This window comes from Eleutherodactylus coqui, chromosome 12 (assembly GCF_035609145.1).
Source record: "Eleutherodactylus coqui strain aEleCoq1 chromosome 12, aEleCoq1.hap1, whole genome shotgun sequence".
NCBI classification, from domain to species: Eukaryota; Metazoa; Chordata; class Amphibia; order Anura; family Eleutherodactylidae; genus Eleutherodactylus; species Eleutherodactylus coqui.
The window spans coordinates 60,289,432-60,735,122 of NC_089848.1; the positions used below are offsets into that span (position 1 = coordinate 60,289,432).

The 445,691-nt window shown below is 44.3% G+C and overlaps 2 protein-coding genes across 2 annotated transcripts; one reads left to right on the plus strand and one right to left on the minus strand.

The window, feature by feature from the left end:
* The first annotated feature begins 30,110 nt into the window (after positions 1–30,110).
* Positions 30,111–295,535, plus strand: JAZF1 (JAZF zinc finger 1). Its single transcript, XM_066584480.1, has 5 exons — positions 30,111–30,350; positions 179,838–179,910; positions 235,935–236,131; positions 272,720–272,889; positions 294,486–295,535. The coding sequence occupies exons 1-5, from the start codon at positions 30,233–30,235 to the stop codon at positions 294,660–294,662; spliced, it is 735 nt and encodes a 244-aa protein (XP_066440577.1). The 5' UTR covers positions 30,111–30,232; the 3' UTR covers positions 294,663–295,535.
* Positions 295,536–308,587: 13,052 nt separating this feature from the next.
* TAX1BP1 (Tax1 binding protein 1) lies at positions 308,588–430,007 on the minus strand. Its single transcript, XM_066585793.1, has 18 exons — positions 429,848–430,007; positions 414,824–415,007; positions 400,668–400,770; positions 386,436–386,623; positions 382,532–382,690; positions 352,946–353,094; positions 349,813–349,903; positions 344,550–344,735; positions 343,142–343,390; positions 340,522–340,671; positions 339,063–339,150; positions 337,693–337,811; positions 333,698–333,823; positions 329,876–329,971; positions 320,638–320,824; positions 319,474–319,625; positions 311,157–311,242; positions 308,588–310,021 (listed from the first exon to the last, which is right to left on the minus strand). The coding sequence occupies exons 2-18, from the start codon at positions 414,998–415,000 to the stop codon at positions 309,817–309,819; spliced, it is 2,511 nt and encodes an 836-aa protein (XP_066441890.1). The 5' UTR covers positions 415,001–415,007; positions 429,848–430,007; the 3' UTR covers positions 308,588–309,816.
* Between the last annotated feature and the right edge of the window lie 15,684 nt (positions 430,008–445,691).

Consider the following 445,691-nt stretch of genomic DNA (forward strand, 5'->3'; position numbering starts at 1 on the left):
GTACCACCGGTGGGTTCCAGGGAGCCACCCATGCTGTGGGTCCACAGAGACTTCACATTAGGGATTTGTAGCTGCCAGTGTCTATGTATTAAAAACCCCGGTTAGACTGGGGCATGCAGTGTGGGCCGAAGCCCACCTGCATTTCATCGGACGTAACCTCAGCTGTGCTGGGAAATGCAATGGGATATATTTATGTACCGCCGGTGACTTCCTGGGACCCACCTATGCTGTCGGTCCACACGGAGTTATAACTTCATGTGTCTACTTATAAAGAGCCCCAGTCTGACTGGGGCATGCAGTGTGGGCCGAAGCCCACCTGCATTAAACCTCACGTTACCTCAGCTGTGCTGGGCACTGCAATGGGATTTATTTATGTACCGCCGGTGGGTTCCAGGGAGCAACCCATGCTGTCGGTCCACAACGACTTCACATTAGTGAGTTGTACCTGCCTGTGTCTATGTATTAAAAACCCCGGTCAGACTGGGGCATGCAGTGTGGGCCGAAGCCCACCTTCATTTCATCGGACGTAACCTCAGCTGTGCTGGGCACTGCAATGGGATTTATGTACCGCCAGTGGCTTCCTGGGACCCACCCATGCTGTCGGTCCACACGGAGTTGTACCTGCCTGTGTCTACTTATAAAAAACCCTAGTCTGACTGGGGCATGCAGTGTGGGCCGAAGCCCACCAGTATTTAATCTGACGTTAGCTCTACTATCCGGGGCACTGCATTGGGACAAACTACAGGAGCAATACAGCGCTGATGAGACGTGCACAGCTACGCTAGCATAGGAGTCCGCTGTAGGCCCGCGATTGCTGAGGGATTGTGCAGAGGCCTATGTCCTTGGTGCAGTGAAAGTCCGCTTCCTGTCTAGGATTGCTGAAGCTGTGGGCCGAGGCCTATGTCGTGGGCGCGGTGCAAGTCTGCCATGTTTGGCCGCTCAGATCAATTTTTGGTTCATGTCTTGGGCTTCCTAGGACCCCCTTATGCTGTTGGTGCAAACTTAGTTCCCATCGCGGTGTTTGACCTGTCTGGCACAAAGGCACTGACTGACTGACTTAGGTAGAGGGCAGAACGCTGACGGCTTTCCCCTTGCAGTGTGGATTGAGCTATGCGACACCTTGACAGAATGAATACTGTGTGGCACATGGATTCCCCATTGCTATGCCCACGTTTGCAGCTCCTGATGGAGGTGGCACAGGATTGGAGTTCTCATTGCTTCTGTACAGCATTGTGGGCTATCTCCCGCCCCTTTTAAAGAGTGTCGCTGCCTGGCCCTGCCAACCCTCTGCAGTGTGTGCCTGTGGTTCCTCCTCATGGCAGACGCACTTATAAATAGACATGAGGGTGGTGTGGCATGAGGGCAGCTAAAGGCTGCGCAGGGACACTTTGGTGTGCGCTGTGGACACTGGGTCGTGCGGGGGGGGGGGGGGGTTGGGCAGCATGTAACCCAAGAGAAGAGGCAGGGGTGTGTCCTGCAGGCAGTGCTTGTGCTTTGTTGGAGGTAGTGTGGTGCTTAGCTAAGGTATGCCTTGCTAATGAGGGTTTGTCCGAAGTAAAAATTGGTGGGGGGGGGGGCACTCTTGCTGCTATTGTGGCTGAATAGTGGGACCTGGGAACCTGAAATGCAGCCCAGCATGTTGCCCCTCGCCTGCCCTATCCGTTTCTGTGTCGTTTTCAGCACTTTCTTGGGTTTTGCAGATTTTCACAAATGAAAACCTTAGCGAGCATCGGCGATATACAAAAATGCTCGGGTCGCCCATTGGCTTCAATGGGGTTCGTTACTCGAAACGAACCCTCGAGCATCGCGAAAAGTTCGACTCGAGTAACGAGCACCCGAGCATTTTGGTGCTTGCTCATCTCTACATATAACCATTTCACTGGGGTGCTACACATTTTGGAAACGACGTTTCCTTCCTTATAGTATACAATGTCACTGAACTCCTCAATAAATAGCACAGAGGGAAAAGTCATGTGCTATAATCAATGACTTGTAGAGTTTCTCCTCCCAAAGAACAGAAAGGGTTACTAAACCCAAAAGAGGAGAGCACCATTTGAAAAAATTGTTGAGCCTTGAGGGTCATTGGATTTCTGTCTTACAAAGTAGGATTCCACATGGATTAAACATAAGACATGATTTATCTTAATATGAGGAGTAAGAACCTGGTTTGTTTTTAATAGCTTCATACATTGGTTTGTTGGTATTAGCTAATGCAGTGCATGATGGGCTGAGGGTAAGACATGACTTTTTCCTGCAGTTATTGAGGAATTCAGTAACATATGTTACGCCGTAAGGAAGGATTCTTTGTTTCCGAAACGCGTGGCCATAGGTCTTATAGAATTTATAAATAAAGTTGGATTTTTATTGAAGTCCTTTTTCAACTCTACTCGGCTTTCACTCCAAGTCTCTTTGGGCACACCAAGCTGTCCTGGGGCTGGGGCTCATTCCAGGTGAGCTGATTATTTCCATTTTGATCACAACAATGTAACATTTCTACATTTATTATATGAGGGGGTCCTTATCAAGCTTAGACTGGTCCACAGGGGAACAGGTGAATCCATTTGGTGGGCCCTGAGCTAGAAGTAGGCCTCCAAACCTCCAGTCACCTGCACGAGCAGTGCATGGGGCAGTGCACTACCTGCACGAGCAGTGCATGGGGCAGTGTACTTGCTGCACTACATACAGATTAGAAGCATCTCAACTAGCCTATGTATCCATATAATAAATTGTCTACTTCATCTTCGGCTGATCGGCCAGTGTCCTCAATCCATGGGCCCACCTTCTGTTACCATTAAAACCCACTCACCATTAAGGAGTGCATATGTACAGCAGAGTTGTGCTTTAGGATACCAGAGCCTGCACACAAGATATCCAGTTGCAGGCGGTGCGATGATGTCACTACATTACACTACCAGAATCGGGAAGGACACAGTGGAGGAAGATGCTCATGCTTACTGTTTGGGAAACAAAAGATGGTACTATTACTGTGTGGCACACTATTAATTTCAATATGAAGCAATATTTTTATGGGCACTATCTAGTAGTGTTATCTGGGGTGCTGTCTGTGGTATTGGGACTATTTTTTTTTTGGGGGGGGGATAATTATAGTAATGGTACCACTATTTTTGAAGTATAGTATTTGGGGGCACTATGCCACACAGCAGGCACAGTAATGGGGCAGATAAAGCAGTAACAAGCATAGAATTTAGATAACAGCAGGATGGGAAGTTGGTGAGAGGCTGCTGAGGTGCTGAAAAGTGAGGAATAAAAGATTTCTCTGTTGCAAACTCTGCAGGCACACATATTGGCCAGAAAAAATCATCATGGTGGCCTGGGCTGGATGGATACAACAGGAAAAGTGAATGATTTCTATCAGAAAGGACGTCATCTGTGAGTCACTAAATATAACTGCACAGTATTCGCCTATATAGTCTGTAAAGCTCCTATGTAGAATCAGTATCTGCCAATATACAGTCACTGTATGGTGGTAATATTGGACTTTCTATAGTGATTTTCTTCTCACCAGTAACATTATGATGGAATTATCCAGTCACTATCTAGTGTTAATATGTGATCATGGTGTAGCAGTATTATTGAACGTTATATAGTGCATGGTGTATGTAGCTATCTATTGTATGGTATGATTGGTTATATTGGTATAGTGGTAGCGTACATTTGTACATTTGTCCTTGACTGTGTAATAAGGTGTTTATATGTTCTATGCTTTTCCTGCTGGTATTGTTTAGGTACTTAAAGGGGTTGGTGACTTTATCATTGTTATCACAAATGTGCTAGAAACAACATTGTAGGCCACTTAGTAATATATTAATGTTTCTAGTGCATTTGTGAAAATAATAGAGTGGGAAGGTGCCTTTTAGAGTGTTGTAAGGGGCATGACCAAGTAACACAAAATGTGCAGCAGCATGCAGAGTATGCTGCCATATTTCATCAGTGGGGTCAATTTTGTATATGGGCTGGTAGGGTTTGTATGCCAGAGCTGCTTTAGTCCCTGTCCAGCCCTGAGTGCATGTCAGTTTTTGTTTTTTTTTAGTCCATATTCTTCTATTTGGTAATAAAATAAATTCATTTTCAAAATAATAATAATAATCTTCATATAGCGCCATCATATTCTACAGCACTTTGCAGATCAGAGAGTACACACATAAACAAAGTCAGACATTACATACAATATAACACCAATAACAAAATAGGACAGTAAAGGCCCTTTTGGACACAACGATTTTCACTCGAAAATTGTTCAAAGCCATCTTTTGAGTGATAATCGTTGTGCTTAACTGCACTTACATTGTGCAGTTTTCGTTAAGCCGTCGCTGATCATTATCTTTTAGCGTGCTGAAAGAGAACAATGAGCCTTATCAGGAATTAACAGCGGGATACAGCTGATACTATTGTTTCAGCTGTATCCCGCTCCCTGATGACAGGCGGGGTATGAAGAACGGTCCAGCTGTGTTCTCCATACCTCGCTTGGCTGTATAACAGTTGGGCTCTCCGAGCGGGGAACAGCTGGATGCAGAAGACAAGCGGGAACACCCCGCTTTTCTTCTGCATCCTCCGCTCGGAGAGCAAGGTGGTCGGTCAACGTTTCAGCAATCACCTTGCGTTAAAGAGCACAATGATTATCGCTCAAAAATTGCTCAAAAGATGCTTTGAGCGTTAATTGCTGTGTCTAAACCAGCCTTAAGGGTGAGGGCCCTGTCCACAAGAGTTTACTATCTATGCGGAAAAGGGTTGGCACAAGTGTTTATTCAGTTCAACGGTCCAGCCACCCTATATGAATAAGATAATAGGTTGCCAGCCAGTATCTACATATGTACATAAGTGCACTCATATGGCAGGAGGGAGATGCTGTGATCATGTTTGGAAGGAGAGTGTAGAAGCAGGACGGATGGGAAAAAGTTAGATTAGGAGATGTGATATGCCTACCTAAAGAGATGTGTTTTTAGGGCAAACTTAAAATTGTGAGTGTTGAGGATTAATCTAACTGTCTGGGGTAGCACATTCCAGAGAATTGGAGCTACTTGGAAAAAGTCTTGGTGACAAGAGTGTAAGGCCTCCTTCCCACGAGCGTGACGGGCTCCGCCGCGTAATATTCCGCAGTGAAGCCTGTCACGGCGCCCCCCAGAGACCCCATACTTACCAGCGGAAGATAGCGTGAAGACGCTTCCCCGCCCACCGCCGTCGCGTCATGTGACACGCCCACCGCGTCACATGACGCGGCCGGCCGCGTCACGTGACGCGCCGGCCACGTCATATGACGCGCGGCGGTAGGCGGGGAAGCGTTTTTTCACGCTATCTTCCGCTGGTTGCAGCGGGAGATAGCGTGAACGGACGGCTTCCATTGACTGCAATGGAAGCCGTCAGCGCATACACCCGCGGCAAATAGAACATGCTGCGGGTGAGGACGGGAGTTTTCACGGTGCGTAATTCCGCGGTGGAATTACGCATCGTGAGCATTGTGCTATTAGGTTCAATAGAACCTAATAGCAGGGGGCAACGCAGCGGATTTTTGCCGCGGATTTACGCGGCGTAAATCCGTTCGTGGGAAGGAGGCCTAAGATTTGGACTACAGCGGAAGCAACAGTTTTATGTAAATAAAGCAGTTATTAATCGCTGACTGCGGTATTAAGGGATATGGATTGATAACTGCTTTATTAATACAGACAATTATGGGGGGGGGGGAGATAAGACAAGACTGTTGATAAATTCCTCCCATAATGAATATGCCCTGAGCTTTCACTCAGGATGCAGAAAGGCAGGGAGGATATGATGATGGGGAGGAGAAGGAAGTGGGGAGAGGAGGGGAATATGTAAGGTGGAGGAAATTAAGATCAAATAGGATTGGATAGAGGAGATTCAAATCACGGAGGAGGATGTGGAAGAGATAAACATCAAGGAGGTAGAGAAGACTAACATTAAGGAGGTTGGGAGAGGGAACTAGGCATGTGCTTCCCGGAGGAGATCTGGCATAGGGCCTTAATTGCAGGCGCTTAATTATAAAATCCTTACACAATGGTAGAGAACCCCAGAGAAACTTCATAAACTGTATAGCCAGCACTCCCCCCCCCCCCCCCCCCATGTTGGAGATACTCATCTGAGGTGGGCAACATGATCCACCTATGGTGGGGAATGTCCTCCAGTAGCCAGCCTATGGGGCGATATGTCATTCTACAACTTAGCATGTGATTCCTTAACTCCGGAAACTGCCCTCCTATCAATGTTTCCAGGACCGATTTCCACAGAAAAGAAAGGGCTGTTGCTCTTTTTGTTGTGGTGGCCAGACAAATCATCCCAAGGCTATGGCGTATCACGACTGCTCCCTCCAGGGCATTGTGGGTAGAATCCATAAACATTCTCATGAGAGATGAGGAAATGAGAGCTGAAGATGAAAACAAGTATCCCGCAACCATGGGTGCAGATCCAAACATCTCAGAGATTTAGGGATTGGATCATCTCGGGCACACAGGGCCTACAGCGATCATGATAACTTGTCTGTGTGCAAGAGGCCTAAAACTGTCAGCAGGGATATCTATAGACCCCTGACCAGGGCAGGGCCTGGAGTGTATGTAATATGTATGTAATATGATCTATAGGTTGAGACCATTTACATATATTGATCATGTCTATTTCAACTAACCTGCTGTCTAATAAAATATTTTTAAATCTAACATTAGGAGAAGATTAATATCATGGAGGAGGTAATGGAGATTAACAAGTTTAATTCAATGAGTCCCGAAATTGATTTGATTTATTAAGAAGACAAAGGAAGAATTGAGCTGTTGTCCACAGTAACAAATCAGGCTACATTTGACATTTTCTAATAGGCCTTAGAAAACTGAATACAAAAAATATACTTCACCATTTGACATGGAAAACCTTCAGGGATCAGCTCCTTTGTCTCCACACACAGAAAACACCCCTGAACTGCAACCTTGGGGTCTAATTGTAATGATGTTAATCATACGATTCTCCTCCATATGAAATCCAGCGATCCTGTATATGGCACTGTAACACTATCTGAAAGAATTTGCCATATTGTAGTGTAGTGGCTCAGAGTTAATGGGGCCCCTCCATAAGTATGAATGTGTTTGTCTTGTGCCTACGTGTTGTCAGTGTCTTCAATGTGCATGAATTTGATGTGTATTGCACCTCTGCAGCACTGAATAGGTTACTGTCTGGGTTATGTCTGGAATATGTATCTTGTTGTGTATCATGTGACCATGTTATATATATGTGATTACAAGGTGTATACGAGTCAGTCCAAGAGAGTCTAGTAGTTTATGCAAGTGAGTTCAGAGTTAGTCTTCCTGCACAAGTCAGTCTAGCAGAAGTCTGGAGAGCTTAGAGACTTCTAGTGAGTGGGAGAACTTGTGCGAGGAGGAGGGGATGGAAGAGGCTGAGCTATTGCCTTGTGTGTGCCCTAGGCCCAATTCACCCAGGCCTTCCTGCTATTAACTTAGAAGACTGAGCGAGTGAGAGGAACTGCCATGCAGCGCTGAGTGCCCTTCCCTAAATGCAAGTCCTGACGGGTAAAGAGCTGGAGAGAGAGAGGAGAGTGGTCGGCAATAGAACCCCGCAGATAACTTGGACTGTGGACTCGTCAGTCATCCTGTGATTCCTCCCTGTCACACCACTTATTTTCTGGCACCAGTGTCCTGATGGCTTGTGTAAATTGTTTGGACAGTTAACCGTTGGTACAAATAAACGAGCTTAACCGACTGTTCCCGATTCTGCTCTGAAACGTTATCCCGGTGTGTGGACTCTTTAAAACGACATCTGGATTCACCGCACAGGACGGAACGGTGGCGTCACGAGTGACAACAAGGACTAGCGGTAAACCAACTCTTGGGTGTTCCTGTGAAACTCCCCCAGCAGTAACTTGGTCGGGTCCCGTGCTAGCCCCAGGGGAGGAGATGGTAGAGCCCCGTGACAGGGCCTCAATCTACCCCGCCATCTCCTCGGCTGTGGGCCCGCTCCTCGGACGCTGCAGTAGTACGACATATGAAGGAATCTTTAATAGGATTTACTCACAAACTCCCCCTCCCCCCACATTTTACAGTGTTTACCTTTCTTGCTAAAAGATGGCAAAACTTTATTGTACAGGTTAACTGCTGTTGCTGCCTTCTTGTATCCCCACTGGAAACTCCTTCCACTTGAGCCCTGAACTAATAAGAAGATGTCTAGCCAGATTGTCTCTGGCCCCACAGGATCTACAAACCTCATGGCAAGGCAGTATGTAACAATTTAAAGCAGCCATTCCAACTTCTTACAATAGAAACCCATAGGATAAAATCTATGGAGGTTCTGTCATGCACCTTTTCAGATGGGGTGAAAACAAGTGTCTAAAACAATTAATATATGTGATGCAAGGCATGTTAGACTGATTTTGGTGCAACTGGCGTGTTAGCAATAGTAGATCTGCACCGTTAGTCTTCTGATCCAACGTTCTAGCGGTTTTTGTCTTTTGGATGTTGACCTGAATGATTACAGATCATCCTGTGATTCTGAATTAAAAGGCCATTATCATCAAAACATGGCAGACATTTTAACATATGTCTTAAGAAAATCTTTTTGAAAACGGTAGATTTGTATTTTTCTCCATTTTAGAAATGATTCAAGAAATATACATGCTGAAATAGTGCAGTTTTTATATTGACCACTAGATGTCAGCACAAAAGAGTACAGCTCAATGTGAGAGCAGTTTAATGCTGGTAGTATAATTAGTTGTGATATGTCTGTATTTAATGGGAGGAGTAATACACAGGAGGAGGAGGTAAATAGGAGAAGTAGTTACAGTAAGGGTATATTCACACGGCGGAATCCGTTTGCATGGTGAATCCGATATGGATATTTGCATGGTGAATCCGATATGGATATTTGCATATCGATTGGACCGCCCGCACATGTTAAACTGTCAATGGATCTTACATAAAATAGTGATATCTGCCAACGAAAATCTATGTCCACTGGCCTGCTTAAGACTACCACGTGGTAACATAGTATGTAAGGCCGAAAGAAAACATATGTCCATCCAGTTCAACATACTATCCCCCAATGCAGATTCAGAGGAAGGCAAAAAAAAAACACATTGGGGTAGAAACCAATTTTCCCCCATTTAGGCTACCTACAAGAAACTTGGCCCGATATCGAGCTCACCAACATACGTTTTTATGCCGATGCGAGGCATTTTTCGCAAAAACGCCTCCCATCACTTCTATAAAGTAGCAATCCTCCGTCGCGTTAGAGGATCAGCAAGTACTTCTATTGTTTTCAATGGGAAATGTCACATTGCTCTCTCGCGCATATCGCACAGCGTCCAATGTGTTTTACTGTCCTGAGGGAAACAATGCGCGATGCGTTCCGAGGAACGCGAAAAGATAGGACATGCCATGATTTTTCACGTATATGACAACTCCATTCAAAAGGATGTTGTTCATATTAGCGCGAATTTTGTGAGTCTCGCAATGCACCAAACTCACACGAGATTCTTGGCCGTGTGAAACTGGTCATAGTAAAAAAATTCCTTCCTGATTCCAATCTAGCAATCGGAATAATCCCTGGATCATCGACCCTTCTGAAGTACTCAGTGATATAATGTAATATTATGGCGGTCAAGAAATGAATTTGGCATCACCACATCCTCAGGCAGAGAGTTCCAAAGTCTCACTGCTCTTACAGTAAAGAACCCCCTTCTATGTCGGTGTAGAAACCTTCTTTCCTCTAGACGCAGAGGGCGCCCCTTTACTGACACAGTCCTGGGTGTAAGAGATGATGGAAGGGATCTCTGTACTGTCTCCTGATATATTTATACATAGTTATTAGGTCAACCCTCAGCCGTCTTCTTTCAAAACTAAACACCAATTTTGATAACCACTCTGAGTATTGTAGTCCGCCCTTTCCGTTAATTACTTTTGTTGCCCGCCTTTGTACCTGCTCAAGCTCTGATATGTCCTTCTTGAGTAACGGTGCCCAAAACTGTCCACAATATTCCACGTGTGGTCTAACCAGTGACTTGTAAGAGGAAGAACAATGTTCTCGTCATGCGCCCCTAGACCTCTTTTGATCCACCCCATGATCCTATTTGACTTGGCAGCAGCTGTCTGACATTGGTTGCTCCAGTTAAGCTTACAGTTAACTAAAACCTTCAAGTCCTTTTCCATATCAGTGTCTTCTAGTGGTTTCCCATTTACTGTGTAATGGTGACATGTATTTCCCCTGTCCATGTGCCCATTCGCAGCTTTCATCCAACCAGGTCTCAGTTATTCCCGCTATGTTGTAGATTTCCTCAGACATTATGATTTCCAGTATATCAACCTTATTAGATAACTTCTAGCATTAATCACCATACTGTTTAGGTGGTTTGGGTTATTTTTTATTTTAAGTGTATTCCTATTAACTTTTCTGCCAGTTCTAACAGTAGTAACCCCTCCCATCGCTCTATCCCTATTTCCATTACTTAGGTCCAGGTCACGGTCTACACTACCTTCCCCTCTATCTCTCCGGTTCCCTTTCTCCCCAGGCCCTAGTTTAAACACTCCTGCAACCTTCTAGCCATCTTCTTTCCCAGCACTTCTACACCCCTACCTATTAAGATGCAGCCTATCCTTATGATAGAATCTGTAGCCAACAACAAAGTTGGTCCAGTTCTCCAGGAATCCAAACTTCTCCTTCCTACGCCAACTCTTGAGACACTTATTTACCTCCCTAATCTCCCGCTGTCTTTCCGGTGTGGCAAATGGTACAGGTAGTATTTCAAAAAATACTACTTTGGAAGTCCTTGCCCTAAGCTTACATCCTAGTTCCCTGAAATATTTTTAAAGACCTTCCACTTACCTCTAACTTTGTCATTGGTGCCAAAGTGTACCATGACTGCTGGAGCCTCACCAGCCCTTCCCAGTACTCATAGAATGGTAGAGTTTGAAGGGACCTCCAGGGTCATCGGGTTCAACCCCCTGCTCAATGCAGGATTCACTAAATAATCCCAGAGGGGTGTCTGTCCAGCCTTCATTTGAAGACCTCCATTGAAGGAGAACTCACCACCTCCCGTGGTAACCTGTTCCACTTATTGATCACCCTCACTGTCTAATATCTAATCTGTGTCTCCACCCTTTCAGTTTCATCCCATTGCTTCTAGTCTTTCCTTGTACAGATGGGAATAGGGCTGATCCCTCTGCACTGTGACAGTCCTTCAGATATTTGTAGACCGCTATTAAGTCTCTTCTCAGCCTTCTTTTTGTAAGCTAAACAATCCCAGATCCTTTAACCGTTCCTCATCTGACATGATTTGCATGCCGCTCACTGTCTTGTGCAGCCATTTATGACTACTTTACGATTACTTAGCCAGTTGTGAATCCACTCAACAGTTGCCTTGTCAATCCCATACTTGCTCATTTTTTCAATAAGGATGATATGCCATTCTTTGTTAAATGGTTTACTAAAGTCAAAATGCACTGTATCTACTGTATTGGCCAGATCAACCCAGTCAGTGATTCTGTCATAGGACATTAGATGAGTCTGGTATGACTTGTTTGTTACAAAACCATTGTGGCTCTGGTATAGAAGTCAGGCTCACAGGCCTGTAGTTTCCTGGATCCACCTTCTTTCCTTTTTGAAAATAGGAACAACATTTGCCTTTTTTAATCTTCTTTGACTTCTCCTGTTTTCCATGAATTTTCAAAGATTACGGCGAATGCTTCAGCAACTACTTCCGCTGCTTCCTTCAGTACCCTAAGATGTAATTCATCTGTTGACCTAATCCACAATGTGTTGAGCTCGAGCACCAGGATACCATTTGACGATCCCAGTGTTGCGGCAGTTCTAGTCTGGTACAGGTTTTGTATGAATTTCCACATCTTCTTCTCTGGTGGGAGTGGTAATAGATGAGACGTCCTTGGTTTCACCTGTCGGTATTTGTCAGGGCTATTTAGCCTGGCCCGATACTTCGCTCAATTGCTGTTTAATCTTCAGTCTCCCTCTCACTGTGATAGTAGTCAGAGCTTGGTTCTGGATCTCCTGTTTACCTGTGTCATCTCAGAACGAAGTACTGCACTTGTTATCATTTTCATATTGCTTCCTGTGTTATTACCCTATCCCATGTAGGGTCTACTAGGGGCCAAGGTACGTGGTCAGGTTCGTCCTTGTCAGGGTGGGTTATCTGCATTTAGGCAGGTCCCTTTCCTGGTTAAGGTTCATTAGGGACAGTGTTTTTTCTTTGCTGTGGTTGGCTTTATTGTTTAGCACTATTTGGTGTGCTCTAGTGTGTGTATTTCAGGTTTATGGATCCAGTGCATCCTGTCTGGATGTAATACCCGGTCTTCATGGCAGGTTGCCCTGTCTATCCCCCTAATAATGGAGTCTCCCACTACCAGGACCTGTCTAGCTTTCCTGCGCTCCTATTTCTCTTTTTATTAGAGTAGACATCCCCCTGGCTGTCAGAGGCCATGTCTTGCTGCAGCAATGCTAATCCTGCAATAGCATTCTCCTCACCTTCAAGCTTTGCAAACTTGTTGGGGTGTGCCAGTACAGGACTACCCTCCCTGGATCTCTTCCCTCCACCCCTTCTGTCACCCAGCTAGCAGCCTGATCATCATGCACTCCCAAACTACCATCCACCCCCACACCTACCCTAGCAAGTGTCTGCTTCCAAATGTGCTGCAAGCTCACATTTCTTACAGCAGCATGCACCTTTGAACGTCTGTTCAGGGACTGTATACATGGCACAATAAATATATACTTATTTGGAGCCCATTCTAAATGGGGATCGTACGTATAGATTAAATATTAAGTAATCTATGTTAAAAATTCTAATAAGCAAGCAGTCAAGCACTAACGACCACTTGTCTGTGAGTGACTGAGTGAGTTACATACTTCGTTCCTTATCACATGCAGGTGATGTCATCATAGGTCCTAAAGCATAAACATGCAGAGCCTGAAAGCAGCCGTGTGCTGACAGCACCTGTTATAAAATCACCGTCATCTGATCAGTCACCTGGGCTCTGACCTCCGCTTCAGGTCACACGATGGTGATGTCATCAGAGGTCCTTCACTTTATTAAAAAGCTGCAGAGCTGGACAGCAGCCATGTGCTTACAGAACCTGTGATGATGTCAACATCATGATTAATCACTGACTCTGAGCTCCACCCCTGATCACATGATGGTGACATCATTACAGGTCCTAAACAAGCAGAGCCAGACAACAGCCATGTGCTTATAGGACTTGTTATGATGCCACCGCCATGTGATCAGTCTCCGGCTCTGAGATCCACCCCTGGTCACACGATGGTGACGTCATCACAGGTCCTTCACTTTATTAAAAAGCTGCAGAGCTGGACAGCAGCTGTCTGCTTGCAGAACCTGTGATGATGTCACCATCATATGATCAATCACCGGCTCTGAATTCCGTCATGTCTGTAGTACTCCTGCTCCTCCTCTGTTTGGAAAACAAGTTATGTTTCTCACTACAGATTACAATGAGGCATTAAATACTAAAGAGCAATACAGTCAGTACAATGTTGGCTGCCTGATTGATCCGGCAGTCTGTGTCAGATTGTGGAGGAGGGGAGGGGACCATGCTGGTGTAACCTACCAGAGGTATTTTCTCTATATAATTAAATATGTATAGCTGATATAAGCTATACATATCCCTGTATATAGTGATATGGGCCATGCTGTTATAACCTGGGCATCTCCTGTATATGTATGTGTGTGTGTGTATGTGTATGTGTATATATATATATATATATATATATATATATATATATATATCTGGTATAAGTTATACATCCTGTATATAGTAATATGGGCCATGCTGGTATAACCTGGGTATCTCCTACATAGGATTGCACACTTTACACACAATTAAATAACACATCAAAAACCTGCATGCGGTTTTATAAAAAGTGCATGTATTGTTTAAATCCACATGTGTGTTTTGAATACCACATGCAGTTTTTTTAATGTGTTTAATTGCAGTTCAAAAATGCAATAAAAAACATGAACACAGCCTAAGGGCCTACAAACTAATTTTCACCTAGTCTAGGAAGTGAGTCATGTTTGGAAATCTCATGCCAAGGGACTAAATCATGTATGTAAATTTGCTTTGCAGCTGTATGCAACACGGTTTAGGTATAGGTATGGGTACAGGTACAGGGAGGGGGGGGGTGAGAGGGCCTGAGCTGCACTTTTGTAACCCGGCCCCTGAGCCTTTAGCTATGCCCCTGACCTTATACACATGTTCATTGCTGCAGAACATTATAATACACACGCCCACTGCTGCAGAAGATTGCGGTCCCCAGTTGTGACTAATCCCCTAATGTTACACTTGGCTCATGGGTAGTGCTCTACTGAGCTCCAGGTTTCTTTGATTTAATCCCAAATTCTCCAGCTCTTTCCTATGCTGTCTGTGGTCTTGATGATTACAGTTCGTATGCGGCCTCCTCATTCTGCTGATTGGTTAGGTCTATGCTCATGTGTAAGGGGTTAAATGCCCATGTATATATCTATGAACATTATTGCTGTCCTTTATTTATGTTCCTGCCAGGAGTTTCAAAGAGAGGTCACATGGTCTCACAAATGAAGAAATCTTTAAATCTTTGCTCACAAACATGCAAGATCAAAAGGCATTAACCCTTTGCAATCCACTGTCTGACCTCGAAAGACATTATGATTTAAGGCTGTACAGCTTCAATGTTGGAAAACATCCGTCGGGGTTCTCTTACTGTATATTGCCAGCCTCTCTGCTGTCGGAGCCTATCCAACGTGTTACCTCATGCAGTACTGGCTTTAGCCAGCATATAGCGCTGTTGTATAACGGCAGAAAAAGAGTAAGCCCCCTAGGAAAACCAGGATACAAATTGGATGGGAAAGGGTTAAAATGTTTTTTATAGCCATTAACATGCTATGCACTAACCTGAACCTGGATTTCGCTAGACAACTTCTTCCGGGGCATTATATTGACTTATTTTAATGCCTTCTCATATCGTACGTTTGTGAGTAAAGCCTATTAAAGATTCCTTCATTTGTTTTAATGGTGCTACAATATGGTGAATTCTTACAGATAGTGTTACAGTGCCATATTCAGGATCGCTGGATTTCATACGGATGGGATCTGATAAACATAATTTCTATTAGCCCTAAGGGTGCATTCACACGAACGTATATCGGCTCGGTTTTCATGCCGAGCCGATATACGTTGTCCTCGTGTGCAGAGGGGGGAGGATGGAAGAGCCAGGGCCCGGAACTGTGCTCCCGCCCCTGTGCTCCCGCCCCCTCTCTGCCTCCTCTCCACCCCTCTGCACTATTTGCAATGGGGAGAGGAGGGACGGGGGCGGGGCTAATTCCCAGACCTTAGCCCCGCCCCCGTCCTGCCTCCTCTCATTGCAAATAGTGCAGAGGGGCGGAGAGGAGGCAGAGAGGAGGCGAGAGCACAGTTCCTGGCCCTGGCTCTTCCATCCCCCCCCCCTGCCCCCGAGGACAACGTATATCGGCTCGGCGTGAAAACCGAGCCGATATACGTTCGTGTGAATGCACCCTCAGGTTGTGGTTCAGAGGTGTTTTCTGTGTGTGGAGGCAAAGAAGGGGATCCCTGAAGGTTCTCCCATGTCAAGTGGTAAAGTATATCTTGTGTATTTATTTTTCTAAGGCCTATTGGAATATGTCAAATGGAACATGATTCGTTACTGTGGCCAATAGCTCAATTCTTCCTTTGCCTTCTTAATAAATCAATCAAATCAATTTCTCGACTCATTAAATCAAACTTTTGTTATTTACCATCACCTCCTCCATTAAGTTAATCTCCTCCACCACCTCCATGATCAAGCCCTTAGAAGGAGTTGTCGCTTTGTTACTAAACTCGGCCTGCAGTTACATCTTATGCAGATATGCAAATGGTTAAAGTTGTGGCGTGAGTAGAGGCACTAAAACCGGTTCCAGCATTTGTCCATAAAAACGCTCTCAGACACTACTTCTGTGTAGTGAGCTCTTTTTTCGCTTTTGTAGAGCTTGTTGACTACTAGATGCCCCTACAACACAACCTAAGAGATTTTGCCCAGTTAACAGAGTTTGAGAGGGGCACATTATTGGTATGCAAGACGGTGGATTGTCATATCGATGAATCGCCGCCACTTGGGCCATTGCAACCAAACTGTTAGGAGGTGTGGGGAGCAGTGGAAGGGTGAGGGCACACGCACAAGGTGTCTGGGCTCAGAACACCCTGAACAGACCACCAGTAGAGAGGATCATCTGACCATCTGACAAGCATGAGCAGCTCCAACTGTTTAGTTGTCCGCCATCCAGAAACAGGTGGCAGCATCGTTACAGGCCCCTGTTTCTGTCAGAACCATCGCCAGGTGCTTGGCTGAATGAAATTGGGTCTCATGGCGCCTATTATCTCCACTGCCTTTGACACCCACCATCGCCTCAGTTTGTAGTGGTTACGTGGATGATGAAACTGGATGCTACAGAGTGGAACTGGGTTGTTTCCAGTGACAAATCCAGTTGTAGTTTGGGCACTGATGATGGCCGTGTTCGTATCTGAAGACCTAGGGATGAGCGCCTCAATCCTGCCTTTGCTGTGAAGCAACTCACTGCCCCTAATGCTGATGTGATGGTCTGGGGGGGCCATTGTATATGATACTAGGTCACCCCTAGTAGTGGTATGTGGGACAATGACAGCTCAGCGATATGTTCAGGACATCCTGCAGCCACATGTGTTCCTCTCATGGCAGCTTCCAAGAGGCATTGTCCAGTAGGATAATACTTGGCCGCACACAGCAAGGGTGTCACAATACAATATGTATGGGACTATCTGCTACGCCAACTACAACAGCCTATGAGTTTGCATGACATAGAGGCTCAGATACAGCAAATGTGGACCAATATGTGAAAGGATACCATGCGGAACCTGCACACCTCCATGCCCGCCCGTATTACATCTTGCATCCAAGCTATAGGTGGTACAACAGGGTACTAGAGCCTCAATGCTGCCCATAATACATCTTGTATCCAAACTAGAGGCAGTACAACAGGGTACCAGAGCCTCCATGCCCGCCCATATCACATCTTGTATCCAAACTACAGGCGGTATAACAGGGTACTAGAGCCTCCATGCCTGCCCGTTACACATCTTGTATCTAATCTAGAGGTGGTACAACAGGGTACTAGAGCCTCTATGCCTGTCCGTATCACATCTTGTATCCAAGCTAAAGGCAGTACAAGGTACTAGAGCGTCCATGCCCACCTGTATCACATCTTGTATCCACGCTAGAGGCGGTACAACAGGGTACTAGAGCCTCCATGCCTGACTGTATCACATCTTGTATCCAAGCTATAGACAGTACAACAGGGTACTAGAGCCTCCATGCATGTCTGTATCACATCTTGTATCCACGCTAGAGGCGGTACAACAGGGTCCTACAGCCTCCATGCCTACCTGTATCACATCTTGTATCCAAGCTAGAGGTGGTACAACAGGGTCCTACAGCCTCCATGCCCCCCGTATCACATCTTGTATCCAAGCTAGAGGTGGTACAACAGGGTACTAGAGCCTCCCTTCCAGCGTTCAGTTTTCCGCAATAAATTCTCCTTTTGCTCTGATCTTGTAATCACCTACATATATCAATGTTACAATCACACAGAGAAAGTGTCATTTGATTCTGACAACTTCTTTTAGGCACTTGATCTTTTTGAACAATGAGTATATGTCTGGCAGGTCCCATTGAAGTGAATGGAGCGATGGCACAAGGGGCATAACTGTGAAGGAGCCCCAAATAAAGCAAATGTGAGCGACTAAACAAAATGTGTGTTTGTCTGTCTAAACAGGCTGCACGAGCGAATAAGCTAACAACGGCGTCATTCGCTCATTCAAAAGAGAATCTATTGGTGTAAACGGAGCCTGACTCCCAGTTTGTGACAGCTATGTGTGGCTTGTGTTCGAGGTTGTCAGACTGGATCCCAGGTAGGACTTATGAGTGGGTCCTCCACCTTGTGTTTATGTATTATACCCTCTGCAGATACAGCACATACTCTTCAGCACAGCCTACTATACAGAAGGCATCTTGGAGGAGGAAGTCGCAGATACACGGCACCATGTGATGTTCATCCAGTTACCAACAGGGGGTCTGCCTGTAGATGATTACTTTGTATGTCACCGTGGATCTGTGTAATCATTTCTGACCACTTAAAGCGGATGCCATCGCTTGTGTGTATGTTTCCCCCTCACTGGTCATCCTATAGTAAGAGGTAACAGAGTTCCCAATTTGGCAGAGCAAGCATTGATATTTGCTGCAATCGTTTTTTTTGTTAAGTGTTTCTGTTTTTGCAAAACATGTGTGTGGGGTTAACGGCGATAGGAGAATACTGCAAATCTCGTCTGAGGATAAATCTTTGCATTGGCCATATCTATTGTCCCTCCTGCATGTGTCACTGGCGCCATATGTTCCAGTAGAGAGAATGTAAGGCCCAATGTCCACGGCACACACAGATTCTAAGTGTGGAATCCCGCACAGAATCCGCCCACGGCCATGCGACATTTTCTTATCTCTCCGGATCCATCGCAGGTCTCCTCGGTCACGGACAGATCTTCCTTCTTCTGCACGGTAGATGCAGCCAAGCCCGGCGCATGCGCAGTGCATTTTTTTAAAAATCTCCTGCTTTCCTGCAAGATCCGCTGCGGGAGTGCCACGGATCAGATGGCTTCCATTGACTTCAATGGAAGCAGTCAGTGCGGAATCTGCAGGGAAATGGAGCATGCTGCGATTTTTTTTCCTGCGCATGCGATTCACACGCCAGGAAAAAAATGACATTAATTATTTTGTGGATGCTAATGTATCCCTATGGGCGGCTTGATTTGCGGAAATCAAATCCGCCCGTGGACATTGGGCCTGAGGCTGCTTTCACATATGCAGCGGGGATTCTATTTTCCTGATCCATTCGGGAAGCTGGAAAGGGGAACCCCCTGGCTGAATGGGTCTGTCTTATGATGAATTGAGTGGACCCCAATGACCGTAATGGGGTTCATTCAGTTTCTGCTCCGCTGTACGGCATTTTACCGGACGAATAAGTGCCACATGCAGTGTTAACAGGCAATCATTATCTTTCAAGGAATAGGCAACAGCTTTACGCCTCCCACCAATCGCTGACTATGTGTGTTTTTTAGGAACCAAATACGTGTGAGTGATCCTTTATCGAACCGTCCCTGCTGGTCTTCGAAAGTACAATCAGGGACTGCAGCAACGAGTGTTCATTTGAAAACCGTTCACATATATTTATGTGTATTCAGTGGACTTGGCAATCAATGAGAGTATCTTGTGGAGGGGGTAAAATTTCAAATACACACTCGCCAAAGAAGCTCACACTCCATAACCAGTAGAGATACAAAATTTGGGCTTGTGTAAATGCTCCCAACAATTCGTTCAGCGATTGTGAAATTGAACAAGTATCCCTGGGTGTTAAGGAACACCAACAACAGATATGTGTTATAGTGACTAATCAGACGATAGTTGTGTAAAAGGACATTTAGGGGAGGGGCTCCCACATACACGGCACCATGGTGTGATAGACCATCCAATTAGTAAAAGGAGGCCTGTATGTAGAGGATTACTTTGGATGTGTGTAATCATTTCTGACCGCTGGAAGCCTTGTATGTAACTTTCCCCGTCACTGATTATCCCGTGAATTATTGTAATATATTATAATAGAACGTGGACAAGAGTTCCCCATGTTGGTAGTACAAACCCTGATATTCAGGGGCATAGCTAAATGTTCAGCTTGCCAGTTGCAGATATCAGTACTCAGATCCTGGTAGTTTAGCCTGTTAAATGTGTAGTGTACACTCCATAATAACAATATGGATGCTTCATTGATGTATATGTCACTTTAAGAATGTTCAATTTTATTGTTGGTCTATCACACTTTGCCTGAGAAACCACAACCTAAATTGAGGTATGGGCCTGATAGTCAGGAGATAGGCAGCCTGTAATTGGTAGACAAGTCCTCCGCACTGGTCGGTTAAGAGGAGTTAAGTTAAAAAGTAGAGAGGGGAGAATGTTTAGAGAGTGTGGATAGAGTGAGTCAAGAGGTAGAAGATTGGGAGTTGAGAGGGGAGGAGAAGCTGGAGTGCTGACAGACTAGATGGAGGAATAGAAGTGTGAAAAGGGAGAAAGCCAGTGTGGTGGGAAGGAGTCAAGTGTGAGTACCACATAATTGCATAAAAACTAGAAAAGAGAAGGAGAAGATTTAGAAAGCAGGATTTTCAGTAATAGAAGGAAGATGGAGAAAGGAAACAGTCAAAGAGAATAATGAAACGGCCTAAAAATCTCAGTAACCAACTAAAAGCTTCATACCTAAAAGAATAGAAGATAAGAAAGCAGGAGGGCAGAGCATAGAGAACAACAAAGATTATTATGCTTGCTTACTACTTAAGAGCCCATCCGTGTTCAGATACGGTTTCTGTACTTCATACCTGCACTTGTTCAGCTTGTAGTGAAAATGTCTAAGTGAATTTTATCTTAAGATAAAGAAATGCTAATGTGAATTAAGTACTGAAAATCCCTCTAACAAAAAAAAAGTGTTCTTTGATTCCCTTCCCACCACTATGACAGCTGGACTGAGGCACTACACTTCAGGGGAAAAGTTTTTTTCATTTTACCATTTTTTATTATTTTGCCATAGATTTCGGCCTGTATCCGGAATGAGGACACAAACTGACCAATTACCATCTTGCCCTGCCTGACTTTGCGGTTAGCACCAAAAACCATTATTTTTCAACTGCAAGGGCAGCTACGCCACCATGATACCCACCTTTTACGCTGCTCACACCCTCCGCGGTCTGGCTGGTTGCACATGCCACTATCAATAGAAACTGCAGCATTCAAGCAGATGGCAGGTGGAGGGGACTTATCTGTCACCTATCGGCACTCTGCAAGGTACCATTCTGATATGTCCTTCTTGAGTACCCGTGCCCAAAACTGTACACAATATCCCAGGTTGTGGTCGGACCGGTGACTTGTAAAGAGGAAGAACAATGTTCTCATCATGTGCCCCTAGACCTCTTTTGATCCACCCCATGATCCTATTTGACTTGGCAGCAGCTGTCTGACATTGGTTGCTCCAGTTAAGCTTACAGTTAACTAAAACCTCCAAGTCCTTTTCCATATCAGTGTCTCCTAGTGGTTCCCCATTTAGTGTGTAATGGTGACATGTATTTCCCCTATCCATGTGTTCAGTTGCAGCTTTCATCCAACCAGGTCTCATTTATTCCTGCTATGTCGTACATTTCCTCAGACATTATGACTTCCAGTTTATCAACCTTATTAATCAAGCTTCTAGCATTAGTCACCATACAGTTTAGGTGGTTTGGGTTATTTTTTATTTTACAACTACAACTCTTTCCACAAAAAACAAGCCCTCACATAACTCCATTCCCAGAAAAATAAAAATGTTATGGGTCTTTAGAAGCCTGTGATGCCGATTCAATTGCTTTTCTTTAAAAACATGTTTCTATTTTGCAAAAGTTGTTAAAAAAAAAATAACAGTAAAAAGACTCTATAAACTTGGTATTACAGTAAGGGCGCATTCAGACGACCGTATATCGGCTGGGTTTTCACGCCCAGCCGATATACGGCGTCCCTCTCTGCAGGGGGAGGAGGCTGAAAGAACCGGGAGCAGTGCACTGAGCTCCCGCCCCCCGCCACTATTTGCAGTGGGAGGGGTGTGATGGGGCGGAGCTACATTGGAGAACTTAGCACCACCCCCACCCCACCCCTTCCATGGAAAATAGTGGCGAGGGGCGGAGAGGGGGCGGGAGCTCAGTGCACTGCTCCCGGCTCTTCCAGCCTCCCCATCACTGCAGAGAGGGACGCTGTATATCGGCTGGGTGTGATAACCCAGCCGATATACGGTCATCTGAATGCGCCCTAATAGTGCTGCTCCCGATAAAGTAATTATCGTGTTAGTTTTACTAAATGGTTAGCGCTGTAGAAAAAAAACATAACCCAAAAATAATGCCGGAATTTGTGTTCCCCCCCCCCCCCCCCCCATCGCCACAACAGAAAAGATGTAATAAAAGTTATACAGCACATTATATGTACCTCACAGTGGTGTTATTAAAATATACAACTCACCCCACCACCCAAAAAACCACACAAGCCCTCATACGGCTATATCAATGAGTCATGGCTTGCAATGAGATAATAAAAATAAAAGGCGTTGTGTGGTTTTACAATGTAGATTATGGCAATGTCTGTGTTGGGGTGGGGGATCAGCAAGGACACAGTCACTCAAACAGTCCATATAAAGTCCATCCAGCCTTATTTTATTCCAGCAACAGAAAATAAAAGGAAAACTGCCACTTGCAGCTGTTAAAACTTTAAAACTTTGTGCAATAAACAGAAATAAAACACCTGCCCGGCTGGGCACTAACTAGACACTACTTTGCTCACCTAGTAATAACATGCAATGTTTGCCAGCAGCCAGCCACTCACAGTGGACGCGTGTTCCCGCTCAGGCTCTGACCCAGAATGACTCGACTTGCAGTCTTTTATGTTCTTGTAACGAGCTCAGTGGAAACAGCTGAGCTAACTGGGACCCAAGAAGTAGTCCAGTACTGGATTTTCATCTCATATATATATATATATATATATATATATATTCACCCTGAGGGGCCAAAAACAGGTGAATATATATATATATATATATATATATATATATATATATATATATATATATTCACCCTGAGGGGCCAAAAACAGGTGAATATATATATATATATTCACCTATATATATATTCACCCTGAGGGGCCAAAAACAGGTGAATATATATATATATATATTCACCTATATATATATTCACCCTGAGGGGCCAAAAACAGGTGAATATATATATATATATTCACCTATATATATATTCACCCTGAGGGGCCAAAAACAGGTGAATATATATATATATATATATATATATATATATATATATATATATATATATATATATAATATTCACCTGTTTTTGGCCCCTCAGGGCACCACTAACAGGCTCTGCTGCTTTGTCCCTGTCCTATGCCGCCGGAGGTCAGGTGCCCACTGCAGCGTCACATTCTGAAATCAGTACTTAAAACCTGGATGCAATGATACCAGGAGTTTGCCGCCATGATGCCAGGAGTTCCTCTGAGTGGCAGCAGTAGTCACCTTGCTTCCAGCAGCAGAGGATGGCGACGGATCAATGCCCTGGGTAGGACCAAGGATAGGTGAGTATGTGTTATTTTTTTATTTCAACGCATGCCCCACCTGTAAACATCTTAATATTAAACCACACCACCCCTTTAAAGCAAAAATAGGCTCACCACCCCTATCCTGTGGAATTCAACATCAGACCTTCACTAATACTATCGTGTAGCCGGCTGCCTGTCAGGCTCCATAGCCCAGTTCCTTCCTTCTCATTGGCAGCGAAGACATAGGGAGTCTGGCTATGCTATGCAGGTTGTCACAAAGCTCAACAGGCTAAAGGATAGTGGAGAACTGACATTGAATTCTTCAGGACAGAGGTGCAGGAGTGCCGGGGGTGAGTGGAGGGGGGCTGGAGAGACAGTATATTTAGGTGTCTTCTCCTGGACTAAATCGCCTGTGGCGGTCTGCTTGAGGTGCTGCAGAAATGTGTCAAAGGAGGTCTCTGGGCCCCCCTGGCTTAGGGGCTGGGTCACAATTGCATCCCCTGTGACCCCTATCGCTATGCCATTGCTGATATCTGCTACAATCAGAATAGGTTTTCTAGTTAAAATGGTTTATGTCTTTGCCAAATATGTGTGTGTTGTCCAGTGATGGGGAAAATACTGCACGCCTTCTGATGGGGGTACGTCTGTATGCTGCTTTATTATTTGTCTTTCCTGTATGCAGCACAGACAACATATGATCCAGCAACGGGGGGATTACAGGGGATAATTATCATTCGCTACAGAGTTGTTAGCGTATAAACAACTGTTCTTTGCGCACTTTTACACAAAGCGATTTTGCTCATGATTAGGGTCGCTGGAGCGCACACCGCCCTGCAAAGTTATCGGTTTGTCATTGAAGAACAAACGATTACACCAGATGAATTAAAGGGATGTTCCTATCTTGGCCTTTCATGGAAACTCTATTTCCGAGCAGCAGTCGGAAGTAGTCGCGCGCTTTGGCTGAGCGCTGTTTCTGTAGCTCTCATTGAAATTTATAGAAGCTACAAAAAACAGTGTAGCGCAGCGTGTTATGTAACTCCGGGAGTGGTAACAGTGTAGCGCAGCGTGTTATGTAACTCCGGGAGTGGTAACAGTGTAGCGCAGCGTGTTATGTAACTCGGGGAGTGGTAACAGTGTAGCGCAGCGTGTTATATAACTTTGGGAGTGGTAACAGTGTAGCGCAGCGTGTTATGTAACTCCGGGAGTGGTAACAGTGTAGCGCAGCATGTTATGTAACTAGGAAATGGTAACCGTGTAGCGCAGCGTGTTATGTAACTAGGAAACGGTAACCGTGTAGCGCAGCGTGTTATGTAACTAGGAAATGGTAACCGTGTAGCGCAGCGTGTTATGTAACTAGGAAACGGTAACCGTGTAGCGCAGCGTGTTATGTAACTCGGGGAATGGTAACCGTGTAGCGCAGCGTGTTATGTAACTCGGGGAATGGTAACCGTGCAGCGCAGCATGTTATGTAACTAGGAAATGGTAACCGTGTAGCGCAGCATGTTATGTAACTAGGAAATGGTAACCGTGTAGCGCAGCGTGTTATGTAACTAGGAAATAGTAACCGTGTAGCGCAGCGTGTTATGTAACTAGGAAATGGTAACCGTGTAGCGCAGCGTGTTATGTAACTAGGAAATGGTAACCGTGTAGCGCAGCGTGTTATGTAACTAGGAAACAGTAACCATGTAGCGCAGCGTGTTATGTAACTCGGAGAATGGTAACCGTGTAGCGCAGCGTGTTATGTAACTCGGGGAATGGTAACCGTGTAGCGCAGCATGTTATGTAACTAGGAAATGGTAACCGTGTAGCGCAGCATGTTATGTAACTAGGAAATGGTAACCGTGTAGCGCAGCGTGTTATGTAACTAGGAAATGGTAACCGTGTAGCGCAGCGTGTTATGTAACTAGGAAATGGTAACCGTGTAGCGCAGCGTGTTATGTAACTCGGGGAATGGTAACCGTGTAGCGCAGCGTGTTATGTAACTCGGGGAATGGTAACCGTGTAGCGCAGCATGTTATGTAACTAGGAAATGGTAACCGTGTAGCGCAGCATGTTATGTAACTAGGAAATGGTAACCGTGTAGCGCAGCATGTTATGTAACTAGGAAATGGTAACCGTGTAGCGCAGCGTGTTATGTAACTAGGAAATGGTAACCGTGTAGCGCAGCGTGTTATGTAACTAGGAAATGGTAACCGTGTAGCGCAGCGTGTTATGTAACTAGGAAATGGTAACCGTGTAGCGCAGCGTGTTATGTAACTAGGAAATGGTAACCGTGTAGCGCAGCGTGTTATGTAACTAGGAAATGGTAACCGTGTAGCGCAGCGTGTTATGTAACTAGGAAATGGTAACCGTGTAGCGCAGCGTGTTATGTAACTAGGAAACGGTAACCGTGTAGCGCAGCGTGTTATGTAACTCGGAGAATGGTAACCGTGTAGCGCAGCGTGTTATGTAACTCGGGGAATGGTAACCGTGTAGCGCAGCATGTTATGTAACTAGGAAATGGTAACCGTGTAGCGCAGCATGTTATGTAACTAGGAAATGGTAACCGTGTAGCGCAGCATGTTATGTAACTAGGAAATGGTAACCGTGTAGCGCAGCGTGTTATGTAACTAGGAAATGGTAACCGTGTAGCGCAGCGTGTTATGTAACTAGGAAATGGTAACCGTGTAGCGCAGCGTGTTATGTAACTAGGAAACGGTAACCGTGTAGCGCAGCGTGTTATGTAACTCGGGGAATGGTAACCGTGTAGCGCAGCGTGTTATGTAACTCGGGGAATGGTAACCGTGTAGCGCAGCATGTTATGTAACTAGGAAATGGTAACCGTGTAGCGCAGCATGTTATGTAACTAGGAAATGGTAACCGTGTAGCGCAGCATGTTATGTAACTAGGAAATGGTAACCGTGTAGCGCAGCGTGTTATGTAACTAGGAAATGGTAACCGTGTAGCGCAGCGTGTTATGTAACTAGGAAATGGTAACCGTGTAGCGCAGCGTGTTATGTAACTAGGAAATGGTAACCGTGTAGCGCAGCGTGTTATGTAACTAGGAAATGGTAACCGTGTAGCGCAGCGTGTTATGTAACTAGGAAATGGTAACCGTGTAGCGCAGCGTGTTATGTAACGGTAACCGTGTAGCGCAGCGTGTTATGTAACTCGGGGAATAGTAATAGTGTAGCACAGCGTGTTATGTAACTCGGGGAGTGGTAACAGTGTAGCGCAGCGTGTTATGTAACTCGGGAGTGGTAACCGTGTAGCGCAGCGTGTTATGTAACTCGGGGAGTGGTAACAGTGTAGCTCAGCGTGTTATGTAACCCGGGGAGTGGTAACAGTGTAGCGCAGCGTGTTATGTAACTCGGGGAGTGGTAACAGTGTAGCGCAGCGTGTTATGTAACTCGGGGAGTGGTAACAGTGTAGCGCAGCGTGTTATGTAACTCGGGGAGTGGTAACAGTGTAGCGCAGCGTGTTATGTAACTCGGGAGTGGTAACAGTGTAGCGCAGCGTGTTATATAACTCAGGGGGTGGTAACAGTGTTGCGCAGCGTGTTATATAACTCGGGGAGTGGTAACAGTGTAGCGCAGCGTGTTATGTAACTCGGGGAGTGGTAACAGTGTAGCGCAGCGTGTTATGTAACTCGGGAGTGGTAACAGTGTAGCGCAGCGTGTTATGTAACTCGGGGAGTGGTAACAGTGTAGCGCAGCGTGTTATGTAACTCGGGGAGTGGTAACAGTGTAGCGCAGCGTGTTATGTAACTCGGGGAGTGGTAACAGTGTAACGCAGCGTGTTATGTAACTCGGGGAGTGGTAACAGTGTAGCGCAGCGTGTTATGTAACTCGGGGAGTGGTAACAGTGTAGCGCAGCGTGTTATGTAACTCGGGGAGTGGTAACAGTGTAGCGCAGCGTGTTATGTAACTCGGGGAGTGGTAACAGTGTAACGCAGCGTGTTATGTAACTCGGGGAGTGGTAACAGTGTAGCGCAGCGTGTTATATAACTCGGGGAGTGGTACCGTGTAGCGCAGCGTGTTATGTAACTCGGGGCGTGGTAACAGTGTAGCGCAGCGTGTTATGTAACCCGGGGAGTGGTAACAGTGTAGCACAGCGTCTTATGTAACTCGGGAGTGGTAACAGTGTAGCGCAGCGTGTTATGTAACTCGGTGAGTGGTAACAGTGTAGCGCAGCATTGTATGTAAGTCAGGGAGTGGTAACAGTGTAGCGCAGCGTGTTATGTAACTCGGGGAGTGGTAACAGTGTAACGCAGCGTGTTATGTAACTCGGGGAGTGGTAACAGTGTAGCGCAGCGTGTTATGTAACTCGGGGCGTGGTAACAGTGTAGCGCAGCGTGTTATGTAACCCGGGGAGTGGTAACAGTGTAGCACAGCGTCTTATGTAACTCGGGGAGTGGTAACAGTGTAACGCAGCGTGTTATGTAACTCGGGGAGTGGTAACAGTGTAGCGCAGCGTGTTATATAACTCGGGGAGTGGTACCGTGTAGCGCAGCGTGTTATGTAACTCGGGGCGTGGTAACAGTGTAGCGCAGCGTGTTATGTAACCCGGGGAGTGGTAACAGTGTAGCACAGCGTCTTATGTAACTCGGGAGTGGTAACAGTGTAGCGCAGCGTGTTATGTAACTCGGTGAGTGGTAACAGTGTAGCGCAGCATTGTATGTAAGTCAGGGAGTGGTAACAGTGTAGCGCAGCGTGTTATGTAACTCGGGGAGTGGTAACAGTGTAACGCAGCGTGTTATGTAACTCGGGGAGTGGTAACAGTGTAGCGCAGCGTGTTATGTAACTCGGGGCGTGGTAACAGTGTAGCGCAGCGTGTTATGTAACCCGGGGAGTGGTAACAGTGTAGCACAGCGTCTTATGTAACTCGGGAGTGGTAACAGTGTAGCGCAGCGTGTTATGTAACTCGGTGAGTGGTAACAGTGTAGCGCAGCGTGTTATGTAACTCGGGGAGTGGTAACAGTGTAGCGCAGCGTGTTATGTAACTCGGGGAGTGGTAACAGTGTAGCGCAGCGTGTTATGTAACTCGGTGAGTGGTAACAGTGTAGCGCAGCATTGTATGTAAGTCAGGGAGTGGTAACAGTGTAGCGCAGCGTGTTATGTAACTCGGGAGTGGTAACAGTGTAGCGCAGCGTGTTATGTAACTCGGGGAGTGGTAACAGTGTAGCGCAGCGTGTTATGTAACTCGGGGAGTGGTAACAGTGTAGCGCAGCGTGTTATGTAACTCGGGGAGTGGTAACAGTGTAACGCAGCGTGTTATGTAACTCGGGGAGTGGTAACAGTGTAGCGCAGCGTGTTATGTAACTCGGGGAGTGGTAACAGTGTAGCGCAGCGTGTTATGTAACTCGGGGAGTGGTAACAGTGTAGCGCAGCATGTTATGTAACTCGGGGAGTGGTAACAGTGTAACGCAGCGTGTTATGTAACTCGGGGAGTGGTAACAGTGTAGCGCAGCGTGTTATATAACTCGGGGAGTGGTACCGTGTAGCGCAGCGTGTTATGTAACTCGGGGCGTGGTAACAGTGTAGCGCAGCGTGTTATGTAACCCGGGGAGAGGTAACAGTGTAGCACAGCGTCTTATGTAACTCGGGGAGAGGTAACAGTGTAGCGCAGCGTGTTATGTAACTCGGGGAGTGGTAACAGTGTAGCGCAGCGTGTTATGTAACTCGGTGAGTGGTAACAGTGTAGCGCAGCGTGTTATGTAACTCGGGAGTGGTAACAGTGTAGCGCAGCGTGTTATGTAACTCGGGGAGTGGTAACAGTGTAGCGCAGCGTGTTATGTAACTCCGGGAGTGATAACAGTGTAGCGCAGCGTGTTATGTAACTCGGGAGTGGTAACAGTGTAGCGCAGCGTGTTATGTAACTCGGGGAGTGGTAACAGTGTAGCGCAGCGTGTTATGTAACTCGGTGAGTGGTAACAGTGTAGCGCAGCATTGTATGTAAGTCAGGGAGTGGTAACAGTGCAGCATGCTGCGCTATGCTGTTTCCGCTTCTATGAGAGCCACGAACCCAGCGTTCAGCTCTTTCCGGAGGCTCCGCCGGGAGCCACAGCAGCTCCCATCTTGACTATGAAAACCTGAGTTGGGAGTACCCCTTTGCTTCAGCTCACTTAAAAGTAGTTGATTAAAAGCGACTAGTGAACGAATTCTCCATGTGACCCTGCTGGTGGCCGCGTTTACACGGAACGACTATCGCTTATATTATCTTGGTTGGTCGATGATAGTTGTCCTGCCACCCTGTGCCACGTACCGCTATCAGACCGGGCACCACTGACTCGGGTTAGCAGAGGTACCAGGAATGTGGGAGCAGAAGGGAAGCGCAGCAACGGGGAGAGGTGAACATTGGTCCGTAGAGGAGTAGTTCGCCCCCCCTGTATACAGACTGCACCCTTTATACAGACCCCAAAGTGAGTCTGTATACAGGGGTCCTATCATACAGCGCTGCAGCTTCATTCCCTAATCCCACGTGAAGTCCCAGTCACCTCTTCCTGGGATGGGAGACATGGCCAGCCTACTGGGGACCTGTTGGTCCAGGTGTGACTGAATGGCCACACCAAGGCACCCCTACCCACCGAGGATGAACTGGTCCAACACCACAGGATATTATGGATGGAATGAACCAACGCCCCCTGGCCAGCAGGCCGACGGGTATTTCCTCTGGCCCGCCTCGCCGCTGGAGCCCGTCAGCTCCACACCTGCCTGTTGCCCCGTGTCGCCCTCCCCCATGGCGGGCACTGGGACCCGGGGGGGCGCCGGCAGGTTGCAGTCAGGTGGAGGGGCCGAGCTGTCAGTCGGCTGTCAGTCCAGCTGTGGAGGTGGCCGGTCCCTCCTCCCGTCCCAGCTGCGCTGCCCCCTCCTCCCCGGCTCTCAGCTGCCTCCTCCGCTCCCGACGCCTCCTCCCCCTCTCTCCATCCCTCCCTCCCTCCTCCTCCTCCAGCACCGGCTGCCATCCTCCTCTCTCCCTCCATCTCTGTCCGGCTCCCCACTCACAGCCCTACCGGGACCTCCATGCCCGCACCATGATGACGGGCATCGCTGCCGCCTCCTTCTTCTCCAACGCCTGCCGCTTCGGGGGCTGCGGGCTCCACTTTACCACCTTGGCCGAGCTGATCGAGCACATCGAGGACAGCCACATCGGTGAGTACCCCCGGGACGTGCACCTACCTCCCCCCGGCTTGGGGTACCCAGTTGACCAATGCCAGCTGCAGGGCGGAGGGCAACTAGTGCACGGGAGCCCCACATGTGCGGCCAACTCCCCGGGCATCTCTGTGCATGCTGGGGGCATCAGTGCGTAGTGCCAGTCCCGTCCGTGTGCCCGCTGCAGTGTGGCTGGGGAATATGCCCCCTGGTGGCAGCCATCAGTCTGCCCTGCGTCCTGGCAGCTGGGTTGCTAGGTGTGGTGTGGAGGGTGCAGGGCTGTCACCTCCTGTCATGTGTGCTGGCACCGATGGGGAGGGGCAGGGGTGTCCCCTCTGCTGTCAGACGCGGTGTGTGCGGCGCTGCCTGTAGGCCTGAGGAGGAGGAGGGGGAGGGGGTGTGTCGGCCGTGCCCACTGCCAGGCACTGGGGCAGCTGCACCCTGCACAGGTTCTACTAGGACTTTACACTGTGGGTGCCCAAGCTCTGCTGCTGCATGCCAACTCCAAGTCCTGGCTACATGTTGTAAAGCGCTTTGCCACTCATTGGGCTGTTACGAATGGCGCCATAGTGGGTACGTGTTTCCTAAAAACTGTCAGGTAGGTGCGCCGACTTATTAAAGGGGATGTCCGGATACAAAATTACTAGATTTAAATGACTTAAAATGAACGGTACTTACCTGTCCTGCCGATCCAGCGGTGCTGTCCTCCAGCGAAAGTCAGGTGACCACAAGGACGCAGCGCCACCGCCCGTTCTCCTGGCATCAGCGTTCACATCCTGAGTGCCACATGATGCCACCTGACTTCCGCCGTTGATACAGTTTCGGAGGCTGCAGCGCTGGATCGGCAGGGATGAAGAAGGTAAGTACCAGTTGTTTGGACGTAATTTTAAAAAGGGATTTTGGAATCGGACATCCCCTTTAAATGGTTTGAACAACCCTTTAAAGGGGATGTCCGATTCCAAAATCGGTATCCCCAGCATAGGTCATCACTAGTTGATCGTCTCTCAGGATGCCCACTGATTAGCTTTCGGCAGGCTGGCAGCAGTGTGGATAGCGCAGATAGCGCTGTCAGCATCTTAGTGGCCCAGTTGGTACTGCAGGCACAGCTCCCATTGAATTCTGTGTGCCTGCAGTACCAACCCCGGCCACTGCATTATGGATAGCACTGTTAGCTTCCATTGATGTCTGCATTTAAAGCAGCCCAGCAAAGAACTAATCAGTCAGGATCCCAATTAGCAACCTCCGCTGGTCAACTAGTAAAAGTCCCGGACAACCCCTTTAAGTTAGTGTTTACACCTGAATGGACTGCGCATGCATGTTTATTTCATGAGGATAAGCGGTTGCTGGGGCGCCGTGTATCTTTTCAGGGAACAATGTATTGGACAGGTTACAATCCAACCGGTTGTATCCTTATTGGGGCCTGGCAGGTGATTGCTGTATACATCGGTTGGCTGAGATTGTGCCAAGTATCATTCATCATGCATGATCATGGCCGACATCTGGCATATCTGGGCACCATGCAGGCAGTCATGGCCTACGACCTCCATATTGGGAGCCTGCGTGGCCAGTCACACGTCTGTGAAATGAATGGCACTACTTTGGGAAGCAGGTTTGCTCTTCCCTATTAGTAAATAAAGGTTGTGCTAAGTTATAAAGTTATCCCCCTTCCATAAATATACGATTTTGACTGGTGGAGGTCCGACCACTGAGACCCCCACTGATTCCGGTTAGCCCCTGTGTCAATGGAGTGGAGGTTGTGCCAGTGCGCCGCCACTCCATCCTATTCAATGACAGCGCTGGGGATTACCAAAGCTCCAAACCCAATCATCTCTGGTGCCGTCATTGAAGTGTATGGGACTGGGACGCACCTGCGCAACTTCCAACTCCATTCACTCATGAATCTACCAGACCGCCCCCTGTTGGGGGTGAATAGGGGATAAGTTTATAAGTTGGCACAACCTCACTCAGTGAAACGTTGTTGCCCCCCGGCATTGACACAAGTGGAGTTGTCTGCAGTTGAGTTTGGGACAGCAGTACCATATATTCCGGTCCTGATGGCGCTCTTGTGGAAGGTTAGTTTATAGGGAACATGTAAGGTTATCCCCATAAACTGGTGGACACATAAATGTGGATTTTATGGACTTTGCTACATTTGAAAAAACAAACAACCGCATATTTAGAAACATTGTGTGGACATCGATACTTTGTTTCCAAATATGCTTCCCCTCTAGGCTTCATTGACAGCCCTCTGACTGTTGGACATCGCTATTAGCCTCCCCCGGATCTTGCACATGCGCCGTTGCCTTATAGCGCCCGACCTGCGCAGCAAGGTATCCACTGCCTGACCTCATCGCAGCACTGTGCACGAACGGCGAATGCAGGACAGCGGCGCTTGCGCAAGATCTCTAGGAGGTGACAATCAGGCCTGGAGAAGAGGGTTTGGAGACTGGACTGTGTGACTCTTCACTGCTAATTAGCGCTCGCTATTTCAGAAGTTGATTTCATAGATTTTGCGGCACCAGTCGGGTTTTGTGACGCGGCACGGGGCGGTTGAGCTGGTTGAAAAGATCTAAAAGTTGTTTTTTTTCCCAGTTTTGTATAAATAAAGTTTATGTATGAAAAGTTCTGGAACTTTCTAGTGTACCAAGATCTCTGCTTGTAGTCAGTGAATTGGATACATTTGCATCCAGAGGCGGAAAACCTTGTGGGTTCCATAGCTGCTCACACCGGTGAGTCCTGATGTCAGGAGAGGGTTTCAACCTCTGGATGAATTCACTGACAGTAAGCAGACGTCTTGTAAGGAGTGAATAGATAAGAGATATAAGACAATTGCCTGTGGTTTCATTTTAATAATGAATGTAAAGTATTTGCACCCCTTTACGTTGTCACCTAATATAGCCTATGATTTGGAGCTCAATGTCTTTAGATGGACAACTTCTGTCTCAAGTCAAGTTGATCTGATCTCTGTGTGAGCCACCAGTCCGCCACGTATGGCACCACATGGTTTGTTGTCTACCAGGGTACGAAGGGTTATTTACACCAATTCGTATCTCCAAACAGAATGTTTCCCTCGGGTCCTAAGCAGGAGAAGTCCTCAAAATGCTTTCAAAACTGACTTTATTCATATAGCATACTCTACATGGCGGCCCTTCCCCCATAAGGAGGCATTTATCCCTCTCATAGCCAACCCACAGTCACGTGTCCGATGTCATCAGTGTCACTTCAGCCGCGTTCCTTTAGTTGTTGCTCATCATTTCTTAGTACACCAAAGCCTTCTGTTCCCCTAGAGGTAAGAATGAAAAGGGTTGTAAGTTATTGATTGCGTATCTGCTGGATAGATCATCGATTTGTAGATCGGCGGGGATCTGCTGCCCGGGACCCCCGTGGGTCAGCTGCTCAGCGGCTGATGTGCTGGTGTACTGAACTGATGTCTGCAGGAAGCAAGCAGTTCCTTTCCTACTACAGTGGCCAGGTTTCATACTACATGTAAAGTTCACATTAAAGTGAACGGAAACTTTACTTGTAATACCAAGCCTGACCACTGCAGCTGTAGCAGAGCTTTCTGCTTCCTGTAAAAATCAGCTAAGTACACTGGCCTGATGAATAGCTGATCAATGGGGGTCCTTGGCAGCGGACCCCCGCCGATCTACTATTCATAACCTATTCTGCGGATAGGTCATCAGTAGTTTACAAATGAACTAAGATCAGAGACCAATCCGTCGGACCCCTTCAATAAGTCTAGGAACCAGGAACATGAGGTGATCTCCTATTTAGGTAAAGGGGGTTGTGAGAGTACAAAAAAAAAAATGAACAGCTGGCCATGGGTTAAAACAAAGAGGGCATATTCCCCTGTCTTCAACCCCCCCCAGGACCCAGCTGAGCGGCTCCTGCAGCCCCATCCAGTGTGTACGTAATCCAAAAGTCAGGTGACCACAGCGGCCAATTAGAGGCTGCAAAGTCACTGCCCTGCATCATGGCGCCCAGAAAGTTAGCACTGATGTCAGGAGTTTGGACAAAGACCCTGCAGCATCTGATTGGCCGTAGCGGTCACCTGACCTCTAGAGGATGTTTGCGTCAAGTGCTGGGATGGGGACACTCAGCTGAGCCCCGGGGGCCGAAGACAGGTGAGTATGCCTTTTGTTTGTTTTAACCCATGGCCTGCCGTTAAAAATTCTTTTTTGTAGTCACATGACCCAGGACTTCGTAGAATATTAACTGCATATTTTGCATATATTACGTTTCGGGTCATAGATTATTGGAGGAAAACCTTCACCTTGGAACCGCACCATAAACTAAGCTCCCCTGTGTCTCCAATGTCTGCCGGTGAAGTGCACAGGCAGTATGAAAATCTGCCTTTTTTTCATACCGCCATGCTTGCGATCTCCCATAGAAGTCCTACAGCTCCAGTGCTGACTGCTTCTTCACGGTGACAGACGGCAAGCAAACGGTGCGGCCCGATTCTGCAGTCAGATTCCCTTTCTTCTGTCTTCTGCTTCCGGCTAACCTGCCATATGTAGGGACAAACAGCAGAAAGTACGGGGCGGCGGGATCACACTACACACGGGGCGGCGGGATCACACTACACACGGGGCGGCGGGATCACACTACACACGGGGCGGCGGGATCACACTACACACGGGGCGGCGGGATCACACTACACACGGGGCGGCGGGATCACACTACACACGGGGCGGCGGGATCACACTACACACGGGGCGGCGGGATCACACTCCACACGGGGCGGCGGGATCACACTCCACACGGGGCGGCGGGATCACACTCCACACGGGGCGGCGGGATCACACTCCACACGGGGCGGCGGGATCACACTCCACACGGGGCGGCGCGATCACACTACACACGGGGCGGCGGGATCACACTCCACACGGGGCGGCGGGATCACACTACACACGGGGCGGCGGGATCACACTACACACGGGGCGGCGGGATCACACTACACACGGGGCGGCGGGATCACACTACACACGGGGCGGCGGGATCACACTACACACGGGGCGGCGGGATCACACTCCACACGGGGCGGCGGGATCACACTCCACACGGGGCGGCGGGATCACACTCCACACGGGGCGGCAGGATCACACTCCACACGGGGCGGCGGGATCACACTCCACACGGGGCGGCGCGATCACACTACACACGGGGCGGCGGGATCACACTCCACACGGGGCGGCGGGATCACACTACACACGGGGCGGCGGGATCACACTACACACGGGGCGGCGGGATCACACTACACACGATGCGCTTGCTGTCTAACATGGAGGCACTTAGGCCGACTTCTCATGGGCGTAAGTGTATTTCTGCTCGCCTGAGCGTTGCGTATATGCGCAGAATGAACGATGCTTTCTTGCTTGCACATCGGTGTACTCTTCCGCCCTTTTTACCGCGGCAGGGCGTGTTCATTTGTGCGCAGCAAACAAAGATGCAGCGATTGTAATAGCTAATTAGTTCCAGATGTGTTCTTTTTCCAGTGGAATTGCGCAGTGTTTCACGCATTTCCTTGCGTATTGTGTGTGCATTTGCGCACCCTCCCCCATTGACTTCTATGGGGCCCTTTGGTGCGCAAATACGCAGAAAAATAGAGCACATTCTATTACTTTTTTCTTTGTGCGACCAAAATACGGAAATGTGAATGACGCCATTGAAGTCAATGGGTTCTGTTCTCTGTGTATTTAGCATACAAATACGCCCGTGTGAAGTCAACCTTAATGCACATTAGGGCTCAGTCAGACGAGCGGATATTTGTGCGTTTTTCCGCATGGAAACAAAAACGCACTGCGTTCGCGGTAAATAATTTGCACCTGCAAAAGATAGAACATATGGGTGGCAATGGACGTGGTCACGCGGGTTTTTTAACACATGTAGTGCGATCGTTTTAACGCACGAATAAACGCTCGTGTGACTGAGCCCTTAGAGCTGTAGGATCAAACCGAAGGGAAATTTTTTATTTCTCACAGACTGGATGAACGACGGCCATTTTTTAAAGTCCATGAAGAATCCCTTTAATAGTAGAATTTTTTTTTTTTTCCCTTTTTTAATGCCTCCCCTTCCAGTTCTTAGTGCCCTATGAAGCCTTGCAAAGCTCCTGACAATGTAACAAGTACTGTAATGCAGACCATCCTCCTGTTTTAACTATGGGGTCCAGGATGGCTAGCTTGGGGATTAACATTCTGGTGGACACAAAGATCCTTGATAGATTCCTTTATGTTAAAGGCTTGTGTCCCGATGCACAATCCCACTCAGAATACAGGGTCAGATGAACAGCGGATCTTACCTGGCGCCGCTCTTGACACTCTGGGCAATAGATTATTTTGCCCACGCTGCTTTTGTAACTCATGAGAATTATGGAAACAGCATGGCACAGTAAGCTGGACTGTTTCCAGAACTGCGGATGTGCAGAAACAGCCCAGCTGACTGTGCTACACTGATCCTTGACAGTCAAAAGTAATGATTCGTCGATTCTGGCTGCTTGCGCCAAATTCTGATCTCCCCTCGGCACAGTATAGAAATCTGAATTCATCTGACCCGGCGATGTTTCCCCAATTTGTTGTTATTTTGCCCTTTCGAGTCTTGTCTTTCTGTTTCTCTTAGCGGTTGAACTAGTTTCTCTCTCATTAAGGAACGATGAGTTGTGTGTTTGGACGTGGTAGTTGGAGCACCAGCGTTGCATTCTTCCACTATTTGCTTGACTGTGTAGCGCCTGTTCGTCAGAACGATTCTTGGCATCCTTCTCTAATGGTTTTTTGTCGATGAGTTGTCCAGAGGATCCCCTTTCGCTGGATGCTTTCCCTTGATCACACCATTCTCATTATACGCTCAAGACTGTTGCATGAGAAAATCCCACACGGTTGGCAGTTTTTTTAAATATTATCCCCCTCTAGTTTAACGCCAATAACCAGGCCTCAGTTGAAGTCACTCAGATCGCCCTGTTTTCCCATTCTAATGTGGATTCACACCGAAACTCATCTGCAGAAAACTTGGTTTTCTGCTCCTTCTACACCCAATGAAAACCTTGCCTGAGTGAATGAGCTGATGACATCATCAGCAGCTCCTTCGCGTTCGGAGAGCCTGTTTAGAGACAAGCAAATCATCGTTGGGAATCGTGAAGGTCTCGCTCACTTAGCCTTGAGTGTTTCACAGTCCTACGTGATTCACTGAACGATCAGCGTTTGAACCCAACGAGCCGCCGATGAAACTGAACGGCGATCGAGAAGCACGCGACTCTTGTTCGCTGTTGGCTCGCATTTAAACGGAACGATTATCGTTCACTTTACGATTTTTAGGACGATAATCGTTCCGTCTAAAGGCACCTTTATGCTGCACTCTGGGGGGCGAGGGGGTCATGTGACTAATTTTCATACAGGGCAGCGCCAATCGTGTAAGGAACGATGTCGCTTATAAAGTGGCCATTCAGTCTATACTCACCAACAATTTTCTGCAGAAAGGTAGACTCCAGAAGCATTTAATGTACATATTCTCACCGGACAGTCGGCGCATACGATGGCAGTACGCCATAACACGGACCGCGCGCGCTGTTATTTTAATGATCTGCCGGCTCCATTGAGGAATGCATGGAAATGTAAACAGGGCAGCAGAAAAGGACCAACTTTCCGCAGCTGTATACCCGTGTCCAAGACCTGAATAATTTACATCTCGCTGATAAGAAGTAAAAATACATTACATACTCTGCCGACAAGAAGTAAAACAAGCAGCGGAATTCAAGGTCTCGCCGGGTAGAATTACACCAGAGTGCAGACCTGAATTTTGTGCCTCGCTCCGCTGAGTGTAACCTATTTGCCCATATTGATCAGTGATAAGACCTGCATCATATCTCACACTGTAGGCAGACTTTAGTGCATGACTGGCAGATTAGGTCACAGTTGCCTATCCTGCGGGCCAGCATCCTATCTTTCCATCTCGGAATCTTTTACATTGGGTTGGATATGTTCAAATCACATTTTTTATACATTTTTAAAGGGGTTTTATCAGGACTAGAGATGAGCGAGCGTACTCGCTTAGGCAAATTACTCGAGCGAGTATTGCCATTTTCTAGTACGTGCCCGCTCGTCTTGGGGGCGCGGGGGGCAGCGGGGGGAAGATCTCTCTCTCCCCCATGCTCACTCCTGCAACTCACCGCACACCCCCGCCGGCCACCGAATCTTTTGAGACGAGTGGGCAGGTACTCGAAAATGGCAATACTCGCTCGAGTAATTTGCCTTAGCGAGTATGCTCACTCATCTCTAATCAGGACTATAAAAACTTCTCCAGCAGCTGGACCCATTGTGAAATAAAAAAAAAAAAGGTAATATTCTCCTTTCTTCGGACCCCCAAAGTGGAGCTGAGCGGCTCACATTGCCGCTGCGCCGGCTTCTGGATAAACGGCCGGGCGGAAGCACGTGACCGCTGTAAAAGACCCTTTCAATGAGCACGTTGTCCAGAAGGAATTGTATATTACTAAGTATTCTCAAGGGAGTTCTCAATTAAATTGGGTTCCTTAAAGGGGTTCTCCAGCTGTAAATTACTGAGGCCATCGGTAGTAGATTGGCACGGGTCAACTTTTTGGGACCCCTGTTGATCAGCTGTTCGCCAGGCCAGCCAACAGAGCTGATTTTTACAGGAAGCAGACAGCTCCGTTCCCAATGCAGTGGCTAGGCTTGGTGCTACAGACAAAGTTCCCATTGAAGTGAATGGCCTGTAATACCTAGTCTGACCACTGCAGTTGGAATGGGGGTGTCTGCTTCCTGCAGAAATTAGTTCAGTGCATGTGCACATTGGACCAGAAAATAGCTGATCGGTGGGGGAGTCCCAGGCTACAGGCCATCACCAAGCAACTATTGATGACCTATCCTGAGCCATCAATAATTTACAACTGGACAAACCTTTTAAGTTTTTTGTGTCTTTTTTTTATTATGTTCTCTAGGAAATATTTCAGTGTGTGCTTTTTGGCCCATGGAGAGATACCATGGGGTCACAAGACGAGGGGCACATTGAGGGTCCTCATTCTTTTAGGACCTGTTTACACAGACGTATATTTGGGCTGAGTATCGGCCATGTATCCCATAACCACATGAATAGACTCATAGGCTATCGATGTTTTGCTGTCAGCTTTCACTGACAAAATAGCACATGTAATATGTGGGGTTCATGGATATTACACGGCATGTGACGGGTGTGCATGTACAATTAGTGCCAAAGTTCAGTGGCGTAACTATAGGGGTCGTAGGGGTCACAAGTGCAACCTGGCCCCTAAGTGAGCGGGGCCCAAAAGCTTCTTTCACCACACTAATATTCACTGACCACACGGCTATGATCCGGTCCTCCGCGCGGTGCAGGCAACATCTCCTGCTTGGTAATACATCGCTCTTCTTCCCTGGCCCAGCTCAGACTCCTCCCCTCTGACGGTTAGGAAGCGCTATATGATAAGGCAGGAGATGCTGCCCGCGCTTCGCGGAGGGCGGGTGATAGCATAAAGTGTGCAGTCAGTAAAAGATATTTGTTTCCACTGTGCCCAACAGTCGACATGGTCTGACTTGTGAGCGCTGCACTGGAGGACCAGCCGCAGTGCTCACACTCACAGCATTTAGCCATAGAGACCTCTGCCGGACACCGCGACCTACCAGTCTAATTTACAAAGTTGGCGAGAAGCTGTGTGTGACAAGGGGGGGGGGCACCATGATGGGGTATGAGAAGGTGGCAGGGCGACCGGAGAACCAGGAAGGGGCAACCTGTGTGATAGAGGGGAGGATTGTAAGGGCCCTTTGGGTGATGAGGGAGGGGAAGAACTATAAGGCCGCTCTCACACACAACGCTTTTTACAGCGTTTACCATGGCGTTTCAAATGCCACGCCAAACGCTGTAAACCGCTCCCACTGATTGCAGTGGGGAACCGCAGACTAGCTTTTGAACGCAGCATTTTTTAACACCATGATTTTCGAGCGCTGTCTGCTCTATTTACATGCGTTTTAGGGCTTTTAAAAAAAATGCTGTTGAACGCTGCGGCATTTGTTCGAAAACGCTGCTCGAAATCGCGGTAAAATGCTGCATTTAAAGCATGGAGTTTTAACGTCCGTGTGTGTGATAGTGGCCTCAGGACACATTCCCGCTTTTCTGCCGTGTCATATTCACGTCAAACGCCATACCATTGATGTGGAATTTGAAACAGATTTTGGTACAGACGCACTGCTGATGTCACCCTTTCAATAGAAGAGGTGATCCGCACCAAAATGTTCATTAGGCCTCATGTCCACGGGGAAATTCAGACCCGCCGTGGATTCTTCATGCAAAATCCGGCAGCGGGTCCCTCCTTTCCCGCGGACATGAGGCCTAAAAAGAAGAATTACTTACCTGTCCGGACGCTGCAGATCTTCCCTCCGTCGCAGCTGGATCCTCTTTCTTCGGCCTGGCGGATGTGCTCGGTACGCCGGCAGCGTGCTGCGCGAATGCGCCGTGCACTCTTTTCTTTTTTGAGCTCAGCTGCGGGTGTGCCGCAGATCCTGACGGCTTCTATAGGCTTCAATAGCAGCCTGCAGGAGCCGTCCCCGCGGGAGACCCGCACGAAAATGGAGCATGCTGCGGGTGTTTTTTCCGCACACGCAATCCGCGGCTCAGGGGAAAATGACATCCGCAGGTATTTAACAACCTGCGGGTGTCCAATGCATCCCTATGGGGCGCGGATCACGCTGCGGATTTTAAATGTTATTTTAGCCGTGGACAGGAGGCCTTAATTTCGCACAGAAATAACGCAGATTGTCCGCTGCAGAAAATATGGACCATTTCTGCTACTTGTGAATGAACCCTTAGGCTGTTTTCACAGGGGCAATAAAATTGCGCAGGATTTGTGCTTTGCGAGACGCACATATATGGGGTCATACACATTTTTACATCGGAAAAAAAAAATCATGGCATAACCTAAATTTGGGCGCGCCCTCGCATCGCATCTCCCATTTTTTTAATGGGGCCGGCGGCAGCATCGCGTAATTTTGACGCCCGTGTGAAGGCAGCTTAAGGGGCTACAAACAAATTTTCATGTAGTCCGGGAAATAAATCATGTTTGGAAGCTTATGCAAAGGGGCAGATCATGTATGGAAATCTATTTTACAACTGCAGCACGATTTAGGTATGGGTACAGGGGAGTGGAGGGTGAACCCTTGCACTCGGGCCCCTGAGCCTTTAGTTTCACCCCAGTTTTTGTGGTATTGTCACTCCTCATTAAAAACCATGTAGGAAAACGCACCATAGTTTTTAGTTATACGTCTTTTACATGTGAAATATTTGTTTTTAAGATATTTCAGCAGTAAAAAATGGTTTTCATTGCAAAACCAAATCAGTTTTTTCGGTGTGTTTCTGGCCACTCCGCGCACTACCGCTACAGTACTGTAGCCTAAGCTACATATTAAGAGAAAAACTCCAGCAGAATCACAACTTTCCATCATTTCACCCCTCCACCTGGTTGCCCATCAAGCTCCGCACACCTTTCAGGTATATTATGTCACTTCCCTGCAGTTCAGCCGTCTGTCTGCTGCTGGTCAGGCTCCATGTTGATTCTTGGGTTTCGGGAGTTTCAGGTAAGCGGCTGACAAATAGCTTACCTTAATGTAACACAGAATAGGGCACTCTCACTGACACTGACTCTTGAAGTGAAGGCAGTGGCGGTCATACACGTGCACTGCTGCTCCATTCATTTTAATGGGGCCACCAGAGATAGCTGGGCTCTTGAGCTTGGCTATCTTTGGCGGTCCATTTGAAATGAATGGAGCAGTAGTGCGTGTGGGTACTGTTGTACCTTGCCGACACCGGAATCTAGGGGTGTGACAGCACTTAGCAGGAGGTAACGCCCCTGTCAGGCCCCTAGCTTCCGACTGGGGAGTACTGCGGCAGGGAGGACATTGCTCCCCTGCAGCCTGCCACCTCAACTCCCATCCCCCCCCAGTCTGCCGCTGCCGGAGGGGACCATTCTAAATGTGCTCCAGGCTCCTCTCCACGCCACATTGGCAATCTGGGCTCCCGTTCCCCTGCAGCTGGGAGCACTGTCACTGGGGTCCCTGCTGCTCTCCACGCTGCACTCTCATCTCCGCTACTGGTCCCCCTGCGGCGGGGACTGCTATGAGTATGCTCCACGCTCCTCTCCCCGCCGCACAGCCATGTCCGCTGTCGTTACAGCAGCAGGTGGGACAATAGCTCTCGCACGACATGATGGTAGGCTGCTGGGGATGGGTCGCCTTGGATGGAGTGTTAGGGTTAGTTTACAGCTGTATACAGCTAATGTAAGCCGAACACTTAAACTAACCCTAACCCTAACCCTCCATCCAAGGCAAACCTCAGTCCCCAGGCAGCAGCCAGTCAGTATGTTCTGGGCGTACAGTGGGTGATACTCCCTATCACTAGGTCGCCACCCATACTTGTGATAGAGAAAAAATACACCAGTACCGTGCGTGTGTTACTGCTGTTGACCTCCCTTCAGGACAACCTGGAGCTCTGTCCACAGGATCATTAGTGGTCAAACACCCTTATCTGAAAGTAATCCCCTATCCTGTGGAAAGGAATAATTTTCAATCATGGCACAAGAATTGTTGCATTATTCTTTTTAAATATCTAGGACCAATATAAAAAAATATTTACAGAAAGTGCCGCAGCCTCTCAGCCCCTCCAGTCCAGCAGACAATGTCCTAGTAAGGCTCTGTTCACATAGATGTTTGGGTTTTCCATTTGCTTATTCAGTTTTGGGAATAGGAAAATAGAATTCCTGAAGGAAACACATCTGTCCTATTAGGGCTTCAGCTGGCAACCAATATGGTCACCAAGGTGCCCAAGACTTTGCAAATGGCAACAAGACTTTACAGTCTTGTCACCATTTGTGAGTAGAGCTGCTGTCATGCCGTTGTAGTGAAACAAGTATTTTTTTGTGTATGTAGAAGATGTGAAAATAAGGAAGACGGAACAATACCTCTGTAGCGCCTGCTACTGGATGTCAAAAAGGTACTATTTATTGAGCACCACTTATAGATTCAACATGCAGTAGATACCGTAGGTACTAAGCAATCCAGGCATGCAAATCAAATATCAGTTGTAACACAGAAAAATAAAAAGATGCATAAACAGATTGACACACTAGTCTTTCTAAAGAATTCTGTTTATTATTTAATCCCCCCCCCCAAAAAAAATCACTATATAGAAAAACACATTAAAACCATTTAAAAAGGTGTATATAAAGCATACAACCTAAGATAGGCCAGTAATGGGCGTGCATCACATACATGGACTGATATTACGCTACTCCATGACAAAGGTCTGATCAAGATGCACAGAAACTAAGTCAATTTCATATAATCATAGCAGGCACAATGGCCGTAAGGCAGGCACAATGGCCGTAAGGTAGGCACAATGGCCGTAAGGCAGGCACAATGGCCGTAAGGCAGGCACAATGGCCGTAAGGCAGGCACAATGACCGTAATGTAGGCACAATGGCCGAAAGGTAGGCACAATTTAGCCCCTATGGTTTATAGTCTGGCTTGCTGCATATTGTTGGGTTCTACGGCCATTGTGCCTACCGAACGGCCATTGTGCCTACCTAACATCCATTGTGCCTACCTAACGGCCATTGTGCCTACCTTATGGCCATTGTGCCTGCTCTGCACTTTATCAGGTATTGCATTTTTGGCTCTTTTCCAGTGAAATATGTTTTTGTGTTCCCCCTCACCTCTGTGATTTTCATATAATCACAGAAATATGGATAAATACAGCAAGCGGGGACACAAACATAGACTGGATTACTAAACCATAATGGAGAGGGTACAGACAACCCTAGACAAATGCCAGGTCCAAACATATTAGTCAGGTATGAAGTGTCAACTAAAAAAAGTAGCTGCTGGCATAGTGCCCAGGATAATATAAGGAAATCTAGTTTACGATGCCATACCCATCCATAATCATCAGATAATAGATGTTGCTGCGTGCCCCTGATGAGGGTCTATAGAATAAATAGACCCAAGTACCCCACTACATCAGATCCCACACATATCGCTGGGACTCTGCCCAAGTGCCATAGGAAAAAAGTATCCAGCCAGTCTATATAGTGAAAAATAAAAAGGGCTTCATTATCCACATCTGCTAGGGAGGCAAAACTTGGTCAACGATGCTCATATGGTTGAGCTATCCTAGCGCCATCTTGGTAGAGGCAAACTCCAGGCTAGAGCATTAGATAGATAATGCATCACAATATAACCACATGTCTGGTCACATGACCAGTCCCACAGCGCCATCTTGGGTTAGATAAGGAATCTTTTAGAGGATTTATAAGAATGAGGTGATCAAACAGTTCACTTCTATTCTCAAGAATGCATTCCTTTTTTGCTAGCCTGTGCAAAGAGGCGAGGTTTAGCTTATAATACATAGAACAAGATCCATTCGTAGCTGCAATCATCGAGAACACAAAATGACAGTAATAGGCAAACAATAAATAAATCTCATTGTCTTCTACAGCGTCATTCACATGTGCGCAGCACGCTTCAAATGCATGAAGGGGAAAAAGCAAAAAACACAACAAAATGTAAAAATCAGTGGGAACAGTCCTGCGAGGTTCTTTCCCCCTATGCAGGGGCGTAACTATAGAGGATGCAGGGGATGCGGTTGCACCCAGGCCCAGGAGCCTTAGGGGGCCCATAAGGCCTCTCTTCTCCATATAGGGAGCCCAGTACTATGAATAAAGCATTATAGTTGGGGGCCCCGTTCCAGGTTTTACATTGGGGCCCAGGAGCTTTAAGTTACGCTTCTGCCCCTATGCGTTAATACGCTTGTAGAAAATCACAATTGGATGGCAACATTCCTTCAAATCAATACTTGACCCTTTATACAGGTCTGTAGAGCAATGATGGGGGATTGAAAGCCAAGCCAGAATCCATACACAGACAGCTGTTTCGGGGGTTTTGCCGCTCATCAGTGTGCAGTAGGATCCTGATCTAGGAGATGTGCAACACAATTAATTGTGTAGATGATTAGCTTTGGGTAATCTGTGTAAATTACATTGGGCGGGAGGTGGGGATCTGAGGTTTTTTAGACTAAAAATTTTATCATGGCTCCTAGGTAATTTTTTTAGTCAGGAGCACTGCCTACAACAGAACTGAATATTGATTATAATGCCTTGTGTGGTGCAGAATGCAGTTCTAAGCTCTCGCTCACGACCTGAAGGTTGTGAGTTCAGTCCTCGCATTATTCAGGTAGGCGGCTCAAGGTCGACTCATCCTTCCGTGGTCGGTAAAATGAGAACCCAGCTTGCTAGGGGGTAATAAACAATAAAAAAAAATTACCTGAAAGTGCTGAGGAATAAGTTACAAAATAACAAGTCCTCCTTATAATGGGGTCTGTCTGGCTTCCATCCTGCCCTTTGACATTTTACCAGATGAGGTAGCGTAGCAGGGTGCACTATTTTATCCTGGCTTTCGGAACATATCTGGGCTGGAGGCTGTGAATGGATCCACTAATGCGAACAGATACTTGTGTAGTAACTAGAGATGAGCGAGCACCCAAATGCTCGGGTCCACGTTATTCGAGTCGAACTTTTCGTAAAATTCGAGAGCTCTACAATGGGAGACTCGAGCATTTTTGTATGTGGGGCGCCGGGTCCCGAGCTTTTTTTTTTTTTTCCTTCGTTCGTCTCTCTGTTCGTCAAAACAGGCACGTCACAGTGGGGAGGAGCCAAAACTGGGGCGGGGTCGAACACGGCGTGATGCTCGTTCGAGTAACGAGCACCATCGAGGACGCTAATACTCGAACGAGCATCAAGCTCGACAGAGTATGTTCGCTCAACTCTAGTAGTAACATAGTTTGTAACATCCATTCATCCAGTATTATAAAAGAAAAGAACACTTTGTATTGAAGGACTACAAATTAAATGTAAAAAATGCCAAAAGCAATAGGAAAAGTGGTACCTGGAGGGATTGTATAGCAGCAGAACACCCATACAGCAGCAGCCACCCCGCATAGACCAGCACAAACCTCGATCAATAGTGAAGAGATGCAAGGAGAAAAAGGGGATACCAAGACGCGCTCAAAGAGGAGCAGAAAAAAATAAAAAAAGTTTGGTACCGTGTTTGCCAGTAAAAAGTTAAGCCAAGTAATCTTGTAGATATGATACCTTTTAATGGCTAACAAAAATACATGATGTTATAGCGAGCTTTCAAATCTATCCACGATTCTTAATCAGGCTTCTAACAAGACAGATCCAAAGAACCCTGTATATACATCGGCACATAAAAGGACAGAGACACAGAGTGACAGATTGCATTTACAACAATAACAGAACAGGATGAGGGGGAGAGAAGGCCTTAATTAGTCTACAGATAAGGATGTGCAGGTTTTAAGGCCTGTTCGTCCAGAGCCTTGGGGCCTTCACTCCGGCCCAGATCTCTCAGATGTTGCTGGCCTCCATGAAATGCTGACAAATATTTAGACTTGTGTTCAGAGTATCAAACATGCTCATAAATTTGCACTCCCAAATTCGTCTTTTTTGGACTTTGAAGTTGCCTTTTAATACAACAACCATCATGTGTTCTGTTCTTTGTCTTTGGCTACAAAAGTGCTCGGCCTTAGGTAACTCGTGTGGTGATGAGATCGCACCAGGACATTAGTGTACAAAACCAGGTACACAACATCAGACCTAGGACTTGTCAATGTCCCCGGGATCTTCTAGTCCCGCTGTGTGTTGGGGATTCGTATCCTGTCCCTGTTCAGTATGTGAATAGGTTTTGCAGCTCCTTACATGGTTGGGATAAGTTCCTTTTTGTGTGCACTCCTCATCATAAACTTCCTCAAATTTGGAGGTTGCCTGTAACATAGGGGGGTGCGGGAATAGGGTTTTAGCCTCCATAGCCATCTTTCTTTCTAAACTGACCCCAACGTTGATGATCTTTCTGGGTAATGTAGTCCGCCCATTCCATTTATTACTAGTTGACCGTCTTTGAACCTGCTGAAGCTCTAATATGTGCTTCTTGAGTTTCGGTGCCCAAAACTGTCCACAATATTCCATGTGTGGTCTGACCAGTGACTTCTAAAGATGAAGAACAATGATTTGATGCATCTCATTATCCTACCATATTTGTCTTGGCAGCAGCTCTCTGATACTGGTTGCTCCAGTTCCTCTACCGACCCTTGAGGTCTACCTGAAGGTTAAAGATTGGAAAAAATGTGTTTTCGTTGGAGTAGATCTTTAATGTAAAGCGAATTGATGTAATATTTACAATATGAACACAATGGGAGACATTTATTAAAGGATTAACGCAAATATTCTGGTGTTAAAAAGGGCATATTATGGTACTCACCAAATCTGGCCAATAAGTTGCAACTTTTTGCCATTTTACACTACTATTGAAATGGGAGAGAACAGTTCTTCTCAGAGACGACACATTGCAGCATATTTATTCTATCTCGTCTATGTATTACATGGTTCATTGGGCTATTATGCTACTGCCATGGAAATGTATGGCGAGGCTAAGAGAAGCCCGTCTTACTGTATGTTCACATGTAACGGAAATGCTATGGATTCTCCGCAGTGGAAAATTCCTCGGCAAAATATGCAGCATTTCGACATCTAAACATTAGTGTGGATTTTGACTCAAAATCAGCCGATTCCGGTCTGCTGTCCTGCTCACCTCACAATCGGCAGCCCCTCACTGCAGCGCACAGAGCAATCCTCACTGAGGCGTACATCCCTCACCCAGCAACCGCTACGGCCACCAGTCAACTGATGCGGAAGTAGACGCATCACTTGAACGGCAGCCGCTGTACTCAGTAGTGAGGGATGTGACGGCTGAAGTTGGGGGCTGCCGATTGTGAGGTGAGCAGACCCACGGCTGATTTCAAGTCAAAATCCATACCAGTGGTGCGGATATTGACTCTGAGCCGGAGAGAGCCCTGTAGGCTCTCAGTCTGTCATTGTATGGTACCTCTACATTATATTTCTATACCTACTCTCTCCTAGAAGCTATCATACAACAAACGATGGGACATGGTAGAATTTAACTCCGTCCTATCCATATGGAATTTGGTACAGCAGAGCCTCCTGAAAATCTGTCGGCACTGTATTACAACTCCAGAGTCGTACGAAGACATCATTTGGTAGCGGGCATAAACCCGGGTTCTAGGTAGAAGTCTTTGACAGTATCTGTGCTGACTAATCGTTTTATTTTCACTTTTGCAGTCATCTCAGAAGTTAATTTTTTGAAACTTGAGTCCCTTCCACTGCAATGAAAGAGTAAAACTTATATAAAGTGAAGTCCACTTAAATCTTTTGAAGTTTAACTTTGTATTTGGAATTCATTAAGCCGATTCCAGCCTTGGAACAGTATTTAGGTAAAAGTTATTTATTTCTTTTATAGGCTATAAATACATGTTTTATGGACATTTTCCGCAACTAGAATTTCCCTCCATTTATAGCAACTCGTGATTTGAGGAGCCAGAATTTTTCATTTCATGTAGTTGCCAGTCACATTGGTAAAATATTAAATTCCAATTTGGTATTAAGTCATGCCATTAAAAATAAATATTGAGAAATAGCAGCAATGCTCATTTCGTCTTGCATCGTTAACGATCGGGATTTCGGAATTATTCTCCAAGATGTCCCAAAAGACGCAGAACATTCTGCACCAAAAATTTTCACACACACACATTATATATATATATATATATATATATATATATACATACATACATACATACATATACACACACACACACACACACACACACTATGTGGTCTATGGAGCAGAAATCTGCAGCGGCAGATTGTGAAATAATTGCGCACTGTGTGAAAGCACCCTTAAGGTACTAGTTAGATGAAAACTAATCGTCTAGTCGCATGGATTACACATGAGTAGCCAAGAAGCTGGCATACACTCTACATTTAACCTTTTTCAAACCACTCTGACGTCTTCCTACATTCTGATTAAAGCTTCTACAGCTCCAATGTCAGAAGACGTCCGACAGGGATTTCTTACCGTCTATTGCCAGCCACTCCGCTGTCGGAGCCTCTCTGGTGCACACACACTGGCTTTAGCCAGCAGATGGCACCATTGTATACCAGCAAAAAGAGAAAGCCTTTTAGGAAACTCTGAATCCAAAATTGGATTGGAAGGGGTTAATAGACAGTTTAAAGAATAGTTGAACTTTGGATTAACCTGTATGGAGCTCCAATGATCTAGATGCAGAATGGTCACGTTAGAAAGAACTGCACTGAGCTCAAGGCCAGTATGGCTATGTATGGCAGCAAAAATGTACTGTGCATGACCGCGCACTCACGCAGACGGTCTTGCGCAATTCACGTGTTTTCTTTCGTTTATATTTCTCGCTTAGCAATGACCCATATACCCGCTGACATAAACAATGTAACATACAGAGCCCCTGTAATAGTAATTCCGAAACGGTCATGTGACTGAGAATTGCAGTAGTTAGGCTGCTTTCGGATGGTCATAATACAAGTGCAAAAATCACATTTCCCTTGGTTCGACTGAAGTAGGATGGCCAGAAGACCTGGTACTGTAATACTGATGCTAAAATACCCGCATGTTACAGCTGTGTGAAAATAGACATATCTCACAGTCCATGTTATATTTCAGTCCTAGGGACATGCACCACTCATTTCAGCATTTCGCGTTCACACTTGGCAGAAATGCTGCGGAGCTTCCACAACACAACTGGCTGAAAGTCTGCAGCATTTTACAGCACCACCACTGTGGATAACGTACAAGAAACCTCGTCCGCGCTCCGTGGAAAAAAAATCAGCGCAAATTAATTTTGCTGCAAATTTTATATCTATAGCGTGTCAATTTATGCTCTGGATTTTACTGCAGATTTCACCATTTTGGGTGTGGGGAGAATTTTGTAGCATTTCCACAGCAAAATCCACAGTTAAAATCCCATAATTCCATCTCCCTGTTCTGTTTTTGGGCATAAAAATGGAATCAAACTGAAAACGAATGGAAAGCAATGGGGAAAGACTGAAATGTTTAATTCTGGTTTTCAGCTCCAAAAACGGAGGCGGAAAACGGAATTGTATCGGAAAGCACTAATTCAGGTGTGAATGGGCCCTAAAAAGTTAGACAGAACATTAAAACATAAGTTGGTTCTCCAACACGCTGATAACTTGGCTAACCGATTGTGGTGACTCGCACCCCTCCACGCACTCACACAGGAAGCTGTGGCTGGACGGCCCATCTGCTCTTATTCTGTAACCATATATTTAGCCAGTTTTGATACAACCAGCAGGAGACATGTATCGTTTTCTAGTTTACTCATGTGATCCAATCTACATGTAGGCCTGCACCACGTCGGGCTGCACCGCGTCCAGAACACAGTAATAGTCCGGCTTCTGCTGCAGGCACAGTTCGGCTGAAATGTAAACACCAAAGTTTCTGCAGTTCACTCCGTCTGCCCCTCCGCCGAACATTTCATCTCCCATATGGTTGTCATTGTGCAAGAGGTAAACATAATTAATCTATACAAAAACAACTCAACCCTGCAAGCCAAAGCATTACAACCCAAGCAGATAGGAGATGTAACATAAGTGCTGACTGCACTCCGAAAAGGCTATTTCAGAATCAATCCAATTTCTGACACAAAACCGGATATGCAATATAGTGTTTCTACGACTTCCCAGTAATAGATACTTCTTATCTCTAGGCAAAGATTTAATCACTAGTAGGAATGACGCTACCATGGTCATTTAACATACCAGTGCGGTTAATTATTTGCTGCTGGTCCCCCTGAGAAAATCAGCTGATTGCGCACTGCTGCACATAGGGGTACGGAGAAGAAGCTGCTGCTCCAACCCCTTCTTAGTGGCCAGCATTTGTAACTGCAGGTGCACCTCCAATTTATTTTAATGAGAGCTGTGATTTCATATACCAGTGTCGGCCACTACACAGTGGTCAGAACCAACTGCTTCCGCGTCTTACCCATGTGGCACAGATTAGCTGAGATCCCGAGCGACGGACCGTATCCAATCAATTATTGATGACCAATCCTGAGGATAGAGATGTATAACAAGAAATGGCTGGCACCTCCTAATTCAGAGCAGTAAACGGATGCACACTAAAGGCTTATTCACATGGGGAAGAATCTTGCATGGGTGTTGCATATTGCGAGATGCACAAAACCCAAATGAATATGAAATCCATTCTTTTGAATTAACTTTTTCACACGAGCAATGCTGCGAGGAAAAACGAAAATCGTAGCATGGTTTATCTTTGGGCATTCCCTCGGAATGCCTCACCCATTGTCTGCAACGGGACCTTAAAAGACATCACATGGCACTCGCGTGCTGTAGTACGGGCATGAGAGGGCAATGCAATGTTTCCCATTGAACTCATTGGGAAACACTTGCGATCCTCTGACGCACGTGGAACACGCCCCTGAGCATCGCCATTTCACAGAAGTGATGTGAAGCGTTTTTGCATCGGCTTGAAAAATGCACATTAGCATTAGAGTTTCTCGGCCCGATATCTCACTCGCTTGTGCCGATGTAGCCTAAGGCTCGATTCAGACGTCCGTATACCGGCTGGGTTTTTTACGCCCAGCCGATATACATCGTCTCTCTCTGCAGGGGGGGAGGCTGGAAGAGCCGGGAGCAGTGCTCTGAGCTCCTGCCCCCTCTCTGCCTCCTCTCTGCCCCTCTGCACTATTTGCAATGGGGAGAGGCGGGACAGGGCTAATTCTCGAAACTTAGCCCCGCCCCCGTCCCACCTCCTTTCATTGCAAATAGTGCAGAGGGGCAGAGAGCGGGTGGAGAGGAGGCAGAGAGGGGGCAGGAGCTCAGTTCCTGCTCCTGGCTCTTCCATCCTCCCCCCCCCCCTGCAGATGAGGACACTGTATATCGGCTCGGCGTGAAAACCGAGCCGATATACGGTCGTCTGAATCCACCCTAAAACTGAACCATGAAAATATACACACCAAAAAAAAAGCGCGAAAATAGCCAACCACAACTAACCTGAGAACAGGTCATCAATAGTATTACCCTAAAAAAATTGCTTTAAAGTTGTGATTATATATTTTTCAATTTTTTTGCATTTTCCCTACACTAAAGCAGTTGGTAAAGGGGAAATATTTTCCTTTTTTTCACATGCGATTTTTTTTTTTTTAGTCCTGTCCGTTTTAAACTTTCAATCTTTTGATGACTTTTGTATTGTGTTATGCCTGTTCCCAGCTGAAAACCATAAGTGAGGTGGCAGAGGAAGCCATCTCTGTCTAATTACTTTGATGTCTAACCATCAGCCTGAGGGGTTAGCTGTAGAGATTCTACTGGAGCATAGCCCGGAATGGAAAACAGTGGTGGGTTATGGTGGTGTATTCAAACTGGGGAGGTCGTTGATAAGCCCCGTTGGAGACTCCTATCTCTCTGGGCTGGTAAATAGCTACATACAACTAGGTCTGGTTGGCGGATGTCCGCCTATTGGAGCCCCTAGCGATCAGCCGTTATAAGGCCGGCTGTCAGTGCGGATGGAAGCTGACCGCGGCACGGCTTGTAATGCAGATGCAGCTCTTTTTGAATCTCTAACCATAACCTTCTACAACGCCGACGGCCAAGTCGTTGGTGACGCCGTGTGACCAACCAACCAACTCTGCACTGACCGATGGGAAGACTTCTGGATTATAGCACTGCGTTTAGTTGTCTTGTCTGTGGACTTGCTTGCAGATCCCTCTGCCTGGATACAATGCCCAGCACTGGTTTAATAATAATTTGGGGCGTTGCTGAAAACCACAGAGCTTGATTGCAGAGGCAAAGCGTGATTGAGTAATGTGGCGGTAATGAGAAGACAATTACCATTCTCTTTCATCAAGCTCCTGTGACATCGCAGTGTCTGATTTGTGAAGTGATTGCAGAACTGCTTTTAATCTACTTTACTGAAAAAGTCCGTGTTGTAAATGTGACTGGTCGGATGCACGAAGTGATACGGGGGCTTTGAACATGGCGGTTTTTCATATGATCCAACCATTTCCAGTGGTAGCGGGCAGGTAACTGCGCTTTTGGGTTTCTGACTTGGGTTTATTGCAGCGATCACAGTTTGCATGCTGAACTTTGCTCATTATACAGGACAATCGTTACATGTAAACCTGATTAGATTATTATTTTTAAGGGGTTTTCTAATAAAATGAGGAGAGGTCATCAATAGTTGATTGGCTGGGGTCTGCTGCTCGGGACCCCAGCTGATCGGGTGTCCGCTGCTATTGTCATTATACACAGGGAGCTCCTGCTCCAACTCCTGTGTAGTGGCAGCGCATGTGATTGCAGGTCAGCTGTCATTGATTATAATGAGAGCTGCACATGAGTGACAGACAACTTCTGCTCATCGACTAGCTTGTCTCGTCATTTCTATAATATACTTACATTTAAAATGTTGCTTTACCATTATAAATGACGTTTGAAGTAGCTGCCACTAGGGGTCTCCCTTCCAGCTTCTCTGCGGTCCACTGTCTGTTTTTAGGTACAGAGCTTCTATAGTAACAAGGACACTGGGGTGTTTCCTTAGTCATGGGGTGAGCTATCTTCACATAGACATTCCTGCGAACTCAGAGGCTGCAGCCTGACAGATCTACAGACACTGTGATGGTGATTTCCACAATTTCTGCCTTTCATGGCTGTGTGTGTGTATACACACATTACATTTGGCCAGAATGCCTGAATTGTTTTGGGAAAGCAAAGGGGTGGGCATTCAGATACTGCCCCCTGCTGATTGGACCAAACCTGTGCCACGGGGAGTCAAGGCAACAAAGTGCAGGACAGTGAACTACTGGCAGAATAATAATTGCTTGCTACATGCCCCACACATAACAGAAAAATGAGTAAGACCACCTAAAAATCATAACTTAAAGATATGTAATAGGGTGCAAACAGCAGCAAATGAGAGGGTAAGGTGAACTTGTTATATTTTAGAAAACTTGTTGAAAACTCAGGCACGCTTTAAGAAAAAATAGCTTGGTGCTGCTATATTCTGGTACCCTTCTTTTTTTATTTTTCTGTCAGTGGCATTATGTGAGGGCTTGAGTTATGCATCATATGTACAACTTTTTGATAATTTTTATCCCATTCCTTTGGGGAGGCAAGGTGATCATAACATAGCAATTCCGGTATAACTGGATTGTGATTTTGACTTTTGGATGCACGATGTATTGCAAAATATATATAATTGAAAAATAAATCACAAGGACTGATATATCCCGCTCCTTGTATAAAAATCACTTCGATTGCAGACCCGTAGAATGGGCACTAAGATAAGTATTGGCGCAAATGATCTTGACGCACCATTTTATTTAGAAGACATCAGAGTCGCACTCCGTTTTGCAGCAAAAGAGGGAGAGAGAGAGGGCTCCCCCCTGTTCCCCGCTGCTACCGCCACGCCGCCCCCTGGCGCCCCCCGAATCTTTTCACCCGAGTACTGAGGTACTCGAAAATCGCGGTGCTCGATCGAGTAAATACTCAAAACGACTAGGTTCGCTCATCTCTAATTACCTTAGAGTACCTCCTAAATATCAAGCAAATACGTAAAATATGAATAGAAGGGAGAGATATTCTCTATATTCCATTATCTAAGGTATTTGCTAGACGCTAACTACTTGTTCCACAGGGTTTATTATCAACACTATACTTGGGTATCTTGTACACTAGACAAAAATGTTAAATTGATGTTTGTTCATTCTCTGTGACTTTACCATGGCAATTCCGGTATTAGTTTATTTTTATGGCATTCAGTATGCAAAATAAAGTGATATTCTAGGTTCTGATTTTTACGGATGCAGCAGTATCGATTAGATTTATTTATCTTCTATTTTTTTAAGTAATTATTGGTGAAAGCTTTTTTGAAGCTTTTACCTCTTTGCCAACATCCATCATACATACACAGCGAAGGCTAGGTGTCTGTGTATAAAATGAGTGGTGAGGTCAGCTGATCCTCTCCAATGGATCATCTGTAGGAATAGTTGTATAATAACTGTCCCAACAGGTTAGAAAGCTCTGCCTCCTGCACAGCAGCCAATAGAAATGACTTACCATTCAGGAATGGAGCCTCTGAAGCAGCATGGTAGTGTAGCTGAAAAGACTCCTGCAGTAGGGAAATAAAAAGGCAGTTCTTATTGTCAGCTGCCAGAGGGGGGGAGTAGACTGATTCAGCCCAGAGTTTGCCCCCTTCCTCCCCTGGCAGCACAGATTAGCAGCAGTACAAAGCTAGGTACGCTGTAAATGACTGTAAATCAGCTCTTAATAGCCTTTCAGGCATGCACATGATTTAGAATTACACTTTTTAAAGCAATTCCTGTAAATCTGACACCTTCATCTGGTTGTCTTTCATTCTGTATGTCAGAGAAAGCCTTCTGTACATGCGCTTCAATTTCTCATACTATTCTTGGCAGACCCAAACAGCCTAGATTTCTGCACAAGATAAGAGGGACTGCTAAATGAAATGACATTTTTCTCTCTAGCGTGTACACTTGCTTAAATAAACAGTAATCCAGTCATTTTCAGCAGCTTAACCTAAATGATGAGGCAGCTTAGCCTTATACTCACTCCCAGAGCATTGGCTCTAGTACTGGGTTTAATTAAAAGGAATGTATCACCTATATATATTTTTTTACTAATTAGAAGCAGATTAGAAAAATGGAAAATGCTTCAGTATCTGATTTAATTTTCTGATTGTAGATTTTTTAAATGTTACTTTCTGTACATGACTATCTTGCCGTAAACAGAACTTAGACATAGAATTATGCTTTACAGCAGCCATATGGGTCATAAACACAATGGGCAGGTGCTGACCTGTTGACGCCTATGGTAAAGTTTTCTAGGCATGCTCTGTGCAGGGAGGGGAAGAAGTGAGCTGTGACATCACCTATTGTGCGCAATAATCATTATGTGTAACTGTACTGACATCATGCAGTTTTCGTTAAGCCGTCGCTGATCGCTGATCTTTCAGCATGCTGAAAGATCATTGAACTGTTATCAGGAATTCACAGCGGGATACAGCTGATACTATTGTTTCCTGCTGTGATACTATTGGTCCAGCTGTGTTCTTTATACCCCAGTTATAGCGCTCGGCTCTATAACAGCCGGGCGCTCGAGCAAAGAACAGCTGGATGCAGAAGACAAGTGGGGCCACCCTGCTTGTCTTCTGCATCCCCCGCTCGGAGCGCTCGGCTGTATAACAGCCGGGCGCTCCGAGCAGAGAACAGCTGGATATATATGATAATGTCAAAATGTAAAAAAATTTAATATTTTTCAACACAAAAACTTTATATAATTGGTTATTTTCTGACGACACATTGTCCTTCAGATGTGTGATTGGTAGCCAAGGGCACACTGGCTTGTCTGGTATGCAATGATGAAATCCTAACCAGATACTAAGTGACTTTACATGTTCTCTACTGTTTGGAACCTGATATGTATTGCAAACTGATGCCTGTATATAGTTTGATACGTTGTTACGAGCGGGCCTCTATAGATAATTACCTTCCTATCTGAGATAAGGTTAAATAGATTTTCTTTGAGGTATGTCAAGGCCAATGTAGCCAATAAATACATCACAATACGTATACCAAATGTACCTCCGTCACATGTACATAGCTGTTGTGTGGATGTCGTATTTACCTTAGTGATGTATAGTTATTCGAGGCAGTAGATTTCGGACAGTGGATCCTATAAGATCCACAAACAATACTTCTAGCCACAAATGAGCAACTGGTTGCTGGCAGATATTAGATTGGCCTCCTTTGACATTGATAGTTAATTCTGTTATCTCAACTTTGCAATCACTTATAAAAGTATGTTCACATGTTCGTTGGGAGCGAGGTTCACCATCTATGTCCCGAATTCCACCAAATTTGCTGAAAAAAAAATTATGCAACATGCATCACTATTTGAAAAGTGCAATGACACCATGATGAACACCGACGGACCCCATTATGGCCAATGGGGCTCATCAAGCACAGTTTGCTTCAGTCATACAGTGGATCTGACCAGTCATTGTAGATTGTTCAGTTCCTATGATGGAACGCAACAGAAATAGATGATTCAGATTTAAACACACCCTGTTAGGCCATATTCACCCGGGCGCAGCTGGCATTGGATAGCATACAGATACCATTTCGTGTATGTCCAATACCCATGGACCCTGCTATTCTGATCCATGAAAATGGACAATAATGGGACATGCAGCTGCTTCTATTACACAGCTCATAGCTCCATGTGAAAGAACATCTGTCTGATTAGCCTAATTGGCTATAATGAGTCCATGTTCCGTCTGTGGAATACAAAGAAGGACAGGGATGGAGCAAACCCAGTGTATTTAAGGGTCTGGGGTCCGGTCAGATGGCCAGGGCCCAGAAACCTCAAGGAGACGAAGAAAAAAATGTGTGACCGTATGTGAAGCGCATTTCACTAGGGAGGCGCTGCCGACCAGATAGATCCACCAAATGGTGGTCAAGTGGAGTGAGTGGAGAAATACTGGTATTTAGGCGCTGCTCTAAAATAAAATTCGACAGACAGTGGGATAAAATTATCCAACTTCTCTTTTATTATAGCAATTAAAACCAGCAGATTCGCGTTTCATGGTAGGCCCCATCATCACTCGGTTAAGTTCGACATCACTTTTGTGGCTGGAGACTGTTGAGCCAAAAGCACTAGTGGTACGAGAAGGGTGGGAAGCCTATCCAGGAAGCACCAGGAGAAGCGGTAATACCACGAAATGCGTATCTGCTGGTTTTATATGGTTTTAATTGATATAATAAAAGAGGACTTGGATAATTTGATCCCGCTGTTTGTGGAATACATGCACAGCAAACAGCCCAAACATTCAGCCCCTAGTTACACCAGAGATGTCCAGCAGCCATTCACCCATCTCTACCCATTTGTGCGTTCAGCAAATGGCAGGTGTTAGCATGAAATGCATATAACTGATCAGTGTGTTAATGATTTAAATATTTTGATATACGAGGGTGAGTCAAAAATTATCCGCACTCCAGTTATATTACAACTACTGTTGGCCGCACTGTCTTATCAACGCTTTCCATTGTAGGTCGCGGTCTCCCCAGTCACTGCTGTTACGTCAGTCAATTTGTGACTGCAGTGCAAGAAAAAATGGCTGCCCCACTTGTGATTTGCACGAAAGAAGAGCAGCATGCAGCAATTCCTTTATTGAGCCCGAGTGTAAATGACAGGGTGTGGAATGGAAACCTCCTCAAGAAAAAATTGAAAGTCCCCCATCAGATGGAAAATTGATGCCAACAGTTTTCTGGGATTCTCAAGGGCAGTGCTGGAACATTATCAGGAAAATTTTCTTTTGAGGTGTTATAGCATCCTCCCTACAGTCCTGATCTTGCCCTATCGGACTATCACCTGTTTGGTCCCCTGAAAGAAGCCCTAAGAGGATGAAGATTCAGGTCTGATGAAGAGGTGATGACTATGTTGCATTTGTGGCTCGCAGCTCATCCTGTAACATTTTTTTTAATGAGAGAGTACAAAAGTTTGTTGACAGAAGGACAAAGTGTATAAAAAAAGCAGGGAAATTATGTAAAAAAAAAATTTGTCTGAAAGTTGATTAAAAAAAATTCTACAGCTAGAGTGCGGACAATTCTTGACTAACCCTCGTTCTTGATATTGGAACTCATTCTGGTTATATTCTGTCATTCTTTTGATCTGTCCTCACAAATTTAGTGGATTAGTATATATAAAATATTGAACATAATTTTATTTTACTTTTTTTGTTTTCCCTTTATTAGCCTCTGTAGAGATTTTCATGTTCTTACTTTTTTGGGACCACTTAATAGAAATAAATTGATCCACTCGTCTTGGAAAAATTAGGTTGGCCGCACTGCTTCTCTGACTACCTGATGCACACTGTGTATTAGTAGTCTAAGACACAACATGCTGCTCTGATTGGCTCGTGTTGCTCACATGAGCTGTGGTGGCCAATCAAAGCAATATAGTGTTTTAGACTACCAATGCACAGTGCATTAGGTAGTCAGAGAAGCAGTGTGGCCATCTATTCTGCCTTATGGGGTTGCTCCCTGCTCTGATAGTGTATTCTGTCCATTTTTCCTTTATTGGCCATATTTAGAGGGCAGCTTGATATTTTGATCATATGTGATGTAATGTTATTTGTATTCAGTATCACACAAAGTGATTTTCAATGCATTCCTTTGCCTGCTGTGCCCGGGCTTGAAAATGTTTCACCTACAGTGTCTTATATTAAATTTTGTTCAAAAAGGTTTAACTTTTTTACATGTATTGCTGCCTGGACACTATTTAAATTGACTTTTTTAATTAACTGTTAGCAGGGCTTAATTTTGGAGTAGGGCTTATATTTCAAGCATCCTCAAAAAGCCTGAAAAATCGTGCTATGTCTTATTTTCAGGGTATGTCTTATTTTCAGGGAAACAGGGTACCATAAGGTTAGGGTATCATGGCCACACAGCCTGGCCCTGCCAAAAAAAGTTCCAACGTTTCCTCAACTTCAATGCTTCCCTATAGCGCGAAAAAATGCTCGAAAATCAAAACTATTCCCTATGATCCTTTGGTATGGATGATATTAGAATTTATCCTTACTTATGAGACCTACAGATAGTCTAGTTTATATAAACTAAGGGGCAAATTTATCAAAACTTACTTCAGATTTGTCAACCTCGAAGAGCCCTTCACAGGGTGATACTTGAGAGGCAGTGGCCTTTCCAAGGGGTGTGGCCTTTATAAAAGGGTGGGGCTAAATATATTCAGACTTACTATATTATCAGATCAGACCCCAAACCTCCTAAATATATTCAGACCCCTTATATTGCTATCACACCTGAACAGACCTCAAATATCTATGGAACTACTTTATATCAGACACTTACCTTAATTCAGACTCAACACCAGACCTGTAAATATAGTCACACCCTAGATCAGAGGAAAAAAATTGCTATTTAGTAACCAGACTCGAATATATACTTGCCCTATTTGCTCCCAATACTTCTGTACTTGGTTCTTGATGCCGTCCATCATCAGTACATCACATCATGCAGACATCCCAACACTAAGTCCTGATGCTGGGCGATGTCAGAAGCCAGTGCAGCGGGATCTATAGCAGAAGAGGAGCTGGGAGTGAGGAGGGTAAGTACATAGGCCACTATTTATTGGATTTACCCACTGGTAATGGCTGATTTTACCTTTATTGCTGTACCTCGGCCCTATATTTGGCCTCCCTCCCTGGAAACAGGGTAAGGCCTCATGTCCACAGGTGGATCAGAATGCACATTTGGGAGCGTGCAGCGGAATCCGACCCTGCCCGCGGCCGAGGACACTGCGGGTCTTCTGCTTACCTGTCCAGGTCTTTATTTTCTTCACTGCGGATGTGTTTGCTGCACATGCGCAGTGGAGTTTTTAAAAATCTTTTTTTAACTCCTGCTTTCCCGCAGAATCCACGGCCCATCTGCAATTCAATTGCAGTCGGGCCACAGATTGGACGGCTTCCATTGACTTCAGTGGAAGCTGTCCATGCGGGATCCGCACTGAAATGGAGCATGCTGCGATTTATTTTCTCTGGACCGCAAATCAAATCTGCATGCTTTATTTCATTTGCGGACAGCCATGTTTCACTTTGGGCAGCTTGATTTGCGGATCTTCCACAAATGAAACCTGCCCGTGAACATTGGGCGTAAAGCTCTATATCACAGGGTAACTGGATGAAAGAGGCTAAAAATAGGGGGACTCCCTGTAAAACCGGGTGAGTTGACATGTCTGTTACAGGAAGACAGTCCTTTATGCTTCTAGCAACCAATCTCAGCACTAGCTTTCATTTTTAGCACAGCAGTTTAGGCATATTCATTTTCACATTATTGGATTACTCCCGGAGTAACCCGTGACATCATAGAGTGAATCATGTGACCTGCTGGAGTGCACGGCGCTCATGCTCCAGCAGATGCAATCATGAACAGCCTGTAGAGGGAGCATCTCCACTCCCACCACTCTAGGCTCCTCTGTACAGACCTACCAGATCACACCCGGAATAGTTATCACACTGAGAACTGGCTTTAGACTTGACTGGTACTGTCTTACAGTTTTTGCATTCATATATACGCTGCTTTCTACACTGGGTTCCTACCAACCTAATGCTCTGCTTTCAACCCTGCTTTTGGATGGAGCACAGCCATCATAATCAGAGTATGCTCTGCAGGGTGTGCTCCAGTAATAATGAACAGCTAGCAATGTGCTCAAGAGATGCTCTTAGCTAGAGATGAGCGAACGTACTCGTTTCGAGTACTTACGCACCCGAGTACCGCCATTTTCGAGTACTTCAGTACTCGGGTGAAAAGATTCGGGTGGCGCCGGGGGGCGGGGAGAGGCGTGGCGGTGCGGGGGGTAGCAGCGGGAAACAGGGGGGAGCCCTCTCTCTCTCCCTCTCCCCCCCACTCCCCACTGCTACCCCCCGTGCCGCCATGGCGCCCCCCGAATTTTTTCGCCCGAGTACGGAAGTACTCGGAAATCGCGTTATTCGGGCGAAAAAGGGGCGTGGCCGAGCACGTTCGCTCATCTCTACTCTTAGCATTGATGAAGAGCCAGAGCATCTGTTCTGCACTCTGAGGCTTCGTTCCCACGAGCGTATATTGGCTGCTGTTTTCACAGCCAACCGATATACGCTACGATCTGAGGAGTTAAAACTCGTGAACGGGCACACAAATCTAACGTTTGTGCGCCTGTTTAGATGGCATGGGCCCCGGCACATATATACTGAGGCCACAATGCTGCTAAACTCCCTCCCACCCTCCTTCTCGGCAACTGTCACTGGCTCCCATAGGAGCCCATACAGCAGCCGACGTATTCCGGCCCAAAAGATAGTTCCAGAACTATCTTTTGAGCCAGACGTAAAAATACCCGGCGCTATATTGGCCGGCTGGGACGCTTTTACATCGCGGGAATACGGCCATGTGATCTGATGCATTTGAATCCAATGCAGCAGATCGTAGCGTATGTCGGCTGATATACACTCGTGGAAACAAAACCTGAGCATGCTCAAAATGTAAAAATGAATATGCCTTTTAAGAAATGAAAGCTGGGCTCTGATTGTTGCCATGGGCGCCCAAGACCGTTTAGATTGTTAGCCAGTTTTGAAAAAGGAGGCCATAAGTCTATATCTTGAAGATCCAATGAAAGAATCTCTCTAAGGAATTGCCCCTTCCTCAGGTCTGCCATCGCCAAGCTGCGCCATAGAGTTCCCACTGACAACTGTGATTTACCGAGCTCCGGCTTGTTAAATTAGACATGACTTATGTTTCGTTCTCCTCGGCATCGGAGGTTGCAAGCGGCACTATTTCATGCTTTACATTCCTGCAAAATGCCGTCCTGCTACATACCCCGTTATAATCAAAGGGGGTCCGTTCGGTTCTGTCTTAATCATTCGTCCAATTTCCTGCTTCCCTAACGCTGATGTGAACGAGCCCTAAGAGGGTTAATTTTCCCAATTACTGAAGTAACTTTGCAGCTATGATTAGCTTCCCACTTTTTTCATCCGTCTGTTGCTATGACTACATCATTTATATGCTACAAACGTTTGTAGTCTCTGAGTGCATTAAGTCAATATTGGGGGGAGATGTGTAAAAAGCAGCGCAAATAATAACAGCCCGTATCAACCAATCAAATTAACGCTGTCAGCTTAATAGATTGAAAGTAACAATTACCTTGGCAGTAGTTTTTAGAAGCCCGTCTCATTATCTGTTACCGTGCCGATATAAATAACTCTTGTGACGGCTCCGCCATCTTCAACCTCCAGCTGTTCTACATCATTTCTGCATGTTTTATGTAATAGCAGATAGCCGTATGTGTATACATGGGTGCTACCCAGAGGCATCCGTATCCGCTTGTCATCCCTATAAATTGTGATGTCACCAGTGTAATCCTAAAGACGGGGCGGAACCAATAGGAACAAACTTTTGTGAGTTGCATCTGAGTTCTAGGGCACAACTGGCATCGGATGGCACACAGACAACCTTCCGTGTGCCGCCTGATCTCCACTAGTACTGCAGATTGCATGTCCTATTCTTGCCCGTGATAACAGATGAGGATAGGACACACGGGTATTTTTTTTCATTGGTTCATGCGAATCGCCTCCTAGGATATTATGGGGTCTGTTGAACAGCACACGGCCTGAAAACACGGCTGTAGGAATCGGACTTTAGGCGCATAATCTTTCTGATGAAAAAACAAAGCAAGGTCTTATAAAACGCTATTCTTACGTAACAGAAATAAAATTGAATTTTCTGTAATTTCACCAATTACATAGCAAAAAAAGGAGTCAATGGCTAAATTCACGGCAAAATCAGCTCATAACAAAGGCAGCATTTGCATCGGATTTCACGCCATCTCCACATCAGCTTGTGCGTGACATTGGCCTTAGGAACAACCCCATATAAATGACCTTTTTTAGACCATTTTATTCCTTCTGTTGCAGATTAAAGTAAAACTCCAGGCTGATTTTATGAAATGACAGGGTGTGAAGAGTTCAGTGTAGCTCTGACATTGCATTTGGGCAGAAGTTGGGCACAACTTACAGTCACGGTTAGTGTGCACCTAGCCTTAAAGGGGTTGTCCCAGTTGTGGGTTTTTACTAAAAAAAAAAAGTGCGTTCCCAGTAAAATAATAGGAATATACTCACCTCTCCCGCTGGGTCCTGCACTAGTGCTTACAAGCTGCAGTCCTGCCTATTTGGTCCCAACACTTCTGCACTTGACGTATATGGGACGTCACAGACACTGCAGCCGATCACAGAGCTCAGCGATCGATCACTGAGATCTGTTATTGGCTGCAGCGCCTGGGACGTCCCGTAAAAAGGCTGGGGCAGCCTGTAAATGTGATGTCACAGGGGAGACGCAGATTGCGCCCCACAGGCTACACAGACAGCACATGGCCCCGATATACACTAATATACTGGAGGTCTGAGCCTCTGCAGGCGACTCTGACTAGACATTAGTAGCTAACAAGCAAACGTGATTGACATTACTACTCACCTTCTTCAGTCTGATCTGTCATAGACACACAGGGTGAGATCTAACACCGGGCTTACCCTGCCGCCAAAGGCTCCATTCGATTCAATGAGATTTGATTGGAAGTATAGTGCTACTCTTCCTACCAAAGTGACAGACACCATGATGGAACCCTGACAAACTCCATTGTAAGTCATGGGGTCTGTTGGGCGCCATCATCGTCCGTCATGTGATGGGATGAGCACTTTCATCTAGTTTGTGTTATAATAGAAACCATGGCGTTGGTGTAAACAGAGCCTAAGACCCTTTTTAACAAGTGTGTTGTAGGCGTATTTTTCAATCTCTATTACTGACGAGTGTACCAGCCCGACTGTGGGGCTCGTCTGAAAGTGATTATCACTTTTTAATCTGAAAATTAAAGTCTACAGAGTGAGAAAAGTACTTTGGTACTGAGATTTATATTACTGTAAGCGGGACGCTAACCCCCATAAGGACTAAGCGCAGTAAATTTACATCAGACTTCAACACCCGCCGATAGCAAAAATACGGCGCTAGATTAAAGCTTTTTCTCTTGCAATCAAGCAGGAGTAAGTCGGGTCCTCAGCTGTTGATCACAGCCGAGAACCTTAACAACTTCTGCCTTCTCCTTTCCCTAGTACACAGCGCTCAATAAGCACTATGTACTAAGAAGTGAAAGTGCAAGTTTTTCTTCCACTACATAATCCACATAATCTACATAATCCACTGATCACGTCACCGCCAAGAGACCCCTGTCACAGCAGATCTGCAGGGTACTAGCAGACCATGATCAGCTCTGACAGTGACTATTGTCACTACAGGGGGATTTTTTCGCCTGTAACTGGGGCTCCTATGGATGCTTCAGCTACAGTGAAAAAGTGAGTAATAAAAAAAAAAACATGTGAATGACCCTCAGAGGTCTTATATGATGTCATGGGGATCATAGATGTTTAAAAAAATAGTTACAAACATAAGTTAAAAAAAAATTACAGAATAACATAAAAGTATATACATAGAAATGAAAATGACCCAAAGCCAACACCAACCAAAACCGTCACCATATGCGCCCTGTAATCCAAAACTGTACAAATTATGTATCAAAATGTCCAAAACAAAACGAGGAACTGGTTCCTATACTTTATTTTAGCATACATTTACTAATTAAAAAAAACAAACTATAAATGTTTTAGCTTTTTACCCCCAATGTAACTAAAATGTAACTAAAAAACAGGAACAAAATCTGTGAAAAAGATCTAAAACAAATATCCAGATAACAAGATTAAATAAAACAATAGCCCTATATGTCACAGAAAAAAAAGCAGTAAAGATAATTCTGGTAGCTGAAGGGAAAAAAATAGCGCACTAAAACTACCATATGCGTAAAATCCCTAAAAAGTGTCTGTTCCTTTAGGTACAAAACAGCCTGGTCCTTAAGGGGTTAAGCAAAGGTCCATTCAGGGCAATGATAGGTACTTAGAATTGTGTGCCGGTCTCTGGCAGTGCTAAATGGGTTTAAGATCTCTATAGAGCCCCTTTAGTTCTAAAAATCAGTGGTGCTATAAAAGAACAAAGCACAAGTCACTCTTATATTAAACATAGGGTTAAATTGAATAAAATTATTACCTTATAGAACAGATTGCTCTAGGACTATTGGAAGCATGAGGCTGCAGTGCTCCTTTCTGGACTCTAGATGGCACTGCAGCTCCTGTTATGAAGTCAGAGCAGCACTTTTTTGCATACTTCATTCCATCAGTTACATAGTAACATAGTATGCTCGGCTGAAAAAGACAAATGTCCATCCAGTTCAGCCTGTTTCTACCCCCCATGTTGGTCCAGAGTTGCTGCATGTTATTCAGCAGCTATATAAGTCCCATGTTGAGAACCAGAAGACAATGGAAATAATAATAGAAGTTTGGATTTTACATCTACTTTTTGGGTAATTTAAAACTGCTGCATAGGACCCAATACCTACAGTATGTGTGCAATGTGGGGGGAAAGAGTGGATTGAGTGGGACTGCCTTGTCTCCATTTGTAGATGAGCACTAGAGATGAGTGAGCACGCTCGGTAAGGTCAGTTACTTGAGCGAGCCTCGCTCATCTCAAGTAACTTGCCTTCTCCTCCGAGTGTGCTCGGGGGGGCAGCTGGTGAGATTGAGAGAGATCTCACCAGAAAGTCGCCTTAAGTACTCAGCGACTTGCCAATAAGGCCACACGTGGCGGATCCGCAACTTGGCAAAGACTTAGTGGGATCTGTCCCGAAGACCCCCTACCTCAGATTCTGGGGCACACTACATGGAAAATGAAACTTACAGAGCACCAAATGAAATTGGTTCCACCCTATCCACGCATTTCAGTGCTCTTGGCCATAGCTTCAGTCTTTCCATTACACCGCTACCTTAAAGGGGTTGTCCCGCGCTGAAACGGGTTTTTTTTTTTCAACCCCCCCCCCCCCTGTTCGGCGCGAGACAACCCCGATGCAGGGGTTAAAAAAGAACACCGCACAGCGCTTACCTGAATCCCCGCGCTCCGGTGACTTCTTACTTACCTGCTGAAGATGGCCGCCGGGGTCTTCACCCTCGGTGGACCGCAGGGCTTCTGTGCGGTCCATTGCCGATTCCAGCCTCCTGATTGGCTGGAATCGGCACGTGACGGGGCGGAGCTACACGGAGCCCCATTGAGAAAAGAAGAAGACCCGGACTGCGCAAGCGCGTCTAATTTGGCCATTAGACGCTGAAAATTAGGCGGCTCCATGGAAACGAGGACGCCAGCAACGGAACAGGTAAGTGAATAACGTCTGTATGGCTCATAATTAATGCACAATGTACATTACAAAGTGCATTAATATGGCCATACAGAAGTGTATACCCCCACTTGCTTTCGCGGGACAACCCCTTTAACTTCCCAGCCCGCTTTAGAACAATGACAGCTGCGATCTGGTTGGTCGCTACGGGCAGCGCCAATTTTAGTTTGTGCATTTTTTATTGCCTTTGTGGTTGGATCTGTCTTGAAAGTTTTCATGTGTTCTTTTTTTCTTTTTTTATACACTATCACTTGCATGGTGGCCAAATCTCCCCAGTAGGTCCAATGCCATCCAGTAGTAATCAGAGACTGTCTTTACAACAGTAGATGTGATATTGAAGCTTAGCAGTGTGCTAATCCTTAAAAAGCAGCTCTAAGCTGCCAACATATCAGGAGCTGGCCTCTGGAAAGTCAGGGAAATCAGATCTCTGGACACATTTAGAAGCAGCTTATAAAAGTATATTAACGTTTGGGACTCTTTCACTCCCTGGGACACTTTAGCAGTTTTCTGAGATTGATTTTGGTTACTTCCAGTTCTCGGGAGGGACCAGTTTTCACATGAATGCCCCTTGTTGACCGTTGACCTCATATTAGACGTTGATGTCTCTGGTGGTCTAACCTGCTAAGGTTGGAGGATCCACCTGTTTGTGCTCATTCAAAGGGTTTATAGGGAACGATATTCGAGCCTAGGTGTGAGGAGCGTTAGGATATCATCTCCAGGTTCTCCATTTCTATTTCCGTGGACTCTGGAGGGGCAAGAAGTGACTCACCGCAGACATGTCTCTACAGGATGCAGCAGAATAGTCTTCTCTACAGTCTTAGGAGGCTTCACGTTGATCATCATCTATCATGAAGGAAGAATAGGTAGAATGTCGTATATGATTAGGATTGGGGACCTGAGAGAACAGCATCAGGGAACCATATAGTCTATCATCTCTAAGGGCTAATGCCCACGTCTGGATTTCTGTCGTGTTTTACGCGGCGGAAATCCGCGGCGTTGCCCCGCAAGTGTTAGGTTCTATTGAACCTGATAGCTCAATGTTCACGCTGTGGAATTCCACTGCAGAATTCCGCAGCGTAAAATGAACCGCGGCATGTTCTAAATGCCGCGGCAATACGCGTGGCCGGTTCCATTTTAGTCAATGGAAGCCGGCCATCACGCTATATTTCCACTGTAGCACAGCGGAAGTATTGTGCGAATACGCGTCACTGCCGTCCGCATTATCCCACACTGCCGACACGTCACGCTCTGTACTGCGGACCTCACTGCGATATTCCGCTGGCGGAATCCGTCATGGCCGTGGGCATGAGGTCGAAGACATCATTTTGCCCCTTGAAGAGGAAGAGCTCAGAGGAGTTGGCACAGACAAGCTATGCCAGGGCTGCCATCATAAATCTTGGGACAGCAAAAATCATGATAGTCCGGAATGCCCAATGCAGACCATAGCAAGGATGCTCTAGTAGACCTTCTAGTCATTGGGGTCCAATGGCATTATGGGGAGGGATGACTCTGGTGATAAACGGGAACTGGAAAGCAAAAGAGTGAAAAGCGGATTCAGATTTAAAAAGTATTGGAAAATCTTGACGTGTGATCGGTACGCGGCGGAAATTACTGCATCGAATCGACTGTGGAAAATCTGCAGTGGATTAGTCTGGATTTCACCTCTTCAAGTGAGGGTTAAAGTCCACAGCAGAACCCATGGGTTCGGCTACACGAGCGCGAATATGATCTCCGATCTTTTAAATGGAGTTATTCACTTTTTTTTTCCCCTCACAACGATGCTGCGAGGTTAAAAATTCTATTTTTTGGCGCTCTCTTGGGACGCCATGCCCATTGTTTTCAATGGGACCTTTAAAGACTTCGCCGCGCGGTGTGCATGAGAGTAAGATGGGATGTTTCCCATTGAAAACAATGGGAAATAATGGCGATCCTCTGACGTGTGTGAAATGTGCGCCTGAGGATCGCAGTGTTACAGAAGAGTGAAACGCAGGTTGGCAAGCACGATATCGGGCCGAGTTTCTTAATGGAGACGCGCAAATGCACGCGCTATACACTAGAAGAAACACTGCTAATTGCACAGGGAAAAACACATCTTGAACGCATTAGACCAATTAGCCATTGGCAGCATCGGTGCTTCTTTTTTATTTTTGGTGCACGCAAATGTCTAGTGCAGGGAAAAAACAGCAAAATGTACGCCAATGCGTGTGCAAAAAAAGCATAGTTCATTCTGCAAATACGCAGCGCCCCAGCATGCAAATATGCCTACGTGAAGTTGGCCTGGTGGTGAAGATTCATGGTGGAATTCTTTCCCCACATTTGAAGGGGGGATGTCTGCAAGGAAAATAAGCCGCATAAATTGACATGTTGCAAATTGTTACACAGGCGATTTTTTTTATTTTTTTTCTGTGATGTGCGGATAAGATTGTTTGAAAACTCTCCGCTCAGCCTGTACTGTAACATGCTGTTTATTTACTGCACCCAAATACACAGTGTATACGCCATGTGTCAACACAGCTTTTACACAGGTCCTCCATCTAAATTACTAGTAATTATTGGGAAATTATAGTACCAGTGTTTCTAGTGGTGCCACATAGCTCTGCTACATCTTACATCCATCCTGATTTCCAGACATCACACACAGCAGTACTATATTCATCTTGATTCCCACACATTACACACGCAGCTCTACTACATCCATCCTGATGCCCAGACATTGCATACACAGCTGTGCTACATCCACATCCATCCTGATTCCCAGACATCACACACACAACTTTGCTACATCCATCCTGATTTCAAGACATCACACACACAGCTCTACTACATTCATCTTGATTCCCACACATCATACACACAACCCTGCTACATCCATCCTGATTTCAAGACATCACACACACAGCTCTACTACATTCATCTTGATTCCCACACATTACACACACAGCTCTACTACATCCATCCTGATGCCCAGACATTACATACACAGCTGTGCTACATCCACATCCATCCTGATTCCCACACATTACACACACAGCTCTGGTACATCCATCCTCATTTCCAGACATCACACACACAGCAGTACTACATCCATCTTGATTCCCACACATTACACACACAGCTCTACTACATCCATCCTGATGCCCAGACATTACATACACAGCTGTGCTACATCCACATCCATCCTGATTCCCACACATCACACACACAGCTCTGGTACATCCATCCTCATTTCCAGACATCACACACACAGCAGTACTACATCCATCTTGATTCCCACACATTACACACACAGCTCTACTACATCCATCCTGAAGCCCAGACATTACATACGCAGCTGTGCTACATCCACATTCATCCTGATTCTCACACATCACACACACAGCTCAGCTACATCCTGATCCCATCAGCTCATCTGGCAGGGATGGTCATGTAATCCCTGACTCCACCCACAGAGGTTATCACATGATGGTGACATCATCACAGGTCCTGGTAGCTGCTCTCCAGCTCTGTAGGTGGCTCTTTAGGTTGGTGCTTATCCAGTACTTTCTACCAAACTCCAGATTGGCTCCTCCCACAACAGCGCTGGTCACGTGGAAGTGACGTCGCCACACGTCCTTCAGCCCGCCAGATCTGTGGTGGCGGTAGGTCATTGTGTCTCCCATCAGGACTGCTAAGTTGTGTCTGAGATAATAACTGCTTAGTTGTATCCTCATTGTGTTATTTTTGTCCTCCTGTTTCAAGAGCCCTTACTTTGCTCTTGTTCTGTCAATCAGTATCTGTGTTTTATATATGCTGTAAGACCTGTGATGACATCACTGTTATGTGATCAGGAGATGAGCATGAGAAGCACCCACACACATACTCACGGACATGTGGTCGATAGTAATTTGATTAGAAAGATCTGATTATGAAAATGTGTCAGATTATTTTAGTCCTGCCAACCCTATATAATGTAAGATGTCTGACGTCATGATGAATAAGGCTGCCTGTTCACGGGCGATGATCCGCAGGTGATAAATCGCTTGTGGATCACGCTCTGTAAAGCTTTCCATAGTATTGCTATAGGAAGCATAGCGCCAGTGTCCATGAGCGGAGAATCATAGCGATTCTCTGCTCGCAGGATTTAAATCGCGGCATGCTGTGATTGCCGCGATTCTTTGTGGTGAGCCTATCTGTTAGATAGGCCCATCTTGGAGACCTGTCAGCTCTTCTCCCTCGCGGTGGAGACATCATGTATTCCACTTATACTGCGCAAGCACCACACTGTAGGATCAGGCGCATGTCAGGAATGACGTCACACGCATGACCTGTCTTCAGTACAGTCAGTCGTGCCATGACGTCTCCAGCTGTCTAAACTGGAGGTCAATCAGCAGTTAAGGGGGCACTTTTAGTGGAAAAGGGCAAGAGCCCAGAGGTCAACCCCCAATCAGGCAGTCAGCACTAATCGGAATACCGCGTGCAAAGCGCTTCTTGGGATACCTCTCAAAGAGTGCCTTCACACTTGCGATCGCGATATCGCAGCGTTTTTTTTTGTAATGCAAATGTCAATAGAACTTTCCAATGTTAAAAACGCAGCGCACAAAAAGCACAAACTTGCGATTTTTTTTAAATTTTTTTTTTTTTGTGCAATGCGTAAAAAAAAAATGCAGCGATATCGCGATCGCAAGTGTGAAGGCAACCTAAGGCCGGGCTCACATAGCCGTAAGTGTAAGATGCTGCGTTTTACAGCTCAGGAGCCGGCGTTGACTGGCGTACTGACACGTATGACGGCACAATTGTACTGTGTCCGACAGCGAATCTCAGTCGTGCTGTCATGATCAGTACAGCTGGTATTTTTTATATTTCCTGCGACGGGGCGTATGAACGTCGCCCATACACAATGCAATTGCATATAGGTGCATGTATGTCCGCGTGCCCTGAGGACGATGGGCAAAATAGAACGTGCTGCGTTCCCTTTTGCGCTCATGTGTTACACAATTCCGACACACTAATGTGATCGAACTGCGTAAGACAATGTAATCGTACAGCGCACGTGTAAAACGTGGTAATCATATGCCAGTGAGAGCCCGGCCTTAACCCTTTCCAATCCAGTTTGTATCCTGGTTTTCCTAGGGGGCTTACTGTTTTTCTGCTGTTATACAATGGCGCCATCTGCTGGCTGAGGCCAGTACTGCATGAGGTGACACGTTGGATAGGCTCCGACAGCAGAGAGGCTGGCAATATACAGTAAGAGAACCCTGATGGACGTCTTCCAACATCGGAGCTGTACGGACTTAAATCATAATGTCTTCAGATAGAAGCCTGTGGGAGACCTGCACTAAAATGGAGGATGGTGTTTTCCCGCACATGCAATCCGCACCTCTGGGGAAAATGACATCCGCAGGTATTTAATTATCTGCGGGTGTCCAATGCATCCCTATGAGGCGCGGATCACGCGTGCGAGACACCCACTGCGGATCTGTCCCCGTGGACATGAGGCCTTATACTGCTGAGGTAAAATGAAAGCTGTGCTGTGATTGGTTGTTATATATTATACTGCTGAGGTAAAATGAAAGCTGTGCTGTGATTGGTTGCTATTTCTTATACTGCTGAGGTAAAATGAAAGCTGGGCTGTGATTGGTTGCTATTTCTTATACTGCTGAGGTAAAATGAAAGCTGGGCTGTGATTGGTTGCTCTTTTTTTTATACTGCGAAGGTAAAATGAAAGCTACGCTGTGATTGGTTTTCATATATTATAATGCTGAGGTAACATGAAACCTGCGCTGTGATTGGTTGCTATATCTTATACCGCTGAGGGAAAATGAAAGTTGCACTATGATTGGTTGCCATATATTATACTGCTGAGGTAACATGAAAGCTGCGCTGTGATTGGTTGCTATTTCTTATACTGCTGAGGTAAAATGAAAGCTGGGCTGTGATTGGTTGCTCTTTTTTTTATACTGCGAAGGTAAAATGAAAGCTACGCTGTGATTGGTTTTCATATATTATAATGCTGAGGTAACATGAAACCTGCGCTGTGATTGGTTGCTATATCTTATACCGCTGAGGGAAAATGAAAGTTGCACTATGATTGGTTGCCATATATTATACTGCTGAGGTAAAATGAAAGCTGGGCTGTGATTGGTTGCTATTTCTTATACTGCTGAGGTAAAATGAAAGCTGGGCTGTGATTGGTTGCTCTTTTTTTTATACTGCGAAGGTAAAATGAAAGCTACGCTGTGATTGGTTTTCATATATTATAATGCTGAGGTAACATGAAACCTGCGCTGTGATTGGTTGCTATATCTTATACCGCTGAGGGAAAATGAAAGTTGCACTATGATTGGTTGCCATATATTATACTGCTGAGGTAACATGAAAGCTGCGCTGTGATTGGTTGCTATGTCTTTGTTGCTTAGGCAGCTTTCATGAGCATGTGGTGTCGGGATAATTTTTCTGTGCCCACTTGTTTATATATTACGCCTGTACTGTACTATATATTGCCCAGTCACCTCTGCAAAAAAATTTAAAAAGACTGCATTTTCTCTGAAAGAAGACAATATTTCCCGATCTCTCTACCATCCGATGTATTAATATTTATCCATTTTTAGGATTGTGTTAGAATGTCAGCAATCACTGAAAAGCAGGAGCAATAATACTTATTCCTTTCCGTTTCTTTTCTGCTCGTTGTGGTGAGATCAATGCTGGGGCAAAAATATCCAAAAAATACCTTGTATTAAAAAAAAAAACTGTAAGGCCAAGAAAATCTTTTGAATGGGGTCGTACGCAACAGCAATTGCCCCCCCCCCCCCCCCACCACCTCGCATTGCGGCACGGGAAAAAATTGCGGCATGACCTATCTTTGTGCACTCCCTCAGAACACCCTACATTGCCCATTGTTTTCAATGGGGCCGGCACAGCAGCGTAAGGGGCGCGCGAGCGCAATGCGAGGATTACACGTTGAAAACAATGGGAATCACTCCACAATCGCTACTTCCCTGACATGATGCCAGGGGGTTTTAACCCTTTCCAATCCACTGTAAGACATTCTGATTGAAGGCTGTACAGCTCTGATGTCAGAAGACGTCCGGCAGGGTATTCTTACTGTACATTACTGGCCACTCTGTTGTCGGGGGCCTCTCCAGCATGTCCAATACCGCAGTACTGGCTCTAAACAGCAGGTGGTGCCATTGTATAATGGCAGAAAGAGAAAAAACCCCTAGGAAACCTTGAATCTAAAATTGGATTGCAAAGGGTTAACACAAAACCGGTTCGCATCCGTGAGAACATCACATGTTTGCAAGCGCGATATCATACATGACCATAATGGGGTAATATGTGAGCACTGAAAGGCATGTTTTTTTAAATTTTCCTTCACATTAGGATTTTGCCTATTAACCCCTTACGCTACATGGCGTAACTGTGTTGATCGCGGTATGTAAAGGGTTCTCTGAGGGAGCATCAAAATTTCGTGATGTAATCACGGAGGGCAGACGGGTTGCCGTGGCAACAGAATGCCAGCTACAGGCGTCCTGTATTGCCAGTGCCTATGAGTCCTGAAACTTAGCTCCGCCCCCACCCGCCACTCCCATTGCAAATAGTGACGAGGGGTGGAAAGGGGGCGGGAGCTCAGTGCACTGCTCCCGGCTCTTCCAGCCTCCTCCCCCCTGCAGAGGGGGACGCCGTATATCAGCCGATATGCGCCCTTATGCTGCATAATAAACGCTGGTTAAAAAAAACATAAAAATCTATGGAAGAATTGATGCGTTTTCTCTCCCTGCGATCATAAAAAAATTAATAAAAGTTTTACAATGTAGTCTATGTACCCAAAAATGGCACCAATAAAAACTACAGTTCGCCACGCAAAAAACAAGCCCTTATACGGCCGCGTTGACGGAAAAATAAAGTTATGTTTTTTGAAAGTAGAGATGAAAATCCCCCAAAAATCGTTGTGTCCTCAACGACAAAATAGGCCGAATTACAAAGTGGAAACAGCAAAACAGCCAAAAATGCAGTATTTAGGGGCAGATTTGGCCGCCCCGGAGTCGCTGCGGGGATTCTGTTGTGGGATACTCACAGCGATTTTGCAATGTGTAAAGGCGGCCTAAAAAATGTGCTTGAGAAGAAGGGGTTAAATCCCCTCTGCCGGCAGCTTCATCCCTGCCCACATGTGCCCTTTTCATCAGCAATGTCTGCATGTTGCTGTGCAGATGGCATTTTATTCTCCTGCCAATATTTACTTCAACCTGTTTCTTGCAATTAGGTTTTAATTTGCTGATTTGACGGCTGGCGCTTGGCAAATGTGCTGCATGGCTTATTTAGGGAGGGGAGTTCACAGTATGGGCCAGCAGAGGGCAGCATAACACAGTCATAGCAGAAAGTTACTTTTACTCTTTTTTTTTTACTTTTCTCCCTAGTTTCAGAAAGTAGCCAGAAGGAAGGACGAGCCTGTGCGTTTGTAAATACCACTTTCATTAAAGTTTGACATGCGCCATTCTCGGCCAAAAATCGGACAAGAAAAGGATACAGTGCGATTTATTTATTTTTTTAACTAAAAAAAAAAAATTGTGCGTACAGTCATTCCAATGAATGGGTGATATTACCGTCTGATTTCTGGACCCATGTTCATGTACCGTAATACATTTTATTTTTCAGCATTAGGACTGGTGTCACACGGGTGTAAGCGCATTTGCAGCGCATATTTGCGCTGTGGTTGTTGCGTATTTGCACGCACATGTGCGTATTTTGCTGTACTTTCTCTGCATAAATTAGAATACATTTGTTTGGCTGTAGGGTACTTTGCCCTCTTCTAATAAACCCCGCCATCTTTTTAGAACCATATACAGCGGGGTTGGTGGGGGGGGGGGGGGGGAGGACAAAAAGTTGCACATTTTTGCAGAAGTTTGGCTTGTGTAAGTATATGCGACTTTATTATGCCACAATTGCGGCGGTCGGCGCTTTTTAATTTTTCTCCACTGTGTTGAGGAAGATATTCGCACTCGCTATAGATTAGGTTCTGCTGATCCTTCATGGATCCATGCTGATAGGACTTGCATTAGATGTGGTTGGCATATGCATCAAACACAGAAAAAACTAGATGTGAACCTAGCCGTTGGACTTGTGCACCAGTGGCATCCACATAGATACAATATACATATACATAGACTTCTGTCGTAGGCGTACGTTGGAATATGAGGTATTTTAGAGGAGATCTAATTCTCTTGACCAGCAGATGGCAGCATTGCACAGTGATGATGCCTCCCACTCCTATGAAGACACTGAACAGGAGGCCAGAGTCAGGAGCCATTAGCAAGGCCACCAACAGCAGTGTCTGCCACCATAATCAAGGTCCCTGGACTGTCTGTTATGTCCATCAAGGTCCGTTTTCCCCATACTGCATTCATTGGTGGGTATGTGGCCCCTAAGGGCCCCTTCACACTGGCGATTGCGATATTGGTGCTAGAAAAAGGGCTTTTTTAATGTTAAAAAGAGATTTAAAAAAACATGAAATACAGAAAGAAAGGACAAGCCGCGATTTTTTTTTTTCTCTCAACATCAAATGTGAAGGAAACCACCGAAAATCATTGGTTTAATAATTCTGCGTTCTTACTCTCGCAATACGCGAAAATCTCACAATTTTATCGCCGTGTGAAACCACCCTTGGGGTTCCTTTAAACTAGCGATCGCAATATTACAGGGAGAAAATCGCAAAAAAAAATCGCAATTTTGTTTGAGATGTTTGAGCGTTAGCGATGCTTTTTATTGCAAAAAAATTGCTGCCACTTGCGATTTTCTCGCACGTTTTTTTCATGCGATTCTTTTTTTTTTTAATGAGAGATTCAATAGGACTTTCTAATGTTAAAATCGCATCGCATCAAAATCACAAGTTCGCGCAATGCGATAAAAAGGAGGCTCCATAAGGAAACATGACATGCTGCGATTTTTTTTTTTTTTTTTTCTCTCTCGCAACATCGCATTAGTGACAACATCGCAAATGTGAAAGAACCACTAAGAATCACTGGCTTCATAATTCTGCATTTTAATTCACATCGCACAAAAATTGTGCGATTTTTGTCGCCGGTGTGAAGCCGCCCTTATATGGCTGTCAATGGAAAAATGTTTAAAAAGCCTTAGCTCTTGGAAGGAGATAAATAAACAACAGCAAAAAAGGGGTTAAAGATGTCTTTTTTTTTTCTGTGAAGCTTTGTAGCCCTCATGCAGCCATCAGTGTCCGGCGGTGCGTGCCAGCCCCCTGCACAGTTTGGGCCCCTCTGTACTCTGCTGCTGGCTATACTGGCGTTATGACTTAGGGGGGAGCAGGATAGCGGCTAGCACTGTAGGGGGACTGCGGCTTCAGTGTAGATAATTCATGGGCTGAACCCCAAGTGAAAGCACTAGAGATGAGCGAACGTGTCCGTAACGGACACATCCGCACCCAGACACCGGCTTTAGCGAACACTGGAGTGTTCGCGCGTAAGTGTCCGGGTGCCGCCGGGGGGCGGGGAGATGCGCGGCGGCGCGGGCGGCAGTAGCGGGGAACAGGGGGGAGCCCTCTCTCTCTCCCTCTCCCCCCCACTCCCCGCCGCACCCCCCCGCGCTGCCACGGCGGCCCCCGAACTTTTTCGCCCGAACACCGAGGTGTTCGCAAAGTTCGGTGTTCGGGCGAAAAAGGGGCGGGGCCAAACGTGTTCGCTCATCTCTAGAAAGCACCCTTTGGGCTCAGTCACACGGGCACATTCGGGCGCCGATGCGCCCGTGTTACTTCATGAAGAAGACGGCCGCACTGCAGGTGCGTTCGACTCTCCCCACCGCCGGAAGAAAGAACACATGACCGACTCCTTTGCCGGATGCGCTCGTGTGACTGAGCCCTTTGGCCGGACCCTCACTAACGGGTTGTTTCCACATGCGGGAGGCCCTGCATACCTGATTTTTCTGTAAAGTGGCTGACTGTGGCGGTGCGCTGTCGGTCATGTGCAGTACAGTTTTTGTTTTTCTTTCAATGTTTTTATTTCCCGCACCGTCGCGGGTATCCGCTGCCCGTACGCAATGTTAATTGTGTATGGGGTGCAGGTCAGACGACCTCCATTGACTTTAATGGGGGACGTTTACGCTGTGCCGCGGCAAAATAGAGCACGCTGCGATTTTTCTTCCGCTCGCTGAATGCGCAATTCCTATCCGTGAGTGCAAAGGAAAAAAATGAAAGTTCATGCCTTTCAATGCCCGCTTTTTGCTGCACATCCTCTGCCCGGACGCCAATGTGAGACACCCCCCCCCCCCCCAATTCATGCACCATATGACTGCACTATGTAAAGTGTGAGGGCATTATGTATGCACAGTGTGTTGGCATTCTATATAGATGTACAGTAAGGCCGTGCCCACACGGGGGCTGATTTACAACGAAATGTGCGCAGTGGGCGTTCTGTTGCGGATAGCCGTGGAAAGCCTGCCTAAAAACTCTCAACTGCTTGTCAATTTCTGCACAGGTTCCCCACTGATCTGCGGCTTGTGGACAAGATTTTCAATATCTCATCCACTTTGCTGCTAATGTAAATGCTGTGGAGTTTCCGTGCGGAGGGTTCGTACAAAATTCCGCAGCAAATCCGCCCCATTTAGACCCCCCCCCCCCCCCATAGCTGCATTGTTTATTTATGGTATAGTGGCGCTATGCATATGCTGCGTGGTCTACAGATTTGTTACTTCTACATAGTATGGGTGTTTCTATTTTCTGCTTTAAAGGTCCTGCAGCGCCCTCAGCTGTCCTCACCTAAACAGAGCTACACACCGCCCAACACCCGGGGCAGGGATGTACGGCGCGTCCATGTATGTCTCATTTTGGAATGTTATGGCGTTTCAGAGTAGCCATACCCAAAGATAGTGTCTAAATAGACCTTCCAGTCACAGGCTGCGCCTCACCGGCCTCTCCTTGCCCTGATAATCTCGGGTAACCTCTCTCTCCGTATACGCAAATGGGGAGAGAACTGCCAGCCTAGACGATGTAGCACATAGCGCTGCCCTGTGACTTGGAGCTCCAATTGGACAATACCTTCCAGTATGGTTACTCTGAAATGCTGTGACCTCAGAATATACATGAGAGCAGTGTACATACATGTGCCGGGTTCATGCTGCTCGATTCCCTTTAAAGGGGTTATCCCATTTCGACTTTTCATAGCTGAGATGGGAAACCGCTAGCATGGTTAGAGGCCATCCGGCCAGACCCTACAGAATACGGTGAGCACTTACTCAGCGCTATTACCGTAACTGTCACTGAAGAGCATGGAAGCAAGGAAACAGCGTAACGCACTGTGTTATACTGTTTCCATAGTTCCCATTCACTTCAATGAGAGCTACGGAAACGACACTGGGCTAAAGCGTTCGCCCTTTTTTGACAGGTATGGTCAAAACAGAGCGCTGGGTTTTTCCATCTCAGCCATGAAAAGCCGAGATGGGAATATCCCTTTAAGGAAAGACACATCTGTAGATTGTACAGTATGCTCCAATCTGCCCAATTCTGTGCATCATAGTTAAAGGGTAACCAAACTTTTAGAAAAGCTCTGACATGTCATAAGTTTTGACTGGTGGGGTGCAGGTGCTGAGACCCCCACTAATCGCTAGCACGAATGCGCAGAAGCGCTCAGCTGAGTGCTGTGCCTATTTGCCTGTAATTGTTGAACTGTATACAGATTCATAGACTTTGCATTGAGCCGGTACACTGCTCCAAGTAAAGCCGCAAAGCTCTGAACAGGCACAACGCTCAAAATAATGCATCTGCCCCTTCAGAGGGGTATCAGCAGCCAGACTCTCACCAAACAAAACTTTGGCATGTTAGAAGTTTTCTAAAAGTTTTAGTTAGACTTTAAACATGCGCTACAATCAAGAACTATCACCCTAAAATTCCATAAAAGGGTGTGTTTAACCAGTTAGACTCCGGACGGGGCCAGCAGCGCCATCCTCTGTGACCTACAGGGGGAACATCGTACACTTTACAGCTGCCCTTGGCGGTTTTCACGAAGCGGCAAGACTCCACACAATAAACCTCTATAGACCGACCAACCCTTGTATTAAGTAATACTGTTCTATAATTTATTTGAGGGGCGGAGTCAGAATATTACGGCTTGATCTAATTGAAAGCATTTTTGGCAAATCACACAGAATCCCTTATAGCCACAATGACTAATAAGTGGAATTACCCCGCCATTATGTAGCGTTTAGAATAACACTCTTTCTTGTGTTCCTTTTCCTTCTGTTCAACAAGTTTCGCAGCACTTTTTTATTTTCACTTAATGAGATGTCAAATTTATGACCGTAAATTGGGCGAATTACTTGTTCCCGTTCTTTTTCGTGGTGGTTTTCTTGAAAACCAGAGTATTGTGGAATCCATAATTGCCTAGTGAAATTGTGCCTCTCTCCTCGCAAACAGATCAATATGAAATGCAAGCTTGTGGTCTGTACAGAAGGCGGGGGGGGGGGGGGCATTATGTTTTCCTTTTAAAGTTTGTTTTTTTTTATCTGATCCGTAATGCTGTAATTAATTGGGAAGTAATGCAAGGAGTTCTCAGACCTATTGCTTTAATCCGCGATGTCTTCACATAGAAATCAATGTGTACCTGCTGAGATTGATAGTGTTTTCCTTGTAATGATCTCCCGTGGAAGGACTTGAACATGCCATACTGTATACAGAGGCCAAAGCTGGCACTTCTTACTGTGTATTAGGACACTGTGTGTGATATCTAGCAGATGGGGAAGGGTATCAGTTCTCCTTAAGGAGACACCTAGAAGTGAGGAGACATAAGGCCATGCATGCTCCTCTGGGAAATATATGCAAATAAGGAAGATAGAACTATACCTCTATAGCACCACCTATTGGAAGGCAGACAATGTTAGAATCTTTTTATATAAGCCTTATAACAATGACTGGGATTTGAAAACCAAGCCAGAATCCATATACAGACAGCTGTTTCAGGCCCCTCATCAGTGTGCAGTAGACTATACCCCTCCCGACTCACATCTATAGGCCTCTCAATAACCAAGACAGAACCCTACTGCACACTGATGAGGGGCAAAACCCCTGAAACAGCTATCTGTGTATGGATTCTGGCTTGGCTTTCAATTCCCATTCATTATTATAGGGTTATTAAAAAAAAAGAGTCTAATATTGGCTTGCAGGAAAGCTGCCTCCCAATAGGTGGTGCTGTAGAGGTATTGTTCCATCTTCCTTATTTGCATCTAGCAGATTGGCATGCTCGCCACCTCTATGTATAGTGTATGCTATTATATACACCTTCCATTGCAGCTGTATTCTGATGGTGGGTGCATGTAGTGCAGCAGCAGGACAAACCCTCTTGTGATGACTTGAGAATTTTAATGTAATGCCTTTAATGGAATTCTTATTTAACTGCGGCTGTCTAGTTGTAAACTATTGATGGCTTATTAGCAGCATAGCAGATCAGCGCAGGTCTGCTGCCGAGGACCCCCACCAACCAGCTGTTTGCCGAGCCACCAATGTGCTCATGCATTGATCTGATTTCTGCAGGAAGTATACATCTCTGTTCTGGCTGCAGTGGTGAGGATTGGTATTACAGGCAAAGTTCTCATTGAAGTGAATAAGAGCTTTGCCTGTAATACCAAGCCTGGTCACTTACAGTAAGAACTAAGCTGCATACTTCATGCAGAAATAAGCCCATTGTACTGGTTATAAGCAGGCCATCAATAGTTTACAACTGAACAGCCCCTTTAAAAGGTCACTGCGGCAGAAAGAAGTTTGTCCATGCCCGCCCCCCTCACCTGATTGCCTGTCATACTCTGGAGGTCTCCTATGTGTATTCTAGCCACTTCTTTGCCTGTCTGATGCTTATCAGGCACCGTTTTAATGGTGAGCTTTTTTTTAACTTTCACTTTTAATTAATCCCATGATGCATCAGCCCAGTCTTCGTTAAGGCTATACCATTTTTGTCTGCAGGGGTGGACAATTTAATTATCATTATTTTTTATATTCACCTAAATAAGCTACAGGCCATAAGTATACAGGCAGAAGGATGAGCTGTGATCTCCTCTATTACAACTGTGGGACAGGATGTGTGTGATCATCCTCAGTAACTGTAACAGAAAAGACTGTGCCCACTGCAGGCAGTTGCAGTGATAGTTCCATATAATAGCATCACGGCTACTGAGCAATTGACTAGAAAATACATAACCCCAAGTAGATCTGAGCGGGTAAGAACTGAGATCACATGACCATCCGAGGAAAAAGGCTGGGAGATTCAGAAAGAGAAATAACTAAGCAAGGTAACACTAGTCCACTTATTTATACTGGGAAGGGGGTGGGAGGGGTTGCTATATAATGAATGAATAAAAAAATCACCGGAGTGACCCTCCAAATATATGTATTTCCATATTCTGAGGTCCTTTATAAGACAAGCAATACAAACCGTAAATTGAGAAAAAATGATGTTCAATACAGTCCCACATAGTGAGGTCTACACAGGTTTAGGTTAGCTATACTAAGGCCCGATGCACATGGGTAGATTTTTGCAGTCAATGGACGCCGTCAAACTCGTGGCGATTCTGAAATGTCAATTTCGTAATCGCCGCGTATCCTCTTCATCACAGGCGCGACATTCTTTGTACTGCGCATGTGCACTAACGCAACGGCCAGCACATCTGCAGCACTGACAGGAAGAATCCGGAGAGGTACGCAGGGGGTCACCGGCCGGCACAGGGTCTGATTCTGCTGCAGGATACTCCCGCATGCGGAATCGGACCTGGCCGTGTGCAGGCGGCGTAACACAGACTTATATATAGCTAAACCGTATCTAATATGGCTAACTCATTAGATTGCCGTCGGCCCAACACTCATTGTACTGACACTTCTATACACACATGCCAACTTGCGCAGGTGTTCCCAGTAGGGAGAGAAGAGTAAGCAGCTGCCAGACAACTCTGGCGGCAGCTTATCTGGCTTAAGACAATAACATCGGGCATGTTAAAGTCAAACATGTCCAACCTTTCTTTCCTACTAATATCTGCCATCAAGGGAGAGGCGGGAGCCCTACATACAGAATAGATGGCCACCTTCAGGGTCCTTTTACATAGAGCCAGTAATTGTTGGAAAAGCTAAATGTTGGTCTTGTAAACATAACACCGCCACCGCTTACTTTCATTCCAGGGCTGTCTCCTTCTCCCACTAGGCCCTCTATCACAGACAGCCGCGCATGCGCGATGTTCTCCCCTTCCGCTCCGACCTCTCAACCAGAAAGCAACAGCGGTCTTCTTACCCCGTCATAGCACTGTATGAGGGCTGACACAGGCCAAGCCTTGCCACTGAGGGCCTGTTTTTATGTATGAACATTTACTAACAGCTATATATATTTTATATACTTACATACACAGCCACATCTCTGACACTTGTCAGCAACATTACAGTTGTCGGTAACGTTCCTGTTGTTAGCACTGTTACTGACACCTTTTAGCGATATTACAGTTGTCTGTAACATTACTGACATCTGACAGTGTTATTACAATTGTCAGCAGCATTACTAACACTTGTCAGCGGTATTACAGTTGGCGGTAACGTTACTGACAACTGTAACAATACTGTCAACTGTCAGTAATGTTAGAATGTCACTGAAAACTGTCAATGGGAAGATGGAAGAATACCTCTGCAGCACCATCTATAAGAAGACAACAATTCTACAAGTCAATGACATACCTTTTAACAAGTCTTGGAACAATGACTGGGAATTGTAGGCCAAAGCCAGAAACCATACACAGACAGCTGTTTCGGGGTACTTGCCCCTCACCGTTGTGTAGCTTTGGCTTACCTATGTCTATAGGCCTCTCACTAGCCAAACCAGACACCTACTGCACACTGATGAGGGGCAATCACCCCAAAACAGCTGTCTGTGTATGGTTTTGGCTTTCAATTCCTAGTCAAGACTTGTTTAAACATTCTTAACATTCACTTGCAGGAATGCTGCCTTCCAATAGGTGGCGCTGCAGAGGTATTGTTCCATCTTCCTATTTGCATATTTCCCAGAGGAGCTTGCATGGCCTTATAAGTGTCCTCACACACCTTCTAGGTGCTCTCCTTAAGGAGAAACGATACCTTTCCTGAAAACTGTCAGTAACCTTGCTGACAACTGTAATGTTACTGACAATGGTCAGCTTTCAGTAACCTTGCCGACAACTGTCAGTAACTTTAGAGTTGTCGGCAACGTTACTGACAGTTATTTGTAATGTTACAGTTGTCAGCAACCACACTAACGGTTGACAATATCGTTACAGCTGTCAGTAAGGAAACTGACCCTGTTAGTGACTCGTCACTTGTTATTTACAGTTGTCACCAAATTACTGACTGTTTTCAGTAACGTTATAGTTGTCAGCAATGTTACTAACAGTTATCAGTAATGTTACTGATAACTGTCATTAATATTAACCCTTTCCAATCCTTTTTGTATCCTGGTTTTCCTAGGGGGCTTACTCTTTTTCTGCAGTGAATCAACAGCACTATCTGCTGGCTAAAGCCAGTACTGCATGAGGTGACACGTTGGCTAGGCTCCGACAGCAGAGAGGCTGGCAATATACAGTAAGAGAACCCCGACGGACGTCTTCCCACATCGGAGCTGTACAGCCTTAAATCATAATGTCTTCAGACGTCAGACAGTGGATTGGAAAGGGTTAATAACTGTTATCAGCAAGGTTACCAACAGTTGCAGTTAACATTACAGACAGGTGACCATTGTCAGTAACGTTACAGTTGTCAGTAAAGTTACTGAAAGTCGTCAGCAAGGTTTCTCTGAATTGTCAGTAAAGTTAGGAAGATGGACAGATTGTATGATTGTATATCAACTGTAATATGTAACATATATATATATAATGTGAGTGGGTGTGTATGAATGGATAGATACACGTCTAACACTAAATTTTTTCGGGCTGGTTCACATCAATGCCAGGAGTTTCCTTTTTATGGCCGAGTGGATCTTTCTTATAACAGAACCGAATGGACCCCATTGACTATCACAGGGAGCGTTTGGTCTCCGGGAGACTGTCCTGCACCTGGTGAAGTAGTGCAGCATGCTGCGCTATTTCGTCCTGTGTTTTAATATAAGTCAGCGATGGAGATTCTGACACTAATGTGAACAAGCCCTTACTTCATGATGTGGCATCCAGGTGGAGCCGCCACGTCAGGGAAAAATCTTGTCCTCACATTACTATTGTGGATTATGTGGGGGCTGGTTTACACAAACCAAAAAAAAATTGTCCCTGGTTGATCAAAAGGCGTCAGGTGTGAAGTCACAGGTGGTGTTATTTGAATGACCTGCAAAATAATTTTCTTGGAGTTCCCCGCCATGAATGATATCTCAGCAAACAGCATCGTTCTGCGTCCTTCAGATGATTGCGTGACTTCTGAGCGACCATCTGAATGATAGCAGCTGAGGGTAAAGGTACACCAAAAATACACCAGAAGCAAATCCAAAAGAATACTGAAAGGATTTACTAGTGGATTCGTTTTACACTAATTTCCAGGAGCTGTGAGCAGAGACTGGGGGAGGGGCTACAAACAGCCTGCATGGCTAATCTGCATAAAAGAGTAAACAGACACGCCCCTCAGATCCAGAGTATCTACAATAACAAAAGGGTTTTCCAAGGATCTAGGATCTAGGATTTTTTTCCCCACTTCAGGTGTGCTGAGGCATGAAGACATGTTTTGGCTATGTTTTTATTTTAACTCAGAAAACCCCTTTAAGGTTCTCTTAAAGGGCTTGTCCATATATATTTTTTTTAATTCCTGGCCCCCATGTCCAAAAGTAATAAAAGTCACCTTTCCCTGGTCCCCGTGTGTCCAGCACCATTGCTCTTGGACCTGTGTCGAGTTGGTGCTTACAGGCTGCAGTCAGTCTGTACACAAGATGCCACAGGCTGCTGCAGCCAATTGCAGATCTTAGTGTTTAAGCACTGCGGTCTGTGATTGGCTGCAGCAGCCTGTGACGTCCTGTATACAGGCTAACTGCAGACTGTAAAAACAGACCCAGCGGCCAGAACGGAGGTTTGGCGCTGGATATTAGGGGGTCCGGGAGAAGTGAATATGGTGTCTCTTCATATTTTTGGCCACGGGGAGCTGAAAATTAGAAAAAATAACTCGGACGACTCCTTTAAGCAGATGCCCCAGGAAAAGCTCATTGACATATAATTTTAATGCCTAACAGGGCATCCAACACACGTATGATATAGTGGCATCCTGAAAACCTTTATCTGTTATACAGCTGCCATTATAGCCTTTTGGATGACGGATGTCACTGCTAGACACCTGTTTAACATCTGTCACCCATAGGCTATAATAATATCAGTTTAATGGAAAAGCTATTCAAAAGCTCATAATTAGAGATGAGCGAACGTACTCGTTTCGAGTAATTACTCGATCGAGCACCGCGATTTTCGAGTACTTCAGTACTCGGGTGAAAAGATTCGGGGGGTGCCGGGGGGCGTGGGGAGGCGTGGTGGAGCGGGGAACAGGGGGGAGCCCTCTCTCTCTCCCTCTCCCCCCACTCCCCGCTGCAACCTCCCACTCACCCACGGCGCCCCCCGAATCTTTTCGCCCGAGTACGGAAGTACTCGAAAATCGCGGTATTCGGGCGGAAAAGGGGCGTGGCTGAGTACGCTCGCTCGTCTCTACTCATAATATATCCATTAGAACTATGCCAGACAGTAGCACCCGTCACCCATAGACTACTATGGCATCGTTCTAACGGGGATGTTTTTTAAAGAATTCATCTGCTGCGCTATTCTGTCCAGAAGCAATAGATCCCAGCTGAACAGCGACTAAACGACTGATGAATGGAGGCCTATGGATCCGTGTGACATATGTACGGGGAGTCTTCTTATCCCAGTGTGAAAATATCCTTAGGGCTCTTATTCAGACGGGCGTATATCAGTCGGGTTTTCACGCCCGGCCGATATACGCTGCCCCTCTCTGCAAGGGGAGAAGACAGGATGGGAGCAGTGGACTGAGCTCCCGCCCCCTCTCTGCCCCTCGCCACTGTTTACAATGGGAGAGGTGGGATGGGGGGAAAACCTATGTCCTGCCCCTCCCATTGCAAACAGTGGAGCTCAGTGCACTGCTTCCGTCCTGCCTCCTCCCCTTGCAGAGAGGAGCAGCATATATCGGCCAGATATGAAAACCCGGCTGATATACGCCCGTCTGAATACGCCCTCACAGAGATCCTGATGGCAGGAAAAGGGAAATATGGAAGGTGAGGAAGATCAGCTGGTGTTCTTTAAGTTCCAATTGAAGATATCAAATATAGTGTAGTGTTTAGTATAAAAGAAAACCATTTTATAAATACTTTTAACTGAGTCTTAGCACCAGGGCTGTGGATTCAGTAAGCCAAACCTCTGACTCCTCAATTTTTCTAGATTCCAACTCCACTCCACACCCTTGGAAGGAACATACTTCAATGAACTTTTCACAAAAAAAGGGCAAGTCCTATCTATTCTCGCCCGTACTATTAACGAGTGAGAATACAATTAATTTATACGAAACCATTGAAATCAATAGTTTCATTTCATCCCGCATAACGGGACAAAATCACGTGAAGAAGCCCTAATATTGTCTTCCTGTTCTCTCCAGCAGTTCTGACATGAGTGCAGGTGTGCCCAGCTCCTTCTTCCTGTAGTCTGTAGAGGTGGAGCTTCTCTACTGAGCATGTGCAGAAAGTGCAACACAGATTAATCTCAACTGCAAGCCTTGAAGCATAAGGATACTTAGTCTAAGGCCAGGCTCACACGAGTGTAATACACACACGTAATGCGCGGTGAATGGAGTCACAGCAAGTACATTGATTTTCATTGTTCCATTCACACTTTTGTAGATACATTGTGTATAATATGCACGGAAAAAAGAATGCAGTATGTTCTATTTTACCTCTTACTACATGCAATAGAGCCCTATTGTTCTTTATGGGACCGTAATAAGCACTGTATATGTGGAATTAGGAGCCTCATGTGCCGCAGGGTGTTAAGGCAGCAGAAATGCAGACCTAAGCTCTCGCTCACAACCTGAAGGTTGTGGGTTCAATTCCCATGTGACCGGCTCAAGGTTGACTCAGCCTTCCATCCTTCCGAGGTCGGTAAAATGAGTACCCAGCCTGCTGACTGGAGAAGACAATGGCAAACCACCCCGGAAAAACAATCTGCCAAGATAACGTCACGATGTAACGCCACCCCAGGAGTCAGCCATGCAATTATATCGCATATGTGCAGTATGTATAAGCTAGGTGGCAAAGTGAAAAATCGCGGTGATAGCCTGACTCACATGGCGAATGAAGAGCTTAGCCTAATGGAGAGGCAACAACTGATTTTCTATGGCTGTTTCCATATTTATCCACAGTTATCAATGGTTTTGGACCATTACTGAATCACTATGAAAGGAAATATAACAAATTCTGCGTTGCATCAATCATACCACATTTCTACCGACTCATACTCCACCAAAATGGGACTTTGACTTCACGACTCCACAACCATGCTCAGCACAGAGGTACCAATGACAGGTAATATAAAATCTACAAGGTGTCTCCATCACAAGTGTCAATGATGTGAATGTGTCGGCGTCCAATAATTCCCAATTCAGCTGTGGCAATCCCGCAAAACCTTGCACCATTCAGAACCAATGACTGCCAGCATTCAGGACCCATTGCAGGTGTGTGAAGAAGTCTGCGGTCTCAAACACCTGCTAATGTGCTGATACTGCAACTTGCTTTCATTATTACTACAGGTTCTATTTCCTTTCATGTGCACTGTTTATAGCCAAGCCCCCCTTCACCCCCGTCACAAAATTACTTTCCTGTCTAGTTTCATTACTGAGACGCTCTGTCTGACTGTTACAATCCATTACCTGTTTTCAGGCTTTAGATTTCTCCCAGTCAGACAAGGGTTAAAAAAAAAAAAATCTCCAAAATCCATAGGAAATCTTTTTCCTTTTCACACGTTCGTCCCTCTTTGAGCAATACATACATTAGCCATGCTGAGAAAATTCCTAAAGTCTTCCGCAGCACACACACACATTCCTTGCACGCATATTCCATCGTCTTGAGCCGCGGCCCTTTCTTGTGTAGCCTGTAGGGGAAGCTCGCATAACACCGCACGATTAAATTACCAGGACTACCGCTGGTTCTGTTGGAACCAAAACTCATCGGAATGTTTTCATTTCTAACAAAGCCTATACTTACCGTCCCGTCAAATCTCTCCCGTAATATGGAGCCCTCGCAAAGCTCCCTCCGCTTTGTTGGCAGGCAACGAAGGGTTTCATATTTATGGCATTTTAGGCATTTTTTTTGTTCTTTTGGAAATCATAAAGAATGGGTTCTGGAGAGAAACGACCTACTGTATATTGATCTTTCCATTTTTTTTTTTTTTTTTTGCGAGATTCTTAAAATGTCCGAACGCTTCTACTTTTACGGCGCTCGAAAAAGTCGATCAGATCAAAAAAAAAAATCTCTTTGTCAAATGAATGGGTTATTATGAGCAGAGGCAGAAAATGCTAATGTTTACTTTACTGCTGGTAAGTGCACGGGGCTTTCGTCTGGCTTTTAATTATGTATGTTTCTTAACATTTAGATTTCACATGGGGTTTCGCAAGTGTTCCGCAGGAAAAAAAAAATCAATTTTCAGGCTGGATTAAATAACCTTGCAAAAATGTCTGTGATTGTGATATCAAAAAAAGTAACGCGATATCCCCAACATGTGCCAGTGTTCATGCCGGAAATGGGATGCAGATTGGGACAAGTGATGGAGGCTGCCCACTGGCATGTCCTTGGTGTGTATGTGTGTGTAGGTGTATGTGTGTGTGTATGTGTATGTATATGTATATATATATGTATGTATGTGTGTGTATATATATATATATAAAATGTTTTTTAAAAGAAAAGTTTGTGGCAGGCTTGGATATATATATATACACATAGATAGATAGATATAAAAAAGCTTTATGTAGGCTTTGATATGTTAAAATAAATTTTATTTTCAATTTTTTTTTTATTTGTTTCATTGAATGGAAGAGCACAGATGGAATGGGAGTAGCCTAATCTACATGCATAACAAATCCTGCATGACTGGAGTCGTAATACACAGTAGCCATATACATATCAGTAAGATACAATACAAAGGCATGCATAGCCATGCGGCAGCCAGTTGTACACGGTCAATTACATCAGGATCCAGAATCCCACAACCCGCAAAGGGAGGGGAGAACCTTTAAGAATGTAGTTTTCTTTTCTATTTTTGAACATAACGTCATCAATATTTAATAGAGAAGAGGTGAAAGTAGATGATTTTAATGAGCAAGGTAGATAGTACGCCGTCAGATCTATCACGGAAGCGGTGTTCGGATGTACGCTGGCACGTGAATGAGAGGTCGTGGCCGCTCTCTGCATTTACTCGCAATTCATTTTCATATTTCTGTTATAATTTCTTTAAGTTCCACTCAATATCTCATAGAGATAGAAATTGAGATCCATTATGAGAAAGTAAAACTCTCATTCCAAAATAAGATGTAAACAACGCAAATAAAAATAATCATTCAGATGCCGCAATTGAAAAATGACGTAAAAAAACATAAATTGATGTTTAAAACCTAAATAAATGACAAATTTATTCATTTTTTAAATAAAGCATATAGTTAGAAATGAAGAATTAGTAATAGTGAATCCTTTAGTTCTGGGGCAAATATGTACAAGGCCCAATTTGTTCACATTGCTTATTCCACAACATGATACAATTCATAGACATAACCTCTGTCATTGACATCATCCCTTGTCATTTAATATATATTGATGTGTAGTTATTGTTACCATTTTTCATTCTAGGACTATAAAATCTTTAATATATTATTATTATGCATTAAATTATCCTTTTTGCCCTTTTTTTTGATAAATAGTGTAACTTTTTTTGGCATCGTAGTAGTGGTTTTCCTTAATTAAAACGTTCCATTCCTTCTATAAGTCAATTGGTGTAAATCTTTCATTCCAACCTTTTTTTCCCTTAGAATTAGCACCTTGTATTTAAAAAAAAAAATTTGGATAAGAAAATGTCTAAAAATAATTAGCAAAAAGCCCTAAAAATAATAAAAAAAGGAAAGTCTGTTGGATTTGCCGACGGATGACACTGCGCAGGTCGTTTGTTTACGCGGCTGGAAAGATAGTAAAGGACAACATTGTTGGGAAGCATGTGCAACGACTCCATAACATGGAAACAATTTCCTCTGTAATTTGGGCAGGATGGTATGTACCCCAAAAACTGAAACGGAAGTTGTAAACTGTTAGAAGTTTTTTATGGATGCCCGGGCCAGCTGCACCTGGCTGTCCTAATTACATTCAAGCAAGTCGTTACTCAGAAGGCCTGAAGTTTAGCCACCAACAGCACTTACTAAAGCACAATCGGAATTTAGTTGTAAAGCAGAATTATTAGAACACAGAGATATCATAAAGAGCGAGGTGCTGACATGTAAGATTGCTTTATTTAGCGCAGCTTAAATGTTATTTAGTGGTCCATGTTCTGGGAGGCATGAATCAGGACATGGAACTATCTAAACACGGATTAACTGAACTAGCTAGCCATATTTCCAGTGAGTAATTATAAAGCTGTGAAGGAGAGCGCAGCCGATGTCCGGAGAACTTGCTTCCATCTACCGTAGGCAAATGAAAAACCCCATAATGGAAAAGCACTGCTTTAATATACAGTTCCTGTAAAGATGTCAAAGCCTCGACCATAAAAGAAGAAAAAAAAACTTCTGCAAATTTCCTTGCCGGATCAATGGTGTGAAAAACCAAATGCATTAATTTTGTAAGACCTCAAACTTTGAGGCTGTCAATACAATTCCCGTGATTAATGGTTACAGACTTTTACTGAGCTCATAAATCCTGCCGGCCTGATTTCGTCTTCTAGAGACATTATGTGTCTAAAGACAACACATTCACTTGTGGCTCAAGTAGATTTCAGGCTCCATCAGCTCGCTGCCCGTTAGATTGCTGTCTGTTTAATTATGGTGAAAGCAGAATTTATTATTTGCCATTAGGTCATCGCAGTTGTGTGGAAAAAGGGACCATTTATTTGCCCATCTCTTTATTATAATTGCGATGTGTTATTATTGCGCGGCATTGTCTACAATTCTGGTACGCACGTAACAAAGGGGAAATTAAAAGAATGAAAAGTGTTGAAACGGGAGAAAAAAAGTTGCATTGTTGGGCCTTAACTGTATACACCTGTTATGGGTGCTTTTTTCTTTTTTTCTTTTGAAGAAAAACATCATGAATTTTTTTTAATGGTATTTGGGGTGGAGTTTCTTCAGTTGTTACATTTGGAAGGCCGGGTGAAAAAGCCCTACGTGTAGGACTTTTTGAAAAAATGCCGGACTGCTGAACAGGAGACACAAATTAGATATTAGAAAAAACTTTCTGACAGTGAGGGTGATCAATGAGTGGAACAGGTTACCACGGGAGGTGGTGAGTTCTCCTTCAATGAAAGTGTTCAAACAAAGGCTGGACAAATATCTGGGATGATTTAGTGAATCCTGCACTGAGCAGGGGGTTGGACCTGATGACCCTGGAGGTCCCTTCCAACTCTACCATTCTATGATTCTATGAACAGAAGCTGGACAACCTCCATTACAGTCAATTGGGTCCAAATGGTGCCATTAGGCTCCTTCAGCCAGGGGATTCTGCTTTTCTGCTCCAATATAATGGAACAGGTAGATGGAATCCTCGAAGGCCAATGTGAACATATAGCCTAACATGCATTTTTTCTGGCATTTTGCATGTCCATTAAAGAAGTATGTTGGAAAAATGCCATAAACAAAGCATGCTACAATTTGAAAAAAAATAATAAAAAAGTAAAATGGTGCAAAGAAAAACTTTTTGTAGTGCATTTAATATGTCTTTAATGTAAAATATGGCCAAATAAAAATCTTTACAAAAAGCTGTCAAAAATGCCACGAAAAAGGCGACATTTTTTTCTCCAAAAAACACTGAAACCATTCCAGGAGTTCAGGATTTAGATAAGAAAAAAAATGAATAGTGTCGCTCAATTTGGTGGTTACATTTCTGTGTTACTTTCGGGAATCTCATTGTATTATACAACAGGGCAGCTGGAGCGTAGTCAGGTTCCCTACCCCTGCCCCAAGCATCATTCTTATGGAGGGCTTTGTGCTGGTGGCCATTCAGACAACATATTTGAGCAGTTTATTTATATACAGAATACAGTGGTATGTGTATTCACTAGGAGACTGCGGTTTCTTGGGCCCATCTTCTATTTATACAAACATCATGGACACATCTGATGGAAAGGGGACCTGTCATGACCTTTGAGCCCCTTTAGAATATGTTATGGGGCTCAAAGATCAGGGAACAGGGAGTCCGGAGGGCAGTGTTTGATGCTCACTGGGTGTCTTATTCCTGCACTGTATTCTTGTGGTTGGAAAGAGTCACCATATGGGCACACAGCAACTTTGCGGGGACACAGCACTGGAATAGGTCATGTGGTGAGCATCAAACAAGACTCCCCATTCCTTGACTTTTCAGCCCATAATGTAGTTTATTGGGCTCAAAGGTTCCCTTTAAGGTCTAATGGGTTATTTGTTAATCAACCCATAAAAAAATAGTCTCCAGTCACAAGTAATACATATTTAGCTGTAACTCCGATTGTCTTCTGCTGGACATTTAGAAATCTTCATCCTTCTTTACCTTTTTTCTATTTTTCTGGGTACCTTTTTCTGACATAACTATTCCATGTCCTTTCTTGTTGTCCATATGGGTGGAGAAGAGGCCCATATAACTCAGAACACAATTAGAATCTAAAGTTCCCCATGCTTCATTTGGGTAGAGTTCTCCTTTACAATGCTGGCTAGTTAAAGAAGACTTGCCATCACTTTGTTTGTTTTAGTAAATATTTGTATTCTTCTGGAAATAACCATTCTGGGACCTCTTTTCTTCCTCTGTTACTTCTTTGAGACATTTATGAATTATTTGACAACTGGGTGTTACCAGTTGAAGGCATTTCTTTAAAGAATCTGACATTGTCCAATCAGTGCTGATAGTGTTAGACTATGTAGGGCCACACCCTTTTGTCAAGGGGAATGGTAACGCCCAATTATTAACTCATAAATGCTCAGGCGCAATAACAGCAGCGGCAAAACGCCGACTTATGAGAATTGTTATTACATGGGGAATACAAGTATTTACTAAAAGTCACGTCAGGAGTGGTAACAGGTCCTCTCTAAACGCAACTACCGTAGCTTAAAATAAATACTTTTGGCCTCACTTTACGCAGTTAGCTGTCATTTTTGATTTTTACTTTTCATTTTTAGAAATTATACATAATCAGATTTCCAGCAAAATTTCGAACTTGGGCAAAAGCCCAGTTTACATTAGCTGAACCGAAAGGACGAAGAAACTGTTAGTGGAGTACTACATGGGGCTAAAAGAACTTGAACACTACAAACCCATGGAGCGGAAGAAAAAAAAATAATGTGACTTTGCTATTTCGCCTGGTGTAAATATACATAAGTATCTGTCTGCTAAGGTGTGTGAAAACATACAGTAGATGATTGCTCTGGGGCGGAATAAGAGGTTTTACTGCTGCAAAACAGTTATTAAGAAGTTGACTATAAAGTTTATTATTAAATTACCTGATGACAGGTGTATGTTCTGCCGTGACCACCCTCCTAGAAAAGACCCTGTTTACACTGTTACCCGCCTCCTCCTCGGTTTACAAGTTTCCATATATGTACTCTTTAAAAAAAAAAAGTATAATAAAAAAGCCCAGGAATTATCAGATCCAATAGAGGATCACTGGATATGTTCTACAAACTTTACCAGCTTGCTTGTAGAGTGCAGATGGGAAATAAAAGAGCCATACAGATGGAACTGTGCCAGAGATTAGATTGCAAACATTCCAGTTCAGCATACGATTTCAGGCTTAGGGAACCACAGACAGGCTTAACCATTGAAGTTTCATTGTGTCTCAATAAAAGGGTGGAAATAACAATTAGAACAAGCAGTACAAAGGCACTTGAAGAAGGTATCCGGCTCACATACTGCTTGCTTGGGTGAGGAGCTTGAAAGCATCCATTTAGAAGTCAACTTGCACGTCTGTTTAATTGGCTCAAGGCAGCACTTGAACATTTGGCCTGATAAGAGGCCTTCTTGGCTTTCCATAGCCCATAAAATCAGCATTGCACGGCATCTGTTTAATATAACAGTGGTGATGCTGGTGTTCTGTCATTGAGGTTTGCTTAAAGCAGGACTTGCCCCTTAAGGCAGATACAACACACCATAAAAAGACGGGTCCTAAAGACCAGGCGGCCAAGGCTGGGAAAACTCCAAATATGTTAGCAGCACCTTGGGCAGATTTTTTTCCATAGACTTCCTATATATATATATATAGGAATCGGTCATAGTTTCTGCTTTATTAAACTTTAGGAAGAGGAATACATCCGTATATACCTATTGATATAACTATTTTAGAGTTTGACCAACTCTACCTAATCTTGGACATCAACATTTGGTCTTGCGGGGTGGCATTGTGTGTGGGAGTTCTCATAAATGAGTGAAGACATCCGGGGCGTATTACCTTTTTCATCCGTCTTGAAAGTAGATTCTTTACAAGATTGCCTATGTTAAGATGAACACTGCAAGTGTTCCTGAGGTGCCTATAATGGGATTCATCTGCCGAACCCGTGAATGACGTGACGAGGCACATGCATTCCATTATTCTTACAGCTCAGATAACACAAAGCCACTTTTTTTTGTAGTTGAATATCATAGTGTGGAGCTTTCTGCCTAATACCTTGTAATTTAGGTAATATGTTTCTTTTGACAACACTGTATTGTTACTATAAGTGGATATTGTAGCATTGGGTGATAGCTTTAGCATGTCTGTTTAGTAAGTACATCAGTAGATTCATCTAACGTAGCCACTACAATTCCCAGGAGGGATGGGAAGGAGGGGGTAGGCAGAATAGGTTGCCGCCTAGGGAACCATTGTAGGGTGGGGTGCAATGCATGGATCAAAATACGACACTTTAAAGCGATCCTCTGGTTTCGGGACAATTTCTGTCATGGGATCGGAGAGGGTGGAGAGTATATTACCTGCAGTTGTCCTTCAATTCTGTCCCTCCGATCTGCCAGTTCCCGACCCTTTTTTCAGCTATGTAAGCATGGCAGCATTAATTTTCTACTTGCCTAATGCACACTGTGCACTTCTCTTTGACTGTTCAGTGTTGGTCACATGAGCAGCTCTGGCCAATCATAGAGCAGGTATAGTACACTGGTAGTCTAATAATATCAATGAACTGTAGGGACTAGGTAGTCTGAAGATTACATCGGGCATCTTGGATGACCAAGAACAGGACCCGGAACCAGCAGATCAAAGTGACAGCTGAAAAAGAACTGCAGTTAAAATAACCCCGTCCCTGCCAGTAGAGTTTTTTGCTCAGAAAGTGGTGGGTCACTTTAAACTTCCCTCTAGTACAAGGGCTCAACTAGCTTTGTCAGTCCCATAGAGATCAATGGATCAGTAGTGTGCACATATATCCAAGGTTCTGTTCATTCAAGGTTAGTCGGGACCCTGTTCTTGTGATGGTCGAGGGTCCCAGCGGTTGGACCTCCACCAGTCAGATACATATCCCTTATTCTGTGGATCGGTGATAAGTAAGTTTTGTGGGACAATCCCTTTAAAAGAAAGAAGGCCTGTGTCTACTTAGATGCATATACATAGGCCAGGGCATGACAGACTTTAATACATGTACGTTGTGGGGTGGCCAGGTGGCCATGTATTGAGAATTGGCCTGTTGGTGAGATGACATGAGGAGAGAAATGCAGAGTATGTATTGTAAAAAGTACCCTAGGGATTAGTGAGGTGGAGGCATAATACAGCGATCAATTAAATTAAATACGTGTTTAACCAACAGCTATCATGCTGATCTTTTAGGGAGTTTCCAGGACTATAAAAAAACTAGGGATGGGGAGTGGTGTAAAATAAAGAAATATAGCATACCCACCTCCTTGGGCCTCATGTCCACAGGCGAGACGGATTCCGTGGGTGGAATCCCGCATGGAATCCGGCCCATTACCTCGGCGGGACACAATGCTTACCTGTGTTTGCAGGTGGCGGAGTCTGCGCAGACCCCTCTTCTTCTGGGTTATCTGTACTGGGGCTCGCTATTGGACATGCGAAGTACAGATTTCCTGGTTTACCCACGGCCCGTCTGCAATGTCATTTGCAGACGGGCCGCAGGTGGAGTGGCTTCTATTGACTTCAATGGAATCCGTCCGTGCGGGAACCGCACTGAAATGGAGCATGCTGCATTTTGTTTTCCGGACCAAAAGGTCCGCAAATAAACTCTAATTCAGTTGCGCACACCCACGTTTCCCTATGGGCTTTAACTGCGGATCTTACGCATGGGTGCCCCATGCGGATTCCGCAATTCAAATCTGCCATGGACATTGGGCCTTAAGTGGCACCCCACCGTCCAGTGCAGGAGCTCCATTCCTCACCGCACTGATCCCAGGAGAAGCTGCATCGGTCATGTGCTGTTCATTGGCTAAGCGGTCACCTGTGCAATCACAGGCTTCTGCGGTCATGTGCTATTCATCGCAGAACCACTGCTGAAGCTTGTGATTGGCTGAGCGGTCACGTGAACAATGAACAGCACTTGACTGCCACAGCCTCTCTAGTATCAGAGCGGTGGGGATCAAGACTACTTCGCTAGATGGGGAGGCCACTTGCGGTCAGTATTTCTTTTTTTTACACCATTCCATGCTTCTAATTTTTAATTTTTCTAGTCTTAGAAAACCTCATTAAAAGGGGTTGTCTGAGTTATGAAAACCATTATCACCAGGTCTCCAATGCCTCAAAATAAAAAATCAGCACTCGCCTCTCCCTGCTCCCCCATTCATCCTCTGCTGCCAGCTCCAGTCTCTGCCATGACGTCACTTTAGATGCTGAGCCCATTTACAAACAAGCTGCAGCAGCTAATCACATTGATCATGGCTGAGCGCTGTCATTGGCTGCTACAGCAGGATATCACAGTTGCCTATAAGCAGTGGAGACTGGAGCCGACAGCGAGGGATGAAGAGGGGAGTAGGGAGAGGTGAGTAACCGCTGATTTTTTTTGTTTTGTTTCAGGGCAAAGGGGACCCGGTGATGGGGGTTTTCGTAATGGACAACCCCTTTAAGGACTGGACAGGGAGGAGGGGCTTTCTAATACTGTCATAACACAACAAGGGAGTTTGACCTGTCCTTGATTCCTAGTATGCTGAGAGTTGTAGTTTTGTGTCAGATGGAAATAAATAAATTGGAAAACACAAATCAAATTGAACTTTTAAGTCATGTGATACATCTTATGTATACATTTAACGAGTAGAGATGATTTCATGTAACCCTCATGTATGGCTTTCGTATGACTCCACTGCGATTACTTGTATCTATTGCATTCATACAATAGTCCTTCAATGGTATATTTTTGATGAACGTCTTGAGTTCCAAGTCTTGATGACTTAGTGTGATATATATCCATTTTGCATTAGATTGGACCTTTGACCTAATCACCCATAACTTTTATGGCCTTAGCATTATGCCCGTGTTGTGTTACCATCCGCTAATCCTTAACTTTCTATCAGTGAACTCCTGAGCAACAGGGATTAGCCGCTACTAACTCAATTTTCACGTAGAAACAGATCTAACGACATCCAGTGTGGCCCATGGATTCTACGTAGCCTTTATTACCTTTCTTGTGGTCCTAAACTGTTTAGACTAACTATGAGTGATCACAAAGAAGGATCATCACATCAACTTCACCATCACCAGAAAAACAGACCGAGCGCTATGTACAACTGCTCCAAATAAAAACAGCCGTTTTGCCAAAAGCAAAACTCCACATTTGAGTTGTCACTTTACAAGTGAAGCTGAAGTAAAATGAAGTAAGCGCCTGAATGACTGCCAAGAGCAACATGACTTACTCTTTGTATTCGTCTCACCGGTATACCCCTGGTTAGGAACTATTCCGAAAAAACTACTATACTTTCAGTAAAGATATAGCTTCTCCTTGTTTGTAGTCACAATGAAATGACAATTGAGCCAGACCTAATGTCACTAAGCTCCAGCTACCATTTACTATCATTTATAGTACCGGTGGACAACCCAACATATTGTGGGGGCCTCAAATGCATCCCTTGACTCTAGTTAAGTACCTTACTTCACATTCAGTCTGGGTCAGAAGACCTGATGTTTGCTCATTATCTTAGGGAAGACCTCTTCACCCACCCTAAGAGTCTGCCTTGACCACACATCAAGCAACCAGTTGGGCATCATTGCTCTATAGTCTGCAAATGGGCCTCCAAAAGTGACAATTCAACTTAAGTGATATTATATCTTGTTCTTTTTGCCTGAAGTATATTTTTGCAGTGTAAGAATGCACTTGTGCATGTGTTGTGGCTCATAGCCCAAGCTTAGAGGACCACCACCAACACCTTTCTCCATTATATCAATATACTTCAATAGGGCATATGGCAAGAGGTTGGTCAGATGGTTACAAGGCCGCTTTAACCATAGGGCAAATGGTGCACCTGCAGCTGGCCCCCCCAGGCATTTGGCCTCCTGGTAGCAGCACCATTTCCAAACTACCCACCCTCTCCTCCTACTATTTATCTCTCAGAGCATCTCCTTCCACATGTAGTACCCCCAGCTAAACATATCTCTGGGCACCTACTCCTTTGCACATCGAAGGGAAGTTTCTCTTCGTTGCTCCATGCCTTGCGCTGTAGTCGTAACCTGCGGTGTCTCCTTTTGCCGTTGGACGATCCTTTCTGGCTTTGCACCACAGGGCTTTCTCACAAACTGCTTTCACTGCTGCTCCCCCCAGTGCAATAGAGTAAAACCAGATAATGGGCACCGGAACCCAGAAGACAAAGGGGCAGGGGCAGACACAGAAGAAAGTACAGTTACATGGGGCTGCATTTAGGCACTATTACCCTGAGTCACTACCTCTAGGGTGCAATTTACCTACTGTTGTCCAGGCTGCTGTCCCCAGTGCAGCAGAGGGAAATCAGAGAATGGGTACCGGAACCCAGAAGACAAAGGGGCGAGGGCCAACACAGAAGGAAGTACGGTTACAAGGGGCTGCATTTAGGCACTATTACCCTGAGTCACTACCTCTAGGGTGCAATTTACCAACTACTGTCACTGCTGCTCTCCCCAGTGCAGCAAAGAAAAAACAGAGAATGGGCACCGGAACCCAGAAGGCAAGGGGGCTGGGGCAGACACAGGAGGAAGTACAATTACAAGGGGCTGCCTTTAGGCACTATTACCACTACCTCTAGGGTGCAATATACAATTAGCAATGTACAGGGAGGGAGCCTACTCGTGAAAACGTTGCAACTGGGTTCACCAATGTGTTAAAACGGCCTTGGAAGGTACAACCCCCTTTACGAGCCCCCTCCTATAAACTCCGTTTACAGATTGAGCATTTGGTTTTAGCTGATTTAAATTTTAAAGCTGCTATTTCGGAAAGTATTTACTGCGCTCTGTCATCTGAATGATTCCGAGGAGCAGCGAACCCGGCAGCGCCGAGCGCCACAAGTATTAATCAGCGTTAAACTGTGAACAAACAGCGGCAGTTGTGATATGTGAACTCAAGGATGCTGTTACGATGCAAAGCACTTTTATGTCATGCCTGCCTCGTAATGAAAAGCAGTGTAAATTATGCAGGGGGAGAGCAAAATATATTCAGGAATAACACCGAAGAAGTGAATGAGAACTGTTGGGATTGATTTTTTATTTTTTTTTTTTTCTATCATTGCTTGAACTTTTGGCTTCCCCACCAGCTATACGGGTGGTATATGTTTTAAAATTGATATGTGAATGTAGAATTTTTATTGTCACAGTTTTCTGTTTGTATTGCTTTCAAACTATTCATTTATTTGTTCCTGAACTTTGGATGTCGTAAAAATGTCACCAATGTGGTTGAACATTAAGCACCTTCCCATTTTGCTTTGGGCCGTTGAAATAAATGTAGACCAGGTGCTTGTCTTGTGGAATGAGTCCTTGATGTGCTCTGATAATGAGCTGGGAAGCGGAAGCTGTCAGCTTTCAGCTGCCCCGAAGAATGCAATTAGAACACATTTAAAGTCACCTAGGGACCACATCCAATGAATGCCATTTCTGCAAACCTGGGGTGCCACGTATAAATCACCGTAGGGTGGTAAATCGGTAAGGTGAAACAATATTTGATTTTGATGCCGCATTTGAGGATAATCGTCATAATACTAGTATAAATGATCTCTATTACCAGCTGGTAGAGCGAAAATCATTCCATTTTTGGAGAAGACTTAATAAAATGGTCATGGGGGGCACTTACTAGAGAGTTGGAGTTGTATTACTAGGGCTAGTAGTATGTAAGAGGCTACCCGAAAAGGTTAAAATCTTCCTATGGAGATGAACTGTAAAAAAAAAATGGGTCAGCACTTCCCAATAGAAATCTATAGCTGCACGTTAAACCACGGCTGCAACATACAATAGAAGCAGAAACCAAAAAGTGGCAACAACACGCAAAATACATTCACTATCAGAGGTATACATACCTATAATAAATACTCCAACCACATTACATAATGCAAGGTTCTTGGTATATAACTTGATCAAATCATATTGGCCCATCTATCACGTCCAGGTGACCAAGCTTTCAGATGGGTCCTAACGAGATTTAATATGGTTAGAGTATTGATTCTAGGTATGTATACTTCTGATAGTAAATGTATTTTGCGTGCTGTTGCCACTTTTTGGTTTCTGCTTCTAATGAAGATGGACCTGTGCCCAAAAATTGTGACCAAATCACCGCAAGTGCCAAAATGTGCATAAAATTTTGGCACACTGGAACTGAGCATGCTCAGTAGGAACTTTCTAGAGACTGGAGCTTTGGTTATAAAAGGGGCCTTCCTTTGTGCTGAGAGACAGTACTGAAGGTGCTGCTGAGGCTGGAGCTGAGAAGCTGCTGACTGTGAGGGGATCCAGCTGGATCAGATGAGAAAGGACAGTGACCGGAGACTGCCTGGCGTCTGGGATGAAGAGAGAGAGCTAGTGTTGTCTCCAGACCAGTCGGACACTTGGACAGCGACAAGGATCTATGGAAATCATGGTGGAGAAGTGGTACAATCACAATTAGTTCTCACATGACATATTGTAAGTGAGGCTAGCCTCAATCTGACAGTAGGTGTGCACACAGGAGAAAGGGTTAAAACGGTGTGTAAGCAGGCCCCGCTATAGGAGATGGGGCATGTATTGCTTACTCTAACATCGTAATGGTTTCTGATGCTCAAACCCGAGTTCTGAATTTTGTTATTTAAAGGGACATTATATGTGGATACAGGAAGCGGATTTTAGGACTGAGTTAGCCTTTGTTAGTGACGTGATTCTACGTATAACAGTTTAATTGCAAAACCATTATTACTATACTGTAATTGTTCTAGGGCGATTTCGCAATCGAGCACCGCTTTTTTGGAGTAACTCACTACTCGGGCGAAAAAAGATTCGGAGGGAGCTGGGGCGGCGTGGTGGAGCGGTGGGTAGCAGTGGGGAACAGGGGGGAGCTCTCTCTCTCTCCCCCCCCACTACCCTCTGCAACCCCACGCTCACCCCCGACGCCCCCCGAATCTTTTCGCCCGAGTAGTCAGTTCATCTCTAATTGTAAACTTTATTTTCTCTATTTGCTCCATTGTAGCCTAAATCCTGCGTTGCACCACCGCCCACAACGAGTACATGGATTTTCTTTGTATTATTTTCCTTTAATTTTTTTATTCAATATTACTTATGTTTTCTTTCCTTTCTGGAGGCAGTTCTCCATGGAGCTACCCCTTCACTGCAGGAAAGATGATGTATTGTCAACTCAACATGTCTGGAACTTGAGATGGCCACTACCTCTTAGTAGATAAGTCTGACCCTTCCTTGCAGTCTGTTTCTGCTGTCTACAATCTTCTTTTTTGTGTCTTATCTAGGGAATACAATAAACCTGTCATTCTGTTGCTAATGGAGTTATCTAGTTGTACACTGCATATAAGAAACAGACAGCTCCGCTCTCACTGCACTGGCCAGGCTTCATATTGCACACCAACCTCCTATTCGCTTTAATGTCTGCAATACCAAGCCTGGCCACTGCAGTCAGAACAGAGCTGTCTGCTTCCTGCAAAAATCAGCTCAGTCCACAAGTACACAGGTCCAGCCATCACTTGATTGGCAGGGGTCCCTGGCAAAGGACCCTGTTGATCTACTAATGATGACCTTTCCTGAGCATAGGCCATCAATAGTTTACAACTGGACAGTCCCTTTAATCCGCAGCTTAATAGTGACAGTAATTGATTACATTCAGTTCACTTAAATGAGGTGAGCTGCAATATTAGACGCAGTCAATAGACAAATGGGATGCTTATTCTGAAATGTGAAAAAGTTTTTGTTTTTTTTTTAATCTCATACAACTGCCTTAAACTCTTGGCGCCGCAGCCAGTTTTGGGGGTAGTTTTTTTCTATCCTCACCTTCAAAAAATGCTTATTTTTTTACTTCTCTATGAAGATAGCCTTTTGGGAGCTTGTTTTTTTGTTAGACGAGTTTTATTTAATATACCAAAAACATTTTTTGTGGAGTGGAATAGAGAAAAAAACGATTCTGCAATTTTTGGGCTTGTTTATTGGATTTCATTCTAGGGCGTTCACTGTGCGGTAAAAATAAAGTTTTACATTTTTTCTGCAGTTCAGTATAATTGTAACAATCCCAAAATAGTTTGATGTGTTTTACTACTTTTATAAAATAAAAACCATCCTAATCTTTCTGGAGGCTAGTTTTTCCGCAGAGCGAACTGTAGTTTTCGTTGGTACTAAGGCCGCCTCCACATGGGCATAAACGTATTTCCGCGCGCTAGCACTGCGTATTTGTGCGATGGTCATTTTGTTTTTCACGCCCATGTGTGTATTTTTTACTGTAGTTTTTGCACTCGCATGCCCTGCAAGTCGGCTCCCATTATTTTTAACGGGCAATTAAATTTAATTAGTTTACCATGTGCTATGTGCGTGCGCAATATCCACAAAATCAGGCCACGCTTTATATTTTTTTCACATGACCAAAATGCGTGCGCAAAAAACACTTGTGTCTGAACCCATTTAAATCGATGCGTTCTATTCACTACGTAAAGCATACGCAAATTTTGTATGCGTAATAGGCAACACACGTGTTCGTGTGAATAAGCCCTAAATTTGGCATACGTAGGATTTTTTCATTATTTCTTATTCCATTTTGGGGGTTAATGTTTATTCCGTTGCTCATAGTTATTGATGCCGCAATACCAATTATGTTTGTCTTTTTAGTTGCTTATATTTCTAATGTGATAAATGAGTTAAAGAGTTTTTTCAGTTTTAATACATTTCAACATTATATTACTTGTTTTTTACATGTTTTTCCTACTCCAATTAGGGGACTTAAGCATGTAAATGCTTGATTTCTCATATAATACACTGCAGTACTTTTGTATTACAGGGCATTCTGCATGTCAGTTTTATCCTGTTAAGCTCTGCCTCTGGCAGGGCCTAATAGATCTACCATGATGGCAAACCTGGGGCTTTCATAAGGCCCCCAGCTACCGTGGCAACCTACTGGCACCCCCTGCTATCACATTGTGGGGTTCCAATGGGATGACAAAGACCCCCTACCTCTGTTTAACTGCTTTAATACATGCATGTAAGGGGGTAATCAGCAGAGATCTTATTTTTATTATTAAAAATGAGTTGCAAAAGTCAACCATGTCATACTGCACCAAAACTGTCCTGTGTGGCCACGACCCGAGGATCGGCCTGCTTGGTCTCACCCAGTGCGTCAACCTCCCTGTGTGGCCGAATAGTCATGCTGATCCTGTTGCTTTGTTCAGCCGATATGTCGCCACATTGAATTATTTCTAGTGACAGCTTAATAAATTGTTCTGGTAATGTAGAAAGTAGAGTAGTTGACAGCTTCTTCTTCTTTTACAGACATTACTATTCTTCTTCCAGAGCCGTCAGGCTGTCACTTTCTTAAGATATATTCCTGCAGGCTTAGATTGTGTTACCATTCAGTTAATGAGCGTTTTTGTTACAAGTGTTACTACTAAACAGGAGTGCTCAGAGAGTGTTCTGGTTGCCCCGGGACATTGAGGTGTGCTCTGCTTGTGTCTAGAATCAGTTAATCATTCCTCCTTTCTTTACACAACTTTAATTTCCCTCACGGAACCTGTTGTCATGCCGAGTTCGCACTTGGGTGGCAAAGCTAACAGGCATGTGGATGGCTGAATAATATGATATTCCATAGCATAGTCGAAGGACAAGTGAAAATATCAAACTGTCCAAAGCTAATTATTATGAACATTTTTTTTGTATGCATACTTATTTTAAAAAGTATCTATGCTCAGATACCGTGTTTCCTCGAAAATTAGACCCTGTCTTATATTTATTTTTGCCCCAAAATAGGTGCGAGGTCTTATTTTCGGGGGAGGCCTTGTTATACTTTCCTAGCAGGCTTAGTCCAGGTCCCTCCTGCTGCTCTCTGGAGCTCCAATGCGCTGAGCCGCGCCATTGATTGGCCAATTCATTAATCCTGCCTCCACAACACGATGCCTGTGATTGGTTCTTCAACCGCTATTCAGCCAATCAATGCAGCGCTCGATGAACCAAATACAGTAAGTGATCTTCTGTGGGCGGCCGAGAACTGTAAGAAAAGCGTTGGAGCTCCGGAGAGCAGCAGGAGGGACCTGGACCGAGCCTGCTAGATAATATATTCCTTTTTTTAATGTAATTCAGCTAGGTCTTATTTTTGGGGTAAGGCTTACATTTTAAGTCTCCCCGAAAATCCTGAAAAATCAAGGTAGGGCTTTTTTTTAGGGTAGGACTTCTTTTTGGGTAGTCCAGGACTAATGTTAGAATAGCGCCACCTGCTGTTTCTAATCTGTATCCACCTCAGTACATGTTCTGCAGTGGTCACACTTGCTCAATCTTAAGGGCCATTTACACTGTTTGCAAAGCCATCCTTTACTATTTGTTTTACTGCGTTTTCAAACGGCGTGTTCAAACACATTTGACTGTTTTTATCGCACCTCATCCATGCAATGGGTGTCGCAGTGCGTTCAAAAGCACTACAATAGAAAAGACAGCGTTCAATTAGGATGGTGTTAGACAAACCACACTAAAATGCTCGTCTGAGAAGCCCCATTGAAATCAAGGGAGGCTCAGTACAGTACAGTGTTTTTAGTGGGCGTCACGGTGTAAAAAATGCCTGTGTGAGAGTGGGCTAAGGCTGCGCGTTCATGCCGCAGATGATCTGCTGTAATCGCTTTTGGATCACCACTAATTGCCATGCGGCACCTAGACTTGTTATTGCTTTAATTGGCAAGTCCAGGTGTACACAAGAAATAACAAATGCAGTTACAGCGGATCATCTGTGATATGTAGGGGCGCTCTATACGACCGGTAGATACACCTTTGAAATCCATTGCCTGTGGTTAGACATTTGGCTTCTCTAGTAACAGGGACATGGGGACGCTGGAAGGGATGTGGGAGAGGAATCCTGGCCTGTACAGTACTGTCAGAATGTCTGCTTAGGACATGTCATCACCTATAAGTGGATTGCAAACAACAAGCCAGCAGGAAAATAGGAAAATCTACATGGAAAACTAAATTGATAAAGATCAAACTGATTGCAGATTGCAGCAGTGCAGCGGCCAATGAAGACCTGGCCTGATTTTGAAAACTTTTTGAAAACTTAAGAATACGTAATATTTAAAATGTACTTAAGATAGGCCATCAATATCAGATCAGATGAATGGGACTGGGCTGCAGAAAGTCCTAGGACCTATGAAAGTGAGGTCACAGGCCACAGAAGAGGCCACAGCACTCAGCCAAGCACCTTGGGCCCTTCGCACAGCTGATCATTAGGGTAGGGGTGCCAAGAGTAACAATCCCAACACTCTGATAGTGATAATTATCTAACCTAAGGATTTTAAAAAAATCTTTAAATATCAGAAGACCCCTATAAGGGTGCTTTCACACAGGCGGAATTATTTCACATTCTGCACCAAAATCAGGGATGAGAGACCCTCACATAGCACGGGCACAGTGACAGCCAATCAGAAGCTGGGGGCGTCACCAAATGTCAACACTGCTGTGTTATGTCTCCACTAGAGATGAGCGAACGTGTTCTTAACGAACACTTACGCTCCCGGACACCGGCTTTGCCGAGGACTTCAGTGTCCGCGCGTAAAGCTTCGGGGGGCGCCGGGGGGTGGGGAGAGGCGCGGTGGCGCGGGCGGCAGCAGCGGGGAACAGGGGAGAGCCCTCTCTCTCTCCCTCTCCCCCCCACTCCCCGCCGCACCCCCCCGCGCTGCCACGGCGACCCCCGAACTTTTTTCGCCCGAGCACGGAATTGCTCGCAAAGTTCGGTGTTCGGGCGAAAAGGGGCGGAGCCGATCACGTTCGCTCATCTCTAGTCTCCACCCCTAACTTCTGGTGGCAACATAATACAACAATACCGGCAATTTCACCCTAGCACTCCTAAATTCCATCAATCTCTTCCGTTGTTGGAACAGCAAAACGGAAAAAACATTGTTTTACTTTTTTCTGCCAATGAAAATGATTAAAACTGAAGACCTATTTTTCCCATAAAATGCTAGTGTGAATTCGGCTTAAGATGTTTTTTTTTTTTTCTGGTTGATAGTTAGAAATCACAGCAAACTGCTCTCCTCCTTAAATTTACAGTTTTCGATGGCGTTGCCCTTACTGCATTATGTTGTCAAAATTGTCTCCAGACTACTCTTGCTCTTAAAGGGACAGGGCGTGATATTACGCATATTAGAAAAAATCCAGTTTCTTCTTCAAATCTAGCAGTAAACCAGCTTTTATGAAACAGTTGAGGTGTAAGGGATGGCATAATACGTATATTGGGGATGAAAAGCGGCGTTAGGTGTGGGTTCACCCCTGCATCTACTGGTGTGGTATTTATCACATTACAAGAGAGGGATTTTTGTGGCGCACTGTAGATGTTTCCTCTATTACACTTTTGTCATGACACGGCTTCTCAATGGAAACCTTGGTAACCCAAAACCAGTAAATTGTGAAGTGTTTATTTTTAATAACGCCTATACTTTCAAAAAGGAAATTGAATTTTTTTTATAGTTAAAAAGTGTGTGACTATAAACCATTCTGTTGGCACCCGGCTCATTTTCGGCTGGTGTGGAATATAGATGTGGGGAATTTGCATACATATTATTTATTCTGTAGATTGAACTAAAAGTTGTTGGTCGAAGCCAGGGGAAAAAAAATGGGAGGCGAGCCCTTGTAAGAGGTGTACAGTGATTGTTTCTTCAGTCGGCATAAAATAATAGTAAAAACATTAAAAGCCACAGCAATTTCACACTTCAAATATTAGGCTTGTGTTGTCGCTGTACTTGTAATACTGTTTATATGAGCTAGAACGCCTTTACTTAAGAGCTTGTCCAGACAGACAACTGTGTAGCATTAGCGAGTGGTTCGAAATATTTGTGCTATCTGACCCCGCGTGAACTGATGACCCTAACCTTTTATTAGCTTCATGTAGTTTTTGATATTTTTTATGTTTTTCTATGTAAACACTTTTTTTATATTGTTCCAACTAGAGATGAGCGAGCACGCTCGGATAAGTCAGTTACTCGAGCGAGCATCGCTCTTCTTGAGTAACTGCATTCTTGTTCGAGCAGGCTCGGGTAGGCAGTTGGGGTGAGCAGGGGGAGAGAGAGATCTCTCTCACTCTCTCCCCCGCTACTTCCCACTATCCCCCGCCGCCCCCTCGAGCAGGCTCGGACAAGAATGCAGTCACTCGAGAAGAGAGAGGCTCGCTCAAGTAACTGACTTATCCGAGCATGCTTGCTCATCTCTAGTTCCAACACATCTTATGCATCTACTTTACAAATATTTTTATCTCAGAATTGAGACAACAAGTTTTTGAATGAAATTGATGACACTAGTGTGAACTGTGCCTAAGGATCCCGTGTAGACCACTCAATCGAATGATGGACATCGATTAATGATATCGGTGCTCGTTTAAAGGACCTTCACCAGATAAGAGGTGAACGTTCGTTTAAGGGGCTGTGCCAAGTTATAGTTATCCCCTATCTATAGGATTATTATCAGTTGGGGTCCGACTGCTTGAGACTGCAGAGAATAAGGGTACAGTGGGGCCCCAAGTGAATGGAGCAGAAGTTGTACAGGTGCACCGCTGCTCCATTCAAGTCAATGATGGTGCTAGAGATTGCTGAAGCGCTTAAATTTGGTAATCTCTGGCGCCGTCATTGAAGTGAATGGAGTGGTGGTTCACCTGCGCAACCTCCGCTCCATTCACTTGGGAACCAATGGCACACTCCTTCTCAGGATCAGCAGTCAGTCACCCACGATCATATGTGGATAGGGAATAATTTTATAACTTGGCCCAACTTCTTTATTATGATTGTTCGTCCTGCCTTAAACTTTCATCTTTGCCCAGGGGATGTCTACTATTTACACGCGAGATATTGTGTTGACAATGATAATTTTTGGTGCCTCATAAAAGATGCGAACATCTGACAAAGGAGTGTTTGCTCATGTTGATCCTTGGTATCTTCACACGGGGGGGGAATCATTGAGAGAATGTTAATCGGCCTGTGTAAAACGCCCTTAATGGTTACCATACACATTCTATGAGCATTGGCCGAACCTGATGATTTTAGCAGACGTGGGCTGATCATCTAGTGATTATAGGGATCTCCTGACATTTCCTCAATGTCAGATGTTGGGGAAAGAAAAGTCGGGCATGTTGGATTTTAACATGTTCTCAAGGGTGATAAGCCACCCGAGTATGCCACCCATTCATCTTAAGGCTATTGTCACCTAGAAGGAGGCCATGCATTGAAATAAATAGGAAACACTTGTGATCCTCTGATGGGTGTGAAACTCACCCCTGGGGATATCACAGAGGCGAATGTGTGAATGTATGTAGGCTTAATCTAAATTTTAAGTTTCTACCCAAGAGCTTCATGTTAACTGTGGTTCACCTTCTTTACATAAAATGTACAGCCATTCTATAACATAATGACCATATTTGCCAAATAAGGAACCCACACTGAATTTCCATTTTCTTTACCATTTCTGCAGTCAGACTACAGGAAGCCATTTACAGCTACTTCTTTTAAATTCAAGGGCCGTTTCACCCCTGTGATCCAGAGACTTTTTTAGTATTTCTTCAATGCTATTTCTTTAAGAAACCTCAAAGTCTCTGGTCGTGGACAAGATGTGAATCCATGACAGTTCTTCACCGTCACAGCGCCATAAATTGCTTGTTAAAGATCTACTGGAAGTAAAAAAACAATAAATAGTCTGTAGCAGTTGTCCCTTTTCTCTTGATTGTAGCAGTAAAATATCTACATATGAATAATAATGCGCACAAAGGAGACAGGGGATGACACTGAGGTAGTTTTATGGATTCGAAACCTTAAGGAAAACGAGGATCTGCGAGACAGACTGTCTGCCTTTCCTTTATGTTACCATCAGGGGTGGTTTGACACCAAAATGATTCATGTCCTCTTCTCCGTAATCTTCTTACCTCAAACATACATTATATGCTGTATTAACCTTCCACATGATACAGGTCCCCTAAGTTAGTCATTAGAGTGTTCGGATATGTCAGCATGTGTAATATCAGTGGATTGGTAATATCACTGCTTGGTTAATTGCCCAAGCCTACAATGACGAGCTCCACTGTCGTTCCTCGCTCTTACGGAATATGGTTGAAGATACTGTATCACAAAACTCCTAATATCCTAATGGCCCCCATTCCAATCTGAGATCTTGACAATTTATATGCAGTTAGCCCCTATAGTGTGACTGCTGACATATCACTTTTCTATATTTTAAACTACAGGGTGGTTTTCCATTAAACCGTGTGACACGGAATCTACATTCGATTCTGTGGTATGAACAGGGCCAATCAATGAACACACAATCAGAAGATTATTACTCTTCCTTTCCACTTCTGTCTTTGTAGTCACTTGACAACACATCACTAGCATATAAGAAAACGTGAGCACTTCCTGCACTCTCTTACAAAAATTTTACTCTCATAGGCACATTTTTTTATTTTTTTTTAAAGATTTTTAGCATACTTGCCAACTCTCCTGGAATGTCCTGCAGGCTCACAGAAAGAGGGGAGACCTCCTGCACTCTTGGAAGAGTTGGCAAGTTTCCCGGGCACTATCCACACTACTTGTTTTATGCAAGTCTCCACTGCTCATGCCGTGTGACATCTTCATGTGCATCTGGATGAATCTTCCTCCTCCCCATCTCTGGCTTTTTTCCTATGATGTCTCAGAGAAGAATAGACAGAGCCGGGGAGGAAGAGAACTATCTGGCGTCTCATGAAGGTGCCACATGGTGCGCAGAGGGAGTGAAGCAGCAAGAAACTGCATTCAGAAAAGTACTTGTGGCTCAAAAAGAGGGCACCATTACCTAATGAGAGTAGAAACATGGTACTATTACCTGAGAAGGACATGAAGGGGGCACCATTACATAACAGAGGCACTGTTACCTAATCGGGACTCTCAGGGGTTACCACTGACGTAACTATAGAGGATGCAGGGGATGCGGTTGCACCCTGGGCCCAGGAGTCTTAGGGGGCCCTTAAGGCCTCTATTCTCCATATAGGGAGCCCAGTACTATGAATGAAGCATTATAGTTGGGGGCGCTGTTACAGGTTTTGCATTGGGGCCCAGGAGCCTCAAGTTACGCCTCTGGGGGTTACTTTTATCTAGTAAGACACAAAATGGACACTATTATCTAATAGTGGCACAAAGTTGGCACTATTAACTAAAGGGGGCAAAAGGAGGGCACTATTACCTAAAAACAGCACAAAAGGCAAAAAAGTGGCACTATTACTTTGTGGGAGTTACAAAGGGGGCACTATTACCTTGTGAGGTACAAAGTGGGCACTATAAGCATGTGAAAGGCATAAAGGGGGTATTATTACCCTGCGGGGCCACTATAAGTGTAGGGCACTATAACTGTGGGAAACTAAAGGGCAATATTGCTTTGTGGAGACACAAAAGGGGAATTTTTACTATGTAGGAGCACAAAGAAGGTATGATGACTGCAGAGAGGCACTAAAATAGTTGCAGGTAGCAACAGGCTGGGGAGCCTCTAGCCTCTATTGAAATCTTTCTGCAGGAATATTGGCCCGTGTGGACAGCACAGCTTCTTGCCGTTTCTGAAAATTAGATGGACGTGCTGGCATGTCCTGATTAGCTGACAGAAAAGTTTCTTTAATTCATGGTGCTTGTGCCAAATTCTAAACTTCCCACCACCAGCATGGAGCAAAAGAAATCTGGATTTTGGCAATGTTTTGCTACTGCTCAGTGACCCAATTTTTTGCACCTTTGCCAACTGGAGTTGTGCCTTCCCTTGTCTCTTAGACAGCAAGGACCCTAAAACTGTTTGTCTGTTGTTATACCCCATCCTTGCTAAAGAAGAACTAGTTGTGCATTCAGTCATATTAGTTGGAGCAGCAGTATTTAAATGGAATTTGCTTTACTGTGCACCACCTGTTGGGCGGAACAATTCTTGACATCCCCCTGACCCCTTTCATCGATGAGTTGTTTATATCCACAGAGTCCCATGCTGCAGGATGTTTTTCCTCTATCACATAATTCCCAGTATAGTCTTCACACCACTCCGGGGGACTACCCCACATGGTTGGAAGCTTTCGAGATACTTGCCCAGCTACTTTAACGCCGGTAACTATGTTTTGTTTGAAGTCGCACAGATGGCTCCAACTGAAACGGAGAACGCTTTTAGACGGAACGATTATCGTTCAAAAAATAGTTCAAACGAGCAAAAGTAAACGATAATCGTTCAGTCTAAACTGGAACCAATGATTGAATGATGAACGAGAATCTTTGACTTTTCAACCATTGTTCATTTTATGCAGGCATAACAACCATCGTTGGCTCATTCACTGATCGTTCGGGTAAGACAGTAATCATTCAGTCCTTAACATTCGCTATGTAAGTGAATGAGAGGGGCTGAATGATTCTGAACGATTCTCGTTTGAACGAGCCAGCGATATCTCTGCCTGTCTAAACACAGTGCATAAGAGTGAATGAGCTAGCGGGGATGTCATCTGATGGCTTGTTCCAACGAGAATCGGCTCGTCTAAAAGGACAAAATTAGTCACATGAGAAATACTATAAAGTTAAAAATACTGAATAAGATCAGCGCAAGGGGAGAGACTTCCGAATAACATTCCAGTATTCTAAAGAATATCTCCATATTCATCATTGATTCTGGCCCCCTGTTATCACAAGAATGCCTCACAAGCAAGTTACTTACCATTCATGTGTCAATGTTTAGACCTTGTGGCCTAAAGCAGCTTTTCACATAGTAACAGGATGTTAGGCTGAAAAATGTCTATCTAGTTCAGCCTGTTTCCACCCCACTTGTTGATCCAGAGGAAGGAAAAAAAAAATGTGGCAAAAACCAATTTACCCCATTATGAGGAAAAAAATTCCTTCCCGGCTCCATAATGGCAGTCAGAATAATCCCTGGATCAACATTTGAAAAATTCCAACCTGACTCCAAGTCCAGCAGTCTGAAAATCCCGCTATCTAAAACCCTTTTGGTTATTTAATGTCTATATCCTGTAATGTCATAGTGCTTTAAAAAGATGTCTAGTCCCCTCTTAAACTCCTGTATGGATTTTGTCATCACTACGTCCTCAGGCAGAGAGTTCCACAGTCTAACTGCTCTTACAGTAAAGAACCCTTTTCTGTGTTGGTGATGAAACCTGCTTTCTTCTAGACGTAGCGGATGCCCCCTTGTTACCGTCGCAGTCCTGGGTATAAACAGATCATGGGAGAGATCCTTGTATCGTCCCCTCATGTATTTATACATAGTTATTTAGTTGCTCCTTAGCCGTCCTTTTTCTAGGGTGACTGTACGCAGTATTCCATGTGGGGCCTGACAAGTGCTTATATAATGGAAGGATAATGTTCTCGTCCTTCGCCCCTATACCTCTTTTAATGCACCCCAAAACTGTATTAGCTTTTGCAGCAGCTGACTGGCATTGATTGCTCCAGTTAAGTCTACAGTCCACTAGTACCCCCAGGTCTTTTTCCATATCACGTTTCCCTAGTGGTACCCCATTTAGTGTATATTGGTGACATCCATTTCTCCTACCCATGTGCATAACCTTACATTTATCAACATTGAACTTCATTTGCCATTTTTCTGCCCAAGCCCCCAGCTTATCCAGGTCCGTTTGTAGCCGCACATTGTCCTCCGTTGCATTAATTATATTGTATAATTTTGTGTCATCTGCAAATATTGATATTTTACTGTGCAGGCCCTCTATCAGGTCATTGATAAATATATTGAACAGAATGGGGCCCAATACTGAACCCTGTGGCACCCCACTAGTAACGGTGGCCCAACCAGAGTATGAACCATTTATTACCACCCTCTGCTTTCTATCATTGAGCCAGTTCTTTACCCAGATACACACGTTTTCACCCAATCTGAGCTGCCTCATTTTATATATCAGCCTATTATGTGGCATGGTGTCAAATGCTTTAGAGAAGTCCAGATATACAAGATCAATAGATTCTCCCAGGTCCAGCCTAGAGCTTACTTCATTATATGACACCCAATATATGCAGCCAGTAGTCTTGGAGGATTGTTGTGAGGGGAGGTAACGGCTTTCCTAACTTTAACCTCATTTTATTAGTTTATAATATAATGGCTTTTAAATCTGTTATTTTTTGCACTATATCTAAACTAGTTTGGATTGTGATTTTCTTATGGTCCCCTAGAAATGCAGTAGGAAAATGTACCATAAAACTGATTTAGATAACTTAAATCTCCAATCCCACATGGCAATGGCGTGAATAGCCAGAGATCTGCGTTACTGACATTCTGCCAGCTATGGTACAAATGGCCATTCTCCTGATATGAGATGGATCGGCAACCAGCTCACTCTTGAAGTTGGTCCATCTACTATGTCTTAGGCTAGTTTTTGTTAAAGGGATTTTCCAGGCAAAATTTTCAACCATGGTGGGAAAACTTAAAAAAATACTCCCCTCACCTGATCCTCTTCTGCCCCCATTCCCAACAGTGCCTGGTGACCCGTTGCCCTCCACTTCTTCCTGCAGTAATGGTGATGTCTTGACAATGGAACACGTGACCACTTAAGTTAGTCACTGGTCAAAGTGAGCCGATGATTGGCTGCAGTGGTCACATGTCCTTGTGTGAGTGATGGTATTACTGCTGCAGAAAGTAGAGAGCTGCGGGGCACCAGGCATCGTACCAGTGTACCTGGGATCAGTTAAGGTGATAATGCCAGCACTAGAGATGTGCGAGTATACTCGCTAAGGCACATTACTCGAGCGAGTAGTGCCTTAGCCGAGTATCTCCCCGCTCGTCTCTAAAGATTAGGGGGCCGGCGCGGGTGACAAGTGAGTTGCGGGGGGGAGAGAGAGATCTCCTCTCCGTTCCTCCCCGCTCTCCCCCGCTGCTCCCCACCCCCCGCCCACTCTCAGGGCTCTGCGTGAATCCTTAAAGGGGTTGTCTACTTATAAACCGTCAATGGCCTATTCTTAGGATAGGCTATCAATAGTAGATCAATGGGGGTCTGCTACCTGAGACCCCCAACAATCAGCTGTTCACCTGGCCAGTGTGCTTTTACGATGAGCTGATGTGTGCAAGAAGCAGACAGCTCTTTCCCACAGCAGTGGCCAGGTTTGGTATTACAGGCAAAGCTCCCATTGAAGTTCAGTGCCTGAGCATCGCAGCCTGGCAAACAGCTGATCAACTGGGGTCCTGGGCAGCAGGAGAATCGGCAGTGAAGATATGGGGATATCTTTAGGATAGGCCATCAGTAGTGTATAACCGGACAACCCCTTTAATCCGAACAGATGCTCACACCCCAGTGATTTTCCAGCGCCTACAGCCAAATGTAACACACAATGAGCCGTTCAGCTTTATCTTTGCCATTTATCTACTGTTGATTTATTATCTTTTTTTTTTAGTTTATTAATGAAGGTTTGATCTCATCCATGCGAAACCTCAAATAACCTTTTAAGAAAAGTACCGATACAAAGTCTTTACCTCTTTGCTTCTCCCGCTTGTTAATACATTTCAGCACATACTTTTATGACTCCTAAATAGGCCTCATTTACTGACCGGCCATAAAAAGGAATTACGTAGATCAGTAAACAGGGGGGAAAGTTTGCTGAATTCCCTTTATGATTTATAAGCTGTGTGAGTCTACGGATCCACTTGGAACAAATGTCATTGGAGAGCACCGTCTGTCTTAAGCCTTAGGTGAATCTCCAACAAAGCCAACGCGGTGAAGCTCCCGGGGTTTGCAGACCTACTGGACGTACTTAGTCTGCAGAGTGCTGGGGCATACTGGAAAGGGCATGCTATGAATTAGACAACCTGTAATATACTAAAATCCACATAGATTGCTTCTGCCTCCACTGAATGAAGTTTAGACATCTTCACTAGCATTTATGGTGAATCTACCGTGTGGAGTCCGCACCAAAATCTGACAGATCTGAACACGGTTCGGTCAAAGTTTTTGCTTCTTTTGTAATAAAATTTGAAATAATGTGCCGCTCTGCATTTTATTATCAGACGACCCCAACGCATAAAAGGAACGATTCTGATATTCTGTTATATTTGAGAACTGCTACTTATATGTGCAAGGTAAAGCCTCATCAAACCATGCTCAAGGAGAGAAACGTTGGAGCCACCACTAAAAGTAGCAACTCCAGATAATAGAGGCGCGAGACCGCAACGAAAAAAAAAAAGAATTGACATGCTGCATCCCGGGAATCCGCGCCGGCTTTGCCGTAACGGATTGTCCGCCCTGTGTGGATGAGATTTTTGACAAATCCCGTCCACATGACTGGTTAAACCCAGGATTAGCAGCCGCAGGCGTATTTGCTACAGTGAAATTCAATTGGAAAATTCCATAGCAGATCCGCCCTGTGTGAACCCAGCCTTAAGGTACATTTGCACGGGCGATGATCACCCGAGTTATCTCTTGAAACAGCGATTTTCTGCAATAGTCATCCGTGCACTGACTGGACACTGAGCGAGAATTTTCGCATTAGTCGCTATTTGCTTTGTTTCCGCTTACTGAAATGAAGCGATTATCAAGTGTCTTCTCTCTAACTATAAACAGGAATCGTTCAGTCTTTGAGTGACTGCCTGTTCACAGTGAATGGAGGCGGACATAGAAAACAGTATAGAAGCGATATCGTTGGGCGCTACATTGTCCTGTGTAGGGTTAGCAATTGTAGATGGAAATAAAGTGCTTTTTCAGTAATAAATATGGAGAATTGCTGAAGCGGCGCTCACTATTATAATGAACGAGGCTTCTTCTGCACATTCTTAAGGACCAGAGACGCGGTATCACCTTAAACGGCTGTTGCCTGCTATTGCAGCTGTCTTCACCTACTATGCTTCTGTGAATGTATTTGGAATAAATAAGCCTGATATCATCATACTGGTGAATGCTGCTTCATCATTTCTTCACTCATTCATTGTCATCAGAAATTATTATTTAAATCAAGTTTTTGTTAAACATGTTTTTGAACAATGTTTGGTGTTGCGTTCCATTCAGCAGCTTCCAGGGCTATAGACACAATAGGCAGGAGGAAAATGATTGACTTCTATGAGAGAGTGATCTTGGCATGTTCTGTGACCTGTGCAGAGGTCATTGTGCAGGGAGGGGGAGGAGGTGAGTTGTGACTATCTCCTAATTATGGTTTCTTTGCTATCGATACATAATATGTGATAATAAGATGACTGCTGAAAAGCTTTCTCTACAGAACAGGAAGTATCAGACTATTATTAGGCTTCGTGGTAAGTATGCAAACTGCCAGATATTATATTTTTTCTTCAATATACATACAGCGACATGGAGAATAAAAGTCTCACCAAAAATGTAAAAAGTATAGCATAAAAATGTGATCTATACAATAAGTTATTTTTGATGACACTTTCGCTTTCAAGTGGATCTGGGAAGGCGCATTTACACACACAGGTGACCGCTCAAAATTCGTCAGAGACTGACAGTTTTCAGTGATAATTTTGCATAGGTACTAATGGGCTTAATCAGCCCTTTAGTACTTCATTTCATGTATTTGGAGAACAGCGGGCAGCCTGTTCTCTAAATACATCGCTATTGTTTTCCAGAGGGACAGCTGCTGTTAACAGCTGTTAAAGAGTGTTATCAGCGCTGCCCGTGGAGAACACAGCGTGCGGTCCCTCTTATCTTATCGTCCTGAGGGACGAGGATTAAATGCGAACCTGAAGTCAGCGATGTACGAAAAGTGCACGGTAAGTGTGTGCTGGATTACGGTTTTCTCCAGCAGGCTTTGGGGTATTTTGTCGCTTTCCTAATTGTGTGGAAGCAGTATGCGCACACTGACCAAGTCAAACACAAGGTATGAATCTCATGTTAAAAATGGCTCTCCGTCCAGAAACAGCCAGACAGGGCCTTTTATTGTACAGACACACAATGGGCGTGCAACAGGTTACATCAGTAACATATAGGATTCTCATTTGTCGGATCATACAGAATCCCCCACCTCTCTGCCCACCTCTCTGCCCACCCTCTCTCACGTCCGCCATAGTATGGACTTTGTATTCTTTAGCATGCAGACAACCTTAAGGAATTCTGTGTAGTTGACAAGATGTGTTTAACTAGCTTGTGTTTGAAGAGTGGAAGGGGGCCTAGGTAAACACACAGGATATACACGACACTATGGCCCTTTAACTTCTTAGAAACTGGTTGAGCAACTTCGATGTATTTAGAGCAAATACATCACCCATCCATTGGCTAGCAAATACCATGATTAGATTGTGTGTGTCCTTTGAACTCCTCAGAGCTGAAAGTCATTACAATAGCAAAATACATTTGGGTTATATACAAATAGCGATAGACATTTTATACTAAATAATTATCATGTCTATCACAATCCCCCCTTAAAATGTCTATCCTCTAATTCTTTATCTAATTTTCACAGTCTTCTGCGCATGAGCCTATAACCGGAGCGCGTTGAAGGTTCGTTTTAGGGTCTTCAAGGGGGTGTAGGACTTGTCCACTCCTTCTGGGGATGCATCCAGCAAACTCATGATGGGAGCGGCTTTTCCAGCATCAGTTTCACAGGTCTCTCTGACACAGGGGATAACACAGCGGACTAGAACAGAAAAGGTAACCATCAGTTCACATACAACAGCGACGCCCGTCTGTGCCAGGATCCTTTACCACCCGCTCATCCATGGCGAGTGCTGGTCCCAAAAGTTAGCTCTTTTTAGTTAGTGCGGTCAGCTTCTTAATAGCAACTGCGTCTTTACCCGCGGGTCACGTGTCGTCTAGGATGTAGGTACAACAAGTCTCCCATATCATCTTTCAGACACTCCCCTTTTTAGCTAAAGTCATATCTAAGGCCATTCTATTTTTTTTAAAAAAGTCATAGTCGAGGTAGGTCCTATTGGTCAACTAGTCCCTATAAGGCGTCTCTAGTATAATTTATAAACCGCTGCTAATTATAATAAACATAATTAATCCAGTCAACATTTATTTACCCTAATGATCAGGAAAATGGACTCGAATCTAGTTTTAACTTGGTCTCTAATTTTTAAAACTCGTCAGGTACCCCCCTTGGCTATCCTATGATGTCAATGTATACGTGTAGATCAAAACTACCACCAGGGGTCTCTCTTCTCGCTCTAGTATAATGTTACAATACTAGTAGCGTGCACAGGTACGCACGGCGTGGGACTCCCTAATCTTCACCCACACCAATGTCCCTCCTGGAGATAGTCCTAATGGTGAACACGTCCAAGTCGCCTCACCCTTGCGTCAGGGTTTTCCCACTGCCCGTAAGTCCCTACTCCTAGGAGGGGGGGGATCCCTACCTCACCTCAGAAGGAGGCCATGGATTCCCTGGGCTCATTTCCGGGCATCCATACCCTCTATCTGTACAAGTTAACACCCCACAGGGTGTGCCCTCGCCGGAACCTAAGGTCTTCTGCACTATCCCTAGGCAAATGGGAATTCCACTGACAATCCATCTTAGGAGATCGGGGCAGGCACAGTACTAGTACATTTCTCCTTTTCTTTGGTAGCGTATGTGGTTGGCATTATCGGAACTGGCTCTTCATCTTTTTCAAACAAGGGAAACGTTGGTGTCTGACAGGATGTGGAGGAGCATAAGGGCTTTACTAAGGCACACTCCCCTTTCCAATTACCCTCCAGGCGGGTCCTCTACCTCATGTCTCCAAAAAGCCAGTAAACGTCTCCTAAGGACTGGACCTGATTCTGCATCTATTCCCCTCCTATCATACTGTAGGAGGAGCAATACCCGTAGGTGAGTTCCCCAAAAATCTCCCTCCACCCTGCCTATTTGCCTGGCAGGTGTAGTTTCCAGGGTAGTCAGTAATACTCTCTCCGGTGCAAAACACTTAAGTAGTTATAGAGTATTCCTTCTTCCATTTCTCACGGACAGTGAAATTAGCGGAAATGTTCGTGAAGAGACTAATAAACCACTCTTCAGCATCTACAGGGAGATTTAGGGGGACCATCCCCGAGTGTAGTCGGGCACTACCGCACACGCAACAGTTAGACTTGTTGCTCCTGTTAGCATTGTACCTCATCAACTCCAACCAGAGATTCTGGTCAGAGTAGCCAGTCGCTACTGTCAAGGTGTCCTCAAAGGTAGGGTCGGCTATGATCATCATGTTCGTCAAGGTCTTTATCTTACGGCGGAGGGGGTTAATTATGGGCACGGGACTAAGTGAAGGCTTCCATTCGGCTGCATCTACCATACCCCTTATTTTAAACTTCCCTAAGGGATCTGTCCTCCCGTACCGGTATGTCCCCAGACTATAAGTCTCCCCGTGGATCTCCCATGGTTAATGTAAAAACCGCATTAAAACCAAGCAGCATACTAAGTTCAGCCTTCCAATACCTGCTGTCCTTATTATTCTCAAGGAGGGTTATACGACTAATTAGGGATTTCCCGCTGTTATTTTTCTTATTTAAGGCACTTCGCGGTTTATAGGACTAGTCTGTTCCTGTGTTACATCCCACTAATCCCCAATAACGGCAGTCTTCTCCCCAGACGTTATCAGTGGCGCAAACATATTGTATTCCCCGGGTATATAAGTCATATAACCAGCTGGACTGAGCTAAATCTGGCCTGCGGTGGGATCTTGCACCTAGACACGGGACCACAGTACAATAGTTGAAGGAATATGCGGCTACTTGAGCATTGGACGAGTTATACTAGAAGGTAACCATACCCCCATATTCTTCCGACTAAGGATTCCAGTTGCCACCCTCCTCTCTCACTAGCCCTAACCAGAGTAACGTCTTTGGCACAACTAAGACTGGTCTCCCGGATCTGAAGCTTTCTTACAGTATGAAGCGTGGATCCATGTAAGTCTTTCGGCTAGTTTCACAGCTGTGGCAGTAGTCAGAAGCACCTGGTAGGGGCCATCAAATCGGGGCTCAGGAGGGTGCTTCCTGGGGAACTTCTTGATGCACACCCAATCCCCAGGCTGCAAGATATGTGTCCCAGTGTCTGCCTCTGAGTCTGGAAGAGAACACCTGTGCATAGGCTTTGGTTAGTTCTTTAACAACGGAAATCACATACTCAGTCAACACATCAGATTGTAATTGTAACCACTGAGGATAGTAACAACCTAGCCTTGGGGCTAGCCCAAACAATCTCGTAGGGAGATAATGTATAATCCCCCCTGGGTTCATATCTAACACTGTATAAGGCTATTGGATGACAGTCTTTCCAAAGTGGCGTCATTTTTAAGTATCTTACTTTTAGCGTGCCACTACGTCTCTCCACCTTTCCACTACTCTAAAGGTGGTACAGTATGTAAAAGGCCTGGGATACACCCAGAGCAGACATGACATGTTACATTCACCTGCGAAGTTTATACCTCTGTCTGACTCTGAATCACTTCTGGTACCCCATATTCACAGTTTACCTCGTTCATGAGCTTCTTTGCGGTTACCTACTTGTTTGCCTTGGTAACAGGGTCGGCCTCCAACCTGCAAAGACATCAACAACAACAAGCACGTAGTCATACTTCCCAACAAGTGGGGAGCTGAACGTAGTCAATTTGCAATCCCTGAAATGGGTAGAGTGGTCCCGGCAAGTGTGGTGTGGCAAATTTACTTCTGCCCTGACTTACCCATGGCATAGATCATGCTAAACCGGACAAATGATGCAGCAGCTACAGAGAATCTAGAAGTCGCCCAACCTCTTTCAAGCGTCGTCGTCATTACTGCTTTACTAGGTGGGTCTTTCCATCCATCAGCTGGGCCATCATGGGATACAGGAACTGTGGTGGGCAAGTGCTGTTGACCGTTCACCACACGCTGTCCTGTTTCTGCTGCTCCCATATTAGTCCATTTATTTTTTCCTTCCTTGCTGGCTGGTAACTGTAAAAGTCTTTAGCATATCAAAGTCCAAATTTTTGTCAATGTCCAAAGTTTTTTTTACCACTGACTCATGCTGTCAGTATCTTTCTTCTTTCTTCCACGGCTTGAGGGCCGCTGCCTTTGCTGCGCTGTCAGCGAGGGTGTCGTCTCTCGCCTCTCCAGTGTAGGAATCGGTGCGAACTCTCAACTTTGTCAGGTAGAAGTAGGGCCTCCATGCGACTCTGTACCGTTGCACCATTCTCAATTGGTTGTCCTGCTAAGGTAAAAAACTGTCTGGCCTTCCATATTGGGCCGTAATCATGAGCTATGCCAAATGCATACCAGGAGTCAGTGTAAAGGATTGCCGGTCTTACCTCTCACCACTCTACACGCCTCAGTGAGGGCCTTCCATTCCGCTTATTGTACTGTGACATGCGGAGGCAGAGCTCCTGCTTCTAGGACATCTTGTTGTGTGACCACTGCATATCCGATGTGGAGTCATCAGTCCTCACCCTGGTACCATCTGCAAAAAGCTCAACATATGCATTATCAACAGAGGTTCTGATAACTGTTTGCATACCTGCAGTTTCTTACTGAATTAGTACTAAATAATCGTGCTGATGTTCTATTTCACATGGCTCGGAATCTTGTAGCACAAAATCATTTATTTATTTTTTTCAAACCCAATAGCTGATCTACAACACCTAGATCATCTATGACCCAGATCACCTATGCCTCCCCCCTTTTGAACCGCAATACTCAATGGAAAAAGAGTCATTGCGTTCAAACTAGTAAACCAAGAGGCACAAAAACAAGCACTTTGTAGGTCAAGGTGACATTGTATGCAGCGAAGTCTGAGCGAAAATCTCCTTAAAAAATTTTTTTTTTTTTTTTTAATTTCAGGTCGCAGTTAGCATTTTTTAACACAAGGGGGCGCAACACAAGTAAAATTTTACGTCACCCAGTGTAATAGTATTTCAGGGTATGGCCAGCGTTTAGCTTTTACTCTCCTGTCGGAATATAATTATAGCTTCAGTGTAGACTGACACTAGAATATACAAAAGACTTAAAGAAAAAACTAAAGAATACGGATGAATTAACATCCTACTCTGGGCAATTCAGTCCCTCTTTCTTCACATAAAAAGTAAAATTACTTCACCAAATTGCATGAAAAAGTTTGCTGGGTGACTATAGTGAAATTATTCCATCTGTAGGAGCCTTCCGTAACATCATCTGTCTGAGTATCCATTGGAGAAGCGGGCAGTGGAAAACAGAGCCCCTGGGAACATGAGAGAGCGTCCCCTGTCATGTATTCCTGGTCTCTGCCCCCCATGCATCAACTCCAATCTTCCATGCACTATAAACCAGCTTAGTCATCTACTATGTCCCAAGCTGCATCTCCACAAAGGTTTGTTTCCCTGAACTTATCACACATCCAAAGTGGCCACATCTTGGAGCGTAACAAAGTCTGGTCAAACAAAACCTTTGTTCAGACAATCATGATGTTAGCACTGGATACAGTGGCATTGGGAAATATAGGCCTCCCAAATGCAGCAAAATGGCCGCCAGAGGCAGAAAGGGGCGGGGCTACAAATCTCCCAAGTGAGGCAAAATGGCTGCCGGAGGAACGGGCGGGGCCAGGGGCAGCAGCACTTCCAGGTGAGGCAAGATGGCCGCTGGAGGAGGAAGGGGCGGGGCCAGGTCCTGTCCCGGATGGGGAGGGACCGGAAGTAACATCACACACCCTGAAAGTGAGCACATGGGGGGAAGTAACTTCAGGGTGGGGGCAGGCCTCACTACATTTACTGCAGAGTCACACTATGTTGGATTGTAAACATTGCAAGCACGGCCGCCATTACAGGGAGGGGCCGCAGTCAACACAAAGACATTACATTGTTCATAAGCAATACACATACCCCCCCTACATGCTTTCCCCTCTTCAATCTCTTAACTACATTATACCTCCTTCTAGCAATCTAAAAACACATTTCTTTCTGCTAGGCTTCCTGCTCATCTTCTGAAAACTTTCTACAATCTATCTTATCTGTCTATAACCTGGCATTTCTTTCTGCAACTTTTCCTGATCCTTTCCCATTGTTCAGTAACCAAATCACAAGCTCTATGACCTTTGTCCTTGCTCACTTTGCTCAACTCTATGCTACCTGCTTATTCTATTCTATTCAAAGTTTCTGCACACAGTACTGTTTCTCTTGTAAAATCTGCTTTCTTCAAATCCTTTCCATATAACCTCTTTCCCACTCAGAATTATAATGCACATTAATTCTACAAAACACAGGGAACGACAAAGTAAACAGAAAGGGTTAATTGGAAAAAGCTTTCAGCTCACTCTTATCAGCAGCCCTCCCCCCAACAATAAACACTGCACATTCTTTCTATAATACCAGACAGACGGGATTACTGGAGAATACCCACAACGGCTCAAGGTATATATATATCTCATCTACCTTTTTTAACAACCCACCGTCTAGTAATCCCCAAGAGCACTCCTTGTACACGATCTAGACAGGACATTTAGCTATACACAGAGACTGACGATTATTTTCAATGACCAAAACCTCAATAATATTCTGGAGAAATCAGCCGTCACAAAGCACGACTATACTTCATACGTATATACCTTTCCACATATGAGAACATAACACGCTCAATCATAAAATGTAAGTATACGTATCATAAATCTTCCTAACCTCACACTAGTTTTACCTAGGAGCACGTGTCACTGGCGTGTTCCCTCAGACTTAAACAGCCGAGTCCGCCCTCCCGACACATTAACCCTCACAGAATTTATCTCTTGGTCTTGTATACACAATTTTTAACCGTCTCAGACATAACAGCATACACAGCGTACAAAATACCCCTAGACAGGTAACGTGGTGATTTTACCGAGTGGACAGAACTAGAGTTATTACCTGTCTTTCAGTGAAGGTCCAGTCTGGATCAGGAACAGGCAGAAAAGCAGTCAGAACCCAGCTTTGACACAGGTAGATAAAGCAATCTTACCGTGTTCTGTAGATTTTCGGGCCCCTGAGTTCTGCGTGCCATCTGCCGATCTCTGTACGTTCCAGGCTGTGACCTCACAGATCCACTCGCCCACCCAGGGACGCCAATTGTGCTGGATTACGGTTTTCTCCAGCAGGCTTTGGGGTATTTTGTCGCTTTCCTAATTGTGTGGAAGCAGTATGCGCACACTGACCAAGTCAAACACAAGGTATGAATCTCATGTTAAAAATGGCTCTCCGTCCAGAAACAGCCAGACAGGGCCTTTTATTGTACAGACACACAATGGGCGTGCAACAGGTTACATCAGTAACATATAGGATTCTCATTTGTCGGATCATACAGAATCCCCCACCTCTCTGCCCACCTCTCTGCCCACCCTCTCTCACGTCCGCCATAGTATGGACTTTGTATTCTTTAGCATGCAGACAACCTTAAGGAATTCTGTGTAGTTGACAAGATGTGTTTAACTAGCTTGTGTTTGAAGAGTGGAAGGGGGCCTAGGTAAACACACAGGATATACACGACACTATGGCCCTTTAACTTCTTAGAAACTGGTTGAGCAACTTCGATGTATTTAGAGCAAATACATCACCCATCCATTGGCTAGCAAATACCATGATTAGATTGTGTGTGTCCTTTGAACTCCTCAGAGCTGAAAGTCATTACAATAGCAAAATACATTTGGGTTATATACAAATAGCGATAGACATTTTATACTAAATAATTATCATGTCTATCACAAGTGCACGATGGGCACACATTTACACACAACGATCATCGCTCAAAAGATGGTTTTGAGTGAATGTTGAGCGATCATCGTTGTGTGTAAAAGGGCCTTTAGCTGAATTTGTCTCCCTATCTAAGGGCCGCATATTACAGATATGCAGTGCTGTGCAAATGTTTTAGGCAGGTGTGGAAAAAAGTTTGTAAAGTAAAAATGCTTTAAAAAATACCAGTATAATCGTTTTTTTTGTTCGTGCCCCCGTTACATTCAGCTGGCAAGTGTACTGTCATTTAAGGGATGATGCCCACGGACGGATTATCGCTGTGGAATTCACGGCCAGATGCCCGCCGTGAATTCCACATCAATGACCGTCCATAGACATGCTAAGTTAAAAGATTCTCCCCTGCCCATGAGCGGAAATCAACTGCGCAGTGGGCACTGCAGAAGTGTCATGAGAATCTGCGTCACAGCCCAGCTCCAATGTGTCATGCCCTTCACTGAGTGTGTGCGCCAGCTCCCCAAGCAAGATACTCACATTGGATCCGGAGCGGTGAGTATGGGGTCTCTGTGGGGCGCCGGGTCTGATTGCGCTGCGAGATTTCGCTGTCAGAATACGACCCAGCCGTGGGCATGAGGCCTAAATAGCTTTCAGAATCAAGGCTTCATTTAACATGTTATAAATAGAGATAAGCGAGCATGCTCGATTAAGGAAATTACTCGAGCGAGCATCGGAATTTTCGAGTAACTGCCTGCTCGTCCGAAAAAATTTGGTGGGCGGAAACGGGGGGGGGGGGGATCTCTCCCTCCCCCCCACTCACAACCCCCCGCCACACCCCGAATCTTTTTGGACGAGCAGGCAGTTACTCGAAAATTCCGATGCATGCTCGAGTAATTTCCTTAACCGAGCATGCTCGCTCATCTCTTGTTATAAAACATCTTGGGATCTTTCTTATCCACCTTCCTGTAAATACAATAGATTTAAAGTAATAAAATCTTACAATTGCACAATAGAAGGAAAACTATCCATCACTTGATTCATTTCCCCTTAGTGGATCAGAGTGAAAAACCTTTGTACATTTTGGTACCGTTGCATTACCCAAAGGGTTAAGGCTGGCAGATTGGCAGCTGCCTCTATGTGGGTAGACAGTTGGTTTGCCTTGGAAATGTTTTTGGTTACCAACCAAAGTAGACATAGGGGGTTCGAGAGAAATGACCACCGCTACAGGGAAAAAGTTGCAGCAGGATTTAAAAGTGTGTGTTCTGCACTTCATTCCCAGATGTGGGCGCGCTCTTTTATTCTAAGCTGGTTTCCTGGCGGCTGGCAGGAGAAGCAAGCACTTCATTTCTTTTTAATATACATGTATCCCTCCTTCTACTGTGAAATACATAATCGTGAAGTAACGTGCTATAAGTGCATAAACATTTGGCCGAGTTCCCCCCAGTTATTGGGTGTGAACGTCAGTGCACTTGGGCTTTACTGTCCCTCCTGGCTTTCGTTTTCACTATCATGAACAGTCAAAGTGGCCTCATTCATTTGTAGATGGTACTTTCTTCAGTCGGCAACACTATTTCGTCGCTCTCGTGTTCTGTCCCTGGTAAGCCCACTCTTGGCACACGGCTTAGCGTATAATCTACAGGTATACAAGGAATACAGAAGACCTTACATACCGAGCAAAGTACAAATCCTTCATGTCCTACTCGACTCACTCTAGCTAATATTAGGTGTATGTTCAATACCGCTACTTAGGAAATGTCCCCGAGGACATTTTTACTGGACCTAAAATTTTTCATTGAGCTTTACAAAACGCTAGAACTAGTCGGATCTTCATATTCTGTAGTTTTGGGATAATTTTTATCACTCCTAGCATTACTTTTCTTTCATTCCTTTTGTATCAAAAATGTAGTAGAAGCATTCTTGTTAATTCTTTTATTAAAATGGCAAACTCTCTGATATTTATATACACTCTTCGTCAAAAAGAAAATCCAGCACCCAGCAGATATGCAAATGATTAGAGTTGTGCGGTGATTAGATGATTGGTCTTGCTACCGGAGGCCATAAAAGTGTTCAACCCTTGGCCTATAAAAAGGCTCTCGGAGGTTCCTTGTGTGTAGTGACCTCTTCTTCTGCTTGTGTAGATCTTGTTGACCACTAGACGCCTCTATGACGCAAATGAAGAGATTTTGGACAGTTAACAGAGTTTGAGAAGAGGAGTATCATTGCAATGTGAGAACCTGGGTGGTCAAATTCACGAATTGCCCACCAACTGGGCAGATGTGACAAGAGTATTCGGAGGTGTTGGAACCAGTGAATGTGTGAGGGCACACACACAAGTCAACCAGACTTAGCAAACCACCAAAGAGGATTGCCTGATCGTATTGAACATACACACAAGTCAACCAGACTTGGCAAACCACCAGTAGAGAGGATTGCCTGATCACGCGACAAGCGCGAGCTGCTCCATCTGTTTTGTTGTCCGCCATCCAGAGACAGGGGGCGCCATCGTTACAGACTCTTGTGTCTGTCAGAACCATTTTCAGGTGCTTGGTTGAAGGACATTTGGTTTCATGGCACCATTAGATGTACTGCCAAAGACACTCACCCATCGTCATCTGCATTTGCAATACTATCGTGAACGATGAAACTGGACTGCTATATAGTAGAACTGGGTTGTCTTCAGCGTCTAATCCATGTTTAGTTTGGGCACTAATGATGGCCGTGTTCATGTCTGGAGACCTCAGGGTAAGCACCTCAGTCCTGGGTTTGCCCACTGCTGGTGTGATGGTTTGGGGGGCCATCACATAGTACAATCACCCCTAGTAGTGGTATGATGGACAATGACCGCTCAGCGATATGTTCAGAACATCCTGCAGCCATATGTGTTCCTCTCATGGCGGCTGCCAAGAGCCAGCAGGATAATGCTCAGCCGCACACAACATGGGTGCCACAAGAATGCCTGCAGAACATTACTACACTTCCGTAGCTGCCCGATCACCAGATTTATCACCAGTAGAACATGTATGGGACCATTTAGGATACCAACTTTGACAGCCTACATGTTTGTACAATATAGAGGCTCAGTAATGATTGGTTGCTATGTGCAATGAACAGTTTTTCTACATAGGCTTAATAAATGAGACTTATTGTATAACCCATGGTAAAATAAGATGTTGCAGAAAAAGTATAGCAGAGTCAGCAGCACTCAATGTGACCATAAAGGGAAGCCAGATGAATAGGAATGGTTTGCCCACTCTCACAATGGATATGGACTTCTCAATCCAGCAGTAAATGCTAATCAACACGAGAGCAGCAAAAAAGGGTGCAAAAATATAAACTTCACATCCCTGCGGATGTTCTCTTTATTGAATCCACAGCAATACAGCAGCGTTTTAACTTGCTGCTCTCATGTTGATTAGCCTTGTGATTCAGCATCATGAATAATTTACATGTGTAGTGGATCCAGAATACCTCCAAAAAATGGAAAGCCATTGGGCAAGACCTGCCAAAAGCAAAGAAAATAAAATTACTGCAAACTAGTGAGACAAGTGAACAATGTGACCAACAGCTTAAGAATGAGCGGGAAAGAGCCAAGACATCAAGTTCTGCAGAGACCTTGGAACAGCATGAGGGGCGAATTTGAAAACAGAGGGCAAGAGCCAGTGCATCAAGGATGTCAGAAACCACATAGCAGTGTGAGGCCTGATTTCAAGTATTGCAGAAAAGAGTCACTACATCAAGGGCTGCAGAAAGCGAGAAACAGTAGAAGGCCAGAATTCAAAAAGAGAGGAGAAAAGCCAGTGCATCAAGGGCTGCAGAGACCTCAATACAGCATTAGGCCTAAATCAAGGACAGAGCATCAAGTGCAGCAAGTCTTTCCAGTTTGTTGTTGGAAGGTTTTCAATATGAGCCCCACAAGAAGTACGAAAAACATCTGAATGTTGTTATTGGATGAATGGACCACATATTGTCATGCCAAGAAATTTTAAAACAGAGCCTCCTGGAATGTTCTGTAGGTGTGAAAAACTCCTACCTGGGCAACGGGTGAATCCTGTATAATTACATCTATTCTGTAATTCTGCACATGCAGAGGTAGACGGTAACATTTATTATGATGTTGTCATATAGCAACATGACATTGGATGTAGCCACAGCATTTCATCACATCCATTGGTAAACATAGAATCAATATAGCCGTGACATGTTGTAGCTATGCCCCATGTTGTAATAGGCAGGTGAGTATAAACTATACGCGGATTATCCCACAGCAGGTGCCGTACTCTATTTTTCTATCTGGGGACTTGTAATGTCATTGCACGTCTGATGTCACCACTTCCAAACCAGGAGTGAGCTTGGTCTTTGGGAAAATATTTGTGAAAATGAAAGCGACCCTCTTGTTTCGGGACAAAATTCCCAGGACCAGAGACGAGCAGTTCTCCACCATCCCTCTGATCCACCAGTTCCGGGTTCCATTTTTGGCAATGAAAGATACTCCACGCAATCTTCAGACTACCTAATCCCCGACAATACCAATAAACAATACCTGCTCTCTGATTGGCCAGAGTTGCTCACATGATCAGCGCTGACTAATCAGAGAGCAGTACACAGTGTACATTTTGTAGTTAGAAAATTGCTGTAGCCGTTTTGTATAGGGGAAAATAGGGCTTGGATTGGACAGAGAAGAACTGCAGGTAATATACCCCCCAACCCCTTTGGTCCCAGTACAAAATTTTGTCCCCGACCAGGAGAGTCACTTTGATTTGTCTAAGCAGATAAACTCAAAACCTAGTGACTCTCTACAATATATGAATTAATTATGACAGGGAATTTGCTAATTTACACTGTGTGCCAAACTCATACAGATGAAGCAATCGTTAACATGACTGGTACATCCTAGTAACTTTATTTACAGAATTGTAGTTAAGTTGTCATAATCTGTTACATGCGCCCCATAGACACGGGTCTATGTAATTTTGGTATGTAAAAAAAAAGCACCGTTTTCATGTGAGTTTGAGTGTTTTCTGTGCGTATGCCTTTTTATACGTCCATGTTGCATGCGTATTCGCTACGTTTTTCAAGCTCGCAAAAGAAACACAAGAACGCATTATGTCATTTTTTTTTCGCTGTCTCCTGGCATCTATTTATTTTCTGCGCTTTTACGTGATCCCATAGACTTTAATCCCCGACTGGGTTGATCAGGGAAATTCGGTGGATATAGTATATCTTGACTTTAGTAAAGCATTTGACAAAGTATCTCATACCATACTTACTGAAAAAATGACCAAATATGGGATTGACAAGGTGACTGTTAGGTAGATTCAGAATTGGCTGAGTGATCGTACTCAAAGAGTGGTCATTAATGGCTGCACATCCAAGTGGAAGAGTGTATCAAGTGGGGTACCACAAGGCTCTGTCCCAGGCCTAGTGTTGTTCAACATTTTTATAAATGATCTGGAGGAGGGAATTGCTAAGCAACTGATCAAATTTGCCGATGACACAAAGCTACGAGGGATAGCTAACATTAGGGAAGAGAGGGAGAGTATTCAAAAAGATCTAGAAAAGCTTGCACAGTGGGCAGCGACTAACAGAATGGTATTTAACAAGGAGAAATGCAAAGTCCTATATCTGGGCAAGAGAAATGAAAAAAACACATACAGAATGAGAGAAATTGGGCTAAGCAGCCGCACATGTGAAAAAGACTTGAGTATACTAATAGATCATAGACTGAACATGAGTCAACAATGTGATGCAGCAGCCAAAAAGGCAAACAAATTCTGGGATGTATTAAGAGAAGCATAGAGTCTAGATCACGTGAGGTCATTATCCTCCTCTACTCTTCCTTAGTCAGACATCATCTGGAATACTGTATCCAGTTCTGGGCACCCCACTTTAAAAAGACAAAGGCAAACTGGAGCAAGTTCAGAGAAGAGTTACCAGGATGGTGAGCCATCTGCAAATCATATTCTATGAGGAACGGTTAAAGGATCTGGGAATGTTTAGCTTGCAAAAAAGAAGACTGAGAGGAGACTTAATAGCTGTCTACAAATATCTGAAGGGCTGTCACAGTGCAGAGGGATCAGCCCTATTCTTATTTGTACAAGAAAAGACTAGAAGCAATGGAGTGAAACTGAAAGGGAGGAGACACAGATTAGATCTTAGAAAAAACTTTCTGACAGTGAGGGTGATCAATGAGTGGAACAGGTTGCCACAAAAGTTGGTGAGTTCTCCTTCAATGGAAGTGTTCAAACAAAGGCTGGACAAATATCTGTCTGGGATGATGTAGTGAATCCTGCACTGAGCAGGGGGTTGGACCTGATGACCCTGGAGGTCCCTTCCAACTCTATCATTCTAGGATTCTAATGGGCACTTTCAATTTGTGATATGGACCAAAATAGGACATGGTACATTTTTTTTTAACGTGACATACACGTGCAAAAAATGCACATCTGAATACACCAATGCAAATCAATGGTGTTCGATGCTGTCCATATCATGTCCATAAAAAGTATGGACGTCATACGGACAGAAAATACATCGGCATGCATGAGGCCTAAGTCAACATGACAACATAAGTTGTAGAAGCAATAAATAAATGACAATACGTTCCACTATCTTCTATGGATGTAAGAGAGACTCGGGTTTGGATACTTTATCTTACATTCCACCCACATACAATATCTAAAGAACAAGAAGCTTTCGAAGCTTAAACTTTCGGTTATGTCAGGACGGCTGCTTTTGATATTATTGTACACATCCAGTCCCATCAAATGAGAGACGCGGCATTCGGCAAGTAAATAAAAGTTCAAGTGTCTGTGTGAACATTATACAAAGTACGCATGTTAATCCACCTTCTGGCAGATGATCTTTCACCAGAGAACAGACAAACGTATTGAAAGGCAGTTCGGAGAGAGGGAATTATCTCAGTGCTGTAGGAAAATGACACCTCCGGAATGAATGGGAGGGCTAATACTCGAGTTGAAGATTCGTGCGGACTTTGAGGTCAGCTTGTACTTTTTTCCTAGTTATAGGTTATCTAAAGCATGATATAAATATGCAGCTTCTATATCATGTTGTATGTTTCTTTACATACACAGTTCCAATTATTGCAGGAAATTACAAGATCTCATTGTGCACATGGGTCTTGGGGGGGATACATTTTCTTCTTGAGTAGAGCGCCAAGTTGACATAGTGAGCCTTATGTAGGTCATGCAATGCTCCCTCAGAAAAAAGTTGGCAAACGGGATGGAAAAATACCTCAGCTGCACCACCCATTTAAGGTGACTTCCTAGTAAGTCAGTATTCGAGCTTTCAATAGGCCTTGACAACATGACTAAAGATATAAGCTAAACTAGAGTCTTCTCCAGAAGGAAAAGACACCCATCTGCAGACAGGCTGTTTTGGGGTGTTTGCCCCTCCTCATTGGAGAGCAGGACCTCTCACCCAGCCAACCAGTACCATGCTTTGCACTGATGAGGGGCAAACACCCCCAAAACAGCCTGTCTGTAGATGGGTGTCTTTCCCTTCTGGAAAACACTCTGGTTTGGTTTGCATCCTTAGTTACATTGTCAATGACAGACAAAAGGTCGAATCTTGACTCATTATGAAGTCATCTTCTAATAGGTGGTGCGGTGAAGGTACTTTTCCATCCCCTATTTGCCTCCTGGTAAGATGGTTATATCTTTATAAAATAATTGAGTTATCCTCAATAAGGAGTGATGTTAAAGGGACTGAACAACATTAGAAAAACGGGACTACCCTGAAAATATACCCAACTGCAGAAAATTTTTTTCTTAAAGTATACTTCACTTAGCAGCGCTGTCCGGGGCTCCGGTGCAGCTTCTTCCTGGTGCCCGGCACCGGATTGAAAAATCCCCGTGATTGGTTCCTCGAGTGCTGGCTGTGATTGGCTAAGCGTCAGCCAATCAAAGGCAGCGCTTCTAGGAGGCGGGGATTTTTCAATCCCCGGCTAGAAGAGATAAAGGAGAATAGTGCCTGGGGCCGGGGAGAAAACGCGCCAGAGATGACAGGTGATGTATACTGTTTTTTTTTCCTGCAGCCAAGGCTTAGATTAGGGCTTTGACAATAGGATTTCCTACTGTCAAAGTTGCATTGCACCGCACGAAAATCGCGTTTTCATGCGATACAATGCAACAGAGAAAAAGACTCCATAGGGAAAGATGGGCTAAAAACCTCATGAGTCGTGGGCATATCGCCGGACCCGCAGGTCTTTGTGTTGGCATGTCACATGCTACAAAACATCACATGTGTGAAGTAACCTATAGGAAAGCATGGGCTTCACATACATGCGATTTGTAGCATTGTAGTAACACAACCAAATTATGCCACTCTGTCGCCCGTGTGAAGGAGGCCTAAGGAGACAAGCCGCCACCAGAAAAGTCTGGCGTCAGCAGCTTGCTCCCCTCTTCTCATTGAGAAGACATTCACACTCAGTCAAGCATGTGGATGCATACGGGGTCTCGGGGAATAACTAACCGCCATCTTGGTGTATGGCCACCTTGACAGTGTTGGGTAACAGAACAATTTAGTGTATTCTTTATGCCTTTAATTTGTTGTTATATTCTGGTGGTAAGACAGTCAGATAACATAATAGCTAATAGCACTTAAGAAAGTTAGAACATAAATAATGTGAGGTAATGAAATCTGCTGCTCCTGCTGTGTCTTGAATATGTCAGAATATTACCCCGGCTGCAGCGCTCCGCTCTCCGCATCACAATCAATCAGCTTTTCTCAGATCACTTAGTCTCCGAGCTGAACTTTTCTATGTTGCTGTAAATCATAGCTTTGCTTTCAAGCTGGATCCATCTGAACTATGGTGTCAAGTCAGGGATAGTTCAGCCTTTAGCGTTGAGTGACACGAGGTGTTCCAGTGTCAGACATATCAAATGTATTAACATTCTGCATGCTCTTTTCAAATGAGATAAATGGAGAGAAGACGCACCTACTTCAAGACATATCACTGACTGAGGAGGATGAGAAACTTTTTGTATTAGTCCATCTACATTTTAACCCATAAAGCTACCGTTTGGGCGCAAAGACATAAAGTTCTGTTCACAGGAAGCCATGACATTATGCCCAATCCATCGTACATATGATGGACCGGAACAGTGACTTATTATAGGGTCTACCAGGACTGACCCCCCACTCCCCAGCAGACCGTATAGACAAAAACATGGGACCATAACTTGTCTAGAATATAGTAGGCTTCATTCACAGTACTGTTTTGGTCCATATTAATTCTGTACTGAGAAGGTCCATAATGTAGAGTTAACGGAGCTCTTTACGGGGGTGTATTTCTGTACAGCTGCTATATGAGGCCAACTTACTAATATATTCTCCCTATGGAGATCACACACAGATTTCAAAGGGGTCTAGGCTTTTGGGGGGAAAAAAAATGTTAAGCAGCACCACTCTTGATTTTTGGGATATGACTGGTATTGCAGCTCTGTCCGTTTTTTTTTTCTATTTTCACGCAACTTTTTTAACGGCTCGCATAGACGAGCGTTTTTTTCATACATGTATAGGCGTGTAAAAAAAACGCCGGACGCGTGAAAAAAGCTAAAATTCGCTCATAAATAGTGCGGCCCTATTGAAAGCAATGGAAGAGGATCGCTATCCCCTGCTGCAGGTGTGACAGCTGTAGCAGGGGATTCCTTGCATGTGAAACCACTGCATGCTGTCACATCCAGGGGTTTCACCTTGTTGTCAATGGGACCGGCCGCAGCGCCAGCCCTATTGAAAACATAGGGAGAAGATCGCAGTCCTCTGCCACTGTTGTGACAGCTGTGGCAGGGAATTACTTCATCCTCACGGGGAGTCCCCTCAGCACTGAACACTGTGACAGCACTGGCTTAAAATATAAACCCTAGCTGCAGGAGAAAAAAAATTATCACCTCTTGTTTTCTCCCCAGGTCCCCAGCACTGTTCTTCCTAATTTCATCTGGCCGGGGATTGAAAAATTCCCGCCTCCTGGAAGCGCTGCCTCTGATTGGCTGACCACTGTGATCAGTCACAGCCATTCATTGAGTTGAGAACACTCTTCGGAGTCGGACAGCACTTCTAGGTGATATTTTTTTCCCTGCAGCTAGGGTTTATTTAAGGGCTTTGACAGTAGGATTTCCTACAGTTGCATCACATCCCACGAAAACCACGTTTTTGTGCGAGGCGATGCAACAGAGAGGAAGGCACCGCTTTAAAAAACACTGTCCTATCTTTTGCGGGTGAGAATTTTAAGCGCTTCTAAAAAACCGGCATGTGACCGCTTTCATTGGAAAGCATTGGCCCGAATAGATCTGTTTTTTAAACGTGCCTATATATGCGTGAAAAAATTGACAAAGATCTCGTAGGCAGCAACAAATCAAGTACTCAAGCAGTCCATTAAGCTTTGGTCACATTACAAGAGTATTTTGCTTTGAGAATTGCGTCTACTTGTAAAGAGATCAGTCCCAATAATATTACATTAGGTTATTATCGCTCTTACGGCACCACGTTGGGGATATGATATTCACTGTAAGTGACAGCACGCCAGAACTGTCATATCTAATACGTCCTCACACGACACCTGATTTCTGCTGGCTGTTCTGCGCACCGTTCCTTTGCTGTCCACTCGCTCGGTGCGTGCATCGGACTCCTTTCTTTATCGTGCCGGCACAATCTTCTCCTTACCCAATTTATCTGGGATCTCAGAAGAAAAAAAATATAACACCAATTATGAGACGAAGCAACAACATGTAGTAAAATATCTTATTGCAGCAGTTAGTGGGAGATATCTTTCTTGAGGGTCTCTTCTCCTACAAATATGTCTTATATCGTCTTCTAGGGTGATTGATAATCCAGATTATTTTAGGAATAGTCTATGATGGAATATTCCGCTATAATGAACACTACTACTTGCCATTTTGCCCTCATAGCATAGGAAAAAAATTCCTTCTCCTTCCCATCAGTTTTACTAGTAATTGGGTTGAATTCCTTTTATGCATTTGATATGTGGTAACGGTCCTGTTATTGAATTAGCACCTTCAGTAATTCAGTAATAGCACCGGGAATTCACATTCCTGTTTCCCTGCAGCCCAAACACAGGCTAAGGTAATATAACCAGCTATTGGCCATAGTACACCTTATTCCCCTGGTGGATTCAATGGCAGCGCTTCCAGGACTGCTCCCCGCCTTATTATTAGTTCATTTGTCGTAAATGTGCTAGTGATTCTTATAATTAGCAGAATACTTTCCATAGTGACTGCTGTGGGTTCTACGGTGGGGGGCAGCCTGGCACTGAGCTACTTGAGTTACACGGTCACAGTGGCCCTAGTGGTGCTACCTGCAGCTACCACTAGAGGGAGCTTGCTGCATACAAGGATACACGTTTATACAGCTACCACTGAGTTTGGTACCAAATTATATATATATATAACCAAGAAATGTGAATGATGAACAGAGGACTCCCTTCTATTAAAGGAGTTCTCCGGGACTTGTTCCTCCATTCGAAGTCCTTGCCTATCAGCCGATCCCCAGGCTCGCTGTCAATGTGGATAGTGCTGGAACAGGGGCGTAACTATAGAGGATGCAGGGGATGCGGTTGCACCCGGGCCCAGGAGCCTTAGGGTGGCCATAAGACCTCTCTTCTCCATATAGGGAGCCCAGTACTATGAATAAAGCTTTATAGTTGTGGGTCCTGTTACAAGTTTTGCTTCAAGTTATGCCTCTGTGCTGGAAGCAGATAGCGCTGTCAACGTTGCAGCAGCCCAATTTGGTATAATATGTACAACTCCTAATGAATGCAATGGGAACTGTACCTGCAGTACTAAACCAAGCTGCTGCAATACAGACAGCGCTATCCACACTGAGAGTGGGCCAGGGGATCAGCTGATTGGGGGGAATCCCAAGCGGCTGACCACCGCCTATCAATTATTGATAGGTCATCCATTGTAAAAGTCTCGGAGAACCCTTTTAACTCAGGATTCTCTAACCATGTATGTGAAAGTGTTCATCAAGAGAATCATGAAACAATTCGACACCATTTAAAATGAAATAGGGGAGATAAAACCTTAATTACCATATTTTTTGGCTTCGCTCTATAATAAGCGCCCGATGAGAAGACACACCTAGGTTTTAAAGGAGAGAAAAAGGGAAAAAATACTTTGAATCACCCAGGAACTTTAGGTGACAGTGCAAGGGATAGTACAGGGCGACGGAGGGCCACTATAACGCCTTTCGTATCTCTTCCACATCCAGCGGGAGTCAGCTGATTGGTGGAGGCGGAGAAGCAGCCACAGTTCCCGCCGGCGCTCAGCACCAATCAGCAGTACATATGGGCGGCAGTGCAGAGGAGAAAGAGAACTGGATTTAGTATTGAGATGCTCAGTTTACACCTAGAAGGAGATATCTAATATCTTTTCCCCGAAGGACAAGTTTATATTCATCCCGACTCCTTTTTAGGGTCAGAAGGATCTTCAGTCCAGAGATGAATGCAGGAAGCGAAACGGTATGGGATGCGGACGAAAGGAAAAATAAACAGCATTCTCCTCGGTGACTCCCTGGTGTGCGAGGAGTTAATGGAGACTGGCATCTGAGCCACGTCTTAGTTTGCCAGCTGCGCTACATCCTCCCAAGGATTTGGCATGAGATTGCACCAAACACCTGGCTGGGTTATGTGTTTCTTCCAGTCTCACACCAGATGAAGATGTATAAATGGTCACAGTTTTCCTTTAAGTCTCTTCCCAAATGATCTCACTGGAGGACTTTGTATGATCTCCCTCAGAATCCTGCTCATGATTTCAGACTCTCGCATTCTCTTTATTTATTTACTAAATATTGAAAGCCTTAAAGCGCGCTTTTATGACAGCTTCAGGACTAAGAGCGCCATTCTTTTCACATGTCCGTCCTTTGGTCCGGGGTATTTACATTAGTGACTTTGATGTTTTGTGTCTTCAGCCGCAGTAAATGTGCCTGTTAATTTACTGGAAGAGATGGGAATACACTGTGAATATCAAGCGCCAGTGATCTAATAACCCATATTTACCTCTTGGGGGATATGGGAATGATTCCAGCCGCTATTTTATACCGCGGACAGCTAGATTGTTGGAGACTCCATCGCAGTTTGTTTGGGTTTCATCTATATTAGTCAATGTGGATTTCATGTGTACGACACGATCTGAACCACCTTCCCTTTTCTTATTAAGTGCAACTTTATCTTCAACCCCTTAAAGGGAACCTGTCACAGCACCATATACTAAGTTATGTTACTGTTAGGACTGGTGACCGGGAGCCGGGTGATGTTGTTTTTATACTCACCCGTTTCCTGGATCCGGCAGTGTTCTCCTCTGAAGTCCTAGCAGCGCACGAAAATCGGACTCTTTTCGGAGTCCATGGGCGCGCTCTTCTATACAAGTCTATGGGACAGCGTGGGCAGTGAACTCTGAAAAGAGTCCGATTTTCCAGCGCTATGGCACACCGCTGGATCCATAAAGCGGATGAGTATAAGAACGACATTACCCGGCTCCCTGTCACGTCCCCTTACCGAACCATAACTTAGTTTGAATTAGTTGTGTTTTTCAATGGTACTATTTAAAGTACCATATAATATATTGAAAATCTTAAACATTTTGAAGTGGAGTGAAATGGGGAAAAAGTTATGTTATCTTTAGGGGGGGTCTTGTTTCAACAGTGTACAAACTGTGGCAAAAATAGGTTGTGCTGCAGGGGTATTGTTTCATCTATTTACGGAAACTTAGGCCGCCTGCAGACGGCCGGGTTGGATCCCGCTGCGAGAATTCTCGTAGCGGGACCCGACCTGCGCCCCTGCAGGGAGCAGTGCGGGTCTTACTTTCTCCCGCGGCTGCGGCTCTCTGATGTGCTGGCTGCCGGCCAGCCGGCGCATGCGCAGAGCAGACCCGGCGGCCTCTGCGAGACCCCCACAGAAATAGAACATGTTTTCCGCGTGTGATTTCACGCGGAAAAATTGCGGCCGTCTGCCTAGGATTGCGTTTTTTAAGGCAATCCTATGGCAGCTTCCACGGGCAGAAATTCTGCAGGAAATCCCACCGCAGAATTTCCTCCCGTGTGGAGGGGGCATTACTGCCCACAGATGAGAAAACCATGAAACAGCTGTCTGTGGTTTTCTGGATTTTGGTTTTCAATTTCCAGTCAATGTTATCTGACTTGTATAAAGAGTTTAACATTGTCTTGTAGGAATGCTACCCTCCAGTAGGTGGTGCTGCAGAGATTTTTTTTCATATTCCATATTTGCACATTTCCCAGAGGAGTATGGATGGGCTTAAAGTCTCCTCACTCACTGTCTAGGTACTCTCCTTAAAGGGGTTGTCTCACGGCAGCAAGTGGGGTTATACACTTCTGTATGGCCATATTAATGTACTTTGTAATGTACATCGTGCATTAAATATGAGCCATACAGAAGTTATTCACTTACCTGCTCCATTGCTAGCGTCCCCGTCTCCATGGCTCCGTCTAATTCTAATGTCTTCTTGCTTTTTTAGACGCGCTTGCGCTGTGCGGTCTTCTCCCCTTCTGCTCGGTCCAGGCATGAGCGGTGTTCTGGCTCCGCCCCTTCTACGCGTCATCGCGTAGCTCCGCCCCATCACGTGTCCCGATTCCAGCCAATCAGGAGGCTGGAATCGGCAATGGAACGCACAGAGCCCATGGTGCACCATGGGAGAAGACCCGCGGTGCACCATGGGAGAAAATCGCAGTGCATCCCTGGGAAAGGACCGGCGGCCATCCTGGGAGAAGATTTTTCAAAGTCCTTATTTCGTCGGATCGGTAAGTAGCAAGCGGCTTAAAAACCGCTTTACTTTGCTATTTTATGCCAGGGGGGTGACAGGGGGAATGGGGTAAGGTAAAATTTTGAGGTTTGCCGCAAGACAATCCCTTTAAGGAGAAAAGACAGGCCTTTCACTGGCCATGCCAGAAACCTGCTGCACACTGATGAGAGGCAAAACCCCGAAACGGCTATCTGTGTATGCTATTCTGACTTTCGGTTTTCAATTCCCAGTCAGTAATATGAGGCTTGTATAAAGAGTCTAGCATTGGCTTGCAGGAATGCGGCCTTCCAATAGCTGACGCTGCAGAGGTATTGTTCCATCTCCCTTATTTACAAATATCAAAAATGCTGAAAAAATGTATATGAAGGAGACCTTAATTTATTTTTGCCAGCTATCTGCTATTCTCCTCACATATAGTACATTTAAAAAAAAGAGGGAAGAAAGACCTCAGGATAGTCAATCAACGGGGACCTGCACCTTGGGATTCCCATCGATCAGATGATCATTTGGCTGGACGTCGTTATAGGTGGTCAGAGGAGAAAGTTTAATAGCCAACTTAACTCTCATTGAAATCAATGGAAATGCTACTTCTTATACTTACGGTTCCTCAAAGCATCGGGGTCGGGTCCTGACCTCAATGTGGAAGCGTAATAGGAGGCAGCGCCCCATTGATTTCAGCTGGCTATTACACTTACAACGCTGACTAGTGATGATGACTTCCGGCTTGCTGCTCTGATGGTGGGCTGAACGATCAACTGATTGACAGGGATCCTGAGTGGGAAGCCCTGCCAATCAACTACTGATGAGCTGTCCTGAGGATACAGCAAAAAAATGACGACTGTGCAAAAAAGGATTCTTTATGTCAGATTTAAAATCCTATAATAAAAGGCGCCATTTAAGGCCATGTCCATGCTATGTAGTGCGCCTCGCATGGCGCCTTATACTACGTGATTTTAAATCTGTGAAATAAGAAGAATCCTTTTTGCGCAGCCGGCATCTTTTTTTTTTTTACTATTTGCCCAAGTGACTCGCGGCTACCAGTGCACCGAAGGACCTTCACTTCTCATTGTTAAAATGATGCAACTAAGAATGGGCTCACACGAATGTTAGATTACCGCGTGTGATGTGGGGTAATTTACAGGCAATCAAATACATTGCCGTTCACTGGTTCGCTGGCATTTGTCTGTAAAAATTCCGTAATACGCGAGCGCAAAAATTACATGTATGAGAGCCCATTGTGATGTCATCGCTGTAGACGAATACCGGACCACTTCCTGCCTTTTTCCCATTTTTAATGATTTTTAACATTTTAATTAATTAATTTATAAAACAGAAAACCATATAATTTTCTAAAATACCAGAATGTAAAATAGCGCTGACATACCTTTCTAAAAATGGCGCAGTATTAGAATAGTGTAGCCTCTCTGGCCTCTATGTGTTTACTAATGCTGTACATAGTATTGGCCATGTATGATAACTATCTGTTACGCTTCCCCCCCCTTGAAGTTGGCGGACTGATGTAACGTATATATCTCTTGGCTGGAAACAATAGCGTGAGTACTGTAGATGCGCAAAATTCAACCAGCTAGACGTGGATGGCCAAGTTTTTCCCTTTTGTTAATATACATGGAAGCCGTTGGCTGCGGTTCTTCACCGTCTTAGGTGCCATCTCTTACAGATGGAATGATAGCCTGATTTTAATTACAATCCATTAACAAGCAGGCAATGCTAAACTGTTTATAGTAGACGACGCAACGAACGGCGGGCTAATTGCTCATAGAAAAAAACGAGCGCTGGGAGTATATTTACAATGTGTGACCCCTGTGAGTTATGATCCTATTAGGTATATTAAAATGACAGAAAGCAGAAACATTGCAGGGAATAAAACATTTTAGGCCTCCATTATTCAGCAGATTATACGGGCGGTGCACAGGAGGTTAAAACTCCTTTGTCTTTAGTCAGTGCAACATCAAAAGCCGCGTGCACTCCAAGTGAACCAGCGGCATCCTCTCCGATACCCAAGAAAATAACGCTATTTTTTTTCTTTACGGTGAGCCCACACCGGAGAGTTTATATTCCCGTCATAAATCATCGCGGCTCTTGCTTTCTAACTGTTGACCACTAGGTGGCAGAGTGGTTCTTTTGTTTAAAAGTTTTCCCCCTTTCTCTTCCATGGTATGTTTAAATGTGTTCCTTATGGGTCTAGATGCCCATAAAAATGATCATTTCAATCTGGCCCTCGTGGAATTGAACTTGACCCCTTGCTAGGGTTTAGAATTCCAGCACACACACATACGCACGCACGACATGCCCTATGAATCTGGGTACTAAGTATTTTGTCTGTTAACTAGTATGAGTCAGAGGTAAAACTAGTGAGAACCGGAGCGGGTAAACGCGGACAAGTATTGGAATGGACGGCATTCTAAAATTGCATTCGTTAAACAAAAATGTCTTAATTTGGCAAGGCGTCCTGGACTGTTACCGCAACAAGCAGATCAAAAAACACACACCAAGACTCCTTGCAGTAGGCTTCATTCTGCGTACAGTCAGCCTTTTGATGTTAAACTGGGTGGAAACCGCTGGCCGAATGATGGTATTTAATGGAGTCAGTTTGGAAACTCGGTGTACCTGGCTCAAGTGGGTGTCACTGGAGTAGATGTGTGCCAAATGCATGACGCTCGCATCCACAGATGGGACGAACTCGAAAGTCGGTCATGTAGAAAAATGTGGAAAACTAATAAACAGGATAGGCAAATGAGTCGACTAAAATAGAAGCCACGGCGTAGTTTTACTTCTGCTGCAGCCTATTGTGTGCTTCTCTGCCATGAGGCATGAATACGAGAGGGGCGTTACTAGTACAGACTTCTGTTGCTGGGTGAATGTCTACGGAGCCCTTCTGCGGCGGTGTACCGGACAACGTTGTTGGGGAAAGTTGCGTCGGCTTCAGTGATTTTTTTTTTCAAAAAGTTGTTCAGTTTTTCACTATTTTGTGATGGTGGATTCATACCAACAAGGTGCAGCTGGGGAATTTTGTTTCCTTTTCCACTGTCCAAAGCACTTGGGGAAAAAAGCTGCGCAGAATGAAAGCGGGTGAATACAGGGGGTGAGGCAAGAGTGTTGTGCCGTTTTTCTCAAAAATTGCTTAACACTTTGCAATGTGTGTGCAGGTATATTGTCACGATGGAAGAACCAGTCACCTGTTTGCCCACATAGCAGTGGGGGGGGTAAGCAATTTTTGACGAAAAATGGCATGACACTCTTGGCTCAACCTCCGTATGCACCTGATTTTGCTCCGTGAAACTTTTTTTTACGAGTGCTTTGAGCAGTGGAAAGGAAACAAAATTTGACAGTAGGCCGTCACAAAATAAGTGAAAAACTGACAACTTTTTGGAAAAAAATTTACAAAAATAATGCTGGGTCCGCAGAGTTCCGCAGACATTCACCCAGCGACAGAATCTGGCACTAATAATGCCCTGCCCAGCAGAAGAAGATTCCTGTTTATTTTGGATACCCCTTCATATATACAGGCTCCTAAGTGGACCGGTTAGGTACAGTAACTATCTTGACTGGTCTGTACCTCTTCAATCAAGTAATACCTCTTAAACCACATTCTTTAATTCAGCCAACCGTCTGGGTGTCACATAAGGGCAATTTAGCTTTTAGAGAGGCACAACTACTGTCACATTCATCTCTGTCACCCTTTATGGCATTTGTAGGGACACTGGCTGAAACGTATGAAGGCTCAGACCAGCACTTATAGTGTTTGGCTTGTATTAATGGTGGCACTCTGGATGGATCTCTTATGGGGACACTCGGGAAGTGAAAAGAACTGCTGCTGTGTATTTCACCTTTTCATACACAGTTAAGTTACTTTCGTCTGGCATTACTCATTGCTGGATTATAAAATGTTCTGAATTATCAGAAATGTATATATAAACCATTATTGAAGTGTTATAGAACCTCCAGAAAGACATTCTAGCATAAAAATAGGCCTTCTACTTGAGGTGAAATTTTAGAGTTTTTCTCTAAACGGGGACAGGGACTCTTTATTTGTTATTTGTATAGCGCCAACTTATTCCGCAGTGCTTTCGGGTAATTTATTTATTACACCCCTCCCCCAGCAAGCTGGATACTCATTTTACCGACCTCAGAAGGATGGAAGGCTGAGTCAACCTTGAACCGGCTACCGGAACCATTCAGGGATTGAACTATAGATGTGAAACCCCTGGATGCTGTCACATGCAGGGGTTTCACCTTGTTGTTAGTGGGTCCGAGGCAGGAGCGCCCGCCCCATTGAAAACATACGGAGAATATTGCGCTTCTCTGCCACAGCTGTGGCAGGGGATTCCTTCATCGCTGCAGGGAGTCCCCTCATCACTGAACACTGCGACAGCACTGTTACACTGTTCAGTGACAAGGGGACTCCCCGCGGGGATGAAGGAATCCCCTGCTACAGCTTTGGCAGAGAGGCGCGATGTACTCCCATTGCTTTCAGTGTGGCAGGCGCTGCTGCCGCCCCATTCAATGCAATGGAATGAAGGATTTTCAGGGAAGGGCTTGAAATATAAGCCCTACCCTGAAAATAAGCCCCAGCTGCTTGAAAAAAAAATATTAATAATACATCACCTCTGCAGCATATATTCTCACCCCCTGCTCCCATGCACTGTTCTAAAGCATTTTCTTTTGTCCGGGGATTAAAAAAACCCACTTCCTGAAAGCACTGCCTCTGATTGGCTAAGCGCTATGACCAATCAGAGGCAGTGCTCAACCATTCATTGTATGACAGCTGTGCACTGCCTCTGATTGGTCACAGCGCTCAGCCAATCAGAGGCATTCTGGGAGTCCCAGTGGTTAGGCCCCGATCAGTCAAACTTTTATTCTGCATCCTGTGCATAAGTTTTAAACTTACACAACCTTTTTAATAATGAACCCAATGTTATGTAGACAAACTTATATTCTGTACCCCAATACTCATGGCCACTTTAACTTTTAGCTTTGTCGAGGCACACATGCAATAATTAAATAGAAGGCGAATGATAAATGAGTCCTGCAAGTCTTTCCTAAGTGAACAGGCTGTATGCAGGTGTTCTGTAAGGAGATGTCAACCCGTTAGCCCGAGGCCTGCTGGCTGCATTAGCTAAAGAGGAGAAATACGTTTTTTTTTTTGTTTAAGTCGAATCATTTGTCAATAGCGGGATAAAACGTTGTAATTGCTGTCAATGTATTGTCATATGTATGATGTTATCATAATGAGCTGCAATTTTTCTTATGACTTGTGACTGTTAGTACAAGAACCGTTGTCAGAGAGTTGTAGACGTCGTTGTCTGCACCTAATATTTAATAACTTTTGCCGGCTGCGCCCCGAGCTGTCCTCACACAAATGTTTGGTAACATGTTTCCTACAATTTACGTCCTCCAATTTCCGTGAGTGATTATATGGGATCGGTATTTCCAGTTTCTTGAGAGTTGGGCATAATTCATCAAAGTTTTACACCTATTTACCAGCCGGCTCTGTGAATTATTCCAACACTTACAAGCAGTCCGTAAATAAGAATTATCTGTCACTCTTTCAGCTGCTTGTAGGAAAAATGGACTGTGTGGTCCCCAAATAATATACCTTATGAAGTAGCGAGAGAACAAAGACAGGTCACAGTGTATAAAAAATGATGTGGAGAACAATATTTTTAGCATTTGTAATAGCAATGAGCAAAAACAAATCATATTTAAAAAAAAAATTCTAAAAATGTTGTAGGCCATTCATTTCACTATGAAAGTTTAATCATTTAACAATATTTTTACTCAACTTCAAAAAAGTTACTTAAAAAAAAGTTTACCGTCTGTTCCGCCAGTCCTTAGCTCTATCTGTTTCTGGCAGAGGTAGGTGACAATCAATATGCCTGTCTGCAGCTCCCACAGGGTTGTCAGTAAATGTTACCAGACTCCGAAAGACAAATTCTGCGGCAGCCAAAGTTAAAGATGTTATGGCAGCCATATTGATTTTCAATCAGTTTTTCTAAAGACGGATAGAAGAAAGAAACGACTGAATAGGATAATAAAAGATATAGTTACCACATAAGGTTTACTATAATGTACTATATATATAAGAAAATTTAGGGGGAAGCTCAGCTTCATATTAAACAGAAGCTGCCCCGGGAAAGAATTAGCGGATCTGGCTGCAAAACTCTACAGACACGGCTTCTAACTTTGTGCCCGTTTTTTTTCCCCATACTCTCTTTCCTTTGCCAGGACGGACTTTTCGTAGATCTGGCTACCGGCAATGTCAGTAGGCAGTCTCCACTGCTGTCAATACATGATGTCAGACATGATTTGACAAGGTCTGTCCACATGACGCATCAAATGGTACTGGTAGTCTTAGGCCTCATGTCCACGGGGAAAATCAGGCCCGCTACGGATTCTCCATGGAGAATCCGTAGCGGGTCCCTCCTGCCCCGCGGACATGAGCGCTGAAAATAAGAATTAATAAGAATTAACTCACCCGCAGCGGACCGGGCACCTCTTCTCTTCTTCACGGCCGGATCTTCTTTCTTTGGCCGGCAGATGTACTCGGCACGTCGGTGGCGTGCCGCGCGCATGCGCTGGGCACATCCGCCGGCCTGAAGCAAGAAGATCCGGCTGTGAGGAAGAGAAGAGGTGCCCGGTCCGCTGCGGGTAAGTTATTCTTATTTTAGGTCTCCCACGGATCCGGGCGGCTTCCATAGGCCTCAATAGAAGCCTGCGGGAGCCGTCCCCGTGGGAGACCCGCACGAAAATGGAGCATGTCACGTTTTTTTTATGCTCCTTTTTTTAAAATTCCCTTTTATTGACCATCCGCGGGTATTTATCTACCCGCGGGTGGTCAATGCATCCGCTGTGGATTTTAATTCTTCTTTTGCCCGTGGACATGAGGCCTTAAACCTCTGACAGGACATGCTCTTCTTAAAGGGGTATTGCAGAACTTTTTTCTATCGATGAATAGTTGATTGGCGGGGATTCACCGCTCGGGATCCTTGTTCACCAGCCTATCCTCTGCCAGGGCTGGGCATTCAAATCGGCGGTCATGCTCAAAGCCTAATAGACGACATCACTCCCATTGAAATCAAAGGGAGTGATTCATAGAATGGTAGAGTTGGAAGGGACCTCTAAGGTCATCGGGTCCAACCCCCTGCTCAGTGCAGGAAATGTACAAAGTTAAACAAATTCTGCATTTGTACTTCCTATTACATTTAATGCTCCTCATTGCAGTTAGGGCTGGAAGTGTAACAGAAGGCATCACTCCCGTTGATTTAAGTGGGAGTGAAGCCATCTACTGCACTTCCTGCCCTGACCACTGATATGGACATTCAGCCGCGCTGCACCTCCAATCAGCTACTGATGACCTATCCTGAGAATAGGTCATCAATAGGAAAAAGCCCTGGAATACCAATTTAAGAATAACCTATCCAGGTGAAGGAGGTTGAGTATGTTAAGAGAAAAACAAGTGCAGAGTCAGCAGAATTATCACTGTAGAGTCATGCGGCCAACCCCGCTGATTCTATCCTGTGCAGGTTGTCTTAGAGATAATAAGAACATACTGGGTTGTCCATGTACAAATGCATACCTATCTAAAGAATTGTTGGCTTAGGTTAGCTGTACTATTTTTATTGCCGTATTGCTTTTTATAATATTTTCAGCAACTCTGAATGTATCCAGAGAAGCTGCCAAGTCCATATCTCATATAGCATCCACTGACTTAACATGACTGTTAAAAAATGTCAAAAGCACAGATGTAAGATGTGTGATTTACTAGAAGGCATAACTTTCAGCAGTTTGGTAGATCTGAGCTCAGCTCTGTGCCACCTATCAAGTGTGGAAAAAGAAACAGGAACACAACCACTGGATGTTTGTTTTCCCGATAGGACAGGATGGAGTGAAGCTGTTCCACCGAGATGTTGACAGCTGTGTATTATAAAATACGACATGATGTATAAAGGTGGGCAGGGTATTAGTGTACCTTGACGCCACCGGAAGCTAGGGGTTTGACAGGAGGAACGCCCCTCTCACACCCCTAGCTCATGATAGGGCCAAGGCTGCTAGGTCCTAGGAGCAAAGTGTGGAGATATGGCTGAGTTCTGTGCACATTAATTATTAGGCAGCATGAACATCTTAAAATGTAAGCCTAAGAAGAAATTTTACCCTCATCCTAAGGTCCCCTGCTCAGAGCAGCCGGCCTCACGTCTTCTGCTCCGCTTTGTGCATTCTCAAGTTCGTGTCTGCCGCTCCCCATCTTGACTCCACCAGGACTTCTTGGTGGTGTCAAGATACACTAATATGTGGGCAGACCCCAAGCCACGGGACCCAGAAAATACACTTTGCTGTTCTTCCTCTGGACATTTTTTAGTAGCTAGTCCTGCATATATTCTCAGCTTCTCTTCTGCCGTATGTATCTTTAAAACTAAAGTTTCAGAAGTTGTGACATGGTTACCCTGTGAGGCATGGTGCCCCTAGATTGCACTTCTTTAGGCAGAAGTAACCTATCACAGATTACCTGAAGCTGTACCTTAAGTACCAAATTGGGGCTGCTACAATACAGACAGCGCTTTCTACTTCCAGCACTGTATGCACTGACAGCGGGGCAGGGATCCCCAGTGGTGGACCCCTATGGATCAACTTTTGATAACCTATCTTGAGGATAGGTCATCGATAGTAAAAGTCCCGGACAACCCATTTAAGCAGTTACCCACTATATTCTGCTCGCTTTCCCCAAAGGACAGCCAATAGGACAGATGTAGACTGAGTGAATGACAATGGAGTTTTTTAAGTTGCCCACCCTCATCATGTGACCCACAGTGAAACTTTTTTTAAAGAATTCTCTAGTTTAGGCTCATTTTTTTATGCCTCATTTGCATATACCCTACTAGGGAATTATGAGATAATAAAGGGATCCTCTGCTCAGGATCCATATCTCATGGGCAGAGCAGAGAACGGTTACAAAGAGCATCTCTTATGGTGCATTCACACATCGCTGATTTGCTACGGCTTTTGTCGTAAATGGATTTTGTTGCACGTCAGTAACAGATTTCACTCTTTCCAACTGAATTCAAATTGAAGGGGTGAATTCTGCTATGGCTCTGCATCAAAATCTGCAGCAAATCAGCAACGTGTGAACACACCCTTACTCTGGAAGACTTGTCTTTTGCTGTATTACATAAACAACTAACAAGTTAAATGGGCACGGTGTAATGCTGCACTTCCACTGTGATGGCGCTGCAGGGAAATTGAACATTTACTGTCAAGTTTCCCTTTCGATTTTAGCTGATTGCTGGGGATTCCATTGAAGGGACATTATGTGAGTTGCTTATTCTCAAGAGAAACTTTTAGCAAGTAAGTATTCTGCATATGCCATAAGTGCAAACATCTGGCTTATTAAAGGGGTTTTCCAGGGAAATACTATTCATAACCTATTCTCAGGATAGCTCATGAAAAGTTGATTGTCTGTTAAGACCCCGGTCAATTAACTGATCGTACTCCTGCTGTCATTGGCGCAACACACTGGGGTACAGAGCAGAAGCTACTGCTCTGACCTCAGTGTAGTGGCTGGTGTCTGTAACTGCAGACTCAGGTATCATTAAAATCAATGACAGCTGCACCTGTAGTGACAACTGCTGGCCACTACACAGAGGTCGTAGCTTCAGCTTCCGCTCCATACCCCTGTGTAACGGCACTGACAGCGCACACCTGATCAGCTTATCAGCCGGGATCCTAAGTGGCGAACCCCAGTCAATCAACTATTGATGACACATCCTTTTCCTGGAAAACCCTTTAATTTCATGTCCCCTTTTTTCTACATCTCCAGTAGCCAACCAAATATGGGCATCTAAAGGTCATATATACAGTCTTTGTCAAAAAAAATTAAGCACCGAGAAGGAATTGTTGTTTTGCTGCAAAATTCGGCATGCAGTTCCATCTCAGGCAGATGTACAAATAATCAGAGTTGTGGTGTGATTAGATGAATGGTCTTACCAGCTGATGCCCTAAAAATTGTTCCACCCATGGCCTATAAAAAGGCTCTCAGAGGCTACTTGTGTGTAGTGGACCCCATTGTCCGCTTGTGTAGAACTTGTTGACCACTAGATATATCTCTGTGACGAAATTGAAGAGATTTCGCCCGGTTTACAGGGTTTGAGAGAGGCGCTCAATATTGGAATGTGAGAAGATGGATGGTCATATTGACTAATTGTCCACCACCTGACCAGATTGTCAGAAGGTATTGGGAACAGTAGATGCATAAGGGTACCCGCAAAAGGCGACTAGGCTTAGGACTCCCTTGACTGATCACCAGTAGAGAGGATCATCTGTTCTTCCAACAAGCATGAGCAGCGCCAACTATTTTGTTGTCTGCCATTCACAGACAGGTGGCACCATTGTTAAAGGCCTCTGTGTCTGCCAGAACCATTTCTAGGTGCTTGGCCTAAGGACATTTGGTCTCAAGGCACCCATAACGTGTACTGCCTTTGACACCCACCACTGCCTCTGTTTGCAGTGGTGTCATGAACGACAAAACATATGACAGTCTGTCACCCCTAATAGTGGTATGAGGGACAATGACAGCTCAGCGATATGTTCAGGACATCCTGCAGCCACATGTGTTCCTCTCATGGCGGCTTCCAAGAGGCATTTTCCAGCAGAATAATGCTCGTCCGCACACACAAGGGGGTCACAGGAACGTCCCCACAACATTGTCACACTTCCGTGGCTGCCCAGTCGCCAGATTTATCACCAATAAAACATGTATAGGACCATCTGGGATGCTAACTTTCATAGCCTACGAGTTTGCAGCAAATGTGGACTGATATGCTGCAGGATAGCATACAAAACCTGTATGCCTTCATGCCCGCCCTTAACACTTCTTACATCCAAGCTAGAGGCAGTACAACAGGGTACTTGAGCCTCCATGCCCGCCTGTATCACATCTTGTATCCAAGTTAGAGGTGGTACAACAAGGTACTAGATCCTGCATGCCCGCCCATATCACATCTTGTATCCAAGCTAGTGGCGGTACAACAGGGTACTTGAGCCTCCATGCCTGCCCGTATCACATCTTGTATCCAAGCTAGAGGTGGTACAACAGGGTACTTGAGCCTCCATGCCCGCCCATATCACATCTTGTATCCAAGCTAGAGGCGGTACAACAAGTTACTGGATCCTTCATGCCCGCTTGTATCACATCTTGTATCCAAGCTAGAGGTGGTACAACAAGGTACTTGAGCCTCCATGCCTGCCCATATCACATCTTGTATCCAAGCTAGAGGTGGCACAACAGGGTACTAGAGCCTCCATGCCGGCCTGTATCACATCTTGTATCCAAGCTAGAGGCGGTACAACAGGGTACTAGAGCCTTCATGCCAGCCCGTATCACATCTTGTATCCAAGCTAGAGGCGGTACAACAAGTTACTGGATCCTTCATGCCCGCTTGTATCACATCTTGTATCCAAGCTAGAGGTGGTGCAACAGGGTACTAGAGCCTTCATGCCCGCCCGTATCACATCTTGTATCCAAGCTAGAGGTGGTGCAACAGGGTACTAGAGCCTCCCTCAAGTGTTCAGTTTTCTGTAATAAATTATCTTTTTCCTCTGATATTATAACCACTTACTTATATAAATGTTACAATCACACAGAGAAAGTGTCATTCCATTCCGACAACTCTTCGGTGCTTGATATCTCTTTTCCTAATGAGTGCTATTCGCGTTTCCAATCCCCCTAGATGTGCCCTTATTTTACAATATCTATGTTCATGGTGAAGGAAACAACATGACCATATTATCAACCTCCCAAAAATACCCATCCAGATGCCATATAAGAGATATAGCCGACCATCTCTGTATAAGGGTCCCAGATATATTTGAATGGCGGCCCTGAACATTACGTTTTTACATCCCAAATATATACTGTGACCCTTTCATCTTTCAGTTCAATTAATAACAAGGTGTGAGATTTTGCTCTAATATTTGATGCAAATATTATTTTGCATTCGTAAGGTACAACATTTAACCCAATAATTGTCCCGTCATTGTAAACGGTGAGCATATTTCCTGTTTTTTCCAGTGTCCTCATGCAGGCAGGGTGTAGTCCTGAGGGAAGCAGGCAGGGTGTAATGCTGGGGGAAGCAGGCAGGGTGTATTGCTGGGGGAAGCAGGCAGGGTGTAATGCTGGGGGAAGCAGGCAGTGTGTGTTGCTGGGGGAAGCAGGCAGGGTGTATTGCTGGGGGAAGCAGGCAGGGTGTAATGCTGGGGGAAGCAGGCAGTGTGTGTTGCTGGGGAAAGCAGACAGGGTATATTACTAAGGAAGCAGGCAGGGTGGCATATTAGCCTTTTACTCCCCACTTCTACACGAGCCAATCTAAACAACCAATCGCCGTCAATCAGCAAAACCAAATAACTAGAGATGAGCGAGCACGCTCGGTAAGGTCAGCATCGCTCTTCTTGAGTAACTGCCTTCTTGTCCGAGCGTGCTCGGGGGGGCAGCGAGGGTGAGCGGGGGAGGAGAGAAATCTCTCACACTCTTTCCCCCCCCCCTCTGCTCCCCTCCACTCTCCCCCCCCCCCCCGCGCTGCGCCCCCGAGCACGCTCAGACGAGAAGGAAGTTACTCGAGAAGAGCGATGCTGACCTTACCGAGCGTGCTCGCTCATCTCTACAAATAACCAATCACCGTGAATCAGCCAACCTAAATAACCAATCACCGGGAATGAGTAAATCCAAACAACCAATTAGGTTGCGAATGGTGCGGATTTGGGGAGTAATATAGATAAATGCGTCGGGGTGTGGTGTCGGGGAAGGCAGGCAGGGTGTAGTGCCAGGGGAAGCAGGCAGGATGTAGTCCTGGGGGAAGCAGGCAGGGTGTTGTCCTGGGGGAAGCAGGCAGGGTGTAATGCCGGGGGAAGCAGGCAGGGTGTAGTCCTGGGGGAAGCAGGCAGGGTGTAGTGCTAGGGGAAGCAGGCAGGGTGTAGTGCTAAGGGAGGCATACAGGGTGTTGTCCTGCGGGAAGCAGGCAGGGTGAAGTGCTGAGGGAAGCAGGCAGGGGTGTAGTCCTGGGGGAAGCTGGCAGGGTGTAGTGCAATGGAAGGAGTCACGGTGTAGTGCCGGGGGAAGTAGGCAGGGTGTAGTGCTGAGGGAGGCAGACAGGGTGTTGTCCTGCGGGAAGCAGGCAGGGTGTAGTGCTGGAAGAAGCAGGCAGGGTGTAGTGCTGGGGGAAGCAGTCAGGGTGTAGTGCCGGGGGAAGTAGGCAGGGTGTAGTGCTGAGGGAAGCAGGCAGGGTGTAGTGCTGGGGAAGCAGGCAGGGTGTAGTGCTGAGGGAAGCAGTCAGGGTGTAGTGCTGGGGAAGCAGGCAGGGTGTAGTGCTATGGAAGCAGTCACGGTGTAGTGCCGGGGGAAGTAGGCAGGGTGTAGTGCTGAGGGAAGCAGGCAGGGTGTAGTGCTGGGGAAGCAGGCAGGGTGTAGTGCTGAGGGAAGCAGTCAGGGTGTAGTGCTGGGGGAAGCAGCCAGGGTGTAGTGCTGGGGGAAGCAGGCAGGGTGTAGTCATGGGGGAAGCTGGCAGGGTGTAGTGCTCGGGGAAGCTGGCAGGGTGTAGTGCTGGGGAAGCAGGCAGGGTGCAGTGCTGGGGAAGCAGGCAGGGGTGTAGTGCTTGGGGGAAGCAGGCAGGGTGTAGTGCTTGGGGGAAGCAGGCAGGGTGTAGTGCTTGGGGGAAGCAGGCAGGGTGTAGTGCTTGGGGGAAGCAGGCAGGGTGTAGTGCTTGGGGGAAGCAGGCAGGGTGTAGTGCTTGGGGGAAGCAGGCAGGGTGTAGTGCCGGGGGAAGCAGGCAGGGTGCATTCAGTTCTCAGGCAGATTATGTCCTTCTCTGCTTCTCCTCACCCAGCAGGAGGTGTTCTGGCTTCTACAACTTGTGCCGCGTATTCTAAAATAAATCTTTGGAGATCAGATCACTTGTAAATGAACCTGCCAGCACTACAGTATATTTCCTCGCGGCGGAGCCTTCCAGTGTCTACATGTCATTGTAGCCATGCTTGGACTTCTTCTGAGCACTATTTACATCTAAACCTCCTGCAATTCCATTAACTTGTCCGACTGTCGCTCGTTCGGAGCCAAACGCTCCTCGGCTGCTTGCACTTGTATATCCTTCTGGACGCACTGTTAGCATTCTCTGCAGCCTGTCATCCTTACTAGTTCTTACTAGTTCACACACCACGCTTATTCCTATAGCCGCTTAGTACAGATATGGTGTGCGGCGTGAGTAAAATGAGTTGTCCCTAATTTAACTGCTCACCTTAAAGAGGTCGATCACTTTGTAATGGATTGCTGTCATATGCTTAATGTGAACCGTTATGGGAATTACTAATGTTCTAAGTTCGTAGTATGTTAACAATTACAGATGTGTCCTTCCTTTTTTTTCTTCTTGGCTCAACATATCCCGATATATTATATGTGGAGCAAGATAAACAGTTGAAAGAAAACAAACAAAAAAAAACATGATTTTGAGTTACTCTGTCTGGAGAACTATATTTGACGGTGTGGCCACCTGGTGGTTGTGCTGTGAATTGCAGCATGTGAAGATTTTGTCAGCATGTCACAATGTTGTATTTGAATTGGTTTCATGAAAAATTGGAGTCCTTAACCAAATTCAAGCTAAAGTAAAGGTCGACACATTTGTATGTGACCAATGCATCCATAGAATCCTCTGCTCGTGCAAATATATAGAGATACCAAGTAACAGCTTCTATATATCTGGGCATCATGTGACGACCAACTTCCTTTCTCCCAGCACAGTTGTCTACACGCACTACTGCCAACAGTATATACTAGTAATTATTAGGAAATTATAGTACCAGTGTTTCTGGTGGCGCAATGCACCACACAGCTGTGCTACATGGTACATCCATTATGATCCCCACACAACACACACACAGCTCTACTACATGCATCCTGATTCCCACACAAGACAAACACAGCTTGACTCCTCCCACAGCAGTGACGTCACCGCAGGTCCTTTAGCTCACCGGATCTCTGTCTTGGTGGTAGGTCGGTGTCTTCTGTCAGGAGTTGTGTTTGAAATAATAGCGGTTTAGTTGCATTATCAGTGTGTTATTTTTGTCCTCCCCTTTTTCAAGCGCCCCAACTGTGTTGTTCTTCTGTCGGTCAGGCTCTGTGTTTTATATATGTTGTAGGACCTTCGATGATGTCACACGGGGAAGAGCGATTATGTCACCAGGGGCGGAGCATGAGAAGCACTCACATACATACTCACTGACAAGTGGTCATTAGTAGTTTGATTACAGATCGGGTGGTGAGAGCAAAACTTAAAGGGGTTTTCCAGGGAGAATACTATTGATGACCTATCCTCACGGTAGGTCATCAATAGTTGATTGGCTGGGGTCTGTCGCTTGGGACCCCGACCAATTAGATTGTAACTGCAGACACGGCTCGCGTTGATTTTACTGAGAGCTACAGTTGCAGTTTCAACCACTGACCACTTCACAGCCACTGCAGAAATCCAAAGCTTGTTGTGGCTTTCTGCCATGATTCTTGGAGGCGGAATCCACGTGGAAAAGTCTGCGTTAGATTCTACCATGTGAATTAAAGAAGTTACAATTATCATGATAAATGTAACAATTTTCATCGTATACATAAATTAGGAATTGATCTAGGCACCAACTGGTGTTCAATGTCTATATCATTCACTTAATGAGCGGAGCGTTGCAGTCACAGGGCAATATATGTACAACAAGGCTGAGAAGTGTGCCTTTCAATTCTCAATCATTGCTCTAAAGACCTGTTCAAAGGGTAAAGCATTGATGTGAAGGAATGCTGCCATCCAATAGGTGGCGCTGCAGAGGTATTGTTCCATCTTCCTTATTTGCATATTACCCAGAGGAGCATGGATGGCATTATAAGTCTCCTCACCTTCTTGGTGCTCTCCTTAAGGAGAGACGTTACCCCTCCCGACTCTAAAGGCCACCTTACATGGGACAACTGTTGGGTGCAAAAACCGTCCCAGCGATACTGCTGCTGTGCTTTTATACAGGAGTCATCATTGTAATGAATGAAGGTGGAGTGCGAGCACGCACAGATAAGGCAGTTACTCGAGCAAGCATCGCTCTTCTCGAGTAAATGCATTCTCGTTCGAGCAGGCTAGGGGGGGGGCGGGTGAGAAAGAGCTCTCTCTCTACCCCCCACCGCCCGCCTGAGCCTGCTCGGACGAGAATGCAGTTACTTGAGAAGAGCGATGCTCGCTCGAGTTACTGCCGTATCCGAGCGTGCTCGCTCATCTCTAAACGATACCCATGATCTAGTTCAGCGTAAAAGGACCCTAAGGATTGACTTGTAAGTCTTCCTTGCTTTAGACTCCATGGTACAATTGTTATCTAATTATGTGCAGAAGAACTTATAAGGACTATATTTACAGTGTGACTGCCAGAGGGCTAAGAAGACTGACTGCAAATTTACTGACAACTTAATATACTGCATCCATATGGGGAAGGAGACTAACTAAGGGCTCCTGCACACTTGCATTTTTTTCACGCATTATAGCTTGCCTTTTTTTTCCATGCGATTGTCAATGGGACTTTCTAATGTTAAAAACGCACCAACTTGCAAAGCAGAGACGGGGCAGGGAAATAGATATGGAGTATATGCAAAGGATTTTGGAAACTGGAGCACCCAGAGGGAATCCATGCAAACATTGGGTATATGCTCATCATTTGTGATTACTGCTTGAGGATGACTTAATTAGCATATCAGGGGGAGCACCTTAAATATAGTTATATAGGCACTGCACTTTCAATAAACTAGAGATAATTTGATAACTAACAGAAGTGCTAATCACTGTATTTACCCAAGGTGCTAGCCACTAGGGTTTCTCTTTTTTTTTAACTAGTCCACTCCGTTTTGCATGTGAAGGCCATTTCTGAGAGCTGAGACATGGAGACATATTACAGGAAGTGAAGGGGGGGAGGGGTGTTGTCTTATGCTGCTCATAGACGTCTATGAAGAGGGGAGGAGGAGGGAGCTGCTGGAGGGAGATGAGCAGAGAGACTCACACAGGTGTGTAAAAAAACAGCACGAGTACTCTCCCAATGCTGAGTAGGAATGCAGCAGAACATTCAGCCGCATCAGTTCACCACAGGCATACGGTCCAAATAAAAAAATGTGATGATGTCAGCATATCCTTACTCAAACTGTGCATTCAGTATTGTGTAGACTACACCAAAGCAGTAGTGCTAAGCTCATTGCTTCTGTATATTTCAGAGGATACTGGATAAAGAATTTGAGTAAGGAGATGCTGGATGCAAGACATATAATGGGCAGATATACTGTGCCATTCGTCTTGTACACACAACAGCTTATGGGCCATTTACATGGGATGATTAACGCTCAAAATTCGTTCAAACGAACAAATTTGAGCAATAATCGTGCCGTGTAAATGCAAAAAAATCACTCACTATTTCCTCACAGGTTCCTCATCATAGTGAGGGTTTTTACAGTAGGAGTACACTGATGAAGGGCAAATACCCTGAAACAGCTGTCTGTGCATGGAGTCTGGCTTTGCTTTTAATTCCCAGTCATTGTTACAAGGCTTCTAGAAAGAGTCTAACTTTGCCTTGAAGGAATGCTGCCTTCCAATAGGTGGCACTGTGGAGGTATTAGTCCATCTCCCTTATTTGCATATTACCCAGAGGAGCATGAATGGCCTTTTGAGTCTCCTCACTCACCGTCTAGGTGCTCTCCCTAAGGAGAAAAGATACAGCATTTCAGATGGCTCCCATTCATGTATAAAGGAGCTGACACAACGCAGTGACGTCACTGTGAATAGAGCGCTTCGCTGAACACGCGTGGGCAGCGCTCCATTCATTTCAATTGGGCTAATGGAAAGAGCTGAGCAGAACCAACTTGTGAATTTACTTCGTCTTCTATGATTCTAACTCCACAGTGAGGAGGACGGGTAAAACGGGACCCCCCATAGAATCAGGGTGGGTCTAAGCGATCAGCAAGTTTTGTGGGATGACTTGAAATTGTGATACAACCCCCTTCAATATAAAAATATATAGACACATGTATAACTTTTTTTTCATGTGGCCCATATTATGAGTATTAAAAATCAAAAGTAAATTGTATTCCAAATGGTAGAATTTCTGCAGGATTTATGGCAATCACTAGGTGGCAGTATATCACCATGATCAAAAATTTCCATTCTCACAAGGGAACAAAGTATCTACAGTACAAACATAATGCAGCAATTTCCTTATTTAAATCAACCACAAAACATGTAACGTACAACAACAATCTGGGTGTGAGAAACAGGAAGTAGGAAAGAATAGTCAAAATTCTAAAGATATGACTAAAAAAGTAAGAAATGCCATAAGCAATAAACGTGTGCGCGTGTGTGTGTATGTGTATATGTGTATATATATATATATATATATATATATATATATATATATATATTGCACATATAATATTGATTATAATATGTGTATGTATATATATATCTCCACACATACAATAACTGTCAACATTAAGCTGACTCAAACACAATATTTATTGGACAGGAGCATACTAGTAATGGACGCCTGCATACTAGCCATCTGTCATAAGCGTTTCCTTATGTGACCAACTACTTATACTGTACATACGTTATTTCTGCATATATCTCACAGCCTAGACCAATTTGGAGCAAAAGCCATTTTTTTTATACTCAGTCCTCGTTATGTCCCGCATAAAGCTAAGCCGCTTGATAGATGGATTAGAACTAGAGATGAGCGAACACGTTCGGCCCCGCCCCTTTTTCGCCCGAACACCGAACTTTGCGAACACCTCGGTGTTCGGGCGAAAAAGTTCGGGGGCCGCCGTGGCAGCGCGGGGGGGTGCGGCGGGGAGTGGGGGGGAGAGGGAGAGAGAGAGGGCTCCCCCCTGTTCCCCGCTACTGCCGCCCGCGCCGCCGCGCATCTCCCCGCCCCCCGGCGGCACCCGGACACTTACGCGCGAACACTGCAGTGTTCGCTAAAGCCGGTGTCCGGGTGCGGATGTGTCCGTAACGGACACGTTCGCTCATCTCTAATTAGAACCTTACAAAATGTCATTTTTTTTTCTAATCTTAACGGGATGATTAACATTATTAACTGCCCAAAAGTCAACACAAAAACCGCATGTATATTTTCTTACAAATTCAGAAAAACCCCATTTCGATGAATGCCGGGCAGAGCGTAGAAAAAAAATGAACACAAACAACCTATAAAAGTTTGCTGACTGGAGTGTCTTTTAATTTTAGTCCTGGAAAGTGACAGCTGTCATAAAACTTCCACTGTCAATCTCTCTGCACCTGGTTACCACGATATCCTGCTGTGTGCGCTAAGTCATATAGCAGAGCACAACTGCTCTACATGGGAAAGGGAAGCCGTGGAAGCCGCTACTTCTCTCCACACACTAGACCATTGTGTGCAAGGAACATTTCCACTTAAAAAAATAGGATCGAAGCGCCGTCCCGAGCCGCTCATCTAATCCAGAGCCTGTTTCCACCATAGTTATGTTCGGTAGAGCCATGCTTTATGCATTTTTAGTGCGCCGAGAAATGAGTTGGTCTTTAATTATAAAAAAAAGGGCTTTTATATATTTACATTAGAACGATGCTTTGTGTTTACTGGAACCTACGACGGAGTAGAGAGTTACGCGTTCTTTATACATTCTATCCGTATATAATATACGTTTCAAGTTTTCGTATTTTTTTTTTATCATATTCATAGCAAAGCAATAGAGAATACATGAAAAAAAAAGAACTATGATATAGAGAATTTGTACTTAAAATAGGATAATTGGTTAATTAGAGTTGTTGGGGTTGGGGGGTGGTTAATTTATTTACTTTGGGGGCAGATTTCAGAATTTTCTCTTCTGCTGATGTGGATTTTTTTTTGCAAATCAAACACCACTAACTATTATTTTCTCAGCATGTTCTTTCCATAACAAAGTGACAGTTGGTAATTTTTCGGTTGCCTTTTCTGCAGACAGTATGGAGATGGATCCTGTTGGCATTTCAAATATGGCAACAGGAACAGAAAAATCATACGCTTTCTATAGGGAAAAATGTAAGTAACCCATTAATCAGCAAGTGCTGTAAATATACGAGGCTTGGTCTTGGGCTTTAATTCCATATTTTTATTATGGTGCGGGCTTAAAGCTCCTGCTCCAACAATCTGCCTTCTGTTTTGCAGACTATATAGCACTGTGCAGAGAATAGAAAAAGCAGTGTCGTTTCCTAAATTGGTCCTGACAATCACATGATTGTCGGTGACCCCAGGTATAGCAATGCTGCAGGGTCTTAACAGAGCCAGATCGGCTCACACTAGGAGGATGTTTTCTCTTGTAATTGGGGCTCCAATGGATGCTTCAGTTATAGTGGAAAACTGTGAAGAAAGAAAAAAACTGAAACTGTGAACGTCCCCCAGAGGTCTTATATGACGTCATGGAGGGACATAGATGGTAAAAAATGGTTACGAAAAAGTTTTTTAAAAATTGTAGAATAAATTACAAATATATTAAAAACAGAAAAGAACCCCCTGCCCACGTTAACCTAAACCGTCTCCATATGTACCCTGTAATCCAAAACTGTACAAATTATATATCAAAATGTCCGAAACAAAATGCCGAACCCACTCCTGTACTTTATTTTAGCATGAAGATAATACCATAATTTTAAAAATAAAGAACTATAAAGTAAAAAAAAATTTTTACTTTAATTTCTGTACACATTGCCCTAATAGAGCAAAAATACGGGAAAAAAATCGGTGAAAATGGTAATAAAAATAGCCCTACATGTCACAAAAAAATACAGAAAAAAGTCATTTTGCCAGCCCAAGAAAAAAAATACACGCCAATAAAACTACCACATGTGTAAAAGTACTAAAGAGTTTCTGGATCTTTTAGGACCAAAACATTCTGGTCATTAAGGGGTTAACTTTAATTTTCACTATGACTACTAGATTTCTTCTATACGGCCATTTTTACATGTTATGTTTTGGATGGAAATCCTCCTTCTGTTTTCTCAGCATTGCACAGTATATTGGGTACGTCTTACTACCTACTAGAAGGCCAGTTCTTTTATTTGCAGACGGCCTTTATCATAATTGTCTTCAGTTTTATTTCATTTAAACAATGATAATAGAAATGATACAAGAAATGTTTTATTGCTCCAATAGATCTTAATGAAACAATAAAGAAACACTACTATCTTACATTTTTCGGTATACAGCTCCTGTGCAGATTTATGCCTCTCCATGGTTACAGTCTAATCCTGCTTTCATGGGTTACTTCCTCCCGTTTAGCCTCTCCTATAATCTACTGTGCTCACACATCATTGGAATGGGGTTGGGTTTTATTTCTTGATTGACTGTACAGGTATTATAAAGTTTTCAGGACGTACGGAGTGTGTGTATGTATGTATATATATATATATATATATATATATATATATATATATATATATATATATATATATATATAAATATATAATTTTTTTTTTTTTTTTTAAAGATTATCACAAATTGAATTGAAAAAAAGTTTTTGAAAACCTTGTGAACGGACTTGGTGAATCTTTCATGTCTCCCAATGTGTTGCGCTGCAGTTTGTTGTGGTCTCTAAATATAGCTGATAATACTGCAAGCTGCTATTTTCTATTTATAGTAGAGCCGGTCTTCGTGAAATTCTAAGCAGGACCTATTTAGTCACAGTGCGAGAGGTTCTGCACACAGATGTGTGGCTACATGTGTTCCCTGGTCGGGAGGCTGTTAGAATTGCTGCCCTTGTAGGTTCAAATCTGACCAGGGGGAAAGTCTCTATTGGCTTTTTATGTTCTCTTTGTGTTTATTCGTCTTACTCTTCTATTTATATGCCAGTGTCAGAACAAGTGTGGTGGCTCAGTTGTTAGCACTGCTGCCTTGCAGTGCTGGAGTTGTAGGTTCAAGGGTGGAAGTTAACCTTGCCCTCGCTTAGATTTGAACTGAGGACCCCAGCATTGTAAGGCAACAGTGCTAACCACTGAGCCACATTCATTGAAGAACCATCACTACAACCCTGTTTTAAATGCCCCCAAAAAAGGATATAAGCTTAAAGCTTTCCTCTTCCCTTTCATTTTCTGATTTCCATTTTTTTAACAAAACTGTATCAGTCAAAAAAAACATGAATGTAGCCTAAAAAACATGAGTGTGAGTCCTAACATAGAACAAAAAAGCCAAATAAATTTGAATAAAGGTGTCTAAAAATGGCAGATAATAGATATTTTTCATAACAATAGCAGCTAATGAATAAAAGTGATGAAACGGGAACAAGACTACATATATATTCAGTACATATGGGTTATCCTTGTAAACATTAGGTCCTGTACAAAACTAGCACAAAATGTATTCTGTGCTATAAACTACATAAAGTAGCAAAAAAAAAAAGGAATTGCCAAAAAAAGAAAAATTAAACACGAGGATGGAACAATAAAAACCTTAAGGCTATCGGAATGCAGAGCCAAGAAAATGAAAAAATTCCCTGCATCCTCAGGGCCAAAATTGGCTGCAGGAATCCGCGGTGATGACGTTTTTTTTGTTTGTTTTTTTTAATACAGGTGTGAATTAATTGTTAGACAAGGGATTATACAATGAATCTGTAAAAAACAAGAATATTATAACATATTTAACAACTTTGCAACAGTGCGACATAAAGAGTTGACGAGCCACCAATGAGATCTGGAAAATACTTTTAGATTGATCTTAGAATTCCAGAATGACTTCTAGATATTTCTGTTAAGTGATACATTATTTTTCAGTCTCCCGCTGATTACAATGTAAAGAATAATGAATATGTTTTTGTTCCATTTTTTTTAAAACTGGAAACAAAAGCGGAGCAGTCCGTGCTTTTGTTGCAATGTAAAAAAAAAAACGGAAAATTGAGAAGTAGATTGAAACTGAAAGTGTTCAGTTTCATTGCATTTCTAGGGGCAGGAAAACTGGGACTTTTTCTATCCATTTTGCTGCTCCCACGACAGAAGAGCTAGTGTGAAATGGCCCTAAATCAGTAGCAACATCAAGAAGTTCGTAAAGACAAGTCATGTGACACCTTACTGTCTACAAAGTATAGATGTACACATGTATATAGATATACACATATATAGTTCTCAGGCTATACAATGCAGACCACGACTGTATCATATTACGCTATAGTATCCTCTGTCGGCTGACAAGGCACCGGTGTATATACAGTAAAGTAAGTACGATGGCTCAGGAAAACTTTTTTCCTTTCCTTGGGAAAACACATACGGTATATATAGGTTTTGAGCCTTCAGCTATGTTTATTAAATACGCCAGTGATTTACTCCGCTTGTTATTTCTACCTTAATTCTCAGGGTCTACCGTTGGCCGCTTTGATTAATGAAGGTTTTTTGCCAAATTGAATTGGCCATTAATAAATGCCATGGGCCATGGAGATAATTATAGCTTTTAAATCAGCCCACATTACCATAAGCTACAAAAACATTACACCATGTAAAAAGGCCTAATGATCTCCTAGTTAGCGATATATACGTTTCATTCACGGCTCTCCATGTTGGCTTCCAGGTTTGACCTTTTATTAAATCTGTTTTATGTGCGGCTCAGAATTAGAACACTTTTGCTCCTGCCTTAAACAGAAAGACATTTTGCTGTATCTCCGTAGAATTAACTCGCTCTCATGAGTAACGTTAGTCCCCTGTCTGCTGCTGCGGGACTGAAAGAAAAGAGAATATTCTAAGTGGCTGATTGACTTATTTCATCACCCTGAAGCCTGAAACGTATAGATAGAAATAGAGAGATAGAGAGCTATGAGATGGATGGATGGATGGATGGATGGATATGAGATTACAAAGATGGATAGATTAGATGGATGGATGGATGGATAGATTAGATAGATGGATGGATAAATGGGTAGAAGGAGAGAGATAGAGAGAGAGAGAGATGAGTTAGAGAGATAGATATGAGATAAATAGAAAGATAAATAAATATGAGATAGAGAGATAAATATGAGATAGATAGCTAGATATGAGATAGATATAGATCAATATGAGATTAGAGATGGATGGATAGATTAGATAGACGGATGGATAAATGGGTGGATGGAGAGAGAGATGGAGATAGATAGATGGATAGAGGGAGAGAGATATGGAGATAGGAGATAGATATGAGATAGAGAGATAGGTAGATATGAGATAAATAGATCGATATGAGATTAGAGAGATGAATAGATAGATTAGATAGACAGATGGATAAATGGGTGGCTGGAGAGATAGATGAAGAGAGATAGATATGAGATAGAGAGATAGATATGAGATAGAGAGATAGATATGAGATAGAGAGATAGATATGAGATAGAGAGATAGATATGAGAGATAGATATGAGATAGAGAGATAGATATGAGATAGATAGATAGATAAGATTAGAGAGATGGATGGATAGATTAGATAGACAGATGGATAAATGGGTGGATGGAGAGATAGATGGAGAGAGAGAGATAGAAAGAGATAGATAGGTAGAGGGATGGATGGATGGATTAGATGGATGAATTTAGATAGATAAATGAAATATCATACATGGTACAAAAATATAAAAATCCTTATATTCCTCCATTACAAATGCGACATTTCAACCTATGCGGTCTTTGTCGAGCATAGGTCGAAACGTCACATTTGTAATGGAGGAATAAAAGGATTTTTATATTTTTGTACCACGTATGCTGCCGCTTGTTTGAGATTTTGCTGGAGAAGTTGTATCTGGAGGCTTGTGGCCCTGGCCTTCTAGTGGCGTTGCATACTCCTGTTTCAGCCTCAGCCATTTAGGCTTCATATGTGAGTGTGAATTTATTGAATGGCCAAGCACTGCCTGTGATTGGCTGAGTGCTGTGACCAATCACAGGCAGCACTCAGCTGTCATTCAATGAATGGCTGAGAGCTGCCTGTGATTGGCTGAGCACTCAGCCAATCAGATACAGCCCTTTCAGCAGCCGGGGATTTTAAATCCCCACCTGCTGAAAGAGCTTCAGAGCAGTGCAGGGAGAAGACAGGCTAGACGCGCCTGAGCCCCGGCAGCTGAGGAGACGGTAGTATAATTTTTTTTTAAAACACATTCTAGGGATGATTTTCAGGGAAGGGCTTATATTTGAAGCCCTTCCCCGAAAATCCCTGCAGGGCTTGCTCAGCCTATTGCTTTCAATGGGACTGCAGAAGTGCCGGTCCTATTGAAAGCAATGGGAGAACATCGCGATCCTCTGCCACAGCTGTGGCAGGGGATTCTTTAATTCCCAGCGGGGAGTCTCCTTGTCACTGAGCACTGTGACAGTGCTGTCACGGTGTTCAGTGACAAGAGAACTCCCCGCTGGGGAATATTGACACGCACCACGGACCTATGGTGCACGCATGTCCTATGTTTTGCAGGTACGTCCGTTTGCACGCCTGTAAAACACAGACATGTGAACACCCCATAGGGAACCTATGTTTCTAATAGGAGCGTGTTTCTGGGTGCACAACTGTACGCACATAAACACACTCGTGTGAATCCACCCTTAGGGAGTGTTCACATGACTTAGTGTATACATTAAATGTATATGAAAAAAACATTTACAAATGCGCCATTTTACACATACCTGTACTTTTTTAACACATATATTAAACGGATAGCCATACATTTCTATACGTTTGTGTTAGTTCTTACACTATGTTTTTCACTGTTAAGTCTTTCCTTCTTAACCTTTAAGGCCTTAGTCAGACGGGCGTTTTTAGCCGCGATTTGCGCATGCGTCCGGCGATTTTTTTAAAACCATTGCTTTGCAATGGTATCGGACACATGAGCGCTTTTTATGCGCTCGTCCGATAAATTATAGAACAAAAAATCGCAGATCGCACCTATCTGCGATCTGCGATTCCTGTTCTCTTCTATATATGCGCTCAATGGGGCCGGCGGCAGCAGCGCCGACCCCATTGAGAACATATAGAAGACAAATCATTCTTCTCTGTCACAGCTGTAACAGCTGTGGCAGAGAACAACGATGTTTGCCCATTGAATTCAATGGAGCGGCAATACAGCCGCTCCATTAAAAGCAATGGGCTGCCAGCGTGCGCGGGGTGAATTGTCGGGAAGGGGTTAAATATATAAGCCCTTCCCTCCAATTCATCCTAAAATGTGTTAAAATAAAAAAAATTGTATACTCACCTTTCCGCTGCAGCCGGAGTCCAGCCGCGGCCGCTGTCAGTTCTCCTGAACTGCTTCTTGGCACTATTCAGCCGGCGGGGCTTTAAAATCCCCGCCTGCTGAATGATCTGCCTCTGATTGGTCACAGCCCTGACCAATCAGAGGCTGAAAACACTCACACACCCATTCATGAATTCATGAATGGGTGAGTGACTGCTGCCTCTCAGCGCTGAGCCAATCAGGGGGCAGGTCTGACTCACACCCCCTTCACACCCACTGCAGGACGGCCGCACGGAGCTCCGGCTGCCGGCAGAAGGTGAGTATACAATTTTTTTTTATTTTTACACATTTTAGGATGAATTGCAGGTAAGGGCTTATATATTTAAGCCCTTACCGACAATTCATCCCGGGCTCGCCCGCAGCGCATTGTTTTCAATGGAGACGGCTGTATTGCCGTCTCCATTAAATGCAATGCGCTGGACAGCTCCGGCCCGTTTCTAATGAAACGCGGCTAGGAGCAGATTTGCGGGCGATTTGCGGGCGACTTGCGCGCACCGGTCACGTGATTTGCGGATGCGCATCCGTCATGCGATCCGCAAATCGCGCGAAAAAACGCCCGTCTGACTAAGGCCTAACTGTGGACGTGGAGTCTCACAGACCACACCCTATGCTAGATTTATAAGATTCGTGTACTACCCCGCTCTCCCCGCGAACGGCTCAGTAGCTTTTGTTTTAGTTGTGAAAAGACCGGTATGACAGGAGGTTGCGTTGTCAATTAGGACTGAAACGTTCCTATAGTTCTTTATTATATGACATTACTAAAATATATAAATAAAAGGGGATTATATTTCTGCATGTTTTTAAATTTTATCAAAACTGAAAATGAATAAAAACAAGTTATTTTAAACATCTAGTTCATTATTGCGTCAATCACAATAAATGGGAGACTGTGAGACCCCACATCCACGGAAGTGTAACAAATAAATCACGTCCGCAGTTGAAGGTTAATAAAATGTTGTAGTTGTAGACCTTTTTTTCTTTAAGGCATCTGATAACAAAAAAACATCTGTTACACGTATGGAAATGTACATTTTTACGTTTCCAAACGTTTCCTATTTACTGTAATCTTACAAAAAATGTATACTTATTGCATACTTTTTATGATTATTCCCAGCAAGAGAAACCACGTAGATATGATACCTTTTAATGGCTAAGGGCTCAGTCACACGGGCGCATCCAAGCGCCAATGCGCCCGTCATACTGCACGATAAGACGTCCGCACTGCAGGTACGGACGCCCGGATGCGCCCGTGTGACTGAGCCGTAAGAAAAATACATGATGTTAATGCAAGCTTTCGAATCAATGCGGGGTTCAAATCAAATAGATCCAAAGAGGCATGTATGTGTGTGTGTATATATATATATATATATATATATATATATATATAATTACATACACACATACCTATGACAAGGCACAGACATGGATGTGATTAATTTGCGCTTAAAAGAATACTACAACAGAAATACAAACATCTTTAAATAGTCACTAATAAGGGAGTGAAGGTTTCATGGTCCCTGAATTAGTGTTAGGGGGGTCATCAGGCCAGCAGTGTTATATGCACTATAGATTTCTCATACTTCCCAGTCATGCATAAATCCTTGTGAAGAATTTAGCCCTCTGTTGAAAGTGTCAAAAGTTGTTATAAATGTATATTCCCAAATTGTGGGATAATTCTATGTGAGTTTAGGGTAAGGGCGCTTTTAGACAGAAAAAAATCGTTCAAGCGATGAACGATAATTATAATCATTCTGTCTAAACGCAGCCAACCACTGAACGGCCAATGAAAACACTGGTCAACAAACAAAAAAAAATTCTGTATCTGGTTTGGAAACAGGTTGGTTTAACTAATTTTGGGGCGCTGAATTCAGTGGAAGAAGCAGATTCTATCTATCATATTACATTTCTGGGATACGTAGCACTATTACATAGACAATAATACAATACTGCCAAATATTGTCTGGTTTTAAATACAAAAAAAATGACACTCAGAACTCAATAATGTTTTTCTGGTAATGTATTTGTGAATGAAACTCAAAAAATACAAAAAATGCCGATTACAACAAACACTAAGCAGCAGTACAGATAGGCTCATGTCGGTAACCTTCCAGCTCAACTACATTGTTCTGCCATCTAGTGATCATTTTTAGAACTTCATCCACTCTGTATTACATTCAAATAAAGAGTTTAGCTTAGTCACCGATTTAATTTTATATAAATAATTCACCAGAAAATGAGCACCAACTCAAAAACCTTTTTCTAAAAAAATTTTAAAAATCTAAATTACATAAAAACCTTTCGTGATACATCATTTCTAAAGGTAAATTCGGATTCTACACCCAAAAATCCATAAGAATTGATATATCACACACCAGATGCAAAAATGCTGTTGAGGCATAATAATCATCGTTGGCTTGTTCCTTGTAATTCAGTGTAAATCGCGATCATTCAGTCCTTCTCATTCGATTCTACTGAATGATTCCGAAGAATCCTTGTTTAAACGAGCCAACAATGCAATTGCCTAAACAGGCTTCACAGGAGCGAACGAATTAGCGTGACGTCACTCACTCGTTCAAATGGGAATCGGTTCGTCTAGAAGGACCCAAAGTGCCGACACAGCAGAGTTTGAGGTTTGGTTAAAGTGTGTTCTTATCTTGACACACATTTGACGTGTGTGAAGAGTTTAACAGCTTATGTCCAGCATAATACATTTATGGAAATGATAAAAAGCGGCAATAAAAAGAGAGAAAAATACTTTCCCTTCATTTTCTATGTGTGCAAGCTAAAAGTCAACCTTCAAAGTGACGTGATTGTTGGCTTCGGCAGCAGCATGCTGTATCTTTGGCCAGCAGTTGGCTTGTGGACCAACTACTCACCCCATAAAAATAATGGAATTGCATGCAATCCAAAGTGAAATGTTGCTTGCAACTTTCATTATTTTTTATGTAAATCTTAAAGGAAAAAAGGACATGGCTCGTAATGTTGTTACAGTGAAAACTGACAGAACTACATAAATTTCTGTTCTGTAGCCTCAGACTATGAGAGGGAGATTTATTTGAAAAGTTGAGCTTTTTCCGTTTTTCCCATAGACTTCAATGGAGAGGGACTGAATACATGTGGCCAACTCTCTTCTGTAAACAGCCAATCAGCCTCCCTCCATCGTCTAGATTTGTAGGGAGCCCTGCAGTCGGACCACCCTGAATCACAAATGTACAGTATAAACCTATATATTACTAGGGAGGACCATATTCTATTTCTGCAGTACCTTGATCACAGAAGGCACATACTGGGTGACAACCAATTATAGCAGCTGTTATAGTCCCCATGAGGTTGGTCAAGGACTCTTTAATACAACGCTACAGTGCAGAATGTCATTCAGAGTTTATAGAATTCGGGGTAACAACATAATGGCAAACCCTTTGGGTTAAAGGGAGTGTGACACCAGAAAATGACCTATTGTTTAACCCCACGTTGTGCCTATAGGACCAAGTCATTTTCATTGGCGTATTGCAAGAGCCATAACTTGTTGAGATAGCCTTATGAGGACTTGTTTTTTGTAGGATATGTTGTATTTTTTTAATGCCACCACCCCTGGGTACGTGTAACGTGCTATGTAAGTTTTGTTAATTTTTTTTTAGTTGGTAGAGATGGGAAAAAAAGCTGAAATGTTGCCACTGGCTTTTAAACTGGCTTTTTTTCATTAATTTTTTTTATACCATTTTTGTCCCCCGAGGGGACTTGTAAGATGTGATCATTCGATCGCTAGGATAGCACACTGCCTATGACGTCAACCTATTAGATTTTATGGGAGGCGGAGTCTTACGTTTAGTTACATGACAGACATGGTGGCCTTTGTCAGGCTTCTAGCTTCTATGGGAACCAATTGGTACCTTGCAATCGCACTGCAGAGTGCCGATGGGTGACAAAGGGAGCCCCCTTCCTGTTATTTGCTTACATACTGCAGTTGCTATAGATTGTGGCATGTAAGGGGTTTAACTGCCAAGGACTTGAGGTTTCTCTGCTCTTGGTGGTTAGAGCAGGAGCCTAGCTGTTGGTAGTCAGCCAAGGTACCACCTTAAGAAGATGCAGGTTTAAAGCTGATTAGTGAGGTCAGTAAAAAGGCACATTGACCGTCAATAAGGTGTTAAATCAAATTCTTTATATGAAGGCCAGATGCCCATGGCCGGCCGGGTCGGATTCCGACTGCAAATTTCGCAGCAGAATCAGACCCTGTGCCCCAGCATTGACCCACCACGCACCTGTCTTGAAGTATTCTGTCTGCTCTGTGGATGTGCCAGCTGGCACGCACTGCCGCACCTGCGCAGTGCAGAGAGTTGCGTTGGCAAGGACGTGGATCCTCTACAACTCGCCGCGGGACGGATGGCTTTCGTTGACTGCAATGGAATAGGACATGTTGCGAGTTTCCCCCATGAGCAGAAAATCGCTGTTGATTTCCGCTCATGGGCATGGAAAAATGTTTTCCATAGCAATTCCTATGGGGAGTATTTGCTGCTGGATCCAGAGGCGAACTCTCGCTCCAAATCCCGCAGTGCAAATATGGCGGCGAGCCTTGGGCCTTAAGAAGCACTCCATTTCTGTTTTAATTTAACCCCCACCCCCGACCCGTTTCCAAATGTCATAACTTAATGTGACTATATTTAAGAGGAATCAGTTCAGCTCCTTGCTACCACTAGATTACGTGACCCCCTTCTCTGACAACTCAGACTGTGCATAGACTTTCTTCTGGTCGACACACCAGACCCCGTGGGATCGGACATGTCAATCAGTGGGTCATTTGATGAATGGTTGTCCAGGAGTGGAGCTGCTTCTTCTCCAATAGAGTGCCTTGGTAAGATAATTATCTTCCTAACACATTACAGGAGAGGAGATAATTAAAAAGCAAAAACCGGTGCTTCTTTAAACATATTTTTTTACAATTTTGGTGATTTGTTATATTGTTTTAATTTTCCATTTCATTATCTATATAAAAAAAAAATTCCTAATGTCTTGCAGTTTTCACTTTGGCCACTAAACAATTATCGTCTAACACTTCCTGTTACTTACAGCAGCCTCATATACCATAGACACAATAGACCAGAGGATTCATTGACATGTATTTGAGAGTGTTGTGAGTATGCTCTGTGCCCGCTGCTGAGGTCATTGTGTTCTCTATATATAGGGGTCACCTTTCATTGCAATCCTGTCTGTGATGTTAATAAGATGACTACTGAAAGGCTTTCTCTGCAGAACAGGAAGTGTCAGACTTTTATTAGGATTAGTGGTCCAAGGGAAAACTGCAAGATGTTAGGATTTTTTTTCATTCATTGAATGCCTTAAAAAAATACCAAAAATTATAAATATATATGTTTAACATGAAAACTTGATTTTAAATAACAGGTCAGGAGCCTAGAAGGAATTTTTTTCCTTAAAGGGGGAAAATTGGCTTCTACCTCATTTTTTTTTAGCCTTCCTCTGGATCAACATTGGGGGGGGGGGTAATAGGCTAAACTGGGTGGACATATGTTTGGTTTTTTTCGACCTTACATACTATGCTAGGTGATTTTCTGATGGCGCAGTCCCTTTAAGGCCAAGATAATTCTGCTAAGGGTTCACTTATGGGACATATAAGTAACCTATTTATCCAGGTGATTTCAGCATTTTAGGAGCAAATATCCAGCAGGAAAAAATATTAGCAATTTCTTGCCGTGTAGAATTGCTGCTATTAAACTGCAGTTTGCAACCAGACTTTTAGATTCCCGGGCTGACAAATTCTTTAGAACAGGTTAATAAAAATGTAGCGAAAGCTAAAAAAAAAATGTGAATATACTGTGGTATTTCCTAAAGTAAGTAGTATGCCACGCGCTCTGAACATTGATGCCCAGTGAATGCCCTCTGGGTACCTCTCGGCGGGCTCTGATTAATGCTCACGGTGCTGCCACCCTCTTGCTGTTGTCTGTATCTGCGTGTTAGTAGAAGTAATATGCATGAATCCTCGGCACGCACTTATTTTTCATTTTAATTGCATATTTGAGGCTGCCATGACAGCTGTAAAGGTTATAGTTAAGACCAATTGTTCATACCCGTACGGCAGCTCGTCTCATTACCGCGCCGTAATAATTGATACGGAGAAGAGGTGGGTAACAGCCAAGACGCACATAATTTCATATGATGAAGATATTTTTCTATCGTAAAAGTGGCAGAAGATGAAAAAACGCCGCATGATTTACGCCGCAGTCGTTTAATAATGGTCGGCGCTTGCACAGATTTAGAATAATTTATTGAAAAAGTCTTAAGGATTTTGTGTTTTAACTGGCTGGAAAGTGCGAAGTCAGGCTGTTCTGGTGTGTGCCCGCCGAACGTCAGGAAATCATTAGAGATAACTACATTTATCATTATTAATTCTGCTCCAGCATCTACAGCACTCTCACATTTTTCCTCTTGGCAATCTACAGATGTGCCGATACTGTGCACCTGCCTCGGCAATGTAACCAGGACTTCTGGGAAATCTTGGCCAGTTGACCATACTTTCTAACAAGTTTAGCCAAAAATCGCTCGCTGACTAAGTCATCATTACCACATACTGTAAAGCCATTTTTTCTGGTTGGCGATGTTCTACATATAGTCTATGATAACTAGTTAATAATTGTTTCATTGAACTTCTAACAATCCAGACGCACAAAGGAGTTAGATTTTTCCTAATAGACTTAAAGCGATCCTCTGGTTCCGTGACCGGAAGGTGGAGGGGTATCTTACCTGTACTTTAGCTTCTCTTCCTGGGGACTTGTTATTTGTATAGCGCCAACTTATTCCACAGTGCTTTGGGGTAATTTGAAATGCAGTCCTAAGCTCTCGCTCACGATCTGAAGGTTGTAAATTTAATCCCCGCTGGTTCAGGTAGACGGCTTATGGTTGACCTGCTGTACTATTGAGGTGGGTAAAATGAGTACCCAGCTTGTTGGGGGGAGGGGGGGTAATAAAAAATTAGTTGAAAGCGCTGCAAAATAAGTTGGTGCTATACTAATAACACTTTTTTTTTTTAATATGACAAGTTTTATATATATATATATATATATAGTCATTTTGTACTTTTTACATAAAATTGAATTTTATCATCACTAGTCCAGCTATTGCAAGCATTTTACCAGACTTTGTATACTACTGCTGACCTCAATCCCTTATGATTTCCACTTCCGTACTTCTGGATTCCAACTCAAATACTTGGATGATTTCCAGTAAATTTTTTTGCTGAACACTGGATAAGCTTCAGTATCTATCTATCTATCTATCTATCTATCTATCTATCTATCTATCTATCTATCTATCTATCTATCTATCTATCTATCTATCTATCTATCTATCTATCTATCTATCTATCTACCCATATCTATGCCATATCTATCTATCTATCTATCTATCTATCTATCTATCTATCTATCTATCTATCTCATATCTATCTATCTCATATCTATCTATCTATCTATCTCATATCTATCTCATATCTATCTATCTATCTATCTCATATCTATCTATCTATCTATCTCCTATCTATCTATCTATCTATCTCCTATCTATCTATCTATCTATCTATCTATCTATCTATCTATCTATCTATCTATCTCATATCTATCTATCTATCTATCTCCTATCTATCTATCTCATATCTATCTATCTATCTCATATCTATCTATCTATCTATCTATCTATCTATCTATCTCATATCTATCTATCTATCTCATATCTATCTATCTATCTATCTCCTATCTATCTATCTCCTATCTATCTCCTATCTATCTATCTCATATCTATCTCATATCTATCTATCTATATATCTCATATCTATCTATCTGTCTGTCTATCTCTCTCATATCTATCTATCTAATATATATCTTCTATCTATCTATCTATCTATCTATCTAATATATATCTATCTATCTATCTATCTATCTCATATCTATCTATCTAATATATATCTATCTATCTATCTATCTATCTATCTATCTCATATCTATCTATCTATCTATCTATCTCATATCTATCTATCTATCTATCTATCTATCTCATATCTATCTATCTATCTCATATCTATCTATCTATCTATCTCATATCTATCTATCTATCTCATATCTATCTATCTATCTATCTATCTATCTATCTATCTATCTATCTATCTATCTATCTATCTATCTATCTATCTCATATCTATCTATCTATCTATCTTGTATCTATCTATCTATCTCATATCTATCTATCTGTCTGTCTATCTCTCTCATATCTATCTATCTATCTTGTATCTATCTATCTATCTTGTATCTATCTATCTCTCTCATATCTATCTATCTAATATCTATCCATCTATCTATTTAATATCTATCTTCTATCTATCTATCACATATCTATCTATCTCATATCTATCTATTAGAGATGAGCGAGCATACTCGCTAAGGGCAATTGCTCGATCGAGCATTGCCCTTAGCGAGTACCTGCCAGTGCAGCAGGGTGTGTGCTCTATGGCAGCGGTAAGAGTGGGAGTTGATGGTTAATTCAATGGCAATAGATTGTTTTAGTCTTCAGGAAGTGATGAGTACAGGCTCCGCCCTACAAGACATGACAGAGGGGTTGCATGCAGAGCCTTACGGTCATTAACCATGAGCTGATCAGGCCCGAGCATTCCTCCAAATGCTTGTTCACCCCACAATTAAGTCATGTAAAAAGACCAATGATCGTCCAATGAACAAGGGAGCACGCATCATTGGCTGATCATTCAGTTACAGCGAGTATAAAGGACTTGTCGATCAGTTGTGTATCTCCTCATGTGAGCTGGTAGATGCCAGCCTATTGGGGACAAATGATCGTAATTCTGGTTGTTCATCCCCATATGCTAATTGTCAGACCTTGGGAAGGAACATGAAAGCAGTACCGATTGATATGCATTTCAATCAACACTCGTTAGATTGGGCTGAAAACTCTGTAAGTCTGAAAAGACTATAAGGATGGTCATGCGCATTAGATAGAGATCAAGAGAACCTGCCAATTTCCGCAGGACTGGGCGATCTTTTAATGTGTAGGGGACATCCTGACTCTCACTCGATGGTAGATGCCGGGGAAGAGAAGGATAAGACTTGGATTTCCACTTTCCCATCCTTGTGTTCTCAGGAAATAAGACACTACCATAATGAGCATGGTTGTTATTGGGGTGCCCAGTGAGACACCGGTTGGCCAAACATGCATTCACCCGCCAGATATCTAATGTGTAGTCTTATCTATGCATATCGAATTGCTATGCATTGACTCTAATGGGGTCCATTTCCCTTTGGCCGTTCAGGTTTAACAAAACAATATAGTGCTGCATGCTTTTCTATTTCATCTCGTTCTTTTCAGCAGACATCAGCAACGGAGGTTCCGAACAGAACCTCCAATACAGATGTTAAGGAGCCCTACCAGAGCGGTCATCTGTCACTAAATTCCCCGTACTCCCTGCCCCAATATACATGGCAGAGCTGATACGTGAGGCACAGGCTACTGGAAATGTCAACCTACTGTCTGTGACCAAAGTGAAAACTGCAATATTTCAAGATTTCTTTTTATATGGCTAGTCACATAAAAAGCCCATATATATTTATAATAGAAACCCAATTTACACAAAATGTCGTTTTCTGATGATAAATTCCATTCCAATCAACAGCTGATCAAAATTACTTGCTGAAAAGCTTACATTTACATATTTTATTTTTTTGTAATTTTAGGGGAAAATATGTTTTTTCATGATCACTTCATTTTAAAACATTAGTCAGTTTTACAATAATTGCCAGAAGACCAGTAAGAAAAAAAAAAAGAACCGACTCAGAAAGTCCACAGCATTTCATTTTAGGTCAACTAATTCACATTAACAAACTTTTTAAGCCAAAATCAATTTTACTTTAAGAAGCCGGAGAAACTGCTCTTGTTCAATAGACATAAATATTTTATTGGTTCCCTGCCATAAACGTTCTCATTAATTGTGGTGAGGTAAGGCATCGCTGCATTGTGCAATCTTGACCGAGGTATTCCGAGTCGGAGGAGTGTGAGGGGTTAAATCTTTCCAAGCCTGTGGCAGGGAACAGATACACTTTGACAGTCAATTTCAGCCAGTAATATATATCCTATGGAGCATGGTTGGCAACATAATAAAACAGGCCGAACTTAGGAGGAATATGTATGATTCAGATGACATGTTTTTTCTAGGTAGCTGAATTTAGAGGCAATAGGCTTACAGCAGCGTGATGCAAGGTAGAGTTTGATAAAATGCTGAATGAACATTATTTGCAACTGTCAGAAAGCACAAATCACAAAGTAACAGAATTTGTGAGTGCCGCAGTGCATTTTGTACGCCAGCTTATTTCCATTCGCTGATATATATCTCTCTCCATTCCCTGTGTATAGACAAAGAGAAAATATATGGCGGAATGAACAGTCATATTTAATCAGAATCTTAATGGTGAATTAATAGCATATTTCTATAATATGTCACATGGAGTAATAGTAAATTTCAGCTAAGCACTGGGGTAAACAAAGTAGTTGTTGCAAACTTTGCGCTGTTACATTGTTGCAGTCATGGTCTGTTTGGTTTTAAAAAAAAAAAGTAATTTGAAAATAGCGTGAAAAATATGACTTTTACTTCTTAAAAAAGGCATTACCACGACAAACATTGCTTGTATTTATCGTGATGTGGCATTTGTGTGAATTGTGGTTTCGGTTATAGCTAAAGGCTTTGTCCAAGTTTAAAGTCGTAGAGACATTCATCACCAATTCTAATTTTGGCGATTGGTTGAACCCCCGCTGATCTAACTTGTATCACCTATCCAGTGGATGAGCTTCTATCTGGAATACCCTTCTAAAGGAGGTTTTTCATGTTTTTTTTTTTTTCTTGAAAAGCCAACAGGTGACCTATAGAAGTCATAAAAGAACATAGGGAGCATTCACACAGTGTTTTTGTACAGGCTCTATCTGAGAGTTACATCACAAGTGCCAAAAACAGCATGTTGCATAACCTTGAATGGAACTGTCACTGGTGAAATTGACCCCACTGTGGCGTCTATTTGACAAGCGTTGTGTTCGTTTCTGTTATATATGGAACAAAAAGTGGCGTAGTCAGCTATTCCAAAAATAACTCTGATCCCTACTGTTAACCTCTTTTATTCTGTTTATCGCAGCATGTAAGTGGTTAACAAAGGGAGTGAGCTCTGTCTGTGACGTCATCAGCCCTCCACCATCCAATCACAAAGGGCCAGTGAATTTTCATGCCCAGTGCATTGTCACAGCAGCCGGACACCTGATAGTATCCTCTGAGTCTACTGTGGCTTGAAATAGCAAAGATAAGGTATAATACACTGCAGTACACAAGCACTGTAGTATATTATCTGAGTAATTATAGGATCGTAGCCTAAAGTCCCCTACAGAGACCTAGAAAAAGGTAAAAATAGTCAAAAAATATCCAAGTTAAAATAAAGCTCTTTTTTGTGACATTTTTTCCCCATTTTTTCTTGTAAAAAAAATGAATTAAAAAAAATACATTTGGTTTCAGCACATCCGTGTTCTGTATACCCATGTTCGAATGCAACGGCAGTTGTACATGTGCACTGCTATTCCATTGCTCTCTATAGAATTGCTGAGGATTGTCATGCGCTGTACTTGACTCCTCTTCAGTAGTGCCACCAATCAGGAAATAGCATAGGTAATAAGTCAAATGTTAGCAATACCCCTTTAAGTGAATCAAGCAAGGCCTGACTGAATTTTAGTAAAAATTCGAAGAGGTACACTTAAACTGTTAGCTGACTTAAAGGGTTGAGCCAAGTTGTAAAGTCATTCGCTATCCACCCTCTAGTACCCCACCAATCCCAAGAACCAGGGTCTGGTCGGTCCCTGAATGAATGGAGCAGTGGTCATGCAGGTGCAGCGCTGCTCCATTTACTTCAGTGACATCACCGAAAATGATGAAGTTCACGCGCTTTGGCAATCTCAGGAGCTGTCAACGAAGTGAATGGAGCAGCGATGTACCTGTACGATCTCCACACCATTCACTCGGGGACTGACAAAGCCTTCATTCTTTCGATTGGGGGGGATCACAGTGGGCGGACCCCCGTCGATCAAAAAGTTTTCCCCTATACTGTAGATCAGGGATAACTTTATAACTTGGCACAACCCACTACCATGTTTTAGATTTACTATGAGGCCATCATCAGCAGATCCCGCATCTTGCTGTTGAAAAGTACAGAGCGTACTGTATATTAATTGCATTATCTGCGGTCTAACGGAATTTCTCACTGTTTTTATCATAGACACAGATCCACGCATTTTGGAGAAGCAGGAACTTCAGCAGCCGACATACGTGGCGTTGAGTTACATCAACAGGTATGTATGCTTATGTGTGAGCTGATTGATATTGCTAAAGTTGTAAATGTATATCAGCGCTGCACCCAACAGCGGGTTATTAAGTCATTGCTGCCTGCAATGATCTGCCCAGAACTGTTCGGGCACCAGCATGCAGTCTCCAAGTAACTAACAAGGTCTTGGGACTGCACCATCAAGCTGAATCCGCTGAGTGACAATGTAGGGTTGTGTGGTGAGATTTATGATCCCAACTAACAGATTTGATGCTTGTCTGCTAACAACGTACTGGAAATCACTCAAAATAGTGTCATTGTGCTTTGTTTTTGCCTTTGTCTGACCAAGAAAAATAGTGGTTGGCAGGAGAAGACATGAATGGCATCTGAATTGGCATCAGAAAGATTAATAATATCACAAACAGGCAAAGACAGCATGGGGCCCGTGTGCAAGAACTGTCTCTAGCTGATCACCGATCACCCTCTTTATGTCCTTCCAACAATCCACCGGTAGTTGTGAGCCATGAAATTAATTTGTTTAGGATTTTAAATACAATCTAATAGACAGTAAGGGGGAATGCAGTTAGCCCACAGTAGGGAGGATGGGGGGGGGGGGGGCATGATGTGGATAGGGGATAACTTGGGATTCTGGTACAACCTCTGATGTTTTGTTCTTTGAGGCAACGTATTTATACGACTTCAACCATTGGTTCTGTGTTTGACTGGCCAGCATAACCCATAGTAACTATACTACTTATTTATAATCTTTATTTATATAGCGCCAACATATTCCACAGCGATTACAAAAAAAAGTTACAAAAAACAAAGATACAAAAACCACATGTAGTAATCGATTTATGGAAACAGAAGGGATGAGGCTCCGGTTCCAACGAGCTTACATACTACAGATAGTGGGGTGATACGGAAGGTAAAGGGGCTGGAGATGTGCACGGTATGGCGAGGTGGAGAGTGAGGGATGCTATACACATAAACAATGGTCAGGCTTAAGCCGTGTGGTGGTTGAATCGTTATGACTGCAGGGGTGGTTGATGGCGACTAGCAGGGATTGCAGTCAGTAGGACAGGGAACATGTTATCAGGTGGAGTAGAGAGGGGTTTGGTTTAGGGGATATGGTATGCCTCCCTGAAGAGGTGCGTTTTTAGAGCACGCCTGAAGTTTTCTGTGTCAGGGATTGCCCGGATAGTTTTGGGTAGCGTGTTCCAGAGGACTGGTGCTGCTCTGGAGGAGTCCTGGAGGCTAGAAAAAGAGGTTCGAATTAAAGGGGTACTTAATCTGATTTTATTAGCGAAGCGGAGGGCGCGGGCATGTGGGTCTGATCATAGCACCATACACTGTGTTCCAAATTATTATGCACATGCCACTTTTGTTTGTTTTTCCAAGATAGACAGTATATGCAAGGATTTGAACAGTTGTTACAATGTGGATGTTATTACAAGTAGAAGTACTGATAATAGGGATGACTTTATTAATATGTTGAAATTAACACACAATTCACTAGTTGTCCTTTATTGGACCACTTATGGTAGGTACCCATATACCCACTGCATAATAGAAATACACCATGAGACCTGCTGATTTCGAGATGCTCTGACCCACTCCTCTAGCCACAATTTAGCCCTCGGTAAAGTCATTCAGAGCCATACGTTTGTCCATTTCTCCTGATTCCAATACATTAGCTTCAAAAACTGACTGTTCACTTTCTGCCTAATATATCCAACCCAGGCAGGTGCCATTTTTACAAGATAATCAATTTTCACGCCACCTATCAGTGGTTTTACTCTTCTGACTGATCGGTGGAACCACAATTCTGCTGGTCATTGGAAACCGTTGACAAACTTGTGCAGAGAGGACTGGAGCGGCAATGCTGGAGCCACTCCGGATTAAATGGTTACGTAAAGCTGCTTTTATTACTTTTTCTCATTTCCCCACCTTGTTCAGAATACTGTCGCATTAGGCTCCGCCCATCCATGGTTTAACCACGCCCCTTTCCCCACCCATTCTGCACATTAATTCTTCCGTCCTAAGACAGGGTGTCCACAGGCTGCACGGACAGCAGCTATTTTTGGGCAACCCCCTTTTACCATCTGCCATAGAATATTATATTGTGCTCCTATTATATACGCGCTATCTAGAAGTTCACATGATCCAGACACATATGGAAGAACAATTTACAGCACCCTTCAGCGGGTATGGCTCTGATATGTGAGACATTATTCTGGAATCCTCTTGCCAACCTTCTGTTCTGTAGACCTCGATGGTCTCTTCTGACGCCGTATTTTCACTCACTCTTTACGTGTGATCCACCAAAATCATAAAAATGGAGATTTCAGCTCACGTACAGTTTGTAGCAGTTTTTAGCATTCCAGTTGGCTAAAAGTTTTCATTAGTGTGACTTTAAGGAAACCATGTTTTTTTTTTTTAGAAGAGATCAGTGAAATGGAGGAAGTTTTTAGACTCTTTTAAGGAGCTGGTTCAAATTTCTTTGACATGAGGCAGAGACTGATGGATCAAAGCCACACATCTCTCATCAGATAATAATCCCTGTTTCTTCCCATTTTTATGCACGCGTCGTCTACGCCGATCATGTGGTTTCATTCATGCACTAAGATCACTACATTGTGCTATGTGAGCTTTCTCTGCAAAAAAAAAAAAGGAAAAGACAAACTTTAGATGATAAATTTAAACAAGATGTGCACAAATCGCTTCTAGGTCAGGGGAAAGGGAAATGTGTTGTGTTGCAGGAAGATTTACGTATTTGACATTACTTTCAATCCTTTTATCAGAGATTAAGTTCACCAAAATGTAACTTTCTTGAACTTGATAAAACGCTGCTTTCTCGCTGACATCTAAGTACAGGTAGTAAAGATCAAAAAGAGGATAGTAGACACAAAGAGAATGATGGTAGAAAGAGCTCCGCCAGTCAACGGGAAAATGACCGGTGTTATCAACGCAACGAGACCACACAGTAATTGAATCCACTATCTTATCCCTCCCTCAATGTTTCACTCTCTGTATATGTATATTTGTTTATGCATTAGGGCTCGTTCACTTCTTGTTTGTCCTACATCCAGGGGATCTGATGAGCTTTACGCCTAAAATCCAGAAAAAACGGAATCCCTGGTGCTTCACGTTATTCTTTTTGACACAAAATGCCAGGAATGAACAGAGATCCGCTTGCGAGGGGGAAATCGCAACATGCTGTGATTTTGTACGGGCTACGCATGGCCGGCTTCCATTGAGGTCAATGGAAGCCGTCCGTCCTGCGGCCATTCTGCAATCATCATTGCAGAATGACTCGGCTCCTGCGAGAATTGCCATAGCAACGGCGGGGCATCCTCTGTACTGCGCATGTGCGCCGCCACACCGGCGACACATCCGCAGTAGAGGAGAGTAGACGGCAGAGAGGTAAGCTGGGGTCAACGGCCAGGCATCGGGTCGAACTCTGCTGTGAAAATCGAGGTCTGACCCGCCTGTGTGCAGGAGGCCTTAGAATGGTAAGATCGAACAATCTATGCAACTTTAAATGACTCATGGTCATCGTACTAGACTTGTTGAGGCCAGTATTCGAAAAACTGCAAACCTTGTAGCATTTTCTCAAGCAACTGTGTCAAAAGTAAACTGAGAATGGTGTCATGGAGGAAAACATGCAGCAAAAGGGGATCCGGTGGATGTAAATAAATCGTTGAAGCAAGGGGTCAAAGAGGATGTAAAGAATCTTTCTGACAATTAGGTGGTGCATAATTAAGCAAATTTCAGCTGAAACCAACAGTATTGCTTCAACTAAGGAGTCCAAACAGGGGCGTAACTATAGAGGATGCAGGGGATGCGGTTGCACCCGGTCCCAGGAGCCTTAGGGGGCCCATAAGGCCTCTCTTCTCCATATAGGGAGCCCAGTACTATGAATAAAGCATTATAGTTGGGGGCCCTGTTACAGGTTTTGCATTGGGGCCCAGGAGCTTCAAGTTACGCCTCTGAGTCCAAAAGCACAACTTGTTATTTCTTAGCACGGATGGACTGTAAGAGCACAAGTACAAAAGCCATTACTGCCCAGGAGAAACAGACATTTCTGTTCTTTCTTATAGAAATGTATGAATATTTTGACAACTGGGTGTTACCATTTACTTGTCCATGGGGTGTATCCTTATACAGTATCACCATTATTGCAGTTTATGGAGCTCATCACAGGTGACAGTCTCTTTAAAGGGATTGTCCAGTTACCAGACAACATGCCCCCTTTAGTGCCCACTATGGTAAATAAGAAGAGGAGAAGTACTTACCTCTCCCCTGCCGTCCTGATCCAGTATGCAGCCCCGCCGTGATCCCAGAGTTTTCTGCTGCTACCGATGTCACCGTGCTATCATGCTGATTTTGGTGAGGAATTGAAAATAGCCGGCAATTCCTCATCAATATCCGTAGTTAGCAATGCAGAATTCAGGAACGACACATGTTGAGAAGTATTCCGTCCCATGCGAAAGGTCCCGTAACGGCTCTGCATTGATGAATACACAATGTACAAGGCCATGTGGTAAGTGGATAGGATAGGTACACAAGATACTGATAGTTTGCCTATTAAACTTAATGCCTTCTACTCAGCTCAGTTTATTTTGGGGGACGCCCAGCTTGAAATGACTTCTGAAAGTTTAATTAGTTAATACTTGAGAGCTATGGCTGAAATCTGTTTCAGCTCAAGTAATGTCTTATTTAAAGCTGATCGTTTAATAATATATTTCCATTTTAATATAGAATATTTTAAGCCAACACAATAGCTAGACTTTTATTAAATGAAAACAACGTTTGAGCCGTAGATAAATATCAAAGCACTTTACTTGCCTAACACAAAGAAAACGGCAAAGTCACCCATTGACTTTTGTTAATTAATATACGGTATGTAAAGTGCCACATACCTTATTTCGCTTTATGTGAATCAGTAAATCATAAAGGTCATGGAGAAATTTCTTCCATCTGTAGACCAGTGCTGGACCTTCTCATCTCTTGAACATTTGCAAGACCACAAAACTAGCTGGTTCAACTTGTAAAACTTACCACAATCCATTCAGAAGTCTATGGAGTATATTCTTCTGAGTAAAGACTTATATTCTTGGGCCAACAGATCTTTAGTTTATTGCCATGTGTATGAAATAATAGTTCTTATGGCACTTTCTTACCTTAAGGCCTTAGTCACACGGGCGTTTTTTCACGCGATTTGCGCATCGCATGACGGATGCACATGCGCAAATCGCGTGACCGGCGCCGAAAAATCGGCCCAAAAATCGCCCGAAAATCTGCTCCTAGCCGCGTTTCATTAGAAACGGGCCGGAGCTGTCCAGCGCATTGCATTCAATGGAGCCGGCAATACAGCGGCTCCATTGAATGCAAGCGCTGCGGGCGTGCGCGGGGTTAATTGTCGGGAAGGGGTTAAATATATAACCCCTTACCTGCAATGCATCCTTAAATGTGAAAAAATAAAAAAAAAGGATGTACTCACCTGCTCCCGGCAGCTGGAGATCCCGGCGGTCGGCCTGCAGTGGGTGTGAAGGAGGTGTGACTCAGGCTTGCCCCTGATTGGCTCAGCGCTGAGCCAATCAGAAGCAAGTCTCAGTCACACCCATTCATGAATTCATGAATGGGTGTGACTGAGATCAGCCTCTGATTGGCTCAGGCTGAGCCAATCAGGGGCAAGCCTGAGTCACACCTCCTTCACACCCACTGCAGGCCGACCGCCGGGATCTCCAGCTGCCGGGAGCAGGTGAGAACATCCTTTTTTTTTATTTTTTCACATTTAAGGATGCATTGCAGGTAAGGGGTTATATATTTAACCCCTTCCCGACAATTAACCCCGCGCACGCCGGCAGCCCATTGCTTTCAATGGAGCGGCTGTATTGCCGCTCCATTGAATTCAATGGGCAAACATCGTTCTTCTCTGCCACAGCTGTTCCAGCTGTGGCAGAGAAGAATGATTTGTCTTCTATATGTTCTCAATGGGGTCGGCGCTGCTGCCGCCGGCCCCGTTGAGCGCATATAGAGAAGAGAACAGGAATCGCAGATCGCAGATAGGTGCGATCTGCGATTTCTGTTCTCTAATTTATCGGACGAGCGCATAAAAAGCGCTCATGTGTCCGATACCATTGCAAAGCAATGGTTTTAAAAAGTCGCCGGACGCATGCGCATGCGCAAATCGCGGCAATAAACGCCCGTGTGACTAAGCCCTAAGGGATTATTTTAGTAAGACAACCTCTCCATATGTCCCATTTGGGCATAAGGATGTCATAGAAAGGGTCCACTGATTGGGAATTTTCTCTACTAACCATAGCGTAGAGCTATTGGAGAGAGGGTCTCTGGCGGACTCAACGAAACTGCTGATTGATATGTATTAGTGCATTTCATGGAAATGTAGATAACCAGACAATTTCCCAAGCATTGATAGCTGATCTCCATGGATTCCAACAGCACGACCACCCATAACTCTTTATTGAGGGAACTGACAAAAGGCAAGTTGTCCTCGTTGGATAACTCCCTTAAAGGGAAAAGGTTTTTCAGACAGAAGCCCCATCTCAAGTCAAACTTTACATGGTCATTCTATGCAATCATGCCTAGCTATACCTGTACAGGATAGGCATGGAGAAGGATGATCCATAAAGTGACCAAAAGTCAGCTTCAACTCAATGGATAATCATCATCATACTTGTTAGACCATATAACATGAATGCCTTGTAGTCCCTACTCTAAGGCCACCAATTTCCCACAGAATTGCCACTCCAGAGCCCAGCTATTAGTAGCAGGGACAGCCATGCTCAGACTGTAGTGCTAGCCATATATAAGTGACCTTTTAGATGTGTCCGATACAGTGGCCATATAATTAATCCATATAATATGCAAAGTACTGTTTGATATGTTGCAGTGCCATTTGATATGCCATATTACCTATACCCTTTCCCAAACACACAATACCAGTGCCTATACAATATACCTCTGGCGTATATCTTGTCCTAAGCATACACATTCTTTCCAGTGGAAACAAACCAACCAAAGTGTCAATGGATATTTGCATATTGTGCCGGCCTTAGGTTAGGTGGCACCCTATAAAGAATTTTTTGGGGTGTTCCATCCCTAGTCCTAATAAAAAATACATACTACACTAATAAGCAGTCTTCCTGTATTTTGCTTGTGCATAGAGTACCCACAGAAGAACACTTCAGTGGATAAACACTGTACCAGAACCAAGTTCATAACATATATACAACACCAGAACCATGCTCATAACATATATACAGTACCAGAACCATGCTCATGACATAAATACAGCACCAGAACCATGCTTATAACATAAATACAGCACCAGAACCAAGCTCATAACATAAATACAGCACCAGAACCATGCTCATGACATAAATACAGCACCAGAACCATGCTCATAACATAAATACAGCACCAGAACCAAGCTCATAACATAAATACAGCACCAGAACCATGCTCATAACATGAATACAGCACCAGAACCATGCTCATAACATAAATACAGAAGTAGAAGCTAAACAACTGTGTTTCAGGGTCGCTGATGGGCTAACAGTGCACCCCACAATAAGAAAGGCGGAGAAGACAAAGCCAGGAGGTAGATGATTCATGTAGCTTCACAAGACACTGACACATGTAGAAAGAAGATCATCTGGCTGCTAGACCTAAGGGTGGCGATTGCTACCAGCTTATATCAGCCTGGTGTCCCCTCTACAAGTTAGTGGTTTGACCCTGTGCAACCTCAAGGGTCACATGTAGCCAAGGCCAGTAATGCTTGCATGTAACATCATTTGCTTGCGTACAGAATTATGACAGATGTCTCCTGCCAGCTGTGTGGCGAATGTTATTCTCATCACTATGCAAAGAAAATGTTTTCCAGAATTGTTACATTACAGGGAAATCAATTGTTAACCCTTTCTAATCCAATTCTAGGTTCAGATTTCCTAAAAGGCTTTCTCTTTTTGCTGTTATACAACGGTGCCATCTGCTGGCTAAAGCCAGTGTGTGTGCGCCAGAGAGGCTCCGACAGCGGAGTGGCTGGCAATAGACGGTAAGAATACCCTGTCGAACGTCTTTTGACATTGGAGCTGTACAAGCTTCAATTAGAATGTAGGAAGACGTCAGACAGTGGAAAGGGTTAACTAAATTAGACATATTTGGAGTGGTGACAGGTCATCTTTAATTGCATTTATTTGCACTAGTTTTTTATCTTTTTTATTAGTTTTCCTAGTTAAAAGATCAGTTTGTTTTTCTCCTGTGAGCACATACATGGCCCTTTCCCATTTTGTCAATGTGCTTTTCATATTCTAAATAGAATTACTGTAAAGTAGGACAAATAAGAATTTGTGGTTTCGTTGACATCAGTGAATTGTAAAATTTTAATATTGCATTTGAAATCTAAGAATGTGGCGTGACCTGTTTTTTTTTACACTGTACTACCATCACAATACATGAGGCTTCCATAGAAATTGCTTCCAAAACACATGTGAAAATACACGGCCAAAATGCTCTCAAGTGTTGCGTTTTTTCCAGCACGCATCTGATAAAGGGGCCCATATTGGCAGACCTATTAATTAAAAGCAAATTGGTATGTTTTGTATCCATGCACTTTCCACTCCTCTCAGACTTTCTCTAGTAACGCAAGAAACAAAATAGATTGTTGTAATTTCACATAAAACTGCATTGGCTTCTTCATCCACTGAAGCCAGAGCCGATGCCTCACAGTTCTCAACACACTTTTAATGTGCTTTTATTTTGTGATGTCAGGCCAGCTACTGAGCCTGTAAAAGTGAGTAGACCATCATGCAGTGGGGGTAAATGAGGCGGTACTAAATATGCAACATTTATAGCAAAAAAAATTTACAATTCTAAGGAAATTTCCGACAGAGGTGGCGTAGATCATTCTGGGCTGCCGTCCTCCATTCACAGTGAACAGGCAGTTGTCCATAAATGAACGACTGCCTGTTCACACGGGCCGAACATCAATCCATTATTTGCATGTATAAACCAATCGTCGAATGAGAATTGAACAAATTCTAATGCTCAAAACCCACTCAAACAATAGTTTGGGTGACCGTTTTGAGCGATCGTCTTTGCATACTTTATAGTAGCTAATTAGCTACTATAGAGCTATACAGGCAGAGCGGGACACAGCCGCGGCCCCTAATGAAACAATACAGCTGTTTTTCATAAGCAAGTAGCTGTATTCTTCTCAGCACTGACTGCTAGTGTCCCCACTGTGAATTCGCAACAGGACACAGGCACAGAGAATCTTATCAGTGCAGCCGGCTGATAACAACTGATCGCTCAATTCTAGCAAGCTAGAATTCAGTGATCAGCATCTCGTGCACGAAAACTGCACGATGTCCTTGCATTTAGACAGAACGAGAATCTCTCAAAAGACGGCTTTGAGCGATTTTTGAGCGATTCTCTTTGTGTCTAAATGGTCCTTAAGTTGGGGCATGCCTTTAGAATGAATGATAGTCATTCAGATTCCCAGTGAATACAGGAATCTGAACGATTGGTCTGTATAAAAGCGCCCAACACCCTGACAGATCTGTTGTTGAGACGTAACAGACTGTGGTTTCTACATACAGTGATAAGTAGAAGCTGCAAAAGGCAAACTGTGCAAAACTGTTTAACTAAATTGTGAAAAAAATTACCCCCATAGCCAGCCTTTAATTTGCTAGAGAAATTCCGAAAGTTTGATGACTGAGAACTATCTTCAGCACAGAACTCCAACATAACAGACCAGGAAAGTCTTTGTTGCCAGTTTATAAGACTGAGCAGAGAGAAACAAGTAGGACATTTTTCTTAGACAACATATTTATTTCTGCTATTCCGAAGGTTCTCTACCCCGGTCCGTCGTTTTGCCTGATCATTCAGAGTTATTGATGATCATCAATCACACATGAGATCCCAATGATGACAGTTCAAAGGAATTTCATTGTATTAATGTTTCTTTGGATGTAAATCGGATAGTTGTCTCTCCCCCCGGCCGTTATCTCCGAGCGCAGCCTAGATGCTACGATACTTAATAAAATCATGGTAGAACTTAAGCAAAGCGACACGCCAATGTTAAAAAAGGGAAACGTGTTTTCCTATATACAGTTCCAAATAAATTCATTAGCAGAGATGCTTATTACTTCTTATGGGCTCATATTTGGGATTTATGTTTCCTTGGCAGTCTGTCTTCAGTGAGCACATTTTCTTTGAAAGCCACATAAAAAATATTTAAACACTGCAGCGCCTCTTGTAATATTTTAGTATTTCAATAAATTGTATGGCACTAAAGTATAAAACAACCCAGGAGTTTTGTAACCCTGTTCCGCTGGAGCCATATAATCCACACACAGGTAGCGTTTGTAAAGATCAATCGTCTGGAAAGAAAATATGGGGACTTTACACATGGTGGAAAAGGAAGAAGAAAGCAAAACACAACAAGCGTCTGAGGCATTACTAGCGGTCAGATACAGTGCAGGGTGCGTTACGTTAATAAAGTCGAGTCAATTTCTTCTGTTTGTATTAAGCATATTTTAATACGGCCTGAGCAAATTTTATGGTTAATAAGTGAAACACAATAAAGTCAGATGCAACTCTGATGCTCTTAAAAAAACGGGGATCGGCTTACACACAGTACATAAAACATGCTGAAAAATGGATAAAAAAACTGTCGGAATGCTCATAACACAACTTATTTTTCATATTTTTGCCTTTAGGAACTTAATAAAAACACGATATAATGTGAAAAAACATAAGAAATCACACCATTCCATGACTGCATGATTTAAAATTGTTCTCTTTTCAATTATTGTATTATTAAAGGGGTTTCCCACCACTTAAAATTGCTTCACAGCCACTCTGTCCTTCTTGGTTGCTGCTGACCAGGACATGTGCCTGCTGCAGCCAATAACTGGCCACAGTAGTGGCCTTCCATAGCCAACGGTTGGCTTCAGCCGTCACATGTCCTGATCAGCAGCAACCAGGAAAGACTTGTGAGTTTTACAATTTTAAGTAATGGGAAGACCCCTTTAAGACATGTTTTTCACAAAATTTCTATTTTTCTATCAGTGTGTTGAGTTTTTTGGACTCACACGGCCATATGTGAGTTGTGTCATGGAAGCTTGTATCAAACACATGCGTACCCGACGGTGTGCTTTCTGATACCGACAGACAATGCTTATTGCATGTTTTGTTCTGGTAAGTGACAATGAATGAGAATAGGTCATGTATTTGGTCTCAAGCCACCATCCAGCCTGGGCCCTCCGCTCCGCTAACGAAATCAGACTGAGTGCCCCTTTAATTCGAACCTCTCATTCCCACATCCAAGACTTCTCTAGAGCAGCACCAGTCCTTTGGAGCACACTACCCCAAACTATCCGGGCAATCCCTGACACACGTTCTAAAAACGCACCTCTTCAGAGAGGCATACCACATCCCCTAAACAAACCCCTCTGTACTTCACCTGATAACATGCTCCCTGTCCTACCGACCGCAATCCCTGCTAGCCGCCATCAACCACCCCCTGCAGTCACACCGATTCAGCCACCACACGGCTAAGGTCTGACCATTATCTATGTGTATAGCATCCCTCACTCTCCACCCCGCCATACCGGGCACATCTCCAGCCCCTTTACCATCTGTATCACCCCATTATTTGTAGTATGTAAGCCCATTGGAGCAGGACCCTCACCCCTACTGTCTCCATCAATTGATTACTATATGTAACTGTGGTTTTTGTATTTTTGTACTTTTATCATTCTGTATCCCCCTGTTTTTGTAAGCGCTGCGGAATATGTTGGCGCTATACAAATACAGATTATTATTATGTGAAAAATCATTAATGTGATTAGTCTGTGTGAATTAGGCCATAGTCACATTTTTCCACTCCTTTGATGTAGGAGTGGAAGGATCCAGGATATAGTAAAGTTAAAGAGGTCCTGTCACCAGCCCTGAAATAACAATTCAGGAGCATATTTTCTTTCAACTCTGCATTGTACTGCTCCTCTTCTATTCCTCCCAGAAATTTATGAATGACTTGGCTACTTGGTGTTACCTATGAGGGTTGTGTTTCTGCACACTCTGACACAGTCCAATCAGTGTTAAAAGCATCACTATGTTGGGACACACCCCTTTGACAAGATGAATGGCAACACCCACTTGTCAATTTATTAAAAAATGTCAAATTTATTCAAATCAAACAAATGAGTCAGAAATATTAGACTTGGTCATGTATTTATTTAGGAAAATGATCCAATAACACATGTCTGTGAATGGAAAAAGTATGTGAACCTTTGTTTTCAGAATCTAGTGTGTTACCCCCTTGTGTAGCAATATCTGCATCTAAACGTTTCGGTAATTGCTAATTAGTCCTGCACATCGGCTCGGAGGAATTTTAGCTCGTTCCTCCATACAAAACAGCTTCAGCTCTGTTATGTTGGTGGGTTTCCTCCCAAGAGCCGCTCGCATCAGGTCCTTCCACAATATTCCTATAGGATTAAGGTCAGGACTTTGACTTGGCCATTCCAAAACTTTAACATTATTCTTCCCGAAACGCAGCTCGCAGACGGATATATCCTGATCTTTTCCTTGCTGATAGAATTCAGAATTCATTGTTCCGCCAATGATGGCAAGCCATCCTGGCTCAAATGCAGCAAAACCCATACCAAACAGGTTTTTGAGATGGAATACACTTTTTTCTTCCTCCAAACAAGGTTTTACATATGACATGTTACATAAAAGTCATAGGTCAAATGTAAGCAGAAATGTGGAAAATTCTGAAGGGTTCACAAACTTTCGAGCACAACTGTATCAGCTTTTCTCCAAATGCTATGCTCATATCATTTGATCAGTAATGAAGTATGTAAGGTGTGTAAGCCAATACATATAGAGACAAACAATACAACAAATTGTTATTGGTTAGAAGTAGAGATGAGCGAGCGTACTCGATAAGGCAAACTACTTGAGCGAGTAGTGCCTTATGCGAGTACCTGCCCGCTTGTCTCTAAAGATTCGGGTGTCGGCGGGGGAAGAGCGGTGAGTTGCGGGAGTGAGCAGGGAGGAGTGGTGGGGAGAGAGTGAGAGAGAGATCTCCCCCCCCCCCCCCCTGTTCCTCCCCGCTCGCCCCCGCTGCTCCCCGACGGCACCCGAATCTTTTGAGACGAGCGGGCAGGTACTCGCATAAGGCATTACTCGCTCGAGTAGTTTGCCTTAGCGAGTACGCTCGCTCATCTCTAGATAAAAGCAATCACTTTACAACATACTACGAGGGCAAGTCAAAAATGATCCACACTTCAGTTATATTAAAACTTCTGTTGGCCGCACAGTCTCATCAACGCTTCCGTTGTAGGTCATTGTCTGCGCAGTCACTGCTGTGCAATTTTTATTGTGTCACATCACTTCATTGGTGACTGCAGTGCAAGAAAAAATGGCTGCCCACTGGTGATTTGCACTAAAGAGCAGCGTGCAGTGATCCGGGTTTTTTTGTGGTTTGAGGGGGGTGTCTGGTATCGATATTTATCGAAGACTTTGTTTGCAGTAAAAAGTGTTCTTTTGGCAAAGAAATGTATATGAATACATAGAGAAGTTCATGGAAGGTCACACCATCAAGAAGGAGCCGGACGCCCGTCCACGACTGATGACAACATTGCATATTTAGACTGATAGTTAAAGCAGGTGAACATTTTTTGAGAAGAATCAATAGTGGTGACGAGACTGGATATGAGCCTGAGACAGCGGTGCATTCGTGGTTCGTAGCCTAGCCTAAAACACTTTTTAATGAGGGAGTACGAAAGCTTGTTGACAGATGGACAAAGTGTATTGAAAAGCAAGGAGATTATGTCGAAAAACAATGTGTTTGCCTTTTCTGAAAGTTGATTCAAATACATTCTACAGCTAGAGTGCGGATAATTTTTGGCTCACTCTCGTAAATCTTTAACTGTTAAATACCAAGAAAAGTCCATATTGGTTAAGGCTAGAGATGAGCGAGCACCAAAATGCTCGGGTGCTCGTTACTCGGGACGAACTTTTCGCGATGCTCGAGGGTTCGTTTCGAGTAACGAACCCCATTGAAGTCAATAGGCGACCCGAGCATTTTTGTATTTCGCCGATGCTCGCTAAGGTTTCCTTATGTAAAAATCTGGGCAATTCAAGAAAGTGATGGGAACGACACAGCAACGCATAGGGCAGGCGAGGGGCTACATGTTGGGCTGCATCTCAAGTTCACAGGTCCCACTATTAAGCCACAATAGCGGCAAGAGTGGGCCCCCCCCCCCTCCCAAAAACTTTTACTTCTGAAAAGCCCTCATTAGCATGGCATACCTTTGCTAAGCACCACACTACCTCCAACAAAGCACAATCACTGCCTGCATGACACTCCACTGCCACTTCTCCTGGGTTACATGCTGCCCAACCGCCCCCCCCCCCCCCCACAGCGCACACCAAAGTGTCCCTGCGCAGCCTTCAGCTGCCCTCATGCCACACCACCCTCATGTCTATTTAGAAGTGCGTCTGCCATGACGAGGAACCGCAGAGGGTTGGCACGGCTGGGCAGCGACCCTCTTTAAAAGGGGCGGGGCGATAGCCCACAATGCTGTACAGAAGCAATGAGAAATAGAATCGTGTGCCACCGCCATCAGGAGCTGCACACGTGGGCATAGCAATGGGGAACCTATGTGCCACACACTATTCATTCTGTCAAGGTGTCTGCATGCCCCAGTCAGACCGGGCTTTTTAATTCATAGACACGGGCAGGTACAACTCCCTATTGTGAAGTCCCTGTCGACCTACAGCATGGGTGGCTCCCTGGAACCCACCGGCGATACACAAAAATATCCCATTGCATTGCCCAACACAGCTGAGGTAGTAATGTCGTGCTTAATGCAGGTGGGCTTCGGCCCACACTGCATGCCCCAGTCAGACTGGGGTTCTTTACAAGTGGAAACAGATGCATTTATAATTCCCTGTGGACCCACAGCATGGGTGGCTCCCTGGAACCCACCGGCGGTACATAAAAATATCCCATTGCATTGCCCAACACAGCTGAGGTAGTAATGTCGTGCTTAATGCAGGTGGGCTTCGGCCCACACTGCATGCCCCAGTCTGACTGGGGTTCTTTAGATGTGGTTTCAGATGCATTTATAATTCTCTGTGGACCCACAGCATGGGTGGGTGCCAGGAAGTCACCGGCGGTACATAAATATATCCCATTGCATTGCCCAACACAGCGGATGTAACGTCAGCTGTAATGCAGGTGGGCTAAAAATTCATTTGATTACACTGTAGGCGAGGGCCCACAAAAATTGCTGTATCAACAGTACTAATGTACATCAGAAAAATTGGCCATGGCCAACCAAGAGGGCAGGTGAAACCCATTAATCGCTTTGGTTAATGTGGCTTAAGTGGTAACTAGGCCTGGAGGCAGCCCAGTTTAACGAAAAATTGGTTGAAGTTAAAGTTTCAACGCTTTTAAGAGCATTGAAACGTATAAAAATTGTTTAGAAAAATTATATGAGTGAGCCTTGTGGCCCTAAGAAAAATTGCCCGTTCGGCGTGATTACGTGAGGTTTCAGGAGGAGGAGGAATATTATACACAGATTGATGAAGCAGAAATGTCCCCGTTTTGGATGGTGAGAGAGAACGATGCTTCCATCCGCGGGTGCAGCCTACGTATTGCTTAGGTATCGCTGCTGTCCGCTGTTGGAGAAGAGAAGTCTGGGGAAATCCAGGCTTTGTTCATCTTGATGAGTGTAAGCCTGTCGGCACTGTCGGTTGACAGGCGGCTACGCTTATCCGTGATGATTCCCCCAGCCACACTAAACACACTCTCTGACAAGACGCTAGCCGCAGGACAAGCAAGCACCTCCAGGGCATACAGCGCGAGTTCAGGCCACGTGTCCAGCTTCGACACCCAGTAGTTGTAGGTGGCAGAGGCGTCACGGAGGACGGTCGTGCGATCGGCTACGTACTCCCTCACCATCCTTTTACAGTGCTCCCGCCGACTCAGCCTTGACTGGGGAGCGGTGACACAGTCTTGCTGGGGAGCCATAAAGCTGGCAAAGGCCTTGGAGAATGTTCCCCTGCCTGCGCTGTACATGCTGCCTGATCTCTGCGCCTCCCCTGCTACCTGGCCCTCGGAACTGCGCCTTCTGCCACTAGCGCTGTCGGATGGGAAGTTTACCATCAGTTTGTCCACCAGCGCCCTGTGGTATAGCATCATTCTCGAACCCCTTTCCTCTTCGGGAATGAGAGTGCAAAGGCTCTCCTTATACCGTGGATCGAGCAGTGTGTACACCCAGTAATCCGTAGTGGCCAGAATGCGTGTAACGCGAGGGTCACGAGAAAGGCATCCTAACATGAAGTCAGCCATGTGTGCCAGGGTACCTGTACGCAACACATGGCTGTCTTCACTAGGAAGATCACTTTCAGGATCCTCCTCCTCCTCCTCCTCCTCCTCCTCAGGCCATACACGCTGAAAGGATGACAGGCAAGCAGCATGGGTACCGTCAGCAGTGGGCCAAGATGTCTCTTCCCCCTCCTCCTCATCTTCCTCCTCCTCCTCCTCCTCCTCCTCCTCCTTACCGCGCTGAGATATAGACAGGAGGGTGCTCTGACTATCCAGCGACATACTGTCTTCCCCCGGCTCTGTTTCCGAGCGCAAAGCGTCTGCCTTTATGCTTTGCAGGGAACTTCTCAAGATGCATAGCAGAGGAATGGTGACGCTAATGATTGCAGCATCGCCGCTCACCACCTGGGTAGACTCCAAATTTTCCAAGGACCTGGCAGATGGCTGCCAACCAAGGCCACTCTTCTGTAAATAATTGAGGAGGCTGACTCCCACTGCGCCGCGCAAGTTGGAGTTGGTATTCCACTATAGCTCTACGCTGCTCATAGAGTCTGGCCAACATGTGGAGCGTAGAGTTCCACTGTGTGGGCACGTCGCACAGCAGTCGGTGCACTGGCAGATTAAACCTATGTTGCAGTGTCCGCAGGGTGGCAGCGTGCGTGTGGGATTTGCGGAAATGTGCGCAGAGCTGGCGCACCTTTCCGAGCAGGTATGACAAGTGGGGGTAGCTTTTCAGAAAGCGCTGAACCACCAAATTAAAGACATGGGCCAGGCATGGCACGTGCGTGAGGCTGCCGAGCTGCAGAGCCGCCACCAGCTTACGGCCGTTGTCACACACGACCATGCCCGGTTGGAGGCTCAGCGGCGCAAGCCAGCGGTCGGTCTGCTCTGTCAGACCCTGCAGCAGTTCGTGGGCCGTGTGCCTCTTCTCTCCTAAGCTGAGTAGTTTCAGCACGGCCTGCTGACGCTTGCCCACCGCTGTGCTGCCACGCCGCGTGACACCGACTGCTGGCGACGTGCTGCTGACACATCTTGATTGCGAGACAGAGGTTGCGTTGGAGGAGGAGGAGGAGGAGGAAGGTGCTTTAGTGGAGGAAGCATACACCACCGCAGATACCACCACCGAGCTGTGGCCCGCAATTCTGGGGGTGGGTAGGACGTGAGCGGTCCCAGGCTCTGACTCTGTCCCAGCCTCCACTAAATTCACCCAATGTGCCGTCAGGGAGATATAGTGGCCCTGCCCGCCTGTGCTTGTCCACGTGTCTGTTGTTAAGTGGACCTTGCCAGTAACCGCGTTGGTGAGGGCGCGTACAATGTTGCGGGAGACGTGGTCGTGCAGGCCTGGGACAGCACATCGGGAAAAGTAGTGGCGACTGGGAACCGAGTAGCGCGGGGCAGCCGCCGCGATCATGCTTTTGAAAGCCTCCGTTTCCACAAGCCTATACGGCAGCATCTCTAGGCTGATCAATTTTGCAATGTGCACGGTTAACGCTTGAGCGTGCGGGTGCGTGGCGTCGTACTTGCGCTTGCGCTCAAACTGTGGCACTAGCGACGTCTGGACGCTACGCTGAGAGACATTGCTGGATGGGGCCGAAGACAGCGGAGGTGATGGTGTGGGTGCAGGCCAGGAGACGGTAGTGCCTGTGTCCTCAGAGGGGGGTTGGATCTCAGTGGCAGGTTGGGGCACAGGGGGAGAGGCAGTGGTGCAAACCGGAGGCGGTGAACGGGCATCGTCCCACCTTGTGGGGTGCTTGGCCATCATATGCCTGCGCATGCTGTTGGTGGTGCCTCCCCAGCTGATCTTGGTGCGACAAAGGTTGCACACCACAGTTCGTCGGTCGTCAGGCGTCTCTGTGAAAAACTGCCACACCGTAGAGCACCTTGACCTGTGCAGGGTGGCATGGCGCGAGGGGGCGCTTTGGGAAACAGTTGGTGGATTATTCGGTCTGGCCCTGCCTCTACCCCTGGACACCGCACTGGCTCGGCCTGTGCCCACAGCCTGACTTGGGCCTCCGCGTCCCCGCCCGCGTCCACGTCCTATAGGCCTACCCCTACCCCTCAGCATGGTGTATTACCAGTGATTTGATTTCCCAGGCAGGAAAGAAAGTGGCGCAAGCCTGCAGTAAAACGTAGATGGCTGCGTCTGATTTTTTTTAACGTTCTGCACGCAGCACACACGTACCCAGAGCCCTGAGGACTGTCAGAGGCAGGCGAAATAGAATTTTTTCCCTTGTTTTTCAAAAGGACAAGCCACACTGCGTCTATTCAATGAATACTACTAAGTTTAATAACTGTGTTGTGGCCCTGCAAATGTGTCAGAGAACTGCAGTGATGCAAAGTTATTCGCTGCAGTAGATCAGGGATTTCCCATGCAGGAAAAAAATTGGCGCAAGCCTGCAGGCGAAATAGAATTTTTTCCCTTGTTTTTCAAAAGGACAAGCCACACTGCGTCTAATAATGTATGTCTTCTGGCCCTGCCTACACAATTCTATCCCTGTAGTATTAATGCCGGGTGCAATGGTCTGCACAGCCGGTTTTGAGAAAAAAAAAAAAAAAAGGAACACTGCTAACAGCAGCCTGGACAGTACTGCACACGGATAGATGTGGCCCTAGAAAGGACCGTTGGGGTTCTTGAAGCCTACACTCACTGCTAACACTCTCCCTGCCTAACCACCACTTCTGTCCCTATTGCAGGGCGCAATGCTCTGCAGATCCAATTTTGAAAAAAAAAAAAAAATTACAGTGCTAACACAGTACTGCACACTATTAGATGTGGCCCTGAGAAGGACCGTTGGGGTTCTTGAAGCCTACAGTAACTCCTAACGCTCTCCCTACAGCAGCTCCAGCACGATACCACTGTCCCTCAGCTAACTCACAAGGCATCTGAGCCGAGCCGCGGGAGGGGCCGATTTTTATACTCGGGTGACATCTGATCGCCCCAGCCACTAACAGCAGGGGGTGGTATAGGGCTGGAACGTCACAGGGGGAAGTTGTAATTCCTTCCGTCTTTCAATTGGCCAGAAAAGCGCGCTAACGTCTCAGAGAGGAAACTGAAAGTAACCGGAACACCGCGTGGTACTCGTTACGAGTAACGAGCATCCCGAACACCCTGATATTCGCACGAATATCAAGCTCGGACGAGTACGTTCGCTCATCTCTAGTTAAAGCCAAGGACATGGTTTACTTCCGCCTAATGAGCACTTTGACGGTGGTGGGGACTTAGAACTTCCTTTAGTTCTCCTTTGGTATGGTACCATCTCAACTGGCTGAATCTAAAGAGAATTTGTCCTAGAGACAAAGGAGATTGTCAGTAGAAAAAGACAAGATGGTCCAACTAGTCTGCCCTTATATTATGCCTAAATTCTAAGCTATTCGGTTATGCATCGAGTAGAGCTACTGTAGGTCACATTCACATTTTCTAGGGAACACAAAAGTTGGCAACTGCCTGTAGACTAGTCTTTTTTTTAACCCGTTTAGGACCAGGCACTGTAAATTTACGGCTCCTGGTCCTGGGCTTAAAGCACAGCCGTATGTAAAATTACGGCGGCGCTTTAAGTCTCCTGGCTCTGCAATCAATTAGAGGCAGGGATGGGTTATCAGCTGTTAGTGACAGCTGATAACCCGGAGAAGAAGGCAGGAGGGGTTTTTAACCCTTTCTGCCTTCTGCTTCCCCGAGCACACAGGGCTCCATGAGCAATGTGTACTAGAAAATGAAAGTAACATGTAACTTTCACTATAGGAGTCGGGGGGATCATGTGACCGCCGGGGTTTCCTGCTACAGCAGAGCTGGAGGGTCACACTAGACCCTAGGCAGCTCTGCCAGTGACTGTCACTACAAGAGTTGCTTTCCCCTGTAGCTAGGGCTCCAATGGACGCCCCAGCTACAGTCGGAAAGTGTCAAATAAAAAAAAACAAAACTTGTGAATGTCCCCAAGAGGTCTTACATGAGATAGTAAAAATCAAATACTTACATACATCAGTAAAACAAAATTCCAGAATAAAACACCAATACATACAAAAGAAAGAAAATAACGCCAAACCACCGCCAACCAAAACCGACACCGTATGCGCTCTGTAAACCACAACCATACATACTATATATCAAAACGTCCGAAACAAAATGAGGAATCCGTTCCCATACTTTATTTTAGTGTAAATATATTAATTAAAAATAAATAGCTATAAATGTTAAAAAAAAATATTTTTTTTTAGCTGTTTAACCCAATAAAACTAAAAACAGAAAAAAAAAGTCAGTGAAAAAGATATTTAAAAAAATAGCCCTATATGTCACGGGAAAAAAAACACAGCAAAAATCATTTTGGTAGCTGAAGGAAAAAAATGGGGTGGTAAAACCCCTAAAAAGTGTCTGGACCTTAATGTACAAAACAGCCGGGTCCTTAAGGGGTTAAGAGGTAAAAGCATAAAAAAGTAGCTCTTCTGGAATTGGTCTCGGTGAGTCTATTTTTCTCACATCACTTGTCGTTTATGTTTTTGGTCCTTTTTCACTTGTGTATTAGTGTATTTCCAATTACAGTTTTATTTATGCCTTCAGTGGCCAGGATTCTTTAATATGAAATGTATCGTAGTCCCTGAGAGACATTTAAAGCAGCTTATTCAGACTGTTTGGCTGGCTTAGATGACTTTATTGCTGTTATTAAGAAAACATTAAGAAGCCTTTTCATATTTAGCATTTTGATTGATTTGTTTTATAGTATTGCTTCATAAGGAAGCTGCTATTAAATATTTATGGGACAAGAATTATAACCTTGCTATTAAAATGGATGGTTGCGTCTCAAGAACACAATGAGACGTGTGACTGGTGTAGATCTCTATGTATATAAATAAAAAAAAGTTAACTTGTAAGTATAAGTCCTTGTGTCATCCTCTTCTGTCACATTGTAAAAAAAGTTATTAACCCCTTAGTGACAGCCCTATCGTAAAACTACGTCCTGCTGTTGCAGGACGTGTATGGAGGGAGGTAGCGGCGCTATCTCCCTCCATACAGCACGGGCATCAGCTGTTTATTACAGCTGACACCTGCGGGCAATAGCTGCGCTCGGCCGTTCGGACGATCGCGGCTATTAACCCTTTAAATGCCGCTGTCAATTCTGACAGCGGCATTTAAATCCCCCGAACGCTGTTCGGGGGTCCCGCACGCCCCCCCCCCCCCCCCCGCGGTGAGATCGGGGGAGCCGTGCAGGTGTCATGGCAGCCGGGGGCCTAATGAATGGCCCCAGGGCTGCCTTAGCAGACTGCCTATCAAGCCATCCACACAGGGTGGCTTGAAAGACTGCCTGTAAAAAAGCAGTAGCATTACGTCATACTGCAGGAGTGATCAAAGCATCGCATGTTAAAGTCCCCCAGGGGGACTTCAAAGTAATGTAAAAAAAATAATCAATAAAGTTTTTTTAATTGTTAAAAAAAAAGTTATAAAAGTTTAAATCACCCCCCTTTTGCCATATCCATTATTAAAAAATCAAAATCATAAAATAAAAATATGTATTTGATATCGCCGCGTCCGTAAAAGTCCGATCTATCAAAGAAGTGCATTATTTTTCCCGCACGGTGAACGTCGTCTGAAAAAAAACAAAAAAAAAAAAACGCCAGAAATACACTTTTTTAGTTACCCTGTCTCCCAGAAAAAACGCAATAAAAAGCGATCAAAAAGTCTTATGTATTCCAAATTGATACTATCAGAAACTTCAGGACATCCCGCAAAAAATGAGACCTTGCTCAACTACGTCGACGAAAAAATAAAAAAGGTATTGCGCGCACAAAATGACCGCAGAAAATAATTGAAAAAAATTTAATGTCTTAAAAAAAAAATTGAAGTACTACAGCAAAAAAATACTATACAAGTTTGGTATCGTAACAATCGTACTGACCCATAGAATAAAAATATCAGGTCGTTTTTGTTGCAATTTGTGTGCTGTAGAAACAGGACGCACCGAAAGATGGTGGAATGTCGTTTTTTTTCCTTTTCTCTCCGCTAAGAATTTTTTAAAAGTTTTTCAGTAAATTATATGGTACAATAAATAGGGCCATTGAAAAATACAACTCATCCCGCAAACAACAAGCCCACATACAGCGACGTCGATGGATAAATTAAGGAGCTACGATTTTTTAAAAGGGAGTAGGAAAAAACAAAAATGGAAAAAAGCAAAAAAGCTCCGTCACTAAGGGGTTAAGCTATTTTTTTCCAATGTTTCTTGAAAGCGGAAGTCACAACTTGGGAACTCTAATAGAAGCCATAGTGTTAGAAATCATTAGAATTGTCTCAGGGGCAGGAAGGGTATCGTTTCTCCTTAGAGAGAGCACCTATAAGGCCATGCATGCTCCTCTGGAATATATGCAAATGGATAGATGGAACAATGCCTCTGCAGCACCACCTATTGGAAGGCAGCATTCCTTCAAGTCAATGTCAGACGTTTTAACAAGCCTTGTATCAATGACTGGGAATTGTGAGCCAAAGCCGGAATCTTCTCTATAAGGGGAAGATAACCATGTACAGATAGCTGTTTCTGGTGATTGTCCATCATCAGTTTGCAGCAGGTTTCTGGCTTGGCTAGTGAGAGGCTTATAGACGTACGTCAGGAAGGTATCGTTTCTCCTTAGGGAGAGCACCTAAAAAGTGTTGGAAAGATGAAACAATACTCTATACATCGCCACCTACTGGAAGGCAGCATTCCTTCAAGTGAATGTCAGACTTTGTAAGAAAGACAGCGGGGATGAAGGAATCCTCTGCCACAGCTGTCACAGCTGTGGCAGAAGTCCTGCATGCTATCCCTTTGCTTTCATTGAAAGCAGTGGTTTGTGGCAACCCCCGCTGTATGATTTTCGGGAAAGGGCTTGAAATATAAGCCCTTCCCTGAAAATCATAATTAGCTGGATAAAAAAAACAAAAAGAAAATTTACTCACCTCTCCGTCGCTCAGACACGTCCTCTGGCTGACTCCCCTGCACTGCTGTCCAGCACTTTCAGCAGGCGGGGATTTAAAAATCACCGCATCCTGAAAGGGCTCTGCTGATTGGCTGAGCGCTCAGCCAATTACAGCCAGCGCTTAGCTATTCATGAATGATGATTTTTCAGGGAAGGGCTTATATTTCAAGCCCTTCCCTGAAAATCATACTGCGGGGGTAGCCACAAACCACTGTTTTCAGTGGTGCCGGCAGCAGCGCCAACCCCATTGAAAGCAATGGGATAGCATGCCGGACTTCTGCCACAGCTGTGGCAGAAGTCCGCGGTATTCTCTCTATGTTTTCAATGGGGCTAGCGCTGCTGCCGCTGACCCTATTGAAAACACTGGCGATATTACAGCGTTTATCTTGCGCTGCGAGGCGAGTGTTTTCACTTGCTCTCTCAGCGCAAGAGAGAATAAAACACCAGTGGGTGGGAGCCCTAAGGCTATTGTTAGTATGTCACTAGACTATGCCATACCTTTGCTGGGTCTCCCGGGCCCCTTATTGATCCTTAGAAGGAAGTGTTGTAGCTTCCTTGCAGGTTTTCTGTGCTCCTGTCTAATCTCCGTGCAGAAGAAAATGTAGTATAGCCCCTTTTATTTGAATGGAATTGTAGTGTATTTTCCTGCTCAGCAGGTGGCCTGGAGCTGCACCGTGCAGAGACACTGTTGAAGGATCCTTTGTCCATTTGTTCTCTAGGTTGCCAGAAGTCTAAAGGTTCCAGTCACCACAAATCAAGAATTGATAGCATATCCAAATTGAGGGAATACCCTGTTAACCAGCAACTCCAAAAAGTAACTTTTGTTGTTCTTTCTCCCCCTCCCACAGCAAGAAGTCCCAGCATAATCTCTTCATTCAAGTTTAAAAAACTTTCTGAAAAGTTTTCTCAAATTCTTCACCTCTAGTTAACATGTATCATAATGAAAGCTTCAAGTTCATTAACCAGCAGTGTTCAGCTGTAGGTTTCACATTTCTGGCTGTGACATTTCTCTAGCAATTAGCCAATATGTTCTTGTGATGCTGATAATAAAAGGTCACATCAGACATTCAAAAACACCTTATTTACATGTGTCAAGTAAGAGTGCACTATGAGAAACTGTCTCCAGCAGTAGCCTAGTTCTGGCATGTGAATAGCGCCCACGCTGCAAAACTAAATGACAAGAAATCCATTCATTAAGTAAATTCTGTTAGGTTAATTAACTTTTCTTTGCATGTTTGTCATGGCTACATCAGATAATTTATCATGGCAGCAGAAAGTTGTCAGGGTTACACAATAAATACTCATTAATGATTACTAATACAAATAAATACAGCTTTATCCTTACATAATAGGCCATTTATGTACGGTAATATCTACCAACGAGACTAATATTGTATATGACAGGGCTTCCCTTACGCATTGGTGATGTTAGGGTAATTCTCCACTTCCAGGTGATACTCAAGAGATACCGAAGCCTCATCAGTCAGGTATGCCTAATTCGTCGGTGCATCGGAGAAGAATTCAGTGTGAAACATACAGGTGACGTTTCAAGACTCGCTTCCTTCCTTGAAGCTCTTTATCAACCATTTCCAATCCACTGTCTGACGTCTAAAGACATTCTGATTGAAGGCTGTACAGCTCCGATGTCGGAAGACGTCCGGCAGGGTATTCTTACTGTATATTACTGGCTGCTCTGTTGTCTGGGGCCTCTTCAGCATGTCCCATACCGCAGCACTGGCTCTAGTCAGCAGATGGCGCTATTGTATAATGTCAGAAAGAGAAAACACCCTAGGAAACCCTGAATCCAAAATTGTATTGCAAAGGGTTTAGTAAAAAGTGTATATAGAAAAACACACTATAGCACAAGTTGATCATGAGCCGACACCGCGCGTCTGTCATCCAATCATCGAATAACAGAGGGGTTCGGTTTCCTGAACCCAAATTATTCTAAAAGTTACAACTGACGTGGCAGTTACATTATCTCTAGTAGTCTTAGATGTGAAGTAAAACACTATTACAGGTTACTCTTACAGTAATTTTGCAGGGCTTATTCTGCTTAGTCTGTCTGTTCAGAACAGAATTAAAGAGTCAGTATATGCTGCACAATGGTGTTGTTTTCATAGGTGCATAATGTAGCAGGGAAGGGTGATTAATGCTATTCTAAAGCAGTTATTTAGTGTACTTATTAAGCAAGTCATCTTATATTGTGCAGGACTATGTGGCCAGTGCAAAATAATTGACAGAATGGACCAAAATCCCAATCCATCTCCACCTACAGCTTGTCTAAGGACCTGTTCACTTTCTATTGCGTCCAGCGGTAACCTCAAGCTTTACGTCTAAACCCCTGAAAACTGAATCCCTGTTGGGAAAAATTGACCACCATTGATGAAATCTGCTGAAACAGAGTCCAATAGGTCTCTTTTGGCAGATTTTTATTTGTGTCTGGCATTTTGAGCCAGAGAGAATAACATGTTGGTCCTTGATATTCTTTTTGCCTCAAAATGCCAGAAACAAATGAAAAGCTCCAAAAACGGAGTCCTATTGGACTCTGTTTCAGCAGTTCTCATCAAAGATGTCAGTGGTTCCATCTGGGTTCTGTTTTTAGGGCTTTAAATGTAAAGACTAGAGATGAGCAAGCACGAAAATGCTCGGGTCCGCGTTATTAGAGTCGAGCTTTTCGTAGAATTCGAGAGCTCTACTCGAGTAACGAACCCCATTGACTTTAATGGGAGACTCGAGCATTTTTGTATGTGACCCACCGATTGCCGAGCTTTTTTCTCTCCCTCTCCCTCTCCCTCTCTCTCTCTCTCCTTCTCTCTCTCCCCCAAGCCAGCCACAAACTAGCATTGACGTGCGCAGCGTCGCAGTGGGGAGGGGTCAAATCTGACACGTAAGCGGCAAGGAGGGGCCAAAACTGAGGCGGGGTCGAACACGGCGTGATGCTCGCTCGAGTAGCGAGCACCATCGAGTATGCCAATACTCGAACGAGCATCAAGCTCAGCAGAGTATGTTCGCTCAACACTAGTAAAGACCCTAAAACAAGATAAGAACAGACCCGAAGAATTCCTTCCCACATGGATATTTGCGCATGCAAGATTTGTGTGCGCAATATGCAGAGAAGAGAATCCATTGACTTCAGTTAGTTAGTTCACATGCACGTATTTTTGTCGTGCATACTGGTCGCGCAAAAAACACAGCAGTCTCCATTTTCCTGCTCATTTGCGCACCAAAAGTCCCCATAGAAATCAATGGAGATGCACAATGCACTAGAGGATGTGTGCGCAAAAAGTACAGTAAAATACACCGATGTGCATGCAAAAACGCATAGTTAATTTCGAAAATGCGCAGCGCCTAAGGGGCCTAAAGGTGTATTCACACAGGCAGTGAGTGGGGTGCATGGTCAAGAACCGTACTGCAAAGCCTTGCACATTTTATCACGAGTTGCCACCGTTTTGTGATTCAGTTATTGGCTGTTCTGTTTTTACAGCGGAATCACTTTTTAACGTATCAGGTATAAAAATCGAACGGCCAATCACCACATCACAAACCCATGGCATTTTGTGGTTAAATATGTGTGGTTTGGCCATAGTTGTGCTCTAGATAGCCCTGCCTCTAATTTGCAATCTCTGTTCAGACAACCCCTTCTTAAAGTGAAGTTGGCCTTGGGACATGGGTCCATCTTCAGAAGTCCATGGCCATCACCTGTTCTTGGCAGGAAAGATAGCTGCTAGCAATAGAAGGGGAAAGTAATACAACATGCTGCCTTATTAAAATGAATGGCAAGCCATGTAAGGCTCTGTTCACACTCAGTATAGTGCATGGCTATCAGTCCATGAGAGATTGAATGGAGTGGCACGTGTGACCACCAACCATTCAAACTCCTCCAGAACAGGGGTTTAAGGCATCCATTTTATGAATAGTCGGGCTCGCAGCAATTATACGTTTATCACCCATCCTGTATATACTGTAGCTGATACTTGTTATTCCTAGGATAGCCCATTTAAAAATAGCCAGACCCTGCCGGGACCTATTATAGGCTCATGGAGTCCATTAGGATGTTTCAGTATCTGCGTGCAGATCGTGCATAACTGTCATGGCTGTGTTAGAAATGGAAGCCATGACATTACTATTAAAGAGCCTAATACAGGAATAGGTTTAGAATTTTTGTAGTGGCTCTACAAAGTAGGTAAAACAGAGGGTCCTTAATAGGACACAGGGGAAGGGTGAAATAGGTTGTTTTATTATAACAATCCATCATATCAGCAAATATGGATTTTAGAAGTGAAGTGATATATAAAGATAAGCAGATTAGTTAATATTAGGAAACATGGTACATGTAATTTAGTGCATCTTCCATTTAATTAGTTTACAATTTCACAGTTTTTGTCACATTTTCCTAATTAATACAACCCCATCACCGGTGAAAGGTGTTCGGTTCCCGAAGAAAGTCACAACACAGAATCGTAACACGTATATGTTTGTTTAAATGGAATGTTAACCATCCTTTATCCCATATCTTATGTACATTATATCGCCTGCAAATGATAACTACCGAGAACTGGGAATTTCATTTTAGGTATAAGATACTAGAACACAGACCTGTATGTGACAAGCAGTCAGCAGAGCTCCAGCAGGACTTGCCATCATAGTAATATAGTGTGTAAGCTGAAAAAAAGACGTATGCCCATCTAGTTAAGCTTTTTACTCCTCAGCCCAATGTTGATCTAGAAGAAGTAAAAAAAAATCCAATGAGATAGAAGCCAATTTTCCTCATTTTAGGGGAAAAATGATTTCCCGACTTCAATCTGGCAATCGGAATAATCCTCGAGTCAACAACCCTTCTGAAGTTATTAATGATTATAACTCATAATATTGTTACACTTAAAGGAGTTGTCCGGCCACACAGGGTAAAAAATTTTATAATGCTGCTGCTTCCCTTTCAGTAAGGATAGTAACAGACAGCATACTAGGGCTCAAACTGGCCGGCAGATCAGCTGCAATGTCAGTTTATTACCTTAGACTGATCTTCTCTGCAGTTTTCAAAGATGGCGCCTCTGTGCTGCCTTCTCACATGCCCTGCGCCCCCCCCCCCTCTTGTGCGCGCTCCCGATGGTAGTAAGACATGAAAAGGCAGGATTTCCCTCAGCTCACGTCCTAGCCCCGCCCACGACACGCCCACCTCTATTGAACTGCTCTACAGTCCTCCCCGCCCAGGCCCCGCCCCCTGCTAAAGTAAAGTAAAACATTTCCCCACACACACATGCCCTCATAGTGCCCCTCTCACAATGACCCCCCCCCACACTTCTGTCAGCCGGGTCAATGCACATACACATCACTGCACCCCCCCCCCCCTTCCCCTGCACACATCCATCCATCCATCCATCGATCTCTCCCACTCCACACCCCCCCCCCTTCCCCCGGGACTTCTGTCAGCCGGTCCGTGCACACCACACACACATCACTGCCCCCCCCCCCCTTCCCCTGCACACATCCATCCATCCATCCATCCATCGATCTCTCCCACTCCACACCCCCCCCCCCTTCCCCCGGGACTTCTGTCAGCCGGTCCGTGCACACCACACACACATCACTGCCCCCCCCCTTCCCCTGCACACATCCATCCATCCATCCATCCATCGATCTCTCCCACTCCACACCCCCCCCCCTTCCCCCGGGACTTCTGTCAGCCGGTCCGTGCACACCACACACACATCACTGCCCCCCCCCCCCTTCCCCTGCACACATCCATCCATCCATCCATCGATCTCTCCCACTCCACACCCCCCCCCCTTCCCCCGGGACTTCTGTCAGCCGGTCCGTGCACACCACACACACATCACTGCCCCCCCCCCCCCCCCCCGTGCACACATCCATCCATCCATCCATCTCTCCAACATTTCTCCCCTTCTCCCCTACTCCCCTTCTCCCCTTTCACATACTTTTAAAGTCCCGACGGTCCCGACAGCGGCAGGCAGACACTCACTCCGCTCTGGTATATGAAACCAGGAAGTGAGTGTACTGCGCATGCGCCGACCGGCGGCGCGCGTCCGCTGCGATGAAGAGGTAAAGAGCGCGGTCCCGGCAGAAGAAAGAAGGACTGCGCATGCGCGGAAGGGAAGAGGAGCGTTCCAGCGCCGACGAGAGCTGCTGCCGGCCCGACAAGAAATGCAGAAGATTTCTTGTCGTAACCTGGGACGACCGAGGGTCAACACAGGGGGGGGCACCCCTAAAGGTAAGTCCAAAACTTCTGTTTGCTTCATTTTCCATGCACAATGTATATTACAAAGTGCATGGAAATGGGCAAACAGAAGTAATGAGACCTGATGTTTCTGGCCGGACAACCCCTTTAAGAAAGACATCCAGGCCCCTCTTGTTCTCTTTTAGTGAATTTGCGATCCCCACGTCCTCTGGCAGAGAGTTCCATAGTCTCACTGCCCTTACAGTAAAGAACCCCCTTCTATGTTGGTAATGAAACCTTCTTTCCTCTAGACATAGAGGGCGCCCCCTTGTTACAGTCACAGTCCTGGGTATAAACAGATGATGGGAAGGATCTCTGTATTGTCCCCTGATATATTTATACATAGTTATTAGGACACCCTTCAGCTGTCCAAATATAAGAGATTCAATTACTCCCCCATATCCATTTTAGAACTGCTTCATACAAGCTAGATTGGTTAGACAGGAGCGACCCCCTCATAAACCCATGCTGATATGGAGTTATACAGCTATTATCATTGAGGTACAACATCTCTCAGAAACCTTCAAACATTTTACCCACAATAGAAGTAAGACTTACTGGCCTGTAGTCTGCAGATTCGCTCTTTGACCCCTTTTTCGAATATCAGCACCACATTTGCTATGCGCCTATCCAACCGAACAAACCCTGTCACTATAGAGTCCTTAAATATAAAAAACAATGGTCTGTCCATCACCATTACTAAATTTCCTTAGATATGAGTATATATACCATCAGGATCTGGCGATTTGTCAATTTTGTATCTTTTTAAGGTGGCTCTGCACTTCTTCCTGGGTTAGACTGGTGACATTTAATGGAGAGTTTACTTTATCACTGTGCATTTCATTTGGCATTTTATTTTCCTGATTAAATACACTGGCGAAAAAACATATTTAACAGATTTGCTTTCTCCTCATCACCCCCGACTATTTTTCCCTCATTACGTTTTATTATTTATATAGTTGAACGGTTTAGGGTTAGTTTTATTCTCTTTGGCAAGGAGTCTCTCTGTCTCCACCTTTGCTGCTTTTATTTGCGTTTTGTGTATTTTTTTTCCCTTTCAGCTTTTTAATGCTTTTTCTTATTTCAGAAGTTTAAATGTTTTCTTTTTGTTGTTTATTGCCCTCTTTACATCTTTATTGAGCTACATTGGTTTTCCCCTATTCCTAACCCTTTTATTACTGTAAGGTATGAACCGCACACATTGAGTATTTAAGATGCTTTTAAAAAATTCCTATTTAATGTCTGTACTTTATTTCTGAGGACATTGTCCCGGTCAGTAAGGATAATGGTATATTTAAACCGTTTGAACTTAGCTTAAAATTTAGTATTTTTTATAAAGTTTTGACATTTATTATATTATGGTCACTATTTCCTAAGTGGCCCCCAACCTGCAACCTTGTTATTCTGTCTTATCTATTAGTTAATATTAAATCCCAAATGACCGTTCCTCTAGTTGGGTCTAGCACAAGTTGGAAAAGGTAATTATCTTTTGTTAATGTACTAACTTTTTTGCATGGGTTATTACTAGAGATGAGCGAGTATACTCGCTAAAGGCAATTGCTCGAGCGAGCATTGCCTTTAGCGAGTATCTCCCCCGCTCGAGACAGAAGGTTCGGGTGCCGGCGGGGGGGGGGGGGGGGAGCGGTGAGTAGCGGCTGTCAGCAGGAGGGAGCAGGGGGGAGAGAGGGAAAGAGAGATCTCCCCTCCGTTCCACGCAACTCTCCCCCGCAGCTCCCTGCCCGCTGCCGGCACCCGAACCTACAGTCTCTAGCGGGGGAGATACTTGCTAAAGGCAATGCTCGCTCGAGCAATTGCCTTTAGCGAGTATACTTGCTCATCTATAGTTATTACTAATGCGGTGATACCAAATTTGTGGGTAGTTTTTACATACTATGGGGAGTGTTTTTATCTTCTTTCACTTCTCTTACTTTTTACGTTTCTTCCACTAGAGGCTTTGAAGTTCACCAGTTTTGATCATTATTATAATACACCGCAATATTTCAATATAAAATGTTATTATATAACTTATGAAGTTAATCTAGAGGCTGAGCCTCATAGGCCAGACCCAGAAGCCATCTTCAAGCCACTAGGATCTATAGCAACCCATCAGCACTCTGTGATCACATCATGGAGATCTGATAAGTGACAGAAAGAGCCCTCTGTCAGTGCTTGACATGCCACGGTTGCATTGACTGTGGCATGTACGGGGTTAAATGGCTGCGATCGGTGTTTTTGCTAGTCCCTGCATTACAGCTGGAGTCCGGCTGTCATTAAACAATCGGGCCCCCGCTCTCCCTGGCACGGGAGACCTGTGCTGGGCTTCTGATGTAGCACCATAAAAAGTTGTATGCATCAGAATAAAGCCCTTTAATGGTCGCCATAAAGAGGTGTACAGACCCCTGTGAATATGCTAGTAATCAGTCGATGAACGTGCAAATGTTAATTCTTCAGTTCAGTAGATTGTTTATGTGGGCATAAAAAAGCTTGCTCATCTACAGTATCTTCCTGTAATAATTTGAAGATGTACCAAAGAAGAATGCATCTTGTATGGGGACGAATAATCATAGTAGCGATCATTTGTTTCCTCCTTTCGGAGGTTTGGAGGATGGCTTCCAAATTCATGCATTAACCCTTACCAAAAACACCAGCCTTCTTCCTCCTACATCAAGGCGATCCCCCCCATAGCATTGTACAAAAAAATCAGTGGTCCCCTATTTTGTGAGTTTGGCGAGATCTTGGATGACTAGACTTTGGAGACAAACAGCCCCATCTATGGTGTCTATGTGGCGTAATACAGTTAATTGGATCATGGAGATGGAGGACCTTACAGCGTCACTGAGAGGTACGCGAGACGTTTCGGAAGACCTGGTACCTCTGGATAGTGTTCCAGGATGTGGAGGAATTCAGATCGCTACTTAACCCATAAGGCTTGGTTTTCCTTTGTTTAAGTTGTATATTCGTCTGTCCTCCTAGTGTGTCTTGTCTGTTATGAAGGGTGTTACACACTGCAAAGTTGGGACATTGAGTCCATAGTTATTTTCCTTCCTTTTTTTAGTGTTTTGCGGAGGGTAATATAGACTAAATACAGGCTATAGGTGAGGCTGGGATATTTTTATGACTTACTAAGGCCTAATTCCCGTGGGCGGATTTCCGCCCCGCAGCTATTAGATTCTATTGAACCTATTAGCGCAATGCTCATGGTGCTGAATTCCACCATGGAATTCTGCCCCGTGAAATCACCCGTAATCACCCGCGGCATGTTCTATATTTGCCGCGGGCGTACGCGCGGACGGCTTCCATTGCAGTCAATGGAAGCCATCCGTCATGCTATCTTCCGCTGTAGCACAGCGGTTGATGGCGTTAAAACGCTTCCCCTGCCCACCAACGCCCGCGGCATGTGACACTGTGGGCATGTCATATGACGCTGCCGGCGCGTCACATGACAATGCCGGCGCATCATGCGCTGTACCGCACATGCGCTCCGGCACGGGATGCGGGACATTGGGCAGCGGATCCAGAGGTGAGTACGGGGTCTCTGGGGGGCGCTGTGACGGACTCCACCTTGGAATTCCGCTTGTGGAGCCCGTCACGGCTGTGGGCACTAGGCCTTAAGGTTGAGAGTATAGCTGTGATATAAGGAATGATTGTTATCACTGTTATGTTGGTTCACTCCAGATCTTGTAAGTTGTTGATTTCAGAATGCAATGATTTGTCTACATTTGGAATGATGAGGGTGATGTATAAATACAGAATTAAAAAAGAAAAAAAAAATCTACACTTTGGCCAACTTTATAAAACTCATGTAAAGGTAAGCTTTTCGGCTTTAATACATAAATACCATGTGACACTTTCCAGAATGTTTCCCTTATCTGTCAGCAGCCGGGGAACAAATCTTGTAAAAGCTTTGACTTTAGTAAAACACATAAACTACAATGTGTATCCCAGCCATTCTTTGTGCGGGACGTTTAATAGCAGTATGGATCTGTTTACATGGTATACAGCGAGGGAACAGAGCGCGGTGAATGCTTTCCATCCTCGGCAAGTGGCCTTCGCACAGCAAGCCCTCTCCAGATCTCAGCAGGCAGGCCTCATGCTGTACACATCTGTATACACCAGGACATAAACTTCAGCTCTTTAAAGAAAGTTTCTTTTCAAGTCTCCGTCAGAGGAAGGAAATCGTACGTTGATTCGGATTCCTTGCAGTGGTCTGCATGTAAACAAGACGTGTTCATTAAAAGTATGGCTTCTCATTGTAATTAACAGTCATGTTCTAAGATCACCGACAAGTGATCAGTTTACTGACGTCCTCTCCTACAGCCCATTCTCCAAACACATTCATCCCGGTATCTGTAGCCACTTGCATTGTCCCATTTCAAAACTTAAAAGGGTTGTAAATAGAGATGAGCGAACCTACTCGTTTCGAGTAATTACTCGATCGAGCACCGCGATTTTCGAGTACTTCCGTACTCGGGTGAAAAGATTCGGGGGGCGGGGGGAGGCGTGGCGGAGCGGGGGGATAGCAGCGGGGAACAGGGGGGAGCTCTCTCTCTCTCCCTCTCCCCCCCACTCTCCGCTGCAACCCCCCACTCACCCACGGCGCCCCCCGAATCTTTTCGCCCGAGTACGGAAGTACTCGAAAATCGCGGCGCTCGGGCGAAAAAGGGGCGTGGCCGAGTAGGTTCGCTCATCTCTAGTTGTAAACAGCGGTGATAAGAGACATCCGTCAGCAATACATCAACTTTTTTTTGTGCAGTGTAAATCCCTTTTTGGATAGATTGTCGGACGCCCCAACGTCAGTCAATGCAAGCCTCGCTATTCGTTCTTTACTTTACTACATCCAGCAGCATGCTATTGCTGATGATCGCTTAGTGCGAGAGGCAGCGACTGAGGCCGAAGGAATCTTCAGCATTTTCAGAGTCTAAGGGCTCTCTCGCACGAGCATTTTTTTACCGCATACTGCACGCGGTAACTAACTTTACATTACTGCCAATGGTGCATCACACACACAGCGCAAAAGAGAACACGATATGCCCTATCTTCGCCCGTATTAAGAGCAAAGATAGTCCATGGGGTTTTGTCGGCATGTAGTAGTATGCAATGCATTGCATAATGCTGCGTTATCCCTGCGCCGGTAATACGTGTGCGGTAACACGAGAGCCCTAAAGCTAGTTTCACATACACCAACGGTGTTTTCATGCTGGATGCCAATTTGTTGCACACCGAAAACGTATGATAAAATAAATATAATTTATTATTATTATTATAATATATCTAGACTTTTCGTAAAATTCGAGAGCTCTACTCGAGTAACGCACCCCATTGGCTACAATGGGAGACTCAAGCATTTTTGTATGTGGGACGCCGGGTCCTGAGCTTTTTTTTTTCTAGGTTCGTCTCTCTCTCTCTTCTCTTCTCTTTGTCCCCTGCCTGCCAGACAAAAAATTTGCCATTGATGCCCGCTGGGGAGGGGCCAAAACAGGGATGTCACAGTGGGGAGGAGCCAAAAACTGGGGCAAGGTCGAACACGGCTTGATGCTCGTTCGAGTAACGAGCACCATCGAGTACGCTAATACTTGAATGAGCATCAAGCTTGGCAGAGTATGTTCGCTCAACTCTAAGTATATCCTGTATCAGCTTCTGTTGCTAACTTCCTCCCTTCCAAGTATTCTTGTCTTTCTAAGGACACTCCTACTTACCACTCACACAGAAATCTACAGGCCATCTACATCCAGCAATTTTCAGACCTGATTGCAGTCATCACAATCCCCGATATCTTTCTTCTCTTGTTCCGATCTGACTCCTGAGCACTAAAATGAAACTCTTAAAATTTGACTAAATAAAGCTGGGCCCCCCATTCTCAGACCCTTTTCTCGGACCCTTTTGATGCAGGCAACCTTGGCTCACGCCTCAAGTGTATTTCCTTCAGTGGTGTTCTAGATGTGCCGAATGCAAGTGGAGAAAATCACAAACATCTGAAGATCTCCTACATTGCAGTTCATAGGAGAAACAGAAAAAAATCTCAGCGCTCAAGAATAGGGGTACCAATAAGTGGAAATATAACAATTAGTGTAATAATGAACTTACTTCACGGAGGCGTCCGTGCTCATTGCAGTTCATGCTTCGAACATACAACTGGCCCTTCACCATGCCAAACAAGCCTACTTCACCTCTAAGTCTCTTCATTATCCAATAACTCAGAAAGACTCTTTGACACTTTTAACTAACTTTTCAGCCCTAAAATACAGCCCTCTATGGAGGATCTCAGTGCTGAAGATGAGGCTGCTTATTTCAAAGAGAAAATTGACAACATCTGTCAGAATATAATTTCCCAGTTGCCAATTAGCTTTTATGCACTCTTCTCCTGCACCTCCTGTAGTTCACTCTCAGCATTTAACCCAACAACATAAGAAGAAGTCTATAGGCTCCTTTTGCCCTCTCGCCCTACTACCTACAATTAGTCACCCTATTTCCTCTCCCTGGTCATCGGTTACCTCACAACTATATACAACGTTTGTATTACACAGAGGCTCAGTTACAGCAAATATGGACTGATATGCCACAGGATACCATATGGAACCTATATGCCTCCTAGCTCGTTTGTATCACATCTTGCATCCAAGCTAGGGGCAGCCTAACAGGGTACTAGAGCCTCCATGCCCACTCGTATCACATCTTGTATCCAAGCTAGGGGCAGCCTAACAGGGTACTAGAGCCTCCATGCCCACTCGTATCACATCTTGTATCCAAACTAGAGGTGGTACAACAGGGTACTAGAGCCTCCATGCCCCCTGTATCACATCTTGTATCCAAGCTAGAGCTAGACATTTCACTATCCGGGATAAGTTTCCCTTTTTTTCCATCTAAGCCCCCCTTAGATCTATGTGTAAATCAACATCAGTCCAATATCAGTCATATAGTCTGAAACAGTCGAACACGTCGTATGTGTTTGTCGTTTGTAATAAATTGGACCTTTCTACCATATGGAATAATTGTGGATATCTACGGGCCTGACACAGGACGTTGGACTCTGCACCATATTCATACAAAGCCTTCCTGGATTTAGAGGGGGGAGACATCTACCCTGGTACCGCTGGGTTGATTTTCTCCCCTCTCCCGAGTGAGTATATTCCTATCCATCTTTGTATGAGTGCAGTAGAATATTCCTTACTCTGATAGTTTGAAACAGTATGTGATGTTACACCCAACACTTCATTCCCCTGGGGTACATTGGTTGCAGTGGGTTGCTATTCCTCAATTATTTGATGTATTAACACATCATGGGCTATAAATATTGGAGCCTTCGCTGTGTACTTTTTGGTCATATGAGGACTTGTACCCTTCCCATTTAACCCTATTTGATTCCCCTGGGGGGGGGGGGGGGGTTGTCATTCCCATACCAGGTTCAAGTAAAGGGTCTTTTGGGGGATTTTATAATGATATATGTAGACTTTAGAGTTGAACGAACATGCTCGTCCGAGCTTGATGCTCGTTCGAGTATGAGCATACTCGATGGTGCTTGTTACTCGAGCGAGTACCACGCCGAGCTGGACCCCTCCCCGTTTTGACCCCTCACCGCATTACCACTTCTTGCTGTGACGTGCCAGCGTCCACACGTCCACAGCAGTATGTGGAGAGAGGGAAAAAAAAGCTTGGCACCGGGAGAGTCGAATACAAAAATGCTTGGGTCTCCCATTGATTTCAATGGGGGTCGTTACTCGAATATTATGAAAAGCTTGACTCGAATAACGAGCACCCGAGCATTTTGGTACCCGCTTATCTCTAGTAGACTTTATTCTTAGTTTAGTCTAACTAGTGACAGGCTTCTTATTACCATGTCATGCCTCACAGGGCAGGTTTTTTAAGTGAGAGTCAACGATGCAATTTAATCTCACAAGTATTTATTAAGGAATGAAACAATCACGTTGCAACATTTTTTTGTAATGAAAGAATACATTCTAACAATTTTGGAAAATAATTTCCAAATCTTGGAGGAAGGAGATTTTCCGGGCGCGCCACTAAAGGATTAAACTGAAACTTTATTTGATGCATCTTTAGTTCCTATTTAATTATGAAATGTATTATGTATGCACATTGATTTTTTATGTATAAGTTAGTTTGTCACGAATATGTACTTGGATTTTTTTCCCCATTTTTTCATTGTTGTTTCCACCTGCTTCCTACCTATCTCTAGCACCATTTATATCTCATAGTACTACATTTTCTCCAGCTTGTCACTGAAGAAGAGGCTTCATGCCTCAAAACACATGTGTTTTTGCTAGTTGTTAATATAGAGAAGTCTGCTTACTCTTTCCTGGCTCTGGTCTCTTTTCCCTTGGAAAAGGTTGCACCATTACCAGCTTTTTGGTTTACATCCCATTGGTTCTCCTCACGCCTATGGCATATTGTGACGGCGTCCATGCCAGCTGGCTGCACCCTTCTGCAGTATATGGCCCTATATATAGTCTTGGGCTCTGGCACACCCTAACCCTTACAAGAGGCCTTCTCTACTATACAGGGACACGTCATCTTTTTTCTTCTTGTTACCTGGTAGAGACTGTTCCCGTGGCCCAAGCCTCCCCTGCAGTGAGGCAATACCAGATCCTGCCTGAGGCCTCACGTGCCACCAAGGCCTTTCAGAGATTCATTTTATAGTCTCTTTTTCACTAAATCAGGTAATAAACCTGCAGCTCTGCTTTAGGTATCGTACAGTTGCATTGGCAACTAAACAGCCCTATCTGACGTTGCCATTCCCACCAGGACCAGTTTCATGTGTTGTATGGTTGTGTCTGAAGCTCATGTTTGAATGTGGTACGGATGTGGTGCTGTCATCATCGAGCATTTTTCGAGACTGTACATGTAAGTGTATAGCATGTTGGTACATGAGACATTTACCTTCTTAATGGCCTCGTGTGGTGCATAGTGTTATGGCAGCAGAGATGCAGACCTAAGCTCTCACTCACGACCTGAAGGTTGCGGGTTAAATCCCTGCATGGTTCAGGTAGCCGGCTCAAGGTTGCCTCAGCTTTCCATCCTTCCGAGGTCGGTAAAAATGAGTACCCAGCTTGCTGGGGGGTAAAAGATGACTGAGGAAGGCAATGGCAAACCACTCTGTCTGCCAAGAAAACGTCACAATGTGACATCACCCTAGGAGTCAGTCATAACTCGGTGCTTGCACCAGGGGACTTTACCTTTACCTTACCTTCTTAAGTTGCAAACTTGCAATGCACATATATGATGTTTTCAATTAGAACCGGATTTGCATTATATTCTGCAGCCTGTAATAACACCGCGTCTCTAGGAATATGCAAGACGTGAAATAAGTTGGGGGATTAGACACCTCACAGTGTCGAATTGGCCAGACAGCGCCGTGAACTTGTGGTATGGTGATTGGCAGCTCTCAATTTTGTTCTGTTTGGGTATTGTAGCAGAACGTTACTAAGCTAATCAGACTGCACTTTGAAAAAAAGTTTACTTTTCTTGGCCTAGTCTCGCTGGGAAAGTATGGGCAAATGGGAAAAAGGAAACAGAGCAATACTTGAAAGTTTGTCTGTTTTGGAAAAGAAAACCGGACATAATTCAGCAGCTGAGGTAGCATGCGTGTAGCTGCAGACATGAAATGGATTCTGTGCAGAAGCTGTGATGTGCACAGCAGGTAGTCAAGGTAACAACGGCCGCAGTGTTTGAGGTCCGATCAGCAAAAATAAATGAACTGCCAATTTCTGTGTAGAACAGAGTGCGCACTTATAATACAACGAGACAGGCAGCACCGCTAAAGAATGTAGCACCAACGATGGCTTATTAGGAACTCCACGAGTGATCGAGTCTCTAATTGTTGAGTTACTGAGACTTGTAATTTATTTCTTGTAGGAAAAACAAAGTCGAAAATAAACACGGAGAGTAAAACTCGGCGCATTCTTTTATACGTCTTTTTTATTAGCCATTAAGGATCTTTAGGCTAAGGCAATATATTACCACAAAATAGGCTGACACTAAAGAGTACATTTTTGAAATGGCTCTTTTCACAATAATGTTACCTTTCAGCCTTTTAGCAGATCGTTTTCTTCATCGAACTCAGTGGTAAAATATTGCAGATTAATAATGGAAATAATGTGTTACGTTCATTGCAGGGAGCAAATATGGCACCCCTAACGGATTTCACCAGCATATCAGACCAAGGCATAATTAGTGTCCACAATGGACCGTTATAGACATTTATGATATTACCAAAACACGGAGAACACAAAATAGGGCAAGTAATGGTAACACAAATACAAGCAAGGGATCACAATCCTTAAAGGGGTTGTCCCGCGGCAGCAAGTGGGTCTATACACTTCTGTATGGCCATAATAATGCACTTTGTAATGTACATTGTGCATTAATTATGAGCCATACAGAAGTTATAAAAAGTTTTATACTTACCTGCTCCGTTGCTGGCGTCCTCGTTTCCATGAAGCCGACTAATTTTCGCCCTCCGATGGCCAAATTAGCCGCGCTTGCGCAGTCCGGGTCTTCTTCTTTTCTGAATGGGGCTCCGTGTAGCTCCGTGTAGCTCCGCCCCGTCACGTGCCGATTCCAGCCAATCAGGAGGCTGGAATCGGCAATGGACCGCACAGAAGCCCTGCGGTCCATGGAGACAGAGGATCCCGGCGGCCATCTTCAGCAGGTGAGTATGAAGACGCCGGACCGCCGGGATTCAGGTAAGCGCTGTGCGGGTTGTTTTTTTAACCCCTGCATCGGGGTTGTCTCGCGCCGAACGGGGGGGGGGGTTATAAAAAAAAAAAAAACGTTTCGGCGCGGGACAACCCCTTTAACCAACTCTGGTGTGGCAGACTTTGCCTAGAAGCAGGGTGATCGCCCTGATAGGGGCAACCCCATGTCAGGAACCTAGAGGAACTCGTCTTTCTTTATGCTTTATTTGTAGCTGAATGAGTGAGTTCATGCAATAAGTGATTATTCGGAAAGTAAATCAGCATGAAAATCCTCACCAAAATATATAATGAAATCCACGTGAGTTTGTTGCGGATTTTTGGTGAGGATCGAGCCACTTTTGCCTAGAATCTGTGTTGGATTTGTTTTATGTTGTCAATGAATGGGGTTAACTAAAATCCCATTCACTAACATTGTACTGTATATTGTTGTGGAATTACCATGCGGATTCTGCTACAAATATGTGCAGTGTGAATTTAGTAGGGAAATTACAAAGTTAGATCTCTAAATAATTGCATTCCAGCACAAATACTGTATTGTTAATGATTTAAGGAACGAATCCTAGGAACTCTCTAGTCAGATGAGTTTGGAAGTGAAAGCCAAGAACTGTTGGCTGTAACCCTTCGAGCCGTTATAGTAAATGAAGGAGTTCCTGGGAAAAATACAGTGAGAAGGATCCGTGAGAAGAATTGTACTGGCCAAGTAATGCAGCAGTGGGCCTAGGCCTTCTGGTGAGAAGAAGGGGACGTTTAGATCTTTGGCAGTGACCTCATAGAATTAATTCAGTTGTCTCCAAGTATCTCGTGATATACCCAACAATCAAACACTGTGTCTGTAACTACTTCTTGTCTTCTGCTGTTAACTCTATGGCGCGTCAAAAATATTTAGAAAGCGTAGTTACAATTTGAGTGTATCTTTTTCAGCCTAGTCAGTCCCTTGACGTTAATCCGGGCACCTTTTATCGCCATGAGAAGAAGGATAGTTTGCTTACCGTTTTCCAATTTAGAAGACTATTATTTTAATAAAAAGTTAGCATTTATGTAAAGGATACAATATAACTGCTAGATCGGTGGAGGTCATCTGCTGGGCCCCCCATAATCCTTTTTGAATGGAATGGGGGTCATGCAAGTGGGCTACCACTCCATTCAAAGGGTATGAGGCTGACTAAGATAGCCATGACTCACTGTTTGCACTGTTGTGGGATTCAAATCTGAAAAAGGCAATATCTGTATGGTGTTTGTATGTTCTCCTTCTGCTTGCATGGCTTTCCACTAGGTACTTGGTTTCTTCGCATACCCCCCAAAAAATACTGGTAGATTATTTAGGAATTTAAATGAGGGGTGATAAGGAAGACAAAGACCAATATGAATGATGACAATCTCTGTACAACGTTGTGGAATATGTTGGTGCTATATAAATGGAAGAAAAAATAGCCAGGTTCAGTGCCCAACTATGTTCTTCAGTCCCATAGACTTTACATTGAGTGGCAGTGCTCATGCTTGAATGCCGCTCCATTCAAATTGGACACAGGACGCCTATTCTAGTGATTGGTGGGGGTCCTAGCAGTCAGAACTCCATCAATCAAGAAGCCATCTCCTATCCAGTGGTAGTTTTCCTGAGTCTACAGTCAACTATTTGAGCTAATCTGTCAGGCAGGCGTATGTGGATCCACCTTGCTATACACCGGTTTGGTTGTGGGCTGAGATGGCAGCACCTGGGAAACCTCAGTTTTCATGCAAGTAGGATGCCGGCTTTGCAACGGGGTACATGCACAGATACATTACAGAGTGAATGGCAGCAATGGATAAATAACTAAATATATAAATAATGTGCCGATTCTTTGTATGGACATTGTATATACAATATTCACACATATCAGTAGGGTCATCTCTAAAGCATCTTTTCCCACGCCCATTTTTTCAACCTCTCCATACAAGAAAGCCCTCCTATCTCATCTATAAGTGCCTTCACCAACTGTTGTGTAATAGAAATAACTTTATTCCATTTACACCAATAAGGGGTTATATAATATTATGCACGTTATGTAAGGCTATTGCCCTCTATTGTACATGTGTCTGTGTATAAGGAACTTGTGGAACTCTCCTCTTGGCACTTGGTGCCTTCTATCAGCGAGGAGCATCGTGTTACAATGTGCTTTCACAGTTCTGTTCAACATGATGCCAGAGAAACATGTTGTCTTGGACTTCGGCCCAGCAGATGACGCCAAGTTAATATAAAGCGGCATCACCTGATCATACAATGTTGGCGTTGCCAGAAAACAAGGCAGGTGTCAGAAGGGAAGCTACATCTCTATAATAAAGTCTTGTGGGTGGATAAATACTGTAGATATTACGCCTACACGCATGGATTACTATCTGATGCTCTCGAGTTACGAGTCATCGTGAGTTTTCGGATTAATTGCCATTTAATACACTGCACCACCGAGACTGCAGTCTTTTTTTTTATGTGTTAAATATGTTTATCTCTGCGTCTGCTGAACCGTCTTCTGAACTGCTTGACGCTGACAAAACTTCTCTGCAGTTGATTCATTTCCATCTGTTGAAATTTGTCTCCATCAGACAATAATGAAACCACTTTCACACTATTAGATGCTCATTAGAAACGAAACCCCCGCCACTATTGCCTTCAGCTATTAATTCAGCAGCCTGCTCTTTGCTTAATAATTAATTTACAGTTTGTTTGGAAAGCCGAAGACGATCCGCTGGTGTGAAGAGCCGGATTAATTGCAGGCATCGTTTGTAATACCCATCTGAGATGATCTAAACATTTCGGAAAACAATCAATTATTAATTTCACGTACATTTTTGTGTCTGCTGCGTTCTCCCGATTCCCGCAGTAAACTCTTCCTTAGGTCAGGAGTGGAGATGATAAAAACAAATTATGTTCTGAACTTCTGCACTTTCCATATTGATAATTAGTTGGGAGCTTGCCAATTATAGACGTGTAAAGAATGATGAATTCTGTGTGCGCGCAACTTTATTTTCCCACAAAGCTTTGAACGCATCAGTATTCTTCGTGTTATAGCGTGCTGTTTTAATGTCCTCCGGTGTAAATGCGGTAAAGATAATATTCCATTAACCCTTTCCAATCCAGTTTTGGATTCAGGGTTTCCTAAAAGGTTTTCTCTTTTTGCTGTTATACAATGGTGCCACCTGCTGGCTAAAGCCAGTGTGTGTGCGGCAGAGCGGCTCTGACAGTGGAGTGGCTGGCAATAGTCGGTAAGAATACCCTGTCGGACGTCTGCTGACATTGGAGCTGTACAAGCTTCGATTAGAATGTAGGAAGATGTCAGATGGTGGATTGGAAAGGGTTAATATAACTCTTTCATTTTTGTTATTTATCGATATTGATTATCTTTTTACTACCAAATATATAAAACGTTTAACTGATATATAGGCAGGCCGGACCACCTCCTTTACCCCTGAAATGGCTTTACATTGCATCTCCTCCACATATCTCTATCCAGAAACAAGATGGACTCATTATACGTTAATAACAATAACAGATCTGTCATCATGGCTGTCAGGGCTCGCTGGCATTATCGAATTTGGACCAGGGTGAAGTCACTGCATCAGCCTCGGCCCACGTGAACCACACACTGGTTCATGCTTAGTATCATTTTGGTGTTGGACGCCAACATGAGCACTTCTCTATACTGGTGTGTGGATGGGTTGGTCAGCTGGAAACTGTGTATCCAAGCCGGCCAATCAGAACGTGTCTGTACACATTTATTCCGGCTGCTCCTCATTAAGGGCGCCGATCATACTTCTAATCTGAAGGTGTTTCTGGTCTAGTTGCCAACTCCTATCCTGTCAAATAAGTCTGTTTGGTGTTTAGGATATTTTCGGTGCCGTAACATCTATCTCCAGACTTATTTCTACTTCAGCATTGGTTCATTTCATGTATGTTACATCTATACCGCATATATTGTTATTTATTATAGCAAACATTATTCCTGTTTCCAACTAGGAAAAGTCAGAGTCGCCCCAGTTTCCTGATGTGGGGTCGCCCTCATCACGGCGAGGGCTCCACTTTTAGGTAGGGTCTCATTACATTAGCAGGTTAGGGTCAGATTTCCAACACTTTTTTGTTTTATTCTGAGTGTTTTGTGTTCTCTGCGTTAGCATATTGTGTGTATATCCGTTTTTTTAGGACAACATATTAGGTCCTATACGGACTAGGTGTTTTGTTTTCAGCTTGGACATAACAATTCCTCAGGAAAAGATGAACTTAATGATACCAATGTGAACAGATCATAGAATTGCAGGTATCACACAAAGAGAACAACAAAAATGGGGGGATTGATTATTTTGGGTTTGTTTACTTCTTATCCTGTAAAGCCGGCTATACACATAAGATACAGTAAATTTTGTCCCAACCCAGCAAATTCAGCAGGTTCAGCCAACTGCATGAAATGCGTATGAGGCAGGCTGAGATTCCTCCAATGTTTGGAGGCTGGGGAAAGAATGATTACAAATATTGGATTTAAACATACCCGATCCTTTGCTCCCTTTCAAGATAAGCACTACCAGAGCAGCTTATCCATATTTCTTATTGAAATGGTCAAGGGGGTTGTCCTACAATATTGAATTATCTCCTATCCCCTATCCATAGAATAGGGACCTTCACTGATCATGAGAAGGAGACCTAATGGTCCCCAAATGAATGAAGCATGTACACTGCCACTCCGTTAATTTCAGTGGGATTGCCAGAGATATTTAAGCACTTGAACTTGGCTATCTCCTATGAAAAGAATGGTTCTGTGGTGCTTGATTGCTGCTCTATTCACACAGGAAAAAATGGGAAACATGTTGAAGGTCCCAGTGGTTGGACTGCCACCAATCAAGAAAAGGGGATAACTTTATTTTCTGGGACAAACTCTTTGCATTCTTTTGTTTTTAACTATACAGTTCTATCAAACATTACTGTAAACTAAAGGTTCATGCTGTAGGGTGCTATGTAGAGTATTTTACAGACCCATTAATACTATAATAATAGGTATCATGCCTAAAGGTAAGTTGCTCACACAATGGATTTTGGTGCAGATTCTACGCCAAATCTGGGTCCCATTTATTTAAATGGGAATCCAGATTTTTCCGCCGCTGATTTGCAACTTGCTTTGAGGGGGGAAAAGGGAAGTCCACTTGTTACTGCTTAAGGCCGGGCTCACATGAATGATCTGGATTCCGCATGCAGAGTCTGGCTTTGAACCCGGCCGGTGACCCCATGTACCCTTTTTCTTGTACTGCAGATGACTGCAGATGCTCACAATTGGTCATGCCCAGTACAGATTTTTGTTTTTATATCTGTTTTCCAGCTCCTTTGCTAGGCGATGACCCGTGTACCTGTGGCCTATCCGCAATGTCAATTCCGGATGGGCTGCGTGCCGGATGGCCTCCATTGACTCCAATTGAGGCCGTCCGCACGGATTCTGCAGCAAAATAAAGCATGTTGCGATTTTTACTCCGCTCGCGTACATCAAAATTCGTTTCCGCAAGTGTGTAGAGAAAGTAACTTTTACATACCTTTCAATGCATACAATTTGCTACGAATGCCGACCATGGACTCCGTTTTTCAGATCCGGATGTGTGAGACCGGCGGATCTGTGCGGAATCCGCGTCTGAAATTACGCACATTGATTTTGCCAATTGACGAGTAAAATCAACCAAACAGAGAAACAAAAAGATAGGATTTGGCAAAAAATGTATAAATCATGGCACACTTCATTTTTTTTTCACAACAAATCAGAAAATAAAAAAGAAATCAGAAAATGCTAAAACTTTTGAAGGGTTATTGTTGGTAAAATTACATTTTTTTCTTGACTGTTTTTCACGAGTGTTTTGATGCGATCAAGTTTGATTCAGTTCAGTGAAAACTGACCGTTTTTTGTGCAACCTTAATGCGATTTTCATGCATCTGCTATGCAATTTAGCGATTTGCATGTGTTTTACCTCCGTTTTCCAGTGATCTGCACTTCCTGGTTCTTTTTTTCATGTGGCCCCCATAGTAACGTTTGATGCATGGAATGTAAGTGGGATCCTTTTTTTTTTTTTTTTAACAAAAATTTTTATTGAAAATTTTCAATATGTAGAGAATATAGCAGTAGAAGAAGTTATAGAGGCGTATCATGGTAGTGTAATTACAAATGTGTAAACTGGCTAGGCTAATGATGACAAGGAGATAGTGTTCCAATACAGCCAGAATCTTCTCGCCTTTCTCTAACTTGGACAGAACTCGTGCATTAACCCTTTCCAATCCAATTTGTATCCTGGTTTTCCTAGGGGGCTTACTCTTTTTCTGACATTATACAACAGCGCTATCTGCTGGCTAAAGCCAGTACTGCATGAGGTGACACGTTGGATAGGCTCCGACAGCAGCGAGGCTGGCAATATACAGTAAGAGAACCCCGATGGACGTCTTCCAACATCGGAGCTGTACAGCCTTAAATCATAATGCCTTTAGACGTAAGACAGGGGATTGGAAAGGGTTAAAATTGCCCATGCAAATACAGCCATGGGGTATCTTCACATGAAGGAATTTGCTGTGGAATTTTCCACAGCAAATTCCTCCTCTAAAAAAGGCATCAAAAATCCCCGTTTTTCTGACATGGCTTTTGGAATGGGTCTGGACTCGGAATGAGCCCTGCCAATGGACAAAATCCGCACGTAGACACAGAAATGAGTGTTTCCAGTTCAGGACGCGACATGTTAATTCTTGACGTGGAAACTCACAGAAATGCAATGTATGAAGGTGGCCTTGCAGAGCTTTTTTTTTTTCTGCCGGGTTTTTTTAAAAAAAACTGAAAATCTGCATCCAATAAACTGCACGTGGCTGGTTTTTAAATAGAGCAACATCAGAAAGAACTGCGCCGTAGGAGAGCCGATCATAGGAAGGGAGTGTCAGAGACAGATTTATGGGGCAAGAGCTTTGGTATATTCTGTCTGATGATTCCATAATTCCTACAAGCCAGCGCAAGATAAATATTGAATTCTGCTTCAAATGTACCGGCATGAAGTCCTCCTCTCGACCTGCAGAGGGTGCTGCTGCACTGTACTCAGCGCTGCTGAGCAGGTCATGCTGGGGGAAGGGACTCGCCTTTCCCATATTTCTTGCTCCAGTCTAGCCTGAGTCTGATAAACAGCCTAGAATTGTGGGCCGTGGCCATGCACCCGGCTCTGCACCAAGTATGAAATCATAGGACTCAGTCCGGACTACAGCTGTCAGATGCTAATAGTTTTTGGAGCAGCAGCAGGAGTCTGCAGGAATAGGCATAGAATTGTTACAATCCGAAGGGCTATATTGCGCTGTTATTATATTACTAATGCGGTTGAGTCATTCATTATGGCCGGGCTTCGTGTAAATGTATTGTCGAGCTGTTGACATCGTTCGAATAGCAAAAGTTAATTTTTGGTGTGTGCAGCTCTAATTAACTTTAAGTGAGTTAGACGATATTTTCCAGTTTTTCTGCCGCTGTGTTCTCCATTAACGCATTAATAAGGATCGCCGTGCATTGATTTTTCCATGTCCTAAGCCCTTACTGTATTACTTTGTGTTTGCAATGCATTAGCAGTCTGGCTTATAAAAGCACATATTGTTGGGCCTTGTCTTATGAAAAGCCCAGGCTGTGGGAAAATGGAATGCAGGAGCGATGGGACAAACTTCTTGTCACCTACCCAACAGCAAAAAGGTTTGCTTTACTACTCCGTAAGCTTAAGGTAGGGAGATTGCAATTATTTTTCTCAACAAATGTGTTTTTTTTGCATTATTTTTTAAGGCCTCATGTCCACGGGCAAAAGAAGAATTAAAATCCGCAGCGGATTTTAACTCTTCTCCCACCCGCGGATCCGCACCCCATAGGGATGCATTGACCACCCGCGGGTAGATAAATACCCGCGGATGGTCAATAAAAGTGATTTTAAAAAAAATGGAGCATGAAAAAATCTGGACCATGCTCCATTTTCGTGCGGGTCTCCCGCGGGGACGGCTCCCGCGGGCTTCTATTGAAGCCTATGGAAGCCGTCCGGATCCGCGGGAGACAAAAATCGGAATTTGCTCACCCGCTCCGGATCTTCCCTTCGCCGCGGCTCCATCTTCTCTCCGTCGCGGCCGGATCTTTTCTCTTCAGGCCAGCGCATGTGCGGGGCACGCAACCGACGTGCCCTGCGCATCCGCCGGGCCGAAGAAAGAAGATCCGGCCGCAACAGAGAGAAGATGAAGCCGCGGCGAAGGGAAGATCCGGTGCAGGCGAGAGGTGAGTTAATTCTTATTTTTATGCCTCATGTCCGCGGGGCAGGAGGGACCTGCTACGGAGAATCCGTGGAGAATCCGTAGCGGGCCTGATTTTCCCCGTGGACATGAGGCCTAAAGGTAAGGTTGTGCACATTGGCAGAGGAAATATATGTTACCATTACACAGTAAATGGGAAACAACTGTGGAACGCTGACATGGGAAAGGACTTGGGGGTTTTAGTTAACTGTAAGCTTAACTGGGGCAGCCAGTGTCAGGCAGCTGCTGCCAAGGCAAATAGGATCATGGGAGGGGGGCATCAAAAGAGGTCTAAGGGCGCATGATAAGAACGTTGTTCTTCCTCTTTACATGTCACCGGTCAGACCACACATGGAATATTGTAGATAGTTTTGGGTGGTGATGGCGAACTCAATAATAGAGTTTAAGAGGGGCCTGGATGCCCTTCTGGAGTGTAACAATATTATATGTTATAGTCACTAATTATTCTTATTGCCAAATTGGAATCAAGAAGGAATTTTCCCCCTAAGATGAAGAAAATTGGCTTCTACCCCATTGGTTTTTTTTTTGCCTTTCTCTGGATAAACATTGGGGGTTAATAGGCTGACATACGTCTTTTTTCAGCCTAACATACTATGTTACTATGTTATATTATGAATAAGGGAAGCCACATTGTTTAGTTGGATTGAAATGCAGTGATATCTATGTGCTCCGTAAACAGTGCCCCTTGTGGTGCTATTAGGAATAGCATCAGAATTTTTGTTTATAGGGATCATAAAAGCATTATCTTTAGTTTGTAAGGTGATTGTCTGTAGTAGGATAACATTTAGGGTAACATGATGGAGGCCACAAGAGGGTCTCATTGATAGATTGGAACAATTGTGGGGTTTATGATAGATAAAAAAGGATCAGCAAATGAAGTGAGCTGCGATTGACTGCCATGCAGTGCGCTCTCTTGCCCTCTCTCATTTGATTGAGGTTCTTCATCATCTGCAGTTTGTGCCCACGCTATTGACAGATGCCACAAGTGTTTATCTGTTGAAAGATAGGGTCACATATGTACTATATTTCCGGCGCAGTGTTTTTACGCGGCTGAAAATCGGTCATCTGAACAAATACATTGGAAACCAATGCTTCAGATGGGTACGATTTTTGGCCGACGTAAAAACACTCATGTTAAACATCACATAAGAACTAGAAAAATGTAAATATATCATTAACTTGCAAACAAAGTGTAGTCCCTTTAAAGGAAGAATGTCAGTGCCAAGGAAGCCCCCCCAAAAGTCGCAACATTAGGTAGGCACTACGAAGTGAGGCTGCAATAATAAGGCCTTTCACTTTAAGGACATGTTGTTAAAGGACCTTTTAGGGGGCTTCTCGCATGGGTGGAATTTTCTGCCATCCGCACCGCAAGTCATGGTAGATTCCGCACGGTCCATGCAGATTTTTGATATGGAATGAAAATTACTTAAATCGGCCCGCAATTCCACGTCAAAATTCGTAGTTAGCCATGTAGATGTTTATGCGGAATTCCACAGTGGCTAATCCCACTGCATCCTGGCAGAAATATTCCCTCCTTACGAAAGGGCCTTTAGCCTGTGTTCATATTGCACGGAATTGGCTGCGGATTGTCTGCAGCCGGTACTCCACCGGAGGTGCGTGCCGCAAATTTGAGTCAAAATCCACACTGATTGGTGGAGATTTTAACATGGATTTAAATACAGATTTTAGTGCGCAAATCACCCCCTCATTAGAAGAGGTGGAATCTGCACAAGTATCCGATACTATCACTGACATGACGCAGGTTAAACATTCATACCGCCAATTTTCTGTGCGGACGACACGAATGGAAGATCCACCCCATGTGAGCATATCCTAACATGGCCATTAGTCGGGCAAGAACATGCGCCTAAATGTTTGTCTTCCCGATCATCATGCCGTGGAAGATTGCAAACAATCAGCCAACGAACGAGCGAACATTCGTTCGTCAGCTGATCGGCTCATTTACGCAAGAATAAAAATGCTCGCTGGTCGGTTGCACGTGTGGAGCCGACCAATAATAGCAATATGTGGCCGAACGAACAACCGCTTGACCCCTTACTGCAGGTACTCCGCTCATCCAGACCTCATGAATTGAGTGTTGACCGACGCGCTCGTTTTCGGTCAGCGCTTGTTAACATGGGCAGATTATCTGCCCATATAAAAAGAGCCGAACATATAAACAGCCCAAGTAGAGAAGGTCTTCATGTTTGGATAGTTGGTAGAAGTGCTGCACTGTATACCCTGGTGACTGACAGAACACTGCCTCGTATTATCTCATCTGCTTGTAGACATTGCTCAGCTAAAAGCCTCGGATGAATGCCAGAGTCTTGCAATGCTTTTGCATTAGGGCTGGTGTCAAAAATGTGGTATGCGGAGCTTCACATTGGTTATGCAGTAAATCTAACTCTGGAAACAGCATATTGAAATGTGCAAAGGCTGGTCAAACCTTCGAGTCTTTCCCGGCATTCTTCATAAATCATTTTCTCTGTTAATATTAAACATCATATAAGAACTAGAAAAATGTGAATATATATCATTAACTTGCAAACAAAGTGCAGTCCCTTTAAAGGAAGAATGTCTGTGCCAATGAAGCCCCTAAAACAGTCCCAACAATAGGTAGGTACTACGAAGAGAGGTCTGGTGATACCTTATTATTAATGCAGCCTTCACTGAGAAGTCACCCTTTTGCTGTGTGCTGTAAACCATCTGTAAGTGTCATGTGATGCTGAAGAGAAGTCTGATGAAGGACCCTGAGAGGTTCAAAAGCTTGCATTAACGTCATGTATTTTTGTTAGCCATTAACAGATATCACATCTACAAGATTACTTGGCTTCTCGGGGGGGGGTTTCACATTTGCAGCAGGGGTTCAGTTTTCTTGCTCCGTTAGGGGAGCAGGAAAGGGGAATTTCCTGGACGAAGGGGTTGGTCTTACGACGGAACTGAACAGCGCTGAACGAACCCCATTGTCTATAATGGGGTCCGCTCGGTTTCTGCTCAGCTGCGGATCGGCAACAGAGGTTCCAATACAGATGTGGACCTGACCTGAGCACAATCATATTTTGCTCTACTGGCTAACACGGTACCAAACTTATGTTTTTTGTCCCGCTGAATTCTTGCTATGTACTCTGAATAACGTCAACTTCTATCTATAGAGTAAAGTGCCATTGATTCCATTTCTACCGAATTGATAGGTTCTGCCTGCCCAATCATGGAGCATCTCCTGGAAAGTAGCATTGCGGCACTATAAATCCCACCATATAAATGCTTGTTGCAGTGAGTAGGGCTGGATTATTTCTTCTTGGACTTTGCAGTTACAAAATATTGGTCTCTGCATGAATGGAGCAGTGGTTGAGCTTGCACATGGCCATTCAGTTGATTTCAATGGGACTGACAGAAATAGCCAAGCGCATGAGGCCCCTAATCTTGAGATCAGTGATCGGACCCCATCTGGTCAGCTTTTCTAAAAGAAGGTACAGAATATAGACTTTCTCTGAAATACTCAGTATGTCTATGTACTACAGGGACAGCCTACTGATTTCATTAAGTACCTTGCAATACTTAATTTCTCCTGTGGGGGTGCTGCAGAAGAATTAAGCATTTAGTGGTACTCTATGTTCCTCCAAATATTACAGCTGTTTATTGGAGTGAAACCATCGGATTAGATTATTGTTGGGGAGTCCTTGTAACAAAAACAGCTTGTCTGAAGCAGATAAACCGTTTATAACGACTACGAAAAATCACATTTATTCATGTAGCCCCAACATATTCCGCTGTACTTGACAACTAGAGCAGGCAATAAACTTATTATGAGCAGGAAATGCTCTTTAACGTTTTATAATCTGAAATCCTCTCAGCCGTGTAACTCATGATAATACTAAAAAAGCACAAAATAATATTTGCACACACACATTTAAAAAATAAGTTGCTTTTTTTTGCTTTTTGTAGTTGTTGTACATCCCATAACATCTTGATTTCGCTATTTGAGTCTCACCCACTCGAATAAGTTCGAGGAATTGGGAAAAAAAAACCCTCCAGCCTGCACCTGCTTTGCAATCCACATACGCTTATTTTAAGCTTAGTTATATGTGGCTGCCAGAAGCTGTCGTTGCCTGCTGTCCTCCTGTAACCTCGTCCTGGTAGACTGCTTAAATGTCTGCCTTAATCCATGCTACTAGAAATCATAACCTTTAATCCACTGATTATTGAAAAACCTTCAAAACCATTATTCTGATCTGGAGCGTAACCAGAAATTACCTTTACAGCTGAATTTACGTCCTTTCTAATCTGTTCTACGAGAATGGGAGACGGATTCTAATTGGTTACTTGAAAACACTTGTGGTTTTGGTTTGCACCGCATGAGGCCATATGGAGAGATCAGTCCCACATTTCTTTAGATGCACCACATATTTGTTGGGGAGTTTGGGTTGTAGATTCCGTATCCATAGTCCACAACGAAATGTGAGTTTAAAAAACTCTAATACGTATACGGGGAATTCACTAAAGACTGCCAGCCTTTAGCAACGGGGCATTGGCGTAAGACGTGGCAAATTTATTAAGAGGCAATAAATGTGACACATTAATGACCATCTGGTGTGCGAGAAGGTCAGAGCTATGCCAGCTATGAGCTGCCGTAGATTTACATTATAATGTATGCCACTTTCTCATTACTGTAAATTTGTTGGGCCATCGATGACCCCTCCCACTTCCCGCGAAACCCTCTCCGCTCTATAGAAAAGGGATGAGGATGGTTGAAAAATGCCCAAAAGTTGCAATTTTTGTGCAAGAATAGTTTCCACACAAAAATGCAACTTTTTTACTCCAGAATTCTGGCACACAACCTCCTAAATTACCCCCGTAGTGTAAAAGTTCTGCAGCAAATTTTTGGCACACTATCAGTTTTTAAATTCACGGTGTACCCCATCTATTGTGGTGGATTTCATCCATTGCAACGCAGTCCGTGAAATTTTAGGCTAATCCTCAGATTTGCTATCGAACATTTGACAGTACTCTGTCTTACATGCTTTGGACCACTTTTAGGACATGATTTAGACACTTTTTCTGCTACATTTGAAAAACAGGTATGGCTTAATGGAATGGAGGCGTGGCCTAAATGTTTTAAAAATTGTTCCAAATTTGTGCCAAAAGTTCGGTGCAATATCTGGCATAAACTAATCCAACTAATTGGTGATCCAAACTTAGACTAGACAGTCTAAAAATGCTCCAGATTTATCATCCAGCATGAGTCCCAGTGATAAGTCTGGCACATTTTAAGAATACCTAACTATTAGAGCCCATTCAGATGGGCATATTTTCTGTCCATATTCAATCCAGAGAAAGACACAACAAGCATTCATATCCACATTTTTTTTCCGTGTGAAAAACGAATCCTTGGAGGTGAGTGGGGAGACTTATAAGGCCATGCAAGCTCCTCTGGGAAATCTATGCAAATAAGGAAGATGGAACAATATTTCTGCAGTGCCACCTATTGGATGGCAGCATTCCTGCAAATCAATATTAGACCCTTTTAAACAAGTCTTTATAACAATGATTGGGAATTGACCACAAGCCAGAATCCATACACAGACAGCTGTTTTGGGGGTTTTGCTCCTCATCAGTGTACAGTAGGATTCTGGCTTGGCTAGTAAGATGACATGGGTCAGGAGGAGTATTATCTCTCCTTAAGGAGAGCACCCAGAAGGTGTATGAGAAGACTTATAAGGCCATGCAAGCTCCTCTGGGAAATATATACAAATAAGGAAGATGGAACAATACCTCGCCAGCGCCACCTATTGGATAGCAGCATCTTTGCAAATCAATTTGAGACTCTTTATACAGGTCTTTATAACAATGATTATTACAAAGACTTTTTTAAAGGGTCTGACATTGATTTTCAGGAATGCTGCCATCCATTAGGTGGCGCTGTAGAGGAATAGTTCCATCTTTCTTATTTGAAAAACGGATGACACACAGATGGATGCAAAAAAAATGCACATAAGCAGCCGAAACACATCTGCCCCAGCGTTTCCAATGCCATCTGCATGTTGTGGCGGAGGTCAGAATAAGCGGCAGGGCAGTGACAGATTGTGACACGTCTTAATATTGTGTAGCGGTGTCCTGGGTGCCGCTGTTCTATATTGGGAGACACTGCTTCTAAGTATTCTGGATGTCTCACACACCGGGCTGGCATTGTCTTAGTAGATTCTTAACCAGTACACGTATTTTTATAGCTCATTTTGTTTTTGGAAATGGGCACCATATTATCTATTCAGCCATGGAATCCAAGTGTAATTAAAAATTTCCACTTGATCTAATGGTATTAAGAATATTTTCCATTATTTTCTCCCAGTGTTTCCAGCCATTCTTCACCCATCGTGACGCTCAGTCCTGCAGAACAAAAGCCTTATTAGTCTGCTTGCCAAATCCAATAAAATCCCATAGTCCTAAGCAGATCTGACATTTGGAATTGGCTTCTGAAACAAACATACAAGACTATCATTATACAATCTTACAAGTGTCTTGTAGCGTCCTTAGTGATGGAACGGACACTAGAGAAGAATGATGTAGCAAGGGGCATTTCTGTCTATTATTGCCGGTATGCTCCATTCCACGGGTGATCATTGATTGCAGTAGACACTATGTAATACTACACATACAGGAGAAGTAACCGCAGGCTACCGTAGCTACTGCTAATGGGAGCCTGTTGACTATCCGCTCTACCCGATAGTGGGATAGGGGCCTGAGCAGTTCTTCAGGATAGCACTGTGCTCATAGTCTCAGATTTTGTTACATATTTTCCAGTCCTCACTTATTTTCTATGCCGTAAATAGTTCTGATGTGTCTTTTCTTTATAACTAGTGCTGCTCTTCATGGAACTGTTTGAATAGGTTCAAAACTGGGTGTTACCCTTCTTCTTGACAATAGGGCGGGTCACTGATACATTCGGACACTCTCAGTAATGATTGGACAATGTCAGAGTGCCCCTGTGAGAGTAACACCCAATGGTCTCTTTATTCATACGCTTGCAGGAGGAATAAAAGAGGAATTGCACAATACAAAGTTCAAAAAGTAAACTTGCTGAAGAACTGGTATTTTTTGAGGAATTCAAGTGTTTACATAAATGGACGGGTCTGGAGAGCTGACAGGTCTTCTTTAACATATTACCGGAAGATCTGCTTTTTCTCATTTGTTTTCTTTTTTCTTTCAGTTTTTTATCATTGCTGTAATAGAAATCTGTGCTTCATGAACTGAATTCATGGTGAAATGATGTCACTTGCCTCGACACAGCAGTCAATCTGAGGAAGTAGAGCTGCAGTGTAAAGCATGTGGAAGGCCAATGCAGCAGTCTCTGTCTGCTTCTAGGAAACTGCAGCATTTACTGATACCGTATTGACTTTCATGTCATCTACTTGTCATATATAAATGTAATTGTACTTAAGATGATGGATCCGGCATTCCTTCTAAGGATGTTCTTCTTCTTTTATCATAGATTTATGACTGATGCAGCTCGACGGGAACAAGAAACCCTAAAAAAGAAAATTCAACCCAAGCTCTCACTGACCTTGTCAAGTTCTGTATCCCGTGGCAATGTGTCAACACCACCCCGCCACGGCAGCGGCAGCCTCACCCCACCAGTCACGCCACCCATTACTCCATCATCTTCATTCCGTAGCAGCACCCCTACAGGTAAGTTAGTGACAGTACTACATGATAAAGATAAGGCTTATAGCGCCTACTGTGTGTTCATTCATTGGAATTAAGGTACACCGTTAATCACTCTCAGATGAATGCTCGTTGGCCAACAGTCATGACTCCCAACTTCCCATATACATGAACGCTTGCTCCCCTGGGTGTTCATGTGATTATAGTGGGCACAGAGGAGTAAGTTACTTACAGACATCTCTGTCAGCAGCTTATCTCCAAAATGATTGGACATTGGAATGCAACGTGCCCAATCCTTGTTTCCCAATAACTTTTGGTAAAGTCTGGAGACCACCATACATAGTTGATTGAACCCAGTGAAGTTGGCAGGTCTACACAACTTTTTGTGTTTGGGGACTTTTAGACTTGTTTCTGTCATAGAGCAATTGGTAAATGACGTGCGGCTGATTTTGCATTGATATTTTTCACTTCTTGCTGATGTGAGTGAACATGGCATGTCACAGGAGATTTACTGTTACATAGCCGGTAGTCTTGGAGGGATGTTGAAGTTCTAGCTTCTGATTCTGGTGGGGCTGCTAATCTGAAGATTAATCTTTATATCATTTTGCTCTCTAAAGTTGACCTCCAATGTGACTCATGCAAGGCGTTACCTTTATTGACTAACCAGAAAAATGTTATTTGCAAGCTTGCGAGGCTACTTATGCCTCTTCATCAGACTGGTATAGTATTATGAAGCCTGAGGAAGAGGCTGAAGTAGCCTTAAAAGCTTGCAAATATATATATTTTTTCTGGTATCAACCCTATAATACTTTTGCCTTTTTATACAGGAATATTTAACTTCACACAAGCTTCTGCACCAACATGAGTCTCTTGTAACACTTGTAGATGGGTTTTCAAGCCAGGTCATCAGAGCCTGTTATAGATCCATGTATACATTCAGTATATGCGCAAGAAAATGTACAGCCCCGCCATGTTGAACTGTATGGCATACATCACCCATTGATCCCATTGTAAAAAAAAAAACCAACACTCTTCAGTACAGTGGCAAGAAGATAATGAGGACACATATGCCAAGGGGACTCGTATTTCCTATAAGTGGAGCTCATTATAGGCTATTGAGACATTCGGGAACATTCACAATATTGTATATGGTGAACGTATACCACAAACAGAATGTGAACATAATTAAACTTGATTATTCATAATAATGATATTGTCTTAACCCTTTACAATCCACTGTCTGACGTCTTCTTATATTCTGATCAAAGCTTGTACAGCTCCAATATCAGAAGAGGTCCGACAGGGTATTCTTACCGTCTATTGCCAGCCACTCCGCTCTTGGAGCCTCTCTGGCACACACACACGCGTTGGCTTTAGCCAGCAGATAGCACTATTGTATAACAGCAAAAAGAGAATGCCTGTTAAGAAACCCTGAGTCCAAAATGGGATTGGAAAGGGTTAATATTATTACATTGTCTATCTATTAGCCGGAGTCAATTCTCTCTTCCTGGATGATCCAGCATGCTCAGCTGTTACCACTTTTAGGCGAATGATTGATTTCAACGATCTGCATGTAATGCTTCATTTACCCTGTTGGGGCGCTGCAGGGAAGTTGAACTCTTGCTGTTGGGTTTTACCCAGAGTGCAGCTGATCGACGGCAGGGAAAGGGGTAACAGAAGTTTTTCAGTAGCGGGACAACTTGTGTTCAACTTATTTTCAGAAAACCTTTGGGGGTAAAAAAGGGATTGTTGAAAGTGGACGACCCCTTTATTTCCAGTAGTAGGCTGGATTCAGACGAACGAATATCGGCTGGGTTTTCACGCCCAGCCGATATATGTCGTCTCTCTCTGCAGGGGGGAGGATGGAGGAGCCAGGAGCAGTGCTCTGAGCTCCCCCCCCCCCCCCCTCTCTGCCTCCTCTCCGCCCCTCTGCACTATTTGCAATGGGGGCATGGCTAATTCGCGAAACTTAGCCCCGCCCCTGTCCCGACTCCTTTCATTGCTATTAGTGCAGAGGGGCGGAGAGGAGGCAGAGAGGGGGTGGAAGCTCAATTGCTGCTCCTGGCTCTTCCATCCTCCCCCCCCCTGCAGATGAGGACACCGTATATCGGCTCGGCGTGAAAACCGAGCCGATATACGTTCGTCTGAATCCACCCGTAGACAGTAATGTCAGATGCTTTGTTGTTACGTTGGATAAAGGTAGAGCCTCTATGTATTATGATTGATAGAGGGGTTTTTTTTTAGAACAGAAGGGTAATTTAGATGAAAGGTAAGTACTTTTTACCCATTTTTTTAGATAAATCCGACATTTTGGTATACTTGCCTAATATAGTAGACGTGTTTTAAATGAAATCTCCACCTCGGAGGCTCCTGTTTTACTCTACACAGATCTATAGCTTGTTGTATAAGTGGAATAATTGAGCAAGTATGCGCCAGACACGCTAAGCCCCACGGATTGGAAAGTCTTATCCCACATCACTGGCCGGAGACACCACACCGCAGTCTCGCCTTTTCATATCTGACTATGGACGTCATAAATTCATCTTTTTAGCCTTGAAAGCATCACTCCGAATCATACTCATTTGGGGTAGTGTCGGCTTTTTTATGCTCCACCAACAGTTTATAATGACTTTTAGATTCCAATGTAAACATTCCTTTTCCTGCAGAATGATTAAAATTTGGAAATTGTTAATCATGCATAAAAATTTTAGAAGCTCCCCAAACAAAGGGCATCGCCGCCTTCTGGGCTTGACCTCACTGGATGCTTTTATCAGCGTACGCAACATAATTAGGAAAAAATTGAAATCATTTAATTACCAACGTGGGGTAGAGAAGCCATATAGTGCAGCCCTTATAATCCAGAACCCGGGGACTGCAGCGGCACTAGGGGGACCCATCTTACGCTGACTGCTTGCCAAAAACTAGATGGTTTACAAAACTTCAGAGAAGTTAAATAATTTTATAATATTCATTCTTGCAGTACTATAGTCGTCGTAAATGATGGAGGGAGCCACAATTTTATGCAGAAATTCTAGCAATGACTATAATGCAGGCTGTATGGATTGAGGTAGGTTGTGGAGGGAGATAAGTCACATTTGCCTACTGTGCTTGATTGCATAGGACTCACTGTATATAGGTGAGATGTCCCAAACTCCCAATGGAGCACGCAGGTCTACCATGAAAGGTAAGAAGTCTTGTTTGGAAGACCACTAGCTATGGTGTATATGTATTTAGTATATTGCTCAAATTGTCTACAATGGGAGTTGTGTAATATACGGGGTGTCCATAGAAATATCTATCTTTCGAGCATTTCATGAGGGTATTTGTGAGGAGCATTCTTGTTTCAGAACTAAGGGAAGATTTACATCGGTGGTTAGCACTCGAATAGTCGCTGGAAACAGAGAATTCAGGCAATGTCCCATGTACACACGGCCACCGACAGGGCACTGAGCAAGAATTCACTCATGTGTTGGAGTTCCTAGGTTTTTTGGCTTACTTAAAAACCAAGTGACTATCCACCCGTGTAAACAGGCAGTCGTTCATGTATGAATGGAGGCGGGCTTGAGAGATGTCCAGGCTCCGCCCCCATTCTTTGAACGATTATACTTGCTCATCTCTAATTAGCATAACAAGCAAATCATTTGTGACTATAAAGGTTAAAGACAAATGCAGGACTTGAACCAAAAAAAGTGAGTTTTATCTTACCGAAAATGTTCAAAACGGCCAACTTCAGGGGCCGTACAAAGATGAATAAGGTTGAGCATAGCGCAACAGACGGCATATAGATTTTCTGGGATCACCATTTCACAGGCCACTCATATTTGTCTCTGCATCACAAGGTGCTGATGGTTATCTGACAGCTTTAAGGCGACCCCACAGGAAGTAATCCAGAGTGGTCAAGTCTAGGGAGCGTGGTTGGCCAAGGAACAGGGTTGCGTTGTCCAATGCAGTGGGTTCCAGAACACGCTGCAAGCCACTGCCGCATATCAATCTGAGAATACGGTGGAGTGCCATCATGCTGGTACCAAACTTGTTTGTCTAGTGCCAATGGCAACTCATTAAGCCATTTGTCCACTATTGTGTTTAGAATGCTCAGGTATGGATTACTATTTAGGCTGCCTGTCCACGGCCGTGACAGAATATCGCTAGTGATTTTTCACCACGGAGGATGTGGGGGTAGCATTGACAGGTCTCCGCGATGAGCCTATCTAATAGATAGGCTCACCGCGGAGAATCACGGCAAATCACAGCATGCCGCGATTTCAATCATTATGATTCTCCACTCGTGGACGTCCGGCTGCGCTTTCCATAGTTAGCCTATGGAAAGTGTTCACTGCATTACCCGCGCCCGGATACCGCAGTGACATACCGCCCGGGGACAAACCGCTTTAGGGTGACGTCAATGAAAATGAGAACAAGGGGCTTCACGCCTGAAATGTTCCACCAGACGTTTAAGGCAAAGCACTTTTAGTGTTGCGCTTGTTGCATGCATCATGGAGCGTGCTTTGCCCAGTGGTGCACATTGTGATGGTTACACACTCCATCCTGGGGACGCATCAGTCTCATCAGTCCATAAGATATGCTGAGGGAGTAGTGGTTTGTCATGCTGTACATTCAGCATCTCTATCAAGTTGGAGAAGGAAGACCTCGTCTATCCCCCTTCTGGTGCTGCCGGTGTGCCTCAAGCGGTAGACAAGTCAGGAGAATCTCATACGTTGGCCTATGTGTGCCTAGAAACCTCTCGCGAAATCTTTGTGCTGCACTTGCACATTTCGTTCCATTTCCCCATAAAGAATTAACCATTTCCCAGCAGTGTTCATTTGTATACGACATTGCCGATCACATCATGTCGTCTCTTCTTGTAGAGACACCGCCACCTTATGTCATGATAGGATTTTCCTTGGCCTAGTACTTGCAATTTTCTTGTTGACTGGTTTATTTTATTTCACTGCTTGCAGTTATTAATTTGTAGCATTTGTAATTACCACCAATGAATCAATCTATTGTTCTGCTAAATTGTCTTAAATTGATTCCCTTTTGGTTATTTTAGCGCCATAACAAGAATGCTCCACACATCCCCCCATGTAATGCTGGGAAGAACTCTATTGCCCCTGGATAGGACTTTCTGTGGTTACCCTGTATATGTATTGAGTTCCCCCTCATGGAGGCCTCAGACAGCCATCATTTTATTATTTTATGCTATGACTACTAGGGGGCGCTCTGCTCGTACTGTTTAGCAGGGGCTTTCTTTTGTGAAACATTGCACAAAACTCACCTAACAATTCCTTGCCCCACACGCTGTTCTTTTAAGCAACTAGATTGAAAAATTGATTCTTATACTAGTGATCTACATGTAGCAAGCATGTACAAATATCATTAACTATGAAGTGTAAAGGACTCCCTTATAAATAAGGGTCCACTAGGCGGAAGGCAGTTGCTCCCCTTAGGTCCTCCTTGTCAGATGATCTTCCTCTGTGCGGCAGCTTCTTGTATAGCAACACGAATCATCCTTCGCTTGGCTCATTCTCCACCTCTGATATTCTGAGGCTCCCCTGTCAGTCCATCGGCACTCCTGCTACGCAATTGCTTAGTTTTGCTACTGGATTTATATTATGAACTTGGTTCCAGGGCTGTATTTATGTTATAAGCTTGGTTCTGGTACTGTATCTATGTACTGATGTTGGTCTGTGTTGTATTTATGTTATGAGCTTGGTTCTGGTACTGTATCTATTTACAGAGCTGCTCTGATGTGGGTATGCTGTTATTTTGCTACTTTCTCTACAAGCACAATACAGACAGGCTGCCTATCTTTCTGTATATATGTATTGTTTTTTTCTTATGATGGGGAAGGGGGGGGGGGATTTAAAAAAGTTTTTGCACTGAGTTCCATTAACCCTTAGACCGACTCCGGTAGCATACTACTTATTTTGGGTGGAAACTCTGACAATGGAAACGTTAATGACAATGGGGCTAATCTCCTTGCAGATATGCCATATCCCCGCAGCACATCGGTAGCAGAAATACAAGTCTCAGATTTCTTCTCCAGATCTTGAAGCAAAATATGCACCCTGATTTGTCATGCAAATCCGAGACTTGTGAGCATAGCCTAACAATGAAAGAGTGTAAGAGGTTAATAAATAGCGCAAAGTGATTTCATCAATGAATGCAGCATAATGCAGAGAACTGTCTCAATTGGCTTCTGCTTAATGGAAGAGTAAAACATGAGTTTTTACTTAGCGGCTGTTGAAAACGTTAATTTATGATGCGGTCTGTATGTAACTCGGTGTCTGTCATATCCATTACTAAGATATCAAGTTCTTGCTGCCTGGAGCACCAATTGCAGCAATAAATGAGGTTTCTTTCTGTCTACCAAATATTTTTCTATTTTTATGCAATAGGTTTTTATGCTTCTGTTTCCTGGCATTTATACCTTTCTGTATCTGAGTACAGAGGATGGGGTTTGGAGATAATCTTTAGGGGGTCTCCCCACTAATGACATTTATCCACGGGATGGAGAATAAATGTCTGATTACTAGGGCTAAGACAGCTGGGACATTTGCACACCCCGAGATCCCCATGTGAATAGTGCGCTATGGGACAGAGGAAGACTGAGGCTCTCGGTCATCTTCGTCCGTCCTATAAAACTGAATGGAGAGCTGTAAAAAAACAAAGCAGACCAGTAAACCCAAACAATAATGATAGTTGCTCAGTGTAAAGGCGCCTTAAAATGGTAGAGAGGTGTCTGAAGAGAAGCTTGTTGACTTTTTCCATTTTCAGTCAGCAGAACTGTAAATGCAGCTCTGGGGATATGAAAATGGAACCATACCTCTACAGCGGCACCTATTGGAAGGCAGCATGACTGCAAGTTAACGTCAGACTTCTTAAACAAGCCTTGTAACAGTGACTGGGAATTGTGAGCCAAAGTGAGAATAACCATACACAGACAGCTGTTTTGGGGTGATTGCCCCTTATCAGTGTGCAGCTGGTTTCTGGCTTGGCTTTAAAGGGGTTGTCCCGCGAAACAAAGTTGGGGTATACACTTCTGTATGGCCATATTAATGCACTTTGTAATGTACATTGTGCATTAATTATGAGCCATACAGAAGTTATTCACTTACCTGTTCCGTTGCTAGCGTCCTCGTCTCCATGGTGCCGTCTAATTTTCAGCATCTAATCGCCCGATTAGACGCGCTTGCGCAGTCCGGTCTTCTCCCTTCTGAATGGGGCTGCTCGTGCCAGAGAGCTGCTCCTCGTAGCTCCGCCCCGTGTGCCGATTCCAGCCAATCAGGAGGCTGGAATCGGCAATGGACCGCACAGAAGACCTGCGGTCCACCGAGGGTGAAGATCCCGGCGGCCATCTTCGCAAGGTAAGTAAGAAGTCACCGGAGCGCAGGGATTTGGGTAAGTACTATCCGTTTTTGTTTTTTTAAACCCCTGCATCGGGTTTGTCTCGCGCCGAACGGGGGGGCTATTGAAGAAAAAAACCCGTTTCGGCGCGGGACAACCCCTTTAAGCCTCTCACTAGCCAAGCCAGAAAATCTGGTGCGCACTTGTAAGGGCAATCACCCCGAAACAGCTGTCTGTGCATGGTTATTCTGGCTTTGGCTCACAATTCCCAGTCATTGCTACAAGGTATTGTTCCATCTTCTCATTTGCATGTTTCCCAGAGGAGCATGCATCGCCTTACAAGTCTTCTCACACACCTTCTAGGTGCTCTCCTTAAGGAGCAACAACACCCTTCCTAACCTGCAGCTCTGGGATGTAACATAGCTTGCAAGCTTGTGGACATACCCATTAAATGGATATGTAAAGTATACATTCACAGTTTTCTTCTCCCTTTCACCAAGCTTAGTCCTGGAATGTAACCAGATAGATCTTTATAGCAGATGACCGTCCATCCGATCATACAAAGCTCATAATAACCGAGTTCTAGACCAGGAAAACAACTTGCCAAAGTTTAGTCTATGTATCAATATGTTTTAATGATCTCATCCCTGAATCATATGCAAATTTACCTAATGGTTTAACTTCAGTATTGCACTAAAACCATCTACAGAGGAGAATTTCCGAAATGTCCTCACTTGTATTTTCGGAATATACTGCCAAATCAGAAGATGATAGCTGGATGTGTTTTATAGAGGGTATAAAGAACAGGTGTGACTGTCAATAACACCTTCAGCACATATCCAGAGGAAATAAATCCTTCTGACTCATGTAGGAGGCAGAGCGATGGCCGGGTGTGCTGCCATACAGGCTCTGCTGGTTGCTGCGTGTAAAGAGATACGGCATCCTATCCCGTTTAGTAATTTCTCAGTGGACTAATAATCCAGGTGACATCTGGTGGAACCTTTATTGAGGCTCAGTTGGCTCAATATATGTGTGGTAATCAGCTGATAACCCCTTTTTTCTTTGGTTGTTCAGTTCCTTATAGCTTACACCGTACGAAAGGCATGCCTTAAATTATATGGGATTATAAATCATATTTCAATAGGACATGTAGAGATTTTAAGTGGAGGTAATATGACACAGATGCTGCCGGGCAGAATGATCATCTGCCCGAGCAACAAGGTTCCATTGGTCAGGGGTTTGAGCCATTCAGCTGCTGTTACCAGCCGGCTTACCCAGAGCAGGGCAAGAGGTGAAGCTAACACAAATTTGGTGGGAAAGTTCTAAGTCAAGCAGGGGTCAAAAGAGCAGCTCAATGCTAATGATTAGAATCCCGTACATTTCGTATGTTGTTTCCATATTTTTGTCAACCCCCTGTATGCATTTGCTAAAAAGGAACGACTCTTTCACATACACCAACTTCTTGGTGAGCTCGTGGTTAAAGGCCATTGACCTGGCAGGATGCATTAGTGTAATGTTGCTGGTTGACCATCTTCACGCTTTCTTTGTAGCTGATATTATAAATTATACTACAGATCATCCAAACAGAAATTGTAATTCTAAAGTTTTATAAAATCTTCAGTTTCATTGAGAACTCATATATTATTTATTGGAGACTAAGCCTTTTCTTACTGCAGTAATATTCTGTAATAAAAGCAGTTATGGGACACTGTCTCCTGGCTTTATGTCAATGACCCTTCCCAATCCCCTAAGGCAAGCAGAGGAGATGGATAACAACTTTCCTTCAGTATGAAGGCTACATTTGGAAGGGCACACCAGCACATGTACAATGAGTTAATTGCAAGAGCATTGCCTTCATCCGTATTTGGTAACCCCGGAGGATTCATAAATTTGGACTGGATAGACCACACCTTAGTCCATTACATAAAGTCACTTCCTGAGATTCCTACTTCAGATTTTCCAGTAATTCTAAAAGAGGTTTGTCCCGAAAGTAGCGGCGCAGCTAGAAAGCATATTTTTCCCATCAGCTTTCCAAGTTTTTGTCAATAACAGTGTTTTACACTTAGACTTGGGTTTTACACCATCGGTTGTTTTCCCCATGGCTCAGCAGATCACAACACTACACTTTATATAGTCCTGTGTCGTGTCTACCATATTCACAAGGGATCAGTCCCTGCAATACCTGAACACACACTTCTTCTGACATACCTTGTATGCTGTGAACATTGTCACGGCACGCCACCACTGCCCACCCCGCTTACCTGCTGCCATGGCCTCAGATGGGCATCGCCGTAATCTAAGCACTGCTCTCTATACTCACTCCTGTGCTGGAATTCTGGTGCCTGCCCAAAGGGGTCACATGCGCTCCTGCCCTCTTTCTTAAAGGGCCAGTGCGTGCTTCCTAAATCTGTCCCTCTCCAATCCTATCACAGAATCTTCTATATTAGGTATCAGCACCCTAGGGTGCATGCATAAGTAATTTTTCTCATTAGCCATTGAGACAAAACCCCTGTTGTGTATTCTGGTTCGGACTCTTGACAACTTTGACTTCTGTGCTCCCTGACCACAGCACTGAGTACTAGACTTCATTATTGCCTGCTGCCTGCCCTGAAATTATGCCTTGACCTTATTTTTGCTACTGTGCCACCAGTCCCGACCTCTTGTGCATTTTAGGATAAGTTCTTGTTCACACCATCAGGTACTGCGCCTCGGCCCAATGCAGTATCAGCAGCCACACTACTGGGACTATCTGGATAAGTAATGGCTTTCGGACCCCATAGCAAAGACCATATCCCACTTGGAGGGGTCAAGTGTGTTAACTAGGGTTCCCCAGGTGCTGCCTCCCCAGTTAGCCCAAAATCAAACCGGTATGTGGCAAGGTGGATCCACGTCCGTCTGCTTGACAAACATGTACCTTTATTAAATACACAAAATATGTTGTGTGTATGAAAATAGGAGACTTCCAGAAAAGTTGGAGGTAAAGGTAGAATAAAGTAGGGTGTTAGAAAACTTTCTAACCCTTCTGTTAAAACTACTCTTTAAGTTATACTAAGGAACCCGAATTGTGGTGCTGTTTGGTAGGGTTATTTAGATGTTCCTGTGCCTACAGAAGTGACATGAAGGAAACAAAATAATCTTTATATAGAGTCAACATATTGCACAACACAATACAAGTCAGAAGGAACATAGATAATAAGACATTACATACAGTATTAAACTAATAGACAGTTTGAACAATAGCACTGAGGCTCCTGCTTGCTAGAGCTTACAAGGAAATGAGGAAATAGGCGTGACACTAGGTAGCATTGCTTGTTCTTAACAATGGTCTGCCCATCTTTTATATAAATGGGGTAGTATACATAAACCTATGTGAGTCAGTGACCAGCCGGTATGTGTATATACAAATATAAAGTGCATTAGAGTATATGGGGTGTGAGGGATACAGTGGGATGAAGTGGGTCGGGTTCTGAAAGGGAATGTAGAAGTTGGGTAAATGGAGAAGAGTTAGATTTGGGAATATGATAGGCCTCCCTAAAAAAAAATGTTTTTAGAGCATGTTTAAAACTGTGGGTGTTGGGAACTAACCTGATTGTCCGGGGTAGCGCATCCCAGAGAACTGGTGCAGCTCAGGAAAAATCTTGGAGATGGGAGTCAGATGCGAATTAAAAAGAAACTGAGTGTACGATCGTTACTACAGTGGAGAACTTCAGTATGGTGGCAGACAGAGATGAGCAAAGAAATATAGGGAGGCGCTCTATGGAAAGCTTTATGGATGAGGGAGATGAGTTTATATTGTGTTCTATAGTAGATAAGCAGCCAGTGCAGCGACTGGCACAGGGTGGAGGCATCAGTGTCGCAAGTGGGCAAAAAGCCTAGCTGCTACATTCTGGGTCGATTGGAGAAGAAAGAGTTCAAAGAGGGGAAGACAGAATTAGTAAATTGCAGTCAAGCCAAGACTGGCTCAGCCCAACAATAACGGTGTTTGATGTATCCATCTTCAATTTTGTTCTCCACATTCCCCTCATAATGATATTGTGACCCTAGAAAGAAAACTAATCCTTATGTGACGCTTTAAATTGGTAGATTATGAGGATATAACTTTAGCAGTGACCATATTGTTTCCTCAGTGTCAGTTCTGTAGGTATAGAGACAGCTAGAGCCCTAGTTGAAGTGTAGTTGGGGGTCACTGCTGTCAAACCTGGAATTTAGTTTTTGTTTTTTGGGGGTTTTTTTTGTCAGTCCAGCCTCCGAAGTACATTACCACCATTTCCCTTAGAAAAGCTTCATCTGGTAACTTTATGACTTATTCACACAATATCGTTGCTCGTTGGCTGTGGTATGTTGGCTCTATATGCACTGCTTTTAAATCAGCTTAGCAAAGTCTATAGAAAAGCAATCATAATCTCATTCTCTATAAATCAATAGTAAAACACTCAGTCTTGTCTTGTATATGTTGATAAGAAGGTTGAAGGTAGAATCTGGTTACAGCAATAAAACATAATTGAAATGTGATAGTGTAACTCCCACTGCTGTGTGTGTCCACAGTCCTACATTACCATCCTTGGCACCGAGATCACAAAGAAGTCCAGAGATATGGAGCAGACGGCGCTCACCTATCCAAGTATGTATGCAGCAGTAGAAGACACTCCCCACATTGCGAGCTCAGGACCTTTGCAGAATCATAACATGTCAAAGCCACCGAAGGACTAATGGAGTATAAAATGAGCACATTATCACAACGTCCCGGTGATTTAAAGTTCAGGGTTTTTCATAAATGTCGCTTCATCATTTCTATCAGGGCATCACCTTCCCTTGATCTAGTCACCAAGTTTTTTTGTTTTTTTAAAGAAATGTTCCCTGGGTTATAAGGTTATATTTATCTAAAAGGGTTGTCTACTTTCCAAAACCCATTCTCATAGTCCCATGTTCAGGATCCTTATCTGTTGGCTAGAGTGAAGAGCAGTTACAAAGAGCGTCTCTTGTTCTGGAGGACCTGCCCTGTCCCGCATTGTATAGGCAACCCAATTATTCGAACGGACACGCTGTAATGCTTATTTTTTCCTGTGGGGGTGCTGTAGGGAGATTGAACACACAGTACCAGATTTCCCCATTACTGGAGGTCCCAGCAGGGGAAAACTTGAGGATTAGTTTATCAAAGGACTCTTCTAACTAGTAGGGATTGTCCAAAACAGAGAACCTCTATATTTAGCCATGGAATTGATGGGCAGATGATATATGTTGATATATAAAGTCTACACACCCCTGGTAAAATGCCATGAATTTGTCATGGAAATAAATCTGAAATGATTCATCTTTGTTGGATTTTTTTTTTTATGACAAAACATAGCATTTAACAGGGGTGTGTAGACTTTTTCTATCCATTGTATGTGTACCCTAAACTAAATACATAGAAGTCCACAATCATCACTGTTCAAGCAATGATAGGTTATGTGTTTCTGTTTTTCTACTTTACAGTGTTTCACTTGCTAGTGTATCAGTTTGTGCTCCAGAGCTGTTGTCTCTGTAAGGTCAGGTTCACAACTACCTTGCAAGCTCCATTCGGAGGCTCCGTCACAGATCTGGCACACAACACCAGAAGAAATAGTGCTGCATGCAGGGCTCTTTCTTCTGGTAAAATGAAGAGCAGCCGTGCGAAAACCGAATGGACCCCAATGTAGTCAATGCGTTATGTTCAGCGCTGTTTGGTTCCATCATAAGCTGGACCCATTTAGGCAGGAGATTCCCCTTTCCTGCTCCCTGAACAGAGCAGGAAAGGGGAACCCCTGATGCAGATGTGACACCCACCTCACTGGGAACAGTAAGTCATTTTGGAAGTTATGTAGAACTGTCTTTTGGTCACCCATCATTCATACATGAATGTACAGACTCTTCCCCGCTCCCTTCACTCTCTGTATTTTTCGTCAGCTCTACCTTCTCTCGATGGCCAGGGTTGCTTGGAAGTAATTTGCAGGCCGTGACCTTCTTATATAGCTCCTGACTATCTCACTATGCAGTTCCATACCAAATAAGGCCGCATGCGCACGGGGTGTCGGATTCCGCATGCGGAATCCCGCAGTGCAATACGCCCCTGACAGCAGTGGCGTCCACGCGTACCTGCTTTTATTTTCTTCTTTCTGTACTGCGGATGGTCCACACGGCTCACCATTGGGCATCCGCAGTACAGATTTTTTTAAAAACTCCTGTGGACAGGCTGCGGGTCGGACAGCTTCCATAGACCTCAGTGGAAGTCGTCCATGCGGAATCCGCAGGAAAACGGACCATGCAATTGGTTTACGCTCACGTGCATGAGAAATCATTTTTGCATTGCATGCTGTGAGCGGTGTTTGCTGCGGAATCCGGAGGCGGTCACCAGCTCCGGATTCCGCAATTCAAATCCACCGGTGTGCATTCACCCTAATTGATATATGGGAACCTAAGTGTCTAGGATTCAGTAAGACATTTCTAAATTCCTTCAGTATGAGAAAATACAAATACAGGATACAGAAAAAAGCTAGCTATGTGGCCGCTTGCCTCTTAGTTCTTGATATAGACAGAAGTGTGGAACAATGGAGGTGGTTAGTCCATTGTGTTATATGGACACTGTGGCTAACTTGTCTGTAGCGGCACAGTTGTAAAAGTGTCTGGAACTGCTAATTGGAACAATTTTATGGACACTACTATGTGACATGGTGCCGGTAGTTCTCTGTTGATGCTATTACCGTGCTTCCCCCAAAATAAGACCCTGTCTTATATTAACTTTAGCCCCAAAAGAGGTGCTAGGTCTTATTTTTAGGGATGTCAAATTATACTTACCTAGCAGGCTTGGTCCACGTCCCTGAGCCGCGGCATTGATTGGCCTATTCATAAATCCCGAGTTCACAACGCTAAAGCTTTGATTGGTTCATCCAGCGCTGCATTGATTGGCTGAGCAGTGCTCGAGAACCAATCAGAGCCGTTGCCCCTGGAAGAGGGATTTATGAATTCTGTACCAGGAAGTGATCTTCTGTGGGCGGCCAAGGACTGCAGGAAGCATGCTGGAGGTCTGGAGCACAGCAGGAGGGACGTGGACTGAGCCTGCAAGGTAATGTATTGCTTTTTTTAATGTAATGCAGCTAGGGATTATTTTCAGGGTAGGGCTTATATTTCAGACCATCCCCGAAAAAATCATAGTAGGGATTATTTTTGGGGTAGGACTTATTTTCTGAGAAACAGGGTATTGTGCTGCTACTATTAGACTTTTTGATGGTCAAACCAATGGGGAATAGGTGCTGAAACATTATGCAGGTAATATGTGGTGCTAATGTAGGGATTACTACTGGGAACATTTCAGGGGCATCATTTGGACTTCTTACTCTAGTTAATGAGGATGCAGAATTCTCTTAAGGTTATAACGACGGTTGGTTTTGGACGGTGGAGTGGCATCAATCTACACGGCACAGGCTTCTACGCTTCCATGACTGAAGCTCCTGAATATGCCAGCTAGCCACCTTTTATGCTCCTAACAGGCAGTAGACAATTTACACAGAAGAAGCGTTTCTTGGTTACTTTATCTTCTATTTTCTACAATTCATAGCCGTTCCTTTTAACCTACCGGTATATATAGTTTTGACGATTGCAGCTTCTAGAATAGTGTTTACTGTAGAGATGTAATGTAGTCTGCTGGGAAAGAACATTGCGGATTACAGGACCACCCTGGATGTGCAGAAGCTTCCTGGCATGCCCACATTTCCAGAGTGTCTCTAGAAATATTTTGTTTTAGTAATCCTCCTAACGTACCTAGGACTACCACCGCGGGTGTCAGCGACTGGCACAGAGCTGATGTTAAGCTGCACTACCAATACACAGCAGATAAAGTGGAAAATCATCCTTCCATCTTTTTCGTAAGTCATTTAAGGCGCTGCTCAGACGGACTGACTCACCGTTCTCCTAAGAGTTCCTGACCATAATAGTTTTTGAAGATATAACAGTACTTGACTTGGCCTGTAATAGCTGTACTACGTTATATTATTGTATTCAGCACTTCATACTATATATATAAAGCTGAAAGCCCTCACTGACTGACTGACTCACTGACTGACTCACTGACTCACTCACTGACTCACTCACTGACTCACTCACTGACTCACTCACTGACTCACTGACTGACTCGCCAAAAGTTCTCCAACTTCCCGATATCGTAGAAACATGAATTTTGGCACAAGCATAGATTATCTCCAAAATAGGAAAAGTAATTGGGTCCCAACTCGATTATTCAATTCTAGCGCAAAAGAATTGGCGTCGAAATTTTACGTACATAATCTAAATCTGTCACTTCCCAATGTCATAGAAACTTAAAATTTGGCAGGAGCATTGAATATGTCATAAATAGGAAAAGTTAATGGGTCCTAACTCGATTATTCAATTCTATGCGCAAAAGAATTAGCGTTCAAATTTTACGTACGGAATCTAATTTTCTCACTTTCCGGTGTCATAGAAACTTGAAATTTGGCACGACCATTGATTATGTCATAAATAGGAAAAGTTCATAGGTCCCAACTCGATTATTCAATTCTATGCGCAAAAGAATTGGCGTCAAAATTTTACGTGCGGAATGTAATTTTTTCACTTTCCGGTGTCATAGAAACGGGAAATTTGGCACGAGCATTGATTATGTCATAAATAGGAAAAGCTAATGGGTCCCAACTCGATTATTCAATGCTATGTGCAAAAGAATTAGCGTCCAAATTTTACGTACGGAATGTAATTCCTTCCCTTTCCGGTGTCATAGAAACAGGAAATTTGGCACAAGCATTGATTATGTCATAAATAGGAAAAGCTAATGGGTCCCAACTCGATTATTTAATTCTATGCGCAAAAGAATTGGCGTCGAAATTTTACGTACGGAATGTAATTTTTTCACTTTCCGGTGTCATAGAAACGGGAAATTTGGCACAAGCATTGATTATGTCATAAATAGGAAAAGTTAATGGGTCCCAACTCCATTATTCAATTCTATGCGCAAAAGAATTAGCGTCCAAATTTTACGTGCAGAATGTAATTTTTTCACTTTCCGGTGTCATAGAAACGTGAAATTTGGCACAAGCATTGATTATGTCATAAATAGGAAAAGCTAATGGGTCCCAACTCGATTATTCAATTTTAGCGCAAAAGAATTGGCGTCAAAATTTTACGTGCGGAATGTAATTTTCTCACTTTCCGGTGTCATAGAAACAGGAAATTTGGCACGAGCATTGATTATGTCATAAATAGGAAAAGCTAATGGGTCCCAACTCCATTATTCAATTGTATGCGCAAAAGAATTAGCGTCCAAATTTTACGTACGGAATGTAATTTTCTCACTTTCCGGTGTCATAGAAACAGGAAATTTGGCACGAGCATTGATTATGTCATAAATAGGAAAAGCTAATGGGTCCCAACTCCATTATTCAATTGTATGCGCAAAAGAATTAGCGTCCAAATTTTACGTACGGAATGTAATTTTCTCACTTTCCGGTGTCATAGAAACAGGAACTTTGGCACGAGCATTGATTATGTCATAAATAGGAAAAGCTAATGGATCCCAACTCCATTATTCAATTGTATGCGCAAAAGAATTAGCGTCCAAATTTTACGTACGGAATGTAATTTTTTCACTTTCCGGTGTCATAGAAACGTGAAATTTGGCACAAGCATTGATTATGTCATAAATAGGAAACGCTAATGGGTCCCAACTCGATTATTAAATTCCAGCGCAAAAGAATTAGTGTCCAAATTTTACGTATGTAATCTAATTCTCTCACTTCCTGATGTCATTTTATATAAAGGAAACGTCGCATGGTTACCTCCACGTGGTGTTTCCTGGGTAACGCAGAGAACTATGCAAAATGGTGAACATATTTTTTTTCCTCAGTATCTCTAAAGTAACCACGACTTCATAAGATTTTCCGTGTGAACACCAGATAAACACCAGTACCAAATTAACTCGGGCGAAGCCGGGTATATCAGCTAGTACTATATAAAATCACGGTGTTTGTCCTATGAAATCTAAGATGCAAAATTCATCCCGCAGATGGAACAAAGGGAACAGTTTACATAGTATTTACTAATGAGGCAATAAAGAAAACTCTGAGTATCAGAAAAGTCCATATATGTACACCAAATTAAGTCTGTCAAATTTACTAACTTTTAGCTGTTTGCCAAAAAACAATCAGACAAGTACAATTTAAATAGCTGAATACAACTATTATAACAAGTGGTTTCTTGCCTTGCTGTACCTACTGGAAGGGGAATTGGGATATGAGGAGTCCTCCTGTTTTGACGACCTCTTGAGGAAAGTAGGTGACCCTGCTGTGACCTCTTGAAGAAAATAGGTGACCCTGCTAAGAAAGTGATTGCAGACCTGCTGTTAGTACTAGGGAAGTGGAGGGGTATGCTGGTCGGCCGAAAGTGCAAACACTGGTTTTTGATGCTTTCCTGTAGACTAACAGCAAGTTCCAAAATCTGTAGAAAATGCTCCGTAGGTTCTATACTTTATAGGCCATAGCATTTGGCGTGGACCGCACATGGAGTGCCTACTCTGCACCACAAATTCTGCACATATGGATAAGCTGTGTGCATGGAGCCGTAGATTGAGTTGTCACCTTGGAGTTTGCCAAAACTCAAAACAAGGGGTCACAATCTAAAATTAATTAGAGGAAAATTAAAAGGAATGTCAGAAAAAAACATGTAATGAAAGAGTAGTAGATGCTTGGAACAAACTTTCAGCGGACGTGGTTGGAAAAGCAACAGTAAATGAATTTAACCCTTTCCAATCCACTGTCTGACGTCTGAAGACATTCTGATTGAAGGCTGTACAGCTCCTATGTCAGAAGACATCCGGCAGGGTAATCTTACTGTATATTACTGGCCGCTCTATTGTTGGGGGCCTCTCCAGCATGTCCCATACCGCAGTACTGGCTCTAGCCAGCAGGTGGCACTATCGTGAAATGGCAAAAAGAGAAGCCCCCCTAGGAAACCCTGAATCCAAAATTGGATTGCAAAGGGTTAAGCTGCCTGGAATAAGCACAGATCAATAGATCTATTCTAAGGGATAAATACTATAAGGAAAAGCTACATGAACCAGCTGGTCTTTTTTGCTGTCAGTCATCAATGTTTCAAACTAGGTAAAAGAATTGAAAGGCACGGGGGAAAGAAGAATCAAAGTCCAATTTTTTGTGCTTTTAAACAGAACTTACCATTTTGTTGATTAATGTTGTAAAATGCATTGGGGAAGATAGATAAAGGGGGGAAAAAAACATCACCATCCATTCCAGAGCCGTCCAAAGAAAACGCGGTTAGTGAAAGAACAACGCAAACAGGACATATTCAAAACTATGATGAAATAAAAAAATCTTGCTATTTGTATAGCACCAATGTATTTCAGGACTGCATTTCTAGCACTCTACACCATACGTCCATTATGCCTGTGCCAATGTTCTTTTCGCATTCAAAAACAAGGGAATGGAGAATGATGTCTGTAGTACCCCATGCTGTGCAGCATCACAATGAGTACAGTAGAACTTGGACTTTGTTAAAACTCACAAAACCTAATTCCAAAGATGTTGGAACATTGACTAATCTGTACTCTACTCTTGGCCCATGACATGTGGACAAATAGCGTGATTTGCAGGCTCTAAAACAGTTTGTGCCATCGGAATACCATGATTACTATGAACATTTCTTACAATCCGCAATGTTCCAAATGATGATTAACGGAAGGATAAAAAGATTTTCTTTTTATTATAGAACTTTCACTAATGTTTTCAGTGTTGGAAATGTTCCTGCCTGCATTAAAGGGTTCGTAATACTATTTCATTGTATACTTTAGGCTTAACGAGTTATGAAACTTTCAAAATAAAATTTTCAATTGAACTTTAATCATTCTTTCCCTTCAATTCCAATATGTCTGTTCTAATGTGGGGATAGACTATACATCGTTTGTATAAAGAATGAGAATGCTGCTACCCTATTTTCCCAACCTACCCTGAAAATAAGCCCTACCCTGATTTTTTGGATAGGCTTGAAATATAGTCCCTACCCTGAAAATAAGCCCTAGCTTAATTGGCTGAGCAGCGGTCAAAGACCCAATCATAGCCATCGCTTTGTGAAGGCGGGATTTATGAATTGGCTAATCAATGCCGCAGCTCTGCGTGTCAGAGCTCTGGAAAGCAGTGGGAGGGACCTGGACCGAGCCAGCTAGGTAAGGATAATAAGATATCCCCTCAAAATAAGACCTAGCGTCTATTTTGGGGCAAAATTTAATATAAGACATGGTCTTATTTTCGGGGAAACACGGTAGTTCAGTTGCTGCATCAAACCACGCACCTGGAAATTGAGGAACAATTTTTATTGTTTTTCAAAAGTTATGTTTTCTACATAAATCTAATATTAAAATCCATGAATTCCATTTTCACTTATTAAAAGGCCATCAAACATAATAGTTTTTTTATCAATTCAGCATACAAGTTTTATCAGCCTTGCAAAACCAGAAATTATACTGGAATGTTCTCTCATAGCACAGTTAGAGGTTAGTAAAAGCCTAAATATGGTTTGCATTTGTTGTTCCATTTACTTTATTAAAGCCATTACAGATATTTTACACTGTGGTCCTAAATGGTATCACATCTGAGAGTATACACAGCTGAGCACGGAGTTGTGTGCCAGACTCTGCAGGTGATGTCTCAGAGCCTTCGCCACAGTGGGGGAATCCCTGTAGATCAGACTTCAAAACTTCTAATTAGTCAGCTCCATCTTAAGTAGCACTGACATCAAAGAGACATAGTAAGGGCCTCATGCGGGATTAAGGCTACTATTTCACTTTATATAGTGCAGAATACATAGAGCATATATCCTGGCTGCTCAGCATCCGAAAAAAAGCCGTGTATATAAGCAATTCTGCTCTTAGAAGATCCAAGGTTCTTGCCATTGATATTTTGCTGCAGTTGAAGATAAGTTCCGAAAATTCCGAAAGTTCCTAAAAGTGTTAGTTTCTAGTCCAGTTAGATTAGCAATTTTTGTTTCCATAGCCAACATCTGTCCGCGAGTCACAATCCATTCCCTACCCATAGCAAAGTTTTTGAAAAGTCTCAGAAAACGTATACGACACCCTGGCACACCTAGGACTGGCATCATTCCGTATTATCTAGATCATACTGGGAACTCAGATTTCTTTGTTCACATTAGCCATGACAGCTATGCTGGAAAGGTTGTCAAACAGACCTACAAATTTTCTCAAATCTCATTGTCTTGTAAGGGGGCCTGTAAGGCTCCAGACAACACTAATACACTGAGTACTAGGTAGAGTAGCCCTGTGTGGGTGCTGCATGACAGGGCTTCACCTAATAACTATGTATAAATATACCAGGGGTCAATACAGAGATCTCTCCCTTCATCTATTATACCCAGGACTGTGACTGTAACAAGGGGCGCCCTCTACGTCGAGAGGAAAGAAGGTTTCATTACCAACATAGAAGGGGGTTCTTTACTGTAAGAGCAGTGAGACTATGGAACTTTTTGCCTGAGGATGTGGTGATGGCTGAACTCACTAAAAGAGTATAAGAGGGGTCTGGACGTCTTTCTTCAGTGTAATAATACTACGTGTTATAGTTATACTGATTACTTCAGAAGGGTCGGTGATCCAGTGATTTATTCTGATTGTCATATTGGAGTCTGGAAGGAATTTTTTCCCCCTAAAATAAGGATAATTTGCTTCTGGATGGACATTTGTCTTTTTTTCAGCCTTACTAACACCAGATCCACCATTCACAGTAAGAGATAGTCACAGCTCACCTCCTCTCACTCCCTGCAAAATAACTTCTGCACATGTCACTGAACAGGCCACAACACTTTCCCACAGAAGTCAATTAGTTCCCTCCTACTCATTGAGTCTTTGCTGAAAAGCATATCTCCGATTGCTCTTAACTGCAGATCGGGCAAGATGGCAGCCCCATAGTCATATGCAAAAAATAGAATAAAAAAAGATCTAAAATAAAACAAAAACAGATTAGAGAAATGGAATATGCTCAACAATCTGGTTTAAATCGGTGAAAAAAAAATATAGGCAATATATTGCCTTTAAGTATCTGTGACATGGTGACATAGGCTCTTGCAGGATATCATCAGAGGTGTAATAGCCTCATGGTAATGATTTTCATAGTGACCTGTTATATTACAGCTCCACACAAAAAACTCTAGCGTGTAATTCAGAAGAGCAGTGACTACTACAGTATGATTCATACACAGGCTAGCAGTAGTATTCATGTATCATTGCCCGTTCCCATTCATACACCCAATAGTTTTCTCTTCCAAGCCTCGAAGATCCACTTGGTTCTCTGAACAGTTGGACGGCCTCTTTATATGCGGCCGGGGAGTTTGTTAGTAAGCTTATTCAGAATTTTGTTTCTATCTTATAATTACATTCTCCAGTAACACATGCCAAAACCACATTAATTAGGGGAGTGCTTCGAAGGCGCATACAGTATAAGCTTGTACCAGATGTTCATTTTTCTCTGCCCCAACTGTTTTTAATTCTTGCTGAGTGTTTGATGGAAGGGCGGCGTGGAGATCGTTTAAACATTTGCCAGAATGCCATTAACATCCCGTGACTGGAGGTGGAAAATGTCCTGCTTTGTTTTCTGAAAACTATACCATGTTTTTTCCTGCTTATCCCGAAACCTAGACAAGGGATAGATTACATCGCCATCAGCTTTATGACCGTAGGTTAAGGCCTAAATACTAAAAACAATCTCTCCTGCAGCTTTCAGCTACCAGGTTTGGAGAAATTATTTTACTCCAATCAAGTAGATGGCATTAACGGAAACCGGTCACCAGGTTCATGCTGCCCGAACTGCGGGCAGCAGGAACCCCGGACAGGTATGTACATTGCATCTATGTAGAGTTAATTCTAAAATGCTGTGGTGTTTCAGGATAAACATACTTTAAAGTTTGACTCAGAACGGCGCTCCGAGTCTCGGGCCGGGCCATGCCAACCTCTTCCTGTCCACAGCACATAGAGTGAAGGCTCTCTCCCTATACAGAAGCAGGGAGAACTGTCATTCTAGGCGGGGTAGGCCGTTGCGCAGTCAAACTGCAAAGTATCAGAGTAAAACATACACAGGCACAAACTGCGTTCCTGTCCTGGGTTCATGTTGGCCGTGGTTCGGGCAGCATGAACCTGGTAACAAGTTCCCTTTAATTTTAGAAAATGATAATATTGTATTAGTAAAAAATAATAATGAAAGTTAACCCTTTCCAATCCGCTGTCTGACGTCTAAAGACATTCCGATTGAAGGCTGTATAGCTCTGATGTCTTTCCAGCACATCCCATACCTCAGTACAGGCTCTAGCCAGCAGATGGCGCTATTGTATAAAGGCAAAAAGAGAGAACCCCCTAGGAAACCCTGAATCCAAAATTGGATTGCAAAGGGTTAATACATAAGAGAAGTTAATGTCAATGAATCACTTGTTGTGGGGAGGAGGATGCCATGTAAATCTAGAGTCAGACAGGATTGTTGTTTAAAAGGGTTGTTTCAGGACAACAAACCTTGTCCATATGCCCTATTAGGACATATAAAAGTCAAAGGGGAGGGTCACCTTCTTAGAATTCAGCTTTTGTTTGCGGACCTGGCATACGTCTGCATTGCACAGATAGTCATTCATTTTACAAGAGAAATGTATGTCTAGACAACCCTTTAGAAGGACTCAATCCTAACGGAAGGGAAGCAAACTGAAAGCCTTAATTTTTTTTGAAAACCCATTGAAATCAGTGGGAAAAAAAATTGTTTAATTCATTTTTAATTCAGTTTCTCTGCTCCAAAAATGGAATGCTGAATGCTGGTGTGAAAAATATTCTAAGCTATGTACATACATTGTAGTCAACAAGGATGGTAGAAGATTTGTGCTTTAAAGCCAGCAGAATTATGAATGCAGCTCTGAAGTATAATAGATATAAACTACAAGAACTAAGGGTAGCTTCACACTTGCACTTGGGGTTCCACTTTCATGCTCCATTCGGGGAGCAGGAAAGGGGAATCCCTGCGGCCGAACGGCTTAGTCTCAGGATGGAACCAAACAGCGCTGAATAGACTCCATTGAGTATAATGGGGTCTGTTCGGTTTCCACTCAGGTGCCCAGCTTTTGGACGGAAGAAAAAGCGCTGCATGTAGTGCATTTTTTCCCATATTTTCAGCTGGGTCTGCGACGGAACCTCTGGCTGGAGGTTCCAACGCAGATGTGAAACCAGCCTAATACAATTAAAATTATTCGACCCCCATTGTAAATTAGATTTGTTTGCCAAATTTGCAAGCTTTCAGCTGTTTGCAAAAAAAAAATCAAACAACAGTTGATATAGCTCAACACAACTGATGTATACCGTAACATGTGGTTTCTCCAAAGTCAACACAAAATGCCACTTTTATTGATTACTGCAGTCTCAGAATTATTCAGCCCCTTCAGGACAAGTGTCCTTAGTACTTAGTAAACACCCTTTTGCTGTTATGGGATGCACAAACATGATGTATAGTCACACACCAGCTTCTGACAACGTTCCTGAGGAATCTTAGCCCATTCCTCATGGTTGATGGCCTCCAGTCAACTAATGTTCTTGTGTTTGCGGTCTGCACACTGCCTTCTTCAAATCTCAGCAAATACTTTCTGCGGGGTTCAAGTCAGGTGAAGGTGACAGCCACTACAGAATCTCCCAGGACTCCTATTGAAACTAAGCCTTGGTGGACTTTGAGGTATGCTTTGGCTTTAGCTTCCTCACAGAAGGCATGATGTTTTCTTCTACAATTTTCTGATATCTGATTGAATCCATCTTGTCCTCTCCACGTTCAAGCAGTGCCTGCTGTCACCAAATCTTCCTACAGGTCTTTTGAAGGCTCTCGAGGCTTTTTGACCACTTGCCTCCTCAACAATTTGGTGGCAGTTGGCGATATCTTCCTTTCTTTACCTCGTTCATGTAATGTGGTCAGTGTTGCTTTAACTTTGAACTTGTGAACTATGCTTCCATTTAGTGATTTTGCTATCTTTCTGTATCTTTTGCCTTGTTTGTGCAAGACAGTGATCTCTTTTTGGAGAGCTCTCTTGACTTAGCCTTATTTCTAACATGTATTCAAACGTCACAGTCAGGAAAGCCCTAGCCAGTTCTGGTATTTGATGTGTTTATCTCAAGCACACTTGATGCAACTAATGAAGCCCTTGATAAGTTACATCAGGTGTGCTTGAGACAATAACTGCTTTGAACATGTGTGCTCATATGAGGGGTTCTATTCAGGAGATTGAATAATTATGAGACTACAGTGATCATTAAGTGAATTTTGTGTTAAATTTAGAGAAACCCCTTGTTATATCAGTTGTGTTGAGTTATTTAAAAGGCCACTCCGGTGATTTTTTAAAAATTGATACATTATGTAGCTATTCCCAAGTATATATAAGTTGACTAGTCATACTAGGGTTATCTGTTCTCAAATTAAATCAGTTTCGCAGTTTGTATGATACTGTTACATGCACCTGCCACAGGAACTGCCTAAAGGCGAATACAGGTAGTCCTGTCACTGCCACTGATTATGATCACACAGCTCCTGTCACACAGTTATAATAGAGGAGATCACAGCTCATCCTCCTGACTGTATACTTATGCTCTGTAGTTTATTTAGCTGAATATAGAAGGTAATGATAATTATACTGTCCCCCTGCAGGCAGAATAGTATAGCCTCAGCTAAGTCTGTGCTGATGCATCATGGGATATAAGTGAAACTGAAAGTAAAAAAAACCCTCAGCCTTAAAACAGTAGCTGAAAAGTATCAGACAGGCATCTGCATTGCAGAGAAGTATCTGGAATACACAGAAGAAACCCCCAGAGTATAACAGGCAGGGATGAAAAATGTGTTTTCCATGGAGGCGCCCTTTAAACCCTTAAGGATGCCTTTCTTTTTTTTTCATTTTGTTTTTCCTCCCTACTTTTAAAAAATCATGACTTTTATTTCTCCATGAACATAGATGTCTCAGGGATTGTTTTTGTATTTTTCAATGCTCCTGTTTAATGTAGCATATAATATACTGAAAAACTTTTAAAAAATTCAAAGTGGAGTGAAATGGAAAAAAAAACTAAATTCCGCCATCTTTGGGAGAGAACTATAAAATTGTTTTCATAGGTGAACATAGACTTTAAACTTGCAGTAATATATGGTACTTTGTTACGTAGTAAGAGTAATGTAGTAGATAGTTCCCAACTTTACCTATTTCTGCAGGAGATAAAAAGTAATTTTCTTTTTTCCATTTTATTACCCAATTAAGTTAACAGATTTATGTGCAACATAAATTAGAACTAAACTCATGATAATTAAACTGGAAAGTACCTTACAAATAAAGGAATAGACTGTTATTTTGTAATCTGGGTAAAATGTAAACTATTCATCAACCATTTGACCTTGTGTTACTTCATTACGATGTCAGCAAATAAAGCGAAATACAAATTTCTTTTTTCATGTAGAAGAGAATAAATCATACAATAACGAATAAATCTATTTAGATATTCATTATGTACCATGGTATTCACTGCAGCACTATCTTTGCACATTGGTCTACACAGTTATAGGTAAGGCCAGCTTTCCATTCATCAGTTGTGTCCAGCCAGTGTTTTTCTGACGGAGCCAACTGATGCCATTTTGGTAAGTGAAAGAAGGAAGAAAAGGAACCCATCTAGGAGTCACATAAATGCAGTCACTCTGCAAAAGACGAGAATTCATGAAATATCCGCCAGGTATGTCATATCCCATTATATTTATCATATAATTTTGAGTTCTCTGCAGTAAGCTCTTCCATATGATGCAAGTTCTCGAAGGTGTTGAACTACTCTCGAACAGAAGGAATAACATAGGACTTTCAATATTGGGGGATGACCAAGCATGCGGCCTGAAAGATAAAGCATAGTAGGCCTTTCTTCAAGAGTGAAATCTTGCCCGGAACCATGAACAGTACAGTCAGCTCCATCGTCCAACTGGAAGAAGAGCAACATATCCTATTATATAACCTGTTAATGTACTCCCAGAAAGGTTTAACTCTAGGACTCTCCAATCAAATGTGGGCACACAGAAGGGCACTCTGAATATATGAAGTGAGGATATGAAGGGGTACGGTACCATCTGGAAAGTAACTTGAAATTCTTCTCTTGAATAGCACAGCATAAAGAGAACTCATGTATTAAAGTGAATGCTGTTGCCCAGGAATCATTGCAGAAGGAACGTTGCAGTTCAGCCTCCCATGCCCGAACATAGGGTAGAGATGTAAATTTCCTGACAATCCCAAGAGCAAACTGTAGAGGAGAGACACGAAGTGAGAGAGGGAGGGGAAGATAAAAGGTATGAAGATACAGAAGGAGTTCAGTTCCTAGAGACCTAAGAAATGGGTCCTAAAAGAAGCAATGAAACTGGAAAGTCGAGCATAAAGGAACCACGCACATCTAGACCCGCCCACAGGCAAAAATGAGAGTGGAAGAACCTTTCTATTCGGACTATAACACCAAGTATTTAGTGCCTCCTCCCTTGAAAGACCGAGAATTTCTCCCGACCTATGCCTCATAGGAAGTCTCGGATTGTTAAACATTAGGACTAGCTGATTAGGAAAGGTGGTAAGCCCCAGCCTTAAGGCCTGTCGATTCCAAAATTGAAAGATACCAGAAGGCAAAAGGAATTCTCCTATAGACCCAGGTCAATCTCCCTTACATAGCCATAGTTTCTCCGTCAAAGGACCTTCTGTTGTTTCCCTGTTAATTTGGATCCATTGTTTGGAGTTTCTATGATGAAACCAGTTTAGTATACAAAATAAAATTGCTGCTTTATAATATGTAGATAAGTCCGACAGGCCTAGACCCCCTAGTGTCTTAGGGCATATAAGGTATTTATACCTTAGTCATGGTCAGGAGCCAACCCAAATAAATACAATGAAAAGGGATCAAGATACCATAAAAAATCTATCTGGTAGACCAATAGGGATCATCTGAAAGAAGTACAATATATGGGGAAAGACATTCATTCTGATTAAATGCATCCTGCCAAGCGGTCTTGTGCCCTCAAAAAGAGAAGTTTTTTTGGCTCTCCACCACCGGCTCTGGTAAAGATATATTGAGAACCTTGGCTTTGTACAGGTTAACTTTGAAATTACTCAAAACACCAAATGCCTGGAATTCTCTTAATAAATTTGGAAAATTTGGTAGGAGCAAAAGACAAGGAGGTTGTCTGCATGTATGGCCATTTTATATTCATTATCCCTAACTGGCGCCCCTTTTATAGAGGGATTGGCTCTAATGGTTCTGGCCAGGAACTCCATCACCATTATGTATAGTAGAGGGGAAAGGGAACTGTCCCGATGGATCCCATTTCTAATAAGAAATGGCAAGGATAGGGTACTATTCATCCGGACCTGTGCCATAGGTGAAGAATATAGCGCCGTTATTTGTGAGATCTTAATTAGGCCGATCCCTGAGCCATGGCTCTGTGTGTTGTAGTTAATGTAGCAAGATTGACTTTACTAAAAGTCTTAAAAAACTGAACTATAAGTCCATCGACCCTGGGCATTTCCCAGTCTTTAGTTTGCTGAAGGCCTTAGCCAGTACACTGTCTTTGATTTCTGTGTCTAAAGATTCTCTAACAGTGTTAGAAAGCACAAATCCTTCAATAATCTTTAAATTTATGGATCTTCTCTTTCTGTGAGAGATTAGCAAACTTCCATTTTAAACTAAACAAGCCCTTGTAATGGGACCGAAATTCTTAAAAGATATCTTTGGTAGAAAGCAGCATACCCCCACCGTACGTGAATCCATTGAAGTAATATGCGAGATAGCAAGTCTAGACCGTAAAGTACGGGTAAGAAGCCTGCTGCTTTTATTACCGTGTTCATAATAAAGTTGTTTTAATTTGTCTCTAGTATGTAAGTATTTTTGGTCAATCAAAGCGTTACGAGTTGAACATAGTTCAATATAATCCTCAGAGTAAAGGGGGCTTTTATACGTACCCTCTAAGAGGGAAAACCTTGCCAGCAGGTCCTGCATTTTTTTTAAATCTAGAGGCATGAGATATAGAAATACCCCATAGGACACATTTGAGTGCTTCCCATTACATGGAAGCCCCAGTAGGATCAGAGGAATTAATCTTCAGGAATTCAGATATTTGTGAGTTAATGTCAGATACACACACCGAGTCTCTAAGTAGGTTATCATTTAATTTCCAGGACCCCCTTTGCTGACTTTCGAATCCAAAAAGAGGAAAGGATCAAACCATGTTATGATTAGAGAACAGGATAGGTTCAGTACCCTCTGAGCAGGACAGGTCTAGACGTGAATGTAACAAAAAGACGTAATTAGTACGATGGCAAGAATTATGAGCTGAAGAGAAGAAGGTGAATCTTTTGTAGAGAGAGAAAGAATTCTCCAAACATCAATTAAAGGGATTGTCCCGCGCCGAAACGGTTTTTTTTTTTTTTCAATAGCCCCCCCGTTCGGCGCGAGACAAACCCGATGCAGGCATAAAAAAAACAAACCGTCCAGTACTTACCCGAATCCCCGCGCTCCGGCGACTTCTGACTTACCTTGTGAAGATGGCCGCCGGGATCTTCACCCTCGGTGGACCGCAGGTCTTCTGTGCGGTCCATTGCCGATTCCAGCCTCCTGATTGGCTGGAATCGGCACACGTGACGGGGCGGAGCTACGAGGAGCCGCTCTCCGGCACGAGCGGCCCCATTCAGAAGGGAGAAGACCGGACTGCGCAAGCGCGTCTAATCGGGCGATTAGACGCTGAAATTAGACGGCACCATGGAGACGAGGACGCTAGCAACGGAGCAGGTAAGTGAATAACTTCTGTATGGCTCATAATTAATGCGCAATGTACATTACAAAGTGCATTAATATGGCCATACAGAAGTGTATACCCCAACTTTGTTTCGCGGGACAACCCCTTTAAGTGTAGGGAAGGAAGGTCTCTCTTAATTCTACGGACCGCCTCAAGGGAGAGAGAGAGGATTTACTACATGATGTGTCCATGGAAAAATTGAAATCCCCACCTAGGCTGAGAAAACGGGGAAGAAGCAAATGGCACCTGACCGTGGTTAGGGAAATCAACATTGGTAATAAACAGTGATCTACAAAAAATAGAAAGTTTGACAAAAATAAATCTGCCATTACTACCAGACTTAGTCTCAACAATAGAATGAGGCAAGTCTTTATAAAAAAGGCAATTGACATCCCTCTTGCCTTTAGAAGCCCCCAAAGTGCTATGATGCCACGTTGTATAATATTTGTTTTAACATACCGGGAGGTGGTCACTCTTATAGTGGGTTCCCGAAGAAGGGCGATCGACACCTTTTGTTTATGCAAGGAGTATAAGATTTTACTGCCTTTACAGAGCTCGTTGAAGCCTCTAACATTATAAGAACAAAATTTTAGGACCCATAGTGAACAGTTATAGAGGGGGGGAGACTGGGGAGCAGGGAGAGAGAAAGAAAAATAAAAGTGGGTGTGTGAGAATCAGACATATACCATATGGCCAGGATAGGAAAACAAACTGATACAGACAGGAGAAAAAAACATATAAAAACAATTGTGCATAAAATGCATTAATAAGGAAGACAAAAACAGCTGTTTCGGACAGCCAATAAATGAGTGCGGAAGTGGAAGCCATCTAGCTAAATGAGGCCGCTTCACGGACTCCTGGCCAAATTAGTCAAGTAATTATTAAGCATAAGAACATTAATACCATCACCATTTATAGTGACCTCGTAAGCCGAGCATAAGGGCCCATTATATTCATGATGCCACAAAGGGTGGCAAAACCCTAGTAGTTGAATAATGAAAATAGAGTTAATAAGGCCTCAATATAAGAGGAACCCCTGTTTTCAAACAGGAAATATTAACCCTTTCCAATCCACTGTCTGACGTCTAAAGACATTCTAATTGAAGGCTGTACAGTTCCGATGTCGGAAGACGTCCGGCAGGGTATTCTTACTGTTGATTACTAGCCGCTCTGTTGTCAGGGGCCTCTCCAGCATGTCCCATACCGCAGTACTGGCTCTAGCCAGCAGATGGCGCCATTGTATAATGGAAAAAAGAGAAAGCACCCTTGGAAACCCTGAATCCAAACTTGGATTTCAAGGGGTTAATCATGTATAGAAAACCCGATGGTTCAAAGGAGAATCTTTGAATCAGGTGTTGGTATCATTCTGGGACCTGGGGCGGCATGTAGTCAGCTCCTTCCACCTTTGTTGCTCAGGGGGGAAACACCAGCGTGGCGATAGACAGCCAGTCCGGGAGGGAAGTGATAGAAATTTCCCCAGGAACAGAGGTAAGTCTCCCAAATCTCTAAAGACCACCGACCTCCCAGCATTGTTAGCAATAAGTTTCCTTTAACAGACTGAGAAGTGGACTCACCGCTCTGTGGAGCTGTATGGTACTGCGTGATAAATCAGGGAAAATCTGAATTACAGAATCTTTTATCTCAATGTGGCTATTTTGCCATGTGGTTCACAAAATAGCTTCCATCTTTTTGTAAAATTGGGCCCTGTATACAATGTCCCATGGTCGTGCCGCGTCTCCAGAGTAAGGGCTCTGTGTATACAATGCATTTCAACAGGGGAAGAAGAAGAATCACCCAGCAAATTATCAAAAAGGTTGTTGGTAAATTGCTCCAATTCAGACGGGTCTACAGATTCAGGGACCCCACCCCCGTATCCTGAAGTTGTTTGTATCATAAAGGTGTGCGATTGTCTATATCATGAAGATGTGCAAGGAGGCGGCAATTCTGGGCAGAATTAGCTTGGGTCATTTTTTGGCGCTCCTCTAGGTGGTGTGTATTTGTTCCTGTGTGTATTCAACAGTCTCCATCCAGTGACCCAAATGCTGCAATTCCCCTTTAAACATCTCCACTTCAGATCTATAAGTCTGTTCTGGTCTGGCGACTCCTTTCTCCAAATCCGTTTAGTGAGGAGAGCTTTGAGGTACTCATGGAGGTCCCAGCTAGGTACAGAGACTGCTGAGGCAGAGCTTCATGGGTCTCTCTGTAGCGGCGAAGCACATCGGCTTGGATCTGAGCCGGGAGACAAAGAGCCTTCAGCCACCTTGGATGCAGCGCTGGAGTCATACCCCAGCAGCGGAGCACCGCAAAATCGCTAGATACCACTGCCATTAGGCTTCCACAAGGATGCAGGATGCTCCTGTTGCTCTTACGCCCATGGTGAGTAAGCAAATGCAAGGTTAAGCGGGTGGTGCTGTGAGAACGGCCAAGGGAAGAGGGAGCTCAGCTGTGGTGCTCCTCATGCGGTCATAGGCAAGCCCCGGTCCTCCAACCATATTTTTACTAAATAGGATAATATACATAAAGCTGTATGAGTCATTCACCAGCTGGTATTTGTGTATGTACAGATATGAAGTACATTAGGGTGTAAGGAGTGTAAGGGATACAGTGGAATGAAAGGGGACGGGTTCTGAGGGGGAGTAGCATGCAGAAAGTCATATTGCAATAGGAGGAAGCTCAATCTTCAGATGCCCTGCCAGTGTGGCACACTGTGGTGATACAGTGCAATCCTCTGCTTGGCCAGTAGGGTGTATTCCTGTATGGTGTGGCGCACTTATCTATGGCTGGCATCCTTAGTATCAGTTATAAGTGCAGACTATGTTGTCACCTGTCCCCTAATCTTGGGTTGAGTTGAGTGGCTGCACATGAGTCTCCACTGAACATTTAGTTCCCTCATATTGCAGTCTGGCTCTCTGCATGCTACTAGGATATATGGTGATTGAGCCTGCCCTGCAGTATCAGATGGTGCGTATTTGGCTTCTTTTTCTGTGAGTTATGTCTTTGTACATTTTTTGCCCTCACCTCTGTGATTTTACATATAGAAATGTTGGTCATTATTACCTCTTTGGTACAATTGGTTAATCATGCACCTTACTATAATCTTACAAAATCCCAGACTTTGTGTAAGTGTACCCAGAAGAATTGATTCTGTTTTGTAGGCAAAGGGTGATCACCCCAAATTTTCATTTGATTTAGGCCCCCTGCACATGGGTGGAAATTCCGCGGCAGGATTTCCCACAGAATTTCCGCTCGTGCGCTGCCATAGGATTGCACTAGTAAACGCAATCCTAGGCAGACGGCCGTGATTTGTCCGCGTGAAATCACACGCGGAAAACAAATCGCGGCATGTTCTATTTCTGTGCGGGTCTCACAGAGGCCCGCATAGAAATGTCAGTGGTGACAGGCCGGCTCCTCTCTGTGCATGCGCCCACTGGCCAGCAGCCGACACAGCGCTGAGAAGAAGACACCGGGAGCGGGTGAGCAGAAGGCCTCAGCAAGGGCACGGGTCTGCATCCCGCTGCGAGAATTCTTGGCCGTCTGCAGGCGGCCATAGGTTTCTCTTTTGTTCATTCACTTTGCATTTTTGTTAATTGACAAAAGTAAACTATTGATACTTCTATTTTTAAAAGCATTCTTACTTTGCAGCATTTTTTTCACACCTGCCTAAAACTTTTGCACAGTACTGTACGTCCAAAGTTTACATCCTAAATCCTCCAGACAGAAACCTTAAATTTAGGCTAGCTGCAGATGATGGGGTTGGATTCCGGATCCCACACCGGAATCCAACCCATTGCCCAGCTGTTGACCCCGCGTACCTGTCATTTCTTGTCGTGTGCAGATGGCCTACTGTACTGTGGATGGTCCAGCCGAAGCGGGAACCACGACCTTTCTACAATGTCAATTGCGAAAGGGCCACAGGTTGGATGGCTTCCATTGACCTTGATGGAAGCCTTCTGTGCTGAGCCCGCACGAAAATGGAGCATGCTGCAATTTTTCCTCACTGTCTTGTGTGAGCGGACATGTGGATGCTCCATGGGTTTTGAATTGGTGCAGAATCCCAACAATCGTCCGCATGGGAGACGATCACGGATTCCGCAATTCAAACCCGGTCACGTGCAGCCGGCCTTACAGAAAAGATAAAGTGTGAAAGTAGCCAAACAAGTTCCTTTGCTAAGTCTGTCTTCTGTGTTGACTTTTACCTTAATAATGTATATCTTCACTTTTGGCTTGTCCGTTCCCATTAGAGAACAGAACAGTCCCATGCACTGAATCTTGTAGAGTCTCAGCTTTCAGATTTCCTTTGATTACAGCACAGTAGTAAAACGACCCCCCCTCCCGCCCCCATTGCATCGCTCCCCTTCCGACAGCTTGATTAATAAGCTTAAAACACAAATTGAAATGAAAAGAGAAATGAGCTCCAGGTGCCTGGACACCTTATGCTGTGCACAGAGCCCGGGCCTGGCCAGCCTTACAATGCCATTCATTCCCACACCTGAGGGACTGAACTGTGCGACCGTAATTGCTGTAACTCTTATTAATGTTCTGACATAATTCCCATTAATTCCAGAGGGCTAGTAAATGCATTAGGACTTGTCAACATATTATTTGACACGGTTTATGATCTGTAGAATTATGCTCCGACCGATTGGGCAGCTCTGACTTTAGGCATTGGGATGGTGAGCTCTGCTCCTTACCTTAGAGAGAGGGTTTTTCATGCTAGTTAGATGCTTTTATTCCCCAAGGAGGGGAAGCTTATACCTTTTATCAATAGGTAGCAGTGTCTTCATAGTTAGCAGCCGGTGCAAAGTTGTTTAATTGGTCCACAATCCCAACTAAGCCTGGCATTTTAGTAGTTAACATTGACATGGCGCATAAGTTGTTAACCCTCGTATTTAATACGCTTTTCTTCAATAGCATAATTGAAATTCATTTTCCATTTTAATGACGCTGGAAGGTATTATTCATATAAGCGTAGTTCTCTGCTGAAACACAACTCTTCATGTTACAAGTAATTCACTTCTACACTTAGGTAAAAGATGCAGTCAGACTTTTTTTAATTGCCGAGAGCAGAGCTGGGTTATGGCATGGCCAAAGGGGGGAATTGGCCCTGGCTGCCCATCCACTGCTCTTCAATGCCAAACTAAACCCACTGGTATTTTGCATAGCAGTATTATTTTAGCACTTACAGAGTTATTATTTAGGTATTTTATGGCTGTATTACATTTTAGTTGGCGTTGTGTGACTATCGAGCAGTATTACTCAGGATGGGCTCTCCATGTTTTGCTTAGGAACCACCAGGAACTTTCATCCGACCCTGGTCAATCAGCAGCAGTGCAGGACTTCTCCTTTACTGCTGGCTGTGCCTTTGCCGTTTTTGATGCCAAAAAGAGTAGATTGAAAAACGTAGCGAAGGGTCTTTACTTTTCGACTCCTGACTTAAGCTAAATAAGATGCACCAAAACTGCCGTGCAAGAACATGGCCTCTACTTCTCCATCCCACTCTCAAACCATTTCTTGACCTGCCATGATGTTTAGGGTACTTTCATGCATACTATTCTCTGGGGGGAAAAGTTTCTGGTTTTCATGACATTTTTTGAGCCAAAGCCAGAACTGGATTTGGAAGGAATGGGAAATATAAAGGAAGGACTACTACTTCAACTACTTGCCGGATTCACTTCTGGCTTTTGCTCAAAAACTGCATAAAAAGCCACAGGGTTCTAAAAACACTGTGTGTGAAACCCCCATATTGATCATTACTATATGGATGGTGTTGAGTCTCCAATTGGTCGAGCACAGTGACAGGTAGAATTACAATAATTATTTTTAAAAAGCTTTAGTTCACATTAGAACTTTTGTGCCAAACTACATTTTCCATTATTGCCAATCATAAAAATGCCCACCATATTATAGCAACCAACCAGGTGGTTGTTTGTGCAGCCAGAACCAAGTCTAAGGGCTCATTCACTATGTGGTTCGGATCCATTCTAGGTGCCAAACACCGGCAAAAGCAGCAGTGCTGGATGCATGCAGTGAGGTTTCATCTGGGATTTAGTGATGGAGGCTCCGGTGCTCATGTGAACGAATCCTTATCCTTTGAGAACCGTTTGTAATTTGCTCCTACCTGAAATTGTATGCCCCGTTGTCCTACTTTAAAGGATTGTTTGAGATTCAGACAGATTACTGGAACAGCTTACACCAGTAAAGAAATATAGGAAAACAAAAATTTTGATATATTTTCCATTAAATTCTGCTTTAGTCCCTCCTCTTTGGTCCCCATTGAGTCTGTGTATACAGGGATGCTGTATCCATAGAGATGTTACATTTGAACAATTTGACATTTTCTTACTTTCCACAGTTTGGGGCTGTTTGGAGAGTTTGTCCTCAATGCATGGCTGGCATTAGTGGACAATTCTCCAGGGCACCCACCATCAACCTGAAAGGAGAATGGGAAAATATTTGTTCTATTCTGCTCCACGTCAGCAGTTGGTCAGGGTACTCTAGCCAACCATAGAGAGAATGATTGTACTGTTACATCACAGCCATACAGTTCTCTCTGTCACCTATCTTGTACTGATTTGTATGATCAATGTAAGTGAGCGAGAGGTGGAACATGACCATCCTGAGACAGGACCTTGTTGGAGCCTGGAGAAGGGAGGAACCAATTTTTATAAAAAATAGGTTTTAGGTTCATTTCATGATCTTTAATATTGTGTTTCAATTCATACAAACAGGATAGCATTTCAAATGCACGGCCATAAAAAAATTAGAAAGTGAAACATATAGCATCTACACAAAGCTCCATGGAGCTATGAGAATACTAATGACCACCTGTCCGTGAGTGAGTCACATGCTCCACCCCTGATCACATGACAGTGATGTCATCAAAGGTCCTCAAACGCAAAACATGCAGAGCTTGACAGCAGCCGTGTGCCTACAGGACCTGTGATGATGTCACTGTCATGTGATCAGTCACCTCTGTGGGAGGAGTCTGGGGTCACATAACCAGCTGGTGATCATTGTGTGCAGGACTCTGCTGTGCTGGTTGTGATCCTTGTTGTATGGGATGAAAAATGTATGTAGCAGAGCTGTATGTGACATGCATGTAGCAGAGCTGTGTGTGTGTGACCTGCATGTAGCAGAGCTGTGTGGCGCATTGCGCCACCAGAAACACTGGTACTGTAATTTCCTAATAATTACTAGTATAAATATTTTAATCACTTGTCCATCCAAATTGATACCCAAGAGTGTCCATCTTATCTCCCAACAACAATTTGCTTTAATTATGATGCTTTACTCCAGTATAAAGGAAGGTCCTATACTAATGATCTACTGATGATGTTGACTGATGATTTACAATCTTAGCCCACATTACCCATAAGTTCTATTCATATCTTCTCGTATTCCACAGGTAGCGAATATGATGAGGAAGAGGTAGACTATGAAGACTCGGACAGTGATGAGTCTTGGACCACAGAGAGTGCCATTAGCTCTGAAGCAATTCTGAGCTCCATGTGTATGAATGGAGGGGATGAGAAGCCATTTGCCTGTCCAGTTCCTGGATGTAAAAAGAGATATAAGGTAATATGAATGTTATTTTCTGGGTTTATGTACCAAAGGTAAAGTCCAAACACGAGATGAACAGAGCCTTGCAGTAAGCTGGTCAAAATGTCAGAAGGATATGATCAAGAAAGGTTTTAAGATGATTAGTGATTGAATCAAAACCTACATTATAATATTGCTTTCTTTGCAGAAAACAAGAATAACCCTTTAGTATTGCAATTACTTAGAATAATCAGGTTTGTATTTGTTGACCTTCAGACTTCAGATCTAGTATAGATCTAATAAACGGACTTACAATTAGCAGGACAGATGCCTTTAAAGATACTTCTATCAATGCATCATTACTACAGAAAGCATACAAACAATCATTCCTTTAGATCTTTCCAGGGGTTCAATAAGAGCTCCATTCAGAGTAGCATATGTCCATTAACTAGCCTCCTGTCTGCATATGGAAGGTTCCAGCAGCTGCCGAAATGGCCAGGGGCGTAACAATTAAACATAGGGCCCCACGCTATGATGACCACCAACTGCATTGAGTAACTTTAGGAAATGGAAAGATTATGGTTATTATGGATCTGACCCTCTTTGATTTGTGTTCCATTACTCACTGCTTCTTCCCTTCTCTATCATCCAAATTCCTTCTCGTTTCTAGTAGCAGTAAAACAGAGACCCTCTGATCACTTTTCTTCTGATGCTTCTTTAACAGTAGAGCTCACCTTGGTCTACTCAGGTTAATATGGCCATATACCTTATCTCAGAGGTCCCCAATAGAGATGAGCGAGCATACTTGATAAGGCAAACTACTCGATCGAGTAGTGCCTTATGCGAGTACCTGCCTGCTCATCTCTAAAGATTCGGGTGCCGGCAGGGTGCAGAGAGCGGCGGGGGAGAGCAGGGAGGAACGGAGAGGAGAACTCGCTCTCACTCTCTTCCCCCAGCTCTCCCCTGCTCACCGCCGCAACTCACCTGTCACCCGTGCCGGCAGCCGAATCTTTAGAGACGATCGGGCAGGTACTCGAATAAGGCACTACTCGCTCGAGTAGTTTGCCTTATCGAGTATGCTCGCTCATCTCTAGTCCCCAACTTTTTGTATCTTATGAGCCACATTTATTTTTGAGTGATGATCAGTGGCCATATTTAATAAATATTGCCAGTGTGGATGTCATTGTAACTAGTGCATATGACCATAGCTATGGAGTTCTGTTGCCAACTACAAAGCTGGGGGTTACAAGCCACATGTGGCTCATGAGCCACTAGTTTGGGATCACTATCTTGGATGGTTTTTTGGCAGATAACTATTCCATTTGATACACATAGACAGAGGCGTAACTTGAAGCTTCTGGGCCCCGATGCAAAATCTGTAAGGCTCCTGGGCCCGGGTGCAACCGCATCCCCTGCACCCCCTATAGTTACGCCCCTGCACATAGACACTCAGATGACTGTTCTCAATAGTAAGAGGGGAATCAGCTGTTGCAAGACTTCCCTGTTAACGCCTTATTGCCCTTGAAAACAAATGATTAAGTATGTAGAAACTGTCCAATCCTTCTTTCCCCCAACATCTGTCATCAGGAGAAAGTTGGGTCACCCCCAAACACATTACATGGTCGTCCAATCCTGCCAATATCAGCGAGTTCGACCAACATTTATCTAATGTGCATGGGCACTTTCATGAAAACAAGAATGTATACCATTGGCAATATGAAAGCAGAGGACTTCAGTTCACCGGTCCTTTATGAGACTCTAACCCTTCTGGGTCTGTAGGATGCAAAATATAATGGCTTCTTTTATAATGCAATCATATGATAAAAATCACATTGCTTTCTGGCTAGTCCAAAACACCAAATATCACTGCAATGTTCTCTTCTGGCAACTCACATATTTGCTGGAGATGTCAGAAGTAGAAAGGCACGTTTTACCACATCTGCTGGTCTTGGGACACAATTACGGTAATTCATGGTGGAAGGAAATCTTCCATAGGTGTAACTTCATTTGCGGAATGGCTCTTCCCCCAGCTCCTGAATTTGCTCTTCTGTCTCTGTTCCCGTTCAGAACCTCCATATCTCTTATATCTTTGCTTGAATTCCTTTTCACATCAGCAAGGCTGCTTGTCCCTTTACATTGGATCTCAAAAGATGACCCTAGTATTGAACTGTGTGTAAAGAAAACTAATCTAAAAAGAAAACTAAAAAGATCTGAAAAGGTTCTGCACTGGGAATCCCATTCCGCTGCAGCCTCTCAAAAAAATATGACAACCCTGGAAGACATGCAAGAATGTTCCTAATATGCCATGTCCTAACCCCAATAACATGTTATGAGCATTATAAAAAAAAAGCGGTGGAGAGACTCTTCTTTTTCTTGAGATGATGGCATCAATGCCAAGAAGTCTCTGTGTGATGTTTCCAATTAGTTGACTTGGGTCCTGCTGGCCCAGGTGAAGCCACACTTAGAAAAGGGGCATTAGAGCAATTTACAGAATGTATGAAGACCCAGGACTAGGTGCAACTTTCTGGCAATACAAGAATAAGAACCAGAGTCATGAAATTAATCTGACTTCTCAATTTATTGAATAACCAGCAAATATAACACGTTTTGAAGTTGCAAACCTCTTTCTCAGATAGAACTGGTAGGTATACACTTGTGAAGAGACAGAGAAGTCCACTGTCATGTCAAACATGGTATATTTTCTGGTTGACCAATAAACGGGGGATTCAGGGTCGTTCCACCACACTGGATGTTATTTGCTATCGCCAGAAGGATATGCCTGGTCCCGGGTCTTCATACATTCTCTAAATCCCAATAGCATCTTGGCAATCCACTTTAATGTATCTTCACACACTTTCTGACTATATCAATGATTTAATACTCCTGGTATCTCACATTACTTGTTCATTTCTAGTTAATCATATATTCCTTTTGCTAATTAGAAGATAGAACAATACCTCTACAGCACCACCTATTGCAAGTCACTATTTCTGCAAGTCAATATCAGACTTTTTAACATGCCTTATAACAATGACTGAGAATTGTGAGCCAAAGCCAGAATCTTCTTCAGTAGGAAAGAATAACCATGTACAAACAGCTGTTTGGGGGTTTTTGCCCCTCATCAGTGTCAGCAGGTTCCAGGCTTGGCTAGTGAGAGGCCTGCAGATGTTGGTCAGGAAGGGTATCATTTCTCCTTAGGGAGAGCACCTAGTAGGTGTGAGGAGACTTATAAGGCCATCCATGTTCCTCTGGGAAATATGCAAATGGAAAGATGGAACAATACTCTATACAGCGCCACCTACTGGAAGGCAGTATTCTTGCAAGTCAATGTCAGACCTTTTAACAAGCCTTATAACGATGACGGAGAATTGTAAGCCAAAGTCTGACATTAACTGTAGAAATCCTGCCTTCCAATAGGTGGCGCTGTAGAGGCATTATTCCATTTGCATATTTCCCAGAAGAGCATGGATGGCCTTATAAGTCTCCTCACACCTTCTAGGTGCTCTCCCTAAGGAGAAACTATACCCTTCCTGACCCATTCCTTTTGTTAATTTATTATTGTTTGATTGTTGCCTGCTTGTTCCAAGAAATTATTACATGATAAGCATCTGTAATTTGTATACTGAACTTGGCTTTATTCAGGTTTTATACTTAGCTATATGTTTGAAAAACCCAATATACATTATATATATATATATATATATATATATATATATATATAACACATTAGACAGGGAACACCATGGAGAAACCTCTTTTCTTAGTGGTGCAGTAATGCCTTATGAACGTCTCGTCTGCCGTCTCCTAAATTGCAAGGGGGGGGGGGGGGGGGACATATTTCATGCCCTTTAAGGGAAAACAAGCTCTTTTCTGGGACTAGTAAGCCGTGGGACAGGGTTATGAGCACATTTCGATGTTTTTTTACAGTCCTTTCATACCTTACAGCAAAGTATTTATGATTATATATCTATTACAATGCTCCATAATTACTTTGTAAGCCAAATCTATCACCTCGTTTTGCCAGCTCAGTAACGTATCCGCTCTACCGTCCTCCTGTCCTTCACTTATTACAGGCTCGCTCACAGGCATGTTCCCATTATGTGCTGCTGCTTTCCATACACACCTTAATCCTTTACTCGACAACATAATTGCGGCTCTAATAGCTGCTTTCCTAATTGCCTTTGTCTCTGTTTTGTGCCTAGAGGTGAATGGACTTTTGATATTAAGTATCGAAAAAGAGAGACTGTATATAAAAGTGTATTAGAGGTAATTAAACATGGTCTCCCGGCCCCTGATCCAGCAGAGGTACGCCCGGGGCTGTCACCGCTGTGTGTATGAGCGGCTTTCTTCTCCAGCCTCTTGACTGTCTCAATAACACTTGTGTCTCACATGATGTTTATTCCTGTCCATTTAAGCCTCGAACAGTGTGAACATATTTATGGCGCAGCCAGATACAATAAATTAGTGTTAGTTGGTACAGCATAATGAAAACAAAGATCTGGTACCGTGTTAGCCAGTAGAGCAAAATGTGATTGTTCTCAGCAAGAGAAACGACGTAATCTTGTAGATATGATACCTTTTAATGGCTAACAAAAATACATGATGTTATAATAGCGAGCTTTCGTACCAACGCAGGGTACTTCTTCCGGCGAAAATGTACGAAAGCTCGCTATTATAACATCATGTATTTTTGTTAGCCATTAAAAGGTATCATATCTACAAGATTACGTCGTTTCTCTTGCTGAGAACAATCACATTTTGCTCTACTGGCTAACACGGTACCAGATCTTTGTTTTCATTATACCTAATGGAGGATACCAGAATGTACCGTACAAAAATGGAACTGAAACATCTTCTTTCTGTTTTGCAGAACTCCTTTTAAGTGCGAACCAATCACATCCATATCTGTGCCTTGTCATAAGTATGTATGTTATAAGTGTGTATAAATATGCATGCCTCTTCAGATCCAATCCATTTAAGCCGGAAGAAGTACCCTGCGTTGGTACGAAAGCTCGCTATTATAACATCATGTATTTTTGTTAGCCATTAAAAGGTATCATATCTACAAGATTACGTCGTTTCTCTTGCTGAGAACAATCACATTTTGGTACAGCATGGCACACCCAGAAGCCCTACTGTAAGAAGCTCTTGTTCTTAATTACGGCACAATTAGTACTCGGACGGCCTCTGGTTTTGGGCAGTTTTCTGTATCTGTTTTGCGTAGTTTAGGCGTTCGGGAAAATCACAGATGCCCATTACACAGACATATCCTTTTCTTCCCAAGAATGCGGTGTTTATGAGTAAAGTGGTGATGGTGGGAGGGCATATTGTAAAACGCCAATGTCTTAAGTCAGGAAGCAAACTAGCCATTGCTATTGTAACAGGGGTCCCTTTTTCCCAGGGGGCATCCCAATACTGCGGCAAGTGTTTCTTTAGAAGAGAGAATCTAGAGGTAGAGGGGTTGTAATTTGCTACATCCTGTCTGTTCTCTGTTTGACTGCCAGCCCTCCTTTTATTGCCCAAATAAGCATACTGTTCCTGCCTGCTTTTCCTATCACACCACCTTCATCTCGAATGCACAAGGACTGTCTCAAGGATATCTTGCACACCATTAAGTCAGAAGGGAATGAAATTAATGAGCCACGGGAAAGCTGACAAACATGGAGCAAGCGGCAAATAAAAAGTAATGATACAGAGACTTGAATAAATATTAGGTGTTTTTTTTCTTCTTTCCCAAGGCTTTTGTATGAAATAGCTTGTCAAATACACAGTAATTTATTCCAGTAGAGTACAATTATATATTATAGACCTCTCCCTCAACAATCTGGCTGCCTCCTCAGGATTGTCCTCAGCCACCCTGCTGTTCTCCAAGTGGGCAACAAAGCCTTGTCTCTTCAGCACCTGAATATTTCTTCTCAGCCAACAGGGGGCATTTCAGGCCTTTTGAAGACAGGCCTAAGGACCCAATCCAGTTTCATTTTGTGGGAGCATGGGTAAATCACGCTCATTACCAAGACGTCTCCACTTTTCTCATATGAACTTCAGTATTACGCCATTTTTGAGGCTGTGCCACGGACGTAACTATAGCTATAGCAGCTTCTATGTGGCCTGGTGCAAGGAACAACAGTTCCTTTCATGGTGACTTTTTGCCATGATGCCATCTACAATATTATGTGGGTTATATGGCATTGGCGCTAGTACCCACTTGATTTGTATCATGTAGAGGGAGGTATATTCCTGACAAAGAACTGCCCTTAGCCACCCATGCTTTGTCGCTTGCCACCAATGGTCATGATTGTTTTATACATCGGACCAGGAGGAAATGATGATCTGAGTATCTTGAAGCATGTTACCTGCTGGTTCGAAATAGTGTTCCTTCTTTGACCTGTATTATTATTTATTCCTCTTTTTTAGTGACCCTATGGTTTTTGGACAAAACTATGCCCCGATGGGGTAGTGGGTATATTACCTGCAGTTTGTTCTTCTCTGCCATCCCTCCAATTTGCTGGTTCTAAGCCTCATTTTCAGCTTCCAAGATGGCTGCAGCAATTGTTTAACAACCTAAGGCCGGGCCGACATCGTGTTATTACTACGTATTACATGGGCTGTGTACGCCTGTGTGATACGCGATAATTGCAGGCAATCATTTACATTGCCTTACGCAGTTCTGGTGACATTAATCTGTCAGAATTGCGTTATTCATGAGCACAAAAAAAATAACGCGGCATGCTCTATTTTGCACATATACACACAAGATAGAGCCCATTTTTCTCCATGGGCATGTATATACGCGCGCCCGTACACAATTACATTGCGGATGTGGGGCGTGTATATGCGCCATCATGAAATATAAACAGAAAAAAAACAGGTGTACCGCACATGACAGTGTCAGTACTTTGTGTCACCGCCGTCTCCAGAGCTGTACAAAGCTCCGTGACCCCTGCAGCATTTTACGCTTACGGCCGTGTGAGCCCGGTCTAATGCACACTCTGTACCGCTCTAATGGCTGATCACATGATCAACTCTGAGCAATCAGAGAGCAGGTATAGTGCATTGGAAGTCCAACACTGCCAATGCACTGTGGGGGATTAGGTAGTCTGGGGATCGTGTCGCCCATCTTGGATGGCCAAAAACAGGGCCTGAAACTGGTGGATTGGAGGGACACAGGACAGCAACAGCTATAGGCAATATACCTCCGCCCCCCTGCTGTCCCTGGTGATAGGTTACATCAGAGCCTCGGTTCCTTTTTACAACCGTCCACCTCAATTCACATGTCATGTCAGAACAAGATAGCAGTGTGGGTCTGGGCTCATTGATTTTGTCTGGAAATTTGTACTTAGAAATGCAAAGTTTTCTAATTGAATAGTAGTTGAAAGCTCTCATTGCAGTTCTCAAAGTCATGAAGACCAACTTTCATTTTAAGATGAAGTTAAAGTGCTTTTCTGTGAGTTTTCAAAAAGTTCCCAGGGACAAGGGATGAGTTAAAATGAAAAACTAACTAGGAACTTTTTTAAAACTCCCAGAAAACTCCTTTAAAGGGATTGTTTCATCAGGATAATCCCCGTCGATATGTCCTATAATAAAGCTAACTACTAAGTAGGCTTCATTATAACCCCACTAAATATCACCTGCCTAACGCATGAGGACGTGCAGAGCCAGCGAAAAAAAGATTAAAATGGGCAAATCACCGGGCCCAGATAGAATACACCCAAGGGTTCTAAGGGAATTAAGGGACGTGATAGACAGGCCGCTATTTCTTATATTTAGGGACTGTATTGTACCACTGGATTGGTGCATTACCAAAGTGGTTCCAATATACAAACAGGGGTCAAGAAGTGAGCCTGGTAACTACAGGCCGGTAAGTCTCATTTCAATAATGGGAAAAATATTAGGGGGGTTTCTGACAGACGCCATTCTGGAATACCTCAAGGAAAACAACAGTGTGACCGCTCATCAGCATGTGTTCATGAGGGGGCGATCATGTCAGACCAACTTGATCAGCTTCTACGATGGAGTAAGTTCTAGGCTGGACCTGGGAGAGTCTATTGATCTCGTATATCTGGATTTTTCTAAAGTATTTGACACCATGCCACATAATAGCTTGATATATAAAATTAGACAGCTCGGACTGGGCGAAAATGTGTGCAGCTGGGTAAAGATCTGGCTCGGAGATAGAAAGCAGAGGGTAGTAATAAATGGTTCCTACTATGATTGGGCCTCCGTCGCTAGCGGGGTGCCACAGGGTTCAGTATTGGGTCCCATTATGTTCAATATATTTATCAATGACCTGATAGAGGGGCTGCACAGCAAAATATCAATATTTACAAATGATACAACATTTCACAAGATAATTAATACAACGGAGGACAATATACGACTGCAAATGGACCGAGATAAGCTGGGGGTTTGGGTAGAAAAATGGCAAATGAAGTTCAATGTGGATAAATGTAAGGTTATGCACATGGGCAGAAGAAACGGATGTCACCAATATACACTAAATGGGGTACTGCTAGGGAGAAGTGATATGGAAAAAGAACTGGGGGTACTAGTGGATTGTAGATTAAACTGGAGCAATCAATGCCAGTCAGCTGCTGCAAAAGCAAATAAAGTCTTGGGGTGCATTAAAAGAGGTATAGGGGCAAGGGATTATATAAGGCACTTGTCAGGCCTCACATGGAGTACTGTGTACAGTTCTGGACACCGGTGCTCAGGAAAGACATTGCAGTGCTTGAGGGGGTTCAAAGAAGGGCAACTAAATTAATAAATGGAATGAGAGGACTGGAATACCCAGAGAAGCTATTGGGATTATTCCCCCTAGAAAAAAGACGGACAATACAAGGATCTCTCCCATGACCTATTTATACCTAGCATTATGACGGTAACAAGGGGGCATCCTCTACGGTTAGAGGGAAAGCAGGTTTCATCACCAACACAGAAAGGGGTTCTGTGTAACTCCCTGCCTTGGGACATAATGATGGCAAAATCGATAGGGGAGTTTAAAAAGGCACTAAACGTCTTTTTAAAGCAATATGGCATTACAGGATATAGACACTAAGTAACCAGAATGGGTTGTTGATCTGAAATGTTGATCCAGGGATTATTCTGACTGCCATTATGGAGTCAGGAAGGATTTTTTTCCCCCAGAATGAGGGTAAACTGGCTTCTGCCTCACTGGGGGTTTTATTGCCTACCTCTGTATCAACAGGGGGGGGTGGAAACAGGCTGAACTGGATGGACAGTTGTCTTTATTCAGCCTAACATACTTAAGAAGAGACTTAAGGCCCATTTAAGTCCCCACACATGCTAGCTAGTATCGCTGGTTCACAGCGGGGAGGCTGGAAGAGATTTCTCTCCTTGTGCTCCCCCGCCCCTCTCCATTGATGGTAACATAACAGCCGTTCAGTAGTGATCATCGTCCATTGTTTATGCTGCATAAACGATGGATGATGAACTGAGTGATGATTGTTCAGTGTAAATAGCAGCCGTTCAGTACTGAATGGCTGCTATGTTAAGTCAATGGAGAGGGGCAGGGGGGAAATCTCCTGCAGCCTTCCCGCCCCCCCTGCTGGCCGCTCTGTGAGCAAGCCAGCGATACTAGCTCCTGTGCAGGAGCACAGGAGCAGGTGTATATGGGGACAAGTGTCGGGCATCGTTTGCCTGACATTCGTCCCGTCTAAGTGGACCTTTAGTGAGAGTGTCTGTTTATTATAAGAGAGTATACAAAGTACTTTTAAAGGATAAGTTAAAAGGAAAGAAAAGTTACCCCTTCTCTCTTGCCTCCTCTTTATTCTTAGTCATCTTCTCTCCCTCCTCACAACCCTATAACTTATCTGTTCGGGTTTCATAGCGGAACTTTTTGACAGATCCTAAAATAATTCTTGACACTTTCCTATTATTCTGGGATTGGGAAGTAATTTCAAAGTGCAGGCATTTTGGCTAAACATGGTATAAGACACTTTACTTGCTCTGTGAGACTATTGGATATATTGTAACTCAACACTTGTTGACTTTTAAATTGAACTTTGCCAAAAGGAAGTTTACTGTTTTCCCAAAAGCTGGGTAGGATCTTTTAGAAAGTAAGCCATGCAACTGCTGTTCTTGGCACACTCTGCCTTGGCATTCGCTTTCTTTTCCCAATTTTCTCTGGCCTTTCTAATAGCCCTGATGTTGCACTGCACAGAGGTACATGAGTAATCTTGATTCCTACCATAGATTGTAATGCACTTCAAGTTTGCAACCATTCCAAAAATTGAAGTTTGACAATTAGCACATATTAGCTCTGCCCTTGACCTACTCTGTGTCTGTTTGCAGATCTTTTATGAGTTCCATAACTACTCGAGTTGTCATAGTAGTTTTACCCTGTTCCTACGTGCACTTAAGCTGCAGTAAATCCAGTTTGCACTGCTTTATGTGTTCACTTCAGTAAACTTTGCCTGCTTTGCTTATCATTTTATTGCTTTGTTAGCACTTCTAGAGGGTGTAGTCAACTGATCCGGCTCCATATCTCAACAGTGGTGTTCTATACTGAAATAATAGTAGCGTATATGAATAGAAAGGTGCACTACACGATGGTATGGTGCACGGGCTTCTGGGGGACCCAAGACCGGGATTTCAACTTTGTGTTGTGTCTCCTGTTGGAGATAGATAGTAAAACCCAACTGTAAATATGAAGAGTAACATGTGAGAAGCAGAGATCTGCTTCCGTGTCTCTCTAAGTCCCGTGGGACCACTACTATGGCTGAAAAAAGAAAAGCGTACTGAAAGTAGCCTCCCTCTGCTACAATAGGAACAGATTTTTTTTTATTCATTCTTTATTAGAGATGAGCGAGCGTACTGGAAAAGCACTACTCACTCGAGTAATGTGCTTTATCCGAGTATCGCTGTGCTCAGGTCTGAAGATTCGGGTGCTGCTGCGGCTGACAGGTGAGTCGCAGCGGGGAGCAGGGGAGAGCGGGCGGGAGAGAGGGAGAGAAAGATCTCCCCTCCATTCCTCCCCGCTCTCCCCTGCAGCTCCCCGCTCCGTGCCGGCACCCGAATCTTCAGGGACGAGCACAGCGATACTCGGATAAAGCACATTACTCGAGCGAGTAGTGCTTTTCCGAGTACTCTCGCTCATCTCTATTCTTTATTTATCACAATCCGCTTTCCAAATAAGAGCAAATGAGTTGCATTCTTGAATCGACAACTTACAAAATGTAATAAAACCACAATGACAAAAATAAGCAATTTTTCCTAATATCACAGGTACAATTAAAACGTTTAGCAGGTCATAAGGTCGATATATCTCTTGTAATCTGTATTTTATCTGTACTATCGTCTGCGAGGCACTAAGAGAGATGGCTGTGGACCTAACATCCAAACATCATAACGTATTGCACCCTACATAACAGTCAAGACAAAACTAAATAGCTCAGGGGTTAAATAACGACTGGAACTCCTCCGAGTCCTGAAACACTATCCAGTGGTAGCAGGTCTTCCGAAACCTTACGTACCCCTCAATGACGCAGTAAGGTCCTCCATCTCCATGATCCATTTTACTGTATTAAGCCACAACGTCTCCATGGGCGGTGCTGTCTGCCTCCAGAGTCTGGAGATACAAGATCTCACAATAGAAACAGATCTTCCAAGAAGTCATCCGCCTTCATCTGCAGGAGATTCAGGTAATGATCCACATTGAGAGTTCCTGGATTGAACACGGGTCCAATGACGGCTCCATGCATGTATCGTCACAGAAGAAGGCCACTTCCAGTACGCTTTCCTTACCTCAGTCATAGCAGCAGTCCCACGGGACTTAGAGGGATACGGAAAGCGGATTTCTGCTTCTCACATGCTACTCTTCAACTTTGCAGTTGGGTTTAACTCTCTATCTCTTACGGGGACCACAACACAAAATTGAAATCCATGTTCTGGGGCCCCCAGAAGCCCATACACCATACCATCGTGTAGCCCATCCATGGCTTCCCATTCAAATACGCCATTGTTATTTCAATATAGGACACCAGCACTGAGATATAGCGCTGGATCGGTCTATTTGATGCCACCTTGTATGTATCATTAACAAGCCTGTAGTTTCACTGATTAGTAGGCTACATTGTATTAGTTACGACTATTCTTCAGAGGGAAACTGTGCAGCAAAGCCAGGGTTAATGAATTCACAGGTATTGTGTAATGACAGAGTTCGGGAACTAAAAATTCTTTAACTATTTTGGGCATGGGCGGTGGAAGGAGAGATCATATCCACCACCAGTTTTATACATGAAGGAGTCTATGTATAAATAAACATTGGGGGAGGCAATAACCTCTAAATGCTTTTTAATGGTCCAAACTTTGCAAATAAACTTGGTTATAAAATATCCTACATTTTCTATAGCTGATATACAGACCAAGGCTTGGATTTCAATTCCCAATCATTGTTATAAAGACTTGTATAAAGGGTCTGATATTGATTTGCAGGAATGCTGCCATCCAATAGGTGGTGCTGCAGAGGTACCGTCCCATCTTCCTTATTTGCACCATTACACACTAAATGGGAAACCACTGGGTAACACTGACATAGAAAAGGATTTGGGGATTTTAGTTGACCATAAACTTACCTAGACCAACCAGTGTCAGGAAGCTGCTGCCAAGGCAAATAGGATAATGGAGTGCATTAAAAGAGCTCTAGGGGCACAAGAACATACTGTGGTCCTACCATTGGTTAGACTACACATGGAGTTTTAGGCACAGTTTTGGGCACCAATGTACAGGAAAGATATATCATGGGACAATACAGAGCTCTCTTCCACAATCTTTTTATACCCAGGACTGGGCAATTTGTAAAGGTCCGTTTACACACAATGATTATCGCTCAAAATTAATTCAGTGTGAAGCGAAAAAAATTGCTCCCCGCACAGCGCTTCACAAAGAAAGCAGGGAGCAAGAAGCGGATGAGAAGCCCTTGGGCGGCTGGCAAGTCTTTCAGTTTGAATGCTCTGCACAAGCGCTAACGACCTTAGCGGTGACGTCAGCACTCGTGCAGTCGTCCCTACGACTGTCAGCCATGTAAAAGGGCCTTTAGGCACGTCAAAGAATCGTTCATCTAGAAGACCCCATAGGAAGCCATAGGTTCTTTTAGATGCAGTTTTTTCACGTGCCTACTCTGTGTCAAAATAACGCCCATGTGAAAGAGACCTTAGGCCTCCTTCACACCGGTGTATGCGTATTTGCATGTGCATTAGCATAACATTTTCACGGCATGAGCATTGTTTTTTTTGCGAGTGCATTGGTATATTTTACTGTACTTTTTGCACACAAAGCATGTTCATTCGCATTCGGCAAATGAAGACGCACCGATTTAAATGGCTAGTTAGTCAATGAATTCCAGCTCTGTTTTTTCAGCGGAATTCCACGTATTTTCTCCTTACGTATTGCGCACACATTTGCGCTCCCTCCATTGACTTCTATGGGGACCTTTGTTTTGCAAATACGACGAAAAATAGAGCTTGCTGAATTTTTTTGCGCATGCAAAATACAGACATGAACAAACCGGTGTGGATCCCCCGCCGCAGCATGTCTATTTTTTTCCATTGCAGATGCACTGCTCTCTATGGGAGCGCCGGCCACAACGGAAAAGCATGCAGCCAAGCCGCTCCAAAACCGTGGCACTTTGCTGCAGGTTTTGAAGCTGCGCTTTCCCGGCGGAAATCGCTGCGGCAAAACCGTGAGATTACCGGCGGGATTCCGCCCTGTGAGAACCCAGCCCTAGGAATACTGCAGTATAACAATTGCAAGCAGTTAGTATCACAGTCACGGCCCAAACCAATTTTCGTACCTCTCTAATGGCTGGCAGAGCACCATGCTAATGATAATATGGACCAAACTGGCCTAAGTTACTAGTACAAATGGCTGTTTTGGACAGATTTATAGAACACGTCCAAAATAGAGAGGTCTAGCTATTGCTAACTGATATCTTGCGCCATATGCATCACAATGATTTACCATATTTACACCCGACTTTGACGGACGCGGCGCGGCTCAGTTTATTATCAGCGCCGCTGCCACATCACTTCCCTTGTGAATCATATTTGCGTTTCTCAAGAATAAATAAAGTCATCTGAATTCATAATTTGTCGCCTCCAGTGCAGTTAACTAGGGCAGTAAAAACCCATTTACAGGATTGGCACTGTTCTACACTTCATACCTTCAGACCTTGGCAAGCTTCATCGATACACAAAACAAAATGTTGACATAAGCAGAGTGGAAAAAGAAGTAGCAAGTCCCCAGTAATTATAGAAGCGGGATTTATTTCTATGTTACTCATTCAGATCCGGCTGCAGCCTTACTTTGCTTACCCCCTGCCTGCTGCTTGTATGCTATGTGCGTTTTATTAGGGCTGAACTAAATCTTGTCTTCAGCCATAATTCATTTTCACCCCTTTCCTACAGGTGTGGCTTAGATCGCCGACGCAGCCACACAAAGACTCACTCTTACCCTTTAAAATCAAGTTTCCAGACGGTCTGAACACAATTTACTCGCTTTTCATGGCGCAATCATCTACTGGGAGCGACGTGTATCTGTTAATGCATTCCATACAGAACAAGGGGATGCTTTATTACTTCATAGGTAACAGTGGGTAGCAAACCAGACTTTATATGGCAACCCAACGCACTCATGATTAGCATTCCATTCACAGAGATTCACTTACTTTTTGAGGGCTTATGCATACTGCTACATTGTATCTCAAGCTCCCATTCCATAGGGGCAAGAACAAAAAATTCTACCGCATTACATTAGACTGCGTTGGTACGGTATTTCTCTAGAGGGGAGAACCTTAGCAATACGATGCCGTATTTTGGCGCCACGTGTCCGCACATAAGTGCCTAATGCTCCATAGTATAGAATAGTATGGACTCTGTACTGCACTACAGGCTCCATGGTGAGATTATATGAGTGGGATATAAGCCTAGAGAAAAGCATTTCTTAAAAGGTGGTAAGATTGGGGGTTCAAATCTGGCGCCATCTGCTTGCGTCCAAGAAGATACTGGTAGTCTGATTGGCTTTCTATTGGCCACTACGCAGCTTTAAAACTCTCCCCGCTGAGCGTGGCTTCGCACGAGCGTGTTTTTGTGCAGGCATGCGGCAGATGTTTCCTTCATCACCGCTAGTTAAAAGAATTCCCTGCTGCTACATCTGCCACATCTGTGACAGATGCAGCAGAGGAATTCTTCAATTCTCTACTGCAGCTGTCACACATGTTAGCTGCGGTAGAGGATTCTGCTGCCGGCAATTGATTTCAGGGAAGGGCTTTAAATATAAGCCCTTCCCTGAAAATCAACTAAAAGTGGTTTAAAAAAAAAAGATACTAACCTCCCTTCAGCTGCCAGGCCTCAGCCGCGTCTTCTCCTGCTGTCCCATGCACTGTGGTGCTGATCTAGCCCTTAGGGAAAGTCTGCTTCAGGGCAGGCTCCATGAGCTTTCCCTTTAATGATCGGGTAGAGTGCTCCTGAATTGTTCTGCCCTATCATAGAGAGAACTGTGGAGCCATACAGCAGCTGCACCGTCCTCTCTGTTCCTGCTTGTACTCATTTGTGTGATCAGCGCTGGAAGCTGAACTGTCAGTGTTCAGCTTCCTGCTACAGAATGAAGTTAGCAGGTAGGTAGTGTGAGATGTCTGAGATCAGTAGTCAAAGTGGCACTCCCTGATGCGCAGATAGGATTCCAGAGAGAGCACGGCACCCACGTCAGGCCCTACAAGAGCTGGGTGCATCAGCACATCTAGACAAGCTGATAAAATCACTTTATACCAATCAAGAAGCCACTTTGAGAACACATTATGGGGACACAGATTGGTTTGGGATCGGCAAAGGCGTCCGACAGGGCTGCATCCTCTCACCCTTCTTGTTTAACCAATATGCTGAAGTGATCATTTGGAAAATGACCCTTTACGAATAGGAAACCGGGGTGAGAATAGGTGGCAGAAACATCAACAATCTCCGTTATGCGGATGACACAACTCTGATTGCAGAAACAGAAGCCGGTCTGAAGCAGCTGATATGCAAGATTAAAACTGAAAGTGAAAAAATGGGCCTGGATGTAAAGAAGACAAAAATTATGACAACTGCAAAAAATGGCCAAATTCAAATCAAAATTGACAACGAGGCTGATTCTACGTGTGTGTGAGACTTCATCTTCCTTGGTTCGAAAATCGATCATGATGGAGAACCCATGCCAGAGGTAAAACGTAGGATAGCATTGGGGCGAGGCTAAACATGGAAAAAATCTGGAAAAGTAGGGATATCAGCATAGCAGCCAAACGCAGAATAGTGCAAACCACTGTTTTCCCAGAGCCATGTATGGATGTAAAAGCTGGACTGCGAGGGAAGTGGATAGAAGGAGGATTGATGCACTCGAGCTGTGGTTCTGGCAAAAGCCACTGCGTATGCCCTGGACGGCGAGAGTGACTAACAGAGAAATCCTGAATCATATAAGAGCCAATTCTGTCACTGAAGGGGAAGATGACCGGGCTCAGGCTCATGGAGAACAAGATGGCCCAGTCCAGGCTCACATATTTTGGCCATGTAATGTGAGCAGAGTCAATGGAAAAATCTATAATGCTTCGACAGATCAGCGGCAAAAGAAGACCTGGCGCCAAAGGACACAATGGCTAATACTGTCAGGGCTGATACTGGCATGGATATCACACAACTGAAAGGGCAAAACCGAAAAACATGGAGGGAGATCGCCTTTAGGGTCGCCGAAGAGCTGAACAACAACAGTGTGAGAGGTGAAGGAGGGAAGCATAGGGAGTAGTCGGTGTGGAAGGATCACAGAAACTGTCTGTGAGAGAGGAGGCATAAAGATCGGTTTGCATGCAAGAGGGTATAAGGAGCATTCTGCGTGTCAGAATAACATTGGATAGCAGCTTGTGTAACAGAGAAAGGCGTGGGGAGCGGTCCATGAGAAAGGGCTGTCTGTCCATTCTAGTCTTAGCTGTCCTGCTGCGAGGACAATGCTGGAGTCTGTAGGGGTGAGCAACCTAGACATTTCCATATACTTTTTATGGCATAAATCATCAGACATGCAGACACCAACTCCATCTCTGCAATATACTACCAGGAATACTGACGTCAACTGTAGACCACCAGGACTACCGACCTTAATTCCTTACCTGCCCTCGACCCCAGGGTTGTTGCCATAAACCTATTAACTATCCTAGCTAATTACGGCTTGTTATTTAGTGCCAAACAGCAACATTTATTTGTCTCTGATTTGGATCGCCCAATTTAAAAGTAACAGCACCCAAGCCCCTAACGTCCCCCAATCACTAGCTATAGAGGCTTAGAGGGAAGACCAAACCCATAGCGGAGTAGCCTCTTCCCTCGTGCGTGTGCAGGGAAGTCCCAGCTGGGACAATAGGACATTCTCAGCCCTTCGCAGGCATCATTTCAGGTATGTGTACATGTCAAACAGAGCTTTTACAGCTGTCATTGTCTTCAAGGCAGAGGCCACAAATGATAAGCGCGGTCATATAATTGTCTTCAGCGCTGTCTGCAGCTGCGCAGACTTAACGAGCCGGGGCTATTTATGATCTGCAGAGTTTACTGCTCATCCAGTCCCGTTAACAGAAGGTTTTTGTTCGTTTTATATAAGTGCAAGATGATTTTTATTTGTTTGTCTCATGTTGTAAAGATGCCCCCGTTCACACATCGTGTGTTCTAGCATGGGCACTAAGGGGTTAATGCAGCAGTACGTGTCATCTGAGCAAAAAAGGACTCTAGAGAAAGCAATAAAAAAAAAGCCAAACCGGCAATAAACGTCCGATTGCTGACAGAGGAGAACGCTTCCCACCGCCAATGTCAGATATCGCAAAAAAAAAGGCTTTTCCTGACACCGCAGCCGTGCGTTTACCGTAACTGCTGCACAGTCTGTATTCCTATATAACGGGTTGGCATTTCTTAGGAAAATATATATATTCAGAATTTATGTAAATTAAAAATGGCGATTACAGGATTAGAAAAACATGGCGGCTTTCTTCCATAAACAGCGCCACATCTGTCCGCAGGTCATGTGTAGTATTGCAGGTCATGTGTAGTATTGCAGGTCAGTACCATTCTCACGGGCAGGACTAATACTGATTGAAGAAGAAAGCCACCATGTTTTTTAATCCTGGGCAAATCCTCTACTACATCTGTAGAGAAGAAGGACTATAAAACCTCCGGTCCTCTAGATGTAGGACGGCGCGATTCAGACTTCTAGAACATAAAATATAAAGCGTGTCGTTTGTGCGCCGTCTTTTATTGAGAATTTCATTGCCAATCAAAATGCCATTAAAAATGTTATTGTGAAACAATATCCGGATTTGATTACTTCATTTGCATTTTAGTTCCAGTAACGCGATACCGTTATTATTCTGGTCGGCGCTGGGCGATCAGAGTATTTGGGGATGTAGTTGTGGCATGCTAAGCAGGATAGACGCTCAAGGTCATCCTCAGGTAGCTTCTTCATTGCAGATCGCCTTGTGTTTGTTGGATTTGTTTCCCAAGAAAAAGCATGAAAAGGTAAAGTTATCCTTTTGGAAGTCCCTATTGTTTCTGTAACGCTAGATATTAATGCAAATTAGTTTGTTAAGCCGACACTTAACGGGGATTTCAGCCTTCAATTTTCTTGGATTGCTGCAATTAAAAGTAAATGTAAAGTAGCAGAATTGAAGCGCCGGGAATCAGTTAAAGGGCTCATTTCCATGGGTGATAAAATAGGCGAGTTTTTGGCATTGCGAGATGCGAACCACTTGTATGTGAATAGAACTTGCAGAGGTACGGTGTTATGGCAGAACGCACAAAACATGGACTGTATGATGCAAGTCGCGCTGGAGAATATCAGGAGCGACTCATGTCTGCCCATGTGAGTCCACCCTAAGGGTGTATATTCACATGCGCCACATTTGTTGCAAAAATTTCTGCAAATGTCCTGAACAGGGTATGCAAAGGTTGATGCACATGCTACAGAAACAACCCCAATCAGAGGTATCAGCAGGCAGCACTAAGCCATTCAGTGAATTCAATGAATGGCCGAGCGCTGCCTGTGATTGGCTGAGCACTGTGACCAATCACAGGCAGCGCTCAGCTGTCATTCAATGAATAGCTGAGCACTGCCTGTGATTGGCTGAGCGCTCAGCCAATCAGACGTAGCCGTTTCATCAGGCGGGGACCTAAAGTTCCTGCCTGCTGAAAGAATATCATTACAGTGACGGGACCCAAGCGGCTAGACTCTCCTGAGCCCCGGCAGCGGCGGAGAGGTATGTATTTTTTATTTTTTGCTCCAGATAGGAATAATTTTCAGAGAAGGGCTTATATTTAAAGCCCTTCCCTGAAAATCACTGCAGGGGTTGCTGGCAGACCATTGTTCTCAATGGGGCCACCGGCAGCCGCAGCCCCATGGAAAGCAGTGCTGCATGGACCTGCATTCACGCGTCTTTGTGCACGTACATGTGTGTGTCGGTTTTGTTCGCACCTATGTACGCACCAGCACACGCTCGTGTGAATGCACCCTTAAAGAGGTTTTCCGACTTTTTCTTTACATTCCACCTCACCCTGCCACAAACAATAATTTATTAAATAACACGTTTCGGCTCTCCGGTGCCATGACATTTTGCCCGTGATGTCATTGGGTCTTGCAGCCCCGGTGGTGTCCTCTAAATAGGTCTCAGGGGCTTGCAATGTAGAAGCCGTGGCCTGTTTATGGGACGCTACTGATCCTCCAGTTGGCTGCAGTGGTCACGTGGGTAAACAAGCATGTGACCACTGCAGCAAGTGGCAAAGGTGAGCAGCTTATCCACAGAGAGGTGAGTATGTATATTTTTTTATTTATGGTTGGGTGTGGTGTGAATTTTGACCTAGTTTTTTATAAACTTTTAATTAAAGGGGTGAATGCTGCAGTGGATCCGCACCAGAGAGGCGGATTTTGCTGCAGTTTTTGTGTGGAATTTAAAGCTGATTCTTTTTGTGGATTTTCTGCTGCTGAAAATCTGCGCTAATTCTGCTACATGTGAACGTACCCTTAAAGGGGTTGTCCCAAGATTACAAGTTATGCCCTATCCAGAGGATAGGGGATAACTTGCTGATCAGTGGGGGTCTTGCCGCTGAGACCCCTGATGATCTCAAGAACAGGGCTCCCATGTTCCCCTCTGTCTGTTACTGCGGGAGGTTGCTTCTCCCTTGCAGTGACTTCAGAATGAATGGTATGCTCCGTTCATGTCAGTGGCAATGACGGAAATACCGAGCAGTTGCCACAGTTTCATTACAAGTGCTCCATTCAGTCTCCTCTGCACTGTAGAGGATTCAGTAACCCCATAGTGTGGAGGACAGGGGACATGGGACCTCCATTCTTGAGATTGGCAAGGTCTCAGTGGTGAGACCCCCACTGATCAGCAAGTTGCCCCCTATCCTATAAATACTAGATAACTTGCAATCTTGGTACAATCCCTTTAATCCCTTAAACTGCCACCATTGCTTTTTTTTATCGTAAAACCCCTTTAAGGTTGTATTCACATGCAGCAGATTTGGTGCAGAGAATTGTGCAACTGAAAATTGGTTTCATTCTTCTGAATGGGTTTATTTTGGAGCAAACACGTGGATTTCTGCAAGCTCCATTTATATGAATTGGACAATGAGAAAACTTTCTGCAACAAATCTGCCACATGTGAACATAACCCAATACCGCTACTAATTTGGAGTGGGTTAAAAACACCCCTGAAATGAATTGTATCGCCTCCAAAAGTCTTATCAGTTTGAGGCCTTTCTGCTCCCGAGCTTGCTGTACTTTCAGAATTGTGCTACATACACTGCTTGTCACAAAATATCCCGCCCCTAGAAGAAGAGGTCATTTTGCTGCAAAACTGGGCATGCAGTTCCAGCTCAGGCAGATATGTAAATGATTAGAGTTGGGGTGTGATTAGATGAACGATCGTACCTGATGAGGCCCTAAAAGTGGTTCCCCCCTTGGACTATAAGGCAGCTCTTAGAGGTCCCTAGTGTAGTGACCTCTTCTTCCCCTTGGATGGAGCTTGTTGGCCACTAGACGCCTCTACGACGCAGAGAAGAGATCTTGCCCAGTTACCAGAGTCTAAGAGAACGAGTGACACATGAAGAAGCTGTAATGCTGGACACGTTAATCCAAAAACAGTTCTAAGGCTTGGTTATTATTTTTAGCGGGATTGTTTGAAACTCTTTCCTGAACGTATTCCCGTAGATGTACGCCCATGGAGTTACATAGATACATACAACTATCATAGTAACATAGTATGTAAGGCCGAATGAAGACAATGTCCATCTAGTCCAGCCTATTGAATCCAATTTTAAAAAAAAGTTTTACAAAGTATGTAAAAAGTTTTTCAAAGTATGCGTTGCACTATATGGCTGTTTTTTTTTGTTTTTTTTTTGCATACTCTTTCATTGAAAGCTTGGTCAATATGCTTTTCAATATAGTTGATGTATAGGTGGAGCAGCGTATACCAGACTAACATAAACCCTGCAAACTATTGTACATCTATGGGACATACACGTTAGGAGAATTTCCTGGCATAAAGGCCAAATGTAATCTTAAGAAAATATCCCGTTTTAATTTAACATCTGCATTGTTTTTCCTCTCACCCACAGAATGTAAACGGTATTAAGTACCACGCCAAGAATGGACACAGAACGCAAATACGAGTCCGTAAACCTTTCAAATGCCGCTGTGGGAAGAGTTACAAGACAGCTCAGGGTCTCCGTCACCACACAATCAATTTCCATCCTCCTGTCTCTGCTGAGATTATCAGGAAAATGCAGCAATAAAAGCTGAAGACATCTGTGCCAAGAAACCCTCACCAGCAGATGCTAATTCTGAGAACAGCCACCTTCTGGTTTTATTTTAGTTTACTCCTTTATGTTACATTTCAGGGGAAGCACTCAAAAGTCCTACGAAACCTATGTTTCAGTGCATGCTTTAATCAAAGAATTCCAGTTCTTTGGAATGATCGCTCTTCTTTAAAGTGACCCTTTTTGTACTTTGCACATGTTCCTTACCACACCCATTTCCATTACTTTGATACGGTGCTACAATAATAATATATAGTCCAACCTTCTACGGGGAAAAACAAGTGTTTCTCTCTCCCAACCGTAAAGACATATTGGGATGCATGTTGTGGTGTTTAGATCCGATAGTGTTATGTGAATGGGAAAAGTAATCTTGGCACTGAGACCATTAGAAGTATTTTTACTGCCAAGTGAGTCTGAAGACCACCCGCGACCGGTGGCGATAGAAGTTAGACAGTGTAGGTTCACTCTATCTGAAGTTGGCCACAGGCCTTTTCAAGTCATGTCAGGTGCTCATTAGACGGAGGAAGTGACAAGTAGCCAAGGAGCAACTGTGAGGATCTTAAAAGGCATGCAAGAAATCTTGTGGACGTGCACTTTAAGGAATATCGGCCAAGTTTTATCTTGGGGAGTAAAGGTTCAGTGTTCCTTCATATGTGGATATGAATACATTTATACTCAGTAGCTGTTTATCTGGTAATTAAAATATGGACTGAAACCAACTGGCAGTATGGCGGCTAATCTGCAGAGTAAGACAGTTGGACTAAATGTCCCCTGTGCGCAGAATAACATTAATATGTATGATTCATGGTTACTGGGGGATGGATGAATATTTGAGACAACGTGCATAAAATATAGAATTAAGAGTCAGACCTTGAAGTCTAAAGTTTAAAACTTTTTATATGTATTTGTAACCCGACCCCCCCCCCAAAAAAAAAAATTGCTTAGAAGAAATAATGCAGACATTATTGTAGTGTGGTGTTGTCTGGAGCAACCAAAACAATCATGGCTATCATTTTTCAATCCGTCTTAGAAAAATGAGAGTTGTAATCTTATTGGGGTTTTTTGGGGTTTTTTTTTTGTCTGTGTGTGTGTCGGGGAAGGGGGGGGGGGGGGGGGGGTTTCCATGCCTATATTAGCTTGGATATAGCACTGACAATTAATTGATTACTCAGTTACTGGGACGTAATATATAGTGAGCGGCCATGCACTTTAGATGTATAGCGGACAAACCTGCCACTCATCTGATGGAAGCCTCCCGATTCTCCCCCAATATTTGCTGGTGTGGAAGATAAGAGTCAACAGCTGGATATTAACTGGCCTATTCTTAAGCCGCTGTTAGAGGAGTTTGGTAGTTTTCTCCTCTTTCTGCATTCAGAACATATGCACTCATGACTGGGCTGAGCATGCCTGTGTATGGGGGTGTCGGGCAAGAAGGCTGTTGGTCAAAAGAGCATTTGGCAGACAACTATTTGATGTGTATGGCCACCCTAAATCTTTTGGCCCATTATCCTTCAGATTTCTATGTCATCATTGGGCTAGACCTGCAAAATTATTCAACCCCCACTGCAAATTAGGTTTATTTGCAAAATTTACAAACTTTCAGCTGTTTGCAAAAAAACCCCAATTAAACAAGACCAATTTAAACACAACTAATATAACAAGCTGTTTCTCCAAATTTAACACATAATGGCACTTTTAATGACTACTAAAGTCTCAGAATTTTTCAACCCACTGAATAGAATCCCATAAAAGCACATATTTGCAAATTTGGTTGTTGTGTCAAGAACACCTGATGCAACTAATTAAGGGCTTCATTAGTTACATCAGGTGTGATTGAGATAAAACACCTCAAACACCTAGACCTAATCTGTAGGTTGCTATGATATTATCAGACAGTGTCCCATCGCAGTATTACATTTTCCGTTGTTTTCTGGTAGATTAAGCTACACGGATCCAGTTTGTTGTATGTGATTTTGTTTACTATAGAAATTCTTCAGAAAACAAGATGTGAAGTTTTACAACCATATAGCTTAACGTTACTTCTTACGTAGACATGCTGACCACTCACGTGAAATGAGTCAATAAGCTCATGTCAATAGGCCAACATATTGTAACATGATTAAATATGTACTATAGGAATAACATTACTATTATAGAACAGCTCTACGGCCAGGTCATACAGAGTTTTCCTAATACCGGTAGGGTTAAAGTCAGTTTGCACCTATCATGTAGCCATTTTTAGGTGAAAAATTCTGCGCTGTTTAATCTCTTGATATATCAGCTTACTATATAACTGGGTTACTGTGAAAGTCAATAATAAGACCCTATATAGTAAAGTCCCATTCTCCCTCCAGTGGCAGCTGCAGATAGACAGAACTTTATGGGGCACATTTATTAAAGCAATTACTCAACTTTTCAGCAAAAAGTTGCAATTTTTTGTGCAAACAGGTATCTGCAGAAAATTTGTGACTTTATAGCTTGTTACGCCGATCTGACTTTTAAAAAAGTGGGCGGGGTTTGATAGGAGGAGGTGTGGCCGCCCCAGGCCGACAGATTTATGTATAATTTATGACAAAAACCAGTGCAAATTATACCAGAAATGTATGCCAGGTTCTGAGAAGGCCTATGGAGTTGCTAGGTATGCGCTGAATATAGAGAGAAGGGGATTTGAAGCTCGTTATCAGAAAAACAAAGCTCCAATTACTATCAAGAGATATTCAGGAATGAATTCGCACAGAATGTGAACCTATACTACAATATATGGTTTTACATTAGGTTCATCACTTTACTATCGGTGATGAGTGATGAATGAACTTTTGAAAAGATCTAGATTAGTTCAAACCAAACCAGAAGTTCACCAAAACCCCTAAAACTGGTGTCTAATACTGTGCCATAAGAGCCATAAAATCCCCGAATTACCTGTGTGTTATATAGGGCTTTTATGGCTCTTAGACAGTGTTTTACACCAGTCTCCAGGACTAGTGTTGAGCAAACTGAACCAGTAGAACCCTGTTTTGGATTAAATGTTGCTAAAAGCTTGGTTCGGGTTTATGTCGAACTGAACTTTTAGCAACATTCGACCCGAAACGGGGTTCCACTGGTTCAGTGAACTTTCTTAACTGGGAAAAAGGTCTAACATTTGAATATAGAGAAGATCACCTAATTTGTTGCAAGGATTCTCAAGCTGGCCATAGACCCAATGATCACCACCCCCCCTCCCGATGTGACTTCTGATATTTTGTATACTCATCAGGAAGAAGAGATTTTTGGCTCTCCACGGACAAATATACTGAGCACCTGAAATATCATTGCCACATATGTATTTCCCTCAGACAGTAAATGTGGCATTTACTGCTAATAACCACAAACCTGTTATCATTTCGTAGAGTCAGGAACCCTATCTTTTCTCCTTAAGAGCACCTAGAAGTTGAGTGAGTGAGGAGACTTATAAGGCCATTCATGCTCCTCTGAGTAATATTGTTCCACCTCCCTTATTTGCAGTTCCGTAGGGGTAACGTTCGTAACAGAGATTGTTAGCAACCATCAAATCATCTGGATTGTTCCCTCATGGAACTCAACTAGGGAAAAAGGCACAAGTAGACTGTAAGAAAACCCGACCCTTGACACGGACCCGACTCCATAGGTAGATACATAAATACATACACTCTCCGTACTTGTGGGAAACTGAACCTAAAAAGCTCCAGATAAACTTGAGTCATTTAGTTGCAGACTTTTATTACCACATTAATCCTCTCATTGTTTTCTGGTGACGGGAGCTTAATGTGCGCTTAAAACCAAATGACCCCCATGTTCAGACTCGCGAACCTGCCTTACTTGTTAAACTCAGTATGTTTGGTATCAGTTGCGTAGGTGATGGAAGTATAAATAAGAATGTTTAACATATTATAAGAAGAATATTTTCATACTTAAATGACGTACGTATAAAGGTCGCGCTTGATATCATTTTCCTGTTATCTTGCTTATCCTATTTTTGTTACCATTTAAAGTACTAAAATTCTTGTCTGCGACTAGCAAAAAAAAAGAAGGAAATAGATAGAAATCTTTAAAAAAAAGTCTTTAGTGTTGGCTGAGTTACGGTCACCACTGTAGAGTAAGGATTGGAATTGGCACCAACTTTTTGTTAGAAGATATGGAAACCAAATCACCTTTTGCGGGGATAGACTTTGTCGCCACAAGCTTACACACATAAGCGGGAGGACTCAGAAACAGAATGGGTAATTCCACTGACCCAGCGGCACAAGGCTGATCTCGTGAGAAGACCCACCACAGTTTCTGGTTGCTCCACTACCGATGTAAAGTTGTGAATTCAAAGTTGCCCATGGCACCCATGCCAAATATAGTTTTCGTATTTCAAGCAGCATTGCAGGTTTCAGCAACACAGGAATTCATACAGTTAATGGCAAGTGTGCCGAAAAGAGCACCCCCCCCCTCCCATCCAAACTGCTCATTTAGTCTTCACCCAACATGATAGTTCACCTCATCCTATTGTCACGTCCCAGAATTCTGTTTTTTATCACAGTTTTTGTGAGAATCCATGACCATGTGAATCCCTACGAACCCTTAGGCACTCCATACAAAAGCACATGGAGTGACTAAGGGTTTGTAGGGACTTCTTGTGCCTTTTTGCTGTATGATATGTCATTGCCTCGGGGCCTAGACTAGACATTTTATAATATGAAGGACATCACAGGGATTCGGTGGGTTCCATCCACAAGAGTTGGTAACGAGCCACAGGTTGGAGCTTGGCAACATATGCTAAAGATTTTTTTTTTCAATTTTTATATATTTTTTGCTACTTGAGACAAGTTCAGGGTGCAAGGAGGGCAAGTGCAGCGATACGTGACAATAGTTGCATACTTGTGCCATTGTTAAGGTACAAAGTGGAGCACAAATAAAAGAACCCGGATTAGTTTAGGATTCAGGGTCAACTTTTCATACATTTACTAAGTGGCACAATGTTTTCCTTGGTTGTAGGAATCGTTCATGGTAACGGGTAATATGTTTCCCTTCGGAATTGTGCCTGACTATATTTTAGTAGGAAGTATTTTTGATTAATGGGGTTATATATTTTTGACTGCTTCCACCCAAGTGGCAGAAGTAACAACTTGGTCTCACTTTGATGCGACCTCCACCGTTACTTCTGTAGCTTCATAGGGAAGATAGCGATGGAGAAGTGTTGATCTGTTCCCTATGGCTTTATCAACATACCTGTGTAAATATACATCTAAGGGCAGAAATGACTTTGAATATGCAAATCTTTAATGTCGCCCATAGACTACAGTTCCTGTTTTACAGTCTAACACAATATTGTCTTGTTTTATATAGAAGAAAGCAAATTGTATGAGTTTCTTTATTTAACCTATAGGAATTCAAAGGAGACCCATATTAAAGCTTTAAGATATTTTAACAATATTTAAGGGGTTTTCCCACCATTGAAAGTTATTACCTATTCACAGGATAGGGTATAACCTGCTGATCTGTGGAGTCTGACTGCTACCGGTCCCAAAAATACAGCCTCAGCACCCCCAAAGTGTGGGCAATGGAGGATGTGCATACACACTTCTGTTCCATTCACTTCAATGAGACCGCCAAACTCTTAAACTCAGCTATCTTGTGGATAGGGCTTACTTTCTTTGGTGGGAATACCCCATTAAGCCAAGTTATCTGTAGTAAAAATTACCCGCCTCTTCCTGTTCCTGTGTTCTGGCATTTCTCTGTTCTCATAGGGTAATGGATCTAAGAGAAGCCAATCAGAACACAAATGCTAGATTCTGATTGGATGCTGTGGGCTACAGTGTTGCCAGGGTAATAGTGAAGTGCTGAAGCACAGGGGCAGGAGCAGTAAGTATTGCGGGGACACAAGCTAAGAACCCCAACCTGTACCTTCAACTTGGCACAGGTGGAAGATTAAAAATGTGAGTGCTAAATGGACTTTAAAATAGATTTTGCAATAGTTTTCCTTTAAAAGTCATGTTATTCGCTCAGTGACTTATCCTGGTGATCACATGATCACTTTCTGACCTGAAGTTGGACTTCTTCGTGTTACTTCCAAGATCCACACTGAGCAGAAGGCCTTTAATTTTTTTTTTTTAATCAAAAGAGCAGCTGGATCTGCCTAACACATATTGATATATAACCTGACCGAGGCTGCGGTGAGCTGCACTTGGTGCCTCAGGGGTGAGGTTGGAGAAATGTTTTTTTTTATTTTTTGTACTTATGGTCTAGTTTTTTCCTGGTTCTGAATTAAAAGATAGTATAGGATAATGTTTACAAGACAGGTGGTTGGTCCTTAGTAGGAATGCTGGAATGCTCATTGGATGAAGGCAGATGGGTTAGCTAGCTTAAGAAAGAGGAAGAGACTTGTAGAGTTTGGAGGTGAAAAACTTCTTCTGCCCCCCCCCTGATGAACTTTATGATGGGTTGTTCTAAGACTCGGTGCACATGGCTGGGTTACAGTTCCCTACAGGGATAGGTTCTGATCCAGTAATGTGAGGACTTGCTTTGGGATAGGCTTTCCTGATCCCATAGAATAACATAAGATCCTTTGGGTCTAATTATATACAGTTTCTGCAGGGAGTTGTGATACGGACATGTGTACGAGCCCTATGGGTACTCTCATTTGGGGACAATTTGTCCTTAAAGGGATTGTACCGGATTAGAAAATATAGCTGTTTTCTTCTAGGAACAACGGCACACCTGTCCTCGGTTTCATTGAGCTATTGCACTTCAAGTGACCCTCCAAGTCAAAGATGGCCGAACTGCTTCTCTGACTATCGGTGCATAGTAAGTATTGGTAGTCTAAGACACTACATGAGGCTCTGATTGGCCAACACTGCTCACATGGCCAACATTGGCCAATCAAAGCTATTGCTATTTACTAATACACAGTGTGCACCAGGTAGTCAGAGAAGTGGTTCGGCCATCTTTCTTTACCAGGAGGGTCGCTTTCAATATCATTAACTTCAGTAAAGCGGAGTTGCAATACCAGATATAACCTGTGAACAAGTGTGGCGCTATTTTTGGAACAAAACAGCCATATTTTTCTTAATCCTGTACAACCCCTTTAATTGGCTGTTGCATCCACAGGATTGTATAATGTCGGATTAATTGCTCACTAGGGGTGGGATAATGTGAATGTCATCTTCTACAGACACTGTTTTCCTCTTGGGTGATCAGGACCCCTGCAGACAGGCGTGTTGTGTTGTCTTACATACATGAGTATCTCCTCCATTATTCCTATGTCATTGAAATCTTGTATTCACGTATTGATTTTCGACTACATCTGTGTTGACAAAAACATGCCATGCTGCCCCCGGTGTTCATTCTGTGGGGTTTTTAAAGAAAAAAAAATTCTGTAATTTTATCTGAATTGTGAAAAATACCTCCGTTCTAAAGATGGAGATTTAAAGCACTTTGTTGTTCTCGATTGCCAACCAAGCTAATGTTTTCTGCAATGCCAATCATTGTGAATACCGCACAGTATATGTGCAAGTCGACTGCAACCCCAAAGTCTCCATCCATGGAAAGGAGACCGAGCGGTCGGAAAGGAATTTCAAGTGACTCTCCTTTGATGTTTATAGCGATTATTTTTTTATTTGTACTTTTTTTTGACTGCCTTGTAATGTTTGTTTCATTCCACATGGAGGTATCTGTTTAGCCTTACGGGTCACCTGTGTGTTGTGCTGTGTGCTGCAGGTGCTACAGATAGTCACCTGTCTTACATTACCATGTCTGGATCACTCCTCGCTCAACCCATGCACCGACCGCAGCAGCTGCTGACAAAAGTTAAGATTTGCTAGTATGAGACTAGGAAAAAGGTCTGATTTTGTTCTTTTGAAAGGGGCTTTCCAAGCAGCACCTGCTGGGATACACTGGGGTCAGAGTGGAAGCGCTGCTCCAATCCTATGTAATGGCCAACGCTTGTAATTTCAGGTGCAGCTCCCATTGAAATCAATGGGACCCCAGCTTGAAATTACAAGCGCAATCCCATTGATTTCGATAAGAGCTGCACTTGCAATTACGAGTGCTGGCCACTACACGGGGGTCGGAGCAGCGGCTTCTGATCCAATCCCGATGTATCCCAGTGGGTGCTGCCAGGGAAATCCCTTTAGTTCTAGAAACAGCACCACTAGTCTGTTGGCCATGTCTGGTCTGCAACTCAGCCCTTTCCTGTAAATGTAAATGAGCTGCAATACCAGACAGAACCTGTGGAAAAGAGAGGCGCTGTTTCTGAAAAGAAAAAAACCAGATCCCTTCTATAATCTTAAAAATTAATTGAAAAGCCTTACTTTTCAGTGCTGCGGTAGGATTAATAATTCAACGTTGGTGACAGAAGTGACAGTGCCATGTCCACAGATTCAAAAATTGTTCTGGAGATGAGCTTGGCAGCAAATTGTGAAGTCTTTTCTGCAGGCAGAATTGATCATGGATGTCCTTTTCTTAGTGGGGGCGATGTATTCAGTAGTGTCACTGTAGCGTCATACGGAAAGGTAGCTCAACTACGGTATGTATATAGTATATAGGTGAAGGACACACGAGATCTCCTTCCAGTATTTGCTGTTGGATCTCTCTAAGGCCCCGTTCACTCATTTTTGGATTGGACAATAATCCACATCCCACACATGTAAATGGGGCGATTGCCACCCTTTTCACACGATACATAAAATGGATATGTGGATTTTTGGCTGCAGGGTATAAAAAAAATCCACCAGAGAACTAAGCAGTGTACAGAACCGCCGAGGATTTAGCTTCATTGTATGACAGCAGGGTTAATCCTCGTCCAGTTCCGCAGCACAAATCTGAGTGTAAGCCGTGGATCTGGTAGGGAAATACATGTCAGCTTTGCAATATGCAAATCCCAAATGTGAGCATACAGTAAGAGCTTCCCGTACCATAAGGTGATGGGAACATTAATGAATGCGCTCTGTATGTAGTAGATTGGATGTCCGATTCACAAAAATTCATGCATTTTAAGGGGATTCTGTCATCAGGTTCATACAGTACTACCCAACTACGGCCCGCATGAACCTGCACAAGTGCCGCATCAGCCTATAGATTCTGTGGGTGCTGCATTACAGATCCATAAGTACATATTGCAGTACAGACATGTTCTAACTTGGCAACATATGACCCTAAACTTGGTAAAATGTATCTATCATTTGTAAGAGGGGCAGGGAGAGAAGAGCGCCCCCTTATGAATACAGAGGACTCATAACCATGACTCCATTGCATTCTTCCTAAGACTCTATTAGTCAAACGGCACAATAGTTTTGTTTTATTGGGATCCTCAGGCTGCTTTCACACTTGCGATAAAATTGCGCGATAACGCAGAATTATGAAACCCATGCTTTCCAATGGTTTCATTCCCATTTGTGATGCTTCTGTCCTGCGATGTTGCGAGATTTGAAAATCGCTGCCAGCCCCATCTTTCTGCGTTTTGCTTTATTTTTATCACCCATGTTTGCCTATGGAGCTTCTGTTTTATCGCAACGCACAAACTTTTGATGTTCGTACGATGCGTTAACATTAGAAAATGCTATTGTCTATCGTGCAAGAAAAAGCATTGCTCAAAAATCGCCTGAACACAAATGCGATTTTGCTGCGGCGATATCGCGATCGCCAGTGTGAAGGAGCCCTTAGTAGGGTAGACCTTAAATAGGCAACATATACAGATGCTAGATCCACTTTTAAAGCAAAGTTGCAGTTTATCATCAGGTGCTGAAGAGCAACTGACTGCTTTTTAAATGGGAACTTTTAAGGCTGGGTTCACACGGGGTGGATTTACCGCGCAAATTCCACGCTGAATTTCGCCACGGTAAATCCGCATGCGGCCGCTAATCCCGGGAGTAGCCAGCCATGTGGATGAGATCTCAGAAATCTCGTCCACAGGGGACGGCAAATCCGCTGCGGCTAAGCCGGCAGAAGCACGGATTTGCCGGCCGCAGCATGTCCATTTTTTTTTTCCCGCTGCGGCCGCGCTCTCCTCTATGGGAGCGCCGGCCGCTGCAAAAGAGCCAGCGGCCGGGCAGCTTCAAAGCTGCCGCGGGTTTTGCAGCGGCGGTTCTCCTGGCAGAAATCTCGCGGTTTTTCGCTGCGGCCAAAACGCGAGATTTCCGCCGAGAATCCGCTCTGTGAGAACCCAGCTTTAGGATTTTGCTTTAAAGGGCCACTCTGGGGGTATTTTTTTTCATTCATTATATAACTAGTCCCCCTAGTATATACACTATATGGACAAAAGTATTTGGACGCTGCAGAAAATATGCAACTATTAAGTTTGCTGAACGGCATGCTGGGAAGGGCATGGGTGAAACAAAAAGCTGCTCATTTTGTAATAACTATTCATTCATCCGATCAAGCACTTGTGGGACGAGCTGGAGCGACGGGTACGACACTTACTAAATAGGATAATAAAGCACTTTTTCTGAAAAACATGCAGTATCCAAATCCTTCTGTCCATATAGTGTATACGTCAGTTAGTATTACCAGCTTTTTACTCTTTTCTATCTGAAAGTTCCTGGAATCCTCCTCCTCAGGTGGGTCATGTGATCTGTTTTCTGACAACCTGGGATTTCCTTCTTTATGTATTGTTCAGGTCGGTATTTTAGTCATCAGGATCTCCTGTATGATGTAATTACAGGAACTGCACCACATCGGTTGTTCACAGGGGGGACAGAAACTCCTATCACAGACCTCTGTGATAGACATCACGTGGCTCCAAATACACTAACTGTGTATCAAAGACAGCACACGGCCCCATCATAGGGATATGCAGACTGATATTTTTGGTCCACATTAAGACTGCATCGCATGTCCTATTCTTGTCCATATCACAAATGAGAAATAGGACAAGCTAATGCATGACATGTGCTGTCCGAGTTGCACTCAAGGCTCTCAGGCGCAATTCACACGCACATGAACTGTGCCGGAGGCTTTACTGCTGATTTAGAGGCTCCTGTCACACAGTTCTTATGAAGGAGATGATAGCTCAGCCTCCCTGACTGTATAACTATAGTTTTTATCTTATTTAGGTGAATATAGGAGATAATGATAATTGCAGTGTCCTCCCTGCAGGCAGTGATGGTACTGACTCTAGCTGGGAATATAATTCTTAGCTGGGATTGCTAGCACAGCATGGAGGGTGACAAAGTATGGAAAATCTAACAATCAAGATGGGGTCTGATAAGTATCAGACAGGATGCTGCACTGCAGGAAAGTGAGTGTAATGTATGTAAGGAGACATCCTAAGGGCGACAGGGGGCAGCAATGAAAAAAAAAGTGTTTTCGTAAGAGTGGCCCTTTAAAGGTTAAAAAAAAAAAAAAAAACATTAAAAGGGAGAATGGCATTAAGAGTCACTCAAACCGTCGGCGATTTTGTGCATCAGTCATCCAATCTTTTTGGGTCTGTTTTAAAAAAAAAATTGACCCCAAACCCAAGTGTGAACCTCGGCCTACGTATAAAGCATGCAGCTTTCCATTAGAGAGATGCAACAGCTAATGAAGGAAAACCCAGCAGAGCGCATCATGTAACACCCAGGGCCGATCCGTGATCCCCTTCACATATGCTGCCTGATCCAGACATGGGGATGAAGCGGGAAGCATTCAGCAAGCCCTATTAGGCAATTTGCAATCTTCTGCATTGTTGGCAGCCCTGCAAGGAAAAAATCCAGTATCTTTTCTGGCAGCGTTCTTTATATCCCAGGCAGGATGTTAGAGCAACAGCTAAACAGTTGTAAAATAATATCATTGTTGCATGTAAATTCTTTTCGGCTATAAAACTGAAATTCCAGTTTCTATTTACCTTCTCCGTGTGACAGTATTACTCCACAGGTAAGGATGGGACTATTTTGTTACATTGTGTTTAGTGAATGTATTGTACGGTGTCTGTGAAAAGTGTTTAAATTATATTTTCATATGTTTCGTTGGGGACAGAGTACATTAAGTTGGAAGGGGACAGGGGTTTTAATGTTTTCAATACGAAGGCAACTTAATGAATCCAAAACTCCTGTCAAAGCTGCTTATAAATGTAAATCAAAGTTAAATAAACTGCCTCTGACTGAGAACAAGTACAAGCGGCTCATTATTTTTTTCCCCCTCGTGGTTCGCAAGGTGATAAGTTCCACCGGCACACAGACTCATAAAAGGCGGCGGAGGGATAAAATGTATAGAAATGTATACAATTACTCCAAGTTCTAAACAGAACGTTGACTCAGATGCCCGGCTTACCGAAATACTCTACACGTTGATATTAATCTTATTAAGATGCACCTGTCACCTCCGAAGAGGCGGCCATCTTGTATCCTGATACAAGACGACTGGATTGTATGAATTTGCTGCGGATCGCTAGTTTGAATATGAAACAACCGTGTCAGAACTTGCAGCATAAATCCTCCTCTTCTCTACAGATGCAGCCGCCAAGACAGTACTGAAAAAGACAAGCTAGAACCCAAGAAGGACCCAAGCTCGAAAGTCCCCCCAGTAGATGTAGGTCCATAATCATGCCCTTCTGTAAAACTGATAAAAATTCAGATATTCGTCAGCGGTCGCCCAGATTACCCAATTCGGACTTGCAAACCTTCAAGTTATGCAGCATTATGAGAAGAACGGGTGTCAAACCAGAGGCTGATCATGTAGGTTTGCTGAAAACCTGTGTGGGTTCTTATGCATTAGCAGCTGCACTTCCTTTATAAGAAACCACCAAGTAATGTTTTGTATTAAACAGGTTGACCGAAGTGGATGACTTCAGGATGTAAAACGACCAACAGCTTCACCAACGGGTTGCTGGCGGCTAAAATAGTCATGCATGGACCTACAATACCTCCCTCTATTCAAGCATATTCTTCCCTAATAACCTGCTCCCTCTGTAACAGCTTGTGGTTGTGCCCCACACAGAATCCAAGAGGTTAAAGACTCCCTGTGCCTCCATATAAAACATGCTTATTGTACAGTGTACTGTAGTTTCATTCAATCACTGCAATAGGAACAGCTGGCATGTGATATCTTGTGATCAGTTCCGCAGTACCACATGATGGTCGTATCACGATCTGCTCTCATGTAATGTACTAAGCTCTCCTTTGCACAGCAGAAGGCAACATTTGGCAGTCATAGCCAAGTGGTGACTTGAGGCTCAATAGCGGAACACTGACAAGGTTGCCCCTGTTGACCCCACGTCATCACCACCACCTTGCATAGGCCTACATAGATGTCAATGGACCTTGGACACACGAGCCTTGGATTAATCTGGAGTGACAAGTCCCGTTTCCTGCTCTCATATAATGTGGTTCAACACAGGTTGCCAAGTTTACATTTGGCATAAACAGAACAAAGCTGTATCCTTTGGGTGTACCATTGGGGTTCAAAAGGCCGGTGGTGACTGTCATGGTCTAGGGAGATTTCTCCTGCCATGCCCTAGGACCACTGGTCATCGTACTACAATCTGTGAATGATGAGCACTAAAGGGATCAGTTAGTGAACCATCCTCACCCATATCTTCAGGAAGTTTTCCCCGACTACAATGTCATCTTTCAATAGGGCAGCGCTGTGTCACCGAGCTCAGATCACAAGACTGGTTGGAGGAATAGGACAATGAATTCTCCACACTGCCTTGGCCCCCAAACTCATCGGACTGTAACCCCACTGAACATGTTTGGGGCATGCTACAAAAGGGCTGTGCCCGCAAAATGTGCCCCAACGCTATAGCAGGCAAGGATCAAGGTGGGTATGGAGGATGTTTGCCACCTTGCAGAATCTGTTCCTCGATGTCTGAAAGCTGTGATGGCTGAAAAAGGTGGACCAAGCTATTGTTGAGCGGGTAATTCAGAGATCATTTAGTGTAGAAACTTGAGATTTATGGAAAGACATAATAAAGACAATATAAATCAGACTCATTGAAGGATTTTAGTTTATTTAAAATAAGATTTGAGAGAATCGGTCAAAACAAGTTACAACTGATAAATGAAAAAAAACAAAACAAAGATCCCCTTCTGAGGATCCAATATCTGTATATGTGCTTTAATGAGGTGCTGCAAGGGACTATTCACATTAATAGCCGATCCGATCGGACACTTCCAATGTTCCTATAGTATCTTCTTGTGTGCAATCGATGTAGCACAGATGACTATTTTTGCATTTACAGCAGAGTCTATCAGAGAGATTTATAAGAAATAGCGCCAAAGAAAACCAGTGATCATTGCAACCAATCACTTGCACCAATTTCCAAAGGTGTCCCTCACAGGTGTATGTAGTGTACAGAAGTGTGACCTGGTCCTCCGTTCACAGCTTAAGAGGTCCGCCTGCTGTAAGCCGTTGCGGTAAACCAATCACATATAAAACTACACACTAAGATGCAATCATTTTGTCAATTAAAGGTAATTTCATGGTAAGAAATTGGGGGGGGGGGGGGGGGGGGAGAGATAAGATTTCCAGCGAGTCCACAATAGGGCTGCATGCTATATCATAAAGCCACATCAGTTCTTGTGCCATCTCCTCCAGCAGCTGGAAGCAAAGGACAGAGGATTCTCACCTTGTGACTACTTTTATACACCTAACTACCTGTACTCAAATAGTGGTCACCGGGATTCAAGGACGACCCGAAGTATCACAGCCCGAGGAATACACTAAGAGGAGGCGACGGGGACTGCAAGGCGATGATCAGACAAAATATGCAAGGTTCTGTCTCGCTAATTGAATATGTATGCGGTTACTGCAGAATTAGGCTTTAAAAGGTACCGTGGCCGATGTTACACAGACCATGTGACCAGTTAAAGGACATTTGTCTTTGTCAAACAAACTCCATCACTACTAAAATACTTAACACCAAATTAAATAGAAGACATGCAGTGATCTGCCTCCAGGAGCCTCCAGACCTGGGGAAGAAGGGTGCAGGACGTGACTTGGCTTTTGTGCATTAAACAGCTAAAATGCCAGAATGCGATCTCCCAATAGAGGTCTGACACGGGTGAAACCCCTCTACAAGAAGAGGACAGCACAGGGGGTTAATAGTTTACTTCAGCTCTAGTTACATTGCAGTGCATATTTGCTTTAAGCGGCTTCCTCTAGTTTGTAAGGTGAACGTTTCACTGCTACGATTCAAACACCAAACTAAACAAAACTTTTAGTTCTCAAAATTCAGGACATTGCCATCAAAATGGGTCTGCACATGGCGCTCGAACGCCTGCTGGTCGCACTCCAGGGGGAACTGCTCGTTGCACATTGGGCACACCTTCCAGTGACTCTCCACGTGCTCTTCAAACTGACTCTGGTTGTAGTTGGGGGGAAATACCATCGTGCACAGGGGGCATTTCTTGTGTATTGTGTACCTGAAAAATAAGTCACGAAAGCCATCAGAACGGGGAATGCCGCCGGGCAACACAACCGGTTGGTTTGCCGAATTTCATACATTTAAAACGGTCTTGCAAGATGGGTGAAAAAGTTGCTGAGGCATCAGAACATCCAGCGCTGCCATAAAACCAGGGATTGGGCGACGGGAAACTAATTGGACTTTGTCGCTTGATGAACAAAAAGTACTATTAAAAGGGTTGCGCCCCTTTAATGGGTGGGAATCTAATTACTGGGGCCCCCCATGAATCCTGAGAACAGGACTCTGGAGTGTCCTGAAGTGAGGGCAGCGGTGGTCGCACATCAGCACCATTGCTCTATTCATTTCAATGGAACAGCCATGAAGGGCTCTGCTATCTCCACTGACCTCATTGAGCTGAATGGAACCCTTACTACTTCAGAACGCGTCGGGAGGTCCCCAACAGCCATATCCCCAACAGCCATGAAAGTTATCCCCTACCCTACACCTAAAGCAACGCACTATCGCCCATTGACAGAAGCCCTTTCACTTGAAGGGGTGAATCCTATTGCTGATTGGTCCCATCTTATGATGGAACTAAACGAACCCCATTGACTATAATGGGGTCCATTCAGTGCCATCAGGCTGTTCAGACAAAATAGTGGAGCATGCTGCGCTAGGTCAGCCAACATTTAAACAGAAATAAGCGACAGAGACTCAGAACCGAGCCCTGAAGGTGATCTGTACAGAACCTTTGTTTAAGAGGAAGGAACTGTTGGCTATTAACCCCTTCACCTACCCTAGAACACCAAAATAAATAGAAATGAATAATTTTTTTTTTTAATTAAAAGGGGGGGGGGGGGGGGCACAAACATCCATAAGGGGTGTGTCATAACCGAATGTGTGCCATAACTATCACATGGCTCTTATCTCAACTGAAGCTACAACACTCCGCCAGATCTGTTACACAATGGATGTTGAGTCTGTCATTTTGACAGGAAAGTAACGCTGCATACAGAGATACTATGTAGTCACATGACAGAATTAGCTACAGAGGGTCAGATAGGGCCATCAAAGATAATGTGAATGCAGCCCAACAAGGCAGACAGGAAATACAAAAGGAGTATATGAAATATACAGAACACATCTGTAAGTACCTTGGATCAAAGCAGAAGCCAGACTGTTCTTGTCCAAGGAAGCTGGGAGCCTCCTGGTCCGGCTGCAGGGCCGCAGTGTCATCATCCTGCAACCGAAAACGGAATGATTAACAGTTGTGTACGTCATACCACCTAGAAAATAGTGAGGTCAAAAATATATTAGAGAGGTCGTCTCAGCACAAACCCTCTTCACAATGAAAGCTGTCCCCGAGGGCCATTAGTGGCCATGGCCACTCTGCAGCTTTACACTCCGGGGACCTGCTATACGGGGCTCATGTGTCCTAAGCACTTGGAAAGTCTAACCATCCTTTAACCCCTGTAGTGTTACTTTCTCCTAGATCGGGTTGTGCTTGTGTTTATTATAGGTGACACCTGTGGGCAATAGCCGCGGTCGGCTGTTCGCGGCTATTAACCCTTTAAATGGCGCTGTCAATTCTGACAGCGGCATTTAAAGCCATCCCCGTGGGGTGGCTTGATAGTGCATTCTGACAGGCAGCCTATGACGTAATGCTATAGCATTACGGTCATACTGCAGGAGCGATCAAAGCATCGCATGTTACTTAAAAGTAAAGTGAAAAAAAGAACAATAAAGTTTTTTTTAATTGTAAAAAAATATAAAAGTTTAAATCACCCCACCTTTGCCATATCTATAATTAAAAAGTCTGAATAATAAAATAAAGATACAGATGTGGTATTGCAGCGTCTGTAAAAGTCTGATCTATCAAAGTAGTGCATTATTTACCCCGCACGGTGAACGTCGTCCGAAAAGAAAAATAAAGAACGCCAGAAATGCACTTTCAGTCACCCTGTCTCCCAAAAAAAAAGGCAATAAAAAGCAATCAAAGCAATCGTATTCCGAATTAGTGCAAAACAGAAACTACAGGACATTCCGCAAAAAATGAGCCCTCGCTGAACTACGTCGACGGAAAAATAAAAAAGCTATTGCGTGCACAAAATGACGGCAGAAAATAATTGAAAAAATTAAGTGTCTTTGAAAAAAGAAAAAACCTATACAAGTTTGGCATCGTAGTAATCGTACTGACCCATAGAATAAAGTTACCATGTCGTTTTTGTTGCAGTTTGTGCGCCGTAGAAACAAGACGCACTGAAAGATGGCATGATGCCGTTTTTTTTTCTTTCATTTTACTCCACTTAAAATTTTTAAAAAGTTTTTCAGTACATTAAATAGCACCATTGAAAAATACAAGTCATCCTGCAAAAAACAAGCCCTCATACAGCGACGTTGATGGATAAATAAACGAGTTATGATTTTTTTTTAAAGGGGGGGGGGGGGGAGGGGTAGGAAAAAACGAAAATGGGGAAAAAAAGGGCCGCGTCATGAAGGGGTTTATAATCAAAAAACATAATTTTAGTAATTTTTACATTTTTCTTTAGTCTCTACGGGGGAACTTGCATTTTCCATAGTTTGAGTGCTCATACAGTATAACGCAATAACAAAGTATTGCATTATGCTGTATTTTGTGATGCAGAGTGCTAAGGCAGCAGAATGCAGTCCTAAGCTCTCGCTCAGGACCTGAAGGTTGCGGGTTCAATCCCTGCATGGTTCAGGTAGCCGGCTCAAGGTCGACTCATCCTTCCATCGTCGTTAAACTGAGTACCCAGCTTGCTGGGGGATAATAAGTTGGCACTATACAAATAACAAGATTTTATTTTGACAGGAAATGTATCAAGAAGTGCTATAGGCATGTGTTAATAGATGATCAATCATGGCAGCCCTGGGAGCTTTCAGAAGCCCCTATGGTGCAATGACAGCTAAATGACACCTCACAATCTCATTATGAGTGGGCTGTTTGGGATCCCCAAACAGATATATATGAAGCGAGTTCGGCCCTTGAGCCAAGTTCATACACAGACATCAGATGTGTTGGGAAGGGGTTAAAATTCCCATTGCCTTTAATGGACAACTCTGGTCTAAGAATCGCACCAGAATTGGACATTCTGCAATTCTTTATTTCTTTTCTTTACATGGACCCTCAGTTTATGGCAGGGAAAAAATGTTTACCTATATGAATCCACACTTTATATTTAATGGGTTTCAGTTCTGTCCAATTTGGCCAGTTTCAGGCTCAGACGGTAAAATCACTTGTGTGAAGAAGCCCTTATTCAGTCTAGAAAAAAAAAAAACAACCCCTCATAACGTGACCGGCCCTACATCAGTTAATGGGATCCACTGGGATCACAACCATTTATTGAGTACTGGCTGTGATTGGCTAAGCATCAGCCAATCACCGCCAGCACTCGATGAATGACTGTGATTGGTTCAATCACTGCCATTCATTGAGCGCCGGCTGTGATGGGCTGAGGCTTAGCCAATCACAGCCAGCGTTTCCAGAAGGCAGGGATTTTTGAATCCCCGTCCAGAAGAGGAGAAGATCACTGCCGGGGACCCGGGGAGAAGATGCGGCCGGGCTGACAGCGCGGGACAGGTGATGTATGTGTGTTTGATTTTTTTTCTGCAGCCAGGGCTTAAATTTTAGCTTTGACAGTAGGATTTCCTACTGTCAAAGTTGCATCGCATGAAAATCACATTTTCGGGCAATGCAACAGGGAGGAAGGCTCTATAGGAATAAATGGGCTACAAAACCTCACGAGTAGTGGGCATATAGCCGGACCAGCGAGGTTTTTTGTGTCGTTTTCATGCTACAAAACATCACATATGTGAAGTAGCCTATAGGAAAGCGTGGGCTCCTCATACATGTGATTTGTAGCATTGCAGCAACCCTACAAAATTGGCAACTTTGTCGCCCGGGTAAACGAGGCCTAAATATAAAGTCAGCCACGGAAACGTAAGCCAGCACCACATGCTTATGATGCTGAGGTAAAAAGAAAGCTGCGCTGTGATTGGTTGCTATTTCTTATACTGCTGAGGTAAAATGAAAGCTGTGCTGTGATTGGTTGCTATTTCTTATACTGCTGAGGTAAAATGAAAGCTGTGCTGTGATTGGTTGCTATTTCTTATACTGCTGAGGTAAAATGAAAGCTGTGCTGTGATTGGTTGCTATTTGTTATACTGCTGAGGTAAAATGAAAGCTGTGCTGTGATTGGTTGCTATTTGTTATACTGCTGAGGTAAAATGAAAGCTGCGCGGTGATTGGTTGCTACAGGCAGGGACAGATTATCTTGTAGACAGCTTTCATACGAGTGTGGTGCCGGCCTACTTCTCTGTGGTTACCCTATAGGATAACATGGCTTCCACTCGAGGCATTACCCTGTACCCCCAATGTGTTAGTGGATAGAAAGCGCAAGATCAGAATAAAACATACGGTACAATATATATATAAAAATGGAAAAAAATGTAAGAATACAACAAGGGGACATTACAATCCCCTCCTACAGACCTCCATCATGAAGCGGCTGCCCCGCGCTATCCCACTCCACACCCAGTACAGGCCCCGGTGACCGCGCAGTTTTAATTGTTCCGCCTAAAAGCACCTCGTCATTCAAGCAAGCGAAAGTGACCGATAATCGTCGGTTTAAACGCAGCCAACGACGAATAATAACTGTTCGCTTTTCGCTGGTCTTTCGCATTACGCAGGCCTTAAAACCATCGTTGGCTCGTTCACTTATCGTTCGGTTTAACAAGCGTTCGGTCCTTATTCACGTATACAGCGAATGTGAAAAACGGACTGATTCTCTTTTTTATGAGCCGACAATGCATCTGCCTGTCTAAACAGCCAGCGGTGACATCGGCGCGTCTGAAAGGGACCCTCAGAAACAAGGACCTTGATGTGTCTGCAGTAATGTTTGTAAGCCGTATGCCGCCATCTGTGCAGCGAGGCCGCCCCATGGATAATCTCGTCTCCAGAGCGTCGGCTGTCCCCCCAGCATCTTTCACCCACGGGTGGAATCTTGTGGCTCCATAAAAACAGCAAATAAAAAAATCTGAAAGCAAATGCTAGTCATAGTGGCGTGCCGTGAGCTAGTGACAGGGGACACTGACCAGAGCCGTGAGGAACGCGGGATACAAGCAGATCAGCCCGTGTCAGCAGACCTTGTAATCCGCCGGCATCCTGGGGGATTTGTATTAAAAGAAGCAAACTGCTAAATAATCTTCTGCCGCAGCTCCTTGTAATTTGTGTGTAAGTAAGAGGCGATCGCTCCAACACCTCGACTCTGGGAACTGACAAGGGAGTCGCAGAGCTGAGTGATGTGTACATGGAGATCTAGGCAGCCAAGCATGTCACCGGTGTCTCCCGGCACTCAGGCGCATCACTTAAATTGCCGTCAGGCTGAGGCTACATCACATCATCAGCGCTGTCAGCCGCGCTTTTGTTTCACGAGCGCCGACGCCACGGATCTATCCGCAGTGCACTGAAGAGTATAGTGCCTATCACAGGAAACGCAGTGCTGCACGCCTGGGAGGACTCCTTCATAGCATGCCAATAATGACTATCGCACTCCTAGAAGACACTCAGAAGGAAAGTAAAGAGTCAATAGCTATAGAGTAATACCACATTTCCCTGAAAATAAGACCCTGTCAAATATTCATTTTTGCCCCAAGGAGGCAATAGGTCTTATTTTTTGGGGATGTCTTATTATACTTACCTAGCAGGCTCGGTCTGTGACCCTACCGCTGATCTCCATAGCTCTAGTGCGCTTGCTGCAGTCCTCAGCCACCCACAGAAGATTGCTTCCTGGTTACGGGATTCATAAATCCTGCCTCCAGAGAGCAATGGCTCAAAGTGGTTCATTGAGCGCTGCATTGACTGCCTGAATTCAGCCAATCAATGCAGCGCTCGATGAACCAATGCGATAGCTGTGATTGATTCTCGAGTGCTGCTCAGCCAATCACAGCCATCGTGTTGTGGAGGCGGGATTTATGAATTGCCTGAGCAGCGGCATTGATTGGCCAATTCATAAATCCCGCCTCCACAATGAGCTGGCTGTGATTGGTTCATCGAGCTCTGCACTGATTGGTTCTCAAACGCTGCTCAGCCAATCGCAGCTTATATTTTAAGTCTGCCTGAAAATTGAGGGTAGGGCTTATTTTCGGGACAGGTCTTATTTTCTGGGAAGCATGGGCAACTTTTCCCCACATCAGAGGGGTTAACCCATTGGCATTCATAAGCAGTATATCTGCACACATATGCTGTCCATGTGTTTGGTAGACTATAGTGTGCCGCCATCTGATGCTCACAGTGCATCAGCGAGAGATTTATCCTACCGATATGACGAGTCCAATCAGTTCCCTCATCATTAAAGGGGTTGTACCAGAATCACAACAGGATAGGATATAACTTGCTGATTGGTGGATGCCTCCCATGTCCCCCATTGCCTGTCATTGCAGGGTTGCTTCTCGCCCCACAGTGACCTCAGAATGAATAGAGCGCTGTCCGAGTATGAGAAGCCGCTACTCCATTCATTTCAATTAGCAGACGGAAACACCCCAGTGCTTGCCACTCCGCCATCTCTGGCAGTCCCACTTAGCGTCAATGTGTTTGTGTGACCAGCACTCTTCATTGCAGGAGGTGAAGCAAGCCCACAGTGATAATGACAGTGGACACAGTATCCCCATTCTTGGGATTAGTGAGGGTCTTCCCCCACTGATCAGCGAGTTATTCCCTATCCTGTGGGTAGTGGATAACCTGTGATCCTGGTACAACCCCTTGAAAGAAAGGCTCCAGACAACACCGTGTACTGGGTAGGGCGGGCCTGAGTGGGTGCTGCATGACAGGGCTTCTCTCTTTCCATTATCCTGCATTTTTCGCACTGACCACCAAGCCCAATAATAGTCTGACAAGTCCTGCTTTGCAGAAAAAAAAAACGGTCATCTCATTATCACTACAGGCAGGATTGTAATGAAAGGTAACACCTAGGTACAGATAACAGAGTAACAACCATTCACAGTAGGGAATGATCACAGCTCACCTCCTCCCCATCCCTGCGTAATGACCTCTGGAACTGTAGAGGTTAATAAGTCTCCTCCTGCCCATTGTGTCTATAGGCCATGATGTTTTTTTGTGTGTGTAAAAACTGACCGAAACTGTCCAACTTGCACAACTATTTAAAAGTAAAAGCTTGTCCATGCTGCGTCTAAACACAAAAGTACAATTTTTCAGGCATTCGAAGTTTCAAATGTCCATTTTGTTTCCCACACTTTCATTCATTTTTCACTTCCACAAATTTAGAGGATGGGGAGGGAGCAAAAAAAAAACCCCCAAAAAACCCCACACTCTTGAAATCTCCCCGGTTTATCAACTTCTCTGGTTCCGCACCTCTTAGCAATGGATCTGTGGAATGCAGACGGATACACACTACCTCCGTGTGTTGCCCATTTTTTTTCTTGTCCCCCATTGACTTGAATGGGCCAGCCTCATCTGCAAATTGGACAACATAAGTATGCTGCAATCCCCCCCCCCCCCCCCCCCACACACAGATACGAGAATCGGCCTATTGACTACTATGGGCTTGTTTACACCCAAGTCTAATCTGTTGTAGATCTGGACAGCAAACAGACCAAAAATACGGTTGTGTATATAAATTAGGCCTGAAGTTACAAGTTCAATGCACGAACACATAAGGCCGAATACACAGTCTCTATTTAATATGCGAAAGGGTAAAATCTCAGGTTGAAAGGAAAGTGGTGTTAATTAAAGTTCCACGGCTGACTAGAAGAAAGAACTCTCTTGTCAAGCACAATGTCTCTGGCGGGAAGGGAAGGAGACAATGTGCAGAGGGTGAGGGTGAAGGTGGGCGACATCTGTGGGCAAATGTTTTGGACCATAAGAATGGTTAGGGAAGGAATGATGATAGGCCTCCTAATTATCGTCAATCAAAGCCAGCGAGAACCTGAAGGCTGGAGGAAGAAATTCTGCTTCTCTCCATTGTGGGTGCTGAATGCCAAGACTATTATCATACCTGTCCAAGAACTTATCAGTTTCTGCAAAGGTTAATAGCAATTAAACACAGCAAAGTAGACTAAATGAGGAACAGGTCATGGTACCGCTGTACTGCAAAGAGCAAAGTGTTCAGCACATAAGTATTCCTCATCAGACGGATTCTGCTCCGATCAAAGAGGCCTTCAGTCTAAATGTAGAAGAGCAAATCTGGAACACACTGACATTTCAATTTAATTTAAGAAATCAAAAAGATCTTGATGCGCCCGATGTATCGTGTACCGCGGAGCGAGGGCAGCGCCATTACCGATTGTCTCTCTGCCACATGAGAGGTTGTTCTGCTAATACAATTGTCATAGGGCTCAATGAGTCGCGGGATTCGTTAAAAGGTGTCACAATGCTGAAGAGACTAATTCAAGAAATAAAAAATGACCCAAACTCTATAAATAACCGCCATCAGCCGCATTTATAACGAAGACATAAAATCACTAATGTGTTCAGGGCTTTCAAGACGGGAAATCTTCATAAACAAACATGTAACCCGGTGACAGCGGAGCGTCGTATCCGTCACTCTTACACCACGGGCTGGTGATGTATTCAGGGCTGATGACAAGCATCTGCACATAGAAGCCAAGTGTCTGCTGCTGCTTCTTGTCATGTTGTGCAGTAATACTGCCGCTGCGGGTTCTTTCCTCTACAGTCCAATCCGTAAGTCTATTCGTTTCATCGCTACATCGAAGATCACTCCTGCCTTTATAAAATGTAACATTTATTTAAAAGGTGTTCGATCACCAGGTTCATGAAGTTTGATCCGGAGCCGACCCCTGAGTCATAGAGGTGAGCCGTATCGGCTTCTTCCTGCCCGCATCCTACAGAACGACAGCTCTCTCCCGATACACAAAGGGAAAGAGCCGTCACTCTGCACGGCCCAGATAAACTTCATGAACCTGGCCTCAGGATCCCTTTAATGGTAAACGGGTGCCCTGACAAAGGAAGGCCGATTTTAGTGACCGTGTGCTGCCCGATGTGAGTTGCGTTTATTTCTCTCGGGCGCAACTCGCATTTATGGCTCAATCCTGCTCGAAATCATACAAGCCTATATATCACAGAGCTCAGAGTTTTTCCTCCTCCTGTTATATCCTGCTGCCATATAGGGGAAGGCGAAATCACCCGATATGGTACAGTCTGAAACTGAACCTTTTTTCCGTCTTGGAGTTCCAAAAGCCATGACTTTTCTATTTTACCACTATGCCATATAGGGGCTTGTTTCTTTGCAGGACAAGCCCATATGCCAGCCTGTGTCATAGTGGTTCACAGGAAGGACTTTCCAGGTGTACCGCCATATGTATATATTTACACAGTGCACTGTGGGAAGGCATGAACAAGTAGCTTACAAAATGCTTATATTTGGTATCTGCACAAATAATTTAATATAATGAAAGAAAAAGTGGTAAGCCTACCAAATTATTCTCGTCAGGATCTTCCAAACCATCTGGCCGGCTAAGATTCCTAGCGGGTTGACTGCAGACCACCTTATCGACCAGGCCCCATGAGGGTGGCCTCACGGGAGGACCCTGTACTTCATCTGGACAGAAAGCTCCATCTGCACCATCTAATAAATGACAAGAAAAGATGGGGGATTCATTTACAGACTGCACAAGATAAGAAGCCAGTGGGCCTCATTTATCTGACCAGTCCAATAAAAAAAGCACTGATCTTATTGCCCTCATAGCAACCAATTACAGAGAAGCTTATATTTTTCTAAAGCCGTTTAAGAAATGAAAGCCAAGTTCTGATTGGTTGCAATGGGCAGGAAGGCTTAGTTTTAAATTCAAATAAAGACCAAACAAGGACTATTTTAAGTAATGCATGTACTAAAACGTAATGTGAACAAGTTTAGCATCGGACTTTCCCCATATGTACTCCGAGAAGAGAACAACATGTAGATAATACTTATAAGATAACCTGATCAAGTGGGAGAAATAAGAAAACCGCAGTACCAGATGTACATAAGTACTGAACATGGAGGATGCTAAATACCCATTTTCCAATTTATAGCGCCCACAACTTTCCTACGGCCACTAAAAGGTTATTCCCATCTCGAGAATCTTATTTGAATGTGTTAAAAGTTGCACCACATCTAATTCCCCTATAAGATCTTTATATCCAAAATGCTCCGTTCTCCAGATATCACAGCTATGGATTCCTCTGGTTATTTACCGCTTGTTGCCAGGGAAACAGACCACCTCTTCTATGGAAAGTAGTAACAGAGGAGGCCGGCACTTGGACATTTCTTTCATCTAAATCTGATGGCCGGGATCTCAGCAGCGCATGCACGGTAGTTTTCGGTCCGGCCACCAGCTACTGTTGTGCTCTGCTCTTTCTTTCTATAGAGATAGTAGCCGGTTTCCTTGGCAACAAGCAGTAAACAATAAGAGGGCAGAGGATTCAATAGCTGCTATATATGGAGAACGGAGCATTTTGGAAATAAACATCTTATAGGCAAGTGCATCGTTTTGCAATTTTAAACACATTGAAATGGGATTCCTGAAATGGAAAAGCCCTTTAATGAATGCTTTGATTGCGCTAGAACTCCTATTGGACTAGCAATGGCCATCACTCACCTCTGGTGGCCTGTGATGCATAAGGATTTCCAAACTGCAGGACAGGAGTCTGTATTGGGATTACAGGAGCCTCTCGGTGTTCTTCACAGTAGGGATTAAAGAACTGCAATCCCTGTGAGCTGGTGCTGGGTAATGCAGGATCACTTGCTGCCCTTGCAGACAGTCTTTGCAAATTGAGTTCAAGTTCCTATAAAAGGAGTTGCCAAGAGAAACAAAGGGAAGCGGTCATCTTCCCAGTCCACCATAAACGAAGTCCCCTGTTGGGGAAGTTAACAGGGAGCCGGCTGATACATATTTTTTTATACTCACCCACTCCCTAATTCCTACACTGTCAACTGCTGAGGATCGCAGAACGCACAGAAATCTCTCTTCAGATTCCCGTGTGCACACGCTCGCACAGACTTGTATGGGTAAGCGTGCCATGGTAATCTAAAAAGCGTCGGATTTATGTGCGATGTTCGGTAGGTGCAGCACAGGAACCAGGGAGCGGGTAAGTATAAAACAATACATCATCCGGCTCGCTGTCACCTCTCCTAACAGCATCGTGACTTAGTTTATGGCGCTGTAAGGACGTGACAGGTTCCCTTTAACATTACATACATTTACTAGCAGGCACCAAACTGCACAACGAGTAAGAACAGCATCATAACATACAACAGTGTCTCTCACTGTATGACCCTCTTGCCCATTTTAGACATTGGGGAAAATTGCGTATGACTCTACAAGTCTGTACACATCCATGCTACAGGTCTGGGCTCTCTAAACACTTGTTTGCCCAACAATTGTCTGTGTGAAAGGACCAGCGATCAGCTGATTGACGAGTGAACGCTTGTTTGTTTAGTTTTAGCAAACACAAAAATCATCTACAGGCAATCAGTGAAGAGGGAACTCTACAGCCAGACTATGGGGATGAACGATCGCAATTATGATAGTTGGTCCAAATAATTAGATTTCAGGCCCGTGAGAAAGAAAATAAAGCATGCTTCAATTGTTGCGTGTGCCGATGAGCAACAGACATCATATACAGGGTGATTCAAAAGTCAGGGCCACCTGGAATATCATCCTGATGGTCAGTAACAGAAGTTCACAAAGTAGCTGAGGCTTTCAAATTGAGAACACCCAGGAAGAGAGCCAATGAGTGCAGGAAACTGATTGAGAAGTTCAGGGAAACTGGCAGTGTCCAGTACAGACCGGAGCACTTGACTGACACCGTGCTCCAATGCCAGTCTCCTGGAGCTTTTATGTGGAGTCTTCATGAAAAAACAGCTAGTACAGCCGTCGACCCCTGGGGATTAGAAACACTGCTTGGATGACCAGTTCTCTGTTTGCCCTGGACACTGATTAAGAAGTTCAGGGAAACTGGTAGTGTCCGGGGCAAACCAAGAACTGCTCGTTTGTGCAGTTTCTCCAATTGTGTGTGCCACGTTCTCCAGTTTCCGGTTCGCCCTGGACACCATCAGTTGAACTTCTGAATCCATCTCCTGATCCTTTGTGTGCTCACTGGCTCTTCCTGGTTGCTAGTGATTGAAAGCTTCGGCCACCCCCTGTGAACTTTTGTTACTGACCAACAGGATGATCTCAATTCTGTCCTTCATTGTTAACGGCCCCTTCTATTACCTGAAAAACATGCAATTTGTGTTTTCCATATGACATAACTTTATTAATACTCAACAGGACATCATTCAGAACTCAAAAAATGGTTAAAAATATTGAAAAAAATGGCTGCTGCTGTCAACTTCTGATGTAGTTTTACCCTTACATCATGTATCCCATGACCCCCTTTCCAGTGAACTTGATTGGTCTGAATCCAAGATGGACGCCACCCAAGTGGCCAACAGGCACCACAATAGTGGCAAAAAGCCTTCCCCCACCCATCTAAGTGTTCTACACATTTTCTACTAGCATCTCTCTTTGTTTAGAGGATATTCCAGGTGGCCCTGACTTTTGAATCACCCTGTATAAAATATGCACACACGGCATGAACGGCACAATGCAGTCTGTGAATGGATGGACGGACACTGCACATGTACGACTGCCACTGTGTTCATACCTAGATGTGCTGGACCTCCCTTTTCAGGATCAGTGGGGGTCCCGCACTGAGCAGCAGGTCAACCCCTATCCTGTGAATAGGGGAGAACTTGATTTTGTGGGACAACCCCATTAAGGCCTCATGTCCACAGGCACGCACGGATTCTGAGTGTGGAACCCGCAGCGGATTCCTGCAATACCCACAGACAAGAGGCAAAAAATACATTTATTCACCTGTCCGGATGCAGCGCGGGTCTCCTCCGTCATGGACCGGATCTTCTTTCTTCGGCATGGCGGATGTGCTCGGCACGCCAGCCGGTGTGTCACGCGTTTTAAAAAAACATCTCCTGCTTTCCTGCAGATCTGCGGCACGCCTGTAGAGTCAGCTGCAGGCGTGTGGCGGATCAGACGGCTTCCACTGATTTCAATGAAAGCCGTCCCTGCGAGATCCGCAGAAAAACAGATATTTTTGGTATAACTTACCGTAAAATTTCTTTCTCGTCACGTTCATTGGGGGCCACAGCCTAGACCATGGGATATAGCCACTGCCCTAGGAGGCGACACTAAGCAAAAAAAGTGTTAGCTCCTCCCCGCTGGCTATATCCCCCCCTGCAGGCACTCAGCTAATTAGTCTGTCTGCAAGCAGTAGGTAGCCAGTGGGAGTACATTTATACATATTGTGTTATATACATACCAAACATAAATCTGGTGTAATTCTTTGCCACCAAAAAAATGACCGAAGAACAGAGAGTTCCGGCAACCGCCTAAATAATAAGGGGTGGGTGCTGTGGCCCCCAATGAACGTGACGAGAAAGAAATTTTACGGTAAGTTATACCAAAAATATCTGTTTCTCGTCCGTATCATTGGGGGCCACAGCCTAGACCATGGGACGTTCACAAGCAGTCCCGAAAAAAACATATACTGGGTGGGCACTGCACGTGCGGTCAAACGACTGCCGCCTGCAGGATTTTCCGTCCAAGAGCGGCATCGGATGATGCGGCTATATGGACTCTATAAAATTTCGAAAATGTATGCACGGACGTCCAGGTGGCTGCCTTGCACACCTGGAGGGCTGAGGCTCCATGACGGACTGCCCAGGAGGCCCCCACCGCCCGTGTGGAGTGGGCCGTAACCCGAAATGGTGGCGAGCGTCCCGAGGCTCGATATGCTTCCGTTATCAGGGACCTTATCCATTTTGATAGGGTGACTTTTGAAGCTGCTAGGCCCCTTCGAGTCCCCTCCGGAATAACGAAGAGGGAGTTGGTCTTGCGGAAATCCCTTGTTCTCTTCACATAGGTTCTCAGTGCCCTTACTACGTCCAGGTGGTGTAGTAGTTTTTCCTTTTTGTGTACTGGATTTGGACAAAAGGAGGGCAAAACGATTTCCTCATTAATATGAAACTGAGAGACTACTTTTGGTAAAAACTCGGGTGATGGTCTTAGTACCACTTTGTCCTGGTGAAAGGCCATATATGGTGTTTGTATAGACAGTGCCGCTAGTTCCGAGACCCTTCGGATCGATGTGATGGCGACGAGGAATGCCACCTTCCAGGTTAGTAACCGCATCGGGATTTCCTTGAGCGGCTCAAACGGCTGGTCCGTAATAGTGTCTAACACGAGATTGAGCTCCCAAGTTTGGACCGGGGGCTTAAACGGGGGTGTTGTATGGGCAACTCCTTGCAGGAAAGTCCGTACTGCCATCCTGTTTGCAATTGGTCTTTGGAACAGTACCGTTAGTGCTGATACCTGGCCCCTCAGCGACCCTACCCTTAATCCTACTTCAAGGCCTGATTGTAGGAATGCAAGAATCCTGGACACCGAAAATTGCATTGGTTGTAAACGCCTCTCCTCGCACCAGATGAAGAAGCGCTTCCAGACTCTATAGTAGATTGCTGATGAGGCTGCTTTCCTGGCTCGTATCATTGTCTGGATGACATTCTCCGCATAACCCTTCCTTCTCAATACCTCGGTCTCAACGGCCAGGCCGTCAAATGTAGAGACCTGGAATCCGGGTGAACAAAAGGCCCCTGGGATAGCAGGTCTCTTCGCTCCGGAAGGTGCCACGGTGTGTCGTACAGCATCTCCATGATGGCCGCGTACCAGCTCCTTCTTGGCCAATTTGGTGCTACCAATATCGCCGGTCGCCCTTCCTGCTTGATTTTTCCCAGGATCCTCGGTATGAGCGGGATTGGCGGGAATACGTATAGGAGTTTGTACTCCCTCCACGGAATTGTCAGGGCATCGGTTGCCGCCGCCTGTGGGTCCCGGGCTCGGGACACAAATGGGTGTATCTTGCAGTTCAACCGTGACGCCATGAGGTCCACATCTGGTGTGCCCCATTTCCGGCATATCGTCTGAAAAATTTCTGGATGCAGGCCCCATTCGCCGGGATCTATCCTTTCCCGGCTTAGGTAATCCGCCATCCAGTTTTCTACTCCGGGGATGTACACCGCGGATATTGAGCTTAGATGCCTCTCTGCCCATGTCAGTATGGCTGCCACCTCGCTCATTACCGACGAGCTCCGTGTCCCACCTTGCCGGTTGATATAGGCCACCGCTGTGGTGTTGTCCGTCTGAATGCGTACGCTTTTTCTCTTGAGACTGGGCCCGAAGTGTTGGAGCGTCCGGTAGATAGCTCGCAGTTCTAGAATGTTTATGTGAAGCCTTGCCTCTCTTTGTGACCACTCTCCCTGAACCGATTGGTCCCTCAGTGTTCCGCCCCAACCCGAAAGGCTGGCGTCCGTCGTCACTACTGTCCATTGCCTGGGGCCCAACGGTCGCCCTGCCTGCAGTCTGCCAGGTCTCAGCCACCATTTCAGTGACCCCCGGACCTGAGGGGTTATCTGGATCTGCCGTTCCAGGGTCAGCCGAGACCCATCCCAGCGTGACAGTATCAGGTGTTGTAACATCCTTGATCGGAACTGAGCGAAAGGGATTGCCTCGAATGCTGCCACCATCTGGCCCAGGATAGCCATGCAGTATCTGATGGTCAGTGGTTTCCCCTGCCTTAGGGACCGGACGCCCTGCCGGAGCTTGTGTGCCTTTGCTTGAGGTAGCCGGATCCGGTGGAGGCTGGTGTCGAATATCATGCCCAGAAATTGCAAACGTTGTGTTGGTTTTAGGCATGACTTTTCGTGGTTCACTATCCAGCCGAATTCTTGTAGGGTTTTTATCGTGACGTTCAGGCTCCTGACGTTGTCGTCCAACGATGGTGCTTTTATTAGTATGTCGTCTAGGTATGGAATAGCTTCTATACCTTCCGCATGAACTAGCGCCATCACTGCCGCTAGTACCTTCGTGAAAACTCTTGGTGACGTAGACAGGCCGAATGGCAGCGCCGTAAACTGAAAGTGCCTTCCCTGTGTTTCGAAGCGGAGGAATTTCTGATGTGTTTCCCGGATTGGGATATGAAGGTAGGCGTCCTTGATATCTATCGAGGACAGAAATTCCCCCGGCTGCATGGATGTTATCACGGACTTGACTGACTCCATCCGGAAATGTTTTGTCCTGACGAATCGATTCAATCTCCTTAAGTCCAGGACCGGTCTCACTCTGCCATCCTTTTTGGGTACTAGGAAAAGGTTCGAGTAGAACCCCTGCCTCTCCTGGGCTCCTGGCACTGGTTTCACAACCCCTTGTGCTAGTAGGTTCTGTACTGCTTGTTGTAAGTTGGCTACCCCTTCCGGAGAGGACGGCACTCTGGACTTGCAGAAAAAATTCCGTGGGAGGGTTGTGAATTCGATTGAGTACCCGGATGTCACAATCTCCTGTACCCACTTGTCGTTCACGCGCCTCCCCCATGTCTCCCAAAATTGGGAGAGTCTGCCCCCCACCCTGGTGACACTGGGTGGGGGCAGTGCCTCATGCCACGTTTTTTGGTCCCGCCATTTTCGATGTTCCGGGTCGTGGTCGCCACAGCTGTTTTGTTTTAAATGAGGGGCCCCTCTTTGACTCTGCAGGGGTTCTCGTAGAGTGGGACCACTGCCCCGCCCCTGGGCGGGATGGAAAGCGCCGAAAGGGCCTAAAGAACGGCTTCTTTCTTAATGGGGCCTTCTCCTTCCTTGCCGCCATTTGCGGTAGTGACGTGCTCTTGCCGCCTGTGGCGTCCTTTATCATGACATCCAGTTTGGGGCCGAATAGTCTGTCTCCTTCAAACGGCAATTTCGTTAGCGCTATTTTGGACGCTGTATCCGCTGACCAGCTCTTCAGCCAGAGTGTTCTCCTTGTCGCTACCGATGCGGCGGACGCCCGGGCCACAAATTTGGCTGCGTCAAGCTGAGCTGTGCATACAAACTTATTTGCCTGTATGATATTATCTGTCAGCTCGAGCAACTCGCTTGGTGGAGCGCCTGCTATGATGTCTTTCCGTAATTGTTTGGCCCAGGCTGTGGACGCCTTACTGACCCATGCAGCCGCAAATATCGGTTGCGAGGCTGTGCCTGTGGCTTGAAACACTGTTTTTGCCAAGGTGTCCAGCTTCCTGTCTTGCGGGTTCGCTAGCGTCGCTACTTCGGCTGTTGGCAATGCTGTGCTCTTAGCTAGTCGTGACACGGGTGGGTCGACTACTGGAGGTACCGCCCAACTCTTTTTCAAGCCCCCTGGGAACGGGTAAGTAATTTCCCAAGTCTTCCCGGGTTGCCTGAATTTTTTATCCGGGTTCTGCCACTCCTTGTTAAGGGCTTCCGAGAAATCCGGGTGGTCCGGAAAGACCTGTCGTGATTTCCTCTGTCGTCTAAACGACACCGTGGACGGGGCCGTTTCTACTGTTTCTTCCGTAACCTGGAGGGTTTCCCTTACGGATATCACCAGGCTGTCCATTAGGCTGGCTAGGCGTGACACTTGCTCTTCGTCTAGTTCAGACATTGACGAGGCATCAGAGCGGTCGTAGTCTTCCGACCCACTGCCCTCACCTGCCGTTTGTGTCGTGTCATGGGATGCCCGAGAGCACGACGCTCGTGGGGACTCATGGTGAGCCCGGGCCTGTCTTGTAGAATATCGGGATCGCGACGAGTGCCGTGATCTATGATACGTATGCACAGATTCTCTGGAGCCGTGGGAGCCGCGAGAGTCCCCGGACCGCCTGGACCTGGGGGACCTACCTGACCTCCTGGTGCGCCGTGACCTCCGGGGGGAGTCCTCGCTACTGCGGGACCTCCTCCTCTTGCGTGTCCTCCCTTGTGCGTATTCCGAGGAGGACGCGTCGGAGCTAAGCTCTAACCGGCGTAAAATTGCCGCAGAGGATGAGGCCAGGCCGGAAACGGCAGCAGCCAGGGACCTTGCCCATTGGGGCTCGGGCCCTGGCTCCACAGGGGCGGCGGGGGGCACCGGAGTCCCTGGGGGAGCGCGTGCCGTGGTGCATCCCGCGCAGCGGGGGTCGGTTTGACCGTACGCAAATTTAACGCTGCATGTAGAGCAAGCGTAGTGCTTCACCCTCCCCTTGGCCGGGCTGGAACCCTCTGATCTGGGGTCAGACATGGTAACACAACACAATTTGCAACTGGTGGGTACCGTTTACAGGAATGCCTGCAGGGGGGGGAGGGGAGGGCGAGGGGAGAACACCGCAAAGTGCCGCCTTGGGCAAGGCTTACCCGGTCTGGCAGCTGTTTGTGCGGTTCCCCTGGTCCAGCTGGAGCCTCTGGTCCTGACGTTTGAATGTTGTCGGGAGTCGACGCGGGTACACACACACGACCTCGTAGCGTTGGTGACCCGGCAGGCGTTGTGGCAGGGACTTGCTGCGGCGTTGTCACTGCTGCTGGTGCCCGAGACAGGAGGTGCTGCTGCTGTCCGGATGCTTCTCCACAGCAGAGGGACACTGCAGAGTCGGATGGCTGGACGGCTGCTGCTCAGAAGCGCTGCTGCCCCTCAGGCGGGCTGCTGCTCAGGCGGGCTGCTGCTCAGGCGGGCTGCTGCTCAGGCGGGCTGCTGCTCAGGCGGGCTGCTGCTCAGGCGGGCTGCTGCTCAGGAGGGCTGCTGCTGCGGGCTCGGGGAGCTGCACAGTGCCAGGCTCCGGCGTGCGTGTAGGCAAGCTGACACGCTGTGCTGCAGAGAGCGGCCATTCTTTTTCCTGGCTGCCCTTTTTAAGCTTGCCGCGCTCGGAGGGGGCGTGGCCTGGCCGGGAAGCGTCCCCGTGACCCGGAAGTGACGTCTTCCGGCCGTGACGACGGCGCTCCGCCCCCCGGAGCGCCGCGCCCGGAAGTGGCTTGCCGGCCGGCGCCCCGGCGTCCTGCCCTGCCCTGCCCCGCTCCGCTTCTATCCCTGCCAAGGGAGAAACTGCCGCCGCTGCTGCTTCTCTGCCGTCCGAGAGTTGTGATGCCCAGGTAACCTGCGTCTTGTTGCCGCTGCCGCCGCTGCGAGGAGGGAGTCCCGAGTGATTATTTTCTGGTGTTGTTCTGGGGGCCACAGCCTGTCCACACGTCGACAGCTCCAGCAGTGCTGCCCCCTACGCGTCACCGTCAGACAGTGCGCTACTCCAGGGAGGGGGAGCCCTATGGCTGGCGGGTAACCGACTCGGATGCGCATTGCATGGTCGGGCCCCTTTTTCTTCTCTGGGTGAGACGCCGCAGTAGTGGTGGAGACACCCCCTGCCTGCGTCTCCCCCGGGAGGCCAGTAAAGCCAGGGAAAAGCCCCGACTCCTGGGATTCCCGCGAATAGCTTTTCCTACGTCTGCCTCCTAGCAGACACTAAGCTAAAGACTAATTAGCTGAGTGCCTGCAGGGGGGGATATAGCCAGCGGGGAGGAGCTAACACTTTTTTTGCTTAGTGTCGCCTCCTAGGGCAGTGGCTATATCCCATGGTCTAGGCTGTGGCCCCCAATGATACGGACGAGAAATGGAGCATGCTGCGTTTTTTCCCCCATGTGTGATCCCCACGCGGGGTAAAAAAAAAAAAAAGACATCCGCAGGCATCTAAATACCTGCGGATACTCAATGATAGTCTATGGGCATACTGAACTGTGGATTATCCACGCAGGTGACCCATGTGGATTCCACAATTCAATTATGCCCGTGGACATGAGGCCTTAGTGGTTAGAACCATTTTCCTACTAGTATCCTAACTTCTGACCAGTAATTCAGAATGCTTTATACCAGTAGCTGCCCGGTTCCACGGTGCCATATAAGAGGATTACTACTGGACACGGTACAGCGCCGTCTAAACACTAAGACAACCTCTTATGTAGAAGTTACCTTAGGTCGTGCGTTTAGCTTTTACCTTTAGGTCATTCTCCTGTTTATTCTTTTCGCTCAGCAGAACTTCCACATGGCAATTTAGCTCCGATATTTCCCGATCTTTCTCTGCCAGCTGTATCTGTGGAAACATCAAATAGTGGGATATATATAAATGAGATATATAAATGAGATACACACACACACACACACACACACACACACACATTATTCTCTCCACAAAATATGTTTTTTTTTAATCTCCTGTCCCTTTTGTCATGTTATCTCATTCCATGCCATCATCATCGCGCCTCCTTTTCCATCATCTATGTATAACTCTTCCTCATTAATGAGCCATGTCTTGCTATATCCACCATTCGGTTTCACAGGACTAACAGAGTCTGCTGCATTTCCTCCGCACTTTATCCAATTACGCCTCTGTCCTCCTCACCCCATGTCTGTTCCTCTCAGTCTTTGAGTCTAGACTTACACCAGGGCTCATACCACCCACGTGTGATCTCTGACAGCAGATATGCAAGTAGTGTATAAAGGTGCTTGAATTAGCGATTAGTATGTCACCGAGATGCTCATAAACCAGCGCACACTCTAAGGCAGAGAGTAAGAACATTAATAACAAAATCGGGGTAAATTGCTACAATCTTTCATCATGTGACACATTTAATTTGTGCTCCACTCTCAGGGAAAAAGAGTCATCTGTTTGAGGTTTGAAGTTCTGTACAGCAAAGGGCGACTTTACTTCTCGGGACTGACATGCTATAAAACATAACCCTAAAGTCAGGAGGTTAGAACATATCCCAGCAGCCATATTTCATACATGGCCGCCTTCCCTGCACCGAGCGCCTTATCTCTGTCACACACACTGGGGAGAGCTTGATGCTGAGATCTGGGAGAGGACAATATCTCTTATCATCAGACTTCATGGAAGAACAGAAACATTTGCCTGTCAGTCAGCGGAGTGAGATTTAAGTCCTAAGCTTTGCTTTTGTGTCACCGAGACACTTAAATGGTGATTTACTAAGTTAGGCTGGTTTCAGATTACGGTTCTTGTGAAGCCAGCGTTGGTTCCGTCTTCCATGCAGCGAAGGAAACCAGGACAGACCTTGGACGGCACCGCAGACCCCTTGGTCTCCATGGCACAAACCTTCGGTCTCCGATAGTATTTTTACACTGGATAGAGAACAGGTTTCTGCCATTTTTGGTTAGTAAATGTGTTGGCCTAGGCACGGCCCCAAAGCTTCTGCTACCTTTTCCAACACTCAAGGTTCTGCAGTGGCATTAACCCTTTCCAATCCACTGTCTGTCGTCTAAAGACATTATGATTTAAGGCTGTACAGTTCCGATGTTGGAAGACGTCCGTCGGGGTTCTCTTACTGTATATTGCCAGCCTCTCTGCTTTCTGAGCCTATCCAAAGTGTCACCTCATGCAGTACTGGCTTTAGCCAGCAGATAGCGCCATTGTATAACAGCAGAAAAACAGTAAGCCCCCTAGGAAAAGCAGGATACAAATTGGGTTGGAAAGGGTTAAAACTATAGCATTCAGCATGAACGCCATATTTTTCCATGCACTTACACCGATTATACGACACAAGTACATTGATAAATGTGCCCCAATACAAAATAGAAAAAAAAAATCTACAGTTTTACTGCGTAAGATGTTCGCCTCCTCCAAAATTACGGGGGAGATTTATCGGAGCTATTGCCTCTCAATTTTGCCCTAAAATGCAAATTTTTCTGGTCTACGTAGACAGCGCCTGAACTTTCACACCAGAGAAAGAAGGTATTTGTGACCAATTTAACAAGCTGTGTGCAACATTTTGAAAAATGAGACGCAGCTAAGCATAGTCAGAAAGTTGCAACAAATAATCCTAACCAAAGAACACACATGATAGAACCTGCCCCTATGTGTAGGCAATCAGAACAGAAATTAACATATGACATAAATACTACATTTATGTGGTTAAAGTAAATACAGATCTGAGCCCACTACAATAAGGGGCTTGCACATGACAGAGCCGGATTCTGCATGCCGGTTCTGGCTCTGACCGTGGCAGGGGCCCCCGCGTACCGGTGTGCTTTCTTTTTCATTTGTACTGCAGATGGACCTGTATATTGATTTTTCTCACGCTAGGCGATGATACCAATACCCGTGACCTTTCACAACATCATTGCGGAAGGGCCGCGGGTCAGACGGCTTCCATTGTCCGTGCAGGATTTGCGCAAGAATAAAGCATGCTGTGATTTTTCCTTCCCAATTGAATTCCGCCCGTGTGCAGGAAGAATCGATTTCCCATAGCATGCTATGGACGGTATTTGTTGCAGATCTGCAGTATGGACGCCCGCACCAAAAAATCCACCGTTGTGTGTAGGCAGCCTCAGTCAAACTGTACTAAATGGGCATTTAGTAATTTTTGCAAAAGGGGCATCGTTTTGTGAAATGAGCCGTGACTTAAATGCAATATTGTGCTTTCAAGTGTGGGGCAATTAAACTAAGCCAACTAATAGGTGATATGACGTCAGACTAGACAATACGGCAGGTTTATCATTCAGTAGAGTCACGGTATTGTTCCATTTCCCTTATTTGCATATTACCCAGAGGAGCATGAATGTCCTTATAAGTCTCCTCACTCACTCACCTTCTAGGTGCTCTCCCTGACCCAGTAATACATCTGGAGCATTTAAAGACTACATCTGCAAGTCCATGCGGTGTATACGGATGAGATTTGCATATACACATCAGTGTGCACACCATTTCATTATTCACTGCAGTATCTGAGCCCAGTTGAGTTTTCCATTGCGCTGCAGTATGTTTAAAGAGGAATTACAGGATGAAGATTGTGCAAATGCACATAAGTCACTCAGAGAGCAGCGGAGGGCATTTTCTCTCTTGGAAAAAGGCTTGGATTTCACAGGTCTTAAGAGGTGGTTGTGATCATGTGAAACATTCCTCACCTTTCACTGAGCGGCCTCATAAGTAGGCAAGTAGATTTTCAGAACCATAAAGGCACATAATACCTCCCCAGTGCTGCATTACATTGTGCTCCAACAAGCTTAACCTATTTGCCTTTTCCAGCACAGCCAAATGAGCTTTCCTTAATACATGGACTGCGCCGGGTGCGTACGGTGTAACACAGATGCTGCCTTTTATGACAGGGCTGAGCACTGAATCTAGGAGAATACAATGTTACTGCACAGTTTTTACAAACGGGAACGCACATGTTACAGAAAGCACTGTGGCCAGGAATGACAAGCTCCTAATACATCTGCTAACCGCTGCGGCCGCTCTGGTCACGGCCTTCTTTCAAATCTGGCATACAAGTTTGCAGAACAAGATGGCACACGGATTTCATAAATAAGGCAATTAGCACTACTTTAATTGAAACTTGTGTATTTAGGTTAGCTGACATTGGGACACATGGATTAATTTAAGTGTCTTCACACAATGTTTTTAGGAAAAAAATAAATAAAATGGCAGGAAACCCCTCTATATTTACGGCAAATAATGTTGTGGCCAATTAACTATTGTGTTTGTGCATCTTTACAAATGTTGCCTCTATTCGGTATGGCACATAGCCTCATAGTGCTCTATAGAGGGAAAAATATCAGAAATGTCTGAACAAAAATAACAGAAATGCCAAGTTGCCCCCCCCCCCCTACTTAATTAAAAGAAAAAACAATCACCCCCCACCCCCCACCCAAAAAAAATACACAAAATAGTGTGTGGAGGATCCCAAAAAGCTTTATAAAAGAGCTGGAATGTGAAATATTTACACCAAAAAGAACATGACTGACTATACAATGGTGTCTGCTAGAACCTATGGCGTCTATGTTTTTGATTGTATGCTCTTACTTTATATTGATCCTCAAGGACAGCAAGATGAAGTTTGACACTTTCATTAACTTTGAGTTGTTCTTTCCACTTTAATTCCATCTTGGCCGCATCATCAGCATATGTAGTGCACCTTGCCTTTTCTTCCTAGGAGAACAGGAAAAAATATATATTAAAATTGGATCATTTTAGCCTTCAGTCAGTCAAGAATTGGTTTAACAGGCCAATCAGCTGCCAGCACATAGAGGAAACTATTAAATTATGTATTCTATAAGGTATGTATAAGGGAGAAACATCAAACTACTAACGACCACTTGCCCGGTTGTGAGTGCTTCACATGCTCCACCCCTGATCACATGACTGTGATGTCATTACAGGTCCTAACTCCCTCACTCATGGACAAGTGGTCATTACATGCAGAGCCTGACAGCAGTTGTGTGCTGACAGGACCTTTGATGTCACCGTTATGTGATCAGTCACAGAGTCTCTGAGCTCAGTCCCTAATTACATGAGAGTGACGTCATCACGTGTCCTTCACATTATTGCATGTGTGGTGCCTGGGCATCAGGATGGATGTACTAGAGCTGCGTGTGTCACAGCTACGCATGTAGCACAGCTGTGAGGCGCATTGCGCCATCAGAAACACTGGTACTATAATTTTCTAATTACTAGAATTATGAATATTTATGAACTTGCATTCTGTTTAAAGGCCCATTTATATGCAAAGATGATCGCTCAAAATCTGTTCAAAAGATAGGGGAATTGACAGTTTTAACGATCGTTTTACATAAGCTGCTAATGGGCAATAATGCCCATTAACAGCTTATTACCTTCATTTGCATGTAAATGAGCCTCCGGGAGCTGTATACGGAGAACAGCAGGTGGTCTGTTATCTGCATACAGCCTTTTTGTTCTGCTGTGTGGCTGCAAGTTGGATACAATGTAATCAGCGCTCCCTGTAGAGAACATAGTGTGTGGTCCCTGCTTTCAGCTTCCCAGACGAACAATGGATTTTATGCTCACCCAAAAATCATTGTCGGCCGAAAAGTAAACAATGATAGCATTTACATGCAACGATTATCGCTCAAAATACATTGGTTGAGCGAATTTTGAGCGATAATCGTTGCGTGTAAATGAGCCTTAAGAGTCTGTAAGCCTGCATTCAGAGAGATAAATGCTGCTAGTTCAGGTGATTCAGACTGAGATCATCAGTAAAGGTAGACTGACTACATAGTTTTCCTCACCTGCACTTTATCAGCTAATTTATGACCAAAAAATTAATCTCTGTTGTGGTCATAATTAGCTGATAAAACGAGTAGGATTGAGCTAAGGGGTTAAAACTAATGGACATCAGTCCAGCCTCACTTGTGGATCAGCTACTGAGGCTTAAGCCCCATTTACACAAGACGACTGTCGAGCAAACGATGTCCAACACTCGTCCCCGCATATACTCGCTCCCATGCTGTTGCACAGGAGTATCGCTGGCTCGCAGCGGGGTGGCTGGAGATTTCTCTCCTCGCTCTCCCCCCGTCCCTCTCCATTGCTTAAAGGGGTTGTCCCACGAAATCAAGTGGGGTTATACACTTCTGTATGGCCATATTAATGCACTTTGTAATATACATTGTGCATTAATTATGAGCCATACAGAAGTTATTCACTTACCTGTTCCGTTGCTGGCGTCCCCGTCGCCATGGATCCGTCTAATTTCAGCGTCTAATCGCCCGATTAGACGCGCTTGCGCAGTCCGGTCTTCTGGCTCGTGAATGGGGCCGCTCGTGCCGGAGAGCTGGTCACCGCGTCGTCATCGTAGCTCCGCCCCGTCACATGTGCCGATTCCAGCCAATCAGGAGGCTGGAATCGGCAATGGAAAGCAAGGAAGGAGAAGAAAATCCATGGTGCACCATGGGAGAAGACCTGCGGTCCACCGTGGGAGAAGACCAGCAGCGCCATCTTCACAAGAAGAAAAGAAGAAGCTGCAGAACGCTGATGCAGGTAAGCGCAATGTGCTTTTTAAAAACTAACCCATGCTTTCTTTTTAACAGGGCAAAAATTTTCACTTTCGCCGCGGGACAACCCCTTTAACACAGCGGCTGTTCATTCAGTGTAAACAGCAGCCGGTCAGTACTGATCATCGTTCATTGTTTAGGCTGCATAAAATCCTGAACAATGAGCGTAAACAGCAGCCGTTCAGTACTGAGCGGCCACTGTGTTAAGTGACTGAAGAAGGGCAGGGGAGAACGAGAAATGAAATCTCCTCCAGCCATCCCGCCTCCCTGCTGGCCACTCTGTCAGAGAGCCAATGATACTCGCTCCTGTGTAACAGCACGGAAGCGAGTACACACAGGGATGAGTGCCGGGCAACCTTTGCCCAACATTCGTTCCGTGTTAATGGGGCTTTGTGGGCTATTTACATAAGAACAATTATTGCTCAAAATATGTTCAAACTAACAAAATTGAGCAATAATCGTCCAGTGTAAATGCAAAAACATTGTTTACTCTTCGTTATCGCTGACCTTAAGTCAGCATAAAGACCATCGCTGGTTTGAAGGCTTGTTATTCAGTATAGAGCAAGAAGCCCGTCTGTCTAAACACTGCACGAGTGCTAACGACTTTAGCGGTGATGTCAGAACTCCTGCAGTCGTATAGACAACCATTGTCCGGTGTAAGAGGAACGTTGGACCCCAGTGTCTGTATACAGTGATATGTACAAGCTGCAGAAGACAAACTGTGCAAAGGTATTCATTAATCACTATTGCAAAAGAAAAGGAAAATCTGCAAAAAAAAGATTGTAGAGTTGTTGTTCGCTTTGTGCAAAGTCGCTTTTTGATGCAATTGTGCTTGGTTCTCATATAGGGTTAACAGGTACCATGTTATTCAGACTAGAAGACGCAGGATCAGACAATAGAAAACAAGAAAAAATATGTCATACTAATTTATATGTCTGGAGGTCTAATAAAGTGGAGGGGCTGACGTCATTAACATTGCTGTTCTAGTATGGAAAATGGGGTTAAAGTGAAGAGGCAGCTCCCATTAGGTCTAGTGTGTTCATTCACCAACAATGGTGTAAGCACATAAATTCATATTATACACATACACAGCACTGCAGCATTCACATACACAGAAAAAGCTTCACTACATGCGCGCACACAGCTCTGCTACATATATATTATATCCACGCACAGCTCTGCTACATATATATTAAATCCACACACAGCAGCAGCCGCCGCCATGTTAAACACGGATTATGTTAACACTAAATCCTAACATAAAAGTTTGGTAAAATTCTAGCTCCTGGTCACATGGTTATGACATCATCAAATGGTCCTGCTGTTACTTTGACCTTTGTTATGGTCTGTCCCTGTGTGTACAGAGCAGGACCTGCACCCTGGGGGAGAGTGATCTCTAGTGTTATCTGCTGGAGGGGACTGATGATTGGGCAGCACTCTGTATCAGCGCACTCCCGGAACATTAAGGCAGCGGTCTCTGGATCTATCAGCCCCCTTGCCTCCGGACCATAAGGTGCAGACACTTTTCAGCACGATTTCATCTTGCTGAAAGCGGCATCTTATAGTCAGAAAAATACAGCAATAGCAAAATGAAAAGAATAGTAGTGATGGGTCTGCTTCTTGGTATCAGAGTCATCATCTCAACATGGAAGGCCTGAAATGTGCCTTCAATTCAAAAGCGTTTCCATAAGGATAAATTATTGGTTACCCACTAAAAAACCCAAAAACGTTACCCCTCACACTACATTCCCCTGCACCCCTCTACTTCATAGAAGGCAATCGTCATGTCGGACTGAGAAGGGGTGAGGAGCACAGGCTGGAGGTTCCTTTGGACTTGTGTAGGGACTTTTCCCTTTGGCAATTTATTTCTAAGCGCATCCTACTCTTTGATTTTCTTAAAATACTAAAAAATAGAATTCCATTCTAAAGTAACCCAAATACAAAGCAAAAGCTAGATGCTTGTTCCAATGGAGGCCCATCACTAGGCCTCCGCCATGGGGGACTACTTACTGCTAACAGTTGCTTGTACTTCCGGTACTTCTCTGCTTTCTCGGCTATTTCCTTGTTCATGTCTGCCACTTGTTCTTTGATGACAAATTCAGATAAAGATTGGGAAGAAAATGGACTCGCTGCGGGATACAGAAAAAGGTTATATACAACTCCCACATATCATCAGAATCACGTCTGCTAGGGACAGGAATGATTTACCAACTTGTGTACTTCTGTTAGGCAGATCAGGCACTTGTTTACTGTTCACTTCACCAATGGGGTCCCAAAGGTCTCCGCATAAATGGTGCGGTGGTCGCACATGCATGCTGATGCTCCATTCCCTTCAACGAAAGCAAGGGAAATTGCTGAGTACTCAATCTCTGCCATCACTGGTGCTCCCAGTGAAATGAATGGAGTGGCAGCGTGTTTGTGCGACTGACCTTCCATTCATGCAGGGACCTTCAGAACCCCAATCTAAGGGTTGATGGAGGTCCCAGAGGTCAGACTGCCATCGATTAGAAGGTTATCACCAATTGTGTGACTAGGGGCTAATTTTCTAACTTAGCATAACTGCTTTAAGCCCAATTTACACTTTCCTGCTATTTGATAAGTGACAGTAAACAAGTGGGAGTGATGTGCCTAACAGAAGAAGCTAAACGCTCCTATTTATTTCAATGGGGCTGTTCACACAAGCGTCAAGGCGTAGCGTTTCCAATGCAGGATCCATCTTTGGCCGTTTTCAGCCCGGCGCCGCCCATTGAAATGAATGGGAAGCAGTTTCAGCGCTGCCAAAAACGCGGCAACACCTTGGTATCGCGTTTTTGGCAGCACTCAACACCCTAGCTACACTACCTGAGAGGAAAAAAAATCAATACTCTCCGGACCTCCGTGCAGGCTGTCAGGCACTTATCAAGCCGGCAAAGCATATTGTTAATGACAGGGATTGAAGTCCCCCGCCTCCAGCAAGAGATTGCTCTGATTGGCTGAGTCAGCTGCGTGACAGCCCGCTCAGCCAATCACAGCCAGCGCTGGATGCTCAAATCCCAGCCATTCTTCCATCAGCAGCGAGATCATGTGGGCCAGTGCAGCAATCTATAAATGGCTGTGATTGGAGCATACATGGGCCGCGTCAGCTGCCGGCGGAACAAGAAGCAGCCAGCGAAACTAGAGGCGAAATTTTGCCTTGAAAAAAAATTGGCGAAACTGGCGAAAGCAGAAGACAACGAATCTAGAGGTCTGACTGTACAGTATATACGGGGTGGCCAGCTACATAATGAATGAAAATAACATTTTCACCAGAGTGGCCCTTTAATCATTGAAAACAGAAAACGTTATTAAAAAAAAAAAGAAGAGTAAATTACATGCAGGCAAAAACTTTGGGAATAGGTTACCTGGTGGTGTAAAGCTTGAAGCATCTGCGGCTGATGCCTCAGAATTCCCATACAGATCTGCGGCCTTCTGCTGACTTTCTGCAGTTTTCTGAGGAGGAGAAAACCAAAGTTGTGTCAGATGTATTCAGTACTAGGGATGAGCGAGTATACTCGCTAAGGCACTACTCGCTCGAGTAATGTGCCTTAGCCGAGTATCTCCCCGCTCGTCCCGAAAGATTCGGGGGCAGCCGCAGCTGACAGGGGAGTCGCGGCGGGGAGCGGGGCAGAGCGGGCGGGAGAGAGATCCCCCCTCCGTTCCTCCCTGCACTCCCCCGCAGCTCCCTGCCCCGCGGCGGCACCCGAATCTTTCGGGACGAGCGGGGAGATACTCGGCTAAGGCACATTACTCGAGCGAGTAGTGCCTTAGCGAGTATACTCGCTCATCCCTATTCAGTACATTATACATGCCAACTGTAAGTGAAGAATCACAACGATTGCAGAAGTGACGATACTTATTGAGAACATGATATAAGATGGCAACGTTCACTAGAAAAGGCAGGATTAGAAGGTGTTATGTAGTAAGTACCATGCTTGCCCATCGTTGTATCTGGTATTGCAGATCAGCCCTAATGCAATAAATGAGACTGAGCTGCAATTAGACACGGCCCATGGAAACGCATTGAGCTACAGCTGTCAAGGCAGAGCGGAGAAGTTGGGGAAACATTCGGCACAGAGCGCCCACGGCACTTGTGATCACAGCATTGGGGAGATTAAGGCCTCCTGTCCACGGGCGATTCTGCATTTCCTTATCTGTGGCGATAATCTGCACGCAGGTAACGCAATGAATGCTTTCCATAGGATAACTATGGAAAGCGCAGCCTGATGTACACGAGCAGAAATCAGACGCGATTTTCTGCTCGCGCATAAAAATCGTGACGTGCCACGATGCACCTATCATGATAGGCTTATTGTGGAAAATCGCGTGGTGACCGTAGTGTTTTCCCGCGGCGTTAAAACGCAACGCCCATGGACAGGCAGCCTAAACGTTGGGCTTCTCAGCCATGTAAGCTGCATTTCCATCATGTAGGATATGCATACACTGCTCTCCACTTCACCAGTATATAGAACTGGCAGTTTGCTGACCGACTTCCTTTAAAATAAGGGTGACTGTCCACGGTCGTGATTTCGCCGGCGGTTTGCGAATCACGCCCTCTGAAGCTTTCCATAGCATTGCTATGGAAAGCGCCGGCAAACTGTCCATGAGTGGAGAATCATTGCGATTCTCCGCTCGCGGCGGGCAAGTCACAGCATGCTGCGAATTGCCCTGATTCTCTGCGGTCAGCCTGTCTATCAGATAGGGCTGACCGGCGGAGATTCGGCGGCGGCTCCTGCTCCCGGGGCGGAGCTTCGCCGCAGGATACCGCAAAGCCCGTGAACAGGGGGCCTAAGAGAAGTAATGAGAAACAACAGGTAGACTTACAAGTTGGTCTGTGAGCTTTGTAACTTGTTTCTGAAGTTTCTGACACTCTTTAAATTTATCTTTATAGTGATCAGCGGCCATTTGTAGCCTCAGCTTCAGGTCTTCAACCTCCTTGCGCAGCTCCTGCTCCACTCTACAGCTCTCCGTATCCTAGAGAGAAAATAATATGTTTTTATGAGGTTTTAAATTAAATGAGAACTACTCCAGGTCTGTTCAGGACAAAGGGCTTCATTTCCTGATTCTATAAAGTGGAGGTGCTGAAAGGATAACGATTCAAGACGTTACAGCAATCCTATTAATCTTCTCTCATCTTCAAGCTGTAAATGTTGGTTCAGTTCATAAACACAAATATTAACTAGGAAGTTGTCTCATGAAGACAAGCCGCGTCCACAGCGCATATGGACATCATAGATGGGAGGCTCCCGTTTGGGACCCTTCTCCATAAGCGGCTCCCGTCTTTGCAGATTCAGTTCGTCCATGGATTCTATGGACAGCAGCTTATCTGAACGGCTAATATCCCTGCAGTGGAAAAGCCTGTCTGGCCACAAGTTCTCCTGGGAAAAAATGTATCCGTTTGTTAAGCAAAACAGCAGGGCGATAAGCTGATCACCCCGGGAGCCTCTGATGAAACCAACCCTCTAACATCAAAAGGGAAGGAGATCACAAAGTGCTTACATTTAATAAGACTTCCGTGACCTACATTAGCAGAATACAGGCTGCTGTTTGTGGCAGCCTGTTCCCGTAATCTAGGTCACAGGCGATCCTGAAAGTAGCAGGCAGGAAGCACAGGGGTCTGCTGTTTATAACAGACTGTAGTCTGGGCCTGTATTCTTAGACACAGGCCATCCTACAGACAGATCCGACAGTTGGACCACCTACCTGAACGCTACCTGAATATGTATGAGGGGCACGCTCGCCTCAACAGGTGGGGGTGGGATCCATATAGCGCAAAAGCAGTCAGTCCAGCACTCAGAAAATCCAATATAGCAGCTTTATATCAGTTCATATTAAAAGCCAATCAAGTGACACGGCAGAGTTAAAAATGGATGTGCTTCAAATGCATTTTAACCCCTTAGTGACCAAGCTTTTTAGTTTTTTCCATTTTTGTTTTTTCCTCCCCCTTTGAAAAAAAAATTGTGACTCCTTTATTTCTCCATTGATCCAGCTGTATGATGGCTTGCTTTTTAGTGGGACGCGTTGTACTTTTTAATGGTACTATTTAATGTGAACAAATTCTAAGTGGAGAAAAATGGGGGGGGAAACCCCCCAAAAACGACATTCAGCTATCTTTCTGTGCGTCTTGTTTCTACGGCGCACAAACTGCAACAAAACTGACATGATAACTTTATTTTATAGGTCAGTAGGATTACTACGATACCAAGCATAGTTTGTTTTTTGCTGTACTGCTTGTATTTTTTTTTTTTAAAGCTATTTAATTTTTTTAAAGTTATTTTCTGTCTCCATCTTCCGTGAACAATAACTTTATTTTTGTGCCGACATAATTGTGGGAGGGCTCATTTTGTGCGGGACGTCCTGCAGTTTCCGTTGCTACCGTTCCTGAATACATACGACTTTTTGATTGCTTTTTATTAGATTTTTTCTTGGAGAAGTAGTGACCAAAAAAAAAGGACATTTCTGGCGTTCTTTATTTTTTTTTTTTGGACGACGTTCAACGTGCAGCGTAAATAATGCATTACTTTGATACATTGGACTTTTACGGACGCAGCGATACCAAATATGTATTTTTGTTTTATTATTTACATTTTATTGTAAGTATAGCAGATTTTTCTTTCTTCCTTTTTTAAAAAACTTTTATTATTTTTTTTTTTTTTTAAATAATTAGTAAAACTTTATTGTTCTTATCTTTACATTTTCTTTTTGTCCTCCTAGGGGACCACAACATGTGATGCTTTGATCGCTCCTGCATTATGATGGCATGCAATAGCATGCCATCATACTGCATTCTAATGAGCAGTCTATCAAGCTACCCCACAGGTATGGCTTGATAGGCATATTGCCAAGACAGCCCTGGGGCTTTTCAGAAAACTCCCGGCTGCCATGACACCCACATAACAGCCTGCGATCTCATCGCGCGGGGGCCGTACGGGACCTCTGAACATCGTTCGGGGAATCTGAATGCTGCTGTTAGAATGGACAGCGACATTTAAAGGGTTAACAGCCCCGATCGGCTGCGCAGCTTGTCGGGATTGTTGCCAACTGCTGACATCTGCGATGTATGGAAGGCAGACACAGCGCTTTCTCCCTCTATACGCATCCTGCAGCTGCGGGACGTAAAAATACTATAGGGCAGTCACTAAGGGGTTAAGTCCGAAACACATCATAGTGTAGTTTTTTCCCCTCCAAGGTTTGTGACTCGATCAGCTTTTAATATGAACTGAAACAAAGCTGTTATATCTGATTTTCTGAGTGCTGGACTGATGGCTTTCGCACTTTATCCTATAACAACAAGACATGAGCTGAAGCGTCTTCTAAGCAATAGCATGCAAGTCAGAATTTCTCTTAGGGAGATTCTATTCTGGTCTCTAAGGTCCTTCTTTAGGTCAGTATATGTGCCGTAAATACACTGTTCCCTAATATACATTATTATGAAGCGGCCTACCTGATCCTTCCTCGAGACGCTGTTAGAGGAGGTTTGCCGATCCCGCAGGCTAAGCTCGGCCAGAGCAGTGGCAAGTTGCTTCTTCACGCTTTCATTCTCCAGACGAGACGTATGAAGGTCGGACATGGTTTTATCCCGTATATTTACTGCATCACTCAGCTCCTTGGACATTAAGGAAGCCTCCTGTCTGCTAGCCTGATGATCATCCTCGAACTTGCGAAGCTGTTGTTTTAAAAAGCCGATATCTTCCTGCGTAGCACAAAAGAAATGCATTCGAGGAGGTTTACGAAAAGCAGCAATACATCAAGTAACGATACAGCAACCGCCCAATGGAGAGGGGGAAGACCCTTATATTAAGGCCCCCTGTCCACGGCAGTGAATCACGCCGTGTGAAGCTTTCCATAGCATTGCTATGGACAGCGCCGGCCCCGTGTCCACGAGCGGAGAATCATTGCCATTCTCCACTCGCGGCAGGCAGTTCGCAGCATGCTGTGAATTGCCCCGATTCTCTGCGGTCAGCCCATCTATCAGATAGGGCTGACCGTCGGAGATTCGTCGGTGGCTCTGCCGCGGGATACAGCAATGCCCATGGACAGGGGGCCTAAGGGACTGTACGATACAAACTCATGGTACAGATCTCTTATTTATTTGGTACATCAGATGCAGGTTACATGTCTACTTCTAGAATTACATGCTATACAAGTTATTTCACGATTACAAGGTTCAATAAAAATATTATAAAGTAGCGCAGCAGCAAAAATGCAACCAAGAACTGGAGTATATTGAACAGACCATCCGGCAAACTGCACTGGAATCGGCAACATTTACTGGGCCCTGAGCATGTGAATCACTGTTAATTGCCAGGTGACTTGGCCTCGAAATATATCAAATCTCAATCTGATCGAGCATTCACAGGTCTGGAGAGGTCAGGACCAGAACTAAAGATAGGGATGGGTCCCAGAGGTGCGGGACCTGTACCTATCAGACTTTCCTGGCAAATTATGTGGGTATGCCATGCAAGTCTTAGATAGGAAAACCCTTTCATGGCTTGGACTTCGTTTTCCAGCTCATCCCAAAGGCTTTCATGGCATACCCACATAATTTGCCATGAAAGTCTGACACATATAGGACCCATCCCCATCTCTAGTTTTGGTCTTGGCTGCGCCCGGACCTATGAATGCAGTGGCTGGGGCTTAGTGGGCCACGCTACTTTACTTTCCCAACTCCCATGGAAGTCAATGGTAGTTACACAAACAGCACAGCGAGCCATGATGATGCAGTACAGGGTCATTCTTTCCTAGAAGCAATGCATATGGAGGTCCTGCATAGCCAAACAGAAATCACAAAAGAGGGTGCACAGAGTAGTAGTACGGCTTACACATAAGACCTTTAACTTAGCAGTTCTCACCTTCTCTGAGGCGTTTTGGAGTAGTTCTGTACACAGCTTCTCTTTATCAGATAGGCAAAGCTTCATTTTGCCGAGTTCCTCTTTGTAGCTTGTAATTAAATTTTCTTTACTGAAATCTAAATTTTTCAATGTCTGCACCTCTGTCAGAAGCTTTGTGTTCTCAATCTCAGTATTCTTCAGGTGAACCTATGAAAAAAAGGACAACTTTAGAGAAAGTCGGTCAGCTAATTTATGCCCATTAAACTCAATATACTGATGCATGAGCGACTGTTAAAACCGCACCATTACCTCTGTGCACGGTGACTCCCACCCCTAGATAAAGCCGCGGAAAGGCTTCCCACACCGTATGTTAATTAGCCTCCGACTGTCTGATAGGCTAATTAACTTCTGCCAGTGGTCCAGACTATCTCCCTCCCTCTTCTGCTAAAAACACCCCCTTCTATGTTGAGACTTCTTCAGCTCCGGCTGCTGGAGACGTCATGCATTCCATGTATTGTGCGCCTGCATCACAGTGAAGCGTCAGGCGCACGTGATGTGACTCCTCCTCTGCAAGAATGACGTCACCTGAATGTGCGATTCTTAACTGTTTGACACCAATTGTCAAACATGGAGGAGGAAGAGTGATGTTTCTTGCTAGATTCAGATTTGGCAACTTGCACATGCTGACTGGAACATTGGACAGAAAGGGCTACTAAAGAATTTTGATAAGCCATGCAATACCCTCTGGTGTACGTCTAGTTGGTTAAGGTTTATAGTGCAGCAAGATAATGATCCGAAAACATATTTCTAGGTCATGTCAGAAGTACTTAAGACAAGACGCTGGTAGGCTTCAAAGAATGGAGCTTGTTTATAATGAACTGGACAGAAGGGTGAAAGCAAAGCAGCCTACAAGTGCAGCACATTTGTGGGAGCTTCTGCAACAATGTTGGGAAGAAATTTCTGAATAATATCTGAATACAAATATAGAAAGAATGCCGCGATGGTATATAGCTGTTATGTCAGCTAGAGGGGGCTACTTTGAAGAGTCAACTATCTGGTTTCAATTTGGTGAAACAAAGTTAAGATTTTATTTTTACTCATCTTAACTTGTTCATTTGTTCTGGTTTACATTTCAAAAGTACATTTGAGGTATTAAACTGTCAATAGCAATAAAAACTGGGAAAATTGAAGGTGTTTTACCTGATCTCCAAGAAAAAAATAATAATAATTCAAAATGTTGTATGTTCCCCAAAGTGGTATTAATAAAGATCGGCAGATCACTCCACAAAAAACAAGCTCCCACACAAGACAATCCAAAAAAAAAAAAAGTATGGGGAGGGGGTCAAAAGAGGAGGACAAAGCAAAATTATTTTTTTTTAAATAAATACATTTAAAAACCTACAAAACTTTGGTATAGTTGTAACTGTACTCAATACACAATAAATATCAGATGCCATTTCTACCGAATGAACGCCGCTGGAGGAAAAATTCCATTTTTCTCCATTATAAACATTTTTTAAGTGTTCTAGCACATGTGGCACGTTAAATGTTACCATTGAAAAATGCAACTTGTCCTGTAGAAAAACAAGCAGTCATGTAGCCATGTCATCGGAAAAATAAGAGCCATGACTTTTTGAAAGTGGGGAGGTAAAGATGAAAAAAGAAAAGGCTGCAGCGGAAAGCTTTGACTGCTGGGACCCCCACTAATCACAAGTGGCAGTCCCCCTCCGTTCACATAGGGAATGCAGTGGTCAAATGTGCAATATTGCAGCCTTCACTGTCCATATCAGTGATTCCCAACCAGAGCGCTGTGGGAAGGAGAGGAGAGAGAACTTTCTCTTTTTGCATGTGTGCCGTGAGAGTAAAAAAATTGTTGCTGAGGTATGCCACAAGTAGAAAACGGGAAACCCAGGTCTATAGGACTACCTGAGATAGCCTTGCTCTGTACATGGCCATCTTCATCAGTCTCATAGAGGGCGAATAGAGGGGTAGTGCACACATACAACCACTATTTACACAAAGGGCTCGGGACTAGAGATGAGCGAGTACCAAAACGCTCGGGTGCTCGTTATTCGAGTCAAGCTTTTCGTAATATTCGAGAGCTCTATTCAAGTAACGAACCCCAATAAAGTCAATGGGAGACCCGAGCATTTTTGTATTTGACCTGCCCGGTGCCGAGCTTCTCTCTCTCTCAGGGCCAACCCCTCTCAGTCACTGTGGGAGAAACCCAAAACGATAGCACAGGATGCACAAATGCTGCTATCTCGTACCACTAAAATAATGCAATGCTATGTTAGAGCTGATATGATCCTAGTTACGATACACGTGAGCATTATAGCAATGCTTCCCATCTAGCTATAGACATTAAATGGGGAAATGGGGAACGTACAAAAATACATACACTTGCAATGCAAGCATCTACAGCCACGTCTCTCTAACTTGCGTTCCCGGTCAGATCATCGGCAGCCCTGTACTCCTGTTACTCCGCTGCCGCCTCTCCTGCGCCGTCTGCATTACGGTTAGACCAGCTAACCAAATATGCATTTTTTCAAACACAAACATAATCCCACAAGCAAACAACAACAGAGATAAATGTGATTCCTGCCAAGGTTACAGAATTCAAACCATAATTGTTGTTGAGGTTTTCCTCTCTCTGGAAGCAAGTTCCACCCCAGGAGCAGAAAACATTCTCCAACTTTGTGCCGTTTCTAACAAAAGAAACGAGACTATTGTTCAATTCACACAAGGAGCGGTCCGAAGCTCGCTGTCTCCAAGGGTAACTGGTTCCATATGTGCCTCTCACTGTGTGGAGAGCGATGATCTGACTGTTAATATAAACCTGTCACCCCATCATTTTAGGTCGTGACCCATTGTTTTATAGGTCTCTATTGGAGAAAATACTCTGCAGTTTAAAAGCCGTGTTCCTGTAGCCTGATGGCAACCGATCCATAAATGTAGTATTTGTAAAGGGGCGTTCTAGTTATGTTATGGGGACGTATAGACGCAGCATAAGGTGTGTGGCCAGCCCTCCGTTAATAACGTAACACTCTCCAGTAAGCTGCCGCTGCCTGCAGAATACGTCAAGCACTCATTTATTAGAGATTTTACTGAACATTTGTACAAAAGTTTTACTTTTGACTTTTTTTTTTACTCTGTTGATGGATTGAAAATTGCAAGAGCTGCATTAATGTACATAGATGCACCCTTATACAGATGAATCTGTCACATCCCTGTCAGTTTTCCATCTACTAGTCACAATAATAATATACGAGACAGACTTGGGGCATCATGCCTTCCCTCATATCAGTTACAACATTCTGCCTTCTATCATTCAATGGATCCAAAAGGGGACCTGCGGACCCCATAGACTTCTGAAGATTTTGTTATAGCAGCAAGATTAATACTCTATGCTACACTATTAATGCCATCAGAAGCAATAAAAAAAATCTGATGGAAGAACTTAAAGGTGTTTTCCAGGGAAATACTATTGATTACCTATAGTCAGGACACGTGATCAATTGTTGATCGGCTGGGGTGTACTGCTCCAGATCCTGACTGATCAGCCGATCGGGCACCCGCTGTCAGCGCCGCTACACACAGGGGTAAGGAGCAGCAGTGTAGTGGCCAGCACTTGTAGCTCCCATTGACTGAAGTTACATCTGCAGCTTCAAACACTAGCTACTACACTCAGCTTCCTCTGCATGCGTACCCCTGAGTGTAGCGGCACAGGCGGGGGATCTGACAGATTTCTGAGCGGCAGAACCAATCATCTACTAGCGACCTATTCTGAGGATAGGTCATCAATAGTATTTCCCTGAAAAACCCCTTAAGCCTGGGTTCCCAAGGGACGGAAATCTCGTGGAATGCCCACAGTGGGACCGCATGGAAATTCTGTGAGATTTCCGCAGTGGAAATGCCGCTTCAAAACCCACGCCATTTAACATGGGCTTGAAGCGGCTTTTCTGCCTGTATTCGGCGGCAGAAATCTCTGCCCATAGAGATAAGAGAGCCTACAGTGGACACGGCGATACAATTGAGATGTCGTGGATTTGAATTCTGCGCGGCTTGTCCGCAGCGGACTGTCGGTAGTGTGTGAACGGGATTTTTGCAAATCTTGTCTACGTTGCTTAGTCTCAGGAAAGTCCGCCCCGTGTGAACCCAGCCTACGGGCGCGTTCATACATTACTGATTTGCTGTGGATTTTGTAGCAGATTTTGGCGCAGAGCTGCAGCTCACTTCACCCTTTCAATTGAATTCAATTTAAAGGGGTGAAATCTGTACCAAAATCCGCTGCAAATCAGCAACGTGTGACAACACCCTTAGAAGGGAATCTGTCATTATTTCACCTCCTTACACTGCAATCTAAATAGGAGCTAGGGAATAGTGTGTACACATGCCCGTGTCTGCCATTACTAATAAAGGATAGCTTGGAAAACCCACTTTTATTTGCTCCAGCGAAGTATGCAAATGACTCTTGCGGCGCTCGCTGAGCATTCCTTCTCCCGTTAAGTGTCTCCTTGTTAGGAGCAACGACGCCTCCAACCTCCTACCATCTGCTCAAGATTGACGCCTCCTACAGAGACTGTCGGATGACACATGAACCTGCAAGAGATGTCATTCTGCAGCAGACGGGTGTTACTGCTTACCTTTGGTCACAGACATTACTGAAAAGTGGAAAAAAATATACATTATAAATATAATATATATAATATATAAAATATAAGAAAGACCTAGCAGGCGACCATACTTACTGATATTATGGTGTATAGATATATACAAGTGAGGCGAAAAACCTGCCCTCCCCTGCAGCATGCAGGCCAGGCAAAATGCATAAGGAGGAGCTTAACCAGGTGCAAAATACTGAAGAACAGCCACTACTACAGGTGACCCACAATGTGTTTTCACCTACCTTGTATATATCATATCATATCAGTAAGTACACATACTTGCTATCTTTTTCTTGAATCGAAATGTCCCTTTTTTGCTGTATGTATAACAGATATTGACCCAACGATATACTGGCAGTTGGTAGAACAGTCAGGCGTTCAGGTCCTTTGCCATGAAGGATACCGTTGATGCATATAGCGCCCGATCATTTGGCATTCTTGATTTAGTATTCCTAGAACGGATTCCCACAAGTTTGGCAATGGCAGCAGTTGCGTCATCTCCTTAATGTGTTCCTCAGATGTGTTTACTGCGTGAACATGTGCTTATCAACCAGTTACGTCAGCTGTGAAACCTGACTTACAGAACACGGCAGCTATACCTTCTCATGGCCGCTTACCTTATACAGCTCCTTCTCATCCTTCTCGTTCTTTAGCTGAAACTCCATTTGTTCCCGCTCCAACTTGATTTTTTTAAGTTTATCTTTTAGGCTGAAAAAAAAGTAAGAGATTTAAGATTATATTAAAAAGATAGGTCTTATTTCAAGTGGGTCCGTCACCTACACACGGCAAGAGTCAGCCTGTATTCAGGATGCCAGAACATGCGATAATCAGCATTTATTAACCTGACACCTTGTCAGACAGATCAGTGCTTCCAGTAAGAAATAAACTTGCTTTCTTACTATAGCACCCCCTAATGGCCTTTTACACGGGACAACATTTTCCGGATTCTCGTATGCCCGACGGATCGAGCTGATGATATCGCCATAGGCTCGTTCGCGCTCAGGCAGCCCGTTTAGACTGCACAACGCTCGTTGAGAATCAGACAGTCCTCGGACGTTTATCGTTCAGCGTTTCACATTCCTATGTGATAATAAGTGCCCAAGCTGGCGCTTATTTTTATGCCGGCCGAAACTGAACGACTAACGAGAAGTGCACGATTCTCATTAGCTGGTGTTTAAACTGAGCGATTATCATTCCGTTTCTGAACCATAATCATTCCGTGTAAATGGGACTTAAGTATTACCACTTATCTCCTTTCAACACATCCACCGCCCTGTGCTCTTCAACAAGGGACAAGCACATACTGTCTGTCAGTATCTCTTAGCCTGCTTAACAGCAGTGATCCCTCCACAGTCACTGGCAACGCCATTGGAATAATCCCAGGATCAACAACCCTTCTGAGGTAATTAGTAGTAATATGTAATATTCTAAAGCAAGACATCCAGATCCTCAAACTCTTATTGAGTTCGCCATCACCACGTCGTCAGAGTTCAATAGTCCCACTGCTCTTACAGTAAAGAACCCCCTTCCATGTCTGTGTAGAAACCTTCATTCCTCTAGATGTAGAGAGCGCCCTCTTGTTACAGTCACAGTGCTGGGTACAAAAAGATGACGGGAGAGAACACTGTATTGTCCCCAGATATATTGATACATAGTTATTAGGTCGCCCCTCAGCTGTTTTCTTACTATACTAAATAATCCCAATTTTGATCACCTCTCTGGGTATTGTAGTTCATCCATTCTGTTTATTACTTTAGTTGTCCGCCTTTGTACCCCCTCAAGCTCTGATATGCCCTTCTTGAGTACCTGTGCCCAAAACAGTACACAATATTCTGTGTGTGGTCTGACCAGCGACCACCAAAGAGGAAGAGCAATGTCCTTGTCATGCGCCCCTAGACCTCTTTTGAAGCACGCCATGATCCCATTTGCCTTGGCAGCAGCTGCCTGACACTGGTTGCTCCAGTTAAGTTTACAGATCACCAAAATCTAAGTCCTTTTCCATGTCACTGTTACCCAGTGGTTTCCCATGTAGTGTGTAAAGGCCCGTTTAGATACACAGATGATCGCACAAAAGATGGCATTTAAGAGGTCATCTTGCATTATCTGCTATTGGTACTAATGCTCATTAGTACAGATAGTCCCCGACTTGCGAACGGGTTCCGTTCCGGGAGCCCGTTCGCAAGTCCGTTTTGTTCGCAAGTCGAACAAATGGTTGTATGGAGGGGATCGCAGGTGGACCCCGCTCCATACAACGTCGGGTGCAGGCTGTTCTTACAGCGGGCACCCGGCGGCAGCAGTTCCGACGAGCTGCGCCGCTTGTCGGAACTGTTAACACTTTAAATACCGCTCTGACAGCGGTATTTAAAGTGTTAACAGTTCTGACGAGCGGCGCGGCTCGTCGGAACTGCTGCCGCCGGGTGCCCGCTGTAAGAAACAGCCTGCACCCGACGTTCAGAGGGGCCCGTACAGCGTCCCACGATGAGATCGCGGGACGCTGTGCGGTTGCTAGGCAGCCGGGGAGCTCCTGAAAGGCCCCAGGGCTGCCTATGCAGAGTGCCCATCAAGCGCACGGCTTGCTAGGCGCTCTGCATAGACAGCCCTAGGGCCTTTCAGAAGGCCCCCGGCTGCCTAGCAACCGCGATCTGCCCGGACAGGCTTCTATCAGGCTTGATAGAAGCCTGTCCGGTCCCTGCGCAGTATGATGTAATGCCATAGCATTACATCATACTGTGCAGAACAGATAGTTCGTATCTTGCGAAATTCGTAACTCGAATGTTCGCAAGTCGGGGACTATCTGTACCAATTAGCAGTGTGTGAGCCGCTGGGAGCTGAATTAATTCACAGGACCGCCTGCTATTCTCTGAATAAATTCCTTTTGTTCTGCAGGAGGGGCTGACAGCTGAGCCAAAGCGATCGGCTGTTCTCAGCAGTCCCCAGGCAGAACACAGCGTGCGGTCCATCTTATCAGCTGTTCTGCTGAACAAGGGATTTCGAGAACTGAAAACAGACGTTCAGCAGAAAACTGAAAGATGGTCACAACAATGATCGCTCAAAAGATGGCTTTTGAGCGAATTCTGAGCGATAATCGTTGTGTCTAAATGGGCCCTAATGGGGACATGCATTTCCTCTGCCCATGTGCATAACTTTACATTTATCAGTGCTAAACCTAATTTGCCAATTTCTGCCCCCAACTTAACCAGATCCGTTTGAAGCTGCATTCTGTCCTCCGGTGTTAATCACTTCGCATTGATATTTACTGTATAACCCTACAAGATCATGCTCTGAAATGGCTCTAGTAGCTAAAAGCCACTATACAACGATTTTATTGAGAACATGGGCTGATTACAATTCAATCCTGCCATCGTACCTCCAGTGACCGTCACACCATTTATTACAGCTGCACTTTGCCCAATACTACAATGGCGCTTGATGGATATTGAGGAATCTTTATCAATACAGGAGAGCTGGAATAGCTGTTCATGGTAACCAATCAGATTTTCATTTTTCAGAGGGACTTTGGGAAAATTAAACCACAAACCTCACTGGTTACTGTAGACAACTGCTCGACATTTCCACTGTGCCAATTATAGTATATATCCTCCATTGTGCTTCTATATATCCATTCTGATGTGCATGGTGAGAAGACTGCTCAATGGCTTGTGCTCTGTTACTTCAGGCGAGGTGACTAGTATTACGACCCATCATATTTCGGTACTGTTCCCAGTACTCACAGTGAATATATAGCCTTACCTATCTAATTCCGTTTCCTTTTCAATGGCTTTCTGAGTCACAGTGATGAGGTCTTCTTCAAGCTGAAGAATTTTTGAAGACATTTCTTTACATGCTTTCTTTACTTCTTCACTTTCTGCTTTTAGGATGTCAGTGGCTTGAAGTAATCCCTAGAAGTCAAACAAATGACCACTTTTACCAATTGCAACTTTGCTACTGAACTAGAAGATCTTCTAAAAGGTATGAAAGTGTTAAAGTAGTCAGTTAATTTAGGTGATATTTAAAGGGTATCTTAGCCATATCAATCAGGTATGCCTAATTATTATTCAATACATCGGTAAAGAGAATAATGAGAAACACTCAAGTGATGCTTTCAAGCTCTTCTCTTTTATTATTTCAAAGCAAGAGGTTATATAGTATGGCATCCCCACAAAAGGAACAAGTTAACAATTCAAAGTCTACAGCACGTGTGATACGTCTCTCTTAGTAAAACATTACAAAGGTTAATTATGACAAAGCTGCATGCTCAGTGTCTGAGACCCTGCTAGTAAAATTTCACTCCAATGCGTCCTTTGCGCACATACTTCTTGCTATGCACACAACACTACTACATAACACAGAATTCAATACTTTCACACTAGTGAGCCATCTGCTTGTTTATGATAGTACGATTTTGTTTTCTCCTGCACTAACTAGTTATGTCCAAAAGACAAAATCTATAAAGATACCAACAGATATGTTACACACATATGGCATATTAGATTACACAGCTGACAGAGAAGGTACCTATGGAGCTAATATTTAGCATTTCAGAGTGCAAAATAAATTTTTGTACACAGGAAGTGCGCAGAAAGAAAGAAATATCCTGGCAGCACTTCTGCTCTGGCCTCACACAAATAAAATGAAAAAATACATAGAGACGGCTAGGTGTGTCGCAGGAGCTCAGCCATGCCAACTTGCTCAATCTCCTGTCAAGCTGCAGCAGGAGCCTTCCCCTATGCTCTGTTTACAGTGGGGCAAAAAGATGGTTAGTCCACACTCCCCTTAACAAGTCCCACCCTTCAGCCGACTACCTAACAGATCAGCAGAAATGAAGCCCTGTGTTCTCTGCAGCATGTTCTGCATTATTCTGAAAGTTTTGTGAAAATCCTGCAGACAAAAACACAAAGGACAACTATACTTCTTGTTACTTTTAACATTAATTTCTAGGCTTATTCTCCTCTTACGGTGGTTCCAGTTTCAGTTTTACCAGCTGTCCATGCAGTAGTCCTCATTTGATGAATAACAAAAACAGAGTTTGTATTTGAACAGAAGACTCACTGAGCAAATGACAAGGTAACAAAAACATACACAAATGGGTTTCTATGCATTCGGCAAGGAGTAGCCCATTACATGATGCTTAACGCCAGCAGGGAGGAGCCTATATTAGCGTTAAGGACAACGGGTATAGTTCCATCACTATAATCAGATAGCCATGGACTTACAGGTCGTAGGTGTAGCTGTGGGAGGGCTTGTTGTTCTGCAGAAGGAGCGGTGTGAGGGCTTGTTGTTCTGCAGGAGGAGCGGTGTGAGGGCTTGTTGTTCTGCAGGAGGAGCAGTGAGAGGGCTTGTTGTTCTGCAGGAGGAGCAGTGAGAGGGCTTGTTGTTCTGCAGGAGGAGCGGTGAGAGGGCTTGTTGTTCTGCAGGAGGAGCGGTATGAGGGCGGCTTGTTCTGCAGGAGGAGCGGTGTGAGGGCGGCTTGTTCTGCAGGAGGAGCGGTGTGAGGGCTTGTTGTTCTGCAGGAGGAGCGGTGAGAGGGCTTGTTGTTCTGCAGGAGGAGCGGTGTGAGGGCGGCTTGTTCTGCAGGAGGAGCGGTGAGAGGGCGGCTTGTTCTGCAGGAGGAGCGGTATGAGGGCTTGTTGTTCTGCAGGAGGAGCGGTGTGAGGGCTTGTTGTTCTGCAGGAGGAGCGGTGTGAGGGCTTGTTGTTCTGCAGGAGGAGCGGTGTGAGGGCTTGTTGTTCTGCAGGAGGAGCGGTGTGAGGGCTTGTTGTTCTGCAGGAGGAGCGGTGTGAGGGCTTGTTGTTCTGCAGGAGGAGCGGTGTGAGGGCTTGTTGTTCTGCAGGAGGAGTGGTGTGAGGGCTTGTTGTTCTGCAGGAGGAGCGGTGTGAGGGCTTGTTGTTCTGCAGGAGGACTTGTATTTTTCAATGCTTCAATTTGGGGTACATAAAACTTAATAACTTCCATTAATTTTTTGGATGCGTGAATAAAACCCTACAATAAGGCCTCATGTTAACAACCGCACTGGTAAAACATAGTCTCCCAGCGTTTTACCGTTGTTTGCAAGCAGCGGGTCTGCTGACAGCCAGCAGGGGCTGCGTATGGCTGTGAGTGTACTGCGCATGGCCATGTATCACATGCACACGGTCATGCGCAGTGTGGCTTTTTTTTTTTTTAATTCCCGTTTCATAGCGGGGTTGCATATGAAAACGCTGCCTATACGCAATGTATTGCATATGGACAGCGTTGCATACACCGCCTATACAAATATATAGGGCTCACGCTGTGTGGTACGCAGGGAAATGGAGTATGCTGCAATCTATATTTTGTGCGTACCTACACAGTGTCTACACGCACATGTGCATGGATCAGTGAAAGTCCGTTGACTTTCATTGACTACATTCACCATGCATCGCACGGTGTGGAAAAACCACCCGTGGACATGAGCCCCAAGTCCGCCATTTTTATTTTTGCCTTAGAAACTTTATGCCAATAACAGTACAGCATAAAAGGGATTACAGTTATCCCATGGGTTGGTAAAGTTATAGTAGTGCAAATCGTGTACCGGTAACGTTATGCTTTACTACTGTTTAGTACATCTCACAAAATAAAATAGTGTTTATGTTGCTGTGATCCAAGAGCCGTAAAGGCTGATTTAGACAACGATTTTCGCTCAAAATCACTCAAAGACGTCTTTTGAGCGATAATCGTTGTGTCCAACTGTGCTGACCTAGTGCAGTTTTCGTTAGGCCATCGCTGATCTTTCAAGCGTGCTGAAAGACAACGATGAGCCTTATCAGGAATTCACAGCGGGATACAGGTAATACTATTGTTTCAGCTGTATCCCGCTCCCTGATGACAGGAGGGGTATGAAGAACACAGCAGTCCAGCTCTGTTCTCCATACCCAGCACGGAGCGCTCGGCTGTATAACAGTTGGGCGCACCGATCAGAGAACAGCTGGATGCAGAAGACAAGCAGGGACACCCGGTTGTCTTCTGCATCCTCCGCTCGGAGCACTGTGCTATATAACAGCCGGGCGCTCCAAGCAGAGAACAGTTGTATGCAGAAGACAAGCAGGGACACCCCGCTTGTCTTCTGCATCCTCCGCTCGGAGCGCTCAGCTGTAGAACAGCCGGGTGTTCCGAGCAGAGAACAGCTGGATGCAGAAGACAAGCGGCCCCGCTTGTCTTCTGCAGCCTCCGCTCGGAGCGCAAGGCGAATGCTCAATGTTTGAGTGATCACCTTGCGCTGTAAAAAAACACAACAATTATCGCTCAAAAATAATTTTGGGGCGATAATCGTTGTGTCTAAACCAGCCTTCACTCTTTATTTGTCAGTTAATATAGTCTTATGCGGGCTTTTTTTTGGGGGGGGGGGGGGGGTAATTTTTTTAATGATTAACTTTTTTGGGGAAGAAAAAAAAAATTGCTCTTGCTCATTTTACCGTCATCTACCATGCGGTATAAATAAAACGTCATTTCGACCGTGACAATGATACATTTGTGGTTTTATTTTGTTTGTTTGTTTTTTTAACACTCAAAGTAAAATCCCTTTTCAAGATTTTCCCATTTTTGCTGTTTGTTTTTTCATTTTCTCTAAATTGAACTTTATTGTTTAGCCCAATAGATGGACTTGACACTGCAACCTTCTGATTACTTCTATAATGCTTCAGTATACTGCATGTACCAAGGCATTATAGCCTTCAGTGATAATCTGATAAGCCATCCATTAAACGGAGCCTTTGGTCTTGGTTAGGCCTCGGCAAACCAACACTCTGCCTCGGAGTACCCTTCCTGTGCCCAAACGCCTAGAGGTCAACCACAGCCGGGATCGGAGTTCTAGCCAATGCTGGCAGTGGCTGTGGGATGTTGCGACATCAGAATGGACATGAAGCCAGGCAAACAGAACAGATCAGCTCTTCTGGATGGGCTGAAATTTTCTCAGGGCAAAATTTATTTAGACACAAAACATCGTTTGAGCGATACCACAAATATAACGAGGTGATCGGGTGAAATAATAATGACTGCAGAGGCTTGAACAGAAATGGTCAATGGCTTGTAAGAGCAGAGGAGACTAAAGACAAGGAACTGGAGCCAGAACTGGAACACTTCTCTCCAAACCACATGCTAATGTTTGTGATGTCAGAAGCCACATTCAATTAAAAGGTGTGAACCCAAAATTATGACCTTTCAATTTACAGGCCGACACTGCGGTGTGAAATTTAGAAAACCTATACAAATAAGTTATTACCACTGTTGTGGGTATAGAATATGACAGTAATATTGGTAATGTGAATGTCACATGGTAGCCGATGCATATGGCCATACGTCACAGCCGCTATGGTGAACCTGACATTAAGGGGCGCCAAACCACATGCGGGCTCCTGAGCAACTGGCTGCAGTCCTCTGACTTAGCGCATACTGTATATAGTATGAATAATTGGCTGCAAACCTTCCAGTGATGCGCCATCAGTAGACGACATTTTGGCTTCATTGCCATGTTGGACATAGGGGTTAATGTAATGCTAAGTGACAGCCAATACGCCTTTTTACTGACCTTACTAATGGGTATTAAAGGGAATCTGTCGTCATGTTTTTGCAGCCCTCACTGACAGCACCGTAAAGTAGCGTCTGTCGCGCTGATTACAGTGATGTGTCTGCTGTGTGCATCTGTGCAGTAGTTTTGGAGAAACTTGCATTTTATTAATAGCAGCCAGACACAGAACTAGTCCTCCATATTCATGAGCTGCAGCCAGCCACACCCACCCCGCCCTCCAGCCAATCATTGGCAGCACTCTCTATGCACAGTAATAGGCAGACAGCTGCCAATCAGTAGATAGATGATGGCGTTGTTAGTCGTCTCGGTCATCATAGTGATCAGCGAGATTGTCACTACCAAATGCTGCTCTCAGAAAGTGGGGCAAAAAGATGGTCACGGTCTCTTTAATCTTTCACATACATCTTTTTAAGGTAGTGGATTGGCTGACAGCTAGGCTCCTGCTCTAACTACCAGTAGCAGAGAAATCTCAGATCCTGGCAGTTTAACTCCTTAAATGCCATAATACCAACTGCAGCATTTAAGCAGCTGACAGGGGGAGAGGCCTCCTTCTGTCACCCATCGCCACCACCAAGTGCCACAGCAAGACACCAATGGTTATCCATGGCAGCGGGAATCCTGAAGAAGGCTTCCATGTCTGCTATATAAATCAGCCTATAAGACCTTCCTTCTGGCGGAGACAGAGGCTGCTGTCACACGCTGAGCAGAACGCACTTCACAAGTAATGCGCCGCACTCTTAGCAATCAAACAAATTGCATCTTCAAGTCCCCTTCAGGGATTAAAATACAGCGTCAAACAAAAAAGTTCAATAACGTTTTTTTCCCCTCTTCTCCTGCTCTTTTGAGGTTTGAGAGGACTATTATGCAAGTCTGTTGGGAGACTCATAGCCTGGGGGGACGGGAAATGTGTGTTTCCCCTTTTCTTCATAAGAACTGATATGATTCTAACAATATAGTTTATCAGCACAATTTTCTACTGTATGCTTATATTGGAAAATTTCACTAAATATATTTTGAAAGAAAAAAGTTCAATAACTTAATTTAAAGAGAAAAAAATATATATTTTTTTTAAATGGCTAAAATACAAAAACATTTTTTCAAAAAAAGCAATATAAAGAGATTACCACGTTCGTACGTGCAAGGTGAACGCCGTAAAATCGTTTTTAAAAAGTAATGCCAGAATTGCCAGTTCTTTTGCTCGCTTTTCAAAAACGTAAAAAAAACACAAAAAAAACCACATGTACCCCAAAAGGTTACCAATAAAAGCTACAACTACTCCCACAAAATACTGACCTTACATAGCGCGGTCACCAGAAAAAAAAAATAATAAAAGTGTGATGGATCTTAGCATGTGGCAATGCAGATTCAATGGCTTTACTTTCAAAATGTGTTTGTGTGCAAGAGTAATAAAAAAAATATAAAAACAAACAATCTATATAAACTTGGTATTGCCGTAATCATGCTGATCCAGAGAGGTTTGTAAGTTATGTTTACTGAATGCAAAAACAAACCCCAAAACAATGGTGGAATATCTGGGAAAGTTCTCCAACACATTCTATGTACCCCAGAGTGGCACCATTAGGCCGGCTGCACCCGCTGGATCTGCATTGTGGGACCCAGAGCGGCACCATTAGGCCGGCTGCACCCGCTGGATCTGCATTGTGGGACCCAGAGCGGCACCATTAGGCCGGCTGCACCCGCTGGATCTGCATTGTGGGACCCAGAGAGGGAGGTAAGTTAATATATGGCTGAACAGAACTTTAAGAACCTTACAGAAGAGAACGGCTTGAAGTTCTGGATGAACGTGTACAGCAGTGAGCCAGCATGGCCACTACTGAACTGCTCTGGCATTATGTTGCACAGACTGGCTTTCACCAATGCGGCCGGTGTCATACACACACAAGACTACTTCTTGCTTTCATTACAAATAGGAGTAAGCTGACAAGTCTATGTGAGTGGTACAGTCACCCTGATGGAGGGCACCAAGCCAAGGAGCCCCATGGTACAAGTGCAGCGTTGGAGAAATGGCACTGGACAGTATCCAAGTTCGCTACAAACTATTCAGGTACTATAAAATATAATGAGGGGCTGTGTTTACTCATTAATTGTAAAATCATGCTCTGAGCTACAGTAATTAAGAGGAGAACTTTTACAAGCACCCGGGGGTTGTACAGAGACGCACTGCGTAACAAGTCTTCTTTCCAAACTTGCTAGACGTTCTCCCCCTCCTAGTTATTTAAAGAGGTCTTCCACCTAGCTTTAATTTTGAGAACATTCTAATTCCAGCTGTGGCTTCACGGGGACTGAGAGATTATATGCCGCGTGCGTGATATTATATTCGCATGTGATTTCCGTTATTCTCTATGGGAGACGTTAATAAAGAGATTTTTCTTGGTTTTGTGCAGTTTTGCTGCATATCTGTTGCATGGGATGAAGTATTGCTGCACAACTCTTGCCTAATTCCGCAGCCAAGTACAGATCAGGTTGGTGTCCGACAGGCTGGCTTCGTGGTACACACTGTATAACAACTACAGTTCTCACCTTCGTATTAGACTATCAGCTCAAGGCAAAATTGCCACTTCAATGGGCCAGCTTTATAGACCCTGGTTAAAGAGGTTGTGCCAAGGCGCACAACCCATTCCAGAATAGAGGGCCCAGGGCCAACTGCTAATCACCCTGGGTCCCATTCTCCAAACCCCCAGCAATCAGTTGATTTTGCCGGAAGAAGCCGCAGTCAGCGGTTCACATGAAAGTCCACCCTGTAATACCAGGACGGCAGAAGGTCTGCTAGAAGAGGGGGTTACTCTTACTGAGCAGCTTCCCTTTCTGGATCATAAAAGGGGATCCCAAGTGGCAGTCCCCAGCCTATGACGTTCATTTACCCTAATAAAGGCATAAGAACAGGGGTTGTGCCCTTACCGATACCCCTGGGTGCTACTGTAGGGAAACTCAACACTTACTGCCAGATTTCAGTTAATTACTGGGCTTATAGCAGTACCTCACTGTAGTCAGCATATGGTCAAAAGGTCCTTCTAACAAACAGGAATTGCCCACCTCTAACACCTATGCACCCCAGGACATGTGTGTATGTCCTTGGTGCGCAAACTTTGTATAATGCGGGATTGGGAGCCGAGCAGACGTAGCCATTCTGAACTCCTGGCATCATGGCGCTTGGGATATGAGCCCTGATGCCAGGAGAATGGGCAGTGATGCTGGATTGGTTGCAGTGGTCAGGTGACAAACCCGAGACCATGGCAGAACTACAGCGCTGGATCCCTGCGGCAGAGGAGGGTAAAGTACTGCTGATAACAGAATGAAGCTATAGGGCAACGTTGTCCAGGAGCCGAACAACCCATTTAACGTGTTTTTAACCCGTTTAGGTTTTCTAGCTCTATATGCTTTATATAGAATAGAAAGCGGATGATATTCACAGCCTGGCATAGGGAATGCTTACTGAAGTATCCCATCGTTCCATACAAACGGAGATGAGAAATCGCACCAGTCTTCGTATTCCCAAGTTGCCGTTCAATCTGACTTAGTAGCCCAGCCAATTAAAAAAACTTTTATAGTTATCAATAAGAAAGCTGTGCAGAAACTTCTAAGCTGTAGTAAATATTTACGGCATCTACTTTGGGGCACGGGGATTGTTCCGATACGAAATCAGGACTGCTGAGGTAGTTTCTGAAGCCCTAAGACCGAAGTTCATTTGTCAGTGTGTTCCATACACAACAAGCCGGCCATGGTTACCGGTAAGAAACACTGAGTCATCTCCACAGCTTTTGCCCCTGTTAAACACATCAAGAGATGCATTTATACTTCACTGAGAAAGACAAAATCAGAGAGCAAACATTTTAAAAATTAACCAAAGAGCCCTTTCTGTGGTGCTCGTCTATATAATAAAGCACTTCTCCTCGGTTTACAACTAGGCTACGTGTGTTTTATCGCCTTCACAAACCCCGAGCGAAGAGGTTTACTGATGACTTCCATGCAAACTGACTGGGAACCAGAATGAACTCTGCAATCAGTAACCCGTCCACCACGGGACCGCAGGAGGACTTCTAAGAGATATATATATATATATATATATATATATATATATATAACTACGGTGAAGAGTAAAACCTGCGCCGGAGTGACGAACATACTCAAGAGACCTCAACCTGAAGGCTACAACAGCTACAATCCGGCAGAGATTTTGGCTACAATTTAACACCATTTTGGCGTACATTATGTTTGCCCCATCCCCCGTGATAAGTCATTTCTGCTGTTTAAAAGTGGCTACATTAAAAGTTGCAAATTTCACCACAAATATGGCAAAACCTGCTCCATATATACCGCTAAACTGGAGTAAACAGATTGATCAATCTCCCTATATGCCTGGGCTATAAATATTTAGATGCTAACATTTTCTGTCCCCTCGGACCGCCCATTTATTCCTTCCCAATAAGATCTAATGATGTAACAGATCAGCAGAATACGCTACAATGTGATAAATACAAAAGGAGGGGCACAGTTAGGGTTTTATACCGGCATCAGTCCACATCTAGTGCACGGAGGCCTCTTAACCGTCTCCAAAAGTAGATGTCAGAAAGCACCTTAAACCCCTCTTCGTAGGCTTTGCCATCTATGCATCTACCTACCTGCCTACCTACCTCTCACACACAGTGGTGTTCAAGAAAATAAGAGCGTTCAGGATACTCATGCTAATTTTCCTGCCTCAAAAATGAATCCATTGGGTACAAACGAAAATCTCTCCATAAGCATAGTAGTGTTAGGCATCGCCTCAATTAGGACGTAATAATGCAGCCGAGTTATTATCCAGGTGGACACCCATGACTGAGTAACCCATTGTGAGGGTCCGTATTACTTGTTCCTTTCCTCTCCTCTCTTCCATAGTATTGTCCCGTTAAGCCTTGCCCATGCTAGGCTTAACGGGACATGTGGACTTACTTCATTGTCTATACTAAAGGCTATAAATGGTGTATTGTACACCCTATGCTCTGGGTAAATTTTGCAATATGTAATTTACATGTTTAAAAAAAATCTAATAAAATATTTCTGAAAAGTTAAACATAAAATAATAAAACTTCTTTCCGCACACGGACTGGAGATGCTATACATTCAATGCCAAATCGCAACGATGATGATATGTATCCGCTTTGTGTTCATCCTTTACAGAAAGTAAAGAACAAGGAAGTCTTGACTGTTCAAAAAAAATAAAATCAAATACCAAAACGCAGGATTTAAAAAAAAAATAAAAACCCAGGAATGTAATGTATAAAACGGAAAAATATTTAGGATTTGCATTTTCTTTGAATGACTGAATATTTAGAGGCATAACCATTGTTTCTGACTCCGCGTTGCATGGAGTCCACCAACTCCTGGCCCGTATTCCACTCCAGGAACACTGTACAACATTCCACAGTTCAGCATTTTTTTTGGTTTTCCCTAATAAAACGCATTTCTGTCACCCCACACGTTCTCTATGGAGCGGAGGTCAGAGCATCGGCCTTGAGACTCCATTACTCCGTTAATATATTCAAACTGATCCATGATCCCTTGTATGTGATAAATAGGCCCAACACCGTATATGAGAAACATGGCCATATGGTGATTATGGCGCCACCAGGCGTTATAGTCCTCAGTGTACTGCTTCTTCAGTCCAGTGCTAAGGGATAGTCCGATATACCGACTGCAGGCGCCAGGGCCAAAAAGAATCACTTTACTTTCCTCGTTCCACAAAATGTTGCTTTGTTCCTCTTTGGGACAGTCAATGTGTTCCTTTGCATATTTTATCCCACATCGAATGTCTTTTTTTTAAAGGGACTTTGCGGGGAGTTCTTGCTGGTAACGTGGATTTACTTCATAGTCTTCTGGTTGTAGCAGTGCTCACTGGGAAGGTCAGATCTCTCGAGAGGGGATCATTGGATGAGTCTTTGCCATTTTGGCTATTCTTTGATCCATTCGAACAGTAGTTCCCGGGTTCCTTCTGTGTCTTTCAGGTTTAGTTACCACTTCAAGGCATTGGAGATCATTTTAGCGGAGCCGCCTATATAATTTGCTGCACTTCTCTCTAGGTTTTCCCTCTTCAATCATCTTTTTACTCAAAGTATGTCCTTCATCAAAACAATGTCTGAAACAACCTACTTTCCCCAATATTTCAGAAGAGACTGTACTATAACCGACTTGCGACATTTGCCACCTCCCATCTTAAGGAAGGGCAAAAATGAACACCTGTTCTTCCACAGAATTAAGGACTTCCACAATTTAACTCCTAATTGCCATTTAGAAAACTCCCCCGTCATTAACGATTCAATTCCTCAGAATGAGCGGCATGAACGTCCTAATTGTCGCCTCTGTTTTTTTCTATTACTCTTCTACATAGTAACATAGTAGGTTAGGCTGAAAGAAGACACTTATGAGTATGTAGAAATATCACTTCTACCGAAAGCAGCGATTTATCAGGTTAATGGAAAAGCAAAAAAACTCGCAATTCTTGCTTTAAAGTCCTATGTGGCCTTTCACATGTGCAGAATATTTCTGCAAGACGCACCTAAATCTGTACGTGTAAATATGGGTTATGAAGCAGAAATCTGATAAAGCAGATTAGGCTGTTTTTTGCAGAAATATTCTGCACGTGTGAAAAGGGCCCTATAGGAAAAAAAGTTACAAGAGCCACACTTAGGCCTCCTGCACACGGGCGGAAATTCCGCGGCGGGATTCCCCGCAGAATTTCCGCCCGTACACGCCTGCATAGGATTGCATTACAATACGCAATCCTACATAGACTGCCGCGTAAAAATCGCGCGCAGAAAAAAAATCGCGGCCTGCTCCATTTCTGTGCAGGTCTCGGAGAGCCTCGCACAGAAATGTCACTCCACGGCCGCCAGCTCCGGTATGCGTAAGTGCCGGCTGCCCAGCAGTTGGCACATGAAAGATTCAGAGCCGCGGGAGCGGGTGAGTGCCGCGCTGCTCTCAGCAGGGACTTGGGTTGGGTCGCGCTGCGGGAATTCTAGCGGATGGATCCGACCCGGCCGTCAGCAGGCGGCCTTAGACTTCCTAAAATGCCGCAAAAATGGCAAACTGAAAAATGCTAGAATTTTGAATAATTCACCATAAAGTATCATCTGCTTTTTTATTTTGCGGAAAAAATAAAAAACTAAAAACAATTCTCAGCAAAAACTAAAAAAAAAAAAAATCTGCAACACTGTATGTGAATTCAACGTAGTCTTTCTGCAAAAATGGGATTTGCCTGGATGTGCCGGACAATAAAGATGTGTGTGAATGTGAGCTGCGATATAACGATGCACAGCTGTTGGGATGTCCAAACATTTCAGTTCAGTTTGAATATTCTAATTTATTGCATGACGAATTGTATCAAAGTGAATAAAAAGTCAAACGCAGAAGGTTCTACGACGGAGATGTGGCACTTTACACATTGCTCGTGCTGAATGATTTTTGGCAATATTCACAATCCCAAAGGGAGAACCAAAAGAACAACACAATTGTATTCTGTCCAAGACCATGTCAAACAACATTATATCTATATGTCAATTTCAGACAGACAGGCACCAAATGATCCATATACCCCCCCAAAGCCACAAACCTAAGCGCAGTTACCCAGGATTTTATAGACCAGGGCTAATCGGGGAATGAAATTGTGTCTTGTGCAATGTAATTCTAGAAAATAAATTTAACATATGCATGATGTGTGTGGTAGCCGTAACATATACTAGTCCGTATACAGGTCAATAACCCCCATCATGGAGTGATGTAGATAGCAACCTCTATCATCTCCTAACATACAGATCTGCTACATTAACATGTATTCCAAGTGTAGGCTGGAACATTGAATGGAAACAAAGGGATCCGACTCCCGGAAAACTCTAGTGTGACTACAACGGATATCAAGAAGAGGAGATATGTGGGGCCGCCTAGTTGGATCAACACAAAGTTGGATCATCTACCCGGACAAAATTGTTGCTCTTTAGGTGAAAAAGGTAAAAAACTGAGTAACTTTGGAGGGCTTTTTGTCAGTAGAACCATTTGAAAATAAAAAAAAAAAAAAGTTAAAATTCAGTTAAAAACAAAAAAAAACAAAAAAAAAGAAACACATCAGCACCCACCGACATGAGAAATGGTAAAAAAAAATAATGTATGGGTCAAGATAAGTAGGTGTACTCCAGTTCATCCGAGTATCCCGACAGCTCCAAAATTATAGCAACACACACATTTTAGTGAAATTTGATCAAAACATTCTTTACTCAATGAGAATCAATACCACCTCGTATCATGTGATCACTCCTTAACCCGACTGCCGCCATCCACATAGTGGCAAGAGAGATGGGACGACTAGTCTGGCTATCTCGCTCTGCACACCGTGCCCCCCCCCCCCCCCCCCGACAGCCACGTTTTGCTTCAGCCGTGTAATCAATATTACCCACGCCCCCCTATACCGTGTCAGCAGGTGTTCATCTGCGCACCCATTACAGAACAGGATCCATTAAGTCCTGCCAAATTTGATTTATTGACGAAAGTCAGAAAACTACCAGCAAAGGCGTGGATTGAGAAATTGGTACGGAAACTAGAAAACGGGAAAATTGTTGGACGTGCGAAGTGGGGGCAAAACTGAAAATGCCACAAGAAATGGTCCAGAACGTTAACTACAGATTGTTTGCTACTCTTTATGCAGATGGGGAGATCCAAAAAGGAGGCGCTGAAGAGCGCGCCTGCACGCATACCGAGTGACTGCAGAGCGAGAATCCAAAAAAGGTCCCGATAAGACCAACGCCTTGTGCGCTGCCGTTGGTTTGAAGTATTTCTCGTCGGCGATCCAAATATTCTTGAGGTCACGTGGTTTACAAATTAGGCATGGTTTCACTTATCCAGCTATGTAAACTCTCAAAATACACAGATGTCAGAAGTTAAATCCTCATGAAATCCACGAGACCCCGCTTCACCCTGAAAAAATTTGGCATCTGCTGCGCGATATCATGGCGTCACATAATTGACCCCATCTTTTTTTTTACATTACTGTGACCAGTGTGCTGCGAGCGGAGATTTCCCAAATGTTCGTAAATCAACTGGATGATGAGAAAGTCACACCGGCTACATTCAACAGGATGCGACGACCTGCCACGCTTCCAGAGTGACCATCAAATAATGTCTAAGTGACTTTGGCCACCACGGTCACCTGATGTGAACCCACTAGACTTCGGCTTGTAAGGCCTCCTGAAGACCAGAGTTTACGGTAATAAGCCAAAAACTATCCAGGAATTGAAAAGAACTGCCGGCGTGTTATGAGGGGTTCCCGATTCGCATTGAGATTTTTACAGGCCTGCAGTAAGTAGGGCAGCCTGTACAGCATATGCGTCAAACAAAGCTTGAGGGTCGCACATGGTCCATCCCGTCATTTTATGTGGCCCACAACGAGGTCTGGACACAAAGATCACGTCTGGTTTCACAGGAGGACGCAGCCAGCGCTTGGCAGAGGGGGCGGCGCCAGCACAGAGTGGGTGCCATCTTGGATTCTGAGCTCTGGCACCGTTGCATCGCTCTGTTCAGCAGCTCACAGGTGGTGGCACAGGTCTGACAGCCCTACCCGGGCACCCTAGCCATCCTCCAAGGTAGGAAGCTCACTGTAAACCCCATCATAGTGCATAGAGCTCCATAGCTATGCTACTAAATAGTTACATTTAGGGCTCATTCACACAAGCGTATGCAGTTTCAGTTTGTGAAATATGCAGATTTTTTTTTTTTTTAAACACACCAAAATTGGACGTATTTACTGCGTATTTGGACCTATTTTTTGTGCGCATAGTCACATAAATTTCTCCTCGTTCATGTGTAAATACATATGCATCATGAGTAATCACCGAGTATTTTGACGATCCCTTTGCCATTAATTTCAGTCATAATGCATGTTGCGTTTTTTTCCATACATGAAAATTACACATGTGAAAAACTGCGTGTCTGAATACCCCGATGCAAATCAATGGCATTTAAGCTGCCGCTATTATGTGCCCAATACGGAGCACAGATACACCCATGTGAATGAGCCCCTATAAACAGCCCTTTGAAGGCAACCAGAATGCTGATGTGGCCTTCAGTGACCCCCCTGCTGTACAGTAATGGGGTTTTCACCTCTATGTAAATCATGTTTGATGGAGAATGATGTAACCTTTAATTAAGCTTGTGTTTTAATTCCTCACTCCTGTCAAGGTCTCTGCTTGTCAGTGAATAGAAACATTTTTTTTTCAGTGACTGAAAATCTGTACAGCCATCCTTCTCAAACTTGAGGGGCCCAGTGAAAACCGTATATTCCAAACCCTGGCCAAAAGTTCCATTTTCTTGTAGATTCCACACGGACGACTTCCATTGAAGTCAATGGAAGCCATCCAACCCGCGGCCCGTCCGCATTTGGCAATGCGGATAGGTTGCTGGTACCGACGTCATCGCCTAGCGATAGTGTGGGGAAAAAAATCTTTAAAAAAAACAATCTGTGCTGCGCATGTCCGACCGCAGCTCGCCGTAGTACAGATAAAGACAAGCTACAGATACGCGCGGACGCCGGTCAGAACCTGTCTATGCGAGACCGGCCTAATGTCTTCAAATACATCCAAAGGGTTGATATTTATTATACATATTTCACGACTAGAATGATAAGAAAACCAATGTATAACATTAAATGAACATCCAAGAGTTTACAGCGTGCAAGAATGCCTATAAGTAAACCCGCCCCACGTAGCAGGCACACCGCTCTTAGGCTGCTGGGCTCCCAGACTGCATTAAAAATTATTATTCCCTGTAACTTGATAAAATTTGCTGAACTTGACCCATTTGACTGTTTACTTTTGTCTTTTTTTCCTTAACAGGAGGGTTTGCAAACCAATTCTTCCCAAGGAACCACCACTAGAGGGCAACAGAACCTTACAGAAGGGCCAAGTCAGGCACACCTCCCCCTCCTAATAAAATATGATCTCTACTTCCAAGCGCAGCTTACTGCAAATCCCAGGATCTAAATAGCACTAGGAGGATTTCATCCACACAATTCATTTCATAAAGAGTGTCCAGGAGAGAAAGTCTGCAGCATCGAACAAAAAAACAAGCCCTGATTAAAGTGGGCAGCACAGCAGCACTGCTAAAGGGGGGCAAAACACCTAAATTAGCAGATCTGCTTGGTCTGTTACCATCCCACCCGTCTGCATAGGTTGGCAGATTCAAATATGGACTCTGATCTGTAATTAAGGGGTAAATGAATGCGGCTTGCATCGATGGAAAATGCTCCGTGCAGTAAAGCACGCTGCCGCTTTGCAGGACATACTGGGAACGCGCTGGAGGCTACGTATACCATACACTCCTGTGTACATCTATTCATTGTTGGCAGGATTTGCCCATTTACTGCCACCTTTTAGGCCAATAAAGCTTGAAGCAAAATCCCAGCATTTAACAAATTGTACAAAAGGTAAATTTGCACAAATGGAAAGGACGAGCCGTTCTAAGCACCGGCCTGAACAGCCCTGACGTCAGCCCCGCCATCAACTAGATTTACGAGAGTCCAGAGCTGACGATTACTTTGTTTATTGCACCAATGCTGTTGTAAATCATAGGTAGATGAATACGGTCCGGTGCCTTGCCAAGTGTAGATAGGTGAACCAGCGGCGGCAGCCAATGCGGAGATTGCACAATTCTGCCTCAGATGGCCAGGTTTCCTGCAGTCTTGTAGTATCTACCTGTAATTAGCGGCGCTGTATCCTGTGGGCGGTACGCCCTACAGTAGCACTGTTGTGCCATTACCTTATCATCCCGCTACTGTTTTGTGCGCACAACAATATTGTGTAACTTTACAGCTGGAGGGATATAAAATTTACACTTACTCATAAAAGTCAAAAGTCAAAACTTTATTTATGACACCAGTGCATATTATTATTACTCACATAGCTCCAACGGTGGAATAAAATACCAAAGAAGTCCAACGATAAAAACGGGTGGTCAATGCTAGATAGTAGACGGGGCTGAAGCTGCATGGGAATTTGATTAGGGGGAAGAAGAAAAAGAAAATCGTAGTTCAGCTCAGTGCGAACACGCCCAAGCATGGAATAGTGCCGCAGGCTGCGTTATATGTTCAGTTACAGAATGGAAACCGAACAGAATGGAAGCAAACAGAGCTTTTTGGATTTTTAAGGACCTAATTGAAATTAATGAAGGGGGGGGGGGGGGGATTGGATCTATTTGTTTCCATTTTAATTCTGTTCCTCCGCTTCAAAATTAGCACTCAGTAGCGCAATTATGGCTGAAGCCCTAAAACATTTGAATTGAGTCTTGAGAAGATCGTTCGAACGAGTGAAAACGACCGCTAACCTGTTCAGTGTAGACACAGCCACCAGTCGAGCGACGAACCATAAAGCGTTCACTGTTCGTTCATCTAATGCAGGCATAAAGATCCCCGTTGGCTCGTTCACTAATCGTTCGGTTTAAATACCTTTTCAGTCACTTATACAGCGAACGGCTGTATAATTCTCGTAAGAAAGAGCAAACGACTTTAATGGAAGCGGTCCACGTGGAATCCATGCAAAAATGGAGCATGCTGCAATTCTTCCTCTATTGCGGAAACCACAATTGGTTTCTGCAAGTGTGGAGGAAGAATTAATTTCCCATAGCATGCTGCATGTGATTTACGAACTTCAGCAGCTCGCTGAGGAGACATGTTCGCTCGTAGCTTCCACATATCAGCTGCATGTCTTTTACAAACTTCAACTGGTGGCTGAGGTGAAATCATGGCTTGTCACTGTGCAATGTAAGCTGCATTAGCTTCACGGCGGCATTGAACCTTCTGTGGTGACATGTTTGCACATCAGCAACGATTTGTTTCAACACTGGACAATGGTTGACGATTACATGAAGGCTGGACTGGTGTTGGCGGCATTAGCACGTGAGATAACATGATATCACATTCAGCAGATGTGAGGATAGCGGTGTAGGACTATGCTTCAATGTTGTTGCTCAATATGCACTGCCAGCTATGTATGTGGACATTTGTGAGGTGTCATTTATTGGAGTCTCCACACAGGTGTGCAGCTGTCTGACAACCAGCTACAAACTGCCAGACTGAGTACTGAGGAATCCATAGCAAATGAGGCCACGGGGGCTTATGGGGGGGGGGGGGGGGGATGTAGTCTGCCTGTAATCCCTTATTCAGTTCAGAGACCATGTACCTGAGCACGACTGTGCCATCATTACAGGTCCTGTCAGCACACGAGCGATGTATGTGTAAATTTGTGAGGCGTCATTTACTAGAGTCTCCACACTGGCGTCCAGATGTCTCACAAGCAGGTACAAACTTCCAGGCCGAGTACTGCTGTATCCATAGCAACTCCTGCTGCAGGGGTGTGTGGGGGATGTAGTCTGCCCATAATTCCTCATTCAGTGCAGAAGAAGGATAAAGGACCTGTGATGTCACCGTCATGTGATCAGGGGCAGAGCTAAGAGACGGTAACTGATATAACAAGGTGCCGTCAGGCTCTGCATGTAACACACACGGACAAGTGGTCGTTAGCACTTTGATTAGGTGCAAAATGAAAAAAAAAAAACAGTACAGTGATGCAGAGAGGCTAGGAGATATACAAGTAAGGACATGTACACAAGACAATATGTATTAGTATTTTGTACAAGAATTTGTAAGCCAAAACTAGAAGTGGAACCTAGAGAGAGAGCAAAAAAGTGTAATAAAAAACCATTCTGGAACCACTCCTAGTCTTAGCTTACAAAGGATGAAAACCACTAACTAGAATAATGCTGTGAAAAGCTATAGGGGGGAGACCAAACCCAATTAAAATGGGTAGTCCCATCTCAGAAATCCCATTTCAATGAGATTCAAATGTCAAAACAATCCACTCACCCATGAAATCATTTTAAAGATGCCCCGTTCTCCGGGTATTCCAGTGTGCCCACTCTATAGGTTTACAGCTCTTTGCCAGGAAAACCGGCCACCTCTGACAACTAGCAGAGGAGGCTGCGCTTCTTACTCCTTCATTTCTCTTCATCCGCTGGCCGGGATGTCAGGAGTGCATGTTGACTACTTCCAACTGGGTCAGCACGCACATATCTATATTAAACCCCAGTTCGGCACTAACAACCAATCAGGTTGAATCAGGGAACCGAAACAACCAATGAGGTTGAATCACACAAGCCAAACAACCAATGACATTGCTGGAATTGTGAATCAGAACCAATGAGGTTGCTGGAATTGCTGCATAGTGCCGAACTGGGGTATAATATAGATATATGCGGCCAGCACTACCGCTGTTCTCTAATTATTTCACTAGAAGAGCTTTTGGGCAGTACCACGCTTGTTCGCCTGCCCAGTAACTGACCAAGACTAGTCACAAGAACGGTTCAGGGTACTTTCCCTACATATGATTATCATATTATTCATTATCAGAAGGTTATCTGAAAACATTATGGTAAATCCGCTCACCAAGCCAACCAGAACCCAACCGCGCACTGATGTACTGGAAAACCTGGTTTGGCTCACATCCATAATCACGATGCAAGGCCTGTTAAAAGATCGATTCATTTGCAGTTATGGTCCTTTAACCCCTTGAGTGGCAGGTTTCCTACCACCCTGTCGTGCCCACCAGGGCAGGTTTTTTAAAATGGTCTAATCATTGAATTTCAACTAGTTTTGCAGTTGCGTCTCAAGAGCCATAACTTTTTCATTTTTCCATTGACATGGCCATATAAGGGCTTGTTTTTTGCGGGACAAGTTGTGATTTTTTAAACAGGGGGGAGGGAAAAAAGAAATGGGGAAAAAAGAAAAAAGGGGCCATGTCATTAAGGGGTTAAATAATGTATTAACTTCCTTCTCTGGGTCATTACGACGCACATGGATACCACATGTGTGATTGCATTTTTGATTTTTTACAAAGTAAAGGGAGACAAGTGTTTTTTTAATTTTTTTAATAATTTTTTTACTTTTTTTTTTTTTAATTTTTTTAAAAATTTTTATTTTTTTTTGTCCCTTTAGGGGACTTCCACAGGGACCCATCAGGACCCCTGATCACATTCCAGGGGTCCGATGGTGACAGCCCTTTACATGCTGCAGTGACAGCCCTTTACATGCTGCAGTCACATAGACTGCAGCATGTAAAGGGTTAACAGCAGAGATCGGAGGTTTTCTCTGATCTCTGCTGTAAGAGCTAGTACCTAGCTGTCCTCTGACAGCTAACAACCAGCTCTCCCTGCCACAGAGACCATCGGCTTGCTTCTGACAAGCCGATGGTCTCTATGGCAACCTGTAAACAAAGCAGGAGATATTGCCGGCATATCGGCAATATCTTCTGCTGGTTTTTCAAAGCCCTTGCACTGCTCTGTGTGGGTCTGTGCAGGCAGAGCACACTGTCACAGCTTGTGGCATTGTGCTCTGCAGCTCCCATAGTGATACATAGCCCGGAAATCTTCCGGGCTATGTTGCTATGAGCAGTGGAGCTCGTCACGGAACTTTTCCGGGCGTGCCACTCAAGGGGTTAAGACGGGACAAGCTGTCGGCCAAACGATGCCCCGGGCAGCCCGTGCCAGTGATGTCACACAGGAGTATTGTTGGTTTTGCTCACAGTGCTGCTGGAATGGAGATGGAGCAGAGCGGGACGGGGAGCGTTCTTCCCCCGATCGCCTCCAATCACAGTAAGGCCTCATGTCCACTTGAAAAATACAATCCGCGCAGAATCTGCCGTGGATTTCCGCGGTGGATTTTCTTTAAATGGCATATTTTTTGAATACAGATATCCGCACACATTGCTATCATGCCGCGTTTTTTATCCCGCGCGTGAAAAACACAATTGTTTTAAAATGCCATCCGCGGGTGCAAAAATCAATTTAATGGACCCGCAGATGGCCAATGATTCCCTATGGGCAAAATCCGCTGCGGAACCCGCGGCAGAAATCCACAATTCCATTTAGCTAGTGGACATGAGGCCTAAAACCAGCCGACAGGTTGCCTTTAAGGCCTCATTTGCACACACTTTTCTGCATTTTTTTTTTTATTTCTTCTCCTTTGTACCGGCTTCTATGTTTTTTTAAACCAGCGTTCTGTTCTGTGACATTTTCTATATGCGCTTCTCCTGGTATCGTTGAATTTCTCTTGAAAAGCCTATGGCTAAACAGAAAATACTCCGTATCCAACTATGTATATAGGTCTTCTCATATTTCATTACAGACTTAACATGTGACTGCAGTGGTTTGGGGGAAGGTAGGACAATAAAAACTGAAAAACTCCACAAAATCATGAGTAAAATATGTTAGAAGTAGATACCCTGTAGACCCATCAGCAGAATACGCACTACTGAGTGGCTGTAGTCACAGGAGTCATGCCGACGACTACTATACGGGTCAGTTCATGCTGTACGCCATTATAAAATAGGTCATTTCTACTGCCGTTTTCTCACATGCCTGTACGGTAATACGTTGCGTAAAAATCACAGCAAGTTAGCGGAGCAGGAAACTTGGTATCCCTGCATATGGTCACGTTTTTGCCTGCACATGCACTGGCTTCATGGGTTCTTTTTTTTTCTAACTTTCTTCTCATACTTCCTAGCAACATGTGCCCCAACAGCTGGTTTACAATGTGGATAGCGCCCTCTAGGCTCCTTGTGTGTCACTCTGCACACAGAGACCTATCCATCAGCACCTGGAGGGAGCAAGCATACATGAACACAGTGGGGGGGAAAGTATGTGGTCAGATACCAATTGTACAAGTTCTCCAACCTAAAAAGATGAGAGGCCTGTAATTGACATCATAGGTAGACCTCAACTATGAGACAACATGAGAAAACACATCCAGAAAATCACATCGTCTGATTTTTAACGAATTTATTTGCAAATTATGGTGCAAAATAAATATTTGGTCACCTTCAAACAAGCAAGATTTCTGGGTCTCACAAACCTGTAACTTCTTCTTTAAGATGCTCCTCTTCCTCCACTCATTACCTGTAGTAATGGCACCTGTTATCAGTATATAAGACACCTGTCCACAACCTCAAGCAGTCACACTCCAAACTCCACTGTGGCGAAGACCAAAGAGCTGCCGAAGGACACCAGAAACAAAATTGTAACCCTGCACCAGACTGGGAAGACTGAACCTGCATTAGGCAAGCAGCTTGGTGTGAAGAAATCAACTGTGGGATCAATAATTAGAGAATGGAAGAGATACAAAACCACTGATAATCCCCCTCGATCCAGGGCTCCACGGAAGATCTCACCCTGTGGGGTCAAAATGATCACCAGAATGGTGAGCAAAAATCCCAGAACCACACGGGGGAACCTAGTGAATGACCTGCAGAGAGCTGGGACCAATGTAACAAAGGCTACCATCAGTAACACACTACGCCGCCAGGGACTCAGATCCTGCAGTGCCAGACGTGTCCCCCTGCTTAAGCCAGTACATGTCCAGGGCCGACTGAAGTTTGGTAGAGAGCATTTGGATGATCCAGAAGAGTATTGGGAGAATGTCCTATGGTCAGATGAAACCAAAGTAGAACTGTTTGGCAGAAACACAACTCGTTGTGTTTGGAGGAGAAAGAATGCTGAGTCACATCCAAAGAGCACCATACCTACTGTGAAGCATGGGGGTGGCAACATCATGCTTTGGGGCTGTTTCTCTGCAAAGGGACCAGGACGACTGATCCCTATACATGAAAGAATGGCCATGTATCGTGAGATTGTGAGTGCAAACCTCCTACCATCAGCAAGGGCACTGAAGATGAAACGTGGCTGGGTCTTTCAGCATGACAATGATCCCAAGCACACCGCCAGGGCAACAAAGGAGTGGCTTCGTAAGAAGCATTTTAAGTTCCTGGAGCGGCCTAGCCAGTCTCCAGATCTCAACCCTATAGAAAACCTTTGGAGGGAGTTGAAAGTCCGTGTTGCCCAGCAACAGCCCCAAAACATCACTGCTCTTGAGGAGATCTGCATGAAGGAATGGGCCAACATACCAGCAACAGTGTGTGCCAACCTTGTGAGGACTTACAGAAATCATTTGAACTCTGTCATTGCCAATAAAGGGTATATAACAAAGTATTGAGATGAACTTTTGTTATTGACCAAATACTTATTTTCCACCATAATTTGCAAATAAATTCGTTAAAAGTGAGACAATGTGATTTTCTGGATGTGTTTTCTCATGTTGTCTCTCATAGTTGAGGTCTACCTATGATGTCAATTACAGGCCTCTCATCTTTTTAAGTGGGAGAACTTGTACAATTGGTATCTGACTAAATACTTTTTCCCCCACTGTATATAGGAGCTTCACTCCTTGCCAGTCCATCCCTGCAAAGCTTCAAAAGTAAAATGTGCAAAACCCGCACCAAAGTACGCTAATGGTAACCACACACTTAAAGTGTCCATACCTTTAGACAGCCATTGCCAGAATGGTGGCCGTTGCTCACAAGCCCCTCCATACACATGGCCGCTGCTAGCAGACGCTTCATGAAGCGGGTTTCTCCTCCAACAAAAGAATCCGGCAGTTGAGATCCAACTGTCCCATCCCTGTCTCCCCTGAGTTGAAAGGCTGCCACATTAAATGACCAACTGGTCTTGCTGATCTGGATAAGTGTGTCGCCACCTTTACAGTTTTGGGGTCTACAGTCCCAATACAAATCTGTGTGTTGCCCTGTTTACAGACCACAAACAAGCCAACGACCCTAATGTCTACTTTGAAGTCCAAGCGCTGGCCACTTCTCTTGTCTGCTGCAGTTACTCTTATTGTACCTGAACATCTAAAAACACCAACCTCTGGCTGCTATAGGCCAATTCTAGATGTTCTAACTGAACTTTATTATATGTCAGAATATACTCCTTGTCAAATATAAAACAATCCCCCCCCCCCCCCATCCCCTCCAGAAGGAGTTGTTGGAATAGAATGAAACTTTCTCTGTATGGTTGTAAGGTTGATATAAGTGATCACAGTATCAGAGCAAAAGGATAACGTATTGCAGAAAACTGACCCCTTGAAGGGAGGCTCTAGTAAAGTGTTGGGCCTCTTAGCTTGGATACAAGATGTGATGCGGGCGGGCACATGGAGGCTCTAGCAGCCTGTTGGGCTGCCTGTAGCTTGGATACAAGATGTAATGCAGGCAGGAACATGGAGGCTCTAGTACCCTGTTGTACCTCCTCTAGCTTGGATACAAGATGGGAACAGGCAGGCATGGAGGCTCTAGTACCCTGTTGTACCGCCTCTAGCTTGGATACAAAATGTGATACAGGTGGGCATGGAGGCTCTAGTACCCTGTTGTACCACCTCTAGCACGGATACAAGATACACGAACACAGCCTTAAATCACTGCTCAGACTAAATCTGGATTCATCACTGAAGACAACCCGTTCTACAACAGCTTTGTTGTCCACAACATCACTGCAAAACAGAGGAGAAAGTGCTTCACAGGTATAGACTAAAAGAATATAGTTTATTAGAAACTCTTAAAAACATATACGGGCTGACTGACAGCACTAACATAAATTAACACAAAAAAGAGGAGAAGATATATTTAGGAGCAAGTTTGAATTATGCATCCAATGTCTCCAATGTAGATAATGGTCACAACAGCATGGTCAGTATAAGTGGATAACTTTAGTGCATATACAGAGTTCCTGCACCGAATGACTGGTGACAGTCGTATGTAGAGGTCGCAGAGAACTACGGCTCTGAATGACTGGTGAAGTCACAGAGAAATACGGCTCAACGCGTTTCTCCGCTCGCTTTAGAGCGGTTCATCAGGAGCCACAGATGTATATTTGACCAAAAAATCTTTAGTGGGATTAATAGCGTCAATCATTTAATTGACTAAGCTATCTTCCTCTTTTAGGATATATAATCAGTAGGATTAAATTGGCAAGAAAGTGGGTTGTCTGCGAAGATGTCGCCAACAGGTATATATATATACCAGACACCGTTAGACAAAAAGCCAGCAGGGTACGATGGTATAGTGGCTACGTTGGTAAAGAAGGAAGGAGGACTCGGATAAAGAACTTGTGCACTGACAGTAGTCACAAGTCAGATGCGTGTTTAGATATGTCAGCTATAAGGATCCTGTATTTAGCGCTGTATACCTATCCTCCTACAAGTGTTGCAATGTTAGCAGCACTAATGTAGAATTTCTAGTCATATGCACTGACATTAATAGAAAGTCAGGTGCATGCTCAGATAGGTCAGCTAAAGAGGATCCTGTATTTAAAGCTGCATACCTATCCTCCTAAAAGTGTTGCAATGTCAGCAACACTAATGTAGAAATGCTAGACTCCTATCAAAAGTTCAGACAACCAATCTAATATTCAAGCAGGCAGCCAAAAATAGGCTTCAACAAATTTTTCTGCTCAAACAATAGGTCCCCAAGATAAGGCTACCTAGTGTGCCAAACATAGAGTAAAATAACAAACAGATAAAGCCTGTGGCCCTGTGGCTCACCATCAGTGAACTTTTGATAGGAGTCTAGCATTTCTACATTAGTGTTGCTGACATTGCAACACTTTTAGGAGGATAGGTATGCAGCTTTAAATACAGGATCCTCTTTAGCTGACCTATCTGAACATGCACCTGACTTTTCATTAATGTCAGTGCATATGACTAGAAACTCTACATTAGTGCTGCTAACATTGCAACACTTGTAGGAGGATAGGTATACAGCGCTAAATACAGGATCCTTATAGCTGACATATCTAAACACGCATCTGACTTGTGACTACTGTCAGTGCACAAGTTCTTTATCCAAGTCCTCCTTCCTTCTTTACCAACGTAGCCACTATACCATCGTACCCTGCTGGCTTTTTGTCTAACGGTGTCTGGTATATATATATACCTGTTGGCGACATCTTCGCAGACAACCCACTTTCTTGCCAATTTAATCCTACTGATTATATATCCTAAAAGAGGAAGATAGCTTAGTCAATTAAATGATTGACGCTATTAATCCCACTAAAGATTTTTTGGTCAAATATACATCTGTGGCTCCTGATGAACCGCTCTAAAGCGAGCGGAGAAACGCGTTGAGCCGTATTTCTCTGTGACTTCACCAGTCATTCAGAGCTGTAGTTCTCTGCGACCTCTACATACGACTGTCATCAGTCATTCAGTGCAGGAACTCTGTATATGCACTAAAGTTATCCACTTATACTGACCATGCTATTGTGACCATTATCTACATTGGAGACATTGGATGCATAATTCAAACTTGCACCTAAATATATCTTCTCCTCTTTTTTGTGTTAATGTATGTTAGTACTGTTAGTCAGCCCGTATATGTTTTTAAGAGTTTCTAATAAACTATATTCTTTTAGTCTATACCTGTGAAGGGCTTTTAAGAAAAATTTACATATAGACTTCCCGTCTCTGTGATAAACAGAGGAGAAAGTGAATGCATGTCAAATGCAGTACACATAACGGACTCCGTGATACCAAATATCCTTCAGCCAAGTGGCTGGAAATGGTTCCATCAGACACAAGGGTCTTAAAAATGGCGCCACCTGTCTCTGGATGGTGGATAATGAAACATTTGAAGCAGTTTGTTCTTGTTGGAAAAAAAAATCCTGAGCCCGGTCTCCTTGTTTGTGTGCCCTCATGCATTCACTGGTCCATTGGGACCACCTCTTAACTGTCTAGTCAGAGCAGCCCAGGTGGGGAGCAATTAGTTGATATGGCCATCCAGCTTCTAACATTCTGAGAATGCACCCCCTCTCAAACTCTGTTAAATGGGCAAAACCTCTTCTCTGCGTCGTAGAGGAGTCTAGTGGTCAACAAGCTCCACACAAGCAGAATAGGAGGTCACTACACACAAGGAGCCTCCGATAGCCACCTTATAGGCCAAGGGGGGAACCACTTCTAGGGCCCCAGATGACAAGTCCGTTCATCTAATCACACCACAACTTTCATCATCTGTACATCTCCCCGAGATGGAACTGCATGCCGAGTTTTGCAGAAAGACGACAACTTTTATGAGGGTCGCGAGTTTTATTTATTTTTTTGACAGAGTGTAAATCATAATGACAGAACATCCTGCAGTGCTGCGAATTGTTCAGAATGTCTAGTATCAAATACATTCCTGTCGTAATGTGGTCTACAGACATTGTAGATCGTTCAGTTAGGCATGACTTGTCATTGTCCAATGTAAACTTAATGCCATGTTATACACCCTGTAATTGTTCTGCAACTACAACTCCCAGCATAGTCGCCATCCTGCGCCAGTAGTATCACAGCAACCTGAGAAGCACAGGCTGCAGAGCAGCAGTATAATGCTTGAAAGCCTTCCTGTTAGCAGCCTTCCCACGGGAGGACATCTGGAAATGGTTGGGATCCAAGCCTGGTACCAAAATCCTGAAGCTTTCTAATAGTTTTACAACATAAAAGCCAAAGTGGCTGGAGGTTAATAGAATTAACCTGCACTCTGTAAACACACCACTCATGCACCTTATACTATATGGCTTGTCATCATCTCATTCAGCTCCAGCCAGAGCTTCAAAGAAAGGCAGCACACCCTCCGAGAAGGTCCATGAACGCGTCTAGCCGAGGGACAAGGATCAACCAGTTCCAAGGCGAAGTATCAAGCTGGTGTATCAATGTATTTATCATCTAGGGGAAGTAAGAATGCAGAACACTTCTCTATATACATGAGATAGAGTATAGCATCTAAGTATCACTATGGTGGCACATAAACCAAATCTCACTGACCTCAATGACTATTTCCCTAACAAATGCACTCATTTGTTTGAGGCAAGTGTTAGCACACAGTAAGGCCGCCTGCAGACGAGCGTGTTGGATCCGGCAGCGAGAATTCTCGCCGTGGGACACGACCTGAGCGCCTGCAGAGACGAGCGCATACTCACCCGCGCTCGGCGGCCCCGGCTCTTTCATGTGCCGACTGGCGGGCAGCCGGTGCATGCGCAGACCGGAGCCGGCGGCCGGGTGAGTGACGTTTCTGTGTGAGGCTCTGCGAGCCCCGCACAAAAATGGGACATGCCGCGGTTTGTTTGCCGCGCGACATTTCGCGCTGCCAAACCGCGGCCGTCTGCATAGGAGTGCGTATTGTAATGCACTCCTATGCAGGCTTTCAGTGGCGGAAATCCCACCGCAGGATTTCCGCCCGTGTGCAGGCGGCCTAAAGGATCACCAACCCCCCACCACCACCGAAAGAAAAACAAAAACTTTTACTGAGATCATTGACATACCACATAATAGCTATATACCTAGGGGATAAAATATAAAATATTCTTTAAGAGGCCCATCATTTTACGGATTTCATGCCTTATCCCATAACGAAAATCCCTAGCAGTCTCTCCACAGCTTAAAGGGTCTTTAACTTAGGTAGATGATTGGGTGGGTAATGAATGTTCGTTCCCGATCTTCGGCCCGTGTTAAGGTGTCAGCGAATCGCTTGGTTGCTGGGTAAATACATCTTTTATACAGCACCAACAAGAATGATCTGCTGGCAGCACATCTCCCTGTGTAAACCGCTGCCAACAATGGAACTGTATGCGCCCCAACAATTATTCAATACATATTGTACTCCCGACTACTCCATGTAAATGGAACCGAATGAGCGGCGATCGATTTGCAAAAATATCAAATCGGTACTGCTTCCTGCAGAGAATCTGCCAATGTACAAACAGCCTAGAAATGTGATGTATCGGAGAAGGTTGTCTAAGATATACAATGTGCTTGTTACGCCTTTCACTAAGACTGTAGAAGTGATTACACCATTGAGCATATTGCATCTTGGCTGAGAGGTCCTTGATTGCAGATTTTTGGGATTACTATAGATGGTGTAATGTTTGATGTCCGTAGAGGTTTCATTATATAGAAACTTCTATGTTTAGAACAGGGCTTTCACAAACTTACATCTATGGGTCCAAAAGTGCCCCGTGCCCATGTCCAACGTGACATTTGATTGGCACTGTACAGTAGACGTGATAAAGGGTTAGTATCGGGCTCTGAGGGCCACAGGAGCCATTGTGGGCAAATTAAAACACAAATCGAAACAGTGCAGGAAATGGCGGGGTCGCAGGTGTAAAAGGTGAACAGTCAGTTCTGGGTCCTCTAATAAAAAGGGTCTTGCCTTGTGAGAATTAGCTATTTAAAGGGGTAGTCCAGGATTAGAAAAATATATCTGCCTTCCTCGAGAAACAGTGCCACACCTCTTCACAAGTTGTGTCCCATATTGCAGTTTAGCCCCACTCTGTTAATTAGATCTGAGGTGCAATACCAGACACAACCTGTGGAAAGAGGTGGCAGTGATTCAGCAGGAAAGCAGCCATGTTTACTCATTCTTAACATTGCCTTTAAAAGAGGACTTTTAAGATGCACATAGTAGCTTCCACACACGCTGAATGCTGCCACCAATTCCCACTCATGGAGCCATTAAAAACTAGGAGTTGTATTCCATTTACTGTGGCCTAGTGGCGCCACGCGGTCAAAGCTGCGACTCCCTTCAGTGCAACACTGCTCGGCCGTGACATGACGCCACTAGGCCAGTCAGGCTGGGAGCCACATGACCCCTCTCAGATGGGCAGCAACAGGTATAAGAATACAGCGCTCCCGAGTGACATGGCGCTGCTTTACTACTTAGATGCTCTTTATAATTTCAGGCACCAGTAAAGTCCAAAAACTTTCTTCATGAGGTGGCAAAATCCATTAGAGAAGATGACTGACGCGTTTCTGGTGAACATGTCTTTATTTATAGCACTCGTGTTATGATTGGGGGCAGGTACCTTCTAACGGAGTAGGATATAATTGAACATCTGTAATTCACACTTACGTCTCGCTCTGCCACCAGTTGGTCGGATCGCTCTCTTTCATGTGACAGGGCACTTTCCAGTTGTTCCCTCTCTTGCCGCAGCTGCGTTGTTTCCTTTTCCAGTACGGCGGTAATCTTCAGCAACTCCTCTTTTTCTTTCATCGTCTTCTCTATTTTTAGCTGAAATTAAGAGCAATGATTAACCCTTTAATGACCAAGCCGGTTTAAGGCTTTATGGTGCGTTACATTTTGACAACATTTCAGCAGCCAAGCCTTTTTTTTTTGTCACTGATGTGACCGAATTTAGCCGGGATTTATGCAACAGAAAGGGTAGTTTTTGACATGGTTTTTGGATACATTATATGGACACACACACACACTGCATAGTATATATTATACATACACACATTCACAATACATTTGGAAAGTCTTCAGACCCTTCAGTTTTTTACATTTCGTCATGTTGTGGCCTTGTGCAAATGAGAAAAATCAAGTTTCCCCCCCCCCCCCCATCATTCTGCACTCAATACTCCATAAATGGCAAAAATTACAGTAAGTTAGAAACATTTGTAAAGCTTTTAAAAATGAAAAGACTAAAGGTCCTTTTATACGCAACGATTATCGCTCAAAATTCACTCAAAAGCCATCTTTTGCGCGATAATCGTTGCGTGTAAATGTGTGCCTATAGTGCGCTTACCGTGCACTCTTCGTCCATCACTGACTTCAGGTCCGCATAAAATAAGTCATCCCTGAAAAGAGGGATGGCATGCTGTGTTCTCCGCGGGCAGCGCTGATAACATTGTTTCAGCTGCTGCCCCGCAGCAGAATAGCAATGTATTTAGAGAACAGACCACCCGCTGTTCTCTAAATATAGACAAATGAAGCTAGTTAGCTAGTAATGGTCTGATTAATCCATTAGTACGTAATGCAAAATGATCGCTCAAAATGATCAGTTTCTGGAGAATTTTGAGTGATCATCCATCTATGTATGTAAATGGACCTTAACAGTTTGCACTGACATAAGTATTTACACCCTGTGCGCAGTAATTTTTGAAGCACCTTTAGCAGCAATTGCCGCCTCCAGTATTCTTGTTAATGATGCCACAAGCTTTGCACACTCTGATTTGGGGATTTTCTACCAGTCTTCTCTGCAGATTCTCTCAAGCTCTGTGAGGTTGGTTGGGCCAGCTGTGGACAGCCATTTTGCAGGTCTCTCCAGACATGTTTGATTGGCTTCAAGTCAGAGCTCTGCCCGGGCCACTCTGGGACATTCACAATTGTCCATAAGCCCCTCCTGTGTTGCCTTGACTGTGTGCTTCTGGTCATTGCCTTGCTGGAAGGCGAACCTTCTGCCCAGTCTGAGGTCCCTTGCGCACTGGATCAGGTTCCCATTAAGATTGTCTCTGTACTTTGCCCCATTCAGCTTTCCATCAACCCTGACCGGTCTCCATATCACAGCTGCTGAAAAACACCCCACAGTATGATGCTCCACCACCAGGCTTCACTGTAGGGGTGGTATTTGGCAGGAGATAAGCGGTGTCTGGTTTCCTCCACATAACAGTTAGGATTGAGGCTAAAAAGTTCACTCTTGGTTTCATCAGACCAGAACATCTTGTTTCTCACAGCCCGAGAGCCCTTTAGGTGCCTTTTGATAAACTCCAGACTGTTTTCATGACATTAAAGGGGTCTATACACTTCTGTATGGCCATATTAATGCACTTTGTAATGTACATTGTGCATTAATTATGAGCCATACAGAAGTTATCAGAAATTTTTCACTTACCTGCTCCGTTGCTAGCGTCCTCGTCTCCATGGTGCCGTCTAATTTTCAGCGTCTAATCTCCAGATTACACGCGCTTGCGCAGTCCGGTCTTCTTCTTTTCTCAATGGGGCCGCTCGTGCAGGAGAGCGGCTCCGTGTAGCTCCGCCCCGTCACGTGCTGATTCCAGCCAATCAGGAGGCTGGAATCGGCAATGGACCGCACAGAAGCCCTGCGGTCCACCGAGGGAGAAGATCCCGGCGGCCATCTTCACCGGGTAAGCAAGAAGTCACCGGAGCGCGGGGATTCAGGTAAGCGCTGTGCGTTTTTTTTTTAAAGTCCCTGCATCGGGTTTGTCTCGCGCCGAACGGGGGGGCTGTTGAAAAAAAAAAAAAAAAACGTTTCGGCGCGGGACAACCCCTTTAAGGAGAGGCTTCATTCTGGCCACTCTGTCATAAAGCCCAGATTGGTGGATGACCTTCTGGAAGTTTCTCCCATCTGCACACAGGATCTTTGGAGCTCAGCCAGAGGGATTATTGGGTTCTTGGTCACCTCTCTTACCAAGACAAGTTTTCCCAGTTTATTAAGTTTGGTGGGTTTGCCAGCTGTAGGAAGAGTCCTGGTTGTCCAAGCTTCTTCCATGTAAGAATTCTGGAGGCCGCTCTTCTCTCAGGGACTTTCAGTCCAGCAGAAATTTGTGTGTAGCCTTTTCCAGATCGGTGCCTCCACACAATCCTGTCTGAGCTCTACAAGCAGTTATTTCCTCCTTATGGGTGATTTTGGCTCTGATATGCCTTGTGAGCTCTGAGAGCTTATATAGACAGGGTTGTGTTTTACAATTATGTCCAATCAACTACATTTACCACAGATTGACTCCAAACAAGGTGTTGAAACATCTCAAATATGATCAAGTGAAATGGGAGGTCCCTGAAGCGAAATTTAAAAAGTGGCATACCAAAGTGTGATTACTTATAACAATGCAGAAAAAATGTAATTACTTTTTTTAAATTAAAAACTAAGATTACAAACATTCCTAACATGGTCTTTTGAGTGCAGAATGATAGGGGAAAACTTTTTTCTCTAATTTGCACAAGGCCACAACATAGAGAAAAAAAAAAAAAAAAAAAAAAAGAAAGTTTCTGAAGATCTTCCAAATGCACTTGCATAATATATAAATATAATATTATATCTGAGAAATCATGTATATTTACTAATTTTCTTAACATGGTGCAGATTTAGGAAAACAGAACTTTGCCTTTTTTCATGTACTGTATGTGGAAGAGAAATGTATTTTAATGGAAAAATAAAACCTTGTTCCGGGTGCCCTCCCTCCCCCCCCCCCCCCCCCCCCCCGCCTCACTCCCGCAACTCACCTGTTACCCCCGCCGGCACCGGAATCTTTGGAGACGAGCGGGCAGGTACTCGCATTAGGCACTACTCGCTCGAGTAGTTTGCCTTCTATTATACATCAGAACATCAGAAACAAAATGAGGAACTCATTCTTGAACTTTATTTTAGTGTAAATAAGGGAAGAAGGGGTTCATAAAACCACCACATGGATAAAATCCCTAAAACGTGTCTGGTCCTTTAGTGTCTGGCAACTACTAAAATGCAATAAAATAGAAAACATGCCATTAGTCCTTTGGTTTCAGATGTAGTCTAGACTTAGCCTTCTGGTGCTAGGACATGTCAGTGATGGGATGTAGTTAGGGGGTTATATCAGGTTGGGAATGGCTTCTCTTACTCTTGAGCAACCCATGCTTGGATGTTGGCCACATAGCTAAACTGGTTCTGGGATGGCATTGCATCCATAGCCATAACACACAGCCACCTCATCCATTGACTGCCACAGGAAGCCAGATGACTAAGCTATCAGTAGAAGGTCACTGGGGCAATGACTGGAGATGGGGACAAGAAAAGAAATCTAAAAGTACATTTCTAAGAAAGTTCCTTATTTTCCAAGCGTTTTTGACTCTTGTCATGTATAAACAGGGCAGCATATCGCTGTATAACAGCCGCTCCAACTAACTAAACAACAAGTAATTCTGTCCAGTAAAACCAAAACCTTGTCTTCTGTAAATCATTGAAGACCGTAAGACGTCACATTTCTTACAAATACAACCGCAAAACCAGCACTTCCCATAAAGCAGTACATCTCACACATACCTCAAGTAATCCAGACTTGGTTGTTACTACCAGCATGTCGGAATGGCCTTCATCTTCCATGGTTAACAGTTCATCTACAGGGGATGATGTACGGAACTGGAAGGGTGTGCTTGCTCCACGGATCTCTCCCTTATGGGTCACATAGCAGAACTGGTAGAATTCTCCGTCATCATTGGGAAGGTAGTATCCTGAAAACAAGAGATGGGGTTTAAGATGAAAAAGGTGGATTTCTTTCCATCAGTTGTTGGGGGGAGGAGTGGAGATGTTTCTCCAACAGCTAAGAGGAGGATTAGGCTGGGTTCACACAGGGTGGATTTGCCGCGGAAATTCCACGTGGAATTTCGCCGCTGCAAATCCGCCTGCGGCCACTAATCTCGGGATTAGCCAGCCATGTGGACGAGATTTCTCAGAAATCTCGTCCACACGGGACAGCCAATCCGCTGCGGTAAGTCAGGCTGGAACCGCGGCTGTGACGACCGCAGCCGCGGTTTCAGAATATGCAGCATGTCTTTTTTTTTCCGCCGCGGCTGCGCTCTCCTCTGTGGGAGCGCCGGCCGCAACGGAAGAGCGAGCAGCCGGGCCGCTTCAAAGGCGCCGCGGGTTTTTCCGCGGCGGTTTTCCCGGCGGACATCTCGCGGTTTTAGCTGCGGCCAAACCACCGGATTTCCGGCGGGAATACGCCCAGTGTGAACCCAGCCTTAGAGTCCTTTTACATGGGACAACAGTTTCACACCGGAGTAATGACCACTCATTGGAGGTGGAAGGGCAGGGGATAGCCTTCAGCTGCCCGTCTCCATTCACAGAAGGCAGGCAGTCCTTCATAGATGGAAATTCCTGCTTACACGGTCAGATCATAGTTTGATTTTTCAACCTTCACAAACTGAACGCATTATTGCTCATCGTTCAGTCGCTGGCAGCGTTTCCACGGAAGATCATTCAGATTTGTGAAATCCAGCGAGATTCTGAATAATAATCCCTTATTCCATCACTCATTTACATAGTTGTTAAAAAACATTCTTGAAACATAACTTTTGAAAAAATGTGTTACTACTTTGGGGCCCATTTAGCCGTGACTGTTTTACACACCGGTCTTAGATAACCGACAACGAGGTAAGATGTGTCGTTTTTCTGTCCTTAAGGGCGCCTTCACAAGAACGTAATGTTACAGCGTATTCCTCGGGCGGGCTTTGCGCACGGAATACGCTGGACCAATATGCCAAGAGTATCCCATGCTGCGTGAAATACGCATGCAATAAAAACTGCAGTATGCTCTATATTGCACGGCTATCGGCAGCCTGCGGAAAGTACACAATGTTATACACATACACTACCGTTCAAAAGTTTGGGGTCACATTGAAATGTCCTTATTTTTGAAGGAAAAGCACTATACTTTTCAATGAAGATAACTTTAAACTAGTCCTAACTTTAAACAAATGCACTCTATACATTGCTAATGTGGTAAATGACTATTCTAGCTGCAAATGCCTGTTTTTTTGTGCAAAATCTACAAAGGTGAATAGAGGCCCATTTCCAGCAACTATCACTCCAGTGTTCTAATGGTACAATGTGTTTGCTCATTGGCTCAGAAGGCTAATTGATGATTAGAAAACCCTTGTGCAATCATGTTCACACATCTGAAAACAGTCTAGCTCGTTACAGAAGCTACAAAACTGACCTTCCTGTGAGCAAATTGAGTTTCTGGAGCATCACATTTGTGGGGTCAATTAAACGCTCAAAATGGCCAGAAAAAGAGAACTTTCATCTGAAACTCGACAGTCTATTCTTGTTCTTAGAAATGAAGGCTATTCCATGCGAGAAATGGCTAAGAAATTGAAGATTTCCTACAACGGTGTGTACTACTCCCTTCAGAGGACAGCACAAACAGGCTCTAACCAGAGTAGAAAAAGAAGTGGGAGGCCGCGTTGCACAACTAAGCAAGAAGATAAGCACATTAGAGTCTCTAGTTTGAGAAACAGACGCCTCACAGGTACCCAACTGGCATCTTCATTAAATAGTACCCGCAAAACACCAGTGTCAACATCTACAGTGAAGAGGCGGCTGCAGGATTTTGGGCTTCAGGGCAGAGTGGCAAAGAAAAAGCCATATCTGAGACTGGCCAATAAAAGAAAAAGATTAAGATGGGCAAAAGAACACAGACATTGGACAGAGGAAGACTGGAAAAAAGTGTTGTGGACGGATGAATCCAAGTTTGAGGTGTTTGGATCACAAAGAAGAACGTTTGTGAGACGCAGAACAAATGAAAAGATGCTGGAAGAATGCCTGACGCCATCTGTTAAGCATGGTGGAGGTAATGTGATGGTCTGGGGTTGCTTTGGTGCTGGTAAGGTGGGAGATTTGTACCGGGTAAAAGGGATTCTGAATAAGGAAGGCTATCACTCCATTTTGCAACGCCATGCCATACCCAGTGGACAGCGCTTGATTGGAACCAATTTCATCCTACAACAGGACAATGACCCTAAACACACCTCCAAATTGTGCAAGAACTATTTACAGCAGAAGCAGGCAGCTGGTATTCTATCGGTAATGGAGTGGCCAGCGCAGTCACCAGATCTGAACCCCATTGAGCTGTTGTGGGAGCAGCTTGACCGTATGGTACGCCAGAAGTGCCCATCCAACCAATCCAACTTGTGGGAGATGCTTCTAGAAGCGTGGGGTGCAATTTCTCAAGCTTACCTCAACAAATTAACAGCTAGAATGTCAAAGGTGTGCAATGCTGTAATTGCTGCAAAAGGAGGATTCTTTGACGAAAGCAAAGTTTGATGTAAAAACAATGTTATTTCAAATACAAATCATTATTTCTAACCTTGTCAATGTCTTGACTCTATTTTCTATTCATTTCACAATGCAAGGTGGTGAATAAGTGTGACTTTTCATGGAAAACACAAAATTGTTTGGGTGACCCCAAACTTTTGAACGGTAGTGTACATATACACAAATATAATACATTTGGCATTGTCGTAATCGTATTGACCCACAGAATAAAGTTAAGTAATTTTTGCCACAGTATGTCCACTGTAAAAATAAGACCAACCCAAAGATGGCCGAATTGCATTTTTTTTTCACCCCATTTCACACCAAATTGAAATTCTAAAATATTTTTCAGTAAAATCGTACGCTGAAAAATCCAACTTTCCCTGCCAAAAACAAGCCCTCAGACAACTGCATCAATGAAGAAAAAGAAGACAAAAAAAAAGTTGAGATTTTTTTTGAAAGTAGAAAAACCGGTAAAATGAAAATAAGGGAGGTCCTAAAGGGGTTAATGCAGAAACAGTTGCTTTGCTACTGCCCTTCCTGGAGCTTTCATACAGGGATGGTAAACTTGAGAAGTTCATTAACTCCAATCACAAGTGGGCCGGTCTGAACTTGCAGACAAAGTGGTGGTCGGAGGCGGGTGGTTAGAAAGTTCCAGCCCAGAAAAACCTGACAATGAACAGAATTTAGCTTTTTAAGGCCTCATGCACACAGCCGTGATGGGAATACAGCGGACGTATAGGGAGACGGGTGGCTTCCATTGACTACAATTGACTTCCATTGACTAGATTTTACCAAACGAGTATACAGTGCACCCATCTAATGTCTACAAAACCAGAGGACCCCTCCAAAGCCATGTCAGCGCACAGGTCAACAGAACAGACGAGGAACACTTTCCAACTAATTTTCCCGTGTCTGCAAATTCACAACATTATTTTAGTTAGAAGGCAATTTCCGAGTAAGCACCATTAACGGACACTCTACTAAAAGCGACATGCATAAAACAGTCCTGTGAAGGTTTAGTAAGAGCATCCGGAAGGAGGGTGTGCCGAGTCTACAACCAAGACTTCCAGCACTTGTGCACAAAGAATGAGTTTGATGGATTGGTGGAAGTTGGAATAACACGGCTGTTTGAGGAACCGGGTACTTTGGATTGTAGGAACACAAATGTTTATTCTGGAAGGCAGTAAAGCTCTTTAGCACATTTTGCTTTCTGCATACTTTTGGCCGTTTTCACATCACAAGCATTCTGCGCGGGCCCGCGGAGCAGGACACTTATGCAGCAGCTATTCAAACACCCAGAAACTGCAGTTTTTCTATCAACAGAGGATCATGTTTGGGAATGTGAGCATTTAGCCTGCTGGATTTCAGAAAACACCACATTCAGAGTCACAATCGCCGGCCATGTGCTTCCAGAATGACTGGGGGGCTTTGTCGGTTTATTCCAAAATGCAGCTGGGCCCTCCTTTCACTCGCAGAGTCTTCATAAGGGAAGTCAACTTGTAGACACAGTATATACACACTGTGATGTAGATTACATTCATGCAAGGATATGGAGTAAGGAAATGCCAAAAACATTTCCAGATAAGGGATTTAAATTCATGGGTTTCCTCAATGGCCAAGAGCTTGCCAAAGTGGTAAGAGCCACATCATGGCCTCCGACATGGACGAGGCGCATGTATCTGGATTATACTGATAAGGGGAAAATAATCTTTATTCTAGCTTCTGCTGAGAAACAATTGCTAACATTGCCAAGTTCCACTCCCCTTACAATTATGTATCTGCCATCTCTGTATTAGGCCGGCTGCACACGACCAGAAGTGCATTGCAGAATCCGGAGCGGGCGTTCTCCTCCAGGTTCCACAGCAAATACCTTTCATAGAATGCTATTGAAAAGTGCTTTTTCCTGCACATGAGCGGAAAGGAATTGAGATTTTCCGCTTGTGGAGGGAAAGGAAAAAAGAAAATCGCAGCATGCCTTATTTTTGAGCTGTTCCCGGCTTTTATCGGTTAATGGAAGCCCTTCAACCCGCATCCCTTACATAATTGACATTGCGGTAGGGTTGCGGATTCTGCGTCATCACTAATCAATGACACAAGGAAAGCAGGGGGTTAAAAAAAATATATAACGAAATCTGTACTGTGCATTTCCGATGGCGAGCCAGTTTCCATCTGTAGTACAGAAGAAGAAGAAACAAAATGACAGGTATGCACGGCCGCTGACCAGGAACAGGGTCGGATTCTGCTGAAGACCCCCGCATGCGGAAACCGACCCAGTCATGTTACTTGCTATTGATCTTCATGTACAGAAATCTTAAAAGGGCTTATCCAGGCATCTTTAGAAAAAAAAAAAAAAAAATTACAGAAGAGGTGAAGTCGGAACAACTACTTCTGGTTGAGTTGTGACTGGGGGGGGGGGGGGTGTCACGTGGTATGGCGGCCCCTCCATTGGCAGTGAGGTCATGAGGTGCTGCCCGTCTGCTCATTATAATAATGGGGTCAGACCATCTTTCTGCATCGGCCATGATAGATCATTATAATAACCAAGCCACTGCCCCTCTGACAGCCAGCACCTTGGCGATGACAACAGAGGGGACGCAATACCACATAACCGCCTCTCAGATGTCAGCCGGAAGTGGCCGTTCCAAACTCACTACTCTATTCCTGGAGAAGCCCTTCAATGCTAACAAAGTATCTTGAGACAAGCAGCCTTGGGGAGGTTTCTCTCTCCAAGTACAAATGTAAAGGTTCTCTGTCCAGCATTAAACAAAGCCAAAATTCAAATGTGACCAAGAAAAGTGTTTAATTACATTAAAGGGGCTTTCAGGCAGCGCCAGGTTACACCAGGATCTAAGAGAGCCCGCTACTCCGACCTCTATGTAGTGGCCGGCGCCATTAATTGCTGGCACAGTGCTCATTAAAATTCAACGAGAGCCACACCTGCAATTTTTAGCGTAGCTTCCATTGATTTCAATGAGAGCTGTGCCTGCAATTACGAGCACTGGCCACTAGGCAGGGGTCGGAGCTGTGGCTTCTGCTCTGACCCAGCTGTAACCTGGCACTGACAGTCAGTGTTGCCTGGAAAACCCCTTTAACTCATCAATAATGGACCAATAAGCAAGTAATGTGCTTCTTAGGGGTAGTTGACCAAGATTCTGCCTCCAAACCCCCCGCCATGGAGTTAAGAAGCAGGTTCTCTTGCCATCTCTTGACAAGAAGTCTTATTATTTCTTACTACTTTACGGTTTTAATTCATGAGAAAGACCAGAATTCCTCATCAATACCATGTCCACTATAGGATCAAAGACGCCGGCTCATGGGTTTAACACAAAAGCAAAACTAAAAAAATTCTGTGATCACAACACCAGACCGGTACTTAGTCAGAAAGAAGAAAAGTGACAGGTCTTAGCAGGTGACATTGTGAATACACTGGTGTCATCAATGGTAAATGAGGGGATCCAGTGAGAGAAATGCAATTTAGGTAATACTATTTTTGTAGCTTTATGGCAGAGCATGTTTACATACTTAATATACCGTACATATATGTGACTACTGCAGCCAATTACTGGCATCACCAATGGCACTGGCATGCATGACGCAAGACCATTGAGACCAGAGACTGGCTGCAATGGTCAGGTGGAAGCATGGCACATCACTCCAGCAGGAACCAGTAAAGTATTAGCGCGGCAAGGGATTTAACCCTTTCCAATCCACTGTCTGACGTCTGAAGACATTATGATTTAAGGCTGTGCAGCTCTGAAGTTGGAAGACGTCCGTCGGGGTTCTCTTACTGTATATTGCCAGCCTCTCTGCTGTGGGAGCCTATCCAACGTGTCACCTCATGTAGTACTGGCTTTAGCCAGCAGATAGCGCTGTTTTATAACAGCAGAAAAAGAGTAAGCCCCCTAGGAAAACCAGGATACAAATTGGATTGAAAAGGGTTAAAGGGGTATTCCAGCAATTCAAAGTGAATGTTATATGCTTCATAGGGAGACATTATGTAATTTTACAATATAAAGCTGCAGAAATTCCTATCCCTGCGGTCTCCTCCCTACTTCGTTCTCCATTGGTGTCCAAAGGTTATGACTTTGTTTACTGGACAGGCATGCTCAGTGCCTACAACTTCTGTGATAACACAGTTGTGAATACACACTTGTCAGTAACTGGCAGCGGTGCATTGTGGGAGATGTAGGTTTTGTGCTCCCCGGCGGCGCTGTGCAGGTCGGCAGAAAAGGTGCTGGAGTTCAGTATGATGATTTAGCCGGACGTTTGGAATAATGGCAATAAGTGGGTACTTTAGGCAAGTTTTGCTCAGTCTCCACAATAACCCTTTAACAGGGGTGTAACTGTCATTGTTTAAATCCTGGACAGCCTCAAACTGCCACATCTAGATGCAGACGGCAGCCAAATAGATGCTATAGCTTGTATTCAAGATGCAAATGAAACAGAAAACAGGGTGGGGGGGTTTACAGTTTCCACACCTCCCTAGATACAGAAACAATGTGACTTGCAGGGCAGCACTATTCCCCTAACTCCCATTCACTACTATTGGAGTAACAGAAACAGCGTAGTACCTCCCACTCAGCTACACCGTACAGAGAGGTTACCCCATACAGTGTAGTACCTCCCACTCAGCTTCAGCGTACAGAGAGGTTCCCCCATACAGCGTAGTACCTCCCACTCAGCTACAGCGTACAGAGAGGTTACCCCATACAGCATAGTACCTCCCACTCAGCTACAGCGTACAGAGAGGTTACCCCATACAGCATAGTACCTCCCACTCAGCTACAGCGTACAGAGAGGTTACTCCATACAGCGTAGTACCTCCCACTCAGCTACAACGTACAGAGAGGTTACCCCTTACAGCGTAGTACCTCCCACTCAGCTACAACGTACAGAGAGGTTACTCCATACAGCGTAGTACCTCCCACTCAGCTACAGCGTACAGAGAGGTTACTCCACACAGCGTAGCACCTCCCACTCAGCTACAGCTTACAGAGAGGTTCCCCATGCAGCGTAGTACCTCCCACTCAGCTACTGTGTACAGAGAGGTTACCCCATACAGCGTAGTACCTCCCACTCAGCATACAGAGAGGTTACCACATACAGCGTAGTACCTCCCACTCAGCTTCAGCGTACAGAGAGGTTACCCCATACAGCGTAGTACCTCCCACTCAGCTACAGCGTACAGAGAGGTTACCCCTTACAGCATAGTACCTCCCACTCAGCTACAGCGTACAGAGAGGTTACCCCATACAGCATAGTACCTCCCACTCAGCTACAGCGTACAGAGAGGTTCCCCTACACAGCGTAGTACCTCCCACTCAGCTACTGTGTACAGAGAGGTTACCCCATACAGCGTAGTACCTCCCACTCAGCATACAGAGAGGTTACCACATACAGCGTAGTACCTCCCACTCAGCATACATAGAGGTTACCACATACAGCGTAGTACCTCCCACTCAGCTACAGCGTACAGAGAGGTTACCCCATACAGCATAGTACCTCCCACTCAGCTACAGCGTACAGAGAGGTTACCCCATACAGCGTAGTACCTCCCACTCAGCTACAGCGTACAGAGAGGTTACTCCATACAGCGTAGTACCTCCCACTCAGCTACAGCGTACAGAGAGGTTACTCCATACAGCGTAGTACCTCCCACTCAGCTACAGCGTACAGAGAGGTTACCCCATACAGCGTAGTACCTCCCACTCAGCATACAGAGAGGTTACCACATACGGCGTAGTACCTCCCACTCAGCTACAGCGTACAGAGAGGTTACCCCATACAGCATAGTACCTCCCACTCAGCTACAACGTACAGAGAGGTTACCCCTTACAGCGTAGTACCTCCCACTCAGCTACAACGTACAGAGAGGTTACCCCTTACCGCGTAGTACCTCCCACTCAGCATACAGAGAGGTTACCACATACAGCGTAGTACCTCCCACTCAGCTACAGCTTACAGAGAGGTTCCCCATACAGCGTAGTACCTCCCACTCAGCTACTGTGTACAGAGAGGTTACCCCATACAGCGTAGTACCTCCCACTCAGCATACAGAGAGGTTACCACATACAGCGTAGTACCTCCCACTCAGCTTCAGCGTACAGAGAGGTTACCCCATACAGCGTAGTACCTCCCACTCAGCTACAGCGTACAGAGAGGTTACCCCTTACAGCATAGTACCTCCCACTCAGCTACAGCGTACAGAGAGGTTACCCCATACAGCATAGTACCTCCCACTCAGCTACAGCGTACAGAGAGGTTCCCCTACACAGCGTAGTACCTCCCACTCAGCTACTGTGTACAGAGAGGTTACCCCATACAGCGTAGTACCTCCCACTCAGCATACAGAGAGGTTACCACATACAGCGTAGTACCTCCCACTCAGCATACATAGAGGTTACCACATACAGCGTAGTACCTCCCACTCAGCATACATAGAGGTTACCACATACAGCGTAGTACCTCCCACTCAGCTTCAGCGTACAGAGAGGTTACCCTATACAGCGTAGTACCTCCCACTCAGCTACAGCGTACAGAGAGGTTACCCCATACAGCATAGTACCTCCCACTCAGCTACAGCGTACAGAGAGGTTACCCCATACAGCATAGTACCTCCCACTCAGCTACAGCGTACAGAGAGGTTACCCCATACAGCATAGTACCTCCCACTCAGCTACAGTGTGCAGAGAGGTTACCCCATACAGCGTAGTACCTCCCATACAGCGTAGTACCTCCCACTCAGCTACAGCGTGCAGAGAGGTTACCTCATACAGCGTAGAACCTCCCACTCAGCTACAGCGTGCACAGAGGTTACCCCATACAGCGTAGAACCTCCCACTCAGCTACAGCGTGCAGATAGGTTACCCCATACAGCGAAGTACCTCCCACTCAGCTACAACGTAGAGAGGTTACCCCTTACAGCGTAGTACGTCCCACTCAGCTACAGCGTACAGAGAGGTTACCCCCTTACAGCGTAGTACCTCCCACTCAGCTACAGCATACAGAGAGGTTACCCATTACAGCGTAGTACCTCCCACTCAGCTACAGTGTACACAGAGGTTACCCCATACAGCATAGTACCTCCCATTCAGCTACAGCATACAGAGAGGTTACCTCATACAGCGTAGGACCTCCCACTCAGCTACAGCATACAGAGAGGTTAGCCCATAGAGCGTAGTACCTCCCACTCAGCTAAAATGTGCAGAGAGGTTACCCCATACAGCGTAGTACCTCCCACTCAGCTACAGCGTGCAGAGAGGTTACCCCATACAGCATAGTACCTCCCACTCAGCTACAGCATGCAGAGGTTACCCTATACAGCATAGTACCTCCCACTCAGCTACAGAGAGGTTACCCCATATAGCGTATCTCCCACTCAGCTACAGCGTACAGAGAGGTTACCCCATATAGCGTAGTACCTCCCACTCAGCTACAGCTTACAGAGAGGTTACCCCATACAGCGTAGTACCTCCCACTCAGCTACAGCATACGGAGAGGTTACCCCATCTCAGCCAGAATGGGCTGAGAAAGGAGTACAGCCTTGAATAGATACAGGTAAAGCCGATTGGGGATTAGTTAACACATCTGTCACCCGTAGGTTATAATGGCATCTGTTGAAGAGCCCATGACATATCTGCTAAACACATCCTATTATAACCTATTTGAGCAGATACCCCTGTTAGGCATCCGTCAGGGTCTCTAACATATCTGAAGCTTTTTCCAGGGTATGCATTAACCAGACACAAGCGTACATATTGAGCGCGTGGCCTTGGGTTACGGGTCACATGGGGCAGATTTATTCCGGCAGCTGAAAAAAATTGGCAGCAATTCTGCTTTTGCTGTGAATTTCGGTGCAGATCTGCCGCAGATTTCACCCCTTCAATTTCTTGTGGATTTTGGTGTGGATTTGCTGCAAATTTTTTCCCCTATGAAAAATCTACAGTAAAGCAGCCGTTTGCGAACGCACCCTTACAGGATCGGTTTACATTGGGGCTTGCTAAGGTTAGCAATTTTCTCCTTTGTAGGCATCTCCCCTAACTGCACCGTAACTTAGTTTATGGTGCTGTACGGAGGTGACCGGCTCACCACAAGCTTCTGTCCTGGACTCCAAACTGGGGGCTTGCTTATACTGAAACGATCGAAGGAGGTGGTTGACATGCAATGACAAAGCTTCATCCTCATAAAAGGGGAAACACCTCATTAAAAAAAAAAAAAAAAAGAAAAATCTACATAAACTGTAAAGCAGAGGATGAGGTGTATGTGATGGGTACACAAAGTGCAGGTAAAGTGATATCAAGTTTAACTGTTTTACATGCAGATACATAATTCAACATAGTAGTTTCTGAAATGATGCTATAGCGAGACCAGCAATAAGTGAAAGCGCCGTATTCTGTGCAACAAGTTATGCCGTCTCCAAGCTGTCCGGCATTACAGGTCAGCTGCGAGTCGGAGATTTGGGGAATGCTACCGTTTTAGTGCGGATAGTAAAAGCATGCTTTCACAACTTGGCTCATTCCAGTCTCATATGGATATTTTACACAAAACTTCATAAAACTCAGCTTTTTATGCTGGCGACAAAACGGAGTGCACCGTGCAGCCATCTGAGCCCCGGTTTATGGCCCCGCTGCTAGTTTATACAGGTGGAAGCACCCAGCTGTTATTGGAAAGCAACACAGGACGAAGCCGAGCGGCTCACCAAACAGGTGAATTACCCAGGGAGATCCAGGCATCCCAAGCCAAGTCCAGACAGAGAGCAGAAAACCCATTACTGGGGGAGCAGAGTAAACATTTGGATTGGGTTTATATAGATGGAAATAAAGAAATGTTGGGAAGCCAGAACATCTAAATAAAACATATCGGCTCTAGAATCACAGTCAAAGTGCACCCGAGTTTAACAAGTTCTCCAAAATATAACTGCTTCTCCTTACCCTTAATTTGCCACCGTTTGCATCCCGTTTCATTTTTTTAAGTTCTGATTTTCAGGTGGTCTTTCCTAATTTTCTGCTGCTATGCTGTTTGCAATGCCCTTTCAAGAATGGGGCATGTAGCAATCCTAGCATTCTGCCAGTAGTTCACTGTTCTGTGCTTACTTTCCCTCACTTCCCATACTGCATTGTGCTGTCTCTGGTCAAGGCACGAGTTAGGAAGTGCCTAAATGCCCGCTCCTCTGCTGTCCTCGGACGACTATATGAGTTAATCATTTGGCCAGTATGTTTCTAAATGCTCAATAATCCCAAAGTAATGTGCACACACAATATAACAGTGGGACAGGCAGAGAATGTGAGATGGTTAAACTAAACAGACATACAAATACAGACAAGGGTACAAATATCGCTCGTCAAGAGAACGAGATAAAGGGTAGATTATTATTGGGGAAAGGTATGTTGATATATAAAGCACAATTTCCCTATATGAGAAACAAAGGCAAACAAAATGTCCGCCACAAATTTCTATGCCACACTGGGCAAATGGTTATATCGTGTGGACACTATGCTGATAATACGTGTCCAAAAATAAGAAAAAACCCCAATCATAAAGTATGTAATATGATGCGATTGTGGGCTGTGCTTATTGCTTTCACCAATAGTTTAAACCCTTATTACTTTACCATTTGGGTCTATTCATGACACTACTGAGTTCCAATTTATTGGAACGATTTACAAATTACTGTTCCTACTTTTGGTGTCATTGACAACTGAACTGGTGTCAATAATTTTCTGACAACTAATTAAAACTTACCTTATTCGTCCTGATGAAGCAGTGCCCCGTGGTAACGGGACACTGTGGAAACGCGTCGACGATCAGGCGCCTAATCCTATGAATAATGTGGATGATTAGACGCCTAATCCTAATCAATCATATATCTGCAGTTCTGATTGATTTTCATTCAGCCCTGCATTATTAGCAGGTTATTCGTCCTGTGACCACGGCTGTAGACTATCTCACGCGCAGTGGCTAATCAATAACAAAGAGTATTGGATTGTCATAGAACACACTCAGTAGTGTCATGAATAGACCCAAATGGTAAAGTAATAAGGGTTTAAACTATTGGTGAAAGCAATAAGCACAGCCCACAATCGCATCATATTACATACTTTATGATTGGGGTTTTTTCTTATTTTTGGACACGTATTATCAGCATAGTGTCCACACGATATAACCATTTGCCCAGTGTGGCATAGAAATTTGTGGCGGACATTTTGTTTGCCTTTGTTTCTCATATAGGGAAATTGTGCTTTATATATCAACATACCTTTCCCCAATAATAATCTACCCTTTATCTCGTTCTCTTGACGAGCGATATTTGTACCCTTGTCTGTATTTGTATGTCTGTTTAGTTTAACCACCTCCCTTAAGGTTAGTGGTTTTTAATAAATTATAATATCAATAAAGTTTATTTTAGTCCTAAGGCCTTCCAGTGATAAGGTCCTATTTGCTCAAGCGCCTTATTGCCACAGTGATTTGTTGAGAATGTGAGATGGGTTACATAGTGTCTGCAGATATGTCAGCCTGTGAGGGCAGGGGAACAGCCCGTGAAGACAGCTGTGGGGGAGGGGCTAAGAAAACATTCTAGTAACTACATAAGCTCAATACCTAACAGAAAGTGGATTGCAGAGTAGCTGGAAGGAGACCTCTAGTGGCAGCCGCTTAAGCTTTGATTTACAATGGTATGATGGGGAAAAAAAAACTTTTAAAGAAAATATATTACAAGATTGATGAAACACACGCAGGCTATCAAATAAAAAGAAGTTGTCTGAAAAGTCAGTGCCCCTTTAACGGTCACCTCTTCTAACAGTGTTATTTTTGTACATACATCGAATACCTAGTAAAATAAACTATTTTGAGGCATGTATACACCGAACTGAAAGTTGTGCTGTCCCTCTGTTACTCATCCTGGATATATAGGAATAAATTGATACCTGGCTGTCACCATTCACCTCATCAATGGAACAGTCTGAAAGGGTCTCTTCAGTGCCGATAAGATAATGACAACATATAGAACCACACTTGAGAGATTTGTTACTGGGCAATGAGGGCTGTATGTCCCAACACAGTTTACACAGGTTAGACCGCTATCACATCTGCATCAGGAGCCTCTGTTGCAAACTCCGTCAACAGGATCGGGGGAGTGGGACGGGATGGGGGATCCCCGTTTCTATGCTATTTGTTTTCTGGTGAGATGGAAGACAGCATGACGACATCCAGCTAAACCACATTTTAGTCAATAGCATCTGACGAGCGCGGTTGTGTCCGGCATATGACAAATCCGTCCCGGTTATCATTTTTATTGTTCGGCTATTTAACGGAGCAGAGCAGGGGTGGATGGGCACTGACACGCTGCACACTTGCTAGGATGTAACTTCGACACCATGTTCACAAGACTAAAGGAAAATTCCCAATTCTTCCAATAAAGGTATAAGAACAAACACAGAGGCTTTTCCAGCACAGTCTTACCTTGAAAAGTCAACACACAGTTCCGAGTTGAACCTGCGACATAATTTTCAGGCGTAGAGGACCACAAAAACGTATAATAATCTCGAGCGGTGCTCCATCCAACCTGATGTACAAAAAGTGAAAATGCAGTGAGAAAAATACAAAACAATGTAATAAAAAGTAAAAAAAAAAAAACCTGCCATATTTAAAATAAAAATTTAAAAACCAAATACAACCCCCCCCCCCCCACTCCCACCCCCAAAAAAAACAGATTTGGTATCGCTGTGTCCATAAAAAATGTATTAAGTGATCAAAAAGTCATATTGTACTCCAAAATGGTACCAATACAAACTACAGGATGTCCCGCACAAGCATCTCAGACAGTTTTTTATTTTTCTGTTTTCAGACGGTGGCGACAAAAGTTTTTATTTTTCTCAAAGATCTTTTATATTTTAAATGTAGTACAACAAAAACAACATATAGGATTTTGTATTGCAGTAAGGCCGGGCCCACACGAGCGGGTCGGATTCCAGGAGAGGATATCTGAAGCGGAAGACCTATGTATGAATGTGGAAGCAAATTGCATGGTCCCGTAGGAGTGTGGTTTTCTGCGCAGATGTACAGTTAAGTACAGCATATCATCCGCGCAGAAGAACGATTGTAGACAGGGAATGACATCAGAAAGTTGCGCAACCCCCTGAAAACGCCCTTGTATCGCTCAGGCGACATAATCTTGTGCTGTCGTGTTGCAGGCTGTTCTGAAAGCCTACAGGACAGGGTACTGCTCTTTAGGCTTGCAGGTTTTCATACTGCTTTTTTTCGGAAGTAGTATCAACCACTTAAAAAAGAAAGAAAGAAAAAAAAAAAAAAAAAAACACAGACTTGGCTGCACGTTTAGACGCAACGATGATCACTCCAACGATCGCTTTTTAGCGACTTTTGAGCGATCATGGCTATGTAAATGGGCGTAAAGGGTAGACAAAAATTATGGCAGCTGCAAAAAAAATGGCAAATTCAAATAAAAAATCAACAAGACCATTGAATGCGTGCGAGACTTCATCTTCCTTGGCTCAAAAATTGACCAGGCTGGAGGATCTATGCCAGAGATAAAACATAGGATAGCATTGGAGCGAAGCGCGAGGCTAAACATGGACAAAATCTGGAAAAGTAGGGATATCGGCATTGCAACCAAATGCAGCGTAGTGCAAACCACCGCTTTCCCCATAGCCGTGTATGGATGTGAAAGCTGGACTGCAAGGGAAGCGGATAGAAGGAGGATTGATGCGTATACACAGGACATCGAGAGTAACAGAGAAGTCCTGAATCGTATAAGACCCAATATATCATTGGAGGGCAAAATGACCAGATTCACGGATTTTGGCCATATAATGCAAGTAGACTCGCTAGAAAAATCTATAATGCTTGAACAAATCAGTGGCAAAAGAAGACCCGGCCGCCGAAGAACACGATGGCTGATACTGCCAGAGCTGATACTGGCATGGATATCACACAACTGGAAGAAGCCGTGCCAAACCGAAAAACATGGAGGGAGCTCGCCTTTAGGGTCGCGAACGACTAAACAGCTGACAACAACTATGTGTAAGTGTGAAATTCACAGAAGAATCTACAGCAAAACCCGCTCGTAACATGTGGATTTTGCTACAGAACTGCTGTCCTATAGAAAAAGAAAAAAAAAGGTCTTCCTACGGGCGCCTACCCACCAGCAATATGTTTTCTTCCGATGGGAGAGTGAGGGAAAACGCATGATTATGAAGCCATGGATTTTCAATGTACTCGATGCGCGATGTACTCCCTGTCTCTTCAATGGGGCTGGCGCTGCTGTTGCGATAATGCAGATTTTTCTTTAGCGCTGCGAGCCTTGAGTGAAGACATTGCAAATGAGAATGAAACCATTGAAAATCATTGGGTTCATTATCATGCATTTTCACTCGCTCTCACATCACCAAAAAAAAAAAAAAAAAAAATCTATCGCCAGTGGGTTTGAGTCCTTAGGCTGAATGCAGACTGGTGGAAATTCTGCGGCAAGATTTTATGCGGAATTCCTGCCGTTGCACACTGCCATCGGATTGCATTGGTATATGCACAGACAGCTGTGATTTTGACTGCGGAAAACTCGCGCAGAAACAAAGCTGCGGCATTTCCTCTTTTCTTCTGCGAGGCTCGCAGTGCTGCGTCATCGCTGATGCTCCGCCTCTGCACTGCGTATGTATGTCTGTGCGCCAGCCGCCACATCCGCAGAGCAGAGCGAAGATGCCGGGCAGGTAAGCCGCGGGCCACTGCAGGGGCACGGGTCGCATCCTGCTGCGAGAATCTCACAGTCAGAATCCGACCTAGCCATCTGCATTCAGCCTACCCAGAACAACCAATCACAGGGCAGCTTTCATTTTCAAGAGCAGAAAACATAATAAAAGCTGCACCACAATTCATTGCTATGAGCAGGAGATACAGTTTATCTTTATGGCAGTTGTCATAAGTCTGTCCCATGAACTGCAGGACACAAGAGCGATGTCAGAGTTATGGGACTTGGGGGCCGGAAGAAAAGTGCAGAATACACAGCCTGAGGAGCTACAGAGATGGATTCGTCATAGTGGAGGTCAGTGATATTATGATGGATCCCCATTAGAGATGAGCGAGCACGCTCGATTAAGGCAGTTACTTGAGTGAACATCGCCATTCTTGAGTAACTGCATACTCGTCCGAGGAAATGCGGGGGGCGGGCAACTGAGGTGAGCGTGGGAGAGAGAGATCTCTCGCGCTCTCCCCCTCCCCCTCCCCCTCATTTTCTCGGACGAGAATGCAGTTACTCGAGAAGAGCGATGCTCGCTCGAGTAACTGCCTTAACCGAGCCTGCTCTCATCTCTAGTCTCCCCCCAAAACAAACTGGATTGCTTTCTTTAATGAAATAATGTTAGATAAGTGATAATATTCCTTAAAGTGAGGAAAAATTGTAGCCCTGATGCTGAAATTGTAACTGGAGTTAATTTATAGGAAAGATACATTATGTAACAGACTAAACACACAGAGCTTCATCCATATTGTACATCCCAGATTCTGTGCCGGCAGAGGGCTGCAACATTGGTGTCATTCAGGACATTCGCACCTAGAAAACAACAATATTGCAGCCACTTTTTGACATTTCCTTGAAGCAATTTCCTGAAATGATGCGGGTTTCTGGCGGCTGAACAATGAATGATGTCACACGTGTCTTCTGTCTTCTATTAGAATAGATGCAATACACAAGGAGAATGATCAAGTGATAATCCGTAACAGGAAACGGGAAGCACGTTTGTGTGATGAATTGTCAGGGGCTGATGGAAGCCGCATGACCCAGACAAGATGAGAAACAAATGTGTCAGGACTTAAATGGTTGCAGCCATCGTACAGAAACAGGGCAACTTCTGGATCCATGCAGAGGTGGGAAACGAGGCCACAAGGCAGCAACAGGCGGACTGTATTAAAAACTACAGCACTTCTCAAAAACCTTTTAAATGGAAACCCCCCCACATCTAGGCCAGAGGAACAGGGTAATAAGCCAAGCGGGGCATCGGGGTGGGTAGATTCTGTGTATGGTGTGATCTGCATGAACCCTGTACAGCTACAACTGGGCTGTCCATGGAATCACACAGACAGCAAATGGCCCAAAAAAAAAGGACTCCGTGTCTTTGGTCTTATCTTATATATATAAAACGCAAAGTCTGTTTGTGTCGTATGCAAATCCACAGTTCTTGTCCGAAAATCAAAAACAACTTGATTTTATGTACATAATCTAATTTTTTTACTTCCCGATGTTGTACAAAAACACAAACAGCAAAACGCAGGCATTGAAAAGGCATGTAGCTTGGAATTTTCCTCCACATTCGCAGATACAAATTACGTATTCCAAGATCAGAATTAGCCCCTTAATGACACGGCCTATTTTGAGCTTAAGGACCAAGCCTTATTTTTCAAATCTGACATCTGTCACTTTATGTGCTAATAACTTTTAAATGCTTTTACTTATCAAGGTGATTCTGAGATTGTTTTTTCGTGACATATTGTACTTTATGTTAGTGTAAAAATTTCATCAATAAATTTTGTCCTTATTAGGAAAAAAAATCCAAATTTACTGAAAATTTGGAAAAATTCACAATTTTCAAACTTTGAATTGTTTTCTTTGTAAGATAGAAAGTCAAACACCACAACATAGTTATTAATTAACATTTCCCATAGGCCTACTTTACACAGCAATCATTTTTTAAGTGTTATTTTACTTTTTGCAGACTCCACAAAGTATATAAATTTAGCAGTAATTTTTCACATTTACTAGCAAATTTCAAAATCTAAATTTTTTAAGGACCAATGCAGTTCAGACATAGTTTTGCCGAGCCTGTATATCAGAATCCCCCATGAATTGCCCCATTTTAAAATCAGCACCCTTCAAAGTATTCAAAATGGCATTTAGAAAGTTTATTAACCCTTTAGATGTTTTACAGGAATTAAAGGAAAGTGCATCAAAAATTAGAACAGTTCCTTTTTTCTACTGATTTTCAATATAAAACCTTTTTTTTATATAAAACAGTAGGAGTTAGCAAAGAAACAAAACTTGGAATGTATTACCCAGAGTCCGCAGTTTTTAGAAATGCCCCATATGTGGACGTAGCCTGTTGTATGGGCACATGGTAGGTCTCAGAAGGAAAGGAGCGCTTCTTGTCTTTTTGAATGCAGATTTGGCAGGAATAATTTTCAGACCCCATGTAGTGTTTGCAGTGCCCCTGAGGTAGCAGTACATTTGAAACCCCCAATAACTGACCCCATTTTGGAAACTACACCCCTCAGGGAATTTATTAAGGGGTGTAGTGAGCGGTTTGAACCCACAGATGTTTGAGGAATTTTTTTTAACAGTTTGAGTTCAATACGAAAAAATCCAATTTTTCACATAATGTTTAGCTTTAGGCCCAGATTTTCATTTTTCACCAGTGGCAGAAGGAAAAACGTACCCCATGATGCGTTACCCAGTTGCTCTCGAACACGGAAATGCCCCATATGTGGACGTAGCCTGTTGTATGGGCACATGGCAGGACTCAGAAGGATAGGAGCGCTTCTTGGCTTTTTGAATGCAGGTTTTGCTAGAATAATTTTCAGACCCCATGTAGTGTTTGCAGTGCCCCTGAGGTACCAGTGCATTTGAAACCCCCAACAACTGACACCATTTTGGAAACTACACCCCTCAGGGAATTTTTTAAGGGGTGTAGTGAGCGGTTTGAACCCACAGGTATTTGAGGAATTTTTTTAACAGTTTGAGTTCAATACAAAAAAAAAAAAAAAAAAAATAAATCACATTTTTCACATGTTCAGCTTTAGGCCCAGATTTATATTTTTTACCAGTGGCAGAAGGAAAAAACGTACCCCATGATGCGTTACCCAGTTGCTCTCGAACACGGAAATGCCCCATATGTGGACGTAGCCTGTTGTATGGGCACATGGCAGGACTCAGAAGGATAGGAGCGCTTCTTGGCTTTTTGAATGCAGATTTTGCTGGAATAATTTTCAGACCCCATGTAGTGTTTGCAGTGCCCCTGAGGTACCAGTGCATTTGAAACCCCCAACAACTGACCCCATTTTGGAAACTACACCCCTCAGGGAATTTTTTAAGGGGTGTAGTGAGCGGTTTGAACCCACAGGTATTTGAGGAATTTTTTTTAACAATTTGAGTTGAGAACGAAAAATTCACATTTTTCCAATAATGTTCAGTTTAGGCCCAGATTTATATTTTTTTTACCAGGGGCAGAAGGAGAAAACGTAACCCATGATGTTACCCAACAGGGAAATGCCCCATATGTGAATCTAAACTGTTTTTAGGGCGCAGGGCTTAGAAGGGAAGGACTTAGCATGTGGCTTTATGTACAAGCTGTGCGAAGTACATCAGGGTAAAACGTCAGGGCAATAAAAAAATTAAAATTTCAGGGACGTGTGGTAGATCTTAAAACACTCATTTATACAGAGGCCGGGTTGTGTGGGGCACGTTTCACACTGGTATATGGTGTCTTTTCTTATCCCCTGTTTGTAGCACACTCTGCACCTCTTTTGGGTCCTTCCCTTCGTCGCAGTGGAGGGAATTTCACTGAGAAAATGCTGCCCTGGTACAATTCTTGTGGCCTCGCTTCCAGAAGTACTGGGCCTCTCCCCCACCTCCTGGTCCCCAAATATTAGGTCCTTGATAACTTCCTCTTGAAATTCAAGGAATGTCCCCCTGTGGCCTGCACCTCGGAACAGCACGTAGGCATTATACAGTGCCATCTGTACGAGGTGCACGGCCAGTTTTTTGTATCACACCCGTGTTTTCCGCATGGCTCTATAGGGCTCCAGTACCTGGTCTGATAGATCGACCCCTCCCATGTACTTATTATAGTCGAGGACGCAGTCTGGTTTGGGGGTCTCTGCACTGGTACCTCGTACTGGGCAGGGGGTACTGCTGTGGCCGTGTATTGTCGTCAACATAAGGACATCCCTCTTGTCCTTATATTTAACGCACAATACATTGTCGCTGCATTGGGCCCGGCTCTCACCCCTTCTGAGCAGTTGCCCAAGCAGCGTCTTAGGGAGGCTTTTTTGATTTTTCCGAACAGTGCCACATGCCACTGTTCCTCTGGAAGCGAGGCACTGAAACAGGGGGACACTGGTATAAAAGTTATCCAGGTACAGATGGTAACCCTGGTCTAATAGTGGGTGCACCAGTTCCCACACTATTTTCCCTGTTATTCCCAGCACGGGGGGGCATTCTGGGGGCTCAATTTTAGTGTTCTTCCCCTCGTAAATACGGAACTTGTGGGTGTACCCTGATGTACTTTCGCACAGCTTGTACAACTTCACACCATACCGTGCCCGCTTACTGGGCAGGTACTGGCGGAATTTTAGCCTCCCCTTGAAGTGTACCAGGGACTCGTCTACTGCAATGTTTATCTGTGGGGCATACGCCTGGGCAAACTTGGCGTTAAAATGGTCTATTACGGGCCTGATCTTATACAACCGATCGTAATTGGGGTGATCGCTGGGGGGGCACAGCTGGTTGTCATTGTAGTGCAGAAATTTTAAAATACACTCAAAGCGCGTCCTCGACATCGCCATGCGGAACATTGGGGTGTGGTACAAAATATCGGTAGACCAGTACGCCCTGATTGTTGGCTTCTTTATTAGCCCCATGGTTAGTATAAGCCCCCCAAATTTTTTATCTCTGGTGCATCCACAGGGGTCCACTTATCGGGTCTGGCATAGCTGGAGGTGGGATTTTCTTCTATAAAATTCTGGGCGTACAAATTAGTCTGGGTAACAATATGGGCAATGAACTCTTCAGAAAAAAAAAACTTGAAGAAGTCCTTCCCTCTGAGCCCTTCCGTGTCAAATTGAATCCCTGGGTTCCCAATAAAATCAGGGATCTGGGGTCTGTAATCTTCCGGGGTACTCCAGTGAGCATCTGATGCATTGGGGTCAGTGGCGGTCCTTGGACGCCTTCTCAGGGGTGCAGGGAGCTCAGACTCGCTGGATGAGGATGAGGATGAGGAGTCGGAGAATGCCAAAAAAGTGGGGTCGTCATCACCACTACCTGAGTCCGATGCAATGATTGCATACAGTTCCTCTGAAGTGTACCTCCTGCGGGCCATAGTTATATAAAATGGGGCACACGGGGAAAAAGTTTTATTAGATGGGACACTGCGGGATGGGGTGACCACGGGACGGGGGTCGGAAAGAACGCGGAAACTTATGTGGTGTATTCACGTAAGTGTTTTTTTTGTTTTTTTTTTACACAGACGAATACACTGACACAACACGGACTAACGACACACTACACACTAGACGGACTAACGACACGCTACACTAACTAATGACGGGTGACGGGACAGGTAACGAAATGGGAACAACAGGAACTTTTTGGGTTTTTTTTTTTTTTTTTTTACACAGACGAATACACTGACAGTACACGGACTAACGACACGCTACACACTAGACGGACTAACTAAACGCTACACTAACTAATAACGGGTGACGGGACAGGTAACGAAATGGGAACAACAGGAACTTTTTTTTTTTTTTTTTTTACACCAAGGGATACACTGACTACACGCTGCGCTACACTACACTGCTGATCGCACGCTACAGCTCACTCACTACACTTCTGATCACACACTACAGATCCCTCACTCACTACACTACACTGCACTTCTGATCACTCACTCCACTCTGCTACACTACACTGCCTGATCAATCACTCACTACACTCACTACACTACACTGCCTGATCAATCACTCACTACACTACACCACACTGATCACTAACACTCACTCCACTACACCACACTGATGACTAACTCCTCTCCACTACACTGATCACTAACTCCACTACACTACACTGATCACTAACTCCACTACACTACACTGATCACGCACTCCCTGCCTAATCTACACACTAATCGCTCGTTTTTATGGCACACAATACAGGAGGTGCTCTGTCTACAAGCACCAGAAACACACAGAGGTGCTTGCAGACAGAGCCCCTATTCTAAACAGCGCGAACACCGCTGCCACGCTGTGATTGGTCAGGGAGTTTTTCCCTGACCAATCACAGCGATCGTGGGGGAGGGACCGCTCTGATTGGTCCCCAGCCCGGACGCAGCAGTTGTCTGCTGACTATGTCAGCAGACATCACTGCTGTGTCGCCGCGGCGACACTTTAATGACATGACGTACCAGGTACGTCCAGGAGCGGGAAGGGGTTAAAAAAAATAAATAAATAAATCGCACCATGTTCTATTTTGGCGTAAACAGCCTCCATTGAAGTCAACAGAGGCGTCCAACCCACAGCCCATACGCAATTAACATGGACCCGAGTCGTCACCAAGCAACGGTGCGGGAAATAAAAAACCTGTACTATGCATGACAGACTGCACGGTTAGGCGGCCATATGCAATACAGATTAGTGCTGTACGCAGGGTCACTGGCCGGGCTCACTGCCGGAATCCGCTGTGGGCCTCCCGAATGCGGAATCTGATCCAGTTGTGCGAGACTAGCCTACATATTGAGAAAAAGTTAAAAAAAGAAAAAAAAAAAAAGAAAAGAAGGGGTCAGTGTGTCCGTTTCATATTAGATCACTAAAAGGCATGGGTGTATGGCTCTCACCCCACAAGTGATAAACACTCTCTGCTTAATACAGCTATAGACGATTTGGGCAACAAATCTCTTATTGGCTAGCAGAAACCGCTGTCCACTGAACACTAAGCACACCAAACAGTAAACCGAAGGCATCTGCCCCCGAGGCTCCCTTCACTTTAACGTTAGTTCACTTTTGCTCTCTGAGACTGCAAGTAACTTTTTGGAATATCTTTGAAGTTACCACATTGAAGAAAAAAAAAAACAGGCCTGCCGAGCTGGGGGGAGTTTTTCTAGGTCTAAAACATTTTAATTAATATTGGAAAAAAAGACACGTTGAGCTGGGCATTACTAATTACAAGATATTTCCAGCCATGCAGCTCATTTGCCTTACAGTAGCCTTTCTTCCTGTCATTTATTGTTCCCCTTGGGCCATCTCCCAGCTAAATGAACACATACCTTCTTTCTTTGGCAGGCCCCGCTACATAACTCCACAATAAACCAAGCTGCCGGTCTGGCATGAGAAACCCTCCCCGAGCAGCAGATCTCCAAGCCTCTAGCGTTAGAAGGTACAAGTATTACAGCGGTCCTCCGCCACATGCAGAACCAACTGCAATACGCGTCTACTGCAGTTACTAAACTGCATGCAGCTTCATTCCCAACGGTTCAGGGCGGCTTTGACAACCGAGGCCTCGTCTCCACGCAGCGCATTTATTGTAGATGCTACAACTAATTACAGTGCGATTCATGTGAATGAGGTTCAGAAAACCCAATTCACATGCAGCAGAGGAAAAGACTGCATTCCCTGCTCAGCCAGAGACTTGCAGATTTTTCACGGATCTCCCCTCCTCTACTGTGAGAAGCGACGTCTATGGCGCATCCATTATAAAAGTATTTATGTCAGTATATGCAGACTTCTAGTAGGTTTTCAGAGGGTTTGGCCAAAGTCAAACTCAGCCAACAGTATTCAAAAGAAGAAGTCTCACTCACATTGGCGGTTGTGTCCCGCGTATTAGGCCTCATTCACACAAGTGCTGTTTTAGCGCAGTATAGGTACGAGAAAAAAGAAATTGCGCCTATACTGCGCTAAAAAATCGCGTGAGCAGGCAGCTGCTCCGGGAGAGGGGGAGAAGCAGCCCCCCAGGGCTTCAGGATTTCCCCATAGGAGGGAGAGAGAGAGCGGGGCTATGGGTTAATTCCCCCCACCCCCGAGGGATATCCCCATAGTAAAGAGTGGACGGGGCTAAGGGGGAAGGGCTATAGGGCTTCTCACAGAGATTCCCAATAGCAACTATAGAGGGGGTGGGGCTAGATGGTTGAGCCCTGTAACACGCCTCCCCCCCTATCTCCCTGTTGTTGGGAAATCCCTTGGGGAAGGGAGGTGGAGGGAGTTCCTTCGCGGCCGGATCTTCTTTCTTCGGCCCGGCGGACGTGCTCGGCACGCCAGCGGCGTGCCCCGCGGATGCGCCAGGCCGAAGAAAGAAGATCCAACCGCGAAGAAGGGAAGAACCGCATCGACCGGAGCAGGTGAGTTTAATTCTGGTACGGGTCTCCCGCGGATCCGGACGGCTTCCATAGGCTTCAATAGAGCATGTCCATTTTTTTTTTCCCGCATGTGGATCCGCGCCTGACAGGAAAAATGACATCCGCAGGTATTTAACTTCCTGCGGGCGTCCAATGCATCCCTATGGGGCGCGGATCCACGTGCGGGAGAAACGCTGCGGATTTAAAGCCCGTGGACATGAGGCCTTAATGTGAACACTTCTATAGAAAACCATCGGTTCTTATAGAGCAGTGCAGGGAGAAGACTGGGTGGACGCGCCTGAGCTCCGGCAGCTGAGGAGAGGGGAGTATAATTTTTTTTATTTTTAACACATTCTAGGGATGATTTTCAGCGAAGGACTTATATTTAAAGCCCTTCCCCGAAAATCCCTGCAGAGCTTGCCAGCAGCCTATTGCTTTCAATGAAACTGCAGAAGTGGCGGTCCCACTGAAAGCAATGGGAGAACATCGCGATCCTCTGCCACAGCTGTGACAGGGGATTCTTTATTCCCCGCGGGGAGTCCTCTTGGCACTGATTACTGTGACAGTGCTGTCACAGTGTTCAGTGACAAGGGGACTCCCCGTGGGGAATATTTACACAGCAGTGGCAGAGAGGTGAGTAATTATATATATTTATTTGTGGGGTTTTTTTAACACAAACTGGGATGATTTTCAGGGAAGGGTTTATATTTAAAGCCCTTCCCCGAAAATCACTGCAGGGGTTGCTGGAAGCCTATTGCTTGCAATGGGGCCCATCGGCAGCAGACGCATTGAAAGCTATGGGAACAGACCTGCATTCACACGTGTTTGTGCACGTACGTGGGTGCATACTTGAACACGCACCTATGTATGGCATACGCACATGTGAAGCCATCCTTTAGCACATTTTTTTTGCTAAAAGCCCATTGATTTCTATTAGGCCATTCACACTTTGTTTTTTTTATTATGTGCATTAAAAAAAATTCAGCATGTCCTATTTTGGTGCATAATACATACCAATATAGACAATGGGGATTTATAATACACAGCAAATACACTTGTACATGTATATTTGTTGTATATTGCTTATTTTATGCACATGAAAAATACGCAGGCTACATACATCCGTGTGAGCCATTAAACAGTACCTAACCTTTCAAATGACCCTTCTGAGGAAGCAGCTGTGCATCAAGTGAAATAACACTATTTTCATCAGTTTTCAACCCTTTGCAGGCTGAACATCTGATTCTCAGTTATCCTGGAAGGAAACCAGTTGCTAGGATATCTACCATACGCTGAATAAAAATAAATTAATTACATAAATAAAAATTTGGATTCTGCTCCCTAACTCACTATAATGCAGATACACATAGGAAACAGCATCATGAAGTACATTATACAGCAGTACTGAGCAGTGCACATATGATTTCACTAGTTATAAGAGACTAAATCACTTAACTGCAGCAGCTATGTCTGTGAGAGCATCTCTTTCTTTCTCCCTCTCCCCACTCCACAGACTACTATGGGCAGCATGAGACAATAACCCCACTTCCTGTAATCAGTCTTGGTGTCTCAGTTAGGCCGCCTGCAGACGAGTGGGTCGGATCCGGCGGCGAGAATTCTCGCCGCGGGACCCGACCCGAGCGCCTGCAGAGACGAGCGCGTACTCACCCGCGCCCGGCGGCCCCGGCTCTTTCATGTGCCGGCTGCCGGGCAGCCGGTGCATGCGCAGACCGGAGCCGGCGGCCGGGTGAGTGACGTTTCTGTGCGAGGCTCTGCGAGTCCCGCACAAAAATAGGACATGCCGCGGTTTGTTTGCCACGAGAGATTTCGCGCGGCCAAACCACGGCCATCTGCATAGGAGTGCGTATTGTAATGCACTCCTATGCAGGCTTTCAGTGGCGGAAATCCCGCGGCGGGATTTCCACCCGTGTGCAGGCGGCCTTAGTAGAGATAGACTTCACTTATCCACACTGTACATTAGTATGAATCATTAGTCTTGGACACTACACCTGCTTTGATTAACCGCTGCTGTCCACATGAGTAGCGCTGGCTAGTTAGAGCAGCATGTAGTGTCTCAAGGTCCATTTACACACACAGATGATCGCTCAAAACTGTCAGTTTCTGATGAATTTTGAGTGATCATTTTGCATTAGGCACTAATGGGCTAATCATGTATTTAGAGAACAGAGGTAGGTCTCTTCTCTAAATACATCAATATTGTTCTCCAGCGGAACAGCTGCTGAAAGAATATTATCAGCAATGCCCACGGAGAACTCAGCATGCGGTCCCTCTTATCAGGGGCGACGGATTTTAAGATAAGATGAACTCAACGATGAACGAAAAAGTGCACGATGGGCACTCATTTACACGCAACGATTATCGCTCAAAAGATGGCTTTTGAGCAAATTTTGAGCGATAATCGTGTGTAAAAAGGGCCTCTAGACTATCAATGTATACCATTGCCAAGTGTGCATCAGGTAGTCAGAGAAGCAGTTTGGTCATCTTTGTTCGGTCAGGCCCCAAAAGGTTACTTCAACAATAGACAATGAACAGCAAATTAGAAAGAAGGAAGACCTCTAGCGCCCGCACCTTGGAGGGGCTTTTAAGCACAAAAACATTTTAAGTGAACAAAAAGCCCATTTAGACGATTATCATTCAAAATTCGATCAAAAGCCATCTTTTGCACAATAATTGTTGCAAGTAAATGTGCCCATCTTTCAGTTTTCTGCCAAACGATGGACGTCAGTTCGGCTTGAAATCCATCATTCAGCAGAACAGCTGAGAAGACGGACCGCACACGGTGTTCTGCCTGGGAAGAGCTGATTACATTGTCTCAGCTGTAATCAGCGGGGCAGAACAAAGAGAGTTTATTCAGAGAACAGCCGGTGGCCCTCTGAGTAAATTCAGCTCCTGGCAGCTCACACGCTATTAATTGGTACTAATAGGCGTTAGTACCAATTAGTAGATGAAAAATGATCACTCAAAAGCCATGTTTTGAGCGATCATCTTTGTGTCTAAATGCACCTAAAGTGATTTGCGAGTTTGCTGGTCATCACACTGGCGATGACAAAAGCAAAAGTAGTTTGAAAAGTCAGTAACCATTTGAAGATCTTAGAATTATGGCAAGAAAAATGCATTTATATTCTGCATAAGATTTCAGACATTTAAATATTTTTAAAGTATACATCCACATATATAAAAACTACGCAGGATCGTACACAATAACTGTCTTTGTAAATACATTGTATAGAACAATCTGCTGATCATATCCTACATCCAGTATGGGAGCCACATTACATTACAACATTTGTGCAATTAGTCTGTTATTCCTCCTGGAAATGTATGAATAAAAATATTTCCTAAAATAGATCTATTAGTAGAGATGGCATGTCCTCTCCATACATTACAGGATCAAATTGGCTTCCTAACTGTAATAAGTTCTGTTGATCAGCACTGATTTTATAAGAGGAAACAGACAAAAATACACAGCGTAAAAAAGAGACACAAGCGTACCTTAAAAATGCCAACCCAGTCTTTTGGATGGGGATGGATATGCTGTGTCAATGTGTAGTGACACTCCAGAAGAGCACTTGGAAGGTAACTCTTCGCCACATTCTGAAAGATCACGTGTGCAAAGTTGGACATCTGCATGGTGCCGCATGGAGATGGAAGGTCTTGTAGAGCGGACATGTTTAACCTGGAATTAGAGAAGATATGAGAATTAGATATGTACAGAGATAAACACTATAAAGAATATGGCGGGGGCGTCTTCTGAAAGATGTTTATACTCAGCGGTGTGGGGATTAATAACTCGTTTGCACCAGAATTCTGGAGTCAAAAAGTCACAATTTGGCACAAGATTTTTTTCTGTCAACAACTGCACCGGTTTGCTAATTTTACACGGGTCCCACCACTTATTATAAGCGGCATACACAACCTGTATTATAATAACCACTGAATACTTATCAATCGCTGAGCTCTCCGATTGGCTGCAGCAGTCTGTGATGTCCTGTATGCAGGCTGCTGCAGCCAGCAAACACATCACAATTGGGAGCCGGGAGCAGAGAGTATCTGCTTGTTATTTTTACACATGGGGAGACCATTTCAATGAAAACTGAACAACTAGGACAATCCCTTTAATTGTGGAAGCTTACTACAAAAGTGTTAATTTAAAAAAAAAAAAAAAAAACTCATTTTGTTTAGTGCTCCTTTAAAGAGGAACCATCAGGTCTTCTGAAAAGCAGGCCTCCCCCGCTGACTCAGTCACCATTATTTTTCATATAGGCCCACCTCGCTTAATAATGCTCCCATTATATACAGAGAACATTAGTGTACTGTCAAGGGGTGGTCTGCACTTCCTAATATCCATCAAATGTTACATCAGCCGTTTATACTGGGCGGTGGAGAACACTCACTTGACAGCACACCTGTCAGGGTCCTTACATAACAGGAGCCATAGCCGGTGAATAGGAGGAAGACTACAAGAGAAGAATGGCAGTAGAGTCCCTGGAGACATAGCTTTAAATTGTAACTGTACCCAGCCTAGCACTTCTGCTGCAGTGACTGATGGGGGTCTCAGCACCAAAAACTTCACTCTATGGCATCTCAAAAGTTTCTTGAAAGTGCAGTTACACATTAACCCATTAAAGGGGTTGTCCAGCGAAAGCAAGTGGGGTTCAGCACTTCTGTATGGCCATATTAATGCACTTTGTAATGTACATCGTGCATTAATTATGAGCCATACAGAAGTTATTCACTTACCTGTTCCGTTGCTAGCGTCCCCGTCGCCATGGTGCCGTCTAATTTCAGCGTCTAATCGCCCGATTAGACGCGCTTGCGCAGTCCGGTCTTCTCCCTGGTGAATGGGGCCGCTCGTGCCGGAGAGCTGGTCCTCGTAGCTCCGCCCCGTCACGTGTGCCGATTCCAGCCAATCAGGAGGCTGGAATCGGCAATGGACCGCACAGAGCCCACGGTGCACCATGGGAGAAGACCCACGGTGCATCGTGGGTGAAGATCCCGGCGGCCATCTTGCTAAGGTAAGAAAGAAGTCGCCGCAGAGCGGGGATTCGGGTAAGTACTAAACAGTTTGTTTTTTTTTAACCCATCCCTTGTGTTTGTCTCGCGCCGAACGGGGGGCCTATTGAAAAAAAAAAAAAAAACCCCGTTTTGGCGCGGGACAACCCCTTTAAGGACCAAGTGCTGTAAATTTACAGTGCTTGGTCCTGGCTTTAAACCTAGCCAAATGTAAAACTACAGTGGGGGTTTAAAGCCCCTTCTTCTGCAATCAAGCAGAAGCAGGTAGGGTTGTCAGCTGTAAGTCACAGCTGATAACCCAGAGGAGAAGGCAGGAGTGGTTTTTAACCCTTTCTGCCTTCTCCTTTCCTAAGTAGACAGCACTCAATGAGCGCTATGTACTAAAAAGGGAAAGTGGAAGTATAACTTCCACTACACAAGTTGGCAGTCACGTGACAGCCAGGTTTCTCTGCTACAACAGAGCAGCAGGGTCTTAACAGACCCTAATCAGCTCTGCCAGTGACTATTGTCACTACAGGAGATTTTTTTTTTAGTTTAACAAAGACACAAAAAACATATCAATGCACCCAGAGTCAGTGAAAAATAGATTAAAAGAATAGACCTATATGTTACAGAAAAAAACGCAGCAAAAATAATTTGGCAGCTGAAGGAAAAAAAATAGGACATTAAAACCACCACATGGGTAGGATCCCTAAAAAGTGTCTGGTCCTTAAGGTACAAGACGGCCTGGTCCTTGACAGGTTAAAGCCATGCAACCCATTCAACTAGTCAGAGGACCCAACAGGTCCTCTTTAGAGGGAATCCGTCAGCACATTATTGATGGTCTATCTGAGGGCCGCACAAAGTAATGACAGACATGCTGAGTGTAACACTCATTGTTAAAACCAATCCCTCCCCTAGAAGTTGTCGGAATGGAATGAAGCTTTTTCTGTGTGATTGCAACATTTATATAAGTGATTACAATATCAGAGCAAAACCATTTACGGCTTCTTGCACACAAGCAGAAAATCCACGGCGGGATTTCCCACAGAATTTCCGCCGTGCCCGCTGCCATAGGATTGCATTAGATAATGTAATCCTACACACACAGATGCGATTTGACGTGAAAACTCGCGCGGTAAACAAATAGTGGCATGTCCTATTTCTGTGCGAGTCTTGCAGAGGCCAGCACAGAAACGTCACCGCTGCCGCACCAGCACTGCACCTCGCATGTGGGGCTGTATGCCAGCCGGCACATCACAGTGCAGAGAGAGAAGACGCAGGACAGCTGAGTATAAGGTGAATGCCGGGGCACAGGTCGCATCCTGTTGCGGAAAGTCTCGCAGCGGGATCCGACCCAGCTGTGTGCACATGGCCTATTACAGAAAACTGACCCCTTGAAGGGAGGCTCTAGTACTGTTGTACCATCTCTAGCTTGGAAACAAGATGTGAAATGGGTGGGCATGGAGGCTCTAGTACCCTGTTGTACCACCTCTAGATTGAATGCAGGATTTGATATGGGTGGGCATGGAGGCTCTAGTACCCTGTTGTACCACCTCTAGATTGAATGCAGGATTTGATATGGGTGGGCATGGAGGCTCTAGTACCCTGTTGTACCACCTCTAGATTGAATGCAGGATTTGATATGGGTGGGCATGGAGGCTCTAGTACCCTCTTGTACCACCTCTAGATTGAATGCAGGATTTGATATGGGTGGGCATGGAGGCATACAAGTTCCATATGGTATCCCGTGGAATGTCGGTCTACATTCACTCTGAGCCTCTAGATCGTACAAACTGGTAGGCTGTTGAAGTTGGTGTCCCAGATGGTCCCATACGTGTTCTATTGGCCATAGAATTGGTGACCGTCCCAGCCACAGAAGTGTGACCCCTTGTGTGTGCAGCCGAGTATTATCCTGCTGGAAGATTGCTTATGGAAACCCCCACCATGAGAAGAACACATAAGGCTGCAGGATGTCCTAAACATATCGCTGAGCTGTCGCTGTCCCTCGTACCACCACTAGGGGTGACCGGTCATGTAATCACGCCACAACTTAAATCATTTGCATCTCTGTCTGAGATGTAACCGAGTTTTGCAGACAACGCCTTCTAGCTGCTTGATGTGTTCTTCACTAAGTGTATTTCTGAATACAGCGTAGTTGTTAGACTCGGCTTAAGGCTTTGTTCATATGGCAGATTCCGCTCCACAAATCCATGGTAGAAAACCGTGGCTAAGCCCTTCATACTACTGTGGATTTAGCCCTTTCCAACGGCCAAACCTGCATGCGATTCTGCACCCAGTAGTGTCGTTTCACTTGAATGTCAAATCCGTACGCAGAAAAATGCTCCAAATGAACAGGATACGTAGCCGACGCGGATTTGATACGGAATGTGGCCGGATTCCAAGTCAAATTTGCAACAAAGTTACACTATGTGAACATGCGTTCTTAGAGGCAGAAGTCGGATGTATGGATGAGATGCCCAGTAATAAAGTAGGGAGTATCGACAGGGCAGAAGCACAGCACTGAGCGGACTATCAGCACTCGGCTCACACTGCTGCACAGAGACAGTGATTTTTATTGGAACTATTGATAGAAGAATAGATGACACAGTGCTATAATCCGTGTCTGAGTCACTACTTTCTGCCAGCCTCATCCTGGAGGCATATTCTCTTTAAGGCTAATTAGACTAGAGCTGCCAGGCTACTTCTCAGCTGTATAAATAGATGAACTTGTTCCTCCTCGTCTCGTGCCAAATTACCTCCTAACAGCCTGGTTACTGCGGCCAGAGGCAGAACAGTCAGCAATTTGCTACTTATGTCCTCCAACAATCCACTTGCATGTTTACATCACATAATGTAAAGTGATCTCTAAACAGAAAGCATAGGAAGAACATTTACACCCCATCCAACCAACAATAAAAAAACTACAGGTCAGCGAGCGCTCCACTTTCCAAAGTTGAAAATGTTTTCCCTTTGCACACAACCCCTTTAATACGGAGCTGGAACAGTGATCAGCGGCCGACTGAAGGTAATGTTCCCAATACCTACAGTAAAATCAGCCTTAGGGCTTTTACCCACTAGCATTTATTTAACGCTGTCATATCGCAGCGGTTTTTTTTTACTGCAAATGTCAATGAGACTTTCTAATGTTCAAAATCACTGCGAACCGCCGCAATTGTCCGCAGTGAGCCTGTCAGATAGGCTTAGCGCGGAGAACCGTCAGCTCTCCCCTGCGGCAGCTCCTGCCACGGGATATCGCTACGCCCGTGGAGAGGAGCCCTTAAAACAATACCAAAACAGAATGGGTGGAGGAGTAAATACTTAATTAGTCCACTGATAAAGGATGTGACAGCTTTATAGTCCCTGAATTAAGGCCCATTTACACAGAGCGATGATCGCTCAAACCACAGTTTGAGTGACAGCTTTGACCGACCATTTTGCATAAACTATTAAGTAGCTACTTCAGAGCAATTAAGTGTGCAAATGGACCTTCCCTGAACCAAGTTAATAGCCGGAGGGCTCTTATCTGCGCTCAGATTCTTTGTTCTCCACGGGAAACAATGCTATCAGCACTCCCGGCGGAGAACTGCTGATAAGAGTGAATGACGATTTTTAGGTTAGCTTGAATTTAACGATCAGCTAGCAGTGCCCGAAAAGCAGACGATGGGCGCACATTTACACGCACCGATGATTGCTCAAAAGATCGCTTTTTGGCGTTTTTTGAGCGATCATCGCTCCATGTAAATGGGCCTTTAGTGGGGGTTTTTTCAGGGGGGGGGGGGGGGGGCACCAGGCTAGCATCTGTGCTATAGATTTCTCATGCTTCCCAGTCATGCATGAATCCTCATGAAGAATTTAACCCTCTGTTGAAAGTGCCAAAGTTGTTACAAATTTATATTCCCAAATTCTTCAATGGCTTTATGATTTAAAATTGGCGTTAAGTATAATAACTTTCATGTCTTCTATGTTCTGTCTGTGACTAGAAAAATGCTCGGCCACAGGTAATTCTGTCTTTCAACTGTGCGGCGATGGGATCTTATCCTCCCTTTCAGTTTTTGCCCTGCTTCTCCAACATAAAGGCCCCCAACAGGACATTTACTGCACAGGATCAAATACACAACATCGGACGTGGAACATGTGAATGTCCCCGGGATCTTGAAACAGGTTCCACGTCCGATGTTGTGTAGCTGATCCGATGCAGTAAATGTCCTGTTGGGGAAACAAGACAAAAACTGAATGCAAGGATGAGATCTCACCGCCACACAATTAAAGAAATAAAAAAAAGAAAGAATTACCTGTGGCAGAACACTTTTCTAGTCATGGACACAACATAGAAAATATGAAAAGCTATTATTTCAAATCCCATCGACACAGAATAATTTGGGAGTACAAATTTATAACAACCTTTGTCATTGTCAAGACCTGAATGAACCTCAGAGGAGGCTTCTTGCTTCAGTGGAGAACATGGGAAAACTGGAGAAGAGATAACACACAGGCCTGGTGACCCCCTAACACAAATTCAGAGACCATGAAACTTTCACATACCTCATCAGTGGACTCATTAAGTAATTATCCCTCTACTCATCCTGTTTTAGTGCAAATTAATTTTATACACACACAGAGCTCTTCTGTTCTATTCCATTTAAGCCTGAGGAAGAACCCTGAGAGGTTCGAAAGCTCGCTATAACATCATGTATTTGTGTTAGTCATTGAAAGGTATCATATCTACAAGATTAGTTGGTTTCTCTTAGTGAGAACACTTACATTTTGCTCTACTGCCTAACACAGTACTAAACATTTTTCGTTTAAACTGCAGGAGCACATAGGGAACAGTCCATTACCAAAAGTAAGTGGCAACCTATTTTGAGCTCAAACAGGTACATAACTTCAGGTATACAGCGCTGCTCTCCATGGGCACATGAGTCATAGGACAGGTCAGATGGATGCGTCATAGAATGCCATGACTCCAATGACTCATCACATTCCTGCTTAGTCAGCTGCCTGGACAGTTTCCTTTTCCCTTACGACACAATACCCCCCACCATAAGGCTCTTTTCACACTACGCTTTCCTTTTCCAATTCAGTCTCGGATTTTCGTGTTTTATTAAAAAAAAATATATATTAAAACTGCACTTATTGACCGCACCCACCCACAGCAGTCAATGGCCTTATCATGCTAGATGTACCAGCAAGATTGTGTAGTCATTGGATACTGCCGGCGGCGGGATTTCCAACAAGTGCAGTTCCCGCAGCATAGAAACCCAACCTAAAACAATCTGTTTCATTACACCACCGCCCCATCCTTTCTTCGCTCCTTACGTAGGTGACAGCTAAAAGATAAGCAGGACATCCATGTCTACCGGTGACAGCACATAAGTTGGATGTGCAAAAAGGGGACAAGCAGCAACACTAGGGGGTGCTATAAGCAGACGTCAGATTGAAGAACTTGAGGTAGCAAGAAGCTTTTCTTTTTTTAGTGAGTAAATTTAAAAGCTTTTTGAATGTTTCAGCATCCCAATTACAGACCAAATTATGGGATCCCCTTCAGGACCACCTGCCGTAAAAATAAAGCGGACAGGATATGGCTCCAATCACTGCTGTCAACTCCCTTATTCACAACTTTATCTTCCAAAAGGTAGAAGATTAAACAAGGCGATCTGCTATCTGGGACCTACTTCTTACCAACAGGGAGGGAATGGTTGAGGGAATACAGGTGGCTGGTACCTTCCGCCTGCAGATGGGCGGGTCGGATCTGGCGGCGAGGATTCTCGCGGCGGGACCCGAGCGCCTGCAGGGACCAGCGCGTACTCACCCGCACCCACGGCTCCTGCTGTTTGATGTGCCGGCTTGCCGGGCAGCGGGCGCATGTGCAGACTAGAGCCGGCGGCGGGTGAGTGATGTTTGCGAGCCCCGCACAGAAATAGAACATGCCGTGGTTTGTTTACCGCGTGAGATTTCGCACAGCCAAACCGCGGCCGTCTGCATAGGATTGCGTTTGTTAACGCAATCCTATGCAGGCTTCCAGTGGCGGAAATCCCGCCGCGGAATTTCCGCTCATGTGCAGGCGCCCTTAGAGGCAGTGATCATGCTATTATTTAATTTTGGATAACAAGGGGAAGAAGACCTGAGAAGACTCAGACCTCAAGGTTGGATTTTGGGGGTATATCAAAAGCAAAAGAAAAAAGTCAAGCATGCTATAGGATGTTTACTGGATGAAAATGGTAAATTGGTTAAAAAGGATGTTGAGAAGGCTGAACTTTTAAATTCCTATTTTGTATCTGTTTTCTCTCCAAAAGTAGATGGAACATCAACTGATCTTCCCTGTGCTATTGGGGGAATAAAAGAATGCAGGCTAGGCCATCTATAAGCAGAGAGATGGTGAGGGAACACTTAGCTAACTTACATGAATTCAAGTCTCAAGGTCCATATGAATTACATCCTAGGATATCAACGAAAGCAGCGGAGGTAATTGCTGAGCCACTCGCCAAAATCTTTGAAAATTCCTGGAGAAAGGTGGTGTCCCAGAAAATTGGAGAAGGGGAAGTGATGTCCCAAACATCAAAAAAGGTAAGAAAGTGGAACCAGGAAACTACAGGCCTGTGAGCCTGACTTCCATACTGGGAAAGATCTTTGAACAAATTATTAAACAGCATGTATGCAAGTACTTGGATGATAATGGAGTAATTAACCAGAGTCAGCATGAGTTTGTAACAAACAAGTCATGCCAGACTAATCCAATTTCCTTCTATGACAGAATCACCAACTGGGTTGATCAGGAAAAGGCAGTAGAAATAGTATATCTTGACTTTAGTAAAGCATTTGACAAAGTACCTTATACCACCATTGTTGAAAAAAATGACCACATATGGGATTGACAAGGCAACTGTTAGGTGGATTCACAACTGGCTGAATAATCTACTAAAAGAGTGGTCATAAATGGCTGCACATCCAAGTGAAAGAATGTATCGAGTGGGGTACCACAAGGTTCTGTCCTAGGCCCAGTGTTGTTTAACATTTTTACAAATGATCTGGAGGAGGAAATTGATGGGAAACTGATCAAATTTACTGACAACACATAACTAGGAGTAAGAGAGAGAGTATTCAAAAAGATCTAGACAAGCTTGAACAGCGCGCAACGACTAACAGAATGGTATTTAGGGCCGCCTGCAGACGGCCGGGTTGGATCCCGCTGCAAGAATTCTTGCAGCGGGATCCAACCCGCTCCCCTGCAGTGAGCAGTGCGGCTCACCTTCTTCCGCGTCTTCTCCTCTCTGTGATGTGCCGGCTGCCGCCCAGCCGGCGTGAGCGGGCCGGGCGAGTCAGGAGTGACATTTCTGTGCGGGCCTCTGCGCGACTCGCACAGAAATAGAACATGCCGCGATTTGTTTTCCGAGTGTTATTTCACACAGACAAATCATGTCCGTCTACATAGGATTGCATTTTGCAATGTAATCCTATGCAGGCAGGCACAGGCGGAAATTCTGCAGGAAATCCCGCCGCGGAATTTCCGCCTGTGTGCAGGGGGCCTAACAAGGAGAAATGCAAAGTTCTACATCTGAGCAAGAAAAATTATTAAAAGCACATACAGAATGGGAGGAATGGGGCTAAGCAGCTGCACATGTGAAAAAGACTTAGGTATACTAATAGGTCATAGACTGAACATGAGTCAACGGTGTGATGCAGCAGCCAAAAAGGCAAACACAATTCTGGGATGTATTAATAGAAGCATAGTCTAGATCACATGAGGTAATTATCCCCCTCTACTCTTCTTTGGTCAGACCACTTTTGTAATACTGTGTCCAGTTCTGGGCACCCCACTTTAAAAAAGACAAACTGGAGCAAGTTCAGAAAAGAGTTACCAAGATGGTGAGCGGTCTGCAAATCATGTCCTATGAGGAACGATTAAAGGATCTGGGAATGTTTAGCTTGCAAAAAAGAAGGCTGAGAGGAGACTTAAAGGGGTTGTCCCGCGAAAGCAAGTGGGGTTAAGCACTTCTGTATGGCCATATTAATGCACTTTGTAATATACATCGTGCATTAAATATTGGCCATACAGAAGTTATACACTTACCCCCTCCGGTGCTGGTGTCCCCGTCTCCATGGCGCTGACCAAAGCCGCCTTCTGCCTGGATTAGACGCGCTTGCGCAGTCTGCCCTCTTCTGTCTGGCTCCGGCGTGCTCGCGCCGCAGAGGTCTTCTGTGCATGCGCAGAAGACCTGTGCGGCGCGAGCACGCCGGAGCGGCCCCTTCAGCGCAAGTGCGTCTAATCCAGGCAGAAGGCGGCTTTGGTCGGCACCATGGCGACGGGGACACCAGCACCGGAGGGGGTAAGTGTATAACTTCTGTATGGCCAATATTTAATGCACGATGTTTATTACAAAGTGCATTAATATGGCCATACAGAAGTGCTTAACCCTACTTGCTGCCGCGGGACAACCCCTTTAATAGCTGTCTACAAATATCTGAAGGGCTGTCACACTGCAGAGGGATCAGCCCTATTCTCGTCTGTACAAGGAAATACTAGAAGCAATGGGATGAAACTGAAAGGGAGGAGACAGATTAGATATTAGACATTGAGGGTGATCAATGAGTGGAACAGGTTACCACGGGGGGTGGTGAGTTCTCCTTCAATGGAAATTGCTCACAGAGGCAGAAAAAAAGTCTAATTTTTACTATATATCAAAGCCCTTCACAGTTTAGACATGGTTTAAAATATTTCCTTTATTAAATAAATTTTATTAAAAAATAAAACGCACGACGGGGCACTACAAAAAACCTCCTTATTATAGAGGTGTATTGACCTTAGTCACGTAGTAAACGACTGTAGCTGCTTGCTTATTTTTTCACACCCTCATTCATGTTCAAGAGGGGCTGTAGATTTGTATGATAGTGCAGCAGCTGTCGTTACCTTGGATACGGGTATGAACAGATTTATATCTCACGCATTACTTCCTATATTTTTTGTCTTATGATAGAAACAAATCAAGACGTAAAGTGAGTGCTGTTATGGCAGTAATTAGTCTTGTTTTTTTCTTATAAGACAGGAAGGTTTGCGAATATTGGAGATGTATGCCTTTAGACTTGACAATGTGATTATATGTTTCTTGTTTCAGACTTAGTTCAAGTGAATAAAGGCTCGTCTCCTATTCGTATCTTTACAATTTAGATATCATAATCTCCAGTTTTTTATATATATATTTTCTTCGTGTTTTTGGTTAGAATCTCAACGCGTTTCTCCATTTATTGTAGCGGGTCATCAGGAGATTTTTGACTGAGATTATGGTTTTAAATATAGATTAATATCTGTTCCAGAGTTTTATTGGCTCTTCTTTAAGAGGACAATTTTCACTCTGTCAGACATAGAGTAGGCAATGCAGATGAATCAAAATGAAATAAGAGATTGGTGGTTACCTATAGAGGAGAGCAGCTTGTGGTGAACACGCTGCGTTCCTATATAATTCAGACAATAGTCAGCCGCAACCATATATATATATATATATATAAAGATAGAGAGTAACGGTTAGAGATTTTCCAGTAATATGGTTAAAGCAGGTTGGCTATTATCTCTTCCTTCATAGCATTGCCTAATGCTGGTACATGTTTCTGACAGAGAGTTAGAGAGGTAGCGCCTCTGGCCTGGATAGTAGGTCAGGGCTCTCCCTATATATAGATATATAAAGAACAATAGGAAAAATATAGATCACAGACTTGCAGTGTAGAGAGTGTTAGCCTATATCAGAGGCTACCACCCCATAATGATGCAATACTGTGCTATATAGAAGAGCAGATTGTCCATTACAACACTGCTTTTTCTGGAAAAGAGATTGATCTATATCGTTTACAAATATAGAGATCGCCTCTATAATAGGTGTTCCTCTATAGCTAACCACCAATCTCTTATTTCATTTTGATTCATCTGCATTGCCTACTCTATGTCTGACAGAGTGAAAATTGTCCTCCTAAGGCCTCCTTCCCACGAACGGATTTCCGCTGCGTAAATTCGCGGCGAAAATCCGCTGCGTTGCCCGCAGCTATTAGGTTCTATTGAACCTAATAGCTCCATGCTCACGATGCGTAATTCCACCGCGGAATTACGCACCGCGATTTCTCCCGTCCTCACCCGCAGCATGCTCTATTTTCTGCGGGTGAGGACGGGCTGTACGCGCTGACGGCTTCCATTGCAGTCAATGGAAGCCGTCCGTTATCGCTATCTCCCGCTGTAACCAGCGGGAGATAGCGTGAAAAAACGCTTTCCCGCCCACCGCCGCGCGTCATATGACGCCATATGACGCGGCCGGCCGCGTCACGTGACACGGCCGGCCGTGCACGTGACACGGCTGGTGACGCGGCGGCGGTGGGCGGTGACGGGCGGTGACGCGGCGGCGGTGGGCGGGGAAGTGATTTCACGCTATCTCCCGCAGGTAAGTATAGGGGCTCTGGGGGGCGCCGTGACGGGCTTCGCAGCGGAATATTACGCGGCGGAGCCCGTCACGCTCGTGGGAAGGAGGCCTAAAGAAGAGCCAATAAAACTCTGGAACAGATATTAATCTATATTTAAAACCATAATCTCAGTCAAAAATCTCCTGATGACCCGCTACAATAAATGGAGAAACGCGTTGAGATTCTAACCAAAAACACGAAGAAAATATATATATAAAAAACTGGAGATTATGATATCTAAATTGTAAAGATACGAATAGGAGACGAGCCTTTATTCACTTGAACTAAGTCTGAAACAAGAAACATATAATCACATTGTCAAGTCTAAAGGCATACATCTCCAATATTCGCAAACCTTCCTGTCTTATAAGAAAAAAACAAGACTAATTACTGCCATAACAGCACTCACTTTACGTCTTGATTTGTTTCTATCATAAGACAAAAAATATAGGAAGTAATGCGTGAGATATAAATCTGTTCATACCCGTATCCAAGGTAACGACAGCTGCTGCACTATCATACAAATCTACAGCCCCTCTTGAACATGAATGAGGGTGTGAAAAAATAAGCAAGCAGCTACAGTCGTTTACTACGTGACTAAGGTCAATACACCTCTATAATAAGGAGGTTTTTTGTAGTGCCCCGTCGTGCGTTTTATTTTTTAATAAAATTTATTTAATAAAGGAAATATTTTAAACCATGTCTAAACTGTGAAGGGCTCCTTCAATGGAAAGGTTCAAACAAAGGCTGGACAAATATCTGTCTGGGATGATTTAGTAAATCCTGCACTGAGCAGGGGGTTGGACCCGATGACCCTGGAGGTCCCTTCCAACTCTACCATACTATGAAAAACAAAAATACATAATGCCAGAATTGTGTTTTTTAGCACCCCCTTCTCAAAAAAGAAAAAAAAAAAAAAAAAAAAAAGAGAACAACAAGTGATCAAAAAGTCGTATGCTACCAATGAAAACTAAGTCAATTAGCAAAAAAAAAACAAGCCCTCACACAGCAGCAGAAATAAAAGGTTACGGCTCTCAGAATGTGGGTTTGAGCAGTAATAACACATTACAAAGCCTGCCCACGTTCGGTATTTGTACACCTTGTGCGGTTCATCTGAGGTCACTGACAACGTCTGGACTGAACGCAGCGACGCAGAAACTGCCACGTGTCTGACCCGTTAGGGCTGCGTGTACACAGGCGATCCAGGTAAGAGATAAGTCTGACCCACGGCGTACTCATTAACCTGCGACTTCCAGGGTTCTGCGATGCATTGATTCCGTTCAGTTTGCATCGCCGTACCTGCGGTATTTACCTGCATGTTGTGCAAGTAGTTGAGATGGAAAAAGATGCATCACATACACCTGCAGATCGCATGGCATGCGACTAAGACGCAATTTCTTTCCACTTCCATAGGAAATAATGGGCGAGTCTCGCAGTAGAATCACCCAAAAATAAGACATGCTGCGATGATTCAATCTCACAGTATTGGTGCAAGGGGGGGGGGGGGGGAGAAAGAAGAAAGGGGAGGGGGAAAAATCAGGTAAATTAACGCATTGAAAAGATTGCACAGAACTTGTGTGTAAATACGACCCCATGTAAACACGGCCTTAGGTCGCTTTCACACGGCCGCGAAAATCCCGTGAGACTCGTGTGCTGCGAGATGCACAAATCTCGTATGAATAGAAACCCAATTCTTCTCATATACATGAGCGATATTTTTTCCCGCATTGCATTATGGGTAAAGGATTGCGGCATGTCCTGTCTTTGCCTGTGGGGCCAGAAAACACATTGCTCGGCGTGCGATGCGTGGTTACCCACTGAAATCAAAAGGAAACACTCGCCGATCGTCAGCGCCGGAAACCTGCGCCAGAGGATCGCATCCGCATGTAAGTGACGGGCGCCGCCTCGGATCTGCTAGGGAAAAGTAGTAAAACCGCACGTTCTCAAGCGCAATATTAGGCAGCGGTCCACGGCCCGATGTCACACTTGGTCATGTGAAACTTGCCTAAAGACTAGACATTTCCCATTTTTCAGAAGCTGTAACTTTTTTCTCTGCCAACATGACTGTTTTAGGGTTTTTTCCCCCAGAATAAGCTGTATTTTTTAATAGTTCTGTCTAACAGGCGTGTCCGAGAGGGGTTTTCTGTAGGAAAAAAAAACACTGTTCCCCGCACAACAGCAGCCCACCCTATTCTCACCTCTCCCTGCATCTTCCATGCCACTGCTCGGTCCTCCTTGTGTGTTTACAGGCTGCAGCAGCCTCTCTACGAGACGTCACAGACTGCAGCAGCCAACCACAGAGGTCAGCAATCAAATGCCAAGCTCGGTCATTGGCTACAGCAGCCCGTCACGTCCCATAAATATGGCGTCACAAGGGGATTCCCCGAGCGGCGGCGGACACAGCGCGAAACCGGGAATGGTGAACCTATAGGTTTATTTTGTTACGTGGGGAAACGCAGTGTGAAAAAAAACAAAAACACCATCTCATAGAACCCCTATAATGGATTTTAAAGCTTTTAAAAATTTGTAATTGGGGTGCAATTATTTTGGGGGGCTTGTTTTCCTAATGTTCACAGTACTGTAAAGATGGCGTTATTCCTTCACTGCCAGCACTGGGCGGAATCCGAAAGCTGAAGAATGTTACTGGGGAGACCTGAGGTAAAATACCCTGAGAGGAAGGCCTGCCACATAAGGCCCACTCCTCCCTCACAGCTGTGTCCAGCTGCACCTCCTGCTGCGCCAGTAGGGGGCAGTGCGTGACGTCACAGCGCACCTTGCAGCAGGTTCCTCACCTCCAGTCACGTGACGAGCAGAGACCGCTGCTGTGTCCGCTGCCCTCACACAGCATGTTCACTAGGTGAGGGGCGGAGCCCAAAGTGACGCAGTGGTAACCACGCCTCTTGAACTGTCCTAACTACGCCAGAGAGGCCTGTGGGCAGCGACCTCTATGGGACGGTCGGGAAGGTCACTGGGCACACCTGGCTGCGGCTTGAGCCCGTCTTCCATGTCCTCCGCTACCGGCCACGCCCCTCATCCTATCTGCACTGCCTTACAGCGACATTCACACCGCGGCGCGCTGCCTACCTGTATCTGCGGGTGACTTATAGGACGTCTGTGAGGACACTGCGGAGCGCAGCCCGAGGCAGCGGGTGATCTATGGCAGACGGACACCCAGGCGCTTCCGCGTGTCAACTGCCCTGCTTGTTTTCGTTCTCCAGCTCGTCACACTACGTCACTTCCGGTTCCCATGTTGCTGGGAGGGGGAGATCAGCTGACTGTGTGTACACCGTGACGTCACTGCCAAATGCAGGGCGGGGCTTGCTGTCATGGTGACGGCTCGGGGTACAATGTTTACTTCCGCCTGTGACGGCCGGGACATTTTATACTTGAGTTTATTAAAGTCATTTTTGGATTTTTTGTATCTAAATAGTAATTTTTCAGGAATATTGGGATAAAAAAAAGTAAAAACACAATTCTCACGTTCAGAGTAAGGTGCATTCGTACGGGCATATTTCAGTCCGTGACTATGCAGCGGTTTTTAACATATCAGCAATTTCACGCCCGTAAATACAACACATTGATTTTGTGCGTAATTTCACAGCGAATACGAAGGTTTCTTGCATAATTACGCACACCCATTAATTTCCAAGAACTAATCCGCACAAATATAGGTCATGTTACTTTTTTTCACGTAACTGAAGGTCAAGTGAAAAATATGCATGTGTTCTTTTTCCCGCTTTTTGCGCAGTGCTTCTTGCTTCCCCTTGCGTATTTGCATAGACTTCCATGATACCTTTGCTGCGCAAAACGCAAAAAAATAGAGCAGGTCGTAGTTTTTATGCGTGCGCAAAACACGCTCATAAGTACGAACCCACTGAAATCAATGGGATCCGTTCTCTGTATTTTACGTGCGGATATATTTTATGTGCACAAAAACACGCGCAAATACGGTCGTGTCAAGAAGCGCCAACAGACGGACGCTGCTTGTGTATCCGTGTAACCGAATATTGCCATGTAGCGCTGCGACCTCGATGGAATTGCAGTGCAAGTTGGAGTTTTGGCGATTATGACGTCACTTTGGTGGCAGCCTGGAACTTGCGCAGTGACTCTGTTGAGTTTAATAGCGTTGCGAGGTCACAGCGCTACACAGCGGTCTTTGGCTGTGCCTCACCACGGTCACGGTCACTGTGTTGCGTTATCCGTAAACCGCAGCTGCCACGTTACTGGAATGGGAATGAGCTTTGTAACAATCCCATTCACATCTTGTGTTGGAAACTCCGTGTTTCTCAGGGCGCCTTCACGCTGCAGATAAAATCGCACGATTTTTGTGCGAGAAAACGCAAAATTATGAAACCCCTCTTTTCCATGGCTTCTTTCCCATATGCGATGTTTCCAGTCGTGCGATGTTGCGAGATTTGCAAATCACCGCTTGCTGTATCTTTCTGCGTTTTACGATATTTTTCTCACCCAATGTTCGCTATGGAGCCTCCGAATAATCACATTGCAACACGTTTATAACATTAGAAACTCCTCTTGTCTATTGCGCGAGAAAATCGCGTGTGGCAGCAATGTGATTTTATTTTCAGGAAAAAGCATCGCTGACTCTCAAAAATCACGTGAACAACAATACAGTTTTGCCGCGATTTTCTCACGGCGATATCGCGATGGCCAGTGCAAAGGAGCCCTCAGGATTAGCTGTGTTTTTTTAAAACCTCAGAATGTGCGATCCATCCAAACGGTAGGGCGGCTGCGGACGGATGTAGGCGCGACTATGCTCGCCGGTATGAAGCGTAGTTGTGCCTGAACGAGGGAGATTTCTTCCCCTTTCTTGGACGTTTAAACTCTGCGCCAACACAGGAGTTTGAAAAAAAACGCAGGAAGATAAGATAGGTGCCGCCCACACGATGTATTCACTTCCTGCGCGGATGGTAGGGCGGCTCCTGGGTTTTCTTGGCTGTAGTATTAATGGCTGAGAAAAGAGCTAGTGAAGCCACCGGAATCCATCGTTATTGGTGGTTCCGTTTGATCTCGTTACGCAATCGTGATTATCATGGCTGCATAAGGGGAGAAAAACACGTTTGTCTAAAACCGCCCTTAGGCCTCTTGTCCACGGGCACGCACGATTGCCAAATGTGAAATCCGGCAGCCATGAGGCCTAAAAAGATTGTCATACCTGTCCGGAGCCGATGCAGGTTTTCTCCGTCCACGGCCGCATCTAATTTTTTTCTGTACAGTGGATGCGCTCGGCGGTACATACTCGTGGTATGTCCACACTGTGAGCTGTGGCTGTGCCGTGGATCGAATGGCGTTTGTTGACGCCAATGGAAGTCTGCAGAAAATGGAGCATGCTGCGATTTTCTCCCGCACGTGTGAACCGCACACCAGGAAAAAAAAATGATATCTGCATGCCTTAAATTGATGTGCGGATGCTAATGCCCCACTCAGGTTCCGCAAATCAAATCCACCCGTGGACATTGAGCCTTTAGACTGGAATCACACATGCAGATTGAGGTGAAGCCAGAAGGGGATCCATCAAACAGGACAAGTAGAAGCCCTTCCTTTAGACCTGTTTCACAGAGGCGACCCGATATCGCCACGAGAAAATTGCAGCGTTATCGTATCGGTGGTCCATGCGATATCAACTGCGTTTTCCTCATAGCGGCGGTCCCACAAGACTGAGAGAGACGCTGATTTCTGCTCCTCCATGCTACTCTTCAACTTTGCAGTTGGGTTTAACTCTCTATCTCTTACAGGGGCCACAACACAAGATTAATATCCATGTTCCGGGGCCCCCAGGAGCCCATACACCATACCATTGTGTAGCCCATCCATGTCTTTCTACTGAAGTACACTGTTGTTAGTTCACTATAGGACTCCAGTACTGAGATATAGTGCTGGATCCGCGGTCTATGTATATAAAAAGATCTCGGGGCGACCTCTCTCCATACTGTGCAGGCGTCAGCTGTTTATTACAGTTGACACCCGCGGGCAATAGCTGCAATCTGCCACGGCTGATCAGCACTATTAACTCTTTAAATGCCACTGTCAATTCTGACAGTGGCATTTAAATTCCCCAAACGGTGTTCGGGGGTCCTGGACGACCCCCCAGCAGTAAGATCACATGGAGCCGTGCCGGTGTCATGACAGCCGGAGGCCTTCTGAAAGGCCCCAGAGCTGCCTTAGCAGACTGCCTATCAAGCCGTCCCCATGGGGACAGCTTGGTAGGCTGCCTGTCAGATTGCAGTATGATGTAATGTCATGGCATTACATCATACTGCAGGAGCAATTAAGGCATCGGTAGCAGTGGTCCCCTGGGGGGGGGGGGGGGGCTAAAAAAAAAGTAAAAATAAGATCAATAAAGTTTTGCTAATTGTAAAAAAACAGTAATAAAAATTTAAATGACCCCCCTTTTTCCATATCTATAATAAAAAAAATCAAAATCATAAAATAAAAATACATATTTGGTATCGTCGCGTACGTAAAAGTCTGGTCTATCAAAGTAGCGCATTATTTACCCCACATGGTGAATGTCATCCACTAAAAAAATATAAGGCCAGAAATGCACTTTTTTGGTCACCCAGTCTCTCAGAAAAAATACAATAAAAAGCGATCAAAAAGTCGTATGTATTCCAAAATGGCACCAACATAAAATAACGGGATGTCTCGCAAAAAATTAGCCCTTTGAACAACTACGTCGACGAAAAACTAAAAAAATTATTGCGCACAGAAGATGGCGGCAGAAAATAATTTAAAAAAATTAAATGTCTGAAAAAAAAATATAAGTACTACAGCAAGAAAAAAACCTATACAAGTTTGGTATCGCAGTAATCGTACTGACCCATGGAATAAAGTTATCATGTCATTGTTGTTGCAGTTTGTGCGCCGTAGTGAGAAGACACAACAAAATATGGCGGAATGTTGTTCTTTTTTTCATTTTAGTCCACTTAGAATTTTTTTAAAGTTTTTCAGTACATTATATGGTACATTAAATAGCACCATTGAAAACTACAACTCGTCCTGCAAAAAACAAGCCCTCATGCAGCGACGTTGATGGATAAATAAAGGTTATGATTTTTTAAAAGGAGGGAGGAGAAAACAAAAATGAAAATAAAAAGGTCCGTGTCCTTAAGGGGTTAACTACACCCTGCAAACCCCAAATGGACCTAAAATATGTGTGGGACGGCTGCATTTGCTTTCTTGCCTTCCACAACAGGTGGAAGAAAAAAACGCGCTAAACCTCTGCAGCTCTTCAGAGCCAAGTCGCCGAGTTTATTGTTCTTCCGCTTTCATGTTTTACAAACAGTTCTGATAAATATGTTGCTCTTTTTCTAATTACCAGTAGTAACCAAACAAAATGGATCAAGTGCAGCTCCAGCTATCATCCGTCTGCTACTCATTACTCCGCAGTTTAGTGTAACCTACTTAACATACCTCTCCACATCTGCTGCACTGCTCTGCAAATCTCTTCACCGGCTCTCAATATCCTCTAGAATAAAATATAACGGTCTAGCTCTAAGCTTTTAATGCTCTTTTAATGTATTTTCCCCTTATGTGTCTGCAGTATTCTATTAATACAACCTTTAAATCTTTTTTCCCTCTGCTGTCATCATTCGGTGCGGCTAACGTCCTTCAGTGCGTACACTGACGAAGAAAAGAATAGGTTACTACAGTAGACGATTTTCAAACTAATTTTAATTAGACATTAAAATAAACTTCACTTTTGAATCGCGCCGGCTACATGATCTGCGTAGCATCTTTGTAAAATGCCCATAAAAAGTACTGTATTGACTGCCTCACCTTAACCCTTTCACTGCCAGCAAGGATGTAATACACTGAATGGCCACTTCATTAGAAAAACATGTTCTGTCACGATAAGAACTTCCTCATATGGAAATTAGACCGGTGACCTCAGAGTGTAGCATCAAAATCAAATAAGCATGTTTTCTGTATGAATCCATGTTAGAATGGGAAAAGCCAAGCAATGTGAGAATCTTTGGAAGAAGCATGGTTAGCAGTACTAGAATAGCCAGGGCCAGTATTCAAAAACTGCCAACTTTGTGGGGTTTTCTCCAGCAATGGTGTGGAGAGTAGACCGAGAATGGCGTGATTGAGGAAAAACATCCAGTGAGAGGGGACCCTGTGAATGTTTAGAAAAAAATTAATTGACAAAAGGGGTCAGAGGAGGATGTCAAAAATCAGTCTTATGAAGTGGAGCTGCACAGTTAAGTAGCGCTCCAAGTAATGTAACGGAACATACAATTTATCGTTCCTTAGCAGTCATGGACTATAACAGCAGACAACCAGTTTCAGTGCTATTGCTGTCTAAGAGAAACAGAAAGGCGATACAGTGGGTAAAAGAATGCAAAAATTGGAATACTGAGCAGTGGAAAAACATTGTCTTGTCAGATGAATTCAGGGGGTTAGATTTTGGCCCAACCAGCATGAATTGATGAATCTGTCCTGTCAGTTGGTCATCAAGTGCCGCCATCTAATTTGCGGCACCTACAAGAAGCTTCCTGTCCACTTGGGCCAATATCCCTGCAGAACAATTTCAGTACGTAATCCAATCTACACTACAAGGAATTGTTGCGGTTCTGAAAGCCAAAGGAGGTCCAACGCACTACTAGATGGTAACTCTAATGAAGTGGCCGCTCAATGTACATCATAGACATTTACTGCAACTAGAATATTAGGGCTAGAGCTTGGATCCTGGTGCCATATTAAAGATTTTAGCTTTTGATGATATCAGGCTCAAGCCACAAGCGACATCAGGAAGAAAGATCCCAGCCTGTTACTGTCATCTCTCTCCCTCTACAGCCTCAAGTAACCACAGGGGAAAATACAGAAGCTTTCCTTTATATCATCAAATGTATCAGTGATAGGGTATATCCTTTGATTGTCACATATGATGGGTCTTTTTTCTCCGACCGAGGGCTTGCACACGCGAGTGATATTCTCATGCAAGTTTTGTGTGACATCCTGTACTTTTATTTTAGGTCGGTTTTGGGCATGTCAAGCTCTGCTTGGGTTAGATTTTTAGCCACAACCATGTATTATTTCCCTTTTTCTTCCTCTTACAGAACATTACATTTTGATGCTAAATTGCCTGATGGTGCCTGGTTGGTGGAAAATATTGGGTGGTGTTTTGAAAATGTATCCGCTGTCTCCTTTCAGAAAATCTATGGATATGAGGATATACTATGATTCTTTATTTCATAATTCAGGCTTTGCGTTCAAAAGTGTGAAAATTGGCAGCAAAAAAATTACAAGGGCTGTCCCATGGTGGTTGTTAATACGAAAAGCTGTAGATGTTATATTTTCATTCTCTCATATCTAAACGGAGATATGAGAGTTGAATTTGATGAGAAGACCGTAGCACTCAGATATAATCAATAATCCATTTTATTTGCAAAGCTTGAAACTTTGAAGCTGTTGGAAGCCGAAATATAGCACTTGGGTAACTAATAAAATAGACTATATAGGGTGTCCCACTGGGCGGAGGACCGATGTAACAGGCCAAATTAACCCCGGCCAAGATTATACCCAGGTATAGCATGGCCCAGGCTAGAGTATTAAATAAACTGTCCTAGACTAAACTATACCCAGGGATGTAAAATAGCCTAGAACAGACTATACCCATCTAACGTGGTAGTCAATCTCCGGGTATAGTTTGGTCTAGATCAGAGTATAACCCGGGGGATAAACTGTCCTTGGCCAAATTATTTGAAGTTTCAGGACATTATGACTTTTATTATATTATGAATAGAGTTGAGCGAACGTACTCTTCCGAGCTTGATGCTCGTTCGAGTATTAGCATACTTGATGGTGCTCGCTACTCGAGCGAGCATCACGCCGTGTTTGACCCTGCCCCAGTTTTGGCCCCTCCCCACCGCTGACGTGTCAGATTTGACACCTCCCTGCTGCGCACGTCAACGGTAGTTTGTGGCTGGCTTGGCGGAGGAGAGAGAGAGAGAGAAAGAGAGAACACAAACACAGGGGGAAAAAAACGGCAACTGGCGGGTCCCATACTCAAATAGAGCTCTTAAATTTTACGAAAAGCTCAACTCGAATAACGAGGATCCGAGCAGTTTGGTGCTCGCTCATCTCTAATTATGAACAGTCAAATTAATTGAGCATTATGCTACAATTGCATTATATTGTTTTAGGTATGTGCTTTTATTTTAATGTGTAAACACTACTGAGAAGTGTGGTAGTAATCTTTGATCTTTGTGTAAATCTAATATTTTTACTGATTGAAGGTTTTCTGGTTGTAGTAATAAAAGTCTATATGTTTAGAGTTTTAAGATTTATGTCCGTTAGCTTTCTCTCTTAACTCACCTGACAAAGCTCAACAGCCAATAAAATGTTGAAACATTAAGTAATTCCTGTGTATATCACTCCACACTACTGATATCATGGGGGTATAATCTGGCCTGAGGGGTATGAATTGTCCCAGGCCCTTTTAACCTCAGGTATAGTCTGGACTGGCTGGATACTATGGCCTGTTACACTGGAAACATTGGTTATAACTCCAAGACTAATGAAAATATTTTAATGAAATTTGGTCAAAGCCTACACTACCCAATGAGAGTTAGGAACCCTTCATAACATGGCTGGAAGTGTCGTCTGCAGTCAAATACCCCTAAACCCGCTGCTCCGTATTGCTGAATGTTCTGGTAAGCATGTCTGCTGTCATTGCAGACTTTTCTTGCGTAATATTCCTAGATAGTTCATGGCTTATTCCAGTAAGCTTTCCCCTTCGGTAGGAACAGAGGCTCCCGCTGACTGCATGGCTGAAGCAAAACGTAACTGTTGGGTTGGCATGAAATGACGCACAGGATAGCCAGGCTAGCCATTCCCGTCTACCTTGCTCAATGGCTTGCCACAAGGGGTTCCTGATCCTCATTGGGTAAGGTATATTTTAAGCAAATTTCATTAAAATGCGTTCATTAACCTTGGAGTTCTATCCGATTTTTCCAGGCCTCCAGCAAATGGGACGCTCTGTATATGGATGCTGTGATTGAGGAGGCACAAGTCTCCTTCCTGACGTCTTGGCATCCAGAATGTTTAGTTTAGTGCTCATATAACAATGGGCAGGGTCAAATGAAAATCTCATCTGTGTGTTTGGGTTACATTTTGTGTATACATTACAAAATACCAGAAACAATCATGAGGCGATTTTGAACAATATAAACTTTATTAACTTTTGATTGAAAGTGCTGCTGAATCTTAAAACACTTTATAAAGCTCCTTGATGGGACATATAAGATGATATTAGGTAACATGTCTGCAAGATTGCCCATTAGAAAGTATGTCTTTGTATGTGATCTTTGGATTTCAGTTGCAACACTTAATTCTAACTGATGAGGAAAGCTGCTCAGTGGCTGACATAGCTGCCAAGTCTTCTAAGCTTCTGCAAAGGAGATTGATGGAATTCGAGGCTTTTCAGTGGAATGTCTCAGACTGTAGGTGAGATGAGACAATGTGTGTGTGCGCGTCTGTGTGAGACAGGCATACAACGCTCTCCAGGTGTTAGACTTGGCAAGCATGCTATACAATGGCACAAAGAAAACATGCAACTTTTAAGGAGCCATTTCAGCTGGCTGCCTTTCACTGTAGGATCACCGAACTGATACATGGTAACATCTGGTTTCTCAACATAAATATCATTAAAGTTGCCCTTCACCCTTCATATAGCAACCTATAATCAGCTACATACTACGACCAAGTATACTCTACATTGGTGTTTGGAAACAGGTTTAGTATCTTGTTTGACGTCATGAAGCCACATCTGTAGGATACCTTATAATTAGAGATGAGCGAGTATACTCGCTAAGGCACATTACTCGAGCAAGTAGTGCCTTAGCCGAGTATCTCCCCGCTTGTCTCTAAAGATTCGGGGGCCGGCTCGGGTGACAGGTGAGTTGCGGCGGGGAGCGGGGGGGGGGGGGGGAGAGGGATAGAGAGATCTCCCGTCCGTTCCTCCCCCCCCGCTCTCCGCCCCCCGCCGGACCCCGAATCTTTAGGGCTCATGTCCACGGGCAAAATAGGATTTAGGATCCGCAGCGGATTTCCTGCATGCGGATCCGCATCCCATAGGGATGCATTGACCACCCGCGGGTAGATAAATACCCGCGGATCGTCAATAAAAGGGATTTAAAAAAAAATGGAGCATGGAAAAATCCGGACCATGCTCCATTTTCGTGCGGGTCTCCCGCGGGGACGGCTCCCGCGGGCTTCTATTGAAGCCTATGGAAGCCGTCCGGATCCGCGGGAGACCTAAAATAGGAATTTAAAGTATTTACCATCCGGCGCGGGCGGGGAAGGTCAGCTGTTCCTCACGGCCGCATCTTCCTTGCTTCGGCTCGGCGGATGTGCCCGGCGCATGCGCGCGGCACGTCGGCGACGTGCCGGCGACGTGCCGCCGGCGTCAGGAATTCATCCGCCGGCCGAAAATGAAGATCCGGCCGTGAGAAACAGCTGATCTTCTCCGCCCGCGCCGGATGGTAAATACTTTTAAATTCTTATTTTCGGCGCTCATGTCCGCGGGGCAGGAGGGACCCGCTGCAGATTCTACATGTAGAATCTGCAGCGGATCTGATTTTCCCCATGAGTGGGGAGATACTCGGCTAAGGCACTACTTGCTTGAGTAATGTGCCTTAGCGAGTATTCTCGCTCATCTCTACTTATCATATTTAGATGAAAAATTCAGTGTTCGGAAGGGCGGTTCCACATCCGCGTTAGAACCTCCTCAAAGCAGCGCTGTTTCTCCAATCTAAAAGGCAGGCAGCTGAGCGGAAACCAAGTGGACCCCAGTATAGTCAATATGGTCCGTTCAGCACTGTTTGGTTCTGTCCTGAGATGGAGTTGTTCGACCATGGTGATTCTCCTTTTCTGATCTCGAACGGATGTTGAACCACCCTAGGGCCATGTACCGTTGATGCCCATTGCGAAAAGCTTTAGTAGCTTTCAGGCTTTTTTGTACCACTGTTAAAAACTACTGTGATGATCACAGCAAAGTTCAAGACATTACATATATCAAGTATATCCTTTATTTCATAAAATAATGTGCATTTGGTTAACAAAGATTCTTATTATTTTAGAAAATTCAAGAACATTCAAATTTCGAACATTACGGTCATTTTTGAAATCTGGGGGTTACAGAATCATTCAGGCAACAATAAAGTTATATAACTGGTTTTGAAGCATAGCTTCAACTTCCTTTCTTCAGTAAGATTCACCCTTAATGAATCAGCGATAACAACAAAGGACTAATAGCAAGAAATAAAAGATGAGAGTGACGAGATGGGAAACACATAAGAGGGAGGGAAGGCAGTCTATGATACTTCTCATATGCTTTTGCCTAAATTGGGATATAAGAAAGGGCCCCTCTATTGTCCCCTCGGGGATTATGTTCCTCATAGATTTGTTGGGGGGGGGGGAGTGAAGGATGCACTAGAAGGTAGGTCCAGGTCTACTGGATGGCTCGGGGATCTAGCTGTTGAGTTCCATAGGTGCATGGTAAGAGAATATTGATACAATAATCTAAATTTGATATACATTGACATGTCAAATGTCATGGGGCAGGAACTAATATCGTGTAGGACTCCCTTTAGCCCAGCAGTGCAGCAAGTCAACATGGCATCGATTACGCAAGTAGACAGAAGTCCGACGGCTCGCCATGCGGACTATCCGCAGTACAGAGAGATACAGAAAAGTTAGGTACACGAGGGTGCTGGCCGGGCACAGGGTCGGATTCCACTGCGGTCTTCCGAATGCAGAATGCGGCATGGTCATGTGCAGCCGGCTTTATTTGTATATTTATGTTATGATTTAGTGATGTAAAAATGCAGAAGTTATTGCTAGTAATGACAGAGGAGGGAATGTACATTTTTAAGGAAGTCTAGAAAGGATAATAATCACTTGTTTATTTCACATGTCTTCTGAAAAGTACCAGAAACATTTACACACCTACATTCAGCAGGGATGACAATAGCTGCTGTTCAGGGAAGCCCTGCAAGTTCTGTATTGCATATTACAGTGATTTCCAAACTTTTTTTTCTTTGTGGAAAACCCAAACAAAAAGCCCATATCAACACAAATAAAAGGGCTAGCGATTACTGCAGTACAATAGAAAACATGATTATTCAGCAAATGTAGCACCCCGAATAAAAAGAACACTCCGAAAAAGTTTACTTTTGTTTAGGAGTAACATAACAAACAATTAAACACAGAGGTATTAACAATGTTATCACTTATTAATCAGACTACAGAAAAGATGCAAAAATCTTTAGACTAGGGATGGAAGCAGAATTGAAATCTGGGGGGGGGGGGGGGGGAAACAGCTGGGGGCATTGTAAAGACCCCGAGGCCTGTCATGGAGTTCTTACTATTAAGCCGTGCCTGTGGCTTGTAGCACGGCTTAATAGGATGCCTATAAAAGTACAATGTACTGCAATACTGAATTACTGAAGTGTGAAATGACTGCTAGTTCAAGTCCCCTATGGGGGACTAAAGAAGAGTATTTCTTTAAAATAACATTTATAACGTTTTTTTCAATTACTGGTAAATCTAAAAAGACATTAAAAACTTAAAAAAATATTTTCCAAGGGCAGAGTATAATGGGATGCCTATAAATGTATAAAACTCTACGATACTAATGTACAGCAAAAATATTGAGATTTTTTAGTAATAAATTGAACAAGAATAAATAAATATTAACCCCTTCCCTCCCCATGACGTAAGGGTACGTCATGGGAGTGGGGTACTTCCCGCAAAATGATGTACTCTTACGTCATATGAATAGTGCGAGATCATGACTGATCTCGCGCTATCCCGCAGCGGGAAGCGGCTGTCAGTGATAGCCGGCCTCCCGCTGTAACAGCGGGGGTGCCTCGGAGATACGCCCCCCCACTGTTAACCCCTTCCCTGCAGCGATCTATATAGATCACCGCAAGGGAAGGGTTCACAGAGGGAGCGCGCTCCCTCTGTGAAGTTGCCGGGCTCTCGCGATATAATCGCGAGAGCCCGGCCGAACACTGGCGTCCTGTGTTGCCAGTGCCTGGGATCGCTGTATAAGCGATAAGGCATGGCAGGACAGAAGTCCTGCCATGCCTTATCACAGTGATCATCAGTGATTCTCAGAGGGACATAGGTAGATGGTGTAAAAAAAAGATTATAAAAAATGTACAAAAAAGAAAAATGTCAAAAAAATGTTAAAAAAACCCTTTTTTTGGGCTTTTTCTCATATTAGCATAAAAAAGGTAAAAAAATTAAAATGGCACATATTTGGTATTGACGCGTCCATAACCACGTGTACAAAAAGTTGAACACACTTTTTATTTTGTACCGCTCATCTCTAGTTAAAAGTACAGGAAAAACTTTTTACAGTTGCTGCATCACAAGATTAAACAAAAACATATTGATAAATCTGCATAAAAGTCCACTTTATTAAAATGTCACATTATTAATCTCTTCTCTAACGTTGAACACTGTCGGGGGAAAAAAATCACAATGTTTTGGTGTTTTTTTGTCACCAAGAAAAAGTTTATAAAAGTATTCTAGTTTCTTAAATAGTACAACATAAAAAGCTATATAAATCTGGTAGCACCATAATTGTACTGACCACAGATAAAAGATAGCGTCATTTTTACTGCATGGTAAATTCTACATCCCCCAAAAATAGTAGAATTGCGTTTTCTCTTTACCATTTTACCCCTCCCAAATAAAGTACATGAAATTGTAGCATTGAAAACAACAACTTGTCCTGCAAACAAATAAAGGTTGCAAAACAATTTTTGTAGACATTGGAGGGCAAGTCTTCCCTCCCCACTAAAGTGTTCTCACCCAAGAGAAGTCGAGAATAAGAAACCATAGGTGGCTGGAGATTCTTCCCCACTCCTCTCGCTGCTGCACAAGAGATCCTAACACTGACAGGGTCAGTATGTTGTATGCGCTGCAGCTGCGCAGAAACTGAATCACAGGTCACTTCGTTGCTAGAGAGATTCTGTGTTCCGAATTCAGTGCTCCTAGGGAAGAACTTGAGCTGGTACCAGAGGCGTAAATTGAAGCTCCCGGGCCCTGATGCAAAACTTGTAACAGGGCCCCCAACTATAATGCTTTACTCATAGTACTGGGTTCACTATATGGAGAAGAGAGGCCTTATGGGCCCCCTAAGGCTCCTGGGCCCGGGTGTAACTGCATCCCCTGCATCCTCTATAGTTATGCCCCTGGCTGGTACATGCCATGAGATGGGATGTGCTGTGTCTATCTTATGTAATGGTCTCCTGACTCGCTAACGACAGATGTTAATGATGTTGGGGTACAGAAGGCTTGGGCACGTTGAATTTAAATGCTCCATTGTTTTGTTCTCCATGAAGATAAGCCGGATCCAGAGTTGTCTAACAGCAGATTACTCCTCTCTGCCCATTGGAAGACACATGGACACTCAGTCAAACTGAGCGTTCGTGAGGAATCAGAAGAAATAACTGTCGGCTGAGCGAGTGTTTTTTGAGATGTTTACAAGGCAGCATTACCTCAATTTTACCACCAAAAGTTGCCATGCCGTCCTAATCGTAATGCTGACTTATGTAAGAGCAGGGAGAGGTCTGCTCTCCTATTAGCCAAATGGCACAAAATATTCAGGTCTGGTATATTTATTAGGAGAACACTCTCTCACCCTCTCATTGTATTTGACAGGCTGCTAGGTATTTACATACACAGCAGCCAGACATCCGTAAAGGCCCATTTACATGGAACAGTTATTCAAAAAATTGTTCAAACGAGCAAAAATGAATGATAATCGCTCTGTGTAAACACAGCCAATGATGAACAGTAAACGATAAGCTCATTGTATGCAGGCATAAAAATCATCATTGGCTCGTACACTAATAGTTCAGTTTACATACTGATCTTCAGTCCTTCTCATTCTCTTTTACAGTGAATCTGAACGACTGAACGATTTTTCATTTGAACAAGCCAACGATGCATACAAAATAAATAAACTACCTGAAAGCGCTGCAGAATAAGTTGGCACTATACAAATAACAAGTCCCTTTCCTCCTTTCCCCTGTCCAATGAAACTGACATCAATGGCTTGTTGAAACGAGAAATGGACCCTTAATGGTGACAGGGGTGGGGGGGAGCAGACTCATAACTATCACCAAACAGAACATTTTTTGCCATTTTGGATAATAGTAGAGCTTACATAGCACAACAGCAGCTAAGCAGCAGATTTGATAAAAACTTGGGTATAGATCACAGACTGACTGAACATGAGTCAACGGTGTGATGCAGCAGCAAAAAAAGGCAAACACAATTCTGGGATGTATTAAGAGAAGCATAGAGCACATGACATAATTATCCCCCTCTAGTCTTCCTTAGTCAGACCTAATTTGGAATACTGTGTCCAGTTCTGGGCACCCCAATTTAAAAAAAGACAGTGACAAACTGGAGCAAGTTGAGAGAAGAGTTACTAAGATGGTGAACGGTCTGCAAATCATGTCCTATGAGGAACGGTTAAAGGATCTTGCAAAAAAGAAGGCTGAGAGGAGACATAACAGCTGTCTACAAATATCTGAAGGGCTGTCACAGTACAGAGGGATCAGCCCTCTTCTCATTTGTACAAGGAAAGACTAGAAGCAATGGGATAAAACTGAAAGGGAGGAGACACAGATTAGATATTAGACAGTGAGGGTGATCAATGAGTGGAACACATTACCATGGGAGGCGGTGAGTTCTATTTCAATGGAAGTCATCAGAGGCTGGACAGACATCTGTCTGGGATGATTTAGTGATCCTGCATTGAGCAGGGGGTTGGACCCGATGACCCTGCTCTATGATTCTAACTTAATTAGGTGAACGATACGTTTTAATGTAATTCAGTCAGTTATATTGTTGTGGTACCCCTGACTGTATATCATAGAACTCCATTTAAGAAACACTGGCTTTGTGGTCCTCCAACTACTTTGTTGTGTTGATCTTGTGGTGCGAATGTCTATTGAAAAGGTCATGGTTTTTATAGAATAACTGATGAGTTTTTGATCAACTGCTTGCAATTGTATCTCTTTCTGTAATAGTATCAAGCGACTTGGAAGGATGTATTTTTTTACAAGCTTTAGGAGAAGTGGTTGCATCTCACACGTCCATAGTGATGAATTGGCTTCTATGAGCTGGAATCATAATTAAATATGGATCCATGAAACTGGGTTACATACAGGTAGCTGTAATACAGAAATTAAAAGGAGAACAAGGCACAGCTCACTTGATCATGTGACATAATACACACATTATTTTTGCCACTCTAATTTATGACTGTCACACTTTTACTGCCACTTAATCTGGAGACCCCTGAACTCTGCTTTCCTGGTGAAAAGTAGGTGAAATGTCTGGAAACTTAAACTGAGGCCTGAACAGTCTAGCAGGAACACATTTCTGTCCTATCAAATTCCATTTGCATTTCAAGTAGTTTCACAGAGATTTTTTTCTGTTTTCTGAAAAACAAAGTGGAATATGGTGTCTGTAGACTTTAAATGGTGAAAATCGGACATTTTAGGGTCTCATTTTGGCATATGTTTTTTGCTGGGATATTTTGGGATTGCGCAATCCTAATGCTATTGAAATTGCACAGTTGTGCGTATAATTTCTATTAAATTAGCATTCCCTAGCATTGAGAAACTGGTGCTCAACCCCAAAACTTTTTCCCTTAGTGTTGAGAAAAAGGAAAGGCCTTCCAGCAGCGCCAATTGTCTTCTTTGAAAAGTAGCGGCTTACAACACCAGGTGACATTGTCTACAAGGGTCGGCAGTATTCCTCAACGTTGACCAATGTTGTATTGGAGAATATATGCATATATGCTACCTTCTGTGCTTAGCCAGTATGCCAGTCTTTATTACCAATACGTACGTCTCAAGTTCTAGTCAATGAAGTT

Coding starts and splice junctions, on each gene's coding strand:
- JAZF1 (XM_066584480.1), top strand. CDS start 30,233: ATGATGACGGGCATCGCTGCCGCCTCCTTCTTCTCCAACGCCTGCCGC. Junction 30,351..179,837: donor CATCGAGGACAGCCACATCG/GTGAGTACCCCC, acceptor TTTTTATCATAG/ACACAGATCCACGCATTTTG. Junction 272,890..294,485: donor GATGTAAAAAGAGATATAAG/GTAATATGAATG, acceptor TCTCACCCACAG/AATGTAAACGGTATTAAGTA.
- TAX1BP1 (XM_066585793.1), bottom strand. CDS start 415,000: ATGTCCGCTCTACAAGACCTTCCATCTCCATGCGGCACCATGCAGATG. Junction 386,624..400,667: donor CTGTGTGTTGACTTTTCAAG/GTAAGACTGTGC, acceptor TCTTGTTTTCAG/GATACTACCTTCCCAATGAT. Junction 311,243..319,473: donor ATCCTGACGAGAATAATTTG/GTAGGCTTACCA, acceptor TTTCGGTTGCAG/GATGATGACACTGCGGCCCT.